This window comes from Trachurus trachurus (assembly GCF_905171665.1).
Source record: "Trachurus trachurus genome assembly, chromosome: 4".
Lineage (NCBI taxonomy): Eukaryota > Metazoa > Chordata > Actinopteri > Carangiformes > Carangidae > Trachurus > Trachurus trachurus.
Window position 1 is genome coordinate 16,018,208 of NC_139898.1, and position 517,500 is coordinate 16,535,707.

General features: G+C 41.3%; 15 protein-coding genes across 27 annotated transcripts in view; 9 read left to right on the plus strand and 6 right to left on the minus strand.

Moving 5' to 3' along the window:
* The window catches only part of tpm4a (tropomyosin 4a), a 19,785-nt gene extending 3,815 nt beyond the window's left edge, over positions 1-15,970 (plus strand). The window contains exons 1-8 of one of the 5 annotated variants that reach the window (XM_083969906.1): positions 2,390-2,984; positions 11,662-11,795; positions 12,021-12,138; positions 12,244-12,314; positions 12,405-12,480; positions 13,579-13,641; positions 14,069-14,138; positions 15,728-15,970. In XM_083969906.1, coding sequence (XP_083826032.1) covers positions 2,853-2,984; positions 11,662-11,795; positions 12,021-12,138; positions 12,244-12,314; positions 12,405-12,480; positions 13,579-13,641; positions 14,069-14,138; positions 15,728-15,810 — 747 coding nt within the window. In that variant the 5' untranslated portion in view covers positions 2,390-2,852 and the 3' untranslated portion in view covers positions 15,811-15,970. The other 4 variants (XM_083969909.1, XM_083969907.1, XM_083969908.1 and 1 more) reach the window with 4 other exon arrangements.
* Positions 15,971-17,230: 1,260 nt separating this feature from the next.
* LOC310984647 (small ribosomal subunit protein eS27-like) lies at positions 17,231-18,458 on the minus strand. Its single transcript, XM_083969910.1, has 4 exons — positions 18,312-18,458; positions 17,808-17,916; positions 17,602-17,712; positions 17,231-17,509 (listed from the first exon to the last, which is right to left on the minus strand). Exons 1-4 carry the CDS (start codon positions 18,315-18,317, stop codon positions 17,481-17,483), a joined length of 255 nt encoding a protein of 84 aa, XP_083826036.1. The 5' UTR covers positions 18,318-18,458; the 3' UTR covers positions 17,231-17,480.
* Positions 18,459-19,568: 1,110 nt separating this feature from the next.
* Positions 19,569-23,705, plus strand: LOC310985126 (ras-related protein Rab-8A). Its single transcript, XM_083970598.1, has 8 exons — positions 19,569-19,724; positions 20,249-20,309; positions 21,290-21,350; positions 21,759-21,836; positions 22,027-22,116; positions 22,245-22,310; positions 22,824-22,874; positions 23,015-23,705. The coding sequence occupies exons 1-8, from the start codon at positions 19,601-19,603 to the stop codon at positions 23,102-23,104; spliced, it is 621 nt and encodes a 206-aa protein (XP_083826724.1). The 5' UTR covers positions 19,569-19,600; the 3' UTR covers positions 23,105-23,705.
* Positions 23,706-27,599: 3,894 nt separating this feature from the next.
* Positions 27,600-30,292, plus strand: hsh2d (hematopoietic SH2 domain containing; the record flags this gene model as incomplete). The annotated part of the gene is made up of 5 exons (XM_083970111.1): positions 27,600-27,727; positions 28,544-28,633; positions 28,723-28,888; positions 29,179-29,445; positions 29,870-30,292. 5 exons carry the CDS (start codon positions 27,600-27,602, stop codon positions 30,290-30,292), a joined length of 1,074 nt encoding a protein of 357 aa, XP_083826237.1.
* A 2,806-nt stretch (positions 30,293-33,098) lies between these two features.
* tax1bp3 (Tax1 (human T-cell leukemia virus type I) binding protein 3) lies at positions 33,099-39,503 on the plus strand. 2 transcript variants are annotated; one of them, XR_014595300.1, is made up of 5 exons: positions 33,099-33,295; positions 34,998-35,117; positions 36,401-36,478; positions 36,647-38,321; positions 39,492-39,503. XR_014595300.1 is itself a non-coding variant. In XM_083969498.1 (4 exons), exons 1-4 carry the CDS (start codon positions 33,257-33,259, stop codon positions 36,791-36,793), a joined length of 384 nt encoding a protein of 127 aa, XP_083825624.1. In that variant the 5' UTR covers positions 33,099-33,256; the 3' UTR covers positions 36,794-38,934. The 2 variants fall into 2 exon arrangements, 1 of the variants encoding a protein (XP_083825624.1); XM_083969498.1 differs by lacking the exon at positions 39,492-39,503 and having other exon boundaries at positions 36,647-38,934.
* A 4,254-nt stretch (positions 39,504-43,757) lies between these two features.
* On the plus strand, positions 43,758-52,423 carry slc1a6 (solute carrier family 1 member 6). The gene is made up of 11 exons (XM_083969813.1): positions 43,758-43,881; positions 46,946-47,212; positions 47,336-47,473; positions 48,269-48,476; positions 48,985-49,027; positions 49,264-49,392; positions 49,514-49,698; positions 49,918-50,151; positions 50,640-50,834; positions 51,520-51,654; positions 51,942-52,423. The coding sequence occupies exons 1-11, from the start codon at positions 43,875-43,877 to the stop codon at positions 52,138-52,140; spliced, it is 1,740 nt and encodes a 579-aa protein (XP_083825939.1). The 5' UTR covers positions 43,758-43,874; the 3' UTR covers positions 52,141-52,423.
* Positions 52,424-55,769: 3,346 nt separating this feature from the next.
* On the minus strand, positions 55,770-57,991 carry LOC310984561 (uncharacterized protein; the record flags this gene model as incomplete). The annotated part of the gene is made up of 4 exons (XM_083969803.1): positions 57,897-57,991; positions 56,727-56,856; positions 55,947-56,094; positions 55,770-55,808 (listed from the first exon to the last, which is right to left on the minus strand). Exons 1-4 carry the CDS (start codon positions 57,958-57,960, stop codon positions 55,770-55,772), a joined length of 381 nt encoding a protein of 126 aa, XP_083825929.1. The 5' UTR covers positions 57,961-57,991.
* Positions 57,992-65,580: 7,589 nt separating this feature from the next.
* On the minus strand, positions 65,581-68,491 carry pole4 (polymerase (DNA-directed), epsilon 4, accessory subunit). Its single transcript, XM_083969873.1, has 4 exons — positions 68,123-68,491; positions 67,111-67,195; positions 66,746-66,787; positions 65,581-65,693 (listed from the first exon to the last, which is right to left on the minus strand). Exons 1-4 carry the CDS (start codon positions 68,375-68,377, stop codon positions 65,680-65,682), a joined length of 396 nt encoding a protein of 131 aa, XP_083825999.1. The 5' UTR covers positions 68,378-68,491; the 3' UTR covers positions 65,581-65,679.
* A 1,865-nt stretch (positions 68,492-70,356) lies between these two features.
* Positions 70,357-74,857, plus strand: LOC310984560 (serine/threonine-protein kinase NIM1; the record flags this gene model as incomplete). Its single annotated transcript, XM_083969802.1, has 4 exons — positions 70,357-70,378; positions 72,327-72,629; positions 73,175-73,443; positions 74,105-74,857. The coding sequence occupies 4 exons, from the start codon at positions 70,357-70,359 to the stop codon at positions 74,855-74,857; spliced, it is 1,347 nt and encodes a 448-aa protein (XP_083825928.1).
* Positions 74,858-91,248: 16,391 nt separating this feature from the next.
* On the plus strand, positions 91,249-97,314 carry gclm (glutamate-cysteine ligase, modifier subunit). The gene is made up of 7 exons (XM_083969822.1): positions 91,249-91,629; positions 93,056-93,118; positions 94,350-94,434; positions 94,817-94,873; positions 94,978-95,180; positions 95,320-95,434; positions 96,037-97,314. Exons 1-7 carry the CDS (start codon positions 91,486-91,488, stop codon positions 96,204-96,206), a joined length of 837 nt encoding a protein of 278 aa, XP_083825948.1. The 5' UTR covers positions 91,249-91,485; the 3' UTR covers positions 96,207-97,314.
* A 432-nt stretch (positions 97,315-97,746) lies between these two features.
* On the plus strand, positions 97,747-104,244 carry dnttip2 (deoxynucleotidyltransferase, terminal, interacting protein 2). The gene is made up of 7 exons (XM_083969557.1): positions 97,747-97,833; positions 98,730-100,744; positions 101,705-101,843; positions 102,070-102,165; positions 102,363-102,527; positions 102,727-102,836; positions 103,683-104,244. The coding sequence occupies exons 1-7, from the start codon at positions 97,759-97,761 to the stop codon at positions 103,777-103,779; spliced, it is 2,697 nt and encodes an 898-aa protein (XP_083825683.1). The 5' UTR covers positions 97,747-97,758; the 3' UTR covers positions 103,780-104,244.
* Positions 104,245-105,951: 1,707 nt separating this feature from the next.
* spata6 (spermatogenesis associated 6) lies at positions 105,952-116,721 on the minus strand. The gene is made up of 11 exons (XM_083969718.1): positions 116,619-116,721; positions 116,154-116,291; positions 115,556-115,604; positions 115,386-115,427; positions 115,132-115,256; positions 113,248-113,328; positions 110,136-110,570; positions 108,918-109,020; positions 108,741-108,781; positions 108,265-108,413; positions 105,952-106,129 (listed from the first exon to the last, which is right to left on the minus strand). Exons 1-11 carry the CDS (start codon positions 116,703-116,705, stop codon positions 106,024-106,026), a joined length of 1,356 nt encoding a protein of 451 aa, XP_083825844.1. The 5' UTR covers positions 116,706-116,721; the 3' UTR covers positions 105,952-106,023.
* Positions 116,722-117,577: 856 nt separating this feature from the next.
* agbl4 (AGBL carboxypeptidase 4) lies at positions 117,578-380,891 on the minus strand (the record flags this gene model as incomplete). Of its 2 annotated transcripts, none has more annotated exons than XM_083969985.1 (13): positions 117,578-117,971; positions 118,131-118,224; positions 126,411-126,573; positions 129,971-130,123; positions 144,016-144,127; positions 145,714-145,828; positions 147,355-147,444; positions 204,578-204,617; positions 236,339-236,555; positions 274,502-274,596; positions 351,316-351,440; positions 379,350-379,465; positions 380,839-380,891. In XM_083969985.1, the coding sequence occupies 13 exons, from the start codon at positions 380,886-380,888 to the stop codon at positions 117,872-117,874; spliced, it is 1,470 nt and encodes a 489-aa protein (XP_083826111.1). In that variant the 3' UTR covers positions 117,578-117,871. The 2 variants fall into 2 exon arrangements, with proteins under 2 accessions (XP_083826111.1, XP_083826110.1); XM_083969984.1 differs by having other exon boundaries at positions 379,350-379,469; positions 380,843-380,888.
* Positions 171,186-186,579, minus strand: bend5 (BEN domain containing 5). Of its 2 annotated transcripts, none has more exons than XM_083969961.1 (6): positions 186,316-186,579; positions 184,920-185,050; positions 183,515-183,995; positions 182,277-182,425; positions 177,813-178,026; positions 171,186-177,580 (listed from the first exon to the last, which is right to left on the minus strand). In XM_083969961.1, exons 1-6 carry the CDS (start codon positions 186,497-186,499, stop codon positions 177,384-177,386), a joined length of 1,356 nt encoding a protein of 451 aa, XP_083826087.1. In that variant the 5' UTR covers positions 186,500-186,579; the 3' UTR covers positions 171,186-177,383. The 2 variants fall into 2 exon arrangements, with proteins under 2 accessions (XP_083826087.1, XP_083826088.1); XM_083969962.1 differs by lacking the exon at positions 186,316-186,579 and adding an exon at positions 185,148-186,242.
* A 4,684-nt stretch (positions 380,892-385,575) lies between the features above and the next one.
* elavl4 (ELAV like neuron-specific RNA binding protein 4) lies at positions 385,576-463,185 on the plus strand (the record flags this gene model as incomplete). 6 transcript variants are annotated; one of them, XM_083969986.1, is made up of 9 exons in its annotated part: positions 385,576-385,623; positions 386,333-386,473; positions 416,147-416,233; positions 420,117-420,363; positions 434,921-435,024; positions 439,814-439,967; positions 452,861-453,086; positions 459,708-459,746; positions 462,858-463,185. In XM_083969986.1, 9 exons carry the CDS (start codon positions 385,576-385,578, stop codon positions 463,183-463,185), a joined length of 1,374 nt encoding a protein of 457 aa, XP_083826112.1. The 6 variants fall into 6 exon arrangements, with proteins under 6 accessions (XP_083826112.1, XP_083826113.1, XP_083826117.1 ...); XM_083969987.1 differs by lacking the exon at positions 386,333-386,473; XM_083969991.1 differs by lacking the exons at positions 385,576-385,623; positions 386,333-386,473 and adding an exon at positions 401,721-401,765.
* Positions 463,186-517,500: the final 54,315 nt, after the last annotated feature.

A 517,500-nucleotide genomic window follows, 5' to 3' on the forward strand; every position in this document is an offset into this window, starting at 1 on the left:
CCTCACATGGTGATTAAATAAACTCTGAGAATAGTTCTGAGAAACCTCACATGCAAAGTGGGTCAAGTGGGCCCCTGGAAAAAACGTAGTTGTTGAAGTTATGAGGTTTGAGAGTTCCACTCCTGTGTGTGCTGGAGTAGATAGAAAGTTTAGCCAAGAATAGACCTTCACTACAACCTGTTTACAGAGAAGTCCCTCGAATTGACAACGACTTTTCCAGCTAGTAAAGCTGTTCTGATGCACGTCCATGAATTCCCCTCCACATGTCACTTATTAGAGGCAGCAGTCAAGTCATTACACAACTGAATTCACACAGAGAGCAGAGATTGGAAACCTGGAGGGGGCTGGGAAAGCAGAACAGTGAGCCAAAGACCCCAACAAGCAAGTAGCCTAGCTATGATTCACAAAGAACAACCTCTACATGGGCTAGTGGTGCTGATATTTAGGTCATCACAGTTCACTGCCGGCTCCACTGGTTGGACAAAGCGTCTGTCTTTGGGCCACAGTATTAGCACACAGGATATAAAGGATGAAGGTGGCAACGTGTAGACGTAATGCAGGTGTTGATAACGACTTTCACCACAGCAACAGTTACTGTTTTCGGGGAAGGCTGGCCTGACTGTAGTGGCTGGACCGGCAGAGAAAGCAGAGAGCAGGCAAGCAGGCAGGAGGGGTGGGGGGGGGGGGGTGGGGGGGCTCTGGTATGTGAGGAATGTAGCCAAGGCAAACAGAAAGCCCCACACTCCTGTGTCTAATGAAATCAATGCTTCTAGCTTTTCCGGTGCAAGGGGTAAATCAGAGACTCAATCAACAGATGAACAGCCGGACTGAATTTGAGCTGAACCTGAACTTAGATCTGCTGGCCCGCTGGCCCGTCCCCCCTCGCCGTCCACCACATCCATGTCCCAGGGCCGATTACAGGGAACAATGAGGGTAAACACGGGCAGGGCTGAAGCATGAAAGATGGAGCATAAACCTGATTTACACACACACACACACACACAATGGTCATCATCTGTGGGCAGGAATAGATGATCTTTGTTTACCTACTCCAAAACAAACTCTGACACAGTTCCTCAAAATAGAAAAATGTATGATGAATGAATTGTAAACGTGAAGATCAATGACAGCGGGTTTCCCCAGAGGTTAATAAACATAGTTCCTGGACATATTGGTCAGTTTGGGGCATGTTGAGATGTGTAGCTATAATGTTTCATTTATTCATTCCTCAAATGTAAAAATCCTGGACACTGAAATAATGACCTCACGAGACATATGCCTGGAAAACAGGTTCTGCATTCTTACAATGCTTGAAATAACAACAGTTTAAGAAAACTCACCTGGATGAATTTAAGAGGACTATTCTTTTAACCCCATTAAGAAATGATAATACTGTAATAATGAGAAAATGCACATAAGCATTCATCACAGCCAGAATAACAAGCTTTTTGTTGTTATTTTGTCAGGTAAATTAGTCACTTACCTGACTAATGTTTTTTTTTAATACTAAATATAAGTTTCATATCTCACCTCTCAAGTCACCAAACAAGAGTCTAAGTCGAGACCCCATTTACCTGAGTCATCAAAGGTTGAGATGGAGTCGTGCTCCACAGGCTCCCGTGCTTAACTTTGGCAAAAAGCTGAGATACAAATAAAAAAGAAACGGTCTATATTAAATACAAAAGACACATTCTGTCGAGTTTTCTTTAAAAAAAAGGTTTTACTGCGTGACCCAATAGTCAAAAGATTCACTAACAAGCATGCACACAACAAAAATCTATAGTCTCCAACGTCCAAATCCTCCTGGACTTGAATACACTGTTGCCATAATATTGGTATTTTAGATTTTGAAAAATCAGATATCGCTACATTGTAATTTTGTTTACATAAAAACATTACTGTCAAGGTTTCCTTTGATAGTGATTAAAGAAATATAAGCTCTTGGTTGGTTTAACCAAGATATGAATTTACCCCTTTATATTTAAATTATATTCAGCTATAACCTGAATATGGCCTGGAAATAGACAAAATATTTTTAGAAAAGCCAAGAAAAGGAACAGAGATTCATTTTTGCAACCCAAAGTCCTTACTCTCACTTTAGAACATGAAACAGCCTGAATGGAGAAATATTTATATCATATTGTTGTGCAAGGTGGACACTTTAAGTTTATCTCAGTGTGTAATATCGAAACTGTGAGGACTGCACCTTTACAATACTGAAGGTATTTTCCTCCTTTTTTCCCATTGCAAGTCAGTGATCAGCTTAAACACACACACAAACACACAGACATACGCGCACGCTCACGCCCCGCCCCCTCTGACCTCATCCCGTCCCGACCATCTTTCTCTCTCTTTCTCTCCTCCTCCTCCTCCTCCTCCTCCCGGCACAGTCTGGCGCTCTCCGCTCTCCGCTCTCCTCACCGCGCAGCTTCACCAAACCTCCTCCTCAAACTCAAAGCGTCCGGACCAAAAAGCTGCCACATTGCTGGGGACAACTTTCCAACGCTGCTCATGAACTTTACATTCCCGCTGCCCAGGAGAAACATTGGGACAACACCTGGACACTCTTACTTCCTGGTTATATAACTTTTTGTTGCACTTGAACGAATCCTTTACATTCCCAAAGACTTTGGCCCCGGACGGAGATCCATTTTCTTCTTCTTTAAAAAAAAAAAAAAAAAAAAGGAACAACGATCAAAGTCGTTTTCTTTTCTTGATCATAGTATTACTCTGAATAGACCAAACAAATAGGAGGCGTTATTTTTGCACAATCCCAAAGCAGTCTTAACTGGGTGTGTGTCTTATATATATTTTTTTACGTGTAGTCTTAAATTAAGTAACAAACAGTCAGGATGGCAGGTTTGAACTCTCTGGATGCTGTGAAGAGGAAGATTCAGTGTTTGCAGCAGCAGGCCGACGAGGCAGAGGACCGGGCTCAGGTCCTACAGAGAGAGCTGGACAGTGAACGGGAGCTCCGAGAGAAAGTGAGATAATCAAACCCTCTCTTTTATTTCTTCTCCTCCTAGCTCTGTCTCTCTCTCCCTCTCTTCCTGTTCTATAATCGCCCTCTGTGTCGTTTCTCTGGCTCGTTAAACTCGTGTTAACTTCTTCACATTCAACTCACAGCCTGTGAAAAGTATGTGGCTCATGTCATTGATTCATTCGCGGGCGTGATTGTGCCACAATGCAAGGCGTTGGTCTCTAATGAAAAAAAAAAGAAGTTTGGATTCCTGCAGGTCTTTGCGCATGCGCACTGAAGTTACAGGCCGCTGTAAAAACTGCTGAGAATAATGTGCACTACCACGTAGACAGCAGCATTGGACCTTTTGTGCAAAATTGAATTTAACTATTAGACTCAATGAGAAAATTAGTTTTTATAGATCCAAATCATGCCTGTGCTTATTTATTATGGATATATTATTATTCTAACTACTATTCAGCTCTTAGAGCTGCCAGCATTCAGATTAATGGGCTGATATCTTTTTTTCCCCCTCTAGTCAAATTGACTTTTCACACTCTTGATGACTTGCTCACTGGCACTTCAGCAGGCTGGAGGTTTGCCAGCAGCAGCTGTATGCTTGAGGGTCTAACCACTGTGCCTCACAGACGATAGGAAAATAGAGGGCACAGTATGCTTACCCTGTTATTAGGAAGTCAAAGGCCCGTACTACTAAAAAAACGCCCTCTCAAACTCGAGCTGAAACAATTAGTCATTGAATTGATTAGTGGGTTAACTGAAGATTTATAGGCAACAATTATGGCCATTAGTTAATAATCACTTGAGATTTATTTTAAGCCACAATGGCACAGAAATAACTGGTTCCAGCTTCTTTTCCATCTGAATATCTGTTGGTTGTTGGTTTGACAAAATATTTGTTGGTTGTTGGTTTGAAGACGTCACTGTGGGCTTGAGGAAGTTTGATGGACATTTCCTTTTGCTACTTGTGCGCACCCCAAGACCAAGACCAAGTTGTGAATGACTGGATAATGAATGGATAAATAACCATAGTTGCAGCACCGTTAAGTGTTTACATTTCAGCACTTATTATCAGTAGCCGTTGCACAACCATGGCGGTGATTACCACAAGTCATTACTGAAGTTCCACAAATGTGTCATTTCACAAACGACACTCATAGATGTGTTCTAAGTGACTCATCTGCGTCTTCTGAGCCTGCGCCCAGCTCAGTCACCTGTCTGTCTCTTGACTCTACCCACATCCGAGTTTTACAGCCTCATAGAGAAAAAGGCTGAGACTGGTGGAGGAAAACTGCTTAGTAGCACAGATAGGTAACAGTCTTGACTTGTTTCACATGTTGCTTTATGGCACACGGTGCCATGTCCTTTGCATAGTAGCTGGTTAATGACAGGACAGAAGTAGAAAGATTCAAGGAGAGTGGGAGGGGAAGGTGTGGCTGTAAAGATATGGCAGCTGAGATGATGAAAGGAGCAGGCCTGCTGCACCACTAACCCCCTTTGTTACAGGCTGCCTATTAGGTAACATGGCACCTTTTCAATTTGACAACTGGGCGTTCGCTCAGCTTATGAATAATCATTCTGATGTCATCATGTATACTGACATCTGTAACACACTAATCATTATTTTGAAATACTTACAATGTGTAACTTGACTTAACTTGACTAATGGGATGTTTTCTTCTTCTTCAATCATATATCTGAATATAACTGTCTTACCTGCGGCCATGAACTAAATCAGGAGCATTAAAGTGGGGACAGTAGATGGGATAGTAAGTTACACACCTCAAGTTGCTCTCTGGTGGTGTATGAGGTTATTGTGTCATTTCCTGTCACATGTAAGGCTGAAGGTAACACTACATGTATTGTAGTAACACCTTCATGTTTGTAGTCAACAGTGATTTCAACATTAGACTGTTCTTAAAGTGATGTACACACCATTTTTGAAGCATGCTACAAAGTTTAGCAGACAAAGTTTAGCAGACCTCACCTTTTAGGTGTTAGTCAGCAGTAGTAACAATTAAATATAACTGCCCTGATTTATCATTTATAAGCAGCACATACCAAATTGTATATTACCAAATGCAAAGCATGTATAAGGACATTGTATAAGTCACTTGTCATCTCTTCATATATCAGTATCCTGTATCCAGATGCTTCAGTTAAAGTTGTCCACAACTCCATCAATACATTTTTTTTTAAAGACCTTATACTTACATAAAACAACATTATAACATCTTATAAATGTATTAAAGATGTGTGTACTGCTTGTTAATGCTGCACGTAATGGTATGAAACTGCCCCTATAAGCCCTGATGTGTTAAAGCAGCTTCAGCTGTCACACATCTCGCTCTGTGTGCGCTCAAAGTAAAACAGAGCGCTGTGTTTGTGTGTCAGCGTTGCTGTGGTCCCATATGTGAACAATTAGGCCAACCTGGAGTTATTCCTTGGCACAAAAACTCTTTCATAGGATCATGGGGAGATCAAAACAGGAATCTTGCTGAGTGTGTTAAGGTAATGAATCATTGTTTGAAAATGCAACAGTAACAGAAAAAACAACACTTGGCTGCATCTCTTACAAAAAAATGCAAAGTAATTGTTTTGTGTTATTTCGAAAGTGGTTTTAACGCCTCTTGAGACGCTACTCAGCTGCTCAGTAACGCTTAAAGGCTCTGTCAGATTACAAAGACATGACATAGCCTAGTCTTCAAACACTTGTTTGACCTGCTTAGATGTGTTTTATTTACGGCAATTATTCTCAATGAGCTGTTCACTTTTCATAGTGCTCACAGCAGTCAGAGTTATATTGCATGGTGGTTGAAGGTTCAGAGGTGAGAATCAGGCCAAAGATCATTTGTACTTCTTTCACAGCCCCGAGAGCCTTGTCAATAACACAGAAAAACCAAATTACCTGCTTTATAAGTTTAAATGATGTTTAAATGATGATTTCACATGTGTGATAAACATACATAGACTACATGAAAACATGATTCATTAAACAGAAATAAAACATTTAAAGCACAGAATCATAAGCCTAAAAGTATGTATTTCCTTTTCTATCTGTGCTCGTGTTGTCATCAGACAACATGACAGTTTCCATAGTGATGTTTAGTGTTAACAACATAACTGCAGAAATACAGTTTGTGGTTTACCAAGCCACGTCTAAAAGCGGATTAAAAAGGGAAGTGGGACTCTAACCTTCTCCAAAGCACAAGCTTCGGGAAGACTGTCCCTCCCAGGATGTTGTCTGCCGACTCTGCTCCAGCACTTCCTGTGCTTCTACTCCAAGCACTTCCTGTCCCTGAGCTCCAGCCCTGATCAACAGGAAGATTAGTGTGAGGTGGACTTTATGTTTCAAAAGTAGTTAAGGGTCATTTCAATAAATGGTGTACAAGTTTAATGCAACTTACAAAAAAAGTTTCTCCACAAAAGTTCACTTTAAGTTTGTCTTCGAAAGACACAATGAAGTTGTTCTACACACTTAACAGCTGTACTCATTTTACACTGCTTACATCTCATTATAGGTAATTACAGGTTGTGATTTATAAATAGTGCATACCAAGTTGTCAAAATCAACTTGAAGGTATCATCTGTTTGCTGACTTGTGTGCTCAGCGAGCTTGAAAGTTTTCTCCTCCAACAGTCAAACAGTTGGGTGGAAAGAATTACTTCCTGGTGTCACTGTTTTCTTTGGACCTTCTCCCTGGGAATAGCTCAACTTTCCAGATATAACTGCCACATGTGGACACTTTTTGGCAGTCGTTGGCATTCAGGGGAACACTTCCATGTTACTGGCTTGTGGCTTCGCTGGCCAAGGTTGTGGGTTGTATAGCTCCAGCGAGGAGCAGAATATATTTGCACAGTCTGCGCTATGACAGCTAAATTAGCTATAATGTCATTAAGTAGCATTCAGAGAGTGGAAATGAGCAGCACAGAGAAGTGTGCGAACCATTTCAAATCCAACACATTTGTTTGTGAATGCATGCGAACCTCAGTGAGACGGTTTTAGGATGGCTGCAAGTTCGTGCTCGTGCTGGAGAGTGGAAATGGAATTCATTTAGCCTGAAAGAACCGTATAAACTTTTATTGGAAGGATGTTTACTTGACCTGTGGGCAGTTAAATCCCCTGCCCTCTATTTGTCCAGTGACCACACAATTTATCACCTTTTCTGTTTTTTCTAAAAATATATATAATTAAGATTAATGTGAACTGTCTGAACACTGAAATGTTTACTACCTGACGTACTTTGTAGATTCCTGTATGTCATTTGACAAACTGGTTTCAGTCCCTGTCAGTGTAAGACATATCAGTTTTACTATGCTGGTGCTTTCAAGCCTCAAACAAGCTGAAGACCAACGTAGAGGTCATAATACTGCAGAAAAATGCAAACAGACTACATTTCGCACAGAGAAAGAACTCATTGTGATGCTTGTCTGGAAGTTTAATGACCTTCTTTTTTACATATCATACCTCATGACAGCCTTGCTTGTGCTGAATGCAGATGTCTTTGCATGCCAGATCTGTATGGGAAAAGATTACACACACTGACAGACACACATTCACATTGAAAGTAGCAAGCAGAAGTGTCAGGAATAACTTCCCCTGAACCCCAACAGCATTGTGCAGCTCATTAGCCCACTGCCCTGGAATCAGCCAGTAATTAGATTCCTCTTTCACTTGTCCTTGATCTTGTCTCTAATACATGTAATACACTCAGGTATGTCTTAAGCCAGTCCCACTAGGGCTGTGCTGTATCTTCAAGTCACATTGTGGACTGTTTACTGTGTGGAGAAGCAACCGAACATTACTGTAAGTAGTCCAGCAGTGACAGAGAGGTCAGTTAAATAGCACATTATAATGATGGGTCCTGTATTTCACCATAGTGTAGCTGAAAATGGCTCATGTTAAAGAAATAGCTCGACATATTTGGAAGTGCACTTTTGCTCTCTTGTATGCACAGTAAATATGAACCTGCAGCCAGAAGCCAGCTGTAGCTTATCTTAGAATAAAGGCAGGAAACACAGAGGAAACAGCTAGCATGTCTCAGTATAGTGACCTCTAAAGCTCACAATCTACAAGTTATATCAACTTTTTAGAAAATGACAGTGTGGTTTTACAAACGATGATAGGAATTTTATGTTTGGTTATACCACAACCTCCATTCTGTCCATTTTACACTTTGATTTTTGTACAGATGAATTCAGCAATATATAATATGTTGATGAGCCTGAGAGGTTGCTACTGCTTCCCCATGTCTCCAGCCTTTATATATGGTGGTATGAGACAAAGAAAATGTTATTTACTAAGGCTGGTCAAGAGTAACTATTAAGTAGCCATCAATTAATGGAATAGCATTTACCTGTTAGAAAGCTCTGGTGTTAGATATTAAACTAGCTTGATAACACAGCAGGCAGTACCAGTATCTTTTACTTGTGTGTGTGTGTGTGTGTGTGTGTGTGTGTGTGTGTGTGTGTGTGTGTGTGTGTGTGTGTGTGTGTGTGTGTGTGTGTGTGTGTGTGTGTGTGTGTGTGTGTGTGTGTGTGTGTGTGTGTGTGTGTGTGTGTGTGTGTGCTCACTGCCACAATCTTACTGATACTCCAACACAAACCTTCTCCATAGTTTGTTTTACCATATAAGGGAGTTGTGCGTCCCTGGCAGCCGGGGAATGCAAAGTGGGTGCTAAAGGAAGAGGCATGGCCAGAAAGAGAGAGAGAGAGAGAGAGAGAATATACCGGCTCTGAAAGAAAGAACAGTCAAAGGGAGGAAATGAAAGGATGTCGGGCTGCTGACTTCCTGTCACCTTTTTCAAGATCCTCATTTATAAAGTCACGCTTGTATCTATTCTTGTAGTCAAGTGGCTTCATTTAGTAGTTCTCATCCCCTCCTTAACATTACAGTAGCTTTGATTATTTTCTGGACAAGAGCTGAGAATACTTTTAAAACAACATTTCTGTCCTTTTAACACTGGTTAAGTGATTTTCTGAAGCTGCAGAGGGAGGGAGTATTTTCAGCAGTACCTTCGAGATTCACAGGAAGAGCTCTAGTCTTCTTTGGTCATGGCTCAGTGAATTAGAGGCATGAGAGCATGCTCTGTACTAACTGTACCCACCCTTTTTTTTTTAAACGTGACACCAGTCTGTCTTTGTCGATAAGGGAATCCCCCCCCCCCCACAGTGATTGTGAAAATCTGATGCCAGATAAAAGCAGGTTGCACACATTTGATTGTGAGCATAGATAGTACATGACCACCATGAGCCCAGACTTTAGTTTCTGTGTTTGTGTGTTGCTTAACAACAAACATTTTACTGGCAGGAAACTAGCTGGTTGCTAACTGGTAATTATGTGAGTCTGTGTGTATGAGGCAGAGATTGACAGAATAAGAGTGTCTGTTTGCATGTTTGCAGAGTTTGTGTGTGTGTGTGCGCGCATCTGGAAGTGCATTACAGAATCTGATGTGCCAGTGTAGCTGACCTAAAGCTCATGAATAGGATGTTTGTTTGTGTGCAGACGGTATTCTTCACAGCATATTGCTTCACTCACAGGACTCAGGAAGTAACTATATCTGTTATTTCAGGGTCTGGTTTAATTCTGTTCATCGTTTCTCACCAGCCAGATCTAGTGTTGACAGACGCAGACCTGCGCAGAGGACATCGCTGATGAGATTTCAAGCTGCTTTCGATCGATTTATGACTTTTTATTCATTCGGTGTCGGGTTAGGTTTTCCTATGTCAAATGCTGGTTGTTTTAAGACACGTCAACGCTAGTTCAACAGACATTTCCTGTCTCATATCAGCGGCCTTCCCTGGCAGCTCTGGGTGTAGTAGGGCAGGACCTGGGAGAGGGCGAGAAAGAATTAAGGGAGGGGTGAGTGAGTGAGAGAGAGAGAGAGAGGGGGGGTGGGGGGGGGGGGTGGAAAGACTGACTGGCCAGTCAGCAGTCTAACATGACATGAAAATGACATGGAGAAAATGCGAAAAATTAGACAGCGGCCAGTGCCAGCTGCCAACAAGCAGGAAACCATTCCTTCATTTCCTGAAATATTGAGTCCACGACAGAATGGAAGAGAGGCCTAGATGGGCGTCTATTTAAAACAGACCTAACTCTTTTCCAACGGACTCTCTGCTTCTCAATGGCGGTCCTTTTTTGCAGTTTTCAGTGGGTTTATTGCCAATTGTGTACCAGAGTGACTCCCCCACCTGTAAACTGACTGTTGATCTGACTTCTGGACTGACTGGCTAGCTAATGAGTCACTGACCTACTAACTGCTGCTGCCTCGCAACTGTGCACAGAATAATGCCGGTTTTGAAGAAATCCTCAGCTGCTTCATTTTAGGAATAGGGAGTAAACTTTGCGTGAGCACTCTGGGCATTGACTGAATGGTTCACCATTGTAACACCACTTTGTGCAGTTATGTCGTGCTTTCTGGTCATAAACTTAAGTCTCTTTGTGTTGTGACTTTTGTATGAAAACAGAGCTGGGCTGGTTTTCACTTTGAATGTGGCTCCCTAGGAGGTAGTGGTTGGATAAACTCCCTGGCCAGCAGAGAGGAAATGCCTGTATTTTTTGTCTGTTTGCTTTCTTTTTCCTCTCTCTGCCTTTGTTTACCAAGGGCAGATGAGAAGAAGCCCATTTGTCATCCCCACTTTGCCCCAGTTCTACATTCACAGTCCCCCGGAAATTGAGTTTTTGCAAGCATTTCATTGAGATCTAAAGTCCAGCGATCTTCAGACATTAAGAAGGATTACACCCTGCAGCCAGACTCAGCAGTTAGTTCTTGTGTTTCATCAGAGGCCTTTTATTACAGGTAGGCTCTGCCTCTGTATAAGATCCTCCTAGGACCCCCAGCTGGAAGTGAATATATTTTCATGCACTTGCAGTCAGATTTCCTGTAGAATCCCGAGGAGGGATAGCGTTGAATATTTTTTGTAGTTGCCTCTTTTCTAACAAAAGCAACTGTATAGCTTCTGGTAACTGATTTCTAAAGAAGAAGCACATTAAATTAAGAAGAAGTGCATTAAATTAACATAAAAAAACACTGATGTTACTGTTCTCCTCATTAACTACTTTTGAATGTGATGTTATATCATTTGATTTCAGTTTTTGTGTATTTCTTTTACACACATACATTCGGGAGAAAGTCTGTATCATTAAAGGTTTATTAAAAGTTTGTAGTTGTTGTTGATGGAGTCTTTTGATCCTATCATTTAGTGGAGACTCACTGACGTGCTCCCTGTGACTCCCAGACTGACTTTGATCTCTTATTTTCCTCTCATTCTCCTTCACCATGCTCCTGCAGAGACATTAGCAGCCATTAAGAAGAATAAACTTAAACTAGTTGAAAGCATTTCTTTAATTCCTTCGAGTGGACTTTGCTTAATAAAACAGTAGCGCAGTGATTTGTGTGCTCAAGTTTAACAGTTTGTGCTGGGCAAATAGTCTACAGGTTGGTGTTCATCTTCTCTGTCAGGCTGTTCCTCCTTCTGTTCATAGTTTCTGTCTGGCTACAAGATTTTCTCTTGCCCCCCAAATGCCCTCTTTGTGACTCTCTTCCCCTCTCTTCCTGTTATAAGGAGGACAACAGGGGGAGGATGGGAAGATCAATTTGGATGATTTAAAGCTGAATGAATGAATGACTGAAATTTTCTCTCCTCCCCTTTTCTTCCCACCTCTCTCTCTCTCTCCTTCAGGCGGAGGGTGATGTAGCAGCTCTGAACCGTAGGATCCAGCTGGTGGAGGAGGAGTTGGACCGAGCCCAGGAGAGGCTGGCCACAGCACTGCAAAAATTGGAGGAGGCAGAGAAGGCTGCAGATGAGAGCGAGAGGTCAGTACAGGTCACCTTACACCAGCATCCACTGTGATGGACTTTTAGACATCTGGTTTAATTTCAGCTAATCTGGATGGGAATTTTGATTACTGCAATGTATTACATGTGAGATGGTGTTTTACATATTTCATCGCAACCGCCAATCTTTGACAAAATAAACAATGTGAGTGCTTACTTGTATGTTTGTGTGGAGTCATTGACTTCTCCCTCTTGTTCATTCAGAGGCATGAAGGTGATCGAGAACCGAGCAATGAAGGACGAGGAGAAGATGGAGATCCAGGAGATGCAGCTGAAGGAGGCCAAACACATCGCAGAGGAGGCTGACCGTAAATATGAGGAGGTGAGCAAGAAAAACCGAGATCCCCTAAAATGAGGTACACTTAACTAGATTGACATTTCTAGTCCAAAAAATGTTTCCTAAAAAAACTCAAATTTTTCACCCCAGGTTGCTCGTAAGCTGGTGATCCTGGAAGGAGAGCTGGAGAGAGCTGAGGAGAGGGCCGAGCTCTCAGAATGGTAAAAATAACATAAATAAATTATGCACACTTCCCCTCAAGCATTTTTCATCCATTAAAACCAAACATTTGTCTATGTTTATCTTCACAGTAAAGCCAGTGATCTGGAGGAGGAGCTGAAAAATGTGACCAACAACCTGAAGTCCCTAGAAGCCCAGTCTGAGAAGGTGAGGGTCATGCTGTGAATTCATATTTCTGTCAAGGGAGGGGGGTTCCACACAGTGAAACATGCACCATACCCCAGCAAACTTTCATTTTCTACCCAGTAATATGCAAGAAAAACATTATGTCAGCCCTGCGTGCAGGACTAGCCACATATGAGGAAAACCCACTAGTCTACCAAGTTATGAGGCATTCACTGACTCTGGCAATAATTCTCTCTGCCCAAAGCCAGTGTTTTTTTTTTTTATTCAGTGTGCATCAGTGGTAAAACATCTTTTTGCACAATGCATGAAGTTAAGACAAAGCTTACACACTGGGTTGTTTTCATTCTTCTTCACAAACACACACAAACAAACAACCTAAATATATACAACAGTATATTCTGAACACCAGGTCTGGAGACTAGTATGTGCTCATTTCCGCCTCTCCATAACCTATCATTTGGGCTGCTCTCGTTGCTCAGTGGTCAGTAATTATAGCCAGTGTGGACGGACACCACATTGCCAAAGTATTGTTTCAATCTACCTTCATTATAGTTGTGTATCAACAGGCCGTACTTACAAACCTAGCCTTTTAGTTTCCCCTCAAGTTGTTTAGATGAAAACCGGAATGCTTCAGGGGTGAAAGATTGAACCTCCTTCACTGTTTATATATATGTTTGTAATAGTGCATGACAAATTAACCACAGAACCACTGTTATTTAGAGTTAATGGCCACATAATCGGTTTTAGCATTTGTGTACTAGCAGCTGGTAGAGAAACCTGCAGTACATTCCTCTCCGGGCACAGACAGGCAACATGACAGCAGGCCAGACTCGCCACATGACTGCTCTTCTTTAGCAAATCTGCCCTCGCTTTGTTCGGTCAGGCCTGCTATGGTTGGCATCACCGCCAAACTTGTTCCCGGGCCAGACCAACACCTCACCCTGTTTTTGTGCAACAGCCTCCATTTTTACATATAATTCCTGAAAGGGAGCGGCTCTTTAACTCAGTTATGATTATTATCTTTGGATGATAGTGAGCGAGCGGTGAAAGCATGTGTGAGCATGTATTTGTGTCTCCGCCTCTAATTAGATCAAATGATTTATTTGTGTGTGTCAACAGTACTCGGAAAAAGAGGACAAGTACGAGGAGGAGATCAAAGTTCTGACTGACAAACTGAAGGAGGTGAGAATCAGAAAGATTTCATAAAGAAAGCTTGTACTGCATGTATTTACGGTAATGTGTGTGTTTACAGTAAAACAAAAAAATGCCACACTTATTAAGATGCTTTTTTTTGATAATGTGAAATTGTGTATTCCAAATGAATAACCTGACCTGGGGCCTTTACTGCATGTCATCTCCCTACATTTCCTATCCTCATTTCCTGTATACATTTTTTAAAAAGACAGAATTAACTAAAAATAATCAACTTCCGTCAAGCCCATTTTTTCTACACATGGATTGGTTATTTTTTCATTTATCTGGTGATTTTAGCTTCTTATAATTCATTTTATCATCTTAATATGTTCATGCATTCAAAACCTAAATGTAACTCATGTCATGTTTATGCTCCTGAGCACTGTGTGACATCCTGTGTCTGTTTTCCTCTCAGGCTGAAACCCGTGCAGAGTTTGCAGAGAGGACAGTGGCCAAACTGGAAAAATCCATTGATGACCTGGAAGGTAGGAGAGCAACACTCTTTGTAGAAAAAAAATGTTGGGTGATTTGCTCCACTTTGCACCAACTTGACACAAAGACAGATATAATAAAGTTAGCCATGTAAGGCCCAAGGTTACGTTTATTGTGAATAAATTAGGATATTTGATTGTTGATGCACCAGAATCAGATAGTTTTGCAGAGTTTTCTGTAGGCCAGAGGCAAGCTAATCATAATAGGGCCAACATCTTACTGCAGGAACACACAATGATATAGTTCAGTTTAACATGGATCCCAGAAGGGGTGTCCTATTTCATCATCACTGGAAATATCAGCGGAAAGGAAAGGGTTCCCTGCCAAACCTATGGAAAGTCCTTACCTAAGACAAGCTTATAAAATACCCTTGTTTCTGAAGGACAACTACTGCATGTCAGCCATGTTGCAGAGAGGACAGACTGTTTTTAGATCTGCACTATTTAGTTGTTGGACCACAGGCAGCTGAGTTTATGGAATTACATTCGGAGTTCACCCAGCAAAAGAACTGCACACATAATTAGATGTGCATCATTCTTTCTTCCAAGCCATTTCTGCATCTTTAAAAAGCCTGACCTATTTTGTTTTTGTCTTCTCCTTCCTCCCTCTGCTCCTTTTCCCTCCATCTGTCTCTCATTCTTGTCCTGCTTTTCGGCTTGTTTGTGTCGCTGCCGTCCTTGACACCTGCCTGCACTTCCTGTCGCCCTCTGACCTCCAGATGAATTGTACGCTCAGAAGCTGAAGTACAAGGCCATTAGTGAGGAGCTGGACCATGCCCTCAATGACATGACATCTCTGTAGATGCTCTGACTTCTCCGTTGCTCTGTGCCTTTCACTTCCCTTTTCCTGTCTTCCTCTGAATGTTTGGACTCATTGTCTTCTCTGTGGGTTATATGTGCCTTCAGTCCGGCTTACTATGCAAAAGAAGTAATTAAAACATCTTTTTCTTTCCTACTTTGCAGCTCATGTCTCTGTTCTTGATTCGCCATGCTAGCATATAGTAGCTTGATGTTAACTAGAATAGTACATTTGAATCTATAGTTGTATGTTGTGCAATTAGTTTGTCACTTTACATTGTCCATCTGATTAGCAGATACACAAGGTGAGCTCCTCTGGTTTTGGTGTGAATTAATGCAACTTCCAAACCCCTTAGACCCCTCCCCTTTAAAAAGAAAATCTAAATCTAACATCTTTTTGGTAGTTCCTGATCTTATAAAGCCAGCATACCCATAAAGTCATGCTGATATCAACAAGGTAGCATCTAATACAATACAATGACTGACTCCACAGTATTGTACACAGGTCCTCTTAGAAGTCCATACACAGTGTTTTACTAACAGTATCTTAGTCAGTCAGTAGATCTTGCATGGAAGACACTGCAGTGTGGTTGATTTTTCTTTGCATGCAGCACAACTTAACCAAAGTAGTTATGCAAAACGTCTTTCCAGTAAAACAGTTCTCTGTGCAGTATTTTACGGTATGCTATAAAGCAGAATGAATTAGCATGACAGTATGTTAGTGATGGCAGTGTTATTCCCTGACCGTTGAGAGTTCACCATGTCACTTTTCTTCCCGTCCCCAGAGAAATTATCACATGCCAAAGAGGAGAATCTGGGCATGCACCAAGTCCTGGACCAGACCCTGCAGGAACTGAACAGCTTATAAACACACAGAGAGGAAACTGGAGAGGATGAGATCGTCATGTAACATTCCATTAAATGTTCGACTCCATTCCACATTTCGAGCTGTAAAATCTTTATTCCCCCACATAAAAGGGGATTAACTTAATGCTTGTCCCTTGATGTTTTTTTTTTTTCTAAGGCACAACTTTTTTTTTCTTCTTCTTCTTAAGATGGGAGGTCATTTTGAAACCATCACTTTTTTTTTTCTTTTTTTTTAATCTCGAGCTGTGATTACAGAAATAATTTTTGACCACTCATTTTGTAAGAACTGGCAATTAATACACCCAAAGAAACAGATTTGGTCATTCAACCACTCACACCGGCTCAATTTTACATTTTATGTGCACATACATTAAGCCTCTGTCTGATTATATTAATACACAGGCTACAGATGGTATTGGGTTTCTCTCAGTCTACTTTTGGCTCTGAAGTGCCACCCAGTGGTGATATGAAGTCATTCAACAGTTGTTTTTCCGATCATGCTGTAACGCCTGAGGAGGCTACAAGTTGACGGACATTCAGCTCTTGTGTCTCAGCAGTGTCCTGAATCTGTCTCTATACAGCAAGATGCAGGTGTCCTTAATGGAAAGGTTTTATTCATGAATAAATAAATAAAGCAAGGCACATGTTGCTCAGTCACAGTAGGCTTCTACATTTACTTACAAAGTAACGCCTCCTCTGGCTGATCATCCTGAAGCTGACATGTTCAAGCTGCATAGCTGCGCAGATTATTTTGTGCATCATCATTATTCTTCTCTTTGTCTTGTGGGAGTCTGTGCAGAAACTGAGAGCTGAGTATGTACAGTATCTAGGCCATGAGGTGAATATCTGATCTGTACTACCTTTCCTTAAGCATTACCTGATCTCCACCTTCTGCATCATTGCCAACAACATGCCATAATGTAGCCAAAACTTAATAGATTTACAATATATTGTATAACATGAGTGAGCTAAACCCCAAACCACTGGAAGCTCAGTTAGGTTTCGCCAACCATGGATACTTATTGTATATAGTAGAATAATGTTAGGTATTTGAGAAGTTGTATTGTTTGATTTTTTTTTTTTTTCCTTTTTTGGGAGGGGGGGTTTGTTTCATTTTCACCACTTATTTTTTGCCAGGGGAACTCTCAAAGACCAAAGAACACACATAAGACGGACAATAAATTCTTTTAAAAATTTATTTTTTTTGTGATGGTCATCATGATTTCATCTGGTGCCAGGGCCAAGAAAAGCGCCTCACATTTAATCGAGGCCATTTTGGAATATTTCATTCATCACCCCCCTCTATGTCAATCTAATAAATGTTTTACAGAAATTATGACTCCTTTGTTTTTTGTGCATGACTACAAAACATTATTAACAATACTCTACATCAAGTGCTTTATCGCATCATTATGACATACTTAGGCCTACAATAAAATCTGAGCATATGTCAATCAAAACTCATAGAGCCCTGCTCCATCCCATTAAACCCAACAAAGGGAATCAAATTTCACGCTCCATCATTAAGATACAGATGGAGGCAATTTCTCTGCCAAGAATAATTCCTGAAGGGTGCAAACAGCCACACTTTTAATCATGGAGTGTAGACCCATACTCAGTTATCCATGGTTCACATAACTGCCTGTGATGAATGTCCAGGTCGATTTCTCCTCAGGAATATTTCCGTCTGAAGGCGCAGCCTAGATGAGCAAAAGTTAAAAAAAAATAATAATAATTATCAGTATTTTATTGTAAAATTGAAATGAATATTACATTTATACACTTTTCTCACCAGCAGTTAGTCTGCATTTCCCTCCTTTTGGCTGACAGAGGATAAGAGAGCAGCCCGAACAAGGCACCACTGTCTGGGCATGGCTGAAGATAGTGGTGATCTTATAACAGCCTGAAGAGCATTTAAAAGAAAAAAAAATTAATAAATCACAAAATCATTTGTGATAAAATGAGAAGTGTGGGGCACTGGTGGTGCACAGTTATTACCTATGCATTTAACATCCATGAAGTAAGAGTTGGGACTCTGCACCAGCCTCTTCTTCTTGTGTCGTCTCCTCTCCTCTGTGAAGCTGGGCTGCATCAGATCCTTAGCCAACTGCAGTGGAGAGCACATCACGATTTCAACATTTGTCATTTAAAACGGTGTGAATACTGTTAATTTTATTCACATATTCATACAGGACAGTATTGTTGAATTGAATTGGTTATGCCCTAATGCCCCCTACTGTCAGATAAATGAACAGCTGGTTAGTACACAGACATGTCCAGGCAAGTCCGAGCATCTTCATAACAGACAGCTCTACCTGTGCACTGACTGTTGGCGATTGTTTATTAAATAACCTTTAATTATGGTCCCACTATACATACATGCCACAACTGACGAATAAATCTTTACTTTCTAACATAAAGTTTAACAGTTTATATCTATTCCAGCAGCTTTCTGTCAAACTAGAACTAGAAAAATCACATCATATAATAATGTCCACTTACAGGCATTTTGCTCTAATCAGTCTCAACCTCTCGTCCAAGACGAAAACAACCAAGTACAGCGTGATTTGAAGAAGACCGTCTGTCTGAACAAAGTCTCAGTTAGAGGGTTTGTTGATGAATGTTGATCATCAAGTAGCCTACAGTCCGCAGGACACGGAGTAGGCGGGGTCGGGGGAGGAGCCACAGATAACATGTCAACTTTAACAAATTTAACAATCGTTTTTTATAGATAGATAGATAGATAGATAGATAGATAGATAGATAGATAGATAGATAGATAGATAGATAGATACTGTCGTTTCATAAATCTTATTGATCTTGTAGATAAGTGTACTTTGATGATTTATTAAAAATGAGATTCTTTAAAATGTTAAGTCAATTTATTGTAGGCTATTTGCACCATAGAATTTGTGTGTATTAAATATGTGATATCACATGGTTAACTAAAACATGTTTTGATAATGTTTGATATTTTAATCCCCCTATAATCAAACATCAAGACACATTTAAAATATCTCACAATGATGAGGACATAATCCAAAAGAAAAATTCAGGTCTCTGGACTTGATCCATACCAAACTGTAACAAATTTAACAATCGTTTTTATAGATAGATAGATAGATAGATAGATAGATAGATAGATAGATAGATAGATAGATAGATAGATATGGCAGATGACTTTTCAACTAGACTACCTACTTCAATTAATGATGATGGGGTCTACTCTGTACCATCCTGCACCAAACAAAACCTATTATGTCCGATCCAATATAAGCTGGTATTGCTGTTTTATTTTATAGTAAACTGCAACTAGCCAGTTTAAACTAGTCAGTTTAGCCAAATGACTTCCTGAGCCTCTCTGAGGAGAGCCTGGTGATGCGAGGCTACTTCCTGAGGAGGTGTCCGTGGCCATGGGTATGAATGTGTGATAAAGTTTTAACATCAACTTTCTGCAGGTGAAACTAACGTCATCTTGCAGCATTGATAATGTAATCGGTACAAATGACAAAAAAAATATTTCATCCCATTTCGTGGCAAAGAAAAGAAAAGAAAACTCGATATGGTGTATGTATGTATGGCTTTCCGTTAATTAAAAGCCAAGCGTGTACCATAATAGTCCGGGTGACCATTTACATGAAAACGAGCACACCCACCGCGGAAGCGTCCGACTTCCGGAACACGACGCCAGCGCAGAGTGGCAGCTGGTTTGACCACACGGCAGCTCGCCGCAGTGACGTCTCTGTCTCCACACCGGGCGGGATATCCGCAGTAGTAAGCTAGCTAATAACATGGCGAAGACTTACGATTACTTGTTTAAACTACTTTTAATCGGCGATTCAGGCGTCGGAAAGACCTGCGTGCTATTCAGATTTTCAGAAGATGCCTTCAACTCAACGTTTATCTCTACTATAGGTAAGGAAAAGTCAACATTTTTGCTGAAATGTCTTGAACGATGAAGTGTCTTCAGGAGCAGCCCATCCCGTCGTGCTAATTTGTTGCTAAGTTTTCTGGCTAGCGTTCATGTTGTGCTACAGGCTAGTCAGGAAGCAGCCTTGCCGGCTTGTCAGAGGGGCTTTTCCACAACTATCAGTGATATTTTAACTCACACCGGTGCTGAGAAAGTACCTGAATGTTTGCTATCCCCACAAACAAGCCGCTACGTGAACATTAGACTCAACATTAATCATGGCGAGTTGAGCTAAGGAGCTACAAAGTCTGTGAGTGAGCTAGCGTCAAGGGGCAGTGTCGTTTTCTCTTTCATATGACCAGCTGCCTGTACTTTGCACTTTCTTAGCCAACGTCACAGAAAGTATTAATGACCTCGACAACCACTATAGACACTTACACTGGCAACAGGGATAACATCATCCTCATGGCAACACATTCATCCTCAGTGTTTGTTGTTCCTAACGTGGGTGAATAATGTGTTTTTGCAGGTATTGACTTCAAGATCAGAACAATAGAATTAGATGGGAAGAAGATCAAACTACAGATATGGTAAGAAAGTCCTGTCATACGTTTAATGTCACAGCTTCACTGAAACATTCAGAGATGGAGGACAAGTAACACTCATTTTCCAGTGTATTAACTTAACAGTAAAACTATAATTGTGTATGCAGCAGGCCAGCTGTAACTCCCACTCTCATGAGGATTATATAGGAAGATTTCTGTACATTGGGAGGTGCCTTTACTATATTGTGTGCAGTGTGCCCCATATAGAAACACCCCCCAGCGTAACAAACAATACAGTCTAACAGCACAACAAACTGTTGCTGCTAGATGAGCTCTGTAAAAACAAAAACATTTCAGGGACTGCATCATTGAAATTATGCATGCACTACATTCATGTTGGTGAATAGACAGGGAACTGACTGTGAACTGAATCTGAATGATTATGTACACCAGAGCAAAAATTTAATGTTTTTGACAAATCACGATAACATTAACATGACAGTATCAGCAATTTGGTATCACTTTTGTGTCCTCCTTTGATAACACCCACATCCTAGTGTTTGTTTTATTTGTATATTTTGCTCTATTTAGACAATTTAAACTCATCATGTGACAATTTTGTAGCTGTCATCAGTAGTAATCACTGTATGTACTATAAAAATGACTTTGGGGATGTGCTCACTTTTTGTCCAACCAGATATGAGAATAGATGAGAAAATCGATGTTTGGTTTATTTTATGGTTTAATTAAGTGCAAACCAGTCTGGTGCTGTCAAAGGTGTATTCTACTAGTCTAAAGAAATATCTAGTCAATGTTTTTTAAATACGTGTTGAATGAATAAATGAGACCCTGTGACTTCATGAGCATCAGAGCAACGTCTGTGAAAGTCCTTTTCCATACAGTCCTCAAAGTTACTGGTTTTCAATTTTTAACAAAGACCTTTTGGAGTTGGATTTAGTTTGCTGTGTGACAATACGCAACTTTAAAGTATTTTGTGATGTTCAAAAGTATGTTATTTTGTGTAGGGATACGGCAGGACAGGAGAGGTTCAGGACCATCACAACAGCCTACTACAGAGGAGCCATGGTAAGTTGCCTCATTAGCCTTGCAGCCCATTATCTTCGGGACCCAAGTGTAGTGGTCATCTCACACCAGCGCACTTCGACTCAGAGGTGCCAGAGCCACACCCGTCTGGGAAGTCAGTGGTGCACACGGTTTATTATTATTGTGGTATTTTTGTTAACCCCTCCTTTAATTCAAGTTTAACTGGATGCCTGCATGGCTTTTAACTCGGGCACCTAATTGATCCTTGTTGACTTTGAATTCAAGTGTTTTGCTTTCACTTGATGCTATACAATTATGTAATCTATCACTAATACATGTCAACAGGAACAGCAGAAAACAACATTAGACAATTGATTAACGAGTGAGAAATGATTTCACTGTGTCTGGCTGCTCAGTTGTCTGAAGTCTTCTTCTCTATGAACTCTCCAGGGCATCATGTTAGTGTATGACATTACCAACGAGAAGTCCTTTGACAACATCAAAAACTGGATAAGGAATATAGAAGAGGTAAAGTATTTCATATTAGGAAAATGTTTGTGGTTATAGGTGTACATGCTAACCAATACACAAAGGTTGCTATTCACCTTTACTGTGTACAAATGTGTGTTTTAGTTTGAGATTATTATTTACAGATACACAAATCTAACTCATTTTACTTTTCAATTTTCCTGTCTGTTCACCAATGCCTCACCCACAGCATGCCTCAGCAGATGTGGAGAGGATGGTCCTTGGGAACAAATGTGATGTCAATGACAAGCGACAGGTGTCCAAAGAAAGAGGAGAAAAGGTATAGAGAGATGAACTGATGAGAAATAAGTGTGGTGAGAACTTTGAAAACGCCGAACCTTGCTCTCTCACCGATGTTATGTAATATCTGTACTGACACTCGTTCTGTCTCTGTCTTCCTGCCGTCAGCTGGCACTGGAGTACGGGATCAAGTTCATGGAGACCAGTGCAAAGGCAAACATCAATGTTGAGAATGTGAGTTCACCCTTTTTCTGCCCTTGTCCATTCACAGTTGAAAGTATTGTTAAGAGCACTTGGTCATTTGGTCTGCATGTTTAGCACGAATAGACTTTGAGTAATCCACAGCACAGGAGGGATTAGAAGAAGTTTTTACCTATTTATATAGAACAGTTGGAGAATAGACCACTACTCAATAGCTGCAGACTGTAAAGCAAAATAGAACACAATCTCAGTAGACTGATGCTCCTTATTTTGAGTTATCCTTGTTTCCTGAAAGCTGTCAGCTAATCAGTTGTCTTAGGTCCACTTAACAAACAAAATCCAATTAAATTGTTTCATTTACTGAGACCTTAGATCATGTTTATTATCATGTTCATTTTTGCAATATAATTTTTGATGATTAAGGATCAATAAAATAGGTTTTTTTGCTTATATTTGAACCCATAACCTTCCTTGTCCAGAACCACTGGTTCACCTCCAGTCACCTCCATTGTTGTAGTTTAATTTGTTTACCTCTTTCATCTGCAGGCCTTCCTCACCCTCGCCAGAGACATCAAAGCAAAAATGGACAAGAAGCTGGTAAGAATGTCCAACAGTGGAAACTTAACTGCTAGACGCCTGGCAGTGTTGTACACAGCCTGTGGTGTCTGGATTATGTCATGTAATGGTGTTTTTTCGCCATTTTCATACTTGTGGTTTGTCATGTGTGTGTATTTTAGGAGGGCAACAACCCGCAGGGCAGCAGTCAAGGAGTAAAGATTACTGAACAGCCCAAGAAGAGCAGTTTCTTCCGCTGCACGCTCCTGTGAAGAAACGGTAGCGTCGGCATCCACCATCGCCTTAACTGTGTCCCCCACTGGACAGAACTGGACAGAGCACACTCAGATCTCTCTCTTTTATCCTCCTCCACTTGTCTTCCTCCTCTTTCTGGTTTGTCCTATGTTTATGTACTACGAACAACATACATTTATTGCTACCTTGGTTTACCAGTCTTCCTTTGGCACCTGTGGATCTTGGATTGTGGCCTCTGTTACATGCTAAATATCTTCTATCTTTTTTTTTCTTTTTTAACAGCTGGTCCTTAGTTCTATCCATTAATTTTTCTACTTAATTCCTTAAATCTTATTGACTTTTAAAAGACTTCCTCCTTGTGAGACACAGAGAGTGATCAAACTCCTTGTTCCTTGCCTTTGGATTATCATCTTACGATAATGTCTGATGCCTAGGTGTTTTTTTTTCACTTGTCATATGATGAAGTCTTATTTATTCAATCCATTCCCCAAGTAGCCCAAAATATACTTCCAGAATAAGCTTATTAGTTCAATGGGCTTCCTGATTTTTATATAGTCAACCTGTTGAATAATGCAACCTACTGTAGGTCTCAAAGGTGTGCAGAGTACAATCCTAGTTGAGTGCAGTTTAAAAAAAAAAAAATTATACAACATGTATAAGAGCTGGGTGGCCAAGATTTCTGTATATCCACATTAGTTAAAAGTAACATGTAAATATGTATTATTGATTATGAAACAGTAGTGCCAGTGCATTTTACTTATCATATCAGCATTGGAGTTTACATGTCCTCTGTCCACCTTTTCCACTCGTCTTTCCGTTGATTTCTTAGGCTGAAACATTCCATTCTCTCCTCTTGTGAACACTTTAATGTGCAATGTAGTGTATGTAGAGTCCAGATTTTGTCTGTCTTAAGTATTCAAATGGTTGCAGTAAGGCTGGGTTTTTGACAACAACATATACTTGTTTTAATGGCACACAGATTCCTTAAGTAGTTGCTTTCCTCACTTTTAGGTATTGCAGTTTGTTCTTAGGGAAACAAGGTGTGTTTAGGGTTGAGGAAGACAATTATCTCATGCACTTGTATAGTTGGACTAGCAATACCTAACTCTTGTCACCTGGAGGCAATGCAGTTACGCAGCAGTGGCCTAGAAGGAACCACAACGATGAAATCATTGTTTTATACATTCATACTTCTTATTGTCAGTTCCAACGGGGGAACATGTATACAACTGATTTCTGGGCCTTGGATAGGGGCTGTGCTGTAGCAGTATTTATGGAGTGAAACAAAACATAGCACCAAATGACAAAGTGCCCTTTTATGTTCTTGTTGATTATGCACTTTTTCTTTGTTCTTTCTGTAAAGAAAAGTTCTTAACGTTTGTTGCAAGTCTTAACTGAAAGCAAAGAATATCCATGCACAACGTCTCCTTGTACCCTTTCTGGGATTCCTGAAAACATCTGAGCACTGACATGGCCTAAGATTTAAAGATGTTTTCCTCATAACAACATTCCCATTCATTGATATGTTTTCCCCCCAGCTTTTTATACACTTTAACCTCTATTCATGCTTTTGGGAACCCCAGATGCCCCGACCCACATTCTCCCAACCTTTTTTTCTCTTGTCCCCCCCCCCACACCTCTTCCCAGATATCTCCCCTGTTCTCCTTTGGCCCAGTATCATGGCCGTCTGAACTATGCATTCTGGGTGCGTAGAAAACCTCAAAAAGCTTTGCACATTTGACTTCACAAGCTTTATTTGAGACTAGAAATGTGCATAGGATTCTTACTGTTATTTTTCTGCTGTCACTCCAAATTCTATTGTATTTGGTTACGTTGAGCTGTGTAGGTGCAAGAATTATTTGAAATTGATTGATTGAAAAGTGAGAGCTAATTATTTCTGGTTCTGCTGAAATGGGTCTGCAACTGCATGGACTGCATTAACCTGTGGATTGAAATCATCATTGTCATCTTTGAATGGCCTATCAGGCTCTCCAAGATGGAAACAAAAATGCAGTTTTTAGGGTTGAGTTTGGCGTAAATTCAGTGTGTAAAATGATCTCTGCTTTTCTTTTGATTGGAGCCAATTGTAATTATCTCCCATTTTAAATCTGCCACTCCTCAGTCAGCACATCTTCAGCAGTCCTTAACCAAATTTGGATTTCATTGCTGATTCTTGATAGATTTCATGGGGAATAAACAAAAAATAATTCAGCAATTGTAAATAAGATCTACAATGATTGTACTGTAGTTTCATAAATCTTATTGATCTACACCTTTTGTAGATAAGTGTACTTTGATGATTTATTAAAAATGAGATTCTTAAAAATGTTAAGTCAACTTATTGTATTTGCACCATATACAATTTCTGTGTATTAAATATGTGATATATCACATGGTTAACTAAAACATGTTTTGATAATGTTTGATCTTTTAATCCCCTTATAATCAAACATCAAGACACATACTGATTAAAATATCTTGCAATGATGAGGAAATTAATCCCATACCAAACTGTAACAGGTCCTACTCTGCCCCACATCTGCACCAGGTTTGATGCAAACTGCTTCAGTATTTTTTGCGTAATCCTGCTGGCTAACAAACAAAACATGACATTGGTAACAATGGTGGCATTAAGCAAATGCCCATACAGTAGTCCATGAAGAGACATAAAGATATTGTCCCAAAATCAGACCTTAGAAATTCATGTCCAAGAAACATTTGCATGATTTTTTTAATAATCAAAAATTTACTTTTCATTACAAATCCAAATTGTATCTGTTGTGTATCTAGATGTATATTTTGATTGTCTTTCAAAGTTTTATGCCCATTCTATACAAATTATCTCATTATCCAAAGAGTGATCACTGAATGTCTGTAACCTGCAGTTCTGTGTTATATTTAATTTGCTCCTTTGCACACTGCTTCATCTTTATTTTTGGCCTGTGATGTGCAACTGTTTTGCATTTAGCACTGCCTGCTGAAACACAGGAAGCTACATTGTCATGATGGGGGGATCTTGAGAGTATTTCTGGTAGAAAGGGGTGGGGGGGTTCCATACACTCCCCTTGTAGTAAAAGCATTCACTGACTGCCAGTTGTGTATTTTAACAAAACCAGACGTGACACAACACCGAATACATGTATCAATACAACCACCTTCTGGTCCGAGGCCTGCACCTGTTGCTGCCTGCACTATATTTCATTGCAACTTTGCACATTACCCAGAGCAGCCGCAGCTGATGGCATGACGCATAAAACTGATTGTAGTCACCTATAGTGGTTTGAAATTTGGTATCAGGCAGTATTGTGTGTGTATTCTTTGTATATAAACGAAGAAGGGACCCCAAAACTACTTCCTCCCCACACAGCAGCATGAAGAGAAACCATGCCAGAAAGACTTTGACCTTTCAGTTATTATTTTTCACTTACAGGGCTCAAGTGGGAGGGAAACTTACCAGTTTGGTTCTGTACTTTCCTCAAAGTGGCCTTCAACTAGGAATTTTCAGTGACCTGATTCATTGAATAGTTAATATGTCAGCAACAATAATGAGACCAAAGACCATGAACCTTTTTGTTGAGATAGTTCCTGTTTGTGCGAGGTTCCTATTTGATTAGAACAGCAGATGGAAGTTGCTGCAAAGGTGCTTTAGGACATGTAAACATCAGCATAGTATCAAATCACCAGACAGTCAGCACACACACAAACATACATACCGGTAGATACATCATAAAACTGAAATATATTTTATGATACTGTGTTGCATTGCATTATATTGTATTAGAATCCAACTTGACAACACCAACAGTCTCATTAAACTGCATTTCCTGCCACTTCCTCTGAAGTCTGCAGCTGAATAGACTGATACTAATTTACAGTAATGGAGTGTAATAATGGCAAATGATGGCTGAAGAAGGCAGAATTGAAGCCTGTCGATTCACCTGGGTACAGGCTACACTCCCATATATATTCACTATATATGACAACATAACAGACGGCAACTGTTTATCTTTTGTATAGACGTTCTTTTTAAGTGGGTGGAGTTGTATAATACATCTATTCTGTGTGGTTTTAACTCCGCCCCCAAACAGGTGTTGTCAGGTGCGTGAGTGATCTGCTGTGTCATTTTTATCAAGCAAGCTGCCAGGAAAGGTGAGTAAGATTTCTGTAAGCAGCGCTTATCAGTTTTACTGGTTAGAATGCTCAAACTACAGTCTTTAAATGTAATGTTTAAGTTTGAGAAAATGAAAAAATATGTTTATTATGTTCTTTTTTGGTATTGCTCTACTTTAGAAAGTAGAGATAAGGAACAGTGTTGGAGCCACATCAGCCCACACGAGGCTTTTACTGGCAGCTCAATGCTAGATATGTTCACTATGTGCAGTATGCAGTGAATTTATTTGTGTATGGACAGTGAAATATGAATAATATTTTTAAAAATTTGCAGGTCTTTGTGCACAGTCTTTTTTTTTTTCTTTTACAAAAGACAGAAGATTAAATGAGCTGTTTCCCCAGATGATGGAGTGGAGTCAGTCGTTGCAAGGACAACAAGATGCTTTCACTTGGTTCAAAGAGTCCCAGCTCCGGACTGTGATCAGGAACGGTATAGTGCCAGAATGGTTTCATGGGATCATTTCCAGGAAGTAAGAGGAATGTAACATCATTTTATGTTTTCATGTTATGTTGTTGTTATTCTATGTTGTTGTTTTTTTTTAATGTCAGAATTTTATATCTATAATATGAGTTGAAGTTTTTTTCTCTACTGAACAATTAACCTCAGTGTCATATCAAAAACAATGGTAAAACTTCATATGTGCAGCTACGGTATGTAGTACTTCACAAAGACAAGCCATAAAATACAGATTCAGATTTCTACTTGCCTAAACAAAATCTAAACAGGTAAAAATCTTGAATATAAAGCATTTTCAGGAAGTAATTAAAACTTGTCAGGAAGTGCTTGATAACCACATGACCACAGGAGTCAAAATTGTCTCGACTCTCAACCCACATGCTGTGTGTAGCATGTAGCCTGTCCCTTTGAGTGGTGGTGAAAACTCAAAACCACATTAGCAACAAATGTTTGTTTTTAGTCAGTGAAGTAACATCTCAAGAGGTGAACTTTACCCTTCTGGTACTTAATGGGAGCATAAATATAGCTCTAACACATTCATACTTCCTCCACACCCGTGCACATTCATAACATTGTAATATATGGGTTGCTATAGCTAAAGTGTGCTCCGTCAGCTTACTATTTGATTGTATGACTGTAGTGCACCGTATTGATAATGTGTTGAAGCTGCTTCATAGCTGACAGATTTCTACAGTGATTATTACAGACAACTAATTCAATTTAGTTAATACAATCCCACGTAAAACTGGTAATTCATTTACAGATTAAAACACATGTGTGAAATGGGCCTTTGTCTGTGGAAATTTAAGCATGTTAATTATTTGTGCAGGACGGCAGAGGAACTGCTCATGCCTAAGCCTACCGGATACTTCCTTATCAGAGTCAGTGAGACCAGGATTGGCTACACGCTCTCATATCGGTAAATGTTTGTGTAGAATTAATGGTATTAATTTTATACACTCAGCCAAACAGTTCAAAGTCCATTTCACTCTTGTTTCGATTCCTCAGCACTGATGACCGCTGCAGGCATTTTATGATCGACGCATCGGAAGATGGCCAATACATCATAGTGGGGGAAAACAGGCGTCACCGGTCTCTGCAGGATCTTGTGGACTTTCATCGTAGAAATCCCATCATGCCTTTCACTGAGGTTCTGACTGTTGCTTGTGGACAGGTAGGGAAATGTCTTTATTACCATACCTGCATTTTGGTTGCTAGTTGCTCACCTCATTGCAGTTAGTAGGCCATTATTGTATTTCTTGCACTCACCTTCAGTTTTATGTTTAAGTTAAGAATGTGAAGTTCAGCTGCATCAGTTATCATCAACAATAGACCATCTGTGCTTCAAAATTGCTTACAGTACACTCACTGTGCACGCATTTAGAGTGGAAACAAAGTCTCCTTTACTTTCTGATACCACAATATTTGCTTATTTGCTGTCTCTTTTTCCCTCTGTTACGCAAGTCCTCAAATGACAGGACCGACTACGCTGAACTTCTGTTTCCCCAAAGACATCCAAAACCCAACGCCAGTTTGCCACAAAACAACTCAACTCAGCAACTCAACAGGAGCCTCCCAGAATCACAAGTGGATGGCATCCCACCTGCCCTTCCTTATCGGCCAACCAACCTCCTCAATTCCCCGGCCCAGTTTCCAAGCAGCCAGCCAAACAGGCTTTACCCAAATTTGAAAGAAGAATATCCACACATGGCCTCCCCACTCCCAGCCAAAGTAATACTGACTTTATAACATTTATTATTGGCACTAGATTCCTGTTACTGAGGGGATTTTTTCATAATTTTTATTCATAGTGCCTAGATTTGTTGAAATCAAGTGTTCTTTGTAAATTTTCTACGAAGTGAAGATTTAAAACCCCAGAAAACATCAGTGTTGTAATGTGAGAAATTTAGGTATTTTCGGTGATTGTCTCATTGTTTTGGTTATTGTTAAACATCTAGCTATCATCTGTTATTGTCTTATTGTTAACTTTAACTTGAGTGGTTCTTATTTAGTCATGATTTTTTCATAGTAACATAAGGTTTGAAACTACATTCAGTCATTTCAGCCACTCAGTGGCTTTAACATTCACATGTAAGGAGTGCTTTTATTTTCTAACAGATTTCTATTCTGTATGCCCCTTCTTTATGACCTCAAGCCTATGCCACAGCCTAGGAAGATGTATTCAGCCGACAACCCTCCATCCAACCAGCCTCCTGAAGTCCCAGCTCGGACTTGTCTGCCTCCACCGAAGCAGAACCAAGCTTGTATCAGAACAGTCTCCGCACCTCAGGGTCCCTCCACAGCCATGGCCACTGAAGTGAAGCCGTCAGTTGTCAGCAACCTAAAGAACCTGAAGAAGAAATTCCAAAAGAAGAGAAGCACATCGCAGGAGCATATGTACACGGAGGTCGATGTGGAGGCCAAGGGTGGAATCGCAGAGAATGAGTACCAGGAGATCACACAGGAGGAGACCATCAGTAGTGCGCCATTTTCCTATGTTCATCATAATGTGTCGCTGAGTGATGGCGTGTTCCCACAGGAGTACCTGCCACCCCCTCCTTTTGCACCAGGCTACTGATACACATCTCCTCCCTTAGACAAACATAACCAATAGCATATAGCTGGATCGTGGATTGTCTGAATCTATGTTAAATAACTTGGTCAAACCATACACTATGTATAATGTGCATGCCCAACTCCAAGTAGGTAGGTCCAAGACAGAAAAGCAGCATACAATAAAAGGAGAGGTAGTCTGCACACTGACTATTGAAACGCCAGAAAAGATAAATAATGCATGTTTCAACCTTCGCATTAAAGTTAAATAGCTGGACTGTATCTCGTCAGGAAGCGTTGAGGCAGCTGGATGTTTGCTGAACTCATAGTAACAACAAGGCTACCAGGACAGAGGTTGACAAAGCTAGTTGTCAGTGTTTGTGCTAAGATAAGCTGACTGTCTGCTGGCTATAGCTTCATATGTACCATACAGAAACAAGAGTGGTATCTTTTCAAAGCAAGAAAGGGAAAAGGTGTGTTTCCCAAAATGTTAAACAATTCCTTTAAACTTCAGAGACCTTGCAATGTGTACATTGTGCAAACTACCTTACCTTTTCTGGTACATACCTGAATATGTGTATCTTAATGCAGTTACTCACAAAGTTAAGATTAAAATTATAAAATAGATTAAACCACTCTCCAGTAATTAGTAAATGGGACTTATGATGATATATTTTTACTTTATTTATTCATTATTTCAATCAGGAGAGTATTGATTAACATAGTTACTTAAGAAGAAGCAGTGCAACAATGCTTCTGGCTGAAGCTTATTTTCTGCCCCCTTCACTGGATAGGCTTTAAAATTCAGGTTAAAAGTTGGTCCCCATCTGCATGGTTATGTAACATGAGAAAGCTGCAAGAGGAAGTTTTATCAAAGTCTTTATAGGTCTTTATCTCTTATAATGTCACTGGTTTCATACAGTGTATGGAAATCAGAAATGACACAGTAAGTCAACTGCTTTGAATATAGCAGACACACACTGAATGTAGCACTAGATGAAGATTTGTTATCAGCTTTGTGACAGGGAAGCTGGAGAAAAAAAGAATATACTGGTCAAACTTGTCTGGCAAGTAAAAGTGGAACTTCACAGGTGTTTTAAGTTTACATTCACATTCCTTTTGGACACATCATTTCAACATTTCACGGAAAATTACGTATGTTGTCATGTGCATACAACATCTGGAGATGAGGATTATGAATTACCTAGATAATGTGATGGCTACATTGTCTGATATATTTGTTGTATGATTTTTAATAATAATAATAGTAATGATAACCTCATAATATATAAAGCATGTAATGTAGCCACATGAGTTAATAAAGCACTTTGAAAATATACCTGTATTGGATTCTAATGTAATTATGACGGTTTTGCAGTCCTTTGTTTCATAGTACATATTGTCAATGTCCACTGTAGGCTTCAGGAGAAACCACTTTATTCAACCATACCGAGCATTTACATGTTTCCTGTTTCTGTTGTACTTCTGTTTAGTTCTGCATTTTTTCTTCACTTCACTTCTCACTCAGACATTTGCATTTTATGGCTTTGGTGAAAATGTAAAAATGTTAAAAAAAAAAAAAAAAAAAAAAAAAAGGCTTTGGTGATGTCCTGTGCTGACATGTTTGCTGATGTTGCCTGTGATGACATGGCTTTGAATTCTGCTGTGGGCCTTACATGGAAATATCTATCGGCCTCAGTTTAGAGTAAATGTTTGAAAACAATAGCTCAAAATCATTAGCCGATAAGAATGAGAAGAATTCCTTTTTTGTTTTTATTAGTAAATTGTATGCTGTAACCAAACATTAATCTGTAGCTACTTCAGTCTAATGAGTCAATAAGATCATGGCTGTCAAAACAGTCCACAGAAACAGGAACAGTCCATTGCAGAAAATACTTGTCTTATTAACTACAGTAGCCTACCATCTAGTGGCAGGAAATCAGTTCAGCTTTGACTTATACCATAATGTCATAGTAGAAGTTCCAAGTTGACTTTTACATTTTTATTAAATCACATTTAGTAATCTGATCATTTCATTTCAATATGCAAAGGAATCATTAACTGTATTTATCAGGTTAAAAACTACAATATTTACAACAATAATATAAACTTAGAGCCTAAAACGAAACGCTAAAAGCACTTCAAACTGCACACCAAATACTTACTTACACTTTCCATAATAATCTAAAAAGTTTTTGTTCTTGTTACTTATACTGTAATGCTTGACCTTCACTGCCTATAGTAGTACTATGCTATGATGCAGAATGAAGTTCCCTGAGTTGACAAAAAATATTTTTAAGGCATGTAGCCTACCTGGGAGCTTTGGAACATCAAACATTATGATAAATGTTGTCCATTATGGTGTACACTTAACACGCCCCACTGCTTATAGCCTACAAAAAGAGTAAACATTGTTAGTGAGGTTGAAGACACGGTCTGAATAAAAAAATATTTGCATTTTCAGAGATTTTCCCTTTTTTTCAGCGAGAAATTTGTCAGGATTAGTTGACAGAACTTTTTTACGCACTAAATCCACTACTCAAGCAAAGCATAGTGTTGATATCTTCAAAACAATGACTCCAAACTGGAACCAGTGGAGCTCTGATTTTATGAACTATGCAGGATCATAACTACATATCTATGGCACCAGAGGCCATTCCCTTTTAAGGGAAACACCCAGCCTTGTCCCGGGACCCTTGGACAGTTTGATTTGTAACACGTTGCTTCACAGAGCAAATGGGTGTACTGCCAACAGCTTAACACCGCCCTCCCCGATTACGCCGGTGAAACAAAACGCGCGCGGCCGGTCCGCTGGGGAGGCGGGGTGACGTCATGTGGGAAGCCGTTGTTGTCCAGCCAGCCAGGTATCAATCCCGCTGCTCCCCGTGTAGACATGTAGGAAGTTGTCCCAACGTCGAAAACCTTTCATCTGACTTTAACAACAACGAGATTGTACGTTATATTTAAGCCCAAACATCCCAGCTACAGCATGGCCTTCATCCCGGGACAACCAGTGACCGCGGTCGTGGTAAGTTTGGGAGTGGGGCTGAGTCTATTGTTCAGGCGTGAGCTCAGGGCGTTAACGTTAAATGTGGCAACACATTAAACTAACTAACTCGTGTTAACTTCTGCTTTGTCATTAGCTGGCTATAGTAATATACTTTTCACTCTGTTTTAAAAAAAAAAAAGACAACGAGTGCATCACGAAATAGGAGCTCGAAACGAGACATAAAACATAGCTTACATTTTGTAGTTGACTGTTAATTAGGACATGCTGATGTCCTAACTCCAACATGGTCACCAGTGTCCTACTAGTGGACCAGAGTTACAGATAATAGTAGGCTACTACATTTTCGTGCTGCCTTCAAATGCTACAGGAATTATCACAGTTGGGAATTATCTGTCTGAAGAAGTGACCAGTCTATGCAAGGCCAGATGAGAGCGAGGGCTGGGGAGCAAATCAAGCCCGGTTCAGTTTCACTATAAACTTAGATTGATTGTCTTTATTATGAATCAGTGTGTGTTTTTAATTAATTGATTAATGTGTTTGTCTATAAAGTATCCAAAGAACGTCTGTCAGAGATCACAGATGATTTGACAGTCACACACCCCTGAGATACCGAAGTATCATTCATGCAGCAAATTCTTAGCATGTCGGCTTAATCTCTACCAGCTGTTCAATCACTGCCCCTTCTTCATGCACATGTAGAAATAGACTGAAGTATTATATAAAGGTGATATCCAGATTTACTCTAATTACCAGGGTAGAGTTATAGAGGGTTTACCTGTCAGCTCTTTAACATTTTTGACCATGCAGGACATGTGCAACAAATGTGTTGTAGTGCCAGCAAGTAGCTACTGACTGACTGACTCTCACTTAGCAAACAGAGTCCCAGAGTGACATCCTCAGACTTCCTCGTATCGGCCACACCACCGAGAGACTGTCTGGTTATTCATCATCACTACACACAGGCAGCCTTTGTGTTCGGGAGTGCCGTGATGAGTCCTACTGTCAGTCCATCTGGTTTCATGAGCCTGCAGCTGCTTGTCAGTGTCAAGGGAAGGGCTGCTGTGATATTGAAATGTCTGCGCCTCAGTGTGGACTTCAAATACTAGAGACCAGACTCTGGAGTTCACCATTAGTCAAGCACTGAAATCTAGTTAAATATGTCTGTGGTGGGTAAATCAATGCCTCACAGGATTGGCTAGCTAGAGTATGACTTATTTTCCTGTTTTCAAGTGTTTTATTTTGTTCTTTAACCACATTTTCAGTTCTCCTGTACTTTGAGATTATTTTATAAACATTATTTTGAACCTGACGAAAGTCTCAGGACTGAAACCTTGTTCAGCCTAATAAAATCTTTGCAAGTGATGACAGTGTGCGGGAGCTTTCTCTTATATATACAAACATTATTTTAAATTGCAACAGAAATCAACTAGTTACAGAAAGTGTTACTTACAGAGATAAGCCAGTATCAGAACATCCAGTATGCAGCTCTGGAAAAACAAGTTTTTACTTAGCAACTGTGTAGAGACGATGTTGACTCTTGCAGCAGTTGTGGGCCAGCGTCGGCTCAGATTTACGACACAGAGGAACGTTATCAGTGAACCACAATCTGGTACCCACCCTTCTCCTGAATATGGCACTTGTCACTGCAATGTGTGTTTTTGATTTGACTGGTTAGTCTCTGTTGGATGGGACCTGATCAAGTTTTTCTGTTGTGAAACAGCAACGAATTGAGATCCAAAAGTTGCGGCATGGAGAGAGTCTGATCCTGGGCTTCAGCATTGGTGGAGGGATCGACCAAGACCCTGGTCAGAACCCTTTCTCTGAGGACAAGGCCGACAAAGTAAGTTGCAACACATGGTGGTGCATGTTTCTACTGTTTGACATTGTTATTATCAATTTGGATATTGATGTTAATATCTAAATCAAAATTATTATTTAATATTGTTAATATTAGCCTAATACGTTATAGCCACAGGTGGCTGATAGGGGCAAAGTTAATATTATCAAGGTATTATTCATGTGTGACGACTCTGGTGCAAAATCACACGGTAAAGACTCATACCGTATTTACACCAATCAAAACTTTACAATTAAAAAGATATATAAGCCACAAAGCTCTTCAGTTCATACCAACTCTAGCATGAGACTAGTACAGACAGCCTGTCCTGTTTGCTGTGTCAGATAATGTGCAGTAAATATGGATGGCTTCCAGCAGCAGACACCACCCTGAGGTTATAGATTGATTGAAACCTTTATTTATCTCGCAGGGAGATTCAGGTAGAATCATTTACAATTAGAGGAGTATAAAACCAGGTGCATGTTTACGTACTGACTTACTGCTGTGAGCTCACACCCCTGACGTTGCCCTTCTCTGACTAGTTAGAAGGGTTTGCTCCAAAAGTGGGGAATATTTCTGCTCTGCGCAGCCGACAAATTGATACTAGGAATTGTGTTTTCCTCGGATTTCTGTGGAACAATGTTGCAGCAGCACTATGATGAGATATACTTGAGAAACAGGCCTGGACACATTACCTGTAGCCTGAGGTGGGAACAAACCAGACCCACCAAGCTGAGGTCATAGAAATGAACACTGCAGGTTGGTACAAAGTCACCTCTTACCTGCCACATTTAACTACGTGAGCAGGAGATATAGAAATACGCCAATACATACTAACTGGGCTAAAAAAAGAATGGGCTTCTGCTTTGTTTGTTTAAGTGTCTGTTTCCTATAACGATAAAATAGTTGTTGTCCAATCTATTGGCTAATCGTTTTTTATTAACAGATACTTTTTTAAGAAAAAGGCCAATCATTTGGTGGCTCAGGCTTTCAACAGTTAGCTTCATTACCTATGGGTCTAGCAACAGATTCTATAAACTAATTGTATTAGTATAATTGCAAATATTGATCAATAATAGGCTACTAAAATATAGCTTGAATGAACTGTTGCCATTACAACCATTACCTACTGAAATTTCCTTTTTGTATTTACTTTGTTTATGTGTTGATATCTCTCATATTTGTTTGAGGCCATCTTGTATATCCTATTGTTCGAGGTGAATAGATTGTATTTGAAATACTGTACAACTGTATATGAAATAGTGAATTTGTTGTCTTGTCTGTAGGGTATCTATGTCACCAGGATCACACCAGGAGGACCAGCAGATGTGGCCGGCTTGATGATGGGAGACAAAATTATGCAGGTGGGTTGTAAAATCCACAGATCCACAAGATGGCACTACATGCACATTGGAGTGTTTTATTTGGAGGTGTGCACCAGGAACAGTGCTGCTCACCCTCCTACTGTCACTCATAGTCACAAGTTTAGTGGTTTCATGGTTTGCCAAACAAAACTCTTCTCTTCTCCCAAGGTGAACGGCTGGGATATGACCATGGTGACCCACGACCAGGCGCGGAAAAGACTAACAAAGAAGAAGGAAGATGTAGTGCGACTACTGGTAACCAGAAAGTCACTGGAGACTGCTGTCAATAATTCAAAGGGCGGTCATCCCAAATAGTGCAACGATACAATCGGCAAGGAGTGAACACGCTCATTTACTGAACTCCCACAAACTCAGATGGTAGTTGCCCCGTGGCCTTTATACCCATGTAAATGCAAAAACACCACATAGACTGCATCAGTCAAACCCCCCGTATTTTTATCAGTCATCAGTCTTCCTTTCAGTTCACACTCCAACTCATCTCAAAGATATGTCCTTTATTTTGTTTTTTTTTGAAGTGCAACGATAAGTAACTTGCAAGAAAAGTAAATTTGGGACTTTTTTAAATGAAGACTTTACTCAATAGTCTTTAAACCCACTCTTGATGTCCAGTTTATAGCAGCATAAAAAAACAGACTTGCCAACATTTTTTACAGAAAGACAAAAGCTGAAAGAAATCACCTTACCCATTTTGACTAATAGACTAACAAAGGAGATTAATAGTTTTAGTAGCAATTACAATATCCAGTGTAATTCCAGTTTATTTGAACAACCGTGGACTAAGGAATTTTTTGAAGACATTTCATTAAATATTGTTTGTATATCTCTCTACTAAACATCCATTTTTTTTTTATTATGTAGTAGAACATTCTTGATTTATTCCCAAGTTTTTTGTTGTTGTTGCAGCTGTAGTCTTTCATAAGGCAAGGTGTAGGGTATCTTTGTTAACAACATCTATTATCCTGTTTGCCTTGAACTGACCAAAGATAGATTTCATGGACTGGAGAAATCAAAGATTTGTTGCTGTTTTGAATGCTCATCCTATTTAAATCAAACAGTATATTTTTCTGTAATCCACCAAATCAAGATTACAGCATAAAATGCCAAAGCAAAAATAATAGGGCACTATTACATGATCAAAAGTCTTTTTTACCAGAATGCATTTTTGTATAATACTATTGTCTGTCACACTAATTATCCTTTTTCTCATACATATTTAATTTGTCTCATTTGTTGTTGGTTGTTGGTAAAGTAACAGCCTCTCTCTGTATCTACGAAATCTCATCAAGTCTTCCAAGTCCCATATAAACAACATCCAATAAGCTTGGCCCACCTACAGTTGACACGTGTCATACCAATGTTCAGTGTATATCCACAGTTAATCACTTTTTGTCAGGTTTAGACCCACTAGTGTCACACTGGAATCATCTACATTCAGATTGTGTCAAGCTGTGAAATGTTTTGAACTTGTTCATTGTCAGTGACCAAAGGTCCAAGTTGAAACTATAAACCTGAAGCCAGTAGGAGTGAATGTAGTAGGGGAGAGTTCACGCTAAAACCACCACGCTTTAACACCTCTTTATTTCTATTTTCCATTTAACCATTCCTCTGTGGGCTCTGCAACACAACAATGATTCATGTACTACTTAACATTGCAGATAACTGATTACCAATATTCTTGTTTTAACATATTACAGAACAGTGCATTGGTATTACTGGGAGATGCCGTTGGCTCTTTTGTTATGTTTATTTCACTGTTTTCTAATGATCAAGATTGTGAGTTAAGTTTTCATTCCAAAATGAAATAGCTGTTAAAAAAATTCTTGTAGTGTCATGAAGCAATAGAGAGGCAACATTGTGTGGACAAGACGATAAATGAATGTTAAAGGTACAGTCTGCCAAAAAGATGCCTTGTACTGTTTTGTAAGGTGTCAAAGTATTACAATGTCGCAGTCAATTTAACATTCAACATTATATGATTTTGGAATGAAACCTTTTGATACTCAGCAGCTCTGATTTCCAAACTTTTTGGCTTGTGAGTCCTGAAAATGAAGTCATACCCCCTCCTCAGAGATCATGGCCTTAGTGGGGACTCTTTTTCTTTTTGGATTTAAAAAAAATCAAGCACCTAAAAAGTTCATTATGCAATGATATAATTGAACAATTATAGGACTGGACATCATTTTGTTTGTGTATTTTTATTTTCAATGTAATCCTTCTATCATTTCAGGACCCTCAGAAGATACTGTTGGTCCCTTGGGCGTTCAACAATAGCTACAGTGGTACAGGGTGCATTTAGAAATGAATGGGATGTATGATAAATCACTTACAGTATTTTCTATTTGTTTGTCTCACGATTTTGTACAAAACACAAATGTACAGCATTTGACTGCATACAGATTGACCTAGTTGTTTATCTTACATATAAAATGACTGAAAATGAAACCTGCCTCTCTGTCTTTTATTGATGAAGCGCCAGTTTGATATGATCAATACAAGTACAACTCTATTTTTGACCCCTCTCCCCTTCACACTGCAAAGCCTTTTTATCTTACAAACCCTTCAAATAGCTTCATGTTGCCAGTTATAGAGTAATCAGCTGACATTTCAAAGCAGAGAATCTATTCCCTGACCTTTCTGTGTTTACCAAGGCATTTTGATACAGAGAGCTTTCTCTACTTTCATCTCTTAAATATGTGTGCGCCTGCAACCAATCACTGGCCTTTGAACTCAGGACCTGGGGAATAAAAGTCCAAGAAGCTTCAAAATGAGAATAACTGGTTACAGAAGGCAAATGTAACAGAAATAGGCTTGATTGTTTAAATAGTTTGATTTTCATCTACTTTGTTAATTTTGGTTTTGGGAACATTGTACTAATATCCTTTGTTCATGAAAAGCACTAAAAGTGATTATCATTTCTTTTCTTTTTCATCCAACTTTACTGTAGGTGTAGAGACCACACTAGTTAATGGTGGCATAATGGTTGATGATATAGTGTAGAGTCATGTACAACCAGTATGTTTTGGATTTTATGAGGGACAAAGCAGTTCAACTGAATTTGCTGTGTAATGCTTTTTCAAGTCCCAAAATAACACCTGGTCCGTGTCACATCATGGGAGAGGGTCGATTTAGGGCAACACTGAGCTAAAATCCCCCCTTTGAGAAATAATTGATGAGGAAACTGAGCGTGCACATGTGTGTGCGTGTTATTTCTATTCCTGGGACAAAGGGAAGCAGGCTCCATTCCACTTGCCTGGGCATCATCATACTATTATACAATGTTGCAAGACAATAAAGTGGTTGCATAAACCTAATCCTAGTGCTTAGCCTCACAGTGTGACTTCACTCTCACCAATACCACTACATTAACACATCATGTTGCTAGGTAACTAATGGACAGCTATAAGTGGGAGCAATGAGCAGCAAACTTCATAACAGAAGGTGGTCGAATTTAATCAGCAATTACACATTTCAATTACTCAATTTTGTTGCCATTGTCCCTAATTTGTTTGACTTAAATTGTTTGTGTGATAAAATGGAAATACAAATCTAGTTACATATATTTAACACATAGCCTATAATTTTACACTTAGCCTAGTAAACCATTTTGTAAACACGTAAAAATACGGGTGATATCTAAATTCACAGCAGATGAAATTAACTAGTTGTATCATAATAATGCAAGAGCTACACAAAGATAAATGTTCCCTCCTGCGGGCGAGTGAGTAATTATACTATCTAAACATGGATCATACATGATCCATGCCTCCCACGTTATGGTAGGATAATGTGTTGCCATGGTAATGCAATCTGTTCCTATCACTTTGGTCCTGCACCAGATTGGAACCAGAGGGAAGTCCACAGCATCAGATTCATCCTCATAGGATTAATAAATGGCTGTTGAAGATGTATGGGCATGCAGAGGTTGTAGCTGCTCTGAAAGAGTCTTTTTTTTTTTTATTAATCGTGAAGGTCATTAACCTCAGACTCCGTCCGTGATTCTGTCTTTTCAACAACATGTCCACCAATGTATGAATCAAATCTTGTTGATCAACATCATCATTTCAAGTCAAGATCTCAGATTCAAAGCTACTAGAGATGTAAAATTGAAGAACAAGATGCAAAGACACTTTGTCGAAGTTATTTTTATGTAATGGAGTAGAGGAGTTAAAAAAAACATAACAAAACAAACAAAAACAGACTGAAAGTGCTGCAACAAAACTGACAGAACTGTCAAACTAAGACAATTAGTGCCCTCTTCCTTGAGGGAAATGAGAGTTACTGCATTAACCAAAGTAGTACCCTTGCCTTCAAATTTTCAGGGTGCATTTGTACATTGAACAGGGTCAAGATAGTGTAGCTCCTACACCTATGTTTTCTTTAAATATCTTCAGTATTGTGCATCTTCTTGTTCTAAAATATGCACGAAGGTTCAACTCATTTAGCAGCTGTTCTGGGGCTTACATTCACATCATCCATCTTTACTCAATTGTTATGGACAGGAGACAAGGAGCGTGTTTATGGTAGATTGATGTTCACAAGGACAATAATGAACTTTCAGTCTAAACGTTTAAGCCAATGTGAGTGAGAAGTCCCTTAAGTCCTCACAGAAACTATTCCATGACAAGGTGGAAAGTCTCATCTGCTGAGAAAGACCAAATCAAGATCATCAAAATCAGTTGTCAGAAGTTTGCTTTACTTCCTTTTCCAAGGAAATCCCCCAAAGCCAACAAGAACATTACCTTACCATGATGATGTTAAATGTTGCCTATTGAGCACTTCTTCTTTTCATGTTATTATAACAGTGACATTTTGAATGTAAAGAAAAAAACAAGAACACAATTATAGTGGTGTTTTTTTTCTTCCAGTTTGTGGCAGGCTACATGCATATCAATGTATTCCTTGTGAACGTGATTTTGATGAGTGGGTGTGAGAGTGGAGAGTTGGGTAGCTGCTGGATGCCAAAGGGTTACAACTACATGAGTTCCCCAGAGTGGCTCAGCAGCAGACCCTGGGCAATGAGCAGATGCATGTTGTCATAGCAATGGCTGCTGTGTGTTATAGGCTACTGCTGGTTCCTCCAGGACCCAAAACTCAAGTGTTTAATAAGTAAATTGTCATGGAGTTGTTCATGTTGTCATAAAATGTCTATTTATAAAAACACGTGAGAGCCTATATTTATTTAGCTACTTGTGAGATTAACTAAAAGGCAGGTGTATTATTTACCTGAGCGTGTTGCACACTATCATTTTTGTGAACAAGCAGCAGGTGGTTTATCTTTATTTTCTTTTTTTTCTCTCTCTCTCTCTTGAAGGGTCCTTAACCTCTCCTCCTCTTCTTCTTCCTCCTCCTCCCACGCAGACCTCCCAGGCGCTCCTATCCGCCGCAGGCTTCATGGACGAACCGCTTGATAGTAAAAAAAAAAAAGAAAAAAAAAAGGCGATAACAGTGAAGATGTTGAGCTGAGATACAGTGTGTGGGCAACACTAGTTCATTATCGGCTGCTTTGTGGAGAGGAAGACATCCACATGACGCTGTGAAAAGCATCCTGAACGGACTGAGGTAGGAAGGAAGAAGGGTTTTGTCTCTGTGATTAACTTTTTTTTTGTAGCCGGCTAACATGCTAATTAATTATATTATTACTTACTTACTGGAGTCTGACACGCTTTGAGCGAAAGTTGTGTTCAAGATTGTGAAGTTTTAATTGTTTTTGCAGCATCCTAAGAAACACCCAACAGCAGCGGAGGAGAAGACCTGTTCATGACAGCTTGACTCATTCAAAGGCACAAACAGGGTATAAGACTTTATTTATTCATTTTCTATCTATCTATCTATCTATCTATCTATCTATCTATCTATCTATCTATCTATCTATCTATCTATCTATCTATCTATCTATCTATCTATCTATGATTCTGATACTTACGGGGTCAGTATTATCCTAAATTAAAGGTGTGCTTTAGTGATTTTGTTATTAGACTGAGGATGGTTACAACACTTTTGACATTTATTTATGTATCTTGGAGCTCTTTTTGAGTGAGTGCATTAAAAAAAACAGAACAGTTCTGGTTTACAGTAATCTCGACAAAATCTCCAGAAATGCATACATTCTTACATGTGGGTTAAAGTTTTTTATTTTTATCCAATACTAAACTATGATTTTGTGGTACACTTAGTGTGTGTGTGTGGTGTGTTTAATTCTTAAGTAATGTGTTTTTCACAAGCTCAGTAAACTGTATTGGACAACTGGGAAGCTTTTTCTAGGTTTTCCTTGAAATACCATCATGCTATTGTTTCCCGGAAAGAAAAGAAACAAGGGCGATTGGTTGTTGCCAGGTGGTCGCTCCCATCAGTCCAGAGGACATTTGCATAAAACTGAATCTTTCTTAACATGCTCACTGTGAACCCATTGATTTCTGTGAAATGCTGAGTGGTGCCAGCATGTTTGTCCAGGACCTCAACAGGTGCCTCCGCTATAGGTCTGGATCTTAACATCAAACTTTGCTTAGTACTTCCATAGCTGTACATCCTGGTAACTTAGAAAAAGTTGGTTGTTTGGTTGTGTTAGGTATGTGCTGCTAACCCTAAACCCTAACTGTTAAATCTTAATGAAACCTATAATGTCCACCTCACAATCCCCATTGGTAACACTTGCAGATTGTTAGTTGTTGTGGTCACTATAGTGGGTATCTCTGCAGCCACTATTGTGTGCAGAGTGTACATCAGCTTAGGCGTAGTCTGACCATCTGGGTGTAGGCTGTTGGTATGAAGCTGCCATTTGTGGCCTATTCCAGATGGCAACCCCCCACCCGTTGGTTGTTAACAGTTTCAATATTTATGTCTTTGGTGTTTTTTCTTGCATGTACTTTATGGGGAATTAGCCATTTTAGTAGTTACTTGCCTCCCTGAAACAACCAACGATGGTTTGACCCAAGAAAATTGTGAATGATTAGAAATACCAGAGCTATACTAGCTGGAGCTGGTCTTGATGTTGTGTTCTGCACATTACCATGTCATACTGTTTGGTGTACAGTTGCATGATCAACTATAGTGTAAAGTAATTTAGTTGAGGGTGGAAAGTTAGATTAGAGGATCGATGGATGGATCTAAGCTGTCACAGAGTATGAAAGGTGGGCTGGACGGTGTGCATGTGCACACACACGTGTACTACGTGTGTTTGTGTGTAGGTGTGAGAAGGTCAGACCATATGAGAGGCCTTTTCATGTCTGTCTGCTTATGAGAGCCGAGCAGTGAGACGTCCTGTCACTGTACCACTCACCTCTGGACACTCGCTCCCACTCTGAATCTCTTGTCTACTCTTGTGAAGCTGAAAGTGTTGACTGACTTTGCTTGGACTGTTTGAGACCCACTGTAAACCATGAGTGGTGAGTAACCAGTGAGCAGCTTGTTGAACTTTGCAAAGTTGACTCTTGTGTCATCAGGAGGAGAATAATGGATATTATAATACGTCAGGACAGAAAGTTTGAATTTTGCCACATTTACATTTACAACAGAGCTGTTACAACAGCAGACTCTCTTTTTGATTTTGATCATGATTTACTGGATTGGTTAAAATGGTTTGTGTATTGATATGGAATAAGCATTTGGCCTCTGGAAAATTAAAGACTGGCTTTATTGTGGTGTAAAAAATACTTTTAAAAGAACTATAACGCAGTATTAAGGAATATGCAATAGCTAGAAATAGGATCCCTGTGGCACAGTATGTTTTAACATGCTAGTCTGAAGTGATTTGCCACTGAGATGTGAACTATGCTCTGCTCTACACGCTGCATGCTCCCGTACCAGCTCTGAAGACAATGCAATTTATAATATCTATTAGTGTTCAGCACAGAAATAGTATGTGATATTATGTCTTTCATTACCCATTATCTGTATAAAATGTCCACTGACCATCTCATGGTGAGTGGTGTTCTCCAATACTAATAGGGAGCCTAATCTCTTTGCTTTTAGCTTAATGTTTAAATGTTTATCACTTGTTTGCTGCTCAACCAAAGGTGGATTTTTGGGTTGTCAGACAGAAGAGCGCTGATTGTAGCCTGACTAGGACGGAAGGTCACTGAAACTCAGTGCCAAACATAATAAAACATTAAATTATCCTAATGGTTACGCAGCTCAAGCACATGGTAATACAGTGGGTGGACTCCTATTTTATTTTATTTTTTAAGCATTTCTATATTTCAAAGGAAAGCTAACTTTTTATTATTTATTATAAAAAAATATTAAAAAGACATTTAGGTTGCAGGATTTGGTTTCACGTGGTAAAGAAATACCTCAATAAGTAACAAAGAGACTTCCCACAGATTTGAGCAGGTACATTAGCAGCAAATGAACTGAACATGAGCTGAAACACCAACGCACACACAGTACTGTGCCTGTCATGCACGATTCACTATTTATGTAGCCTTACACTGAAAAACAGACGGTAAGTGTTTTAGACTTGGCTTGAGGACTTTCTGTGGACACTGATTTTTCAGTGACTGATCGGAAGGAGCAAAGGATGTTGCATGAAGTCAGTGTCAAACAGCCTCCAAGATGAAAGTCACTGCCCATAAAACGGCACAAACGCTGCCAGACTGCACTGCCAAAGAACATGAAAAGAGGCCTGATGAATATTGGCAGCACATTTTTTTGGTCAGATGAAACCAAAAACAAAATAGTCTGGATCAGCTGGGGTCCAGCATTTTTTGACGTTGACCCGGCCAGGACCGCCACATTGACAGCACAGTGCTTATTGGGAGTGTGCTGAGATGACCGTTATAGATGGCAAGTTTTTCTACCCAAATACTGAATGAGTCTCATGATGCTTGGCAGGAGAGACATTTTCAAACATGCCAATGACCCAAAATGCTGCAAAAATCACAGAAGAGTTTTTAAAAGAAAAAAAAAAGTGAATACCTGGCCTCCAGTCGATGCTTTTGGGGCTTTTTAAAGTGGAAAGAGCAACAAAAGCAAAGACGCATTTGTGAATGTACTGTACATCTCTGCCCAGGAAGGCTGACTGCACTGTGTTTGGCTCAAAAACATGGATTAATGAAAGATTGATCATAAAAAAAAAACATATTAATATCATATTAATTAGTTTAATTTGACTTGGGCAGCTGATGTTTTTCACAGTGTAATTACTTCACCAAGGCTTTTTTTTTTTTTTTTTTAGATCTCTACAGTGTTTTGTGTATTAGGTTGTGTGAGGCTGAGTTGCACACAGAACATGGCATAAACTGTGTGTTATCATAGAGGTTGTCCAATGTAGGTCTGTAGACACTGGTAGTGCCTCTTCATCCACTCATATCCATTCAGCACTCACAGCAAATGAATGGTGAAACAGGATCAGCGGCGCTCTCCGACTCCCCCAGCCTTGTTGTAAAACATTGTGACTGCATGGCATATTTGATCAGATGTTTCCTCTTCAATTACACACACACACACACACACACACACACGTAGGCAGTAAGTGTGAACAGTGCGGTGTGAGAGCTGATTATTCTGCATCTGACACCGAGCTAAATAATGGCCTTGATTATCCAGGGTCATCCCACAACATGTGCAACAATGGGTTACTGTGTGTAATAGATAGATGTGAACCTCAGAACAATAGACAAAAGAAAATCAATAGACAAGAGGGATGTAAACAGAATAGAAGTCTTTGGAGATCTGCTAAAGTGTTTATCCCCAGAGAAAAGTAAAAATATAAAGGTGTTGGAGCTCAGAGCGATTGCATTAAATGTGAAGGAGAAGCGGAGAAAGAGGTTTGGCCGTGTTGTTCTTGAAGTGTGGGGCTTCAAGTCTGTTTGCAGAGGGTAATTCAGAGGAAACGCTTTAGCCTAGATAGATAAGGAGAAGTGGGACCAACCGCCACGTGCTCCACACAGTCTGCTACAGTTTTCAGCAGGAGGAAACACGGTAAGACTACAGAGGTTACTGTTTTGTAGTTTTAGTGTTGGTGCAGCTCTTCTCCATTAAATATCAAGACAAATGGTCACAGTAAATATTTAGAGAAACAGAGCTAATATTTATTTATCACCATAGTACAGTCAGTTAATACAGTAGTATCATAGTTAATAGTTAGGGAACCAGAACTCATACTCAAGGTTGTGTTGTGTGAAGTACTAGTACTAATATCTATCTATCTATCTATCTATCTATCTATCTATCTATCTATCTATCTATCTATCTATCTATCTATCTATCTATCTATCTATCTATCTATCTATCTATCTATCTATCTATCTATCTATCTATCTATTTATCTATCTATCTATCTATCTATCTATCTATCTATCTATCTATCTATCTATCTATCTATCTATCTATCTATCTATCTATCTATCTATCTATCTAATTATGTTTTAATGAGTTTTGAATGATTCTGTGAGTAATTATAATGTGTAACAAATTATCTCTCTCTACGTCATCCTCTCCCTTTTCTAGTTTCCCACGAGACCTGCCTCCTAGACCAGGTGCTGGAGCTGATTATGAACGAGAAGCCCCCCAACAGTGCGAGCCTTTTCCTAAACGAGGACGCGGACAAACCCCCAGTGCCAGAGAGAGGGGACTTAAGGAGACGTTTACGCAGGGCAATGGAGAGGAGAGCCAGCAGCATGAAGGAGAGGATGAGCTCCGTCAGCAGGGACAGTGTCAAAGGTTTCTTCAAGAGGAACCTGTTTGTTCTCCTCACTGTTGCTGCCGTGGCTCTGGGTGAGTGACTTAGTAATATGACTTTTGTACATTTGTGCTATTGTGTTCTTGCATAATTTGTGTGTGTGTGTGTGTGTGTGTGTGTGTTATACTAACCCTATGTGTGCGTGCAAATTTATTTAGGTGTAATCCTGGGCTTTGCTCTACGCCCCCTCAACCTGTCCCTGAGGGAGATCAAGTACTTTGCCTTTCCAGGGGAGCTCCTAATGAGAATGCTACAGATGCTGGTGCTGCCTCTCATCGTCTCCAGTCTGGTCACAGGTTAGCTTTGAACTGCAGAACAAATTCACTTACTGTAAAGCAGAAGTGAGTGATCCGGTCGTTTTCGCTAATGCTGCGTTCCAGGCAGGCTTTTGAAATCGTAAATTACAGCTTCAAGTCACAACTTACGACTTTGTAGCGTTCCAGGCAACCCACTCGTGTTTTTCCGACCTGTTTTACCGGTGAAAGTCACTATAACGGCCACTCGTAACTTCCGACCGGTGAACTCGTACCAGATCGAACTGGTACCACTTCACGGTCGGAAAAATACGAGTTTCCTTGAACGCACCATAACAGTCCTCGTCGCTACGTCACCACATTCACGGCGTTCCTTGGCTGCACACACAGCCCTGCATGCCGTTCTCTCTCCTCATTGGATAAAAACTGTAGGATACGATAAATGTTTTCTCTTCGGCTCAGAGCAGAGCAGAGTGACTGACAGACCCGTGTTTCAGTCCAAACACTCTATGTAAGTGATTGCTGTCGGAAGATATAACTATTTAAGACTTATATTAACACAAATATATCACTTACTTCTGCTTTAATGCTCTCAGAGTGTAGATTACAGTAGATTACAGGCCAGACCTGAACACAACACCTGACTTTCATTTGTGGACTTTCTAGCTCACAGGTCTTTGTTCCATTTCAGCCAAATTTTGTGATTCAAGTCGATAACAAGTGTAGTTTAACACACATATTGTTTATCTTACAACTTTAGACTGGGTGATAACAAAATCTAAACTTGCAGTGAGAACTGATTACAGTAAAGTCTAAATTGAATGTACTCTGTCTCAGGTATCTCCTCTTTGGACAGCAAAGCATCCGGTAAAATGGGTATGCGTGCAGTGATCTACTATATGGTGACCACTCTCATCGCTGTGTTCATCGGCATCGTCATTGTGATGATAATCCGGCCGGGGAAAGGCAGCAGAGACAGTCCTGTTTCCAAGAGTGGAAACATTGAACCTGTTCAGGCTGCTGATGCTTTTCTGGATCTCATCAGGTGACAACTGCTTGGAAACTGTACAGATTTGTGAAATAATAAATAAATAAATATGAAGCTGTATGAAGCAACCTGGTGCATAACACTTTATATTTACAAATTTACAAATATAAATAGAGTTCTTGTCTTTAACCTAAGTTTTTGGGAAGAAAGTTACTAAACATATTTCACAAACTGATCTTCCTCCTTCTAAAGATTTGTATATTAAGGACGCTCACGGATCACAAAAAGGGGAAACCATAGATTGTGTGTACCTATTCATTCAATAAAGCCAAAGTGCAACACAGTGTCCTGATCTGACACTCCATAGTGATGAAACTTACCTATCCAGCTAAGCCAGACAAAGCCTACAACATACGCTCTGTCCAGTGAAAGAAAAGACAAGACAAACTCTTCACGATTACTCTTTGAGGTTATGAAATGGTTATTGATTAACACAGTGTAGTATTATGGTTCACAGGTCATGACCTGCATGACTCATTTGGTCTTGTTTCATTTTTTATCTCAGGAACATGTTCCCTCCAAATCTGGTAGAGGCTTGTTTCAAGCAGGTGAGGCCATTTTTTCTAGCTCTAGCTTCATTTTCTTTTGTAACAAAGAACTGCTTGTACCTCACATCTCATCATCACTTACATAGTCTAACTCAACCACAATGAGGAAACATCAAAGACAGAAAAGCGTGTAAACACACACATCACACAGACACTGTAAGATCACATTTCCTTCACATGACTTTCACAGACTTTCCAAACAGAATCCATGTCAAATTGTTTGCTTTCTTTTCCAGTATAAAACTGTGTATAAGAAGACTGTTCATACAAGGAATGTGACAGTGAGCCTGAACGTCACTGACTCTATCAATGTGACAGAGTCTAACCTGAGCGTCAATCTCAGCAGGGTGCTGCACACCATACAGGTGAGTGGCAGTAATGTCCACTGAAGTAAGGACATGATTAGTTAAAGCTTGTGGTAAAAAGTGTATCAAAGTGAGGTGAGACATAGGTAAATATGTACGCTGCTACCCTTTTCCACAACAGGAGACAGTGGAGGAGACGGTCCCTGTGTCTGGCTCCTCTAATGGAGTCAATGCTCTGGGTCTGGTGGTTTTCTCCATGTGCTTTGGCCTCGTCATTGGCAACATGAAGCAGCAGGGCCAGGCCCTCAGGGACTTCTTTGACTGTCTGAATGAAGCCATCATGAGGCTTGTGGCCATCATCATCTGGTCAGTAAAGACTCAGCTCCAGCTCAGCAAGTGAAACTGATTTCTTAGAGATGTTCCTAGTTTATTTTTTCTTTCAAGTTTGGTGTTAGTTTGGCGCTCTTCCTGCCCATGAAACATAGGGTAGTTGTTTTGGTTTCTAACATAAGATACTCAGTGGGTCTGTATGTTCATATCTATCTTCCTCCATACTCATTCATCTCATTTAAATCTCTCTACCAGGTACGCTCCCCTGGGCATCCTGTTTCTCATTGCAGGGAAGATTGTGGAGATGAAGGACCTGGCGGAGATGGGCAGTCAGCTGGGGATGTACACTGTCTCAGTCATTGTGGGTCTCCTCATTCATGGCCTCTTTGTCCTGCCGATGCTTTACTTCCTGGTGACCAGGAGGAATCCCTACACCTTTATCGGTGGTCTGCTGCAGGCACTCATCACAGCTCTGGGGACCTCATCCAGGTGAGTCTCATACTCTGTCAATATTATGCAATATGATACGGTACGATATAACGCATTCTGATGAAATAGGATACAATATAATATGATATAATACAATATATTAGCCTATCATACAATACGATACAATACGGTATAATGCGAAACATCAGACATTATGATATACATGGTACTACACAATTTGATAAAATATAGCACAACAGTATATAGTATAACATAATAACACAATTATCCTATACAGAAATGCAACAGATGGCAACAAAAGCGCAAAATCCATAACTCAAAACAAACATTTCTATTTGTGCTACTTTCTGTATTTTGATGCTTTGTTCCATAAAATATCAGACAGTATATATACATCAAAGATATCATGAATTGTATTTAAAGAAGTTATTTAAATATAGTCCCTGATACTTCAATTAAAAAATGATCTTGCATATGTTGTATAAACTTATTGCATTTCCTGGATAATTGATCCCTCCTTCTTCCAGCTCTGCCACGCTGCCCATCACCTTCCGCTGTCTGGAGGAGAATAACCATGTGGACAAAAGAGTGACACGCTTTGTCCTCCCTGTAGGCGCCACCATTAACATGGATGGCACTGCCCTCTATGAGGCCGTGGCAGCCATCTTTATTGCTCAAGTCAACGACATGGACCTAAACTTTGGCCAGATCCTCACCATCAGGTAACACTTAAAAACACACCTGTCAAACTACACTGATTTCAGACCAGGGGAAGATATTTTTAAGACTGTTTTTCAGTTGTTTCAGACTGCTGCTGCTCTCAGGGAGCACAGGGTCAGGTATGCAAATCAACACTGAACGCTTAAAACATTTAGGCTAAAAGTTGCCTCTTTTGAACCTATTTCAGTAACTATTTTAAGTCCAATTTCCTTTATTCAGACCATCTGCGTAGGGACTGCAGATTAAATTAGTTTGCACTTTGGTGCTCATTTATATTATTGTATTACCACACTTTTCAATTTGATTTTATATTGCACTGATTGTGTCGAAAATAGCTTTTTGACCCACATCTCTCTGTGTTGCACTTCATACCAGAGGAAGTTTACTCGATGAGTCGCCTGATCAGGCTTGTCATCAAGAGATGTAAATGGAAGAGTCATACAGATTGTACTCCTAGAATATGTTGTTACATTGCTCTTGAGAACATGTCTAAAACTTCATATAATTACCAAAACATATCCTGTGACCATCTCAGTGGGGAGGGGAGTACATTTACATAATTTGATTTTATAATTCGTCACATGTCGTTGTCACTCTACTACTCCCACCAGGAGTGCACATGTGCTGTTTGTTTCCCTTTATTAAATGTCTTCACTCTCCTCTCCATCCCTCCCACCGCCCACTCAGTATCACAGCAACTGCTGCCAGCATCGGAGCAGCAGGCATCCCTCAGGCTGGCCTGGTTACCATGGTGATCGTATTGACATCGGTGGGACTGCCCACAGAGGACATAACACTGATCATCGCTGTGGATTGGTTCTTGTGAGTTCCCACTAAATGTCAGCGTGATGGGGATTGGTCTGTGTACTGTTGTGTGGCTCTGCCAGCCTAAATGTCATAGTGAAGCTTCAGAGAGACCAGAGGTCCCACCACAACAAAGGTTACTGATGCATAATGCAGAGTGACAGCTCAGAGAGCCTGTGTTTACGGGCACATTTTCAAATTTTAAACTGCCTGCTTTCATTGCATTAAAAAAAAAAAAAAAAAAAAATCCCAGTATTTCTCAATTTTCTACTTACTGAATTTGTTTCTCTCTTTCATTACCCCAGGGACCGTTTGCGTACCACCACCAACGTGCTGGGTGACTCACTCGGGGCTGGCATCGTGGAGCACCTTTCCCGTGGAGAGCTACAAAATCAGGATGCTGAGGGGCGCAACTCTGTTATCGAGGAGAACGAGAAGCCCTACCAGCTTATCTGCCAGGAAAACGACACTCTCAACCACCACAACAGTGAGACCACAATGTGAAAAAATAAACCACACTCAAAGGGGCTTTGTGTACCAAAAGCACTTTAGCTAGAAGATTGGCTTGCAACGGTGCAGGGGTGGTTTTAGAGGGAAAAAAATAGTTTTGGGTCAACACAGCCAGTGCTGAGGGGTTCGCAGAGTGTCCCAAACCCTTCTGACCCTTAAACAGAAAATGTTGTCTAGGTAACGAGGCAAACAAGGCCTGGTCTGGGGCTGCTTGGTGACAGGAAATAAGTCCACATGCTGTTAAAGAACAGTTACATATCCACTGTTAACAATCAGTGCCAGTACATGTGAAATGAAGCTGAAAGTTGTTTCCAAAATTATTTTCAGGTTCATCAAGTTTTCAAGTTAGAGAATTACAACACGTCCTACTTTCTACCAGCATCAGTGTTAGACTACACAGTATTGTTAGAAAGAAGCACCGCCATATTTCTCATTTTGTGAATATGTAAATCACCTTGCTATTTATGTTGCATGACCTGATACAACATTGCAAATACCTATTTTTTTTGTCACACTCAAATCATGACTACCTCTGACAGGACTTTTAGATGTGGACCTTCTCCAGCTCTTAACACTCGATGGAACATATCAGCAGGATGTAAATATGTCAATCAATTGTTAGTTTAGAGCCCATATTTAAGTCTGCTCAACTTAAGTCTAATTTTGTTTAAGTTTGCTTGCACAAAACACTGGATTATGGTGCGAAGGAGAGTGTATACTTATCTATTTCAAGTGAATTGGTAGAATGTTTTTTTCTCTCAGAACTTTTATAAGTATTTCTTGTATTTCTTTGGTGCTATATCTTTTATTGGCACAGGACTGTAATGCTACATACTAATATGTAATACTTGCAGTATTACTTTGGTACTTATTATAACTGTTATTTTTTCTTCTTTTTTTTTTACTCAAGCCACTCATTGAATATTGTGTTATACAATAGGGAAAGATAAGCAAATAAAGTAAGGTAATGATTGACTTTTATTCCTTTTTTCTCAGTTAAAGGTTCTTGTTTTTTTTCACTTTCAGGTGGTTTTCTCATCGTGTTACTTTACCGAATCTTTTCTTATTTTTTATTTACTGACAAGAGAAGTTTCAAGACCATTATTGTTGTTGTTAATAACAACAGTTTGCGTTACGCCATTACACCTGCCTGTCTGTGTTTTCTGCATTAAACTAAGTAAAATTGGATTTTGTTATATTTTGATAATTATTTTCATCGTTTTGTGAAAAGGTACTGTGAATTGTGAATGCCTTGAGGAATTGAATGTACAGTTGCTTTATGCTCTTTGGTGTTGACTGTTATAGAGGAAAGTCTTGTGAATAATTATGAGAGTAAAAAAAGGTGTAACCAGTTAAATTGAAAGCTTTGTAACCTTGTGACACTTTTATGCTCATTAAGATGTTTGACTTTAGTTTCGATGCTTGATGTTATTTCAGTAAAAAATGTTATTTTTCAAGGAAGAGCAGCTCAACCTTTTTGATGGACAGCTTTTGAGAAATGTGACAAATAAATGGCTCAGGAATTAAACTGTGATTCTCATTATTGTGTTTGTGGCTACCCCTGGTGGATGATATTCTCCCGGCCAGAAACCGTGCTCTCAGAGGCAAACAAGGGTCAAATCATTATGTGAACAGTAATAATGGCCGTGCTATTTCTGTTAAAACGATTTGATTGGAATGTAAATAGATAATTACTATAAAGGTCAAGCCTGATCTTGTATGCCTCTTGATCCATCTTATTAGCAGGGGGTAATTTGTAATGTCAGACATTGGCCTTAGTTTCAAAATTATTTTAAAGCAGACCCATATCATCAACTGGTGTACAGAAAATAACCCTGACATAGTATTAACTTTAAGAAGACAAAGTTTAGAGCCCTATGTAAACCATGAATACAAACTTAATATACTGAACAACACTTATGAAACAGTTACAAAAACTATGTCACCTTGTGGTTGTATGCCTCTGCCAGCCAGCCAAGATCCAGGAGATGTGGTTACAATCTCCCCTCTCTGAGTTGCATTGAATTATGGCAGAATAATCCAATAAGGCAGAACAGGAGAATGTCACAGCGAAGTTGACCTTTGACCATTTGGAAATATCATCACTTAATTCATTTTATTCTTTAGACGTTAAAGTCGTGCCATCATTAATGTATTAATTTTTGAGTTACGGACAAAAACAGGTTTTATGAGATCACTGGGCCTTGACCTTTGACCACCAAAATCGAATCACTTCATCCTTGCATCCAAAAGTACATTTGTGCCAGAATTGAGGGGACATACAGACACCCGAAAAAGAGTCGACAGTCATACGAGAGGAGGAGAATATAAATATTATGTAATAATAATAAAAAATAATAATATTTTAGAATGAGCCAATGTGTACCATGGCAAATTACAGTGTATAGTAAGAAGGACAAGCACACAAACACAATACCAGAAAGACCAGAAAAAGACAATGAGGCAATTGAAATTATAATTTCAGATTAATTTATAAAATTGAGATACTGTGTTTTAACATACAGTGCATTCTTCTACAATACTTGTGCGTGTTTCACACACAATTGAGCCCTCAAAGTTTTAACAGCCTTGCCATGTACACTGAGTCATGAATACTTTGGCATAGTTAAGTGACAGACTATTGGTGAAAAAAGACAAATGTAAACTGCAAATAGATATGGAAATGTCTGATGGCCTAATCTGAAAAGACTGACTCAGGTTACATACTGGAGTTACAAACAGTCAATATACAAAGTGGATAAATATAAGGAACATTTGCTTTTTAAGTAACAGAGTTAGGTGAAATCTTCATTTTGATCCCACTTTGATTTCACCCGTCTAACAGTCAGATACAGAAGGTCAAAGCCTGAACAAGGATCTTTCAACTATAAGATGACTAAGACCTTGATTGTACAAAATGAGGTGCAAATCAGTATTAGTTCCCCACTATTCTGCACGCTCAGTGCACTGAGACGAAACCCCATCTGGTTTACTCTGTGAAGTGTCATTACACATTACTGACGGTATACAAGTCACAAATAAGCATAGAGTATCTTGCTGATATACAATAATAATACCACTGCTCATTTATCATTTGTTGAACTACAACTTTTTCAATGATTTTACATCAGCCACAAGTAGCCTAGTTTTGTTTTTGTAGAGGGAGACACTTCCAGGCAGCACCCAGCAAATAACAGTATGAGCCATTAGAAAAAGAAAAGGAAAAAATCAATTCAACTTATCTTACAAGTAAATACTCCTCTGTTGAAACTGTTCCAGCCACGTGTTTGGGAATATTTCAAGCACAGTTCATATTTAAATATCTAAAAGCCATTTAAATATGTATTGCTGCCCAGGTCTTGTCCCAGGGAGACAGATAGTGTAGACGGAGAGAGACACGAGACGACTGGAGAATCAACAAGCTTCGCCATGTTAAGGCGAGCTGCTGAAAGTTTACTTGGCCTGTAGAAAAGTGGGGAGAACACAATAATAAATCATGAGACATTCGACAAGGGATTTAAAAAAAAAATGTATCGACATATTTTACACAATGTACTGGACTTGCATGACTATCAACGAATGTTTAAGGACTTACTTATGACTATGAGTTTTTCTGCACCCCATCACTCCACATTGAGAATGGCCCAGTTATCTTTCTTGTCCTGCTGATCACAAGAGAGCAAGCTATATTAATCTTTTCTCAGGTAACAAGAAAATGAGATTAAGAGATACTCCTTATGGCATATTTGATTCACAGTGTGTTGCTGTATTATTGGAGGGTATTGTGGCTTGTGTCTGACCTCTGACATGACAGGCAGGTTGTCATGAGGAAGGAGCCACATGGTTCGGTGGGCCTTGGTTCTCTGTCTCTGCAGGAGTTTTCTCAGCAACCTCTTCACCTTCCGGTCCCTGGGGTCCGCACATTTTACTGCCTTCTTTGTGTAAAGACTACAAAAATAATATGATGCTCATTAGAGAATACAGGGAGATTCTGCTGAACTTTGTGGGATCTTAATCTGCTGTACACTAGAAATGCAACAATGGCAAAACCAGTGATTCGGCAATAATGTGCAGGGCTGCTCTACTGTCAGATAGGAAACCAAAGGAATCACAAAGTCAAACTGTCATCAAAAGTTGAAAAGAAGAGGTTTGTAACAATGAAATACAGAGGACCAAACGAAACTCTTGTATCTATAAGAATCCCATGTTTTTGTTAACTGGACCACATGAAAAAGCAAAGCTCTTCATTCCCCAGCTACATCGGATTTCTCCCCGCTGGAAACAATAGGTATCACAATGCAGAATGGTTTACTTAACTAAACCCTGCTGTTCTGACTGACTGGCTGCGGCAGGGCTCAGCTGGCTTGGAAGGTATTTTCAGATGGCTTGTTATTCCCACATATTTCCTTTCTTACTTCCCTGGCAATTACAGCTCAGAGCCCTGCCATAACAACATGACCTGGAAAGATGACAATGCCTCTCAGCCCGGCTCTGCCCTCCTCTAACGAGAGGCATATTTTCCATGCCTGCAGTTTGCTGTGTGCTCTTTAGCTCCAGGAGTGGATAGTTGAAATACTTGCATGATGGCTTGTATACTGCAGTCGGGCCCCTCCGTCTGCACCTCAAACCGCAACACATCTTTGGTACGCACCTTGCCCTGGGAGTACAACATGCAGCACTGGACATCTCTCTGCATCTGCACGCCTTTACCTGGGAAACAACAGAGACAAACACAGAGAAAGAGAGTCAGAGAACATCAGGGGAAAAGAAACTGACAATATGACACTGAATTTCTTTGTTGTCAAACTCAGTTAGTTACATTGGGGTATAGTGCCTCTTATTTAATACCTTTCATTTTAGCTAACAAGGTCATATCGGAGTTCAAATGAGCAACATTGCAACCACAAAACTTTAAAACTCGATCCATAAAACGACCCTATGAGAAATTGTATTCAAATACAGACACATTTTAGAGGCATATTTACTTCACAGGATGATGATTTCTAAGCTCTCTGAAGTCAGTAATCTGGTGTCAGCAAAGACTGAGGCGATATGTTTTGGAAGCTTTTGCATACTGGAAATAAAAATGTTATCTGTTCTGCAGAATGTGCACATGCCATCTGGTTACATATATGGACACACATATAGACACACAAGAATGCCAGAGGAATTACAATGGCATCCCATTGTGCAGCAAAACATACTATCATGCCAATGAAATGAAAGAGAGACGGAAAGTGAGGAGAGTGTGTGTATGTGTGTGTGTATTGGAGGGTGTGCCATGATGCCTTTTTCATCCAATGCAATTGGGTAAACAAATTAAAGTGTGGTGTGAGGCAGCAGGAGCAATAAGAGCTGTTAAATAGGACAGTGCTGCTTTGTTATGCCACAGATGATGTAGAATACATCCTCAGGCACATAACTGCACTTCCAGCGCTTTCACAACATTTAAGAAAAAAAAACCAAAACAGACAAGGTGACACCATCACACAGACTGAGCGCTGACACAGTTGCTGCCTTTCTGTGTGTGTGTTGTGGGATTTCAGATGCTCGTCCTCCTGCGTTCTGCCCCTGTGTTTACATCCATGCCTCCCTCCCTGCTGCTCCTGCTGCTGCTATCCCTCTTTCCCTGTTCTCTCCTTTTTCTGTCTTCGCCATCGCTCTCCTGCTACATTGTCCACCTGCAGGGTGCGTGCAAGCCATGCCACACACATATACACACATACAAAGTAAGTGTAGCCATGTCCTACCTTCCACAGATGCCAGGAGGATAACAGTCAGAGAAATAACAGTCAACATCTGCAGCATGACCATGATGAGGCTGGCAGAGAGGAGGAGAGGAGAGGAGGATAATCTACTCTGTCACCTCTCCCTCTATGGCTGCCTCTCTTATATTACTCCCTCCCTCTCTTTATACCTCCCTGCCCATCTCTCACTCACTCACTTCCACCACCTCTCTTTTTCTGTCTTACCGTCTTCCCCTCCCACCCTCTGTTATTCCATTTTCAGTCATTCTCACGCTCAACTTAACTCCCTCCCTCATTCTCCTTCTCTTTCACACTCATCTCACCTCTCACTCATTTCTCCCTGCTTGTTGCCTCACTCAAAATGCCAAGCCTCATTTGTCTCATTTGTGGCTTTAAATTCCTCTTTCATCCCACCTCCTCTCTTGTTCTCAGTGCATTTTCTCTGGCAGGACTGAGGCAGATTTAATGGGTGAAACCAATAAGGAATCACCCTGTAGCTTTTGCATCAGCCCTGATTTGGCATTAGAATAGCAATTTATCTCCAAATAATATTCAATTAACCCTGGTATGCAGCTGTATAATGCAGTTGTGGAAACTCTTAGACTGAAGAGTGGGCGTGTCTCACTTGTGCCTCTGGATGTTCTGCGCTGGATTTCACACAAAATACCAAGCACACCTAGAAACAGTGATAAATGGTTTGGATTAACTTAATTTAAACCTGAAGAGCTAAATCTAGAATAGATTTGGTATAAATTAATCATGGTTAAAATGAATCCCAGATGTAGATATGTGCTGTTACTGCTAAACTACTACTACTACTACTACTACTAAACTAACCTTTAAGTGTGTTTTCAGCCTCCAGCAAAATATCAGGGAAGATAAGAAAATCTTCTTACAACCCATTTGCTCTATTTAAGTTTTCTCTTGATTTCATACTAGGCTACTATATATTGTATTTTACAGGGGCTCTTTTTTCTCTCTTTATCACCTTGTTTTAAAAATGACACAAGATGTTGTCCTCAGCATCTTTCTGTTTGAAGTCTTTATGCTCCTTTAAGTTATTGTCAAAACAGCATTACCTGCCTTGGCTGATGACACACCGCTGTATGTGTATTCTGATAAAGTTTCTTCACACAAATAAAGATAAAATAAATAAATACATAAATAAAGATTTGGGGCATAAACAAACTTGGAAGTCTGGTAGCCTAAGTGAAGCCTATACAGCAGTTTTCTTTTTAAGGGTTTGAATATTTTCAGTCATCAATAAAGTGATACTAAAATTTGAAATATAAGCCATTAGTATTTCTATGGGCCTGTCCCTACTGGCCCATAAATCATGATCAAATTTCCAACACTAGAATAAGCTTTATCTGAGTCAAGCATCTACATTCATTAGGCATGATTTTAACAAAAAGCAGAACCATGGCCTGATTTTAATGATAGAAACCAGGGAAACTGGCGTGTCTGCATATGTTTAAGAAACATACAGTATTCCTTTAAACCAGCACTGTAATGGTAAAAAAAAATCTCTTGGAAAAAGTCTTGGACTGTGTTAAGATAAGATAATGAGATAAGATACTACTTGATCCCAGGCTGGAAAACAACTGTTGCCTTTTGGAGTACTGCTCATCACCCAAATTCCCCAAATGTATAGCAATAGTACTTGTCTTGATTCACCAAAACTTCATTATGACCCACACAAAACAATTTCCTTGGTAGTTCTGATAATGCATAGAATTCATCATCCACTGAATGTAAAGATGTTTAGATTCAGATTCAGATTCAGCTTTATTTGTCCTTTACAAGGAAACTTGTTTTCACCCCTGTACGCAACACACAACCTCAAGATACATAAATACATTGCATACATACATTACATCACTACATATTAATCTTATTTTATTGCAATGACCTTTTCAAAGACCATTTGAGAGCAATTTAGACACCTGCTTTCTGCAGTGATGCACTGTTGTATCCCACTGCAGTCCAACACATTTCCATCACCACAACCTCCTCATCTGGGGTGGTGAAAAACTTATCAGAAAATCCTGCTTTTCATAAAAGTATTAAGTGAAATATTATTGTATTCTGTTCTGTTAAATTGTAGTTTGCGCATAAAACATTTAACTATACCCTTTTACTGTGCATGATGTGTGTACATGACAAATAAAATTTGAATCTCCACAAAAAACCATAGTATTTTCATTAGTATTTTACATTTTGTGACATGTTTTGCCTGTATGTATAGGAAGGTTACAATTTACATACCTCAGGCCAATTCCTTGATGTCTTAAATTATTATTATCACCATTATTTACTTTCTTAGAGTTGTTTTTGTTACAGACATGGACAAATAAGTAGTTGGTTCAAAAGTTTTTTATTTCCTCTTGGGTAACTACTAATTAGCCAACATGACTCCATCCTTAAATGTCAGTGTCAGTATATCATGTCTTGCAGCTGAATTTCATTCTGATCTACTAAGACCGCTGCTGCTGCTGCATTGTGGAGAAACTTGTATCTTCCCTCAAGTTATTCCTGTTGGATTGACACCAAAGTCTGACATTTATAGTTGCTGGGTTAGATAACCAAAAATGTTTCTGCTATCATATTCCATTGTAGATATGCTGGGAGACTTCTGATACAGTGCCATGTTCTTTCATGTTTGGCCAGTTATCTGGAAGCAGAACCAAGACACATGCATCAACAACCAAACACAGAGACAGGGACTCACCATTCATTTCTTATACTGGTTCTTTTATCTAACTTACTTATTAAATGATCTTGCTGAAATGATGAGTAGAAACATCCAGTCTTTCCAAAGTTACATAAAGTACTGAAATGGATCTTGTAAATTAAAACAACATGTCACACTTCATTACCCTAAATGATTTGGGCATACTGTACTTTTGGGGATAAACTAAAGTAGACACAGGCAGGGCAGGTCTGGAGCCATGAGTCACCTCTCATACAGAAAAATATTGCTTTGGACACTAATGTGCTGTATGTAATGGACATTTTTTTGTACAGATAGATCAATTTCGGCCTGTCTGAGTTCCTGTGGTTCAACAGATCTTAACATTGAACAAATTATTCTTTGGCTCATGAAACACTTGGTGGAAAAATGAGACATATTCAGACAACACAGAATCAATATGTTCCTTATGGGCATACATATCAGAGCACTGGATGTGAAAATATGCAGTCTGTGCACTGAGGGGTGAGGTTAGGGTAAAAATATGTATATACATGTGCGTGTGTGTGTGTGTGTTGGGGGTGGGGTTAAGTGTTGAAGAATTTGACCCAAGAAATCAGGTTGGAATCTCAGCTGAAAAAACATACCTTCCACATGACTACAGGTCTGCTTGTGAGCCAGATGCATTTTCTGCATATCTTTGCAACGATTAAAATATCTCCTGTCAAGGTGTGCCAACTCACAATCATTCGGAAAGTAAATAAATAATCAATAAATAAAGGCAAAAGCAAAGATCATTTGGGCTGAAAGGCTAATGTCTTCACCCCTTGAGGGGGTGTAGAGCCCGACTTGTACAGTATACGTGGATGGTATGGCCTCCTGGAGATGTTGGGGGGCTTAGTGAACTGCTCTGGACATGCAGCCAGAGATTTTACTGTACCTGAGAGGGATTTCCAAGAGATAAATTGCAGGGGGTAAATACTTTGTATAATCTTTGAAACAAGGAAAACAGAATGAAACAACAGACAACGAGCTGTACAAAATACTCAAATTAAAGGAACAGTTCCCTTTGATTTCTGTCCACTTTGGTCTATGTATATATTGGATGGACAGCCTGCCATTAAATATGGTGCATTCAGGTTGTGTTGATGACTTTGGTGATTCCCTGACTTTTCCTCTAGCGCTACCATGAGGTTTACACTTTTTTGATGTTTTTAAGTGATGCAACTCAACAGCTGTATATGGATTGTCATAAATTTTGGTACCAACATTTCCCATCAGTCTCAGCTCTACTTTCTCGCTAATGCTAATAAGCAAACTAGGTTTGCTTTGAGTAGCCTATGTGGGAAGTTTTGGGGAATATTGGGCAAACATCACATTACCATTGTCATTGTCAGCATGTTGGCACACTGATATTAGCATTTAGCTCAAAGCACTGCTGCGCCTAAGTAAGAGATCTATCTGAGAGAGCTATCATGATTGTACACCCGTTTGTACCCTTTGGGCAGAGCTGGGCTAGCTGTTTCCACCTATTTCCTGTCATTAGAATAGGAAAACTTCCCACTGGCTTTCAGCTTTCTATTTAGAGTATAGATATGAGCATGCGATTGGTCTTCTGATCTAACTTAGAAAAATTGAATTTTCTTTAACATGCTGGTAAATATTACCAGCATGTTAAACCATAACCATAACTACAAACAAAAAAAAGCAGTGTGTAGAGAGAAATAAATTTACACCTGCAGTTTTATTGTAAATGTCTTTCTTTTGTAACTATGTTTTACTTCTAAATAAAAGTAAAATGTCCGTTTTTACTTTTAAAATAAAAGTAGGCCTAATTATTAGCATTTAAGCCTAATTTTCATCAACAAAGCCACAGAATCAATCTCAGCTTCTCATAGCTAGCCATATTTCTATCAATATGCAGGAGGACCCAGTCCAGCCAGTCCCACAGTCCTTGTTCATGTTCTGCTCGGGGGTGGGGGGGGGGGGGGGGGGGGGGGGGGGGGGTGGACTACATTTTCTTTTCACATGAGATTTTCTTAATGGAATGTCCTTATTGACTGTGGAAATAAAATAATGTCCAATCCTTCAATATGTGATTATATTTTATTAGAAAAGAGCAATCCATGTTCCCTCTTGCCAGTCAGGCATTCCTCTGCAGGGAGTTGACTGGTGTTCTTCTGAAACCAAACATCTGTGCTTCTCACAGCTCTGTTTCATTACTCCTCGAAACACTAAACCCAGAAAATCAGCTTAAACACACTCAGGCATTTATTTTGAAAATCTCCACTGCAAAAACTCAAGGGGTCTTGACTGTTCCTAGAGTGTGAAACTGAACACTTTGGAAGTGTTTAACAAATGCTGCCAGGAAGAACAACACACATCTCAGGTCTTCAGAGATTCAGATACATTCCTAATGCAAACTCTGTGATTTTCTCAGTGTCACCGTGTTGAGAAAGATATTTAACCCCCGTTATTTCACCACAGCCTTGTCTTGTACTCTGTACATATCCAAAGTGTACTGATGCAACAGTGTTAATATTTATGAATTGATCACTTTAGGAAGAGATACACTGTTTGGTATAAGTGAGGGAAATAAGTGATATGACATGCCAAATAAATAAATCATCTTTATCCATCTAAAACCTACAATTACTCTGCCAATACAATGGTCATTTAGTTTTATTCAGCTGCATAATGCATCATAATGCAGTATCATGGTTTTTTAATCTCCAAATGTCAGGGATCTATATCTAATTTGTGTTGAAAAAATATTAGCCAATTTAGTATTAGCCTGGCCAGGGGCGTGTCTAAGGGTGGGCTGGGGTGAGTATTAACCACCCAGAGGACTCATCTGCCCATGAAATGAAAAAAATCAGTGTTATACCTATTTTTTATGAGCGGATGTGCTTTCTATTCTATGGTAGCCTACTGAAGAACCAAACCAAAATTAGCTTACAAGTTTTAAACCTAATAGATGTTTAGATGTTAAGATCCTATATCCAATGTTAAGTATATTAATTACAGAGGAGAGAGAATTGCTGTCAATTGTCCAAACATAAAATCACTTTAGCCAAGAAGCTCCAGTCAGTTAAGATTACAATCAACTGTATAGGTTGACATCACAGGTCAGTACCTTGGACAGTTACTGCTTCCCTGGAGGTCCCAGTATCAGCACCATGGGCAGTGGCTTTAATGCACTGCAGAGGTTAACAGCTGTGTTTCCATTACAGATTTTCACAAAATAAAAGCGATATTTCCGAAATTTTCGAAAAAGTACAATTGCTATATGCGGTTGTTTCCAATTTCATTTGGCAAATGAGCCGTGATCTAGTCTCACAATATCCCATAATTCTCGCCCCACGAGACTTCACTTAAAAGAGGAAGCTGGATGTAAGCGTTTTAAGTTTCCAGGTGACAGTACAGCGATCTCAGCTGCCTACAGCTGCTGCTGTTATTGTTTTTAACAAAGACGAAGGCAGCGCTTCATTGCTGAAAGGCAAAGCCCGTGTGGCACTGGCAGTGGCCACAAATAAGGGACACCAGCGTTAATGAGGTGCTGACAACAATATATGGTGGTTGTGTCCACACACCGGGGTTGGTTTATGTAACATGGAGGGGACCTTTCGGTGCAGGAGGGAGTGGGAGCATGGATGCGAGCCAATCTCCTTCAACCATGCACGGAAAAGGGGAACAAAATGAAAGGCTTTTATAATTTATTGAGAAACAATGCCCAGGTCAGCAATGCATGCCAAAAAACATGCCGTTCATTTGTCCCTTCCAGTCACATAAACCAACATAGCTGTGAACACACACAACTCCGGTGACGTGTAAATGCGAAAAAAGTGTTTCCATACACTTTTGCGATACACGTTTATATCGATATGTCTGAAAAACCACCTCATTAGAGCATAAAAATGTTTTTGCGATATTTGAGAGTTTTTTTTCTAAATGTAGGCTAGGTGTTTCCATTACCAGTTTATTTCAATATTAAGTTTTGCGCATTTCTAGGGGCTCATTTATCATTGTGGATCCACCTTTTTTTTTTTTTTTTTTTTTTACATAATTTACCCCCATTTTGTTCGTACGCACTTTTCTCTGCCAAATTTGGGATCTATTAAGCCAAAACCTGAAGGGAAAAAGTGCAGACATTTACACCCATTCTGATCATGGCGTACCGTGATTTACACGCTTTTTGAAGACAGGAGGAACTGGCGACGCAGGTGCCGAGTCAGAATTGCAGTGTGCGAGAGAGAGAGGAAAAGCATGCATTACATTTAAAAGAACAGTGTTTCCGCTAAGATTTTTTGAAGTAGTGGCGGTGGCAGTACTAATTTGCATTGACCATAATATGATTGTGTTTGGGCATGTATAGAGGGCGAGATATGAGGCATGTTCATGTCATGCAGTTTTACACCCTTTTTGATAAATGAAGCCCACGTCACTTTCCACGCAATGGTTGTGATTTATAAAAAACAAACTTGACAGGAGAATGTGCGCACCCCTATGGAAACTCTGACCCATGCCTATAGTCTGCAGGAAAAGGGGAATTGGCGACACAGACGGTGTGGTGGTAAACTGAAGTCACAGAACGATTGTTTTCATTATCGTCCTTCATACATTTAACGTAAAACCGTATCATGCGTTAGATCCGTGTTGTCATGGTGATTCAATTCAACAGCGTTATTTTGCTTTGGACAGAAGGTCTTCAGGGCACATTGTAAATAAAATCTCTATCTGATAGATTAATATTTAGATGAATTGTTTTCTTTATGCATGAATGTAATGTAACACGACACACATGATCAATCACCCTCGAGCCCTAACACTGATCATATACCAGAAATTCAGATTGTATGACAACTGGTGAAGATTTAAAAAAAACTTAAATTCTAAAAGAAAGGGTTTAAAACTTAAATTTATTCCATTGTACAATAGTATTTCACAAATATTTACAAATAATATATACATCCACAATGATGTCATTAGTACGAAATATCTTACAGGCACATTGTAGAAAAGTATTTATAAACATCAAATATGACTGAAAGATTCTTGGATGGTTGCAGATATTCAATTGGTCTGAAGCAACCTTTAATCAAGAGTGCCTACAAAGAAAATAAAGAAGAATTAGTACAGTGTGCACTGGTACCAAATTCAGTCAATCAAGTCAAGTATATGTGTAGACATCTGCAAGTGCATGGTAAATAGGGGAGGGAATAAGGGTATTCCATTGAACATATCATACGCCGTGAATAAAATACAATTATAGCAATTCCTTGTTTTGGTTTAACATAATTCCCACAATTCCTTGTTGGGTTAAAGGGACAACGAGGAGTTTTGGAAAGCAAAGTGTTTTCACACTACATTTTCCTTGAGTCTCCGCGTGCACGGTGAAATTCTTGGACCGGCACAAGACGGACGTCTTGCCCAGAATGTTTTCATTCATCAAGAATGAAAGTCAGAGGTTCAAAGACGATCAGATACTGCCGTAGTTCCGACCATAAACGGCGATTAGGCGACGTTATTATCATGACTTGTCAGGCAGTGTCCACGAAACCGAAAGTAAAGAAACGCTGGTCGGCTCGCCCAGCATTTCCACCACTAATTATAATAACAAAATAACGATAGAGACAAAACGATATATTTATCGAAAATTGAGCCATTAACAAGTGTGGGTAGCGTAGATTCATCCACATTAATGTGAGACTTTTTTATAACCAAATACAAACTCCTCGTTGTCCCTTTAAATATAGTTTCATTAGTTCATTCATTAATTCATGCTGTAGACTAGGTGGGTCCATTTATAAAAAAAGAGAGGCAAATTTATGACTTTATTTGTTTCCAAAAACAAAAACAAATAAAGTTAGTCCCCTTCAAACCTTCTCCTTTTCCTTGCTTTTTGGTGCCCAAGTGTATATGTGCAAGACAGGATCACTGATCTGTCAATATGTGTGTGAGAGGCGTCAATATTGTGTTGTCTTCATCAGTTTTATTCATGAGCACTGTAAAAGCTCAGATCAGACTTCTGACTTGTAAGATGACAGTACCCTGGTAACTAGTTTCCTCACACTGTCACCTAGATTTGAAGTCATAACTCATAATGTGAACATGCGTGCATTGTCGGATGATGCTAATGAACTTTGAGGAGTAGTCTTACCTTCAAGAAATGCAAATTCATCTATGGCCTCTATTGCGTTGTCTGTGGAGGCGAAAAAGGGGCAATTCATAAAAAGAGACCGATGAGAACAGCAAATACAAGATTTACAGGTCTTTTAGGTTACAGATGATCATACAGGAGAGCTAATAAATAAATACCATAGATGTGTTAACATGCAAGGTATCAATACTCACCTGTGGAACAATAGGATATTACAACAATTAGCACTGTACCAGCTTTAGAGTCAAATAATTGTTACCTGCCAGCTGAACATTTCCATAATGAACCTTCTTTGAAAAGCACAGCCACCCTGTATGAATTTACAAGTGGCAGAATCTTTAGCCTATATAGTTAACAGTGCTTACCCAAGTCTTTTCTTTGCAAAGTTTTCCTCTTCCCTTGCTGGGCGTACACGAGGGCATCTTTGGCAATCATCTCAACAAACAACTCCTGGAGGACAGAAACATAAACTTCATTATTCTATCATCTAAAACAAAAACTAACTCAGAAACAAGCAAACTTGAATGTTTTGCTTTGTGAGCACAAATGCACTGAAAAGAAAAGGGTGCCTATATCTGTGCTTTTTGTTTACCAATTATGACAAACAACTTATATGATTCACTTGTCTCTACATTCAATCTTTACATATAGAAAGTTAGAAATTCAAATATCTGAGGTTGCATGAATAGTTATTTCTGATATTGATTTATCACAAGCAAATGATAATTTGCTCTGTGTAGGAAAGTCAGAAAATAGTTAAAGGCGCCGCGCACTACTAAAGGCTATTCTTACCTTTCTGGCATTTCACACAGCACAGCACAAAAATTTGAAAATTAAGTAAATAATTGAAGTGTTAGGCATGTAAACATTATAAGTTGAATGCAGGAAGTTGTCTAAGTTGTGAGGTTTTAGCCTACTCAATTTAGGGTATGTCAATGACGCATGTAAAGATGCACAAAAAACTCTCTCTCTCCACTGCCCCCTGTGGCTGGCCAAAAAATAAAAGTACACATCAAACTGCTTAGATTAGGAGCATTTTAAGATAACAAAAGAAAAGTGTAAAAATGCCAGAACGGTAATAATTGCTTTAGTAACATTGTGTATATTTATACTCCCTATGGCTGACTAACAATAGCTTAATAAATGGCTGTATTTCTACTGATAAAGATGCAGGGATGAGAGTAAATGGACCTTCAGTAGTTGCAGTTGATCTTTAGATGCTTGGTGGAGTCTATGAGCTTTACTGACTTATTTTACCTCAGCCTGCAGTCTGCAGATATACACCTATATTGTAGCCTACTTAACTACCTTTGTCTCATACTGAATAGTAGGCTACCACCAGACACAGACCGGTCTGTATCGCTGCAGGACATTTACCGTGGCTTTGGCGATGATGAAGACGGACTCCTGGCTGGCGAGGGACACGTCTGGGTCGGTCTTCATGAGCGCCTTGATGCGGGCCAGCGGGAGTTTGGACAGCCGGCTGTGGCTCACGGCGGCGGCGGCGGGGCCTGTCTGCTGCTGGCTGCTCTCCTCCTCCGCCTCGGCCCCGCGGCTCTCCTCCTCGCTCCCGCACCGGTCAGCAGGCTCGAGATCCGTGGGGGTGACAGGCGTTACCACTGTTGCAGCCATTCTCCCGTTATACTGTTTTTTTTTTTTCTTCACACAACAAGCGCTATATTAAAAAGACACAAACACACAAATCTCACCCGTTGTGCAGCTACATGTCGCACATGACAACATCGGTAGCAAGCAGCGCGCCAGCATGCGTTTCCGGCCTTTCAGTGAGAGGACTGCGCTGATTGGTCAGTCACACCGACGGCCGGCCTTTTCCTCTCCCGCCAACTGATCCTCGTCACTGATTGGACAGGCTGCGAATGGGACCCTGTCTAATGGCTCGAGCTACCGTCAATCAAAACACGTTACCGCCCTACAGTGTAGAAGTTAATCAGAGAATTTCTAATATTGAGTTGTATTGTCGTAGACTGGCTCTGGTCTAATGCAAACATAGAGGCTACTATAAAAGATGACTGTTCATTTTGAAAATAAGAAAGTGGATTAAAAAAAACCCTCCTTATTTCAATGACTACGGTATTAATGAAGTGTGTCAAATTTCATACAGGGAATAAAATTGCACCATTGCCCTAACTTTTTTTTTTCTTTTTTGTCAATTTTTGAGTGGAAATCAAGTAGAGTAGCCTATACTACTGATATCATAGCCTATTATCTAGTATCAACACTTATAGCCTATGGCTGTGGTTGTGCTTGTTTAAACATCCTGCAGAACATGGAGCAACAACGTCATCCTTAATTTTGGAGTTGGGTCTAGTTGTTCTGGCCAACCACTACATGTAAATCCACTACGTGCCAATCCAATCCAATCTAACTTTTGGCTCACCAACCCCTGAAAGACGAGCTAAAGTTACTGCTAATTAACTGTGTCTGTCTGGCGTTTGCTGCTGGCCAGCTATAGCCCATAGCCTACAGCAGATAAATTGGGCAAAAAACCTAATAAGTGAGCTGGAAGATGCTAAAATAACTCCAAGGGAGATTGCTGTGTCACTTTGAGTGACTCCTGTTGGATGCATGTAACTAATTTGAATCATCGAAATAGATACCTAACCCTATAATACTGTATGATACTATAATATATAATACTGATATCATATAATAACAAAAGGCCTATTTTACATCTCACCAGGTTATAGGCTAAGGTCCGAAAATGCAATGATGCATGGGTGATGCAACAGTATCAAGGTTCAAAGTCAAAGTCATTTATTGGGTTGTTACATTCACATGTCTCAGCCAATAGTCAATGTCAATCATGATATTCTACCCACTTTTAACGCATGTAATAATATAGGCTACTTAAAACAAACTTATCAGAACAATGAACACTTGAAACAGCCTACAAAGTCAAAGTCAATATGTGCAGGACGTACACAGGATTGACCAACAGTGAAAGGGACAGAGAAGAGTTGCACCTTCTGGACTCAATGCCATGCAAAACATCTGCAGAGAGGACAATAACAACTACTACAGAAACTATCTAATTTAAGCAGTTTGATGCCACAGGGGGCAGTGGAGAGAAAGAGTTTTTTGTGCACCATTGACATAACCTAAATTGAGTAAAATTACCTATTTATCTCACAACTTAGACAACTTCCTGCATTCAACTTATAGGCCTAATGTTTACATGTTTAACACTTCAATTATTATTAAATTTCCAGGCAATTCATGATGATGAGTTTATGACTGTTTTCTACAAGGACTGGAAAAGAAAAAAAAAGATGTCAAGTAGATGCCAAACATTTTAGAAGATATCAGTGGAAATATTTAGATATTACAGTTTTATGTAATAATAAAGAAATTTGTCATAAAAAACCCAACTTAACCTCCATGCATACTTATCATCAGATTCATCATCTCTGTGAATATGTGGTGTGGTTGGTTTATTCTTTAGCGTTTCCATCATTTCAGTCTGTGTCAGGGAACCTATAGTGAGCAGTCCACTAATACACTGAGTTAATAGGATTGTGAGGAGTGATTTAGTTCTGCCACTCCATTCACATGTCCAGTCACAGTCAGGTGTTACAGCCTGAGGGACAGACATGAAGGAGCCGCAGCTTCCAGGTAAATTATATTCTTTTATTGACAAAAGAACTTCTGTCTCTGTAGTTTGCAGAAAGTTCAGGTATATTAAGATTTTACAATGGTAAATAGGGGCTTTATTAGTGGATAATAGGTCATGCTGTATAGGTTCGATTATGTCTTTATGTAAGTTTCTGACCTTAATCTAAGATATACATAAGTGATTTATTAGGCATGAATAACATAATGAATAATACCTGATACAAATTAATTCTTAAAATGGCGGTTTTATTAATTTCCCTGTAAGTTAAAGAAAAATAATGTTTATACTGTGACTTTAAAGTGGCTGATTGGCTACCAAACAACTTTTCTCATTTATAAATATTTACTAATATGCTTGGAAAAGTAACAACATTTTATAAAACAGATGCAGATGCACATGCAGGTAACTAATTAAACCAAGTAGAATTGTTTGCAAGATAATTACCCGTACATTTCTACATTTGTTGTAATGCAAGTCTGTTTACGTTGTGTTTGTAAGTAGCTAGTAAGTAAGTAAAATTGTTGTGAATCACTTCACTTTTGGTGATTACTTTTCATGTAGCACTGTCTGTTTGTATGTACATATGCTGCCATTTGCAGCTGCTGAAGGAAGTTTTCTTATGTTTTATAATGCAGTGATACATATCTATTAAAAATAAATAATCTAATTAAATGTCAACAAATACAATGCAAATAAGAACAAAAATAATTGGAATAAAACATAAAGATAATAAGATAATAACATAAAGAGAAAGAGAAAAAAGTGTTGTTTGTTCTGCAAATTTCAAAGTGACCCCAGTGTTGAGGTTAATCATCTTCTCTGTTGGTAGCTACAGTATAAATAGCCTTCTGCGTTCAGAAGTGACCCACTAATACTGTATCTAAAAGAGGCAGGTAATCCCGGACATTTGAGAACAGTCATCTAAATTTAACCCACAACGACCAAGAGGAGCCACAATATCTATACATGTATTATTATTTTTTACCTTCCATTTCAGTTGAAAAATGATTACAGTTTTTATTCATTATTATTATGTGCTCAGAGGCTACTTGTGAGACACCACACAGCAAGCATTGTATAAACAGTTTGACATCTGACCTGATCATCCGTTGCTCTTTGTGTAATACAGTAACTATAAAATAAATGCTTCCTCTAAAGAACAAAGAAACTGGGTGTACAGTTTACAAGAATACTGTCCTGCTTGGAAGAAAATGAATAGTTTGGCTACTCTTTAAAAGAAATGTGCTGACTCTGGAAAACTGTGTCCAAAGAACAGGAACAGAAAAAAAAACAGGAAAGCTCGACACATCCTGCTTTTGTCCAGTAAATAAGAAAACATAGACTACATAGTTAAATTGATTTAACAAAGCCCCAAATACAGCAATCTGTCCAGACCTACAAAACTAATAAGACTCTAGTCACAACATCGACCCCACAGTGAAGGCATTTCCAGTCTCTGTCGACTGAAATACAAATGCAGAGCTACTGCATCTTGCAAACAATAATAATGGCAGCTCATTTATACAAGGGAGTGCTGCATGAAACAAAATATAATATTAGTAGATATTCATTGATATAAATCAGTTTAAACAAGGTTATTAACACCAGCTAGCTACTTGAAAATTAAGATGCAGGTCAAGTCTGATGTAAAAGAGGTCAGACGTTTTACCTCATTCAGGGCAAAGTGAGTTAAGGTCAATCTCATTATCTATGTCCTGTGCACAGCAAGGTAACACTGTGTGTCTGTACAATGACTTTTGTAAGAGTTAAGCTGGTTGATGCTGGTGCAGAGCGGAGATAAAAGACAGGGGATGATTTTCAAGACTTCCTGTGGAAGTGATGTTGGCTTTCAGTACATTTTTTTGTCTTGTTTCGCACAACAATGTTGACCTCTGAAAAGGCCGTCATATTGCTGACTGATGTCAACCTCTTTAATTTCCTCCCTAGCCATCAAAACACGTCTATGGCCAAAGCAGAAAACAAGCAGAAAATCCAAAGATGAGGCTCAGAAATTAGAGAAGACAACCCAGCCGTTGGCCCCTGCTGCTGTCAGTGCCTTACCACAGCTGACCGAAGCAGAGAGAATGAGGCAGTCACCGTTTGAGAGGGTTGTCTATGACATGGCCCACAACGAGAAGATCGTCAACGACCTGATACTTGGTCGAAGGGTTGGCTTCTATGAGCTGCGTGGAGAGGTCGGTCAGGGCAACTTCTCTACGGTCAGGCTGGGCATCCATGCCTTGACGAAAGGTCAGGACCCTTGAGTTATTTGAGTTTGGTACATGTTCATGTTTTCTGGTTCATGCCTTGAATAATGAAGTCTGGATATGCCACACTGTAACCTTCTCTGTTATGCACAAGTCTGGCCTTAAGGGTATAGTCGTTGTAGATAAATATTATTACAGGTTTGTGAATAATGTTCATGTAAGAAGACAATAACTGATCCCCTGAATAAGACTTTCAGATCAACCTAGATCTTACCTGACCCCTGCAGTGAATTGATTTTCTATTAAAAATTACACCCATGTCTGTGCTCTGACTTGTTCAAGGAGGGCTCTTGATTCTTAGCCACATTTTTGTCATACCTACGAATAATGCTGCAACAATCTTCCAATTAAATTAGTTGCCCAGTTAATTCTTTTATCTTCTTCTCATATGTAGCAATGGCAAACATCTCCCTATTTTCCCGTGTGATTAAATCTCTTAAGCATGTCTGTGCCCCTGTTTTGACCTTTATCAGACCCTCTCTAAGTCCACCACTGACATCTAAGCCTCCCCCACCTCTTCTGTCTCAGAGAGAGTAGCTGTTAAAGTCATGGACAAGCTGCGTCTGGAGAAGAAGAACCAGCCCATAACTGCGTCTGAAATCAGCTGCATGGAGAAGCTGTGCCACCCCAACATAGTGCGCCTTTACGAGGTGATCGAGACCAGCCGGAAACTGCATCTGGTGATGGAGTACGGCAGCGGTGGAGACCTGTTCTCTCGAATCACCACCAGGGGGAAGCTTAACGACTTGGAAACCAAGCTGGTCTTTGCACAAGTCATCTCTGCTGTAAAACACATGGTGAGCTTCACCCTCTCTGCTAACCATGATCTGTACACACATCAGTGCCTCATGTCCACAGAGTCTGTTTTGATTACATTACCAACAGTTAGGCGGTTTGGCTCAATAGTTTCCACCCTCGGGTTTATTTAACCTCAATTCTGAAATATTGATAATTTACCTTTTTTTGCATTACACCATCTGAGAAGTTCACACAAATATTACTAATATACAAGTGATCATATGGTTAAAGGTTCAAACTAGACCCTTTTTCTGTAAGGAGTACAGAACAACTTGTTTTGATCATTAACAATTGGTTGTGTTTTAGAAACAGTGTGCCTTTTAAATAAAGTCTTAATTTGAAAAGTTACTGGTAACTACAGTATAACCTGCAGATACATTGTGCAATATTTGCCTCTGTAATTTAGAAGTATAGTAGAAGTATATAGCAAATATTTTTAGTGATTTTCCAAAATGGATTTAGAACTAAATGTAGGATACAATTCATTTCTGTAAGTTTCATTTATCGAATAAGAGCAATTCCAAAACTTAACAATAGAAGTGAAACTCATGTTGGTCCTTTCTTTTCAGACTGTCAGCTGTTTGTTTGCCTTAAAGTAAATATAAAATGTCAAAGCAGAACCCTTGCTGAATTCCTTCAATTTTTTCCCTACTATTTCAGCATGACCACAACATCGTCCACCGAGACCTTAAACCTGAAAACATCTTCTACACCACCTGCTACTGCATCAAGGTCGGAGATTTTGGCTTCAGCACAGAGACTAGCCCTAATGAACTCCTGACCAACTTCTGTGGCTCTCCACCTTATGCAGCTCCTGAACTGTTCAAGGAAAAAGGCTACATTGGGCGCTACTCTGATATTTGGGCTTTAGGTATCCTCCTGTACTTCATCGTGACGGCCACTATGCCCTTTTTCGGGGACACCCTGGGGAGGCTGAAGCGCTGCATCCTCCAAGGGGCTTACAGCATCCCTGCGTTTGTGCCCGAGCCGTGTCAGCTGGTCATTAAGGGCATGCTGCGGCCTGTGCCTATCGACCGCTCCTCTCTCACTCAGATTACAGACGGTGCTTGGCTGAGGGGGATTGAGTACCCTCCTCCATATGTCTTGCTTCCCATGTCCCCGGCCCACTTTGCCCAGGCCGGCCAGACTCTTTGTGTGGAGCAGCAGGAAGTGAAGAGTTTGCTGTCTGATCTGGGCATCGTGACAGTCCATTTCCAAAACAATTCCTGTTTAGACTGTAAGAGCCCGCTGACGGGAATCTACCGCATCCTCCTCCACCGGGTCCAGAAGAGGAGGTCAGTGGAGGCTGTAGGTTATTCAGCGCTTCAACCTGATGAGTATAGGAGCCCAAAGAAGTGGTCTGCAACACCTGTTGACAAACACAATCCCTCTGCTGTCTGTGTTGTTCTGTAAAGACAAATAACTGCATTGCTTCAGCTGTGGCAGCTGTGCAATACTGGACTGAAATGATGCATGCATGGAAGTTGAGGGTTCTTCTGTCCCACATATAGCACACCGACTAGGGCACCTCTTGTAAGTAATTAGCTATGGCTTTCTGTTCTGATTATATCACCAACAACAAGCTTACTGACGTAAAACATTCATCAGTCACTGCATGGACATCAGCATCTTACAATCCCTCTTAGTCAGAGCATACTGAGCTAATCCAAGGCCACAGGTAATCCTGGTGAGACACTGAAAACATCCTTGGCCCGACAGAAATGAAACATGAGACTATGAGGGTGAAAAAAAATTACATTAGGCATAAAACTAAATTATGGTCACTTGAAGCCAGAATTATAAACAAAATTTAAAACCAGTCTTCAGTCGTCTTAAATGTTTGTTGGGTGTTTTAAACCAGCTGTCGCCTAAAATGCCTTCATTTATTGAAAAGCTTTCTACATAAAATAGACATTTCATGAGTGTGGAGACTGTTTCATGTTTTGCATAAATTAAAGTAATTTTGTTCAACTCTACTTTGAATACTGTGCTTATGTTTTAAGACAGAACTTTCATAATTGCTTCATGAATACTGGTCCGAATTCACTGCCACTATGTAACAATTGTAGTGATCCATAAGGCCAAATTCATTAGTCATAATAAAAGTGTTCTAAAACAATCATACTGAACTGTTTCCTTTGAGATCTCCTCATAGATGGTGTCCTCTTGCTCTATCCCTCCAGCAGGAGGCATGTTGTTACAGGACAACAATAATATTGTCTCTGTCTGTTGCATGTACAACTCCAGCCAAGATTTTAACCATTTATAGAGATTTCTACTCAGTCTTTGTTTGATTCTCTGCTTCCTTATGAGTCCTGAGGTTTGACGCTCAAGCGAGTGAGCAGAGATTTTGGAGTCATGTCAAGCACAGTTTGCAAAATATAGTGCATTTGTGGAACTGCGGATTCTACAGAATTATGAAATGTTTAACAAATAATTTCACTGAAACAGACACTTTATCTGTTCCAATCTGACAAAGTCAAACTCAACTCCTCTTCCCCCTTCACATAGGTCTTTCCCCTGAGGATACAACAGTCACTAATCCAGGAATCACTCTGTTACTCTCACTTTGCAGTTTAGTGCCAAGAGTGCTGAGTGTCCCTGCTGAGGCTCTGATAAGCTTTGTGCAATTTTGCAATAAAATGTTCAACTCTCATCAAACAGCTTGTTCACACAGGAATAAATTCACATTGTGTGGGCAGGAACAGACATCGAAAAGTATCAGTGCAGTCCCTATACGGGTGCCAAAGAGGAGTCTTGACATGTTGTTTATTTAGGAATCCTGCTCTTGCTCAATATCTGTGGTGTGAAAAGCTCGTTATCATTTTCACTTATGCAAAACAATTTTCATTGTTACCTCAAAAGTGAAAGTTAAACAACACATTGACAGGAAAGTTCAACGACAGCACTGCCCTGCAACTTCTTCTTGGAAAAACACATTGCGAGAGGGAGCTGAATCATCATCAATCAAGAAAGTGGCTTTAGATAAATCATTTAACTCTATCTGGTGGTGTAAAGTTTATTAGTATGATTTGTTGATTAGGTTCATTGAACATGCACAGAAGGCTAAATTTGAAGTTAAAAATTTAATGAACAAAAAAAACAGAATTTGATTTGTATCGTTTGAAATCAAAATATTTTGAATATGGTGATAAAGCCGGGAAATTACTGGCATATCGGCTTCATCGTCTCATTCCTGCCATTAAATCAGAAAATGGTGAAATATTAAAATCTCCTGTAGATATTAATAAAAGATTTAAGGAATATTATGAATCTCTCTATTCTTTAGAGGTTAAACCCTCTTTAGAAGACCTGGATAGATTTTTTGGCAGAATAGAAATGCCTGCCTTAACAAATGAAGACAAAGAGGACCTTGAAAGACCAATAACACAGTCTGAAATACAGATTGCCATCAACAATATGGCTAGCGGTCGCGCTCCAGGGGAAGATGGCTATAGTATACATTTTTATAAAACCTTTTCCTCATTGTTAGTGGATAAACTGGAAAGGGTGTTTATGAACGGAATAGGTCACTTACCAGGTTCTTCCCAAGTTTCCCTTATCACAGTCCTGCTTAAGCCAAACAAGGATCCTTTGCAATGTGCAGGATACCGCTCTATTTCTCTCCTTAATTCTGAGAGAAAAATGTATGCTAAAATCCTGGCAAGAAGATTAGAGGGAATCATTTCTAAACTTATCCACATAGATCAAATTGGATTTGTAAAATCAAGGCAAATTGCAGACAACATGCGGAGGTTACTTCATATAATGCACTATGCAAACTCATCGGTCACTCCAGCCATTGCGGTACCGTTGGACACCGAAAAGGCATTAGACCGCATTGAATGGTCTTATCTTTTCAAAACATTGTCTAAATTTGGTTTTGGTCCCAATTTCATTAAGTATTTCTTTGATTATTCACAACCAAAAGCCAAGATTATTACAAACAGTATAATTTCTAATCAATTTCCGCTTAATCGTGGGACCCCGCAAGGGTGTAATTGAAGCCCTTTGCTTTTTATTTTATTATTGGAACCCTTGGCCATTTCAATTAGAAATAACCAGGATATTAAAGGTGTCCCAGCCCCTGTAACAGAAATAAAACTAAGTCTTTTTGCAGATTACATATTATTGACAGTATCTGACCCATGCACCTCCCTTACACATATTCTGGAGACAGTGGAAGATTTTGGCTCCATCTCGGGTTATAAGGTGAACTGGGATAAATCTGAAGCTTTACCTTTAAATGCTTACTGCCTTAAGTCACATATTATACTGGTTTGGGTAACACTTTACTTGAAGGTATCGTCATAAGAGTGACATGACACAGTCATGAACGTGTCATAAACATTATGTCAATGTCATAACGTTGTCATTAAAGCAGAAGTAAGCGATCCGGTAGTTTTGGCTAACTTCTTGTCAGCCGATGGAGTTAGCAGCCCCCGCCCTCGTCATGGATCTATTGGTCCTCGTCCCTACGTCACCACATTCACAAGCATCCCTTGGCTGCACACACAGCCCTTCATGCCGTTCTCTCTCCTCATTGGATAAAACTTGCAGGATACAAGAAAAGTTTTCTCCTCGGCTTACAGCAGAGCAGAGTGACTGACAGACCCGTGTTTCGGACCAAACACTCTATGTATGTGATTGCCGTCGGAAGATATAACTATTTAAGACTTATATTAACACAAATATTCCGCTTACTTCTGCTTTAAGTGTCATTCTAAACCTAAACCTAAACCTAACCCTACAAAAACCGAATGACACTTAATGACAATGTTATGACATTGACATAATGTTTATGACACGTTCATGACAGTGTCATGTCGCTCTTATGACGATACCTTCAAGTAAAGTCTTACCCTGGTTTGCCATTCAAATGGTCTCCTGAGGGAATGCGTTATCTGGGTTTAACCTTGAAATTGGACCCTCAAGATATTGTCCCATTTTATTTGAAAAACCTTGCCATTCCGACGGCCCGCCGGCGGGCCCGCGGGGGGGTTTTAATCAGGGAGGTGTCATAGAGGATGTCACCAGTCACTTGAAATAGTCATGCCACATATCGTTGGAAAGCTAAAACTCTTGTGATTAAAGATATGCCGACCATTCCTAAATATAATCATCACAGCAACACTCGAATCAGACTATAAACATGCTAACAAAGTTCGTAAAAAGCCGATATAACTCACGATTTGTGTCAGGGCAGGCTCAGGATCACAGGGTTTCCCCACAAACTTGGTGTCGTTACATTCAGAAAAGTCCAGTAAATCCAATCCAGTAAAGTATTTAGTCCAAAACACACGGTTGTACCGGTAGATAACCTCATCCCGCTGCTGCATCTTATGAAATTACGCATTGTATATCCAGTAAATCCGTTTATTTCTCCTCATAAGTCCGGCGTTTACATGAAAACAATGTTTATTTCACTTTACAAAATGGCGCTGCCCTCTGACCTTTCGATTGACAGCTCACTCGACCAATCACAAGCTCCCTGTCCCCGGCTGCCGCCTGCAATAGCGAATGAGTGTGTCTCATGAGGAACATCCCCTCCGACAGCGCTGAATGGCTTCAGCCACTAGGAACCGATCCCGATGGCAACTGATGCATTGAATAGCCAATGAGATTACGAAACGAACGATGTGCTGCATTCACTGTCCCTGGGAAAAGGCAGCACTGCCATCTTCATGCGTAACTTTGCAAAAGCTGCACTTTGGCGCATGTATTGTTTCTCAATGGCAACTTTAGGAAAACGCCTAGATATACACTTAGAAAAACATGTGTAAAATACTCATTTTTAGCAGGATTGTTATCAAATTTGAACTGGGGCCAGGTAAGGCTTCATGCTGTAGTCCCATTGTGTTTTCCAGCTAAAATTCTCAGCTACACTCATCTTCAGGCATCTGATTGCAACAAAAAAATTCAGGCGAGAATAAAAACATTCTAATTCAGTGTGCTCCCACTTAGATTACTCAATGATAGTAGCACTTATAGTGATTATTTCAGTTTGGGGAAAAACTTCAGAGTGATACCTTTCAAAAGAGACCAAGCCCATCCATATTCTCCAAACAGTTCAAGAACAGCATTCAATTTACTTTGGGTACGCCTTGGATAGGCGAATATTACAGAATTTATAGGAGTGGTAAGAGGTTAATGACATCAAGGTAGATATTGAAAGGTGGAAAAGCCTTCTACTAACTATCTGGGGCCGAATAGACACTATAAAAATGAATGTCCTACCGAGGATAAGTTTTCTTATGGCTGCCATCCTGACCGATGTTGGCACTGTCAACAAGAAAAAGGTAAATTTTTTCATATGGTATCGGGCCTGTCCAAAAATAAAATCCTTTTGGGAAAGTGTAACACAGTCCCTGGGTGGAATTATTTGTCAATATGTCTATTGAACTATATGGCCTCGGGATCTTGGTCCAAATATCACAAACAAATTATAACACCTGGATGTATGACGGCCAAAAGACTCATCGCTACTAATTGGAAAAATGCTGACCATCTGGAAAAGACAATTTCTTTGGAGGGAGCTGCCTCTAATCTTCTGGAAAACTGTAATGAGGAACAGCTCTTATGGAGAGAAATAATTAATATGATATAGGCTACCCTCTTTCCAGAGAACTTTTAAAGTGCAACAAACTGAAGTATTCCGGTAAGCTCTGAATTTGCCGTTCATATCATTCATATTGATCGGGTAAGCTCTGTGCTGGCTCATGGATCTATTATAATATAACACATCTATGTGCTGGCTGCCATGTCGTGTCGCCATGTTTTTACGTTCAGTGGCAGAGCTGTGAATGTGGTGACGTAGGGACGAGGACTGTTATGGTGCGTTCAAGGCAGCCCGTAACTCGTGTTTTTCCGACCTGTGAAGTCGTACCAGTTCGATCTGGTACGAGTTCACGGGTCGGAAGTTACGAGTGGCCATTATAGTGACTTTCACCGGTAAAACAGGTCGGAAAAACAGGAGTGGGTTGCCTGGGGGGGGGGGGGCGGTGATTCGTACCCGTGCAGGGAAGTTACATTTCAGTTTCAGCCGACGCGACCCGGCTCAGGCTGCAGCGGCAGCACCATTCATCCTATTAACCATTTTTCTACCATTGCAATGAGTCTGGAAACATTATTTTAAGGCCGAAAAACTCTGCAATGTTACTTTAAAGCAGAAGTAAGCGGAATGTTTGTGTTAATAAGTCTTAAATAGTTATATCTTCCGACAGCAATCACTTACATAGAGTGTTTGGTCCGAAACACGGGTCTGTCAGTCTGCTGTAAGCTGAGGAGAAAACTTCTTGTATACTTCCTTCCTTGTATCCTACAACCTTTATCCAATGAGGAGAGAGAACGGCATAAAGGGGCGGTCCTCTCTGTGTGTGCAGCCAAGGGATGCGCGTGAATGTGGTGACGTAGGGACGAGGGCGGGGACTGCTAACTCCATCGGCTGACAGTAAGTTAGCCAAAACGACCGGATCGCTTACTTCTGCTTTTAAGCCTGAATCTAGGTCCAGAGGGGAAAAAAAACTTGATTTGTGTAGAATCTGCTGTTTGCTGTGTGGTTGTTGTTTGTATCTTTGATTCACTCACAAAATCCTGCCAGTTAAAAAACACAGTTGAGTGAAATAATGCATCAATCTATGACCATCTAAAACACTTTTTCATACAAAATATATTTTATCTTTATCTGTACCTTTCCATACACCCCTATGCCATGCCAAGCCAAATGATTTACTGCCAAAGCATTTGTGAGTAATTACATTTGGCAGTGAAAGAGCAGCCTTGAGCTCGGGATGTAGCACAGACCAGTTCATAAAAACAGGGCAGAGATGGTTGCGAAAGAGCAGCACCCTACCATATTAAGACATTTTCCTTTCATATGATATACACAAATACACACACACATTTTTCAGATAAAAACAATACAAAGTGTCTTAGTGAGGTGCTGGGTCTCCATGTACTGCCAGAACAGCTTCACTTCCCCCTGGCATTGACTCTGTCTCTGAACTCTATCTCAAGTGGCTAAACCAGTCCTCCTAAAGATATTAGCACATTCTGGGTTTTCATGATGGTGTAGAGCGCTCTCGAGCATATTGGCCAAAATCTCCCACAGGTGTTTAACTGTGTTGAGATGAGACTTTCATCAGACCATTCAGTGGCCCCTCACAGAATGACTAACCTGATCCTATCACTTCTTCCCACATGTCTGTGTTTATGCACCACTTAGCTCTTATATTGTAAGTGCATTCATCTATGTAACAAGATGGATATGTGCTGCAACCCTACTATGATAATCCCCTCTATTTAGCTGTTGATGGACTTTTTGCATACACAGTCTTATAATGCCCTGCACTGACGTTTTCAGTCACCTGAAGAAGAGAAGCTCTCTGTGCTTTTCCTTTCACATCGCTCTGATGCACAGGCATCTCTGTGCCAATATGCACTGTTTATTTACTGATCTCTTATTCACTGTTGGGAATTTACTGATAAAATAAAATAAAAAGTAAAATATATGTAATTGTGTGTACAGCAGTTTATGATCTATACTCTGCTAACCCTCTCTTTGAATCCAAGCGGTTATAGATTAGATTAGATTACCAGTGTTCGAAAGATTGTTATCCCAAATCATTTCACCCTCAGATGTGGATTCAAATTTGATAACATCAGGATCTTAGACACCAACACTGGCCCAATTTTTTTTTACATTTGACAGTGCATGACTCCTTTTTTTTCCTTCTTGTTGTCTTGTTTCCAGTTAGTAGCTGGCGACGCTGCAAGTCACTGTAAATGCGTAATGTTCCGTAGAAAGAAAGAAGAAATTGGAGCGGGATCTAACACATCCCTGTTAACTCTCGCATAACGAATTGTAAATGTGTAAATGTGCTTTTGGGAATGCAGCACACGCAGTGCAACCATTCATATTTCTAGTTATAGGACTAGCACAAAACTTTGGGTGAGTCAGCGGTGAGAATTAAAGAAACAACCCGAGGGCTTCCGTCATCATCTATATTGTATTAATCTTTGTTGCAACTGGGTCATTAATAAGAACTGTAACAACTGGGTCAACTGCACCACTCTGGTAATTGATGAGTGCTTTGTTAATGTGATGACTGTATTTTGCTTTTTCTGGCCTGGTGTCTTCTTCTCACGATTTTCCAGTAGGCCTACCAGTGAATGCCACATCAACTCTTTTTTTCTGTTTCTAAACATGCAGACGGGCACAATGCACAGTCTGTAGACTTGTTGTGCTTTCCATTCTTGAATAGTTTTATTAAATACAAACTGTGTGTATAGTTGTGTACAATGTGTCCAAAGGAGTCCAAAGTTTTGAAATCTTAAATTCATTCCTAGTAGTTCTGGTCTTGGTTTCGTGACACGCTAACATGGCAGACAGATTATCTTGCTGTGTGTGAAATCCACCCTAAATACTCATAATTCTTAGCAGCTTTTGTGTGTTTTCACATGGGGAGAGTTACAAAAACAAGTACGGTATACTGAAAAAGCCAAATAATTTTGTGCTGCTGATGTACTCCATTGTCCCAGTGCAATGCTCAAAGGAAACAGAGTCCTTACTCACAGCTGTAAGACATTACAACCAAGTTAAGTAAATTTCAACAGAGTAAAGGGCAGCAGAGGTTTGGTTTCTTTCTTACTTTTCATGCATTTTTGTCTATAATTCGTATTCAGCTGAGAGTCGAAGCGGAAATGTGAAGAGTAAGATAAGGGGACAACTTACAAGAAAAACTGACAGCTGGCTTTAAACCAGGGACAGTGTGGTTGAGATTGTACATGTCTTTACCCCTAGGCCACTATGAAGCCCTCAACTTCTTGGTTATGTTTGTTTGAAGACATTTCACAATCCCTCTATTCAGCATTAAATACGTGACATCTTTGATGAGTGATTTCTCATTCCCAAAAGCTCCATGGCTGGATTCACATCGTGTCAATACCTACAAATCTATTAACTGGCACCTGGGCTGTTATGTAATCTTGAAACCTCTTCCCAATGAGGGGCCCTGCATGTTCTTACATGGTTCATTTTTCTAAATAAAGTTATGTTTGATATAGCCTATAAAAATGACAAGGAGGCTGCCATCCACAATATGGTGTCCTGTGTGTACTGAACTGGATTTCAATGGCGACAGATTTTAAAGAACTTCTTCTCCACCAACAACTACTAGTAGAATAAACAACATCACTTTGTTATAACAATTTCTCCAGTCTGCGAAGAAAACCTGCATTGAAAAGTTTAGACCTTGAGCGGGTGTCTTCCAAAGTCCACGTTCTTTTAGCATGAAACTCCAAGCAGCTCAACAAGGAGACACTGTCTGGTAAAACACAAAGACGGAACTTCAAACAGAACAAACAAGGAGTTATTCACTTTATCTGAGAAACTGATGCTGCAGAAGCCTTATAATCTTCATATAAACTGTAACATTTCATAGCTAAATCTGGTCTGTGGATTTCGTCCCACCATTACTTCATTCACTGGAGGGACAAATTGTTTGCAGCCAGTATCAGCATGAGAACAAAATCTGCATATGAAAATATGACTGATACTTTTAGACTTGTTTAGTAAATTGTCGACCTTTAATCTAGCTAGCCGTGTTTGACTGGATCTGTCACAACTGTCACATCAACCCTTTGCCGTCATTGTCATCATCCAACATATGAAATTTCAGGTTTGCGTTTATGAGTTGTTGATCAACTGCTGCTTGAGCCAGGTTTTGAAGTGTTCACAGCTGTTATCATGTTTTCGGTTATTGGCTTGAGTTGATGCTAAATGTAAACTGACTGAGAGATCACCGGAATAAATACAGGCCTGTTTGTTTTCGTTAATATGCTGTAAAACCTTGTGTTGACCAAGCTTGACAGAAATGATTTAAAACATCTTGACATTGAATGTTTTTTCTGATGAACTAAAATTGAACCCAGAGTCTTTGTATTGTTGTTTCTTTATTTGATAAAAGCACAGAGTGCAGTATACAAAAATATGGAAATCTGTTCTATATAGCTACAAAAATCTCTCTCATCTTGACCCCATATGTGTAACATATACATCTCATACACACTTACACATCCACACAAACATTTCAAAGCTGCCAGATAGTGGCTCATTCCTTGGTGGCTCTAAACATCACATAACAATAACATAGAGTTGGCTCATTTAAGTGGGTTTTGCAATAGTGTTTTTAACATATGGTGAAGTAGCTACATGTTTTTGGTGAACTGTGTACATGATTTACATTCTCTGTCAGCAACAGGAAATTCCTAATCTACTGAAACACAATCCATGTGGTTACAGGTGATATATGATGCATGAGAGGGAGGTCAAACAGCCGCTCTCCTCTCCCATTCTTCTCTTCGGTCTCTCCTTTGAGTTGCCTACAAAGACAGTTTGATGATGGAGGATTTACACGGTCAGTGAGGGGTTAAAGAGTTAAAGCAGGCCTATGTCATTGTATGTAAGCATGTTGTGCCTTTTTACCTATTTTGTCGCACGCTCATCCACAGCTCTCATCAGTTCCTGGACCCAAGTTTGGTGTGGATTAGCGCAGACAGTCTGGGGTAATCTCTTTTTTCCACTCCTCCTCTTCATCTGAAACCTGCACATACCAATCAAAAGTGTGTCAGGCTTAATGCAAAAAACGTGTAAGTACCCAAATCAACCAGTTAAAAGTCATCCTACTGTAAACATGCTGTCTATAACTTTGATTCAACCACATCCATCAGGCTCTTTGTTTTTCCATTAGTCCTTGCCAAATTTTTTACAGTGGGAAGTATCAAACAATGTGTAAACATAGTACTCAGTAAATGCCAAAAATGAAGGGCATAGCATTTGTTACTTACACAACCGCTCTGATGTTGCAATCGCCATCTGTTTCCTGAATCCTGTAACTTGCAATGTTTCTCTCTGCGTTCTTTTTCATCCCTCGAACATAGCCGAGGCAGCAGTTACCGTAGGATCCTGTGGGAGTGATAAAGTTAGTGAGAGTTGGAGGGGAAGAACTCCCCCCTCTTTAAAGTGTCACTGTTAGAGACACATGTATACACTCTGCTTAGTGTAAAGTAAACATTATAGCTCCATTTGACCTCAATTTCTATGTCTATTGTCTATGTATGAGAATGAACATGCACTGTTAAATCCTAATGTTGTCAAATATTTGTAATATGTGTGGACTATTATTCAAAGTTATGAGAAAATCGCAATCATGGATCTCACAAATAATCTATCATAAAATTATTACTGCAACATCTCCTGTCTTCCTTATCTCCAAGTTGAAATTCATTGTAGGAACTGAAATTTAGTATTTTGCAAACCAACTTCTCCTCTTTCATTCTTTCTAACGCGTCACTTTGGCTCATCTTCACCATCTCTGCCTCATTGGCACTGCTGGTTGTTGTTTTCACTATTTTAGGCTTATATTGTTCACATGCATTGAGATTATTACTATATTTTGAAACAGATTTACACCTTCATGTTGGGAAATTACACTGTGAGGATTTTGTATATAACTGAGCCCTGATTAGGCTACTGTAATAATTTCAGTTCAGTTTTGGGTTATTGGGTTGTTATTTACCATCTATCATGAATGAGTAATTGTTCCGGTATGTGGTTTTTTTTTTTTTTTGTTTTTTACTATTGTTCACTGAATGGTCCAAGACAAATTTCCTATGGGGAAAATAAAGTTTAGCTTATCCTAACTTGTAATCTTGACTTTCTCATGACTAAAAAATGTGGCTGTAATGGTGCCAATAAGTCAGCAGTGAGTTACAAGGTGCAATGATTATCCAGAGTGTAAAAAGGCCAGTGGAGTGTTTCACAGTTTAGACTGAAAAATAAAATAAAAAATCTGTTGGTATATCAGTACCTGATGAGGTACAGATGTAGCCTACTGATTAAGAATTTGATCGTTTTACATGGTGTTCATGCAGCTCGTCCACGATTCAAAATTCCCCAATTGTGGTGTGAGTGGCTGATGAAAATCAGCATCTGTACACTTAACTGGAGTAATGTAGCTATGTTCTTTTGTGATATTCAAACATATCACAAGGTAACCACATCAAAGCGGTCTCTGGCAGCAAGCCTAAAAAGATTACATTTTGGTATGAAGTGTTGTGGTGAATGTTTTTTTCAACAGAACAATCTGCCTCACTGACAGAAGGGATTTAGCAAAAACATAAAAAGGAATGAGGATTATAAAACACCATTTGGAAATGCACGATACTCTCAGTTTCACCAAAAAACAAACAAACAAAAAAGTTACAATATCATAGTTGTGGTGTGAATTACATCCAATTTGATACTCTTACCTTGTGCTAGACTCAGGCACATGCTGCTGAGGAGCAGAAGGAAGAAAAAAGCTTGAAACTTCATGGCTTCTGCTGCTGTTGCTGTTCTTGTTGTGTGGCTCGCTGCACAGAAACAAACAGATTAAATCAAAAACCGACCAAAACTTGGCAGCAGACAGCCTTGCCCCCCGCTGCCTTATAAACTTTGGCTGTTGATAATGTTCTTCATCACAAATCCCCATCTGTGCTCTTATGAAAGAAAAAGGTTTTTCTCTTTGACCCTTCATTAAAAACATTAAAATTCCTCGTTACCCAGCTGTGTGCAGCTGTTTCATCTCAAGCGTTCTGAGTGTTGCTTTACTGAAACCAGGCGAGTTTGTGATGAATTATGACTGACTCCCCTCAATGCACCTATTTCTGTCACATTATTTAACTCGGTATAGTTGGAGAGCACTGCAGCATGTCTGTTAAATCAGCATTACAAAAGCATCAAGAATAAAATGAGGGAGCATGCTGAGAAACTTACCTGTTCACATTCAGTTGGGTGTCCTGGGAGGAAAAGTCTTTATCCAGTGCAGCTTGCGGTGGCTCTGCACTCTTATAGTGAACACGTGAAAACTGCCCTCCCCCCAACACCCTGTCCTACCACACCTCCTCAACACAGTGTACAAATTCACACTGTCCCATGTGGCAAATGAAACACGAGCATCTCATGATCTCTATTCCCTACGGGCTATCTGTCTGGGGTTGTTCATTGCTCGAGTTGATGACTGATACAACATGCACCAATGGTGTGTTTTGATGAGGGACATGGGAATAATACTGCAACTGAGACAAAGGGCAATATCAAAAACCAACAGACCTCAACTGAAGCCACTGAAACATGATGTTCTTCTTATGTTTGTCTGTGTCTTCCAGTTGTGGGAAAACTTCTTCTTTAAAGACCTCATGGTACTAAAGTTGTTCAGATATGTGACACCCTCCCAGGCACAGTTTATTGACCGTCTGTTATGTATAAGTTACATTTAATGAGCAAGATCAGTGCAGTATTGGTTTCCTCTGCAGCTGTTGTTACCACTTAAAGATAAGATGAGATGTTTTTTTTAACTAATTAATATTGGTTGTGCACGACTGAGTGCATATAAATATGAAACTATGTAACTGATAAGTATATTAGTTTTATTTTGTATTTGGTTAGAATAGCAGCAGTGGGGTTGGTGGGGAGTAAACAAACCTTTGAACATTTTCTGAGCTTTTTTCAGAAATGGGAATTTGTGTAAAAAAAAAAAAAAAAAGACACTTGAAACAAGCTCCAAGCAAAAAAAACAACAACAGCCTGAGGTTGGTTAAAGGAAGGATCATGTTCCCGGAAAGACTCACAAGATGTTTTCTAAAGTGATTTCACTCTCCAAATAAGCTTGACATGTTAGTGAGTGATTCCTCATGGTTTTGGGGGGCTAACATAACACCTTAAGTGAGGGGGTTTCCAGCATGGACTTAATGACTGAATGAAAAATCGTGGTCATAGCCAGAAATGAAGAAACATTAAAATTGTGAATGCAGTTTACTGTGGGGTGACATTCCTCATGTCTCCTATCAAAAAGACAAGTTACAAAAAAGTGACTTCATATTGCAAGTTATATGTTTTGTTTATTGTGAACCTTTTATCTATATATTCTACACATTTTGTTTTATCCTAATCAACATTATGCTGGATCTAAAAGGTTGGAATCTGCCAATAAAATACCTGTAAAACATAAATACCTCCTGTTTACTAAAGTCTCCAAATTCCTGGCAAAAACACACACACAGGACATAACCTCAGCGTTGTAAGTGTTTTCCGAAGAAATTGTTTGGGGGCCATAAAATGTGTCACACATTAATCTCCATAACATCAATAGATCCTTCAATATTTACACAAACATCTTAAAAATATTTGGCTTTTGGTAGACACACTTATCTGCACTGGTTTACAACACTGCTCAGTTTCAATATTTGACACCACATTATCATTAATACCTGAAACCAATCAAGTCACTGCAGGGACATCATACATACTTGCTTTGTTGGACATTAATACTTGACCACTTAATGAAAGGACAAATACTCTTCAAGTAAAGACAACTTCTTCAAGATTTGGAAACCTATCGGCTGGAATTTCCTGCCATTCACCCACAAGAGCATTAGTGAGGTCAGGTACTAATTGTAGGTGACAAGGTCAGGGCTGCAGTCAGTTCCAGTCCATAAAGATACTGAATGGGACTGAGGTTCAGACTTGGCAAAATTTTCCACTGCAGTCTGGGAAAACATTTGTTCACTGACCTATTTTGTTAACAGGGCAATGTCATTCTGAAACAGGAAGACCCCCTCAAAATGCACAAAAAACAAAACACAACCGGAACACCCAAAAACAAAATGAGAAGTTATATGAGGTCAAGGTGTTCTTCACAAGCACTGACCAGCAAATGCAAACACAAACTCGTATATAACTTGAATAACATCCTGTCCCTTTTAGCACACATGTACTTCACAGCAGTTCTCACACCTGTGAAAATTTATTGGAGAAACATTGTCAACTAGAAAAACTTGGAACAAAATGACGGTGTCTGGGAACTATTAGCCTACCTTCTTTGGGTAATATTTTTTGGTAACTAAAGCATACATGTAAAAAAAAAGTGAGTCCTTAATTACACAAGTTGAAGGAAAATTGAAATAGAGAATGGAAAAACAGTAGGCAAGGCAAGGCAATTTTATTTGTATAGCCCGTTTTTTTACAAACAGTTTGTCTCAAAGGGCTTTACATGGCATCATAACAACATCCTCTGCCCTTGGACCCTCACATCAACTGAGGAAAAACTCCATGGAAAACCCTTTTAACAGGAAAAATTGGAAAAACTGGGTGAGCAACAGAGAAGGGATCCCTCACCCAGGACGTACAGATGTGCAATAGATGTAAGAAAACAGTTTATAGCACAGAATGTGATGAAGGCAGCTTCTGGTAGGAGGGAAGGCAGGGAGATCAGGCCAATAGAGAACAATCAATGACAACATTAACAGCAAAAAATAGGAGAAAAGAGACGATTGGTTAAAAGCCAAGTTAAAGACATTTTTTTTTTTAGTTATTTGAAAATGTTCGTGCAGTTCTTATAGCTCTTGGCAAAGAAAGCCTGGCATGCTGTCGTCTTAAATGTAGATTTAATTGGAGCATTAAAACTCCATTAAACACATGTGTAACTAATATAACACTAATGATGACTTTGCATGTCAATACCAGCAGTGGCACCCTCAATATAGGACTTGTGCTTTTTGGAACTCAGCCATTGTTCAAAAGATCATTCACTCTTGTGCTTTAGCATGTCATAATATGTTCAGTGTAGGAGTTCTATTTAATTGAAGAAAACTATGTTAAACAGCCTCTGAATAAAGAATACAAAGTTATTACGCCTGTCTGCCTTGTGGAACTTTTAAGATTCTTTCCTTAAGCAAAAATACCAGTATCACGATCCAACTTTGTTAGACGTTAAAACCCTTGTATTCAAAATGTTTCTTGAGTAAGGTAGGCTACAGAATATTGTACATTTAGTGGGCTGGAGGTCATTATCACTTCTTAAGCTGCTGTTAAGTTATACTATACTTGTCAATGAATTTTTGTGTATTGTGATCTCGTCTACATGTTCATTGGAATGGGATGGAAGAAGCATTCAGTTTTGCTACTTGAATTAAAGTATTAATAACACACTATAAAAACACATTCAACAATACATTTACTTTAAGTGGGCTATACCAAGAACAACACTAGTCATTATGGAAACTGACTCCTTTCCAAATATTCTTTTATATAGCTTTATAATTACTGATTGCAGCTGCAGCCCAGACTCTGTTTCTATAGCCTACTGGTTCCTAGAAAAATAGTAAAAGTTCAACATCTGTTCCCAAAAGGCACCTGACATATCTTTGGGGAAAAAAACAAAGATCTTGACTAGAATTTGACAGAAAGTTCTGGGAGTTTCAAACATGTTTTGCTGCCTCAGCATGAGTTACTGTAATGACTAACTGGGTGGGGAGGTCATTCAGTCCACACCCCAGACTGTAGTAGCTATATGAAAAATGTCCATACATCATAAAATAATCAATAAAAATAATTCACTTTATTTACCTGGAAACATGTGGAGTGTTTGCTGATGTTTTTTTTGTTTTGTTTTGCTTTGCTTTTACAATAGTCAGTAGGCTAAATGTAGTAGCTAGTTTGGTTTAGGTTTACAGCTCAGCTCTACAAAGAAGTGAATTAACCAACACGAGATAATTAGAAGCACTGCGGTTCCATCTAGCGGCCAGAACAGGTAGCGCCGCAGTGTGCAGATCCCGTCCAGTGATCCCGTCCAGTTGCGTGGATACGGTCGGTCCGTGACTACACGTAAATCCTGACCAGGTTTTACCGGACAATCACCGACACCTCCATGTGGGCGTCACCGGCCGGCTTGCCTTCATAACAGCCACTAAGCAACCACCACCAACCAAACCAGCAAGTCAAGTCAACACCGAGTGCAAGTCATCCTGACTACATCATTTTTGTAATAGTTGCGGGGGTTGTACAGTAGTAGCAGCTATATTAGACGGTAGCGGACCGGTAGTCACAGCGGGACAGGTCAGCGACCGACTGAAGCACCTGCTCTGCGGCCACATATTTTCATCTCACCAGACACTGTAACTTAGCAACTTGAGAGCTAGCTACTGAGGGGGGGGGGAAGCACATGGATCCTCAAAACACCGACACCGCCAGCAGCACCGAGGCGAAGATGTTGTTGAGCCACGCCAAGACGCTCCGGCTCCACACCGGGAACCTAGTGAACCGGAGCCGGCTGAAAAAGAAATGTCCCGGCTCTCCCAGCGAGGAGGTGAGACCGCGTCCGACACACGTAAACACGGCTACTTCTCAGTTCACTCACCGTGGTAGCTTATTAGCTTAGCCTACAAGTTAATGTGAGGCTACCTGGCTGAATATTTAACCAGCAAGTGATATCAGTGTGTGTTAACTGATAATAAAATGTGAGTAATGAGTTGTAACGTTATCAGTCGTTTTTCAAAGATGGGGGAAAAAGTCGGGAATTATTTTTTATACGACATATTTCAATTATTATGATACTTTGTCGAGGTTTGTAGTTGGAGAAGAAGTGTATCTAAGCTAAAGTGGACTAGCTCAGCAGTCCAAGTGTGTCATGTTAATGTGTAGAAAGGTATGAAGTAACTTTATGGTCCAGCCTGAGGCGACTGGTTCACAGACAGTAGCCGGTGATGAGTGATTGTTTGAGGCTATTGACATGAAACCAGACCGGGACAGGTGATCTACATCACCTGCAGTCAGGTGCTGCACTGACACCGTGTTTGTTTTCCGTCCTAGCCATGACGGTGTCGACGAGCCACCTCTCAAAATACAGTCCACATTATTGAGTTAAACAAGTTTGGCATTAAAAGTAAAACTTTTTTCATTTAAAATTACCTCGTTGTCTCTCAGCTGACACATTGCTTCAGTAATATTCAGTATTAACGCAGTAATATTAAACAGTAAAACTGCATAGTTAATAGAACTAGTTTATCAAAACATCTGACTGAATATATGTTTGCATTCGTCATATGCAGGTGACCCGCCTTTTTCCTGGGAGGAGCTGGTCAGATATGTCACTTTTTTGACAACTGCTTTAGAGATTATACATACCATTTAAATTCTTCTAATAGACTGTAATTATATTCATGTAGAAACAGTTTGAGACATGGTTATAACATACATTCATCTCCTCTTGCAGTTCTTCCTCCTTTTCAAGAACTTGCAGTCATGACACATTAGATTAGTAATTAGTAATTAAACTATCAGATATTTGAAATATGTAATTATACCATAAGTAACACATTATGCAATGTCAGCCAATTTCTACCATTCAAGTAAAAATAAATCAGCCTTAGGGAAGATAACTCTGTATTGTCATTAATTATATGGCTCCATACTATTTGTATTTCCGCCTTAACACACCTCTTAAACTACTGACACACACACCCTATTCTTATCCTTTCATAAATAGTTTCTAACTTTCACTGGTGCTTAAACTTGTCTTAACTTCCCGCCTCGTTCCACACTTGGAGTCATGATGTAAAACCGACATTATGAATTATTATCTAACTGATTTTTCATTGTTTATAATGCACTAAGACACACAAGATGCTAGTGTGGAATTTGCTGTGAATAAAAAGCTCTCGGCCTCGACTGAGTTTCAGGGGTGTTTCAACTGGATTTTAATTTGACGTCATGTTTTTCTATTTGTTTTCCAGCTTCAAGACTGCATTCGAGCCACACTGACTGACTGGTTTTCCACAACAAAGGAGCCACTCAAGGTGGGGAAACATTTATAGTTATCTTGATGTTTTCATGCAGCAACTGCTGGTTTCTTTTCGTGGGAGTGCAGTAATTCACCTAATCCAGTCTCTCCAAATAGTAAAAAAACACAGTGTCTCCCAGTTTTGCATATATGTCGTTATCATGGTGAGAAATGAACACAATAGTATTTGCATCGACAGTTGTGGCCAGACCTGCAGTTACACAACAACGTGCTTCAACGCTGTCGGGCAGAAGGATTCCAGTGCTTAGGAAAATGAAATGACTATAGAGATGGACATCAAAGGATGCCTTTAGGCTGACTGAAAAGAAGCTGTCATGATGAATGTTCATGCAGTGCTGGTTGCCAAAGGCGCCATTCCAAATGTGCGTCTGTCTGTAGGGCTGGCTGGTAGGTGAGGGTGGGGGTAAAAGGGAAAAAAAAGTACTCAGAAAAGTTTTTTGTCCATTAGCTGTGGTATGATTTCTATACAATGGAAGCCATAGGAGAATTCGCTTTCATCGCACTAAAATGTTTCGAAAATCTTGAACTCAAATTTTAAAAGGCTGCAGGATCCAATGTAGTGGCCGATCGTTTCTGCTGAACACACCCCTGCTCCGGCTGTTTTTGCTAGGCTCAGCTAATCTGCTTCAGCTTCTATCACCACGCCCACTGGATTCACAGGGGGATGGGGGAGGTTTGAACTCTGGGGTCTTAAATACTTGAAAATACAAAGCTTATAAGACACATCCCCTGCAGGGAAAAAAAAAGTTCAACATGTTTGAGTGTGTGTGTCCTGCTGTACTAATCCTCTGTCAGACATGCACAGCATTATTCAAGTCTGATTAATATTTAACACATTTGTATCATATCTAAATAAGCACAGCCCCTGTTATGTTGAAGTCACAACAGAAACTTTACCAGCTCAGAGGTAGTTACGTGTCTATATCACTTAAATGGTAGTACCAGACAGTGACAACAGCACCAAAGGGAGCGTTTCAGACTTGGATTGCAATATATTGCAACCTGTGAGGTGGAGAAAACTCTTCTGTCTTCATGAGATTTAAAATGGGAGCTGATTTTCTGTGGCACCGATGCTCCCCCTAGCACAGCAGATGCCACTTATCATTCAAGCATTGTGGCTCTCTCCTGTCGAAGTTTACTCTTCACTTTTAAGTATAGCTATACGGATGGGTGTTTATATTACATATACCGGTACTCCTAGTTAAAGTGTTGTCCCTGTCCATTAGGAGTTTCCAGATACACTGGACTGCTCCATTCCCCAGGAAACAGATGCTATCACACCTGAGGAGAGGGAGGAGGTGAAGGTTTCAGGTCAGTACTGCTTTCTTGGAGTTTGTAAAAGGAATATGAAGTCTACAGTGGAACGTTTTTTTAGTTAGTTGAATAAATATTTACTAATCCCAGTCAAACAGAACTTTGGTGTACACTGGATAAATGTGTGAATTACTGGAAATTATCTGTTAACCTTAGAGTCACAGAAGTTTTCTTTTATTTACCTCACCTTCTCAAAGGACCTCTCACCAAATCATTTGTAAAGAAAATTCAGTCCTTGGCCGATTGAACACAGCCCTTCTTAATGACTGGTTGAATGAAGAATAAATAAATGTATTAAGTGAGTAATGAGTAATAAATTATTTAAAAACAATGACAATATGTGGGGGACGAGATGTTTATGGTTGCTTTGTTCTTTCAGTCAAGCTCTTCCTCTGTGAGTCGGGTCAGTCCTCAATCAGAGACGCAGTGGAAATGGGTGAGTTAAGATTAATCTACCTTTTTTAAAATCACAACTGATGTGAAGCTTCTTTTGATTTGATCTCTACACGTGCTACAGCTCTGTTTGTGTCTCGTCACCAGCCTGCCAGACACTGGCAGTGTCCCAGCTCGACTCTGTTATTATAGCACCACCTGGACTCCAGGAGGGTGACAGCCAAACTCTGGCTCACCTTCAGCCAGCCTGGGAGGAGCTGGAGACTCTGGTTAGGAGCCAGCGGATTGCTGCCATCGGCACCTCTGACCTGGACAAAGATCTGCTGGAGCAGCTCTACAACTGGGCTCAGGTCAGTGGGAAACTTGTGTATCAGAGTTAGCACTGATGTTGACTGCTGACATTATGGCAGGATGGCAGCTTCTCTGTTGTCTCAGGGCTGTTTTCTGTGTTGATGCCAGTCACTGACCATGTTCCCTCTCTTGGACCAGGTGAAGCCCAGCAGCAACCAGGTAAACCTGGCCTCCTGCTGCGTGATGCCTCCGGACCTGACAGCCTTCGCTAAGGAGTTTGACATCCAGCTACTCACACACAATGATCCCAAGGGTAAATGAAACTTCTTCTGCCAGTCAGATTGGTTCAGTGGATTTTTGGTATCAATCCAGACCTGAACCTTATTATAATTACATTGTTGAGTGTGTCTCTCAGATCAAGCACTCTTAACTCTTGGTTACACAATAAGACTAAGCTTGATGTTCTGTTTGGGATTCACAAAAGACCAAAACCAACAATGGATTCTACTTTTTTGAGTCATTCTCATTGCCTATTAATAATAATCCTTACTAGTACTCTAATCTGTATTAATCCATGGTTACTCCAGTTTTAGTAACATTTGCATGGCTTTGCATACTTTAAAAAAAGATGATAGTATACAAATTAAGATTTACTTTATACAGTTGAGTTTTGGGGCAAAGATACATAGGAACTGTTTTGATAACAACAGTGTTATCGAATATTACAGGAAAAACAACAGCCTTAGCATTTAAAAGCTTTTTCTGTCCAATTGTTTTTTTATTATAAATAAATGAAATAGAATAAAATAAATAATAGATTAATAAAGGGTTAGCTGCAGCATCAGTGGTTTTCATTTTAAGGGCAAAGGAAAAGGTGCCTACAGTAGTTCACATTCCCTCTGCCTCTGCCCTCAGAGCTGATGTCAGCAGCCACCTTCCAGGAGGCGATGCAGGAGGGAACACAGGACCTGAAAATGGCTGACTGGAGGCTGGAGTGGGTCCTGCGCTACTCCATTATTGTCAAGAGCAGGGGCATCATCAAGTCTAAGGGCTACCTTGTCAGCGCACGGAAGGCAGCCCCCTAGCACACCTCATCAGAGAAGAAGACACAGGGATGAAGCCATTTTCCTCCTTTTTTCCATTCACATACACAACATGCAAAGTAACAGCTTTGAATACTGGATGCTGCCAATCAAAATGAGTCTTGAAGTAATTGTTTTATCTTTACAGGCAGGGTTTCATCTTCATGTTTGATTTGTTTAGTCTAACAAATGCAGGATTCATTGCCATCATCTCAGTGAGATCAAAATAGGAAATGAACATGCAAGATCAACCCCAGTGTCAGTTTTGAGAGAAAAAACTGTGAAATTGAGAGTTTCACAGACGGCAGCTCTCACCATGACCAGTGTGGAGGTTGATCATCTGTTAATCAGTACTCTAGCGGCTGTTCTTAACTCTGATCCTGTGTGAAGGTTCCCTAACCTTGTTCTGATGTGAAGTGCCTCTCATCTTCGAAACCTTCTATCCTCATACCTGCTTCGTCTTCACTGTGTTTGTGTGAATCAAGCTTTAAACGTGTAGGATCGAGTGAAAAGATTGTGAAAGGTAAAGCAAAAGAAAAAGTTAGAAGTGTCTTGTTTTTAGTTCTGAATTATTCCAAACATTTTGAAAGGTGAAATCAAACCCATGTTCTATGAAAAAAAGTTTGATATTACTCAGTTTCAGTTGTCCCTGCTGTATATAATAACATTTGCATTCCACAATTGAGAAAATGATGCACTAACTCAAACCCAACTACATATGAGATGTTTATTTTATGATGCAGATTGAATTAGACTTTAACTGGTAAAACTTTGCGAGTATATAACTTTATTTTATCATGCTTTTTTTCTAACCATGAGCTCTTTTCGACGATGCAATGAAATATTCCCCCCATGCTCATGAGATTCATTTGAAAATACAGCAATATTTTGAGATTAACAAAAATATAAGGCAGATGTTGTCATATATATGTTGTTATTATAACACTGAAAACTCACTGTGGCAAGGAGATAAGAGAAATCGTTTACTCTGAGGAAGAAGTTTTTATTTATGAACCGTGCTTGTTTTTCCAGACAGGGTCCATCTCATGAAGACAAATTTTCTGTTGTACTGTAAACATATTTAATGTTGTCATATATCTGTATATCATGAATTGGCTTTATTAAAATGATTAAATACATGTTCACTTTACTTTAAAACTGGTGCAAATTGTTTTAAAACCTGGACAGTATGTGACATTTTGTGTATTCAGTGTATCCTTGGAGGGATGTAATTTTGTTTTTCTTTCTTCAGTGTCTGCGAACATTTTGCATCTCTTTGCTGTGAGTTTAGTTTAGTTTATTATTATGGATCCCCATCAGCGACTATTCTTCTTGGGGTCCTACATATATAGACAGAGGTGCAACGTAAATATAATATAACGCCGTAAATAACAATCTAACATTTTGATACTGAATATACTGATACATCACAGCTCTGCGCTCGACTGCTCAGGCCTGTATCATTTCGGTGAGTGGAATCGATTAGTCGAGTCTAGCCTTCACACCGGAAGTGAGAGCGCAGCAGCAGCAGCAGCGGGCGGCAGCAGCGAACAAGATGGTGGCCACCAGGAGAGGGGTACGCGTGACTTATCCAGAGAAAACAGACCCCGACCAGTCTTCCGATGTCCCGGTACGTGAGAAAGACATTGGACAATTAGATGTGTTGAAGTTGTGGGATTGTATAAAGGTTCAGTCCGAGGTGAATGAAGCCTGTCACGTGGTAGCTGCGTGGCGAGTGGACACACGTGGACAGTATGAGCCAAACTCTGAGCAGAGCAGAGTTTGTAAATGTTTGGGTGTTGTTGATGTTGGTGTTTTTGTTTAATGGAGACAAAACTATATATTAAAGTCTAATTAACAAGCTGAAATGCAGCTGTTCATCTCGAGATAAAGTGAATCTCAGGATAAACTCTTCTTGACTCAGCTGTGCTCGCACTAACGTTATGTTCATTGACTTTTAAACAGCCACTAAAATCAGATGAGACGTTTTCAGATCCTGTTGCAAACTGACGAAAGTTTCTATTTAGAGTTATGTGTTTACCTTCACACCTGTTGTAAAATCAAGAGCAAGCCTCCTCTAATATCTACTGGCTTAAGGTCGTCAGAGCTGTTGCAGAAACATGCAGATGGACGAACTTATAAGGTTCAGACAATCTGAATGCACTGTGCAGAGTAGGCTAATTAATATGTAATGAAAAATAATGTATTATCTAAGTTATATAGGTTGTTATTTAGTCTAATATGAGTTTGTAATAAATAAAAACTTGTATTGCACGCAGCCAGTCTGCCAATGTTAAGTTAAGATCTTATCCAGCAGTCTGCTATCACTAGTAAAGTAGTTCATGGCCCCACAATATGACTTGGCTTCTACTTGGTTTTGCTAAAAAACACACGATATGTATATTGGAAAACAGCGGATAGTAGTCCCCAGTATTCAGTAATAGATTGTCAGTTTGGTCTCTGTTGGTATACATTTTGCTCTCGAACCACCATCCTCACTGACTTTATCTTCTTTCTGCCACACAGGCCACTCCTTCCACTGGTCGGAGAACCAGGAGCTCTGCTAAAGAGGCAGACAACGCTGCCCCTCAGGTCCTCACGGAGGCCAGCAGCCTGCTTGAGAAAAGCGAGGGAGAAGCTCCAGGATCTCCACAGACCCCCTTGTTAAAAAGATGCGCCAGAGCTTCCAGACTACACAGTCCAGAGCAGCCCTGCACACCAGTGGGCTCTACCCACGAAGGAGACGTATCGGATCTGGAGTCCTGCTGCTCTGCGCTGTCCGACATGGAGCCACCAGTGACTGGCAGCAGACGTAGGAGGAGACAGCCTCCTGTGGCAAGCAGTCGGGAAGATGAGGAGATATCTGAGGTGGAGTCATGCTCTTCTGCAGTATCTGCATCCAGAGCTGGCCAGGCTAGTCGCCGCAGCACGAGGAGGAAGACCGCGCCTCAAACGTCTGACCAAGTTAGTACTGGGGCTGAAGACGTCAAAGTGGACCAGGTGCCGGAGACAGAGTCCTGCACCCCTGTGGTGTCCGAAACCAAGAGAGTCACCAGAAGTCAGAGAAAAACTCGCACCAGATCTTCTGCCAAACAAACGGAGGACTCTGAGGTCTCAGACGCTGACAGCTGCGTATCCGGTGTCTCAGGAGCTGAAGTTTCTAAGTCCACCACCCGCAGAGCTGCCAAATCCAGAAGGCAAACGAATCCCATCCCCATACACTTAGATGAGTCCTCTGAGCGCTCCGGCTCCCCTGCTCCGACCACTCGACAGACGAGGTCAACACGAAAGAAGGCATCGGCCGGTGTGGAAGGCAGCGAGCCCCCATCTTGTGAGTCTGAAGGATTTGAGTCTGGGCCCACTTACAGTATAGCTACTCGCAGACGGGGCAAGGCCCAGCCCACAGGTCCCAAACCCATGGACTCAGACTCTGATCTAACAGACGTGCATTCCCCAATGGGCAGCCCCTGCTCCACAAGAGCCAGAGGAACTCCCTGCAGCAGCCGCACAGGCTCGTGGAACAGCAGTCGAGGCTCTGCGGTCAAAGACCTTTACGTCGTTCTAGAAAAATCAGGAGAGCCGCCTGAAGACGACAGGTCACTGAATGACTCTAGGTTAGAGAGCACAGTGATCGCTGAGGATGCAGACTGCACACTGTTGGAGGAGCAACAGAGCCAAACACTAGAAGAAAAAGAGGATGTGAATAATGCTGATCTCACATCAAAAGAGGCCGAAGAGGATGTAGTCGTCAGTGAGCCTGCAGTGATGGTCAGGGACCAGCAGGAGGAGCAGTCTGCTGAAAATAAAGACGAGGACACCTCAGAGATGGAAGTGATGCAGGAAGGGATCCAGCCGGCAGAGCCATTAAAGCCTTGCCAATCAGTTACAGTAACAGTATGTGAGAAGGCTCCTGAAATCACCGAGGAGAAGGGTGAGGCGATGGAGGTGGCTGACGTGGACGCCCCCTCATCACAGGAAGACAAAGCTGAGGATGAGGATGCAGTCATGGAAACCCAGCCCAGCGTGGAGGAAAAAATAGAAGTCATCCCCCTGAACACGGACGCTCAGCAGGTGGTCGGCTCCGGCGAGGTCCACCAGGTCAAGTCCATACAGGTGACATCCAGCCAGCAACACAAGATCACGGTGGATTCTGAGTCCGAACAGGAACCTAAAGATGTCATCGTCAACAAAACAAAAGTGATAAGCCTTCTGGACAGCAGCGATGATGAGGATGAAGAGAGCGATGTTGATGGGGAAGAAGAGGAGGAGGAGGAGGAGGAGGAGGAAAGAGGAGGGCCTTCTAAGAAGTCAGGAGCAGCAGCTGTTCCAGTTGACGGACTGTTTATGATTGACACACGACCAGGAGAAGAGGCCGATGAAGATTACTACAGGGAGAGACCGGCCGAGCAGGAGGAGGAGGAGGAGGCCAAGAGCAAAGAGGCTGAACAGGAGGAGGGCGAAGACGAGTTTGTGGATGAGGAAGGGGACGACGACGACGACGATGATGCAAAGCTCCTCTTCTGGAGTCGAAATCCTCAGCTGTAAGTGTATGAGAAGGTGACGGCCTGCGATTGGTTCATTCGCCCAGGAACACACATACAAGAGAGATAATGTTAATGTTGAGTCTGCAACAGTCTGTAAGCAATGTCCTGCTGCTGAGGGGAATAGTTTAACGTTTCATGAATAGACTTTCCCAGCTTGTTTTCTTTTTCTTTTTAATTCTTTTTTAACTGAGAGTAAGATGAGAAGATCAACACCACTCACACCTGTCAGAGTGTTTAGATCCAACCAGAAGCTGATTGGCACAACAAAATCAAACAAACCTAGACCACATTTAAGCTCACAAACTCGTGCTTATATATCACAATAACCTCCTGGATTCTCTGCTGGTAAAAGTTCAAGAAAACTCTGCGCTCGGCCAAGAAATAGTCCCACACAAAACCACAAATTGATATTCTCATGTAGGCCTCAATTACGTATTCAAGGGATAGACAGGAAAATGGTGTCGTCTTATCAAATTCTTGGTAGGAAAGTGAATAAGTGTATTTTGTCTCAGCAAATCCTCCAAACGACCAAAACCAACTGAGAATTGATGTCTCCTAACTTGTTGCGGCCTTTTAAGTCTGTGGCTCTCGGCTCTAAATCCATTATCATAAACAATTACATCTTTAAAAACAGGTCACAATGAAATTTCATTTTTTGTAAACAATCTTTAGAGACAAGACAGGAGCTCCATAGCACAGAGGAATAAGACTCAAGATACACAGACAACATTTGCTAGTAGGAGGAAGTTCATTTGTTGTTTGGGGGCTTTTTATGGGCTTGGATGACAAAAAGGAAAATGCCAATCTTCTGGTTAAATGCTGAGTTCATACAGACAGTGCACCCACACTCCTCAGACACACCATCATTATATTTCATTATTATAACGGCGTGCCGAGGTGAGAAATGAGACATGACTGCTCCTCCTGAGGAATTTTCTCTGTGCCAATTTGTTTCAGGAAAGAGATGTCCAGCCGCATTGACCCCGGCATCAGAGTGAAGGAGCTCGGGGGTTTATACATCAATTTTGATGGCAGCAAATCAAAACCTGTCTCCAGCTCGCTGCAGAAACTAAAGGAAAAGAAGATCCAAGATGAGGTAAATATGTGATTGATTTCTGTTTTTCCCCTTGAAGGTGATTGGTGATGCAGAATTAATAATGAACTGTAATTAGTTACTTTTATAAATCCAATAACACCTGAGACTGTTATTTATGGGTTGCCTCCCAATTCATTTTGACTTTGTCCTTTTATTTCTAAGCAGTGAAGTGTTGACAGAGTTTGGTGTCTTTGCATTTGATGAAAGTTTATCTTGTGGTTCCCAGGTGATGAAGAAAAGTGTGATTGGACCTGACTTTGAAAAGAAGGATGCGGTGCCTCCATACAGCGAATCCAAGCAAGCCTTAAAACAGAAACGCAGAGTAAGTTCTGCGCTGTAACGCTCCGTTTTATAGATTTTCTGTTAATCACTGCTATCATAAATCGTCTGTGAAATCAGTTCTACTGCCCAACATGTACGCATCAATACTTAATAACCCTGGCAGTTTATATCCCAAGTCTGTGCAACCATAATATTTTAAAAAGAATCTGAAATGACTGAAGTGGTTGTGTTTCACAGGAAGAGAGGGCCAAATCAACAGGAGACGGTTGGTTTAATATGAAGGCCCCCGAGGTCACTCAGGAGCTGAAAGGAGACCTCCAAGTCCTGAAGATGAGAGGCTCCATGGACCCAAAGAGGTTCTACAAGAAAAACGACCGTGATGGTTTTCCCAAGTATTTTCAGGTCAGGAAAAAAAACACACACACACACAAATCTTCATATTTGGAGACATGGTTCTAAATGTTTATTTTTCAATGTTCAAATTAAACTTTTCAGCAGATGTTTGTATATTAAAAACTGCAGAAATGGCAAAAATATGATCTGCCATCCTCCTGAATTTGTCTTGTTTCTTCTTCATGTATGTTTGTGTGTTTCGAACCAGGTTGGCACAGTGGTGGACAATCCAGTGGACTTTTATCATTCTCGCATTCCCAAGAAGGCGAGGAAGAGAACCATGGTGGAGGAGCTGCTGGCTGATGCTGAGTTCAGACAGTAAGTGGAGTCGCACAGACAAACACCAACACATGCAGCTGATCATGCCACATCTCTGCCGAGGTTTCCATGTCCACTGGACACCGAAGACACCGTGTCTTCAGGAAGGTTTTGCCTCTCAATTTGTCTCTCGCTTCAAATGAAAGCTCCTGTTTAAAGTAATAATTTACCACATAGCACATAGGTTAGCAACACGAGTATAAGTGGACTAAAGAGCAGCACATATATGGTCTACATTAACACTTTGATCATATTTAGCTGTCGAAGCAAATAACGAGACAGATACTGCTCATGTCTATTGGGTACAATCCTCAATATTGATCCTGAAACATTATAGATCAAAATGTGAAGCGAAGAGATTAAAACATTTACAGGTGAAATGTTGAGAAATGTGACAGTGATATACAGGGCACCAGTGTCACTGTGTTACATGCTTGAAATATTTTTACCATCACTGTTTTTCTAACCAGTGTCAACTTGCACAGTTGAATTTCCTCACCATGTCACTGAATCTGACAGGTCAGAGGACACGGTGTAACAGTACAGCAGCTTGAGCTTGGGCTGTGTGAGCAACACAGTGTTGTTGTTAGTTTGGTCTGCAGTATAATGTCAGGTGTATCTAGTGTGTGGATGTACTGCATCATTAGTGTGGTTTGTTTCAGAGAAGGGGCCTGGATCTGTTTATTATTATAAAGTTTTACACTGTTGTGGCATCATTGAAGTATTTTCAATAACCTAATATAGAAATATGTTGTATAAACACACCGACACTGCATTTTTTAAAGTTGATTCAAAGGATCTGAGGAACAATCAAACATAACATCTATTTTCATCTTTTCTTACCAGCAACAACAAAAAGAAATACCAGAACATTCAGGCAGAGAGAGCGGCGAAGGGAGCTGGCAAGAGGAACAAGAAGAAGAATAAATTCCATAAGAAGTAAATCTGAAGACTTTGTGGATTTTCAGACACTGGTATCAACTCCAGCTCTTCAACAAGGGGCTGGGTTGTTGTTGATGATCAGAGAGCATCAGTCATATTTTGTTACTAGATAACAAGCTTTACTGAATCCCTTTCAATCATTCCTCTTCATCTATAAAGGTGGATTGAGTTTATGTCTGCATGAAGGAGCTGTCTGTTTCTTGTTTGAAAATTATGATAGGAGTCGAGTGGATTCAGTAAGAGTGATGTAAAAAAAAAAAAGTCTTATTTTGTACAGTTATTAGTAAATATGGTGTACTTGCTGCTTCTATTTACAACTAAAACTGATTTTTAATCACATAGACCTCTGTTTTGCTGTGCAGTAATCTGTCATTCAAAAAGAATACATGGATCAAATAATTAAAATATTTTTCTTGGCTGGCAACGATGTTTGTAATGGGTTTGAAATGACAAGGTAACATGACAAAAAAGAAATGAGTGTTTATTATTAGAATGTGTTGTACAAAGATGATGAGTTCAGACCATGTCAACGTCACTTTTGTAAACATTTTTACACACTGTTATTCATAATTGTTAAAAACAAGCACAGAAATGAGGGAGAACCAGAGTTTTAAAAAAGTGATTGTTTAATAAGCTTTGGCTGAAATACAGGAAACAAAATGAGTGTAAAGATAAAGCAGAATGAGTGAAGGATGAACTGAAGGTGACACTAGTTGAAATTAGGACAGCATGTTCGGACATGACTTCATGAATGGTTATAAAATAGCTGGGTTAATTTTTATAACTGTATCACTACAAATAATATTTAAAAGGCAAACTAAATTTATACACAATTTTTAATGGAATCATTTTTAAATATGCCTAAATATGAGTTTTGCTGCCTTCATTTAAAAATGCAAACTGTGGTCTGGTGTTAAAGATGCTAATACAGAAGCAGGGTTATTAAAACTTTCTGCTAAGAAGAGAAATGGTATGGCAAACTCTGTAAACACATTTACAGAGGATCGGATGTTTGAGGATACATCTTTTGTATATCATTATACGGTCATTTCATATGATTTTTACCAGATTCTGTTGCAGATTGGACAGTGGTCGGAGTTTCTGTGTGAAAATCTCAATGTTTTGCTCTGTAACTCAATGTGGCACAAGCTGACTCAGTGAGAGAAGAGACAGTTTTCCTCCCAGCTCTGTGTAAAGATGGACTTTGGTCAATATGGGCCAAAGAGAGGAATACACAAGGGCTTTAGTTTGACTCTTAATTATATTCTTACTGCACATGTAGTTAAATTGTACCCATTGCACTGAAGGAAATCAGATGATCATTTGCTGTGTTACCTACTGCCTCCTGTAAAGCATAATACATTTCTTCATTTAGTATAATTTAAAATTAATCTCTGGAGAGCTAATACTGTGGCTGCACTTCATTTAATTAGCAGCAATAAAAGATGTAAGCTACTACGCTTAAATGAAACACTGTCTAAGAGATTAAGTGTTTATCATAAAGAGCTGACAACTCCCATGTCAAGAGCACATGCACATACTCAAAATACAGTTTTGATTTTAAATATTAAAGACATTTCAGTGTAACACTTTGGATCTGAGGGACTGTCTTAATGTATGTTTAAGGATAAATTTATCTGTGTTTCCTGCTTTCATTCAGGATTTTACATTTGTTCTTCTTTTCTCGCTTAAATCTCCTCAGTCTCTTTTAGCTTGGCTCCCAACTGTGGCTCTTGGCTACCTTCTTGTTTCTCTTTTGTGTTGTGAAAGATGAGCCCTTAACAGCTGCAGCTTACATCCACACTCAGTACGCACACACATACACACAAAATGTTGCTTCTTTATTGCTGAGCCAATTTCACACATGGCTTTAGAGAAATTAGACAACGTCTCAGATCCGTGTCACCGTCGGGCCGTTTTAAAACGCAGCCCAGCTGATGGGTGGGAGGGAAGCTGTGCTGATATGCGTTTGAACATAACTCCTGAAAATCTCCTGTCTTTTCAAAGAGGTAATGATGACAAAACCTGGCTCCGCAGGTGTCTGGGAAGATATGAAATGTAAATGAATATTAAATTAAGATGAATGAATTACACGTGTGATACGGCCCGACTCGCTGAATGATAAATCTTTAAGATTAAGAAGGTGTGGTATTGTCTTGATGAGTGTGTGCAATACAAGTCAACAGGTTAGTGCAGCCTTCAACAGTGCCACTAAAAATGATTTGGTTATGTTTTCATCAGAGGTTTAAAGGTCAAAGGTCACTCTGTGGTCCAAGGTGGTTCTGTGTGTCCGCAGGATTCTCTGCACGCGGCTGTGGATCTCCTCCCAGTGGGTCCGACTGGTCTGGAGCCTAAAGAAACAAAGACCAAGAGACAGTGCACTGCAAATCAATTAATCAATTAAACCCCATTAGCTGAATCTGCTTCACATACATCTTCATGTACCACACAACTACGTTTATTAATGTCTTGATTAATCAAGCCCAGGGACCCCAATAAGGCCTCACATGATCTGTGGGGTCAAAGGTCATTATACAAATATAGAAAAGTAAATATATACAGTTCTGTTACATGAGTTGTGATTATTCTTTTTTCAACATTTTCTGAAGGATTACTGGATTACTGGATTATTTCAGATAATTGCAAGTAGACACGACTTGGGTTAATATGTCAGAAAATAGTGAAAATGCCAATCACATCTCTAACACTAATTATCAATCCAGGACACAAGCAAAAAAATAATAAAACTGCACATAAAATAAGATGGAACCATTGAATTAAAAAAAAGGTCTGCCAATCAACCTTGTCAATGAAGTTTAACCCCTAAACATAATACAACCACTGCCAGACTTCTTTTGAAGATGTCATAATACAGTAGTTATTCCCTTTGTCCACTAGTCTGTGCTGTAACCTCACATAAGACACAGTGAGGTGCTGCAAAGCTGCAGCTACCAGGACACTGACATGCCACATGCTTTAGCGTGTGCTGTGCTCAACAACAACATCTTAAAATACCTGAACATTGACATCAATGTTCCCACCACATAAAACGTTGCTGTACATTCAGCCCCTTTGTGCAAAAAGTAATTTCACAACTGACAGAACCGGCCGTCCTTTTGACCTACAGGCATAAATGTGCTTCATCAATACAATATAAATGTGCCTGCGAGTTGGCCAAAGGCAGTTGTGAAATAACAGATTGCACTGACAGGCAGACGTGGATGAGAGGCAATACCGCAATTTATTACTGTTCACTTCTGTCTATTTGTTGTGAGTGGAGGGGTGATGACTGACTGGTGTCTTGGCCAGGCCGGCAGTGTGGAGATAGAAGCTTTTCATCTGTAATCACATAAACTCACTACCTGCTTCAAAAAGTCATCAAGGACAAATCAACCAGAGACATGAATAGACTGAGACTTCGGGGCTTAGGGGGCAAACGTTGCCACTGGCATCTGTCATTTTCTTTATAGATCAAAGATTTGTGGTAAGACGTGCCCCTCTCCCTGTCGGAGGGAATCTACAAAGGCCCACTCTAATCTCCCACCCTGCAACTCCTGTCGCGTTTTCAATTGAGAGAAAAGTATCATTCATTTCCTACAATTTACTTTGCAATTTAAGATTGCCTATTGATTTTAATGTTTGCTTATGGACTGAGCAGAAGGGAAGGGGGGGAAGGAGAGCCGAAACAAACAAACAAACAAAACGGAATATCAGTCCCATCGGTGTGTTCAACTCGCAGCTGCCATGATCGATGACAAGGTTTCTCTGAATGTATTAAAGCGTGCATCGGGTCAAATGCATCAGACTCGAGCTGAAACACAAATCAATACCATTTTCCTCTTTGTTTTCCCTTCTCTCTGCCTTCTCTCTTAGTAATGAACAAACATGACAAGACATCAGCTTCTGTAATTTAAGAGGTGGAGGGGAATTCATCCTGCCTGTCGAGTGTGATCAAAATTAAAGATTGGATGTGTATGAGCGCACACACACGTGCACACGAAGCGGTGACAGTGTATGACTAACGTCTCATGGGATCGCCATGTATTTGCCGTACACAGTAATCTGAAACTCATACAGGTGTCTCTTTTGCTTTTAAGATCTTTTGAGCAAACATCAATGATTTACACAGATGGATCAGGATAAATTCATGGCAAACAACACAAAAAGAGGATTATGTTTCCCCCTTCTTTGGTCTGAAGAAAATCAGCTGGTGTTGCTCAGAGGTGATCCTGACAGTGCCGTACAAATGTACAGCTACCACGTGTAGAGACACAAGCTTATAGACAAGCATCCATTGTTTTCATTGTCGTCCATTGTCAGGACATCAACAGATACTTGTTTGTCAGCCCAATTTAAGAACCCAAAGAGCAACTCTCTGCAAACCTTTAGGGAGTAAAGACCCTGTAATCATTAGTTTTACCAAGTTTAAAAGATTCAACAGTCGTTGGAGCATTTTGAAGCTCAGACTGAAGAGATGGGTTTTTACCTTTCCCTGAGGGAATGGTTGCTGAGATTGAGAGGACCTATGGAGTCTGTCTGTGCACGAGCAGAACCTATCGTGGGGCCTCTGGTCCGCGCTCCACGTCTGGACTGAGTCTCTAGAGACGACTGGACCTTATTAGAACCTGGCTTCACCTGGGAGAGGTCACAGAACAACAGCGTTAGGTAAGGACTTCATTACATCAAGGTCTCACTACTTCAATTAGTTTTGCACTGAAATATGTTTTGCAATATTTAGGAAATAAAAAATATTTCCACAGTAAGCTAGAATGATACTAGAATTGTTTTTTCTGACACACAAAAACACTCTGCAAGTCTAGTTTGTAGAATTTGTAAATTATTTGACTCAAAGTAAAGACACACTTTGTTGTGGCAGCAAATCCCCATTCAATGACTCTATGCTACTGATCAAAACAGTAGATCATTGTATTTTCTGGTTCGACACGTTATAATTAGACTTACTCTGTCTGTTCTTGGTCTGTAGCTACCCAGGAGAGAAGAATCTAATTCAACAAAGACAAGTTAGTTTTAGTGACACTGAACAATTGAAACCTGAAAACGATTCATCCGGAAACACTTCATGTGATATTATCATGTGGATACTTTAGCTGCATTTGGTTTTTTTTTAGCTGAAAATACCTGTTTGATCAGCTGAGGAGCTAAAAGAGCATCGATGCATGCTGCCATTGTGGAGAGAGGAGGAGGGAGTCTGCATCCCAGAAACACTATCGCAACGAGGGACCTGGTATGAAAACACCACAGACAAAAAGTCAGTTGAGGTTAAACAGTATAATTGACAGTGTCCTAGTTTAAATTGCCATGATTAAAACAGACTACATCGTCTGTTATATTGTTTTGAATGAAAAACACAACGGCAGATTTCAGCATTTCACAGAGAAAATGAGGCCCGGAGGAGACGAAGACATGATTTTTACGGAGTAAGCACATACAGTATCTCAGACACAACTCAGGTTATCTGTGGGAAAGTGCTTTCCTCTACACACAAACCACAAACCAGGAGCTGAGGCTCTGAAACATGCACTGATAATGCATTCACCATGGGGCTAAGCTACTTCATTAGGTATCTATTTGTTAATTGCAGCTTGACTCTCAATTACCAGGGTTAATTGTCGACAGAAGATTCCCCCTGGAAAACCCGAGCGGGAAAAGCATGCTCCTCACTTTAATAAAACGCCCGTTGTATTCTAGTAAATTCCATTCATGTGTGTGACAGAAACAAACAACTCAGTACCTAATCATTTCTTTTAATAACAGCATGCAAGTGGATTTTGATATTCATACCTCAGGATTAGATTTGATGTAAATGAAGAAGCAGGAATACAGTGGGGAGCAGGGGGAGGGAGGAGCAGAGGACTAGAGGCTGTGTTGTTCTTGTCCATCGACTGTATATTATTCCCCAAGGCTGTGTGATCAGAAAATCACCCCTTTTATATGCAAATATCTCATAACAGTGATACGGTCATAATTAAAGCCTTAACAAATAACCCGCCTAAATACAGGTTGTGTGTGTGCTATTAAGGAACACTCGAGCCGCTCCGCGAGGATAATAGGCCATATTAAATGTGCACATGGTGAAACATTTCATGACGTCAAAATGCATTAACAGCTCAGGTAAAAAGATTAGCACTGCTCCTATTATGCCCTCCACTTAATCTGCCCAATAGATTAAGTTAAATTTTGGGAAGCTCCCACTGAGGTTTGAACTGCATCAATTCAGGATCCCATTAATGTCATAACCCACAATCCACTAAACTCGCGCGCTGCTGGCAACAAACAACCTGCCACACCACTTGTTTTTAGTCTTGAGTTTGAAAGAATATATCGAACGTTACTAACCAAGAAGGGAGGTTGACTCTCTGTCTCCTTCCTGAAGTAGTGAGGCCCCAGCTGGAGGTGGCTGAGCCTCTGCCTGGCGTCCTCTGAAAGCTGGCACATCTTGCGGTGAGTGTAAGGGGACAGGGCTCGTGCCCTTGAGGAAACTGTGGGCTGCTGGTAGCCAGAGTCTACAGACGCCCTGGGAGAAGCACGTTTCCTCTCCATCTTGTTTTTCTGGGGACTGGAGCCAGATGAAGATGAAGAAGGAGAGCGTCTGGATGATGATGACAATGGTGCCAAGTCTGTGATGTGAGCCTCAGTGTTTAGCTTTCCACCTCTCAAAGAGATACAGTAACCGTCGTCTATTCTGGAAAAATGCCTGCTGGACGGTGAAGGCTTTTTCGCTGAATTCTGTCGGGATGGGGTTAAAGATGGCTTCACTGGAGAGAGACAGCTCTGAGGACACAAGGACAGAATATAAGAGAAACAGACACAGAGGGAGATGTTCACGTGTTGTTCAAACATGTCCAAGTTACTCTCATGCCTCCATTTTGAAGTGACACGTAACATTCTTCTCTGCAATTCAGATTTCTCTGCAGACCACGGTGTTGTTGCCTTTACAGAAACATCAGCCATTTTAGCAATTAAGGCTGCCGCTCTCACTCTCAACACAGACTTGTTCTCCCTGGACAAAACCATTAAACCATTAGCTAAATCATCCAGCTTAAGTGTTACAACAACATCGGCTCTCGCAGTCGACACTGCCATGGAGACAACCTCTGCAGGATTACTTCAATAACTCTAATGGCCACTAACATCATTCTCCGATGCAATATCCCTCTTCCTGCGGGTAATGCCAACCGGGGATAAATAAGTTAAGATAAAATGTTAATTGCATTTGATGGCCATCTCCAGTCTAATATTATAGAGAGGCATTACCTGGCTGTAAAACAAAGATAATCTAAATGCTAATTAAGGAAATCACACAACATTAGAACTATTTTTAAGAGAAACTAAATTATGAATAAATCCTCATTGAGGCTGCCATTTGAGAATGGTCTTATTTAATGGAATTAAGACAAGTTTGCCCCTCGTTCACACACAACCTCCACCATCTCAGACTTCCCTCGGCTCTGCTCTTGTCGTCTCTTCTCCTCTGGTGGGTGAACATGACAGGAAGTCACTTTTCCTGAGTGGTGAAGGCTTAAAAACTAGCAATTTAAATGAGAATGATGGCAGCTAACAGAAGACAGAGGCATGAGAAATTGGGTGGGAAAGAATAAAGCTTTGTGTATATCACAACTAGAGTTTCAAAGGGGTTTTTCTTTTTTAGAAGTTGCCATCCTTCTAAATCTATTAAAACAAGCCATGGTTTGTGGGCAGGCAGGCAGATGCCTATGCTGAGGAGCCATTAGGAAAGCAAAAATGGAGAAATTCTCCTGACAGCCACAGCAGTGCTCTGATCCAGACATCCCCCGAGGGGCCAGCAGAACACTCTGACAATCTTCTTCGCTGTCAATGACATCCCATTTAAACAAATAGCTTAGCTTAGGTTACTGCACCTGGGAAATCCATGGTAGTGTTTTTGGGCACAACATGCCAACTGCTGTGTGATGGATCATATGTTACTAACGGGACCTTTTTTTATTCTGTTTTTTTTAAATAACAGTCTCTTCAGTTCAACACACGAGCACTCACACACGGTAGTCTGCCCTATTAGTGTCCGCAAACTTGCTCTTTTGTCCATAAAAACAGTACATAAATAAAAAATCACAAGTGTATTATTAAGTAAGTCAATCAATTTTCACAACTGAAAAGCTAAAGTGGGGTATTTTGTGTTTGCAAAACTAGTATTACTCATTTGTTCAAAAGTGTTTTCATTGTTTTCATTGTGATGACTAACTTATAGATTACTAATCATCAAACTGTTTCAGCTCTGTGTTGAAAACAGCAAATGCGAATGGGAACGTAAAACATGAAATATTCACGCAAGGGAAGAGGGAGAAAGAGTCAGAATGAAATAAATCTCTTAAAACCTAATATGTGATTTCATGCAGCAGACCACAGTTACCCTTTCAAATTCTCAAAGACACAGTGGAAGAGATAGAAGTGACCCATCGTCTGGATAGATAGAAAAAAAAAAACACCTGACTGCCTCACCGAGTGACTGGTTGTGTGACAAAAATGGTGTCAACTCCCAGCTAGTCGGGGATGTGAGAGAAGTCTCGCTATCAGCCACACAGATCTGCCTCCATGTAATTATATTCACAAGGAGAGAACAGATATCCTTGAAACACTGCCAGTATGGATGGATAGATGCAGTAGCCATGGCAACAATAGAAGGTGGGTACGTATGGTGGAAACAGACAAATTTGATGGTGAGCGATACCACTCATTAGAGCGCTCTAGAGAATAGTCCTCGCTGCTGGAACAGTGGTCAACACTTAGAGAGATGCTGAGCAGCATGTGGCCGTGATGTATTTCCAACACATTTTCAACTGTCAGGAAAGATGATAAACACACTCTTCGCTTGATGTATAAGTGGCAATCTAATGGATTTTAACTGTTTAGATTGAAGCAAAGCTGCTCTAATGGCCATGAACGCACTGCAACATTTATCTATAAAAGGCTGACTTCTTCCAAAGCACTTTACAGATCAACAACAGATGTTTTCAAATAAACCAAAAACAAACACAAAGCACAACATATGTGTGCATGGACAACAGTCTCCCTTACCTGAGTTACAAATGGCAAGAGGTTGTTCTAAAAACACTATGGTGACATTGTGAAGTCATCATCACATTATCATTTTATCCCTAGTGGATATTGGTGTCAAATTCAGGATTTGTATACGACTTTGTGAGTTATGGCCAAAATCATTTTTTATGAGGTCACACTTTGAACTTTGACCGCCCAAATCTCATCATTGCATCATTTCATCCTTGAGTCCAAGTGAACATTTGTGCAAGTTGATACTAAAATATCACATTTACAACAGTGGGATGGATGGATGGATGGATGGATGGATGGATGGGCAACCTAAACTCATATGCCTCTGACTATCGATGGCACAGAGGCATAAAAACTGTAAACTGTGTGTGAGTGTGAGTGATAAAAGATCAATCAATCTTACAGGCGATGCAGGTCGGCTGTCTCTTCCATCACTCTCCTCGATGACTGACGTTGTGGTAAACTCCACTTTGGGAGAGATTCCCTAGAGGGAGAGAGACAATAGGACCAAACACAACACCTTGAACAAGGAGATGAAGACAAAAGGACAGATAACAGAGCTGCTTGAAACATCAATTTACAACCACAACTCTTCAATCGAGGTCTGCCGTGAAAAAACAAATTGAAGAAAAGAGAAAGGCTCCAGTGATGTTTAAATAATATGGCATTTGGAGAGAGACATCTAAATTGCTATGTAGGCCTCAAACACAAACATATAAAAGCAACGGTGAGGGGAATAGTGTTTAAAGACATTTAAATATGTCAGTTAGTGCCTCAGAGGACAAGGGGGAGAAAGAAAAGCAACCCACAGCCACAGAGAGATGAAACAATGAAGAGGGGAGAAGGCAGAGAGGGAAAAAGATGATATAAGAGGAGTTGCAGTGATTGAAAAAAGAGGAGGTTTTCGGTTTAGTTTTTCTGGCTGTATAGGAAAGACAGATGACAGATGAGAAGAAAGGAAAATGCCATCTATCCTGGAGAAATGACTTCACTTTGTCTAAGACATGGTGCTTTTGAATTGGTTATCTTGGTAGCACATGTCCGTCATGTGCACAGACATAAGAGCCACTGAGATTGGGAGGAGACTGACTTAGAGCAACAACCTTATTCAGTGTGTGAATGACACATGTAATATTACCACAGGAATAACCTCGCAGTCTCAGCTGTGCACAGTAGCCCAGGTACATTTGCAACATGTGTTAAGCCTCAATTAAACTCACACACACATGGGCAGCTGTGGACACAACAAACAGACATGTAGTTGTTCTTATCGTACAACTTTCTGGTCCACTTGGAGTCTGATTGGAGGAGGCATACACAGATGGTGCCCCTGTAGCCTAGTGTCTATGGGAACAACAAATTAAAGGCTATACAGAGTCACTCATCCTCTAATGACAAGGTTTACATCACTCAGGCAGAGACTCCAGAATCCACACATTTACTCCTTTGAAACTTCAAGAATAAAAGCTGTTCATTAAATTTAAAAATACTCTCTAATGCTGGCGGAGACCAGATTCTGTTGTACATACAGTAACAGCAGTGCAGACACAGAAGGTAAACACCTCTGTTTTCAGTGTAATTGTGCAAAATATCATTAATCATAATAAATAATACGTTAGCTGAGGCAGTGTAATTAAGAACAGAGTAGTTTTAGCCTATTATTTGCATTTGAGGAATAGAACACTACTCTGTCCTTTTTCTGTTTTGCATTTATCAGGGGCGCAAACAACAAGAATAAATATGGAATTGATTTTGTTTAGTCACTTTCCATGCATCTTCATTTTCTGCACTTGTCAGTGTGGTACAAAATTCTCCTTATTATACAATTTATCTGACGTACCTTCTCTACCAACAGTCTTGCAACAGAATTGTTGTGGCCATTGTTCAATTTCACATTTAGTACTATTGCAGATATTAGGGATTTCACACAAATGAACACTTAAAATCTCAAATTGTATGTTTTACTTAAAAAAAAAAAAAAAAACAATAAAGCAGAGGTGGGGTGAATCCATATTTTTGATTGGCTGCTCCTACTCTGAGCATACATGAAATGTGTTATGTGATTACTTCGCTGATCTTTGAAGTTACGTTTGTACTAAACAGTAAAAAGAAGTGATAAATGTTAATAAATGTTAATAAATGTATCATACTGCTCACAGTTAAAGATGTTTTTCTCCTGAGTTTACTTTTTAGAGCATTCAAGTGTAATTCTCACAGGTTTATTGAATATTGGCTGAAATATTAAAAGGAGGAAAGAAATAGGAGGAATAAATGGAAAATAGCCTACAGGAAAGGAAGAGGATCTCTTCATAAGTATTTCTCTGTCTGCAGCTCCTTCTCTGAAACACAGTCTGGGACCAGGGTACAGGAAATCTCGGCTGCTTTCCTCCATCGTGGCTAGGATCTCACCCTCTGAAAACCATACACAAAGAGGCAGTAAACAGGAACACACGCACACACACAGAAATCCTGTTTTTGCAGTGTAATGACTGGATACAGCAGGGATTTAACATGCCCATATGGCATCATCAGAAAGCATACCTGGAGGCACCAACTGAATCAGCTCAAAAGATGTTGTGTCAGCTAAGAGGAAGGAAAGCACAAATTGACTGGGAGCTAATGATCAGTATCACAGCTAATAGCCTATAAGCTTGCATAGCAGAGAATTCAGGACTAAGAGATGAGGAAGCAAATCCCAGATGGCCGTTTACCTTCGAGGAGGTCAGCTACATCAGCAGGGTCAACTACGCCAGGGAAGGTCTGGTAAAACAGGCAGAGTACAGACAAATCAATACTTATAACAACATGACACAGACAGCCCAGTATCTAACTCTGCCATTCTCCCCAAGGAGAGGTAGGTATCTTTTATCAGGAGCTGGGGTAGTCTTGTTCAAACGTGTGTGTATTGCAAAAATCTGCTCTGTTGCTTGAGTAGCTTCTTGCTACTCAAAAAGAGACAAGTAATTATAAAGGAAAGCTGCCCCAAGTGAATGCAAATGCAACTAAGCAAAAACAAAAACCATAAACATATGCACGAGAATTTACATAGAAAAAAAAGAGAAGGAAAGATTGGGAAGATGGTTTTTGTGATTAATCTGGTGCAGATTATAGTGCAGATAATAATAAAATGAATAGATGTTACAGCCCCCGGAGGATTGTGACATGAAGGCATGAAGATAAAGAACAATAAGCATCCCTTCTTGACATTGTACAAAACACAGACTAGCCATCCCAGCAGATGGGACGGCTCCAGCTTGTGTCCCAGCTGGGGAGGCATCTCTGATTTCTGTGATAAACTGTCACTCTCACCTTGACAAAGACCATTTTGTGGTGGAAGAATAAAGGAAAGACTGGGGCCAAACAGGGAGTCTTCCTGTACTGGCCCAGGATACACACACTGAGGTAGACATCGTTGTTGTTGGACAGAAGTACTCCGGGACAAGTGACCTGTGCAGGAAGAGTAAAACCAAGCTGCTAAAGTTGTTTCAAAACAAAACGGCTTTTGCACGAGTTTAAAACGAAACATTAATGATACGTGTTTTACATTAAAACACAACAACGTGGTGCTTAGTTAGTTTAAAACACAGGACCAACCCTATGAGCGCTAGCTTCATGTTAACATGCAGAAGTTGTGTAGTTTCTCCAGGGAGGAAGTGTGTCAGCCCGCTAGCTAACGTTACTGTAGCTAAGTTAACTGTAACGTTACGTCGCTTTGTGCGTTTTTTGCGTTTAGCGTCGGGGGGACGACAAGCGTCATCATGAAGTCAGACTTACTGCCTTAATATCCACGTACACGACACATCTCAGAGACTTGTGATGAACTTCAGCAGAAGATGAGAGTTTTTTCTTCACAGAGGCCATTCATCCAACTTTCAAACTTCGTTGTCATAGTTGCCAAACAGCAACAGTCACACAGGATGTGGAGTCACGTGACCAACAAGTAGCAAATCAAAACACACACACAAACACACACACACACACACACAGAGAGAGGTTTCTGCCTGCAGCACATTCATAAGCTTTTGAGAAAATAAAAAATGTCTTTCTTTTTTCATGTAAAGTTATAATATGTAACTTTTCCACATTAAAGATATGTTTTTCATCTGCTTTACGACAGGTGTATGTCAGTTTAGTTCAGAAAAAGACAAGCGTGTATCTGAAATATGCAGACCATCCAGAGCTAAAACCAACATCATAAAACCTTGAATGTAACCACAGTTGTATGAATTCAGGTTGTCTGGATGGCCCTGGGCTGAGCAGCCACAAAGGACTTCCCCAGGAGAGTAGTGTTGTTTCCTCATGATTTTGTCTGTTTATGATTGTTTTCATGATTCTTTGGTGCCTTTGTGGTTCTTTTAGAAATCTATCTGACTGGCAATTCAGACAACAAAAAGATTGTCTGTTGGTGGTTATTTTACATTTCTTGATGTTAATTTCGCGTCACCATGTGAATACATTTCTTCAAGGTCATTTTCTCTTTGTGGTTGTTGTATGTCTCCCCCGACATGTCACGTCGCTGTGCCTGCGCTCAGCAGGCCCATTTGATAATCCATACATAATTGTAGATATCTCATTTAAGGCAATCATTAATATTCACATTATTGCTATAGAGCAACAGGTACAACATTATGACTAAGTGATGAAGTGTTTAATGACTAATTAATAGTAATACCAACAGAGATAATAACATCATCCAAGTCATGCAAGAAAGCATGCATTTTTTTTTTTTTTTTTACAACTGTATGAACACAACAAAAAAAGATGGAATTTAGATGAGTAACCAGTCTGTCTCCTCTTGCCATTCAATAGTCCATATTTCATAGTCATTAAATAACTCAGGAGGAAACTTGTTCTGATTTCAGTCCTTCAAGTGCCAGTGGCCACACTGTTACAAATCTGTGAATATAAGGCTTTATAACCAGGGAGATGTGGAGCTTCTAAAGGCAATGAAGTGTGAAGGATCCGCCTGCCACGGTGCTCTGCATTTTATACATGCTCAGTCTGTGTCCGTCTGTCCGTCTCTCTGTCTAGTGCCTGACACCCTGGCTCTTCTCCCTCTCTCTGTCCACTGCGTCTCTGCCAGCGCCATTGCCCTTTCCATTGCCTGTCTGGGGCATCAGCTCAGAGCTGGAGACAAAAACATATTCACAAAAAATGACTGAGATCGTTGCACAAAGTTCAAGGAATTTCAAAACAACAACTCCTTCAATAACATGCAAAAGAGTTCAGTTATTTTAGATAATCCTTTTAGTTTAATCAAGTATTTGTTCATGACACATGCTTTACCTTTCAATGTGAGTTGGTCTGTTGTCCTTGATAAGGTTGTTGAGTTTGTAATAATCCAGGAAGGTGCGAGCCACATTCCTGCCCAGTTTCATGTCTGAGGACACGGGGTTAAGGGTAATTATACAAAAAAAAAAGTATCTCTTCAGTGGTATTCAAACTTGGTGTGGACCATTGAAGAGGCACTACATCATTTTGCTGTACTGCAGAGTGAAACTTAAAGCTGCAAGGTAAAATGTCAACACTCAAGCACTCAAGTGGCAAAAAGCATTTTACCGTAGACATTTTGGAGATGCACAGATGTAACTAATAACATGTTATTTGGTGCATTTTAGTGGGATATTTGTTTGAATGAACCCATCATTGTTATTAGCTTTACTTGTGCTTTGACTGTTGATAAGTTGTAAAATTGTTTACTGTGAAGAAAGGTCAAGAATCAGCTGCATTTGGGAAAGATAAAAGAAAATCACAAGATTAATCTGATGCCAGTAGGAGATGCTAAAGGTTAGGACCCACAGTCCAAGATACAGCTAATAAATCTGTAAAGTAAACTAGTTTCAATAGGAAGAAGGAGGAAATGAATGAAAACAAGACATTCACAGATTTAAATATTTATGATGGATGACACATTCAAAGCTCTGCTCAGATTTTGGGCATGCGTAACATAAAGTAATATAAAACTAACCCCTTCAACATCCCCTCTATCATCTCCAACACACTCACTGAGGTATAGTAAATAACTAGAGACTAGCTCCTGGAGAAATGAGCAGTGTAAATCCTCAAGGTATAACACACCACGCTCTGAATTAAGCGAGGCTAAATCAACTGCATTTCACTCACGTCAGCCGAATGCATGATGCTGGTATGAATCACACAAAAGCAATTACTTATACGCTGAGGCCTTATTTAAATTCAGAGGTGAGCACACACATCATCCCCCCTGCCCAATTGTCCCTCACTACATTAGGGACAATATCAATAACTTCAATGCTTTTGCTAAACAGCTGAGCATCTATGAGTGCTGTTGCTAAGCCTGTGATCATTTAGCTAGCGGGGCCAGTAATGATGACAATCATGCTCAGACAATGAATAAGGAGAGAACCAGAATACCAACAATGCTCCCAATCACCAAGGGTGAGGAAATAGTACAGTTCAACAAAAACAATGTCACCAAGAGGAGGAAGTTATATGTGGTCACTGAAGCTGAAAAACTTAGTTACTATCTACTGAGAAGCCATCCATCTGCCCCATCCCTATTCCATCATCTCCTGTCAGAACATCCTTACATACTGTTCATATAGATCCCAACACAAGGACGAAAAAAAAGCAAAAATAAATACAAAGGATTTTCCCAGAGGCACTGATGTTTAGCTACCTCCATTCTTCACCAGACTGGAGCATGATGGAGCAACACGGAGGCATAATCTGTCACTTTCCCCTGTCATTACCTTGTTGATGCTCAGGTACGGCCTGTCATCTGCCGGACTATCTATCCGTCACAACTATGTAATTGAAACAACTGGCATACAGACAAAGATGGAGATTTTTCCTTTTTTTTTCTTTCTTCCAATTCCTCATAATGATTAAAAAAAGACTAACTTGTGGTTGCTACAGAGGTGAAAAGTTGTAAATCTGTAACCAATCCATTCTTGGTTTGAACGGGGCTGCCTGGGCTACACTTCTGAGATGATCTAAAGCTTGTCTTACAACACAGAAACACACACACACACACAGCCTTGTCTCACAATCCTGTGGGGATCAATCATTGCCCTAATGCGTTCTCTGGCCCCTTACCTGACCTTAGCAATCACGTTTAAACACCTAATCCTAACCCCAAACTAATCCAAACCAAAAAGGCTCACACAGCAGTCTTTACTCACAGGAAACTCAATTTGTGTCCCTACAGTAACACAAGTCCCAAGGGGCTACTGTGTGTTCAGGTTTGAATCCCCACCAGGATACAAAACGCACACTCACTAAGAGATCCCACACACACACCCGAGGGTAGGCTACATCTGGTAAGTTGGTTGGTTGGGTGAATATGCAAGAAAGCCCCTTTGCAGCGAGTCTGTCACCTTGGCATTTGAGTGTATGCTTTTGCGTATGTTTGGGAGTCTGCACAGGACTTCATTCTTCACCCGGCAGGCTGATGGCAACGCTCTCCACATGACTCCAGAGTCTATGTTTACACCCCATCTGGCTGTTTGTCTGTGAGTCCTGCATCAGGCCAGACTTGCTGTGAGAGAGAGAGAGAGAGAGAGAGAGAGAGAGAGAGAGAGAGAGAGAGAGAGAGAGAGAGAGAGAGAGAGAGAGAGAGAGGGGATGGGCCTCACAGTCTGCCTCATTAGACTGCTAGCTGATGATGCTGATTAGACTGAGATAAAACTACAGATGGACAAAGTAAGGTTATGTCCTTATTTTTATGATTTTATGATAATCTTACTGCTTAATCATTCTAAACAAACAAGAGTGTGCTGCCGTGCAACTGACACAGCTTTGGCTTTGCAACAACATGCTGATGTCAACCATGTTCATGATCTTGGTTCAGCGTGTTACCTTGTTTAAGGTTAGCCTACTAAATAATACAGTATAGCTAGTTTTTGGGGAGCCAAAGAATCGGTCAAGTTTTGATGTGATGATGACACCAAATGTTAAATGATCACCCGAGTTACTGCAGTTCCTCCTGAGAGAGACTGGATGTTTGTAGCAAATGTCATGACAACTCATTTGGTTGATATCGTCACAGGTGAAAACTCATAGCTGATACTCCAGAGAGCCACTTTTAGCATTCATCCTCTGGTAGTCGTGAATGTCTGAGCTTAAAATGTATGAAAATCCAATTAAAGGTTGGAGATATTTCAGCCTGGAGTAAAGAAATGTCCTGTCCCTGCAGCCATAAAGCTCACACGACTGAAAGTGACACATCATTTGAATGTAGGTAATAGTCACTAATTTATTGCTCGTTGCTAGAACCTGATACGCCAACATGCAGCACACTCACAGCCATGCTCATGTACCTGCGTTATCTATAAACAAACAGCCACTCTCCTCGTATCCTTGACATCTTCGTTCTGACCTCGGGAAAGTTTTTGGTGTTTTCCTCCGTTCTCTTTCATCAGCAGAGCTCGGTGCCAGTCCTGCGCTCTTTGGCCAGGCACGCTCAGCGACAAAAATATCTCCCAGACCCCACCGTGCGCAGATGGCCTCTCAGCTTGGCTTGTCACGACTCACCGTCTATTACAGGAGGTTTTGTGATGGACGGTCAGCTTCTGAAGGAGAACTTCATCCATGGGGCGAATGGTCGGAGACACAGAGGATGCCCTGACTGCTGTCTGGCCTGTTGCCGGGGGAAACCGTAGGGTCTGGAATGAGCCTGATGCTGCAGCAGGAAGTTATGTGAGTCGAAGCCAGGAAACTGTTGGTGGGCTGTAACTTACAGAGGTGGTGGTAGTGGAAATATTCAGAGAAAAATCAGGTCTGTCAGTCCACATCCAGACAGTTTCCCCTTATTCACACATGGATGAAGTCTGATAAACATTGTTTATAGCGTATCATCAACCTCACTGGATCTCTAGGAATTACCATGATGATTGTGTAATCATTATGCAGCTTTGGGGAGGTCATGGAGGTGTGTGTATGAACCACGTCAGCATCTGTCACCGAGGTATGCGAGGTGTATTCTTTAACATCCCACCACACATAACAGTCTTGTCTAATCAATAGCAGGTCATTGCCGTGGCTCAAGGGCATGCCAACGTAAGGGGCTGATGATGAGATACGGGACACATGAGACAAAGGGGACGGGGACATGACTTGTTTACTGCAGATGTTTACTGTCAGCACGGCATTTAGCGGCTTTCACCATCATGTCCCTCGTGCCTAGTCCTGGCAGACAGACAGACAAGGTGACGATCAGACAACAAGGCCCCCAGTGGTAAAATGGACAAGACACGCGGAGAATGCTGTCAAGATCGGACGGGAGTTAACAAGGAGACAAGCAAGGGGACATTCAAGCCATCAATACAGGCCACTGACAGGTCCTGTCACATAGAGGACTAATTATCAATGCTAATTAAGAGGCTTGTAAACAACAGCAATACAGAAAGGGACATTTTTGTCCCCAATAACGATTCAACAGACTGAAAGACCTCACGTCCCAGTGCCCAAAGGGACAAACAGTGGCTGATTTAAATCCCTGACCAGAGGAACTCTGGCAAGGAGACTCACTCTGAAACTTGAGCAATGAAACTAAATAGGTGTGAGGAAGACTGGAATATAAGAAACACATTTATTTTGCTCTAAAAACAGAATAAGCTTGCTGTTTTTAAATTCCAGTCATTTCATGTCTTTACAGGAGTTTCACTTCAAAGTTCAAGAAAGAAAAGCTCCGTGTAACAAATTGTGCACGACAATATATGCACGCCTCACATCAGGGTACCTGTGGTTTATGATGTCAAGCTTCTCTTTACATCCCGTTTTATTACTGTCATTAATCCTTTAGGTATTCATTTTTCTAACGTTGCAATTTGTTGACAGGAGATGTGATAAATAAAAGTGACATGAAAATAATAACTAGATGCAAAGAATACAGACAGGACTGTTTAGATTTGCAACACCACTGATAATTACAGCCTTCACACATTTCACATGCCCTCAACTCTGAAATATTAGCTAATATTTCAGCTTTTTAAAATAGTACTGCCACTTTATCAAGTATTTCAAACACTTTGCCAGGCAAACTTTCAGCTGCGAGCATAGTTACAATTCTACTTAAAACTTTTCTAGTTAGTATGATTTCCCTGAACTTTCTCATACTTTTCAGGAACATCGACATTATCAGCACATTCAAAAATTACCACAACACGACTGTGTGGAGGTGTGTGTTTGTGCATCTCTGCACGTACTCAGGTGAGGACACCTGTTCATGTGAGCATGACAACAATATTTGTGCAATCAACTGGGTGTATAAATGCGTGTGTCTGTGTGTGTCTTGCTTGCACGTGTGAGCACCTATCCATTTGTGCATGTCTGTGTGATATGATGTGTATGATGTGCGGTAGTGAAGCATATTTGCCTCCAAGCTATATCATTTGCATACTTGTCACAGCCTGTCCATTGGGTGTCAGATTCACTGATGCATAGTGTGTGTTCCACTGGCAGCCATGGTATTCGTGGAGTCCCACTGATATGACGGGGTGCATACCTGGGTGTTGCTACTTTAGCAGACAGACATCATACACACATGAAGAGAATGAGAAGGGTCTAATTATGTGTGTGTGAGTGTGCACAGCACACATACACCTTAAAGAACAGCCGCTGACATCACACACTCCTGAAGGATAATCCAACTTTCTTACCAATGGGTAGACCTCTGCATGGCTCTCCCCACTGAAGGGGAAATTTACAAGAATCAAACAAGAAAGAAAATTGCACTTGTCTTTATCTCAGAGATGGAAGTTTAAAAATGTTGAAGAACTGCAAATCTGTAATGTGACGGGAAAAAAGCAACGGCTCCATTTGGCGAAGGAAAAAGAGCAAAGATATTTCAGGGAGAACGTTATGGCTTTTAAAGTTTCTGAATAATTCTTCAAAGTCACAGGGAATACTGTCTCTCCACAACACAAAAAGCACACAAACCTGGGTAAGTAAGCTCTCGAACCTTACATAAACACACATACAGTACTGTACACACACATACACACAATGGAAAGTGTCAAGCTGAGTTTTGAACAACATCCCAGATTCTCTCAACCTTGATCCATTCCACTTTCCTGTTTATACTTCACAGTGTGCACCGAAGGTCCATCACAAAACACAGTCAGACTATAAAAATAGAAAAACCTGCAAAAACATTTGCAGGCCAAAATGTTTAATTACTGTAGTGGATGGTGAGACTGGAATTCAGCTCATTTTATCTACACTGAGTAAGCACAAAAAAGCAATATATGTACAGTGTATAGATACACGAGGGAGTGGGTACATATGGAAATGATCTCCAATCAGCAAATCATGAACAGGGTCCTTTTGCATCTCAAAGCCCCCTCCCTTCACCTTTCTCACCTGACGCGCACACACACACACACACACACACACACACACACACACACACACACACACACACACACACACACACACACACACACACACACACACACACACACACACACACACACACACAGAGCTGTTAAATGATTAGAGGACAAAGGGAAGACAGACACACGATAGAGGTTGTCCCTGCTGTTTCAGAGAAGAGGATTCTCAGCTTGACTAGATGATATAATGAGCTGTTATGTTCTGGGTGATGAGATGAGAGGAAAGGACAGCAAAGAGAGGAGGACACGAGATGAAAAGGAAAGGAGAGAAGAGATCTGAAAACAAATACAGGCGCACACACACATACACTTGCTGCCTTACACCTTTTTCCAGAGCACTTTCAAACTGTGACAAAAGTCTCAGCTGTGAGAAAGGTTAAGGTTTCAATTTTGGTAGCTACAAGTCACAGCAGTGGAGAAGGAGAGTCGGGAAAAGATGAAAGGGCAAGGGCAACATGTTTGGGAGGTGGTGGGAGTTAGAAGCCCAGGTTATTATTTATTTGTCATGTATTAGTTTAGAAGACAGTGCGTGCGGGCCTGTGCGTGTGCGTGCGTGCACGTCAGGTGAGAAAGGTGGAGGGAGGGGGCGTCGTGATGCTAAAGGTCTCTGTTGATGATTTGCACGCTCCATCGAGCTGACTGCTGGGGCGTAAAAAGCGACATGGTTGGTTCCTTCAACCTGCCTGACCCCAATCTCCACTCTACACCAAGTCCCCTTGCTGCATGCCCATCCTGCGGAGCCCCTCCTCCTTGTACCCCTCCCCTTCTCATGAGGAAACACACACGCACACATTCATACACTTTCCTGGGAAAAAAAAGTCCTCACACCATCCCACCAGAGCCATGTTCCCTCCCCAATCTTTGACCTTCAGAAGAAATGCCCCCTCTGTACACTCCCGGAGACTCCATATTGCTTATCTTGCCTTGAGCCTGGTGCCACCTACTCAGAGGAAAACACCAGGTGGAATTTGCTATGTCCTGTTTGTTTAGCATAACAGTCAGATACCTGTCTCCCCAATGTGAGGCTGACTGCTTGTTTGTGACAGCAGTGGTTGCCCCTATGTGTGTGTACATGTCTGTATTTCCATCTGGGCATCAAACTTGAAATTTGGAGACCTGAATAGTCTCTCAGGGAAGTGATAAGAATGTACAGAGAACGCACACACATACAGTACATATAGTGACTTGAATGTCACTATATGTGGGTAAATGAAATAACCAGATCTATGGTAAGTAAGACTGTGCCAGCTCTTGGCACTAGAGGGCACTAGGGCTGCGTCTATATCCACCCTCCCCTCCACCTGCAGAAGATGTGTAGGGGAGCACATACTTTTCATATGTAGGGTCCTTATCGCTCTCTTTAAATCTTCCTTTTTCGCTCCTCTCACTGACTCTATCGGTAAGATCAAACCGCCATCGGCCGGCTCTCAGGAGCTCTTCAGCCCTGAGAAGGTCAGCTGAAGGAAAACTTCCTCCCATCTGGCTCCATTAAGGCACCTGTGACCTTTGGTTCCTGTGACGAATGTCTATGTATGTGTGTGTGTGTGTGTGTGTGTTTTTGTGTGTGTGCGTGCATGATCGCAGTTGACAGGAATCATGTTTGTGCCATTGTTCTATTGTTTATTATAATCAAAGCCTCCACTGCGCACACACACACACACATCACCACATATGCCAACACAAGCCGCTTTCTCCTCTCTCCTTTGTAAATGAAATCAATAGACTCAGCTATCACATCCCTATTCTGTCACTGCACATCTGTCGCAACAAGAGGCAACAAAAGAGCAACATGCTTTTCTGGTGAGTACACATGACCTGACATAGAACACATGTGCACACACTCGTACACGTGCACACACACTCACAACCAAATATTAAAATAATGACTCCAATGATTATAAGATCAATTGGCTTGATTTCAGCGGGAGATTGTGTGAGTGTGTAAGTGCACTTGTAAATGCTCCATAGTGAGGACCAAAACAAACTTTTCATAATTCAATGAGGACATTTCAGAGGTTAAGAGTTGATTTTGTGTGTGAGTGTGTGTGTTGTCAGAGCCAGTTTGATATTGTTGAAGTGAGGATGTTTTTGCCAGGCAAGGTGTGTGTGTGAGAAGAAATTAAGAAAGACACAACAGACCCACACACACACACACACAAAACAAGACCATGTACTGTATATTGAAGGATACATGTCTCCTCAGTGTAGGGAACAGGCGCGTTGCTGCCAGCTGTCATGTAGCTGTAGAAGGACACCTCCAGAGTGTAGCAGTAGGATGTGTCGTCAAGGAGACCACCGAGGAACCGTCTACCTGTACCAGCCTTCACCACATCCCGGTTAAAAGAGGTGTTGGACTAGGGGAATACAAAGAAAAATAACTTACATGTGAGACACTGGGGTGAAACCAGTGGAGAGATGAAAGTTCAGTCAAGATTTGGCCTCAGATCTTTGTGTCAGCAAAACATCCACTGCGTTGAAGCATCTTCAGCAAGACAATGACACCTTGAGCACATCCCTATGGAGGTAAACATTAGCTTCAACTATGTCATATAACTGTAATAATGTCTATACATCCTTATTACACTATAGCCTACTATAGTTTACTTTTCAAAGTATGTAGCTGTCCAAACTTTCCCAGCTGGACCTTTACAAAACAAAATGTTTCCTGAGGTCACTGAAACTTGAATGGCAGATTATTTCTCAAACAAAAACACTTACAGGAAAAGAGGGGGGAAAAAAGGCATATTGCTTTTGTGTTTTGGTGTCCTAGTTTACACATCACTGTACTTGGAAAAGGTCCACACTGCACAGCTGTAAATTGTGGTGGAAAATGGTCTGATTCTGCAAACTCCTATAAAACCACAAAGAAATGATTGTGTTCACTGAGTGTTCATATGCTGAATGGAGGCAAGCCTTTTCAAAATAAGAGCTGGGGAGATGTCATCTATGAATCCACAGTTTAAGAGTAACCATAAGAAGACAGTTTTGTTCAATAATGGTCATATACAGTAAATCGTTTACTGCTGTGGTGTAGCTATAATCGAAATGTAAGTAACAACAATGAATCAAAGGGATATTCTACATGTAATGTGAAAGGTTCCATTTGTGATGAACCTACAGAAAGTTATCACCAAACCCAGTTCCCTCCAAATGTAAATTGTATTTTAATGTCTTACAGCTCGCGGATTTGGTTTGTTTTCAGGCCCATGGCTTTACAACTTTGGTTCCACTCTCATCAGCATTGTCTTCACTGAAAGGCTTGATAAACCCAACTCCAGACAGCAGACAGTCAGGAGTTGATAGACAAAGACAGAGCTGAAAGGAGCTGAATATTGGGCCTGCATTAATCATCATCAGCTTACAGTACATTAAAAGGTGATAATGAGCATGTTGTGTTCACTGCTTGTTTCCGCTGCCGCCAAGTGGCCAAAAGAAAATCAATTATTGACGGTTGAAGGATTTCTGGAAGGACTGTATGTTGGAACATTTCAGTTGGTGAAGCTACAATGGTAAAAGGTAAAATCTGACAGGATACCGGATCAGTGTCATGTGAAGTGAAGTACCATGTGGCAGAGTTGCTTGTATAGGTCCTAATATTGATTGTGCCTTAAGTTTATTATTATTGTTTCCATTATTAATGGCATATGCTGCACATACTGGTGTGTATTGAGTTAGTCATATGAGACCCAACATGCAATAAGTCAAATGGCTTTTGACAGGCTTAATTAAAGCAAACCTGATATTAAATTATCAATAATATATCCATCAACATCTGCACAGAAACCATTTGTGTGATAAATATTTAACTCACAGTTTGATTTGAGCGTGTGTGTGTGGCTGACTGGTTGTGTTGCAATGACAGGCACTTTGAGTGTGTTTGCTTTCTGAAGAGACAAAGCGGCTACAGTCAGCAGCCTACCACCTGACAGGTCTCACCAGTGAAAATGCATGAATGTCCAGTGATTTGTTCCCAGTAGTCGACTTCTGGATAATTCAGGAAGAATTATGATGGGTCGCTTATTTTAACAAATTAACTTTGCACAATGTCATTACCAAGCTCAGCTGTAAATGGCTATGGAAAAAAAAATCCAGGCTATTTTGGGTTTGAGTGTGTCAGCTATACTACGCAAATACAATGCTGTCTTGGGAAGAGTGTGGAAAAAGTTTCCATTCACTGTCACTCCACTCTGCTGCATTGAGAGTTGCCTTGCTGAAATGCAGACTTGGCAGCCACCAGTGGGAGTTTGCCATGATTGTGTTGTGCTGCTGCTGCAGCTGCACTGGGCTTTAGGTAGTGCTGAATGGGCAGAGGGACAAAGCACAGTAAGGGAGATGACCCCTGGGCCAGCTGTCACATAGGCAATACACATGGAGAGAGAGAGAGGGAGAGAGAGATTCTCCTGAAATAGCGATTTCCTTGTCCTTCGTAACACTAGATACTGTATGGACACTGACAATCAGTGACATTTCCATACGTGTGTGTGTGTGTGAGTGTGAGTGTGAATGTCCACCTATCTGGCTTCCTCCTATGTCCAGGATGGCCCACTGGCCACTGAGTGTCAATGGGAAATAAAGGTTACTCTTTATGGTGTCTGTAAGTGGCTCCGCTATGAAATGTCACCATGAGTGAGCAGAAGAAGGTCAGTGGAAGTGACACAGGGCTCAGAGGGTTTGGAACAGTTTGGTGAATAATGTGCCTGTGTGAAAAGGTGTTAATACAGTAGGTTATGCATGCATGGCTGAGTGGAGGTGCATCACAGTCAGTGAATGGATGTTTCCTCCCACATGCTCCTCTGTTCAGTGCTTCTTTCCTCCATTAATTTCCAATACTTTAATTTCCTCCCTGGTGTACCCCCCCACCCCTTGCCGCCCTCAGTCTACACAAATATACCTAGTTTTAGCTAACTAAGAGGTGCACCTGCATTGCTCAGACAGAATATACTGGCCTATTTTGCACAGTCCTGTGCTTCAACGTGACCTATGCCTTGTTTGCAACTGGTAAAATGTGTGTTATATACTGACTAATTATGGTGGTAAGAGAGTGTCTGCCATCACTGCTGCTGTTTTTGCACACTAACATTTTTCATGAACCCACTTCTTGCTGTATTTTCCACATGGATCTTTAAAATATTTATATAACATATACTAACTATATTTTACTAATTATTCTGTAGTCACTTTTCTCAATTTTCCCCAAATGTTTATAATGATAAAGATACTTGTCTTCTACACTCCCCTCATTATCTTCTCTCCTTTCTTTCATGGTCAAGGTGAGACTCTTTGTGCACAGCTGGAACATGCCCCTTTCCTCTGCACAAACTATCCTGACAAATAATTTAACACCTCTTGTGTCCTTGTGTTCATGTGCTCACATTTTCACTCACAGTATTTGTCTGCTGGGTTTGTAATGTGTCGCTCATTAGTACATGGAGTACAATGTAGTCTTGGTGCTAACCTAAAATTAACTAAGTAGGTGTTGATTGAAATCAACACCTTACATCAAACCCATGCGATTGCACATATTACAGCCCTATTTACACATATTTTATACATGGGAGATGTCTGGCGCAACCGATCTCCACATGTGTGGAACTAGATGTGAAGCAGTTGGCAATTAGGTGCCCGGCTGAACACCCTCACCAGCATTTGCTGGGATTGGGCTATCTCATTCTTCGGGACTGAAGCTGGTGGCACTCTGCTCTTTAGCCTGCCTGTGTGCTGTGTATGCGTGCGTCTGTTTGTGCAACTCACGAAAGAGAAGTCGGGTGCATTTTGGCACAGCAGCCTGGGGAAGACAGCCTGTCTCTGGACACGCTCCTCATCCTCAAACACATTGCCGTACATGAAGCCATTCAGCATGGTGGAGTGGGCATGGACATCAATGTAGAACTCCAAACTCACCCTCTGATGAAGGAAAACCGAGGAGAGTGACAGAATAGAGGGATAGAGAAAGAGAGAGAGGGAAAAAACAGCAGATTAGTGAAGAAGATAGGATATTTTTCTGACACCAAGCAACAATGCACATAACAGATTCTCCACTGGGAGTAAAGGGAAGGCCTTTCGTTACTCAAGGGAAAGTGTGCTAGGTGAAGAACTCTGCCCATGGGATGACTACAGACCCTCCAGACAGTGTGAACAGAAGAACGCAGTCATACCTGGAAGGAGCCAGCCACCCACACATGACTTCAATCAGACCGTCCTCCTGGAGGACACACCCATGTAGTGGACATACTGTCTCTGGTTACAACAAAATCTAGAGGGCCCGCTGCCCAAAACATGAAATCTAATGGAATACTCCACCAAAGACACAACCAATGTACTGTTGAGTTCTTTAGAAGTAGAGACTGAAGAACCATTGAATCAAGAAGTCGTTCTGATCAGAATTTGTTTATCGAAATTATTTCCTCTTCAGGGGATGGTGCCCCAGTCAACAAGTGCAAATACTATACTAACTCACTATATATAAGGGGTTGTTGTTATAATGAGATGCAGTTATGAGTGAAGCACCAATTCACTGCTCACAAAGGTCATTTATGGACAAATATAGTTTTAACAAAACAGCTGGCGGTGAGTTTTATTTATTGATTTATTAATTGATTTTTAACTGATGGGACTGTCCACTGATAGGGTGAAGGTGAAAAGCTAAAAGCCCTATAGATTCTATACAATATAGATTCTATACATTTTCTGGATTGACTGACCTCCATGCCTTAAAGTAAAGATGAAGCACTGTCTCCTTTCACATTTGTACAGTTGTCCAAAAGGGCTCTTTACTGCACTTCTATGACAAACACAACTGATGGTCTGAAACACATTACAAAATCAGGAACTTCCAGTAATATTCTAGTAATAACAGTTATTTTAAACATGATTAATTGTCAGGTTGTTACATAACTTTTCTTTATATTACATGATACCACCCATTGTAGCTTTATACAATTTGAGATTTAATTTCCCACATCAACATAGACTTTGGTCAACTTTCAGGACTGCACACAATGTATAGTCCAATCAAAAATCTTGAATTACTCTGCCCCTAACTCCAACTCCAACACCTAAATGCAAAACTGACCTTGCTTGGCAAAAACATCTTCATTTCAACAATATTAACCTGGCTCTGACAACACAAACAAGCACACACAAACACACACGCACACCCTCTGACCCTTAACTCAGTACCAGCCATTGCCCCTACACTTTGCCTCCTCTCTTATCACTCCATTCTTATTCTCCAGGTTTCACCCCTTCCCCTCTTCTCTTTCCTCCTCTTTATCTCTTTTCCTCCTGCCCTCCCTCTCTTTCCACTCATTCCACATTCAGCACCACACCTTTTCCCCCGTGGGTTGTAAAGAAGAGGAGAGGGAGGGAAGAATGAAGGATAGAAAAGGAGAGGGAGAGATACTGAGGGAAAAAGTGGAGAGGGGGGAAGCAGTAAAACTTGACAAAGACTGACAAAAGACAAAGAGAGCGACAACACAAATGTGTGTGTGAGTGTGTGTGTGTGGCTGAAGAGACAGAGGGGCATGAAAGAGCAAACAGAAAAGCATAGAGATGGGGGGATGGAATAAGTACATAAAGACAAACACAAAGAGAGAAAAAGAGAGAAACAAATAGGCAGATAGAGAGAGACATAGAGATGTGCGTAGAGAGGTGTAGAGAGATTGACAGGAGAGAGAGAAAGAGAAAGAGAGAGAGAGAGGGAAGCGGTGCTTGGGCGGCCCAGGCGACGCAGTGTGCCTGTGTTTGAAATTCCGCTCACAGCCAAAGCAATTTCCTGGCGGTGGCTGTGCTGTCAGCTGCTTGGCTGGCTGGCGGTGAAATATGGTGGCTGGGAGTCGGCCGCTAGCAGCCCCCGACAACCTGATGGATGGAGCCCCAGAGGAGAGGAACAGCAGCAGGAGAGGGTGGGGGAGACGGGGACAGTGGGAGGGAGGAGGGAGGAGGGAGGAGGAGGGAGGAGGGAGGGAGAAACAATAGAAAAACAAAACAGAAAAAAAGAGCAAGAGGGGGGGAAAAAAGCTAAATGCAGCCAACTGAGCTGTGGTGGTGATGTGAGGTAGCCAGTGTGTGTGTGTGTGTGTGGGGGGGGGGGGGGGAGAGGCAATAGGGGGTGTGGGGAGGGGGAGTGAAAGAGATGGGGGAGTGTAGAAAGAGAGGGAGCTGTGAGAGAGATAAATCCAGCTGCATCAGTCAGAGCTGGAACCGACCAGCCAGGTTCTAGACGAAAGGAAACCAGTCTAATAATCACCTGGGTCTCCCCCCTATGGAGGAGGTGGAGGCAGAAGGATAAAAGGGGGAGGGGATAGAGGTGGCTGAATCGGAGGAGGGCGGACAAACAGGTGATCAAAAGTGGCAGACGGAGTAGAGCTTTGCTGGCTGTTACATGCTCACAAGGAATCCCAGTGAATGATGTGAATGATGCCGTGGATCTCTTTAACTCAGATCTTGCGCATTAACTCTGGTTACTGCAAAAGGAGATGGATACACACACTATACAAAGTGTGGAAAAAAAACGTAGCCTACACTCGTTTGTGATTGTTGAACATCTCATTTCAAAACCACTGGCATTAAAATGCTGCTAAAACAGCACTCTGGGAGAGCTTTACACAAGATTTTGGAAGCTTGCTGCAGGGATTTTCTGGCTTTGAACCAGAAGAGAATCTGTGAGGCCAGACACTGATCTTGGGCGATGTCTGATGGGGTCAGAGTCAGAGCTCTGTGCAGGCCAATTGAGTTCTTCCACACCAAACAGAAATAGAGCTGAATAATTATTTGATGTTTTGTACATTAAAGTCTTGGATGGGTCAATACCCGAAGCAATTATGAAAACCAATAAAAAGTTCAGCTCAAAAAACGCCTGTCAAATGTGGCTACAATTTCTACCAATGCATCTGAGTATTTATTAACCTCTATTTTACGGAGAGCCTGGCTTTAGACTCAACATACTGTACCTCGCTAACCAACTAAACTGGCTTTGCAGTTCACCCCTCTGGTTGTCCCTTGAGATTAGAGGGTTAACCCTAACCCTTTTCAGAGGCTGAACTGGTGCACAACAATTACAAAAACAATTGACATAACAATAATAAAAAACAAAAGTATAGTTTGTCACTGTCATATTATTACTGGGATATGTAATACTAAAAACAAACACATAACATGAACTTTACAATTAGCCAACCAACAAAAAAAATCAATAAATAAATAATGTATTGTGTTTTTTTATTAATTTATTTTAAGCAAAACGTCCCAAATCCACCTGTTCCACCTTCACAAATGTAAACAAAACATTGGAAAACATTACCTTGGTCTATGGGAAATTATGATGTAATTTTTATCTCTATATACTGTATATATATATATAAAAAAATATATATATATTAAAAAAAATTTTTTTTTTTTTTTTACTATTTATCTGGACTGTAATGATAATCACTTGGAAAAACATTTCCCTTCCCTTGTGGTGATATCATGGAGAAACCAGAATAAGACCTCTCCCAAACTGTGGCCTCGAAGGTTGAAACACAAGAAACATTATCCTAAATTATCTTGATGGAGTCCTCCATATAATCTAATACACTTTTTAAAAAGTCTAATTCAGTTAATATCCCCTCGCGGTTGGCAAGCTGTCTGCTCTGTCCCAGTAAATAGGAAATAAACAAAGATGCTTGCACCAACAGGGGGTATTTGAGCTTGTGCACAGAATAAAAGTAAGAAACAGAGAAGAGTAGAGGTGGGTGAGAGGGGGCAGGAGAAGCAAGAGGCAGTAAATCTGGTCCATGCTAACAGACAGTGCCAATTTAAGGATTACTAGGAGAAGGAGAAGGAGCAGTCTACCTTTCTGTCACTGCCAGACCGTTTGGAGTTTTGAACAGGATTGATTTGGAGATTAGAGAAGGCTGAGAAACAGCTAAAGAGGAGAGGGTTGGAGTAACAAAAATTGAAAAAGACATTCAGGGGCTTTCCAGCGGTGGAGACTGCACAGGTTTTTAAATTGAAACCTGGACTTGTCGTCTGCAACAGGCCCACCCCTCAAGTCAGCGACTACAGCTGCAGTTTTCTGTCTCGTTGTTTGCCCTGTATTATGTTATTTATCCTGGATGCAAAATGTTTTTACAACCACAAGGACCTAAAAACAAAAGTCTGCTTGGACAGTGGATTTGTTTGGTTGGATGCATATTTTGAAATGCTATGACAGGTACTGTTACCCTCCTAGTTAGCTTAGCTGCAAACCTGTGGTGCTCTCATCTGTCACTGAAATAACTAACTCTCTCTAGTTTGTACTCTGCTGTGTTTATGGTGCTGTGTTTGTGTGCACATTGTTTGTTAGATGACGTTTTCTAAGGTTCGCTTTGCCTCCTATCCACTTATACTGTATGCAGTCAGTGCTTATGCAATGTTGTGTCCACAAATCTGACTTTCAGAGCTTCTGAGAAACCACTGAAGGAAGTGAATATAGAAACGGTCCTTCTCCAGCACTGCTTACTCTACTTTTAATTGGGGCTAGGATGCCTTGTCTAAACATGAAAAGAGCCCACACACTGTATCATGTGGACAACAAACAAATCCACCAGTCCAACACAGACCCACATCAGTTTATCCTTGTCCTGACTGGAAACACTGAGGGTTTCTCCTTCACAGCATCATGTGAAGGACGGGAGCGGCAGCAGTAGCAGTAACAGTAAAACAGCCATGGAGCCCCCACAATGTCATGTCCAGGCTCAGTACAATACTCAGTTAATGCCCTGTCAATCAGACTGAGATGGTTCTGAAGGCCCCACCACTGTGATTGATGCTTCAATTAACAACCCGCTCTGACCTCCAGAATTGTTCATTTGAAATTGTAATTAAGCAATTAGGGGCAATTAAGAAACAGAGACTGCCGAATGAAAGTCAGAAGACAATTTGAGAGAGTGAGAGAGAGAAACAGAGAGGGAGAGCAAGCTGTCCAAATTAAACCCCTCACAGAGAAACAAAAGCCCCATCTCGCTGCAGAAACTCCAGGGAACTCTCAACTTGTGGTGAACTTGCAGCGCGCGCAAACAGTTTAGTGTAAAACCTAGAAGGTCAAATGAATGAATTTTGTCAGACAAGTACTTATCTCCTGCATATTAATTAGAGCAGGGTGCGGGGGTGCGGTGAGGGCCGTAAATGCCGGGCTTATCTTTACACGGAAAGGAAAAGAAGCTGATTGAAGCAGGATTACAAGCTCCTGAATAAAGCTCTTGGCATCAGCAGGAGTATACCTTTTGAGGAAAGGGAAACTGCTGCTTGTTCAGGAGAAAAAAAGTTGAACTTCCAACCTGAATAATGCATATTATTCAACATTAAAATGTTGCCCATAATACCAGTGGGAGCAGTGACATGCATTTCTCTGTGTGAAAAATCCATCTGAGCTTAAAATGGGTGGCAATATCCTAGATATTGGGAACGAAGGTCTGGGATTGGCCTTCCATGTCTTTAACCCTTAGTTACTGCCACTACATCTGTTAAGCTTTTTTTTTTTTGTCCTTGCGTGGCAAAAAGGAAAGTTACAGATGAAACATTTCCTATGGGTCCTTGATTTCGGAGCAAGGTAGAAAACAGCCAGGCTTCTCAATTCTAGCTGGTGACAGTTTTGTCAGGTGAAAATGACTCATTAGCTAATTTAACCATCTGAAGCTAACTAAGTAATTAAGGTAATGTTGCCACCATTAATTTGTTGAAGACAAACCTGTTGTAACCGGTCTTAACCTCTCTGTTTTTAAACTGTAACACTGACATTTTAAAAGAACCTTATATAACGGTCTTACACAAGCACCTGATGACTACATGATCTTGAAGTCAGCATTGCTACTAGCTGATGATATAGAGGACATTGAAATAAAGAAAAAACACACACAGTTAAAGGGATACTTCACCCAAAATCGATAATTCACCAATCTTCTACTATGACGGTGAGTAGAAAATTGAGAGAAAGTGAGAGATTTGCTGTGAGATGTTCTTCGGTGTTTACATCATACATCCAATGGTTTACAACAACGAACGAACATCTCGCAGCAAATCTTGCTCATGCGCACAAACATCAACAGAGCCACTGGGAGCTACTACTACAACAAGGCTAAAAACAGAGATCAAATTAATTTTTTCCGAACAACTTTTTCATGTCGTGGTTTCAGGACACTTGGGCCAGTACGGACAAGCAGTGGAAGTATTTGGATGTTTCATAGTGTGTGTTTTGGACGATTCAAAAGTGACTGAGCACTATCCGCCACCATTATATGAAAATCTGTTGCCAGCTGGACCCCCCCTGGAACTCCAAAAGCGTTTTGATAACTCCAAACGTTCTCTGAACCCTTCCTTGGCATGACGGTGAGTAGACAATTTGCTGAATTATCGATTTTGGGTGAAGTATCCCTTTAAAGCTCCTTTGTCCATCGCCAGGACAACATCACTTGTAAGTCCTGCTAAAACAACAAACTAAGTGAAATTAAGTCCATTTGATTTGTTTGAGTTTAGGCACAGTTGTGGTTTTTGCAAGCACCTGGGCTAACATGATACTTCCCAGTGTAATTGCCCAGATCTAGACCTGCCTTTCTTTAGGCACAAAAGTTAGGTGGGAAACCGTGTGAAACTCTCTTCCCTCCGTTAAGAGAGCTTTGCCAACATGGTTACAAAGAAACATTTGGTTAAGGCTTGGAAATGGTCACAGTCATGCTAAAAACAACAAAAACAGTCTCTTGTATTGAAGTCCAAATTTCATAGATTCTAACCACCTTGAACTTGTCCCTAAAAAGAGTTTGACGCTCTTCACCCGACTTCCTCCTTTCCACAACTACAGCCACTACAGGGCTGTCACGTACATGAACTTAAACATATCATTTAGAGGCACTTGCTGAAACAGTGGAAGCTGCTGTTATTCTTGGGAGGACAGGCTCGTAAAAATGTTAGACCAGGATATTATTCCATATTTACATAGTGCTCTTCTGATTTTAGATACTTAGATGTATGCTATATTGTTCGTATTTTAGCACTTTAACATTACAAGAGCAAGAGCTTTTAGGATGAAGACTAACCAGTGTGTCTGGCAAATGTAATCTTGAATAATAAATAAGGGCTAGGATTAATGCTAGACTATACACTCGAACAGCTTTCATGGCTTGCTCTCACACACTGAGGAGCTACCACGCCTTGTTAAGCTAGTTTGTGGATGGCGGACAAGGCGATGTTTGCATTTAATTTCTTACAATTCAGATTTGTGTCTCTGGTTTAAGAGAGAGTAAAATAAAAAAAACTTTTCAATCACAGCCCAAGTATCACTCTTACTAAAGCCCATTACTCACCAGCGCAACAAACTTGACCATGATCTACAGTACCAGGGTTAGAGAGTTACAAGTCAGCGACCGACTTGGTGCCCTTGAGCAAGGTATAATACTAATCTATTCCTGTCTCTGTTTCTCCTCTGGAGCCATCTAGGTGTGAATTTGTGGAACATCAGCATCAAATAATCTCACTGAGCGAAAACTTTTCCTATGAAAAGGATGGAAAGAAAAAATCATATCACTCATGGACTGTAAAACTCCATCGAACATTTCATTAGTTGGAGAAGCCAATTCAGGTCACGGGGCCACATGGTCAGTGACCCTCTAATGATGTAGCACTGACAGAACATGGCAGATGGCATGACCTGCTTCATGGACGAGAGTAAATGACACAAAACTCTGCCTCCGTCTGTCTCCGTCTCTCTGATTTCCTCCCCCCTCCCCTACCCACCTTCCCCCCAGTCTGCACTGTGCTCTCAAATTGATGGCGGTATTTGTCTGTTTATGAACACAGAGGTGACTTGTAATCAGGCTGAACGGGCACAGGCAGCCCTCTGCTTCGGGCCTGTTAGTGCCACATAAGCTGCCACATCTGTTGGTAGGGCCTGCCAGGAGAAAAAGGAATAAGGAGAAGAAAAGAAGGCTAATAGGTAGAGGCAAAAAGGGGAGATGTGAAAAGACAGCGAAAAGGAAAGTACTGAAAAAATAATTTGAAATATGTAAAAAAAAAAAAAAAAAAAAAAATTAACCAAGTTGAAAAAAAAAGCATGGAAATTGCCAATGTGAGAGCTTCATCTGTATCTTCCTGTGAAAAGCAGACAATTCAGCTTCCAACGGAGGGAGAATAAAGAGAGGGATGATGGAGGGATTGAAACGACGCAGGGATGATGGGGAAAAATTGGCCGTAAATCTCAGAAATGGATCAGAAATGGTTGGCTGACACCAAAGGACATTTTAACACACACAGAGAGAGGAGAGAGAAGACAGGGAGGCAGAGAAAAAGAGACAAATGCGCACAAAACACGCACACACACACACGCACGCACACATCCTCAGATTCACGCATGTGGCAGATCTGACTGTTGAACAAAGAAAGAAAGACAGAGAGACTTTAGTGTAGGGCTGTAGAAGTCACAGAAGGAGGGCATTAGGGATGATTTCAAGGTGCAAAATTCATCTAGGTGCTGTGACAGGACCTAATACATTTGTTTCAGATAGAAAATTAATTTTCTAATATTAAAAAGGTCAAAAAGAAGCCAAGGCAACAATGACCTCTTTGTCATTCTTAACAAATTATCCAAAATGGCAGTGTCAAATTGGTGGGGATACGCCGGCCAGTGATGAATGCTTTTGGTAATCAGCCAATCAAAAAGAATTCTTCTTCTGCTTTTGATAAATGAGCTGGAAAAGCAACACTTTAGGAAGGAGATGGGTCCATTTGTTTCTTTGGTCCCTTTTCCTTTTTTCCCCCTCCCTCTCCATTTCTCTCTTTTCAAAACAAACAACAGGGTAGCTTGGGAACAGATTATAGCTCCTTGCATCACTGACTCTTTCAGCCATTTTCCCTGCTGACCAATGTTCAGCCACAGATGGTAAATGATGGAATTTTATGAAACAGCTTGAGCAAGCTCGCTTTCAGACGGATGGAGAGGAAGGTTACAGCCGACTTATAAGCAAATACTGAGTTGTCATTCACACCCTGGCTGTACTCCATCACACCTCTGTTTCGCATTTCACATGGAATTTATTATGTGAATAATATGCCCATGATCACCAGTAAAACTTTGAGTTATATATCAGCATAATATCCTATAGTGCAACATAATAGCATCTCAGCTGAGTCCTGTTTCCTGTAACCTGATGAATGTAAACCCAATATTCACGCCACCAACTGAATTTATCCCATGAGAACTTCTTTTTGTTTTGTTGACAGCCTGATATCACCTATCCCTTAGTGTCAACTTTTACTGTAAAAAATAACTGTTTGTGACATATTCTATCACAATGATCAACACAGTGTAGTTGATACCAGTGTAGACATTGGCTTGAACCTGAATATTGATAAGAGGCTACTCCCAGGGATCAAGAATATAGTGCACAAGATAAACTTATATTGTAGAGACCAGTAAATTCTGTCTCTGATTATAATAAGAGCCGAAATAACACCAGACTAACCCTCTAACAATTGATTGAAATTTTGTGGCAACAGGTTAAAAACAGGTAAGATGGTTGGTGGTTTTACAGTGGGAGATCTTGAGATTTAACCATGCAAAGACCACAGCATATTTGTTAACTGTTTTGTTAACAGAGTAGTTTCTGAGGCAACACACTGTACATTTGCTGTGCTCTATCTCCAAACCAGGATCCACCTTGTAACAGTTTAGATCCATGTATTTAAGTCAAAGCAGTCTGGGGAGTGTAGAGAAAAAGGAGTTTAATATAACTTACTACACTTCAGCCTCACCATGCCCGGTTGGACGGCTCTATCTTATCATACATGAGCAAAACAGAAGCTACAGGTTCCCAAAGCGTTACTCTTGAGTTGAGGTGTGTAAAGAATAAAGAGCTCATTAATAGGCATCCTGTTCCATCAAGGCGCTGTGCTCAAACAAAAAGAAAACAAAGCACGGGCTGATGATGCAGCTCATCCTGTACCTACAGCTAACACAGCATGTCTTATAGTCAGATTTTATAACTATGACTGTTCCAACCTGATGTCTTTTAGACTGAAGAAAGAAAACTTGTTGTCTTCATCTTCCAATCTCTCTTTATGGAAGCTGTGTGCTAGTAATGTAACTGCTCCAAGTGGGCTGGCTGAGGGGACTTTAAGTCACTGATTTTAGAACGTAATTTCTGGTCTAGGCCAGAGTTTGCATAAACACTGGTGAGTGCAAATGTTCTGAACAGTGTTGAATTTATATACAAATATTTGTCAAATAAAAGTTTCCAGCCATCAATACCGATGCAGCGTAGATTGCTCCTGCTACACGCTTTGATTTAAATGGCACTTGTCTGGGAACTCACAGCCAGTTATTGAAGTTATTGCCTGAACAGAAGAAGGAAGCTATTTTCCCAGCAGAAAGAGAGCGCTCCTGAATTCACAATGATGGAGAATCACTTTCGAGGGCGTCTGTCACAAGAATGGTTGATGGGATTTCAAACCGAATGGGCTCCTTTGTGAAACGGAGGGCAATATGACTTTGAATTATGATGCCTTTTGGATAGAACTGGGGGTATCTAAAGAAGTCATGGTGACTGACAAAAACCCAGGGTCAGATTTGTATACATGAAAGTGCACAGAGTCTTTGCTCTGCACTTGTCAGTCAATTAATGCTCAGAGTCTAAACTGAAACTTGAAACTGAAACAACCTAATATTTAACAACAAAGTAAATACAGTGGACAACACACTGAATAATATTGGAGATGACACCTAAATCGAGATGCACATCCAACAAACCATATTAACTGTTTTAAATCAAATTCCCTCTTGTTTCAGAGAGTTTAAACTTGTTATATAAATGTATATATATATATATATATATATATATATATATATATATATATATATATATATATATATATATATATATATATATATATATATATATATACTGTATATATATATATATATATATATATATATATATATATATATGAAGATGTGTATAAAAGATAGAGATAGAATAGATGGATAAGATAAAAAAACACACAATGTTGACAACACTATTTGTTAACCATGTATGTCTTCATCTCCCAATAGGCAACAGCATCTGGTTCAGACCAACTTGTACGAGGTGTATGAAGTAGATTTGGCCCTTAAGCAGCTAATTATACAGTCAGTGAGTGACTGGGTTTGCCCGCAGGTGTTTTCTGTTAGTGAGAGAGAGTTTAGAGAATACAGTGGGATTTTCCTGGAATCCAATTCAGAAAATAAATCAAAAAATAGTGATGGTGAAATAACACCTGGATTTTCAGTAAAGCTTTATAATAAACTACAGGGGAAACTATAATTACTGTATCTAATCCTCTAAAGTCATGTTCATAGGTGCACGTTTACTCACATCAGGCAATTGCTGTCTATTTCCTGGCTAAGCCAAATTGATTTCTTTTTTATGTTATGTATCACGCAAATTCTTATTAATACACAATGAGATTCTCATGCCTTTTACCGCACTATACTAAAAAGGTTCAAGCTGTAACTCCAGAAAACAAGGTTTTATTTATTTATTTATTTTTAATTAATGTTGATGTTGGGGTGTGCTGTCATGAGGTGGAAAAGACAAAGACTGTAGCTCTGTCGTTACCAATTAAACAGTGCTTATCAGGAACAGCCCATTACAATTTATTATAGCCTACGGACACCATTAACACTAGTGTGTGTGTCCTGTGAATGCAACAACAACATAAAAATGACAAAACAGGGCTGCTATTTAAGACCTAATAGTGAGCTTGTTTGCTGTGACTCTTGACTCTGCCATGCACCTATGTGACTGACTTACTGGACCTCAGGGAGCTGTAGCCTACAGATATGAAAGTATCATTTCAGATGCATGGCAACCATGTGGTGTAGACTAATGTCTTTCTGCGACACACTATAATTAGAGTAGTGTTTCCATGTTTGATTCTCACTTTACAGCAAAACACATTGTACTAAGTTAAAGGTGCAATCATTAATATTCTATTCACTCTTTGTCCAAATTTACTGAAATGTATGAGCAGGGCATGTTACTAATAACTAACTGTTACTCAAATCTTAAGATAATAAGATTTCAAGTTTAATAAGCATATTGTGGTTGTGTTAAATACTCTAAACCTTCAGGTCCTCTATGCTACCCACCTGTTACTTAGTAAACTCTAGTTTTAAGGCATAATTTGAAAGAACAGTAAGAAAAATTACCTGGAAATTGAAAATTACTTCCTATTCTAATTCCTTTCCTGTCCCTTGGTTTTTCAACAAATGCCACACAGAGGCAGCAGCTAGAAAAAAGGGCCACATATGCTAGCTTAGCCCGACTGTTCTGCTGTGGCTGCTGCTGATCTCTTGTTAATGGAGTCCTCCAGCAGAGCCCTCCAACCCTGGTAGCCTCATTAGACTCTATGCCCACTGTGTGAGATGAGCATGAATGGAGGGCAGCAGCACAGGCCCTCCTGGCTGCAGAGTTGGCATTGAAACTGGCATCTGGGAACCCCAGACATGAGTAGTGTGTCTGATGGGATTAACTGGCTGTGGCGAGAGGGAGACAGAAAAGGAGAGGTTGCCCAAGCCTCCAAATTAACTCCGCAAAAGACTGAAGGCAATCATCAGGGAGAAAAGAGGCTACAGGAGGACAAGTGGTTATCAACAGAGAAGGAGACGAGCACGAAGAGTGGACGCACGAAACATATAGCACAAAATTGTGTTGACTGTGGGCTACATCAATCCAATTTATACGGGACTGAATATATGCAAATGGGCAGGTAGTGAGTGGTCCCTAACATTTTCCTTTTCTTTTCTTTTTTACATGTGCCCTCTTTAAATATCTACCTGTGGAGTCTTGTCAATTACTTCATTTAATTAATTTTTAGAGAACGGTAGAGGTAAAATATTTGAAGAAAAGATCTAAGTCTAAGAAAGAAACATAAATTTGTGCTGCACAATTTTGTTTTTTACATTTATCTGGGCTCAACCGCCAGGCTTGGAACCACTGCTCTATATAATGGTTACAATTCATTTCTAAAAGTAATCATCTGAGAGAGGCAAAAATACCCACGCTGGCAGGAGAACATAGATTCATGCATTTGAGAACACCTGTTTGTCTATGCATTGCTACAGTTCTGTGGTTGTGTGTGATCAAGTGCTAGCATGTCTATGTTTGTTTGCCCAGGCCGCGCATGGGTGTGTTTGTGTGTGTAAGCGTGTGTGAACGACAGGCATGAGTGGATCACCCTGCCATGACAGAGTCTATCGATCAGTGTGTCAGCGCCAGGGGAAAAGGTTAATCTGCCCGATGCCAGCCCCGCGCTTCACCCCATCACTGGCCTGCCCTGCATCCCGCCCCGGCCCGCTCCCTCTCTTATCAGGATTAGAGGAGTGTACAAAAGGGCAGAGTATTCCCAGGACACACACTGACCTTCAGTAATCCCACCAACCTGCCGCTCTGCTTATAATTAACATCAGGAACAAAGAGAAAAATCCCTGGCCTGCCTGTGTAGAGTTCCTCTGACTGGAAGACTAAAACTGGGGGAGGAAAAAGTTACAGTATAGTTAGAGACTGGGAGCATATAGAGACTTGCTTCAGTAATATGTTTTGAAAGGCCAAGAGAACCGAGCTGACATTCTGGTGGTGCTGACTGGTCTGTCCAAGCCCCCCAGTGCACACACCCTAAACACAGATTGGAGAAACATGCTGAACCAAGCAGGGAGAAAGAAAACTGTTCTTGGGACTAGTAGACATTACTGTGGTGAGCACAGAATGGCAAACATGCAAGTGTGTGTGTGTCTGTGTGTGCTCACTCACCGGGTCTTGGTTCATCTGTACTATGAGTTGTTTGACAGCGTGCAGCGTGGGGTGGGCCCAGGGAGAGGGATCCTGCCAGTGGCGATTCAAGTCGAAGCCCATCAGAGAACACCTGTGCAAACACGCACACACACACACAGACACATGCACACACTGAAAAACATTGAAAATGAAGCTCTACCCCGTGGAGTTGTTGTTGACCACTACTAGCGGTATGGAACAGTGTTTCTTTGTTGTTGTTTTTTAAGATATTTTGGGGACATTTTTGCCTTTAATTGATAGGATAGTAGAGAGAGACAGGAAAGTTGGGAGAGAGACTGGGAGGATGACACGCAGTACGGATTGGCTCAGTCGGGAGTCGAACTGGTGATCACTGCATTGGGCAGTCCCAACATGAGACGTAACCACTTGACCACCAAACACCCCAGGAACAGTTATTTTAAGAGTGACTTTGTGTATAAGTTCTGCTTAGAGTTTATTACACTGATTGACAGGTGTAACGCTCCGACAAAGGTATAAGAATTAAGAAACCACGAGAGAGCAAACAAGAATATAATATAAATATCTCCCTCCAAGACTTTGGAGTATTGTCATCGTGTGTGAGTAGACACAGTGTAGAGTTACACAACAATATGTATTTTTTACCTGTGGCATTGTGAGGTTCTTACAGTAGCTATTTTTGTTTCAGTGCAGTGTTACATGAAAGCCTTTTTATTCTTATTAACTATTTTTATTACCACATTCAGAATTTGGACCCTCAAAATGGTGCAGGGGGAAAAGTGACTGACTCAGACAGACAGACAGGTGGACGTTTAGTGAAGCCTTTGGTAATGACACAGGAGTTACCGATACTGTGGAGCGACTGAGCAAAGCAGCCAGCCATGAACAAAATACTCATCCCAGGTTAACAGCCATTGATTCTTGGCTCTGCATGTGCCCTTTCCAGTCTGCACTGCACTGCATCCTGCTGGGGTGGCTGTGTGGTATCTGTGTGCCTGTCTTTGTGTTTGCGTGCGTGTGTGTTTGTGTGTGAGAGACACTAAGAGACGGAGAGCATAGTATGTAGGAATGAGCACATGTAATTGGTGAGGTGAGGACCATCATCATTCACCTTCTGTCAATATGCTACTCATCGCCACTCAGTGTGAATGCAAGCTAATAAAAATAGCCTTTAAGCAGTCACCAATCACAGTGAACAATATTACAGAGATTGTCAAGTGTTTGAGAGCAACTGGGATTCCCTGCATGTGTTTTTAGAGGCAGTGGAGAGGCTCTGCCACTAGATGGCACTCACAAACACACTGGGGGCAAGCTGCTGATGCTTATCTCAGTGTGCATTAGTATTCCTGGGGCTGAGCCTATTAAGTAAAAGGCAATTATGAAGAAGGGAAAGGCAAGAGAGGAAAATAGAGGAGAGGAGGATGCCCACAGAGCTGCAGCAATAGTGTTAAAGACAGAGAGGAGGAGAGGATGGACAGAGAGACTGGCAAAGAGAACAGCCCTACGGCCAAATACGATCTTCTAACAAATGCACTGCTGAGAGCTATATGAATTCATTAAGCTCCCTAAAGGTGGAGTTAAGAGGGTATAATCCCACGTAGCAGGATATAAAACCATGTAATGTGTGAATTCCATTTAATGTGGTGATGCATTCAAATTAAGAATTAAAATGTGTGTGTGTTGTGTGCGTTTGTGTACCTGTAGTTGCCCAGGTAGACGCCATCAGGGTTTAGCATGGGGACAATCTTGAAGATCACATGATCTCTCAGGATCTGAGCCACGGGATGCTGGCTCACCAGGAAGTCGATCACACCTATCAAACGTACACACAATACATAAACCCACACACAGAGAGAGGGAGAGAGAGAGAGAGAGAAAGAGAGACAGAGGGAGACTTGAATAGAAAACCGAAGACGGGCTGGCAGTTAATTGAGTTTTGAGAAACAAAAGGAGGAGGAAGGACAGCGAGGGGGCATCATCAGAATCAGGGGAGGAATAGGGGACGTCAAGCCCAAATCGATACAAATGGAATGGAGCTGACGGCGCTGGAAAAACAGACAGCGCACAGCGGGCTAGAAGCCAACTCATCTGATTCATCATGATGCACACACACACACACACACACTCATACACACTCACACACTCACACACACACACTCTCTGAAGCACTGAGACACAGTCATTGTAGGTAGATCAGGTAGATAGCACGCAACGTAACTAGCTATCTAGATAGATAGATAGATAGATAGATAGATAGATAGATAGATAGATAGATAGATAGATAGATAGATAGATAGATAGATAGATAGATAGATAGATAGATAGATAGATAGATAGATAGATAGATAGATAGATAGATAGATAGATAGATAGATAGATAGATAGATTGTTAACGATAGTTGGCCCTTCTCAGCCTGTCTCACTGAGCTGAAGTGCTGGGCAGGGACCACTAAGGTGAGGCTGTGCCCTCTGGACCTCTACCAGGCCACCCCTCCCCTCCTCAGACCTGCTCCCCATAAACAAGGACGTGGGACCCAGAAGGAATGAGCCTGCCCACTCACCTCAGTCTGAGCAGGAGGAAAGGAAGCAAAAGAGTCATTAAATCTGGCTAAAATTGTCTTTTAGGCTGCTGTACTGCACAAGGAGACAATTTCCCAAAGGTTCTCAGTTTTTCAAGCTGTGTTATTAGTTCTGAGTTAGAGAAGCTCAGGAGCGAAGACAATACAACTTCTCTGATATCCTCAGACTGTTTTTTCTGAGATATTAAATAGAGAGACTCGTTCTTATGTCTATTCCTGTCACTTTCAGACAACTCGAGAACATAGCATCTGTCTTAACACTGTGTGAAAAGGAGAAATACTAAATATTCATTGATGAGATTATTACTGCATGAAGCATGTTTCAAAAGAAAGTATGTGAGAGGGGCACAACACCAAATTTATACCTGAAGAGCAGTCGTCACAACTCAGTGTTGTGATAACAGTTGGATAAAGCCACCAGTGGCTCTGGAGAGAGCCTCAGTCTGAGAAAATAACTTTTATTTTTTCACTGTCAGCACTGTATGCAGCACGGATTTGTCCTCTCTTGTAAAAGTAGATACCAACTGCTGTTTTTTTTTTTTTTACATGAGGTATTATTATACAGAGCCATGTTGTCCCATGTGAGATGGTAGGACGCATGAATGTAATTTTGATCTCCTGCAAATCCGTTAAAAACAACATACAGGATAAACTCCAACATGTGTCGACACAATGCACTACCTAACAACACACAGAGCAGAGATGCTGCATCTAAATCAATCCAATGAAACAGGGCATCGGCCGCACATTAAAACTTTACCTTGACAGATAAAGGAGGCAGGAGATTCTCCAGGGTGAACACGAGATGTAAGAAAGACCAACTTCTTCTCCCTCTCTGGGCTCAGGTGGTCTGTGGGGTGGTAGGGGTGGAGGGGGTCAGGGAGCGAGAGAGGAAGAAAGAAAAGGTGAGAGAGGAAAGGTGTAAAGGAAGGCAAAGACAGGGTGTCGAAGAGAGACAGAGGTGGTGTTGTTAATGCACAGTTCAAGTAGACGTGTACATCTTGATTCTAAAGAAACTCAGCCTCACATTGACTGAAAAATTACAATTTTAAGTTGGTATCATAGTTAGATATAAAAGTTGCCTATTACAGCCCACTGTGAGAGGCTGGGTCAAAATACACACTCACCTGGTCATCCATTTTCAGCCAGACACACATGAATCAAACATCAATCCACCACACAGCAGAGAATATTTAACAAGCAAGGTGAATTATACATCTACGGAGGTTGGGGTCAGCCAGCAACAAGTGTGACCTGAGGTCTTCTTTGAGTTCTGTCTTCAGGTCTGCCTGAAGACTATTCTCTCTCTGTCTTCCCTGTGCTCTCACTCTGCTTTGGAGGGCATGTTAGACGGATGAGTTGGACCTTGGATACTTCACTTGAGCCTTTCCAGCCACTTTACTGTTTATGTAATACAAAGAAAAATCTAACAAACCTAAATTCTAATAAACCCTCCAACATAGTGTTGAGATGGAAACCTTGGACGCTATCCTTAAAAACAATTCAGAGGTTGAGTGTTATTTTCTGCATTCTGGTGATATGAACGACTACATTTGCATCTTTCAATTACAGAAGAACGATCTCAAGTGTTTAGAAGTATTATTGGATCCCTGCTGAGAAATGTTTGAGGGTAAATTCCAGAGATGGTCTACGGCATATTTGAAGCCAGGATCAAAAAGAGAGAAAATGCTTTATTCAAAAAGGTAAATTAACCTTCACTTGTAAGAGGTCATATTAAACTCACATGTTGAGAATCACTCTTATTCACGTTCCATAAGTACAATACGAAGAAAGGCTTAAATAACAGAAAACAAGCAGTTTCCATTCCAGCCCAGTTTAATCCACAGAGGTCAAAATTTTGCTGTCTTCTTGGCCACTGTTTCTTCTCTAATCTGCTGTTGCTAATGGATGAAAGTGATTGTGTGCCTCATTGCTATACACAAACTTAATATCTTATCGATTCCTGCATCGCTTCTGCTGAGCTGAGAAAATGCTAATTAGCAACAGGCTATGCACCTTTCCTTCTCCTTAATTCCAATTTAGCCTCAGAGTGGCGCGTGCGTGCTTCTGTGGGAGTGTGTGCGCACATGTGTGTCTGTTTGAGTGGTTAGGGGTCGTAAACAAAACAAAAAAAGTGTTGTTCCATTTAAGTACTCTCCCTCTGATTTTATTTCGCTTTTCTCTCCCTCTGCCCTTCACAGAGACAAATGGCTTTGCCATTCAGGTCTCCGTGGAGCGGGGCAGGCCGTTTGTTGTAAATGTGAGTGCTTGCGGTTTGGCCAGCCGCTGGGTGCTCGGTGGCTGTGAAATTCCATCACTTAGAATTTCTACTTTGGCCTCGACCCCAGGCCACCACACAGACTCCTGATACAAGAGCACAGCCATAACAAACACTCAAATACGTACACACTGTAGAGTGCACAGCAACAATAAGGAAGTAAAAAAAAAAAAGCATAGACAGACACACACACACAACTGTTCTCCCTACAGTAAAACCAAGAACCCGGAAAGTTGTGAGCCAAACCAGAGGCAGCTGCCAAGGTTCCGACTGCTGGGGGATTCAACCATCGTGGCCATGCTACATTTAGTCTCAGTGCTGGTGTGCCCTTGCTGCTTCATCAAAACAATCTCTTCCAGCAGGCTCCTGGAGCTTACAATGGATCCACTGTTTATCCCACATCGTTCCCTGTCTGTGTGTGTGCGACTGTGTCTCCTCAGGGCTCTCACAAATGCTCCCCAAGTAGCTGTTGTGTTTATGTGTCTGTATCTCTGCAGTCCTCTGTATCTGGCTGTGCCCAGCCAAGCATTGTAGCACAAAATTAAGTTCTGCTATTCCATAGGCACTCCGCCACCCAGAGGGAACCTGGGGGAGAGAAATGCTATAGCTACGGCTATATGTAAAAGAAAATCACACTTTGACTTGGGTGCAGGTGACAGAAAACACTGAAGATTAGGGTCAGATTTTGGTTGAGCCTCAAGACAGCAGCCCTGCAGCAGCATCTCCTGACCTCAAGGTGTCAGTAGAGATCAGCAGTAGGGGGGGAGGAGGGAGTGGGGGGTGGAACAAAAGACAGAAGTAAAAGAGAAAGAGAAGACAAGGGATTAGAGTGAAAGGTAGCTTTCTAAGGCAACACAAATGATCTAACTCTCTCTCCTGGAAAAGCCTTTTTAGAGATTGTAGGAGGGAAGAACAACAGAGAACAGCAGTGGTTCAACAACAAATGCCTTCTGTGTCGAGTGCTGAACTGAATGTCAAACCAACATCACTGACAGTTAATTTAATAAATATTGGGTTTATAGCACATGTGTGTACATAAGACTTGCAACTAACAATCACTTAAATTATTGATTATCTGCTGATTGTATTTTTGATTACTTGATTAATTATTTAGTGAGTGAATGTATGCTCAGCACAATTTCTCAACACACATGCTGTTGCATATAAATGCCTCATTCAGTACAACTAACAATCCAACGCCCAAAGATATTCCATTTACACTGACATTAAACAATATAAGGAGAGGGTGGATCCAGTAAATGTTATATAATTTAGCTTGATAAATGACTTACGTTTCTTCATTCATCATCAAAATAGTCCCATAATAATCAAATAAATAACTAATCTTTCCTCTGCTCTGTTCTTAAGTGCTCAATTAACATTATTAACAACAGTTTTATCTTTGTTACAAGATATAACCAGTTCTGCTCTTTAGCTATTCATATGCCAAATATATCTCACTGCAGCCTGGTAGTGGCAACTTCATGGTCATCTACGATCGTCTTGTCTTCATCACAGGCCTCACTGGGCCTGACACACAACGTCACATAAGAACTGGGAGGAGAGTGGTAAAGAGTAAGAAATGAAGTGAGGAGGACGGGAACGTGTGTGTAACAGAATGTGGTGGTGTATGTTACGGTAAGTGGGCGGAGGCCGAGCGGGTGAGGAAGGGGGTGGGGTATGGGGATGTGACAATGAGTGAGTGAAAGCGGCAAAATTTATGCCCACACTTCCAAATCAAAGTGCTCCCTCAGCATATTTCTCACCTGCCAAAGTCACGCACCGCACTGTACAGCACATTACTGTTCATTCTCTTGCAGCTTTGCCAAGAGGAAATAAAAAATTAAAGGATGTCAAACTACGATCAGCTCTGATAAATATGTAAATTACTGGAGAGAGGAAAAGGGCCTGTGAAAAACAACATAAATCTAATGGATTCTGAAGGTCAGTCCTGATTGTGCTGGTCAGCTCTTTCTGTGACAGCAGTACCGGGAACTTTGGGCTCAGTCTCATAAGTTGTGACATGATGTAATTAACTGAGATCTTCTTCATCACTCTTCGTCAGTAGGTACAAAGGAAGCCCCGTCAAGACCTTTCTTGAAGCCTCATGGAATATATTTAAATACATTTACCCACTTTAATGGTAAATTTGATTTGAGAAGAGGCAGATTGTGCTTACTTCTTTAATCTCTGGTGTCCAAACTTTCTGACATGAAGGTTGAAGGACAATTTTAAGGCTGGTACCAAACTGCATGACTCCAGTAATCCTACTGGACACTGTCTTAGATTTTATATTAAACCAGATGAAATACGGATGTCTAAAATATTTTTTACTCTATGGAGAGGGTGTATACTACAGTTATACAATAATAATAAAAAAAAACAATGTCACACTGGCCACAGCTTTATAACACATTATACCATAACGCTCAAACCAAGGCCTCTCTATATCCCTGTCCCCCTCTCTCTCTGCTCTGTGGGTTTTACACTGTAATAAATTAGCTTCACTTTGGTGAGATGGCAACAAGACACGCTTGGCGCCCTGCTCAGTGCGTCATATCGAGGATGGGCGCGAGCTGTAAATTGTCACTGGCGTTGAATTTATACAGAGCCTTGGGACGAGATGCAGTACCGTGTACTGCCCAGCTGAGTGAGCCCCAACAAGCATCAAAGCTCTGCACCTCTTAACGCACACACACACACACACACACACACACACACACACACACACACACACACACACACACCCTCACTCCACCCGCTGACACCACCCACTCTGCCCACCTCAAGGACAAACTGAGAGAGAGGAAGAAAGAGAGAAGAAAAAGAGAGACAGAGAGGGATGGGGATATGCGCTGAAGTGCAGAGGGCTCTAAAGTGATAAGAGTTTTATGACGCTGTTTTCTTCCTCAGGAATTGACCAGGTCCCTGACTTAAATTTCTGTGCATGTGCATGCGTGTGTGTGTGTTTGTGACCGTAGGTGCTGCAGAGCCCGTGGCGTGTCGCAGATTTATTCAGCTCATCTTATTGTAGGGAGGCAGGGGCACTGCCAAGGCCTCCTCTCACATTCATAAAACATCCCCTGTCACTTAACACATTACACAGCTAAACTCTCAGAGCGGGAGGGGGAATTGAGTCCCTGTGCAAACATTACTAATTCTCATGAAACAGGGCCGTGGTGTTTTCTCTGAACACCTGAAATGACTGAGAAATAAGGTTACTGATGGAATAGGATATTTACACAGACAGGTAGAAGCACACAGATACAGAGGACTGCTGATTAAAAAAAGACAGAGGACAGCAAAGGGGCGACAGAGAGACTAAACAGTGAGACTGACAGAACGAAAGAAGCCTTTCATTATAATATGGTAATACAGAGACAGAATTAGTCTTTATTTAGATTTTAATTATTTGGCTGTCCATTAATCTTTCTTTGAATTGTTGGTGTAACTACCCCCAACATATAGCAGTAAAATCCCTATATTGGGGAAATACCAAATATTTTTGTTGTTTTAAAGGTGGTAACCACAATTGAGTTTAAAATGACTTGAATCTGTGTTAAATAACTGTCCTTGTTAGTTTGTTTTTCTTTATGTTTTTGTATTGTCCTGTGAAAATATGCTACAGTTCTAATAATGTAGCTGTGTAGCATAGTTTAGACTTTAGCATATTATTTTGTGTAGTTAGTAGGTATTCATTCATTATAAATGATTGAACCTGAAGTGCAAAATTTGCTCAACCAGTTGTGGCAGCATGTATGTGCTATGTAAAACAACAGTCTTGCCAAAAAACAACAACACTACATTGGGACAGAAAAGTGACAGAGAAAAATATGAATGCAAGTGTGACAAAGGTGAGAGGACAGGTAGTGCAGATGACACCACTCTGTAGTATCTGTTAAGTCACCTCATCCCGTCATCTACTCATCTCTACACTCCCTCAAGTCTTTGTGTCCTCCCCCCTTCACTTCTTCTGTGTTTCCTTGGTCATCACAGCTATCTAGTATATGTGACTGAAGAGAGCAATCATAAGCAGAGATGTGATGGTCAGAAGTGTGTGCGTGTGTGTGTGTGTGTGTGTGTGTGAGAGAGAGAGAGAGAGAGAGAGAGAGAGAGAGAGAGAGAGAGAGAGAGAGAGAGAGAGAGAGAGAGAGAGAGAGAGAGAGAGAGAGAGAGAGAGAGAGAGAGAGAGAGCCAACGCAGGGGACCACAATGGCCATGTCGATTGGCATCACATCCACACAGAGAGGGGTGGGGATGGAAAAAAGGAGAGATAAGAAAATTGGGAGAGTCATAAAGCGGATGAAGGATAGACAGAGACAGAAATAGAGAAAAAAATGAGAGACAGAGTTAAAAAGAGACAGAGAGAAGGGCACGAGCAGAGGAAACCCTTGAGAAGACAGCATGTAAATACGCCAACGGCGGGCCTCTTAAGTGGAGATGAAGAGGCGGCAGGATAAAAAGCTCTGAGCGCTGTGTGATTATGGATCAATTTGCCGCAATCAAGCCCCCTTATGGCTGGTCCCTGTGAAATGGAGAGATTTCTGCTCCTCAAGGGCAGCTGTGATGACAGTGGAGGTCACAGACGACAGGAGTGACAGAGTGACAAAGGGAGACACGCTGATGGAGGGAGACGAGCATCGCAGGCAAGGGAAGGAGGGGAAACGTTTTGTCCTAAACAAGGTGCTAGCCACACATCAGCATTCAAGCCTGAGCTGAAGGGCTTTCTAATTATGTTAATGGAGAGAAGTGCTGGTGAGATGCGGGCCTTTGGCCATCATTGACCATGGAGCACACTGCTACTATTGTCAGCTCTGGTTCTGTTAGTGTCGCAAATGAGTACTCATGTGGATTCACCAGGACAATAATAAAGTAAATGAGGACGACCCGGTTTCATACACTATTAAAGACTATTTCATGAAATTAAATTAAAGCAGCAGAGTCATGTGCTGGCACAAACACAGCAAAGCAAAAAGGGTAACTTGACTCTAGGCTGAAAAGCCACGTGCCACTGCCGTCTCAACCTCTATTTAACCTCTAATGGCCATGCGTGTGTGCTCCAGTGCACCTGTAACCACACAGCGAACAGACACACTCTGGAGTGCACCTCTATGTCACCGCAATAAGGTAAATAAACAACTTCAAAGTATCTTTCCCCCTACAAGAGATTGATTTGCAGCCAGACATCATAAAAACACACAGAGAGACACATCACAGCAAACACTTAAACAGACAGCACGACATGGTGACCATGCCAAGTTCATTCATCGCTGTCAAAGTGCAAAAGTCAAGTAAGCAGACAGTGCAAGTTAATAAGTAAATACTATCTGACATTTAACATCTGAACAGCAGCAGGAACAAAGAAACTTGTATCAGTAAAAGCACTAGAGGTCAGCAAAAACAAGATTTTCGGGGTTGTCAATATGCTCTCTCATAACTTAGCTAAACAACAAGCTAAATAGCCTGAGGAGTGGAAAACCAATCAGATACTGTATGTATACAAAATTACACCATATACATACTGTAGGTTTTTTTTAATCAATATGCTACTGAAGGTGAATGATATTGAGACATAAATGTTTAATTATCACTGGGGATTTTGCCGCCTTTCACTGATTAACAAGCTAAAACAGCCAAGGCTGAATCAACGGATGAATGATGAATGATGTTCCTGAGTGTCAGTTAATTATCGTAACCTTGTCAGACGTAGTCATTGGAGGTGATTAAGGTGAATATATTTGTTTCATATATTTATTTAAAAGAAAGAGAAAAAAAACGTAATCGCTCTGAAATATCTCATCATTTGGAGCTACATCCAAGCTTTAGAAATCCGGCCTTACGACCACTGTCTATTGTGTGTTCATGAACCTTTATTCTTTGTCTAGTCATAGGGGCCAACAACAACTTCAAGCTTGTCTTCATGCCTTTCAGATGCAGCCCGTATCTCTTACAGTCACACACTGTTTTATGGAGCGCTGTAACTGTTGAGAACGAGTGTGATAGACAGTTGGCATAGAGGGGGAGACAGAGATTCACAGAGAGAGAGACAAAGGAGGAGCTCTGTCAAGTATCAAAAGCAATAGGCTCTTTTAGCGATATGATACGGACGTCTGGTGCAAAGTCAGAGACAGGGACTGCTTAGGGTTTCAAGGCATTGGTCACAGGGCCCTCTGAAACCCTGACTTCTCCTCTCTTGCCTTCAGAAAATGATGACAGGAGGAGAGGAACATAAAAAGGAGGGATGGCTGGTCTGCGCGCGGCATGATACAGAATCAGAGGCGGCCAGTAATAGCCTTTTTTGAAGAATGTGCCACTGAACTTTAAGGGCTGTCTTGCTTGAAAGGACAAGTTACAAATAAGAAGAAAGGAGAAGGAGAAATGATTTCCTAGGGATATACCCCCAACTGCGCTGCCCTATCGCCGCACCGCAGTGCAGGAGTGTGTTTGTGCACGTGTGTGCACTGTACGTGACTGTGTATTTGGAGAGGGCAACATGCTACAGGAGAATGGCTGCATGTGCACAAGCAGCGCACAAACGCCTCTGTCTGAACTGGAGTGCTATATAGACAAAGAGGAACACAGTTTGTTCTTAAATGTCATTCAGACCAGCGCTGCTTTTCAGAGAGAAGCTGCGAGTCCATCTGACAAGCAGAGCAGTACAGACAGATGTACAGACAGAGCTGATCTGTAGTTCTTTATTACTCTGTCTCTTCCTACCTATCAATAATTCCTGAGCCACAACAATACAGCCGGCTGAGGAAAAAAAAAAGAAACATAGTGCATCCCGGCTTTAATAACAACCATCACGCCTCCCAGCTATGTCTTTCTGTTTTTTCTGTTTTCTGTTTTCTTTGACTCTACCTGTTTTCTTGTCTCTGAACTCTTTCATTCTCCTACAGCTACTCAAAGTTACTGTAGAAGTCATTCAGTCTCTGATCATCTCTGATTACATTTGTGTTTGTGCTTGAAAGTGTGTGTTTGTGTGTGTGGTCATGTGTGCATTGCGAGCATCAGCGCGGCTCAACAGCAGCGACAATGTCATTCAGCAGTTTAGTAACAGGCCATTACCTTGTTAATACCAGCCTAATGGGCGGTCTGCTATTTTAAAACCACAGTCATGTTTGTGCCATTAACAACCACTTAGTGCTCCACTTAAATCAACAGGCCATTGGGACACACCAAAAACAATAACAAAATAACAACGACAATGTGATATTATGCCCTGTCTCTTAATTAACACCAGAAACACAAGAGCAGACAACATTTTCGCTTTAGATGGTTTCACAATTTACACACAGTTTCCAGATGTGAAGAGATAGAAAAACTAGTAAGCTCATCAAATATAATTATTTCAAATCTCAGTGGTTAAATCTCGATGTTATACCAATTTTGAATTTTATGTAGCGGTAAGTCAATATACACCAAAAATCATCCAGGGTAAAACCACATAGTCAGGAGTTGTTAAAACCCAGTATTACCTGTGATTGCTGCTTTTGTTGCGAAGCCAGGAGATGAGAAATCCTCGAGTACCATTGGCAGTGATGGAGTGTAACTAATTACATTTACTCATGTCTTGTGCTTGAGAACAACTTTAAGTAGCCTTCTTGTCCCAAGTACTTGTACTTTGTACTGAGTATTTCCCTTTTCTGCTGTTTTATTGCACTTTGTGTCAGAGGCAATTGTACATTTTTTACACCACTACATGCTCTGATGGCTTTCATCATTACTGCGCACACAACGTATATCATGATGTATTTACCATCCATCCATCCATCCATCCATCCATCCATCCATCCATCCATCCATCCATCCATTATTCATATTCATTATTCATTCACAGGGTTGTTCTGGCAACAGTCCATCCTTCCCTGCCCTGTAGTTGTATGCATATGCTGTGCATGTACAATGTATCTGTTGTCTGTCTGGTAACATAAGTCATAAATTGGGGCATAGACGTCTTGTCTATGTACAGATCAAACAAATGAGCTACAGTGCAATAATTAGTGCGCTTTAAAGGTAGTTGGTGTAGCTGAACTCTAGAAGGAGGCTGGCTACTACTTTTCCCCTGGTCCATCCTTTTAGCAAGATACGCTACGTCAGTCACCCTCCACCTCCAGGTTCTTACTTACTGTAACACACAGGGTGTGGTACTGAACTTGTTATCTACCTTTGCTGTGTTCTGTTCGGGCGACAGCCCATTCAAAATGGAGAACAAGACCACATGACTTATTTTTCTTCACAGACAAAGGAAAGCCATTGAATTCAGACCTTGATCACACTGGAACAGAGCTTCACCTAAAACAATCTTTTTCTTGTTCGTTTTGAAATAAATCTCTGTAAATACGACATTGTTTCAAGAAATATCTGCATACACACGGATCCACTTAAAACGACTCAAAAAGCTGTAGGGATGCACCGATCCGATATTAAGATCGGATATTGGCCCAGATAGGCTATTGACTAAATACCTAGATCGAGTATCGGATAAATGAGGTCGATCCATCATCTATTCACTTCAATTCTATGTTAGTGGCACTGCTACATCAGGTGTCAGCCGCATGCGCAGCAACAAACACAGAGCAAAAAAGTTTTACAAAGTTAGGAAAGCAATGTTAAAGTCTAGCCTGATGCTTTAACGGCAAGGTGTACAGTAGCCAAGCTAGGTGCCACATCCAGCCTGCGAGAGTCCCACAACGATCCACTGGCAGTGGCACTGACGCACCTGTCTTACAGTAATATGAAAGTGAGAGATATAAGGTGCACACTGCTCTATGTTACTTCAATGTCATCCCACACTACATGTCGACCTCCGCTTGTAAACTTTGTTTGTTGCATTTTAAGAGTTGCACTCTGTTCCTCTCAGCTGGGCAGCCAGCTCTTGCATCAGAAAAAACTGTGTGTTGTTTCTGTTTTAAACAGAGTACTGTCCACAGTTACAGCATACTGTTGCACTAACAGGTCCTGAAGACTTGTTAACTGGATTACATGGTCCTGCCAGATGACTGATATACCATACTGTATGTAGAAGAGGAGCTAAGCAGTTTACAAAGGGCAACTAAACCATGTGAACTCTGTTTAAAATTTAAACAGAGTTCATGGTTGCATTTAAACTTTAAATGCAACCATATACAAAAAATATCATACACTAACCATGTTAGACACCTATACAAACTGAGATAAAGTTAGTAGATGCTATATTCAATCACAAAATGAACATGACAGTACATAAAAGTATACTGCCTATCAATAGGAAACATATATGTTGATCACATTTCCAGTTCAGTCATATATGAATGAATACAGAAAATATGGCAAAATGTGGTCTGCAGGTCTTTCTTATTCAATTTTACCATCTCAAAGAGAATCAGCTTTCTTTGAGAATCAGTGGCTTCTCTCTGAAGTCTGAGAGGAAGCGTTGAGCAAGAAGTCCTGCATTGGAGGCACAGTCCATTTCGGTTCATCAATCGTTTACACAGGCTTTGAACTCGGTTGTGGGTATGTTCAGCTCTTTAGTGGTTTCTAAAGCTTTCAGCCAAATATCAGCTCCAGTAATAGGCATTTCGTTTCTCACACAGATAGTCATACACTCTCCTGTCAAGCTTTTGAAAGCAGGCCATTTTGGGACGCTGGGAAGATTTTGTCTGACTCTTAGCATTTTTAGGCCTGTCACTTAGGACTCGCCGTCTTGACAGCTGTTTGATGACTCGTGCTCATTGATCATCATCATCTCAAATTGGCATCATAACTCCTTCAAGGCTTGGTTATCTTAAACTACTTTTGCAACAGTTTTGAGACATTATCACTACACTTTTTTCCCCTGCCAAGATAATCACTGTGTCCCTCTGTCACTCCTGCAGTTGTCAAATGAGTTTACTTTGCTAATATTAAAACACAACTTTTGTTTTACAGACACTATGCTTTGGAATGACAGTAACACCTTGTACCACTTTTATAAATGTCATTTTGAGGAATAACAACATCTCTAACACAAACTCTGATGACACTAATCACACAAAAATCCACATATGGAAAAAACATCACTGTTTGATCACTTACAATAATGTATCATGATAATGTTCTGATGGCAAAGAGTATAAGTATAGTATAGTATATAGTATAGTTTTTATACTGTTGCTATTTGCTGCTGCACAAATGTAATTTCCCCACTGTGCGACAAATAAAGGAATCTTAACTTAATTTAACTTAACTATAAGCAAAGTACACAGACTGGCTGTCATTGTGACAGAGAAGGGTGCCAACAGACCACCACAAACACCATAGCACATAAGGACTATAAGAATATTTAATACATTTTCCTTTTCTTCTATTTGAAAATAAAAAGTGAATGCATTTTGCTTTCACCACATGGGAATTCAACACAGAGCAATCAAAAGACCTTCCCAAACTGAACATTACCCCATTGATGGTGAATTTTGATTCTCGCCCAAGCTCAAGTATTTACATTGTAAGATCAAGAAACAGATTTCATTCAACACATGAGGTAATTTCTTTTTGGTTTTGTTTCTGTGATTAAAACTGTTGAAAAAAAATAAATATAAAAAGGAAAAAAGGTGATTCATCTCCTCATCTCTCTGTAACTTAACTTGAAAGGATTTAAACACAGCATAACACCTGCTGCTAATACAACTTCCTGATAAAGCTGACATCAAATGTCTCAGATAACATTAAGGCTTATCGCTGAAAATTAAATGACTTCTGGAAGATCTCAAAAGCATGAATTTTTGGATTCTTGTTTAACTGCTGGAAGAAAAAAACATATAGGTAGGCCTACTGTAAGTTAGAGCGAGGGAGATTTGTGAGAAGCCTGTGAATTGAAATGACCCTCATTTGTAATGATACCAGTAGCCTATCATGCATTGTTTTCACTGCCTATATCATTTTATTCAAAGCATATAGTGTTCAGTGTGTGTCTACAATGAAAATTAACTTCTTCACTTCAAATTAAATGAGAATTAAAATGGTAATTGAGCTCAAGACTCCTGTTTGCGTCTCTCCTGATTGGCTCGCCTGATGCAACAACTGCATGCTGGTTGGTTTAGGATTAACGTGGTTGCCATGACAACAATGCCGGCCGTAGAGCTGTGTTGGAATGGATGTGTGTGTGTGTGTGTGTGTGTGTGTGTGTGTGTGTGTGTGTGTGTGTGTGTGTGTGTGTGTGTGTGTGTGTGTGTGTGTGTGTGTACATCTGTATGTGTGTGTGTGTGTGTACTTTGTTTGAAGTGGCAGGCCTTTTCAACAGCTTTGATCAGGGAAATGTTTGTAGTGGGGGCAAACCTGGAGAACAAACAGGACTTCAGAGAGATTAGCAATCTGTGGAACACATACACACACACACACACACACACACACACACACACACACACACACACACACACACACACACACACACACACACACACACACACACACACACACACACACACACACACACACACACACACACACACACACACACACAGGCTGTCTAGAAGAAAATCAGCCACACATAAGACAAACAGCTCCTCAGCTGAAAATTACACTCTCCCTATCTTTTCTCATGTGATGAAGCACAGACAAGGAGGAGGCGAGTGGGATATAAGGAGTAGCTGTATGTGCTGGCTGACATTCCTCTGTTCTTTCCCTCTTCTCCTTCACACCCTCCAGGCTGATGTTAGTGAAGAAGAAGAAGAAGATACACCAAGAACAAGTGATCCAGAGTACAATCTACTGTACAGTATGTGTGTATGTGTGTGCTTGTGCCACCCCTGCAGGGCCAGTGTAAATTCATCAGGGCTGAGGAGAGGCCAGGTGAGTTCTTTAGCAGCCAAGGTGTGACACATGGGCCCCATGCTCCTCCATCATGTCACACTGAGCAGTGGGATGTGTGTGTGTGTGAGTTGGAGAGGACGAGTCGAATATGTGAAGGTGCACTGCTCACACAAACACACCGCACTGCCTGGGCCACTCCTGACCCCAACCCAGACGGACAGCGTTGCAGCTATTCTCAGAGCCACAAGCACATTACTCAGTCCCCAAGGTAGGATGATAAGTCATCCACTGGGGTCGCAGGAGGTGTTATGTCTCTCACTGCAAGTAGTTCAGAGTTTGAAGAATGGAGGTACAAGACTGAAACAAATGGCAATATTCTCCTCATCTCAGTTAGCAATCGAACAGAGTGGTAAGTCATGTTCCCAACTCCCAAACTAACACTGGGCACCAGAATGATAAAACGTATCAACAATGTGGGGAAAGAAATCCATAAAATAATTTCCATCTGATGGCCCTGTCATAAGATTCACATTCAAGAGATGGATAGTGTTCATTTACAGTACATGCTCAGTGGCAGAGCGTTTTTAATTTTAACAAATTTTATTGTAAAACGTGTTTTGAAATTGTCCCTATAAGACAAGACTACTTCATGGACTGGTACATTTGTTGGATCTTTATCAATCATAGGATTGGAAAATATGTAATTAAATGTAAAATCTTCAATTAAAATGTAAAAGTAAAATAACATGTACATTTATTATTATTTATCTATTGAGAGGCGGGCAAGCAAGGTGGCCTGATCACACCCTGAGAAGTAGACCCTGAAGGAGCAGATTAGAAAATGGTGATGCAATATTAATTGGTGATGGTGCGTGCCAGGGAGTACAGGGTTGTCCAGGGTTTGTCTCCCTGAGGAAAATCTGTCAGGAGCAAAGAGAGACAGGCGGGATGAGCCCCTGACCTTGTCTGTCAGCTGGTGGATGAGAGGAGGGCTGGGAAAGGAGACCCCCAGTCCCACTGACACTCAGATCAACACTCTGCCAGTCTACGGCAAGCCTGCTGGGACACAAATTTGGATATCTTCCTTTCATGGTGTGAAAACTGTTATTTCAGATAGTGGCGATGGTGCAAGAGAGGGAGTGAACGAGGCAACATGAGCATATGGGCGAGAGCCATGTGTCATCTGGGGACACACAAACACTGGACACATGTCAGCTTCAATTAACCCTCTCCCATCTGTCTGTCTCTTTTTCTCTCACTCTTCCTTCCGCTACCAGGATCTCAACTAGGTCAGGCATTGCAGTAAACCCGTATGTACAGGATGCACCATAAAACAGCAAAATGCACAAGAAAGAGAAACTTTTTCCCACTTCTGTCACACAGAATGCAAAGTTCTGTTTTCTCTCTCTGTTTACTTAAACCATAGTCCATCAAAACAGATCTACCATATTAAATTATCAATGATATGGACTTCAATAATTCAGGCTACCCAGCAGTGTTATGCTGACAGTGTCACGGAGTTCCCTGACATACTACTGAGTGTCCCTCCAGAGAGCTTGTCTAAGTTTCCCTGATCTGCAGTCAGTGGCAAACTCACCACTGCTGCCAAAAGGTTAACAACAGCCAATGAATGTAGAATAAGGAAATGTATTATGGCTTTTGCAGCAACAGATTTTCTTCTGACAACACCTTATACTGTCTTCAGCAACAGTATGTCAGCAGGGAGCCTGGTGAGATATAAATAGACAAAAAGACAGGTACTGTAACAGACACACAAATACAGACAAAAACATTATTTTTCCTTGTCTTACAGCCTCTTTTTGTCCTTTTAACCCTAATTCAATTCAACACCAGATTACAGTATAGCATACCGCACCTCCTCCCATGCAGAGGAATACGGCTGTTGATGTGTGTGCCAGAGACAGAGTGAAACGTCACGCTGTAACGCTATTTCCCTGAGTCTGACAAATGAGGCCTCGGCTGCGCTCTGGTGTTGGCAGTTACCTATGAAAGAATGCATCAATCCAATTGGCTCTCCTGTCCCACCTATCACACAGACGCACATTTTCCTTCCAGTTGTGGTGTACGCTCAGACACATGCACACACACACACACACACACACACACACACACACACACACACACACACACACACACACACACACATACAAAAAACACATAAACAGAAATTATATGTCACAGACATGCCACCTCTCAGAGTTCCTATCCTCTGTTCTTTACCAGTCTTTTCTCATCCACCCCCGACACCTTGTGTCAGATCCCTTCCTCTCCCTCTGCCTCTGCCTGTCCTCCCTTCTTCACCCCCCTCCCCACCATCCCCCCAATCTGAGATCAACACCTAGCTGTGTGCAGGTGCAAGGCTGCTGGCAAACTGTCAGCTTGAGTCTCCTTTACTTAAACACACACACATACACTCACAGCTTGCCTCCGACAGAGGCGCTTCCCACTCTGCGAATTGGTCTCCACACAGCAAGCTATATCACACTCTCACTGTCAACACATAAAGGAAGACTAACAGTGAGTGTGCTAAAGGTTGGAAAAGAGTGGCTAGGGACATGGAAGGAAAATAGCAGAGGGAAAAAAAGAGAAAACTGATTTTTTTGGGGGCATAACTTGAAAAATAAAACCTTTTGTTGTAATTCTACTCGAGTTTAAATTCTAAATATTGTAGAAAGTATGGGTTTACATAAACAGGCACTACAGTGAAATGCACATGGTCCTGTTCAGTAACAGTTCCCTTAAATCAACCAGGAGGATTTCCAAAGTTTTATTATGTCACTGAAACAGTCAACATCCTGAGCTATCCCTCCTGCTACCTGGACCCGACAACCTTGCAGGATTTGGTTTCTCCAAGTGTTGACATGGAGCTTAATCTATTTTTCATTTAATCTCTATTTAGATCTCTTATTAGTGTTGTGTTTGGCAAGCAAACCTTTCAGCTTTTAATCTTTTAAATACAATTCTCCTACTCCTCATGTTCTTTGAGGAATTGCATTTGGACTGAAAACCAGCTGTTACAGTACTGTGGCTGTGTGTGTGGACTGCAAACTTGCTTACTCACAGTTTCGGGGCTGAGAGGTTGACAGTTAAGGGAGCTCTGAACAAAGGATCAGCTGCTCCAAGTCTTTGTCTGTAGCTGCCGCCCAAGAACCGCATATTTCTGTTATAATTTCCCCAAATATGACACGGGCACATTGTGGCCATTCTGTTCATGCACTGGCAGCAGCAGAAGAGTCGACTGCTCCTTCTCCAACGCCTGGTAATCCACAGGTCCTATTCTACTCCTGCTGTCCGCGCTGATCACTCATATACATATACTTATATATTTTTCAAAAGGTTAGTTTGAGAGTTTATTAAGGTATCCTTATGCAGGAACTTTATCTAGAAAGTTACCTAAAAACATTAGATTTATAAATTTACTTTAGCATCAAAAGTTCTGCCATAAAATATAGCTAAATAGTATACTTAGGTAATATTATGGAAGCTGGTAAATAGGTTCAATGAAATATATTTTGATACCTTTATCACCCTGTGTGTGTGTTGTTGTTTTTTTGCTTTGCTGTGTGTGTGGAAATTGTTTGTTTATATATTATTATATTTGTGTCACATCTCTTCATTTATACAAATCAAAACAAAGTTAGAAACAGTTAAAATAATTGTAATTTAGATGTAGTAAAGGATAAGGAATAAATTCCTATTGACCATCTCTTATTAGAATATTTATATCATGATAGCGAGCTTCAGGCACATACTGATCACTCACAGTGTGGTACAGAAGCAAAGCGCTTACACACAAATGACCTGTTTCTTTGATTTTGAGAATAGACTGAATAGATACGATTTATTGAGATTAATACCAACATTACTGATTGAAATTTTAACCAGCAAACATTTAAGATATTCTGATATGGAGTCAATGCACTGGCAGAGATAGTACGTAAGTAGGTATTATAAATGATTCTTTGCGTAGCAGCAACACACAAAGCATTACGTGTACACACATACAGAGACCTTGTGGTGACCTCTAGAGCTGTGAACATGGAGATGGTGTCAGTCTGCATGGCCCAGGGTCATCTGACAGCTCTAAACAAGACACTCATTAACACCAAGCCATTACGAGCACCTGCTGGCAGCGTGTTTATGTGTACGTATATGCTTGTGTGTGAGTGACTATGTGTCTTCGCCATGGATTTGGGGTCCAGGTTGACACTGACAATGGCAGACAAGTGGTAGTTTGGTCTTTAGCCATGAATCCCATCCATGAACTGGATACAACAATGAGAAATTTAGAGATGAGAGATGGCAAAAAAAAAAAAGCACAGTGCAGCTCTCAGATGAACAACTAGTGGATAATGATACTTAACAGCATCTCGCTAAAGATAAAAATTAATTAAGAACTCAGAGATAGTAAAACTTACTGCAATTTTTTGTTGCACTGACGGTATTCGTTTTGTTTCACATCAAGATCACTCATTTTCAAGTGGGCAGTTTTGAGGAGGTGAACCGGGAATCACTGAAGAGAAAGATTTTGTGTTAAAGCTGAGGACAGAAAATAAAATAAAGCCTTGAGTCAAATTGTATAAGTCCAGGCTTTGTTTACAGCACGTAAATGACAGCCTTGATGCAACTCTGCTTATGAAGAAGCAAGAGGCCATTACACAAACTGTGTTGTGCATTCTTTAGTTTATTCTGTTGATTGTTGCTGCTGTTGTGACATGATGTGAATTTTTTTGTATATATTTGGTTGGTGGCTTACTCATCACTCACATGAATTTAACAGCCAGCTAACCTACACCTCTACATTAATAGGCCTACTACTGTGTATTGTTTTACTTGATTCTGGCAAATGAAACACAAATAAAAAAACTAATCTTTGAAAATGATACAACTTATTCAAACGAAACTATACGTACTCCTATGAACTCCAGAGAAACCTGAGTGCACTGTTTCTCAATACAGTATGAAGTACTGAGTGGTGGAAGAGGAAGAAAGTACTATACATGTCATTATGAGGAGTGCTCAGTCAGCACCTAACAGCTATTGACGCCACTTTCCTTAAAAAGAATAATCTGTTGGATTTGGGAGCGATTGCAAAGTGACTGATAATCCATGTTTCATGCTGTTTATTCTCAGTTTTCGAGTACACAACAAACTGAGTGCTAAGGCTCATCTAATGCGAATAATGACATGCATGTTTAGGCATATGCGTGTGTGTGTGTATGAGCATGTCTAGATGAGGAGAGAGACAGATGCATTTGAATATGTGTGTGTGTGTGTGTGTGTGTGTGTGTGTGTGTGTGTGTGTGTTAGAGGGTGCATGTGCCAGTGCTGTCAGGGTTTTGCTGGAAATGGTATAATTTATCACACCTAATTAATTATACTCCAACACAGAGAAGACTTATCCTTGTCGCTCAATCGGCTCCCCACTCTGCCTCCCTCCGTCAGACGACAGGAGGAGAGACCCAGATAAACTCCCAGGGCCTGAAACACCACAGCCTTTTTTTTTTTTTTTTCTGAAGTCACTCCCTCTCTTCTAAGGCTGATTCACCATGCCTGTTTAGCTGGCTTCACATTACCATTTAAATAAAGAGGCTAGCTAAATGACCACTGGTAGAACATAAGAAGAAAAATTTAATTGTTTTTCTTTCTCACGGCACTTTATTCTTTTCACTTTCTAGCTCAAGCTCCTCATCATTTTTAATTTGTTTAGTCTAGAGGGGATGGTTGATAAAAATGTGCAGAGGAAATCCAAATGCAAAATGAACCATTCATCTTTGATTACAAGGTAAATCTAATCTCTTTAATGGATAACACTGACTCACAAAACTAAGCAGACTTGAAACAGCGCAGGTATAGTAATTTCCTGAGGAGAATTGATTATGATGAACTAAACAAACAAGAAAATGACATGAACAACCACTGGATATAAAGTTTGTTTCAAGAAAGGCAATATGATTAAAAGGGACAATGTCAAAAGGTAGAGCCGGACTGAAAACTCCAACAGAGCAATACAAATACTATATGTACATGCACTATAGTGCACACAAATCTGGTGCAGAATGTGCACTGCATGAGAAAACATTGTGTAAGGCAATGAAAAGTAAAAAACAGGATCCAACACGAGCTTCATGTTTTAACTTCAGTACTTCAAATCACCTCTGTGTGCTGGTGGTTAAGTGATCAGTGAGTAGGGGAGACTACATGTTATTTTTGTTTGCATTATGTAAGACTAGGGCCTATTTGATTAAAAAACAACAACAAACAAAAAAAAACATTGATTTGCACAGCGATATCTCTGCCTATTGTTGTGATTCTAGATATGTTGACATCAGTGTGGCTGGAGGTTGTGTGAGTGAAAAAACACTTCTGACATCCCACAACCATCATCAAGGTGGTTGAGCAGATTGTATCGGACACAGATTGATTGCCCTTGAAATCCAAAAGAATTGCTTAGCTTGTAACAAGCTTTATTTACTACATTAAATTATCATTAAAATGCTATTAGCGAAATTAGTTGATTTCCATTTTAAACAACACATCTATGGTGAGAGAGGGACTGAGCAAGAGGGAAAATGTAAGGGAGGGAAGGAGAGAGAGAGAGGGGAAGGGCAGGACTGTGGAGAGAGGAGAAAAGTAAAAGTTACTAGGAGGAAGGAGCGAGAAGCGAGATGAGCAGAGTGAGGAGACAAGAAAAGAGGATATGGGAGGAGAGGTGAGGTGAGTCAGGAAGGAGAGAGGTGACAAGAGAGCAATGGGAGATGAATATTAAGCAGCTGTAGTGATTAGGGTGGTGGTGCAGAGTGGCACTGTGACAGTGACATTGGCTGCCAACGGCAGCCCCTGCCATGGTGATTCACTGGAACCTGCTTCATTTGGGCCATAATTAGCTTAAATGTTCAGAGAATGAAAAATTCATCATCGCTTTGAATCTTGTTAATTGGGGGAGCCGTCTGCATTAATAGAGGCCATTTGGAAGCTTTGTGTTTAAGTATGCGTGTGTGCATGTGTGTGCGTGTGTATGTGAGTGCATACACAGGTATGTATGTGTGCATCTGTGTGTAGCAGAGCTCAGTTTTGCATCTACTTAGCGGAGGGGCTGATGGATTCCAAACTTTACCAGTCTTTATCATTAAAGCAGCCAAATAAGCTTCTTAAAAATGATAAGGACCCCTGAATACCGCTGACAGCAGAGATAAATTTAACAGCTACAGTCTGCCTATCTTGTCATGCATACAGATACAGTAACTGACAATGTATGGACATGGAACTGGATGTCCCTATAGGTGGGAAAGAAATGAAGGTATGTACAGTAAGTAGTAGTGGAAGCAGAGCCACTGGGAGGTTGATTGGTAGCTCATCAATCTGTATGAAGAGCGAAGGCAGAGTAAACCAGTGTTGTATTGTCTGTTAACCCTGCAGTCACTTTTCAGATAGATATGGGAATATAAGCAGAAATATTTTGGAATTCAACATTATTAGTGGCAACAGAGATAATGTAATGGACACACTTCTTTGCATACAGATGTATGCCTCATGCTGTAAATGAATGCTGTGTAGATTATGTGAAACTGCTGAAAATAGAAAACGAAAGCAAATGGAAAAGAAATGAAGTGCTCCACATACAACAGTGCGAATGAGATTCAATTAGAAGCGTATAAGCTCGATTCTTTTGTTATTTTCTAATTATTTACAGTAATGAGGAAGCTTCCCGTGCCTTTAGGGAGACATATTGCAGGATGAGCAAACTGAGAGAGTCAAAGTCAGTCAGTCAGTTGTTTCAGTCTGTGATGGACAAACTAAACAGAATGTCACTCGAGAGCAAAAACAGACTCTTTAATTGTGTTGTTTAACCCGTTCATGTCTTTATATTTGATGATGAACATCCTGTGTAAATGACTGAAATAACGTGGTTTGTGTGTTCAACTTTTGTGCACTGATAAACCTGGCCGCCATGTGATGTACAATAGTGAGAATGTGTGTTTTTTGACAGCATGAAACAGCAGCAGTGATGGCGGCCCGTTGCTGGTGCAGAGAGTAAAACATTAAGACTTATGTCTATTTATTTTCTTGCAGCAACTGCAGGAGACTAAAAGGGCTGCAGGTTTGAGCTCATGGCTAGCGTGCCATTTAGCTAAGGGTTAGCCTGGGTGGCTGTGTTTTATGGAGTGTGTTTCATATTGAGCAATAAAACATGCCACTGTGTGTCCTACCTCTAAACGCACTATGTGTGCTCCTGGAAGCATCAAACTGATGTAACATATGCACTCAGTGCTCCCTCTCTGAACTTCCCCTTCTGGAGTCAACAAAAGCTCTTATTTTTTCACATTCAAAACAGTAACAAAGTCATAAAGAGGATGCATTACCGTGACCTATTATGCAGCGCTGCTGTGTACACCATGTCTGCATGAAAAGCAAAAGGTGGACACAATGAATCGTACAATTTTCCGAGAAGCCCCATAAAAGCTCTGAAATGACCATATTCATTAGGTTGGGTGTGTGACATAAATACAATATGTCTCCCTCCATACTGCAGTGTGCGCGGAGGACAGTGTTTATGCGACAGACAGCGGGGCTGCAGAGCCCAGCCCAGTCTGGACCAGCTCAGCCCAGCCCAGCTCGACCCAGCCAGCGCTAATCCATCATCACCACCACTGAATCATCATGCTGCCAATAAAGGCAGGCAGCAATACATTACAGGCATGTGGCAGGCCTTAGCGATAATGATATTGAAAAGTCCCCTTGGGCTGTAGGAAAAGCCTGGGCACATGACACACTTGCTTACAGAGGCAATAATATATGGAAATGCATCGTTGCGCCAGACAGAGGAGAGGACTGGGGAGATGAGGGAGTGGGTAGAGCTCAGTCTTTTCAGAGGGGAAACGGGGAGGAAATGGCTTTCACAGTGACCACTTCCTATCGGTTACCAGTGTGGACTCAAGCAAATCCTGCATTCAATGATGGGTCTCATTTTAGATACAAGCCTCTCCAAACAAGCCATCTTACAAGCAATCTTATATATCAACACCCCCATTTCTGTCCTATCTTGCTCTCATGCAGCTGAGTTGATATGGCTGTATGGTTTGGGCATGGTACATGTTCGATACAGCGCTGCCAATCATCGGCAAACTGTGTGGCACAGAGGCAGGCCAGCAGCAGCATGGGAACCGAACGAACAAATATGGTACAGTTAACTGTTGGTATCTGCCATCATGTTATGCTGAGGGTGACATTGAGAAATCTCCACCTTTTTTCCCCCACTTGCACTGCAGATGGATGCACACTTGTGCCCGGAAACATGTCAGGCTACAGCCAGAGGGTTGGGGACTGATCTTTGTGGGGACAGAAGGTAACTACGGAATCTCCACACTGATCTGTATGGGGTGAAGTGAGTTTTCAGAGGAATAAGACTAGAGTTTGTTGGCCTGACTCCTGGGCGACGCGTTTTTTAAAGAAAATCTCTCCCGCTGTAGGACAACTCCAAACTCAAATTTAAATATTTTGCATCGAAATTAAAAGCATACCGGGTCGCCGCGGCCTGAGAAATTTGCATTAGCCTAGGGGTCATTAAGGTTTAATGAAACCCATTCAGCACGCATGACCATCAATTTGAAAATAAAAACTCTTCTGACATCAGTTAAGTGGTATTCTAGCATAAAAACAACACCTTTAAAGCTTGAAGCAGGTTTGTGCTCCACATTATTGGCTAGATTTAACCCTGATTTGGTGGATTTAAAATATACAGATTGAGGTGAAAATACCACCTTTGCAAATGAAGTTACTACTCACACAGAGCCCCTTGTAATTCCAAAAAAGTCTCATTACAGCGAACAATGGGCTACAGCAACATCGATTTGTCAGAAATTTCATCTAAAAAGTTGCTGTCCGCCTTGCTTTGTTCTGGTATTCCTTTGATGCAAGTGGTACAACTGAAGCAATAGTTTGGTATTTTGGTTTATAGAGCTTCAGCCAAATGCCAATTAACTTAACAGAGTTGGGAACTCCAGGGAGTTACTGTTCCCAGGAACAAACCCAACTAATCCATTAAATCATTGTTTTTATGCTTAATTTTTTATATGGATTAAACAACTAATATAGAACAAGCAAAGGTTCAGGTTCAGCTTTAAGCCCAGAGCTAGCCGTGAGTTTTCTTTGGCTTTAATTTACCATAACGACATGGCAGGGATTTTGAGCTTCTCATTGAACATGTTTGATCTGTTCCTGAAAGTAAGCAGCAAAAAACAAAACAAAACAAAACATTATTGATTCTCGATACAGTTTCACATGTGATTGCATCTGCTGGATCCACAAATTTAATCTTTTCTGAACTTTTTCAAGACAAATGCAGGCAGGGGCATTATCATCATCCACATTGAAAAGGGATTTAAAAAAAAAAAACAGGTCCAGGGAGGTTTTAACCTTGGCTTTCAGTTCCCGACAGAAGTCTTATCTTTTTGACAAAAGAACACGAGGCAAGAAATGACAAAAAAGACAAGAGGTTTGTGCTGATAGAATAAAAGTCTGGATTTATTTCCATTGATCTATACATTAGACAGGTGTTCCTGAATGCAGCAAGAGAAAACACAGAACAGGATGCTAAGCGTCAAAGAGTTGCTCGCATAGCAGAGGTGTGGCCGGTTTAGCAAAGACATGTACACTCTCTATCGCATATACGTATAACATTTTCTGTAAATGTAGGGTTGTGCCTCTGGGAGGCTGAAGTAGGTTGAGGGAGTTTTTACTGCAATAGTCTTTAAATTCTTTTCACATTATCATACCAGCTGGAAAACTCCATACAGTAATAACCCTGTCTTTCCCTAATGATCATTGCAATGCAGTTACAACTATTACAGACAGGTATATACCCAAGCAGCCCTGTATAGCTCAGTTTAGTTTATCTCCATGAGTGTGAAAATGTAATAGTTGTGTACAGATTTGTCATTTCGCCATTGTCCCCATTGACTCAATCTCAAGGCTGTGCAGACACATTCAAAGATTTGAACACTCCCCACTCATCTCTCTCTCTTTCCCTGGCTGGCCCCCCACCCAACAGTGATGTGGTACCAGGTGATCACTACTCAACACCTGCATAGGAATTCAACTACACACAAAACTCCATGGGTCAAATCCCTGGACCACAGCAACGCTTGCAATTGAACCATTATGAAACAGTCCAATGAATGGCTTAAGTGCTTCCATTAAACCAACTTCTGTGTATTTGAACACACACTGCTCACAGTAGAGAGGAATTCCCCAGCAACGTTTCATGTTCACAGACATGATCAGAGTAAAAAACACAAGAAAACAAATACAAACATAGTGACAGGTAGAGAAAACCAACCTCCCAAAAAATTCAACATACTGCAAACACTTTGGCGCAGAAAAGATTCCATTGGTATCACTGCACAGGGTAAAAGAAAATATAATGCACTTTTTTTTTTGTAATATTAAGCCAAGTCTAGACACTGTGTGGTGCCATATCTATGACTCTAGCTCACAGTAAGTCAATCATGCACAAATTGCTAGATTCATATATAAATTCATATTTTGAACACAGAAAAGTACATTTAAATTATTTTAACAACAGTGAGAGACAAAGAGATACAACTGGGGAATCACAGATCAAAATGGTAACTAGATAAAATTAATCATTCCAAAGCAGACACGCTGCAACTCCCCAACAGTCTTTGTGAATGTACCCTGAGGACTCTCAGTGATTTCCATGATCTTTTTGACAAATTTCATTCTCAACCACACGGGGCACTAGTGTGTATATTCACAATATTACTTGTGATGAACTTATGTTTTTCCGTCATAAACTTGGAACTACCAATGGAATCTGTCTTCTGTAAAAGAAACTGGACTTAACATTGACTCAAAATGTTTTTTCTTTGCGTTTAATTTTTTTTTCTTCCTTTTCTTTTAAAACCTCTTCTACCTTAACATACACTCTACCAGTTTGACTGAGATTTCCTTTATGACAACCTGGCATGCAACCAGTGAACAGTGGTATCCTTTAAATTGAAATGATCATCTGAGTGTGTGTGGGCTAACATCCATGTACTATCTATAGTGTAACCTGATCTAACCATTAAAAATGCATATTTCTGAAAATACACTGCGACAACGTGATATTGGTAGACAACAGGTCCTAGAAGCAGATGCATCCATTTAAAATCAGCAAGTTCTGAGGTACTTCTGAAACTCACAGCTGAGGATATAATCACTATCTACAATATTTGGATGGATAGCATATAGTTGATACAGTAATAGCAGGGTTACCAGTTTTGCGAAATATTTTGGCTTAAATTTGATTAGCTGAGGGGATAGTAGTGGCGGTTGACACACCTGAATAAAACATAGCTGTATGAGGATAAAAACATAGAAAAACAGCACCATTTGAGGTCCAATAGATCAGTTTTGAACTGTTTGCTGGTAGCACCGTCAACCATTAAAAATCTCAGAATGCAATACAGAGACAGAACACAACCACTGATCAACTGCACAACATAGCAAAGAGCGTAGATATATATATTCAGAGACGACCCCTCACGCAGACACCCTTTACAGCAGCATCTTTAAGCAGGTAATAAAACTGATTTCTCCTAAGAATGATATTTGTGTACTGAGGTGTTTTACAAGTTTTATATGCTATACATATTGAGAGTAACCAGGTATACCTTTTCCTATAGATTTTTTTAATATACACACATAGTTTACAGTCACTGACAAACAAACACCAGAGTAACAATGAGGTAGGACGGTGAAGTTAGATGAAGTAGAACCGGTTTGTGGATTGTATACAAAGTTACTGATACCTTAAGAAAAATATAGGCCTAACAATGTGTTCCTCCCATTTGTCTCATTTGAAGTAAGTCTGACATTGTATCTGAGGCTCAAATAGTCATGTATCTTGTGTACACTTAGTTGCAAAAACTGTGAGATGAAGCCATTTATCTTGTTGCACAAAGTGAAGCTAGAAACTGATCTCTTTTTCCCCAATCAAACTGTCAAAAAGCAACATAAAGCTCCCTCACTTCTGAAGCTTTGACAGGTATTCACAACATACGTCAAAACACCAAGCAAGGAGGACAGGATTCGCTGCTGAATACATGTGCATTTAAAAAAAAAATCCAATCCATATAAATGTCAGGAAAGTAATGACCTGGAGGTGGCACAAGAAGAGGATCACAGAGCGAGCAAAGTTACATCTCCTCCCTATCACTACTTGAGTGTGACAGTGAGTGCACTAGAGGGTCTGGTGTTGTAACAGAGCCAAACTAGCCTACAGTATCTGTTCATGGCTCTGCCAGGTTATGTATCTGTGTATGTTACTAGTCTGCTGCTAAATCCCAAACTGCTCCTCTGCAAGTGACTTGTACATTTGATAAGAGATTGGCTTTGCCATCACAGATTAAGTCAAATTTGGGTTAAAACAGTACTTCCATACAGCTTTCATCCACTAAAGATGGTTTTAGTTAAAGGATTAGGCTAAATCACACTCTAGGAAACCAGCCTTTGAAACCACACCCGCTTTTGGCATCAAACAACAAAGAAACAAACACAAACACTATACAACAACTTGTCAGAATTTCAGTGAGGTTGCTTTGATCAGCAGAAATCTTTTCATTCTTTCTTTGCTAGCACACTTAAACCTCACATGTTGCTTTGTACAGGGCAGGGAAACAAAAACTAAAAGACACTAAAAAGGGACATTGTTTTAGGAACTCAAAAATATATATATCAATAATATGTCACCATTTTGGTGGCTTAAGATTCACTAAGCTCTGTTACCTTGGCATGGGCCATTTTTTGTGCAAACCCGCTGATTCGTTAGTCAGCATCATCCCCCTTCTTTACCTTGATCTCAGCATTCAATACTTTGGCTTACAAACACCACTCATTTGGAAAAATACACAATTGTCTTTATATAAGTCATATCTATACATAACCAGCATCTTGACATGTCAAGTTAAAGCACATTTTCCAGTCATCTTGCACATTTCATAGATAAAATATCTTTTCAGATTTTTGAATTGTGTTTTGGGCTTGAAAACCAAGCAAGTTTATAGAACAGTTGTTGACTTTTGCTTGTGAGTTTTAAGTACGCCATTCATTCATGTTCACGAGGCCACGATGGAGATATTAAATCCAGTTTCAACAAAATCTTGACCTGTTGAAATCTCTTTTTTCTAAGAACTCCAAATGACCCTTCAATAATTCAAATATTCATTTTTGAAGTACCAAATCTATCAAGCTTGTTGTGGAGCATTGACATGTCAGGGGCAGTTCTGACTGACAAAAAAAAAAAATCTTGCCATATATAAGAAAAAAACAAACCAAAATGTTCTAAGGTGCTTCATGATAATATAATGATTGTTAGGCCTTAATCTATATAGTATAGACATTTAAAAAAGGACGAATACCACAAATACATTTCTTTAAGATTGAAGAAATTGCCCCCAGAAGTTTAAAGTGCATTCAATGTAAATGATTTGTGTCGACCTAACTACTGCTTCTCAATTGTGGGAGCACAATGGTTAAACAATAGAGATTTTCATATTACTGTGGCAGGTAATTAGAAGGTAGACTCTTAGTGAGGCTTATCAAGTATCACGTTGCGAATGTAGCGTGACATATGGGCCTTGTCAAAATACTATTTTTTAAATATCGCTTTGGCTATGAAAGGGAGAAATCTTTTTCATTTGTAGATTTCACTCATCTACATCTGGACACAATATCAAGCTTAAAGCCAACAATTATGATGAAACAAACAAAAATACGCAAGTGTAAAAAGAAACAAGAACTTGTCAGGTAACACAGAATTACAACATCAATTAGAAATTAAACCAAAACTGGACCAGAACCTTTAAAACTGTAACATGTAGCATGACTAGAAACTGAAATATTCATGTTTGGTGGAAAAAGTAAAAAGTGTTTTATGTACACTAAAATATCTCCAAAACATAAGGTAGCTGAAAAGGCTGATCTGAACTTTTGAAATAACAAAAACCAAGACAGACAAAATGATAGAGAGAAATAAACCAACCAACAAACAAGAACCTAAAGTGTGAAGAGGAGAAAGGCTTGATAGGCAGCTCTGCAGCAGATTCACAGTTAGCCGCAGCTAGGTCACAGTTGAGATTTCAATCTGCAGCGTTTAGGTTCCAGCCTGCAGACAGCCACACAAACCATTTTGGATCAAAACAATAAAACAACTGGAGAGAAAAAAAAACATTTTAAAAAACATACAAGAAAAAGAGGACAGTTTTCAAAGTTCTGATGGCATAGCTCAGAGGAAGCTGTCACTGGAGCGACCGTACTTTGTTCCCCAGTGGCATGGCTTAAAAAAGAGGGGGTTATTATAGGGTTCAGCAGGCCCAGACAACTTCAACAGCACAACAGTTTTTCAGACAGCTTTACCCACAGCTAACACTGCTTCCACATGAAGATGACCTGAACCGTGCAGAGCTGCACTCTGATTTTCGTCCCCGTGTTGTCCTGTGCAACCCAGCATCTTTTAACAGGGGAGGTGTGGGGTGGGGGACTAAGTAGCCCGGCTCAGTTCAACTTAATGTTGTGAATCTCACAGTAATAGTACCAAGCCACCCTTACATTCTCACAGCAAAGTGCAGGTGAAGCTTCATCACTTCAGCTTACTATACATTTACAATCACAGCTTACTAGAAAACCAAGGGGCAGACCAGTCCCTGGTGATTGCCAAATCCATTTAAGGCCTTTCTAGGCATCAACATGCCTGTACCACTACAGCTCATTAAACAGTCAAATTGTCTGAAAGTGACATGTTAGATTAAGAGTAACACAGGAATATGCCATTAAAACCTTTCCTCATGCTCTCTAAACTGATGGCAATGATTCATAACTAAAAGGTCAACATAAAACAAAACAAATATAGCTCTCTTTAGACTCTACATTAGAGTCATGCTTCCTATTAAACCCAGTTAAGCCTCCATTTAATAAAACAATGTGTTTTGATTGACTTACAGTTTAGGGGGAACAAACACTAGTTAATAATCTCTTGGAGCAACAGAATCTGTTGCAAAATGCAATATCGCTGGTACCAATTAAGACTGGTGCACATGAGACAGTGCTGTCTCATTGCATGCAGTAAGTACAAACCGCAAACACCACAAAACCGCAGGTATTGGGTAGTCATCAAAACAGCCACCTGTCCACACATCTAAGATCTAACGCAATCTAGTATAATCATCTTTATCATCAGAAGACTTTGTCTAGTGAAAAAAACCTCTTACTTTTTAAAAGTTTAATGACTCAAAATTATGTTCTGACACAGAACAATAAATTAATTGAACAATCACTCTAACCTCTCCTTTGACACAAATGCACACACCTCAATAAACCATGTCTCTGTACCAATTCTACTGTAAAGCTTATAAAAACACTCATACCAGCTCATATCAAAGTAGTTCACATGAGCTCACGTCAGCCAGTCACTGGTGGGTAAAGCTGTCTGTCAGCCAATGAGGAAACTGGGCACGGAGGGAGGTGATGGTTGCTCTGTGGGAAATTAGGTAGGGTACTAATTGTTTCAACATTTCACATAATCACCAATCCAATGCGTCAAAAGGAATACAACTGCTCCTGAAACTGTGACAAAACCCCAACCACTCATATCAAGTCCCCTAAATATCCTGCGGACCACGGGGGCGGGCAGAAGGCGCTGGTGTGACAACAGTTGATCACTACATGCCATCGTAGGTGAAGTTCTCCATCTTGACTGTCTGTCTGATGAGCAGCTTGGACTCCCGCCGCTCCTCGTTCTTGATGGACTTGTTGATGTCCATTATCTTTTCACAAATGTATTTGTTCACTTTGGATAATCTCTGTGTAATCTCTGCACTGTCGGCTGTTTCTTGAGACACTCTGTCGTAGAGACACTCTGGAGAAGGAGTGAGCATTAGCAGTCAGACTACACTGAATCAAAAATTGCTGATCATATCTTGGTCTGGTGTATAATGAATATATTTCAATGATTGAAAGGCAATATGAGCAAAGAAAATAATTTGTTCTGTACCTGATGTTTTCCAACTTACAAGAGGTCATTCAAAACACGGATTCATCTCTCTCACTGTTTTGATTTTAAAGATTTAAACCTCAAGTAGAAATCTTACCTCTGACGATTTTCAGCTTGCTGGGCGACAGTGGAGGTTTGGGCAGGGCATCTTTCTTCTTTTTGGTGGCCACTCCTGTGACACTACGGTTTTTGAGGGTTTCTGTGCCCCAGATCATTACAGCCAGGTTCTTCGTGAACTTGGAGTCTCCCTGGGTCCGCTGAAGCTGGTGCCACTTCTCTTCCTCTACCCAAATTCCACCACCTAGGTGTACCTGCAGAGAGGAGAGGTGTGAACATAAAAATATGAATCCGGACAAAATAAAAAAGTGATATGATAGGAAGTCTCATCTGCTCTTGTTAATTCAAGATCAATTTCCAACCATTACCACCCACTGAGGAACTGTCTGCTCCACCATTACTGGGACTAAGACATTTAGACACTTATATATATTTTTTAATCTGATGATATTTCAGTCAGTCACTTCATTAATTAATAGGCCAAAGTGCTTTAATAAATCCCCTTTTCTTTCTTTTATCAGCTAATGAAATGAAAGTCAAATAAAATGTTTAAAACCCAAATGAAAGTTGACAAAAACATGGCTCTTGTTCTTGTTTCTCCACCAGGACATGTTGTTAGAACATATGCTGGAATCAGATTTGCAATTGGGGGTGGGGGGCTTGTATGCAAGTGTCCACCACAGCACAGAGAAGCAAAGAGGAAGTGAGAGAAACAAACTAAAACAACACATATCATATCAGTCAATAACACATCATGTCATGTCATCCCTCTGCGATGACACTAACCACCCACAGATTTGTGAAGAAAGGTGCTGTTGGATCTCAATCCAGTTTCACCAATGCTCTACACAGGTGTGAAACCCTCTAAACCTAAATGGACAGGGCAGATCATAGAGAGTCGTGGAAGAACACGTCTTAACGAGCTCATGCTTGGACCAAATTGCAAATCCCAAGAAGCAGCACTTTCACCAACTAGGATACATAAATAAGCTCAGGCCACTGGCTGCTTGTGGCCTGGATTACCTCCACTATGAACTTAGCCTGTAGCTCTACACACACTGTAGCGGCATGTTGCATAAGCCTGCACCAAACACTCCAAGCCGATTGCCAGCCTAGGCAGACTGCCCCGGTCTTCTAGGTGAGCTAATGCAGCAGGGGGCATATGTGACTCCCTTTCCCTTCTCTGCTCTCTTATCACTGTAAAGTCTTTAGGCTAGCATCCAAAAGGCTTTTCCCTGTGCAGCTAATGTGCTTTAGGCCCCCGGCCAGCAGACAAGCTTTTTACTGCCCTCAAGTTAGACAAGATTGTTTTCATCCTCCCTCCCTGTTGCTCTCGTTTATCTCTCTCTCTCCATCTCTCGTCCTCTGTTTCTACCTCTTTCCCCTCTCGCACTCTCACTAGGGCTAACCTGTCAGTCACTTTAAATTCCTCTCGTGCAAATAATTAATATGGGGTCCCTGATGTAGGAGAGTTCTAATTTGCAAGTGTTCTTCACGCTTGAAGTGGCTGCAGGCCCCAGAGCTTGTAGTACCAATTCCCCCCCTGTCATCAGAGACAGGACGCTGGTTGAGTTACAGCAGTGGGGGGAGTAAAGAACCCTAACAGGCTAATAAACACTGATGATGCTGGCTGGGCTTGCAGGAACAATAATAATCTTCTCAACCTTGTTTACCTGCTAGGGTAGGGCAGCCAGGGGGAAAGGACTGATCAGCTATGACGGCATGTTCCCACGTTCATGAGATGTTGAGAGGAAATACAGCATTTCCTACAAAATTAGATGAGTTCCCACCGTCACCCGCAAACAGAGAGCCAGATTTACACAGAGAAGGGACTCAAGGGTTGAGGACTCAAAGGGTGACAGGGGTTATTGGGATTATCTACAAGTGAGGGTTTAAAAGCCCTATCTATCATGTGACACATGATCATAAAATACAGGTAAATTGAGATATACAATTGAAAAAGTGGAGATATAACTGATAACTAGGGTTTGGGATGGAGAATTTGATGTAGGTGAGTAGTTGAATCTATATTTTACTACACACAGGTACTACACTGATGTTGCAAGGTTGGTTTTCAGCCGTGAGACGCCAGGTGAAGGCAGAGACCCTCCGTTCTCACTCGTACAAGTCACAGTCATGTAGTTAACCATCACAATTACTCCGGAGCTTTTTAATTAAGGTAAAAATGTAGCAAAGCCACGGGAGAAATCCTGCTTAGTTCCTCTTTAAGACATGCTTTCTTTCAAACGGCACCAACACGGCATCAACACAGCACCAACACAACAGTAAAATGCCTGGTTAGAAAATAAAACACTGCACCAAAACTCAAAACTAGTGTCTTCTTCGCTGCATAATCTTTCCCCACATGTCTTTCTCACTTTTGTGCTTCCTGCTAGAGCGCCCCCCGGAGGCCGTTAGCCAGTAAAAATCTATAAATTAGCTGCATCGTTGTATAGGCCGCAGGGTTCAAAGTGTGTGAAAAAAGTAGCGGCTTATAGTCCGGAATTTACGGTATTCGATTATCAAAATTGTTGATAAAATTGTTAATAATCGATTATTGTTCGATTAATCAATTAATTGTTGCAGCTCTACATGGACTGTTGTACCTCCAACCTTATCAATTTCAGAGCCATGCAGACCTACGTATATGCTCTCTCGGTGAGTTGTGTTTGGGTTCTGCAAATTAAGCAAGGACTCTCGTCTCCTCCTTGTGTTGAAGCGGTTGTCAATGTTTACAACTTTGCAGTAAAGATAAAGTAGAAGTATTGGTTATGAAAAGAGAAAAAAACTACATGAGAGAATATTGAAGGAAGAGCAATCTGAAACCTCTCCTCTCCAAGTTTGTTGTCAGTAAATAACAGTGGGCTCAGGTTAAGTGTTCGTGTTCAGTGCATCTCTCTCAAGTCAGTCTGTTTCTCTCACAGAGCTGGGCGGTGTGTCTCTTGCTCTGACTGTGTCTTACTTATCCAGCCTCTTTCCAGGGCTGCTCTGTGACTCAATGCTGATAAAAGTGACAAGTGTAATACACCTGTTTATTATTCCTGTTAACACTTAAGAGCAATGGTGTTAAAATAAACTGCGGCTGTCATACCTGAAGACACATCTATGTGTTCATGCAGCCTAATGAATGCTTTCCAGCAGCGACCTCTGTGGGGAGAGTCCAGACAATATATGTGGCTAGTCATTTTAAACAAGACAATGATCTGCTCACCTAGTCAATCGGTGAAGGTTTTGTTACAACTCTGTACTGATGCTCGCTAGATTGACGATGATTATTGATTAAATACTGAAATCAAGATGTAGATAAGTTGGGTATGCTGAAAATATAATCAATTATTCAGCAAAGCCATAGTATATAAAAAGCATTTTAAATTTGAATATTTCTGAAAGGTAATTCTGTTTGAATGGACCAGATGCAACTGATGAAAGGTCGTATAGACCAAAACGTTGCTTCTGCTTTGTCCAGGAATAGACCTATGCAAGTTTATAGAACAGTGTGCGGAAATTGCAACTGGTAAAATGATTAATAAAGACCTTTTCCAGTGTTTCCCCCAGTGTTTCTGTCAGTTAAGGTGGTGTCTGACCTGTCGACGGGGGGGGGATCGATCGTCGCGGGGGTGGACGCACCGCGCCGTATTAAGTTTAGCTTTCAACACGCGCTGCTGTTATGCATGCGCGCTTCTCTGTGCTGTGTATGTGTGTGGGAGGATGCGGCCATCGTCCGACGGGGGGGGCGGCGGCGAATATCGCTACATTTTTTTTTTTTAAGAAGTTAGTTTAGGCGGCAGCTCTTTGTTGTTAAGGCGGCCGCCTTAACAGGAAAGCGCTGCGGGAAACCCTGTTTTCACATAGGACACGGTGTCTTCCGTGCGCACCACGGGGTACCACGGGGTACCGCGTCTAAAGGCTAAGTCAGGTCTGATTGTGAGGTAAAAACGTGTAAAAGTCTGCCATTTCATTGTTCAATAAATCAAGCTAATAGGCAGAATTGAATGGTATTGTTATCAATAAAATCTTATCAACTTGCTTCAGTAGAAACTCAACATTTCAGATATTTCTCTGTTGATTATAATTGAAAATAGAGGCCTGGTTAACTGCTGGCTGGTGACTGACTGAACATCACTAACAGGCTTTGAACAGCATCAGAAAACATCAGATTAATTTGTTGCCTGTTGGACTGGATGTTAAAAGCCTGTCAATCAATGTTTGACTGATGGCATCTTTCATTCCCGTGTTTTGAATTGAAGCACTGGGGCTACACTTGTGTTTACATTTGGATGAATGATTTTGCCTTCAAGAATGCATGTCAAAAAAAGATGAAGGAGACGAGAACAGACAGGGAACATCACAAAGACCACATGGAGGGTTTGGTAGCAGATAAATAGACATGTGATCTGACTATGAAAAACAAAACAAAAGCAGTTGAAAAGGTGGAAATCACACGCCAGCTGGAGGAGGATTGTGAAAATCTAACTGAAGTGTCTCTTAGTCTTGTGGGACTGACCTTTCCGTCATTGCAGGTGTATACTGTTCGAGGTGAGGGTGAGTAGCTGGAACTGGTGTTGGCTTCTTCTCTGCATGTCTCTTGGGCTTCAACAATGGGTTCAACCACTTCAGCTTTGATTGTCTGAGTACCATTGTCATGCATAGGCTCTGGAAACACAAACAAGACATTTGACTTTACAGGAATACAACCAACAAATCTTCACTTTATGTTGAGCAGAGGACAAAAGCCATTCATCAAATGCTAGGTACGGCAGACTCCAATAACATTAGACCCTGTGCCAGCTGTAAACAGCCAGTTGCACCTTAATCAACGGTACCTGGACCAGTTTCAGGGTCTTCATCACTGGAGCGGTGCCTACACTACCTGCTTGTTTCCTTGTTTCCTGCCTTGGGCCTAGGCATGTGCCTCAAGGCATGCGGTTATTTTAGCCCAGTAACTAAGCTGGCTTGGTGGCTGGCCACACTAAGCTCCAATGTCGCTGATGAGTTTTAATATCGGTCAGAGCACTCCATCCCCTACCCGACAGCACCCCAGGGTGCTCTAATCTTTAGCCTGTCCATTAGATGGTCTAGCCAGTAGCCACGCGCCTCTGTCCAGATCTACAGTGGGGTTGAGGTTAACACCAGCATCTGGCAAAGCTTGTGTTTGTACCCTGCTATGTGCTGCAACTACACCACTTTTAATCACACTACTATGATGCCTTTTATTCAACTTCCTGTATAGAATTTAAAACCTGAGTATTGGACCCACCATAATCCTATTGTTGGATTATAATCTCAGTGTTGTGAGTATATTAACTATTAAAACCTATTGCATTTAGAGCAAGTGTATTCTTTATGGCCATATTCAAAGTACTGCACCCCCATTGTTCTGTTTGAGGTCCTCAAATCACTGGTCAATATATCTACATTCAAATATTAGCCACACTAAGTGAAGCATCTCGACTCAACTTTGGTGTTGCCCAGTTCTACTTGTAACTATGTATCTACATTTTCAGGGGCAAGAATAAACCTAGAAGCTAAGCACATGAGCCCAAAAGGAAAAACTGGAGCATCCACAATGAAGGTCATGTGATGTAATCAAAGTAAAACATAAAGTAAGCAAGTAAGTTGAGTGCAGAGATGTGTCCGTCCAGGGCCGACTTCTATAGGACTGAATGTTCTATTTTTGGATTACAGTTACAGAGACATTCATACTTTGTTTGTGTGTTGACATGCATGCTCTTGGTCTCTCACCGCTGCCTAATCTCATAAGAAGTACATCTTGCAGCCTCCTGTTGAAGTCCCTCAGTTCTTTGACTTCTGTCAGCAAGCTGCCATATTCCTTCAGCTTCTTGGCCTGCTGTACCAGCTGCCTGCGGGTTCGCTCCAACTCCTGCTGCAGCCTCCTCATCTCCTCCTCCTGTTGCCTGTAGCTGTGAACCAGCTCCTCGTACAAGACTCTAGGAACCACAGCGGCGGCAACCTCGGACACACAATCCGTATCCACCTCCAAATGCTGCTGTTGTTGCTGCTGGTGATGATGTTGCTGATGTTCCGCTTCCATGTCGTCGTCTTCATCTTCTGCATCCTCTCCCTCCTCGGCCAGCCGGTCCTCATCCAGGTCCTCCTCGCCCTCCATGCAGGAGCTGGCAGCGTTTCTCTCCAGGCGAGCCACTACTGCTGCCAAGCTCTTGGATGAGTTAGAAAGTGGGCGTCCATGGTCCTGAGACAGGGCCTGAGGAAACAATCAAGTTAGGAACTGGACAGACTTGTAATTTACACTGTAATAACTAGAAAGTTGAGAACGTGAACATAATACAAAATTCACCATGTGTGGATGAGGGCCAAATAAAATGTTTCACTTAATTTTGCAAATCTACAGTATCTGCTGCATCAGTAACAAAGCACAGGAAAGATCTGACTCAGTATGTTTCCATCCTAGAATTTGAGGTAGAGCTGAAAAAACACACATCAATCTAAAAATGGCATGACATACAAAGTGAAAACAGTTTGCTTTGACTGTGTGGATCTCAGTAGGAACTGGGAGGAGAGGAGTCACTGAGTTTCTTGATGAGCCGCTCAGAGGATTTGTCTGTGAAAGGGCAGCTGTCCAGAGTGCTGAATTTGTGTTAATCCAGCATATGGTAAAAATAGCGTGGGGGATTTTGGGTGTCATCCAAGTTTATGGAAATGTGACATTGAATCATTAATAGAAATATTTGAATATAAGACGATTGATGAGCATACATCAACAAGATACATGCAGTAGCACATGCGCCCATCCTTTCACAGTGCACGGTGTTTAGGGTTCTTACTGACAAAGTAATAAAACGTTGACCAAGTAATTTAAATAGGATATTTTGTTTTGATACATATTTGAAAGTAATTGTTACACCCACATACAAACAATGATGTGATGTACAGTAACGTAATTTGTTATGACAGCATCACAAAGTTATATTTCAATTGTGATATCAATTGATAAGCATCATGTCAGCATAACTGAGGTGCAGTGTGATTATATGGCATGATGCTGGTGTCAGTACAAACACAATCAGATGAGAGAGAGTTGTTTACCCAGAGCTGTCTTTCTAAATGTACAACACTCCTTTCCTCCAATAACAACAACACAACTACTGTCCAATCTTGGCGTGCCTACCTTTTTATGTCTGAGTGGCATTCTCTCCTCTCCAAAATTGTTCTCAATTGAGTTTCCTGAATTTTCGATGGACATCTTGGGAATTTTCATCTTCTTTTGCATTATACTGTCTTCAAATTCCTCTACTGTATCTGTGAAATGCAAAAGTACAAACAGGAAGAAACCCATGAAGTTTCCAATAAAAGAAAAAAGTTGGATGGATTTTCATAAAGCTGTGACAGTACCCACAGAACTCTTTTCATCCATTGTCCTACCCGGGCCGAGGGCGTTATCATCTCTCCATCCCGCTAGATTCACCTAACTCTCACTCACTTGGCCAAAAACTGAAGCCTAAACTAAAAAACAAAACAAAACCTACACGCATCGTAGAGGTGTGAGGCAGAAATCGTCCTAAGGAAACCGACGCTGTGAGGGTGTTAGTCAGGTCGGAGCGATCCTGCAGCCCAGACGGCTCAGATTCTGGGATTAGTGATGAAGCTTGTTAAAGATCGAGCATAGAAAACGACAGTGGACAAACAGTGAGTGCAACCGCGGCGGACGTGAAGCAAATCATTTCACTTTCACACTGAAGCACATTGACACTGTCATGAAACCAGCCATGACGCTGACATGTTACTGACGGACGGACAAGTTGCTGGTATTTGTTGTATGAGTGTGTGTGTATGTGTGTGTGCAGTGCACGGATGTCTGACACTGCGATGACTGCAGCGCCGCATCCCCTCAGTGACACACACCATCAAATAATCCAGCTAACAAGCTAACCGCAGCCCCCAGCGAAGCACCCGGGGGCTACCGGTCTCTCGACCACATTAGCAAAACCACTACTAATGTGATAACACACCGACCACTGTCTGTGTGGTGTCTGTGTGTGTGCTTTTCAGATGTTAGTGACAGCTCTGTTGTGTGCTCGCTGTTAACTAGCGCGTCGACGCTAACATGCTAACGCTGGAGCGGATACACAGCGAGCTAGCAGGCGTTAGCTTCATGTTGTAAACAACCGCTGTGACTGGCTATCACTGCTGCATGCCACGTATTTAACCAAACGAGACGCACTAGTCTACCGAAACACCGAGGCTTAACTTTAGACACACGACACAGTGAACGTTAAAACAACAACAACCCGTAAAGCACTGACGACGAGGTGTGACTACCTTACCAAACTTATCTTAGCATATCTAACTAGCACATCCAGCTAGCAGCAGCAGCAGCAGCAGCCGAGGACGTTGTTGTGGCTATCAGTGTCAGACTCCAGCTGATCACGTCTTGACAGATCGGACAAAAGGATCCGCTTTGACACCTCTTCGAGTCCCGCGCACATAATCGTTAATCGGTCGGACGGAGAAAAACCAGCGTTAAAATCAGCAAAAAACGCTGATGTGTTAGGAGGGCAACTTACCTGCAAGGGCAAGGATCTGTGCTTCGCACGGCTGGCCTGCGCTGCCATTCTCTTCAGTTCTGTGAACCAGATACACCTTCTGATTATCAAAATCTGTTTTGTGCAGAGGTCTGAAATCTTCCACATTTGAAACGGGTAACGCGTAGCACATATCGTCTTCAAAGAATCTAACAAAAGCATACATTATTTACTTCTCTTTGGTCCTGCACTTTGGATATGGTTGACAGTTTTTCCTCACAAAGTATTAAAAAAAATATATACACATAGGAGGGGGGGGTAGGGATGGTGTCTGCGCTCGGCTACTCTTGCCTGGTCCACATCACCAGGGTTGATGATCAAGACATGAGTAATAGACATGCCATTAACTTCATTGTTAAAAGATGGTTAGATGCATATGTATTCAAATGTTGATTTTGATTTATTTGAAAAACGTATGAAAGGCGTTACTTTCACAATTATTTAAAAAGGTATCATAATAAATGTCAGATTTTAAACATTAAGAAGATTTGCGCCAATATGCCAATAAACACGTCAATATAGGCTATTAAACAACAATACGAGATAGAAATCGCAGGTTCATTTTTGAGGATCACTTTAAGTGATTAGACAGGACATTTCAGTCATTCTGGGTCAGTGCGCTTATCAGTTTAGACACCCATTATTTCTCAGGCTGTCTTCTGAGGAATTGTCTCAGGCAACTATAGTCAGAAAAGCCACCAAGATGATTACCTGCTTGGTCAGGTTTCATTGGTTTCTGTGTGCTTTTATGTGTTTCCTGGTGTGCACTTCTCATCTATTCCTGTATCACACCAAAAAGACATAAGACCAGCTGACAGACATGAACTCTTTGTTATTGTAAGACAGCCAGGTGGTTATACAACAGGATGGATTTCTCTCAGTTGTTACTCTAATGGAGAGCACCACAGTCGATAAATGACACTAACAATTTCGTTCTGCTTGGGCTGCTGTAATTGAAAAGTAACTGATGCAGAACTATATAGAGCCCCTTTTCTTCTCTGATATTTTGTTTCATAGTTTCAGGCATTTAGTTAGTTATGATTAGGCCTGTTTCAAATGCCATCTTCCCCATGATGTTTGTTCATTGTACTGTATGACCGCTCCCAGAGTCTGTGTACAAGACAATTTAAAAACAAACAAACAGAGTGATGGCAATAATTCTCCGAACATAATGCCAGTCATTTTATTACAGTTTTTGGAGTTTTAGGCTGTTTTAAATATATGGTAAATGAACAGTTAATGGAAGACTAGCTTACTAAGGTGAATAGTCATAGTGTCTTTACAATAAAATATATTCTAGCGGTAAGGCTTAATTTCTTTTTTTGTGGCTGTTTGTTGGTCATCCCATGTATCTATGCACAACTACTTTGGCAGACACCACAATCTGCAACCCGAATGAGGGTGATAGACAAGCCATTTGAGCAGCTTCTGAACAAGTCGAACAGAGGATTACTGTTAATCTAAGCTTCTGTTCAATGGCTCTCCTGTCCTCAAGCCTGAGCTTGTCAACATAAGGCTGCTCAGTTTCTGGAGCTTTCTGTCTTTGAAGTGGCCAGGGTTTAAAGGGGGACACCACTTCATTTGGAAGCCACACCTGTTGTTCTTCAGTCCTGAAACTTGGAGAAGTTCAAAAAAAGTTGAAACAACAACTTTTCGATGAAGTAAAGAGTTTACAGAGGTGCACCCAAAATGGGACTCTGACTAGAGACACATTGAAGGTACATGAACATTTTACAGTATCTTCATGTCTAAATATGTCTCATATTTCCCCCCAAAATCAGAACAAACCAAAGCCACATTTATTTTTATTTTTTTCCCCTCAATTTTAAATTTTGCGGTATATTTCTTGTAAAATCAGTTTAGATATCTGTGTGTTGATATCTGTGTTGTCATTGCACTGTGCAATTCCTGGTGGACTAATCATAGCAGCCAGTATCTATATTACTCTGGACACTTTGCTTTTACAAATGAATAACTGCACATTTACAGATTTAATATGTACTATAAACCATGTCAACTTCTGTCAGAACTATTTCCAAGCTCCAAAAAGTCTGACAGCTTAACCCATGTACTCTGGTTTCTCACTGTAATTATTTCATGCTATGTGGCTCCACTCCACTGCTGGACTCCCTTGTTCGGCCTAAACCAGGTCTCATTGCTTGAATGAACACACCATTTCGTGTGCGTGTTTCATATAAGACAGAGAGAGAGAGTGTACAATTCATGTACAAACCACAAGTCGATTGGTCCCTGCTCCATGAGTAATCTACATTCATATGCAATGATATTGTATATTGTGTACTGTAGTATATTGGGTTTAGTAAATGCATTCAATATTCGACACAGCTATGTGTATAGACCGTGCTTGATTGACATCTATCTCAGCACCTCAGTCCCAACAGACCTTTTTCACAAGAGACATTTTGACATGACACAGAAGGGCTGAGGTATAAAAGTCAAACAACTTTTCCTTGACTTCCATTGAAAACGTCATAAAGGCACAGAAAGAAATGAAGGAGAATCCATATAAGGAATTGGGAAAAGACCAATGCAGTAAAAAGGCGATCTGTTTTTTTTTTTAAAACCAACTTTATCTGTAACACATTGATGATAAATGTGTCTTAACCACAAACACATAACAGCCATACAAATAACAGGGAAAAGGCCAGGATAAATTACATTAGTATCATATTTTTAACAAAAAATTCAATGCGCTTGTTTTGCAAGATGACTCCTAAGTGAACATATTTGAAAGAGGGGAAAAATATATAATTATATATATTTATGGAGCTCAGCCAGTCATGCAAGGATTTCCATAAGTTTTGCACAAGGTCACAGGAATGAAATGGATGCTGTGGGTTTATCCTACAATTGCCACTTTATTATGTTGCTACAAGGCATTGTGGGACAACACTATCTTTCTTCCTTTTGTAAAGAAGGATACAATGTATCCCATGTTGAGACAGGAAGCTTTGAAGCTCCTTTCCTAAGCATTTGAAGGATTCTACCAGCTCTTATCATGGCTGCCATTTAGACACATCCAGGTCACGTCCCTCAGTTAGGGACCTTCCCAAACAAGAAAGACTTTAAACACCCACACAATATTTAAGCGTGTTTCTGTGAAAGTTGCACCTTTAACATCCTTATTGGTTTGTCATGTTTAGTCACATCATGTTGCTGAGCTGAGGTTAATCAGGCTGAACATGTGGAAACACATGATGTATGTGCATGTGACAGTGTCAATGCACTTTCTGTGTTAATGACATAAAACATGTATTTTATCTCTTTCATGTGCTCAAGTTTTCAACCTTCATTGCTTCACATTGTGGAGTGATCTCTGAGTATGTTCCAGTACCTTCATCCAGTTGTAGAGATGTGGTTGGACTTTACCAAGAACTAGACTGTGTCATAATCTGTTGATCTGTATTTACATTTTTCTCTACAGTAGCCCCACGTGTAGCTTTTACAAATACATATAGAAGTGCAGCTTCCAGGGAGTGGTGTTCCAACAAAGAAAAGTCTGTGAATTGATAACATATTCAATGCATTTTGGCAGTAGATAAATCTGAAACATTATATGTATTGTTTTATTCCAACAAACTCCTGCCAAGATCAGAACGTTTTTCATTGTTTCACCATTTTCAGTATTTGCTTCTACTACTACAACAATACTGGGATATCGACTGGATACTGCAACTGTATGAAATAAAAAGAAAAGCAGAAAGTCTACCAAAGACAAATTGTTGTACAATTTCATACTTTGTGACTTTGCTTCATAGTGTGTGAGAACTGAGGAAGGTCAAAGTAATCTGTTCAAATTACACAAAGGACGGAGGGAATAGGATATTTATCAAAAGAATGAAAAAAAAACTTGCTATACAGAAAAAAATGAACATTTAAATGATGTGAGTGAACAAATTCTCCCTCTCTCTCTCTCTCTCTCTCTCTCTCTCTCTCTCTCTCTCTCTCTCTCTCTCACTCTATCTCTCTCTCCCTCTCCCCCTCTCTCTCTCTCACACACACACACACACACACACACACACACACACACACACACACACACACACACACACACACACACACACACACACACACACATTAGGACTATCTATAGCACTATACGTATGTAATTACAGAGGGGCTTAAACAACATTCATTAAGTCTGACATGACCTTTCGACATCCAAAATGCTCTTAAATTAGAACACTTTAAATATCGGTTAAATGCTGTTTCCCCATTGTTGTGTGTTGACTTTTCACCATTATGACAATTAAAACCAAAGCGTCTATTTACTTAATAAATCCAATCTGCTCTTTGTTTTTGTTTGTTTTAAACACTTATTCAAACACACAAACTCTGCTCTAATTTGTCCCAAACTGTTGGCATGCTAATTATCTGATGGGACAATGATTCATTAAAGCTGAGAGAATAACTCTAGATAATATTTTAGCCATGTTTTATCTGTGGGGGCGGTTGATCGAGTAAAGACTGGAGTCAGGACAGAAGCCAGACATCATGTCCTGCCTATTAGCTCCACACTGCCAGGCTCATCTATCTTTATTGGTCATCCATTAGCCTGCATTAAAGGGAGACACGGGATAATAGCAGTAATGATGCTGATGATGGAATTAGACTGCGGGTACACACGTCATCATTGCAGCGTTGCGCCTGGAATCATAAAGAGTTCCCAGTGACAAACGGACAGATATGAAATAAACAACACCTTTCTGTTGCTGATTGGTGTATGAGTGTGTGTGTGTGTGTATATGACAAACAAACACACACAGAGAAAGAGAACGAGATGAGGTTTTGCAATTTAGCTGAAAAATTACTATAGTGCTCGGAGGTGTGTGCATTAACTTTACGGCACATTGACAGCCAATCTGAAGGCAGCACCTGTGCCAGTCTGCAGGATGGACAGATGCTGGTACAGGTGTGTGCGTGATGATGGCTGGCAGAGACGATTGCCAGCCTGAGCAGCAGCAGCATACACACACCAGACCTAGCAAAGTAATGATGCCAGGCATTAGACAGCCGGGACAGAGGGATCATTAAGGCAACTTTCTGGAAAGATGCTCTAAGAACAGGAAAGCATTGAGCAAAATGAAGATATGGATGTGTGGTTCCAATATGACGGATTCAGAGAGGCGTAAACGTCTTTTAGGCAACACGTTACAACAATCAATCACAACTGTTTACAGTGCAGGTTAATGCTGCTATCCTATTATTTTTTTGGAGGCACCTCACCAGTCTTTTCTCTTATTACGCCTCTTAATTAGCTTCGCATGAATTACTAATCAACCATGAAGAAGGCATTCACCAATTTAAAAAGTGATAGCCCATGAAATGAACAGCACAGCCTCACACAAGCACATCAGTTACTAATGCTGAAGGGCCTGAATAAAAGACCTTTGACTGAAACAGAGGCAGAGGAAGGAAAGAAAGAAAGAAAGAAAGAAAGAAAGAAAGAAAGAAAGAAAGAAAGAAAGAAAGAAAGAAAGAAAGAAAGAAAGAAAGAAAGAAAGAAAGAAAGAAGCCCTCACACACACACACACACATGCACAAACATTTGCAGGGGCAAACCTTATTGTGTATGAATCCTTCATTAAGTATTTAGAACGGTATCAGTGCTGGCCCTGCCATCACGCTGTGTACACTCAGTGATCCACCCAGGAGACATTGATCTTCTTCATAAGAAACATAATGACCACCAGAGAAATGCTGATCATATTTCAGCACCAGTCAATTCAGTTCATTAGGGCCGCTCTACCTCCTGCTGCGGACCTGTATTGATCACGCCAGTGTCACCAGACTGTTATTCTCTGCTAAGGGAACTCACAAAACTGTCATTTATACAGTGGCAATGGCAATAATAGACTAGAGAGAAGAAACAAGCAAAAGAATACACAAAAGAGTGCATATTGGCCCATTTGTGTAAGAGCAGCGTGGCCTGTCTGTCTCTGTGCCCTTTCTGCGTCGGCATCAAATGTCAGACACGACACAAGAAATCCTAAAAGTATCAAGGCTGTCCCCGGGTTTCAGAGAGAATTTTTCTAATGCCTCTAATACCTTTTCCACCGTCTCCTCTCCTCTAATCTCCACTTATCTGGCAGCCAGGTGAGCCGCAGCACATGGCTGGTGGGCAGGCTTTGGTCTGTGGGAATACAGCTCATCTTAATGGTATTTCTCCCCCTTTTCCTTCTCTTCCCTTTGCTTCTCTTACCCTTTCCTCCAGGGCGGCTGTCAGACAGAGACGGAGGCAGCCAGAGAACTTCTCATTGCTGCTGTAGTTGACAGCAGGGAGCCGCTGGGATTGGACGAAAGACCACAGCCGCCCGTCATGCAGAGGAGCAGCCAGGCTCACAGGTGCACAGCATCTGACAGATAATAGCTGATAAAACCCAGGCCAACCAGTGGCTCGTTTCTCGCTAGGGGATGGAGGGGAGGGACCCATGGTGGTGGGGTGTGGGGTCAGACGCGGGGCGACATGGGCATGTTGAGGGGCAAAGTGTTCTGACAACTAGAGGCCTTTACTTGACCACCAACCAGCCAGAAAGAGGCCCCCACCCACACACACACGGGAGTAGTCAAGGATAGACAAGGTCACAGATATCAAATCCCTCCACAGAATCATTCCTGCAGCTTACTGTACACTTGGCAGAGGTTAAGATTGATTTGCAGCTTAATACAGAGTGTTGCTGCAGCTGCTGCATCTGAAAAAAGCACATCAAAACCCAAGAGTTATCTTATTAGTTGTTGTTTTTTTGCCATTACTTGCTGCTCTTTTATTACCCTTGTTTTAATTTCTGTTGAAAGATCTGTGAGTCTCTAAAGTACAATAAAAATTTGTTTATACCACGCAGTTTTTCCCCTTGTATCCTCATTCCCGTTTCATGTTTTTATTCATATCCAGAACTGCTTGTCGTCTGAGAGAGCAAATCAAAACTCAAGTGTACAAAATGCAAACATGTTTAAAGGCTTAAGTAGTGCTGACTCAAAACTAGTAAAACCTGTGATAAAACACAGTAATAAAGTACAATCACGTTCACTTATGTTAACTTAATTTTTTGTCTACCCTGCCACTTGAACAATGCTTCACTCTGCACAGAGAAGAAATGAAAGAACCTCAAAACCCACATTCCTCAGCCAGGACAGACAAACACTTCCTAGGATTCCTGCTTTCACAGTAAAAAAGTACAGTATGTCACATGTCATCCATCTCCTCTGCCATCCACATGCAGGATGGCAGCTGATGTGACAATAGGAAACACAGTCTACCTCAAATTTACCTCTGTGAAGGAGAAAACAGTCAAGACGAATCTAGCAGTCAGTTGCTGCATGGCTTGAGAAACACAGGCTGACAACAGTCCACCTCTTTTCTCTCTGAGCTGCTGCCACTGAGAGACAGGTACAGCAGATTTTTAAAGGTGCAAAAATACTATAATTTTTTACCATCCCATAAACCAAATGACCACATCGGTGCATGTTTGACTTGAGGATTGTTGATCCATACTCCCAAATCAGCTTTTTTTTTCTTCCAAGTGCTAATATGTCTTTTAAAACTCACTTCCTGTCAATACACTGTTTTGGTGATTGGTATTTCTTTCCCAGATAAGCCATATGATGTGCAGCGCAGGATACATAATCACTCTGCTAAGCATTTCTGTTGAAAGTCAGCTCTAACCGGCTTGGATTTGTGTGTTGAAATCTATCTGTATCATTCCTTGGTCCCCAACAGAGGTCAGCACAAAGTCACACACTCGCGCACAGGACAGCAGGGTGGTATAATCAGCAGGGGAAAATCCTGAGTTGAAAAGACTTGGGTTGAAGCGTCTGCTGTGTTGAAGGTTTTCTGGAGAAAGAAGAGGGGATGCTGTTCTACAGCTGAACCTCACAGCTGACCTGCCCGTGAAAGCAGAGCAATTAAAAATAGAATTTCCCTACGGAAATCAGTAATGTATAAAATGTTTATTTAAACATACAGCACTCCACATACACACCCGCTGGGCAGACGTGCTTAACATATAGATCTGACAGAGTGGCTGAGGCACAGACTGACAAAAGGCTGATAATGACCTTGACCATGGCAGCGATGTATCCCCTGGCAACATTTTTACACCAGAGGGCTTGAAGCTCTCAAGATAAGACCTAAGTTGGAAAGTTGAGGAGCACATTAAGAAATAAGGAGTCAATTAAAGTTAATCAGATAATCAGTTTTTCATCTATAAAGGACAAGGACACATTTACAAGCTAAATGACTGAATTTATCAGAATATAAATAAACTAGTTTATTATCTCTGTTTAATTATTCATACTTTTAGTTTAGTTTTAAATTGTATTAACAAGACAAACAGTGAGGACACCTCCATAATTAAGCAGTTCTTCTTCATTCTGTATCACAATAACCTCTCCTTAATTTGAAGACAGAACATCACTGGTCCACTGGTTTGGGTGAGCAGGTCGTTTAGCATGCTTTGAGCTCAGCCAGCAGTCCACAGCAGGACCGGAGTGACAAGAACACATTGTGGTCATTGTTGTGGTTTTATCAACATGAAAGAAGCTGTCTGGGGTGAATTTTAAAATACTTAAACACACTTTACAGTTATCACACGTCTATTTTTAGAGGCAAATGTGAGTGAAGCACTATTGAGCCCTTCCCACAGACAGGACGTAATTGCTCATAAACTGAATTTTTTTTTGCTGTGTCAGCAGGTATACGTAGCTCAGTATTAGAATACATTATCAGGTTAGACCATGTTAGAATCAAAAGACAGTCTGCAAGTTGAAGGAAGGGAAACTTACAGAAAATAATGTTTTATCCATCATGCTGGTGGAAAGTTCAAAGTACTACTGAACCTAAAACCCCCCTAAAATCAAAATGCATTATCTTTGAGTTCATGAACACATCACTCTCAGTTGCTGATATGACCCACAATCCAAAACTAAACCAGAACGGCAAAGTAGACTGCATACCTGCATTCAAGCCACTTTATACAAACTAAACTCAGCACTATGAGCATGTCTTACTTTGTACATACAATCAAAACATTATTACCTGAGAAACTGACAAAAGTGTCATCGAATGTCCTGTCTCGCATTAAGAAAAGTGATATAACAAAAAAAATCAATTCAATTCAAAATTAAAAAGCAAATGAATTATCTAATAGACACTGATGTAAACATAATACAATTAAGATGCAGACTATAACATCAGTTATCTTTACTTCACAGGTAAATACTTTTAAGCCAAATAGAAAAAAAAAAAGATTCACAACAGCCTCCAAATTGTAGTTCCTGAGTACAAGATCTAGTGAAGTAATAAAACCCACAGACATGTCAACAAATTTACATCCAAATGAAATCCAACATGAACACTATTGATTCAGCTCATTTACAGGTGCTATACTGTTTGTCTCTGTTGTTTATCTGCTGTGACTACAAGGTTAACAGTTGAGCTAATTGTCTCAAAACAATGTGTTAACGCTGTTGTGTTCAAGGACTGAATGACTCCAGCGCAGTTATTTATCTTTTGTATTGATCCAAAAAGGAGAGCTTCATGCAGATCCCCCCACTATCGAGGTGCTTCAACTGTCAGTCCCCTAACGCTGTCTATGGGGACATGAATGGGACACTTGAAACCATCATGAGCGTCACAGAACACAAAAAACAGCACGGAAGTGAAAGAGACACGCTTCCCATGAAGAAAATGAAAATCCTGTAACTCAGGAAGAAGAATCTCACCAAGAGAATCAGGCCACGAATCATCTGAGGAGCAATGGTTCGCAGATAAAAAAGTGTGGAGGAGAAGTTCACAAAAGAACTAAGAGAGAAGGAGGAGAATGTTAAACAAAAAAAGTGCGAAGTGAACTTGATGCTTGCTTTCATCAAAGTCTCTGCTTTCATGAACTGTGAATGTGCAAAACACTCGGTCACTCGTCCATCATCTTGCTTCCAGATGTCCCCACCTCCCCCCTACCTTATGATCTCCCCCGTTTCCCATTCCTGTTGCCATGTATATTAGGCTAATTGCAAACTCCAAATTGCCCCTGAATAAATAAAAAAAAATTACTTCATTAAAAATTCAGATAAACAAGTTCAATCATATTTCTGCGTGTGTCAGCCTCGCTGAATAAAGACAGACTAGAACTACCTGCACTGCAGTTACAGTGGCATGTGACATTGGCACATTGCATACAGGTTTCTATATTCACACTGGATCTTTGTGTTAAAACCTCACTAGTAGCCACTCCTATCCGTATTTGTAGCAGATCGTCCATGTGCTCCCATATTTAGCATCTTTTATCGTCTGAAGCAATAAGGATGCAATAGGTTGTGAATAAAAAACATGTGTGATATGTGATATAGTGGTTGTTAAGAGAGGCAGTGTCCTGGTTACACACACACACACTCACACACACTCACTCACACACACACACACACACTGAAAAACTCAATCCACCAGCCATAACACAGAGACAGAGTGGCATCAACCTCTATTATCTAGTCCCTATGCTGCTAACACAAAAGGCTCCCTGGAACAAAAATCCAATCAGTCCTCTCTAGGAGGATTTGCTCCACAGCAGTGCTCAGCAACACTGGTGGCTCTGCTGGTGACAAAGAAATAATCTCAGAGCCCACAGCCTGTTCACAGCCTGTTTACTGCCTTCGTCACATCGCCCTTTTAGAAAGAGGACAGAGTCTACGCTTCTTCTGTTGTCATTTACTGTCCTCTGAGTTCAGCACTCTCTCTCCTTTTCTGCATGCAGCAACATGAAACACATGGCTGACTGTGTGTACAGTGCGTGAAATTACCGTATTTGCGACACAGGGAATATTTACTCTAAGCATTAGTAATATGGGCTTTACAAAAAAAAAAACCTCAGGCATATAGAGGAGAGGCAGGTTTTAAATAATTGTTTGATGACAAATATTTTCAAAATATTTTCAATATTGTGATCCCCCCCACACGCCCACACACCCACCCCCTTTCAGGCTCCTATCTCTCACAGTCCTCCGTTCTTTGTCTGGTAAATTATCACACCCGTTCTCCATTCATTAGCATGCTGCTTCTTATTTAGCTACGCTACTGAGAAGCCTTCAACAAAATCAACTGGAAAATACTCAATACGAGGCGGCCAGCGCATCCCACTCCGTTCCTCCCTTCCATCCTTCATCTCTTTCTTTGTTTGCTTTATGTGTTTTTTTTAACCACATCAAAATGGAAGCATAGTCGCCCATAATGAAGAGGAGCGAGATAAAATATGCAAATTCATAGAGAAAGGATATAATTAGGGCAATAATAGGAAGTGTTGTTTTCACAGCTGCTCATTTACACAAAAGCCTGATAGTATTTTTATAAATAATGTTCTTCTATGTTTTCTCACTGTCTTCTGCATCCACTCCCTCCCTCTCTTAAAGTGCTCCACTAAAAACAAATCTCTGCAGACCTACAGCGTGAAAGCCAGTCAACCTTGCAGTCCCTGAGCCACACCGAAATTTCTATCAGCTCAGGTACTGTATGTACCACAGGCATACAGTAGATAGTGAGCAGGAGGTTGCTTTCAGGCTGTTTTAGAGCATGTCTTCCCGCCTTTCGTGGGTCAACCTAGGCTATATAGAAAACACCGTCTCCTGGCCTGAAGGGACTTTTCTACAAATCTGAGAGAATGTAAAAGACTAGCTCACGCTTATTTTAATTGTAAAGAATAGCACAAGAGGTCCAAAAGCAACGCCTTCCGTTCCTTTCTGTTTGCTGTACATACTGTAGATATATTGCTGCCAGCCACTGACCATTTTCTTTGCAGAAATTATAGAAGCCCAGCTGCAGTGTTACGAATTGGAAAAGAAAATGGAATCTAAACCCTTTTCTGTATTTTAAAGGAGCGATAAGGTCATCATTAGCATTTCAGAGACATTCAGTGAGCATGGCTAAAAGGTGCCTGAGACATTAAAACTTTGTTGGCTAGATCTTTGTTCCTTAACTCTAAGATGTGTGGATAGGAAAAGATGTGAGTAAATGAGTGAGGAAATGAGAGCTTAATGAATGAATGCAGGTTTCTTATGCTCCAACTTAACTCAAAGGGGGACCGGTCCGGCAGATAAAGATCGACTGATTAAAGTCTGCACAGCTGAACAAAAAGGAAATTGGTACACACAAGGGGGTTAACTTTCATTTCTCTGCGAGAGTGAAAAAAAAGAAAAAGAAAGATTTATGTTCTGACAGAAAATGTGTTTTCTTCAAAGCAACATAGAAATGGTACCAGTACAAAGTTTAAACAATCATCCTGTGTTTCATGAAGAAAGCGTTTCATGGGATTTAGAGGTGGGGGGGGGGGGTCTCTTACTACAACACCACAACGACACTCCATGAGTGCAATCTGCACAACGGCCAAGAGAAATACATCACATTCAAAACAATAGCGTCACCCACAACAAAGACATAAATACATGATATATCACTATATTGTTTGGCTGACTGCCCAGACACTTTCATCTGAAGCAATGGAAGCTATTAAATGGCTGAGAGAAAGCCAGGCTGGTGCATTGTGTAAATTAGAGAAAACTCTGTTGACCCCACTTTCACACTGCAGACAATTTAGTTCAAAGTAATCCTCGACTTATTCCGCTGTTTTCTGACATGTTATGTAAATGTTGAGACACTACATGCCGGTACTTTGTGGACAAGAAAGCGAGGCTCCTGAGAGTCGGAAACTTAGTTCTCCCTGCTCATAAAGGAGAACTAAAAACTGTCCTTTTGGTTTTATTAACAATAAAGGCTTTACCTTTATTACAGTTTTCTTCCCCACAAACTTTACTTTTACTTTTTATTTCAGTTTATGAAGACTTGTGTTTGGCTTGTTCTGGTTGACCATAATAAGTTTGGTGGGCAAACAACAAGGTTGTTGCCCGTGGGCTGGAGTTTTTCTTATTTTCGTAATAACTGGCTAACAATAGCTGAAGCAATTTCCACAGCTGCTTATTTTCCTAATGGCATGTTTGTTTTATTAACTGCTGCTCCTCCTGGCAAGAGGAATTTAAGAAAATGTAAGCACAGTCTTGGAATCCTAATTATTAATGTGTAAAATGTGGAATACAGTAGGTGTGAAACTTTTTAAAACACAGTTTTACTCATTAGTGTATACAGAACATTTTTGACTAAATCAAGGATTTGTTGGACATACTGTCAAAACATTGTCAACATTTTAATGCATGGTGAGGGATTCTAGCGTACCGTACCTTCAGTTTAATTACATTCATTTCACCTTGACCATCACTATGATGTGTCAGTATTACTGCCAGCAGAAATATATTTACAAATTCAGTTTTATAGGCTAAGCCTTATCTTATAGGCTAGGATTGTGCAGTGTATATGTGTCTAAATAGGTTATACAGTTTATCTACGTACTTTGAATAAAACTAAAAAGACTGTGACCTTTTTTTTTCCTTTTTTTTTTTTAGAAAAATATAAATTAAAGTTTGTTAATGTGAGCTGATGTTGATCCTGCTTTGATGTCTGTGATTTTGTTTAGAAAAAATGTCCTGACCAGGTTGTTTCCATGGAAACAATGAGAGGAAAATAATTAGAATTTTCAACATGTAGCGGCCATCGGCTCCATACCTCATAATTTTGTCCACGCTGTTCGTAATCTCGTGCCTTTATTATGTTCAATTTACTTACTTCAATTTCCACAATGTGGAATGAAAGATTCAGACAGCGCTTTTGAATATGAGCAGCTGGCTGTGCAAAAACCTGACCTCTGACCTCAGAGATATGTTCAGTGATTTTGTCTGGAGAGAGCAAAGCAGGAAACACATAGAATAACTGTAGAAAGAGATTCTCTAATGAATAACATTTCTATTCTGCTCTGACAGAAACAGCAGGGAAATGGAGATACAAAGAGAGAAGTGATAGAGTGAAAAAGAAGAAAGTGCGAGGAGAGATCTGAGAACTGCCTATTATCTCCATGCTGCTTCATTGCTTCAGACACACACACGCACACGCTAAAAGTGTGTACGCACACACTGACACACAACCATCCTCTCAAATCTGCCCAGATCTCATGAATATGATTGACCTTTTTTCCACTGTAATGCTGAGAGCGCATAAAGGGGAAAGGAGAAACTAAACAGAGGCAAGCAGAGTTAATTTAGAACAACACATTATTGGGTGCTGACTGCAGATATGGAAAAGGACAACCTAATCGATAAGCCAAAAGAATGACAATGGCCTCTCAAATCAATGTCTGCACCCCATTTTCTCACTGTGAAAAGACAAAGCCTTCAATGCAGGTGTTTGTTGTTGTTCTGTTTGCACCTGTGTGTGCATGTGTGAGTGTGTGTTTGTGTTTGGTGTGCATGTGTGTGTGTGTGTGTACCTGGCTGCTGCTGTGGTGGAACAGTTGCCAGGACTAATCATTATTTAGTTGTGGCGGGGCTGGAAAGGTCAGCAGTCTGAAATGTCAGGCTGTGTTCAACAGGAGCCAGATGCAGCCGTGCGCTGCTCAAGTGTCCAATTAAAGAGGGCCGAGTGAGGTTTGAGTGGGTCTGTGTGTGGGAGTGAGTGTGTGTGAAATAAGAAAGACAGAGAATAAAGACGTACTGCGTTTTTTTGGTCTGTTTTTCTCCAATGTGTATATACATAAATAGATGTGCATCAGATTTACAAGGTATATACATGTCATGTGTGTGGGTACATGTGAGAGTGTGAATCATTCTTCAGAGCAGCTAATGAATGCCATTAGCAACAGAGACCAACAGAGCAGCAGGGGCAGAATCCTCATCAAATCTCTCTCTCTCTCTGACACGCAGCACGTTATGAAGCCACTTGAGCCTATTAGTTTGTTCACACCCATTGATTTCCCCCCGCTGTCCATGCTATGAAGACGAAACGAAGGAGGGGGATAATACAACAGAAAAGGGCAGGGGAAACAAGAGGACAAAGGCAACGTGATAAAATAAGATCACTAATAAATAACAGCAGATAACGGGTGTTGCTCAAATGAGCGGAGGAAGAAGTGCCAACAGCGGAGAGAGAGAGGGAGAGAGGGCGGCGGTTGGGGAGGGCGACGAGGAGAAAGGAAGCGAAGGAGCGGAAACTCCTTTAATCTGCAGGGAGGAGAGAGTGTCCTGCCTGTATTTCGCTATCAGAGTCATTCATCTGAAAGCCTCACCTGCTCTTCATACAGCCATCATAATAACCTTCACCATGTTCAGTGTCTGTGTGTGCGTGTCCGCTTACCTACTGTGAATAGTAATAAGCAGCAGGGCAGAATAAAATATGTCTGCCAAGTTAAGAATATAATGGACTTCCCTTCAAGGCCACACGTAACAACATCCTGAATAATGACCTGCAATAATTTACGCAGCACACTGAGCTCCATACTGGTCAGAGGAGGAAACCTTTCAGTGGGAAATAATCGAAAGCTATTTCAGTCGATCTACGGCCTCTCCACGGATGCAGAGCCCTGAAAGGAGGGTAGCTGTACAGTGTCAGTGACTGTACGCTTATCCAAAGAGTGATGCAAAGTCATAAAAAATGAAGTTTTAAGCTATTTTAAGATTAATTCAACAAGGCGTCACAGTTAACAGGACATCGCCATGTACTGTATATCTTTCTAACAAGAGATAAGACTTTCCTCTGTAGTTGTGCTACTTTACCTCACAAGAGAGCTCAAGTTTGATGCTGCATATTGGCTACCTAGGAAAAAAGAGTAGACAACATTAAAGTAACCTTGGAGTGGCTTTGCACAACAGTTCTCTAAAAAAAATTTGTTGTGAGAGATTCCAATTTTCATTTCTTCTCTCTCTCAGATTATACTTAATAATGAAGCTCTACACAGACCTCCAAAGAGGCAGCCGCTTTAACAAAAGAGAGTTTTTGTGACCGTCCTCTGTGTGTTCATGATTCCAAAACTCAGTGGGACTATTTGTCCAACCTCAAATCTATTCACAGTCTGAGTTTGCTGAATAGTTTGAAATGTAACAGCATTTCTTAAGCAACTTTGAGTATCAGGGACAAAGTGTGGTAGTGTAGTCACCCAGACAGGAATTAAGTGTTGATTTGTGAATGAAAGGGTGCTGTCAGTCACCGGTATATCAACTTGAAGTGTTAAGTCCAATTGAGCCATACCCCTATAACTTAGAAATAGAAAAAAAAGAGGATAAAAATGACCATACAGTAGAGCTCCATCATTGTGAAAATCAACAAATCATCTATAAGAGATTGAAGGAGCAGTATGCAAACACTCTGGCTCTGATGTCAGACTGGTTGCATGAGTTGTTGCATCCACACAGAAAAGTATGATGATATAATCCTTCCCTCCTTTTTCCCCCTCACTTGGGTGTAGAAGGTGTTTGTATATAATCTTTCTCACCTCCTCTTCCTTCTTCACCTCCCCTCTCTCTCTCTCTCTCTCTGGTTGCCCTCTGTCAAACAGTGAAAGCCAGGGGCGAGTCTCTGCCTCTGTCTAGGACCTGAGGAACAGCTGCAACGTAAACCTGCTAAATTAACCTGGTCTCCATGAGCCTCACATATGCATTATTCTAATCAAAGCATATTAGATCATCCAGATACTTTAGACATATGGGTTTCTGTATCCTCCACGCCATCCCCATCTGTTTCCCCTCCCCAGTTTTTTCCGGAATTTCTCCTTGCACTTCATCTCGGTGGATCCCCTGCTCTCACAGCTGCCTCCCTGAGACACTGGAATACATTTCTAACAGTGCAACTACTTTCTGACACATTTTCACATCCAGTCAAACTTTGAGCACCATATGCGTGCCTGACTTCTATATGTTATGAGTCTGAGGTGCATACTGAATACAATTCAAAGTACTCTGTGCAAACTTTACTGATTTACTTTACCTCCCATATGGATGCAGAAAACCAAACCGCACACTACTATTAACTGAGCAAATGGCTGCTTACTAACACATGTATGTGAGTAATGATCAGGTAGTTTTTGTAACAGGGATCTACGATTATTTTAGTTGTGTTGATATTGTTTGTAATAGGTGATCACAGTGCAGTGTGGTGTAGATGAGCGTCTCAGTGTTGTTCAGTCTTATTGCAGAAGATTTGTTGTGAATTAATGGGGAAAAGTAGCGAAAACAATATGATCATAACTTCCTGAAGTGATGTAGTTAGATGTAGTAGAATGTGTTGGGCAACAAATCCTCATAAATGAGAATTAAATAAATATTATATAATTTTAAAAATATTAAAGTTTTGTGACAAAGGATGGTTATTGATAGCCTCGTAAACCAGCCTCTCGCGGAAGTGCATTTCATTTCATTCCGAGGGAGAGTCTGGCCTCATCCCCATTCTAAAGCGTTTGGACTGAAACCCTCAGAAGGCCGAGCCAATCAGCGTTGCCCGCTGTGATTGACACAGCACGTTGGCCAATCAGGGACCGACTGGTGCAAAGCCCCGTCACTACACCAACTTGCTGATTGGCTGAATGGGGTTGTCTGTCAACGCTACTACCAAAGATATTAAACCGTCTTTGCTACTACTCCCGCCCACCCCAAACGCTTAGAGGGGGGATGAGGCCAGACTCTCCCGAGAAATGAAATGAAATGCATTTCCGCGAGAGGCTGGTTTACGAGGCTAGGTTATTGAGACATTTACCTCACATGTTGGCAAGGGTCTCAAGAAGTGCACGTGAGCACAAAGTTTCCCATATGCCGGTCAATACCTTGATGTGTAAACCATTTCTGAACATATGCTTTGGGCCCCATGTTTGCCCCTATGACTTCTTTTGACCGCAACTGTTCCATGTTTTCTGACATCACATCATAAGACAACATCCTTTCACACATGCTCAAACAGACGACCAGCAACCATCAAATCCATAGTAGTCTTGCTCTAGGGTGTTCCACAGCACAAGCACCATTTCATCTGCTTTTGCCCCACAAACCATCCGTGCAGGTGTGTGTGTGTGTGTGTGTGTGTGTGTGTGTGTGTGTGTGTGTGTGTGTGTGTGTGTGTGTGTGTGTGTGTGTGTGTGTGTGTCGGAAATCAACATCCAGAAAATGTAACACTATAAGCATTTAGGTTTGGTTAAGAGCAAAAAAACAGAGTGCCATACTGGTACATGTCTGTCAAATCAACATCAAGTCAAATTAGAAAAGATTTTGATACTGAATGGGAGCATTACAGCACAGTTTTAAATGAGTTGTGATGAGGAGGTGTTATAGAGAGGTTTATGTGGGCGTGAGTGAAGTCATAAGATCTGAGACTTACCAGAGTTTGTGATGGTTAAGAGGTCTAGACGCCGTTGTTGCTGGAAGAAAAAAGAGAAAAGAAATGTCATCAAGTACCGGTAATCATCAGTGATCGATTCTAAACATTACTCTAGTCCTGTCTATTAATCAATCTTACATATCACATATTGGTTTAGTTGGCTAACTACTGACAAACAGCTTTAAAAAACGACAAAAAAACCTTAGTGTTTTATTTATTCTTTGTTTTCCAATGGCTATTTTTTCAGTTTGATATGTCTTCCAAATAACTCAACAATACTGTATTTCTGTTAAGGTTGTATCTTGAACTGGTCTTACATCAAATTTGTGGTTTCCCCAACACACTCTTTTTTCTCGCTCTCACCTTAGGTGTGTGTGTGTGTGTGTGTGTGTGTGTCCTCACAGGTTTTTGATGGAGTGTGTTTGAAAGTGCGTGCAATTTTACACTTGATGTCTCCAGCAGCTGAGAGGGAGTCTAGAGGAGGTGCTAGATGGCTACCCCTCTCTTTAACCTGCTGTCTTTCTACAGACACGCCCTCACACACACACACACACACTTGACTGTTGAGCACTGCAGTAATCAACACCCCAGCCCTCCTCATCTATCAGTCCCTCAGGAAAGAAGATCTTCACATCCTCACAAAGGATACAAGGGCTTGAGTATGGGTGTGTGTGTGTGTGCGTGCGTGTGTCTCTCTCACCCACAGTATGGCTAGGTCAAAGTCAAAGCCAGCTTTTAGGACTGGACTTCATTAATATTCAAGCGCCATACTAACCAGTCATGGAGAGGGATAAGCAAAGTGACTCTCAACATTCTTGGAGTCCTTTTCTACCAACCTACAGAGCTGCTTCAAGTGGAGCTCTCTAATAGGTACTAAACACTTCTTTTCGTATTCAGCAGATGCTCTTACACCGAGAGACTTGTAATACACAACATGAGTGGAGGGAGTCTACCAGGTGCAAAGATAGAACAACTTTTGCCATAAATGCACAGACACTGTAACTTATCACCAGCACTACAGTGGGAAATGTAAGAATGTTACATTAGGAGTCTCTGCTGATAATTATTCTGTCAAGTAAAGTAATCTCATGTGAGTCAAGTGTTTTGGATGAAGATAAAGCATTAGTGATTTATTGTATTTCCATGCATCTGATGGCTTTGGGAGAGACAAGTCTAAAAGATAAAATGATCAAGGGGCACCAAGCGGCACAGGAGGTTAAGCAGGCGCCCCATGTGTTGAGGCTAAAGTCCTTGCTGCAGGCGGCCCTTTCCAGCATGTCACCTGTACTATCAAATAAAGACATGAAAAGCCAAAAAATATACTGAAAAAAAGAGAGAAAGTGATCAAAACCTAGAGGTAAGAGACCTAGAGGTTAAACTTAACACCTTGGATGTTGGAAAGTCAACAGGGAGGAAGAGGAGGAGAGAGGCAGCATAGAGGCCATGCTTTATACAAGCACAATGATTTGTTATATACCTGTATATTTAATCTAAATTTACACATTTTTAAACAGGTATTAAAATGTTTGTAAATGTGGGCATTTTCACAGACAGACAGACAAAAAGCTTCTACTGTATGGAGAAAATCATTGCCAGTTAATGAGAAATATGTGGGAGTGGTGCATACTCTGAATGTGGAGAGGGTGTCATGAGAGCCTTTATGGAGAGCTGAGATTTCAGTCAAGCACTGAAGAGAGTGAAAGTGAAATGTTTGAGTTTGGACTGAAGAGAGAAGGTCATCAAAGCACAGGGAACCCAGAAAAAGAAAAGTTGTCTCAGGAGAAAGATGCTCCACGAACATGCAAGAATTTGTGAGGTCGGAGCCAAAGGTGTTTTTAAAGTAGGTTTATTTACTCGTTTAGCTTTGAGTAAAGTGGGTTTTTCAAATCATATTGTCATGATGTTCTCAAGCACCGTAAGAGTGAAGGTTATCTGGGATTATATACTCCCAGTGCATTGTCTGTGTGGTGGTATGGATGCTGGAGTGGATGACCATGTAAGCAGTAGAGGTCACTGTGACAACATGAGACACAAACAAGCTGCGATTATACACTCCACTATTACACACAGACACACACTCGCACAGATTTACACGCACACACACTCCACCCCCCCTCTCTGTCACATACACACACACGCACACATGCACACACTGTTTCTACCACCTGTGGACATTGCTGACTCTCCACAGTCAGTCAGATATGGAGCCACAGCAGGAATCACTAACAACAGAGAAACATTTACACCTCTACTTCTTCTCACTGTCGCTGGGAGATGGGGTTGAGGCCTGGATAAGAACAGCCAGAGCTCAACCACACCCTTCAGGAAAATAGAAAATATAATATCATTGCATGTTTATTTTAAAAAACACTGCATTTAGATTTCTTTAGCGAATCTTCCTATATCTGAACAGCAGTGACTAATTAGAAAACAACAACCAAATACACATTTTTTTCACCTATATTTATGATTATTCACTCGATGTCATCATATGGTTTAAATGTCTCCTGTTAATCTCTTTTTCTCATTTTGTTTTTTAATGTTCCTAGTTTTTGTCTGTTACTGGAGTGAAATGGGCACGCAAATAATATTATTTCTCCATACTATATATAAATAATCAATTAAATCATATTTATTAATGAAGATAAATGCAAATCTGCTGTCTAAACTTTCCTGCACTGATAGTCTGTAGAGGCTGGTTAGATTATGTTGTGTAGGACTGTGTAGCACCCTCTATTGGCTCTCCACATTTATGCAAGTGGAACTATACTAGACTGAATACTAATACATAATTTGAAACTGATTTCTCATTTCAGGTTAGGATATGAATATGAATGACTGCAGATGTATGGGATGGGGAAAACACATTCATATGCATATAACATGCCACGGGCCAGGCAACTTCTGAACCTGATGGCATTTTAAAAATCTATTCTCTAAATCCTCACAAGTCATTTTTATATATGCACACCGATGCACACATGCAAACGCTCACTCAATCTGCAACCAGCAGATGAGAAGTGTGAGTGCTGTTGAGTCTGCCAGTACTTATACACAGATAATGAATCTGTAGTAGAGAATTACAACACGCTACCAGTGCTCTCTCTTCCTGCTGCTTTTGTTAGTCCTTAACATGGATAAGGCGCTTAGTGTTCTTTAGGAGGGAGAGCGAGACAGACAGACACACAAAGAGGGAGAGAGGGGGGATCTGACACAGAGAGAATTACATTAGCAAAAGCATTTCAGGGCAGAAAATAGGATTGAATTAATCTTCATCAAACATAGCCAAGAGCTGAGGGATCACACCCTGGTTGAAGCCAGCCCAGCTACAGTGAGAGTGGCAGGCCACTGCCCTCTCACTCCCATAATGACAAACACACAACAGCTTAAACCAAGTGCAGTGAGTATTTGTTACTAATTGATTGACTGATTTCACCCTTCTTAATTCTACTGTGTATACTCACTACCTGCTCGCTGCCATTCACTGCACAGGACAATCAAAATCAAAATGGTTGTTATTGCTGTTGATATCTGAATGCCAAAATACTTTTTTATTGACAGCTTAACAGATACTAATTGGACTGACCTGGTAGAGTGGGTTACACCTGGGTTACACAAAAAATCCCAGGAAGGTTAAGTCATTATTTGCAAAAACAAACAAACAAACAAACAAACAAAAAAACCTGGCACAAGTCCACAGCTGTTTACCGCAGGTGAATCTGAACTGGACCTGCCAGTTAAAGTGTTATTAGGTCAGAAAACAAGGAAGCAGTTGGGAGCCAGAGGTGATGGCCGCTCCAGCTGTCACGGTAGTCGGGCCAGCCAGCACGGACTCTGGGGCACCATGGCAGGAAGCACAGTAAACAATAGTGATATAGTTCACGGGACCGGAGTCCCAAATTATCTTAAAATAGCTACAGTGTTATATGAGAACATAATGAAGTTTTATTTGTCTGTGCATGTAACCTGACCGGGAAGCCTACTTCAGTGTTTCTATTCCTGGATGTTTCATGAGTGCACGTCACACTACAGATATTTACCGCGAAAAGTGGAAAGATGCAATTTAACAAAGGCTTCAGACCAATGTAAATCTGCATTTGGACTAAAGACAAACTGCTTAGTTTCTCTGTGAATGTTCTTATCAGATTTTCTTGTTATTAGGTTATATTAGTCCCGCTTAAATATTCTATATTATTTTCTAAATTGAATAAACGGTATTATAATATTTATATGACCGCCACCTCCCTAAAGAAATCTATAACATTTTAATCACTATAAATACAGTCATTAACAGAGCCAATCAACAGACCAGATAGCAGACTGTGCCTCAGTCAAATGGAGTGACAGCAGTGGAAAAACCATTAATGTACTAAACCCCCTACTTTATGACTAAATTAAATATTCATGCACAATCTACCCAAAACCCATTTGCCAACATTTCCTCCAGAATTTACTTTTCATATTTGCTGATAGTTATCACACAGAAAAGAGAGTGAGAGGAAGTAGAAGGAGAGAAGGGCAGAGAGGAGCCGAGGGGGAGGGCGGGGGGGAAGAGTAACTAAAATCCCAACCATCATTTTGTAGCTCATTTCAAATTAATTTAAAGTCAATATGGCTAAATTACACTGCCACAGCCACCATCGAATGCAGCTTCCATTTTTTAAGAAAGAATTTGATATAGCTGTGGATGAGAATATCATTAAAGTGAACCTCCATTAACAGGGGAATATTATATTGTGAGGGAAGCTTTATTTCCAGAAAATGCACTATTAGTTTCATTATGCTTATTTTTATTGTCAAATATCAAGTTATTATATTCATCACATTGACACGCTATCACCATAATATACTCAAAATATAAATACATAGAATCCAACAATAAAAGTTTGCAATTACGAGTTAACAGGTTTATACCTGAAATAACTAGTTTTTCATTGATATGTTGATATGGGCGGTTGATGCCTATTTGCGAAACCAGTTGATAGAACCTCGCTCATTAATGTGTCGCTGTGTACTGTCTCTCCCTCGTCTCCCCCTGTTTGTCTCTACCCTGTTTCTTTGTGTCTTTGTAAGCGTCTTTGGGTTACTGAAAAGCGCTATATAAATCAAATGAATTATTATTATTATTATTAACTGTAAGCATTTACTTGTGTTTCTGGCCATCTGTTCAAAATCCACTGCACGTTTAGCCATGTTTTGGGCCTCCAACAGCTCTCAAGGGAAATGCCTGCCTTTTGAGCTGCTAAATGTTCCATTATGTTCACAAGCCAATAGCTACCTATGACTTGGTGTGGTGAACAATTGGCTTTTCAGAGTTTTTGTGCAGTAAAATGGCAAACCAACAGAAAAGAGCAGTGAGATCCAATCAGAAAAGTTTCATACACCAGGAAACCACAATAAAGAACTGATAGATGTTTAAACACTCCCCAGAGTTGAGTGAGACTGACAAACAAAAAAAAGGTTCCGGTTATTTGCGCAAGTAACTTATTACCCTTCACCTTGTAATGACAGAAGAATTTTGTGTAACAACAAAGTTCATTTTAAGAGGTTTGGGTGAAGTAACAATAGACTAATCACAGGACGAATGAATCCATGACCAGTATGCAGCCATGATGATAAATGGCCAAGCTGTTTTGTGCGTAAAACCTACCAGAGTGTTACACCTGCCACTGGTACACTCTTATTGCTCATAGCGGGTGTTTGGAAGTGGCCCATATGGTAGATTAGGTTGGAAGACTTGTGCTTGAGGGAACTGCAGAGTCAGGTGGTAATTTTCATTGGGTTCATCACTATAAATGACCTTTAATGTAAAAGTTGTCATGTGATCCATTGTTAATATAACAATAATGATAATATCCCCCATTAAGGGCTGAACATTACTTAATATTTGCACGTTAGCTAACTGGCCTTTTGTCTAAAGGCAATGTTGATATTACAGCTTGCTTAGTGCATTAATTATTGCTGTGTGCTGTGATCCCGGTTTTATGCTGCTGTTGTGTTGATGAGGTCAGATGCAGGAAACAGGCATCTGCAGCCAGTCCCACAGCAGTCCCCTGTGACCCATAAACACACACACACATACATACACCTCTTATCATATACAGTACTCATGGTAAGGGCAAGGGTCAGTGGTTGATGGGGCTGTGAGTGAGAAAATGGGTTGTCGACAACCTGACTCATCTTCCATCTTGCTCTGGTCCTCTCAGCTCATCCCTGCTGTCTACCTCATCTGGAAAAAACCGCCCAATCACCTCATCTGAGTCACTACTTTTACTCCTCTGTAAGCGCACACAGCTAAACCCCACCCCACCACCATCACCGTCCACCACGTGTACACACACACACACACACACACACACACACACACACACACTGCTTGGACTGATCTGTAGCTCTCCAGAGGTAAAAGGGGAAACCAGCTTTATTTGCCCATCTTTGTGTCTCGCTGCATCTTAGTCATCGTCCCTTGGTAACAAAGAGGGGAGGTGAGGTAAGAATGAGCTAATGGGATGAGCCTTTTAGGACATGCTTGGGTGTGGCTGTCTGGATCACTGCATTTAGGAACATCAAAATATAAGAGGATTACAGGTGTTATAATTTAAGGCTTCCAAAAACTGCAAAATGTAATATTTACAGCTTGATAAGTTTTCATATGAACACATTGTTTTTAGTTTACATAAAAAAAGTTGCACAACAAAGTCTGGGTGTTAATTTCAAAATAAATGTTGCAGATGTAATGTTGTTTTTTTAAAAGTAGAAAAAAACATCACTATGAGTTAAGTTCTGCAGGAAAATGGCAACTTGCTAGTTCAAAATATGACTTGTGCATGCCAGTGTTAGATAATGTGTGTTGCTGAGATGAGGGGGGGGAGAAGATGGAGCAGAGGGGGATAGAGAGCAGGGCTTTGTTGCGTGACCAAGAGCCCTTAGTTAAAAATACAACAAACCAAATAAAAGATTTATTCCTTCTGAGAGCGGAGAGCAGCTTCGTCTTGAGCGATGGGAGAGGACAGCCACGGCCACCTGCACAGGGCGCACAGTCCTCCCTGCTGCTGCCGTTATTACACACTCTGCTCTTACACAGTGGACTGCAGTAATCTGATAACGTGCACAACAGCAGGCATGAACAGATACATGTAGCGTATGCTGACACATGAATATGCATGCATGCAGTCAAATGCACACACACATACCGTATGCATATGGTCATATCAACACGCACACACAGAGTCATTTCACGCCACGCCACCGCCTTATCTCATAGCTGTTAAAAATCATGATTCAATTCCATCTTGATTTCATTAAATATTCATAAAGACCAATTAAAAGAGCAGCTAGCTGGCAGTGAGGTTTCCCTTTCCTCCATCTTTCTGTCACAGGCAGTCAGTCAGGTCACCAGCTTTTTGAACAACGACCCCATGGGTCTAGGCTGTATGACCATGGTGCTCCTCTTGTCTCTTTTCAAATACTCAGACTTTTACTTTGAAAGCAATAACTTGGTGCAGCTGGCTAATAACAGCCTAGCACAATGCTGTCAACCAAGGAATAACGTAATGTTCCCTTACACCATACTCCAACGACAGTGACCATAGGTGTGTTGTGTCTTACAGTAGGTACCCAAGATCAAGATGCCGTGTTTTTGTGTACATATATATATTTTTTTTTACATATATATTTAACTACAGTCCCCTCTTTATCTTCGTAAAATCTAGCAGTTATTGGATTTTTGTATTTGTGCTCATTTAACAATCCTTTGTTCTTTGCACACGATTCATTAAGTCACATTCCTTGTAAGAGTAATAACTATTTAGCATTGATTCATTCTGATTCAGATTCAAACCAGCTATGAACAAGGTGTAAATGTGCTACTAAGTGGTAAGATCACTGCAACGTGTAGGGATAACACTGATGGGTTTACATTACTATATTTAAAATTTGTTTCACCATGGGAGTGTTTCTTTTTCTCAGGATGGCTAAATTTGCATCAGATCTGACTTTTGTGGACAGTGAGATCAAGGGGGTAGATACTTTAGCCACCCTGTAGGTGTGTGTTTCTGCTGTAGATAATATCAGTGATGGAGGCATTGATCAGCTGGCATCAGTCATTGGGACAGTTTTTTGGTTTTGACTGTAACTGTTTTGTTGAAGTTCTGTTTTATCATTGAACATTATCATGTCTCTCTTGTTTATTATAACTGTGATTTTCAAAAAACGTAACTACCGGTATGAGTGTGTGTCTGTATCTGGCTGTGAGAGTGTGTGTGATTCATACACATACAGGTAACCTAAGAATCCCTGCTGAGCCAAGAGTTTCCTCTGTGACCTGGCAAAGAATCAATGACAGCATCTTGACACTGGGGACCAATCAATGACTTGAGGACAACGATAGCATACTTGATACCTTAACACACAATTTCTCTCTTACACACACTCACACAGAAGGACTTGGTCCGAACATCATTTCCCTGTTGGGCTGTGATTGACCCCTGCCTGATGGAGTGCAGGTGCAGTGTCCTGGTATTTACCAGAGAAGGCTGAATCAATGCCCAGTGGCAGGCACACAGTCAGGACAACCCTGCAGCAGAGATCAAGCCTCGGCTGTGCCAATGTTACTGGGTCTGATTACTGGGCAAGAACATTACTCTGAGAAAACACATCATACGCCGCATATCTGTTCTCTGGACTAGAAAACTTTATATGGCAGCCTTTTTTTTAGGATTGTTCTTTTTCCCTAAAGCGGCTACTGTGAAGTTAATGTGGGAAAAAAAAGTAATTCACATCATATTATGTCTCCCAGTGTGTCCTTCATCAACAAGTCTAACAGAGAAGCCTTTCCATGTTACTTTTTCTTATCTTTAGTAAACACTCAATGCCATAGTATGCTGGAAAAATCCACCTTGGTGTTATAGTCTTATATTTCTATCATTTTCTGTTAGGGGTCTTAAATCAACTGTGAGAGATAGAAAATGAAACTGTGATTCTTCCATATGGGACTTGGAGCTCCTTCCAGAGATGTCAACAAACTTTTACAAGGTTTTTGTGACTGAAACTGAAACTCATGCTGCCACACAACTGAACTTGAATACTGACTTGTCGATCTCCCTGTCCACAGACCAACCCTACTGGAGTATCAATTGACAAGTTGTAAGGCTGAAAAGTTCACCCATCTCTCCTCGGGGGCCTAATTGGAGCTGAAGGTCAGGAGACGTGTATGTTCCTATTGGTTTATTGCCTTTATGGATCTAGTGTATGTGTGAATGTGTATGTGTGCAGGCCGTGGAACAATACTCCCCTCTCTCATGCTGCCTTTTTCCATTTCAAAACCTGTTATTTTTATTTTTTTTATGATATCCCCCAAAACAAATTCAAATGTCTGTTATCTTCAAGTAACCAGACAGTGGGAGACATATTAGAAAAGAAATGAAACAAAATGTTGTGTGACTAAAGCGTTTTCTCCAGCAGAACTTTTCCATTTAGCCGAGTTCAATCAGGTATCGAAATGGAGTGCTGAATAGTTCTTTAAAGCTGAAGCAGGCTGGACTGCTGTGCTACTGGTAATTAAGCGGGACAATAATTAGCCGCTACTGGAGGAGAGAGAAAGGGAGGGTAAAAAGAGTTTGAGGGATGCACTGTAACACAAATACAAACAAAGGAAAAAACAAAACAACAACAACAATTAAACTGCAAGATGCAAGAGATGTGTGTGTCCCTTCCCCCATGTCAAAACAACCAACACCCTCTCCAGATGTTGATGTGTGGACCAGATGGATGCACTGTTTGGTGTCTGCTAACTTCTAATCACAGTTTAGAATGAGAGTGGGACTGGAGAAGAAACAGGGCGGAGGATGAGCAGGGAGACAAAGTGGGAAAGGAAATGACAAAATCCAAAGTAGATGGAGAAGCCTGGATGGCGGCTCACTTGAAGAGGACCAACCCCCAAGAGGAAACTGTCTGTGTGTGAAGAGAGTGAGAGAAAGTTATGCTACAGTATGTCCCCTCCTCTATGTCAGGAAAGGGTCGGTTTGCTGCCAATGCTGTGGGACTTGGAACCTAAAAATCAATTTAACATCGGAGCTAAACAAAGCTGCATTGACCATCACAGGTACCTGGCTTATGGCCAGTTCCATTAGCCTTGTGAGTTTGTGTGTGTGTTTACGAAAACGGGGCTGGTCACGGGGTTGAGTAGTGCCGTTGCAGAGCATGTCTGGTCCACTTGTGTATAACCTGTCTGTGTGGACATTGAGCAAGACAGGGATAGCAGGCAGCCAGAATGAGATCTTATACAGTACATGGCATTGCCTTTCTGCTGATTGCTGGGAATCTTGAGGCTGGTGTGTTTCCCAAGGCAGCCAAACACATCGAGCTATCAGGTTCATTCAAACAAGAAAAGCAGGCAGGGAGACAGAATGAAGACAGGTAGAAAGCACAAAGAGGAGAAGACACACAATAAAAGCAGCAGATTCAAAGGTTGAGAATGCTAGAAGACTGGCTGATAAAATGAGCTACTGCATCGATAAAATAATCTATCACATTCACTAAATTCACAAGAGAACAAGGGAGTTGTCTAATGCAATAAACACACTTGACTGTTGAGGTAAGAGTTAGGTCAGGTCAGTGATATCATATTTTCATCCTGAACTCTCTACATGCTGAGAAAAAAAAAGTATTTTCATCTTTTTTACCACTAACTTATTTACTGGTTTGGGATCATGGTGGGTCCAAACTAAATATAGACATCTCTCTACTGCCTAGGGCATTCCCAAGCTAGATGGGATAAGTTAACCTTTCCACCTGCTGTGTCTGTCTCTTTCAAGTTGGATGTACCTGGATAACTGAGGCCTCTAAAATATATCCCGATCAGGTGAGGGAACTATCTGCAAAACTCCTTCTGAACATCTCTCACCCTGTCCTAACACTGTGTGGGTTCAACGGTAAACAAAACCTATGTTCTGGTCTTTGTTTCCATAGTCTTGTTCAGAAACTACTGTAGGACTTGTGTTGGAAAAAGTAGCGTAACTGGTTAACTCGACTTGAAGATGCTGGCCACTGTTCTAGCTGCCTCCCACTTAGCTTCTCAAGTTCTCACTAGGAATTATTCCCTAATCAAGCCAGCAGGACAACCGCTGAGTTCATTTATAAAGAGCGGGCAAGCAGTATTTTGGGCAATGAACTCAACACTTTCAACTCTTTGGCTGCACATTGAGAGTGTGTGGCTCACTTTTTAGTGACTAGGACAGGATCCATGCTGCTCTCCCAAAACAGGATATTTAAATTCTGGCCATGATCATTGGGATTTCTGGGGAAACTGAGCAGGATGATAACTGGATAAGTGAAGCACATCTTCTAATCCACCGCTCTTTTTTTTGGTATTTTATAAAAAAGAAACCAACAGTGTTTGTGTCCAACAGTGTCCAAGAAAGAAGACAGGTGCTTTCAGTATTTCAGCCAGATTTCAGGCACTGTTGAGCTTTGTAACCACCTCAGTTACCTCATATAACTATGGGAATGTTTTTTTCCCACCTATTCCTCTGTAAGGGCGTGTCAGTTGGCCATCCACAACGTATGGTAGCTCCCTGGCTGTCTATGGGCTTACCACCTGCAAAGATGGATTAAAGGTTTGAGGTGTTGCTTGCCTCACAATATAACAATTTATTGTGGCAGTTCACTGCATTAATATGCTGTACATTTTCTGTGAAAAGCTGTTTAGTGAGGCCTTCCTGTGGCAAAAGCTGCACCACCGCTAACCTTGCCCCCGCCCCTCCCCACCTCCACCTAGCCATGCCTAGTTTCCTCTGCCTTGCACTTGCAGATCTTACACCGCCCTGGCACCTCAGTCAAGGTCTCCCCTCCTCTCAGGAGCCTCTTTTCCTCTCCTGAGATAAAACAAACAAGAAAACAGTTGTTTGACGCATCTGTAATCACCTTAGCTATATCCGCTGGAACTGAGGGCTTTTAATTTGCCTTGCTTTTAATTTGTTTTCACAGCAGTTTCAAGCAAATTGAATTTGTTAATTAAAGCAGCAAAATGAAATGCTGAGCATTATTGACGAGATGCTAATTGGGTTAGTGTGAAAATTGGAAGAGGGGATGTGGTGTGGGTGGGGGCTAACGAGAGGGTTGAGGGGGGGAGAGCAGGGCATTTTGGGGTATCAATAGTGAGGACAAATCACATTAGAGAACAGCACAAGAAAGGCTACATGCCAAGTGGCCCCATGGCAGCTCCATTATGATCTGTGTGTGCATGAGTGTGTGTATGTGAGTGTGTGTGTGTGTGTGTGTACACAATGCATCTCCCCAGGCCTTTTTTTGGCAGTCGTACATGAGCACAGACAGACAGCTGTACTTCCTCCTGATTGCCTTCCAACACAAATAAACATAACCCTCCGTATACATACATGCATGCAAACAGACAGACACAGACACGGACACAGAGTAACATATGTCTGATTCATTAACAGAGCTTTATGACAGTGATACATGTATACATATTAAACGGAGCATTTGTGTAGTTGTTGTATACTAGGCCAGTTAAAGTGCTGCAAATGTGCTCGTGAAACTTTGCTCACCAAAGATGCTAGACGATCCTGCACTGTGTGGTACAGTCTCAAAAGGAGGCTGGCGCAGCAATAATATGTAGTTAAGTGAAAAAATATCTTATTATCAATTGTAGTTAGGGCAGGCTTCAATAATGGCAAATCAAATCAACTGCACTCCCCCTTAAAAGCTGAACGCTCCCAGACATGATGTACATAATGGGATGGAAAGAGAGTCCAGTCTGACTTATCCTGAGAGGAGGCTGATGGATTTGTCTGGGAGACGCAGAGTTCAGAAGTACAAATATACTACAGCATGACAAGTACAATGTAAATAAACAGCAATCCAAACAGGCTGTCGGGGCCAGATGATGTTCCTCTTTGAGGAGAATCAATATTCCTGTCACCTTACTTTTACCACAGCACTGTATGAGAGACATGTTGTCACAACTACCTAATAACACAATAAAAGTGTTGTACAGTAATTAGTATTTAGAAAGTGGGAGTAAAGTAATAGTCTGTGAAAGCTGTTGATAGGATTGCATAAGGAGCCTTCGTGACAAACAATGACACCCTTTTGTCTGGTTCATTTTGAAACAGCTATTTTAGCATATCAGCTGTGTGGTAATGTGGTTAGCCGGCCTTGCTTAGCAGCACAGTTTGTTATTTTCACTTTGTGGAGTGCTTGTTTGGCAGTGGCATCATTATAAATACTGAAATAATTATTCCATCTGGTCTTTGCACTTAAGTATGCCTCAAGCTTTGTGATACTACTGCGAGTAAACAAAAAAATGCTTCATAAAAACTTCATAAAGAAGGAATCACAACATTATTATGAACATGGTATTGTAGTTCTTTGCAAAAGGATGCTGACTGGGGACTGTTGGGAATCTGTAACCCCGAAGAAGTTCTGTGAAATAGAGTGGATAAACTCCTCTTTTTTGTTTTAATGAGTCTTTTAAGTACTTTATTTGCCCTGTTAGAATTTCTCAACTTTGTTTGCAAGTGCCATTAAAATAAAGTCATTATCATCATTAAATGATTGGACATCATTTTGTTTCCTTGCACATGTGAATGCAATACATTACACTTACTGAACTTGTGGTAAAGAGACTTTGTACAAGTGAGGGAAACTATGAACCTCCCCACCCCCCCTGCCTAACAGTCTAGTATTAAACATCACTCCTTAACCAGCTCATTGACCCCTCAGAGCACTGCTGAGCTGTTCAGTGCTAAGATCACTCGGTCTCCCTCCGGGCACGTTGGCCCAATGCACTACTAATGAGAAGAATTCACTCATTTGGCTTGAGATCCGCACGGGTGAAGGACAGAGGCTGGGAAGAAGAAAGTAATGGAGGGAGAAAAGGACGGAAACCGAATGAGAAAAGGCAAAAAGAAAAAAAGACATTAAGAAAGAGATGGAGGCACAATACGAGAGGAGTGTTGTTAGGAACTGAAGAAGGAGAGGAAGGAAAAAGAAGGGAGAGAGGACTGGGTAGAGGAGAAGCGAGCTGGGTGAGACGCTTAGCAGTGGCTGAATTAGGGAGGTGATTATAGCTCTAATTACAGGCTGAGCCGCTTCATTGATAAGGTCCCGGCCCACACCTGACAACCTGCACTGCCCGATTCTCTGTAATGTTGGAAATACTCAAATGCACACACATACAAAAAACGTGGGAGCAGGGAAAATACAGAATGGCATCCATAAAAGTTGTTGTAGTAACAGACATACAAACCTTGTTTAATCAACACACAGCTACAGATTCACTTAATACATAAAATACAAGACGCATATTTTACATATAAACAAAGAGAAAACTATATGTGCAACGCTATTTCCTCTTCCGTTCCAGAGATTTCCTGCTTAAATCGTGCAGGTTCAGTAATTTGTTATTAGATTAACTGTGGGGTTCACAGACGACAGTATTTCCATTTGCAAAGGGACAGCATATGCATTGTGATTATGAGGTGTGAATTAAATCTGAATAGAGTCTAGACAGAAAATGCAAGCTGCAAAGTTTTCCGTGTGTTGTGTCACTGACACCACCAATTCTGTCTGACTCTCCACTGAGTTGGGCTGCTCATTAACACAGTAAAGTGTTCTGTGGTGGTTTTTGTGTTGATATGTATCATTTGTTTTTTTTAGGCAATTGATTTCATACTATGCTTTTCCGGAGGTTACAGCTGCACCCTTGACCAGGGTGGTCCGGGACAAACAGACTGAATGCACCGTAAACCATTTCTACAAGTTCTGTATTTTTATCAATTCTACCACATAATACCCCATTTGGAGAGGGTGAATTTGAATGCTATTCATGGTCCCTATTACCAAATGTCCTCATCTAAGAGAGTGCACTCAGCAATACGAATAAACCTGAAAGGGATTGAATTGTTGGGCGCCACTGTATTTTAGGCTGCCAGTAAATATATCTATCTTGTTCATAACAATTTGCGGCTCTGTGTTTTGTAATCATAAAAAGGATAAGTTTGGGGGAGATATGAGAGCCGTTCTTTTTAGAGTGCTGAGTACAGCAGGCACCATCTGTGTGGAGCACACAGCTGCCTCATCAGAATACCTAATATTCCAATGGAGGGACTCTAAGTACCTGGCAAACCCAAGTAGGTAGATAACAACGAGCCTATTAAATAACAGACAAAGTGGACTGTGAAGGTAGGGGTGGGGGATGTGGGAGTGTGTGGTGGGAATTAGTCTTTTAGCTCCACATACACTCGTAGATGAGATAGCCCCGAGTTCTAATTAAAATTCTCATTCCCATCTAAGGTGGTAATTTTGATCTGAGGAAGAGTGGAAAGTTTGATGTCTTGCAAACAGCCTGCTCCTGTTCTTCTCTCTCTCTCTCTCTCTCTCTCTCTCTCTCTCTCTCTCTCTCTCTCTCTCTCTCCCTTTCTTTTGTCAATCTTGATCAAAATCAATGTTATCTGCCCAACCTAGTAACTCTTCTTTGCCCTTGCTTGGCCTCAATGTCATGTTGGAGCCACCTAATTAAAAAGAAAATCTCTGCTACGGAATAATATAGATGTGCAACCTGAAAACATGCTGCTGACACACACACACACACACACACACACACACACACACACACACACACACACACACACACACACACACACACACACACACACACACACACACACACACACACACACACACACATTCCTATATGGCAGTCAGTCAGATAAGGATTTTCCTTCAAGCTTACTTTTCATCCACCTAAAAAGACAGTAATATTCTGCCTGCAGACCCACTGCTGCTCTAAACAAGAATTGATGGAGTGAACACTGAGATGCATAACAGCGAACATAACCAAATTATTTAACAATCCTGTTACATAACGGGCATGCAGTGTGTTAATTCTCATTATGCTATTAAAGACAACAAGCTGATAAAATAGGGGTTCAGGTCATTTACAAAAGAATTATAACATTTCAGAGTAGCCCCAATCAGCAGGCGAACACTGAAAAGACTATCCTTTTTTCCAAGTGTGAACATGGCCTTACACCTTTCAGCCCACAGACGTCAGTGCAGCTAAGTTCCTCCATATGAGATTGAGTGTGAAGTCACCCTTGAAGGCTATTTTAACTGGACAATCGCAAGAGAATGTGACATCTAAACTGTCTGGGTTCTCATGTACAAGTGTGTTTTAATACGACATGCAAGTGAGTGATGTTAGATATCCACACAATCCCAATAGGAGATGTGTTTTAATTGCAGACGTAAAAGGGGAACATTATTGACAGAGCGTTAGACAGACAGAGGTACTGGAAGGAGTGAGGCCATAATTACATACATGCATCCAAATTGCAGCTTGTTTTGTCATGTTTATGTGGTGTGTAAAATTTTTTACTCACTCTCAAAGCTCTCTCTCTCTCTCTGTCTTGCTTTTCCCCTTTTCTCTGTCCTTTTTTCCAGCTCATTACTCCTAAACAATTATATTTTGGTAGAAAGCCTCTCAGTCGCGCAGCCTGCTGCTGGCTAAAATGAAAACAGTCAGTGCAGAGGCAAGACGATGGATCACAGTGTCAACGCCAAAGTTATCATCACCTTGCTTGATTTATATTTCTTCAGTGACTTTTTTTTCCTTCTGTGCACTTTGCAACTACACATACACACAAACACACACAAACACACACACACACACACACACACACACACACACACACACACACACAAGGAAAGTTTTCTCAGATGAGCAGGCTGCCTGGGGTGGCATTAGGGGGTTAACTGAATGGCCATCATTCTGATAGAGCGCCTTCATTGAGGCTGTAAAATTAAACAGCCAATTTCACCTGGTAATTGGATAGTGAAATATTCATGGTCAAACTCCCTGCCGTGAGACAGTAGCATAATGCAGTGAACGGAGTGAAAACACAGGTCAGAACATCGAATTTAATTGTCACAACGGTGTAAAACCGACAACTTTCTATGATGCCATATTAAGCCTATATCCTATATCCACCTGTGCATCAGATTTCACCCTGCGTTCCTCTCTTTGCTTGTTGCAGAGAGGAAACAGCGGAGCAACCATTCACCTGAAACAGTTACAGTTGTTTAAAAATTGGTTTGAACTGAGGATAGTGTTGGTATTCAGAGTAGCATGTGTTTCACTTAGTCTCTCCCGGGCCGCAAAACCAGAAGCTTTAATTGCCATAAATACACTCTAATTAACAGGCTGGAGTTCCTGTGATGTTTTTCACCCTGCCCACACATTAATGCAAAAATAGCATTTACAGTACAGCGTAATATTTGTTAATTACCGGCGTATGAGATAGGGAATAAGGGGGCTATACACGAGCAGATGGCAATACCTCAGGGGTTAAGCTTCGTCTTTCTCACCATGCTGTGTTTGCCAATATAAGCTACGGATACGCCACCCTTGGGTAGTATGAACTCTGCATCGAGGAATGAGTGCCTGGGATCAAACACTCAAATGAGCCGTGATGATAGGCCTGGTGATACATCCTGCTGTCTTCAAGCGCCGGCCACAGAGGGCTTCTCACATCAACCGCGTTCCTCCATTGCCTTACTTTCAACGCCCTTAACCTCGGGCTCGACCGTTTGAACTAAGCTTCAGAGGGTCTTTATATGTTTTTAATGAAAATTTTCAGTGAACCACATGCTGCAGCATAATTTGTCCTAAAGTATAATATATACATGTAGATGAGACTGCCTACACAATAAAAAACATAATGGTGTGCTGCTCTAATGCCTGAAGCATCTGAATCTGTGTTTACAGGACAACAAGGTCCTCCCTCTTTTGGGTGCTTCAGTTATGACTGATGTCTATGACAAAACAAAGCCAAACTTGTGTGATCATGTAGTGAGTGTTTAAAGCCTTTCATGGATGCAGATGAGGTGGATGGTTGGGTCAACAAAGTGTGTTTTTGATATGAGAGAGACCAGTCTTCATTTCCCATTTAACATGTTAACATGAGTTTCTTGTTACCATTACTGCACTTGGTTCCAAACCTTGACCAAGTTGTTGTTTTACCCACAACCACAATCTCCCCCTAACTTTAAACAAGTATCTTCAATGCCTTAACCCAACCAAACACTAACCCTAACAGTTACAGATCCAGAAAATGTCATATAAACTTTCTTTGTAACAGTACACACTTTTGTGGTGTCTAATTCTTGGAAGGCATTGATAAAGGTTTTCTAAAATACTGTATATGTTCATAAGGATCAGCGGATGTGTTGGTGTAGTACAGCTGCCATTGGAGCATCATGCTTTAAATTCAGGCAGAGCACTGAAGCTGTGCTTGCATTAACTGAACAGCTGATTCATCCAGGCCACTTGGCTTTGTGACTAGTAGCTAATGTCAGTCATCCATTAGCTATCCCGCTTATCTATCACAAGGGCTGAGCTGACATATAGAGACAAACAACCTCACACGTCTGTGGCCACTTTGGACTTGCCAATCAACCTAATGTCTGGGTAGCAGCAGGGACGCCATGCAGACACAGAAAGAACCCAGAATCTTCTTGTTGTGAGGCGACAGTGCTAACCACTGCAGCACCATGCCGCCCACTGGTTTTGAACATGGCTATTATGATCTTACACCTCTACCACTATTAGCTGACACAGCTAACTTCAGCATCTTCACCACCTCCTTTTGTGCTGTGGTTTTTAGTGTTGGTATTTCATGATTTAAGATGCATTTGTTAAAACTAGATTAGTATGCTTCACGGATTTGTTTTTACAGTGTAATCTCTACTGTGACAGTCTGTTACTGACTTATTATCTTGTCTTTAGAAATATTGACTATAATATTAAAAATAACTAGCTCGCATTTGGGGTATTTTTACAAAGCACAGTTAAGACACATGCAGGTGGGCGTACTGTAATAGATAAAATGCCATTTTTGGGGGTATGGCAGACCTTGTTCAGCACACAGAAACATGCATGCGGTAAACACTAAGCATTATGCGAAAAACACCAGCCAATAACAATTGAAGCTGTTTAACTTGTGCATCAACAGTCTAGTCAGCCAGCGAGCCAAGCAGTCAGTGTCAGGGATGAGACAAGGCCATAATCCAATTCTGGTTTTTACACGGCGTCATGCCTTTACCTTTGACAGCGTGATTGATGTGTATGTAAATGTGTTTTGAGGAGGGCTGTGAGCAGCTTGTTAAAGCAGACATTTAGGGCTGCCCTGTCAAAGACGAATGGAGGGATGGAGAGAGAGAGGAAGAAGAAGAAGGAATCCAAAATAAAGACAACTATTGATCCATGAATGAAAGAAGATGGACACTGGAGGAGCCCTAGACAAGGCGTTATGTACCTCTCGAGCGTCTCTCTGAATTCATAGGGAGGCAGTTTGACAGCTCCACAATAGCATACTATGGGGAGTATCTATCGGACACACACCAAGAAGAAAAAGGTTACTGCCTTTTCAAGTGCCCTCTCCATTGTCCTCTTTCACCCCTGGTCCTTCTTTCCCCGTCACCATGCCTTAAGTCAATAGAGAGAAAGCACTGAACATTGAGGTCAAGACACTAAATAGATGGCAGATTTCTCTCAAGACACTGTCAGTGTGTGTGTGTGTGTGTGTGTTGTGTGAGGAAGTGCAGGTCTTGATGTTCATGTGTGTGTTGCTGGAGCATGGCTGTGCTTGCATGCGTGCTTTCTCTTTTCATGCTCTCACACATCCCTGTGAGACTGTCATGTGGGCACTAAAGTTTAACAACTTCAGGGGAACAATAGATGACAGGAACCTCAAATCTCCCCGCCCGTTTCCACAGCAACAAAGAAAGGAGGAGAAAAAGGGAGGGAAGAGGTACGAAGTCTTGTCTCCATCACTCATGCTCACATCCACTGCTATTTGGAGCCATCAGTCATTGGAGTCAAGTCTTTCCCTTGGAAATTGGCATGCAAGTACAAGCCTGCGTAACTGGCGGCAGTAATCTGTCTGGATATTGCCGATCCATTATCCTAAACAGTGGGGTTAACACATTCATTTTCCAGCCTTCATGATGGACAACTGGGCTCAAGTAAACTTCAATTGATCAGACAGAAATAATAGATTATTTTTTCGAGCTATCTGACAAATGTATGATACCTGCCATTGCTAACTTCTGAAGCAGAATCAAATGGGGAAGTTAGAGTCTGATTTAATTATCTCACATTAGATTAAACTGATTTGATGTGATGACACTGAAATTGGGCCATAACAGCAGCAGGTTGTAACAGGATACAGCCATGGACAATAGGGATATAACAACCCAAATTAGTTTTGGACTAAAAATGATTTTAATTTGTGAATGAAAGAAGTTCAAAAATGAATGTGAATGTCCAGAATACACTACCACTGGGAGCTTCACTTGCAGATATTGACTCTTTCATGCCTAATGAACAGTGCCTTAATGGTTTTAATGAGATTTATTACATTCCTTTTTAACATGATGAGCATATCAGCTTAATTATTACTAATATCTGTATTCATGTTTTGGAATGAGCTGCAATTTCTCTGCTGCTCTTTTTCTATCATGGCTGCATATTTGCGTGTCTGCCTGCAACTCTGAAAGCTGAAAATATATGTAAGTGTTGCTCACTCATTAAAGCACACACAGAAGATTTTTTCATTTGGGAGATGGGTCCTTTCAAATCCTGTCTCCCAAAAAAGAATTGAAGATGCAAACTTGAAAAGAGAAGGCACACCTCTATGACATATCTCAAAAGCATGAGGCAAACAAAAGGAAAATGAAGACACTTTTCTTTGAGACTGATGTTGATTCACCCCCCACCCCTCCTCACTATCAATAGGAACTCCTGCATGGAAATGCAGTGAATGGATTGATGGAAAACAGAATACTCATTTCCCGCAAAATGTTTCCACAGCCATCAGATGGCATAAAACATTGAAGCAGAAAAATATGGAAAAAGAAAGAGAGCGGGAGGGAGAGAGAGAGAGAAGAAAAAAAGGTGCAACAGAAAAAGAGACCCAACATACCTCCTCCTTGCCCCTTTGTGCCCCAAAGACCCTGCACCCTGCTCTGCTGTGACTCTGATGAAAAGCAGGCCGCAATCCCTTTCAATTTGGCCAGTGTGCCCCAGTCCTGTTAAAGGCAATCGACTGGCTGAACAGAGGCACTATATCACAATATGCAGGTGCAGACGAGTCCGGCAGAGGAGAGAGGAGAGACATGGCGCCTTAGGAGAGAGAAAGGGACTCTGGCATCCATCTCTCTCACACTTAGGCTGACGCTCAACCATGGGGGAGAAACACACTCTCACCCACACACACACACACACACACACACACACACACACACACACACACACACACACACACACACACACACACACACACACACACACACACACATAGGAAGGGACTGGGCAGTAGTGGGAGAGCAAGAAAATGAGAGGTGAGAGAGAATAGAAAAGTGGAGGAAAAATGGGACCCGTCACTTCCTTCATTTTTTCCCTTCTCACTTAGGCTAAAAAAAAGGGGGCCGAATAAAAGAGAAAATGTATTTTGCGCAACTGTGGAGTGGGATAGTGGGGAAAAAAGAAAAAGACCTGCCTGGAATGAGAGGAGTGCAAGGTGTTTGTTTGTGGTGGGTAAATGCATGTAGGTGTGGGGAGGCCAGAGGCTTGGCTAGAGCTGTTTGTTATCGGGGGTCTCCAGGCCCCCCAGGCGTGCCGAGCTGCTGGCCCGAGTCAGAGGGGCTGAGCCTGGGGGAGGGTGAAGAGTCAGAGGCTTTGGCCAAGGATGGGTGAGAGGCCAGTAGACTAGAGAGAGCAGCAAAGGCCTGAAGAGGGCTGGAAATACCACATGAAAGATCAGACTTATCCAACAAATATTCAGTTTATTGACAGTCCCTGCCATCGCCTGCCTGCAGTGTAATTAAACATCTTGTGCCCAAGTTCTCTGAATAAGTCAGGTAGCCAATATACGGTGCTAGACCACTTATAAACCTGCACTCTCCTAGGCATCAGAGAGGACATCAGTGAGTGCTGTAGATTGAGATTGAGGATCATACCCTCTCATCCACTTGAGGGGCCGTGCTGTGGGAACACCGAGGAAATGGAAGCTGAGAACTCATAGCACAGGCCCGGGTCAAGGATTGGATATCACATGACATCAGGTTTGCTTTATAAGAAATTCCTATCACACACACACAATTGTTGAGAGGTGAGGTCTATAACTGTAGGCCAGGATAAAACTGGAGCAAGTCTGCAATCACACCGTTTAACCATGACCTGTCAGTCATCCTTGGCTTTCGGCCCCGGCTTATCACAAAATATATTGGGTTGGATCAATCCTCTCTATCTAGGATTCGAACTTAATCTATCCCTGCAGAAATACCAACCAATATACATGCAACATACAAATTAGCTTCCAGCCACACATTACTGCGTTGTATACTGCAGTGTAAAAGAGAGAAAGTTGAAGATACTTTTTTTCCCCACAGAATTTATATTAAAATGTGCAGAGAAAAATATAATATATGATGTGTTGAAATTATGTTTTATAAGCCCTAATATCAGACCAACCACACATGTACGTACAAAAAAACACTGCAAACAGTACAGAAGAATTAAAACAAATTTGACATGTCTTTTGTTTGCTGAATCCCGATACAAACTCGATTGGCAACACTTAAAAACTGTGAAAAGATGAAAAATAAAGTTTGCCACCGCATCTCTGCCACCTGCCGCTCTTTGATAATCAGCTGATAGAGGTTCAGTCAGTGACTCATCATGACACCTGAACACTTCTCCACTGGTTCTACTCAAAACCCAACCACTCATTTAGTTCCCTCCCCCGGTCACACAGGCTACACAGGATTATCGCTCAGCCTCATCAATGTCAATACTGGAATCAAGATCTATCTTTATGAATGGGTCTAGCTTGATTGCTTGCTTGTTTATGTGACATCATGTCCAGTGGACATGAAAAAGCAAGTCCAGCTGCTACCATTATCTATAAAGTGAGGTGAACACTATTTGCTTCAACTAAGAAAGCTATTCCTGAACGATATATAAAAAATATCATATTGCAATTATATGGATATATGGATTGTGATGGCTATACTGTATGCAATTGCGAATTTGGTTGGAATTACCATTTCTGCATTTCATTTTCAAATTTGATGTAATTGTTGTTGGGTCTTGTACCAAACCAACATGTCCCTTTACATCTTGAGAATATAATTTGTTGTCCAGGGATCTCTGTAGCAACACAACACTTCTGTTTTGACACATTTTACCTTTATCCAAAAAAATAAATAAATGGGTGTTTATTGCAGCACCTGTCATTTGGATATTGAATTTCACTTATATTGCAACAAAGTGTGGGAAATATGGGGACTTTGTACTGCTTACACTGGTATCAGCAACCCACTGCAACCAACAACTCGACAGACTTCAAAACTGTGAACCATCCTTTAAAGCCATCTGCAGAGCAATGTGCACCATGTACATATATGTGCACACAAGCAAACATACACACACCTTAAGTGTACAGGCCAAACTTTCTTTTTTTTCTCTCTCTCTCACAAGTAACTTTTGACAAGTTCTCCTCCAGATCCTGGAGTTGTATTCAGACTTGCTAGAAGGAAGTGCTGGAGAGCAGTCATGTAGAAAGAGAATGCTGTTACTGGAGTTATTAACAGGCTCCTGTGTTTCCCTCCTCTCAGCTGAGCTATTCAGAGCATAGCGTCCTCATCTGCCACAAACACATGCCGACAGACAGACGCAGCAGACGGACACACAGCGCAGCCCCCTCTACGCGCTGCACAGTAATATGTTTTTTGCCCATTTACAACAAATTAAGTTTCCCTCAAAGTGAATTTCAAGCTTGGCTGCCTTTGGAGGGCGAGCAACTCTCTTTTCATTAATTTTCATTCTTTTCCCCTGAACAAATGATCTACTGTACAGCCCGCTCTGCGTTGTGCTCCTCTCCCTGTCTTTTTTTCTTTCTCTTGTTTTCTCCCCTCTTTGTCTTCTTTTTCCTGCTTGCTGGTAACTTTGGGCCAGGCAATGGAAAGCAATTACACTGTCAGAAAGGTGTATTCTGATTTATTAAAAGCCTTGAATGCTATCTGTTTTGCTCCCTCTTTTGTTTCCCCTTGGGAGCTGAGTCCTGACACCCAAATGAGACAGAGTGAGTGCTCCCTGCTCAGTTCTCCATCCTGAGAGTCATCTACGAAGCCAGCAGAGTAAATATCCATTGGCACAGGAGGACAGATATACGGATCTAACGCAGCTGTGAGGACGGGAATAGATTTGCTTCTGTAGCCCAAGAGGAGGGAGACACAAAAAGACAAAGAGAGGCAGAGAAGGGGAGAGAGGGAGACGTGTGTCTGTCAAGCGCTACACTGGCTCAGTTTAAGACGACATTCTCCTCCCTCTTTAATTTCATAAACCAGGTCATCAACTATCCACAGAACTCTGCTTCATAGCACTGCAGGCCCGCAGACATCAACCATTTCAGATAACTTTTCATTAGCTTAATTCCTGTTCATTGAAAGAAAGGAGAGATGAGCACAGGGGAGAGAAAAGAGACAGAGAGACAGAGAGCGCTAAGCCATAAAGGTGTGAATAAGATCCAATTTCCAAAATAAATATTATCTCTGTCTGAGTAACCCAAACCCTTTTGTGTCAACATCATAATAAGGATCAACAAGGGGTCACCACTGCGTGAACATCACACCATCACATTCAGACGGCTTCACCTGTGATACTTTAATCTATTTATCTCCCACACTTTTCCCCACACACAGTCGACCTGCACGGCATAAAACTATGAAGTTAAACACACCACGGGCGCAGACATCTGATCCACATTTCCTCCCTTTCATAGTAGGCTACGCATTAACAACCACACCTAATGCCCCCCCCCCCCCCTCCCAATCTTCACCAGCTCCCCCTCATTACTGTGTTCTTGATAGCCGGAGAGATGGCAGAGATGCAGAGGTGGGGGATGTGTAATAAAGCATCTTAGTATCCTGGGGGAACCATTGGTTGGAGATAAGAGGCCATACAGCACTATAACGTAAAGACATAGATCATAAACCTGCTTATCTCCGGCTCTCTCTGGACCAGCCTTCTTAGTCAACTGTCTGGGACAAAGGACAGTCACAGCTCAACCTTTTTTCTCTGATTCCTATTTGGTGAGAAGCGTCGGTGTTGAACAAGGGTCACTCACTAATGAAGTGAAATAGAAAACAGCATGAAAACAAGAGTTGTTGCCAAGAAACCTGCAAATGATATAATGATGACCTTTCCATCTTTGAGGAATTTCTACACAGTTCTGACACTGATGAGCTGTAGGCAGTGATTAACATATTATTAGACAATAAAGAGCCTGGCTCTTTCATCCAGATACCTGTTAGCCGCCAGGAAGAGAAATACAAAATTTCCTGAGGACAACAGAGAACAATTATGACAAAAACAGAGAAACAAAATGGCAAAGAGGTAATGCGAGGACTCATAAAGTTACCAACAAGCGGAAGACAAACACAAAGAGAAACTTCATCAGAAGCTTGAGGAAGTAAAAAAAAAAAAAAATGTAGTGAAAATTAAATTTCCACCTGCTGATATAGCTGTGTGCTGCATGTTTTTTTTGTGTTTATTTTTTTTACATTTTCCTTTTTAAAAAATATGCTGTTTTTTCCCTGTTTGATGTTTAGGCCACAGCTAATGCATTCATGAACAGTCTGCCACTAAATAATAAATTAAACATAAAACTTTGTTATCTCGAGCTGTTTACCTCTTAGCTTGGGGAAAAGCAGTTTACTTATTTGAGTGGTGTCAGCTTGCTTGACTGGTGAAGAGCTTGTGTCTGTCTTGAATATATGCTAACAAAGCTACAAAACTGTTAGAGGGAGTATATTGCTAATATTTCTAATCGTCTGTGTGACTCCATCTGTCTCACTTGTATGTGGTACTTAAGAGAAAAATACTGACTGTTATGAAATATGTTTTAGTTTTTTTTTGCATGCTTGAACCTGTCTGTGTCTTCCGAGGATTCACACCACTTTGACACAAAACTGATGTTCACATCTATTGTGCGCTTTCACTTTCCAGTGTCAACTTATCCGCATGATAAAGTGCTGATTGGCTATTCAGGTTTTGGCCTTTGAAGGAGGCAGTCAGTGGTTAGAGGACTCTCTTCATTACAAACCAATCACAGAGCCATTCACAGAACTGTCAACAACTGGGCTCTCACGCAAAGTTAGTATTAATTAGTTACTGTGATTAAAACTGGCACTTTGTCACAATGGGTGCTGTTATATCACATGATGACAATGTACGATGTGCAAAATCCTTACAACAAAAGTACGAACAGTGCCAATCACCATTAGCTTCACACAAAGACAGAATGGTGCTTCCCTGGATATGATTTTATCATTATCTATTAATAATTATATAATATATACTGTACTGTATGTGTGTGTGTATACATACTCACATGCACACAAATATACCTCTGTAAGTGAGAATGTGTTACTTTGAGTTGAAAACACCCTTTTTTCTAATGCAATAAAACACATTTTAATTGAGAGGCTTTTCACTCCTGCAGGTCCTTGGGAGGCCCAAATCATAAAATCACTTATTAATGCGACAGAGGTCCATGTTGGCTAATCTCATCCGGTTATGTCGTGTGGAAATGTGCCAGGCCTGTGGCGTGTTTCCTGTGTTTTCTGTGTCTCCATCAGTTTTCCTAGCCTGGCTCCTCCAGTGTGGCTGCTGACCTTCTCCTCTCTCCACGGCTGGAGTGGCTATTGATTGGATCTTGGCACACAGTGTACAAACACAGAGATAAGGAGAGAGAGAGGGGGGGAGAGGTAGAGAGAAAGCGGAAGAGAGAGAGAGAGAGAGAGAGAGAGAGGCAGCCAGGCAGATATAGCTGCAGTGCCCACTCCACTCCCCTCCTCTTTCTCCAGTCACAAAAAAAGAAAAAGAAAACCCTGTTCTTGGAGACTCCACTCCCACTGAGCAGACACCCCAGACATGGCACCTGAACACTGATAGCAGACAGGATTAGGTCTAAAATTCAATCACACCAGTCTAAGTAATGTTAAGTCACTGCAGCTGACAGTGACCACTGCTCATCTTCAACACAGCACAAGTGATCTATCATAATCTTGCTTTGATTTGTCAGATTTTAAAAGAAAAAAAAAATAACAGAGTGGATGTGACATCTCTGCACTGCGATTCTGAGATCAATAGTTTTACTTGACGTGGGTTTGTGACCAGAATCACAGTATAATAGCCGAGCAAGGCCTCTTAAGTTGCATGCAGGCTTGGTCTCAGACGACCTTAAGGCTGGTCAGTGGTCCACTTCTCCACCCTGAGGTCTCTCATTCACACTTTCTTCCCATCTGGTCTACAGGCAGAGGCTGTGCTGTGTCAGAGGTGACAAATAGTGTCATAGCCCTGCTCTCCCCTCGGGGGCCAGTAGAAGAAAAAACTCAAACTGCTGTCTCCGCAACTCCTGTGCAGACACTGCCTACTGGTGAAAAAAAAAGAAAAGAAAAAGAGAAACACTTTGTCAACAGGCGAGGTGGGCAAATAAGTTGCTTTCAATTCCAGATAGCCGGGGGACACTTGAGGACCGTACAGAAATGAGGAATTAGTTTGAAAGAAGGGAGCAGTTTGGCATCTTTTCAAAGAGGCTTGTTAGCATTGTAGCAGGTCAAACGTGTGTTGTCTCTTTCTTTGTGTCTCTGTGGACACGGGCGCCTCAGGGGGAGAAGGAGAGAGGTTTACTCAGATACTGTCAGGATGGTCTACAAAAGGAAATATTCAGACAGACAGGGACCAGAGGAACAGACGCTGGGCCATGAACCCAGCAGAGCAGGAACAGGAAGAATCCAAAACCCTCTCCTCTGGGGAATAAGAGAAACTCTTCTTGTTGTAGTCTTTGAGTGTGAGTGTGAGTGTGTGTGTGTGTGTATGTGTGGGTGTGGGTGTGTTGCATGTGGGGATTCAGTGTGTGTGACTGTGTACGTACAGTATAAGTGTATGTGTGTGTATTGTCTGGATCAGCAAGTTTTAGAAATGATTGTGAATCACCACTAGCACATTCACAAACACACAGGACACTGTGCATACCAACATACACACATGTTTTTGACATACAGAGGGAATTTAAGGCCTGTAGTGGGACCCTTTGTGTAGAAAACACAAATCTGCCACGAATCAGCTATTGCAGTGGTATGCGTGAATGAGTGATGGATGCTTTGCAGAGATACAGAATCATTGCTTTCATATGATTTCTCAAAGTTGTGTAACTATTGAGTCTAGGATAAATCAAGTGCGACCAATGCCAAAGTGCCCCACATACTGTAGGGTATTTTACTGGGTTGTTTGGGTAGATTATTCCAGAGTTACGGTGCCCCAAGAGACCAACCCAATACCCTAACGTAAACGTGGGGGCCCCCAGGGGCTAAGTGAACCCCTATTATAATTATATCTCCCGGCCTGCTAGCCACCAGCCGGTCTCTGCTGTGCTGCGGCCACCTACTGTCCCTGCTGTGCTAGAGCTACCGCCTGTTTTGGTTGAGCCACGATCCTCTCCAGCTGGGTTGCAGCCTCCACGTTCTTCTCTAGCTTGGCCACGGCCAGCTCCAGTCCCTTCTCTGGCTGGCTGCAGCCCTCTCCAGCCCCCTTTCCAGTCCCCACCCGGGCTGGGTTCCAGCTTCCCCAACCTGCTCTGAGTTGGCTCTGTATGGACGCCACTCCTGTTCCGGCTTCAGGGGTCTCGGCAGATGCAACTCCTGTCTTCAGTGTCCAGCCGGCGGTGTGTCTGGCTCCTGCCTCCAATGTCCAGCCGGTGGTCCATGCCATGCCCGGCTACAGTCTCCAGTGAGTGGTCTCTTCGGCTCCTCCAGCAGGCAGTCCAGTTCACCTCAGCTCCTGACCTCATCACATCAGTCCAGCCCAACTCGGACTTCAGTTGGCAGTCCACCTCCCTCCTGGTCTCCAGTTGGAAATACTCCGATGTCGGTCCATCAGAGTCTTTGATCTTCGGTTGGTGGTTCGTCTCCCTCCTGCTTCCGGTTTCCTGTCGGTGGTCTGCCTCCCTCCGGTTCCTATCCTCCAGTCATCGGTCTGCTTGTGGCGTGGCCCTACAGCCCTACCCATGTCCATTGTACATATCATACAGTGTAAATAATACACAATTACAGCCTTTCCTTGTTTCAGTTTAACCTTATTCTCACATTCCCTTGTTTGAGTTTAATATAGTATTAGTTTCGTTTTAGTTTGATGTATGTATGACAATGTAGGTTGGAAATCAGCTTCCCCTCTTTGACAGACCAGCAGCCGCCACTGGGCTGCAGTGATCCAGTGATTTAACGTGGAGCCAGGGTATTAAGTGTTTTTAGGGTAACAAGTAAGTCTTAGAAAGTTGCTGGTTTCCAATGTACAAACATAAAAGGTGGACTAATAATAACTTTGCTTGTTGTTTTGTTAGTAGTTAAGCTACTGCTGCTTTGCTCTGTGAATTGTTTTCTCTCTTCAGCCAGTTAAGAGAGCAATACTGTAATCAAAACATGAGGAAATGAAAGTATGTGCCGTTTTTGAAGCTAAGAAATGAACACATTTTCCTTAGATAATAAAACAAGCTTGGATGACTTTGCTAATTTGCAATTCCAAATTAAGTTTTGAATCAAGCAATACACCCAGATTTTTGACAAAAGGTTTTCTAATGTCTATGCATACAGTATTTACGAAATTGTCTATGCAGGTTGTCAGGGCCAATTATTACGATATGTTTTACCTGAAGTTGAAAAAGTTTAGGTATCGTTTTAAAGTCTATTACAGTAGACAACTTTTTATGTTAGATAAATCAGAAAGGCGTAATGTCTTTTCTGAGAAATGTAGCAGTGAATCATCAGGGGCTTCCATCTAATCTAACAATGAGTAATCACTGTTCTTGTTTCTCTTTCTCTTGGATGACATCATGCCAGATGACAAGAGGTAAAAACTGAAAGTTACTGTATGGGGAGAATCAAGGAGTCACCATCTACTATAAAATGTCATAGAGACAGGAATTTAGTTTCCCGAGCAGGTGGATTCCACTCTGATTGTGAAGTCTCAGCTGGCAGGGGAAAGGTGAAGTGAGAGTGAGGAATATGTGAATTGAGAGGCTGATCTGAAAATTGTATTGAAATCCTTCTGGCTTGCCCTTTTCATTCACAGCAGAACTGTTACATCTCTCTCCCTGTCCCTGTCCCTCCGTCTGCCTCTCTCAATCAAACAGACGTCACCCAATGCAACTCGAATGAGGTGAATTTAGATTGTTTCAATGAATTTACACATGCTTGACTGTATGAAAATCAAACACACTTGCCTTGCAAATCATTAAACACCACCTTAATGAAGTGAGCCAAGTAAAGAGGTAAAAATAAAAAAGGAAAACCATTTTTCACAGGACCTGCGTCTACTACTGATAGGAGATTTTGTTCAGAGGAATACATTACACAACTCAACTCTATTTATATGCCAACTTCCATGCAAACATGCAGCCCAAAGTAATTAAGCAAGATTAATACAACACATAAGGTTGAACTGATGAGTAAGAAAATACAGTGAATAAAACTATAGAAACTGAATTAAAAACAAAAGCTGAGAACATGTTCTAAATAAATACAACAATTTCCTATGCCATGTTGTTATGTGGAAATCAACCGTACTCACAATGTTTTCAATGATTGATATTGATTTTCATTTCAACATAGTGTGACTAATCTTCACTGAACATTTTGGTTGGCTGCACTGTCAACAGATACCAGTTGCTCGAGTCGCAGACATGTTTGCAGCCCCAGTGATCGATACTTGCATCATTTCCAACTGAATTTTGGTCACGCTTAGGAAAACACACTTGCTGTTACAACCAGTAACCACAGATTTGACCGACTCAGTCAAAACTCAAACCTTAAGGATTATAACTTTAAAAGAAAACGTGAAAAACATGAATCTTTTCAATATTGAATCTGCAGTGAATGAAGAACCTTCTTAATAAATAAAACAGTATTAGACTCTGATTTCAGTATTATTAGGCTCTTGTGTTGTACTGTATGTTCAGCTTTCTATTTTAACATTTTCTTTTAATTTTCTTTCAACTGTATCATCCACACTACGCTACTAAATTTTCAGTCTTTTCGGTATTTTATAGTCAGTTGCTCTGTACAAATACCTGTACTTTCATGGTGCCCCCCTTGCAGCAAGCTTTCCCTGACAAATGTTGGAGGACAGAAGAAAAAGTGGTAATCTCTCAAGCATTTCTAATGAGTTTTTCTCCTACAATTATTTGATAAGAGCAGACAAGACTGGAGGCAGCGTGTATGATACACTAGCTCCTACTGCCGAGGTGAGAGCTCTGCTGATTACACACACAGCCATTTACACACACAAACATACGCACAAAAATGCATGTGTGCGTGCGCGCGCACACATACACACACACCCCCACACCCAGAGGCTTATATAGTCCGTCATCTCAGAGTGCAACAATCCTAATAATAACATGAGAGGCTGAAGTTATGACCGGCAGGCACACCTAAGTTACCAATCTGGGTCTCCTTATTCTGGACACACACACACACACACACATACACTCCCACTACACCTTACAACCCTTCCACCCCTAATCTTCACTTCACTGCTCAGTTTCCCTTCTCCACTCATAGCAACTATTACAATTCATTCTTCATCTCCACCCGCACACGTTCCACTTCCCAACTCACCACGCTGAGTCCCAGTTGCTCCCTCTGCAGGTAGGGCAGGTTCCTGCGCTCCAGGCTGGCCAGGTAGTGTTGCAGTCTGGAGTAGGTGTAGGGGTAGCAGTAAGCAAACTGGTATACGTCGTCTTCTCGATCGAAGCAGAAGGCAAAGGACATGACATAGTTGCGTCTGTGGTCAGGGCAACGGTAGTAGTACACGTTTTTGGCTGGAAGCCTCTGCCTGCAACAGCAAAAGACAAAACACATTATGGAGACATTAGAGAGGTCATTTACAGGGCAGATCTTTTAATTCCAGAGCATGAGGGCTAGAGGGGTTAGAACTGCAATATTTAAAGACATACTACATGGTTGCCCATAAAGCTGGAATAACATGTTTTTACCTCTTCTCATGAAGTGATTGTGACAATGTGATTTATTCTTTTTTTATTTTCTTTAAGTAGGCTATATTTTTGGGGCTTTTTATTGCCTTTAATTGACAGCACAGTCGAGAGAGAGACAGGAAATGGGGAGGCAGAGAGGGGGAATGACATGCAGGAAAGGGCTGCCCGATGCAGGATTCGAACCGTAGCCGCCTGCAGTGAGGACTGTAGCCTGTATATTTTCTCAAAACTTTATTGATCAATCTCTTCCAAACATATCACTGTGAAAATTAAAACACAATTAACCTTTATAATATTAGGAATAAAAAGAGGAATATGTCTGAAAACAGAATTACTATTCCAACTTTATTGACAACCATGTATACGTTATGTATAGAGAAAAAATGAAGATGATAGGTCCAGCAGGCAAAGAAGAAAAGAAGGGGGGGGGGGGGGGGGGGTTGGGGGGTCACTTGGCAATCATCTGATCTGATTCTTATATAAAACATAATGGATGGGTGAATATGTAAAGATTGAAAAAAAAATCCATTTGTTTGTTTTCACATTCACCCCGTCCTTATATGCAAACTCATCAATTCTCTGATTATCTATCAAAACATTTTGCAGACAAAAGGTGGAGCTGATTTAATATAAACAGAACCATTTCTGATCATTAATCACCACTTTGCAATTCATCTTCACAGTTGCCATTTATCATTTAAGGCAAACCAAAGAAGCACAGACATATCAAAACATAACTGACAGATTTAAAATGAAATGGATGTGAAAAGCAAAACAATGAAATTAAATTTAAAGGAGTGAAAAATTACCGACTTACTTGACAAATTGAAAGGCAAATTTATTTAATTACTTAATGTTTCAAATACGGCATCTGTATTCTCAAGGTGATTTAGCTTTTTTGGTTGGATTGTTTTTGTTCTCAAAGGACTGCCACAAAAAGGACATGTGGTAAATGATAAAACATGTCTGATAATGACGCTGAAAGATCCTTCACATCAAATGATAATTAACCTAAATGTCAATTTTGATGAATGAAAGGAGAAAACCAGCCATGTCTCTACGTCACGGTTGACCAAAACAGCTCATATCATTCATTTGCTCTCTTTTCTCTTTCTTTTTTCCCCTCTGACATTCAGGTTTGCACCTGTACTAAATGTGGCCAACCGGCGTTTTCAGCTTTACATTTTAAATGGCACCACTTCCCATGTGAACACAAGACATTTTAATTATGAGGACTACAGCGCTATTGTAATATGTGTGATCTTTTGGATAATGTGTTTTGAATTGCAGTGTGAGTGAAAGGCAGAAAATGTGATTGCATGTTTGCAAAAATAGTTTATGGGCTTAGAACATGACTTTCATGTTTTATTCATTATATCTCAAGTTGTGGTGTAAGCGTGTGAGCAATTTGGAGAAATTAAATGAAGTGAGGAGCGGGTAAGCATCTAATCTGAGTGTGTATCAGTAAGTCATGTGTTGTTTGGAATATGACGCATGTTTGTGTTTTGTTTGTGCTGATGGTTGTGTACTTTTACTGCTGAACAGTGTGTTGCGTGTCGTGTGTGGGCCCAGAGCTACAGTATATAAAGCTGACTGAGTCTTGCACCTCATGGGCGATCGATGGGGTTCAGGACAGCCGTCCACTGAACTTCTTTTCACACTTTTCATCCGTCTGTCATCCTCTTCCTCTCTTCCCTCATTTAGCCCTCATCCCCTGAGACATGTTGAGAAGGATGCTGTGTGTATGCAAGGGACTGTGTTTCCCTTCCTTCGCTCTTCCTCTTTCTCCACCTTCGCTTTTTCCTGTCTTTCTCTAAATCTCTCTTGTCTTGTCCTGTCACTCATTGACTCCACCTTGACAGTTTGCGTGAAGAGGACCAGGCATGGGGAACAACAGTGCTGCCATAGTGGCTCTAGAAGACGCTCTGAGAGAGGTGGATAAAAGGAGGAAAGAGATGAGGACGATGAGTGATTGGTGGGTTTCGGGTGTTGGGAGCAGGGAGAAAGGTGGAATAAGGAGATAAGGAGAAGATGAGAGAGCAGGGCGACGGCAGATCTGGGCCCGATACGGAGATAGACGGGAAGCAGTGGCGGCTAGCAGCGTAACGGCTGTGTGATGGTGGGGCTGGCTAGTGAGCTAGCGTCTCTGGCAACAGATCAGATGAAGATGCTATCGGGGCTGTGATAGGGACAGGGCCTGATAATCAACAAACAGGACAGACTGCTCTGCGCTAACTCTGACAGAGTGAACTTCTTTCTCTGACTCACCTCTAAAGAGAGAGGACGGGAGCGAGACACATGAGAGTTTTATGTGTTGGCTCAGACACCTAATACATCAGGTTTGCCTACTGTCTTGCATAGAAATGCATAGTGAACACACACATGCATGCATTTTCAAACACTTGAAGACGTCCCCGCTGGTACCTAGTAAAACAAAAAGCTAAATCACCCGGCCTCACTCAGAGGGGAAAAGGGAGAGAGACGCAGGGCTGATTATTCCTTCAGAGGAGGAGAAAGGAGAATGTATCTGCATTTGGCTATCTCAGCAGAATACTAATGCAGCCAGTGGCTAGTTATACCACACCCTGCCTGCCCACTGGAGCCAGCTAACCAGCCCAGTCTTATGGCCTGTCAGGGTAGACAAAGAAACAGAAAAAACAAACATACAAAAAAAAAGAAGAATAGCATAAATGTTAAATACTGGGGGGGGAAAAGTAAATTCTTTTGTCTTTCTCCTCCCTGAGTGGAGCATATAGTATATTATTCAGAGGACCACAGGAGTTTAAAGCAGAGCATACTGTGAATATAACTGACTGCCAAGGACAAAATTCACCTTCACACGACACACTCACACATGCATGTACACTCATACAAACTGTGGTGCCAGCCCTCTGAGGTGCAGGTTAATTAAAATAAGATGACACCCCACCTCTTTACATATTTCCCTGTTTGGCTCTGCCCATCCATGCAATCCCACTTCTCTCTGTTTCTGTTTCTCTTTCTCTCTCTGTCTCTACTGGGCAGCGTGCGACCTTGCCAGAGACTGGAAAAGTCCTAGCTATTGATTTTAATTACTGCTGCTTGTCCCATCACAGCATTATAGTCATAAGCCAGAGAAAATAGCTTAGACTTCTTATGGAAAGAGACTGCCCGTAAGGCACAGACAACAAGCTAAAGAAGGGGCCGTACCTGCCTTTAGGTACCACAGTCACGCACGCAAATATTTAAAAAGAAAAAAAAAAAAAAGTACAGAATCTTCAGGACATGCACACTAATGCACACAGTCCCTTTGGTTTTTATCTAAGCAGTGGCTGCTCCTGCTCGGCAGCTGGCAATTTGTTTTATCTAAATGGTACCTCCCTTTGCCTCTCCCCTGCCCATCTCTTGACGTGGTACAGTGCTGTCGTTCCCAAACAGAATTATCACTGCATGGGATGGGGGGTTGGGGGGTGGTTGGTGGGGGTGGTGAAGCTTCTCCCAGATGATAACACACTCACACATGGTTTTACAATTCAGTGATTACAGAGACACTGACAAACACACACACTCACTCACACACAAGCGGGAATATGCAAAGAGTGGCACACATTGAAACAACACGGCAAACTCAAACCATATGTGAGCATCAACATCAAGGTCATTCCTTTTGACACCAAGCTGTGGCACAAGTTGACTTTCACCGTGTTTTTTCGTTGCGGCATTACAGAAAAAGAGAAAGAAGAAGAGCAAAGAGAAAGAAGGGGCACTTTAAGCTATATACACAAAAGACAGACAGCGGCTGACGAATAGAAAAAGAGACAAGTAAAGAGACAAAGTCAGAGACAAGGGGAGAACGACAAGGGAGAGGGTTTCATCGAGATAGCAGGCAGCCTTTAGCGAGGTGTCACTTTGCTTTGCTTGCCTGGGCTTCCCTACTTCTGAACCATTGGTAGCTACACACTCCCGCTCTGATTTTGATGGCGCCGGCTTCTCTCTGAAGTTACGAGATGAAGGCTTATAAATTGGTAGCTTTCATACGGGCGACATCTTGTCTATATTTTCAAATCAATCAAGCGTAGAGGACACGCCAATCACGTTGCTCTGAGCACTCTCACAGACAAAGGCAAAAACATACAGGACAAAACTCGCAAGGCCTGGATGCACACACACGCACACACACACACACACACACACACACACACACACACACACACACACACACACACACACACACACACACACACACACTCATCCACTCCCTTTTATTTGCTGTCTCACTGTTGTCTCTTTCAGCTTGTCGAACGTTCATCCTGTCAACTGTTAGGAAGGTTAAATGTCCAATATGCCTGTATAGTTGTCAAGCTCCACGGATCCCCACCAGCTCATTTGAAGCAAATAGTTAGTCCGTTTGGCAAACATTTCACATTGAATGACATGTTTCTTTACTCCCTGTGTGTAACTACACCAATAATTGAAGAGGCAATATTTTTTGGCTCTCTAAACCGCTACCAGATGTTAGATAGGCTCATTGTTTTTAAAACACTGTCCTGCCTTTTTGTTTTGCATACTTAGTCAAGCAGAAAAGAGCCTCTGAATCATCTGAGGAGTGTCAACCGTGTGGCTGTGTATATTCATGCGTGTGAGGAGGTGAGTATACGAGCATTTGCGCACGTGTGTGTAAATATGACGGCATATATATTCTTGAGGCATCCATCTATCTTTTTTGGATGCAAATCAAGTGGCAACAAAGCTTTCTGGAGACACTGTTACTAGGCAACCTGTGCTTGCTTTGTAATTTGGTTGGTCTGCTGTATATTAAATGTGGTGGTACAGTATATTTATTAGAGTGCAGCTCTATGAGAACGTGCCTTCGGTTGGGGCTAACTTGGGACTCCGTGCAGCAGGAAGCCATGGATTGTGATTTACCTTCACAAGCATGGAAGCACCGTGGAGACGCAGAGTGTATCATTGGTTTTTCGCCGTTTCCAGAGGTTAATCGTAACTTTCTGCAGCAGGCATAAAGTCGAGAAGGAGAACATTACGATTGAGGCTGATGATGTGAAATAGCTGGAATTACTGTGGCCGGTAGAGTCTTCTGGCTCGCAGCAGTAAGGTTTTGCAAGAAGCAATAACACTTGTGAATTATGGACTTTTCTGGAACAGGAGAGCTGAGAGTTGCACACCTGTGGAGACAACAGGCTGTTGGTGGCCTTCTCAAGTCAGAAAAAGCCCTCTGATGAGGTTGAGACGTGACAGCAAAAGACACTTCCTCCTGGTAGCTGCTACAAAACACCCTGAAGGTTTGCCTCCATCAGATGGCCTTGTACACTGCTTCCCGTTGGAGGCATTGTCATATTACTGGTGAATTTCATTAGCTAATTTGTTGCAGGATTTGCAGCTTTTAACCCTCAGTGAAATTCAAGGTGAGATCCCCAAATCAAGTCAGTCAATATCAGATCACACACAATGCTTCACCTGAGTCCAGATTATGCAGCGGACATAAAGTGTGAAGGTATTTCCATAAAAATTTGAAAGCAGCCATAAATCTTGGAGTCTCATCTAAATAAAATATGGTTGCTGTTTATGGAAGTAACTCAGTTTGTTCTGCTGATGTGTTTAACACTGGGGTAGAGATTGTGTGTGATTATGCATCTGTTTGGCCATGTGTGTGTCTGTCCCTCTGAGTAAAAGTGCAGTAATTCATCTCTTTGTCATGTCTAACTTTGCACATACTGTATCTCTTTCTACTTCTAACTTACAGCCTAGTTCAGAAAAAAAGACCTTTTACTTCATCTTTTTTTCTTTTTTAAATAAATATTTTATTGTCACAAAAATACTGCAAGGACTCTTTTACTCTGACTCAGTTGTCCTGTTCCTGAAATGGAAACACGCTACTGTCGTGCTCCAGATAAGAATATAAACTCAATTCTTATCATGTAAATGTCTGCAATGTAAATATGGCTAGTGCACTAGCCAATACCTCTATCTCAGACTTCTAATCTGTTCCACTGAAAATCTGATAAATGCCCGAGATGTACAGCACTAATACACATGGGACGCTTTTATCACCCCTGAGATGGCACACACAGAGATGAAAAACCTTGCGGATTTGCGGTAGCTGCTCTAACTTGTGTACACTAAGATAGTGGCAATAGGGAAAACATATAGAGAATATGTACATAATTGAATTTTTTGTAAGTTTTTATTATTTTAAATTGAATTGTGTTGTCATTAAGTCTCTGATACAGTTGTTTGTCATCCTAAGACTTCTCCCTGATCACTTGCTGTGGAAATCCGATTTTGGAAGCTCATCATTGGAAGCGCATGTTTAAAATCCCGACTGCACAATATGTTTCAGTAATTTTTAAAATATGAGCAGATAAGGGATGGGAACTTAAAATGAAATCAATGGGTTGTTTTCTCATTTTTTTCCAATTAAGAGTAATATTACTTCCTGGATGGACCAGTAGAGGGCCACCTGAGTGAGGGGTGACCTGTTGAGAAGTCAAAGCAGAAAACTCCAGTGTATATTCTACATCAGCTGAAACAAAAAGAGCAAAATACTTTCTTAGAGAGACAGAAATGTGCCGTGAGGGGGAAAAACACCCACCAAATAATATACTATTGGTTGCATGTGGAGAGTTACACATTAATCTGATAACTAAAGGCTGCATTACATCTCTAATGTCATAATAGAATCTAAAAAGACAAGACCGGGCCACAGTGGCAGCTTAGAGTCATCTCTAATCTGTTTCATGCACACCGTTAGAGAAATGCTGCAATGGATGGCTGCGCTGTCAGTTTTCCTAAAACATGCCACATATACATCCCGGAGGGGTCTCGACTAGATTGAGCACGCTGGGTCTGCTGGTAGCTAGCTCCCCTGCGTCTTGTGGGGCAGCAGGGCAATTAGCAGAAAGCAGATGATCAGTGTGCCCTCGCCACTGTGGCGCCACTGGTCCCCTATGGGGCAACAGGGCAGGTGCACATTTGTCTGGAATAATGGGGGGCACAAAGAAAACACACACAGGCAACCATAAAAAAGGGAGAAAAAAAATCTCTCTCAACACACACACATACAAACACACACACACACACTGCTAATAAAATGATGATGTCAGCATTCAGTCCCTGGTGAGCTGAGATGGTGGGAGTGGGCCTGTGTATGTACGTGTGTGTGCGTGTGTGTGTGTGTGTGTGTGTGTGTGTGTGTGTGTGTGTGTGTGTGTTTTAAGAGTAGAGAGAAGAAACCGGTCGTCTATAATTGTGTGATGCAGCATTTCCCAGAGTGCAACATTATACTCCCATCACATTATCTATGTGTGTGTGTCTGTGTGTAAGAGAGAGAGAGAGATTACAAGTGCAGACCAAATAGACAGACTGGCGCCAGACTAAGTCATAATAATAATGTTCCAAGAGACCAGACGCTTGTACAGACAAAGACACACACACACACACACACACTGAAGACCCAGGTATATGATGTGCATATATCACATAATGCTGGGTAGATGATGCTCCATCTTCATGGTAAAGTCTGTGAAGTGAAGTCAACGCAGCTGACCGGGCCTGAAAAGCCCACATACACCTCTGTCTTGTATTTTCTTTTTCTTTCTTTTGATATCCATTGCAATGACCAGGGCCGGTTTTAGCTATGGGCAATATGGGCGACCGCCCAGGGCGCAATCTTTGAGGGCGCACGAGCGCTCTCCAAAAAAAAAAAAGACAAAACAAAACTCGCCGTCAAGTTAGTGGAGTGGTCGCTGGGGCGCCCCTATGTCACGTCAACTTGCTGCTGAGAGTCATAGGTCTACTACAGGTTGTGTGTGTGTCAGGAGAGGCGAGGGGTAGGGGGCGCGGGGGATCAACTTGCGACTGCTGAGGTCTCACGTCGGATGCTCCACCAGCCCAGAGAGCTCTCATGCGGGGAAAGAAAGGAGGGTTAAGCGCTAAACTCCTCGCCCTGAAGTTGGCTTCATTTTGGTAATGTTGCTATGGGATGCCCAGCAATATTCCTCTTCTTCCTCTTCAGTGTCCGGTCTCTGGTAAACAACATGAATAAACTGCGACAGGATCATGTGTTAAAAAGGATCCTAGACTGTCATGATGTTTATAATGAGCAGCAACGTCACGCTGTTTCCAAAACCACACCGACTTCAGCAGAGAAGTGAGTTTAGGTAGGTTTTTAGTTTAGCCTACAGATGGAACAGTGGTTCCTGTCATTACTTTATATTCAAAATATCATCATGTTGCTGGCCCTACACTCACAAACAAAAACTATTTTAAATTGTGTATTTTTTAGAGGTTCAGAGGCTGTAGTCAAGCTGCTCAGTTTTAATATAGCCTAAGCCTATAATTTTATGTGATTGGCTATTTTAAAAAATCATTTAAATATGGCTGGATGATCAATAACAAATTAAACTGTGGTTTGACAACACATTTATTGATGATTTAATTTAAAGGAACCACGGTAGCCTATAAGATCATGTGTAAGATCAAATTCAGTGTTAAAGGCGCTCAGGCAGGTGATTTTGAAATACGCTAAAAGTAATCCTATACTATTAGTATTACTTTACTTGAGTAATCGAAATGCATTACAGATTACAGATTTTGGGACTAATCAGTAATCTGTAGGGGAATACATTTTAAAAGAAACCCCCCCCCAACACTGATTATAATATTCTTTTGTTTGTTCGTTGGTGGGTTTTTTTTTTGGGGGGGGGTGGGGGGGGTGGGGTGGGGATGGTTTCGCCCAGGGCGTAAAACTAGCCAGGACCGCCTCTGGCAATGACTATGGTTACGGCAATATTGTTTTAATCATAAAAGTGTGATGATTCGTTTCATCATTTCATATATGACTGAGAGTTCAGCTGGATGCGGGAACATCTTCTGATCTCATTGTGTCTGAGTCGCACAGTGACTCAAGCCAGAAACGGTAGGACAAGTGATCTTAGATCAAGCAACAGCATCACTGCTGCTGTATCCCCGGAATATAGTAGGTTTTTGTGTGTGTGTGTGTGTGTGTGTGTGTGTGTGTGTGTGTGTGTGTGTGTGTGTGTGTGTGTGTGTGTGTGTGTGTGTGTGTGTGTGTGTGTGTGTGTGTGTGTGTGTAATAAGGTCATACAGAGTGATGAGATCATCTTCTCTTTAAATTTACTCAGTGAAAGGCAATGCAACACACATGACACATTCTGAAATCACTTTTATTAAATTCCACATAGAGATGAGCTCACCTCCTGTAGTCCATTACACTGATCAGACTGGCTGTTGTTGTGGAAGAATAACCAGCAGCTTGAATAATGCAGTAATGACCAAAATAAAAAAGTAAATAATCTAGGTTATTTGTCTTTTTATTCTGAAATATTGTACTTCAACACAGGTCTAAGATCTTTTTTTCTTTTTTAAAGATTTTTTCATCTAACTGTTGCTCATTTGACTACAATATTGACCTAAAGAAAACATTATTTAAAACTGTGAACAACCTGAGGTATAATAACAGTGAATATTGTCCCTACCTCTTCCAGTTGAGAAAGTTAGAGACTATATAGAAAGCCTTTACATTACATACAAGAGGTCAGGGGAGCCATGTGATACTTAAAAAGGGCTGGTAGGAGGAAACAAAAGAACAGAAATACTTTAAAGTAATAGGCTAGATATGGATTACTGTAAGTATTCACTTCAGCCTACTCCTCTTTGGACATGTTTGTGTTATTCATATATACTTTCTAACATGTTATTTATTTAAATCATTTAACCTTTTGCTTTGTTTTGTTTTCACAAGGTGTTTTTGTCTGAAATAAATTTTTCTCAAATCAAATGGAGAACATCTGCATCAGAATGAACATATGCAGAAGAGGGCGTCCTATAGTGGCCTAATATGAAACAGGTGAATTTCTAGGTCTATATTGTGATGTTGAGAGGGAGACTGTGCACACTGAAGCACTTTCAGCAAGCAAACTTACTCAATACATAAAAAATAAACAACAAATTATTTTTGGCTGAAATTCACCAATAATGTGTATAGTAATAATTTCTCTACATAAAAAGACAAAAAAAAAAAAGTTACCAAAATAAAATCTGTGCTGAAAATATCCAATTAGTATAGAGACACAAACACAGTGCCAAACAATATAACCACAATGTCCTCAGTGAAATAATTCCAGCAACATTTTGAAGCTTAGCCCCTTGCGCCACACGTTATATACTATATACTGTACATACATACACAATGCTGTATACTCTATGTATATGTATGTATTGATGTTTTTAGGACTAGATGGATCAATAACTTTCTTCACGATTACAAGGGGTGGGGAAAAAATGATTCAGTCTCTAAGAGTGGAGAAGACATGTGATTCTCAACTTCTTTGATGGGGAATTGATTTACAGATATACAATATACATTTTGTATGCTGTCATGCTATTGATGTTATGTTGATTGAACCACTCAACTGTGAGAGCATTTTGCAAACCACAGATGATAGAGTTATATTGTGCATACAGGTCTTAATAAAAATATTTTGCAGTCAGGATGTGATAATGTAAAAGGTGAATTATCTTTGCTAAAACAGCATCTCATCTACCTCTCTGTACTCCAGACCACAACAAATGTTTGGTATAAACTGAGATATTTTTATTTCATGAATGAGTGAGCAGATTAAATGATTGATATACATTTGTGGCGGTTGACCATGGCTCTAAAGTAAATCGGAGGCCACAGTGCTGATGCCCACCACCACCACCACAGTCACTATTAGCACGATCAACAAGCTAGCCCTGTGTTGCGTCTGTCAGATCAGTTGAATTGTATTCGTCTCAAATCTCTATCTATTCCTCCGTGCCCTCCCTCCTCCTTCCCTGCTGCGTCTGCGTCCCTCTCTCCCTCTCCATCCTCCCTGAGGGCCCTGCTGGCCTTGGCACGGAGATGCCAGCCTGTCTGCCCACATTTCCCTTGGCACAACAGTGGCAGCTGGAGGCCTGGATGCCCTGTCTGCCTCTATACTCCCCCAGTATATCACACATACACACAGACACACATACGCACGCTCCACATTCACTGCCTGCAGCCAGACGGGTGTCACCATGTGTGTGCCAGGGGTAACAACACCCACAGGAGGGGTTAGCTGCAGGGAAGGAGGGGCTAAGGAGAGAAGGAACAGGGTGGGGTGGATGGGCACTTGGTCTCTCAGACAACCAGATGCTGCCAATTAACTTCTCCGGCCACCGCAGGGCCGTAGGGGGAGAGTCTGGCACCTGTACCAGCCAATTCCCCCCACCCACCCCCAAAACAAACACACTTTCTTGTGGCTGATGGTAGAAGCATCATTGTGTGTGGCTTGTGTGTGAAAGGAGGGCCACATGTCACACACCTTGGGAATTTAGAGACAAACACACACACACACACACGCACACACCTGTATTACTGTAACTGCACTCTCTTGGTCTTTGCTGAAATAATCTCTTCTCAACACGTGTGGTACAAATCAAGTGACATCTATCTATCTATCCATCTATCCATCTATCTATCTATCTATCTATCTATCTATCTATCTATCTATCTATCTATCTATCTATCTATCTATGTATTTATGATAAACCTTCCCATGAAACATGACAACAATGTAAAATATTACTAAAAATAAGATATTATTCTAAAATATAACGAACATATATACATTTTTACACACACACATATACTATATGTACAATTTCAGAGTGTAATTTGAAAACTATATGTGTGTGTGTGTGTGTGTGCGTGCGCGCTGTCAGATTGTGTTGGTGATTATACTAGACAGAAGGAATTACAGGCTATTACAGGGGAGAGCCTGTGGCTGCAGCAGCCAGAGCTGTACTGCCCTTAAAGGCTTATGGCTCTCAAAAAGCCAGCCTATTATTCCCACCACAGCACACAGCTGCTTGCTGAACGTCAAAGATATAAATATAGAAAACAAGCATGAATCTACGCTGTGATATAGTACTTGTATTTCATAGTGTCATTTGAAAACAAAAGCATTACCCGTTTGGAAGAAGAAGAAAAAAATAATAATAACAAAGCGAGTGTGGTGTTTGCCTGCAGGATGGTAGGCTGTCATTCACACAGGACAAATCGTAATATGATAAACATGCACCAGGATAAAACCTGAACATGAACAAGTATAGAAGCCAGGTGACAGTCTGTATTTTTACTATTGTCTCTAGCATAGACTCAACAAAGAACAAAGGTAGGATTCAAAGCAGTTTTCTTCTTACCTTCTCTTCTTTTCAACTATGCTACGTTGCCAAGTGCACAGATAACCCTGAACAACAGTGTTACAGCTGGTTTCAAATACCTCCAACCTGAAATGGCTTTCTGGGCTTTGAAAAGTCAAATGTTTTTAGTTTAAGAAAAAAACTACGACAAAAACGCTTCAGGCAGAAATATGTAGTCACATTTGTATCAAAACAGATATTTTCCTCTGTAGCAGCAACATCAGTGAGAGTGAATTTTAGTCATGTGTGCCGGAGAACAGACAACTTCTCGTCTGTTCCGATTTAAATGAAGACATGAAGAAGCCTTATAGACATTGTATCTGACCAAAATGGGTCACAGATAACTCTGCAATGTTGCATCACAAAGTTTAATCTTAGGAGAACAGGATATGGTGAATGATGAATATGGAGCATGTCAGCCTAACCTGTGTCTGTACACTCAGAGAGCCGTGCAGTTTCATTCATAAAGTTGATTCTATAAAATGTTATATCTGGCATAGCTAAACAAATACAAACAACTCTGAAGACACAAAAGTAAGAAAGAAAGAGCAGCTGCTCTCAAAAAGAGGACGGATGCGTGGCCTAGATCGAAACATTTGTCAATATGAGGTTCACAGTCTGACGGAAGATAAATATTCTGCTCATGAAAGTGTCTCTGTGAGCTTGTCAAAGTAGTCAATCTCACACAAACCGCAACTTTGCATCCTCCACTAAAGCAATCATGGATTTTAGTTAGGTGTAAGCCAATTATGTTAGGAGTCAAACTAAGAACATCAACAACGGTGTCATCATTCACACTATACTCTCTCACACACACATATACACCTATACACACGCACACACACACACATATATATATGGCGCTGTCCATCAGATGAGCCTGTTCCCTCGCCGTTCTGAGTGACAGATGACTTGTCACAGAGCTAAAAGGGAGAATATTTTACTGCAGATTGAAAGAGGAGGAAAAGGAGAGATGGGGAATAGGAAAAAAAGAGAGAAATTGCTCCATTACACCAGAGAGGTAAATCATTCAATGTGCTGGAGATCACAGATCGGCATTTACATTTACACACATTCACATGGGCACACATATGAACATGATTCACCCAGCCTCTGTCTTTGTTGCTGCATTTGCTCTCTCTCTCTCTCTCTCTCTCTCCCTCTCTCTCCTTCTCCCCGTTTCACACATATGCCAAAATATTCACATGAACACGCGCACGCACACACGCGCAGATCATCAGAATCCAGGCCTGAGAAAAGCTGAGAGACTGGATCAATGTTGGGCTCTGGTGATTAGCCTTAATTGAGGAAAAAGAGCTATGGGAACAAAGAAACATTATGACCTTTTCCCTGTCTGCACACACCACACACTAATAAGATACATTCACATAATATCATACTGACCAGAATCATCTGACTACATCAAAAGCACTTTCTCATAGGAACAGTATGCAAATGGATGACACAGAGAGAAAAACAAACCCCGCGGATAATTGACTATCCTTGCCATGTTTTTGTGCATGAATGGCAATTTCCACTCTCCTGTCGAGTGCATGCTGATTATTCTATCAGACAAAAAGAGGTCCGCGTGTGATGAAAAGATTGGCAGTGTTTCACATCCTGGTGCTGTGGAATGGCCTGTCTCTCTTTCTGTCTCTCAGGCTCTCTTAGTTCTCTTTCTTCCTACATCCTCTCTGTCACTCTCTCGCTCTCTCCCTCTCTCTCTCTGCGCGTGTCAGTTCATGACTGAGTCAAATACCACTTGTCAGGAGAGCGCTGTTTGGACTGACATGAGATAAGAACAGTTATATGTTATTCCTCACGGCTGCTGGACAACGGAATATGACTGTGAGATGCAAGTAATGTGTGGACGAATGGCAAATCATAATAGTGAGGCCTGCAATGCACCAAGTTTGCTGCCATAATTTTAAATTGTTTTTATATTACTTATATATCCCTAAATGGTGATTTATTTGTTTCTAGTTTGAAGTTGTCTGGAGCTGAGCTGGAGCTGAGTTTGCTGAGGTCACCAGCTAACTCCATTTACTTTAAAAGGAGCTGCATCCCGGCAAATAATCCTGTTTGTGCTGATGCTTCGTCCACACCCAGTGCAGGTCTGCACTTCACAATGCACAGCACTGCAATGCTTCATCACAGTCAGGTGTGGTCAGAAGTGCAACAAACCCCCAGAGGTCAGTGCACCGATGCATTCATTGCTTTCCACAGACGGACATGTGCCTTTTCCAATTCATGTCCAATCGATTTAATTGACCACAGGTGGACTCTAATGGAGGCGTGGAAACAACAACTCAAAGATGAACAAGAGAAACTGAGACATTTGAGCTAAATTACAAATGCAACAGCAACGAGTTTGAATACTAGTATTAATGTGATATTTCAGCTTTTTCTTCCTTTTCCTTTAATACATTTGCAAAAAAAAAAAAACTCTACAGTTCTGTTCCAGCTTTGACATTTACCACAAGGCTGTGAGATAACAAAATGATGTGGAAAAAATTAAGGGGTCTGAATACTTTCTGAATGCACTGTAGGTGAACCACAAAATGGAACCAAGTGATTTTTTTCACTACATGCTCATGTTAATACAGGATCTATTGAAGGTGGTGGCTTATTGAAAAAAAAAAAAATCACAAGGACGGGGGCTGAATTGATACTCTTTGAAGATGAGATCCCCAAGAAATTGGTTCCTGCCTTTATCAGATGGGTACCCGTACCTCTGAGAAATGTAAAGGGTTAATGTGAATACACCCCTGCTCTCTCTCTCTCTCTCGCTCTCACACACACACACACACAGACCACAATGTAAAAACTTGCATTTGTTAGGTTTCCCGCTTTTCAGATTTCTCTCTCACTTACACACTGAAATACACACACACACGTGCACACACACTCACACATAAACACACAGAAAGCGATTATCACCAAAGGTGCGTACGCCTGCTTGTAGCTGTTCCCACAGGGAAACTAGCTGTACAGCTTCTCCACTCTCATTTTTCATTGTCTGCTTATGATGCCCCATGTGAGCACACTGACTTTCATTTAACCCCTCACAGCACACACGCAAACACACACTCGCATGCATGTATGACGCCGACCCCTCCTTTCTGTCTCTATCTCTTTCTTTCTCACACTTACACACCACACACATACGTCGACAACTTCTCCCTGCACCCCTTCGTTTCATTGCAGTGGCTAAAATGAAGCTGTATAGGCGTGTCCACCAGCCGCTGCAGCCACACACTGAGGCTACTGTGACTTTTTACAACCACTGCTCTTTTTTTTTTTGGCACACAGCTCTAAGATGTTAGAGAACAAAAGTATTATCATATCCAGAGTTGGGACCATTCAATATATTCAAACAATATATTTTTATATACCCCAAGGTGAAAGAAATGTTTCCACTTGACCAGAGAAAGGGCAGGGTCACCTACACAGGAGCACCCGTGAGACAGGTGGAGTCAGTGTCTTGCTCAAGGACACTAAAGCAAAAATAAATACCTGACAACACAAGGAGGGCCTCAGCTGAAGGTCTCCTCACTGACTGTACCACACTGCTGGTGCAAATGCTGCATGCACTCCATGTACTTCCACCTTATCCTAGAATATGTAGGATACTGTATGTATGTAGATAGTGCTGCAAATGTTACTGTAAATAAATTGATATGAGACATGTAGACCCATTTTCTCTCATTTGTCCAATCTAACTCTCATTTCTGCTCTAAACTCGTTAACAATGTATTGCTCTGAAGATGACAAAGGGACATGCATACAGATACAGTAGCGCGATGATATGAAACCCTAGACTGTTGAACATATAATTAGGTTTGGAAGTGATATTGATCATGCCCAGAGTATCAACCTTATTGACTTTGATGATTTTTTTCTAGGGCCATCAGCATGGATATTTCTGACAGTTGAACATTAACATAATAAAATGTCATAATATTCATATGACTTTTCTTCTAGCAGCATCAAACCGACACAGATGCTTGCAAAATATGAGTCTGCTGCACTTAACGCTAATTAGCAAATGTGCTAATGTGCTAATTAGGTATTGTTGAAGTGCAAATCTTGAAAATTTCTTTTAAATAAATGTGTTAGGTCACTATTTATGAGGCACCAGAATGGCAAGTGCACCTGTGTCCCTCTGATTACAGTCTAGCAATACTTATACATTAGCAGTATCATGAACTGGGCACCTGTGGCGACATTCCCAGAAATAAACGTCATATTATTTTCATTTTGCTGCAGCTTCACATTTAAAGCATTTACCAGGCTAAACGCAAGTTGACTTTTACTATAAAGTACTCAAAAGGAAACGTGATGCATTTGTCAGTGAGCTTAGCACTCCCTGCTGATGTTCATTAAAAATACATTTACAAAACAAAAAAACAGTCATTTTCAATAGAAGAACAGTTGCACAGAAATACTGCACAGAGCAATAAAATAAGAAGGAGCCTCTAGAGCGAGCTGTTAGATCAAGAGCTGCAGAGATGACACACTGCACACCTCTAACTTCTCAGCCAGGTAACAAACTCTTTTCATTGTGCCCTGTTGTTCACAGCCTCATACCATGTGCAGCATAAAACCAGATAACCTTTGCTCACAGAATGACGGAGAAAGGCCAGTTACCGTCTCCTTTCTTTATTAAAACAACAGTCTCTTGTTGTTTTGCTGCCCCCCACATTCAGTGACTAATAGATAATTGTTACCACCAGGACTTTGAGACTTGCCCTTTACTGTAACATGTTCATAGGTGGTGGCAATACACATTAGACTGCAAGTATTTTCGCTGGTAATATATTTATATGGTAGCATATACATTTAATTCAAATAAGCATGCTGTAATGTTTGGCAAAATGGCAAACAATGGTGGCTGTGTTAAAAATATTTTTTATTTATTGAATTTTGGCAACAATTCCTTCACTTTCATAGCAACAACAATGACACTTTTCTTGTTGAGACACTAGTTACTTTGCTCTTACAGCTGTATTTTTTATTTTTATATAAGACTGGATTAAGAGACACAAACATCCTTCCTTTGTGGAAAAAGAAGCTATCCCAAAATTCTATTCATTAGTATCAGTAATATGCTGTTAACTTAAAAACAGTTTTTACTGAAACTTGCTCCCTGAAAAGCCTTCAGGGGAAAATGAATAAATTAGGCTACTAATTGCAGGGTTATAGACAGACTAATGATGCACTAGTTATTTAATAATTGGTACCTTATTGTTGGTGAAGGCATTGTTCACCTTTCGAGTTGATGTGATCACAAGGGCAACAAAGGGTAAAAAAGTGTTTTATGAAAACAGCAAAAAGTTGATTTTTAAATTGTGTTTTTCATATGTTTTGCATCTTCCTAACATCACTGTACATGTGGTATAAGAGAAGTATGCCTACCTCCTCCAATAATCAATCAAGTAAAAAGTAAAAAAAAAATAGGCTATATCCTCTATCTGAGTTGGAGTTTAGTCTTTTGTGCCTGGAGCAAAGGCTGCACTTATACTACAACTGCTCTGCTGCCCTTTCGCTGTCATCATGACGGGAATGTGTTAACATGTACTGGTACGTTTGTGGCATATGTGTTTGTTGGCGAGTGTGTGTGTGTGTGTGTGTGTGTGTATGTGTGTGTCTTTGTGTGTGTACTGATTGATGCCTTCCAGGGCAGTAGCGTGATTGAAACACCTCCTCACCATAAAGCTGTCGTGCGCGTGATGGAGTCGCAGGGTCATTTTATGCATCACACCTGTCCCCCTTCCTCGCCACGCTGACACACAATCAAATAGGAAAATGGGCGTATTTGTTTTCCTGGCCTTGAGAGGGCTTGTGCGGAGGGTTGTATATTTCTGTGTGTGCGCGTGTGTGAGGTTTTGTGCCCTTAATATGTGAGACCCACTCACTCACACATGAAGTCAGAGGAAGACAGGGAGACGGAGAAAGCGTGACGGAAAGAAAGAATAAAAGAGAGTCCTGAAGAATACAGAGCAGTGATGGTCGACTATTAAAGATGGACAACTTAACACTGAACAACCTGCCACACAGGCGCACATACAAACACAAAGTGGTGGAATGTATACATGTATACGTATGTATATGTATATGTATATAAGTGCATAGATCTGCTTAATCATTACACTCACATAACTTCAATTCTGTGGCACTTGTACTTTACTACAATATCGTCATTTTATGCTACTTCATGCTTTTACTCAACTCCTTTTCTGGGAGAAATATTTACATATTCATCAGTTTATCAGTTGATACAGTTTATATATAAATGAATTAGCTCCCCCCAGACCAGTTATGCCACTTAAAAGCTGCATTTTAACACCTCAGTAATAATGACCTATATTGGCATAGAAATACAATACAACACCCATGGGTAGATCATTTGAGATTCTGTGGCTTTTGCTATACCTTTATGTACATAACTAGAGAATTACTAATAATAGTGTAGTTTTAGATCACTACAGTACATTGCTACAGTACTTTGACTTCAGTAAGGGATGTGGATACGACAAATACAATTTATTATTATTAGGCTATTATTATTATTATTATTATTATTATTATTATTATTATTATTATTATTATTATTATTATTATTATTATTATTATTATTATTATTATTATTATCATCACTTGTTCCACAACTGAAAGAAAAAAAAAACTGGTAACAATGATTAACAAAAGCTTGCTAAACAAAAGATGCTAAGCAGCTCTAGTTCTCTGAGTACCTGTTTGCTCTAATTAGCTTTGCTGTTGGTCAACCCCCAGCCTGAACTGTGACAGTGACTCACTGTTGAATCAGGAGGTAGTTTATTATAAAACACTGATGTGATAATTGTTTTTTTCCCCTTGAATGAAACTAAGAAGAACTCAGAGCATGCTCAACATGTGTTTTGTGGGCTACATACTGTATCTACTCACAACTGCAGCAGCATTTTCTACCTCGCATCTGTTCTGCTTTCAACTGGCATTTACTGTTGCTTAGACTGAAGACAAAGACCATTGGGGATGTGGTATACTCTTAGTAGCTGGGCTTGAATATCCAATAACATTCTCACACCCAGCCCTTGAGGGGTTCAGGCAGCAGAGGACTACCCACCACGAGCTGTCACCATCTAAACTGCACAAATCTGTGCTGACAGATAACGATTCCAACAGTGCCATAAGCAACAAAAAATCAAATACATGCTGCAGAGATTTCAGTGGCATAAAAAAACATTTCTAGAATTCATACATTGTCCCCCCTATAGATGAACTTTTACGCTGCCACTGAGAGTAGAAGTGTGTGGGTTGATCACAGCAGGCATTAGCCCCTTCCTACAGAAGAAAGTAGCCTACGTAAACGTGGAAGTTATTCAGTCTCAACACACTAGCGTAAATCTGGTTATGACAGGCTTTGGAAACAGCTAATGTTCTTCTTCTGTCCAACTTCAACAGTCTTTTGGATTTGAAACTCTTCCTTAATTAATTAGCATACGTGGTCTTTCTTTTAATACTAAATGCACTAATTAATAGGAGACTGTCTGTAAAAGGAAACAAAAAAACATAGGTTGTTTGTCCAGCAGGTATTAACTAACTAACCACAACCTTAATATCTAGTGGACACAGTAATTATGGTGTGTGTTGTGTGAGAGCTCATATATCCACGTAGAAGGAGGTTCGGGAGGATGGGCAGGTCAATAAAACTTTGACACAGGAGAACAGTGTTCAATTCGACGTTAATGTCATTATAGTATCCATGGCGGCAGAGATTGTCAAATTATCAGAACTACTTATTTAAAGCTATAAGAGATATGCAGGGTTGCAGGTGCAAACTTTTGACCCTCTGTGGGCAGGCTGTTTGATCTTCAGCCTCGTCCTGGTTGATCCTTTACCAACATGGAGATTAAAAAAGGGGAAATATGGTTCATGGGTTTTGCTTTCTGATTTTTCCTCTCAGTCTCACTTTAGAGTTGCAGAGGATGATAACAGCGTCACCCCAGGAAACAAATGATCTGTTAAAACAGGACACTTTATTTTTAGATCATAACCTTTACTTTTAATGGTATTCGGTAACTATAATTTCAACACGGAACAGATTTGACAGGGTTTTCTCTACAGATGTCTTAGTGGTTAAAAATTGCCATACTTTACATACAGTGTGGGCTTACAAATGAGATGCAACCACAGTGATGACAGCTTGTTTACTTCCGCCTACGACCCGGATTTGTTTATACTTGCAGTAGCCAAAGCCATTTCTTCAATAAAACACAAACAAATACACATTTTCAAGATTGTGTGAAAAATTACACATTTCATTTGATGGGCGATTTATTTGAAAAGGGGGGTTGATAGAGTCCCAGTGAATTACATTGTATATACTGTAACTGGATTAATTTCTGACGGCATTAATTCCAAAGCCACTCCAAAACTGATGTAGATACTTGTCTTTGAATGTCACATGTGGGTTGACAAATGTTACATTTTAGTTGACACTTTCAGGAACACCAAACACAGATGTGTCAGGCTGGGGGTGCTTATACAGTAATTCATCTTTAAAAAGTAAAAACATATATAATTAAAGTGTCCTTTTTGCCAATCTAGCATTGGCAGCACACAACTGATGTAGAAATCGTTTGAAAAACGTTTTATTTCTGTCCTGATTACCCTGTGATATTTCACTGTACTACTGACTCACTGTAAAACAGATCAAACCTGTGTGCTAAGAAACATTTGGGAAACCAACCCCAGACCTAAAAATAGCCCAGAAAGGCCCCTAAAATAATGACCCTGGCTGGCTGCCGTAGTGTCTGAGGCTGGCAAGACAAACGACTTCCATTCCCGCTCAGTGTCTTTAATCAGCTTGTGATAATTAACGCCACACTCCATTGGCCAAACAAATATCTTTGTCAAGGTGCTCATTGCTGTACAAGTTCTTCTCCTGTTCTCATAGACAAGATAACAAGCAGTCTTTAATTGCCTTAATTTTGTGTAGTAGCATTATAGACTTTACCCAGTGCTCTTGGCGGCTCTTCTCTCCCTCTGTTTCCCTTACTTCTTCCTCCCTCCATCCCTCCTTCCCAGCAAGTACATAAAATATTTCATCATGTTGGGCTGGTGGGCAGTGGTAGTGGCATCAGACTTTAATAAAGTGAATGACCTTGTGGGATTGCAGAGGGGATAGATTAAGTTTGCCTTCCCTACTGGCAGAAGCAGCCACCTCGGTGGGGTTTCTTATCTGGAGCTTTACTTAATTACCTGCTTTAATTCTAACATTCTCTAAAATGACCCCTCGCCACAATGAGACAAGCTGTTTTAATTAAACAAATGAATATGTCGCTTATCGGGCGGGATCAGAGCTCTCGTTTGTCACAGTAACAGTTAAGGATGCCGCTGATGATCACGTTATCAGTGACTGGGCCTGAGTTTCACCACACACAGAGGAAGGAGGCAGCCGATGCTATCTAGTTACTGTATGTGGTGCTACGGTAGAGATACAGGAGATTACAAAAAGGCCCGTTAGATATAGCAGACATGTCCACTTAGTCACATTGTAATCAGATGAGTTTCCTAATGCAGCTATCCATCCCTTGTTATGGTGGTAAAAAGGTTTATAGCCCAAAGGTAGAGAAATCTGCGAGAGTGGAGTCGAGTCATAAGAAAAATAAACATGAGGAAAAAGGTACAGTACACCTAACCAAAAGAAAACCAAAAATAGTTTAGCGGCTATTCCCAAAGTCACTGACACTGGGCAGCTTGTTTATGGTAGTTATATAACAATATTTTAGAGTGTGCAGAGGGTTCCTGTGCAGCGCCGCCTGACCAAATTTAATGGGAGAAGTGTCAGAGAAACCATTATACCAGCAGGGGCACGCACAGCCCTATTACATATGGCTGCTGGCTGCTAATGTGTATTAGCAGGAGACAGAGGAAGCAAGGTGAAGATAAGTGATTTTGCAGTAGCTGGATAAGTAGGACAAAAGAGGGAGGGAGTAAGTTGGGGAGGATGAGACAGAGCAAGCAGATTGGGAAGGGACTGGACTCTACCAGGGCCGCAGTGAGAACAATTTGGGGGTTATTTGGAATTTGGAGTTATTTGCGGTATAAAGATACAAGGAAGTGCAGGCTTAAAGTTATCAAGACCCCCACAGTGAAACCCTGACATCACAAGTAGAGTCTCCATGTTGATCTGTGCCTGTCACTGCCTATATACTGTACTGTACTGTATGATGTTCACGAGCAAGAGTTTAACTGGAACAGCTTGTTCAATGTAGGAGCTTAAAACATTAAAAAAAAAAAAAAAAGCAATCTAAATGTTAGAAATCAAAACAGGACTGCTGGAGCATCTCAAAACACCAACCACTAAAACAGGGTGACAGCGGTATTTTCTGTCCTTTAATAATTTAGTGAGGATTGAAGGCTGCTCTTGGCAAGAAAGTGTGAGTTTGCTGTGTTTGTGTCTGTCAGCAGCAAAATTCCAAACACTGTATTTTTTATTTTTTGACTCGAACGGGGCACCTTGCCCAGCCCAGGAATCCCAAAAGCACAGAAAAACATAGAGCAGCATGCCTTACTGCCAAACACATTAGCTTTCGTTCTTTATTTAAGCCTTTGTCAAACTATCTGTGGTACTCCACTCACACAGCCACTTTTTTCAAGGGCTCACTGGCCAAAATTTGCCACTCGGCACCAGTGGTGCAAGAGTGTGGTGGTATTAAAGGAATGAGGGGGCTCCTCAGCTTGGTCTTTGACAGCCCCCTTGAACTCTGTGGGCCTGGTGATAAAGTGGCTTGATGAGTGGGCAATCTCTGTCTGCCAGCTGCTGGTCTGGCCAGGGGAGCTGGGACGGTGCCAGGGTGAATGAAGACCCACTCCACACAACACACACACACACACACACACACACACTCAGATGTGAATATGAAATACGAATGTATACTGGCCCATGTTTGGCCCTGAATACCTGAGCACTCACACTCAGCAGATGTGTACATACTGTACCAACAATCTAGGCATTAAAACACAAATGTTAAAGTTGCATACATTGTATACTGGTATGAAAAGACGGACATCCAAAAGGCCACATACTGTATGAAGAAAACTATTACGGTAAGCATAGCTGAGATAAAGACACTCAATGAGCTGATCAAATGCAAATCTGCAAATCACTTCAATGCTAACTCACTTTGGAGTGTATCTGACATCATGAGTATTTCAATATTTAAATCTCAGTCCCACATCAAAAACTGTAACAAATATGAACCTTGACCTGTCCACTCAATGCCTCAAAAAACATTTTTATTTATATATTCATTCATTTTTACAGACGAATGAACAGAACGCATCACTGGGTCGCTATACTTTCACTCTATAGATGCTGATGATCCTTATCTCCATCTCTTATACTGGCTAACCACACACACATGCAGGCCAAACAGCCTCGAGATGACTGCTCCTTGTAAAACAAAACACCAACTGAGGTCCTTTAAAAACTTTAATTAAATACAGTATATAAAGATTTTGTGTTGTGCTTTGTTTTCTTGAATTGCAAAGATTTCATTCATGAGAGAAGGGATTTAGGGATGCCACTGACTATTTGTCTCCTGGTCGGTCATCCACTTTGGGTGAGACTGCGAATGGCAACTTTATGGATGGCAGTAAAATTTTGTTTGAATATTCATGGCTCCCAAGCAAGGAAATCCAGTTGACCTTGGTGATCTCCTGACTTTTCCTCCAGTGCCACCACGCGGTTGACATCTGCAAGTCTGAGCGAATGGCTCAACTACCATTAGATGGATTCTACTGTGATTTTTCCCTATAACTGTCATCCAGTCAAAATGTTTATTGAGTCACAAGCAAAAACCTGCAATACTAATTACTTTCCGATTATCTCAGTTGGTGTTTGGTGAGTAAATTGCAACATGTTAAAACTCTGAGCTAAGATGGCGGACATGGACAATATCAATACATTATGCCTGATAATCATCAGCAGGATGTCTAACGTGTTGTAAACACATCTTTCTGTTACACGTCCTAACTCATTTTACATACAGTATGCATCCTGTATGGGTATCTATATCAGTGACGTACTTTGGTTATGTACCGCTGCATGTGCGTGTTTATACTTCAGGTGGATTTATCCAACCTGCACAATAGCACATACAACAAGACAAAGAAAAACAAAAATAATCTTAAATTGTGGTCCTAGTGAAATATTAAACATATCCAGATAAAGTAAATACAGCTCAATATGTTATATATCATATATATTATCGTCACAGATAAATAGGGGGCATTTCATTGACACCGCTCTTTGACTGACTGCTTGATGACCAGGAGGTGATATTTATCATATTTAGAGATAACAGCAACATGAACCCTACTCTTTGCTCCATGCATATTCAGATGTCATCAGCTTGTGGATCTTAACTAGATTAGAGGTTTGTGTGTTGACATTCATGGCTTTCAAACAGAGCAAGGAGCTTTCTGGCTGATTGCGCCGACATGTCAGCCGATAATTCAGGAAGTAGAATACACATGAGTAGATTGGACGGCATTGTTCACTAAATGACAAGATCTGTCTTCCTCTCCGCCTCCTTAATTATCTTCCTCGGTTATAATTACACGTGTGAAGGTCCAGAGGACAATCACTGTTGTGTTGTACTGTCTGCTAGCTGAAGTTAGATGAGATAGGCAGGAGATACTGTAGAGACCGACACCCGCTGTTAATGAAGGTTACTGTCTGCCGTTTGAAAAACACAAGCATTCATTATGAGAATAAAGCAAAATTTACATAAATTGTTTGGAGTCATTACATTTGATCAGGAGTACTACAACATACATCTACTACTGCCCTTATATGTTATGTAAAAGGACTCATAGTAGTAGACAAACACAGTAAACTATGATTAACTTGAAATAAAATCGTGTAAATGCAGCAAAGTTGTCTTTTATTTCACAGTAATTGTTCCTCAAAATCCACAATATTACCAGCAATAAACAGCTGACAGTTAGGACACACTGGAGGCTTTCATTAAGAATAGTGATGACTGAGAACAGTGAGTGACCTGGGGGTCTTTAAGCAGCCTTGTAATTCTCTCTTAATGAAGCCGATGAATAAATGATTTGAGGCGCTGTGCATGAGGAGTCTGATCCCCCGTCAGCATGTCTCCGCGGGGTTAGTAGGAACCTCAAGGGAGCCCGCCTCCTTTCTCCTCCCCTTCACCGCCTCCTCTATCCCTTTAACCCTCACTTTTCTTTCTTTCTTTTTTTTTGCAGCTACTTCCTCTCTTCCATTCGTCTTTCTCACCTTGCTCTCTCCACATCCCTCTTCCCCCCACTGTCTGTGATCCTAATCTCCTCTAAAACATCTTTTCCTGGACTGTGGGAGTTGGCAGCTAGCGAAGGCCACCGTCAGACTCCGACTGACTCACCCCGTCATAAACAACTGGTGGGTGTCGGCATGCTGGCGGCCCTCCAGTTTCAGACACACTCATTTTGACAGGTCATTTTTTTATGATGCTGATTGTTATTTTCCCTGTTATTGTTTTTCTTCCCCATGACTTGAGATGGGGGTGGGGTGGGGTAAAAGTACAACTCTCTGAGATCAGGCAATCTTACTCTCTGGGCCAGAAAACAAAGATGACAGTAATAAAAAGGAGAACCAATTGCTCTTTCATTTCATTTCCACTGGGAAATCAGGCTGAGGGAGGAATAAAGGAGCTATAATAATAAAGTTTAAGAAAACGGCCTATGGCTTTCTATTCCCTACACAAACCATGAGGAGAAGCCACTATGGACAGTACAGTTGCTTAGGGTCATCCACATTATTGGAGGGAAGGCCAGAGGACATGAAGCAAGTGGTGGGAGCAGTGGGGGAGAAACAGATGACATTAAACCCTTTCCCTCCTATACTTTCTTAAGGAGATAAAAGCACTTCCTTCCCATTTTCTTCAGTTTCATGCGGAGGATGAGGCAGGAAATTGATGAAAAACGAGACGGAGAGAAGATCCTGCTGGGCTTCACTTGGTGGCCAGGCACAAACTTCAGGTGAGCTATTTGGGTCTGAACCTGTTCTCAAAATCGGATGCCAGTAGTTAACGTAATTCTACTTAACCAGAGTGTTTTTTAACAGTGCATCATTCTATGCTGTGGCATCGTTATATTGCTCATTACAGTGGCACATAGTGCAGCTATCTCCGCATGAACATCCGAGTTAATGGGCCACAATAAAGACACCACTGTCTTCATTTTATGGCTCGGTTTTCTAATGGCCTACTTGGCTTTCTTGCCTGCTCTCTCAAAGGAGCCATCTAGGTCTCTTTAAGACCCCGATATTCTCAGTGCACTCTTTCCTTCTGGCCTGCGTCTCCCCCCATCCATTCTTTCACTCTTCCTCATTCCTTGCCCCCAACCACCCACTGCCACCCAACCACCCAACCCACCCACCCCCCGCCTCCCGCCATTCCTGACAGCTACAGGCAGCCTGTGGTTGCCCAGGGCCTTTTTCCTGTGCCTTTAGTTTCATTAGCGGGCCCCAGATGCTTAGCTGCTTAGAAAATTATGAAGGGCCAAAGCCAACCGCCTCCAGATGGGACCCATCTATATTCAGATGAGCTGTTTCCTCACATTCAGAGCAATCCCACCCTGATGTCCTACAGTGTCGTCAACAAACATGCTGACAAACACAAACACAAGCAAGTACAAACAGATGCACACATTCACAGAGGAAGCCATGTGCGCATGTTGTGCACACACCCGGGGCAACCCAGGCAAAACACACACACACACACACACACACACACACACACACACACACACACACACACACACACACACACACACACACACACACACACACAGCTTGGCTGGGTGGCATCACTCTCTCTGTAGGAAAACAATAGCTTAGCTGTGACACTGTAGTTTGTGCTGTCTGCTTGAGCTCTTATCCTGTATTGTGCAGTGGACAGTGACACACACAGATTTTCACGAATGGACCATACGAGTGACAATTCAACAGTGGGCTCTCTCAGATGATTTCATTCTTTGGAGAAACAATTTCATACATCACCACAGGAAGCCACTCTAACGATGCAAAGGCTATAGCTAGTTTGATTGTAATGAGATTGCAGCTGACGGCCGCTCTGTCTCTTAACCAAATAACTTTGCTTTTCACTCAGAGATGTTTTTCTCTTTTTTCACTCAGAGATGTTTTTCTCTTAGCACAAACACGTGCCCAAAAACAACCAGATGCCAGTTGGAGCTATATAAAAATAAACAATAACCTCTTGAACCTCTTGTGCAATCACGGGTGCAATAAAGGGCCAATGCATAACAATGCAGCCATGATGTTCTGGTAGGATGCCTATGATGTGGACACATGAAGAGGAAGAGTAAATAAATCATTATTCTATCAACTTGTCATCTCTATCCTGTCATCTTTCACTCTTTTTTTCCATACATCTTTTCCTCTTGTCACTTTAACTCTGCTGCAGTAATTAAATCACAGTTGTGCGTTTTGAGACAGTCCAATCCCCCAAACTTCACACTCCATTTCACCGCTCACATCTCTGACACCCAGACGCATTCGAGCAACAAGAGAGAAGACCCATTTCAATACAATCATACAAGCAGCACAACCATGGAAATGTCTTGACACACACACACACACACACACACACAAAAAAAACAGTACAAACTAGATGTGGGGACAAAGTAAAAGAGAGAGATGTTCTAATGACAGCACTGTAGGTAAGTCAAAGAACTAGTTGAGACGTTGGAGGTTGTTTGTGTGTCCAAGTGTTTGTGTCTCGCTGCATCTACACAAAGAGTTTGTGTATCAATGAAAGCACAACGGGAAAGTTGTAGAGGAGGATGAGAAGGGAAAGCAAGTAGGAGACGAGAGGGATTTCTTCAAGGGGTCCATTTTCAAATGAGAGAGCTGCCAACCGCAGATACTGACCGCGCTGAAGCATCTGTGACACTGGAACCTGCTCCACACCACTGTTGACTTAGTGGAGCCATCTGAATTCATTACAGCATCTGACACGCACGCACACACACACATGCATTGCACACGCTCTCTCTGTCTTGTGCAGAATGTAGATATCAACCAAGTCCTACAGTACAGAGTGTCCTAATGTGTCCCATAAACACCTGACAGCACGACTTTGTGGAATCGCTGAGATATCCATAATCCTTTAGTTGGAGTCAGGGGGTCAACTGGCCATCGTGTTGAGCACACCCAATAAGCTTCAAACAGCCTATAGCCGAGCATCAACACCCAAAAACCCCTCTGCAGTATTCTGCACAGCGTGCAGGCTCGGCTGCTATATATGCAATGTAAGTCCAGTGGGTGGCGAACAGCATATAAAAATACTAGCACTATTAACACAGAGAATTCTGTTGAGCCTCACACTGGGCTTACGACGACAAAACATTTTGCAGTGTTCACGAGAACAGGCTGAACAAAGAGGGGTGAAGGTGAGGTCTCGAGCCTACAATACTAAAAGCAGCCGCTGACTTACAGTACAGTAATCAGGGGACTGTTGGCTGCAGAAAAACTGCAACGCCTCACCTAGTTCATTATAAATTGACACAACCAATTTGTACCTCTGCCTGCTGCAATCTACCAAATCTCCCCTGACAAAAGCATTTAGATTAGAGCACTTTCAGGGAGGGCTGCGCTGACATGCGTACCCAGCCTGTAAAAGGGGAAATGAAGTGCCTTTTTAATTCTCCTCCAGGCAAACATAAAACTGTCCAGGTAAGTCATTTGTGGGTTGAATGGAGAGCCAGGAGCAAGTTGCCTCTCTGTTGCAATACCTCTCTCACTCTGCTTTTTATCTACCCCTTCTGTGCAGGAAGCTGTGCACAAACATGTGTTATAACTAACACAAATCCTTATCCTCATCTGGAAGATTATTAATCTATTTGTTACATTTTGTCCCATTATTTCTCCCACATAATCCTCTTTTACTTCCTCTGGCAGCATGGTAATGAGTTTCTGTGAACAAGGAAGCTGCACGTGTTGTTGATTGTTCTGATTGGCGCTTCCCCTTCTCCCTTTCGCTTTCTCTCTCTCACCCGCTCTTCCTCTCTTCCTCCCTCTTTGGTTTTGACCTATCCGAAAGAATAAAGACTCCCAGATGGAAGAGGAAACTGGAAACAGAGAGAGGTGCCATTTCATGTAGCGAAACAGAACTTTGTGATCACTTTTCATCTCTCAGGTCTTTAAAGACGACAGGAGCGAGGTGGAATGGGAAGTAATTGCCCAGGAACATGAACGCCACTCCAGAGTTTGGCTCGAGTTACCAAAGCACAGCTACAGTACATCAGGTATCCCCTTCTTCTTCTTCCAAATATTCACTCAGATTCATACATCACATAATTAGGCATGTGAATGTGTGTGTCTGTGTGTGCACGCGTCTGTGTCTCACTTTCCCCAGCGCTTGGTTTTTATTAAAAGATTTTGTCCGTCTCCCTTATCGCACAGACAATGTTGACGGAGAGGAGACATCATATATAACATTTTTTTAATCTAAGAATCTTATATAAAAGCCATAAGCTGTCGAATGATTGCTACGGTTCCCACTCCAAAATGGAACTTCGAGCAAGCAGACAGCACGGAGTGTAGTCTCTGTTTTAAATCAAATATAAATGCACCCACCCACAGATACAGGCCTCAGGCATGGTATACGTGTAGCAAAAATTATGTTACAGTAAAAGATCCCAGTAAAGCTGCGAAATTGAGAAACATGGATGTGAAACGACAGTAAAGCTACTGTGGTCTCTTGAGGAGGAGAGTGGATGTGTAAAGCCTTGGCTGACAATCCATTTCTTTCCCTTTAGCCTCACATCTAACAAGTATGACCACAGGGAGATGAGCAAAGAGGGAAATATGTGAGGCGGAACACTCCAGTACTAAATATCAACATGGATTGGTTGCAAGAGAAGTCAACAACTAGAGAGAGAATTTATTTATTCCACTACTTTGTGTTTTTAATACTAAACAAGCAAGTATGATACCACTGAGACTCTTGCTGTGGAAAATAATCTCTATATATACATGACGGCACTATATAATTGTGTCTTGTTCCATCACATCTGTAGGGAAGCCAGAACATTCCTGTTTACATGCCCTCTGTGTATTGTATATGTTACACATGTGTGTCTGTGTGCCTCTGGTCAGGGGATATAAAGGTAAAGGCTAAGTCGGACTGAGAGTGTTCTCAAATAACAAACAAGGGGTCGCTTGATGTTTTTATGAAGCAGGCGTGTTTGGAAATGAATCGTTAGTCTCGGTTTTATTGCTCAAATTACCCGAGCCGGTCCTTGTCCTGTTTGCCCTTAATTAACAAGCGTTCAATTCCCCTATTAATTAGCACACGCTGTTAGCTATTTTACATCACTCTTCATTTGTCGACAATTGAGAGGTCTATTATTAAAAGGCATGCCACATGGTTAATTGTGCAAGTGGCTCAGCGGCAGGGGAGGAGAGCACCAATTTGCCGAACGTAGGGAGGAGTCCGCAAGCTCTGTGGTTCTGACACAACCTTTACGGTCTGTCTTCAGCTCGCTGCCTGACAGTGTGTCCTCGAGAGAGTGAGACCATCTCCCTTCCTACTACTGTCACACCTTGCTGTGTTCAGACCCAGATGTGTGGCAGTACGGCAGCAAGAGAATGGGTGGTTCTAAAGGTTTCTTTATATGGCTGATCAGTATGGTTACAAATGAGCTGGTCTACATCCCCTCTGCTGAGGTTTCATTTGTGTCCATTTAAATGTGTAATCCAGTGGTTCTCAACCTTTTTTGACTCGTCACCCGATTTGGACATCACAAATTTTCCAAGTGGAACTCGCTGCAGAACCACAACTCCAGCATCAGCCCCGCCCACACGCCAGCATCAGCCCCGCCTACCAGTTCCAGCTCTCTGGAGTGACTGAGCGGGGAAGTACACACAGCCCATCTATCTACGGCACCAACTGCATTAAGATATAGGCTATTTGTGAAAGATGGTGACACAGGCTGTTAGTAAATCAATTTTCATATCACATTGATTACTGTTTTAACATTTGAACTGTATGTACCGGTATATTTATAATATATATGTATGTACCTGTTAAATAGATAGAAGTTCAGCTTCACTTGTGTAATGTTGGTAGCATAGTTGGTAGGAGCGTTAACCTAGTACTAACCTAGTTTTTTTTTCCATACATATATATTATAAATATACCGGTACATACAGTTCAAATGTTGAAACAGTAATCAATGTGATATGAAAATTGATTTACTAACAGCCTGTGTCACCATCTTTCACAAATAGCCTATATCTTAATGCAGTTGGTGCTGTAGATAGATGGGCTGTGTGTGCTTCTCCGCTCAGTCGTTCCAGAGAAGTGGAACTGGAACTGGTGGGCAGGGCTGATGCTGGCGAGTGGGCGGGGCTGATGCTGGTGGGCGGGGCTGATGCTGGAGTTGTGGTTCTGCAGCGAGTACCTCCTCAAATTTTCTGGTGACCCCGTGATCACGTGCACGGCCGTCAATCATGATGCGCCAGCTCAGATATTTTTATATTATGCATTTTATTTGAACTCAATTTATATTCGAGAAAGTGAAAGTATAGAATACAGTTGTTTAAGATTGTGTGTGGTGTTTTTAATCATAATTCTAAAAAGAATAATAATTAGTTTATCAGTATTTTTTTAATCAATTACTAGACATTTAAGGCGACCCCATTTGGATTCCAGGTGACCCCAAGTGGGGTCCCGACCCCAAGGTTGAAAAACACTGGTGTAATCAGAATCAGAGACACTTCATACAGTAGAAGACTAAAATTCAGAAGTTATCTTTACTGCTTAAAGTTTTTAACAAATGTAACATGGCTACAGTACAGTACATACCCATAGAAGAAATGGATCACATGACCATTTCTATAGTTGGAGGGGTTGATTTGTAAGGACACAGAGAATTGTCTATGGATTCAGTTCCCCTACTTTCTCTACAATGAGTTTCATTCTTTTTCACCATTTTCAAGTCTTCCAGTATCAAGCTGTCACAAAACCCACCTCAGCAAAAAATAACAGATTTACTGACTAATTAACAGAGGTATAACAGAGTAAATATGGAGCTGTTTGCCGTGAGGTTTCCCATGCCAAGTTGCCAAGAGTGGGGGATTGTAGATGTTTGTAGATGACTGACTGAGGGATAAAGTTTCACTACTGGCCAGCAAGTCAAGTGTTGGGCTTTCAGACACTTTCAAATTAATTGATATCATCATGGAGGTGTTTACTGGTCATGTTGCTAACCTAGCACCTTTGTCACTAGATTTACAAAAAAAATTGATTTATGCTCAACTTCACACATTGAGGGCTCAGGTTACAGTCATACATGACCTATTTGTGTTAAGGTCATAATATGTCAACATTGCTTTCTAAATTTGGGTCTGTAGCCCATAGAATAGTGCAGGTATAGCAAAGAGCAAAAACTATGAAAGTTCAACTCATGAAGCTGAACACTGAATGACAGGGCAACAGAGCAAAATTCACAAAATAAAGTCAGCGAAAAAAAGTGAGATCTGTAAAATAAGCAGAACTAAAACAAGCAACGTATAAAAAAGAAAAGGAAAAAAAGAAAATGAACACAAGAGCACAAACAGGTGGGAGGCGAGTCTGCCTAAAAACACTGTAAAGACGGACAAAGGTGAGCAACAAGAGACACAGAGCAGTGGAGGTATCCTTTCTCTTTCCCTCTCTGCCCGCCTCACCTATTCTCACCCCTAGACCTCGGCCAGGGCTTAACAAGTGGCAAGGGAAGCAAGCAGGCCAGAGCTGTGCTGATTGACAGAACAATTACTGCTAACACGCACCCCAATGGAGAGGCAGACATCTCCAAATAGAATTTCACTATAGCTGTTGCATCACACGCTTACAGGAAGGATTTTGGTAGAAAAGCAAAATTGCCTCACTGACTGACTGACTGACTGACTGACTGTTGGTCTGTCCGTCTGTTTGTCTGTACTACCGGCTTAAAGCTGAGCACAACTGATTGAAAAACACTCCTCTGTTTTTTTTTGTTGCCTCCCATAAATAGAGGAGGAAAAAGCATTTACCCTTGATCAAGGTTGGCTGGTTCTAACTTTAGAAGCAATGTTTGGCAACCCATTTCCTCCAACTCTGACTGTTCATCTGTTAGCTCAGCTAGAGGAGTAGCTATTTTTATCAGCACACCTACTGACTGACGAAAAAGTGGAAAGTTAATTAAAAGAGACACCACACATCAGAACATTTCCAATATATTATGCATCACAGATCTAATAAGCTAGAAATGATGTGGAGACACGTATTTGAGATTGTAGAGTTAAAGTAACAATGTCAGAATTAAATGTAAACTGTGTTCAAATTGTTTTCGATTTACCATTATTTATTTTACACATTTCATATACAGTACTACATTTACACATTATATAGGCCTACACAAGCAAAGACGTCAATTTAGATATTGCCATGAAATTGTATTATGATCCTCATTTTGCACAGATTGGAAGGTCTCTTGTGTAGCAAGGCTGAAATCATAAGTTGATAAATTGATTAGTTGATCAACATAAATTTGATAGATTGATAAAAAAAAAAACAATTCTGAACTGAGCTCTGGGAACTTGAGCTGGATATTTCTTCCACTGTGTTTTGACGTCTCATTGATGGAACAATCAACTAATTTAGAAAACAATTAACAGATTCATCGATAATGAAAATAACTGGTGGTGGCAGTCTTAGTATCTAGTGTCTGTCTAATATCTTCCACTCTGCTCCACACTTGGCTCTGTGTGAAGCATCTGTTGGTTGATGCAGTCGGCCTCATGCAGCCATCTTGGCCATTACCCCGCCCCATGGCATTCTGGCCTCCAACAGCTGCATTACACCACGCTCTCTGACTTTCTAATTAGCTTATCTCGGAAAATAAGGATGCTGGGCAATTCTTTGCTCTAGCAGTCTAACAACAAGCAGACTGCAGGGAGCGTGGTTGGCACCTTGTGTCACCAAGGGGGCTGTTGTCTTCAGCAGACTAGTACAAAAAATATGGTTCACACTCACACTCTTTCCTCACTCACACAAACACTCGACTCCTTTTCTCAGTTTCTTGGCATTTTCTCCACTTTGAATTTCAAGTCAATTACCAATCACAAGAGATTATTTAATTTCAAAGATTTCATATTTTTGGAAGTCACGGTGATTAATGGACGTGATGCTAACATTTGCAAAAAAGTTTGTTTGTATTCAGTGGATCCTCAAGTACATAGAGCAAGCAACTGTAGAAGAAAAATAACATATATAGAACGTATATATCGTCCTATTTGGGCCTTTACTTTTCCTTCTCCATTTAAGTAAAATAAACTCAAAAACTCAAAACACGACGCTGGAAAAGATGGATCTTCATTCGTGCACCATGGTGCACTGCAAGAGAGCGACAGAGCGACTAATTTCATATCATCAATGTGTGGCTTATATACTGTTGGGCATGTGCTGATCTCAGTATTTCTCCCTCCCACCTGTTGAGGCCTTATCTCTGCTGACTGTGCATTTTATTCTGTGACCTTGGTTTCACCCTCATCTTCTCCGGAAGTGTACCACCTTCCTAACCTTATTTGAGATGTTGCCATCCTCAATCCTTGCCTGGTGGCCATTCTATGTTACTGCACCGGAAGCCAAAACTCCTGGCTCAGCAGAAAGTGTTATAAGGGTCATATATAGTTCACATTCATCCCCGTTCACCACTAACGCCTTGCACTCCTTCAGATCCTGTTCATCCATTAAGTGGTGCTAAAGAGCATGTTGTAATGTTTGAAGGTCAAATGATGGCAGTCAGCAGAGGTAATACATCGTTTCAAATGAAACAACATAAGGACACAAAATAATTGGTTTTTAACTATTCAAACCCACACAAAACAACATAAAAATATAGTATGGTTATTGTTGACTTGATCTTTAAAGGTGGCATAACTTTCTTTTCATTGGTCTTGTTGTTTTCAACCTTTTATGTCATTTTTCTTAAAAAATACCACAACACAACAAGGGGTTGTTAATCAATTGTTAAGTTCATAAAATAAGATGAACTTACAATAAGCAAAATAATAAGTTATCTTTTTTTTCCTTTTAGAATTTCCTCAACACAACAACAACGTTATAGAAATATGAAGCTACAAATACGATACCTCTGCTCATTTTTCAATCACTTTTTAAGGAGTCCGATTTTCAACAGAATCAAAGCCATTTGCCCCAGTCTCACATTGCAAGGCATTGTAGTCCCTTTTAATCAGTTTGTCCATTATTCATTATTTAAGACGTAACCTGTAGCTGTGTTTAAATGGCAAATGATACTGAAAAATGCAGAACTCTGTTAGCTCAGATGTCTCCTGGCTGGAGGAGTCCTGAAGTGAGGGATGGAGGAGAGGGGGATGGAGGAAGGAAGAGAGGACAGATCCTTCCACCTGTAGCAGCGAACGTCCTGCAGGACTGTAATCTGCCAGTTGTCTCTCACCGAGACGTCCAGCTTAGCTGAGGCCAACCAAGCCCTGCAGCCTCCAGCACCGAACGATACTGGGACCCCAGGACATAAGGCACCTGCACGGGGAGATAAAGGCTTCAACTCCTGAGCTAATACTGACGATTCTTTTGATAAATACAGACATGGGGTGGTGGGTAGAGGACGGTGGGGAGTGGGGGAGCAATCTTTTCCAGCTCACTCTCTCTCATTCTCTCCTCCCTGTCTACCTGTCTCGGTAATCTCTCTTTCTTGTACTTTCCACGTTTTTCTTCCTTCACCCTCTCTCTCTCTCTCTCTCTCTCTTCCTACGTCTCTTTGCATGTCTCCCCCTCTCTGTGTATCTCTCCCTCTCTCTGTACCTTCTTTATCCTGTCCTATGTGAGTTTGGATCAGACGGGCAAAGCTCTCCACGCTCTGCCTTTTTATTTATTCCATATCTGTAACTGTCAAAAAGAAGATTGCTACTTTAGGAGCTGTCTGTGCTTTGTTGTGCTCATGGAAAGTCAAATGGAGGTGGTTGTGTTAAAAGCATCTTGACCACTTTGTGGGGACACAAACAATGTCAGCTGTGGTCTTGGAAGCCCCAGACAGTTGAAAATGGCTTTACAAGAGCATGAGACATGATGCCTCTTAGATGGCACAGTGCTGAGAGGAGTGGTTAAAACTGTATTAGCCTGGGGAGGTAAATGAAGTCGGGCCTCAGCAACATTACCTCCTGCTGTGTCTGTCACTTAAATACCTATTTATGAGAGCTTATTTAAATATAAACATGCCCAGTGTTGCATGGTTAGCGAATTAAGAAAAGCTTTGGGACCTAAATGACCCAACAAGGCTTCTGTAAAGATTAACACCTCAGACATTCACGATTATGTCAAATGCGAAGTCAACATGATTCAGACGACCTGGGACGATAATTACTTGGCAGAGAATGTCAGTTCAGGGATATAACAGGGATATAACTTTGCTTTATACTGTAGTGCTGTCTACATAGTAACTTAACTGACAGGATAACTACACTCACCTGAGAAATAACACCAATTTTAAAGCAGGCACTTGCCAGCGTCACTGTAAATAAATGGTTGGCAGGATGAGAGAACAGTCATGGCTCTGGCACCGTGAAAAAGCCGCGAGCACAACAATGACTCAGAGTGCAAACGTGTAACTTCACCGCATGGAGGCCAAACAGAGGAGGCGAGGAAGCTGCATCGTGTTGCACCATGCGGCATCACAGACAGCAGTTCATCTTTCCTGTCTACGGTGTCATGCCCGTTGTCTCTTCCCATTAGCCTGCGACCAGCATGCTACGATATGGTCGGTGCAGGCGCTAGGCTAGCAGAGGCAGACAGCTCAGGGTGGCAGATGCCTGGCGTTGCTGCGGATGCCCTCCATCAACTGATGACAGATGTCAGGGCTCCTCTTGGATGGCAACACTTCATCACACTACCCTATTCTCCCTCTTCGCCCCACTGGATACACCAGCCTGCTTGGCAGACGCCATGCCCAACCCCACTGCACCAAGCCCAATCCCTCCTGCCACACCTATTAATTCACACACACACACACACACACACACACACACACACACACACACACACATTTTTGCATCCATCAGTCAAGCAATATTACATCAGACAGCCGTCATACTGGCAACCAATGGATCACATGCTAATGCGCCCAGACGCATCCACTCTGGAAATCTAGAGTATCAGTCTTTAGAGTGTGTTTGGGTGTGTGTGTGTGTGTGTGTGTGTGTGTGTGTGTGTGTGTGTGTGTGTGTGTGTGTGTGTGTGTAGGAGATATAGAGAGGGGATGTGTGTGTCTACTGATGGACAGGGGGAAAAATAAGTTTTTCAAAGTTTTCAAAGAGAAAGTACTCTGTTAGCATTCTAGTGACCATGGTGTGGACTCAAATTTTACAGATGAAACAACATCACAGTACAGCGTGCAAAGTGAAGTACAAAGCATAATGGAGCTGATAAAATCTCTGCTAATGTTGTTATCGCCTACTTACCATTTTGGCCTGCTGGTAGACTTCACCACAGGAGACATGCCATCTCTGTAGAGGCTCTTGGTCTTGGAGAAGTTGACCACATTGAAAATGACTCTCTGAAAGACAACAAATGGAAGCCACATTAAAGTCAAGTCAAAGGATTTGACCTCTACTGCGAGCACCACAATACACTATATGCTGTCAGGTTACTGTGCTTATGTGCAAAGAAATGAAGCAATGCACCAACAAGGCCAGTGGAAAAGAAGGTTAGAAGTTATCAGACACTGTTTTTTCTACTTTGTAAATGTTTCCTAAGAAAGAAAAAGCATCAAATGTGTTTGTCAGACCTCAAGGATACTAAGAATAACCTTAGGGGAGTAACACTGAAGGTGAACACATTGTTGTGTTTCCATTATGGTATATAGTAAGAATGTCTTATGAGTATGTGTTTAAAAAATCACAGATGGACTCATACTTTACAACCATTTGTTGTTGTTTGTAGAGACTTGGCAGTGGCCAGAAAACATACACTCACATTGTGGAACAAGCTCAGAGAGAGAGCTAAAGTTGCCACGACCACCACGGACCACACCACAAACACACTGTATCACAGTACATTAACATGACAGTGGGGAGATAAGGCAGCTTTAATGTCCTGCAGATGATCCCATGTTGAAGTAACAAAGTTCCTGATAAAAACAGGCAGCGGCTCTGAGGAGTGCCAGCCTCTAATCTGGGAGGACATTATGGTTCTCCCCATAGGGATGCTGCCTGGCCCAAAACATTAAGCTGTGCCTGGGGCGATGGTGTCTGGCTTTCCACCTGCGCTGGACCATAGACTTTCTTTCTTAGCTTAAATATTATGGAATACCCCCACCCCCCCTCCTTCCTCCCACCTCCAGTATGCATGATTAGGAGAGGGAAAATGTCGAGAGAGAAATGAATACATTTTTTTTTTTTAAGTCAAATACATAAATGGCAATGGTAATACTACGGTGAGGTAAATGAATCCTATTGATGGGGCATATCAAATTACCAACTAAGTCCAGGTGGTGGAAGTTAACTGGGTGCTACTGAAATCCTATTACAGACCCCCCACCCTCCTCTCCCTCCTTTTTCTTTCTCCTCTCCCTCCCCCTTATCCATTTCTCCCTTTTTCTCCCGCCTAGCATCAGAGGAATGGGGATTGCGGATTGTGGCAGGCTGATTCAGACTTAGGTAAAATGACATCTAACTGATGTTGAGACTGGCAGCAGGCTCCTGTACCAGGGAGATAAGACCATTGCTGCTGGCATTTCAATTACACTTTACTGCCCCGCACATCTGTTGCGAGAGCTACTTTTCAGCCTTTTCCCCTCAGGCAAATACAGCCTTACTCTGACTCCACTGGCTTTCTTTGACTGCACAGCCTCCTCCCTCATTCTTTATCCACAACAAATTCAGATTGTCTTCCTCCTTAGCTTCACTCTACCCACTGTTTGTAATCTATTTGTTCGGCCTGTTTAACTCAGAGGGAGCTGAGGCTGGACAGATGACTGAGACACAGGCAATGGGAAGAGAGAGAAGACTGAATTGCGGGCAGAATGACACACAATACAAGGGTGGTAAACAGTCAAGCAGAGAAAAAGCCACTGTCGCAAGGCAGACTTAGGGATGGACTGAGAGACAAAGAGACAGGACGACAATTGCACAACAGAGATAAATATGGACGGTAGAGAGTTACTGAAGGTAATTAAAGGAAATAAACTGGGCTTTATTGGATTGGCTGGGTGAACAGATGGAGGAGACACAGACAGGTGGGCTGAAAGGTAGGGAAGGAAGCATAGCATGTCAAGCTCTCAGTCTTCCCCTGTGGCCCTTTGGTTTTACTGAGGCTAAACAGATTAAAAGAGGATTTGTTCATCTTGTAACGAAATATCAGATCACAACAGTTTTACAAAACAACATAGGACAACCCTGGACCATTTACTGACAAGAATTTTTTTCTGAGGGTGTATGAGACAAGGGTGTGCGACGTATTACCACCTTACAAGAGTGTTGTATTATTTCTTTAGAGCAGCACCTGCTATCTGATCTCGTGCAGTAACAGGTTCATTAGGCGTCGGTTTTCTGCAGGAGCTCCTCATCCTTAAAACTGACAGCTATTGCTTGCCACAGTCAGAGTTAAAACTGCTCACTGGTATATATATTTTATACACATCTCATTCATCTAGCATTTCAAGCGCACACTCACATTTTTGGATCTTGACGTTATCACATAAAAGAAGTATTTGTTAACTGTAGACAGTAAGTTAACCAGTAAAAGGGACAAGAGACTAGAGTTATTTGGCATCTGTCTAAATAACTGTTTTTCTGAAAGACAACAGTACTTTAGTGATTTATGTGGGTCATTTGTGAGGATTTAATCTTACAAAGCATGAATTCTATGAGTACAACTGTCTTTGAGCTCTCGCCTATTAATACATTCAGGAATAAGTCCTACAGTACCCAGCACTTCACAGTGCTACTGAGGTTAAGCAGATGGAGAGGACCAGTGTAATGATGATATTTTTTGCAGCCTTGTGTTTCCATCTGTAAAGAACACCTCTTATTGTGAGTAGGAGCACAAAGCTCAATTTTTGTGGCCTTGGTTGACACAAACTACTCCAAAATCAACAAAAACCTTACACACGTGTTGAGTTTTGCCTCTTTAACTAAAAACATTTTTCATCCAGCTCACAATGCAAACCCAAATACAGCATCTACTGTAATACTACTGTCAACCAATCTGTTCTAGGTAAGTACAGGTGATTCTTGCCAATGCTGTCACCCACTACTGTCTGGGAAATGTATAAGGTCCATAAGTAAATCAGACTTCAGTAAACTTGGACTAATGAGCTTTCCATCTGCCGTCTCTGTGCTGTGTGTAGATGACCAACAGAACTGTGCATACAGAGCTCTTACAGGAAGTGATGTGAATTTTTCTATATACAAGACATAAAGTAAAAGAACAATGTTGCTGTTGCTGTTCTGTTTGTGCTTCTCAGTTAGCACTGCATCCACAAATATTGTGAACTATTGACAACAGGAAATTCAAATTCTTTGTGTTTGCAAGCATACAGTACATGTACTTGACCAATCAAATTCATTCTCTCTCTCTCTCTCTCTCTCCCTCTCTCTCTCCGCCCCCCCATTTTCCATACACACACCCTCACACACACACAAAATTTCACTGAATTAGAATCAAGCAAACTGCTGTGGGGCCAATTCTCCAGATCGTTAAAACTCGCGCACAACCAGGACCAATTTAGGAGGCTCTACTTGTGTGTATGTGTGTGAGCGCGCGTGTGTCTACACATGTGCTGCCCTGGAAGATTTAATTAGACTGGGAGCAGTTAGAAGAGATTAACATCCATGCTGTCTGAGCTGTCATGTCGTCGGAGCGTGTCAAAGCCCAGTGCCGTCCCCATCACCGCTGAATGGCATGCTGGAACAGGTGTCTCTGTGATGTCACAACAGACACACCAAACATTTCAGTTCAAGTCATATTATACAAATTGCGACAGACATCCTTAAATATTGCATCAGAGTGTAAAACTATCTCACGCATTTTTGACAACTGAAAATGAGTTTTGCAAGTTTGAAAAATGCTCAAACTTGCAAAAGGGCAATTTGTGCATACCGGTATTATACCAGCTGAACCTTCTTTGGCTGCGAGGATTATACAACATGTAAAACTCAGATGAACCTTAATGGTGCAATAAGTAAGATTTTCACTCTCTCAAAGAAGCAAATAACTGTAATATATCTTCAGGCCCCTAATGAGGTAGTTCATCAAAATCAAAACCAATGATCCAACGAATACTTCCTTGCAATTGCAAAGAAATCAAAATCCAAGAATGAAGCTTTGCTTAGGGTTTTTTAACCTTTTGAAACATACAGTACTGAGCTGTCATGGTTCGTCTTGTCCCCCGTTTAGTTTCGGTTTTATTTTGAAATTCAGGGTCCTGTCCTGCTTGTGATTACCTGATGTATCTCACCTATGATTGAACCACTTGTGTCTCATTCCCTCATGTGTTTAACTTTAGTGTTTTCCCATTGTCCTTTGTCAGTTTGTCTGTTGTCCATGTTCCTGTTTTTTTACCTGTGTGTTCTAGTGGTTACCTCCATGAGGGTAAGAAATATTTTACTAACTACTTACTTGTTTGTCGCGAGTCTGCATTCTTGCGTCCTGTCAAACTTTAACCTAACACTGAGCGCAAGGTCTCTGGGATGTGTTCTTTGAGTGTGAGCTGCACATCAGGGTTAAAGGAAGAACAAACGTCTCATTTTAAATGTTTTGGGTGACAGCACTAAATGAATAATATCTGATCCCAACCTTTTTGTTAACCTTTAAACAAGACTCGCCAGCCAGACATGGGGCTTGGCACTAAAATAGCCTTGCTGGTGCAGCTTCAGGATGGGAGATAGAATTATATTTAGGACCAAACGCTGTCTTTTGATCTCCATTGATCCAGAGTGTGGCAAGATAGCGTTGCTTCCTGGAAGAAGCCTGGATAAATTATTAAAGAAACCATCCTAAATGTGTAGACTAAGACCTCTGCAGAGAGACAGAGCACTTTGTCCTTTTGGGGGTGATGGCTGTGAACAGACATTATTATAAATGACTGGAAAAATAATAACGTGTCCAGAATGTGAAAAGGGGTTACTGAAACCACTGAAGAGCAGACAAATTAACCAGATAAAAACAGTTTTAACTTGGAACTCAAACGTTTGACCTTATTCAAGGTGTTAGGAAACTTTTTTGGTGTGTTTCACTGTTGTTTACTACCTTTAACATGACTACAGGTATGTGACTTTAGAATTAACGACTGCTGGAGTGCTGTCATGTCAGTGTTTGTCACATGGTTTGGTATTGTATAGAAAGCAAAACTGAAAGGACCTCTAATACAATATAAAACATCAACTAGCTATAGAGGTACTGTCCTTTCATAGTTTGGCCACTGTGCAAGAAACAGAAACTACCCCAGACTTTTTCTCTGACCACCAGGCACAGACAGGACAAAATATTAGATTTTTACATTTAAAACCAGTTAATCATAGAAACACCCAAACACATTATGCCCATAACACCACATTTGAAATGTTGCCCACTGGTGTAAACAAAACAACAATTATGCAGCTGAGACAATTAGTCTCATCAGGTATTTGGTGAGGTTACCTGTACACATCACCAAAACCGCAGCTGGATAAATTACCTTGGCTACACTGTGATTCCTCGGCGAGGCACAGCGAGCCGAGCAGAGCAGATCTGTGAGCCCTGTCCATAGCCATCAGAGTCAGGCAGGCTGATAGCTGCTGGCAGCTCTGCCTGTTCCTCTCTTGTTGTCTTTGATCAATCTGATCACTGACGCACAGCGTGCCAACTACCCGCAGTACTGGGGACTACCTGACACCGCCAGGAGCACAGTACACACATCCAGAGTCCAGCATGAGCACAGGCAGATATAAACACAGTACACATGCAAAATTTAACTCACGCATGCACTATTAATAGAGGCAGGGTGATGAAACAAAGCCTGAGTTTGACACTAATTACAGTGATATATGACTGCTTTGTGCTCACAGCCAACTTTGTCTGCTCAAATGAAAAAATAGAAACAAGTGCTGAAGATAATATGTTATGTTTCAAATATCATATCATCAGAATAATTTTAAATAAAATCATCATGATCAAATGTTATCAAAAGACGGATGACCAAATTTGGAACTACGAGAAACAGATTTACAGCAAATGGAACAGAATAGATGTGAAATGATGGAAACATCTTATAGCAAAGAGATGACTAATTATGTAGCACTGCTCCTCACTTGGACAATGCTGCTCAAGTAATGTGACATGTTTGCAAACAAATGTTGAGTCAATGCAGTGCATGTGCATGTGCGTGTCTACTAATAAGCACCTGAACTGCATCACAACTACAGTGGAATCAGTTACTCGTCAAATTAATTTGACAAAAAGCAGGCGGCCTTTCCAGTGAGTTTCATTTGAGTTTGACTCCCCAGGTTGGCATCATGGTGAAGGGGGGGAGGGGGCTGCTCAGCTGTGGTTCAGACACTGTAAAGCCTGGTGACTGTGAGAAAGGTCACAAGGTAGCAGTAAGTGGGAATAACACAGTGACAGGGAAACACTAGGGGACAGCCTGAGCTCCAATGGGAGGGGACGGAGGTCACAGTCTCATATGCAAGGTGGGTCTTGTGTGTGTGTGTCTGTGTGTTTGCATGTGAGAAAAAAAATAAATAAATAAACAGGCACAGGGATGCGACTCCTTAAGGAGCGCACGCAAGACCTGGAGGACGTCTGCTATACATAACCTGACAGACTGTTCACAAAGTCACATGCTGACAATGTCACCCAGTACAACTAAATGTCAGCAATGTCACCAACGCAAGTTACCCCCCCGGTCACACACAAACAACCCACACACACTTTACTATCCCAGCTCTCTTTTACCTTCTCACCTTCCCCTTTTTCCTGCAGTGTGATGTTGTTGCTGACAGTTTAAGTCCCCAATGACCAATGTCAACTCAAGGTGCTGACACAAGGAAGAGGAGGATGGGACCCTTTAAACACATTACAGATACACAAACACAAACAGACACCGAGACGGGGAGATTGACACGTATACCCCGCCCCCACCTTGCTAGTCGACTGACTCGCGCCGCCGAATGCACACGCAAACACACACACCTGAAGGTAAACTGACAAAACAACACAGTAATATTCCTACTGTAGTTTTGGTTGTTTGTACTTAGTCTGAGATGCCCCGTGGAAAAGTGAGCTAATATGCGGGGGAAGTTGTGAGATACCTAGCTATTGATCCTGGGGGCCACGAGTCCCAGCAGCAGCCTTTTAAATGTCAGCTTTTAATTTCCTTCTCCCTCCTTCACTGAAAAAGATTTATTCAAAGCAGAGCTGTTCCAGGAGTTATCAGATAGCACGGTGACAGTCTTTTAAAGAGCTTTTGTTTGGTTTAGGCATTCATGGCTTTTTGTATCAGACTCTTTTATTCAACCAAAGAGGAGGAAGTTTCTGCATTGGGCACCGAGTTGAAAGGCAATCTCTCCCTTCCATTGTGAGGCGATGTATAACTGGAACTTCTTTAATTAGGGATTCTCTTGCACTGAGTGACAGCGATGGCCACTACCCTCCAGACACTGATGGAGGTCACACACACAGCCACAGACAGACAGACAGAGACACATGCAGGCACAGATATCCACGGGTACTTAAACACACATAAACAAACAGTGGAATTGTAAAACATTAACCTTTTGCATTATTGATGAGTATTTCACGGGTCATACAGTGAGCTAGCTGGTGATAAACATTAGTTAACCCCGGTGAAAGTCTTCTTGTTTCTCTCATTTAATTACCCAGCTGCACACTGCACATGCTATAGGAACACAGCAGAACTGTAATAAGATCACACATTCATGTTGTGGTTTCATAATGAGTGTCTTCTTGTGTGTTTTTGTCTGCAGTGTGAGTTATGTTTGCAGTCGATGTGTGTAGAATGGGTCATGGTCAGCTACCCACAGATTGTCAGATATGTGGGGACTGTGTCTCTGTAATTGACAGGGTGTTTGGACAGCTCCTTGGCAATAAGACCCTATGTTTTTTCAACACGCAGTTCCCTTTTTATTACCACCCTCTCCACACCTAAGTATGAAACTTATCCCATATGTCCAGTTGACAGAAAAAGAAAAAAAACACACAGCAGGCCTGTACTGTATGTGTTCTCCTCCTATTCAGTATTTCATAGTGTCCCTTTTAAACCTGTAATAAAAAAGGAATGGTTATTTTGCCAGAGGTGAGGAACATATCTCTACAGCTTAGTCACTCTACATTCAAGTGAACGAGCACTATAGGTAATAAAACAGGCCTGCTTTCAGTTGTTATAGACCAACGCTCTCTATATACTATTAATTTGTCTTGGAAATTACATTTTTAATGGAAACGTAATTCCTGCCTGCACTGTTCAGGGGAAACTTGTTTTCAAATGAGGGAAGGGGACAGGGCTTTTAGCCCAATGTCTGCATCTCACTATGTATAATGTAGGTTTAAGCAACAGAGGTGATTGAGTTAAACATAGAGACAGGTTTGAGTTCCAGTGAAATGTTGAACGTCAGGCAAAAATGTTCTGTCAGTAAGATCGTGATATTTCCCTCACAAATGCTGTGAGCGTCAAAGAATAACCATACAAATTTAGGTTTTTATGGCTACATTTATTAAATATGCTTTTACATAATTTATATACATACAAGATTTTTTAAATTGTATTTATTATAAGTTAGTGACAATAATGTGTTTTAAATATTCTGTGCTCCATAGTATTATTATTTAATTTTGTTGTTGTTGTTGTTGTTGTTACTACTGTATCATTAATAAATGTAATTTCTTGGAGACAAGTCTATACATAACCTATTTTCAATGTTCAACATAATCAAAAAAACAGATCTGAAGCTGACATGAAAATACACATGGTCATGGCCTGCCGAGTGAACATGACATGCAGGGAAATTGGAAATCAATTCAAAATAATATTCAGAAATGTTCTCATGTAAACTCCCTCACATATGAAGCACAACGTGTCTGATAACTAATGTGGAAAATAAAAGGCATCTGAACAATACAAGTTCACACTTTCTACGAGCCACATGTTCTCGCTCTACTGCGGCGACGAGGACAGAGCTAGTCGCAGCCAGTCCACCTCCACTCCCTCAGCAGCAGCACTGCCGCTGCCACGGGCGCTCAGTGAGGGATGAACAGAGTGGCTGTAACAGCCAACTGCTGCACTTCTCCTCTTCCCTCCTTCCCTTTCCCCACCACACATTTGTCTTCTCACCTTCTTTCCCCCCTCTGCCTTCTGCTTTAAACATGGAAGAGTTAATTTGCTCATTCTGCAGGCAGCATCCTTTTCTATTTATCTTTCTTCTTGTGTTTTTCCCCCTCTCTCCCTCTCTCTCTCTCTCCCTCTCTCAGGCAGGGCTGTGCTGTCAGGCCCTTCCAGAGCAGTGGGGTTGTCAGGAGTGATGGATGACTATCAACCTTCTGCTGTCTTCCACTACGCTCCTGGGAGATTTACAGGCTCGCTGACTACCAGGCATGAAAACCAATCTCTCTCTCATTCTTCCCTCCCTTCCTCCAACCATGCCTGCCTCGCTCCTTCCATCTCACTCCCTCTATTTCAACATCTCCTCCGTTACCCAAAAAAAAAAAAGCGTTCATAATGGAGAGATGTGTGCAAAACAACATTGAAATTTGTGCTTGGACAGAGGGAAGCCATTGCTCCTCTTGAGCGTTATTGTTGATGTGTCAGAGGGGAATAACGTCCTCAGAGTGATACGCCTGGTCTTTGACAGCCGATCTCACCTATCTTCATCTTCATCTTCTCCATTACTTCCAGCTCCATCACAGTCTCGCAACACGTGAACATCCATCCATGTTTCTCTTGCTGGTGGTAATTATGGCATCGTAAAAAGGTGCTAGGCTAATTGCTGTCTCAAAATTGTAATTGCTTTATTATCGTGACCATTTTTGGTAATGATAGTTCAAAGGCATTATGTTAATGCAATTAAACGGTTTCATTATTATACTTGCTTGCTCTAATTGATGGTATTTTTGTAAGGCTTGGCTGCCAAATAAAGTTGTATCGTGTAAAACTCTTTTGCAATAAGCAGACAGCACAAGGAAATGAAAGTCAGAGACAGATAAAGTATTTGCGTCACCTGCTCATAAGTCTACAATCTGTATTGTCAAAACCATCCTTGTAGATGGAAAACCACCATACGAGTCACAGGACAAATGACAACAAACTATGGTGAGAGAGTTACCATCTAGTTCAGTGATATTTGTTTGAACAAAGACCCAAATCAACTAAGACATCATATCCATGCATTATCAAATATTGTGTCTACAAATTTCATAACCATTCCCTATAACCACTACCTTTCAAAAATTGTCTGGGGAAGAAACTCATATTTGCATTAATTTGCAAATTCAGTAAAGGAACCATGCTGGCTAGTGGAATAAATATGAGCTTTAATATGCACACACTGCTGACACCACTCTTCAAAAAGAAGGTAATAGACGTAAATGACATGTAAATGTTATTTAGATTGCCATCTAATAGCATGCAAAGCGGCGCTGTGTCTCGTCTTATCAAATATTTGAATTAGAAGATGTGGCCCCACCTCGATCTTGGGCTGGGTATCGTAATGATACCTGTGTGTGTGTGTTCGTGTGTTCGTAAGAGTGTGCATGCATGAAAGTATGTGATCTCCACACCATAATAATCTCTGGTCCTAGCTGTCAGCACACTACATAGTAAGAGGTAAACACACGTGCTACGCTTTCATTGACATTTGGTGGGCTCATTAAAATCAGATCATATCTCAGGACGACAGCTTGAGGAGAAATCTCCTTCTCTTCCCTGTGCTTAGACAACATAGTGTGATGCTTAACTTTCCCCTACATGGGTTGTGTTAGTTTTGTTCCTATAGGTCTTTCTCTATGTTGAGTGACAAGCCTGGGTTGACATGAGATACAGAAAGTGCATAACTTCGGGTGAATTATAGCCACTACCTTTAGATGCCGGTCTGATCTTAGGTTTGCCCGCTTGAAAACATTATGCATAGTTGTGTCGTTGGTTTTACTTCTGTTGTAAAACTTGATAGAACATAAGAAAACACCACCAGACAAATACAAAGGACAAGAGTGGTGGGATTTGTTCCCTGAAAGCAGGCTACAGTCGTAACTGTGCAGGGTTACAATGAGCCAAAAACTAGATTTTGCCACCAGCAGCGTTTCATGCCCGCACTCCTATAATATCAGGCGTCAGAATAAATATGTTATTTTTGTTTTCTTGCACAATCTGCATTAATTAGAAAAAGCACCCCCCTCCTGGTCAGGCGCCACACTAGTGCCAGGAGCCACAGGGCGAAAAATGAGTCATTTTGAAATGAATAATGGATTTGTGTCTGCAGGGAGAGTCGAGGATTCACACAAGTGTATGTGAGTGTGTGCCTGCGTGTGTATATGTGTATATGTGTGTGTGCGTCCGTGTCAGCAAGTGTGAATGTGTGAACTCCCGCAATGAATCTAGAAATACGTCCTTGCTGGTCATTTCACTCGAGCCCAACCCCATACTCTTCCAGATGCTCTCACTCTCTCATGCTCAGTCATTTCACAACCAGACGGGAATATGTAGATGTGGAAGCAGTGCGGTGCAGAGGGAAGGGTGGAGCAATAAAATCATAAATAAACAGGCGCTTTGGGGGTTTTCCTGCCACAGTAACTGCTGCCATTTGACCTCAGGCGGTCTGTGGAGGGCAGGGATGATAGATCTGCCCTTCTCCGTCCTACAGCTGTTCACACATCTACAGCAGAAGTTCCAATTAAAACGCTGAAGTGGCGGCATCTTTATCGCTACTGACACTCTAGAGGCTCATGTGTCACTTCAGGCCTGGATGAGCTGATGAAGGAGACTTGGTGAAGAGAGAGGAGGTAGGGAGGTTAATGAGAGTCCACTACTATACTTGCAGCCCATATTCTCAGTCTCTTCTCCCTGCACTGCTGCTTCAGGCCTTCACTCTGACACATTGATATAACACATTCAGACTAATTTAAAGGCTTGCTGAAAACAGAGAACAAAACAGAGGTCAAAGGCTGTGTGAATGCTGTGGTGAGTGTTTGTGTCGGTTTTCACATGGCTGGGGAGAGGATGGAGGTTGAAGGACGCCGATGCTCATCTCTGACACGCGGCGCTGTGTCAGCAGGAAGTGATGTCACGGGTCAGTGTTGAGACTGGTGAGGTGGGTCTACGAGGGCACTAACCTCACAGCCCTGCAGGATAAGCATAGAGTGCTGAGACTCTAAATTCAGCATGAATGTTGTGAATGGCAGATGCCCCAGCAGAATATCAATCACTTTCTACTCTCCGTCTCCCTCTCTTTCTTCCAAAACACGACCCGAGTGCAATGTAGGCTACAAGTCACCAGTGTTGCATCCAGTCTGTTTTAATTAAATGTGGCATACTTTCTGGAAATGGATCGGAAGTCATTCACAAACTGAAACATTCATGTTTAGCAGGAAGCAGATTGTCCAAAAGGGGGAGCTGTCATTATTAGACTAGTTCTACACTTGCTAATCTGTGCAGGATCAATCCAAACGTGCAGACGTAAAAAGACAGTAATAACAGCTGAAACACTAACATCACCTTGTAATGGTCACAGCCAGGTTGTCCTTTACCATGGAGAGCAGACACCACAGAAGAATAGAGAGTAGAGGAATGCATGTATGAAAAAAAAAACTTTAGTAATAACTCTCATACCTGAAGTGTTTCTAACTGCGTCCATTTCTTGACCTCAATCACTGTAACTATAGGAACTTAGTCAAACTCACTGGTGTTAAAGTTTGACCTGTATACTATTCCTTTCTTGTCGACTGGAAATTATAGTACTGTATGTGATTCTCAGTTAGTGACAAGCTTCACTGGAAACTAAACCCTTAGACCTTCAACAATTACCTTTGCTGTGACCCATCATTTTTCATTTATCACTCGAAAAAACAAACAACTGACTAAAATAAAATGATTAATAAAAACTGATCTTGTTGAGTCTCTCTCCTTAAGTGTATTAAATGTTCAATAAAAATATAATACAGCTGGGAGTTACTGTTCTCTGTAAACAAATAGTTCCTTCAGTGCTTTAAATGCGCCATTAGATTATAATGACTCACAGCACTTAGTTAATCTCAGGGAAAGGTTGTGGATTGTTGTAAAATGCAATAAAAAAAAAAAGGTCCGAAGTGACTTTAAACACGATGTGTTTATATTTAACAAAATCATGATTTTCTCCCTACCTCAACCCAGTAGTGCACCTTATGCATCCACCATCCTCCCTAGCTACCTCCAGGTGAGTCTACCATTAAGAAATGTGGCACTTTATTCATTTAAAAAGCATTTCCTGTGAACTTAATCCTGTAAGGCAACGTGTTTGCTACAAGATGCATTTGCAGTTGCAATCTAGTTGTCTATAAATGTGATTTCTATGGGACAGCATTGGAATATTGCATTTCCTTAAATGCTTAACTGTTTCTTAACATTAAAGATATTCAGAAATGGCCGTTTGTCCTGTTTATCACGCCGAGATTCCATGAGTTGCCGCACGAGTTTACCCGAGTAAGGAAAACGAATTTGATTGGTCGTTATCGAGCGGGCGGGATATTCAATGCTTGGGGCGAGACCGAGCTCGGTGTGTGTGTATGTGTACAGACGTTTGATTGATGGATGACGGATCCAATATCAGTGGCTGATGAATCGTAAGCAGGCTGACACATAACCCGTGCGTCTGCATTATCCAATGCGGAAAAAAAATACCACACTTTCATCCCGGATTTACTCGAAAATAGAATTTTGCACAAAGTTTGGGCTACATCGTCTGATAGATGAGTTATTACACTAATGTTAGGACCCACAGTGGGTTCAAATTCAATTTTCTTTTCTGTACAGCTTTAAACGTTTTCAGACATGTAATGTAAAACAAGCCCTAAACTAAACTCAACACCGAGTAATATGCAGCAGGAAATATGCTCCACTTAACAAAAACAATTCTATTTGAAGGATTCAAAAATGTGAAATCTCTACGGTAAAACGTCCAGCACCAGACATCTACAAGTCCACATCAGCAGGTCTAAACGGCTGTTTCTGTTGCCTATACTGTAGGTGGCACAGTTTGGACTGATGGTCTAACATTGTGTGTCTAAAAGTGCTGGTGCTGCGACTCTGAAACTGGATTATATTGACAGTGCCTGGTTTCAGGTGCTGCACACCCCTGACATTGCACGTCCTTGCTCCTGTTACTATTACAAGATCATTTATGCCCAGACATTTTTACAACTTGCTGTGAGTAGAGAAGCATAAATCAAAAATCTGACATGACCGTCATCATGACAGGGGAACAGAGAGGATGTAGGATTTGGGTGATCCCAACAGATGCAGTTTAAAACCATAAATCACAGAGAAGGGAGAGAGCATGTATCTGGGAACACTGTTTTCCTGACTGGTCTTTACACAACATGTCTTTTTTGTCCCCATATTCAACAACAACTTAATTGAAGAGGATATATTTCTTGCTTTCTTTAACCACAAGCGACAAGACTGCTTAACAGCCAATGATTCTAAGTCTAGAAATACTCCACCATGATTTTGCCTCTGTGTACCTTCTGGTTGGTTCTTTGTGATTGAGAGGCTGTAAAAAAGCAATCTTCTCTACCTCCAGCTCATCAACATGCACGGGTGCACACGCACAGACACACATAAGCACATATGCTTCTCTCCACGAGAGACCGTTAAAACATGGCATAGCGTTCTGTTTTTGTCGCCATGTTTTCCCGTCTATCTGGAAACAGCTCCTAGTTTCTTTCTGCAAGTCTGAAATTTTTTTTGAAAAAGGATGAAAATGGGCAACACAACAGCAGCTGTTGCTTCATGACAGCACAGACAACCACAAGCTGGAGTTGAGGAAAGGAGAAGAAACAGGATGATAGCTATGAGACCCAGGATAAACAAGGGGATCAGTTATGTGGCTGTTTCTAAAAGGAAATGCATCATCACCCCAGAACATGGAGAGGGGTGAAAAAAAAAGAGAGGAGAAAAAGAAATGTGTCCACTATCTAAGTGAATGCATGATGGAATTAGGGAGGAACCTTTGGAACATCACACGTCACAAAAGTGATAGTTTTCCCTCAGTTGACTGATTACAGTCTGATAAGCATGGAAAACACCACACCCATCATCGATTGGCAGCAAAACAGATCAATACAGCACCAGCAGCACACATGCCAGATAGACTAACACAGATCCAAATAATAAAGCACATGGCATACTTAAAAACAAACAAATTCTTTCTAAATTAGGTGCGGCTTAGTTAACGGGTGAAGCTTCATTTAACTAACAGAGAATTCAGTATCACTGTATTGACCGTGCATTTGCTGCAGAATAAAACATTTGATGCAGGAACAGAGAGGTCACAAGAGATAGATGGGAGACATTTTGGATAGGGGGAACTGGCTCCCTGAGTTTGAACAATGGGAAGATTTTCTCATATAAAAGCTGTCCCCGATCAATTTTTAAAATGTGGACTTGAGGGATGAAGCTCTCAGTGTCTGTCTGATGTGTCACACTGGCCGTCTGAAAACAGCTCAACCAATTATGTTGCTGTGTGCAAGGGAAAGAGTCCCATCATCTTGGTTTCATAAATAAGAGCTCAGTGGGGTGGAAGTGTCCTTACAAAACCGAGCAACAACTCCACCACAAAGCCAATGGTTAAGGTCGGTTTAGTTTACATCAGCTGAGTGTAGTTCACACCAGGTGACTGAAATTAAAGGAAGTAACAGAAAGTGACAGGTTTGACAACTGATCTGTCAGAGAATAAGAAACTTGAGGCTTGAGGCCCTGACAAACCAAACCAACCTCAATGACAGAGACTGAGCGATGTGTTGCTTCACAGCTTCTGTTACAGTTGTACTTTGAAAACACTGCACGCTGACAGTACCCATCAACTAACAGACATCAAGCATCGAGGTTCAGCGACTGTGAGCCACAATAACAATTGAGACAAAAAAACAAGTCCATATGTTGACTACGCAAGCAGCTTATCACAACCCTAAGCTGCGTTGTATTGTTAAGTGACCTCTAGTGGTCGTATTGATTATGGCGGGAGCAGAAGAGGATGCTAGGAGTAGAATATGCATTGGGAGGAAGCTGAGTCGACCAAAGACAGGACTTCACAGGACTCTACAACCTTGCTTTATGTCAAACAAATTTGCTGTCAGCTGAGTTGTATCATTACCATCCATGACCTTTCCATAACCTTAACTGGTGGCTGATTATAAGGAATCGTGATGACAAAGGTCCTCTAACCACGAGGAAGTACTTATTTTAAACCACAACATGACAAGAAACATTTATAGTACAACAAACTTTTAAACTGTTTTTCATTTGTGTGAAATGTTCACATATTTCCATAGGTCTTTTCCTTTGCAGATTTGTTTTGACTTTTTTATAACAAGAAAAGTAATGAATAACAATACATCTCTGTTGTAATCAAGTGTCTCAGCAAATGATGACAGTGTGACAGTGAGGTAGCATCAAACATCAGCTAAATAAATTTAGTTGTCATTAATTTCATTATTTACACCTGTGCTTCTCCTGCTGTGACATGTCAAACTGTCTTCACTTAATAAAGTGTTATTGAATTAGAATAAACAACATTATGGTAATAGAAGAGAACACAGATAAAGTTTTAAAAAATATCCTAAACAACTAATAACTTGGTTGAATGATTATGACATTTCCCAATTCATACCAAACGCAGTTTCACAAAAGACTATTGTTACTTGTTTCCTCCAACCAATCACACGTCAACATAAACCTTTCCTGTAGCTGATTTGACACATGCACCACTCACTAAGCTGTCACTGGGTTTTGTTTCTGAATTCTAATTTGGAAAAAAAAAAAAAAAAAAAAAAACATGTCAGCTGTTCTGGAAATGTCAGATTTCTTCTACATTATCCATCAAAATTGGGTTCTGAATAATCCAAGACAAGAAATAGGCCATTCAAGTAACAAAACCAGGACTGTCAACTCATCTAAATTGTTTGCTGGATGGTGTGATTCCCATCTCCTCAAGTCATCTGATTCTCTGTGGCCACTTCCTTGACTAAAATCTTGAAGTGACTCTTACTCAGCTTATCAGATCACTTTTTGGTCTATTGTAAATAATCCACTCCCCTACTCAACGATTTCTTTCAATAGAAAATAGTTGTTTGCTGCCATACCATTGTTTAAAAGCTGATTTACATGTATAGAGCCTATAAGACCACACCTGTACATGTTTTCACTTATCTTGGCCGATTAAACCTCTGCTCCAACTGAACCGGCCATAGTAAAGTAGCCTACATGCACTGATAACGATGGTAAGGACTGTTGATGCTCAGTTACATTAAATGTGGTAAATAGACATATAATATATTTTGAGTTAATGCGTTTGTGCTCTCTGGAGGACAAACTGTGTGATGATGACACTTTCAAATGTTTCAAAGGCTAAATTTGGTTAGTATCATGAAGAATTTCTTCAATGGTGGGCACTGGACAGGTACTATTTCCATCATCTCCTGGACAATGTTGCATCTCACAAACTGAATCGCATTAGGCGGCTTAATTGAAAAGAAGCTTCCAAGTAGTTTCAAGAGAGTTGTTCAAACTAGCAAACTAGTGGTAGGTCACTTGGTGCTGATTGGGCTCCAAGATCAATCAATATCAACTGACTTAGGACTTGAGGACTTCAAAATACTGAAGTCATACCAGACATTTGGTGAGGGACTGTATCTGTTAGGGTCAGGGGCGAGCAGTAGTATTTCAGGTGAGGCCATGGGGCTATACGGGACACTCAGTCAAGCTCTAAATCCCTGAGAATTGGTGTAAGTCACCCAGTTCACCTCTAAAGCTTTGGTAGGAATGGGATTCAGAGGGCCGAGGCCACTGACTTCACCTCTGAGCCCCAGGAAGAAAAGGTGCTCTGAAAAGAGCGGCAGCGAAATGGACCTCGGCTTGATTAAATGGTCACTGAGTCGGAAAGCAGCTCTGATGTGATCTGTGACCTCGTACTGCCCTGGAAAAAAAAATCTTTTTTAAAGAAATGATTAAATGAAAGCACCTTCAAAAGGATCCTGGAGGGACCGCAGTGAAGCGGATGGACTGGTGGGAGGGTGTAAGGTCCCCACTTAGCACAAACACTGAAGGAGGGAGAAATGGGTTTGAGAGAGGGGTGGGAGTGGGCTCAGACCTAGACCACCAGTTCTGAACTAAGAGAGAGAATGAAGGAGAGAAGAAGAGAGAGAAAGAGGCCCACAGAGTGAATGATCCAATGCCAGCGGGGCAGAGAGGCTGTGTACTAGGTCTGTTAGCTGGTAGCCCAGGGCAAGACAGGAGACCTGAGAAACAGATTGTGTTGGGGGCAGAATCTCAGGCAACTTGATTCCAGCTTTTTTTCCCCCCTCTCTCTTCTTTCACTTGCTCCCCTTGAAACATTTTTACAGGGAGTTCAGATGGCTTCTCAGGGGAAGGAACATATCTGAAATTGAAAGGGCCACGGAGAGCTACTGGGAAGCCCTCAGAGAGAAAGAGGGAGGTCTTAGAGGAAAACTCTGAGCTTTTGTTGAATTAGATCGTAAGACAACAGCCAGCTTTACCCATGACAGTAGTGGCTGTTAAAATTTGAATGAAGACAAGAGGAAATATATTTATCTATGCTTTGCTTTAAAAGAAAGAACTAGATACTTGAGTTTAGATCCTGTGGCAATACACTCTGACATCTTGCACTGGTTTGTGAACTGCTGTCTTGAATTCTACATCTCGCTTTCCCCATTGTGTCTTTTTTAAACCAGATTTGGACGTGAGTGAGGGTGGAGCTGAGGAGGGATGAGAGTGGATGTGACCTGAGAACTGAGGACATTATTTAAACTTTGTAGCCGAGTGTTAAAATAATATTTGTCACTAATACATGTGCATATTGGCAAATATCATGTATACCTTGTTATGTTATTGTATTGTTGATTTAGAATTTACAGTATAAGATAGTTTGTGTTTAAAAACTTGTTCTTTTGATTGACTGTCAGAGAAACAGAGGGGGGCTGACCATGCCACTGGGATATTGTGACATAACAATAAGACTTTACACATGATAACATTAACATTATGATGTCTTGACATGTTGTCGTTCGAAAGCCAGATGGAAATGAGGCCATTAACATCTCTGAACAATTATTCATTATGCAGTTTCCCAGTAAGTGCAGTATACACAATAGTGTACTTCTATATTATACTCCTATTATGGTTAAGACATGGTTTTGGCAAGAATCACAACAATGCAGCTTTACTGTACACATGGTCTCAATGTCAAAGCCTACAAAGGAGAATTAAGTTATCATAGTATAATATTTTCATACGGAATCATCTAACATCATGACAACACACTTGCAGTTCACTCAAAGCAAAACCCGCATAAAGTTTTTGAAGAGGACCAGGGATCATAGTCTGGAGCCCTCAAGCTCAACAGCAGCTTGCTTGTGTCTGTGAATGTGACAAGTCTCACAAAGAGCAGCTTCACTTCACAAAGAACCTCTCCAAACAGCCACAATGTGAGAATGCCCTTCAACTGAAGTTCAACCACAGACCACGATGCCTTTATAATCTCAAATTTAAGGATTAACTATGTACTTCAACTGTTTTTAAAACCGCAGTATCCCTAAAATATGTAATGCCACAATTTATCGAAACTGCACTCTAAAATAGAGAAGTATTGTTTGTGGGAAAAGGCAGTAATTATTTGGTCAGGTTAAAAGCCTTGTATGCCAGTTGTGCATTTAGGTAAATTAAAACTTCACAAAAACTACTCTCACAAATGCAATAATTTGTCATATTTGGCTTCAATTATGACTGTAACAGCAACCAAAAGACATAAAAAATAATTCATTAGATTATAATATTTTGCTGTGATCCAGCTTCCTGTTCCCTCTCCTTACACTGGTTTATCACCAACTGAGAGAGACACGTAGGGGAGGCTTTCTCATTATTACAGTAACATTAATTTACTAATCTCACAGCGGTAATATTATCATTCTGCAAATATTGTTATCGAGCTCCACGCAGTTCATATTTATATTTCAACAGAGACAAATATAATTATACAAAATGCAATTAGACAACACTAAAAGTATTTGTTGCTCACATATGCCGCACAAACTCTGTTTTTGTGACCAGGAATTACATTAAAACCAACTGCAGCAACATTTAATAGTTATATATTTGTTTTAATTACCCATTTAGACTGACAAATGATTTAACAATGATAATAGCATGAATATGTTATTCCAAATATCTGCTCTAGGTTGTTAGTTGTCTTAACACTGGTCAGAATTTATTTTCAAGCAAATTGTATCTGCACTGATAACTTTTCTACACATTTACTATCCAGATAGAATTAGTGTGTAATACCGAACTGGGACACTGCTTCATTTAGTCTTTCCCATTCTCTTACTGTCTCACACACACACACACACACACACACACACACACACACACACACACACACACACACACACACACATACACACACACACACACACACACACACAGAGTATCAACTCGATTGTCTCCTCTTGGGAAGAGTACAAGTAACAGGAATGGTGATAACACTTGTTTAAAGCCAAGTCATTTTTTATGTTGCATTGTTCAGCAGAGACTGACACTTTTTACTGAGCCACAGCATCCCAATCAGAGCGAGTGTAATCACATACACATTTTTACAGCAATCAGACAGAGTCGAGGAGGGGGCTGAGACTTCAGAAAGAGACGGAGACAAAGCCTCTGAACCGAAGATACTCAACTTATGTCTCTGTGAAGCCTTGATTAAAACAAATTTAGAAAGTTAAATTGCTGTGCCATGGCAGACCATAGCAGCACTGAGTGTAGTAAAAGAAAAGAGAAAAAAACAAGCTGAGATGTCAAAGTGTTTTGTCTGTGAAGGATTATCCTGAGAAATTCTCAGCTCTCACGATAATCCATCCTTATCACTTGTCACATTCAAAGAGGTAGAAATTGGAATGGACTCTGGGACAGAGTTTGGTAAAGGGGGAGCTTTGTGACCAAGGAGTGAGACAAAGTGAGCTTCATGCGTCTCTCTCGCTGGCTGAGTGAGCCATCTGAGCAGAGCTTGTACCTTTGAGGATATTTGTGCTGCTTTGTTGCAAATTAGCCCTCCTCTTTTGAGCTTTTATTTACAGAAAAAATATCAAAGTAATCACTAGAGCAATGATGATTATTCCGTGCAGGGAAATATAAGACAAATAACAAGACTTTGTTTACAGTTTATTCTATTTGTCTATCTGAGGCCTGGCGTACACTGGAGGATGAAGCTTTATCATGGATATAGAGGAGGCACAGCGTGCCCCCATGCCAAATATTGTGGTGTTCACATTTAATTACTGTCCGGAGCTACTGACCGCAACTGGGACATCATCATGGTCATCAAAATGCTTTTATGGAATAAGTCATCAGACAAGCCAAATTATCATGCTTAAAAAAAGCTGTCGTCTGACCAACATCGTCTTAGATGAGGAGCTGGTCTGTAGTTTATTGGTGTCTCCTACGATCCTTGGTCAACCATTAAAATAACACAAATGTAATACCACCCTAATATCTGCTTTTTCAAGTGGCTAATTAGAGCCAGGGAGTGATTACCTTAGCATAAAAAGTGGGAGCAGTTGGACACAGCCAGCCTGCCTCACTCCAAAGGTCAAATTGTACCCACGACTACCTACTGTACACAATGAGAAACACAAAAACAACAATTTGTGGTTTGTATGGAAACACTGGCATGTATACTAAATGTTTGTCTGCATGTGTTTCCGACACAATCAACCGCTGCAATCGACACAGTTGTCTACAAAAGGCTGTGAAGAGCTTGAGTCTAACTTTATTTATTTTACATACATGAATAAGCTAATTGTGTGTTGAGCTGTAAATGCAACCAAAACACAGGTAACCTGCACTCAGGGCTGTGCTTGGAAAGGACACAGTCCCTGTGATGTTGAATTGAAGCTGCTAAAGTTGCCGCTACTCTGCTAATGTGCTGCTATGCTAGTCAGCATATGTAAACGCTTTAATGGACAGACATAGAGAAACAGATGTCCAGGCCAACCCTATTCTTGTGGCGGAGCTAGAGAGCATGAAGGGGGAGAAGAGGAATATGACGTCCCTGTGGAGGAAGGATGGGAGTGAGCGTGGAGAAGAAGAAGAGTGGGTGCAAAAGAAACGGGGAAGGTGACTTTCATGGAACAGCGGAGGGCTGACACAAGCAGTCCTATAGGCTTAGGTGGACCACAGAAGTCTCATGCTAACCGAATCCACGTACAACTCCTTTAGCAGCGCTTTCTGTCTGTCTCGCTGCCTGTTGGTCCGTCTGGAGGCTGTTCTGGGCCAGCTAGCAGCCAGATATCATTATCTCCTTGACTCAGGGCGAAGTAATCTGCCTGCCTGCTCCTGCTTTATTGAGTTGGATAAATATAATATGTGACTCACAGCCATTATCTACTACAGAACAGCCCTATTTATCCAGCAGGCAGAGGCCTTGGTGCATTTCGAACTGGCCTCTCTCTCTCTGATGGAACTACACTCAAGTGATGGAAGCCTTCGAGGGGCCATTCATGGGATTTGGATCAATAGAGAAATTAACAACATGAATTAAATCTTTCATGTGGACAAACTGTGAAACAAAGAGTTGTCACTGCTATTAAAAATGTAATGACAAGTCAGAAAGAATACTATACGTGCGAAGCGCTTTTCAGAGTTATTGTAGGTGCACCTTCGAGAATGTCCTCCCAACATGACAGTATTACTGTAGTCATTTTAGCAAATGACCAAAAACTACATGTTTCTCTTCTAGAGAAAACAACTCCCAGTGGTAGTAGAAATTATGACTTTTGTACATACTGGAAGATGCCTGTTTCCTTTTTAAAGTCAGTGTTGGATTGTTTAATATTGTCCATGACTGTTTCTTAAAGTTAACTAGGCAGTTTTTAATTTAAGTATTTATTTTTCACTTTATTCTTATTCTTTTTTGCAACAGCTACTGCACTGTATAAGCACAATATAAGCTACATGAATTTAAATCAGCAGGAACATGTTTTACTTCATGACTTTGCAATGGATCCATCGACAAAAAAAACTTAGCAGACGGGTGTCATATAAAAAGTATTTGTCTTTACAAATAATGCATTTGTACAATTTTACTTAAGTGGGCCTTTGTTTCATGAGATCATTGCTTTTATTTATGACATGCTACATTTTATATTGGTCTTATTCAAAGAATGGATGTACACTCATGTCTCACTAGTTTCAGTTTAGCTGTTTTTGGAGGAACATCTTTGCTAAAGACAGCAGTTTGCCTCCTGTCAGGACATTCAATGCTGAAAAGCTTGCGGATGCAGAAAAAGTGAGAGACACAGAGGGGGAGAGAGGGAGGGAGAGGTGAGGGAAAGGCTACACTCTCTTGTCTCAGTCTCTCTGTGAGGTTGACAGGTAGAGAAATAGATCATTGGTCCATGACAGCTCATATGACCCCACGCTATCATGCAGTATGCTCTGCGGAATGAGCTCCCTGATGCAAGTCATAGGCAGCCCATTCGCAGCCCGGCTACTTAACGGCAAATCCTCTGTTCTCTCCTGATAGATTCACATACATTTTACCCCTGATGTCTGTGTACCGTCCTTGACTGCTGTTAATGTTAATGAGAGGATATTACATGAAGAGTTATTTCAGCGGCTTAATCACAGCACAAGCACTGCAGCGGTGCAAAGGATGTTTGTTGGCCATGTGAAGGACTGGGCCGCCTTCTGTCCAATTTATGTTGGGATAGGCTCCAGTCCAGCTACCCCAGTGTCCCTGAACTGGAATAAGCAGGTCAAGACAACGAATGAATGGAATGAATAATTGTTTTAGATGAAGTGTGAGGGTAAGAGGAGCAGACGAGAGGCTTGGTCTTGGCAGTATGCTGGTCTCAGCTGCCATGTAACTGCCAGATCAGTGAAACAGGGATAAACCACAGAGCACATACTCTCTCTCTCTCTTCTCATCTCCTGTCTCCATTGTTCTTTACTCTCCTCTATTCTCATCTCATATATTCTCTCCGATTTTATGTCCTTGTCTTTCCTTATTTCTCCTCTGGTGTCTCCTCTCATCTTTTCTCCTCTGCAATGCTCTTCACTCTGTCCTCCACTGTTCGCCATCCTCTCTTATTTATCCTCTCCCCTCTCACAAAGTGACCTACAGGCGCCACCACCAGAAAAAGAAGCTAATGTGTGCTCAGATAAAAAGTAATGCTACTGATTTTTACTAAAACAGACAAAAACTAATGAATTTATTAAAAGAAAATGTTAATGTTTAGCTAGTTTCTTCCTTCTAAGGAATTTATCTTTTCAGCTCTATAGTGTCTTTCAGCCACAAAAGAGTAGCTGCAAGAAGACAAACTCTAATTGACTAGTATCATCCACTATACTGAATTTGCAATTCTTAAGTTTCACCCAGCAGCCAGAGGTAGAAGTCAAATGAAAGAGAGAAAGAGGAGGAGAATGTGGAAAAAAGACTCCTTTTTAAGTGTCCCTGCTGTCAATGCAATGCATTACGGGGATACAAAGCAAGCCATTACTGCTTAGCATTTGTTGAATCTTCGAGTGCCCAAATAGTGACAGGTCTATTTCTCTACCGTTAGTGAGAGAGGCAGGCAGAGCAGAGGACACCTAATTACCCAGCATTGTGAGGCACAGTAAAACTCTTGATAAGCCTGGCGACAGAACAAGCTGTGTGTGTGTGTGTGTTTGGGTGCGCGACGCGTGTGTGTGGCTTTGTAATTTATATGCATGTGTGCACTAGTGTATGTAGCCAAGCGTGTGTGTCAGTTGTTTTTATGTGAGTCTGTTTGTGTGGGCTCACATGTCAGTTTCTTTCCACTTTGCCTGCGTTTTCTGCTTCACCACTGTCTCACTCTGTCCAATGATGGAGAGGCCTGTCTCTGCGTCTCAGATCGTGCACCTACGAAGTGGTAGCGCCAACAGACAGCAGCAAGAGCCGACTTGATGACTAATGTGTTCACTGAGGAAAAATTAATGATTTTTCCGGCCCGGGGTTAATGGACATGTTAACACACAGAAATGATTTGTTTAAGAGGAAATGACCGCAATCTATATTTGGTCATCTTTGTAGCACTGTCCCAGAATGAGAAGATAATCTCTCCCTCTCTCTCTCTCTCTTCCACACACACACACTTTCACTTTCACTTACACAGAAGATGTGTCACTGAAGATTTGTGCAGTTTCATTGGCAGTAATTTTATTCATTTATGCATTTAATTTCACCTAATCCGTAGATAACTTTCTTTTAGGCTCAAAAAATACCACAAATACACCATATCATGTGAGTTTATATACACAAATCCACACACACTTACACACAAAAATCATTTGGAGAAGACTGTTTGAAATAAAAGGACTCAGTAGTAATCAAAGTGGCAGCTGAGGGAGGAAGGGTGACAAGGGATGGATAGGGGAGGACACCAATAACGAAGCAAAAGATAGACCAATAAATTCTGCCTCTGGTGAAGTTAGCCATAAAACACAGAGAGGTTTTATCCATTTGAGGGCATAGCTGTCTGTCTGAAAATAATGCAGAATTAATTAGTGGAGCTGTAGGAAAAGAAATTCACAACAGTCAGCCAACAGGGCTCATAAATCAAACAGTCTGAGGGAAAAACACAAAGCTAATGTGTGACAGTCTGGTTACCGTATACTCCATAAGAAGATACAAAGCTGTAAATATCGGCACTGAGTCCAAATGAGTCAGTGCAGTGTAATTTCCATCTAAGTCAAGGCAGTGGGGGATTACTGTAAAAAAAAATTAAGGTAAAGATTGTATAAAGTATAAAGTTTGTATAATTTCATCAGTTAAGACACAAGAGCTCTGCAGCTCCCACTGTACTGTGGCTCCAAGCACAGACAACAGTTTCAAACAGCAGCAGCTTTCTCGCTGCCACAGGGGGAGCTGATGTTTCAGCACTCATTCTACACTATTGTAATGGTGTGTGTGTGTGTGTGTGTGTGTGTGTGTGTGTGTGTGTGTGTGTGTGTGTGTGTGTGTGTGTGTGTGTGTGTGTGTGTGTGTGTGTGTGTGTGTGTGTGTGTGTGTGTGTGTGTGTGTGTGTGTGTGTGTGTGTGTGTGTGTGTGTGTGTGTGTCTTTTTTTTGGTCCTCAGCCAGAGATGTTAGCCAGAGGTTATTTGGCAAAAACAGTATGCACTTTGTTTTTTCACTGTTTAACAGGAAGTATGCCACTCATGAACTGAAAGATCTTGATTACATGCACACAGCAAATGATCCAGTGCATTTAAACTTTCTATTCAGGATGTGGATGTCAGTGATATGGTATAATTAAAACTAAAATGCCAGTTTCCAATTTGATGGTGAGATGTGAACACACTATTAGTTGGGCTAAACACACCTGATCAGTAAAATGCAAATATTTGTGAATGAGAGAGGAATCAGGAGGCTGTGCATTCAGCATTTAATTGAATTTCTGGTGGCTTTTAGAGACATTTTAAACATATTCTGTTCAGTTCAACTATCAAAAACAATTATTTGCACATGGAAATCCAAAATATGTTATAATCATTCATAATTGCATCCTAAAATGCTTATACAGGTAATTATAGTGGAGGAATTTGTACACCTACAACAGGTCATACCTGAGCCAAGAAGTAGCTCTAAAAGCAATAATTGTAGGTTAAAACTACTAGATAAATCAGAGATTTTTGGGGGGGTGACCAAGCAGGTTGATCTCAGCCCTAATAGGAGGGAAAGATAAATATATCAAGGAAATATATACTGGTGTATCAGTGCATGTCAACACTGTGTGATGACCACAGTAAATCATCACTTTGTGCTGCCCTTAAGAACGACCACGATTCAAGAGGTTATTTGGCTGGCTCACCTGCAGACCAGACCAACCACTCAGGTGTAGGTCCTGAATATTCAGCACATACAATGGGGTCTAGAGACTGCTAAACAAAGGCTCACACTGCCTGCATAAAGACTAATGAGTCACACCACCGAGGTTGTGGCTGAAGGGGTAAATGCCCTTTCAAAAGAACCAGCTCCAACCAACTGCAGTGCAGTAACATGCCCACACGAGCCAAAAGTGTACAGTACCAGGGGAGACAGAAGCATTGCAGGTTACCAGACCACACCAGGATCCAGACACCATCAGCAAACATCTAAACCTGGGTCCCATGTTCCAACAGGATCTGCACCTCCTCGTTGAAATAATATAACCATGAAAACCTAGTACAACAAATAAAGCATCTTGCAACAGTACTGACATACTGTATGTTAGGGAGATATGAAGTGCTAAGTGACCGGATTTACAAGAGAAGGGAGAACTCTGTCAAACCAGCGGAGACTGGTATCCAGTACAAATGATTTTAAAAACTTTAAAGAAAGTCTTATGGCCTATGATTTTTGATATTTATATAGGGGCTTTGGAATGTAAGGTATGTAATCCACTTAAAACAAGTATAATGAACAGATTAATCTTCAGACTTGAGATAAACAGAGCTCTGTCCTGGTATCTTACATAAGTCTGGCTCTGTTTACAGGGTTTTCACTCTGCCATTCATTCAGGACTTTGAAACAAATAAAGCTGAACATCCCCTCTTTGCACCTCTGTTTTCTTTGGAGAGTTGTCTTGTCCTCTGTCTTTGACTCCATCAGAATCTTCCTACATTCACACCCTTACACTGACTTATTGCCTGCTGTAATAAAGGCGCTAGCTACTGATGTTGACTGACAGACGGCTACCACAACCGGCTTTGTGTGTGTGTGTGCGTGCGTGTGAGATACCTAAGGGCACAAACAACAACCTAAGGTGCAGGTTGTGCTAGCCAGACGTCTGTTGTTAGTGGTGAAAGGTAAGTGAGTTTGACAGAGCTGAGATTGAACAGGAGGCATTCTGCCAGCCAGGTGAACACAGTAGCTTCACCCCCACCCACCACCACCACCACCACCAAAGACACTAACACGCACACACACACTCATGCACACACACATGCATAAACATACTGTCCTACATAATCATCATACACTTGTACAGTAGGGAGCAGCCAGGGCACACAGCATGCCACCTTGAAGCTGCAGCCCTGAGCTGGAAACTGAGCTCTGTCTCTAACCCTCACTCATCACTACTGTGTGATTAAACACCAGTCCAGTGGGGAAATAAGACTAAACATGTGTCTGCATATTTTACTCACAGTAACTTTCTAGATGTATGTGGAATTAAAAAAAACATCACTTGCTTCAAAACATTCAGAAGTTGATATTGTGAATTAAAAGGATTTAGAAAATGAAAACATGTCATTTTTTTTACAAAGAGACAGAAAATCCTATTGTTTCATCATCTTAACTATCATCAACATAGAATAGCAGAATTTTAAGCGACGCTAGTAAAACATTACTAAGAAATCACTCAAAAGAAATATAATAAAACTACTGATATGAAAAATGAAATTATCCTCAATCACAGAGAACTGCTTAGAGACCACTGCTGTAAATTGCCCATACATTTTCAACTTTATTACCTGTAACAGTTTGCTTCAGTTCTCAAGCAGAGCCCCATTGGTGCGGTGCTGGTGTTTTAGGTCTGAAATGACTTTTTCATTAGATGTTTTCCAGGGTTTCACAGAATCCACTGAAAATATGTTTGTGTTTGTGTGTGCGTGCGTGGGCTTCAGGCATGTCCACTGAAACCATCCTCCACAACTCACTGGCCTATAATATCAGTCACTGCATTGCAAACCATAAACTGGATCCCCATATTCAGCAGCAGCCAGGAAGAGGCTTACATAAGCAAAGCAATTCTGTGAATACTGTTCCTTCTGTGTAAAGATAAGGTCTGTCTGAAAATGTGTAACAAATGCTTTCGAGTTCCAAGACCACGAATTTTTCACTGATACTATTGTCTTGACTAGTCTAATGTTTGTTACTATAGCAGAAACCTGATGTGCTGCTGCGAGAGCATGTTGGCCATATCTCTCATGTCTTGCTGGATGAAAAGATTTCATCCTCAAAACCTACAGCTTATCATCCAAAATGACAAAACGATCTGGCGAGTAAATCCGTTTTTCTCTGTATTTCATACAGTGGGGGGACAATGAGAGACTGCTGGTTGTCTAGTAGAGAGTGTGTTGCGTGGAGCAAGCCAGTGATGTGTTCCCTGTGTGGTGGCCACCGCTGCTATCTGCTGCGTGCCTGCAGCTACAGTGTGTTCCCAGTTTTATCACTCTCATCTAAATGAACCACACTCACAGCTGGAGAAAGGTGACCCGACTGCTAATCAACCACCAGAGCCACAGTGCACCATGTGTGTGTGTGTGTGTGTGTGTGTGTCCCTGTGTGTGCATTTGTACTGTGGGACAGTTATCCACTCAGGCAGATGCTCATATGTTCTGCTGTATGCAGGGTCTTACAATCTGTCTCTGAAGTGATCTCAAAAATCCACTCTAAAAGGAGGGAAAATTCCACCGCTCACTTTTCTGCCAGTCCTCTCCTCCTTTTTTTTTTCCTGGCTCTCTCCAGCTGAGTATTAAATTCAGCAACTGAGAAGGTGACCTGTGTGCTCTGCCATAAAGAGCAGGGGAGCGGAGGAGTGGTGGTGGGGGGAGGAGGAGGGGGGAAGGGGAGCCGAGCGGAGGCTGCTGGATCAGCAGAATCTGAGCGTTTAGAGACACACAGATGTGTATGTGTGCGCACCAGCTTTTTCTCAGTCTCTCCTACACACACACACCCCAACCGCACCCTCCTCCTCCTCCTCCTCCTCCTCCTCCTCCTCCTCCTCCTCCTCAGCGGTGAGGCGTCTGGGGAGCCCAAGGGCGAGCGTTCGGCTGTCACCCTCCCACTCCTCTCACCACCCCTCATGTGAGCCGCACCCCAGAGCCACCACACTGCAAGACACAGACCTGCTGCCAACTATCACTGCCACGCTATAACACACACATGTACGCAGGCACATGAACACACAAGCCCCGAGCACGCACACACACCAACTCCCCGTTTCGCACAAAGCACTTTGATTCTAACACATAAATGTGCAAAAGCCCTTAGTCTCTCTCTCTCTCTCTCTCTCTCTCTCTCTTTCTCTGCCTCCACTCTGTCAAATCTCTGCCTTCACACTAAACAGCTCCGTGGGGATCGGCAGGCAGGCGGGCAAAAAGGAAATAAATATGTTTCCTGATGACAGCACAGTTTTCTGACAGTACTCTGGCATTGGGCTGGGCTGCTGTGCTCAGACGGAGGCAGAGGGGAGCGTGAGATGTAAGTGGATGTTTGTTCTAACAATCTTCTACTCAGGCAGCTGACTGACTATCCAAGCTGGGGCTTCAATGTCTGTGCATCTGCGGAGCCGGTTTTACCTCCAGAGGAGGGTCCTCCTGGCTATGGAACAACTGATGAACTGATTCATTACCATTATAAACATCCCCAGGCAGTACAGAAAGCTATGGAATCAATGCATACATTAAAGCAGATATCAGTGGAATGTTTTTGTTAATATAAGTCCTAAATAGTCCTATTTTCCGTCAGCAATCACTTACATGAAGTATTTCAGCCTAAACACGAGTCTCTCCGTCACTCTGCTCTGCTGTAACCCGAGGAGAAAATTTTCCTTGTGGGATACAAGTGTTATCCAATGAGGAGAGAGAACGGCATGAAGGGCTGTGTGTGCAGCCAAGGGATGCGCGTGAATGTGGTGACGTAGCACGAGGACCAATTGATGCCTGACAAGGGCGGGGGCTGCTAACTCATGGTGCGTTCAAAGAAACTCGTACTTTGTGTTTTTCCTTCCTGTGAAGTCATACCAGTTCGATCTGGTACGAGTTCACGGGTCGGAAGTTACGAGTGGCCGTTATAGGGAACTTTCACAGACAACAGGATGGTAAAAACACGAGCTACGGGTTACCTGGAACGCTACCAAGTCGTAGTTGTGACTTGAAGCTGTAACTTACGGTTTCAAAAGCCTGCCTTGAACGCAGCATTAGCCGAAACGGCCGTGAAGCTGATATCTGCTTTAAGATTTAGATCTTTAAAACACTGCAGAGCTCACAGAGATTTTATCATATTCAAACAACATGAGGGGAGTAAAACATTTTACTGAGTGATGAAAATTATTTTGCCATGTTTTCACACATGCTTCACACAATAACAAAGGGTAAACAATGTGAAGGTTAAAACCTATAGTTCCTATAAAGGAATTCTAATATTTGTTCTGACAAATTGATAATGCCAGCCAGCTGCAACGTTTACTAATCATGTAAGCTTTCACAACTATTGCCCATTTGATGTTAAATACTGCGCTGTTTAAAAATATAACAGTGAAACTGTAAGTGGAAAAGGTAAAATGATACATTTGCATGTGTATTATTAGCGATACTAAGGAAGATTAGCAGCCTGTGCACTTCATCTGCGATGACTGTTTCCATGGTAAATGGCCTATAATGGTGTGTATTTATGGTCCTAAAATTTTGGCCATTGCCCCACCTCACCCAAATCATTCTGGCTTGACGCCTGCCTTGGCCTGACTAATTGGCCAACCATGCTCAACAGCAGGGCAAATAGCTCATGTGCATGTGGCTATGTCTATTAAATTAGATGTCGGCGTACAGATGTGTTCACATGTGCACACATGCATGGTCATAAATTCTGGCCTACGCTCAGACATCTTTACAAAGGTTCACACAGACACTCAGGAAAATGGGAAGATGATGAAATGTATGTTGCTCCTCACTGCTACAGATGCTGCAAACACCATTTGAGCTACGTCTATGTCTGATAGATAAATTGTCGAGTCTAGTTCATTGTTCTCCTATCTACTGTGATAATGTAGTCAGAAGGCTAACAAGTACCCAGCTAATTAAGTGTTAACAACTGCTAATATTGTTAAATATAAACTTGCCACACTGTTAAATATTTATAACCACTTCCCTAAAAGAACAGCATTTTCCAAGTATCCACAGAAGGCAAAAAATGGAGATTGTTCAAATTTATAACCTCCATATTTTGCTTTATATGGTTTTCCATGAATAACCACAACACACAATCATAACTGTTAGCTATTTGTTATAACGTCATAAATATACTTCCCTTATGCTGATATCAGATTTCCAGATTTATTTCTGAATGCCAATTAACAAATAAAAAACCATGTTCAAGTCGTTCCTGAACAACCAAGGCAGCCACGTTTATGAGTTTGACAAAAGTCTCTTTCTACAAATTATGATGCCTAGCATGAATTTATTACCATTATCCCGGCCTCAGAAGGTGGTTTTAAACTCCACTACATCAGTGCCACTGAAAAGCAGACAACCTGAGAGCTGTTCTTGTTGCTGCAGGACGGTGACGAGACGAGCAGTTTGACTGAGTCTGCTAATCTCTCCGACCAAGATGACTCACTGAGACAGTCACGGGCTGAAAGTTGGAGAGACGGAGAGATGGAAAGAGGGGTGGAGACGGCAGATGGGTCATGGAACGTTCGGGACAAGATGGCCGTATCAAGGTTAGGGTGTACGCATGTGTGGATGTTTGTGTGGGTGTCATACAGGAAGGAAGCCCAAATAGCCAGTGCAGTTTGTCCATCTAATCAGATCACTGAGAGAGAGAGAGAGAGAGAGAGAGAGGGAGGATGAGAGAGAGAAAGTGAGAGAGACAAAGAGAGAGGGAGAAAGAAAGAGAGAGAGAGAGCCCTCTGATGAACAGATGTAATTTCAGAGCACCAAAAAAACAGCTTAAAATGCTCCTGATCACATTAGCTAGCCATCACAAAATAGGATTTCTGCACTGCCACAGTGAATGCCCATTACAAATTACTTAGGCACTGCAGACCCGTAACTCAATAGGCAGGGAAGGGCGGGGAGGGCGAGCAGGGCAAACAGAGGGGGCAGAGATGGGGGATCGATACTTATCAGTAATAATTATATCCTTCCTCCCACTTCTCCATCCCTGCCTCCGCTCCTCACCCTCCACCCTTAGTAAAGCACATATCTTACATTAATCATTGGGTGATTTCTCTGCTCGATAAGATAATTAACATTATAGGGGGTGTAGGAAGTCCTGATGATGTGAGGCAGTGGTCCAGCATCAAGGCTGCCAGAAACGTCCCAGGCTGGAAAGTGCTGAAGGCAGCACATGCAGGCATAAAGTAGGCTGGATGACTATGCGTTACAGTAGTAACCTTCTGAATTAAAAGGCCACAGTATGGAAGAAATGAGAAACACTGATGAGAGAAAGAAATATAAAACAATAAAATGTTTCTTTATCAGCCGTAAACTGTCCATCAAAGACAAATAAACGCCCTGACAAATTCATCAGAGCAGTCTATTTGGGCCATAAAAATCTAAATTATGTAAAGTGGCTGGGAGCACAGCAGGGAGATGGATGGAATGGAGAACAAATAAAAAAACAAGGAGGAAAACAGCATTGTTTGTCCTTTATCTGTACCTTTGTACCCTCTACCTTGTTCTTGATATTTTTATTTTTACTGTAGTTGTTCGTAACTAGCTTCAGGTTGTGTGTTCACTCAATCAGCCCGATGTGCTTGGGACTGCACAAATAATTAGATTTCAGGATATTAAAAGAGGATTGTAAGCAAAGATCAAGTAAAAGTTGCCTCAGGACTGAGGCACAAGCAGTCCACAAAGTGTACTAAAAGACTATTGATGAGCCTTTATAACAGCCACAGCCTTGCTTTAAATGTGATGCCACTAGCCACAAAATATTTGCTGGTATTTTGGACAGCATTAATAGCACACGGTATAAATAATAGTAAAGGGGAAACACAGTCAATAGGAACTGACTGTCATAGTATAAGAGCTATAAACCCTTAAAAACCATGGCAACAATATTTGATGTCTCTTCAAGGGGAATTAAACTTAGGCTACTCCACAAACGTCACTGCAATTAAGAAGAAAACGCTATTAATACGACGTATAATTAGGGTGCATTGTTTTGGGTATTGTCTGAGTTTCACCAAAAAAAAAACTAACCTGACGTTACTGTATGTCCCCACAAATCACACAGTTGCTCCTGCTGCAAGACAACACCGTTCACCACATTTTAAAGTAAACAAGCGCTCCTATGCTAAGGACAGCTTGGATGTCCTCCCACTACTAATTACGTGAAAAAAAGGAAATTGAGGAGAAAATGCTAATAAGCTGCTGTGATATCCAAAAAGTAATAACAAAAACAATCAATCAATCCATTTTTTCATTATATATGTAGTATAGTAAATTTATACAGAATAATACAGAATTCACATAAATGAAGTGTTGATTCACAACAGACACAGAAAAAATCTATTTACAATACGATCAAACAATAATATAAAAAATATGATACTGCAAACTAACAGTCCGGTGGTGTAACTAACATTTTATCTTGCTGCAGTGATGTAGTGAAGTGCACTTCAAGAACCACGTGGCATCACTTTTAGGTGTGGTAACAGGTGTAATGATGCTGGGTGTGGTCAGACTTAAACAGACTTAATCATTTTAACCAGAGAGACGTGAAGCGCTGCCATGTGTGTGTGAATGTAGGTTTAAGCAGAGCTGAGCAGAAAGAGAGAATTTACCTCGAGTCAGAATTCAGGGTATTGACAAACAAGATCCTAGTATTGGTCTGAGAGAGGGGTAAATGGCAGGAAGGGCAATTATGGAAGGAAAGAGAAGACAAAAAGAATGGATACAGAGAAAAGGGAGAGAGAGCAGGAGGGAAGGAGAATGTATCAAACTCAAAACTGTATTTAAGCTGCCTGACAGCAGAGTCCTTTCTCCACTGACACATGCAGCACATGCACACGCACACACACAAACCCTCTGCTTAACCCACACAACCACAAAAAATGAGGATTTCTGCAACATTACCACTTGACTTATTTGAGGTTAATTAAGAGAAGTGGTTTGATACTAAATTTCTTGTGTTAAGCACTCTGGAGCACAGAGTGTCTGCTGAATGGCCCCGAGGTTGGAATTTGAATCTTACTGAAGCCAAAACTGCCCCTCAGAATTTTATTTATTTATTTATTTTAGAAAATGCTTTTAATGACATGTACATGCACAACTCAGGACGTAATACTGGAAGGTCACTGGTTCAAATGCTGCAACTGGCTGGGAAAAGCTGGCCAAGAGAGGAAAATTAAGAACACTCTGCTCTAACAACTGCTGTCAATGTGCCCTTGAGCAAGGCTTTGTCTGTCTGTGAAGGGATCATTTCAATGTGGAGGAGAGGAGAGGAGAGGAGAGGAGAGGAGAGGAGAGGAGAGGAGAGGAGAGGAGAAAATGAGAGGAATGGGAGAAGGTAAATTAAGAAAAACAAAACGGACTAGAGACAAGGACATGAATCAGGAAGAAGTGGGAATTGCCTGCAGAAGTGAAGGTATAGCACTCGAGAAGGAGGAGCTCTCAGGGGTCCCTGGGTGGTTTAACTCCTGAACAACTCCCTAATGGCCAAGTGGTCAGATAAGCAGCGAGTCGCAGTCAGGGCACAGCCAGGCCAGGGAGGCCACCGTTTTGACTGACAGCACACAGACATATTCCACCATTGATCTTCAAGTCAGATGTGGGACTTGGGCTCTCAAGGCTAAATGATAGTGACAGGGAAGCCATCCATTATATATGATCGCTCCCTGTGGAGGATTAGCCTTCACATAGTTCTGAAGATAAAAAGGGAACATTGGCTAGAAGCACTTCTAATTGTTCTGTTTGATGTAGACAAAGACAGACAATGGAGAGAAGCACACTGTCGATAAAGCAACACTTATGACATTTAGAGGTCGTGACCTGTGGTTGGTGTGAACAATAAATAATGACAAGGTAATGATAAATGAACCCTTCAAACATCTGACTGCTGCACCCGCTCATATACTTGGACATTTACACACACGCACAAACCTCACCCACGTACACAGAGGGACTCACAAGAAAAGGTGTATCCAATAGGTTCATTAGTCAGTGTGTTGTGTGGTAATAGCGTGGGACAGGTGATGGAGCAGGGTGTGATGATGCATCAACAACATCAGCCCTGGGTGGCGCCACCTGCAGAGGTAGCAGATGGCACACATGACTGGAGAGGAGCCATACACTCCCACCAACACACCCTAACACACTTACAAGCACACACACGTTTAAACACACAACTATGTACAAATTACACCCTCAAAACATGCTTTTATGGTAGAGATATGATTCACAGTGAATAAATGCAAAGGATAAAATATACTGTACATGCCACACATACACATACACACAGGATACAGTAATGCTCAACATTGTGCTCGCAAATAAAACAAGTTCTTGTTCTTTCTGAATCTACATTCTTTGTTTGGACTTATTTGCATTTGTCCTTGGAAAAGACATAGATGGCATTGGTCACCCTCACCACCATCCCTACCCCAGTGCTGCAGTCCTTCAAGGGGCTTTCTATCACTGTCCTGTGCTGCCATGTTACAGTTGTTCTAGCAATCGGCTCAGGCTTTCACAAAGAATCTCGTAAGGTCTCCGAGTTCAAATAGGCCCCTGTATCACGCCATACAAACCATTAACGTCACTGTGAAATTGCTATTACATAAGTTATCAATAGTCTTGTTCAAATGCATCACCATACCTCGAATGGCATGATAGCACAATCCCATATGGTCTATGTTTTGCACAAAGAATGAAGCGTAATTGCTGAAAATCTCAATCAATTCTCCAGCCTGCCTCTCTTTCACTCCTGCTGGCTAAATGCTATCTTCAGCCATTCTTTTCTCAGAACTAGTAATTTCATGTAATCACTGAAGTGATCAGAAGAAGGTATGCCAGTGCTCAGTCAAATATCAGCTATCTCAATCACAGCGACCACATTGCCTTTGGGAGAGCGGGAAAGGTGTGCCTGGAGGCTGGACGTGACATTTGGTTGGCTGGAATTAGCATAATCACTCTGATGAGGAGCCAATCACGACAATTGCTGCAACAATATGACTGATTAATGCAGTGGGGAAAAAACCTTGTCGTTATAATCAAGTTTCTGAGAGCTACTGTACTTTCTGTTTTTGGAGCAAACACAGACATACTTCTCTCTTTGAACTCCTGTTGTGTGGGTCTTAACTAACGTATTGCACTACCATACTGCAGGCCTATCACTCACAGTCCACATCATTAATGTAGGTCTTTACAAGCTACCTTGGACCCATTTGTATATTGATCCCAGGTAGAGAACATGGAACATTTGACTAAAACCCGATATACTTTATTTACTTCACATGCAAAACACAAACATCACGTCCTAGTTTGGTGATCCATAGTCACATATTTTGAGTGTTTATGTTTGTCTGATTTTGACATTAATTAAAATGTAATACCTATTTAAGATTCTGACTATGCATGAAAATATAACAGGATGATAAGAATAATATTTATGTGGTGAAAATATCAACAAATGGAAGCACACCCACAGTGGGTTTGCCAAACCTACGAGGGGTAATGAGAAGGCATGACATTTGAACCGCAGTCATAATGATACAATGACCTTCACATTCCTAAGTGCCAGATCAAAGCCACGAGCGGCTCATCAGAAATGTATACTGCAGCAACTGGAGCTTAACCGACCACAGTGGAAGAGAGAGCGAGAGAGGCAGTCAGCAGAGCAGACCACTTCATTTCTCCAGCACCTTCCCTTTGTTGTAAATAAAACATTATTTCAGATGTTCAATTAAGATAAGTACCCTTAATTTAAGACCTCAGTCAATGTGCTGCCATCATTATTCAGCCCACAGAGCGCCCGGGCCTCGGCTCTAGCTCTGGCCTAGCACACAATCACTCAGGGGCCTCGGCAAGCAGGGGAAATCGCAGTCAATTTCTGGAGCACTCATTTGCTTAACAAGGGGGAAATCATAGGGAGCCGAGGTGGAGAGGAGAGGAGAGGAGAGGAGAGGAGAGGAGAGGAGAGGAGAGGAGAGGAGAGGAGAGGAGACAAGGCTTGTTGTATTATTTTAAAAAAAGGTTTGTTCAGTTCTTTTTATTTCTTTGTTCTTGTGTGTTGTTGTTTTTTTGTGACTGGAAGTTACGACCGCACCATGAGCACTCTTTGCATTTGCCAAACTCCAACCACATAAACAACTTCCAGGGCGGATACATCAAGTCCTTGACAGTGTAAAAAGCTTCTGAGCTCTCATCTGATTGTGAGAGGACTTTGTTTGTACCTCGATACAAGATTAGATAAACAATGTGCTATCTGTACCCTGCATCTGTTTGACTCTGCAAAGTGCACTTTCCAATTCCACTGATGACCTTCACAGAGGGCCCTGGTTGGCACACACTAAATTCAGGAGGAAGTAAAGAGAAGGACAAACCTACAGAACAATACATGCATAAAGACACTTATAAAGACATACCTGCATATATTTACCTATCAGACATTTTCACCTGGATGTCAAAAAGACATCAGACCCCACATACAGTAGAAATTTCTATACATAAAAACAGCCCAGCAAGAAGAAATTCACCTCTTCAAGTGAAAAGGGTTGGAATGAATAAAAAAAGGTTAAATGGGAAGAATTATTCAACAGAGCTCAGGAATAAACATAAAATATATAATAGACAGCAAAACAAAATAGGCCAAGCCAGGCCACCACAACAGGAAGGTGTACAGGAGTATCTGCTCTTTTACCGTGTTTCATGAAATAAAGGTAGGAGTACCTGTTTCTCATTGAAATGCAGTATCCATCAGTTTAATACCTCCCTGAGGGGTAACAGTGAGCGCTTGTACCTCCGGAGGTTGAACAAAAGTGAATGCTCGGAGGGGCTGTAGTGGATCTAAGAGCCATGGTCACCGGAACCAAAGTGTCCTAAATATAGCCCTGCTCTGCTTCACTCTGCATGGCTCTGCTCCATCATATTAGTCTACTATCTGAGATATAAGGGCTGGCGTTCTCCTATTCTCTTGCCACCAGACTGACACACAGATAGATGACCTTGAGCAGTAAAAAAAAAATGCAGCAGAACAAGGGGTTGGGTCAATTTTATTTTGGTTTGAGTCTGACTGTGAGTGTTACTGTGTAACATGCTCATCCTGTTTCTAAGTTGGCTCTGTTGTTTAAAAAAATCTTCCTCAAACAAATCAACCATTTTAGTCTCCACCATCTGGTCAAATTAAAACAAATAACATCCTCAGCAAGCTGGCACATCAGAGTACACTGCAGAACAGATAGAGAAACTTGCAAGACCTCGCACATCTATTCCTAGCCGGAGCTGCTCACCTTCCCTTCTCCAGCTAGTGTTAATTAACAACCTCATTAGCAAGAAGTCATGTGAGCGTACTTTGAGCATTTATCTTCCACTAGTTCTCATTTTGGTGAGGGGGAAGATGAACAGAGTGGTGGTTGGCTGAGGAAAAAATGAAAACAATGTCCTAAATGTTTTGAACTCTGACAGAGAGGGGGAAAGCAATTAACTTAGGCCATGCACGAGGAATCCATCCGGGTGTCCGTGCTGCGCAGATTTTTATTTAATACGGGATGGTATTTGGACGGGATCAGTTTTAGGTATCTCAACAATGTCAGACATCAAACACTGGCTCCGTTTGCAACATTTATTTCCTTCAAAATATGAAACAAAACAAAACAACAACAACAAGGGGGGGATTTTAGTGTGAGAGAAAGATGTGAAAGAGAAAGAGACAAGAACATGGAGAGAGAGGGAGACAGATGCGGAGAGAAAGCGAGGGCATTGACAGTGATAGAAACTGCCCTGGCCTCTCCCCTGGTCTCCTGAGTGGCAGGGTCTGTGCCAGCCTGTCAGCCTGTCTGTCATCACCATTGCTTAGTATTCTCCTTAAGACCATCTGCCTGCTCATTATACACAGGCTCTTGTTCTGGACTGACATGTTTTCTTTACGTCGATATTTTCATTGCAGCTCAAACGTCCCCTTTTCCCCCTGACGAATGGGAGGGCAATAAGCTTACCCACGAGGCATACTTTGAGATGGAATAATATTTCATAAGAAACTTTCTTTATCCTGGGTGATGCTTGCGATATGATATGGACAAAGAAAACAAATGACCACAATGCGTTTTATCACAGTGACAAAAAAAAAAAAAAAAAAGCTGATACAGTAACAGCTTTACCTGCTTGCCGGGGCCATTCTTCTCATATCTCAATTGCTTTCACAACCAACTTTAATTTCCTCTAAAAGACGACATTATCAGAAGCCAAGGTTAAAGGAACGAGCCAATTTAATAATGATCTTAGCTGTGCTATCTACTGGCTGGAGGATGAAGCAGCCAGCCAAAACAAGATCAAGAAAAAGTGCTATTAGTACTGCAGTGTCATTGTGTCTTTGGTGAGGTATGGGAACTAAGAGGGATGTACAGCCAATGGAAAACACCACAACTAACAACAAGCCATTAGTGGGGAAGACATTAAATTAAAACTGAAGAAAAAAAACTCAGATGGCTTTTTATAACTGGGTGAAAGAATAGTTGCTGTGATTAACTTCATGAATATAAAGTCTATTTTATATGCTGTAGCTACACTTATTTTATGTTTATGTATACTATGTTTTCCTTTACTGATTAAGTTTCTCTCTTTTATTTATTTGCCTATTTATTGAAACTTATTTTTATTTATGCATTTATTTTTCCGCTTTTTTTTCTTTTCTGCTTCTCATACCAACTACTAAGTTGTCCTTTGTTGAAGGGGTCTGTGGGAGGGTTGGCAGAAGGACCATGGGGGTCCCAAGCTGGATAGAAAAATGGGAAGTGGGGGGGGGGGCTGGAAATGCTTTGTGTCCCATGTCCTTGTGTTGTACACTGTTCTGCTGCATTTTCTTCAAAATACTAAGTGACCACAGTCAAACAGAATATCAACATTTACATAAAGGATGACCAAGCAAAGATGGGTGTAATATTTTGCACCTATGTCCACCTGTATTGTCCAACCCCCAATATACAAAAGCCCACTCCCAGTGAAGTAGCTTGAACAGAAATTCTTCTCCTGTAATTGGGTGTGAACACTGTTTCCTCTAATCATACACTGTTGGGTGGAAAATATTCCCACAGAGCATGTGCTTGTATCCTATTCCATGTTATCTGTCAACTTTTCAAAGGGAGGAGGGCTGTCAGTGGTGTGAAAGACCCCTGTGCTCACTTTGTCACTCTCATTATAAGCCTAAAAAACAAGACAGATATTCAATTTAGATAAGTCCCTAGAACATGCTTGCCTTGCCTACAAGAGACAATGCTCTATTTCTCTTGACCATGCTCCACAGAACATGGATGCTGCATTGTCCCTCACTCCGACAGGGCTAAGCCGAGGAAATTTCCAATTATGGATCGAAAGGACAGTGAGGAGAAAAGCAATGGAGAGACAGTAAGAGCAAGGGGGTGGGGGGTCATTGTGGTACCATTAAAAGGAGTCTCTCTTTTTGTCTTTCCTTTTGTTAGGCGGCCTTATAGTTTTTATATTTATCTAAACTCTGACAGGAAAAAGTTGATTTCCTTGGAGTGTTGGGCTACTCACAGCACCAAAGGAGGAAGTGTGGGAGAGAGATGGAAAGACATAAGATAAAAAAAGTCTGCAAAACGAAAGGTATTGACAGACAGAAATAGAGAGGAATGCATCACTGAGGATCTTGAATGCTTTCTCCATACCTCCTGTGGGGAAGGATAATGATTAGGCATGAGGAGAAAAACCCTGACTGTTTGTGTATTAAAAAAAAAACTCAGCAATAAGCCAGTTGCTGGCTTCCAAGCTAATACAGAAACAGTAACTGTTCATTACTCTCCATGTGCTAATTACCATATGAGAACATGACAACAGAAGTTGGATTTATGATATCTGTTGTGGATCTATTTTAGTTCATCTGTATAGGATGAACAGATTTATTGTGTAATATATTAGCTTATTGTTGTTGTTGTTATATAACAAAATGATGGCTGATGGTCAGCATGACCACACCTCTGTATAAGTCAGATTTTTACAATATCTTTCTGCTTTATTTATTATTTTTTGCAAAACCGGAGATCATCAATCTGAATTTGTCTCCTTTGATAACAGCCTGTTCTCCAATTGTGAAAACACACGCACACACCAAACATATCCTTCCCAAAACAAGCTGTTCGGCTTGCAGTAATGAAAAGGGAGTCAACTGCCTTCAGGTGCCGCTGTGCTGATGTGTGTTGGCAGGCGCTGCCTTCACCAGTGTAGAAAAACACAGAGAAATCTGCTCTGCTGTCCTGCCTCTCTCAACCATGGAGGACGGCAGAGACTGACTGACAGGATTTGGAGCAGCGTCTGGGATCCACAGCCAAGACCCAGACCACAGCAGCCTGTGTCTCTCTGAGAGAGGGACAACAGGGGGAGAGAGGACAGAGGGGGCTCACTCACTCGCCACTGTCAACACCAGATGCAAAGTTTCTCTAAATGTATGTGTGACTATGAGTGTCCTTTAAAATTGTAATTTTTCGTCTATTCAACTTTTACCCATGTCAAACTGATGACATGCCCCATGCTTATTTGATGTAGATTTAGGCTACACAGCAAAGGGTTATAGTATAATCTCACAACATAAATAGAGGGGCCGTGTGGACGGGTGTTAGGAGCAGATCACATTACTCAGTGACTCTTTGGTGTGGCCCAGAACACTAGAATAGCCATGAATATTTCCTCAAGCTAATGGAGGCGCCAGCATAAATATTCACAGAGTGTGCTGTGATTTACAATGGGGCGGACCATCGCAGTATTCATCAGGGGGGTACCCGCACCATTCCCCTGGGTAGACCTGATGGGGCCTCCGTTTCAGCACCTTAGACAGTTCAAAGGGCACACTCAGGCCAGGACTGGACCTGAATAGTGAAACCACCTACAGAACCAGTGTGCATTAAGTGAGTTTCCCCACCTGCTGTCATAAACCTCATGAATAGGCCCTTGTTATGCAAGGTTCATGTAGCCCACTGACACAGGAGAGGGGGTTGATTATAGGGCACCAAACCAATGTGGAGATTTCAGAGGCTCACGAGGGACCTTTCATCAATATTCATGAAGGATTCCTGGGCTTCCCTACTGTATGGCAAAGCCTGTGTTAATATTCATGGATTGTGATCTGCCGTGGGTATGGAGGGTAACACAGGGAAGCCCCTGTTATTAGGCAAAGACAGAGAGCGAGAGGCTGGAGTTTCAGCACCATGGACAGTTCTCTATGGCTCAGTGTGATACAGGCCTGCAGAAAGACACAGAGGAAGTCATAATGGGTCCAAATGTTTTTAAATCTTTTTTATTTAGATATTTCTTATTTTATTGTAAACCTGAAAAAAAGTTCTATACTATGGCTTTGAGACCGAACAACTGCATCTCTTTTGGCAGAGGCTTTGGCAATTAACCACTCAAAGAAATAAACTGAAGTATTTTGCAACACTTCTGCTAACTCCTTCATGCTGGCATCAAATGTTGTTTTATGTTTGTTGTTATGTTGCTTGGTTTTTGCAAAACATGAAACCAAAATTGAAATTGAAATTGAATTGAAAATAACTTAACTTTTGAGGAGAAATAAGACTGGACTAGAGGCAATAAAAATAATTGCATTGTTCAGTTTTTATCTTTGTTTCTTTCTGCATTAGATTCAAATCTTAAATGCATTCCAGAGCGAGAGAGAAAATTGGTCTGCAGAATGGAAATATGGCGACCAATCTAATGCAATAGTTAATGTTACATGAGTGTCCATCTAAGGTCATGGATGAAAGACACCAAATAAGTGGTTACGAACCAGCGGTCGGTGAGACTATTGTGAATTCACTGCAGAGTCATGGGGTGATTGATGTCATCTGGAAACTGTACTTAATGAAAATACAAGAAGAAAACTCAGCCCAAATGATGAAGGTTCAGCTATTCAACAAACTGTAGGTCTATTCTACAGTATAATAAAGATGCAGTGATCGGAGTAGTCAGCAAGACAGAGGGGCAGCAGTGGCAATTGTTTGTTGAGTCAGGGATGTCTATCAGATTATATGAATTAAAATTAGATGACATGCTTCACACAAAATTGAAAACATACTGAGGCTTACTGTTACTTTCCAAAAGAACTGCAAAACCCAACACTGTAATCAAATACTATAGGTTGCTAAAATAAAGCATAGGTTGCTAAAATAAAGCAAAGTGAAAAGAACAAAGTACTAAAATGACACTTAACTTCACATAAAGTGAATCCTGAGACAACACAGAATGTGAAACTTTCTAAAGACACAGCAGGTCCCAGAGCAGCACATATACAAACAACCAGAGACAGACTGTTTCTCTCTGACTGAATGCAGCAGTTTTACAAACTGTAAAATAAAAGCAGTTAAAGTGCAGTAGCAGCAATAGCAGCAGCAACAAAGGCTCAGCAGAGGGCAGATGTCCCAGCACATTGCAGAACACAGATAGCTTTATCAGGACATTAACAGAGCAGTGTATAGTGCAGAAGCCAACAATATCAAGTCAGCTAACAAGTGGGCCAACTGGCCAGCAGGCCAGCCAGAAAAGTAGAGACATAAACTGTAGAGGGAGCCAATCAGGCCGAACACAGAGTGAATATACAACTTGACCAGGACCAACCGTCACTCAAGTAGATAAAACGATAAAAGGCAGAAACATAGCAGTTACAAACTATTGATTGCTGTAGACATAAAAACAAATTTTGCTTTGAGTTTGCTGGGAGTTGACCTAAGTACAGCCGACTGCCTCATGTTCTGGACTGAACTTGTTGGCTCAGTTATTTTTGCTTCACGAACCTACTCAGGCCTGGTACTCTTTCCTCTCCTGCTAACACACACTCACCCCTCACACCCACACACACACTGTACATGCCAACCACCCCCACACAGTCCCACCCCCTCACATACACACATTCATATGTAAACATCCAGAGACAGGCTGTTCCCCTCTGAGTGAGTGCAGCAGAGCGCAAGCTGCTTAATAACTGGCAATGATGGGCTGCTCGGTCCCAGTCGGAGACCAACCTGAAGCGCTCTGCTCAGGATGTCAACTCTACTCACATCAATTACCACTGACTGCTAGCCTGCCTGCACCACAGCACAGACTGACAACTAGATAGCACTCTCGCCACTGTGGGCTATGGTGACTTTGGATTTAGGTTTGCGGTCATCGCAATGTCAAACACCTGCTCCCCCAAGTGTCAAGTAGCTACTCGGCTTCAGAGGCGACTCTCCAGAGCCTGTTTACTGTAGGTATGGTGTACAAGGGAAAATGGCTTTTAGGGTACAAAGGGAGGCTGAACTTAGACAGTGGGGGCGGGTGGAGAAACAAGTATGAGGAGAGGAGAGGAGTGGAGAGGAGAGGAGAGGAGAGGAGAGGAGAGGAGAGGAGAGGAGAGGAGAGGAGAGGAGAGGAGAGGAGAGGAGAGGAGAGGAGAGGAGAGGAGACATATTTTACTATCCGAATGTTCGGGGTCACTGCTCGAGTAGTACTCGTCTGTCGGCCGGGGGGGGTGGGAGGTTGGTGGACGGACTGGTGCTTGCCGTTTTTCTATCTGTCAGTGTATTTTCAAACACTTTTTAATTAACCAGAGGGGGGCACACAACAACAATTTCACACCGGGCGGCCATAGCCTTAATGTTTTTAATTTAGCCTTTATGCTGTGAGTCAAAGAGAGGCGTCGCGTTAGACCACTTAAAATCCGAGAAGTGAAATGGCACTCGGATGCTGCCCAAGCCGAGCGAGTACTCGGATGTCGGCTACAGCCCTAATGCCAAGCTCAGTAACCCTGTGCTTATTGCCAAGTCAATTATCAGTCCAGTGGGTATAGGCAAGGCATGCGAGATGCTAATCTTAGAATGCTAGTAATTAAGTTTCTGTATAAATCCTGTGGGTTGCTACATTTGGTTTCAAGAAATATCAACACATTTCTTCAACTTGAATCCCCTGAATTTTTGGTTAGACAGTCATAAGACTCTCAAAAAAAGGACAACCATAACCTAAGCGTAAACATAGCAATTAACAGTATATTTTCATTCAACTCATAGAATAAGAGACTCAAAATATATGAATCAAACTTCACAATGACAACATAAAGAAGTATAAGCTCTGGCAGACAAATGTAATAATTCACGAGTAATTCAAAAGCAAATAACCATATACAGGTACAGTAGGTGCTGTGGATATGCTGGAGCGGGAGCTGAGAGAAAATCTTGTCAGATGTACATTTGGGGCACCATGACTAATGCATCACCCACAAGATGATCTGTCAGACCACAATAAACACCCCAAAGGAGATTTCTGCTTGTAACCGACTGTCTCCAACTGTTGTCAAACTCGTGTTAGAAACATGTTAGAAGTTTAACTTCAACTTGACTCTTTGTTCAAGGGCAGAGCACAGACTCATAGGACTGGACTTACATTCAAGTAACGTTGAATTACATACATGTTCTTTAATGATTACCTCAATATGTTCATCGTAGTGAATTTAGCATGACTTTGCTAAGCACAGTTTCAGATTTCTCTCAATACAGAAGTACCCATCTGTCAGTAGCTGCAGCTGCGTAAACAACTGCATCTTTTTTTCTTTTTTTTAAAAATGCAACGAGTATCTTAAAGAATGAAGAAGAAAAAAAAACTGATGCTGACTTGACTCAACTGATGGATCACCTCTGATTTATGGCTGTGAAGTAGCTTTACTTGTCAGTAAAATTAACATCAGTCCAACCAGCTAGAGTGGACAGCTGTCAACCTTCTAATTTAGGGGGTGTCAGATACTGTTAACTTTATCTACTCTGTCAGACCTGACTAACCAGCAGGTTGTCATTGTTAAGATAACTCAGAAATATAGGTGTCTTTAAAAAGTAGTTATTTATTAAAAAAATAATTATTGAATGGTGTTAAAGAACCACTCTGTTGTTATTTTAACCATCAATCTCAAAAGCCTCCTCACATAAACCAATCGTGACTTCATTAGACTTTACCATGTGTCAGCTGTGTAGCTACAAAATGAGATAACTTATCTTCCTTTACCCACGGTTGTCCAAAGTCTATTAAAAACACATGAAAGAGTCACAGAGATGTGGTGGGAGATATATTCCTTCATTATACCGAACATGACCAGGGTATACTGAAATAACTCCACACTTACATTTTCAATCTCTGTGTTGGGAGGACGTGACTGTACATGCTCAGGGATGGAGTTCTGTGTTTACACTGCTTTGCTGGTTTGACAAGCTGACAGAAATACAGTTCTGTATTTGATATATAGCACTGCTGTGTGTAATAAAGCCCATTCTATGTAATGTTGAAGTTCTGATAAATCCGGTTCTTCTATTAGCACACAAACCCACAGGAATCCTTTTCATAAGCTTATGAAAGGGATTCCTGTGGGTTTGTAAATAATGATTAAAAACCCCAGGCTTTGGTCTGCATGTTCTGCTGCTATTGTTCTGGCAACCCCTCAATAAGACAGTTCAGTTCAGGAGGGATTTCCACAAGGTCCATGTTGATCACATCTGGCCCTGCACTTGCACGGGCCCTTTATAATAGAGAGCAGGAGGGTCTCCCATCTCTCCAGACTCTAATATACAAGACCTGCTCCTTTTGAAATTGACTGTGACCTCTGCCACACTTGCAATGGACTAGTGCTCTCCACTGTATGGGATTTCTGATCTCCCTCCGCCGTTCTCTCTGCTCTCTTACCAGCCATGTTCTATTTTTCTGCTGGGATATTAAACTGTGCACAGTGACACTAGCACACTCATGAACACTTAATGCTCAGACAGACGCACATGCACATAGACACTCACACTGATGCCAGCAGACAAACAGACACAATGCACATATGCTGTGCTCAGACGTGAAGTTGTGATAAATGAGACAAGCTTCTTTGTGGAATGTCACATTTTAATACATTTTTCTATTCTGTTTGTTTCCCTCATCAGCAAAATATTTGAATCAGCTACAGACCTCTACTGTCATAAAGCTCAAGAGGCTCCCTGGCGAGAAAGCACCATATCATACACAGAAAATCACTCACAAATGAATACACATATTTAGATTGTAATCAATTATAGTGCGCACACAAACACCCACATATGTGACAGCTCACATTTCAGGCATATGGATTTGTGCATTTCACATTCACTGGTGTCATTAAATTCCAGCCGTTGGTGTTTTTTGTGCGTTCCCCTAAATGCCAGACGTTGTGTATGCGCGCGTGCGTGTTTTTTCGCTTATGTCAATATCTTCGTCGCTGAAGGTGTGGTTACGCACAAGTGTGAGTGTGTTTGTGAGTGTGTGTGGTAAGGGGGTAATAAATCATGATCTGAATGTGGACGTGGCTGGGTATGAAACCTCACGCTCTCGCTGCCACCTCAGGCAACTGCTGCCCTATACCAGCCAACCACTGTCACATTTCACATGCGCTCTAATCAACAGGGGAAAGTGCAAATGGATTAATATAGTTTGACGGTTAATGCCACAGATTACGGTGAACACCAGCCTAATATGAAATGTATGCGTTGCTCCGGGAACATGATTGGAAAAAATGTTGATAGATAGAATGCTCTATTAAAAAGCAGGCAATGCTATCAGGGTTTACAGGCTGACACCGGCCTAAAATATGACCACACCTCACATTGGCTGGGGAGCAGGTATTTCTTCAACTGAGCACACACTATGTACAAATGTCAAGCAGTAGTTACTTTCTAAATCAAACTCTATGGCCTTCAAAGTCTCCCTTGATTTGTGGTTACAGCTGCTTTTATGCCTGCTCTGTGCATTTGAGTGGCATTTCTCTTGAAATGCAACAAGCAACAAAGAAAGGAGCACTCCGTTGTGTACCTGCTCTGCTTCCAGGAGACATGCAGATGCTTTGTATAAAGAGCCGAGCAGATTAGCACTTCATTACCATGGTAGATTGTTTAACGAAGACACTCAGGGAACAGAGAGGCAGCTGGATTATGACCAAGCCATGTTTTCCATTTAGACAGGATTATTACCTCAGACTGCACACTTCGCATAGGGAATATGACTTAAAACTGAAGAAAACACCTATCAGCCAATCATCACATATTACCCTAACTCCATTGTTTTATGAGGCCTGAACTGACAGAACGCTTTGGCATCTGCCAACAACAAAGTCAAGCAACTCTTCTTTGAATCATATCTATGTCTGTAATGAACTTTATTTACGTCATCATTCTCATTGGAGAAGACCTGGCTAGTAAGAATAATGGTTCTCCAAATTTGGTATGACGGACAGCTTGGATTTAATGCACATGTGCACTCTCATTTTGTTAAAAATATAAAATAAAATAATTTATCAGGAGAAATACAGACCTGAGTCTCTGTGTTTCTCTTTGCTTTGCTTTTAAGACTTTCTGACCACGTGAAAAATCTTGCAATCCACCCTCTAGTATATGTCCTTAAATATATAGATATACATTTGTTCCTAAACTGGATTAAGAGTCGTAAAATGGCTATTTAAAGATAAAACAAAAACAAACTGACAAGCTGACATCACATGCATTTTATATTTTTATGCATATTGGTCCTTGTCCAGACTGTGCACATGCTACTCCTACTTACAGTGCATATCGTACAATTTAGTGACAGCTCCAAACAATCTGTACATTCTGCTGTCACAGACTTTTGCACAATGTTGAAGGCTGGAGGAGTGCCACCCTCTGAAAAGAGCCCGTGTGCAAAAATACATTAAACAACAACATGCCTCTCTGGATACACCATAAAGTGGCATTATTGTATTCTGAGCAAAGGGAGGAAATGAGAATAGAGATGAGGTCCAAAGGCAGTGACAGGAAATGAGTTCTGTTTGTCCTCTGTGGCACCAGGTACTTCATCAAACCTGTGTATGTGAGAAATACTGTGTATATGTTACAGGGCCTCTGAGCCCTCAGGAAGCATGTGCATAAGTATGAGAAGACAACCTGACATGACAGCAAAAGGCACGTAATTATCCTCTTCCTCACCGGGGCCCCATCACACACACAATAGATCAGGAATATTGAAACAGATGTGTACGCATGTGGACAGACAGTATGCATAGGAATGCCCAAATCAATACATACATGCATGAGTTCAATAAAAAACACAGACACTCAAATATACATAATTACTCCTTCTAGTAATACTGTAGTCTGAATTTTGTAACCTTCAGCGGGTACTCTTTATCAATGATTTTCTTGCTAAAGTGATAAATCAATCTTTCTAAAACACCTGCTCACCCTGATGTTTTTCGACAAAAAACCACAAGGCCGCAAGGATTTCTTCCCTTTTTTTGTGTGCAAGAGTGTATGTTTTTACTCTCCTTTCCCATTTTCCTTTCATCCTCTGTGTCTCAGAGGACAGAAAAGGGAGAGGAAGACTGCAGTGTTTAAAGTGGGCCGTCAGTCAGTCTCCCTGGAGTTTCCCATCCTGTAGGAATCTCATTATCAACAACCGCTGGCACATCAGAGGCGAGGGATGCAAGTGTGTTTTGCGTGTGTGTGCACACAAAAGGGTGTGTATATAGTATGTGTATAAAACTGAAAGTGACAAAAGAACGAAAGGGAGGAAGAGGGAAAGGGTATGTGCACACAAGAGGCCATCATTTTGTAGAAACCTAGGTACTAACATGTTTGGAAGGAGCCATTTTACTCGTAATGAACACTGCTCTGTCTCCTACTAGTATGTAGCTTTGTATGTACAAAACCCTTTACTGCCAAACCAGGCCAGAACAGAGCGAGCTACATAGCATCCAACCTTTATACTTGTCTGATTTAAGTACAACACATGAGCTAGAGTGAGCAAGCACAGAGTCCAATAAATATTTTTGACTGCCTCAGTTATTTGTCTTGAGTTGATTAAATACAGCTTCCCTTTTGTGTCTTTGGTAAGCGGGTTAACAGCGATAATGTCATCTGAAGTCTTTTGATACAGGAAAACAATGGACTCAGTGAAGATTGCTTTTATTTCATCTCCAAATTGTTTTGTCTTTATCTATTGTTCTCCTATATCAAGATACCTCATTCTGTTTTACCATTCATTTCACCAGCAAATTCCAGTCTTCCAGTCTTGAATAAGATGTAAATTTAACACCTACTGTTACTCTGTAAACTTACTCACTTCCTCATAAGTGTACACATTTAACTCAGCTTCAGAAAATGACACAGGAACAACTGGAAGTCACCAATTACTGGGTAGGACCAGCTGACAAAACTGTCAGTTAGAGAATAATGCTACTCCTCCTCATTTTATTGCTCTTCTGTCTCTTAATCTTAGCATTAGACACTGACTCGCTGTTTGTCTAATCGTCAACTAGATCTCATCCAGCTGCTACCACAGACAGCTAGTATTGCCTCCCACTGGAAAGCTAGCCCACTGGTTAGTGCACCCCATGCTGCAGCTCTATTCCATGTAATGTTTTCTGTCTACCATAAATGGATTACTGGACTTCCAGTCAATAGTAAGCAGATTAGACTGAGCTACGTGTGTTAGCAGACACCACACGAATAGACCAGCAGGTCTAATCCCACTAAACACACACTCCCTGTCACATGATATAAGTATAGAAGCAAGACTTTTGATTTATGACAGCGCCACACAACATATTTTGTACAATATCTGCAAAAATATATACTTTATTGTTGTTGTGAGTCACAGTCTTTGCAGTATAACCTTTCAGAAAAGTCCTTACATTTGTGCTCACCCTGATAATAAATGAAATGCTCATATGATGAAAATGTTGTGGATGGAAAGTTACATATCTTCCTTTATTTATTCATATATTGTGTCTGAACATAATTCCACTACAGTCACGTTGGTTTAACTAATGGTGTGTGATAACAGTGAAGAAATGGCTGAACATTACAATCACATCACTATAATTCTGTCCCAGCCTAGTTTATTACTGCGTTGCAAAAAATAAATAAATAAATAAATAAATAAAAAAAACTGTAGAGTCAGTAAATCTATGTCTGGGAACATTTTGTCAGAGATGTCATTGTGTTTTTTTTTTGTTTTTTTTTAAATTGTGCTGCTTCGCTTATATTACAAGCAACACAGGTAATTTCTCAGCAAATTACCCCAGATGGTTTTGTACATTGGGTGAAACGCAAAACTGAAATGTGCTCAAAAAATATCACGACGGCAATGATTTTGGCTACGGGCTAGATAAAAATGAATGCAGCTATAATTGGTAAATTTATTAAAATGACCCATGCACCAACACCATTAAGCCTGCTAACTTACTGCTACCTGCCATACGCATGCATACACATGGCATGTACCAACAGTCAGGCCGACCACCAAAGGAGATCCTTCTGAGCAATGTTAATTGAAAGGTTAAAAGTAGTTGCAGGTTTAATGTGTAAGTTAATGGTTGCAAAATTCAGATTAACTCCAGTGTTAAAATGGAAATGACCTTTTCTGAGCCAGCTGCGGAAAATAGGAAATGGCCACCACTGCTGAATAGACTGACAAAACCACCTCAAAGCCTCTTGCCCCCACCTCCCCAACCCCCACATGTACTTCCCCACTCTTTTTGCAATTCCTGATATTAGTCTAAAAGGTAAAGACAGCAGGCGTTGTCTTTCCAGTATCATAAGCCCATTAGGTTGCTATCATGCCAGGAGCAGGCATGTGAGCATATGATATATAAAAACATTTTCTCCTCTGAGATACAGGTCTGCACAGATGGGGGAGCATTTTGACGGAAGTCAGCTTATCAGGCCTGCCTTATCTCCCTCAGACAGTTTGTAAAGAGCAAAGAAGCAAAGGAGAGAGAGAGGCACAGGATGACAAAGTGAGGGAGGGAGAGAGGGAGAGAGAGAGAGAGAGGGAGAGAGGGAGAGAGGAACAGCCACAGGTCAAAAAGCCACAGGACTGTTGGTCGTGTCAGATTCATGGTCCTGCTGGGGTCATGTTGTCACAAAACACACAGCTGGGTGAGTCACCTTGATCAGGAGAACTCAATTTGACTAAATTTTCCCCTTTCTTTCACCTGACCTCGAACTATACACCAGTGTTGTACACTTTTGTACTTTGTGCGTGCGTTACATACTTGCATTTCATACAAAAAAAATACATTTTTTGTGCTAGTAAAACCTGTATAATATACAAATTAATGTACTCTGCAATTAAAATGCAGGATTAGTGGAACTTAACAGTGAAAAGTCTAAATTATAAAAACAAATGACCCTGATAGTAAGAACGACTTCTAAAATTGCTGACTCTGGCTATAATATCGCAGCCATATTTGGTTCATTAAGCTGGGAAGGTGAGAGCTTGAGCTCAGGACTGGCACACTGATCTCAATGAGCAAGCTGCCAAAGGTCACTCTCATAAAGCCGCTGTGGGAGCTCATCCATTCTAGTGTGCTAGTGAGAGCAAAATGTCTTGCCACTATTATTAAGTATAAACACGGAGCCCCCCCAGAAACCTTCAAGGAAATCATAAAACAAGCCTCAGTCAAGAGGAGCTCCACCAAGCAATTATGACAGCAGAGACAAAAATGTGTGACTGCTGATACAGTAAGTTGAATTTTATAACAGACAAACGGATATTTAAAAAAAAATAAAAAATAAAAATAAAAAAGATTCAGATCATATAAAATATATACTTTGGATAGAATGGAAATGTGAGTATTTTTTATTTGTAATATTAACAGTTAGTAAGTCTGCAAGCATGTACTAAAAGTGAAATGTGAACTACTCCAGGATCAGTGGGCACTGGGCAGGTATGACCATGGATATTTATCATTATAGGGAATATAGAAGGGCACAGAGTGTGTGTGAGGAGTCTGGGTTGGATATCAACTATAGCCTAAACTAATCATCATCACCTGTGACTCGAGACAAGGTTAGAGACTCAGTTCGGCAGGTAACTAGTCACCTATGGGCTGATTTATTTTCCAGAGGGCTGATTTATTTTGTGCTTATATCTGTAAAGAACCTTCCATCTGGCAGAGCACAAAACCATCAACACTGTAATTAAAATGCAATTACCACCTCTCTCCTCTTCCAGTTACACAGTAATCCCTGAGAAGTCTTTCCATCTGTGCCATACATACACACTCTCAAAAACACATGTGCGCACGCACCCTTGCTCACACAGAAACACAAACATAACACTCAGATGCATTTCTTTTTCCTCATTCCTCAGCGCACTTTCTGCTCACTACCCCTGTCAGCACTCTACGACAACACAACACTGTCTTACAGCTTCCAAATCTGCTCTTCAACTCAGCTTACAGTGCAAAGCCTATCTGTTTCTGCACAAATCACCTTCTCATCCTGCGGCACCGTTTCTTCCTTCTCACCACGGTTCCTTCACTTCTACATATCTTAGTCAAAACCCCCTGCTGTGCTGGGGAGTGTCACTTTTGTTACTGGATTGTAAATTCTGTTACCCGGCTGCAGTTGGTGACTCCTAACACGATGAAATATGTACCAACCAGATTTTGGCCACAATACAGGGCATTGAGTGCCAAGTACTAGAAATTGGCAACAAATGTTCAGTTACATTCTTAGTCTTGTTTACTTAAGTTGTTATCTGATATTGCATAAATAAATTAATATTTTTGTTGATTTCATGCTGCTCCATTAATCCAATCCTTGGTCAGATGTTACAGTTGAATTAAAAACTGGTGTATGTCAAAAGATGTTGCTTATTGTGCAAAATAAATATTGTTTTATTCGCAGCAAAAGGCTCAAAGAAATTGTGCTGGTATCTGCACTGAAACTCAGGTGTGCTAGTGAAAATCTTCAAATGATAACCAGCCTTTGTGATATGCTTTTGCAGTGCCACTTAACATTAACTTTTTTGCCTACAAACTAATATGTGACGATGTGCTGGATGTCTTCAAACTCATACTTTTTTCTAAACACTACAAAACTTTAGAGTACAGACAGAAAAGCACTTACATGTAACACAAAAAGACACATTTCAGTAATTGAGGAACAAAGACGTGAAAATGGTAGCATTTTCTGGATGTTTGTCAGTGCATGTGTGGGTGTCTGTGCGCTATGCTTGTGTGTGTGTGTGCGTGTGTTTGTATTTGGGGGGGTGGGGGGTATTGAGCTGTCCCTCTAGATATAAAACCTTAATTACTTCTGACTAAAAATGTAATTAAAATATATCACAGCTGCAGCCGTACCTACGTGTGTTTGTGTGTGCGTTTTTGTATCTCTGTGCACGTGGAGGTGCATGTGTTTGCGCGTGTGTGCCACTGCAATGGGACTCTGTGAGTGCCACAGATAAATCACCTCCACACGCAGCTCGCCAGCACAGGGACATGGGGAGTGGGGGGGTGGGTGTGAGGGAGATCAGAGAGGGGTGCAAAGAGAGAGAGAGAGAGAGATCTGGTAAGAGAAATAAAAGAGAGAACTATGGAGGGAAAGACGCATAACAGGACTTAGACTTTCATTCACACCGTAAAAAGAAGAAAACCACTGCAGTTTGCAGAGAGAAAGTTACTGCACACAAGAGTTTTCAATTCAGAACATCAAAAGTAAATCCTGATTCTCCATATTGTTCTGTGGAACAAAACCTCCTCGTCCTGAAAACTTAACAGAGATCATCCTTTTATCTCTGACTTTTTTTTTCTGCTCACCAAACCCTACTGAGGTAAAAATCAAAGGGATTGAACACTATAAATCCAGAGCTATACCATACATAGAGCAGGCTGTCCAACCTCTTTCCTGTTGTTTCCTCCAACAGGATCAGCATCATGAGTTAGACGATGTATGCACCGTGCAGTCATGAACCATACTTCACTGCTATTGCCTGTGTACGCATGTGAAGGCATGGAGGGAGGTGAGGGAGGAAGCGGTGGGATGACAAATAGTGGGCAGCTGAAGCCACTGGGGTTAAACACAATTGTTGTTGCAGAAAGAGGACATTATTGGAAATGGCTTTGCCACCGTGGGCGCCCCTGTTGAATAGCTTTTTCCCTTCTCCCAGGCTAGCAATGATTTCTCTCTGCTTCCTGTCCGCACACATGCATGAACACACACACATACACACACGCGCACACACCTAAATGGAGAGAGATCTGCAATAACCCATGGGAATTAAGTAGGTGTCAACACAGACAGAGCTCAGTGAATCAGGGTGCAGCAGGTGATGTAGCTTAAGGGTGAGGTGCTGGTCACAATGCTGATGCAGTACAATGAGTATGCATGACTATAATGCTGATCGTGGTCGAGGAAGTCTGTTAAAAGACAACCTGGTAATCACCCTTCAGCATGCCCCAGCCCACCCTATCAGTGCATCCTCAATAACAAGACAGGAAGAGCTATTTGTTTCCTGAGTCCATTCTACACCTGGCTCAAGGGACATGCTCCCCTCCATTGCTGGTGAATGAGATAGCCTTTCACTGGGCTGTATAACCTTTACGAGCTTCCTTCACTGACAACACAATGTGTGCAATCAAATCTGACTCGCTCAAATAAAAGACACTTCTGAAATGAAAGAATGTCCAGGTATTGGACAAGCCAGATGTGCTTGTGGCAAGGGGGTCTTGAGACGGCAGCAAAATTACATAAATAAAAGAGAATAATGAAACATTTTGCACTATGTGACACCTGCTCTGTTTGCTTTGATTTTACAAGACACGCAGAGCTTTTATCTGAGAGCAGAGAGGAGGAAAAAGGCTTTGATTTTGGGAGGGGGCAGACATATTGATTTTCTTGACATTGGGCTGTCCTTGGCATTAGAGGTGCTCTTTCCTCTCAGCTCTGATTACCTATGTGCAGTGTAAGCTGGGCTTTTTTTAATCTTATCTGTAAAGATAAAATAATGGTAAGAAGCCATCTGCTCCTATAATAGGAGAGCACCTCTGGCTAGCTATCAAGTTCTTATCAGGGTCCATGGAGAGTGCTGTAGAACGCGCTGGAATGTCAAGCGGTCAATAGAACAACACAATACGCAAGCTATTTTTCCTTAAACAAAGACAGCTGAATGGTAGACTTTTTTCTTTCTAGATCTGTATCCCAAACAGGTTAATATCAGCTAGTGAAGCCTTTCAACACAGACAAATCCAACAGAAGGATACAATCTGTATGTATAACAATACAGAAATTCAAAAACAAGAAATGGGGATTCAAATAAAATAACTGTAGAGCATAAACTGAATGTCAGGACATTTGCAGATAAATGGCTTAGAGTTATCAGCCAGTTAAACATTACTTTGTCAGTCTGCATCTCCATACGCAACTCTTTCTGGCCTCATCCATCATGGTGAACTGTGGCGGTGGTTGCTACAGCTGCAGCATTAACCATCTCTCTTCAGGCTACAAACTCCATCAGGGTGGAGCGATCATTGGCGGGCTGCACCCACGAGGATGAGGATCTCTCCATACACTCTAGCTACTGTGAAACATTTGTCAAGACAGCTCAGGGTGTATGAAAGTGCTGTTCATCAATGCGCTGATGTAGGCCTAGGTCATGGTGCTCATGGTGTCTCTGTAGGCTTTATTATTCATAACTTTTGCCACCTGGAGCTGAACTACATACAACTACGTGGTTATACCTGAAGGTACTTGTAGTATGTAGGGCTTTGAAGCTGTATAATAGTTTGAGTTACTGTATGAGGTCTTACACTGTGCGTCTACATCTATTTCGTACAATCAGATGGATAAAAATCAAGCTGCAGCTTCTTTCCTCCGAGCTCTGCTTCCCCCAGCACGGCTCCTGCCTGACTTTCTAAATCAAGACAGAGCTGTTGTCAACCATGTGGAGGGGACAGGGAGCGTGTTAGCTCCACCAGATTGAATTAAACTGAATCCCCCAAAGATCCACATTCAGGCAGGATTCAGGTCAACGTTGAGATGACGAGCAGTGCTGTATTGATTTCTCCCAGTTCCCAATCATATTACTCTTCTTCTGCCGACTAATTCAATTCCCTTACAGACAGTTCACAATTCAGTTCATAATTACACTGATACCAAATTACAATGTATCTTGCCAAAGAAATTGGATTAGGGGCTTCAAACTGCGCCGTTTGATTACATCAAATACCTATCGTTGGGTGGGTCATGACAAATTCAGAGGTGTCCGCTCACAGAGGCATAATGTGTCGAACCAACCCAGTTGGGGTGGTAATGTAACTACAACTGTTCTCACAAATTAGATTGATGTCCTGAATAAATTAAGTGTCACTCTCACAGGGGGAACCTGTTTGTGCATTTGGATTCCTGCATAAGTTTTCTCAAGTCAATGAAAATCAACTTAATGAAAATCCCCCCATAACTAACTAACTTTCATTTTCCTTTCTCCATGCTCCTTTTTTTTATCCTCAAGAGGCAGTATCGTGTGTCATGTAGGTCCATTTCTGGCTTTCACTTGAAAGTCATGGCAAAGGGCAGATGGCTCTCTACTGACAAGGAGCTCAGCCTGCAGCATTGATTTGTTTACTAATAGCTGATGGAAACCCTAGAGCGCCTCTCCTCTTTACCACCAGCCATGGGGAGATGAATAATTAATGGCTTTTTAGCCCTTTTTTTTAGCTATAAAAGGATTACTGAGAGTCCATTCTGTAATGTAATACAAACACTTAAAAAAAGCCATTTCGTGCCTGCTACAGCACTAGTTCTGAAAATCAGCCTCTTCTTCTGCAGATTTTGGAGCTGTGGTTTAGATAAGGTGGAACATGGAGGAGCTGTTAATGTTACTGGTATGTTAATCTACAACTTTGAACATGGAAAATGAACATAATCATTGTCATAATCAATCTGTCCTTTTCTAAGGATGTGTTATTTGATGAAAAATAATAACATACAACTAGTATATGGGCCGCAAAGTTGAGCAAATGGTAAGCCAGGTTTATGAAACTCAAGGCAAACAAAAGAAAACTGGTATTACATCTCTCAGTATTATTTAGAGTTAATAATAGCAACCACACTCAATAATGTCTGCCAAACATCACTTGGCTAACACACACTAAAGGACAGACATCGGAGGAGAGATAATTTAATCTCTGGATAAATCCAAAGAGCAGAGACAAAGATCTTGCACAGAAAACAGAACACTTTAATTTTTCTTCCCTCAAGGCGAGAGTGAGAAAGGGAGACAGACAAGGAGATAGAGAGATGGAGGAAGAGAGAGACTGAGAACAGACAGACTGATAGAGATGTTGTTATAATTGAATGTGACTTATTCCCAGGACCCACCCAGCTCTATGTCCATCTGTAGGCAGCTTTGGACCCACCACAAGCACCCACAACAACAGCCAAACCCCCACCCCCTCCTCTTGCCTTCTGCACACACCAACACACACACACAAAAAGAGAACATCTGGAGTGTGCACCAGTGGACCTCGCCTAGTGCCAACCTGCCTAATAGCCTATGGAGTCAATTATAAGAGGGGAGAAATGTTCTGGCTTAATCGTTAATGGTGCCATCTGGATAATGGCAGATTTCAGAGAGGAACTTTTGCTTCTTCTTCTTACCTGGTCATCTGCAGATGTCTCAACTGATCATTGGCCTGTTTTGGAGCAACAGAGTGGAACCAAAGAGACTAAACAGTTTTTCATATTTTAATGAAGTTCCTTTAATTTATATTCTATAGTCTTCTGTGGTCATTTAAAGACGACAATTCATCTCAATTTCTATATCAAAAAGCTACACCAATTAGGAAGCAGGGGAATTGTGTGAATTGAGTGTGTCATTGTATTTAATGGAAATTTAACAAATATTATCTTTCTGTTTGTTTTTGTACTTGTAGTGTAATTAACTGTCTGACCCAGCAAGAGAGAGAGAGCTGCAGCTGTTCTTTTTTTTTAACATTTCATGGAACAACTGAATTGTTTTTCTGTTTTTTTCTTTTTCTTTTTTGTTAAAATTTCCTACAACTGTTGGCGTTGTGGCATTTTAAGTCAACACAAAACTCTATTGCCCAGAGCACATTGCAGCAGTATCAATTTCCCCTGTACAGCAGGTGATATTTTAACAAATGTGCTCCAGCTATACAGCCAGTAGAGCTGAGGGCCAGAGAGGTGCAGGGTTATTTATCGAGACCTGGGAGGAATGATGGCAGGGGCTACGGGCAGCCAGGTAGGAAGGCATGCAGGCAGGCAAGAGATGAGACGACACAGAGATTGTCCTAAAAAACACTGGGGACTGGAGGGAGTCCAGAGGCAGAGGGAGAAAGACGAGAGTGGGATGGTTGGGGAGCAGATAGATTGAAAAACACATTTACTTAGCGTCTGGCATAGCACTGTTCACAAATCCGGCTTGGCATGAAGGACAATTTGGAACCAAAACAGACGGCCCTCTAAATGAAGGACATCGAAGGGAATGAAATAGAGAATGAAAGAGAATTATCTATCTGTGGAGGTGTAACTACAGTTTAGAGTAAAGAATATGAGGATTTCTTGTTTGATATTTATAATAAATATAACACCCTGGTTATGTAGCCTCCAACCTTCTCAAACTGTACAACAGCACTACTATCAATCCCAAATTTGTGAGGATGGTTAAACTGTGGTTGTTGTTTATGGTGCTATTTACTTTGTGAGGCCATCATGACAACTACTTTATATTGAGAGGTATTTTAATAGTCTTGTCTGTTTGTGTATTAATTGTACAGTAAGTGAAAGTAGAAACAATCTAAACTTGAATATAAACCGAAAGGCTCTTTATGTCTTTGTGTAAACCACATGAACTCCAGACTACAAGTAGAGAATTAGTCACTTGAAAATGCTCATGTCAGAGGGTCTCTTGTTACTACAGGACAAGTCAAGGAGTGTCATGCTACTTTCACATTTAAAAGAGCACAAGACCATGATTACAGAACATGAAATGCATAATGGCATATAGTCAAGACTCCTTAACATCAACATTGTTTTTTTTTATTCTTTGAAAACAGCCATACATGCGGAGGAGGTTCTCATGGAAATTGGAAACCTAATGTGGCCAGATGGAGGCTGCAGACAAGCTTACATATGTTGTGATGACTGTGGTGATTTAGCATGGGAAATGACTGAACAAGCATGTTCACAAGAAGGGGGGCGGGCTTTAATTCAGCACACTGCCTTGTATCGCACTGGCTTTTTTAATAGCTCGCACAGCACAAACAAGAATGCACAAAGTTAAAAGAGCAACATACACTAATTAGGTTTCAGAAAACAAAACAGGAAAACAAAACGACAGAGCAAAAAAGTCAGACATCTATAAAACTCCATGCAACATGTTCCGCACCCTATACTCAACTCAACACATATCACATGCCACTATCTTAATTGAAAGGCTGACAGTTTCAGGAGAGCTATGACTGTGAGGTGAAACAAATGTGCATTTGATTTGTTATTATTTGTAAGGGAAGGGGTTAAAGAAATAAGCGTGGGGGCTAACGGCACTCTGACAAATGGAGAACGGGGTATATGAACCATGAAATGAACACTCTGGCAATTGGAAGGCAGGAGGCTTTCAGCACTATGGTCAGCAACAAAGTGCCTGCAACAGCTCACTGCTTGAGCGATGGTATTCACAGGGCTAAAGAGAGCTGGGGAGAACAACAGAGGACGACAGAGAAGGCAGAGGATTGTAGGAAAGAAGGGATGGTGGAGAAGAATCAAACCAGGTGAAAAACATGGGGATATGGTGGCGTTTTAGAGATATAAAAGGCACATTTTCAGTTGAGTTTCATGTTTTTCATTGGCTGAGTTTGAAAAACAACAAGAGGGACTACACAGTGAGCAAGATCAATAACTTTATTTGAACAAGGACACACAGTGACTGGATGGTTTATTTCAAGCCAGAATAGAATAGAATAAAATAGAATAGATTTTGTTGGAAAATAAGGTCAATCCAAGGTGTGTGTATTTTTTTTTTCTCCCTGAGAGTGTAAAAGTAGCTGTCCTCGCGGCTGTCAGCCTGTCTGTCTCCAGGTAAGGTGTGCAGGAGTTTATCAGAGTAGAGCAGAAGGCAGAGCTCAGATAAAGTTAGAAGGAGAAAATAACCTCCACCACCTGGCTCCCCCATTGCTTGTGAATGTGGCTTTTTCTCATTAATTGTTGTTGTGGTGCGGTATACAGCCATTAAACAGTAAATAAGTCATTAACTATGCTGGCTGCCAGGGTGCCCCGGGCCAGGGCCTGTATTTGTTGCGGAGAAAATGGAAGTGGTAGGTCCTGCAGGTACAGAGGCCGAGGTTAATGCAGTTGGGTTGATGACGGACAGCCGGGGCTCTACTGCACCAGCGACTCACCGACACACACAAACAGACACACTCACACACACTTAAACACAGCATACATGCACTATGAATTTGTCTACATCAGATATAGAAAATAAGGTATCTACTGTAGATAATAATTTGAATGCATAAATTTACTGTAATATTAAATATTGCTCGGTTAAAAGGTTGTCTCTGTGGTTAATACGTAAACCTGTAACAACAGCAAAGCACTGTAAACACTAAGGTGTACCAAAAGCCACTTTTCAAGAAAATTATTTGCAGCTAAAATGATAAACCAGGGTTGTCCGTGAACTGAGCTGCAACAAAAGATCATTTAGAATTATCCAATGCTGCTCAACATTTTTCGATAGCCTCAAAGGTCTGATAAAATGAACAGCTCCTTCACTTTGTCCTCCTGTGTCATCCTCCCCTAGCTCCACACTAGTGGATTAGTGATTACCGTTTGCATCAATTTTTAATTCTTTATTTCTGTAAAAGTTTCAGCCTAAAAACTTTTTTTAATGTAGAAGCACATGGGACTGTGAAAGACAGTTGTAATCTCAATGTGAACTGTTCACAGATAAGACAGAGTGATGAAATAGAGTATATAGTAAGCGCTGTGAACACTGTTCAGTTATTCCTTGGGGTTTTTATTTTGACTTTTAATAGATCAACACTTTTCAACTGTTTATAAAACATATATAAAACATGAGGAGGAAATCTGAATTTTTGTTATTTTGTTATTTTTGGTCCAAATCAATGCCAACTGAACTTTGCCAGACCACAGTGGGTACAAATTTGTAAGCAGGCTTTCCAAAGCTAGTGATCAGCCATCTCTACCCCTGCTTATGAAATACTGTAGGGCGCCAGAATAAATATTTTGCTTGTGTGGGCTGGAAAAACAATCTTTAAAAGTGACATATTCTGTCTGAAAAAAAAAAAGGTGTCAAATGTAAAAGACAAAAAAAGGCAAGACGTCAAAATAAAAACATCCCTTTCTATCACTCAGTATCAGTTAGCAATGGGGGCTGGTGTTATTCTAATAGGACTGTAATTAAAGCCTCCGTCTCATCTCAGTCTTATACTTGTATGCTCTCTCTCCCTCAAAATACACACACACATATACAAGGAAACACAAAAATGCTTTGTTCCGCCCACCCACCTCTGTCAAGGGGACTACATATGTGTGTGTGTGCGTGCATGTGGGGTTGGGAGGTGGAGTGGCGGGGTGTTGATGGTGGTGGCAGTGGTGGGGGGGTGTTATAAAATCATTCTTAATTACACATTTGTCACATGAAAAGCATTCTGTCTACTCTGTATGAGCTCTCGCAGTCTGATTAATTCAGCAATCCTCACATTCCAACTGCTCATTATACACCAAACTTCCACTCCTCTCTGTCTTTTTTATCTACGTCTTCCCCCGTTTCATTTTTCCCCCCCTCATTCCTTTGGTCCTCGACATTTCAGGCTTTTCATTTGAGTGTACTGATGTGTGCTTGCCAGATCCAGTAGCCATGGAGGCAAGCTTTTCCTTGGGGATTCAGGGTTTGACAGCACACATAGGCTGTCAGTATTCTACGCTGGCTAACAATGATAGGGCAATTAAAGTGGAGGGGACCATGCTGTTTCTCGCTGTTTATGTATCTCTCCAGCTCTCATATATATAAGTGTCCCCATTGTATCAGAAATAATAATCGAAACCATGATATAGAACTATCTTTACATGCTGAGCTTTGGTGCTATGGGTGAGGTTAACCTGAAACAACACATTTGCTGTTCATTATAGTCCATTAATACATGTGCCCATTAACAATCACAGCATAAGGCCAGACATGAAATGAATTCTATATTGTATTAATTTTATGGGCATCTGTAATACCCTACGCAAATTGATGTTCTATCTAAACTGAAGTGTGATTGAAGAAAATAAAAAGATAAACAAACTAAACACAGTGTATGGGTGAAAACGAGATCCTCATCCAACTCTAGAGGAAGAGACCATCCTTTGAACCATATGTATTTTATTTCAACAAGCAACATAACGACAAGACCATATTGTCCATGAGCACGGCAGTGTAAAAAACTCTAGTCTCACTTTAGTTGTGAAACAGTGTTCATCTGTTTGAGCTATTTCCATCTCTGATTCCTATGTGAGCTTAAAGCAAAGCACAGGTCCGCTGCATCCCTGGAGATGCTAAATCTCGACATCAGAAAGACAAACAACATCTGTTTACTCTCAAACACTCTCTAGCAGAGCTGCTGCCATGGTGGAGATATCACACATGCAGGCTGAACAAAGCAGTAAGGTGTCTCTATCACACTGTGATCCCCAATCTCAGTCGTGTTTTGGAGAGAATCCCTGGAATACACTGGGAAGTTTATTTTTGCTTTAAGTGTCAGGGCAAGGAGAGTCCTCTGAGTAAAACCAAGATGTGTATTTACACTATAAATTCCAACATATAAGGCCCTGTCTTCATGCCAGTTCAGATCAACGTCTCAACAGCCAAAGCCGTATCTTTTGTTAGGAAAAGTTGATTTTGTTCCACTTGCTTCCATTTGGTAATATTTTGGCTTTCCATGAAATTGCTTTTACTGAAAAGTGCACAGAGCACTTTATAGGGAGTTGTCAATACAAATCAGGTGTGGTAGTGCAGTTTTGATGTCAAAGATAAATGATCCTCTCTGCCTTGTCTGACCAAGTTTTAGAGCAGCTCCAGGCATTCTGTGTTTACTGTATTTCTTACATTCACTGGGCGTACCCCCATGAACCAACCAACCTTCACAATCCCATTTCATTCTCATATCTACAGTACTTTATACCTTCTCCTTTTTTAACCCATACACAAGCTGACTTTCTGTACAGTAACTGCAAAAATCTTGCCAATGATATTTGAAAAACATTTTAAATCTGTTTTTCTTCCATTTTTGGTTAACCATATTTGTACAATTATCTAAATGAAGAATTAAAGCTGATAAATGATCGTGGTTAATGGCAAATGAATGAATAAAATGCTTTTACATAAAAATTGTTACAGATAAAAAAAAAGTGTTAAAGTAAATTAATAAGTGTAAATGTAAAGTCTAATGTGTGTGTGAGTGTGCGTGTGTGTGTGCATGCTTGCGTGCCTGCGTGCGTGCGTGTGCACAGGGCAGTTGGCCCACCAAAAAGCAGGTTACCACCAGTGAGACATGAAACATTCATGGCAGATGTGACCAAGGCATCACAGAACAGGAAGTTAGATCCCCTGGGGCTCTGACAGACAGACACAGACACATAGACACAGACACACACACACACACACTAACTTGAGCCAACCAGCCTGAATAATCGCTGTTTTGTTTTATTGACATTCAACTTCTGAATATATACCTGCAGGCACCAGTGATGGACTAAGCACACACAGATGTGAGACCACAGTCTTGATTTATGGTCGTGCACAGTGCTGACACCGCCTGTCCCAGGTGCTGGCAGGAGATAGAGCTCTGCTTGACCCACAACCCGCCACACATGCATACACAAACACACAAACACACACACACACACATACAGTTATTATACTCTCGCTCCAAGGCCAGCCCATTATATCATACTAAATGAGTGTTTTAGCGACTGAGCATGTACGCACTTGCCACTAGAGTGGCTATAAATGTCTCTACTCACAGCATGCTCCTGAGCCAGCATGCTACCAGCATCTAGACCCCCACCCAGTGTCACTGACAACACATGGAGTAAATTAGACCAACTGGTTTGACCTCACCACATGATGTGTGAGCACAGTCTGAAAGTGTCTCCCTCCAAAACACTGCAACATCAAATCAACACTGAAACAATCTCAAGAGCCAACACTTGACCACTCCCATCTTCTCAGCTTCCAGCCTCACACATTAAACAACAATAAACTCAATAGCAGCAGCACCAGCTGCACTATTTTACATAAGTATAAAAAGTATATAATCATTTAAACAACAAATAACAATAAAATGGCAAAAGGCTGGAATATAGTGGCAAAGAGCAGAACAGTCCAAAGGTCAACTGTCTGCACGATAGGAAGAGTAGTATCACAAATGTTTGAATCTGCTTGTTTGAATAAAACAACATCAGTAAGTTAGCAGCTGTATGAATACAGCAGCTAAAAGAGCAACTTGCTGACAACTGTCATTCCTGACGTCAAAGATGGCCTTCCGTGATGCAACACTGCCCCTCCTGGACCGACAGCATCTCCATGCAGCAGCGGCTCCTGAGACGTATACCATGGTACAGTACAGATAAGTACATCTGTTCAGGATGGAGCCAGACCTCTGCCTCTGCTTTGGGTCACACATGATCTCTTGTTTTCATGTGAAGACTTCAACATGGAGGGGAGATGTGACCAGGGGGATGTGCCTGCGGGGTAAGATGGAGCAGGGGCCTCTTGCTCCACACTGATGAATACAATAACCTTTCCAATTTTGACCCGTGTGTAATTTAGCAAAAGACTGACCCCAGTGATGTCTAGCCTTCCAATCTAGATCCCTGTGTACTCTGTGTCCTCAAGTGCAACAGCCACTTACACAGCTATTGGTGCAAGGCATTTCAGGTCTGTCATGACTAACCAAGCCAGCACATGCACACCCTGTGCACAGGTGAGACTGCAGCACCGTTGGAGCCCATGATCACAGAACCAAGATTACAAAGCATCTAGCCCCAACACCTGGAGAGGCTCTGCTGATACCTAACCACTAAGACTTTCAAACATGCACAATTCATTTTTGATGAGGATGTATTTATCTCCTGTAGTGTGTGTAACATTGTACGGTATGGTTGTACATTATTATCTAGTCTGCCTGTTGATTTGATTACATGAACACTAATTAGAGCCAGCAGCAATGAAATCTAATCAGTTACACGATTTGGCCTTGCTCTAGATGCGACATGATATCTTCAAGACTATACAGCGGAATGGTCAGTTGTTGTTATTGCTGATTAAAGACAGTAACAGGCAGTTTGAATGAAGCATTCTGCAGGATTTCTGATGTACAGAAGGAAGCTCAGTTTGTGGAACGCAGATCACAGACATAGTTAAATTTATGGTGTTCATGTTTAACTCTCTCGTACTTTCTCTAGGATCCCTGGTGTAAATCTTGTCCCATTAAAATTTCACTAGCAACAGAAGGGAGTGTTATAGAAGTGCACTGAACACTAAATGAAAGCTGAAGCTCTGATCTTTTCATTGATGTGGTGTGTCAGTCATACAGTACATTAGGATGGATACTGAAGCCTCCAGCCTAAATGGCTGGCACTGTGATGCCAAGAGCACACAAATACTGCCAGCATGCCAGCAATAGAGACAGTATTCACTATTTATTGAAGAAGAGTATCAATCACAAGATAAGAGAAAGATAGCTCATGAAGAATCCTGTGAAGATTTAGAAGCATTTCAAAGTATTTATCAATGCCAGTTACTTGTTTAATGGATGTTTCTTCCTTACTTCATGGCATATTTGTTTAACAATATCTTCCATTCCAATGCCATCCAGTTCATCTATCTCATTTTATTTTACTTCAGTACCTGTAAACTTTGTTATTCCCTTAGCAACTTAGCTAGGAGCAGTGACGACCACATAAACAGTTGTTTTTATGGGACTTACTACTTAGATAGATAGATAGATAGATAGATAGATAGATAGATAGATAGATAGATAGATAGATAGATAGATAGATAGATAGATAGATAGATAGATAGATTTCAGAAGCCTGTTTTTTCTATACTCTTTTATTTTGGCCTCTTTTATGCAGTCCAGGCTTTTGAAAAGAGAGTAAACATATACTATGTTGCTGCTGAGTGTTAAAAATGCAGACTAAAAATCGAGAAAATCAGCAATATTGTAGAATCGCAATTTAAATCGAATCGGCATCCAAAAAAATCGTAGAAGAATCAAATCGGGAGAAAAGCATATCGTCCCAGCCCTACTAGATAGATAGATAGATAGATAGATAGATAGATAGATAGATAGATAGATAGATAGATAGATAGATAGATAGATAGATAGATAGATAGATAGATAGATAGATAGATAGATAGATAGATAGATAGATAGATAGATAGATAGATAGATAACGACTACAACATTGCAGGCATTCTCATCAGATGGTGCATATTAGAGTAGTCACTCGTCAGCAGCCTCCCAAAACAATAAAACAGCAGTCGACAGACAGCTTAGCCCATCAGCACACTGTTAAATTACAGCCAACAGCACCCCCTCCCCCCTAGATCTAAACTCTCATCTCTAGCACCAGGAGAACAATCTGCAGAGTAATTAGCCTCCACCAACAGACAGTTACAGAGAGAAGGAGGACGTTTGGCTTGATTAAATTATTAAACCACACAAACAAAAAAACAAAAGCAGCATCAAAGAGGCACTGCGGCTCTCCTTCAAAGCTCCTCGCTGTTCCCTAAATACAGAATACAGAGAACGTGTTCTCCCAAGCCACTAGTTGGCATAATTAGCTAAATGTGTGCATTTGTGCACAAGTGTGTGTGTGTGTGTGTCAGTGTGTGTTTGCAGTGATTGGAACCATTCCTCCGACTGCTATCTAAAATAACCAAGTGGTTAACGACAACATGATGCCAGGGAGCCCCCCACACACACACAACCCACCCCACCCCCCTACAACATCCCCACACCAGCATACACACACATCATGTCTACACACATACACATTAAACAATACTCTAATTACAACATTTATAACTCCCCCTTGCCTCCTGCATCTCTCCAACCCCCAACCCACAAATCTGTGAATCTGGAATTGAATTTAGCCCAAGTTGAGGGCTGCGCTGGCATGAAAAGACTATTTGATTAGAACGGCAGTTGTTTCATTTGTGGTGCAGCAGATTGCAGAGCCTCTCTATCCGGTATGCAATCTGTATTCATTACTCGGTGTAAAAGGATGATCCATGTCCTGACACCAGGCTCATCATTTCATGCAGATGCACAGCAGCTCCACAAGGCCCTTAGTGAGCCGCCATACCATGCATCCCCCTGAAACCTCAGCCATTCTCCTCTGCTGTCTCCCCTGCTCACCACCTGCTACTCTACTCCTTCCTGCTTTTCTTTTTATGGTATGGGTAAAGCTGTGACATATAATTGATTTAACTCTTTTTTTTATATGTATCTAAACTAGCAATAAACACAAAAAATTGGAGAGAAAAAATATTCAGAGCATTCCCAAACGTAGCTGTACAGATATAAGAGGTAAAAAATAATAATAATAATCAACCATTTATCAAATGTTACCCAAATACCCATATACTAACAACCCTCTCTCTTTAAACATCTAGACCTCTAGACACCTCACTCTTCTCATTTCTCTCTCCCTCTTTCTCTTCCACCCTCCTTCCCTGCCTTCTATTCATGCTGTGGCTTACAACCCTGCTCTTTCCATTGAAGGCCCGCTGTCCCTCTGCCACCAGCAGCCTCCAAAGTATTACCAAAAGTACAGCATTCACAACTTCAAGGCATTTGTGTCCTCTATTCTAGTTTGTAGGGATTTGCAATCTGATAGTTGTGTACTGTATTTATGACTTGGTATTTGTGCCTGTGAGTGTTGAAGCTAAATTCACTGGGGGACGTTAAATATGTTGATGCACAACTATAATTGAAGCAAATCTTGTCATGAGGAGCAGAGGTAAGGAGAGACAGCTCTGTCTTCATGCAGGTGGTATTTTCTCAGTGTGTTGGTTGTTTGTGCCTGCACCTGGTGATCATGACACACAACATGCACTACAGTGGCCAGAGAGACACGGGAGACAAGGGAGAGTATCACAATGAATGGATGGCAATTTTCTGAGGCAGTTTTCAAATTGTGGGCATTTATGCTCAATTTGGAGCAACTTTACTTCTACTGTATGTAGTAAAAGAAACTGCATTTGAAAACATTTATAATTTTTCCTGCTCTGTTTCATGTACAGTACACTATGCCAAGAAATACTGTAAGTTCTAACATACTGACACTTATTCTCTTCTCTGCCTTGATTCACAAAATTAGCACTCAAAGTTAACTTTGGCAGCATCTCACTGTGCCATACTGCCAGGCTCCGAATGAATGGCCCACTGATGACTGTCCTGATGGGCGCACACACACCAGCTCATCTACAAATGTTCACATGCCAGCCAAACGTGTAGCTGTTTCAATGTATATACCACGTCAACAAAAGCAATTCTAAATGTTTGAGTATTTTGTCAAAAAGGGGAAGCTGTTCTGTTCTGCATATTGTGCTTTTATTTTTAACCCCCCAAGTCCCTGGAAACTGAAAGAGATGTGTATGTGCTGTTTGCATAAAGACAATCCAAATGCGTAATAAAAACTCTGTCTGCTTTATTTCAAAACATACCCTTAAGCTCTGTGCCTCCTTTTTAAAGTGTATCAACCTAAAAATAAGGCAATGAATTTTGATAAGGAACCTTGCGTCAGCTGAGATAACCCAGGGAAAACTCATTTTGCTATCAGGGAGACAATTTCAAATTCATTTTGTGCTGTTGTCATATCCTTTTGTCCATGTCATTATGAAGTGATCCAGGGAGCATCAGCCTCAACAATACGGAAGGATGCTTTAGTTCCCTTTAACAGAACAAGGTCACTTATGATACCCTACGCTCCCTGACACAACTGTCTGATGTCTTGTATGTCTTTCAAAACCACATAAGTCTTTCCACAACTTCCTCCCTGGGTTTGAAACTAGGATCCTAAACTTTCTGGGTCTATGTGCTGTGTTTGAAGTGAAATAATCCCTTTGGCAGAGTCACACAGAAGCCAGTGTCTCTTCTTTGGAGACTGTAGAGAGGGGGAGCTTAAAAAATGAACTTCCAAAGAAGAAGAAGACCACAAGCACAGGATACATGCCTATCTACCTTGTGCCATATGCTGCCGAGGCAGAGGAGAAAGAAAAGGCAATGAAAAGGACTAAAAATGACATGGCCAGCCTGTGTATAGTCTTTTCGACAGACAGGGCAAGAAGACAAGCAGACCTGTTGACAAGCATGTAAGTGAGTTTGTGTGTATGTGAGTTTTAGAGTGTGCATCTATGTCAGAAAAGCCCTTGCCTGTGTATTTATTTGACAGCATAGGTAGACCTGATAAAAGTGCCTATGGATGAGTAGGAATCTAAACCTGGAGCTGCGTATCCAGTAAGCCATCAGACCAAATGCGGCGCCACGAAAAAACATCATCAGCTAGTTGTCTGCAGCGCCTGCTCACAGGCCACACAATGCCAGCTATGATTAGCCTATGTTCATCCAGTGTTGCTCACCAGAGACATGTCTGTCCTCCTCTCCCTCTGTCACTGCTGAAGGACATCACAAAACTCACCTGATGGTGGAGCGATACAAGAGCACAGAGGGAAAGGGGAGGGGGGAAGAGGTGGAATAGACAAGGGGGAGTAGAGTGTCACTACACACTTCTGCAAACCTGAGAAGACTGGGAGGAGCAGGGGTGAACACTGTCCAGAGCCGACAAAGCAGTGAGCTCAGATAAGTACTTGAAATATACAGGCTGGCATTGATGTTACACACCACAACCAGCAGCTGACTTCCCAGAAGTGCTGCCAACATGCTCTATTTAGGACGGGAGGGAAATGTATTGCTTACATGAATGAGTCATTTCTCGTTAATACACCACTCCTCCTCCTCCTCCTCCTCCTCCTCCTATATCCTGTCTTCCTGCTTCTATCTCTTCTGTGTGTGTGGAAAAAAAAAGTGCATCACATCTATTACCCTGCTCTTGCACTCTATATCTCCTTCGCTCTCACACAGTCTTTACTTGTTTCTTTTTTTCTCTACTTTAGCACTAGACATCAGAATATTAATGGTGTATCTTTCAAACTGATAAGAAAATTACACATTTAGAAAATTACACACTTTAGTGGATGTTTGAAGGCGAATTTAAACCTAATTAGGCACTATGATGTGATATCTGACTCATATAATGTTGCACTCATTTATAGGGCGAGTTGATGCTCACAACACCTTGTTTTTCAAATTCTGTGAAAATCAGTTGCTGCATAAAAGTCAGCTTGGTTGGTTACCGTCATCAAGAAGTAATCCATAATGGTTCTGTGATAGTTTTAACATCCTGTTTAATATTTAAGTTAATGTGCCATCCAACTCATCCCTCCATGACAAATTGCATAACATCACTGATGAATTTAAATAGGTGGGTATTGTCTGAAAGAGTAAAGTGATGATGGCTCTTTAGGGATTCTAGTTAACACATGGCCTATTCTGCTTCAGTTCGTCCTCTTTCCTGATTATGGAGAGTAACCGCCCTGCACTGTGCTTTCCCTGGACAAGTGAGGCTTACAAATCACCCTTGCAGCAGCTAGAGGAGTTGAAGGCGCTCGGTGCAAGGTTTTACTGCCTGTCTTCTATGAATGGCTCCCTGAAGGCTCCTGCGATAATAGCTCACAGCCGTGCCCTTCACGGAGCCTGACATCAAGCACACCCCTACAGCAGAATGGAATGGCATATCAACTTACCCAATGGGGTATCATATCAACTCATCCACTGGTTCCTGGTCATAACATAGGCAGAAGCTGAAATGAAATAGTGGCAGCCGGAACTTACATGACAAGTTGAAATTCACTCAGTTTGGACACAGAACTTTTTTTAAAGGTCCCAAGATGCTGAGTTCTTGTAATATTAATGAGAATAAATGAGACAGGATTTTTTTTTCAGAGTCCTGGCTGCTCCTCTGCTCTAAAATTCATGGTGTAGCACATAATGTAGGTAAGTACATAAATGTTGACTGAGTGAACAATGACTTCAACGTGCTTGAAGAGTTCTGTTTTGTTTTACCCAGTTTTTGGAGGAACTACAAGACAACTGGATGACAGATTTTGTTTTCTAAAAGGGACCAATGAATGAACAATGATGATAACATGCACCTAAAAATACAATTGAAGCTGATTGTTAAATTTCCATTCATCAGACCACTGTAAAGAAAGTGTTACAGTATTCCCTCTCCTCACTACTGTTGAATGACTTGAAAATTATTGAGGAAAGTAATGTAAACAATAGCAATCTGTGATATATTTGATTCATTCAGATTTAAATCTCACAGTCAATCCAAACATTTGTGCCAAAGAGGCTCTATACCAGACTCCCGTATAGGTCCAGCTTTGCAAACCCACATCCACATAGCTCTGTAGCATAGCTGACCCAGTAACCACAATTAACTCTAAATCAAACATGGACCCAACCCAAGCCATTAATATAAGTCCCGTGACCTGACCCCTGCCCATAACGTTAATTAAGCACTAAAGGCTACACAAGTAACTCACTTTAAAACTCATCCAGGTTGTATTCACGCAGGGCTTGCATGATGGCTGGCTCCACATATCCAAACTGACTGGACCATCGCTATCAGTCAGCTGCAATCTCAGTTCTGGAATGATGATGAATTGAGGCGTGAAAGGTTGTGTCATAGGCCCCATAACAACAACCCTGGCAGGTTATTAGGCTTGGTAACGATTGTGCTTTTCTTTTGTTCACATGTTTATTTCACCCAGTGCCTGTCTATACTTATTTCTAACTGTATTTTACCACTGAAATTAGATTAACATATTTTTAAACCCTATCATTTTTGTAGATTAACCGCCTGACACCACTTTCCATAAGACTAAACTATACTACAGAAAGCAATGTAGAGCCAAAATGGCTTGAAGATTATTTATTGTTAATTATCAATTATTTGATAATTAGCACAAGCATTAACACAAAGTATAGCTGAAGCTGATGAAAATGTTGGTCATTTTGCAAGTGTTTTGTTGAGTGAAGAATTGATTTAAAAAAAAAAGTCAGGGAACCACCAAAGTAATTATAACTCGACCTGATGGGACCACAAATGTTTTGAACAACTTTCATGACAATCCATCCAGTGTGCTCTGTGCTCAAAGTCAGCTGTCTAAATGTGAAACTGAATTACTGTAAATCATGATACAATCCGCCATACAAAACGCAGACATGGTGGAGGGGGGGTACACTCATGCCAAAGCAAACACTGAGATTTCACTGTGCCACCAGATTTTTGCCTCCCTGTGGCCAAGTCAAAATTCAGAGCAATTACTGAGCACAAGAATTTTGCATTTTGCAGGATATTTTCCTAAAGAAAAAAAATGAAAGAAGGGAAAACTCAAGTAGAGTCACATGGTCCTGGTCATTGCAACCGACGTAACCAGAATTGGTTTGGGCTTTGAGGTAAGTGAGTGGTTCAAAAAAACACAAAAAAAGAAAGGGCATACAAAAAAGAGACATTCATCCATCCAGCCATCCATCATAACCAGTGCTACGGTGAAGCCAATTTCCACAAAGCTGCTAAGCTGATTGAGGCAGACCAAATCTGTTTCACCAGCTTACATTCCTTCAAAATGGCCATCTCACTTCCAATATCACGGGCTTTTACTGTTCCCCATTCCCCTGGCTCAGGCTGAGAGTTAGCAAGGCTTAGCTGGATGAAACACTCCAACAGCCCAGTTCTCCCCTGGAACCCACTGATATCTCTATAGCACAGCCTTTCCCCACATAGCTACACTTAGTTGGTTTATTTACTCATGCTATTATCCTTTGTTTAATTTCTTCGTTTTACTTTTTGTTTCATATCAGAACACTATTACAACCATTAGGATGTAAACTAAAGATTTATGTGAATTCTGATTACTCTGGGCACAGAGACACAATCTAATCACAGTGTCTGTACACACACACATACATACACACACACACACCCTGGCAAAATGCACAGGCAGCACTTAACCACAACACCTTCTACTGGAGTAGATTAAATTCACACAAGGCCTCTTTGAAGAAGGAAATTGGACAGATAAGAGACAGATTTCTATGAAAGAAGCTTGTGAGGGGTCCTATAGAGAGAGAGCGTGGAAGTGTGCAATGGAAATGGTGCCTCACCTGTTTCTGTTACCTGTAAGCTTGCACTCGCGCCACTGCTCATAGCGTGTTCATATACCTGATATTTATTATTCTTTTGTCGTTTACAGCATCATATTCCTCTCTGGTCACTTTCTCTCTGTCTCTCTCTCACACTTTCTCTGTCATTTTGCCACAACAGCAAATATCCTGTTGGCCCAGGCTGCTGGTGCTGGTCTATCTGGCCCTGGGATCGATCCGGCTCCAAGCCGAGGCCTCCCATTCATCTCAGAGCCATAAAATGTGATTAGTGCTGACTACAGCACTGCAGGGAGATGGGCTGATAGGCCTGATAGCCTCAGATAGGCAGGGCTGGACACTCTACAGGAAGACAGCAGCAACAGCATGCTGTGTATTCACCCCTCCCCGCCTTTCAGACCCTTTTTTTTCTGTGGATCTCTGTTTGCTTTTTTTCAGTCTCATCTTTGTCATTCTCTCTCTCCCTCCCACTGTCTGCCTCACTCTTTGTCCTTATATTTGGCTGTCTTCAGACTGTCTCCCTCTATACCTTGTATCTCATTTTTTGTTTGCTTCATATCTAAGCCTGACAAGCTTGTGTGCACACAAATTGCATAGCAGAAGTCAGACTTAAAAGTCTGTGTTTAGAGGTTTACCTTCTTGTGATCTTGCAAAGTTATATTTAAATGGCAGAACAAGCCACCGCCACCACCCTGAAGCCACACTCACTGTACCCACATACAGTGTATCTCTGTGGCATGTGACCACCTCTGTCAGCCAATCACAGAGCTGGCTAGTGGCAGAATCAAGCTCAGAGACTGTGACAAGAAGTGAGGTAGGAAGAAGAAGACTTCCTCAGCTGTGAGGAGGAACAACGTTGGTGGTGTTACAAGCACAATTTTCTATAACACCGAGATGTGTCAGGGGACATTTAGTGTGGTTTTTATGTGTCCTAATAAAGAACATTTAATGCAGTCATTCACACATAATGTTAAAAAATAATAATGTTCACATTGCTACTTTGACATAAGATTGAACCAAAAAATGTGTGGTTAATTACAAATAATAATGATTGATGGTTTGTCTCTGTGTACCAGTTATAACTACTGACAAGATGAACCTACATTTCACCTACACACAGCATTTAACATCCCCTGTTCACCATAGTTCTCTGGAACTGGTATCATCCTAAAAATGAACGTGTCAAAGAAGCTGCCCTTCATGTGCTGTGCCAGACTATCAGAGACATGAGATTTCTATGTATGTGTTTAAAGGTAGGGTTGGAGAATCTGGAAAAACGGTTATAGCAGGCTACATTTTGAAAATACACAAGTCAAAAGTCCCAGCCCCTTTCCTCAGACTTCTCTCTGAAGCCTTCACCTTTCCGCGGACGTAGGTGAAGACACCCAACACACATTGCCAGAGCTACACTGCCACCCACCAGACTGGAGTGTGGCTTTTCCGCAGACGTAGGTGAAGACTCTGGTTGCGCACGCGAGAGGAGGGAGAGAGGGACAGAGACGGCAGCTTGATTGGGCGTAGGCAGAACTAGACATGAAGGCATCTGATTGGTTTTTGCTTTTTGGAGCAAAAAGCATCGATTGGTCAGAGTTTTTGTCAGTCCTGCAGCTGCCACAGAGGTCTGATTATTTTCGTTCCTTTTTCTGAATACATATAGTAATGTAATGACTATTCTCAGGATAGAGGGTTTCTGAACAGGATTACCAACCATAACTTTAAGATATCTGTATCACATTAGTATTTGGGATTTTTTGATTGATAGAGTAATACATTCTTGATATTTTTTAATAAAACTGATAGACTAAAAAAATATTATATAGAAGCAGTGCGTAGGGGCTTTTAAGTATGTTGATTTTGTCAGTAGGGATATAAAAAAACAACAAACTTTTTCATTCATTTTTCATTAATAGTTGCAATTGAAGAGCCTCAAACCAAAATTATTTGTGTGTCATAAAATGAAAGTGGGAGAGATGTCATCTCCATGATTAATGGTAACACTACAAGATCACAGCATGCTGACCTGAGTCTCACGGACGTTCTCCACTGTGAAGTTGAACCAGACTCTAAAGCGCGGGTTGCAGGTGTCAGGCCGGATGAAGAGGTCAAACTCAAACTCACTGATGTAGTCAACGCGGCCAAGGTTCCCTGCAGAGTCAGTGAGACAGCTTACATTAGCATTAAGCAGAACCAAGCAGTCCATAACACATAAATACATTTGGATCATTATCAGTATTCCTAAAGGCTCTCAGTACATGGATTCAAAGCATTACAGACAGACACGCAATCACAGGACAAAACAAAGAGAAAACAAAACATGGCCTTATTTAAATTGAGGGTCTGCTTTCAAAGGCAGATGTGTTTAATCAATCGGTCACAGTCAAGTGACTAGAAATGGTGCATCACTGTCACGGTGGCCTCCTGCCTCCTTCATCAGTGGATGTAGCTGCAGATTTTTCTACATTGGTTAAATCCCTCAAACAAAAACAACACCCAGAGAGAGCAGCAAGTATGAGGAGCAGAAAGACCAACAGAGAGGGTTGTTCCCACCATCTATAACTGACACACAATATACTATCCACAGCAAAAAAAAAAAAAGATCCAGATGATCAGTGGAAGCATAATTAATCCAATGGGAACTATTTCCTTGCTTCCAACTCTCCAAGCTGTCTATAAGATGACTGGGTGGTAGATGATTACATGACAAGCATTCTAAATATAGGTTTTGTCTGTATCTTCTGAAGGCACATATAGTGGAGAGTCTTGTGCTGAATGTACGAATTAATGATTGTCAGGGTCAAAGGATGGAGGAACAGTGAGATAAGAGCGTGTTCATCCTCTCATTGGTGCTGCTGCATGGAAAAAAAAATGACACATTGACAGCTTCACCTAATAGATGAGAGCAGTCAACTCTGTCATTTTAAAAGCTGAACTGAGATGCTGTATAAGACCAACAGATGTTCAAGAGTTAAATGTGCTGGCAAACAGGGCAGACCGTGGGGCTCAAAGTCCCTTAGAACTCTACATCAGGGTACTGCTGACCACCTGGTAGCAGGTAGAGCCGTAGCAGCAGCATGAACACACGGACACACACACACACACAGCTGATTATAGACAGATGGGCTAACTACCACACTGTCAAAGTAGATCCCTCTCCTTCTGCCACCGGACAGAGCTAATCCACTAGTCAGCTTGTAACACACCGGCAGACACACACCCACGCACAAGCACGCACACACACACACTTTTCTCTGCTCCGTTGAAGCTATCCACAGAAGTGCAATCATCAGTTAAAACTGCACTGCAAAAAACACTGCCATGTGTTGTGAAATATAAACAACAACGGAATTACAATTTTAATTTCAATATTTACAGCAGTATATTTAAAGTTTGTTTCACTTACAACACAGCATGCAGTGGCAACACGTGAGCAGCAGTGTAATACAAATTGTAAGAGGTTATTGTGTAACAATAAGCTGATGACAGATTTTGTATTTACATTTGAAGCCGGCCCACTAACAGCTTCCACAGCTAGCACTAATGGTGAGTGGCGTCTCATTCCAGCAAACTGGAGCCTGGAAAAAATAAATCCCTCTCTGCACATCGCTTCTCTGACTGATTAGGGAGTTGATGGGCAATGCTGAAATTTATAACTGTTGTATTTCATCTGTTCATTCAACCAGACTCTGCTCATAACATATTCAAGAAGCATACCATAAGAAAGGAAGGTTAGACAGGCGATGACAGAAAGTTAGAGGGGAGGGAGAGAAAGGCAAGAAATGTACATGTTGATAAATGACCTTTACCGGGTATTTACTACATGTGCAGGGCAAAAGTTAAGCATGTCTGCCCTTCTGTCTGAATGTGTGTGCATGTTTCAGTAAAATATGTCAGAGAAAGCTCACTTCTGTCAATCAGGAAACGTACAAAGGCATAAAAATATAAACACAATTAAACTGTTGAAAATGGACTATCACAGTACTGCCTTCATATTATCATACCAAAGTATTCAAATTATAGTCTTTAAATTCACATTCATATTCTTAGTCTTTTACAGAAAAAAAACACAGAATTTCCAAAAGAAATGTGTAAAGTATCTACGATCTAACATTTAGCCATGACAACAATGAAACACGATATCTTCCATACGAGGACTCGTTATGATTTTACAAAGACAATGTAGTTTAATGATAATGCTGAATTATCACCCAACCCTTGTTTGTTTTCCATAGTGGCTGGCTAGCTAGGAAGCAGGCAGGCATGCATGGACTAGCGTTTTGGCTGGTTGGAAAAGCAATCCTGAGCCATTGAGAGCAGATAAAGCCAAGAGCAGGCGGAGGGTTGAACCAGACCCAGCTGCAGCTAGCAAGCACTGACAAAGAGAGGAGATAGACAGCAGAGCAGCACCTGTTCCAGACAGATGTGTAATCGAATCGATCATCTCTCATACCAACATCACAGCTATTCACGGAGCTGACACTGCCAAATACTGCCTTTTAGGCCGAGTTGATAATGATCTCCAAGGGTCGTCCTTCCTTCACTTAATAATGCTATTCAGTAATGGAAGCACGACCACTCTCTGAGGGCCTTTTGGTTATTTATTTGGTTGTTGTTGTGGGGTTTTTTTATGATTTAGTTGAGTAAATGCTTTTAAACCATTATCACAAATCAATACATTGATTTGTGAATCCCCACTGTGAAAATCTCCCTCAAATCATTCTAAAACTTCACTACACAGTTAATTGGAAATAAATAGAAAATTGTGCCAATGAAATGTTCTCCCTTTCAGCCACAGATTGCATGAAATGCTGTCAGAACCAAGGTAGATACACAAATAAACTCACGTAAGACCCTTTTCTGGCACTTAAAAACCATAATATAATTTACATTTACCAATGTCTTGCATTGTTTTGTTATTTGTTCGTTTTTGTCACCCAACAGGGATTCATGTTGTTCCTTGTGAAGTCTGACTGCCTATATGTGCACTGACACCACCATCAGAACAGAAACTGCTTGTGTACACAAGGTGAGAGTTTATATTTGATTTGCAATAAACTGTTACATGCTTTAGAGAGAGAGAGAGGGGAAATTAATGAATGTTTTTTAAATGAATAATGTTTGTTGTTGATGGGTGTGGTTTCTGTGGTATTTCCTCTTGAACTGAGAGAAAAGAAACAAATAGCCCTGTGCGCATAGAGCTGAATTTATCATACAGTACATACTGTAGATTGGTAGACAGGTTAGTTGAGCTCTTACACTCCTGTTACAATAAAAAGACAGGATTCAAAACAAGACTTGGACACATTTCCTCCCTTAACTGTCCGTTATTTTCAATTCAAACACACCTTAGTAGTAGCAGGACAGCAAAAGGGATTACCAAGGAGGATGTCACGATATATCAGTGCTATAACCGTGATATTTGAAAAATATGTGAAACATAAATGTCATGTTAATCATCTATATGATAATACTGTGGTTAAAGCAGAAGTGAGTGATATATTTGTGTTAATATAAGTCTTAAATAGTTATATCTTCCGACAGCAATCACTTACATAGAGTGTTTGGTCTGAATCACGGGTCTCTCAGTCCCTCTGCTCTGCTCTGAGCCGAGGAGAAAACATTTATCGTATCCTACAGTTTTTATCCAATGAGGAGAGAGAACGGCATGCAGGGCTGTGTGTGCAGCCAAGGGACGCCGTGAATGTGGTGACGTAGGGATGAGGACTGTTATGGTGCGTTCAAGGAAACTCGTTTTTTTCCGACCTGTGAAGTCGTACCAGTTCGATCTGGTACATAGACTGTACAAAAAGACGTACTGGTACGATTTCACGGGTCGGAAGTTACGAGTGGCCGTTATGGTGACTTTCACCGGTAAAACAGGTCGGAAAAACACGAGTGGGTTGCCTGGAACGCTACAAAGTCGTAAGTTGTGACTTGAAGCTGTAATTTATGATTTCAAAAGCCTGCCTGGAACGCAGCATTAGCGAAAACGACCGGATCACTCACTTCTGCTTTAATGTAAGGCCTTGTGGAGTTCTTGTTCATCAGTTCTTTCTGTTGCCACATACGTTTTTTTACAGTAAAGATGAGCCAAAACCTCAAACATAGGTCTATACACACCAACCTACTGTATATGAAGAAGACCCAAACTAACGGCTGAATACAATCATGGCGTCAATGTCTAGCCAAATATCTGTAGAAGAGACAATAGAAAGAGACCCAACTAATATGTCTGCACATGCTTGTGAATACTGTAGCATGAACAGCAACAGACAGCAGCCATGAGCGGCTGGGTTATTGAGCCTGATGCTGGAAGGCCTGACGTGAGAGATGGCTGCAGTCTCAAGGTTGGAATTATATGTTCAGCCTGTGGAGCAGCAGGGATATGACACGCCATTGATCTCAGTTTTAATTTTATGGTGGGTAGCTCCAGATTCAAACACTTTGGTAGGCTGGTAGCTTGACCCTTTTAATCAATCCCATCATTTCGTATTTATCTAAAATAAAGCGCTAACTAAAATGCCCTCTGAAAGCATTAAAGACAAACTAGATAAAGCAAAGATAAGTTACATTGAGTCGGTATGATGTTGAAAAGCAATTCACAGTACAGCACATTTGTCAAGAATTATCTTAGGTTCTTTATGGAGCAGACAGACTGTATTAGTGTAAGTGAAGCTAATGAACTACAGACTGAGAGAAGATGAGAAAAAGGGAAAAAGACACAGTTTCCAGTCTTTGAGATCTCTTGCATAATTCCTCTTGAGTATCATCTCTCTCCATATTCTTCTTCAGTGGCGTCTTGGCAGGTTATGTTGAATATCAATCTTTGTCCTTGAGGGAAAACTAGTGCAGCGTTTAAGACATTAACAAATTGGTTTTCAACGAACAGCTTAGCCCTGCTGGTGCAGCCCAACAAAACACAATTGCTGGTTCTGAACAAGATTTTACACATGACAGCCTCTCCTTGAGGAAAACCCCCGAACAAAACCCTCTGTCTCTCTCTATCTTTGTCTGTCTTTCTCTGAATCCCCTTCTCCTTCCATCTTCCTTTGTCAACCTCTCTCACATAACCACGAAAACAAATGGGGGAAAAAAACAGCAAATGGATAGAGGAAATTGTATAACACTATATGTTGCTGCTGAAAACAAAAGTATCCGTAAAATGGGTATGAAACCTGCATCATTACACAGGGCCAAAGGCAAGTAAACAGGGTGCAAATATGAGGTGGCCAAGTGGACAGTCACTCTCTCAGTGTGTGTGTGTGTGTGTGTGTGTGTGTGTGTGTGTGTGTGTGTGTGTGTGTGTGTGTGTGTGTGTGTATGAGACAGAGAAAGAGAGAGCTGGAGAGGGAGCAGAAGAACCTGGCTAATGTAATCCCATTACGGAGGTACAAGAGGGAGCAGTCACAGTGCTCAGCCCACACAAAGGGCCGGCCTGCAGCCTGTAGCTATCCACTGGATGGATGGTTTCTGCCATGCAGATGGATCATCGTACAGCAGCAGCAGCAGCAGGCCGGCCTGCTTGCCTGCCTGCCTGCTTGCCTGCCTGCCTGCCTGCTGCAGGCCCGAGGTAGAGCTCACTCACACAACCAGCCATTAGAATGCTAATAGGCAGTTGTTTCAAAATGAAACAGACTGTGTGGTTGCAGTGGTTCCAACGTAGCAGACGTGGGGGCTGTCATCTCTTGCATATAGTCACACACAAGTTTGGTCGCATAAATTCTCTTCAACAAGTATGACATTAACGTTCCTTACAGCAATTAATGCTGCTATGCCAAAATTAACAAGCCTTACTGTAGATGTCAGCAGTGTGCAGCTGACTAAAGAAAATCTCTTGGTATAATAATTCTGAATTTCCATAAGAAAATACCAAACTTTAAAGACATCCCTCAATCCAACCGCCCTAATCCACACAGAGACACGTAACCATGCCAGATAATACATTCAATTTCTTTTAGTGAGCATAGGCAAGGCCACAACTGTGTTTAAACACTAGACTGGAGATTAAAAGAGTGCTGTACTGCTGAGGGAGACCAGCCAGGCACCTTTTTAAAGTTATTTTTTTCTGTGTTCCATTTCATTATTGGAAAACACATCAGTTTTCCCCCCGGCTGCTCTGCGGTGTGAGGAGGATTCCTGGACACAGAAGAGGGGGACTGATAAAGATAGAATTGATTCCAGCCAGCAGCAGCGGCAGCCATAGTGAAGGGGTCTGAGTTTAGACCTGCAGCTAAACGTCTGGGTTTTTCTCCGTCTCTCTCTCACCGTCTCTCTCTCCCTCTTGTCTAAAGGCAAGTTGTCACCGAGGCAACATCAATCTCCTGCTTCATGACTTCTTAAAGCCTTCCTTCTCCCCTGATGCCTTATCACTTTATCTGCAGGCAAGATTAAAGAGGTCACCTCCAAGTTTCCACAATCTGACTACCTAACAAGTGCGCTAAACTGCAGTCAATCTTTTAAAACTGTTTAAAGAATGGGTCAAGATTTTTGCAGTCTGTTTTACCTGAATATTTATAAATGTCAAAAATCCTTCTTTCGTGCTGTGAGTCAGATGAGAAGATTTATGCAATTTTCATTTTTCCATGATAAATAAAGGCCGCTCAGCAGCCAGTTAGCATAGCATAGAGACTGGAAACAGCAGGGAACTAGAGTTACTGTCTTGCCAACCAGCCAAGCTGTAAGAAATAAGGTCGCAATATCCCCTTTGAGAGTTACAGCAATGAATAATGGCCAGAGGTGTTTTAAGAAGAACATTATGATGTCACAGTGAAGCTGATCATTGACCATTTGGAGACTGCCGTCACTTCATAAATGTATCCGTTTAAACTTTGTGTTAAACTGTGCTGTAAATTAGCACATTTTGTTTATTTTTGTTTGTTTGTTTTGTGAGGTCACAGTGATCTTGACCTTTGGCCACCAAACCAGTTCATCCTTGATTCAAATCTGAATAAATTCTCTCAGGGTGATATGCATTTACTCCGTATTCCTCAACATTCTTCTCCTCCTTGACCACAGCTCTGCCTTCGACACAATCGACCACTTCATCCTCCTCAGTCGCCTGCGATCATCCATCAGCATAACTGGCTCTGTTCTTTCCTGGTTTAGATCTTACCCTTCAGAAAGATCCCACTACATTTCCATAAACAACTGTAAATCCCACACTATCCCAGTTACACATGGTGTCCCCAAGGCTCCTATGCCGGTGATACCCAGCTCTATATCTCTTGTCATCACTCCCTTCACTCTGCTCACCATCACAGACTGCCTCACTGACATAACCTGGACCTGGATGAGCAACAACTTCCTCAAACTCTATTGCAGTAAATCAGACATGATAATCATTGGCCCCTCCTCCCCTCTTCCAAGAACTTCGTTCTCACTCACTATTGATGGTACCCCCTCCACTCTGGTCAGAAACCTTCAACTCTCTCCTACACTGTACAAACACACATCAAAAACATCACCAACAATCTTTTTCCCACCTGCGCAACATGGCAGTCCTTATCTCCTCCTCTGCAGCTGAAACACTCATCCACACCTTCATAACTTCCAGACTAGAATTGTCACGAGAACCAATACTTCGGTGCCAAGTCAATACCGACACGCAAAAAATACGTCGGTACCTGCTTTTTTTCATCATCGTTCAATGTTTCTGCCTGAGACATTGTTGAAGCACAGTGGAGCATACAAGAAAGTTTGATGTGAAACTGTTCTAGTAGCCTAATGAGTTTAGAAGCACATTTTTTTAGTTTGTTTGTTTTTTATTGTGGTATTGAATAAGTATCAAGAATTGTGGAAATTTACTGGTATTGATATCGACTACTGCAATTCTGGTATCCTGACAAGCCTACTCCAGACTGGACTATCTCAACAGGCTACTCTACAGCAGTGTTGTTTTTGGCAGGCATTTTAGATTTAGTCTTAGTCTTAGTCTTTTTGACGAAAATACTTATTAGTTTTAGTCAATTTTAGTCATTCCTATATGTGATAGTTTTAGTCTAGTTTTAGTCGACGAAAACTCAACAAGGTTTTCGTCTAGTTTTAGTCAGTTTCAGTAAAAAAAAAAAAAAAAAAAGTCTTTCAACAAATTAATTCAATAAAGGAATGGTTTTACACATAATGTTTCCACCCAATGCCAAATACTTTATGGTCTAAGGATTATGCATTAGCCTACACACAGATAAAGTGGTAACAGTAGGCCTAGTGCATTCAGTTTTTTTTCTGATGGAGTGACGGCAGGTGTGTTGAGCAGAATGTGCGCTGCATGCCAGGTGGTGGACGTGACCACACAAGGATGCAGCAGTGTTGCAGAAACTTGTTGATTTTAATGGACAGATTACACGCACAATAAGCAGAAATGTCATGCATTTGAACGTCTGACCACCCGTCAGCGCCGCGGAGCGGCTGCACCGCACTGACCGAGGTCACCAGAGCAGCGGATCACTGCCTGCTGCTCTCTGCCGCTCTGATCACAAGCACCGGGCGGCGGCGCACCGCGGCTCGTCTCAGCAGCGTTGTTCTGTTGTTGACGGAGCCGTTGCTAAATCGTGTGCAGCTAGTAATGACAATCCATAATATGGAATGTAGAGGCGATCACAGCCCGACCACAAACATTTACGTCCGTTCTCGTCTCGTCAACGAAAACTCACACACGTCTCGTCATGTTTTCGTCATCAGAGAGCCATGTTCGTCTCGTCACCGTCTCGTTATCGTCATGAAAAAAAGGGGCGTCAACGAAAATATTTCGTCATCGTCATCGTTAACGAAAACAACACTGCTCTACAGCCTCCCCTCAGACGACCTTCAAAAACTACAATATGTACAGCACTCAGCGGCCAGGTTGCTCACCCACTCTGACTCACATCAAACCTTCAAAACCTCCATTGCCCCCAGTGCAGTATTGTATTCACTTCAAGATTCACCTACAAAGCCCTGAATAACCTTGTCCACCCATATCTGACTTACCTCCGCCAACGTCACTCCCTCACTTGCCACCTCAGATCACCAGATGCAAACCTTCTGATCCCCATTACTAGGACCAAGCAGCGCACCTTGGAGGACAGAGTGTTTGCCATTGCTGCCCCAACCCTCTAGAACTCCCTCCCTCAAAAAATCTGCAACTCAGACTCTCTGCACTCAAAATCAGCTCAAAACCCACTTCATATCAATCTGGCAACTGCCCCCACTGCTTCAATTTATCATTGCACATTGTGTTATTTGTACTTGATGTAAACCAGGGGTCATCAACTATATTTGTCGAAGGGCCAGAACAGACACCTTCAAATAGGCCTAGATTGAAATTAAATTCACCTTTTTGACTAATAATTTAGTTAATACACATATTTGCCCCCACCCCCCATTAAGGAGGCTCCCACATGCTCGAGCTTTACACTGCTGACTTGTATCCTCAGAACAGACATGCCCTGTGATTTTCAGCTTAAATACTGTACTGTATGCAAGGAGGCTGACAATCACAGGACTACACATTCTACATCTCGGAGGTGACGTCTTTCCACATACGGGCCTTTCAAACAGGTCAGAGCACCGTGGGGAACAGTAGGAGAGACACAGCCCAGGTGGGAACCAGGCCACAACACCGGTGGGAGAAGCAGGTCCGTGGAGCTGTGCACCGCGGACATGCACGAAAAAACAAGTGCGTTGCATCAAATGTGAGCATGCACAATAAAAACTAACTAGAAAAAGCATTTCCAAGAATGGAAATGGTGTGACTGCTGATAGCAACTGAACGCTGTTGCAGAATTAGCAAATAGTGCAAGCAGTGATCACCATACAAATTTTTTACCAAGGTCGGAATCGAACCCACAACCTCATGGTCATTAGACTTCCACTCTGCCTCTAGGCCACGGTGCACACACAGTTAACACCAAGAAAGCTTGAGAGTCAAGCTTGAATGACTTAGAATGAAAATTTCTGTGAATTTCAGGCTGAGAGCAGCAGTTTCAACATGAAGCAAGTTATCAGAAGTCAACAGAGGACAACTGGGAAAATAATTCACTATAATTGTTGTTGAGGCAAGATTTGAACCAGCAACCTTCAGGTCTCCAGACCAGCAAGCTAACCACTAGGCTACAGACAGAGACAGTATGTGAGGGGTAAAGAAAACCTTTGATAAGAGGATCACTGGCTTCTGCTTAAAAAAAAAAGTAAGGAATCGTGGCAGAAAAAGTTAAATATTTTAAAAAGTATAAATAGTTAAAAAGAGAAAAGTAATGCCGATAAAGTTCAAAAAAAAAGCTGCACGTTTTGATATATGAATTGTTGAAATAGCACAACACCTAACACACTAACCATATGGCCACAGAGAACCTGAGTTACAATGAGCTTTATACTATGAGGAATCAAAGACTGTCCAATGACAGCTGAATAATTGGAATGAAAAGTCAAGCAATGATGTGAAATGACTGAGGCAGGAATTGAACCCATGACCATATGATCACTAAACCTTTACTCTGCCACCCGGCTACAGAGAGCACACTGCTTTCAAGACTGTTGTCATTCATTGTAATGTGATGATGTGCTGCAAACTGGTATGAGTAATCAAGGAGATAACAAACACCTGTAACCAATTGAAGGCGGTGGAGGAGAGCAGAATTCAACATAACATAACAAGAGTTCTTCCCTTGGATTTGAACCAGTGACCTTGGGGTTGGGAAGCAGCCACCCTACCCCCTACACTACAGTGGAGTTGTGGTGAAGAGAGGTTGAGACTTTGATGAATGTGAGATTTTTCAATGATTCTTAAAATAAAGAGAAATTTGTATAAATTAGCCACACCAAGCAAGAAGAGGACTTTTTTGTGACCTGTGACTATTTTTTGGTGAATTAAAATGAATTAAAAAGCACTTAACAGCAAGTTACAAAGTTGAGCTCCTTCTCCTGCTGATGTGAAAAAAATACATTGAGCTGAATGAGAGCAGAGAGCTCCCTGGCTGCATTTAAAAAATATTTTAAATTATTATCTAAGTCTCTTTGCATTTTTGACCAGAATTTTAGCCAGAAGACAAGTGTGGCTACAAAACTGGAGAAAATAATTTGTCTAGAGTTTAATTTGTGGCCGTGCTGACAGTTTAGCCAGAAAAACTCTAGAATGTTTTTTTGCCTCTATCCACTCTGACACCACTCTGGCTCTGCTCGTTAGACGCAATACACACCCATTATAAAGCTGAAAAAAATCAGAAAAAGTTAAATATTTTAAAAAGTATAAAGAGTTAAAAAGAGAAAAGTAATGCCAATAAAGTCCAGAAAAAGCTGCACGTTTTGATATATGAATTGTTGAAATAGCACAAAGTATGAAGGACTAGAAGAAGACCGTAAAAAGGCGGAAGAAAATGGCCAAACAGAAGAACAATAGTGTGACTGCTCAGCAGTCACACTAATTATAACCAACAGCAGGAATGTCCTTAGGTGCCAAGCACCCATTTCCCCCAAATGGGCACAGGAGGGTTGGTTAGGTTTGCTATACCACATGCTATTGCAGGTCTATCAAAAGTCAGAGAGGAAACTTTTTTAGTGTGGCACAAATGAGAGCTTAAAAGTCGTACGTCAAGTATAGATAAAGAGCTATTATAGATAAACAAGCAGGATATCTGGGTGTAGAGTTACTCTTTAAATCCCCAATTCGACATAAAGTGGCTGACAAAGGCCTGAACAGGGCGAGGCTTAAGTAAGTCTGACACAAAATAGATAGGGGATGTAAACTGTCAAATAAGCTACACATCTGTGCTTGCAGAGATTCAAAAAAAGGTTCAAAAAGTTTATCACCATCCGCTGAAAAATACAATGTGCAAGCATTAACACTCCCATCAGTGGTTGGACCCATCTCTGTGAACCAGCAGCAAGGTCTTCAAAGAAACACATCAGACGGTAAGATTACCAAGTTGTGAATCTTTTAAATGTCTCCCATGCACTTTACTAAAAACATGTTCCGATTAAAAACCATATCCCTGACTGGACTCTACTGCCTACAATATTGTCTGTTTATAAAAAAGCATTTTCATTTAAATCTAATATTTAAGAGTCGTGTCTCATGTCTTACAAAGCCACACACACACACACAATAGGTGATTGTGTATTTGTAAACATTATGTGCAAACTGTTGTGAAAATAATCTTAATATACAAAAAAATCAGGATAAGAGCAGACAATAAGAGGGGACAATAAGGGAAAAATCATATTGTTATGAGTCCATCTATGCTCCAGTGAGCTCCTCGTTTCAATATAGATGAAGAAAGCTGGGCCCGAGGACAGCAGTGAGATATGCAGGCAGCCCGCACATATCTGATGATGTACAGGCCTGCCTGCACATTCTAAAGAGAACACATTTTCTAGCTAGCCTTTTATAATTGTATTTTTTCCTTCCAAAAGGCCCTGGAGCTAGACTGGTATGCTCCATCTGAAGCGGTTGGTGTAGTAATGGGTCATAGTGATGCATTCATACTGGGACTGGCTTAATTGTATTATCAATCTCATCCAGACAGTGCTTTAGCCCCACAGCTCTGGACATGGTACTGTCAGATACTCTGCATTAGTATTGGGGAGTGAATCATGAGGAATCACAATCTTCGCTTTCATCTGTTTCTCAAGCCTTAAAACGGTGGGTTAGCTGGTTGGATGATGTTTTTATCAGAGTTTGGCCACTGCAATCCCTTGGTTCTCACCCTCTCTCTGTCTACCCATCTGTCTGTCACTCCACCTCTTTCTTTATCTTTTGCTTTTGGTGTGTCCTGTGCGTTGGTGGCCACTGAGTAAATACAAGTCTGTTCCAATTTCATGCTATCTTTTAACAAGTTAATTATGTTGAGCCCTACAAAGACTGAAGGCAGACAGAGGAGGTGGTGGCTCTGGCAGAGGGACAACTGCCCAGGTCAGCTCTTTGTTGTTCCATCTTGTTTTCTGTCCTCTTCTCCAAACACTCTCCCTCATCTCTTTTCTCTTCTCCTCTTCTATATTCTCTTGGTGTAAGTCCCTCCTTCCTTTCCTCTCTTCCTCAGTAGTAATCTTTCTAGCCGCTCCAGTAGTGGAAGAGAGTTTGGAGATAAAAGCGTAGGGAGCTGAGGAGTCCTTGGCAAGCCTAAGGCAAGGAGAAGGTCAACAGGCCTGCTAAGAAGGGCTGTTATCATCTTGGTAACATGTTATCGGAGAGCCTGCAGTAGTGTTTATTTACAGTTATTGCTCCCTCTGGGTGCACACTTCAACGCCTGGGGCTGATTGCTCTGTAATGAGTTCAGGAACACAGGGAGCCGATGCAAGAAAAGAAGAGAAACAAGGGAGGCAAGAAATCACTGCCCAATAACCAATAGGTCAGCAGGAAAAAAATCAAGGAAGAACACAAAATGCCGGTCGTTGAAAATGCAGGAGAAACAGATTAAAAAGAAAGTGTATTCTTTTAACCACAACAGTTTTTCTTTGCCGCGCCTATGTCCTGCCAGTTGAGAGCAAACAAATCACCTCAAATTGGACAGCGGTTTCTCAAATGAGGAACAACCCAGTTAATCCAGTAAGGCAGTAAATGGCTCTTAACCTGGAGTCAGCTGTATTTGTTCTGAGGAAGGACCACTGCTCAGACTTAAAAGACTTGATTTCCATCTCTAATGTCCAGAATCTCTTTTATAATTTACTTTGCCAGTGGTGCTTGTCCTGTATTTATTTGGTTGACCGGTCCAGTACTGTCTGTGCTAATCGGATTGGTATATATTTAATGGGCTAAAAGGTGAAGTGGCAACAGTGAATCCAGGGAGTTGGGCAAGTCAGGAGAGAGGATATCTGTAAATCCCAGGGACAGTTGGGAGCTATGCATAGGAAATCTCTCATTGTGACACAGCTTTTCAATCTGGGGAATTACACCAAGTGCTGCTACTGTCAATGCAATGCCAGCTTTTCAGAAAGAAAGAAAAAATGAAAGAGCAGGAAAAGGCAATACTGAATGCCATTCAAAAGACTTGGCAGTAGATCAAGGAGTTTTTCAGCAGTCATATTGCCAGGCACTGCACCCGACCATCATGCATTTAAGACGAATTAAGATATGGCACAATAAACATAGACATATATGTATATATGACAAAGTCACAAAGTACAATTTTTTTTTCTAGAATATACCATAAAAGCAAATTCATTTTATGACAAGCTAATCCCTTTTTATACGATCGGATATGGGAGATTAAGAGACATAATTTGGTAATTCAATTTAGACATAATTCATCACAAAAGAAGAGCGCAGGGCGCCTTTTGGGATGAAGTTTCTACATCACTGCAGGAGGTTCCAGATGATGCCAAGTTCATGATGCAGAGATAACTGGTATGACTTAATTTAGAAAGAAAGGACTCAAAATATCATCTTTCCAGTACATTGTGGTTACAGTCATGATAAGAATAGGATGGGACAGCGTCCCTAAAAACTGAAGCACTCGGACATAATCGCAGCAGTCCACAGTTACGCAATCAGTGGCATAGTGAAGTCAGTTAGTGAGTAGCTGGTTAACACAGCAGAAATTTGGCAGCCAACACCCCAAGAGTCTAAAAGGTCTACAGGAGCTGGTGGAGACCGAAGCAGAGCAAGAGGTGGAGTGAAGTTTGGACTTTCAATGAATATTGGACACTGATCAAGTGACAAGAAACTGTTTAGAATTGGTGCTTAGGTTGTTTCATGTTACCTCAAAGTGTAAATAAGCAACTCTGCAATGCAATGAATTAGGGCAGACTGATTTATTTTATTTTTTATCGTCATCGTGATATCAACATGCATGTTAAACACACTGCAAAAGGTTGCCCGAAATGCGATGAGTAAGTTTTAATTACAGGTGCCATGCTTTCTCTTTCCACCTCACACTCATACACCTCACACCTGTAACCTGGGCCACAACGCTAGACGTAACATAACATAACAACAACAAAGGCGGACTTCCATCCAGTCCCTCAGATACCGCGCCTGAAACATGTCCAACGGCATCGATCAGCATATTTGTACTGGCATGAATTCTTGTGTTTAGTCAACTTATAATGTTTGGAGTTTATTTACAGCTTGCAAGCTTTACGCTCTTCTTCTCTGTTTTCGGTATTTGTGTGGCAGTGTTACAGCACCACTACAGACCTGGCGTATGTACTACAGCGTTTTGAGTCGTTTTCAGAAAGACTCAGGAACTGTATGGTTAATATGCACACACACAATATTTGCTTATTTATCGCAAGTCATATCGTCATCACAATATTGAACAGTGTCATCGCACATTGCACATTTTGCTGATATTGTGCAGGCCTACAATTAGTGAATACTTGCAAATAAACCTTTTTTATGTCAGTCTTATTTTAAGAAAAACCACAAGTGAGTATATCAGCTTTTTAAAGAAAAACTGACATACTAGGTGAACTATAATTCAAAATAAATCTGAAGGAACAAGGTGAGCTTATACAAACTCAGATATACAGTTTTAGACTGTCTAAAACTAGAGCACATTCCTACATGTTCACTATTAAGCGCTGCTTAAAATGTCCACACAAAAAAAAAAAAAAAGATCCTGATAACAGCATTTGCCCCCGAGGAGTGAATTTCAATACTGTTTACTTTGAGCAGTAGACCTACAAGATAGCTGCCTGGCTTCAGACCAAAATGTATTCTATCAAAATTCTGCTCCTGTCAGTATTTCACCCTTCACTGTATTAGCATATTCTGTACATGAATTTGTGTTATCAAACAAACCCTGGCACATCAATGAAGCTCATCTCAGAGAGAGGTTTTCTAAATAAATCAGCAGAATAAACACAGGCAGCTTGAAAAACATGAACTGGTAAAGCATTACAAATCCTCGCCATTTTCCCAAACTGAACAGTCTTGCCTGGGATGAAAAATGAGACGTCTGCTCTGAAACTGTGTTTATGGCGTCAGGAATTGCTTGGAAATGAATTACTGGATGAATCACTGGAGTCTTGTGTGCAAGCACCACTTGTGCAACACAGAAATCTAGTTGCAGTAATTTTCACTTATGACACACTTGTATCACAATGCTAGAGGCAGGCCCAGAGCCAATGAACAGGGATGTTCCAAAGTACATTCAGAAGACAAAATAGCCTAAAGCTGGAATAAATAAAAAAAAAAAGATAAACCTGTTTGTGTCACACCACGTCCTTCAATACCAATGAAATAACAATGGCAAATTTTACATTACAAATAGGCTATTTTATAATATTATTCAGCATCTGCACATTCCTCCCCTCAACCTTTTCCAAATCTTACAGCCACGCTGTGTGTACAGTTGATAATCAAATCCTTTCATTACTCAAAATTTCCAAAACAGTTTGCTGCTGCTAGCATTTGGTGACATTTTGAGAAGATGAGGTGCTGGCTGGGTCTCCTATGTATAGTTCATATCAGAGCCATCAACAATTAACTTACAAAACACTGAGGGTGTTTGTATTACTTCCTGGCAGAGGAAGCATCTCTGACCAGCGCAACTGAGCCAATGTGTTCGCTCAGTGATTAGACGTGACCACATGCAACAGGCCCGAATGTCAGACACGATTATCGCACCATTTCATTTGCTCTGCATTTTATGCAATCCTACTGATATCACTTCTCACCTCCCATGGCAAAACACCCTGTCAAGCCCCCATGAAGCCACGTGATAGCGGCAGATAACTGTTGCCTGTAGTTATTATGGTTCTCAGATTGACCACCTTTGGAGTGTTTGTTCTGCTCAAACATGCAAATAAAGAGAAGATATAATAAACATGTTGCTGAGAAAATTAATTAATCCTGCAATAACCATGTTTTGAACCAGACACATTTGCTCCCGGCAACACCCCTGGGAAGTTTCCCTCAGGGTCGAGCCACTATATGACACCCCAACTCACATGACGTGATATGGCATGAAAATGGAAATAAAACTGAAAAATAAGCCTGAAGAAAGCCACAGATAGAAGATGGTGATAATAAAAACACAATAATAATAAAGAGTAATCTCTTATGGATACAAATGGTCAATAAATAGCATAAATCAAAAGCAATGGTCTTGCCAACACTCCCCAGACAAGTCAAATTTATCTCCATACTCTGCTCCTGACTTCAAAGAAAGAGAGAGAAGAGAAAACTGCTAAAAGGGAAAACTGGAGAGGCCATTTAGTGATTTGAGCAGTGAAGCTTCTCCGCTGCCAAGGACATGTAAGAGAGACAGAGAGACTGGGAGTGCCTCTCAATACATCAGATGTCAGGAGTGCTCCCTCCCACTCAGACTATCTTCTTTTGGAAAGCCCATAAGAGCTAGAGCAATCTAAGGTCAGTCAGCTATACAAAGACTACAGTAAAAGTCAAAAAATTGAACCATCAAAAGGCCACATGACTGCACAACAGAGTACCATCTTCATGTGTGGGGAGATGAGTGGCATAAAATGTTCTGAAATATGTTCATTAAAAGAAAAAATGACAATGACAGAACATACGTGTTTTCATCCTTGCACTTCCTTTGCTGGGTTGCTTTATCAGAGAGGGAGTAGAGGCGAGACAGAGAGCAGTATACTGCAGCAAGCTCAGGCCTCTCCAAGCCACTCATTCTGAGCATCTGGCTTGATTGTAAAAACGTTTCCCTCTTCTTTAATCAATGGAAACTCAACTATCCTGATTCATGGGGCACTCTGGAGTATATAAATATCTTCTGACAAGCCTAACTGTGTTCTCCCTCCCCATCACCAGACCACCAGCTACCCTCCCACCCCTCCCAGTGCTCATAATATTATTTTTCTCTGTACTTCCTTTTTCTCTTCTCACCCATCTCTCTCTTGATCTCAGTTTCTATCTTCCTGTCTTTGCTCTGAAAATTTTGCTTTGGCTCCAACTCTAATCAGTCATTCTTTACAGGGTCTGTGCAACTGCAACATGACAGTCTCTGGTAGAAGATAAGACTGGACAGATTAAATACACTGCTCAGTGTTAGAGGAAAGGAAGAAAAAAATTAAAGGAAAAGGGGGAAAACAATAAAACCCCCATCAGCAGCAGAATAGTGCAAATATTTTCTTCTACATTTATCCTCATTACTTATCTCCTGACAGCCGTTTTTTCTTGTTTATCTTTTTCTTTATCTGAACAACACAGAAAATATTTCTTCATCAATTATCATTACTAAGAGGTGATTTCAGAAATCTTCAGAGCAAATCCATGGAGTGCTTGAGAGATTCCTTACAGTATATATAAGAGGTGGAATCCATAAGAGTATCATAAAGAACCAACACAAGTATTGCCCTGTATTTGATCTGTACGGTGACAATCATCTGGCCAGTGGCGTGCATTTAGTCCTCCAACTTATTAGTTCACAAGTTTGCTAAGCAGTTGATGTTGACACAAGGTTAGATGAGATATTCAATCAACAGGCTCGGTGCTTTGGCACGTTCAATTTGAAATATAATTATGGATACTACATTGAAGTGCCAAGTTCCAGCTTTATTTTGATTAGTTTTATTTCAGACTTGATATGAGCCTTGTATCTCTCACACAAGGATACGGCCCTTTTAACTTAGTGTTTAGCAAAGTTTAGGAGTTCCCATAGACATCAGCAAATGCTTTGAATCTTCTCTGGTAATGCTCTCCCTTAGACTTCACTGCTTCCTCCTTCAGCTCACAGGGTCTCTGAGCCTTCAGCCCAATATTCAGCAAATGGAGGGCACCTCAGTCAGATTGAGATCAGGTGACTGACTCCACCACCAGTCAAGGATATTTCACCTCTTCACCCTGAAAAGCTCTTTGGTTGCTTCAGCCATATGTTCAAGATTGTTGTCCTGCTGAATGATGAAATGTTGTCCAATAAGTTTTGATTCATTTGACTGAATCTGAACATTTATCCTGTTGCCTCTGTCAGTGGTGTAATCATCAATAAATGCCAGAGTGTCAGTTCCATTAGCGGCCATACTTGCCCAACGCAGAATGACCACTATGTTTGACAGATGAGATGGGTGCCTTTAGGTCATCAGCTGTTCCTCTTTTCTCCACTCTTTCCTCACTCCATCATTTTGATCAATTTTTGTTTCATCAGTCCAGAGAACTTTGATCCTGTGTTTTTGTGACTTCTCCTGAGTGTCGATAAGCAAACACACATACACCTACTACGTCCTGGAGAACATTCCTGACCTGCTATGCAGCCATGAAGGAAGTTTCTTTCATGTGAATGGTTTCCAAATCATCCACCAGACTATGGGCTCCTCAATCTCCGAGGGCATTTTTGCATTTTCTAGTTTTCCTGTGTAAACTTGTTTTGTAGAATATACCCCATTGTCAATTTTGGCAAATCAACTACCTATCTAGAGATATCTGATTTATTTTTGCTTGAATTAAGCATTGTTATCATATTCCGTATTTGCAAGTTCACTTCTTTACACTTGCAACTCCTCAATCTGCGTGTCAACTCTCCATTCACCATCGGCTCAAACACATGTGATCTTTTTTGTACTCAAACAAATGATTAAACAAAACAGCAACCCAAGAAACGTTTGTTCAATTTATTTTTGAACCATTTTAAGACCATACTGTAGTATCTCTCATATAGTTCTTCTTTCTATATTGCTGTAAACCAATTAAAATTAAAGCTGAAACTTGACACTTTAATCTAGTATGGATTTTACTTCAAATTGACTGTGTCTCCATACTTATCATGGTTTACTCAGTTTAAGAGAAAAGACAAGTAAGTTTAATAACTCAGATAAACAAAAATACTCCAGTCTCAAAAGGTCTTGATTATTTGGGTCCTAAATGACAAAGATAGCTGTGGGTGCATATCTGATCGCCAGTCTGCCATATAGGTTGAATTGTACTGAGCGAATTGATTGTAAAGCCAGATGAGTCTATGAGTTGTGCTTATCAATGGACCCCATTAAACACTTGTCACCCCTGGGGAATTTCTTTGACCATGCAAGTCATTGTCAGCAGACAGCAGTCTGACTAATCAATGAGTGCTTAATTACATCTGGTGCACGGTCCAGAGGTGCAGTAAAACAATATGTATGCACCAACAGTGTCATCCTTTTGTAGAGACAGATGGTACTTTTCTCTGCGACACTGTGAGGATGCATTCACAAAAGAATTTGGGACTTAGCTGGAAATGTCAACAGTTAGGGTGTGTGACGAAACAAATGTGACAAGACAAGATAAGAATGTCATTTGGATTTCTCTCTAAAAAACAATTAGACTTCTCTTATCACTTTCATGAATCTCTGCCTCTTGACACAATACACAACAATAGGCCAAGACTCAATGTTTACAGATTAACAAAATCTTCTATTCTCTACTGTGATTTTTTATTGTCCTAAAAGCATAAAAAGATCATCTCAATAAGTAAAAAAAAAATGTGCATACTGCCCTTTACATAGTCAACTTAAGCAGTCAGTGAGGTTTCCAATGATGTCTTAAGAAAATAAAAAAGTTGAAATCCTGCAGTAACAAACACAGCATAGCCCATGTCATCAAAATACTGTATGTTATTGTTAAGCATAGTGTTAAAAAAAGAAAAGCTTTTAATGGTTTAGAATGAGTCCGTGTCAGAGGACCTGTTGGCCGAGACACCTACTGTATGTAAATCTGTAGGCCATCACTGACTTGAACAGCATAGGTCTGACAACAAAGTAAATTAAGCCTCATCTAAATGTAAATTAGGTTTTATACCTTTGGCAAACAGCTTACATAACCAATGTCTATTTTAATAAACCAATTAGATTTTATTCTGTACTATACTAACACAACAAAATAAAAATCTCTGCTTTATGAAAATGTACATGGGGTGCAGACAGCTGTCAGCCAAAGGAGGGGAAAAGGTGCAGGGAGTAGTTATATGTCTGCATAAATTTCAAATGAAAATGTCTGCTTGAAATACTGTGTTTTGGATCTACAATCTGGTTTAAGGAAGGTAAAATAGACATAGACTGCCATGAAAGGCCATTTTAATAGCTTTGAGAAATATATATTCCAGTGCAACATGTAATACACGTGGCAGGAGCTTACACACTAGTCTCCAATTTCCCTGCTGTCATTGGTATCACAGATATCAGACAGGATGTGTGAAAAACAACAGCTCATTTTAAAGCTTTACTGATACTTTGCTTATGCATGTCTTATCAAGTGTATATGGGCACTAAATCTACCATAAACACAATATGACAGGCCCCTGGTTTAGGAAAACTAGATATCTCATAAAGGTTAAAATCCACAACCTATAATAAGACTCAGTAATGTGACTGTGTGGCTAGTGGCTACAGACCCTAACATACAACCCTCACGTTTCACTAAGTAACTAGAAAATATGAGTACTGTTTCTATTTGCAAAAACTCTTTTTATCTCATGCTGTCATTACATATTCCAGTGACAAATTGGTGTGCCTTTTCATTTTTACCAAAGGTTTCATTAGATCCTCATACAGTACACTACTCAAAATGTTAGGGATATTCGGCTTTCAGATGAAATTTCAGAATGCACCTAAAAGCACTATAACCTTTGTAGATGAACTTGATTTGACCTTCTCTAAACTTTTGAATGCACATGTCCAACTGTTCAGTGTTTCAGTACTGAAAACATAATATGCTGTTCTCAAATAAGGTAATTAACCGCAATCATAACAAGTGTCTGATCCATAATTCGACTACTAAATGTTCTGGAATGATGATTTGTATTTAAACAGTCCTCTTCCTTATACTTATACCTTATCACATTTTGACATCATGAGACCAAGACGACACCTAACAATCCATCAACAGTACCTGGCCATGTCGAGGCTTCAGATGGGAAGTTGAAACTTTTTGTGAGTAGTGTATATAAACATAAATTGTTTTATGAAGTTTTTAAATTCCAATTTCAGGTGTTAAGGATTACACATATTGCATCTGTTTGACTGAAATAAATTTACCTATTACGCCAAATTGAAAACTTTGATTGAAGGTACTGATTTGAGTTTTTTTAACTCCTTGCACACAGTTTTGAACACTTTTTTCGCAGCTGTGTGTATCAACACAAAAAACTTATTTTGGGTTGAGTACCACTTTAAGAAAAACTAAGTGAATTACCAGTTTTGGAATAACTATCAGAGGATAATAACTTCCTGGTTAGCTCAGCATACACGCAAAAAGCACTGTGAAAGAACTACTATAAACTGATATCAAGGCTCACTCTTAAATAAGGAGGACAAAATCAGTGTTGTTTATATGAAACAGCAACAGGGCATTTATTTGACATTGGCTGGCAAACATCAATTTATCCCCCATTCTAACTTTAGTAATGCAGTTACTGGAAAGAGATTAATATCAATTCCATAAATCATTCAGGAGATGCATCCGGAGCCAGAGACACTGGTATGTTAGCTGATCTCAGTGTGGGAGCTCAGCAACCATTAATCAATGTCTGAGCTCCTCTGGCCATGTCATCTGGGAAACAGGGTAAATTTATATATATAAAAAAAAAGGGGGCCATCACCACACTGATATCAGCACAGTCCTCCAAAGTAACATGTTTACATCTTTATGAAGTGGTTCTATATTTTACACTCACCTTTGCTTGTGTCTTATCTACTGAATACTAAACTGTGGAGTAGGTTATCATTCCTTTATTTGCCCCTTTATATTCCTTTATATTTCATGAAATAATTACTAATAGGTTTAGAATATGCAACAACTATGAAAACGTGTTTGCATGTGACTAGATAATATCTAACTTTGCAAAAAAAAAAAAGTGTAACAAAGATAAGATAAGAGCAAAAATAAAATTTGGGAGAACAACATTGGCAACGACACCAAGGCCAGACATCAGGGTGAAGTTAAAGCTCATCTCAGTCTGCAGAAACCAAAATGGACTTGTCTGTGGAAATATGAAATCTGAGTGGCATCTGAACCTAATCTCCACACAGAGATTTAGTCCCAGAGAGACCGGCTGATTCACTGATTTACTCTGCCTACTTGTGTGCTTGAGTGTGTGCCTGTGAGAGTCTACCCAACTGACCTTGTCCGTGCTGAGAAAGTACTTTATTTTCATTGTCGCATCATTCAGCTGTCACAAAAAGGCAAACAAAAGCAATTAACAAACGACACTGGAGCATATTAACTTAATCCTTTTATATGTCGAGCACCAACATAAGAGATGGGCCGAGTAGTAGGTCGATAAACCTTCCAAATATACTTAAATATATTCCACCTGTTAGTCAACTTCTTCTTAACAGACCGCAAAACGACCAACATGGCTCTAGTGAGGGTCAGCAATGCCTCTTACTGTGCGTTCACACCAAAAGCTTCCAAAGCGTCAAAAACGCTCGAGGGTGGGCGTCAGACAAGACAGCTCCCAAAACGGCAAATATTTTCAGCCGCTTTGGCCGCTTGTCACGTGACTGACGTCAAAGTTTGATCGTGCTGGTCATTGGGGAGCCGAAATACAAAAAAAAGGGGGAAAAAGGCAGCCGACGGACATCTCTATTCTGACAGGTTGCCGCCGGTTGCCGCTTGACCGCTTCATAGCTAATTACCCTAAAGTTAAACCTGGCTCAACTTCTCATCTGGTGACGCTTTGGACGCTTTGGAAGCGCTGCGACGCCTGTTGACGCTTTGGACGCTCAGAGTCGCCAGGCTCTCATTGAAAATGAATTGACTTCCGGCGTTTTTGACGCTTTGGAAGCTTTTGGTGTGAACGCACAGTTACTAGGGATGTCCCGATACCACTTTTTCACTTCCGGTACGATACCGATATTGCAGCCTTCAATATCGGCCCGATACCGATATTGATCCGATATTAGGGGTGGTGAAAAAAAATGATTATTTATATTTTTCAAATTCTAATACAAAGGAGAGTCCTCCTGTTGCTGACTGACAGGCTGCCGCTGTCATGTTCTTCTATGGGACAGACAGTAGTGAGCTTACTTTTGAACTGTAAAATATTAAAAAATAAACCTAATTTACAACTGTTATTGAATTACTGTATGTACATCAATGTCAAACAAAAGGCAAAATCTTCTTGCTTCAAGGTTTTATTTGTCACTCCAAATTGAAGATTATAGCCTGCCCTACAGTAAAAATGGCATACATAAAATAAAAAGAGGAGTAAAGCAATATATTAAGCAGCAATATTTAAGCATCAAAGATGTTTAATGAAACCCACATAGTTTGAAACAACGTTCAAAACACACAGCCAGTGTCACAACTAAGCATAAAGCCCGCTAGCTTAATGCTTACGTATAATGTAAAACGCCATAGACGGGCTAACAGAAATTAGTATCGTTAATTTAATTATGGCTTTAGCGCTGTTAACACGGCACAACATGTGGACCAGCTGGTCTTCCTCCAGAAGAATCTGACCACCGACCCCGTCGGTAGTTAATTTGAACTGTACATTTAGAGCAATATAGGGCATTTACCGTTTACTAGCGGGCAAGCGCGACCTGTCCATACACCCGTGTCTGTCTGTGTGTGTGTGTGTGTGTGTGTGTGTGTGTGTGTGTGTGTGTGTGTGTGTGTGTGTGTACACGTGCCTACGTGCCACACGGCCGACATCACTTCTCCTTGCTACAATCGCACCATGGACATAGACTGTAAAAAGAACCATGATGAGACCATGGATGAATCGCACACACGCTGTTGTTGTTGTGATCATGGCTGTGTTCGAAACCGCATACTTCTCCTACTACTCGTACTATTCATACTAACGATTTGAGTATGCAGTATGTTCACACTGCGCAGTATGCGATTTGCAGTAGGCGAGAAGTTCCCGGATGCATACTAGATTCGGCCGAAATGTTGAGTATACATCATGAGGTCACTACTCATACTCAAACTACCCAAGATGCAACGCAACGTGACGTCAAGGACCGCCTCTTCCTTGCCGCGAAAAAAAAAAAAAAAAAGAACGGAGAAGGAGGAGCACGAGGTCGGTCCAAACGGCGTTTCCAAGCTAGCCACAGTGGGGACAGGTTCACTTCCTGTTTATAAAGTAAGAGCACTGACGTCATTGTAACGGCTTTCTTTATGGTCAATTGCAACGGGTGCTTTATTTTGACACAGAAACCGGAAGTACAGTGCTCACTACGGCTGGTTTTACTAACGCCAGAGAAGTCCGACTTCGTCCGACTAAAATTGTAAATAGGTGTTATTTTCTAATTTTTTCAACACCATGGGGATACGAAGTAGTACTTTCTCGCCTGAAAATGTTTCAAATGTTGCTGAAGTTATATATTTACAGAGTTTAGAGCTTAAGTGAAATCAGCTTCAGGGCGGCTGATTTCGGCTCGGGCAGGAGCGAAATGCATTGTGGGTTATCATAGTACGCAGCAGTGTGAACGCTCTGCATACTGTATGATCGATTAGTATGTAGTATGGAGTATGGAAGTATGCAGTATGGAAGTATGTAGTATGGAGTATGTGGTTTCGAACACAGCCCATGTGATCTCTGCATGCTGGAGCCGGGCGCTCTTCTTCACTTCGGGCAGCGCACCAACATTAAGGTGCATTACCGCCACCTACTGTGTTGGAGTGTGAACGAGTCACCTATTCATATGGGACAGAAGTGCCGGAGCGGAATAATGGACTGCTTTTATCGGAGCGTTTATATCGGAGATTTTAGATGCAGTCCGACATAATCCGACATTCGTTTTTTTGGCTGATATCGGACATAAATCCGATATCAATATCGGATCGGGACATCCCTACCTCTTACTAAGATATAGTCCCTGCCAGAGCTCTCAGATCCTTTTTAAACAAGCTTGAAAAAGTCTAATAGTCTAATAACCTGCTTCAATTGTTCACCTGTAAATGTTATATTAAATATAAAACACTCAACAGCATATGAATCACAATTAGCATCACCTTTTGAAAGTAATTGTCATGATTAATAATATTAGTTCTCATTTGTCCAGGTCATAGTATCTCAAAGGAATTTTCAATCGAAAACAACTGGACTTGGTTATTTGTACAAATAGTTGTTGTTGTTGTTCCAGTAGTATTGGTAGTAGTAGTACTAGTTGTAGGTCTGGGCAAAAACTTTATGAAGATGGTGGTTCTGATGGCCAGTGGAAGTTGGACAGAAAGGCAAAAACACAGACGTAGAACTGATTTCTCTTTTTTTCTCAGACTATATAAACACACCACATTTAATGGACAGAGATTGTGGGCTGGAACATATAGCCTGATAAGGTTGGACAAACAAAATGGTGCTAATCTGTACAAAGATTTAAAATTCAAAAGGACCTTAATGTCAGCTCTAGTTTGAATAGGCAACCAATTTATGTTCTGCAGTCAAATTTATTTGATCTACTCATAATGAGAATTTTAGCTGCAGCATTCTAAACAAGCTGGAGGTATTTGATGGAAAGTTCAGGCTGCGAAAGGTGGTATGGAGATAATCCAGTTCTGGTGAAACTATACAATGTGTTGGAATTTCTGTATCAGCTAATGGATGGTGTGCATTCTAGTTGTGAGTTTCTGTAATATCAGAGGAAAAACAGAGAAAATAGACACTACAAATCTGCATAGGAACCCAGAGTAAGGAAATAGAGAGTAAAACACTGTATGTCTTTGACTGAAGAAAGTTAAAGTACACATACGGTGCCTGAAATCCACTGCGGGATTGCAGGTATCGCGCATAATTTAACTGATTCCCACAAATCTAACACTCATTATGCGGGAAATTCCCACACATATTTCAAACCAGCCAACATTAGTACACACTACAGGAGTGCTGCATCAGACGGTCTGACTTAATGACACACACACGTCTTTGTATAGTTAACCTACTGAATAAAGTTAGATGGACTTTTTTCTTGTCAATGTTATAAAACACACACACACGCTACAGCTGTACAGCGCCACATCCATTATGCTCCGGCTCATCTGATCGTGCTCAGATTGAGGTTAGATATTCCATTGTTAAACTCAACTCAAAGTACAAACAACAGGCTAAAGAGAGAGAAACAGCAGAGCTACTCTGACAGTTTGTCCCTGCAAGGAGCAGGTGAGCCGGCCTTTTTTTTTTCTAGCGGCGTCGTCTTTACAGGGGAAGCCCACGCACATGTCCGCCCGACTTTAAAACAGGGTTTTCCTGTCTATCTAAGGTGATTCTGGCCACCCTCCTTGGTTACAGCGTGCATGTGGGATCGTGTCTTGCACAAACCCCCCGTTTGAAAGACGAAGGAAGCCCGTATGTGGAAAGACGTCGCCTCTGAGATGTAGAATGTGTCAGAAACACACATGTCAGCACCTCTGACTTACATAATCAGAACAGACATGTCCTGTGATTTTCAGCCTCCTTTCATATTTAATAGAGGGGGGACAATATCTGAAAGTACAACTGTCAAGTCAGGGAAAACCCTGTAACACTGATTTTACAAACAGAGTATTGTACTTAAGCATGTGACAAATAAAACTACACACTGTGTAGTTGCAGCATCATTTATATCTAAAGCAAAAATATAGCATATGATATTTGGGCTACCGAAGGAATAGGGCAAGGAGACTAGAGAGAAGAGGGAGCCACCAAAACAAAGACTAATGACACAGATGCAGCTCCAAAAGATAACCACTCGGAGAGAAGGGACAAAATGTAATATCAGGTAATAGGACATTTGACCTGTAGCCCCCCCCAACAAAGTAAAATCTCCCCCATGTGAAGCCCTTAGAGGGGGAATTCCCCCCACTTTTGGAAAATGAATTTCAGGCCCTGATATACTGTAGCTAAACATGCTATACAATAAACTCATTACGATGCCCTTGACCGATAAAAACATCTGAGAATAACTGAATAACTTTTTCAAAGGAGATTTGAGTCAATATTATAAATTTTTTTGATTTTCAATTATTTATTTTTTTATTTTTTTGGGGGGGGGGCCTGGTACCAAATCTTGTCAGCTTGTTGCCATTTGCATTCACCACTGACCACAACACTACCACTTTACACAAAATGAGGATATTTCCAACATGAAAGGAGCAATATAAAAAACATTTGTGTCATGGTTTATTAAAATAAAGCTATATATATATTACTAAGTCAATGTTTGTTTTTGTTTTTAATAAACAGGCACTGTGTTTTTCCTTTTAACTATACTCACCACTCTCAAAGCAGGCATCAAAAGTCAGGTGTCCTTTTCGCACAGCTCCCGTATATCCTGGTGGGCTCACCGTCAGTTTGTTCACATTCCCTACCAAGGCATCTTCTCCAGTTTCACTGCCTGAAGATAAAGAGAAATGCAGGAAAAAAGTTCTCACTTTATTCAAAAGTGTTGTTTGAGCATTTGTTTTTTCTGACTTTAATTTTAGAGCTTTCAGATCATTCATCGATGGGTGTACTCTCTACAGAATGACACTGATTTATTGTAAATCTAAAAACATATGCTGCCATTGAGGACCAAATAAACTATGGGCAATATTTAATTATTATCAATTAATTGTCACTCCATAGACACAATGAAAACAAAACACTGCAGCACAAAATTGAGTATTACAAATAAATTGAACATTTTTTTGCAGCACATTTGCACTTGAACATCTGGATATCTAAGTTACACAATACTATGTCAATGTAAGATTCAAAGTGATTTATCTCAATTTCAAAAGCTGTAGGTTACATTACAAATATCCTTCACCTGCATTCACGAAATGACACTGTAAATCTGGTTGGTCTGCATTGTTGTGAGTTGATCTTTGCTAGTTATGCATTTGTGTTATTGTTTATTCATTGTAAAACAAATGAATAAATGCTATGTGTGTATGCCTATGTAGGCTACGTCAAATTTACTGTAGTAGTTCATGCAATATTATCGATTGAACAGCAACAGTCAGCGTCTGTAGAGTGAATATAGCAGTAGCCTACTGTATATAGCCTACTGAAAGAAAAACACACGCTTTGTGTAATCTTGATACTACCAGCTTGTTTAAAGGTAGGTTGTTTAAAAGTTTACAAACACAATTTGTGGCACGACAGACGACACAACAAACTTTTGTAAGTATTTAGTCCCCCACCTCTCAGGTTTCAAATTCTTTGTTATGTTTTCTGTCGTGGAGCTTACATGATTTGTTCACGTACTATAGCTCTAATTTAAGAGTGAAACGGACAAAGGTTGGTGAGGCAGGTAAGCAGGAACAACTTCAGGTCGCCAAAGTGAGCTAATTAGCTACACAGCAGTTCAGCGGAGGTTTTACTTCAGACTAATCCAGGTAACATAGAGCTAGCTAGCCGACACACATAGCCACTACACCTGCACTAACTATAGCTCGCCCTCATGGCCAAGTGGTGCACGTTAACATGCAAACAGCTTCCTCAAGTCCTTCCGTGAGGTTTAGTACCTGCTCACAGTTAGTTATAAGGCTGGTTAACGTGTGTAGCTGCAAAGCTAGCTCATAACATGCTGGTGACATGACTGTTGTTTACATCCTTGCACCTGCTAGCTAGAAGGGTTAGCACGCTTCACGTTGCATTAATACGGACACGCAGCGAGCCCCCGAAACATGCACATGTTCTTTTTCAGGTAACCGGGTATCATGCCCTTCCTTTTGCCTGAGTAGCAAAGAAGAGGAAGTCAGGTAAAACTCGTTTTTTACACACCAGTCTCGACGTCTCTCACAGTGTTTTCCTCCATCTTCCTCTCCATATCACAGAGCAGCCGACGCTCTCCGAGTGTTGCCCCGGCAACGGAGCAGGAGGAGAAAGAGGGAGAGGCGCTGTCTTCCCCATCAGTGCGTCGCTGCAGACAAGAAGACATCGGTCCACACATTAAGGAGCCTACGTCGTGTGCAGTAGGTCAGATGTGCCAGTTTTAAATTGAAGTTCATAATTGTGTGCACTAAACAAGCAGATAACAATAGACACGGATATTGATGGTTTCAATGTAGGCTACAGAAATGATTAGCCTAAACATAGCAAATCGATATTATCCAACTAGAAAATACACAGAAGTAAAACACAAAAATGCCGATCAGCTGATAAGTCACTGGTATGTCAGTGTGGAAAGAAATAAAGTTTTCCTCTCCAAATGAAAACTCAATTTCTAAAATATTCCCAAATGGTATCGGCTACTTAACAGTCTATATTGATAAAAATTATCTCTATAATGAAGGGGGAAATATGCTATACTAACTTAGGATAGTGTACATTCAACATTGACATTCTGTGAGCAAATGACCCATACGCTGCCTTTAAACTGTAATCAGTGAATTACACACCCCACAGTTTTATTGCAGCCATACCTGCATTTTTAATGGTATTTTCAGAGAAAAAAAGCCAATCATTGCTGACAGCAGCCAGAGACTCTGAATTATACTGCAGATCGATTAAAGCTGGAGGTTTTCTAGACAATTGGAGCATAGATGTCATCAAGGCCAATCAAGCCTGGCCCTATTCCTTTCCCATTACAAAGGCTGCACCTGATTAAGTACATCAAATGAGCAGCCGCACAACTCCTGGAGCAAGAGGCATGCAGACTGCTGCTAATTTTCAGGTTATAAGCTGTGTGTAACAGGACCAAATGAATGAGACCAGGGAGAGGGCAATGGTTTTTCTCTCAGTGTGTGATCTGTATTTGATGGCAAGCATCAACAGGCTGCTGAGTAGATAGGTCGGACTGATTATTTCTCAGATGACAGGAAGAGAATACAGAGCTGCTGTGTAATATTTTGTTAAAATTGAAAATTGAATAGCTGTCCTCCATGCTATGTCATTCCTTTAACACTATGCCAACTAAAGAGGTCTATGGTGGTACAATCATTTATTTTCAAGAGGGAGATTGAAATTGAATTATGGAGCATGAGAAGAATGAATTACTGTAGGTGTGCTACATGTTTTCCTTGTTTCTCAGAGCTTATTAAATAAAAAGATTGCCAAAGAGTAGTTGAATATACCATAAGATCCTGGTTTGTCTCTGCCATATTCATAGCATTTTAGCTCCTGTATGTAACATGATCTAATGAGCAACACTCACATTTAGTAGTTAAATCTAATAATTACTTTCAATTAAGTGATGTGGCTGTGATGTGATAACACGTGGTGTCCCATGTTGGCATCAGAGTAGATCAAATATAGTGTAGGAAGTGCAGAGTTACACTAAGTGCTTTTCTTGATGGGTTTCCTTTTCTTTCAAAGATTCAAATTCCATAATGATGTGTCCTCCTTAAAATATGTTTGAAGAGGGATGGAAAAAATAGCAACACTTTCAACAATAACCTCTCTTCTCTCTGCTTAAGTATCACGCATGTTTCTTGTTATGGTGTTTGCGAAGCGCAGCAATGATTTAATGAACACATCCATCAATGGGAAACAGAATAACATGAAAGAGAAGTACAATCCACACTATGGCCTCTCAAATTTTAATTATCTCTCAGGAGAGTGTATTTTTACATGCTTATGAAAACATTTTTGACCCCTAATGATTTCTGCACATATGAATGTGCTTCACATGTAGACATGCCTGTCATGGTTACATACAGAAGCTACACTAACTTTAAGAAATTGTGGCTATTTTAAGCGTGGGTTGCTAGTGACTGGAGGACACACCACAGCGTCACAATCCTGTGCAGAACATATCAGAAGCCCCTTGGGGGAAACAATACTGTAGCTTTGGCACAGCAAAGATATTTCCAAGGCTTGCTTTTCATTCTTTCAGAAAGATACGTCTTTCTTCTAAACTGTAAAATGATCAAATAAGTCAGTGCTTGTAGCTCAGTACCACCACTGGAAGAGAAAAAAACTGACACAAAGAATTTCTTCTTTATATTTCCACCCTGAAGCTCAATGCGTGAGACGTGCATGTGCGTGTGTGCGCACGCGACAATTTATGTTTTTGTATCTGTACTTCAGCAAAAACAGGGAAACCCTTTTTACTCTGGTCAGCCGAGGACTTCCACACATAAAGTCCATCATGAGTGAAGAAGGAAGTCGTGCAAAAATCAAAACACGGGGTGCAAGTGGCAGCGAGTTGGAAACCGGTGGCTGTGAGAGGCAGGTTAGGGGGGTGGGCACTTTGGAGGGAGCCAGCCGGCAGTACACAGAGAATCACTATGGTGACAGCAATCAGGGGGCTCAGGGGAGTGAGGCTGGGTCAGAGAGGAAGGCTTGAGAGGCAGCTGACTGAGGAATCAGCCCTTACTCTGGATGATTCAACTGACAGCTCCCCCCAGGGCTCTGCCGGACCAGCCGTCTCCAGAGACTGTGGGCTTTACAGAACAGGGATGTGGCTAGCAGTCCTTTTCTGAGGGAACTGAAGCCAACGACAGTGCCACAACACAGATATGTAGCTATTGATACCCTCACATATCCTGTTAGTGATGAAAATGTAAAATGAGAAAATGTGCTAATTTAAAACATGTAAACAATATTATGTGCCACATCCTTGCTGTCTCTACAGATTTTTTCCCTCCCTGTCTGACATAAACATCTGTTGAAACAAATTGTTTCCTAACACTTCCTCTGGTTTGTACCTTCACCTTACTCCCCCCCCCCCCCCCCCCCCCCCCCCTCTCTCACTGATTCGTCATCACCCACTCTTCTCTCTGTCCCTCTTTCTCTCCCTCCCTCCCTCCCTCCCTCTCATCACTGTGCTGGACAGTGTCCACCTAAACAGATGGTCCCGTGTCAATAGGCTGCTATTAACTGGCCGCTCTCCCCACTTCTGGTCCAAGACGGCGAAAAGCACATTCAAAACACTGGGAATAAATCCTTTGCCTCGCTGATGGAGCGGCAAGAAAGACACCACTTAGATTAGCACTAGTAAAGATGATGACAATGGCAATCACTCTAACAGCATTATTTTCATGAAACAATTTATCTTCTTATATTTTCCATAAACAGCCCTAAATTCCATAAACATTTAGACTTTTTTCACATTTCACTGGATGCAGATACAGCACTCTATGAGTCATTATTTTGAAATGTCTCAGGTGTTATCGACTGAATCACATTCTGGTAGTGAATCATATTCTTGGCTCGCATCGCAGTAATCTTTTTTCTTTTTTTGCTTGGTTGTTTGTTCCTTAGTTGGGATCTCCTGCCGTGTCTGTGACTGGCTGCTTCGTCATCGCTGTGCCACACCCTGCTGAGGAAAAGGACAACCACCTGACCTTGATGCTCACATCAGCCCAACCCTCACATTTTTCCTCTGGTAGTTATTACTGAGAGGTACCCTTGATTTCCACTCTCTTTAAGGTCTCCCTATAGTGTACAGGTTTTATTACATTACATTACTTTAGCTCTGTCTGTCACAAAAACACCTCAAAGGAAGTGCTTTCCTCCATCAAGTCTCTGATAGCCCTTTTTCCACATTTGAATCCACATCCTGTTTTTGTAAAAGCCATAATTAGATAACACAACCAAACAATATTAGTCCTTGCACGCCTCACCAATTTATCTCTGGTTGTACGTTTGATCTGGTCAGGGTGGTTAGCGCTACAGTAAATGCAAAAACACGTTCACCATCAATAGTTGTGTGTTATAAACACACATGAAAAGGGGAGAAGAGAAGAAAATCTGAAAGGTAGGAGTGGCACGGAGAGGAATGGATGTGGCGGCGATGGTGTCGCTGTTGCTAGAACAGTCTTCCCACCTTGTGGTAGCACAGTGAACTGTAGCTGCATCAATGCGTGAGCAATGGTGGGAGAGAGAGAGAGAGAGAGAGAGAGAGATGCAGAGAGAGATAGAGCAAGAGAGGGAGGGAGGGAGGGAGAGCAGAGGAGACAGCTAGAGGAGTGATACAGAGAGAGAGAGAGAGAGCAAAAGGGAGGGGAGTTTAAACTAAGTGCTATGTTTTGGGACAGGCTAATCTGCTAGCGAGCAGTGTGAGGATCGGAGCGTATTGTGTGAGCCAGTGTGTGGGGGACAGATAAGGGAGCCAGCCAGCCCGCCAGCTCGACCCACCAACCCACCGACTGCCTGACTGCCTGTTTTAATGTGCTGACTCTTGGGAGATTTTTTTTTAAAAAGAGAGAGAGGGAGAGAGAGAGAGAAAGAGAGAGAGAGAAAAACAGCATATTGACTCCTTAGACGTGTGCGGAGACCCTGGGCACAAACGCCACCACTACAGCCACAGCCAGCAGAGGTGCATCAACAGACAGGGGAGACAGAGAGAAAAGAATAGAGGACTGAAAAGTCAAAACTCCAAAATCTGAAAATTAAAGAGGATTTTTTTTATCCCCCTCTTTTTTTCAATTGATTTCATTTTTTCTTTCTTTCTTTTTTGTGTTCCCGGGGACTGACTCCCAACCGTAGACCAGAAAAAGGGGGAGCAAAGAACTGAAGAGAATCTGAAAATAAAAGGACAGAACGAACAAAAAAAAGCACCGACTCTGAACATGTTCGAAATAAGCCGAACACTCAACGCCGCTTTGTTGAGCAATGAGGTAAAGAAATTTGGATTTGCTTCTTTCTCCACACCTCACCTGTGTATGTCTGCTGCCAACCATTCTGTCATGTGTGTTGTCCTATGTAAGTGCGTGTGCGTGTCTGTACACTTGTGTATGCTTATAGCCAGAAGGCAAAGGGGATGATTGATAACAGCTGCTGTTTATTATATTTCCCCGGCACGATGGTCGGCACGAAGCAAAAGGGGGACTGCTACTACGCTTCTCACACTCATCCTGGCTTGTAATAATAAACGGATAGCTAGTGTCTCGACTTTATGTTCCCCTACTACAAAACCAAGGTAGCCATCAAACCCATCAAACATAGGCTTGCTTGTGAAATTGCCCACCTGGGGCTAAAATAGTAGTGTGTGCCCTCATGTGCACGTTACAGTACGTCTGCTAGTGCGAGTGTATGTGTATGTGTGTATGTTCACACATGCATTTGTGCGAAAGCCAAGTGTTCTGTAATCCCCCTCTACCTCCTCTTTCTTCATGTGCCCCCCACCCCCACCCTGCTCCCCTCTTCTGTCCTTTACCATTCTTACGGTCCTTCCTACCTGCTGTTATCTCCTTCCCTGCTCTCACACCCTTTCCCTCTCTCTTTTTTCCGTCCCTCACTCTCTCTCTCTCTCTCTCTTTCTCTCTCCCTCTCTCTCCTCCCCTCTCCTCCTGTGTCTGTGTATGAGCGTGTGCGTTCTGTGAGCAGCATCTCAAGATGATGGCGAGGTACGGGCAGCTCTCGGGACTAGCAGCCAGTGGCGTGGGCTCCGTCCCCGAGACGCACTCGCCGCTATTTCCCAGGGATCTCCTGTCATCGCCAGCCCAGATGGGCTACAGGTCACCCCTGGTAAGAGGATAGACAGACCAATGTATCTCCATCTCTTTAACCCTAACACAGGCAAACGTAATATTGAGAAAAGTAGAAAAGGAGAAGAAGAGGAGAGTGATAGTTAGTACAAGTGTGAATCTATTTCTGTTTTTGTGTGTGTGTGTGTGTGTGTGTGTGTGTGTATTGTGTGTATGCGTTAAAGAGGAGAAAGAGAGCAAATCAATTGTGGGATTCTGTCTGTATCCCCAATGGATGGAATTAGTAAATATTTACATTGTTATGTTTGTTCAATTACAGACGCCTACTCCGTCTTTAGCCTCTGCCAGTCAGCCTGTTATCAAGGGAATTTGAGCTGTTTGTGTGTGTGTGTGTGTGAGTGTGTGTGTGTGTGTGGGTGTGTGTGTTTGTGAGGGTAATATATTTTATGTTTGTTGTATTTTGTGAATTCTGTCTGCATCTGCGGGATTTGCATTTAATGTTTGTGCTTGCCTTTTGATAATCAATTAACTTTCATAGTAAATCAGTAAACAGACACACACACACACACACAATTCTAAATGTGTTGAAACTTTATATAAAAACCTTTAAAAGGAAAGATTATTTTTCAACACCCATAGGGCATGTGGAGTTGTGTAAGATGATAGATTTCAAATGACATTTGATTGTAACTATCAATCCGATTCAATACCAATCAAGATCTGACAAGTCACATTAGCAGAAGGAAGCAGGGACTGCACACTGTAGATAGATGGGACATTTTGCACTGCAATCAACACTACTTTGCCATTTACATAGAAAAAGATTACTTCAAGGGGAAGGGAATGAGAGAGAAAAAGGGGCATGAGAAAACCCTGAGCGTTTAGGCAAAAGCGTTGTAAGAAAATCCCTGACTCGCCGCATTAAAGCGACATGAAGCTGTGGGTGTCTAATCCGCTGTGGGCTCTTCATTGGTTCGGCTCCCCTTTAAACTGGCTCAGATCCACACCCCAGAGCCTCCCGGAAGCCTTCATAACCCACTGTCATGCTGCTGACTGTACCCAGGGGTTTCCGTCAACTGTATGCAAATGCACGGCGAGGATAAGCGTTGAAATACGTCCGTGAGGAGTTGGGCTTCAAAAATGTTTTTCGTTTTTTTTCCTTTGAATTCTTACATGAGTTCAAAGACGTCTGCCAGTGTTTTGTTGTCATCATACAGCACACAAAATGACTGTTTTTCCCACTGCCCCTTTTTTGACTCACAACAGTGTTATCTGCTGTTTGCATAAAGCTGCTGGACCATAAATTATTTGTTGAAACCAGTGGAACTAATTAGCTGAATTTATTATATAAATATGATTGACACTCTAACATATTTTGATGCATCTTATCGGTGTCTTATTAGATGGAATTTGAGGTGATTACTTAACCAGTCGATTGCGGGGCGGAACATGATGATCAGATGACTAGTTGCACATTTCGTTAAATTCAGCAGCACAGGGTGGTAAGGAAGATTAAGTACAGACTAGATGAATTCAAATGAATTCCCTATGAGGTCCTCATCGTACATAGTTCAATTTCTGGTAAAATGGTTTGGTAATGGTTTGTTTTTGTAATTTCGCACATTTGTCATCAATGTGTTGCTGGTGATGAGGCGTGTTCCTCTGTGTATCTGTGTGTGTGTGTGTGTGTGTGTGTGGGTAAATGAGTGCATGTGCTTGTGTATGCATTTGAGAGTGTTTCTTGTCTGCATGTGTGTATATGCGCATGATTTCCCTGGTTAAAAAAGCCATCGTTTTAGTGATTAATGGTGCCTTCATTAAGCACAGCAAGATCATTTGCATACATTAGATAAATGTGCTGGAAGATTATGGTGGCTTTGGTGTGTAAAGCCTCAAAAGCAGCATCACTTTTCTTTTCTTTTTTGTCGGTAGCTACCATCAAAAGGAAATACAATTCTGTAGCAGTAGCAGAACACTGTAGAGTATATCCAATACGGAGGAAATTAATTGTTTCATAAAACATTCAGTGATTTTTATCTTTTAATCACTGAAACTTTTTGACTAATATTATCATTCAAAAATAAGCTACTACAGTGCAATTCTATTTAATGCACCACAGCATTAAAATAGTGCTTTGATAAATGAATAAAGAGATAAAACGGTTGTCCTCCAGCAGCAGTAAAGTTTGCTATTACTTCCCCGGGCCACACTGTGTGTTTAGTTTGTTTAGAGTGTGTGTTTGTGTTTGTGCTACACGTCCTGTCACTTTGTATCTGCTTGTGTGTGCACAAGTTCTCAGTTGTGTTTCAAGCTGCAGGATGGTACATTTAAAAGAGCATTCAAAGAATTAAATTCTGAAGCCATCAGGCACGCAGAGAAGAGATTCAGCGTACAATTAATTACATTTTAACTGATATCCCTGAGTTCATAATGAGCATCTGCAGTGTTACAGCACAAAGATTATAATCTCAGACAAGTCACCTTAGACGTCGCTGATAAGAATTTTAAAAAAACACGTGAGGAAAAATTAAACTGTAAACTGTTGTTATTCCCGTTATTCCGTATTTCAGTCACTGAGATCTAATTTTCAAAAGCCCAGATCTAAAAACCTGCAGTGCGCCGTGCTTCAGAGCTGAATGTTGTTAATTTGTAGAAAGCTCCACTGATTACCCACTGCAGGCAGCTGCCGTTCTCTATGTGACACTAGGCTTTGTTTGACAACTCCAATCTTTTCTGTTTCAACATTCAAAAAAAAAAGAAGAAAAAGAGGGTTGCATTTCAGAACCTGCATGAGAGGTTCATCAACACTACAACAACAAACAGGCAAAGAAGGAAGAAGGTGAGAGAGGGGTGTGCACAACACACTGGCTGGCAAACATGCATAATAGCAGCTAGGAGATAGTTAGAGGTCATCTCTATTTCATAACAATGATTAGCTTCTTCCATCTGCCGCTTGCTACATTTCCGCTTTCCTTGATTGCAGTGTTCTCTATATCCAGGAAATTAGTTCATTTGTGCTCCACAACCCTGTTGTCAGCGTGGCACAAACAGGTGCAGCAGACTGAACGACGCCACAAAGGAAAGAGATGCTCGTCGAGAAGGAAACAAGAGATGGAGATATGTGCAAAATACGCTGACAATAAGAATCATGCCACAAGTACAATGGTAGCTGATTAATACAGGACGGACAAAAAAAAAGTGGTTGATGACTCACATTAACCATTAAATCGTGTGCTAAAAAAAAATAACTCTTAGCGATACAAAAGCGTTTATGTGAAGTGTTAATTCTTTTTCCCTGTAACTAAAATGACAGCTTCATGTAATACGGAGGTTGTAGTGCAGTGCTCTGTTCAGTTAAGTTTTTGGCAATAGGGTAGCAGAAAAAAAGACTACTCAACCATATCATCCCTATAGCATATATTAAGCTGGAGCCGGTTATGACTGCATTAAAGAATTTATATGCAACATCATATGAACACAGACCGTGCAGCCTTGTGCGCGTGTGTACATCATGTCATGTTTGATATGAGCACATGTGGTGTGTCAGTTATGGGGAGCACAGAGAGGCTGAGAGACACTAGGAGGGAGGCCTGAAGGGTTCAGATTTGTTGGAAGAGCTGCATGTGTGTGTGTGGTGTGTGTGTGTGCTGGCCACCAGTGCTGCAGGGAGGGCCTAGTGATCAGCAGCTGAGCCTGTGTCCCGCTGGGAGCCATCACTGCAGAATGGAGCAGGTGTCTGCAGGCTCATGCACAGAGACACACACACACACACACACACGCACACACACTGTAAAGCTTAGTGAGCTCTCTCTCTTTTTCCTTAGTCTCTGTCTCTGTCTCTCTGTGACTCCCTTTTTTTTTCCTGTGCATACCCAACCCGGCAATTTAGTCTGTCCGCAGGGTGCCTTTTAGTGTGTATTTCATCACACAATACCATGTTTTTGATCATTACCTATTTTTCATACCCATCGACTCTGTAACCGAGATGTAAAAAAGAAAAAAAAATGGCTGGAGATGTTGATGTGATCCATAAACAATGGGAACATCCCCAGAACGGCCAGCTGCATCAACACGTGCGCCCACGCCCAGCCAAAGGTCACCTTTCTGTGTTCAGGGAGTCTGACCTGGAAGTAATGACCTGTAATTTCACCTATATAATAGCACAAGGCAAGGCCCAGATGCTCTGGAGCTTCCTGTGCGCTCCTGACTGTGTCTTGACATTCATGGCAAAAGCAGCAGTAACACACTGATTATATCACTTCAACAAACAAACTCTGAGTAATTATTATAGAGGTGGGCGAAGAGCACGACCCATAATACAGCAGTAAACAAAAGTGTTTTCCCACCCACCACAAAACCAAAGCTGGAGATTTGAACCTGCTATTATTCCCACACTGATTGACTGACAGATCTTCTAAAACACAGATTTACATAGCTAAGATGTTTGAGTTTCCTGAGGATGATATCGTCTGTAAACGCAGCAATAAAAAAGGCTAAAGATTTTAATTATAGTCTGTTAAATATACAGAAATAGCAAGCTCTCCACTAATATGCAGTTTGTACAAAATAATACAATCCATATTGTAAAAGCATGCAGGCACACATTATAAACACAGTTTATGCAGTCCTGCATTACAGTAGGCTACATAGTATATTCATGTTGGGCCTGTGTATTCTGCTGAGGATTTACCTCAAATCAGTGGCAACATTTATGCTGTTCAATAGGTTAAATAAACAAAATAATCTCACTTCCCACTGATCATTTTTTCTTCTTTAATACAAAAAAAGAGAGAAAATCCCAGTGCTGCTCTTTTGCTCAGTACAAAAAAGCATTTAATTTCAGGGACAAATTTGTCGCCTCTCTTGGACAACGTTTTCACATCCAGTTGCAGTTATTTTACTCAGTTTAAAAGGATAAACAGAGAGAGAATAATAAAATAGACAGCACAGGAGAAAGGTAGTATTGTGTTTTCAAATCTGGTGACTTCCTCATATTTTGCTATTTGCACAAACATTAACAAGGAAAATTGTGGAAAATATTAGAAATGCCTTATTTACTATTTACTACTACTATAGTGAAATTTGAAGGTTTTTGGACTGAATCTCATGTCATTTGAGGTCAGGGTAATGTTTGCTTTAAAGAGCGCTCTGGGGTATATGCACTGAATCATGCAGATTTACTGAATTAATTATAAAACTGACAGAGATAGCAACATGTGCTGTTGATATGTCAGCCTTATGAACCTTCACAAAAGAGGTATTAGCCAGCGCAAGCCTTTTACTGACCTGTCTGCGTCTGCGATAATCTCACTCAGATGGCTTCAGCTTAGTCATCTCCTTCACAATGGACACAAATTCATAATGGAAAAACAAAATCTGCTGACGGAAAGAAATCTAAATCGCCTCCCTTTCTAGAAATTAAAGTGCATATGGCTTTGACGACTGGAATTTGAGATATTACATAGAACAGGCGCCCATTTCGTAGGTGATGATTCCTGACCAGGCGATACCTGGCAGTCATTTTAAGAGCAGTCTTGTGAGGAAATGCGCTTTATTGTTGACAGCTCAGCGCCTGTTGATGCTGAGCTGACAAAACACCGCCGATACTTGAGTGATTGTCTGCATCTGGGATCCTGGCATGTTGATGAACAACACTGTTTTTTTTTCTCCTCTCAGAACTGATAGTTTCAAAGTCAATGCGTTTTTATTGATTCACTAATTGCCAGGGATGAGGCAAAGTATCTGCTGTCACCATGAATAAATGATGTATGGCTGACTTGTGCATTAGTGCCGGGGAGTGACCATTGAAGTTACAGTAGCAGGCCACTGGTTTCCGCTGGGAGGTGTCTGGTAATTGGGGCCTGTGTGTACTAGTGTATGTGTTCAGAAAGTAGTTTTAAATGTGCGATAGATTTTTGTCTTCAATTGATTAGCTTAAGTAGGAGAGCTGTTCATAAAAGGGAAGCTAAATCAGGATAAGATATTGGGAATTGATTCAAATACTGCTGGTATTTTTGTCAAAGGGGAGGTCAACGTTAAGTGGTTCCTCTACACAAGCCAGAGATGCAACAACGGCATCATCATTATCTGCTCACCCTTTACTTCCATTAATAATGAATGTATTCTAACAGCAGCTTTCAGTTTCACCATAGAGTCTTGAACCAAAACATTAGCAAGTGGGCATTAATGTGGGATAATTTACAGGAATATGTTCATTTATTTTGACTACAACTTATTCCAGTAAGAGAAATATTTATGTCTGTCTTGGTTTGGTTAAATTTATGATTATGCAGCGTACATTTACTCACCACCGATGCCTTTTATGGCATCATTACATGGATTTGCGCATAGGAAAATAATTTCTTTATTTTTTTAGGGTGTTTGTCTCATATGAAATGCAGTTTTCCCTCTTCAATCAGCTAAATGTTTCAACAACAGAAAATAATTGAAACATGTCTCTAAGCATGTAGGCATTTACACTAAAACCCGGTGGAGTTTTTCTTGTTGTGTATTGCCCACTTGCTTTTCTTCAAGCATGAGAAAGGGCGGTTAAGCATGAAGTGACATTTGGAGAGCTGGATTTGTGCAGCGTGGGCATGTTTTGGTCCACAATGCCGTAGGCCAGCCCTGTGAAGGACTCTGGATGTGCCTCATTTCTAAAAGGTTATTTCTTATCAAAAGCCACAGTGCAGCCATTTATGCAGATCTGATAGTGTGAGATTTCTGATGAGGTTTTAAACATCATTATTACAGATAGAAGGTGGCGTTTCTTTTCTTTCATTCTTTTCTTTTTTTTGAGTAGGAGATTCTGTGACAGAAGAAAAAAGGGTTTGTTTGTGCGGAGGGATACATGACTACAGAAATAACTAAAATAAATAATAGACATAAGAAGGTCTGACGGTGAGCAACAGTCCAAAGAACCTTGTGTGGGATGCTCTGGCTAGTGCTTTGTGTCACTGTAGTGTATGCAAGTGAGTGTGTGTGTGTGTGTGTGTGTGTGTGTGTGTGTGTGTGTGTGTGTGTGTGTGTGTGTGTGTGTGTGTGTGTGTGTGTGTGTGTGTGTGTGTGTGTGTGTGTGTGTGTGTGTGTGTGTGTGTGTGTGGGGAGTTGTGATTAAAGCCTCTACCAGATGGACCACAGCAGTTACCCTGTGAGCCTGGATGTACCCCGACCGGGATCAAACGTGAAACGTGCTGCCGTCCTCCCCATCCCCAAAGCCCACCACTATACCCCGGGATCAACTGACCCACTGTACTGAGGGAATAACCACCACTTCATTTCACACTTTTGAGTTTAGACTCAAACAATGGAGAACAACAGTTTGATATCGAAGTCGTCATGCACACCTCTACATCTCTAAAACTCAATGATCTCAAGATATAATAAAGGAATGCTTTTATAACTTTTACTGCATATCGATGACGGTTAACAGCCAGGCTAAACTTCACGATCAGTGCGTGAGCTGCTGGCCTGCCGAAGTTGAATGTCACCCCGTGCTGCGGACCACTCTGTTGTCCAAATGGACACTAATCCACCAGAGTCCTGTTGAGAATACATTTTTAGTGCCAGTAGACATGCCAGACTCAACAGCCATGCATAGCTAAGCCTCTCTGGGCACCTCCACAAGCCTCAAAGACCAAATATTATCTTCTCCATTTAAAAAAAAAAGTGTTTTCTTAACAGAAACATGTGAAATAACCCATAGCGTTCTGCTTTCATTTTCAGATTTTTGTAAATTTTACATGTTTTCTAGAGTGTCTCCTCAAAACGCAAGTGAAGCAGTTGTCTGAGTATTATTTTGAATTAAGTCTACAAAAGAGGAGTTTGTTTCTGCAGAGTTTACACAGAGACTGAACAAGCGTTCGCTGCCTCTTGCACAGATAGAGACAGAGCGTTCAGCTTGAGCTTTCAAACAGCCCCCTGTCACATCTCTGCAGTCTGCAAAGCTCCAGCCATACTAAACAGCTTTGAGTTAAAGTGGAAGAAAGTGGCTGTGACAAATGCAGCACAGCCTTGTTCCGGGATCAGCATGAAGAATTCATTTCTGATCTGAGGAGTTTCTACCAGGCAGAGTGACACAGGCAGGGGTTAAGCCGACGGTGTATCATGCCCACTGACACGGAGGGAAGAGAGGGTGTAGGAGGAAAGCTTCAACTAGATTAGTTAAATTCGACCAAAATGCTTGTCTTTAATATTGTGTTTATTTAAGTAACATGTCATTCAAGGAATCCACTCTCTCGTCTCTGGGTACCCTGAATTCACACATTTGCAGAATGGCAAGCCCGTGTTGGATTTACTCGTGAAAAGATTATCCAAAGCAAAATGTCAGCTTTTTATTTGCTCACAATCAACATCAGGAACAATGACCCCAAAGCATTAAGCTATAGCTCAGTAATTAATGTTGCATTTTCAGTCCTCAACGTAATATATTTTCACCCCTTTTAGTTAGCTTGTGAGCAGGGTGTCTCAAAAATCTAGCAGTGAATATCTATGTCTTTGAAATAATGAGCAAATTATCAGATTTTCTTGCCTAACTGTAGGATTTAGGACTGCAGATAATTAGCATATTTAACCATAGCAAAAAAAAAATTGCAGACAGATATTTTATTACAAATCCAAAGGGCATATTTTCAGTGTCAGGATGTGATTTTGCACCGGTAAATTGAGATCTTCTTTTTTGTGCACACAGGCTTTTTTCTAATCTTCACCCATTTAGTATTTCAGTGCCTGGCTGTGAACCTGACTGGGCTCCCATGATAATTTAACATCATTTACTCTCAGCAGTTTAAATAAGGTGCCGTTGCGGTGCTTCTGCTGCTCCTGCTTAAGGACATCAGTGTTCTCTTAGGATCAGCTTTTGTGGCTGAACCACTCCCAACTGCTTCCCTTACTAAATTGTCAGAGCACCATGGCACAGAGCACCTTGCTTTTTGAAGAAAAAAGAAAAGAGGTGATTCGATTTGAACATACAACAGCAGTGCAGGTGCACTGTGCGCCTCTGACCATGAAAATCAGTATCCACACTGTGTGCGCCATTGATTCATGAAAATAAAGCCCCCGGTCTTAACTCTGAAAGCAAACAACAAAAGTCAACTGAGTCCGAGCCGCCCATTGTTGTCCGGATACAGCCGCATCGTGTTAATAGCTGTCTGCTGTCTAAGACTCAGTGATGCTGAGTTTGTCGCTGGGCAGGGAGACAGGCAAGTTGAAGGCTGTGATTCTCATTTGTTGATTGTTACCGGCAGAGGGTGGACACCTGCCAGGAAAGAGGCGATCATCAGTCTGAGTAGCACAGCAAGATGCTACTACTGCCAGAACTTCAATAGAGCAACTAAATCTATCCTTCAAGGGCAAATCAAAAAGAGCCTAAGTAAGCCGTGGCATACTGAGGAGTGTGTTCTGGTCTATTTAATGTATTAGGCTGATTCTCTGCATAGACTGCTGTGATATTTTTGCACTGAAATCACCTGGGCCTGAAAAGTAATGCATTGTTCTGCATAGCTTTGTTACAACTATTGTTTTCTTCGTCATTTACAGTGCTGCTTTGCCGTAGCTCTAGATAATTCAGTTTCAGATGGTGTTTTCCCACTATGTTCCCTATGCCCTTGGTTGCATTAATTTGCTCTGAACCTGCGAAGATCAGTTTTGCCGCAAAAACACAAGTTTTCCTTCTCTTGTTAATAATCAAGGTATTTTCTTTCCAGCACTTTGAGGTTACACCTCTGCTGGCATCTTCACTTCTCCTCCCTTAAATAGAAGTCTTATTATGCAGAGTGAAACACAAGACGGGTGTTGAAACGCTGGTGTCTGACAGTTAACAAGACTCAAACCGAGAGCACCCACAATTATCACTGTCTGCGCACTGCATATTCAAACCTGCTATACTGCATACGCTATTCTTTACCTGCTTTTTCACACTTATGCTATCAGATTACTACTGTATGTGTTGTCTGCTACCAGAGTATGCTGTGTACTGTATGTGCAGCGCTGTGTTTTTCAATAGCCTGAATTCGAACCTGATTTTTTTTTTAGGGCGTGGCAGAGAAACAGCATCATGAGTTTGTATAGAAGACCCAGAGCGAGGAAGAGAGAGTAAAAGGGACAACACAGCCTGCAGTTAATCCATTAAGGCCTGTGACGAGGTGGGGTTTAGGGTGGAGAGGCAGGGCAGAACGGAGGGCAGGAGGAGTTCATGTCAATTAGCCAGTTCTCTGCTTTGTGAATTAGAAAGGCTGGAAAACACAGGCTGAAACACACTTCTGGGGTCCAGCCCTTTAAAACTCCGGCTACACAGCAGTCGCTGTGGAGCACTGTGACGCACTCAATGAACCAATATGCTCGTGTTTTTTGTTGGCGCAGTGTTGGTTATGAAAGACTGTGCAAGCACGTGTGTGTGTGTATGGATTCAGTTTTGCATGAGTGTCTGTGAGTATGTGTGTGTTTATGGATGTGAGCCAGAGGCAATCGGTGAGATGGGGTTTCACATTGCTGACAGTATGGCTGGCCTTCCTGGGTTAAAGCCACAAAAGCTTTTTAACTTTCAAAACTTTTGCAGAGGAAAGAAATATCATTTACCTTCTCAAAAACTATGAAGCATCAGTCACCATCTAAACGGCCAAATAATGCATCAAATCAGCGCCACGTACTTTTTTGTGCAAACTCTGACAAAATGGGTATACCATGAAGAAAAGAGTAGTCATTAGCCTTAATTATTTCTTTGACAGTTTTACATTTATTCAGTGCCATGTTTCACTTTTATTCACACACACACATAAAACTCTACACTACAGAGAAGCCAAAGCCACAAGATACTAAGCTACAGTGCAATATCTCTAACATTCAGACTGTAAAGTGTCTCAGCATGGATGTCCTTGATTAAATATCACAACCACTCCCTCCATCTGTCCATACACATTATTATAACACACAGTGTGTATCCTTAACTAGGACATGGCAGCAACATGGTTCCTTCTTTGGTATTTGTCCGTATATTGTAACTACACACACAGACACTCGCACTCCATAACACAATGTACTGCAAAGAGCAGATTGTGTTTATAGCTAATTTACTGAGTAGTGGCAGTCACTTTCATTGCTTTGTAAAACCATGGTCCTGTAGAGCAATTTAGTAAAATGACACGCAGAACAAGACAACTGTGAGAGACTATTTTCACTTTCAAATCATATTCTCATTTAGAGAAAAGGTTATTTGGATTATATTACAGAGGGAGAAAGCAACCTCAAAACACTGTATTTTATGAAATAAGAAAATGATCTCCCTCCATTCTCACCACCGCAGCACCTTAAAGTTGACTAAATACAAAGACAAAAGACAAAAGACAAAAAAAATGAACAATGTGTGTGATTTGTGATTCAGGCACAGCCACTGACAAAACGGCCAATTCGTTACAGTTAGAAAATAAACAATAAACAATAAAAACATGACTCGGGGCAGAATATTAGAGGCAGGGAAATGGGGAATGATATTTTTTTTTCCTGAGTCCAACCCAAAGCCTTTATTCAACTCAAAAGGTCAGAGTAAGGGGATAAAAGTTGGACAGAAGTGAGCTTGTTGATTGCAAGATTGCAAGTGCCATCATATTCTATTCTGAAACAACAGCGAGCTTGTTCAGCCCATCTTCCCCTCTGTGTATGTGTGTGTGTATGTGTCTATTGCTCAGGCCTAATTGAAGGCGTAGTGATGATTCTCATTAGCATGTCAGGCATGTGGTTTTGCAAGGCTAGCTTGTTAGCTTTAGCTCACCAGGCAGGTGGAGAGGTCAGAGGTGAAGTGCAGCGACTAGACTTAGTTGGCTGCTCTCTTTTTGTCCTGTTTTTTTCTCTTTACCAACAGAATTGTTTTCAGTGTGTTCATTTTTCAGAGCTACTTGAGTATGTGGTTGAAATTCACAATTCATCTTTGTATGAATACACCGAATATATAAGTCTGGAGTACACATGTGATAAATGCTGCATAGTCTTTCACGATCTTTGTTCACAATGTGGGATTACCACATTATGTATACAGTACACACAGCAGGACCTTTAGTAAATTACATTAAAGCATCATGATAATCCACTATTTGGACCCTAGCAATTTAAACTGGGCCAGATTTGCAGTAGATCGTAGTGGACATTAGTTTGCTGTTGTGCTCAACTGTGTGAGGAGATGACAAAAAATATTCAAAATTTTTTACAGTGTTACTCAGCTCTTGGTTTATTATATTCTGATTGCTCATTTAGTCTATAAAATATCACATTATAGTGTTTTTTCTTTTCTTTTATTGATCTGCTACACAATTAATTTAATAATTGTTTCGCCTCATCAACAGTTTATCTAACTCCATGACACTGTTTTTCAAGATAAATTTGAGGATACAATCTGCAAAATTCCACAATAACCAGGAATTTCAACATTTTAAAAGAATTGTAAATTATAAACATTCTTTCATAGATTGTACTGAAATGCCAGTGGACAAATAAATTAAGTGTGATCATGCTTCAGGATGTATCTCAAGCTGGACAGAGAGAAGAAACCTCTCTGAGCCTAATGGACATCCACTAGTTACATTAGCTCTGCCAGGCCTCACACAGCTGAATACTAATTGAAACAAACCAGCATGAGTGAAAGAGCCGACTCTCTGGCTGCCTCTTATTGCTGTGCTGAACACAAAGGACGCAGTATTATCATGTGTTGGGGGAAAATTGGTGATGTTTTCATCTGTTGCCTGAAAGTAAATAAGATAATACCACCAGAGCTGTATCTAAAATGAGACGATGTGCTTACATCAACAGCATAAGGTGCTTGAATATGTTGTTGGGGAATTTGTCAGGAAGGGCATGCGTGCGTGTTTGTGTACATGAATATGCTTATGAGTGCTTATCAAGTAGGGTGTGGGCCATCATGCGGTTCAGTATGTGCGTTCACAGTGTATGAATGTGTGTAGATGTGTGAAGGTACAGCCAAGTACTGCTGCCTGCCAGGTAACTGTGTTAAAGGAAGCAAGAGCTCCCTCTTCTTGTCTTCCTGAGATAGAGGCCAGCTAGACAAAATCGACCTAAGGCAAGTTTGCTGCTGGGCTTGGACAATTTCCTTTTTGGGAATACCTATGCATTTTTAAGAATGCATGAACTGTGGTGAAGATTATAATTTGTCAGAATAAACAATAAACATAACGTACTCAGCCCTGCTATGAGTGGTGTACGACTCTAAAATGAGCAGCTGCTCTTTAAGCAGCACTACGTGCTTAATGACATAAGAAGAGACGCATAGGAAGGCATGGGTTACAGAGCACGAGCCTCCTCCGTGCGAGTTAAATCATGTTGATCTCGTGCATAATTATTCGCTGTAAACTGAGGGATAGTTGTGCGAATACACGAACATAAAGTCACCTTTAATGTTTTGCTGGTCTCTCCCGCTGCTCACGATGCTTCCCTGCTCCGTGGACCACACGAGCCTGCCTCCTCCACTCTCATCCGCGAGCGCACCGCCCCGTCCTCGCATCCACCAGCCAATGGGAGCGCGCGCGAGGTGGCTGGACATGCCATAAATGGCTTTTAGAGGGAAAACGACACCGGGGGTGTTTTGCGCTGAATCTTTTTCTTCTGAGTGGATTCCCGTTTCTCATCACTCGGTTGTTTTGTTTTAAGTTGTTTTTTCGTTTTTTTCTCAACCAAGCGCGAGCGCGTGTCCTCTCGCACGGGACAAGGCTGCAGGTTGTCGACACCCACGGGTCCGCTCTGTTTAGGTTTTTTCTTTTTTCTTCATTTTTGGCTCCGCTAGACTCACTCACTTCACGGTCCATTCATCCAGTGAAGCACGCCGCTTCTACTCTGTCCGCCTCGCCCTCCTCACTTCACCGGTTTTTCATACACTTTGTCCGCCGAGAGCACCGTCACCGTCCGTCACACCGACACGAGAATGGTCATGGTGAGTAGATATCACGGGGCATAAATTCTCTATCGCACTTGTTTGTTTCTTTATAGCACCTGCAGCGTGTCGCCATCCTAGCTTTATTTCAATGGAGCCGTATAGCGTAGGCTACTGCAGCAGGCAGACAGGTAGCGCGAGACTGTTTTCCTTCTTTTTCTCTTTCTTTTCTTTTGGCCAAGGGCTTATACATTGCCAACCGCTTTCTGATTATCACCTTTCCTTTATGACTTGCTATAGCTGATTTAAAAGGAATTGACTATCTTATACCGCAACCACGGCTACACCTGTATGACCAGGTGTGCTGATTGCTCATTAATTCTTTGTTTTTTAAATGATGTAGGCTACTACCAAACAAACAGACGCTGTTGTTAAGTTCTACTTGTGTGTATTTATTTTGGAAACGATGCATAGTCAGGCTTGGTTGGATAAACAGCCTATAGTTATAAAAAAAATCATCTATTCTAATCTACAATTCCTTTAAGACCTCAGTCATTACTCCGTAAAACAAAACTGTTGGATGGTCCCTGAAGTGTGCGTGTGTGCCTGTGTATAAGGCTAAGGGACAGGGAGCGAGGGAGAATGTCTGTATACACAGTCGTGTAAATGTACAGGGGATTTTAACTTGTACCCTGTAATAGCTAATTTATACACAGTGCTGCGCAGGCATCCTATTACCATAGTGCCTGAGGCTGCAATCACTCTCCAAGAGCTCTGCTCCGCGCTGCTCTGCCCGGCTCACTCAAGCACAGACCTCAGCAGCGATTGATTGCTTTGCTGGGACTCTGAAAGCCTTTTCTCTGCCAAACCAGGCTGAAGCTGGCGTGTGCCGACGAGGGCTCGGAGCCAGCCAGAGAGCGAAGGCGTTAACACCGAGGGAAGGGGAGGGTGAGGCCAAGGGCTGACAGGCAAGCCAGGAAGCCAATCACGGTGTCTGGAAGAGAGGCGGGGGGAGACGGGTGGGGGGGGTGCAGCGGGAGAGTGGGCGGGCTCTGACCTTCCAGCTGAGCAGGCGACTGGGCGGGTGGCTGTGGGAAGGAGGGAGGGAACAAGGAGTGGGGGGGGGGGGGGGGGGGGACTTGCTGCAGCCTAGCACTCTCATCCAGGCTCACCATTCTCCTCTCAGCATCTGTGGAAGAAGGCGATGCTTGCTCCTTACGGCTCTAGCACGCTGCTCCCTGCTCGCTGCTAAGACTCTGGCAGAAACAGGAAGAGAGGCAGAGTGAGAAGGAGAGGGAAATATAAAGAGACAGTGTCAGAGGAGACTGAGACAGGAAGAGAGTAAGAGAGAGAGTAGGGAAATTTTCTTTGCTGAGGCGTTGCTGTAGCTGTTGTGTGTGAGGAGAGAGCGCGTGAGACAACGGCCGGCATCTCCCAAATGGAGTGGAATGGGTTTAAGATGGTAAGGAAGAAGCTTACAGGCAGCCTGCCACTATACTACACTGCACATTGTTCACAATGGTTTGGATTTTGAGCAGCCTGCAGTGTCTATAGAGCAGGTTGTAGTTGTAGATGATGCACCTACTATCAGTATGTGTTGTGCTCTCCTAGCATGGGCGATGCAGTGATGCTGTTGAACTATTTGTTGTGCAGAATGTTAAGTTTCTTCTTACAGCAGCTGTGTACAGCAGGGGGTTAGTCTGGCGGGGTTTGTGGGCAGGATGAGAAATGAAGGGAGACAGATGGAGGGACGGAGCCAGATATCATGCTAATAGGAGAGGTGTGGAAGCAGGAGTAGAGGTAAAGAAAGATGGGGAGAGGAAGAGAGGGAGGGAAGGGTTAAATCGGGGAACAGCACCCATTTTATGTTCAAGCTAGGGCTGGAGGTGTCCCCCCCTTTTTTCCTGCCTTTGCACCACTCTGAAATATTTACCTGCGTATAGTACCGCAGTAGAGGTGGGATGCACGTTATTGATGCTGATAACACTGTAAGACGATAGGGGGGAACTGGACTTTTGTGGATTTGATATTCATGTATGCAAAGTAGTGCTTGTTAATTATGTGAGTAGACATGTTATCCGTCATGCTGCTTGTGCACACAGTGGGAGTGTGTGTTGTCCATGTGTTGTGCCAGAGCCGGAGAAAGATAGAGTAGGTGTGTTGGAGTTATGCGCATGCCTGGATTACAATTTATTGTGATGCTGTAGTGCATTCGCTTAAGTTTGAAGCCCATTGGTCTTATGTGTGAGTGTGTGACAATGTGTGCATGATTATGTTTGGCTGTGTGGATGTACGTGCCGACACGAGAGACATCACTATAAGCTATCTAATTATTTTGCTTTGCTCAGCTTCCTCAGACTCACTTCAAGTTTGCATCCATTTATCAATTCATCCATCACATCTAAGTGACACAGGGAGCAGCTAAAACTAGCAGCCATATTATTTCCCCGTCCTTTATATACAGTGAAACAGTTTTATTTCATTGCCTCTGCTGATACTGCGTCACTATTCCTTGACTACAGAGTCCATACCATTAGTTTGCATTGTCAGTGCGTCCATCTGTTTTCAAAATGGTTCTCTTACCATCCCCAAAGTGGACCGACTCACTTCCGTATTTGCACGAAGAACAGTGGGAGCATTATTCATTTGTCGGGAAGTAAATGTTTGATTGTTTTCGTGCTGGACTCGTTCCATTGGATGCAATCAAAATGCTAATTGAAATGAAGGCGACTCCCCTGTTTGGTGATGCGGCTAGTGGCGCTAGCTGGTACGCTGGTCACACTGGACAGTCTGGACTTGCAGCCCAGTGTAGCGTAGATTGGGGGGCCTAGCAGCAGCATGTGACTGACAATGTGAGAAGAAGGACATAAGAAAGAGTGTAATTTGTAATGTACATACGGATACAACTAGTATTATTATATGCAGAAGATGAAGGGAATAAAAAGGAACAGTGAGAGAGGGAGTGAAACAGTTGAATGTTCATCAGTATTGGAAGCATAAGATATGAGTGCACCATGAAGCCTCCTGATGGGAGCCAGTGGGGGACCAACACTAGACACAGGCCATTTTTTTTATGCGCACAGACACACACACACAAACATGCAGTGGCTCTATTACCCTCAGGCAGAACACCATGAGCTCCAAGGTTACACATCAATGCTAATAGGGTGTGGGGTGTGTGAGGAATTTATTACAGCTACAGCTACAGCACACTGAATGAATGTGTGCGTAGTAATTTAAATGTAACTGAAGATCAGAGAAACATAAGATAGGGAGAGGTGCTGCTGAGGTGATTGCAGTTCTGAGGAACGCTGAAGCTGAGACATCTGAACAGACATCATGTAAGAAATTATCGATGAGCTAAAGTTGGAGCAACAGGATGATGAAGAAAATATTGCCTTGTGTGGCAGCCTATGCTGTGGTTTATATCTCTGTGTTACCAGCTCTGTGCATTTGTGTCTGCGTGAGTGTGTATATGAGAGGCGCAACTGACGTGTGTCCAGATGCAGAGTGACATGGTTAACTAGAGCCTGATTAAACACCGAGCAAATGGATAGAGCGACAAATAGAGAGGAGAAGTGGTTCAGGCAGAGAAACAATTGCCTCTTAATCTTCTTTCCTGTGTTCCTGTGCTGAAACATTAACTCTAGGATTTACTGTAGATGGGTTTGCTGCATTATATATGTAGATAAACAGACCTTTAGTTGTTTTGCACAGTGCTTGCTGAACTATTGGACTGATCTTAGCATGACAGAGGAATTTCAGCTCAATGTATAGAAATGATATATTTCTGACTGTTTACGGATAGTAATATACTACACTCAGGGAGCAGTTATTAGAAACATCTAGCTATTCATTCTTATACAACACTCCTGATATTCTTGGAGAACTGTACTGCATTAAACAGACTGTGTTTTTTGTGTGTATTTGGGTAGACTAAATAATAGAAACACTTGTTGGTATAACACTTCACAGTCCAATAGCATTGTGAACTACATCCTCCAAAGCAACCATCAGGTTGAACCAACACCTCTCTGTAACAGTTCCAATTTGAACACTGTAACATTCATGAATGGTGAAATTATTGGTGTATCAGGCAACTGTCAACTGATTTATATATATATATATATATATATATATATATATAGAGAGAGAGAAGAAATGTACAATTCATCTTTTCCTCGTATTTCTAGCAAAGCCCCATCTTAGCTGCTGTGGAATAAATTGCTCAAACTACATAATTATTTCAACATTTGAGACCTCTTCTGAAAAACTAACAGCTCACAAACTGAGGCAGACCACCCAGACCAGTGCTCTGTTGAAATATCCATCACAGAGAGTTTTTACTTTCTTTGAGCTGTTCTCCCAGGCTCAGCACGCTTATATGCTTGTCGGAGGAGTTTTCAAAATGGTGTATGGCCAATTGGATAGTTTGCGATTGTTTTACTAAGCAGCAGGAGAAACATACATTTAGGTGGAAATGAATTATTTATGTTGTAGGTGTGTCTCGCTGGCTGAATGCTGTTTGTCAGTATGCAACGAACGTTTGGAATTGACTTTCATAAAATACACTTTGTAGAAGGACAAGATGTAAACAAAAGCAAAGTAGGGGGCCTTCAACCATCTCAACCTTTGTGTTAAGAGTGCAAAGTCATGGCTGCACTACTGCCTATTAACATTGTTGTTCTCCATAAGAGGAGATTACACTACAGTTCATTACATCCACAGTAATCAGCTACAGAAAGCTGAGCGCCAAACAGTGACATTTTGTGTGTGTGTGTGTTTATGTCCATGTATAATAGCTTAGTAGTAGCTCAGTATGCATATAGTTCTATGATACACACTTCACTCAGTGTATGTGCACATGGGTGAAGTGTGTATCGCACTGGTTGTGTCTCCTCTGTAGCTTTTAAATGCTCCAGTCAGGCGTGTACAAAAAGATAAGAGCTGACACACATAGACACTAGTCAGTCAGTTTAGAGTGAGGAACTACACAGAGGTGTTGGTGATGATATGAAGCAGAGATGTGAGTCTAAGAGCATTTAGTTGGATTACATCTGTTTGGGAGGATCTCTTCCTCCACTTGTACCAAGGACCACAACTAGAAAACTCATACAAGCGTGTAGAGAGGCCTTTTCCTCACTTTCTTTTTTTTCCCTCTTGTTTTGCTTGGAGGCGTTATTGAACTTGTAAAGTGAACCCAGAAAAACAGAAATTTTCCTTGAGGGGTGTGAGGTCCTCACTTGATAATAACATGGTAAAGTCTGACCCAACATCACATTAAAAATTGTTTCTCAAATCAATTTGTCTAGTAAAATATGTGCTGCAGCTGCAAAAGTAAAACACACTTGAGAAAAATAATAATTGTTCTCATGCAAAATATGCACCTGCAGAATTTCATGATACTAATATAATAAATGTCTATTTATAAATGAGACAAGGTGGTCCACTGATGGTCAAAAATAAAGCTGCTATTACAAAGTAAAAATTTGATTTGTGTGTGACATGACACTGCTAAGATATGACAAAATAATTTATTTTCACTTTTGCCATTTTTTTTGCCATATTTTGTTTGTTTGAGCACATTACAGTATGTCTATCAGTATTTTGGTGGTACAGTGCTTGTATAAATATCACAAAATATTTTATTGTCTTTAAATGTCTTTTCCACTCCTTTAAACAAAAGCTGGATGGAAGCAGTTAATGAGCCAAAAGCCTGTTTGAATAAGAAGCTGCTGTAACAATCTCTGTCCCAATTAGCACGCTTTGGTTTTTAAATATTCCTTTTGTGTGAAGCCTAAACACACATGAAGACTCACAAAACGGTCACGTTGAAAATTTAATAGGCTTCCACAGCGATTTCCTTCATTTATTTAAAATGTTTTTTTTTCCTCCTCTCTTTTTAAAAAGCTAGAAATCTGAGAGGCATGGCAAGGCATTCTGCTGTGAGGGGAGCAGCATTCACAAATACTAGACCTAATTCCTTTGGCAGCAGCTCAAACTGCTACAGACAGACACATAATCAGCTGGGGAGTTTTAGCGCCTCAGCCCACTAGCAAACACAGGACCGAGCCCTTGTTGTGCATCGCTGCTTTTCAGAATAAATATCCCGATGGAAAATACAGTGGGAGGAAAGAGGTATTCATGTGTATATAGCTCTTTGTTCAGTCAAAGATACAGACGGAGAGAGGAACACTGGCTTTCTTAGCTACTTTACTGCTCATTCTTTCTCTCTCTGTCGTCTTCTCCCTCTCTGTCTCTCTCTCTCTCCCTCTCTCTTCTCTCCCTCCCTTCCCTTTCCTCTCTCTTTCTCTCATCCTCCACTGTACCCCGTGTGTTTTGGTATTCATACAGATGTTTGGATTGAGTGGCAGTTTCTCCTGAGACTGTGCACAAGCGGTGGACTCGTCTCATCTGCATTTTGCATCCCAGGAAAAAAAAAAAGGAGAACAGAAAGCAGCGGAAAGCATCGGCAGGCAGACAGGCTGTGTGTGTATGGGTGTGTGCACACGTTGCCTGTTGTTTGGCTTCGGCAGCTTAAGTGGCCCCAGTGCTGTTGCTGTGTGATGTTTAAAGGACGTTTCAAGGTCATGCTTTCGACAGGCCTCACCGCCTCTGACATATTAAACATTTATATATTGCTGTAACCAGATAAATTATAGATTGAACATGCAACTGAACATGCTACAAAATGGCACCATTGTGCTTGGTAATAGACACTTTAGGGCCTATAATACAGCCTCCCTCACGTCATCCTTTAGCCTGCCTTACCTCGTCAATAGCAACACTAACCAAGGCGAAAAAGGCTGATCTTGCTTTGTGCCATATACTGTACAGGCTTCGGGAGTAGCAGATTACACGTAAGGGCGTTGCATAATTAGGATACCAAAAAAAGGCATCTGTAATCTGTTACAGTACAGAAAAAAATGTAATCAGATCACCAGTATATTTGATAATAATGAGGATTATCAAGACATATGCACAGTGCGCACAAATTTCAACAGTTTACGGCACAACACTACAACAAACTAACACGTGAAACCACCAACCACGTAGCCTCGATCTGTGTGTTGAGCGATCCCAATTTCCATACACTCCTTCTACGGAGCCCAGAGCAGCTGGAGACTTGCGATCAAAGATCACAGCAGCACTACCAGCTGACGTGATGACAGCCGTGTATAAAGTGAGATTAAAAATGTAAACAATAGATCACTTTGCCTTTCTGATGTTGATTTGTTGTTCAACATTACTACTCTTTTTTAGGGCTGCGCCCAAATAGTCGACCAAGCATTGGTTGACCAAAAACTCATTAGTCGACCAAAATTTCATTGGTCGATTGCTCGTAGAAAAAATATATATTTTGAGCCGTGTGTTGTAAAAATTAAGTCAAAATCAATATGACTGAACAGTATATGAAAGGCTATAGGACTTTTAATTTGAAGGGCCAGGTACAGGAAGTCGTGACACTCACTCGCTGTCAGTTTTTTTTTTTTTTTTTGGTCAAAAGGGACTTTTTCCAATGTTTTTATAGACGTTTCTGGTGTGGAGACTCCGATGTGCAAGTGCTTCCGTGAGCCCCGTCCCCGTCCCAAAGCACTCACCGGCGGTCAGTCTCCCAGTAGTGTCACGGATTAGTTGGCTAATTGACGACTATTGGTCGACCAAGAAAGTCTTTGGTCGGGGGCAGCCCTACTCTTTTTACTTACTGTGTATTCTTGTGGAACAGATGTTGCGTATCATAAAATATTGTGGTTTTCCACTATTATTTTTTCGCCCTCCATGAGGTACTGTTAGCTTCAGGACCCTCAGACTGACTGGTGACTTGTGGTTTTTTGCCGGCGGGTGTGACTAATGTTGACAAAGTGATGATTTTACAATTAGGAATTGGTCCATTGTGTTATATTTTGAAATTTACTTTAATTTTGTGATACTTTGAGTAAGTTAGTGATTACATTTTGTAACAGGTAACTTGTAATTGTACTGGATTTCATTTTTAAAGTGACCCTCCCAACCCTGGCCATATCCCAAGACACTAGAAAATGTCACAGCAGCAGAAGAGGGGATATGGATGGTCCATGTGCAAATCAGTTGTGGTCAATGACTTCTGAAGAGTGGGACCGCTGCACATAAATATCATAATGCCAAAGTTGACTATCAAAATGTCTATTTCCTCATGAATTATTGTAGCACTAGCTACACGCAGTGATACGAAATACTTGTCATGTTTTTGGAGACACTGGAATAAGTGCCTGTACTGTATGTGTTTTAAAACCAAGATGGTGTTTTTTATCTTGTATTGTCTGTGTCTTTGTATTGTCTTCTCTCAGTCTAACAGTCTGTTTAATGCAGTACAGTTCTCTTCTGGACCCGAGTCTGTAATAAAGATTATCTATTAGAGAGAATATAGGGAAGAAGGTAGATACCTGACTATTTCCTGTTACAGTGTGGTTTGACTTTTTTGTAGCACGCATAAGACCAGCGACAGCCAACAAGCTAAGACTCAGGGACAGTTAAATGGCCATAGTTTGAGATAGTAATTCCGATAATAGATATGTTTGTCACAACAGGTATATGGCTTCACACTATCAGCGCATATTCCCTTCCAAAGGACAGGGAAGCTGTTCTCCCCGCACATTGTATAACTAGGTGGTAATAGAAGGAACTTGATATCCAGTGCTTATCAAGACTGATTAACGTCAGCGGTGGGGTTGAACAGCACCTGTCAAGTCAGGAAAAAGGGGAAAAAATGGAAACAGTAGAAAGATAGATGTGCGCTATCTCGTAGACGCACAGCTCTTCTGCACATGCTCTCACACCAACATGCCGTTACAGAAATTTCAATGGCAATCAGCCACCGTCTATATGTTGCCTCCCTGGCACATGCTACAGTATATGAGCAGAGATAGTCTCCTGTGGGCATTTTCAATTACTCTGCATGGTATGGCAGTAGGGGGGATGGATGTGGAGAGGGGGGGGTTAATCTGCTCGTTTGAATGCACGCCACACTTAATGGTTTAGCTGGTGTGCCACGGGGCTCGTCTGTTAGCTGCGATGGTATACATTTAGGGTTTTGTGTCTCGCTCTCCTCTCCTCGTGCTGCAGTAGGAGCCATTTCTGATGGCTCCTACTGCAGCACTCTCACATCAAGTTACACCCAGATTAGATTTTCACAGAAGATTGGCTAACTATACATTTTAAAGTCAAACTCCAGATTGATTGGGTAATAGCTAATATAAAGCACCTGTATAGCATTTTGGAGGTGAGTGAAGAAGTTTAACCACTGGGATGACAGATGATTAAAAAGATGGATCACAAGCACAAAGGGATCTGGATTACATGACGATTAATGTAGCAAATTATTCAACTGACACCTGGCTTACAAGTATAGCTTGGACCAGAGAGGATACCTGTTGTATGAGAGAAAGAAATTAAATAATTTGATGTTTCATCATGTCATTCTGGCTCAGCAAAGCAGAGAGGTTGTCAAGAGATTTCCTAGAGGATAGATAGAAAGTTTCAGCTTGTGTCTCTATCAGCGATGTAGCAGCGTCTTCTACATCTACATGTAGTTTCGAGTTATTCATTGCCTCCATCAAACTGTTTACTCATTAAGACAGATGACGGACGGCTGTCCTTTTCCCTTGCAGCTATTTGATTATATGAGCTCCGGTTCAGAGCTGAATCAATAACCAGATTAGCTAGGCACACACATAGACACACACACACATATGCACACACCAACATACACTCAGACACACCCTCACACAGTACCCAAGGCTGTGGAATGAATTCATGAGTACAACGGTCGGTTGGTGTCTATATGATTTAGCTCTGTGGCTTTGCTGCAAGGCTGACACACAGAAACACACACACACGCACAGGGCACACACGCAGGCAGGCTGTGTCTGAGATGCAGCTGATGGGGGAAACAGTGATTAGATTAGGAAGAGCTCTGCCTCTGCTCAGCAGCCGGGCCAGTGTTCCTCTCTGTCCCTTGTTCTCTGTGTTAGTGCTGTGCTGTAGGTTTTGTTCTTATCGTACACCTCCAGGCTGTTTATGGCTTTTTAAATACCTGCTCAACAAAGCCAATATTACCACTTCCAGCTTCAAACCAGTTTTAATCAGAGATCCTACTGTGCATTACACTGAAAATTGAGTTCAATCAGTAGAGTTTACAAGTTTCTTATCCTGCTGCTTTCCTCTTTTGGGAGGGTTTCCATAGCCAGTTAATTTGTTCTTCAAGGACTTTTTTATACACAGCAATTATGACTGTGGGCTTGAGCAAGTGAGAAATACAGGATTGTTTATAGTGGGTTGCAATGGCACCGCACTGGCAAATACATTGCAGGTGTGCCCAGTAACTGTGTAGAGTTGGATAGTTCAGTTGAGTGAATCTGTGTGAATTTGTGCATGTTTGCATATGTTTGCTTATATATGTGCTAGTGTATTTTAGTGTATGTTACTAAAGATAGGAGCCAGCATCACTAAAATGGCTGGTTGCCTGCACAGGTGCATGGTTGCATTCACCTGCCAGCTACTTGTGGAGGAGGTGTCCTCGCTCATGACACACGGTGCTGACTCAGATGGATCAGCCTGCCTGCTCTCCTTGCCTCACTGTCTGTTTCCGCGTCCTCTATCCTCTGTCCCAGCCCAGCTAAAAGCTACTTTAGTTCGACACGGAAATGAGCCCTGCAAAGAAACACAAGCTATTCCCTGAACTGTAGTGCAGTTTTTTTTTGTTTTTTTTGTCATCAGAGTGCTCTAGACTTTGTTGCAGTGTCACTTACATTTATTCAGAGAACAGTCACAGTGGGTAAATGTATCCAGGTTAGATCTTAACAAAGTTGTGGCAAACATGGTATTCATGTTATGATAAAAGGAAGACAGAGAGAAAAAAAGCCCCTGTTGGGAAGGATCAACCTTTTCTGTCATGTTACAGTAAATGACAGGCATGATGTAGGCCTACTGTAGGCTGACAGTGTTCTTGCTTCCTCTGCTTTGTCTTTACCCCTTAACTCTTATTCTCAACATGACTTTCATGCTTAGCTACCACAAAACATGGCTAATACTTCCTGAATAGGCCCTACGTGTTAGATAGATATCAACGCTGCTAAAACCTTTAAGCACACTAATGACATTTAATTAAGGATGGGATCCCATGTAGGGGATGAGACGATGATTTAGCCTCTTTAATCCACCAAAATGTCCTCGCTGAGGGCCTCGACAGTGATCGCTCCCATCCATAACACCCAGGGATTACAGCAGGACAGACAGCGATGCACAGCAGAGACATCTTGCTGATTTGACTGAGCTGGAAGCCGAGGTGCTGGCCGCAGCAGCTAGAGCTCGAACAAAGGCTGGCAAGCTGTTGATGGGAATTTGATGCTGTTCAAGAGAAGACTGCTGTTGGGATGATGGCACTGCATTGACTTGCAGCCGAGGACTGGATAGAAAAATAGGGGTTAGGGGCATTAAGCGAGGGACTGTTCCTGGCACAGGAGCGAAACTAGGGGAACTGTGATGAGGACCTGAGAGGCCAGGCCAGGGCTGGGGCTGAGGGACAGGGACTTAGGGCTGACAGGCAAGGCCAGGCCTTCATTTCCAAGGCCCAGTCCCTGTGCCCCAGGCTTCAGCCAAACAGCTAGGCAGGTGTCCAGCTGATGTCACACCCCCACAAGGAGGAACTGCAGAGCACCAGTCACTAGAGCTGCACAAATTGAAGTGTCATCTCCAGAGTCAAGATGCTCACCAATTTTCTGCATGCGTTGGTGCAGAGTTGGGATTCAGCCAGTGGACAAATGGCTCCAGTTCCGCCTACAGTTTGGCTAAGCAAAGGAGACTGTGGTGTGTGAGTCTGTCTGTGTGTACTTTGTCTGTGTGTGAGAGAGAAAGTGACTACTGTATGTACAGTATGTGTAGAGCACTGCAGGTCTTCACTGTCATTGTCCTTGAATGATGCAGCAATGCTGCATTAAGCAGGTTTACAAAAAAGTTTACAGATAAAACAAAACAAACAATTAAGCCAAATTTGAATAGAGTAGAACAAGTCTCATCACTTCAATTAGAAACATTTCAAAACCTTGCTCAGCCCTCAGAAACAACAAACAATACATCAGTGATTTAATATTTGATAATAACAACAGACTCACCCTACAATTGTTGGAAGTATAAATCCTGATATTATTATATAGATCTTGTCTGACATACCCTTCGGCAGTTGGCCATATCCTGTCATCTCCTGACCTCTGACACCACACAAGTGTATGCCGATTAGCCATGGCCTGCGAAGAAGTGTGTGGGAAAGCAACATCGATCTCACTGAAACATTACAACAGCAAAAGAAGAGATGAGGGGAAAAAAAAGTCAAGCCAAAGTTAAATGAAAAATTGCTTACATATACGTCTTGCACGGTCTGGAACATTTATTATTCCGAGTAACGCAGAGAGAAAAGAGGTGGAGGAGGATAGAAGAAGAGAAGAATCCATTTGGTAAAGTAGATGCAGATCGATGAGACTGGAGGCAGGCAGACCAGAGTGCAACAGAGGAGGGGGGTGTGTGTATGTGTGTGTGTGTTGGTGAGTATCTGTGATGTGTCTGTGAATGTGTGTGCTTGCGTGCATGAGGCGTCCCAGATTACTTTCCCTGATTGATCCGGCCCAGCATCCGTCTGACCTGCAGGACATTTCAGAGCTCGGAAGATGCTGGTGGAGGTGGAGAGATGGTGAGAGAGAGTCGGCCAGGAATAAAGAGAGAGGAAAGAGAAAAATAAAAATCAATAGCGCAGAGAGTATTACAGAGAACTTGACTGGCCGAGAAGCTGAGATAGTAAAGTCATATTAATCTCTGTGTGTCTCAGTCAGTTTGATAGGAACTACAATTCAGTATCACTATAGGGGACTGAGCAGGAGTTTTAGTCTGAGTTTGATAGTTTCTGGTGTGGCTACTTTGTGGTAACAAGAAGGGGACATACTGTATGGCATAAACTGTCAGTATTTTTAAAGTATCTTCGGATGAAAATAAATTGGATGTGAAAATGTTTTTGGTCAAATTATTTAGTGTGATTATGGTAAATTATTTTAATCAAGTCAAATCACTTCAAGAAAAAAAAAAAACAAGACACAGGACACATAAGGAAACCACAAATAAAATCAGAAGCAAGATGGTGAGGTGAAGTCTAATAAGTCAGATGGTTGCATGCTGGCTCCATTTTGTAGCTGCCAAGCAGTGTGTCTATCAGTGGAGAGATCCTGCAGCATACTGTCTACTCCACAGTCTCTTCAGCCTCCATCTATCCTGGCCAAGTCAGGGTAAATTGATTGTCTAAGCTCTGTCAGAGAAGGGGTGGTGGGTATCCTGCATGAGGACAGCAATATAAAGCGGTGGTTTGATGGTGTAAAAGTTGCAGAGGAGTGACTAAGGTGAAAAGGACAGGAAAGGAAGACAGAACCTCATTGGTCATCTGAATTTCAGCTCGCACTGTGAGCGACATGTGCTGTGAAGACAGGGATTTGTGCACAGTATGGAAGAATGCCTCCTAAAATGCAATCATGTACAGTAAATCTAAAAGAAAGCCATCTGTGCCTTTGGTATTTTCAGCTGGTGGAGGAAAACAAATGTACACTCCCTTTCCTTGCTGTAGGCGGATAAGGCTAGTCCTACAGTATTTGACTGCAGTACCCAGACACTACTGGCCCGGAGCTCAAGGAGACAGGAAGCACTTTTGTGGCATCAAATATTAATGGCGTTATAGAGTGTATTGATTATATAATAAGTTTTCCCAGCATCTGAGCACCAACTGAAATGTATTCCCTGAATAATTGAAAATGTATCCATGAGCAGTTTTTCATCTCAATGGTTGGTGAATGTAATTGCATTGCACCCTTATTCCAGTGTTATTTGAGATTTGATCAGGAGACGCACATGTGTGTGTTCATGTGATAAACGCAAGGACAGCGAGAATATGAAGAAAGATGAAAATGTGTGTGCATGCGTGCCTGTGTGTGTGTGTTGCGCCTGAGACTGTTTGTTTTATCGAATGGTTGAGCATTGAATATTGAGCACTGAGTAGTGTTTTGAAAATGGGATGCAGAAGCTTAAACGCACTCCTAAGAAATGTAATATTCCTTTTTGCCGACATTTGCACTATACGTTAGCTGCTGAAATGAAGAATCATATACATCTGCTTGCTGCTTCTTGCATTTCTGTCACCACATTTGCTACAATAACACTGCCCTGTCTGCTTGCTGCGGCACACCATCCACTTCCGCACTGACATAGGACTATGTTGTAAAATGATGGCTTTTTTCGGGATGGGTGAAAAATGCTTTTGATGTTTCACCTCTGCCTAACATTTCCTTTTTTCAGGGTAGCTTTTCAACTTTATATTTAATGGATGGGAAAAGTCTTTTTAACATGCAGGCTATACAGTATGTTGTCCTCTACCCTCTTGATGAGATGAATGTTGGTTCACTATACTGTATGTGGAGGCTTTAAACTGTAACTAGCATGGGCACCTGAGCCCCGGGGGTGTATCCATCCCTGGCACTGTCCACTCTTGGCTTTTTCTAATGGTTATAAATACACCTCACTAGCTTTGGCAGATTTACATGAGGTTGACCTAACACTGCTAAACCTTGAAAATATGAATGTACTGTATGTTTTAAATTTAAACAAAAAATATGTAAATGCTTCTGACCCATTTGTCCCTGTTAGAGTAACACAAAAGAGTGTTCTCATTTTTTAGCATTATTCAACAGTAACCCTTTTTGTCTACACCAGACTAAAACAAAGGTGGCTCTCAACTTCATATTTCTATATGATCACCCAAAATATCCAGCATTAACTATCAGAGGGTACAAACAAGATTCCTCGCCCTCTCTTCTACCCTGACCTCTCTGCCCCTCTGTATCTTCTTTTTCCCTTTCAAGCTGACAGTTCACTCTCATTTAGACCTCCATTATGCATTCCTGCCTAAGTTTACAAGACACATTGACAACAGAACATGTACAGACTCTCTTTCCTCCCCCACCTCTGTCTCTCTCTTTCTTTGAAGTATTGGAAGTGTCTTCCCCATTACTCAGCCCTTGCCTTTTCTTCCTCCTCCCATCTGATCCCTCACTCCCTCTCTTCATCTCTCTGAAGGAGTAAATGAAGGCAGAGGTCATCCCTCCTCTCTTCCTCCTCTCCTGCTAAATTGGCTGCTTGTAGTATCTGTGGATAGCTGTAGGCATATAAGCCCCCTGCTCTGGAGAGCCAGTGAACAGACTTCCTGCTCATTTGTGGCATTTCTGTCTCTTCAACCACAGGCTTGTTTACCCACAGAGAGCAAGAGGGAAACCCTCATTATAAACTCTGCCAAGGTCATTGCAGTCACCACACCAATCTGCTGCCTTCAACACACACACATGCGGTTTCATTCAATCTGCTATGAAGGTACGCAGATATTAAGAGTGGTTAAAAAGACAGAAAAAAACATATATTTTTACCCCCATTTCTGTCTTCAGGCCATTTCAAGGAGAAATGTTCTGACAATTTAAGCCACAGTTTTTCAAATCTGTATCATCCCAATTTATCCCTCTTCTCATTGACAAACCAATCATCCAAACTGGTAATAATTTCCAAAAACAAAGAATTCCTGAGCCACCTGTCTTTGTTTTAGTTTGACTTGTGGAACGACAGTAAGGGTGTTACTGTATTTTTCTAGTGAGCCGTCATTTTCCCCAACTCCCCCCCACCCCCCATATCCCACTCCCCAAATCCCACTCCAACCCTAACCTTGCAAAGTGAGTGTATGATGTTGACGGTGGGCTGTGCGTCCCTCCCTCCCTGTGCTCCGCTCCATAGGGGTCGACAGAGACACAGTGGCGTCAGGCAGAGCTCCCACAGCTCCAGGGCTGGGCAGAGAAGGGATTGCTGACACAGCCAAAGATGGTAAGGAGACTACTGCTGCCAAATGGATGGACCAGCCATTTTACACATCCATGAAGTAATACGATCTGATATTGTACTGTGTTTACATAAATAAGCACTGGTGGTGATGCTGCTGACTGAGACAGTTGGAAATGGAGCAGAGAATAATGGATGGGGCAATGGGGTGGGGGGACTGGGGTTGCAAGGGTAAAGGAAGTTGTGCAGAGATGAGTGAAAAGCAATATTCAGCTGCTGACATGTTCAACTGTGCTATATGCTTTTGAGGAAGTCAATTAATCACATTTCACTCTGTTTAGTTAGTATTTTCTCAAGTTATATATATGTATTGATGTTTTAGTATTTAAAATACATCTCTTATAAATCAACTATGCTGTTTAGCCTTCATTAGGCGGCTGTGGGCATTTCTAATGGACCTCTTCGTTCCTGCAGACACACAAGACTTTACTGAAGTTGCTCACTGCTTTCCTGCTTCTGATATTTCTTTCTCAACCTTACAGAGCACTCAAGCACCCTTTAGCATTTGCGTAGACTTTGCTTCATAGCAACTATAGTTGATTCATCATTCTTAAGATGCCACTTTTAAGAATGACCCCTGAGTGTCCCCTTACTTTTCTATCATAGCTCTAGCACAACTGCACATGGTCCACATGTATTACACTTAGCAAGAAGCCCAGTGTTGGTTGTGTTTCCTACACAAGTAGCATTTCAACCTGTTAGGAGTAGACAAAGCTGCAGAGCCAGTGAGGGGCTGTGTGTTGTACGCAGTCAGCAGGACATGCAGCGAGTTCTGTCCACAGCACTAGGCTCCACAGTGGGAGAGCAGGGACAGCTAGAGTGCTCACAACCAACATGAAGTGGACTGCTGAGCAGCTCAAGTGCTGGTGGGCACGGACAAGGAGAGGAATATAATTGGCCACCGGGACTCGGCAGGTCCCTGTTAATTAGAGGCAGCCATTTTGGTGTAAAAACTCCTCAGAAAACGTCCCATGGAGTTGAAAGTCTCCCTGACAGAATGGAGCCCAGCAGGGAATGTAAACAGATTTAATAAGGCCCTCTCCAATCAACTCTGTTATGGCTAGATACTATTCTCTCATTTCACTCAGCTCTTTCTCTCTCTGCCCCTCTGTCTTTCTCGGTTTGTCTCTGTATCTATGTTGTGGTAGAGTGGTGAGTGATTAGGGAAGGATACTGTCAAAAGAACAATTTGCATGCAGCTCTCATCTTGAGAGCTTTTAGACATCTCCCTGTCTGTTTGTTTTCTGCTGTAGGATTGGGCCATTGTTCTCTTCTCCGTGTGTGTGTATGTGTGGGTGCGTGTGTGCGTGCGTGCGATCTTCCACTCGCTACAGATTTCACAGAGTGTGACTGCATGGAAGTGTGCATGTGTGTGTATGTGTGCGGGCGTGTGTGTAAAATGAGAGGATGGAAGCTGTTTGAAGACTGACATTTTGTTGGTGCTGCTCCTAAACACACAGATGGAGGAAAAGAGAAACAGAGAATAGTAAGAAAAGCAGCCTCATTTTAAAGGTGTTCTGGTGGCAGATTAAACATGGATGCTTCAACCCTCTGTAAGGCCCCCGTTTACCACCACCCCATATTGATGGAAGTTATTAAGAGGTACACTTAGTTAACAATTTAATAATAGGGTCGGCCTCTAAACAATCTCACATCTAATTGGACTTGAAGTAAACTGTGCAGAATCAAACTAATATGTAAATATCAGGAATCTTCAAACATTTAATAGTTAATATTCTGAATAAATAACACATTCAATATTACCATATTAATCTTAGTATTAACATATTTGTATTGGTTGTTTGGCTGTATTTGTTTGAATTCAGTTTCATTTCTCACTTCACGTACTGTAGGTAACAGATAAAAGTGGAGTGATTAAAGCCAAGAAGTACACACATTGTAAACGTCTAAAATGGTTTTGAAAACTATTTCTGGACAAACTGTGAAATTTTTAAATTCTGCTTTGAGTTATATTATTAGAAACACAGGTCCACTCTTTTGATAATCCAGAAATAGAGTGAAACACGACTCTTGTGCCGCTTTCTGCTTTTGCTAAAACCAGCCCCACTTCCAAGTGCAGCCTGTCTGCGTGTACTTTAGAATAGTTAAAAATAGACTGAGAGCGCTGAATGGTTGAACAGAGGGGGGAAAGGGAGAGATCTGAGTGATGACTTTAAAAATTTGATTGAATCAGATGAAAGTACATTTGCATCTTAATTTGGATTTCAGCATGTTAGGTCATTACAGTGCTCGTACAGCAACACCGTGGGAGCTGCTCCAACGGGCATGGGCACGGACAGACATTTTTCCAGGGACTTGCTGTAGTTTATTATGGCTGTAATGCAGAACCAGAAACACATCTGGTGCTACCACTAAATACAGAGTGGATAGGGATCTAATACCTGTGCAACATAATAAACCATGTGAACAGACACCATGTCAGCCGTCAGTTTACGGTGTCTTGGTCAGTCAACCATGATGCTCTCTATGCCTTTGTTTAGCAGTTCCTCCATCTTTGTTTTTGTGTTTTCTCTTCCCCAACATTTAGTGATTAGATTAGTTGTGTTTACTCTTTCCATTTTAGCCCGTCACACACACACACACACACACACACACACACACACACACACACACACACACACACACACACACACACACACACACACACACACACACACACACACACACACACACACACACACACACACACACACACACACACACACACACAAACAGGCAACAAAAGCCATTCATTTGATAAAATACATGTTTTTTATGCAAATGTATGAATAATTTCACCTCGCATGGTGCTTTTGTTGGAGAATAATGTTCGCTCTGAATAAGCATTTGTATTAAATATGTAACAGAGTGCTGCGGTAGAAAAGCAAAGTGCAACCTACGTCCCTCCTCCCCCGACTTCTGACTCTCACTCCTTCTCTCACCTTTTTTTTCCTTTTTCTTTTACTGTGTTTTTTTCCCACTTACACCAACCTCACAGTTCCCTTTTTAACACTTTGATCCTGTGATGCTCTGCAAAACCAGATATGAAAACCCAAACTTTGCCTCTGTCACAGCAGCAGCATCAGCCGTCAGATACTGTAGCTTAGTGGAGGGGCTGCCCCTGTTGCTGTCCCCTCCCGCAAACCTGAGCAGTTATCACACAACTACTTCCTCTCCTCTCACTGTCTTCAGGAATATTTAGCCGTTTATCCTGTGTGTGTCCACTGTTAATTGTACCTCTCAATGTGTAGAGATGTGGCATGTAGTGTGTAGAGTGTATTTTCTATATGTTTAGTCTGTTTTCCATAATAGGTTTAGAAATGTGTTGATTAAATGTTGATGATTTATGACATAATGTAAGAGGTAATTTCTTTTACTACTAATTTCTTAATTTTGTATCAGCATGCCTGCTTACAAATATAAATAGGTATTCCTTCACTGAAAACTGGCATTTCTACAAACTACCTCCCAGCGATTTCAGCAAATTTTTATGCATCTGCAGTCACTCTGAAAATTGAACATAACAAAAGTTAAACTGAGTTATCCCTGTAATACCTGAAGTCAAGGTACTGTATCACACAGATACGAAATCTGTGATGGCTGAAAAAATTCTGTTTCTCTCATTATTTTACAGCACAATACAATGTAAAAAGTTACACCATTCCAGACAGAGAAACATTTAGTTGAAAGCAACAAAATGCTTTCTTCATGATTTGTAGAAAAGTAATTTTGGAGGAGTCTTGTATGTTGTGCTTGAATTTCACTGTTCCAAATGGTTAAATACTGTGCAGAGGCCTTTGCTAATCAATGCTCTTCTCCTGTTCCTCCCTGCCTTTTCTCTCCATGGTCCCTCTTCGTCCTGCTCCAGATCATCAGTAACATGGAGGCTCCAGTGACAAATGGCCCAAGCGGAGGAGGCACCACAGCCAACGGGCCGACCACCAACAGCCGCGGCTGCCCCTCCCCCATGCAGACTGGCCCGACAAACGACGACAGCAAGACCAACCTCATTGTCAACTACTTGCCCCAGAACATGACCCAGGAGGAGTTCCGCAGCCTGTTTGGTAGCATCGGCGAGATCGAGTCCTGCAAGCTGGTTCGCGACAAGATCACAGGTAAAGAATGCAAAATGTTTATACGTGGTACTGGGATATTGCTGCTTGTGTTTCCCAAGATATCAACTTTTCATGAACTAAGAAAATAATCTGCTCAGCCACCATACAACTTGAGGGGCATACAGCGGGTTTATAGGATTGTCTCAACCCACACAGGATCACACTTTTCTCTGAATATAAAAATCACCAGTGAAGTCAGTAGTATACTATGTGATGAATTTGGTCATCCCCAAAGACAATTCCTCCAAAGGAGAGAATAAAAGAGAAAAGCACAAAGTGAGCTACGATGCTGAGCTCTTGTAGAGCTGGAAGTGATTGAGATGTTTGCTTTCCACTCCCACAGTTTCAACTTGGTTGATCCTGGGACTTAAAGACTGGACTTCTCTTTTACTACATCATCCCTCTGAAGCATAATAGTGAATCATACACACTCAGGGTTTCCCCCAGAAAACTTGTTAAGCCCGGTGGTAGGGTGGCACCGGCGGCCCATCCGCGGCCCATCGCCGGGCCACTGGTGCCCAAGCATGTTTTTTTGTGACAGGGGCCTGACCCTGACCATTGACTGATGGCAGGGCCCTGTAGGTAACAGATTCATTAATGGAGCAGTAGCATTTATAAGGTGTGATTCCATAAGGCCTTAAGATCAATGTTAAAAGTTGACTGGAAATTTGAAAATATTATCATAAACATCTGTTATTATAAGACATTTATGTAACATATTAAACACCAGCTATAGCAGAGTCTTACAGAAAGGCACTCTTGACTTGAAATGCTGTTCAATAACCACAAAAATAAATAAATAATAATAATTATAATTATAAAATAATATTTAAATAAATAGCATCAACTGTTTGCATTAAAAACTAAAAAGAACAACTGCCTGGTGTCTCCTTTAGCTTTATTTCTCAGATTTTATTTTTTTTATTCTCCGAGATTTTTTACATCTGGAGCATAGACTGTAAAAGATTTGGAGTCACGTAATGACGTACCACGCTCTTTTTCCGGCCAGTCGTCATGGAAACGTGACACTCGCGGATTTACTGTTTGGACCAGAGAAAACAAACGTGTGTGATCGCGAACTTTACGAGCTGAAAAATGAAACAATGGATCATTTTCACATCAGGTGAAAGCCCCGCGGCTCACAGGAGTCCGGAGCTCTGACGTTGCAGGGGACGACGTGCTACCAACTAGCAGCTGACTGAGCCTCTGGAGCCACGACTCGGCTCACGTTAACGTGGACTCGGTGCGTTCCTCTCGGTCAGCTGGTGAAGCAGTGGGCTGATCATAGATGCGGTCTGATGAGCATGATGTCCGTGACGTGTCCTGTTATGCGCGACGAAGTTGTGACGTTGTCAGGTGATGAAAAAGACACCTGATGATCACGTGTTTATGGAGTATAAAAACTGATTAAAAAAAATTAATAAACAATGCTTAGCCTGGCGGGGGGGCAAGTAAGGCCTGGCGGCCCGCCAGGCTTATAGTACACTGGGGGAAACCCTGACACTGTTATTCATTCTTAAATATATAAGTCATAGTGTTTATAATCTAAATGTTGTATTTGAATTTATATTGTGCTTTTGTTTTCTTGTCATCTTTTTTTTTCTTCAATATTTGCTAATACAATGTAATCATGGTAAAATGGTCAAAATAATATACAAAAGTGATAAAACGGAGGAACCAAGAGAGACAGGCAGATGAAGCAAAACAGTTTACATGGCCTGTTTACATACTGCTCAAAGCTCAAAGGTAGGCGTAGACACAACAGTGTGGCTTGATGCTACTGTGTTGTAAGTAGGCCCACGTGAAGAATTCAGTATGACATGACAAGTTCACACGTGCACACAAACCCCTGGTCCAACATCACTCCAAACAAATCAAGTGTTTCAGTGGAAACGCGGCATGCGTTGTCTTCCACAAGGAGAAATCCATCTCTGCCCTCTGTGTGTGTTCAAGCGCTGCGACTCAGCAATGCAGCAAAGTGCCACATGTTCTCCAGAGGTGTTTAAATTAAGCAGCACTTTGCAGTGCTAATCGTGGCTGTAATCTGGGCGTAGTGGCTGTGTGGGTGGCCATACAGCAGATGGATCAGGAGGAGGGGGGTTTGGGGTAGTGTAGCTCTGTGATAATGCTCCATAATGGCTTTCATTTTAGATCCTACTTACTGACACTCTTCTCCTGATAATCTCATTAAAGAGCACCAGGCAGGCAGGCAGGCAGTCGAGATCACCAAGCCATTCTCGGATAGCAGGCAGTGCAAGCAAAAAGAGTAAACACACACATACACAGATATAGAAAGGCAGAATTAGATTTCCTGTAATAGATTAAGTACAACCAAAAGGCCAATAGTGATGACAGTAAACCAGAGATGGCCACTGGCCCAGCTGCTTCTGCCTCCTTCTGCTCTCTCGTTCTTTGAATCATATTTCTACAACTCCATGATTCCTCTTTTGAACCATCTTCCTCTTCCTCCGTAATGGGCCACAAAATGGAGCCTGAGAGTCAGATACACGAGGATAATGGAGGATGGTGTGTACAAAAATAACACTGGGATACCACATGCTATCATCATCACCATCACCATGTTCTCTCTCCGCCCGATTTTCCTCTTAAGTGTGATTTGCCAAGCAGCAGTGAGGAACCCAGCTAACAGCAGATATTTGGAGGGACTTGAAAAACGAACAGAATTGCTGTAAACCTGCTCAGGTCCTAAATGGGGACTGTGAGAGAGGTAGAAATGTTTGCTCGCTCACTTCGAAAGCATTTAGGGTAGTTCTCTGCTCTGCGCTACAAGGTCTCTCTGATGACTTAGCATCAATGCAAAAAGTTAAAAATAAATCCTGCCCTCCCTCCGTCTCCCCCTGTGGTTTTATACCTGTTCCGCTCTCCCATGGGTGTAGTTTCCTCGCACAAACTTTTAGGCTCACAAGGCACAGACACCCCTACACCCTACCCTCCTCCAGAAGGGGCTGCCAAGAGGCTTCATACTTTCTAACAGTCACCCCAGTCATTAACAGACTAGGCCAGATTTGTGAGAGGGAGGTGGAAAGAACACACATGCTCCCTTCCTTGTCTGTCAAATATATTGTTGTGTCGATGTAAGAGGGATCTATTTCTGCTCTCTCTTGAATCAGCTTTATTGATTTAGTCAAGACAGATAGAAACAAAGTTGTTTTTAACAATGCTGAAATTTTCTCAATGAATTATTTGAAAATGTCTCGAGGACAGTTTGCATGCTGTAGCTACATATTTCTTTTATATTGATGGGAGTAATGAGACCCCGCTGCCTCTGTGCCTTTAAGTTCTATTACGCAGTGAAGAGCATGAACAGTATAGAACAAAGTTAAAGAATATAAATAAATTCAAAAATAGTTAATATTTCATACACCACAAGACTAAAGAATTCTGACAGCAAATTCACCGATTCAAGCCATTTTTGTGGTGTACTCACCGCAACTAAGAGTCGTTCCATTTCATGTTGTACTGCACTTCTGTTTCAACTTTATTACTTCAAATGCAGACAAATCCACTCAACTCTGGCAAAGCATTCATCACTGTTTGCTTGCATCTCACGATCTGTTTCCCGTCAGTGTTGGCGTCTTAACTAACCTGTGATCATTTGCTGACAAGGTGTGAGCACATGAGCCTTTCAGAGGTAGGGGAGACAGACAGGTCCTCGGCGTCCTCTCAGCTTCCTGTGTACTTGCCCCTGTCAGCTCCAATGACGCCAGCGTGGCGTGAGGCTCAGGCGGGTGCGGGCAGGCGTAGACACTCCAGCTCCGTCTGTCACCCTGGCTGACTTCAGCTGGTACTAAAGCTACCTCTGGGTGTCTTTCTTGCTCCCCACACGGCTGCCTGCCCGCCTGCTTCCCTACCTTCCTGTCTGCCTGCCTGCTTGCACAACTACGGTTGCCTGGTGCTCTCATAACACGCCAGGGACATGCAGGTTAATCTTTTATTTAAGGCTAGCTTTCACGCACCTAGCTGCAGCCCACACACACACACACACTTGCACATAAGCCTCAGGCCTGCACCTGTGAATTTACTGTCTCTTAAAGAGAAGATATATCGCAAGCATGTAAACAGTTGTTTGAATTAAGTGTGGATACTGTAATAGCTTTTACCTTTTTTCTCCTGCATTCCTGGCAGAGAGAACACGACATACACAAACGTCAAGGGCATGATAGTTTTGAGACACTGTGCTCTATAGATGGTTCCACTTACAGCTTTTTCTGTTCATGGTTTTCCTTTCTTTACAGAGAGCAAAAAGTCTATTTAAGCTGAAAATTGCTGGTATGAAAGCTTGCATCTTGAGCAACAGTAAAAGCAACCACTCCTTACTGAGATGTCAGTAAAAATACACACACCCTCGTGGGGAGCTTGGAAAATTAATGTGGACCTTGCAATATACTGTATCAGCACTCAGGAATAGCCACACATACCCATGCACACACGCACACACACACAGAAATGGAATTGACTGATCCTTGTCAGTAAGTCATTTTTCGGGATCATTTTTCTGCATCAGCTGCATTTCTGCTGGAGAAATGAATGCATTTGTTTTCATAATGACATGGAGGAGAAGAAAATAGCTTTTCATGCTGGAACAAGAATTGATTGCATTGGGGAGGGAAGTGGTAGGAAGACGAAGAGGAGGGGGGCAGGGGGTTGTATTTATATAGACAACTTTTTTCTTTTTCTTTTTTTTTTTGAATCTTTGTGTTGCTCCAATAATTACAGTAGCCAACATCTCAGTAGCCCTATTTTCTGGAGATAGATAGAATATTTTATTTGCTTGTTGAGTAAACTTGCTGCTGTGTATCTGCCCTGTTCTGGTTGCCTGTGTTACCTTTCTCTTCAGGTTGGCACAGCTCTGCCTGATTGCCAGCTTCCAACAGCAAACGCTGCTCCCCCTGTAAGAATGGGAACAGCGCATATATTTTTGTTTATGCAGATGAAATACTTCTCATCTCTATATCAAAGCCTGTAAAGACATCATCCTAAAGCACACTGACTGGAGCCTTTTGTGCACACTACTGTAGTCACCTTCCATGTGTTGGTTTTTATACATGGAATCAGGGGAGCTGATGCAAATCATAGTGACAATGTAGCAAGCCAAGCAGATGTTGGCTATGAAAAATAGATGGACTGTGATGTCAGCTGTGGAGTAGTTCAAGCTGGAGCACCTCTGACAGACAGCAGCTTCAGTGCCATGTGAAAGCCTGCTGCGAACCCAGTTCTTACATAAGGACAGGTACACCTTAGTCATATACTAGGGACGGAACGGTTTACGAAACCGTCCGAACGGTTCGACTGTCTCGGTTCGGTTCGTAGGCATGTGCTGCTCCTTTTTCTCATTTACTAACGAGGCGAAGCGAGTACACTCCAGAGCAGAAGGTGGCCATACTGCGCCTGAAACTGTATGCCACTGCCAGTAAACAACAAGAAGAAGCAAAGAATTGTATCAGTATCAGTTGTGGAAACGTTTGTGAGCATGGCGAGTGAAAAGAGTCGGAGCTAGAAGATGCGCCAGCAGCGTATAGGTCTGCTGTATGGGGCGGGGAATGATGATCGCAATCGCGACCAATTAGCACGTTTAGCGTTTATTAGCGCTGTGAAACACCACAATAATAATAGTTTTTTTCTGAGACACTATGGCGGGCCCAAACGAGACTGTGGCGGGACGCTTATTCCTATGCATATGAAGATAATGCTTCACTTTATGTTGTTGGTAAATAACGTGGTTGTAAAAGTAGTAAAGTTAAATTATTTTGTATGCACTAATTCTTTATTAGACATTTTTACTTTTATATTTTATAAGATATAATTTTTGTAAGAATCACAATTGATAAATATAGGTTATTTATTTCAGTGAATAACCAATTGTTCTTAGCATTTCTTAAATAAAACCGTGAACCGAACCGTGGGTTTTGTGAACCGTTGCACCCCTATCATATACTGTAGGTGCAAAAAACATCTCAGGTTTGCTGGATCTGCCCTGCTTTGCATGCACTTCCCTGTGGTTCAGCCAACACACTTCCATTAGTTTCACTGTTGTTCCATTTCTGCTATGGAACATTAGGTGCGCCCACAAGTATTGCAAACATAAAATATGCATCTAACCCTGATCTGCAAGGACAGATGGGTGGAGCTCAGCTTCTTCGCACGGCCCGTCAGTCTAACGTGTAGCAGATCAAATATTCACCATATAAACCTCAGTTTACCCACATTTTATTGTTGCTGATGAAATATACATTGACAACGAGCTCTGGAGCAAAGCTTATCGTCTTTGTAGTTCAGATTGCACTGTGAGCTGTTTCTCAAATCATTACTAGAGTGATGGGAACAAAACTTGCTATTATACTTCTTATGGTGGGACTTATGGAGCACCTAAACAACACAAATATAATGTAGCTCTGTGTGCTTTTTTTTTTACATTACATTTGAATCCTTATTGAAATCAAGCTGAGAGAGATCTGGTGCAGTGTTTGTATCTCATATACAGGCTGCATTCATCTGAACCCGAAATGGGCTGAAGACTGAAGATAGCGTGAACAAAGCTGACAGGGAAAGAGATGAAAAAAGGATTTGACATCTCCAAAGCCAGGTATTAAGTGAGCTGCCTGGCTCAGAAGTGCAGACACAAGCAGGCAGGCTCACATTAAAGTTTCAGAGTCCCAGGTCCCAATAATGTCTTGTCTCTCATCATAGCACCCCCCCCCCCCCCCCCCCCACACACACACACACAAAAAAAATCTCCTCCCTCTGCTTAGGACCCAGAATTGGACATCCTGAGAGCTCGCTTGGCTGCACAGCTCCTCCCATGACCCTCCCTTCAGACCGACTCTGTCCCCTCTCATTCCACTCTGTGTGCCCTTTACATAGAACACAGAGGTTGCGAGTGTCCCCTGTGTTTGCCTCAGATCCAGAGGCTGAATTCGCCTCAGGGCTGGTCCCTCACCCGCCCCACCTGGGCAGGAGAGAGCCAGACGGGCCCCTCTGTCCCCAGTGTGTGTGCCAGAGCTGAGGGTGGATTGACGGCCGAGGACTTGTGGGCCTGTTCACTCTGTGTGCTTTCAGAAGGAGCCCGAGCAGGAGCAGTAGGGTGAGCACTGCAGTCCTGACGTGACAGTCAAATCTTAAAGGGGCTTCTCTGTCTGTCAGCTTGCCTGGTATTTCTCAGCTGCACAGCCAGCCAACCAGCCCACACACTGCAGGCTGCAGTCCACTGGCCCCGAGGCTCAGGGAGCCACCATGAGGGGGTGGTTTACGTGTGTGCCTGTGTGTATGTGCGCTTCGTGTCCCTGAGCTTTTACGTGGGCAAGTGTGTGTCTATGTGTGTGTGTCGGTGGAAGCAGGGCCTTGGGAACTGAGAGTGGGAGCCTCCTGACTGCAACAGTGGCTGCTACCTTGGCAACCCAGGAGGGAAAGAAGTGTTGAATGAGTGAGTGGGAGAGGGATCTACAGTAGATGCGTGTGTGCGGGGGACGTGGCTCTGTTTATGAATTTAGTTATTTAAACGGGCTCATACATGCCATATGATAGGCTCTAACTGTACTGTGAGTATCTGAGGCACTGTAGTCTTTTGTTCTCTTAGCATTTTCTTTTCTTTTTTGCAAACTTCCCAAAACTCCCTCTCCACAGTTCTGTGGAGTTGACCCTCTTTAAGGTAAGTGAAGTGTATTTTTGACATGAAGCTGGTGACAGGGCACCTTTTCAAAAGTTGGGGAGCAAAAACAGCACTACTTCAAGTTGCTGCAGCAGCAGCAGCAAGGGGTAAAACGTCAGAAGATGGGAAAGGATGGAAGCAGTGAGTGTGACACATTTATTTTGACAAATTGAAGATTTTTTTCTTTTTCTCCTCTCCGCCTCATCTTTAAATGTCGCTAAATTTACTGTAAGTGTGTGTTAGCATCACCGGCTCATGGTTTTGATTAACCCCTGCTGTTGCAACCCCCATCCCCGTCCCTCACCCCCTTTGATGCTTCTGTCCTCCCATGACGTCCAAATGACAGACTCCACTGTTAACAGGCTGTAGGACTGTAGGAACAAGTAGAAATCTTTATGAATATCCTCTGAAGGTTCCTTCACAATGACAATATTTTTTATTAGATTTTTCATTGTAACACTGCCCCATGCTCATGCTGAGCTTTTTCCTTTTGGTGGACAGCATTTACTTCACAAAAAATTATCTCTATGGAAATGTATAAATTACAGAGGAACAGAAGACAAAGAAATAGATTATTAAAACCAGAGCAAGTTGGCAGTTGTATCACCACAACAGAATGCCTCTGCTGCAGCTACAACACTATAATATCTGTTTTGACAGCACAGTGTCAGCAGTTCAAATTAACTTTTTGACTAATGGCTGCACATTTCCAGGGAACAGTATTTAGAACAATAGATTGCAGCGAGGCACGAGGAAAAACTGAAGGTTTTTACACCATGGTTTTCATTTGCTAGCTACCACTCTAGATCAAAGAGCCTATAGTGTGTTGTGTGAGCCTTGCCTGATGATAGCCGGAGATGAAGATGCTTTCATGTCTGCAGTACAGTGCTCTTAGTCACATAATACAACAAAAAGGCACAAAATAATGACAGGCAATATGCAACTGGAGCCTTTCGCTCTGTTTACCTTATAGCATATGATTGCCTACCTTATTGTGCTCTACATGTATTGTATACAGTGCTACATGTATGTGTTAACATGAATATGTCTTACTTGATGATATGCCTGTAGATTCAGTGTAGCCATGCGTGCATCTATTGTGCATTTGTTTGTGCCTATAATGAGGCTGCGTGCAATTTGCATAGGTATACTGAGTGTGAATTTTCACCCACATCCTCTGGTGTGTGTGTGTGTGTGTGTGTGTGTGTGTGTGTGTGTGTGTGTGTGTGTGTGTGTGTGTGTGTGTGTGTGTGTGTGTGTGTGTGTGTGTGTGTGTGTGTGTGTGTGTGTGTGTGTGTGTGTGTGTGTGTGTGTGTGTGTGTGTGTGTGTGTGTGTGTGTGAGCGTGAGCACAGAGGGGGGAAAGGAGAGGTGAAATTATATGGTGAGGCCAGCAGGCAGGACACCCGCTCTAAGTACACTCATTTTCTCATCTCACACGTTGGGCAACCTGCTGTTCCTAAGGACACAAATAATGGCTTAGTCATAACACCACACTAACACGGCAAAGAGCTACTCACTAGAAATAGCAGTGACCACCACCCCTATACAATTTATGTCAGATTGTACTGAAGGTCTGCCAAATGAGTGGAGGTGGAGATTAGCCCCCGCCTCCTCCATACTCCCCCAGCCTTTGTAGTTAATCTGTTAGAGAAAGTGGACATGTGTCACAATATGATAAAGTACTGCAGTGCTTTGGTGGCAACCTAAACCTGTATAAAACCCTTCATGACTGCTTTTGGCAGAAGCATATAGTCCAATTACATTAACAAATCAGATTGGATTTATATTTGCACTTATTTTAGAAAGTATTTAGACCCCCTCACTTTTTCACATTTTGTTATGTCACAGCCTTATGCCTTTTAAAGTCTTTACTCATCAATCTACACCAAAACTAAACAAAGTTTTTGAAATTTTTGCAAATGTTTAATTGGAAAAACTGAAACATCACACTGAATTTAATTTTCAAACCCAGTTTTCTCAGGATTTAGTTGAAGCACCTTTGGCAGCGTTTACAGCCCTGGATCTTGTTTTCTTGGGTGTGGCATGACAAGTTTTGGGGATTTTCTGCCATTCTGCAGATCAGTTGAAGTGTGCCGGTGGACATTTTTACGTCTCTCCAGAGATGATGCATTTGGTTCAAGTCAGAGCTCCGACTGAGCCACTTAAGGACATAGATCGAGTTGTACCTAAGCCACTCCACTGAGTGCTTATGCTCATTGTCCCATTGAAAGATGAACACTCTGGATTACACATTCTCATTGATATCAATGTACTTGAGATGCTTGGAAAACTTTCACTCCATCTGTCCGATATGAAACTGTCATCTAGAAGTTTCTCTTATCTTAATGCATATTGTTTGAAGCTCAGCTAGAAGGACCACTGGCGTTATGGTCACACCTGTAGGAAGCTCCAGCAAGCGTCCCTCTTGCATTTATGAATTATAAAGACCCCTCTGGAAACCTTCAGTCTAGCAGAAATGTTTTACACTCTTTCCCAGATCTGTGGCTGTCCCGCAGTCCCGTCTCAGCCATGGCTTGGTTTTTGCTGCGATATGCATCATCAGCTGTGAGACGTGTGTGTGTCTAGTTCAAAATCATGTCCAATCAACCACAGGTTACTCCAGTGAAGGAGCAGAAACATCTCAAAGGTGAACAAGAGAAAACAGGAGGTACCGGTGCCAAATTTTGAGTATCATAGTAAAGGAACCAGATGGGTCAGTGTGAGAGTTCAGTTTTTCCCTTTTAATAAATCTGCAAACATTTTTTAAAATGATGTTATCCTGTTGAGTGTAGATTGATGAGGGGAAAAAAATGATTTTGGCACAAGACTGCAACATCACAACATGTGAGTATGAATGCTTTCTGAACTGTGCTTCACATAAATCACATTTGGTGGGGCTTTATTACAAGACCTCTGCCATCATTAAATTTGCATATTCTTTTATTAAGAAGTGCCTTTTCATTGCTGCTGAGCATTTTCTTGAGTTGTTACAACTGTTGTAGTAGAATTTGCAGGACTGACACTGTAAGCAGCTGACGAATCAAACGCAAATGAATATCTAACCTCATTAAAAGACCATTATGAAGAGCAATGCATCATTTGGGTTCTTGGTTTTAATTGACAATTAAAATATATAAGTTAATGTAGCCATTAAACTAATTGATCAGCACAACGCTGATTTTTCTGTTAGCTACAACCCCATTAGAGGCTATTTATCATGCATTTTTAATGGCTTCTCTACATTGATTCAGATGCAGTACTTTCTCAAGTTATTTTTCTGTCATTAAAAAAACAGTAGGCAGTGTCTCTCTGTAAAATCTCTCCATGGGTTTAGACTTTTCTCAAGCAAACTGTCTTTTTAAAGGAATGATCTGTGTGACAAAGTTAGGAGCAATGCCCCCTATACTTCATTTTGAATTTTGTTGAGCAGCAGAGTTAAACTGTAATTACTGTATTGTTATTCAGCAGTAGTTAAACAACTTTGATAGATGATGTGCCATTGAAAATTACTTCTACAGTAGACTAGAATGGGAAAAATACTCATGTGGGGCTGGAATTTATAGACAGCTTCAGCAGTATCACATTTTGCTTCGCCTTTACTTTATGGTTATAAAGTTTGTTTGAGGTTTAATCATGTGAAGCAGTCTGAGCTGGCCTTATCCTTGCATTGCAATAAGACACCATGCTAGGTTAGGCATTTTAAACTGCATATAAACTGTGCTTAACCATGGTGTGTTGAGCCAGGACAGAGCAGGGCACTGTGATTATGTGATCCAAATGCAGACACCATGCAGTGCTGATCCTGCCAGGGAGTACTGAGCTGGACAGGGCAGGCGCTGTGACAAACTGAAATAAGCCACACTGCCTGCTGGCTCTGCATGCAAACTGTATGTTACAGATGGACTAGAACTACATTAAGTGGTACCTTCACCTGTAAGATTGTGCATGCATGAATGTGTTAGGAGGCCTGAAATAAATGGTGCTCTTCATCTTTTCAGTGTTGATATTCACTAAACGGTTTATGAATGACAATCGCACCCGGCTCCACCCACCACTACGACCAGGAACAATGACACATTCACTGGTTAGCCGCCAGCCTCTCCTCTCCTCACTGTCCTGCTGTGAGGACATACTTTACTGCTTGTGTTTGTTTGTGTGCGTGTGTGTCACTCTGTGATTGAGTGATTACATGTTTACTTGTATGCACATGTGTGTGCATCTGCCAGTGTGGTGTGTTGGCGCGGCCACTCCCACCCATGCGTTCAGATTCCAGGCAGCCAGGCAGTCTGCAGGTGGCTCCCTGCTGTTAGCTGCACCGTAGGAAGCTGGAAGTGGTGGGTGGAATCCCCTCACGTAGCTTTCCTGATTCTGTAGGCAGATGTCTCCCTCCGTCTCCCCTCATCTCCCCGCTCACCTGGGGACTGATGCTAGCCAGTGAGCTTCTTCCCCCACCCTCCTATTCCTTCCAGCCCTGAAGGCTCTGAATACCAGCTTAAGCTCTCCATGCATACGATAAACACATGCAATAAAAGTGCATACACACAAATATTATTTACATACATCAGATGAATATCATATTCATCCAGGCTGTAATCCAAGTAAAGACATTATGATGTCTGTTGTAAGACTGTTATCCATTGCTGACTCACATGTGTACATGCCCACACTCGCATACCAAGTTGTACGCACCCCCACACACATATAGATGCTTCCTACACTGAGACTGTCCCCCTTGCAGCAAATAGCATCCATAGCTGCCAGTTTGGCTGCCTGGACGGCTCCATGAGTGTTAAGTGTCTCAGTACCATTAAGCACCAGTCAGCCCATTTCGATTGCCCCACATGAGTGCTCTTCGCCGGCACACTTCACTTTCAGCTAACCTTCGGGCAGCGGCTCTTGTCGAACCTCACATTTCTTGTTGAAGATGAGGATGAGGGGTGAGGAAGGTGATGGTAAAGTGGGAGGCGAGGGAGGGAGAAACGGTGAACGCTGGAGAGGAGCATTACAAGCAGCAGGCACTCAGCTGTTGCGCCCATCTGGAATTTAAACTGTCGGTCAAAATTGAATATATGCACATATGAACAGTAACAGTTGGGATTTTTTTTCCTGTTGAGCATATTTATTTGGGTAAAAATACTGCATACTGTACGCTTCTGGGTAATTTAGAATACCGTTTAGGGGCCATCTCAGTTGAAGTTACATGCATGTTTTATTTCACTCGCTAAATTAATTTATTTTGCCACATGTTTGCTTTCTCATTACGCAAAGTCTCTTTTCTGTTTGTACCATTTAATAAAGAAGAGACAGTGCAAAAAAAAAATTGAGTTATATTTTAACTGCCAAACTTAACACCTGATGCCAGCTGGGAGTCTGAGAGGAGGGAGAGAGGGAAGAGAGGAACGTTAGTTATAAATAGCAGTAGTCTCTCCAGGATGGCAGGTTTTTAATTAACAATAGAGAACGTCTGATAATCCACAGTTAATCCAGAGGAGAAAAGGGAGGAGAGGAAAGAAGAAGAGAAAATCATCAGCTGTTTGATGTTAGGACTACAAGTCCCTCCTGGCCCTTCCGCAGCTCGCTGCTGAGCTGTTCTGCGCTGTGATACCCACAGCCCAAATGTATTTATTTTGTGAAACAGCCATGCTCCATATTTTGTGATTCACTTTGTTTCTGACTAACCGCTGTCTGTTCCTATTAGTGTGAATATGTGCATGCCGCTCCTCTTAAACTGACTGGGATTCTTTGTGCCTGCGTGTGGTGTTAGTGGATAGGGGGCTGTTTGTCGAAAACTAGCCGACTGAGGGCCCTGATGGCTGGAGGCATCCGCTTAAAGTCCTACGCCTGTTGAAAGGCTTGATCTGTCGGGGAAACACTGGGAGATGTCAGGCCTGCTTCACACTCAAAGGGAGTCCGCTATCTAAGACACTTTGAGCTTAGAGGGAAATGGGGGTGGTATTTCTCTCTCCCTCTCTCTCTCTCTCTCTCTCTCTCTCTCTCTCTCTCTCACTCTCTCTCTCTCTGCAGCTGTGCAAAGACAGTAACAAATATGTTGTTTGTACTAACTGTGATGCTTTATTTGCTGGAGTCTGGTTGAGTTTCACTCTTGTATTTCAGAAATTATTTGAATTTAATTTATGACATAAAAAATTTTTGTATTCAGACATTGACACTAATTTCTTGAGCTCGAAATCATTGCATCAGTAGAATTAAATTTCTTCAAGGTTCAAGATCACTACTATAAGATCAGAGTCTAGACCAATTTCCTGCTCAGTAAGATTTTAACTATGAGAGGAAATAACAGGTGGAGATGTTGTCTTCTGTATCATTATTTCACCAGATTCATCTTATGAATGATCATTTGCTGATCACTTTAAGAACCAACTGAACATTGTAGTTAAAATAGTCCTTTAAGAGCTGCATGTTGTGGTGGACACTTCTGCAGGATTGTGGCAACGTAGGAGGCTTCACATGACACTTGGTTGACAAAAGTCACACCAAGATTCCCGGCGCTCCAGGCAGAAGTCAATGTGATCTTGTCAGTGGTGATGAGGAGATGTTGTAAAGGATTTTCCAGAAAATTGTATATGTGTACGAACAGATGGGCTGGATTTTATTTTGTAGTTTTAGCGGGGGAGAAAGTACCACATATTAAACTGTGTTCAACATCACACATCTAAATGTATGAGCTACTTGTCAATGTGAAATATGGCACCACTTTAAGAATTCAAATCCCCCTCTTCTAATAATGAGGGGTCTGTTTCTCCCCTCAAATCTTTGGGTACGGGTGATGAGTATGCATTAAAATGCTTCCTTGTTGTCAATCAGGACAAAATAATCGAATTGAGATAACATTTTAAAAGCTTTTCTTTCCCTCTTTCTGACATTTTAGGACAGAGTCTGGGCTACGGCTTTGTCAACTATATTGATCCAAAGGACGCAGAGAAAGCCATCAACACGTTAAATGGACTCAGACTTCAGACCAAAACGATCAAGGTAACTGACACCATGAACCAGTAAACAAATCAAATTGTAACACACCATAATAATTTTCATTGCCCTCACAGATAGTTTTAGATAAATTGCTGAAAATGAGACAATAATTACAGCAGAATGTAAAAAGGAATTGCTCCATAATTGATCATGAAATTACAAAGCATTTATAAAGTTGCAGAGGTCGTGGTAAACTTAAATTATAAGGTTTCTTTCTTCTTTCACAAAGCCCTTTTTAGACAGCGATGCTGTTAGTGATTGAGCTTGAGGGCAAAATGGGATTAACATGCATGGGCCTCAGATATAAAAGACCATCTAAATCAAAGAGACACATTTTAAAGCTTGTGACTATGGCTGATATGCTAATTACTCTCTAAATGTCATAATGTAAAGGTGAAATTATATAGATATCCCTGAGTGAAAGGGAAGAAACGTGTCAATCACCACATGTTTTCCAAAATAATTGAAGGGTCTGTTATTGCATTTAAATAGCATGACTAATGTGCAGGCTCGGTGGTGGTTGTCTCAGAGGTAAGACATAAATCGTTGCCAGCACTGTCCCTCCTCCAAACATGTTTTGAAGACAAAAAATGAAACCTTACAAGCAGTGTTTTTTTTTTTCAGATGTTTCACATCAACATATCAATCATCTCACTGTTAGTCTTTTTTTTTTCCCTTTCCGCATATCCTCTGCTATCTTACCCTCTGCTCTGTGCCTGCTGATATGTTGTTGCTTTTAAGCTGGGCAGTAATCTGTTGCTCTGTGGTAATCCTAGGATTCTCGCTTTCTGTCATCTGATCTAATCTGATCTGATCTAATCTAATAGGATGGGATTAGTCTGTAGTTGTGAATGGGGAGTCTTGCAGAGAATCCATCCATTCCCTGGACAGTGTACGCTGTCTGGCACGGTCTTGGTACGGCACGGCGTCCTGGCTGTGGTCTAACTATTGCCAAAGGGGGGGAAAAGTAATAAGATGATGCATTTTCTGCATGAACATGAGTGTGCTTTTCTGTTTGAGGTGGCACCCTTGGTATTATGTGGTATTTATGGTGGGTGGATCGGTGTCTGTATTGTATACGGTCATTGCAACCTACAGATTGATCAAAGCAGAGCTCCCACTGATACAAGATTACAAATGTGTGGATGAGCTAGAAGGTGGAGACTGGGTGAGCTCGGTTGGCATCTGAGGGCTTCATTCAATTTACAAGTTGTTTTGAACATCCAAACAGCTTCTTGACAATTTCATATTCAACATTATAGCTTTATTCAGAGTCCTTATTGTTTCTTCATTAAAGCAGAAGTAAGTGATATATTTGTGTTAATATAAGTCTTAAATAGTTATATCTTCCGACAGCAATCACTTACATAGAGTGTTTGGACCGAAACACGGGTCTGTCAGTCCCTCTGCTCTGCTCTGAGCCAAGGAGAAAACATTTCTCGTATCCTACAGTTTTTATCCAATGAGGAGAGAGAACGGCATGCAGGGCTGTGTGTGCAGCCAAGGGACGCCGTGAATGTGGTGACGTCAGGACGAGGACTGTTATGGTGCGTTCAAGGCAGCCCGTAACTCGTGTTTTTCCGACCGTCGTACCAGTCGTACCAGTTCGTACCAGTTCGATCTGGTACGAGTTCACGGGTCGGAAGTTACGAGTGGCCGTTATAGTGCACTTTCACAGGTAAAACAGGTCGGAAAAACACGAGTGGGTTGCCTGGAACGCTACAAAGTCGTAAATTTTGACTTGAAGCTGTAATTTACGGTTTCAAAAGCCTACCTGGAACGCAGCATTAGCCAAAACGACCGGATCGCTTACTTCTGCTTTAATACATGCAGTCATTTAATTATTTTTCCACATTTAGCTTTGGACACTATTTTCAAAGTTGTCCCAGCAATACTCTCTGCATCTTGGCAGCAAGAAATATTGGAATATTAATTAGCTGAGTGAGCTTTTTAGAAATGAAGGGAATGTAAATATCTATTCATGGCCAAGATAAGTTTAGAAATCAAGAGTTGCAATGTGCCAGTGTTAAGGAGTATTTTTGGGACATGAGAAATAAAAGAGGTAAATGAACAATGTGATAAGGCTAGTAATTCAACATGGAGACTTAAAAATCACCATATAGATTGGGCTGTAGCAGCCTGCGGTCACACATTTTCACTCTCACACTGTCATGACGCAAGAGGTTGCCTAAGTTGTTCCTGAGATAAAGGTTGTCTTTGTAATAACAAAGGACAACTCTGCATTTCTCTCTGGCACTTCCGCTCCTTCACACTTCATTTCCTCCCTCCCACTACCCCCTTTCCCTGCTTTCTCTCTCCACAACAGACTGAAATACCCTAAAGGTAACAAGGTAAATTAAAAGGCAGCACGGTAATTCTAAAATTAAGTTTGTCGCTCTTTCATGTCACACCCTTCCCACTCTCTGCCACTACACTTGTGAGGAAACGCTTGGCCCAGAGATTCACATGCTCTCAGGCGATGTGTCTCTCTGTAGTGTCTTTGAGTTGGTTTCGCTGCTGTGGTTTCCTCCACCATGACACCTCAGATTTTGTCAGCGATGGCTGCGATGCTGCTTTCCTACTGAGGTGTGAGGAGAAGCAGCATGCCAAAGGTGAGAGGAGCTCACAGTGACACGCATGCACATAATCTCAGACACATTTATACAGTGTGTGCTTGTGAACACTTTAATCTTCACACTTGCAGTTTTTCTAACTTTACTGCACACACACACACACACACACACACACACACACACACACACACACACACACACACACACACACACACACACACACACACACACACACACACACACACACAGAGAGACTCCTGTTTCACACATGCACCACACCACACTTGTACACAATACCGCTCACAGCTTGAGGAGGTGTTGATGGATTAGACATCTGGAGTTGGCTGACAAGGAGAGAAAATGAGGGAGAGCTACAGTACAGAGAGAAGAAAAGAGGACAGGAAAAAGAGGCAGAATCTGGAAGAGAGAGAAAGGTTTAGTGAGGCAACATGCAGGAAGGAAGGAGAGAAGCAGAAGGAAATGATCCAGGCAGCAAAAAGGAGAGAGATGTGGAGAGGAAGAGGAAGACAGAGGAGCTGAGAGAGGAACAGAGGCCAAAGAGGAAGATGTGTGAAAGAGAAGTGAGACATGGGGAAAGCCAGCTGTTCCCAATCCCATTCCCCCGACCGTTAGAGTTCAGCAGGATTTCCATGCTGTTGCTCGAGGATATGGCTGCATATCCACCATATTTGCCTGACTTTAACCTTATTTGATGACTTACGTCTCCACATGTCGGGGGTAATGAAAGCACTGCAAAGGAAAGCTGCAGTCAGCAGCAATAGTAAAGGGATTTATGCAACTTTTGCTGGAGCAAAATGAAGTCTGCTCATGAAGATGTTGGGGACAACATTTGACAGGTGGAAGTTCACTGGTACAGTAGAAAGCTACTGCTGGGAGCTGCACAGTATAACCAGTTATTCCCCTCCTAGAGCTGACGTTCACATGCAGTATTTTCTAAGTAGAAGAATAGGATTGACAGCAATGTAAAATCTGTGTGCATTAGCATGTTTATGGACATGTGCTTGTGTGTCTGTATCGTACAATTGAAATGAGGAGGCAGCGTAGCATGTCACAATGAGGAACAGAGTGAAACTGAGTGGATTATTGCAAGGGTGACAATGTAATGGATTTTGTTTATGTGTGATTGTGCGCACTTGTGAATATGTGTATGGTTGCACAGGTTATTGCAGCAAGGATTGTGTGCAAGGATGGTCTAAAATGTTTCAATAACAGTGTTCTCCAATGGCAGATTCTCTCTATGTATGTATGTACCGTACTTTCCGGACTATAGAGCGCACCTGAGTATAAGCCGCACCAGCTAAATTTTAAAAAGAAAATACATATATAAGCCGCACTTGGATATAAGCCGCAGGTTTTCATGTTGTAACATGAGATAATTACACAGAAAGACAGTAAGGAACTGTTCAAGTCCGCTCACTTTTCCGCTGTTTTGGTTACGCTCCTCTCGCCCATATGCATTTGTTGACAACGAAGCCGGCGAAAAATCAATAAATGGAGAGACCGGATAACGTTACATGACATATACGATGTTACGGCGTGTGTGTTTGTGTAGTCTTAAACGTCATAAACAAAAGATTATGGGTTACGGAGCGCGTTTGTGTGCGGTGTGCAGAGACGAGTACTGGGACACCGGGGCGGGGACAAAGTAGCGGCTTATAGTCCGGAAAGTACGTATGTATGTATGTAAGTTTTACTCATAAACTTTGTAAAACAACCCTGTGAAATCCACTCAGCAGAGTTTAGAAGGCTAAATGGCGCTTGGTTAAAAAGCTGAAAGGTTTTTGGTTGCTTAGGCTACTATTAGGGTCGCTGCTAATGCTTTCATTAATTTACCATCTGAAAACACAAAACATTAATTCTCGCCTTTTTAAAATCACTCACATTTCATCTCCAAGTAGCCTTTGAAATCAAATCAATAGGGTGAATTAAAAAAAAACTTTGGACAAAACCCTTTAGCTATTAATCCTGCAGCTCTAGCAAGCTGAGCTTTTCTTTCAAAGTACAACACCTGTGATTTCTACTTAAGGAAACAAAGTTCCCACTGCCTTCCTCTGCAAACGAGTGTTTTATCTTTTTAGTGTTTTAAGCAGCTAAATCTTTTCCTGACATGATAATCCCCAATGCAAGGTATACTAAGAAATTATAATAATTATTCATACAAGACCTAAAACTCTAAAACACATTTTCATTTTCTACAGGTGTCATATGCGCGACCCAGCTCAGCCTCCATCCGCGACGCCAACCTTTATGTGAGCGGCCTGCCCAAGACTATGACCCAGAAGGAGCTGGAGCAGCTCTTCTCCCAATACGGACGCATCATCACCTCCCGCATTCTCGTCGACCAGGTCACAGGTATCCATGGGGCAGCACCTCCTCTCTCTTACATCTTGACATAGACTCACTCAGCTGCGCACACACACACACACACACACACACACACACACACACACACACACACACACACACACACACACACACACACACACACACACACACACACACACACACACACACTATATACTGATGCATGATTACAAGATTAAACAAGATGCATGATTAAATGATAATATCCTACGGGCACACTTGGACAATTTCACATGTTTTGAAAGCAATTTTGGTTTGTTAAATGTCTGTGTGTGTTTTGTGTGTGTTCTGTTCTCTGTGGTCATGGGAGAATTTGATGTTTGGACTCATGGGTAATATTAGCCCAGTTTGTGCATTTTATGTCTGAGTAACTGCTTTTGAGAAAGTAATAGAAATTAAACCACTTGTCTCAACTTTGAAAGTATTTCCACAATTGCAGAATCCCCGAGAGGCAAGTGAACAAAAGCAAAACTCCAATGATCCATTTTTCAAGTCAGATGTAAATAGTTTTCTCCCCTGTGTTTACAACTTAGGAACACATGAAAAAATATTTTGGCAGGACAATATTTCTGAAGTTTCTCAATTTGTTTTTTCCATCTGCGAAAACAGGTGGGGAAAAAAATTTGCCAGGTGGAAAAAAAGAAGCTTTTTTGAAGTTATTTTTTGTGTGTACTGTATTTGTAGCCTTTACTAGATGGGACAGTGAAGAGAGACAGGAAACATAGATGGACAGCAGGTGAATGACATGCTGCAAAGTGCTGGCCAACAGTTGTTCTCATGTCATATGCACCATAAACACTCAGATATTGCAACCCCCATAGGATCGTTTTTCAAAGTTACACCCAGATCTAAATACAAAGCATTCAGATTTTCCTTCAGAAATGTCTCCATGTATTCTAAACACAGGAAACACTACATATATTGTGTAACTGGTAAACTCCTATCTCCAAGAAAGTGTCCTCATAGTGATCATTCACTTGCTGGTCAGCAGATAACAGCTAATGTCAATATCAGGGCTCAAACGATTACTCGAGTAATTTGAGTACAAAACATGATCGAGGCAATTTTTCCTGAATCAAGGCTTCTTTTAAATAACTACACCGGCAATATACAGCACACAGAGCTTGTGTTTCACGTGGACTTTTATTACTGTATTACTGACATGCTGCAGAGTTCTGTGGATCAATCTGAGAAAAGACAGTAAATAAGATCGAAGGTGTGGGACCACTGACTCCAAGCTGCGTTCACTGTAGCTCAAGGTTCATACCGTAACGGCGTGTCCTCAGTGAACAGTGAACTGAAACTGAAAGCATCCAGTCAAGTCCACTGAGCAGTTCCGACACAATGTCAGGCAACATAACGTTATGTAAACATGTGCATTTGTGTTCGAGATGAGCGCTGTTGAGAACGCACAGTGATCATTAGTTATTTGTAACAACTGGTTAAGAAAGTGTCGATATTGTCGGCTGGTTATGATGTCGCTGACATAAAAAAAAAAAAAAAGATGTCGCCAACTTTAGCTCAAGGAAACGAAATAAAACACTGCTGCGTTCATTTAAATGAGTGATTGAGTGATTTGGCCTAAAACACACAAGAACATACACTCCTTTTTACTGATTACAAAAATAATCGATATCTGCAGACCTAGTCAATATTACTAACAGTAATGGCAGATTAATCCCAGTTACAGCACAATATATTTCTAGTCAAAAGAAAGACATGGTCGTGATATTACATAACCTGTTACCATGTAATAAAACATGCAATATTATCATTAATGGCGTTGCACTTAAATCATATTTTGATGATGTGATCAATTCTGTGAAAATTGTTGCTACACAGGTTACTCTCGGTGCTGTAGGTATATGAGTTTTCATCAGTTTACCTGATGAAATGAACCTCAGTGTGTCAGTTCATCCGATGAACAGTGCTTAGATTGTTTTTCTTCGTGTTCACCACATCAGTCTTTGAAAATGTTCTCATCAGTGCCATAGTGAAGAGATTTTAATCACATGGCTCAGCCCTACCATCCACCAAGCAAAGCCTAGTGAATGACTGACCTCAATAGGCAATTTTTCACACCATGACCCCAGCTGAGGCCGCCACGGTAAAAACAGTCATTATTGTGAGAAACACAAGCTGCGTAATATACATGCTCAATTACACATTCTACAACGTCCAAAACACAGGAATGAATCACATCAGCCTATTGTATTGCAGAAGAACCCCTCCAGCGTGTCTCTTAGATCCATTTCAGGGGTTGTGTGCGTGCCTACTGCCTACAGGCTGCAACCTGCTCCAGTGTTATGTGCAATGTGTACTGATGAAGCAGAAAGGGAGCAGCATGCTGTAAGCCACACTCATTTGCCTAAGCAGAATAAATCACTGCTGGCAGTGAAGTGCACGCCTGTCTGTACACACTGAGCAGAGGAGGAGAGAGTGTGAGAGGAGAGGGGAAAGCAGAGGAAAGGAAAACAAAAGGAGAGGAGAAAAGGAAGGAGACGGGGGGGGGGGGGGGTATGCAGACGAGCCGGGAGGAAGCAGAAAAAATGGAAAGAAAAGCAAGTAACAGAGGGTGTAGATGAGCAGCTACGTGGGAAGGAGAGGAAATGAGAAGAGGGAGGAAGTGGGGGAGAGTTACGGAGGGTGGCGGTGGAAGGGCAAAGTAAAAAAAAAAAAAGGACTGGACCATTTCTACCCTCATCAACACACATTTAGATGACGTGGGCACTGGGCACTCTCCTGCCGATCTGTTTTACAGTAACTAACAGACCTGTCATCTGCCATGCTACTTACTGTAGACCCTAGGGAATCCCTATAAAACAATACAGCCATGCAACATACAGCAAGGCTACAGAAAACACATCTGTTCAACCACAGCCACACACGTATCATTGATTTTTAGCTTCACAGCTCAGGCCACACACACCAGGGAAAAGAAAGTGGTCGCAGGAAGCCAAGGTTTTGATGTATTCAGTATAGGCTGCATTCACAAGAGGCTGAATAATTCATTGTGTTCATTTTTGACTGGCACGAGGTCAGTCTTAAAGTGGAGCGTTCTCACGAGCGTGTCCAGATAAAGTGCCACAGTGGTTCATTTCCACTACTGGGAATAATATGAACGCCCAGATCAAAGGAAGATGCTCAATTGAGAAAATAAATGGTGTTTCGCATAATATATAATCGTTCCTTTCACATCTAGTTACACATGAAGGTTTAATATTCACACATTTTTCTCTTGAAAGACATTAGATCCACTAAAATAAAAAATGCTCACAAATAGTAATATTGCAGTGCATGGTGCGACTACTAAACGATTAAATTGACAGCAGGTAACTTGTGTAAAAACAAGGCAATACTTATTAATCTCTCTCTCTGTACTTGTGTGTGTGTGTGTGTGTGTGCTCTGTCTAAAATATAAATATTTAATACATCATAAGTTATCAGGTTTGGTTGCAAATTCTATTTTTCCCAGATTATTATGCATTAGTTTGGTCAATTTCAGGAATACCCTGTTCCTCTCTCCTACACACAGTCTTTTTTTGTTGTTGTTGTGAGGTTCAGAAATGAATGAAACTAAATTAAATGAAACCACCAGATTCAACTTCTTACCAACCTTTGATCTAATGCCGCTTGTTAACTCTGTTGTTGGCCACCTGTTTTTCACAGAAGGTAATGTTAACATCACTTTGCTCTGAGAGTATATCAAAGCTAATGGAATAGTTTACGCCAGATGAAATATTATCAATTTCCTGACACTACAACAACCATTACCACACTCAGTTTTTTTTACTTGCTTGGAAGGTAGATATACTGTGTCACTAGCAGGCAAACAATTCTTACAAAGGTGTAACGGTCAGCACACTCTTATGTACATGCAGCACGAGGCGTTTTCACACCGTGAGCCTGCTCACACCCTCGACTACACTAATTGCCATCCTAACTACCACCTTACCCACCTGCCTCAAAACTGAAGCACACAATGATTCACACCTATACTGTGTGCACACACACAGAGAAACAAAGATAATGTGAGAAAGAGAGATGTTCTGCAAGGTGTCCCCAGAGGATTAAGGATCAGCAGGAGAAATGTTAATGATTAATTAGATGTTAGAGTTGCTGGTGATTAAAAACATGGAGGACTTTAGAAGGGCCCTGAGAGTAGTATCCTGGCTTCATTGACTCGTCTTTTTCTTCGCTCCGTTACTGAACAGGCATATGCGCACACAACACACACACACACACACACACACACACACACAACACACACACACAAGCTGCTATTAAGAGAAAAATGGGCTGCAAATGAAAACTCTCCTGTGGCTACCGAAAATATAAGTACAGAACAAGAAAGGAGAGACAGGATGAGAGAGAGGAAGAGGGACAGACAGATTTGTGGGTTGTATCAAAACGGTTCCCGGATCAGTAAGTAATGTACAGCTCAGGGATCAGCCATAGTATCTCCTAATGGCTATACTGTTTCACTCACTTCTCAGAGAAGAATCCCTGGAGAAGAAACTGTATTCACTGCCACAGCTACCTGGGCAGTTTGTGTAGTTTATTTTTAACTTAAGAGTTTTGTGCCTTAGTCTTCCTGACTTCAGGGACATAAGATGTTGATGCAACATTATTGTCATGTGGTGCCTTGAAGTCTTTCGCAGGTCATCAGTGACTCATCTCCATATTTATTGAATCAGTGCCTGTAATCCACTTCACTCTGTGATTCACTCTTCCTCCTGAAGACACACCCTTATGTTATCCACACAAATGGAACAGCCTGTGAGCGACACTCAGACAGAAATGCACAGAAGCAGCAATGCTACATAAAGTTGTTGGAGGAACGGATGTTCTTCAGTGACCATTGGCAGATGGGCTGATGATCCCCAGCTCCTGCTCTGCTAAATTGGGAACATGAAGACTGTTCTCCAAATGACCTCCTCATCAACAAGATGCACCCTGCAGTCACTCTTATGCTCATAAGGACAAGAAGGAACTTAAAAAACATCACTGTTAGCATCATTCACAGTCACAGGGGGCTGAAACAAAATCCACTGAAACTGCTAAATTGCCCCAGAGACTCAGAGAGCACAGCATTGACTTGACAAGGATATCTCTCCATCTGTCCATCTCTTCCTCTGTCCCCTCACCCTCTATTGATTCCTTCTGAATGGATAAGCATATTCTGTCTCTTATCAGTGCAAATAGTGCAGGCTGGATTCCCACTCCGGCCTTTCTCTCTAACCTTCGGGGAAGGCAGCCAGGCCGTGATCTTGTGCTCTGACAGCTGGTTTCGACTAGCCTCAATTTGAAACAGATATAATATCAGAGACAGCCTTGGATCGATAGTTGGCTATTCCTAGTTTTTCATCCCGGACCTAGTGTGCGCGAGCAGAGGTCAATGCTTACCTGATCAATGACTGCAAATACAATTGATCCACAGACTTGGCTTCTATAAACGGTGGCTCAGATGCGAAACTAAATTGCTGCTCAGTGTGTGTACGGATTGGCTGTGAAAAGGCTGATGCCATGTTCCCTTCATGTGGGATTAGAGGGTAGCAATGGGAAACATTCCCACGATAACAAGTTGTTCATTCCATCGTGCTACTCAAGACGGTGAGTGCCAGTGTTACTAATAAAAAGTGTATTGAATAATTATCTGGAATTGAGCTACAGTTGTTTGATAGGCAGAGTTGTTCCTGATCAAAATAGCATTAAATTAAGGTTTAGTTACCTTGAAATTTGGCTGGCATGAGGCATCCATGTTTGAAAGCTTTTCAGACATTTTAGTAGGATTTACTGCCAAGTTGTCATCTGTATATTGAAGCTTTCAGTTAAAAAAACAAACCCTGACTTGCTCCACCAACACAAGAAAACATCACGTTGTTTGAGAAGTTCATTGCACAGACATGCAGCATCACAAATATGCTTCTGCACGCACAGGTTGAATTGTTTATGGGGCTATTGAAAGTCCAGTCATGTAATGTTCGATGCGCATAGCGGCGCACATTTTTATTGGAACTCAGTGATCAACACGGGAGCTGAGCAGTCACCGTCTCTGTTTGAGGCTATAAAGAATTTAATTATGTTTACATGCAACAATAATGGCACTGCTCACAAAACTGTCTGAAGATTACCTGCTTCGTGACTCAACCCTGGAAAATTTAACCAAAGCTTTTTTTTTTCTCTCTCCACATAACCTGGAAAGAAATACCACAGAGTACACAGCTGCCATCCTCTGTAATCTGGTATTTTTAGATGAGAAAGAGAGAGGCAGAGAGAGAGAAAGGGACACGAGCAGAGGATCAGAGAGATGACAGACCAAGAACAAGAGGAGCATCACATTTTACTGTTTCACGATTTGTGATCAAACTGTGTTAATCCGAGTCCAGTGTCCTCACAAAGTTATAACTGACCAGTTTCACATGGGCTAATGCTCAGATATGTGTGACATTGTTCTGAAGTCACTTGGTGAAATATACAGTGCATGTATCACTGTGCAAAAAAAAGAAGACTGATGATTTATTCAGGTCCTCAACTGATATATTGATAAGAGAAAAGCTTTGATGCAGTTCCATGTACACGTATATCCATGTAGCAACAGTCGATCACAGGTAATGGTAAAAGTCATTTGAACATAAACAATTATGACGATGTGACGAGAACAGTCTATATACAGTACAGTAGGCTATATATCATTGCACATATGTATCTGTCAAGCATTTAGTTTGCTCTTACTGGTGAAATTAAATCAAAACTATGTCTGTATGTAGCACTGAAAACAGATCAAGCCCTCTACTCTGCACACAATCAAAGCCAATTTTCACCAAGCTCCAAAAACCTTGCTGTGCTGCCTAATCTGCATGGAACTCGCGTCTCTTTTTGCCTCTCCTTTCACCTCTGTGCCATGCCTGCTGCGCGGGGTACAAAGATACCAAAAACAACATGCATCTCAAGGTCAGGGAAACGCCACTTTGCAGTTCTAGTCTTTCCAATACTGTGAAAAAGGAGCCCCAGAAGTCTCACGGTTCTATAGTTTGACTTTTGGTTTGCATGGTGTACTTGTGAATTTCAATAACACTATTTTCTCTCAAAGGATTTACCCTTTCTCTGTACAGTTGGTATGTTCTCTCCTCTCTTGACTTGAATAATGGATGCTTCTCTTCAGACTGACACCACACTGACTCCCTGTTCTCTGCCTGTCCAGTAGTAGAGAACAGAACGGTCAAGGTAATACGAGCAGAGAGGTGTACCCTCTAGGTGGGACTGACTGCAGCCTTGACTCGCGCTATCCTCTCCCGTCTCTCTGCCTTCAGTTGTTTTCCTCTAATCTTGAGAGTGCATACCATCTCTGTGGTGGTCGACACACATGCACGCACAGCCACATACAGATATGCACGTCGATACATGCGCGCACACACCAGACAGATGGTTGAAGCTCTGCTCTGACAGAGGCTAAAGCACAGGGCACCTCCACTCTTCAAAGTATCTGCGTCGCTTCCCTTGCTGCTTTTTCAAACGCCATCTGTACCCAGGCGCAGTAATGTTACTTAAAACAAGGACATTGCATTTTTTCCCCCCTCTCCCTCCAATTAGAAGACAGCAGGAAGAGTGTTTCTTTCTGCCTCTGCCATATTATGAATCGTTTGGAAAGGCAAGTCTAATCATTGCATACAGTTGGCACAATATAGCTTTAGAAATGAGAGATAAAAGGACGGGAGATGGAACCTGAAAACATTTTCACATTTTGCTTATGCATGCGTGCATCGGTGCATGAGTTTCTCCGAGAGTGTATGGACCTGGTTGCAAGGATACAGTGCACTAGATGGATCAACTATGTGGGTGTGTGTGTGTATGTTTTCTAACCTGAGAGCCAGGTTTCTTACCTCTCTGGCCTCTCGGAGGAGCAGTCATTTCTCTCTGTCAGTCAGTCAGTGTTTGGGGAAATGATAGTGGGTTTTAGAGAAGAGCGGCTTTGTTTGGGAAGGACTAAGCAAGAATAGCGCTGTTTCCTTTCATCATCATCCTTTTACTGTCACCTCCTCACACTCTCCCCTATCACCTTCTCTCCTTTTGTCCTTTCCTTCCTCACTGCTTGTTCCCACTCTTTCACTTTCTCCTTTTCATTCTTGCCCTGCCCGTCTCCACCTCCTGCACAGTACTCACTTCTCGTCCCACAACCTCTCTCCCTCTGCCCCCACCAGTCTTACACACACGCACAGACACACACCTCCCCCTCCCCAGATTGAGGTAGCGTGTTATTAGTAAGGCAGCCAATGTGCCTGTCGGTGTGTGTCAGAGAGAGATAAGCACAGGTAGAGAGAGTTACATAAGCCTCTGTTGATTACTGTGGAGGAGAGGGAGAGCAGAAAAGGAGAGTGAGAAGAAGAGAGGGAGAGAGAGTGAGAAAGACAGATTGCTGTACCTTAGTAAGTACATTGTGCTCTAATGTTGCCTGTATGGCTGGCTGGCAGTTGATAAGTAGCCTAGGCTTCTGGGGCTGGTTGAAAGGACAGTCATTAGGTTGGACTCCCTAGACTGGCAGCTTGCTTCATAGATTGCAAGTTTGTTTTTGTTATAATGTTTAACAGGAGAAAAATAAACCCCTCTCAGGGTTTATTACGTTAATATGGCATGACAGAGTGGTAATAAAAGAAAGCAGCTGAATACAATTTGAGAGTCATGTGAATTGGTGTCGCAGGTTTTTCATCTCAAACTGGTTTATTAATTTCGTGTGCAAGTAGTTTTTTTTTTCTCCTCAGATTAGTACCGGGATAATAATCAAGGATAAACCAACGACAAACCGATCACTGACAAGTGCACATGGAGCTCCACTGTTGTCTAAAAATCACTGAAAATGCACTAAACAAGTCACACTGGTTCCCTGAGTGACAAGCTTCTTCATTATGACCAACATGGGCCCTGTAGTTTAGTCTGAGTCAATCCCACACACACCGTCCTGCTGCCAGAAGCACTCACTAGTTTTTCAATGTGTATTAATCTGCAGCTGAAAATAGTCACCCATAAATGAATCCTGATGGTAAAAACAACAATGCTGAGCTGTTTTGCTGAGACAGTTTACACAGGAACTTCTCATTCTCATTGTGAGAGATATTCATTTCTCCAGCAGAAACCAGTGGATTTAGTCTTTCTGCAAACCAAGATAAAAGTAGATAATATACAATCCTGTTCTGTCCTGCAGTTGTTTTATAGTGTCCATGATTTGATTTGATGTGACAACTTCAGAACACATTAAACCTAAATGGAGTATCTGACACGCTGATATGATGCCTTGTGAACATGATATAAAGATAAATTCAGCCTCAGATGTGAGGTGAAGACTTATGAGTATAATGAAGATGTGGCCCATCTCTCCACCCTGCAGGTTGATATTAAGAATAAAGAATAAATGAAAGAATTATAATTCAACAGACTATGGAAAGAAAAAACAAGGCCATATGGGAGAGTGGATAGTCAGGTCAAACGGACAGAACATTGTTGATCAGTGCTTTTTCATACTGTAGCAAGTTCAAATGCTGTGGTTTACATATCAATGAGTTCATATTTCACACTGCCATCAGATATTTCGCATGTTAAGTCCCTCCAACCCCCCCCCCCCCCCCCTGCTCCCTAGTGATACCCAACAGTGTGCAAAATGAGTGTTTCACAGCACAGCCTTTAACTACGTCTGGGGGCCCAGTTCACTCCACTGTATCTGAGCCAAACAACATCAATTCTGTTTCACTATCTGGATTTGTGAGTGCTTGAATAAGTGAATTACATGATGGCCCCAGACTGCATTTGTAACTGTTGTCTACAGACAGAAGTAGACGCAGCCGATGATTGGGAGGGGTCACACTTGTGTGTGTGTGTACACCTAAATTTACTGTTGGGATCATCTGCCATCTCACCTCTCTCACCTCCTTACAGCATTATTGTTCAAGCTCAAGGACATAAGTAGCTGGTGCGTCACAAGGAAAAAATTGCACACTTATAAAAACATCCACACGCACACTCTGCAATCAGTCATGGACAATTGCAAATGGTCACGGACATCTCTACTCCTCTTTTCACACTTCACTCTCAATAGCACCTCTTCAAGTCATTACTTAAATATGTGCATGTGTATGTGTGCATGTGTGTGTTTTCCTTCATCTGTATGCCAAGCATTCGTCTAGAGGCCCTCCAGCCAGAACCAGCTTAGGAGCAGCTCAAGGCCAAACAAGTGTGAGGATTAAAGGAGAAATACAGTCCTCTCTTCTCCTCTCTCACCTCGGCCGAGGAAGTGAATGAGCAATGCTCTCCTCTTCCTTAACTACCGCTGAGGTGCCCTTGAGCAAGGCTCAAATTGCTAAGTGCCTTGCAGCAGAGGACTGTTGTGAAATTGGGCAGGTTTCCAATTATCAAGGAGAAGCATGGTGTTAGAGGAGTTTTAATGCTCACTAGATTTTACATCCATTACCAATTACAGTTAGTGACTGGAGCTCAGAAACGGCTCTTCCCGAGCAGCGACTGCCATTTTACCTCACACACAGCACATTCATGACAACTACAGTAATAAATGAAGAAAATCGTAGGAACAGCATCGGTTGTTGTTTGCACTGTGTAGATCCCATTAGAGTTGTTATTTTTCTGCTACTGACAAGCTAATTAAAATGTACAGGTACAGAGCTGGCATAAGAGGAAGTACGGGAGGGGAAACTGTGAAAGCCTGTCAGGGGAGAGGGAGCCAGAGAGGTAAAAAAAAAAAAAAAAAAGAAGAAGAAAAAAAGAAAGAAAGCGAGAATAAAACAGAATAATTATACAACACACACAATACAAGTTAATGAGATCATCCAACAGGCGGGAGGAATATGCCGTGGTTCAGGTCTGCGCACGGCAGCATGTGTGTGGTCAGTGAAGATGATGAGTTATAGTTAGTTATAATCCGTCTTGATTAGAAATGTTTTTATTTTTATCAATTTTCACAAAAACATAACTTCGTTTTGCAGGGGAAAAAAGTTGACAGATAAGAAAATGTTCCCAGTATTTGAAAGGTGAGAAAATTGCAGGGCATGTGCAAATTAGCTACTTAGTCTCTGTAAAACTACAGTTTTTGTGCTGCAAATTGTTGGTATGACTTTTAGCCAGATTTGCGCATCATTTTTAAAGTACACATTTTTTTAGACAGACAAATCCTGATTTAATCTGTTACTGTATATATTTTTTTTTCTAGGAGGCAAAACATAATAAGCTGGATTTTACTGTAAATCCTCTTAATTGTACACCTAATACTGGAGTTGTGAGTAGATTTACTGTACGACATTCTTCAGTAATTATTGGTTATCAGGAAGTGTCCCTTTACGTTGCAGCTTGGTTGGATAGTAAATAATCTTGTGGTGACTGTGTCCTGGAGAGAAAAAGAGAACAAAAGGGGAAGCGAGATGGTCAAGGTGCTTCTCTGAACAAGAATCCAGGGGAGCGAGTGCCATGAGACGAGCCAACAGGAAGTATAAAAAAGAAATGGGGAGAGGGATGGCTCGTACAAAAATGTGGAATAACAATAAGGGGAGCTTTTTATGTGTGAGACAGAGACTGCACACAATGATGCTCAAACATAAAATTCCCCTCTTTCTCACTGCCTCTCTTTTATTCAGTCTCAGTCACACAGACATGCCTGTGTGCACACACAGTGTTATGTAAATAGTCTCTTCGGCAGAGTGCTGCTGTCACTGAGCAAGCATCCTCTGGGCCATCTAGGCAGCCTCATTAAAACAAGGCACAGCATCCATTAATAGATAACAGTGCACACGTACACTCACAAATACACACACACACACACACACATATATACAGTTAGTAACACACAGAGCATTCACAGACAACAATAACGGACCTCCCAGGAAGCACATCTCTAAATGTTCCTCTCAGGTGGCAGTCAAAAAATATCTCCAAGGAAATGGCTGAAATGTCACTGAGAACAATGCGTGAAGAGAGTGTGTGTGGCTGACTGTGACTGGAGCTAGCATGAAGGACGAATGGACTGTGTGTCTTTTAATGGACTCGTGGCCAGTGTCACAGCACATATGCTCAATCTACAGCTGGTGTGTGTGTTCACATGTGAGTGCATGTTACTGTTATTTGTGTTTCCTCTCTTAGGTTTGGTTTCAGATGAAAGCAGGGTGGGAGGGGTGGACAGGGTAAGATAAGTCAAAATAAAATGATGGCAGGGGGAGGAAGTGAAATAAATAAGAAATAAAAAATTAGGTCAGTTTGAAAGCTCTTTGTTGCATTTCTGGATGGTCAAGTTCAATTCATTTAGAGGCTCTCAGAGAGATCAAGGCCCCTTACAAAAAAGACTTGAGAACAAATGATGAAGACACTCGCACACACACAAAAAAAACACACCACAACAAGACAATTCAATCACACAAAGTAGTTACCACAAAGCCTCGTGACTAGATTGGTCATCATGCTTTTTTGCATTCACTTGTTGTTTTGTAGAAAAAGATAGAAGAGAAAAATATCTTAGATGGCAGAAAATGTTCTTGTTTAAGCAATCTCCCATAAATGATTGTTTTATCAAACTGCCTCATTGCTTCAGCTTTTTTTTTTGTCTATGCTTATTTTCTACATAGTAATTCTACAATAGTCATCTTTAATTCATTTTTGTCAAAATATAATCACTGTAAGTTAAGTCATTCTCTAGTACAGTTCCTTCACAGTCTACAACAGTGTCTGATTTCAGAGCCTCCCGTCATGTGTGAAAGTGTAAAGACGATTGTGTGTAATGTTGTTGCATCACTACCAAAAAAATTAGACTATAGACTGTACATGCTCCATATACAGTAAACGCCGTAAAGTAAAAGGGGCCCCTGTTTGTTTGTGATCTGCTGGCCCCGCAGGTGGCTCCCGAGGTGTCGGCTTCATCCGCTTTGATAAGAGGATAGAAGCTGAGGAGGCCATCAAGGGCCTGAACGGACAGAAGCCATCGGGTGCTGCCGAGCCCATCACAGTCAAGTTCGCCAACAACCCCAGCCAGAAGACCAGTCAAGCCCTTCTGTCACAACTCTACCAGTCCCCCAACCGCCGATACCCAGGGCCCCTCCACCACCAGGCTCAGAGGTTCAGGTGAGTACTGGGGCGGGACATGGACATGACCATGGAGGAGGAGGCGGGACAGAGACGAGACAGGATGGGGTGGGAAAGTTTTCAGGTAGCGCAGACACAGCATGAAGATTTATATCAAGGAATATCATTTCAAGACGTGGTGTTAATACAGTTTCCCAACCTTAGCAGTCGACCCATTCTGAGCTCTCCTGATAATAATTTGGTGACCCCTTCAAAATTGCTGATTAATGTGAAGTGATTGGCTGCTCTGTGGAGTCATACACAAAGCAGTCCTGCTGATGAGAGGTGTACAGTAATATTTGTCATTTTCACTGGTGCAGGGGGAGACACGTATTCCTTTTTGTTTCTTTACAGACAACAGTACATGAGCGAAGTATCGATGGATATGAAACATCTCTAGATGAGCCATCACTGCAAAAGATGCGTAACAACAGCTACAAGCTGAGAGAAAACATCTGGCTGACTGATCCAATCTGCAGAATAAACAAATAACAATTTTGGAACAAATGCAGCCTTTTGGCAAACACGGTGTCATATTTTGTTCACAGCTGCAGCAAGGAAACATTTTGAATTTGCTGCTCATCTGGCTTCTTCATACCAACAGTGTGGCTAAGACACAATGACAAAGACTAAGAATAAAAATGGGGTCACAAGGTTAGTCTGCTCACAAGGTTGGGAATCTCCAGGTTAATATGTCCAAGCTATGTAAGAATATTGGAAAGCAATTTTATGTATTTAGTAGCAAACTTCACAAAGTACTATGTGCCTAATAACAACAACAAACAAAGAAAACAAGTGTGTCATCTAATGTGTGCCTGGTATCATTAAATGACAAACAGGATTGCAACTTTATGTGTGGATACGTACGGAAGCGTATTGCATTCACTTGAGTAATTTATTTTTTGATTTGTTTTTCGGGGTAATTATTTCTGTTTTGCTGACAATTGTTTTTCTGTTTTTCGGGGTAATTTTTTTCTGACTTAACGAGAGCAAGTAACGTTTAAGCGCTGCAGTCAAGCCTCCACTTCATCACGGATCTATTGCATCTTAGATCCATGAGATACATTGTTAAGGATTTTTATTCAAACTCCACTTTGGTACAGGTTCCACCATTGCTTTATTTTCCAGACTGACCGCTTGAACACAAGCATCAACAAACTTTTCCCGGGACAAGCTACACATCCGGGAGCGTATAACAAACATCCTTTAAAATAAAAGTACTACTCATAACACAATGAGTAAAGGCACTTTCTTTTACATTGCTTAACATACATCCATGGATATGCTCCACAAAAAATACAGTCTTATTTTCACTGTGTTCCCAGTAAATTCAGATTCATATTGAAAGGAAACTACCTATACAGAACACCACCTCAGAGAGTGTCACTCAGAAAATATCAGAGCAGTCTGATGTAGCACCTTTATTTTGAAATCAGTCCTTAATGTTACTTGGAGGTGGGAGCTTCTCATGGGATTTTGAAATCCCTAAGCTAAGTCAGAAAAAAATTACCCCGGAAAACAAGAGGAAAAAATTTACCACGAAAACCAAACCAAAAAATAAATTACTCAAGTGAATGCAATACGCTTCCGTAGATACGAGATATTTAAAGGTTGGGTCTGGAGTTTTGTGCCCAAAAATAAACATTAGACTTATGCAAATGAAATCTGTCTTAGTCATCACCTAGGTCCTGTGTGGTGGTGGCTGTGTCTGCAGCGCCCCCTCCCCCTGCCTGTATTTTGGTCTTTTGCTCTGTTATGCACGTGGACGTTTCTGGGCGGAGAGTGAGAGAGTCAGTGTTTTCTCTCCAGCCAATGACGGAGCTCAGGTGAAGCTACGTGCAGCAGAGTAGGAGGCTCAGGGCTGCTAGCCGCACTAGCTGTCTCTGATGCTGCCGAGTCTCTCTCTCTCAGCAGCAGTCAGGGCCGCAAAGAAAAAGAAATACAGTCTGAGTGAAGCGCTGGAGCCGCGGACCGATTCCCGACCGTCACGGACAACTAAAGCCTCAACTGGTAACAAGTATTAGGGCCGTTGTAGTGAGCTCGATGCTAACTTCGGCAAGCGGTAGTGGTTAGCATCCGCCACTAACACCGTTTTCCCAGCTCACCACAACATAACACCGGAGGCTCCTGGTGCAGTGTTGGTAATGGTCGGCTATCGGTCCACGGCTCCAGCGCTTCTCTCGGACTGTATTTCCTTTCCTCTGCGGTCCTGACAACTGCTGCTGTCAGGGGCAGGAGGCTGCAGAGTTGAGCCCGAGAGGAGGGGCCGAGTTTCAATGTTTTGTTTACAAACTGCAACGAACAAAACTCCAGACTCTACCTTTAATGTGTACAGGGTAAAAAGAATTACTGATACGGGTTATCAGCCTGGAAGTCAGTAGCCTTTATTCCTTGTTAACTTAACAATAACGCATTTAATCAAGGAAACACGTCTGTTTTAAACAACAGGCCTGATTTGGAAAACATATGCACCAAATGGAATTTACAGTGTTCGAAAAGCGGATGTAACGCCTACACATAGAGACCATGAGTCAGACCAGTGTCTATATATCAGCAATGACGCAATTTTTCTCCTGTGAGAATTTATATTCGACAAAAATGTCCTCTTGTAGAGCAACAGGTGTGAACTCTGCACCTGGTGCAGGTGTCAGTACATCAGGCCCTGTGAGCACTCTGTGTGGGTCCACCCAGATCAGAGAGGAACTGTTCATAAGAGACTGTGGGGTTCTGTCGTTCACAACTATGTATTTCCCCTCATTTCATCATGCTGCCATCGTGCCAACACATCCCAGAATATTCCCTCTGAGGCCTGGGCAAAAACATGTGTTTGGATTCAAATACTGTAAATATTTAGCAGACAGAAAAAAGTTCATTTAATATGCATTATTTGTCATTCAGGCCTAATTTTGCATGATATGGTCATAATAATACTAGAAACCATGACATTCTTGTGCATTGCTGTAGTTCAACCCACTTTAAATACATTCAGCAGATGTGAGACATAATTTGTGGAATTAAATGCTACAGAAGTTATGTCTTAAATCCAGTGAACAAAGGGCAAATTAAAACAGATGATGCCAAAATTAATTTAAGGATTTGCATTTTAACCTTGTTTCCACTTAATTAAATTGAGAAAAGAATAACGTTTTTTGCCCAGGTCATTAAGCTCTATACCATCACTTAACTTGAAATATACAGTATACAGCTGATGTACTGTATATATGGCATCCTACCTGTTCATTTCCTGTCGCTCACTGATGACATAAACAGTCCTTTTATTTTTAGTTTTGAATGTTTTACAGCACAAGAGTTGGTTAGGGCTTATTCCATGGGGTCTTGTTACCTTTAACCTCAACAAAAAAAAACCCAGACAGAAACAGGTGATCGTATGATATTATGCTCCATCATCCAATCCAACGAGAATGCTTCAGAATTGGAGACAGAATGCGTACTTATACAATTTCCTCTCTCTTTCAATAACAGTAAGCCGGTCGTGCTGTTTACTCTCCATCAAAGTCAGAGCTTGGAAGGTATTTTTCTTCTGGAGCGGCTTCCCTGGTGTGACACCTGAGCGATGTAGCGTGGCTGTGTGTCTGTGATACGCCAAGCCAATTTACAGGCTCTGCAGGAGAGCTGTCGCTTCTCATCACAACTCACAACCACAGGACACTTCCTCACTGTGTCCCTGCGCTCCTGCTCTCTGCTCCCAAGCCCTCCACTGAAACCTCAACACTTCAGAAGTTATAAATGTGCTTGATGTGCACAGTCTCCCTAACTCAATCTTTTAAGGACAACAGTGCAAAAGGGCATTTTCTACATCCTTATATAACAAAGAATCCTGTCAAGGCCGTTCTATTGTTAACTTCTCAATGAGGTAGAATTAAAGTAATTAAACTTTAGGCTAAAATATATATCTCAAGTGATTATGTTTCAAACTTTGAAATGTATTTAATGAAATGAATTAATGATGCATACATCAAATTTAAATGCAACCTACTTCATACTGTTAGATTAATACTTCCCTCACATGCCTAACAAGTCACTGCACATATGTAAAGCCCAAATGAAGAGAAAAAGAGACATGGCTGAACTAAACTTGTAATTACATCCATCCTGTGTTACTAAACGTTGTGGGCCTGCTGTAACACAAGTTAATGTATGATGTGCTTGTATGGTCCCTCTACAAGACAGCAAACATAATAAACTGAAGCACAATACACCTAGCCCTAGATCCTGGCTCATTTCCGATCCTCTGTCGTTAACTAATGGTACTAATTAGCAAATTAGCCTTATTATATCCAGGGTAGGAGCCAATTTTAATTGAACAGATTTTTGTTTCAAAAAAGAAAAGACAAAAACGCCCATTCCTCCATTAACATGCATTGAGAGAAAGCACAAAAGCCCTATTGTTTATATCGAGCTTGGAGAGGCAGTGTGAAAAGCTGGCAGTGTTTGCGTGGTGAGCATGCATCAGTGTGCATTCGTACATGTGTGTGAGCCAGAGACAGGGACTGAGAGAGGGAGAGGGAGTGTGTTAGCAGCAGGTTGTTTTGTTGTGGCCCAATGGCCCGGCGGCCAGCAGATGTCTTAGTGCTCCCAGGTCTGGAGCGTCTCTCCTCTGAGCATCCTCTCCAATTGACTCATTTACCCACAAAGCAGTCTGCTTGTTCCCTTCCCACGTAATGGACTAATTACGGCTTTAATGGCTCTGTATATCATTTCCTCCACGTCTTTCTTTGTTTTTAGGGCTTTTGGTATTTTTAAAAGACAAACACTTAAGTGCAGAGATACTGTGACCCCAGCAGAGCTACAGTGTACTCAAAACGTTACTTAACCATGAATAAGTCAAATATATTAACATGATGTGGGGATACCAGTGTTGTTCTTATCACACTATGGCTCTATTTACTCATCTTAAACATTAAGAATTAAAAAAGATCAATTGAAGTAAGGCAAGGTTACTGTAGTGCTCTTCCGTCTGGATACTCAATACCAAGAGTAATTTATTAGGTGCTTAATTACAATTATCTAGCATCCCGGTGTTAAATTGTCTCTGATTAGAAGACTGCTGATCTGTTATCTCTAATGTGCAATGTAAATTAATCTTAAAATGATTATTATAAATTGTATAATAGTTATTACTATGAATGTTACTTATAGCAGTCCCACAAAACCTAATTGCTGTCTTAGCTGCAATCAAATAATGAAATTGTGTGTACGTACATATATTTTATCACATTAGAACATACTGTTGCCTCTAGGTGGTAACAGTAGAATGGATTCTGGATGATGGTGAGGTAAAACCAGTTATATTTCCAATGAGATGTAAATGCTCGCTTGAAGGTTCTGGTCTTTGCACTCTTGTCGCAAGAAAGCAAAGGCTTGTTGACTGAAAGAGACAAGGAGAAACAACCCTAACAGTCGGGTCAAAGTCAGAGAGTTTGTAGTGTTTTCAAGAGGAACGAGGCGTCACTGGCCAGCTGTTGCTCAATAAGCCGTGGCCCCTGTCCATTAGGCCAGAGGAGTTAATAAGACATGAGACAGGCCAGACCCAAGTGAGGAATGAAGGTCATTGAGTCACCAACCAGACTGCATCCATCCAAGAGGGCCAACATTTCATACAGCCCACTGTAGCCTGGCTCACAAACACACCACACAGTCTCATACACACATGCACACACTGTAGTTAACCCTGACTGACTGCAATGGCTGTAGCTCACAGGCTGAAATTATTATGAAACCAGAACATTTCCCGAAAACTAACCCTTTGAGGACACCCTGTAACTCAGCCATTTAATCCGACCTGTGAGCACTTAACAGATTGACCCAAACCACAAAGACAGACATTCACAATTTCATGGCTAGTTTAGTGTTCAGTTGTGATTTTTGTTGGTCTACTTCATAGAAAACATACTTATCATCATCGCCTCTCTCGCTCACCATCATTCAAATACCAAACCATTACACTGACAGAACTCTGGATCATTTCCTGTCATCTCAGGTGTTCTCTCAATTGAGTTAACACAATTTAAAGATCATAGTTTATGAAAATAATTTTTCATGTACCTCCATCTTTTAATAAACCATCAATATAGTGGCATAAATTGTATGGATACCCACATGCAATTCGCTGTAGAATAAGGCAATAGTTTGACATTGCGTTGCACTATGGCTAGCCTAGCATCCTAGTATAGCCGAGTGCCATGCTATGCTCCAGTCCTGCCACTATTAGTGCTCTGCATGCAAATGTAATACTGAACTGTGACCAGTCCACTGCCGTAGTCTTGTATAACAACTAAACCACAGCACCTACAGTAAAATCAATGTGCTCCTAGCACTCTGCTCTGGCACCAGCTCATGCAGGGCTACGCTGAAACCTATGAAAAGAAGCGCAGTGGCCGACTGAGCAAGTGCCGACCATACTGATGGTACTGTAGATTCATCAACTGATGATAGCGTTTTCTGGTGGGGCTCCTCAGTGTAATGGGCCAACTGTAGATGGGTTTGTTTGTTCTTGAGTGAGGAGGACCATGCAGTTCCTACAGGGACTTAACATTAGTTCCATTGAGTGAGTCGACCATCTGCCCACCATTAACCCCAGAACCCTCCTTCTCTTTACAGGCTGGACAATTTGCTTAATATGGCCTATGGCGTAAAGAGGTAATTAAAAACTTCACCCAATGCCAGATGTCCATGTTGACTCAATGATTTTTCAATATCCTTTTTTCTGTTCTTTTTTTAGTTTATGTTTCCTTGTATTTTTGCAGTCACTTTGCGTTTGACAATTCGTTCAAGGTCAACTGCATTTTTGGTTCTTTAATTTGTTTGGTTTTTTCCTCGTGAGCTTGAGTTGGTTTTAAAACCCTACCAACCACTGAAGGTGTAAAAAAAAAAAAAAAAAAAAAAAGCAGAAAACAATCAGTCTTTGTTTTCAGTGGTGATGAATTTGCTTTGTTTTGATTATGACAAGTGCTGGTGTTGTTTGGATTGTTTTGGGTTGTTTCTGTGTACTGAATGGATTTTGTTCTCTGGTGTAAAAGTCCTTATTTCTAGGTGTGTTGTTTTCTACCGGATTCAGGTTCTCCTGCCTTGTCACTCCACAGCTATATTTTCTCTTTGGAGGCAAAATTTTAATCTTTCATATTGATTTTATGGAGATTTCCTCACCAGATCATTAGAATAAGATCTTTGTACATCCACTATCACCAATGTGCACACTCTTCTGTGTGAAAGATCCATTTCTGTGCAGTGAAAGTCACACCAAAATTTCACCGTATATTGCTGCAATTTCATAGCAGTACTCGCTGACATAAGGTGTTGTTAAGCTAGGACATGGGATGAGGCTGGATGAACCTGGATCCCTGCTGGAAACAGGAAATGCTGTTTCACTGCAGACAGCTCCAGCTTTGGCACTGCTCTGCTCGAATTCCTTCCTTTCGCCTCCATGTTTCATTTTGCTTTCTCGCTACCATAGGTGTTACATAACCCAGAGCAGCAGCCACCGTGGTGATAGATGTTTCATGTGCTGACGGTGGCATCCTGCATGTTGCGAGCACAGGGGACACCATCTGAAGTCAGCTTAACTACTCAAATACAAACAAAGTTTTAGCTGGAGAGAAATGTGCTCTTAGTGAGCTCCCTTAAAAAGCAGACATTATGTCAAATGCAGGAATTCAGGAGTCTAGATACAGAATACTATGTTGATAGTGATGCAATATGGCATTTGCTGGTTTAAACCAAGTGCCCCCTTGCCCAGTAAGCACTGAGCCCCTCTCTCCGAGTCTTTATATGGTTTTCTAAAGGTGAAAACAACATCTGATTCAATCGTCCTGATTGAATGGCGTGTCATCAAGTTAGAGGTGCATTTCAGTGATCTGAGGTTATTATATGAAAAGAAAGAGCAGAAGGGTGTTAAGAGCTGGAAATGGTTGGCTTTAGAAAGGACAGAATAGATATCTGGTCAGCTACACTGTTGCTATGCAACCCCTGGTCTCCTCTGTAACATTGGTTAGTGTTTGGTCCCGCTCTGATGGATACGCTCATATGCACGTTTACACACACACATTCATACAGGCACACTCATCTCCCCACATCCTCGCAGTGGCAGTGTGAGCTAGCCTCCAAACCGTCACCCTCACACTCTCACAGACCTCCTCACACACTCCAGCTTTTGCATACAAATCACCACAAGTCTTTTTTCAAGCCCAGCAGGAGAGGCCTGAACACAGCCCGGCGAGTCAGACAAGGCCTCGACATGTTTGATGCTCAAGAAAATATTAAAATCGTCTCAACAAGACATTGAGGCCACGTAGAGATATGAGAGACAAAGGATTTTAGCCTGTTTTAGTGCAGTTTGCTGCTGCAGCAATCCCTATGGTGACAATAAAAATTGCTTTGTATCTCAGTGATATAGATTTAGGATATATTTCTTCTACCACAACCTGTTTCTCTCATACTACTACAACAATAGTTGACACAAGTAATCAAAAAAAGTCTGAATGGCGCAGAGAGCCCTTCACAGTAAATGAGCTGACCACCCTTGGAGTTTGTATTAGTGTTCACTGCAACCACAAAAGCCAGAAGCAGACTCTGCATGACCAAAGTCACGCAGGAAGGTCATAGTGATTGCCGGCCATATATAGTTGCTGGAGAGAGAGGGAGTGGGGTGGGGGCCCCGAGCAGCAAGCCGAGCTATCGATCAGTGCCACGAGCTCTGGAATAGACCAGAACAGAAAACCCTGCAGACTGCGGGAGGAGTGGGAGGAATACACTTTGTACCTTAATGCCACTGGGCTGTAAAGTGCTTCCATTTTCCATCTAGTTTGCTCCCTCTTTCCTCCCTCCGTTTTCTTTAAGGAAGCAGCCTTCTCTGAGACAGCTGCAGCAAAGCGGAAATCTCAATTAAAGCACGCCCAATAATATCTATGTCGTCGTTTCTTGGAGGGAGGTGGCATAAGAAATGAACCTTTTTATCTCATTTACCTTTTATTTAAAAATAGGGGTATTTTTTTTCCTCCTTCCCCTCTCCTTTGAGCGGAAAGGCAATTAAGTGAAGTCAACTGAGGATTCAAATCTCTTGCATCACAAGAAAAAGGAGAAGATTATGAGGCGAATGAGAACAGATTTAGCAGGCTGGTGCATGATCTTTGATGAATTTCTAGCAACGGTTTAATTCAACAACTTCCCGCAATTTAGCTCCTGAAGGAGCCACTCAAGGGCACAAAGACAGAACCTTCATCCGCATCTCCTTCAGCAGAAATACAGCCCCACATGCAGCACTGGCGTCACTCCTGACAGGAGGCCTTTCACAACTGAGGAGCTCAGGGAGGCTTTAGTGGTACAGTGCAAACTCATACAAACTCGTGCATTTAGACATAAACATACAGTACATGCACATACGATAAGCATCCCTGCGTATGCATCCTGATTGATCCGAAATGTTTTATTTGCCTTGGAGATCAGCATCTTTGCGATTGGTATACTGCAAATATTTCGCAGACTAAGCCGTCAAGCTTCTTCTTTCATATGGCTGTAGACAGTAGTGTGTTACACAGGTGAGCACCATAGCAAGCTTTAGGATCTGAAAGGAGGATTCAGTTGTCAGAATATTTGAGATAAAAGCAAGCTGGAGTTAGGGTTTTCACCAGTTCATGACACAGACATTGAGTTTCACTGTGTGCCTTGACATGTTCAATTAACATTTGCTTTCTTCTCTTCCCCTTTCTCTCTGCTCTTCCTCCATGTTTCCCCCCACTCTGCCTCTCCTCTCAGGTTTTCTCCCATCACCATCGACAGCATGACCAGCCTGGTTGGAATGAACATCCCCGGCCACACGGGCACCGGTTGGTGCATCTTTGTGTACAACCTTTCCCCAGATTCTGACGAGAGCGTTCTCTGGCAGCTGTTCGGGCCGTTTGGTGCCGTCAACAATGTCAAGGTGATCCGTGACTTCAACACCAACAAATGCAAAGGCTTCGGCTTCGTCACCATGACAAATTATGACGAGGCGGCCATGGCCATCGCCAGTCTCAACGGCTACAGGTTGGGTGACCGTGTCTTGCAAGTCTCCTTCAAGACTAACAAAACACACAAGTCCTGAACTTTGACAGGTAGAAGCAGTTGCCCCTCGACTCTGTCTGCTCCAAAATTGCCCCCAACCTCCCCCCTCACCTCCACCCGTCCCTTAGCCCCTTCAGTCACTACCACTACCACCCTACTACAGCCATCCAACACAGCAAACTCAAACTCCAACCAGAACACAAAGCAACCGACAAACCATCAGACAAATTGAACTAGAAATGGCTTATATTATAACTTTGGACCTATAAGCCAATGTTGCCTAAGTATTACAAAAATGAAATGATGAAAATGTTCATGAGTTTTTGGAAGGTCCTGTGATTATGCAGGCTTCTCTTTGTTGTATATTCTTTCTGTTTGTTGTGGTTGTTAAAATGATTTTTCTCTTCTGTGTAAACAGTAGCAAATCCCTGTATCCCCTTATTTCAGAGAAGAGAATGTCCTTTTTAGATTGAAACCTTTTCTCTGTCTTGATTCAGGATTTGTTTTCCTTTTGTAAATCCGGATCCACTGTCGTTAGTATTATATACCTCCCTGTCGGTTAAGGGGAGGGGGCTCTTTTTTAAATTGGTGAACCATTCATTCATTTTTAGTGTGTATTAAAAACTTCCCCTAATCGATTATAGTTGGGATTCCACAGTCCCAGTAAATCTTATGTAGAAAAAAAAAAATTTCTAACATTGTTTTTGTTTTGTATCGCAAACAAAACATAATGTCTTTCCTCACAGGGGTTCAGGGAGATGGGGCGAGGGAGGGGATGGGTTAGCTTTCCTGATGACACGTTCAGTAATTTAAGAAAAAAAAAATATCACTGTTGCCAAAGAGAAGATCTCTTTGCTTGAAAAAAATGCGTTTAGAAAAAGATAAAAATAAAGAGAAAGAAGATCTATTTTTATAAATGATAATTAAGATAATAATTATTGAAGAATTTTTACAAGAATCTGGATTTGAAAAAAGAGAAAAATATTTTGACTGGCTAACTAGGGGGGGCCGGGGCGGGAGGGAGGGGGCACCACCTTGTCTTGTCGTTCTGCCGTGGTACTTTATAGGATCAAAGGTTGTTTGTTTTTTGGGGAATCCAAGTTGGCAGTGATTTTGTAGATGGAAGGTTTTGTGAAAAGGGATGCAAACTGAGGCAGGTGATTTTGGTAATTTTTCACATAATGTACTAGTGCGTAATTATTCAACAGCGATACCCAAAAGGGAAGGGAGAGGGGTCTTTCCAAGGCCTAACCATCCTTACAGTCCAGAGCCCAAAGCAAGAAGACCCTTTGTCCACTTGTTTTCCTGTTTTTGTCATCAGTCAATATGGGATATCAGTAAATAGATATATACACATCTATCCATTTAGAGAGCATACTATACATTATCTATATCATTTTCTTCGCTCTGCGTTGGTGAACTTACATTTGAAAAGAACTTCCTTTTAGCGATCAAACGTAGGTGCTATACTACATTATTCACATATCTTAAATATCCAAGTTTGTTGTTCTATGTGTTGTTTAAAGAAAAAAAATACTTCGATGTTGGCATTGAATTGAGCTGCTGTTCTTTGTTTAATATTTGTTTATTGTTGGCCCACAAAAATCTGGTGAGACTATTTCTTTGCTGAATAACCAGATCAACGACTTTGGGCCTTGTAAGAATCACTGAACAAATTTTTATTTTTTATTTTTATTTTTTGCTTTTTTTGTTTGGCTTGCTGACTTTTAGGTTACTTGCTGAGCGTGAAACGTTTGTCAAAACTTAATGATGATTAGCTAGTTCCGTTAGTCTAGATATTTGTTTCCTTAAAAAGGATCTATGACAACTGTGTCTTTATTTGCTGTGTACAAATAGATGATATATATATATATATATAGTCTACATTTGTTTTACAATATCTACTGTACTATCTGAGTTGTCACTGTTCTTTTGTTTGAGCTTGTCTTTTTCATATGACAACTTATTATGACGTGGTGGTTCAGTTACTTAGAAAAACTTGTGAGGAAACTGTTCAATTGTTGTCATGTTGCTTGTGGAGAAAAAAAAAAGATTTGGATTAACTTTCAGTTGACTACCGCGGCAAAAGAAACCGAACAAAAGCTTAGAATATAACTGTATTTGTTTAGCAGTTTATTTACTTATCTATTTTTTTAAAACTATTTATTTTTTCTATTTATTTTTTATTTATTATATATTTATTTATTAATTAATTTATCTGTGTATTTATGTATTTATTTGTTTCATTGTCTGTGTATTTGCGTGATTCTGGTACAGGGAGGGGGGCGTTTCTGAGCAAAAGGGAACAAAGCGACTAGTGGAGAGGCTCTTCCAGTAGTCCACTGCACTGAGAGAACTTTTAGTACGTTTGTGCTTTGTACCAATATATCAAAATTACAATATAAAAAATCTAAAAGTCAAGAAAACTGAAAAAAATGTCTGGAGGGTTGGGGGACGCTCTTCCCTTATTACTAGAAACAGTTACTCGCTATGCATAACCTAGTTAATAGTTAAATTTGCTATTGCTTTTTTCTTGTCTTGTTAAAATGAAATCTTTAGATCTTTTTCAATAAAGTTTAGTCTTAATAGAATGTTATAAACAGTCGTTCTGGTTCAATATAACCTGTGATAAGTTTGTGTAGTTCTAAAAAGCCACTCCGTCCACACCCTCCCTCCACTTACTACCGCTTTGTGATGAAACCTTATGCAAAAATGTGGGTCTGAAAGCATAGTTTTCAGTTTTCAGTAAACATTTTATATAACATTCAGCTCTTGGAGGCTTGGGCAGATACATTTTAAAAACGGAGCAAATGCCCATTGTTGTTTGAGGGTCATTCATTGCACTGGACTAAATCGGTCACTTCAATCAAGAGTCAAAACTTATTTTTAAAAATATTCATCATGTTTTCAAATGACATACCAACAAATCTTTAAAAAAGAAAAAAAAAAAAAAGAGAAATTGTTACCATTGCACACCAACTGTAATTTACAGCAGTTGTTGCTATACTTAAGTACTCTGGAGGTATGAAAAGGGATTGTACCGATTCTATATTTTATATACTCTAATATGATATATATTATATATTTTGAAAGGTGAAAGGTAAGGGAATGGTTCCAGAAGTATAAATATAAGGAATTGGATTTTTTTTGTTTGTTGTTAAGACTTGAAAACATGAAGGAGGTGTGTGGAGAGCATTTTAAACACTCAGACGCATGCTCGCATTGTACATCCTTCTCTCTCACACCTCAGTCATCTGACAGGCCGGGTCATCTGATATCATCAACCATTATCCAAATCATCATCTGCGCCATCCAATCACTTAAGTGTTCTAGTGTCATAAATGGCAACAAAAACCAACCCACCAACCCACCAGACCCCGTCATGCTCCCCGCCGCCGCCGGGAGCTTGAATTATGCAACGACCCCAGTAGAATGTTGTTCTGATGTGTGAACTAATTTCCTACACTGTATGACTTTTGAACTCTTACGATGCGTGCCTGTGTTCCGCCTAGACCCTGTGTGCACATGGGCGCGTGTGTGTGTATGAGTGTGTGTGCGCGCGTGTGTGTCTGAATGTGTTTGCGCGCATGTGTGCATGTTCGTATGCATGTATCCTTTATGTAACTGTGTGCGTGTTGTGCGTTTGTCCTCATATGTTTAAAGCGTGGAGTACATCCAGGTGTGTGTATGTACAGTATATACATATGTTAAGTGTTTGTTATTACGTGTGTGTGATTTGTGTGCATTTGGGTATGTTCAGTGCACATATATACAAAAAAGAAAAACGTATGTGTGTGTTTCCCTGAGTGCATGTGCGCGCGGATGTGACAGATAAGAAGCACGTGCAGTTGTTGAAAATTTGTGTGTATGTGTGTGTGTGGTTGTGTGCGAATGTGTGTGCATGTCAGGGTGTTTGAAACATGGGGCTGTGTCACCTCGCTCTATGCCCAACCCCTATGGCTCACACCATCCCCTGTAGCGCCTTATAGTGGCAGCCTGCCAGTAGGAACAACGCAGCCAGTAGTGGAGGAGGGAAGGTGAACAGAGGAACTAGGCTCTTCTTGTCAGTTTTCATTTTCCTCCTGAGACGTGTTTGTTTACTATCTGAAAAATCTATAAACGAAATCTTTAAAGACAAAAAAGACGAAAAAATGTTCACAGGGCCCCATGACCGCGGCTCTTTCTACTCTCTCCTGCTTATGTTATTACTTAACAATTATCAATGATGATTATTATGATTATTATTGCTATTATTCTTAGTATTCTTATTCTTATTATTAATCCAATTACTGCGATGAATGACTTCATGTTATCCTTGCTAGTTTAGGTCATTTCTGAAACTGGAAACAAAATAAAAATCTTGCTGTAAATGTTTGTTTTTTCTTTTTCATAAAACTGTTGTGTTTGAATTATTTGTACTTTTGAATGTTGGGACAATAAAATGAGGTGTTAAGAGCTTGGATGTTTCTTGTCATGATGGATGAAGCATTCAAACATTTCACTCTTTCACTCTGATTAGGTTTTTAAAAAATCTATCTCTCTATCATCTCTCTTTTGTTACTGGTTACATCTTGTGAGGTAAATCAGTGCTGTATAACGGACAGCGTATCTCATCAGTGTGCTTAATGAAAAGTGCCTGATAAATTGCACATTAACATTGCAGGAGTTCAAACTGGAGATTTGTTTCTTCTATATTTGTCACTTTATTTAGTTGACAGAAAATTCAAAGAAAGATTAATTGAGTCATTCATCAAGAAAAAAATGAAATATTTGACAGCTCCAGGTTCTCATACACATAAAGATTTACTACTTTTAACAGTTTTTTCACTGAAAACCTTGATTGAATAAACAATGTGAGGATGTTGTCTTAGGCAAAGAGAGGTTGTGATGGGCATTTTTCATCATGTTGATATTTCATTAAGGACTGATGTTTGAATAAAGCTAAATCAGTTCATTAAAAGAAGCCTATTATACTTAGAAATGTCTCTGAATGAGAGAAAGATCTCAGATCAGCAATACAACACAACAGAGCTGCAGCAGTTAATCAGAAATTTCACTCTCCATTCACTTTGACTTCTCAACTACAGGGTGACAGTCACGATACTACGGAGAAGCAATGCAAACATGAAGCACAGAGCCGATCTCAGTCAGCCCTCTTAGGCTGTAGGACGGGAGAGAGGAGTCAGGTGTAGCTACATCAGTGAGATAACACTGCCCCCTGTATCTTCACCGGAGTATCCGAGACCTCTGTTGCTTTTCAGTGAGTGGGAATATCTGTGGTGAACATGTGCTTCATCTTACTGCATCACAAGAAACAAATCAGAGGTCAGCACAGAGAAAAAGCCACAAGGTGGAGGGAGTCAGTCCGCATTCATCGAGGGGGGAGAAGTGTATCACTGCTGCAGGCCGCATCTGCTCATCAATAACAATATTGTCAATGTAGTCGGTAATGTCCAGCAACATGAGCTCAACTTTATGCCTTTATAATTAAAATCCCACCAGAGAGCAGAGCAGCGAATGTGGAGAAGATATTACCGCCTGGGACTGTGACTATAGTTCAGCCACTCTAATGACCCTTCACTGTCATCAAGGCCAAAGAGGACGGGATGGGGGGGCAAGAGTCAGGATGGTGTTAATAATAATGGCTCAGATGTACAAAACAAACCAACCATGCATGATTTAAAAATAAATATATCTGGTGAAAACACCAAAGAAGTGAAAGTGCTCTCCTTACAGAGAGTTGTTGAGTATAATATGGCTCAGTTCTCACCATATTCTGTCACCAGGTGCAACCATATGATACTCCCTCTCAGTTTCTATATAAACCACTTTTCATCTGCCTGGGTGAGAGCTGATCACACTCACTCCGTGGTGTGAATGTCAGCATCCTGCCGTGGTGTGATGTAGACCGCAAGTTCTGCCAAATGACGAGCATGAGCCTCACAGTCGGAAGCGTATTATTTCACGAGGAGCTACTTGTCTTTGACAAATCTTCCATAGACAAATCTGTGCAGCCGAGTAGCCGTTGTTGCCCTGCAGCCCTTCTTCGTACACACTGACATTACCTCCCCACAACACTCTGTCCGCTTCAGAGGTTTCACACTGTAAAAACAGAGGACACTCATCCTCACTGTACCGTGTTTATACCCGAGCTGTTCTCTGTTCAGTGGATTGATCACACTGCCTGGACTGTCTGAGTGTTGTGTTATAACTCCTTCATCTTCAACTGATTACTGCACTTTAAAAAAGGTCTGTTGGACAATGTAAAGAGGTCTAGTTTTGGAAACACAAATTACTGGTGAGGTCTAGGATATTTCCTGGGTATAAATCAGAAATAACAACAGTCTCTGATTTGGTCTGTTCCTTCAACTTTACTTGTCTAACTAAACTCAGACAAATCCCCCAAGAGGTACTAAAAAAAAGTCTTATTCATTTCCTGTGAATTCTAAGTTAATCTTTTGTAAAATGAAAAACATCTCTTCAGCTAGGTCTCATAAAACAGGTTACAGAAATGAATAGTATGCAAAGCTCTGTGGAGCTCTGTTTCTGAAAATACGTTGCGTTTGTATGTTTGAACAGACAATTGTTTAGCAGAGGTGATGAGCTCCAATGATACTAACACTAATCAGTTTTGTAGGAAAAAGTGCCTAAACAACAGCCAAACAAACTGAACATTTACCCTGTGAGATTGTGCAAGATTAGTTTGATGCCATAAAAGAGTATTTTTTTTACATAAAGCAATATTCAGAGTAGTTCATCTTCTTTACAAAACGCTGCTGAATTTAGAGTTGAATTATTAAGTTCAAATGTTTGTTTTTTTATCTTGTTTTATGTTGTTGTTTGCTGTGCTAGTTTCTCTATATTTAACATTTGTGGCTACTGTTTAATATAACTCAGCCTTTTCACCTCTACTGTGCTTCCTAATCTTCCCTTTGCAAAAATTGGCGACAGAGAGTAAGAGAGTTCTAACAAAAACTTAAATGAAAGTGAGTGACCTCCGTGCTCCGAGCTGAGCTCCTCAGGCAGTAGTTCCACCATACAAATACAAATCCATACAAATCCTTCCTGCAGTCGATTATAGCTCACAACGCGGGATTTCCTAATTCCAAATAGGAACATTTTCTTGCCCATTTAAGTCGTTCCTACTCCTCAGGTCACTTGGCGCTGTGTTTGGATGCTAAACAAATGCTCTGGCAGATTTATATCTCTCAGTTTAACAGCTTTCATTGTGCCAAGTTTGAGTCGAGTGAACAGTGCTGGTACTTCCTTGGAGAAGTGTGACACTCACAAGGGCCTAATAAAGCGCTGGATTTCATTCAGGAAGCTTCTGTCCCCGAGGGCCCTGCTTGCAATCTGCTCCCCTGTGAAGTCTCTTAATTTCAGCGCAATATTTCCAGCACCATGGGAATCGCACCGTTCCTGCTTTGGGGGTGGCAGTGTTTTCTTGTACACACAATCTGTCGCCATGTTGTGACGTACAGTATGGCGTGGCATCACAGTAATGCACATCTCACCAATGTGATGCTCAACTGAGACAATACGCTTTGGCTGATCACTGTGGGAACCACATACAGACTTGACTGAAACAGGGAGGAGTCGGGACTCAAAGCTTCTAATCAGGGCCCTTTTTTGAGATGAAAGTGCCTGAATAGATCTCCACGTGTACATTTTCCCAATACACAGGCCTCTGATGTATACATGCTGAAGAGAACGACTTGTTCCTGGCCATGCTCTTGACTCAAGCACCGTAGAGGAGCTGCAGCAGGGGGGCTTGCCAAGCTCTAAGCCGGAAAAGAGTGTTAGTGTCAGTGCAGAGAAAGCACCCATGCTGTGGTGTATCCTGCTGTAAAGCATCATAAAAGGGTGAGGCAAAGTTCACAATTTATTAAAAAGAAGTGTTTGCTGATCCTCTTTGATGTGAAATCAGTCTGATATGTTGTGATGTTTAAGTAAGACGGAGCTGTGAAAAGTGGCTTGCCCTCTAACATTAGCCGGCTGTTGTGACTGATTTGTATATTGGCCTGAAACTAAAACAACATTGTATGAAATGTTGTGCATAAATGATTATTACTAATGAGTCCATTCTCATGCAGTCTTCAGAGTCTTGCAATAGGTGTTAAAATTTGGAGAAATCCAGTGTTTATATATAATTTATTGAGATGTATTCGTGCCCTAACTATGGAAATTGAATTCATGATGCTGAATTAAAGATAGCCTTAAAGCTCTGTAATACTATGGGTTAATTACTGACTGTGGTTAGCTCAGTTTAATGAAGCAGAGTGTTACACATTGTTTACAGTGGCAGTGACCTCTGAAGATAAGTAGGTGACAGAGAGCTGAAAGGAAGAGCTACTTTCCAAAGCAGCAAGCTGCCAACATCTGCATCATTAGTACTGAGATATCCAGCAATGAATTCATCTGCACACTGTGTCTAACAATGAAAGAGTAATAATAGAAGACATGCATGATATAATGGATAGGTAAAGCTGTGATGATCCATGTGCCGGAAGATTTTGTGACACTCAGTGTTGCCTCTGTGTGTAAATTTAAATAAGACTACAGATAACTATTATATAATTGTACCTTTAAGTTGCAGTTTGTGCGTTCGTTGTAGGTCACGGTGCTTGAAAGGAAGGAAAAATAATAATTAAGATTTGAATACTGATGTAACAAATTAAAACTCCAGTATTTTAGAAGGGCCTTACTGGCCCTCCTCATTTGCATTCGCAAAACGGTACCGTCAATTTAACTAAGCTGTTTTGTACATTATGCAGCAGAGACAAACAGGACAGGACTTCATCCGCTGATGACTGAACCAGCAGATGGTGTGTAAATAATGTACGTGGTCTCATGGGAACATGCGAGTCTGACTCAGTTTGGTTTGATGCACCAGGCCGCTCTCCCTCTCAAACCATGACCCCTGTAACAGTGAAGACAGAAACAATAGTGGTCATTAATTTACTGAGGGGCTTATTTACATTATGTTTTCAAAAAGAATACCGTATGTATCACATAATAAATATTGTCTGCCTCGCATTACTTTTTTTTTTTTACCCCACAATCTCATACAAACATTGAACGTCTCATCTATTGTTATTTATCTTTGTTAATTTTGCATGCAGAGAGCATTTCAGTTTCACTTTCTAACACTGCTTCTATTAGTATTTCAGCTTTTCATTGTTTGTGCTGTTTTATTTACACGATAACATCTGGTAGAAAATTTCCCCTTTCACTCCCCTCGCTCCGAAGGGAAGTCGGGGAACAGACTCGCAGTTGCAGAACAGCTCTCCTGCTGCCTAATGCTGGTGGGGATTCAATGTCTTTCTCAAGGGCACTTCATCTGGGTGGATTCTTGTCATCACAAGGGCATTCTCCAGTCACAGCATGGTTTCCCAATAAAGCAAACTGCCAGGACAGATACTGGAAGTAGTAATGACATCCTCCACTCTTTCCTACTCGGCTCTCTCTCCGTTTCTTCCCCAGTAACTAGACACCACCGGCACTAACACTACACACACCATAGCTGCAGTAGTTAGTTACTATTATTGGCTGTGGGTTTTGGCAAAGGCTTGTGTGAATGTCAAGACCCTGAAGGTGAAGTAGTTGTTGTATGCCAGAGCAAAAATTACAACAGATCCTAGATCAGTAAATGATGACTGCAGTTGCTACAAAAACAAAGATATTGTTTATGAGGATTTTGCTTGATTGTTTTGGCAAATGCAGTGTTGTTGTTTTCTCTTTTTTTGTATTTTTGCCGTTATGATGATGACTGATAATGGTGGCGATGGCAGTGGCTGCAAAGATTAGATGATGACACATTGGCCACTTTTCTCAGGCAAGAGGAGCCATATTGTCTTCAGCAGCGACGGTGATTGGCAAATAGGCTAAAATTACACTTGATAGCAGGCTTACTGACTGTAAAGCAGACAGAAGAGCATAAAGAGCAAAAGCGTAATAAGAAGGAACAACTGGGTACAATTGATATTTTGATTTATGTATATTTCCCTGGAGGCAGGGTGTAGCTACAGAAATATGTTGGCTCGAGCCACAGCTCCTCTCCAGTCTTAAAGTACCTCTTCAGAACCACTAATAAACAATTCGCATAATAATTAATGCTAGTTTTATTCTTCTTGTTCATATAATTTGTAATTTTCTCAGCAATCACCCCAGCCACTGCTCTACAATATTTTTCATTGTGTTCAAACTATGCAATGTACTGCACATCTCAATTACTCAAGAAATATGAACTACAGTAAAATGTTTAATAATGGTGTAAGTCTTCAATACCGAATATAGAGCACAGCACTGCTGAATGCAGCTGACACTGCCAGACTTCTGTGGAGGAGGTCACTGAGGTTGGTCCTCCACAGAGACAGAGCACCAGGGGAAAATGAGATTCACCCAGAGACACTTGAGGATGTGGACATAGAGCCATGAGAAGCAGCGGGCACAGAAACCGAGCTAAGTGACGTGTTCTATCTGTCTATCGATCTCTGCTCTGTTTAAACACAGCGTGGCACCTACACACAACAAGCACAGCTTCAGTGACAGCCAGCTGGTCAGAGAGCGTGTATGCTCGCATGTCAGTGTTATACACATCACTTTTATGAGGGAAACACTGATGTAAAACTATGGCAGAGCAAATTAAATCAATGGTGATTTAATGATCACCGAGATCACCTTCAACTATCACGTTGGCGTTAAGTATCAATAAGGTTGGGACTAACTTAAAGCAAGGCAGGACATGTTTGCCCTTTCCTTATATACCTTTACATCGACCTGTATGTTTTTGAAGTCACAGGGCTACAGCAGTAATATGGTGTAGTGGGGCCAGTGCTCTCAGCTGGACCTTGTATATCCCATGGACTGTAAACAAAGATGGACATGGCCTCTGTGACGTCACCAATGGGTTTCCAAAGAGCAAATTTTAAGCTGTCGCCATATTGCCAGGACCCGTCTCCACCAAACTCCCAGCTAATCCAAAAATGGGCGAAAAGGGGGGGTGCACATGGAGCCAAGACTACAGTGCATGGCAGCTTGTGGCGAGTATACTGTACGCTCACTCAACTGTCACTCAAAGCTTCTAGCACTCAACTATGTAAAACTTTAAAGCTTAATAGAATTTCCATGGCTGAGTTTTATAAAAAAAATCCACGCCCTTGTCATGAAAGAGCCAGTTGTTTTTTGTTTTGTTTTGGGGGGTTTTTTGCATCGGGGTGTAAACATGTTTGCTTCTGCTGCAGAGTTAGGCATTTTAACATGGGAGTCTAGAGGGACTTCTGTGCTTTTTGGACCCAGACTCAGGTGGCTTTTCGAAGAAGTGCAGTGTTTTGTACTTACATGTTGCCTTCTTTTTTCAGCCTTGGAGGCTGCTGCTTGGTATAACCCAAGGAGAAGTTGTATCTGCATTCTTTTAAAGTTATAGTTGGTAATCCTGTTCAGAAAAACTTTTTGTCATACTGGCTGAAATGGTCCTTCTACTGTATACTGAGAGTAATCATTACATTATGTAATTAGAAAAAGGAACAAAAATAATCAGACCTCTGTGGCAGCTGCAGGACTCACAAAACTCTGACCAATCCATGCTTTTCACTCCGAGAGCAAAAAACCAATCGGATGCCTTCATGTCTAGCTCTGCCTACGCCCAATCAAGCTGCCGTCTCTCCCCCACCTCTCTCTCCTCCCGCTTGTGCGAGTCTTCACCTACGTCCACGGAAAAAACGCACTCCAGTCTGGTGGGTGGCAGTGTAGCTCTGGTAATGCGTGTTGGGTGTCTTCACCTACGTCTGCTGAAAGGTGAAGGCTTCAGAGAGAAGTCTGAGGAAAGGGGCTGGGACTTTTGACTTGTTCAAAATATATCCTGCCAGAACCGCTTTTCCAGAATCTCCAACCCTACCTTTAAGTCAATCATGTGTATATTGTTATATGTTTTACGCTTCGCATGTATAACAATTTTAGATGTATTGTGAATTGTATTGCTTTAATTATTGTAATCAGAACGTTATATAGAAAAGAGAGCTTACTCATAATTGACCCTCCCTGAATAAATAAAGGTAAATTAATTTGCATATGGGAGTTTTGTTCCACTATAATTTTTCATTGTCACCAACTCCAGATGTGATTTTCAAGTAAATCCTATCAAAATATCAACAAACACCCCTTCCCTGTGTCATATATGCACAGTATACAGTATACAGTATGTGTATTGCTTCATATGACCGGACATGCCCGTGGCTGTCCGGTCTCCCTCTGACTATTTCACCAGGGTCTGCCTGGATGTTTGGTTTTGGCATTGGTAATGGTGTGCACTTCTATGGCAAGCACAGTGGTGTTATTTGTTGCTACGACGCCGATGGCTGTGATGATGGTGGCGGTGACAGTGAGAGCCGCATTGGCTAGCAGAAGCAGCAGGCACCAGATCCCCTCCTGTTTGTTCAGGGAGACACGCAGCAAAGCTTTACTGTGTTCAACCCAGTGCTGCAAACCCCCAGTAAAACCAAAACACTGGCACTGGTTAGAACACATATTGTTTTCATGCCATTTTCCAAATTCATGCCCGTCTGCCTGAGTGTTTGTCCATGCATCTGTCTTACTGTCAGGCTGTGTCTATATGTTTGCCTGTCTCGCTGAGTGTCATCATTTCCTGCTCATGTATTTGAAGGCTTGTGTAAACATATAATGTGGCTAATTGGCTACTTGCAAAGATATCTGAATAGATAAAGACCACAGACACTCTTTGTACATTATTTCCTGTGAATATATATACATCAGTGCATGTGTTGACATTTTGCATGCCTTCCTGAATGTGTGTGTCCGTGTGTTCAGGCTTATGCGAACCCACATATGTGAGAGTGGGTGATTTCAGCTCTGCAAGCCCAGCACCCAACCATCTGTCACAAAGGGGCCACCATGTTCTGAAGCCAATCATGTCCTTCCAACAGCTTCTAGGATCCTCGCTCTGCTTTCCAATGATGGTCCGGCACGCCAAATACACATTCACACACAAACAATGACAACGTCTGCCACATGCTCCTATCAGCAGGCGCGCTCACACACACACACACACTAACTTAACAATCACACAGACGCTTGCCTTGAAAACTGTTAAGGCCCCTTTCCTCGTTGGAGAAAATCTGGCTTTCATCACACTTCCAAATAGTCTCTTGTTTGGTAGTTCAGAGTCTCTCTGATTGGCTACTGCCATCATCTCAATAGTTTTACAGCAAAGCTAACAGAGATTACATGTATTCCATGTAATGGAAGTAATCCATATACTGTATTTATCAATATTAGAAATCTGTCTGCCAATACCCCTAAAGCTTACTATTTAACACACTATATCTCTTTTTGTAATCTGTGCAGAGTAAAAACTAACAACTTTCTTTGGACGGAGCCAAGCTAGCCGCTCCACCTGCTTTCAGTCTTCACGCTAAGCTAAGATAAGCTAAGCTAACTAGCTGCTGGCCCTAACTGCATATATAACAGACAATGGAAGTGAGTGATATCAATCTTTTCTTCCAAATCTGTGTACTTAATGTTGTGTAGCAGAGTTAGAGCTGAGCATTCAGAGTCTAATGCATGTCAGTGTGGCTTTAGCTTTGGTCCTTAGAGATTTTATATCTCATAAAGGTTAGAAAAATGTTCACCTTGTTTTATATTTTATGGTTCGCCTGACGAGAGAATTCAGAGTTCAAGTGTGAACTGACAGGAACTTCAATATATGCAATACGTTGAAACACACACAGCTGCAGAGTAGTGCCGCAGAATAGAGTTGACCAGAAGTGGCAGCGGCTGACACAAGAAAAAAAAAACTGCTGCAAGAAAGGAAGCAAAACCACCTACAACCTTCAATGAAATAAAATGTTGACAATGTTTGTGACACAGTACATACACGAGACAAAAACGACTTCCTCTACAGATAATTCAAGTAAACATCAAGTGCCCACAGATTCAGCATAGATTTTATATTTCCTCAACACTTTTTCTGTCAAAGTATTTTTATTGCCATGCATGCAATGTTGGCTCTGCTTACAAATCACTTCAAACGACAGAATTGTGTGGGCGGTACATTATTTTGTCAACATTCTTGCTGATAGCTCATCAGGGGAAAATTATGTGTTGTGTGTTTGAAATAATTTGTGAAAGGTTTCTTAAGTGTTATCATCACATGGGAAATGATTGGCATTGTGCTGAAATAGATTTTTTTCCACAGGATTATTCGTCTTGGAAACAATAGTAGAAACAATAGTCTCAGTTTTCTCGAAGCTTAAGTATTTTATTTCACATGCTGTCGAATATCTCGGCAGAACTATTAAGCTCTTTTCCCACAGATGCTGCACGGACCTGAACACTTACAAATATGTGTGTTTTGTAATAAGTGAGGAGTTTTTCATGATCCACCACTATCCTCTTTGCAAATCATTTCAGAATTTAAATCTTGATAGTCAGCAGATTCATAAAAAATATATTCTGTTCATTTGGTTAGCAGCATCAAAGCTGTGCAGACTTCTAAGGTCTTCATTCCACGCAGACCTCAGGTGCTGCTACGCTGAGCATCTGCTAGCATTATAGCCTTGAGCTTTCATTTTGTCAATCCTCACCTCATATTCTTAGTCATTTTCCCCTCATAGTAACCACAGCATCCTCGTGAATAATGAATCCCCTTCTCCAAAGAGCATTACGCTGTTTAGAAAACATGGCCTGACAGAGAGATGTGCATATTACATGTTGTGCCTCTAAGGCCTTAAATACTATAATCTGACTTAATAAATAGGCCTGCCCATGCTGGCAAAGCATCCACGCATTGTCTTCATCCAGGTGGTGAAGAAACACAAGGCTCTCTACGTCCACAAGCGGCCACATGTCAAACTAAAATACATTTCTCACACAGTTAAAAATAATTCTATTTAGGCACAAAATCAAAAAATAAATCACTGCATAAACAAAACAGATGTTTCCATATCAAACAGTAGTGTAGAAGAAGTGAATGTTTAAGAGTCCTCTAGTGTGAGTTTCATCACACCGAAGGACAATACTGAAGCACCACATTCACCACGGTGAATCACTTTTGTCCAAATACGTTCCTCATCTGAGAACCAAACTCTGCTCCCAGCAGTGTTTCCCGCCCACTCGCATGTGCATATTTCTTTTAAAGGTGAACTACCTGTCTACTCCCCACTCCCCTTGGAGAGGGGGCAGGTTACTCTCATCACTGTTCCTATTTAAAGGACACTGAAGTCCAGGATGGGACACGGACCGGGAGGGAGGACGTGACACTTTGATCCAAGTAACTCTCACAGATCGTAAATTTGATACCTACAGTACAGAGGCTGACGTGTCCTTTCATAAGTTCCTTCAGCATGAAACATAAAACTCATAAACACATAACTCTCTGCTCATTATTAATTCCTCTAAGTGTCAGCTAAATGACTTACATGTTCTGCCATTTCCACAGAGGTAATTCAGCAGATAACACCATGGTAGGGGTCAGATATAAAAAATGCAGAGAAGGCCTGGAGGCTCATTAATTTGTAAATTTGACTAAAACCCACTACTGAGTTGATTGAGTTATGGTGTTAACACAAGTCGCCTGCGTTTCATTAATAACAGAGGCTATGCTGAGCCTGGGGTCATTATAGAAATGTGACAGAGGGACATCACTCAAGGAGCACCTGTTGTGGAGTTGTTGGCAATGTTGGCCTAACAATTCAATTTATGTAAAAAAAAAAATAACTAAGAGAAAGTGAAACCAAGTATTTGAGAGTGGTAGTCATATCTAGGTCCTGTTGCAAAGGTAAAAGGTCTTGTTGCATTGCAGGTTTTAGTTTCAGTTGTCATTTTCTTGTCCAATGCACATTTTTGTTAGAATAGCAAGTGCACTTGTGCCAATCTGAGCACCAATGGGTGTGTTGAGGTGTGGTAAGGTATACTGTCAGCAGCGCATTAACATCTTGAGGAAGCATGAAAAGTGACTGCACAATCAACCAACAAAAAAGCGGTTTGAAGTCAATGACGCTGCATTTCACTGTTATTCTAAGATACAACTATGTGCCCTTTGTGGACTGCTTTCGACTGTTAAGACAGGACATTCCGACTATGTGGACAAAAGTTTCATAATGAACTGAAGATTAATTTACACTTAATACAACAGAAAAGATGTCCAACATTATGTGTTGTGCCGTATCGCGAGGCTGTGTAAAGTGCAGTGAGACAAGAGCAAAAACAAATACAAAAACACCATAAATGCCCTTTGTGCTAAGCAACTTAAACCATTACTACACTACTTTGCTACACTACTTTGCTGTTATACAGTAATTTAAAATCTTGCTTACAGAACTTTAACTGGGTAGTTTTACATTTCAAAGCTGAAAAATGAAATTGGTGAGTAAAATGTTATCAAAACTGAAAAGAGAGATGGCGAATAATATGGAAACCACACAGAACTTGTAAAGAAAGTAATAGGTTTCCTTTATAAACTTAGTGAAATGGTCCAGCAGCGCAGACAGAGGTCTTCTGAGCAAGAAAAGAGGAAGCAGTTCTATGGTCATTCTTGACTCTGTTCTCAACAAGCAGAAAATTTGGGTAGGGTGCATTTTCCCCTCACGGTTTATGCTCACTGCTCTGCTTAAAGGACATAAAAGATGTGACTAAATACAAAACCAATTTGAGCGGTCACAGTGCTCCAATCTGCAGGGCATGAGTGCTCACTGAACAGTCTGATGAGCATCAACATCCCAAGAGACGGCCCAGACACTTTATAATCTACAGAGGCATACTAAAGCTAATCCAGTGAACTCTGGTGGAACCCGCTCCTCTTGTACAGAGGCATCATACAAAGTTTCCAAATCACTTTTGTGGAAATGTGTTACGTATCATGGCATTGGAGAGGAGAATGTTTAGAAAGCTGGGTTTGCAAGTTTATGACTTTTTTTTTTCATCAGATGGAAATTCTTTATTTACATTTCTGAGAATGAGCCGTGTGTAACCATAACCTGTAAAATATCACATGCGCAGATTAGCACTGGGTTGTAATGAAATATATTTGATAACTGGGCTATAAATATATCAGTTCAATCAATTAGCCAACCTAAGCTTTCATGGTACCCACTCCAAATTCACTGCTCTCACAGTGCTTTTTTGAGTGTGTGATCCCTCACCAGGTTCCCACTCACAGTCACTGCCCTTCATGTTCGATGAGGTTTCCCCGGCAGCCGTGGCTGACCAATAACTTAGTATCTGCTTTCACTGGAATCATATCATTACAATCTGAACATACTGCATTACAAAGCTGAGTTCTGTTATCTAAATTAATGACTACAAGAAAACTGTAATCAAGAACTACTGTACCAACATAATTTGTGCAGTGAATTTACTCGTTGCAGTACACATTCATTTGTTTACTTTCCGTGTAATTTTTGCATCAATTTGCTGTGTACATACTCTTATTAATGTATTTATCGCTCAGCCCCTCGATGGTCAATAAAGAAGTATTTGACTTTTTATGTGTTTGTTTGCTCTTGATCACTGAACAGCTGCGTGACGCCAAAGGCCTAATCCTGAGCTTTATGCCACACCCACGCTGATATCTTATTGTTTCCTCAGGTACTTTCTTTCAAAACATTTTCTCACAGTCAATAACCTTTGAAACATTGTCCTGCATCTTAAATGTGACATACTGTATCCTGAATGTGCCTTTACACAAACTGTGCCTTGCCTGTTTTTTAATGATACTAGAGGATTTCCAATGCTGGAGCTTTGAGCGAATCAGGAAAAATGTGACATATAGTAGGTTCACGTTGTTCTGAAGTATTTTCTGTGCCTTTGATCCATTAAGTGCCCGAGTGAAATATTAATTTTACAAAGTAATACAACCCTCCCTCTACCATCTCTACCCCATGTCAATACGTAAGTTTAAAACCATATGGTGAGGCAGTCATTTGAGAGTAGTCCTGTACAGCAAGACTGTTCACTTGTATGTGAGTGTGTAAGTAGTAGATTCATGTTTTACATTTGTTTTGCATTGTTCTTATCTCGTGAAATGTAAATGTATTTGTTTATGAATGATTTGGACATCAGAGATTAAAAATGACCACAGATGTAATATAGTTTCCCCCAGTGGCAGATGTGACAATTAGTGGTTATTACTTTTCACTGGGAGAGGTCTAGCTTGTCCACTCCTTTTACAGCAGGTCAATTAGAATCCAACCGAGTAGTGCACTTCACTGATGGAGCACACTAAAATCTTTGACCCTCCTGATTGCACTGTGTGTCCACTAACAGTATAATGGGCTAAGAGTGCTGAACTACTCATCTACTGTAAGTGCCAGCCATTAAAAGTTAGAGGGACCATATCTAAGTCAATATGATCTATGAGAGACTTAATAGCCACTCAAAATTTAGATTCATTCACAGCATGACTCTTGGGGTAGATGTAGTGGTAAATGATTTTTTACAAATTGCAGAGCAGCAAAAAAAAAATGTGCAAGATTTACTGTAGGTAACATTTTGTTTGATATTGTAGGCTAATTCATCAAATGTGAGCTGTTGATGTTTTTCTACGAAGGCTATATGCATCTTACAAGATCAGCAAAATGCTGCAAACATTGCTGTAGTTGTATAGAAACACAGATGTATGCGGGTGTAATTTGTTTTATGTAAAAACCCAGTGGAAAAACAGCAGACTTTTGAAAATACAGCTCTTCTTCTGCATTGTCAATACGTATCTACTCAGCAACAAAGTTCCTCCTCCCTCACGTAATGAAATGGACGTGCTGCCATTTTCGGGAGTCAGCTCTTCTGTCTGCTCTCAGCATGGTCAAATTCCTTAAACACATTCGCAAAGACAAGGCTTCCTCAGCAATCTGCTTGGATAGCAGACCAGCTCAGCTCCTGCCCTCCACGTTGTGCTGCTATATTGAACCAGTATCTGATTCACTGACCTTCTCGCTGCCTCATGCCTTGCTAATGTAATCTAGTGCTGCTGCTGCTGCTGCTGCTGCTGCTGCTGGCTCATGTCTCTCTGCCTGCAGGTTTCCTTCGTTCGCTTTCTCTCTACTTCTGTTTTTCTTCTCACGCTTGTAAGCACAGCCGGGCGCACACACACGCACACATACACACACACTTGCAGAGGTTCAGCTGCTTTTAGGTTATCTATGTGTTTCTGCCTTTTTGCTTTGTTGCGTTAACCTTTATCCTCTCACCCCTACTAAGGCCATTGTTGGATTTTTTTTCTATACAGTAACTAGTGCCAAGTGTGGATAAAATGACTAGTTGATAGTCAGAATAATGATCAACATAATGTGCTATTATAAATTATCACTGGCTCCTAATAGAAAAGGCCCAGTTTGTAGATGTCCATTATAAATTCACAGGTTTCCATGACAGTGGTGTTTTCAATGATGGCTTGCTTTTATTTTAATTTCATACTCAATTTACTGTTGTATCTTTGGATTTTGGACTGTCAGCTGGACAAAAGAGACATTTAAAGACATCACTTGGGCTCCCAGAAAACATTTCAGAAAACCATATGATTAACTGATTTTGCTACCAATAGAAGAAGAATACCTCACTTTGAAAAATAAACATGTTTTTCTTAAAAAGAAAAGACTTTAACAGAACAATTGATTGTGACAGTAAAAATAAGGTTGTTTTGCTTTTGTCAATATGCGTTTAGGTTTCTTTTCTCCTCAGTGTTTCTTAATGATAAAAGATTTACAGAAAGGTCTCCAGTGTCTGAGCAAATCCTACTTGTGATAAAACATCCCATCTGCTTTGTGTTTAAGTGGCAGAACAGCTATAGTTTGTGGTTTTTAATGCTAAATCTCTCTCTGTTTCCCTCATTCCCGATTCACTGTACCATTCTGGGAATATCACCATTTTGCCTCCAGCTATCCAGTAGTCCAATCTATACGTCAGGCTACGGTTCACAACAAGTCCCAAAAACCATGGAGGCCAGAGAGCATTTGCTGCTGCGCAACCACAAAACACCAAGCCCAGTCTCTCCGCTCTGGCTGGTCTCCCTGGAGAGCCCTGCTGGATATGGACATTGAAGGAATGAGGGAAGAGAGTGTGTGGGGTCAACAACACAAGAGAGTAGGGTATGGGAATTCATAGTGTATAGTATACAGAGGAATAAAAAGATGATTGGATAAAAATGGAAAAAAAAAAATTTAGCCAAATGTGACGGATTTTCTTTTTTTTGCACAAAAAAAGGTGCAAAGCATGACAACACACAAAACTGGAGAGAAGCATACTCTTATGCAGAAATGTAGATGCACGTGCGCACACACACACACACACACACACACACACACACACACACACCTAAGCAGGTGGAATTTTGCATGCATGGCCGCGCTTCCCTTAGCTGTGGCTACGGTTGCTAGGCTACGGGTGATTCCAGCCTTTGGAGGGGACCTGACATTAGGGAAAGCAAATTGACCACAGGAGGCTTTAATCTGCCGTGAAACAGCAGCTGGAGCGCAGACACGCACGCACGCGCACGCACAACAGTCTTACTGTATTTCAGTATTTACTCTTCCCAATGGTGAACACGTTTAATATTTATTATCACCACTAATTCTTTATGCAGCTCCTCCTTCCTTTGTCCCTCACACACACCGATACACTGGCAGCTGAAAGCGGGAGCGTGCCTATGTTCCCACAGCCCTATGTTCCCACAGCCCTATGTTCCCACGGCCCTATGTTCCCACAGTTCTAAGGTTTTCCTCAAAATTAGGCCCTATGTTCCCACTGGACTCTCTCTACCTATCTGGACTCTATCTATCTGGCCTGTCTAGCCTCTACCGGGTCTTTTTACTAAACTTAACCAACTCTTTTCTTCATTGCCTAAACCCAACCAATGGTGGGACCAAAGGGCTGTGGGAACATAGGGCCTAATTTTCAGTGACAACAAAAGTTAGAAATGTGGGAACATAGGGCTGTGGGAACATAGGGCTGTGGGAACATAGGAATGACCCCGTCGAAAGCTAGCATCCTCCCTCCGTGGGCTAGCAACCTGACTGTGACGGGACAGGACAGGACACACTATTTTCCCCGGACTCAAGAGAGAGGAGTCTATCGGGGCAACAGAGTTTACTTGAGCTTAGTCAGTGTGTGGTTTCAGTTTCAGTAAAACTGTTTAGAATAAGTCATGTTGAACATCTCATTGAACATATAGTTTCATCAGACACTGGGCAAACGCAGAAGCCTTGCAACATAATATATCTTTTCTTATTGTCAATTAACCTTATCCTTCAGGTGTACAGCATACACCGATTTGGTTTTAACTGTTTTGGTGGTGGACGGGGTCAGTCTCCACACTCACTTATCTAAAATTGAATCTAATTAAAATGGATGAAATGTCATAAAAGTTGCAGGGCTCTGTCCTGCTCCTGCTCCAGACAGACACACCACTTTGATAATCTCTTTAACGTATTCTTGCTCAAACTCTTAAATTTGTTGCAATTACCATGTATTTGACCATGTTCTCTATGTCTGCATTATCTAAAAGTCTCTTTAATGAACCTGTAATGCTATCTGATTTAATTGCCAGTGCAGATGATTCTGCTTTATGAGCAATAACCCATTCACCCCAGGGGTATATCAATCCTAATGCATCTATTAAAGCCTGCCTATGACATTATTATGATTAGTCACTTTGTTTTTCCTGGGCTGGAACAGTACAAAATCTGAATATGAATAGAGAAATATTGACATGATTATCTACTGTCACTGCACATTAATCACCACTAATCTCTGTGACTGTGATATTAAATGTATTCATGTGTCCTTTTGGACGTTCTCACCTTGTTTTTGAGAAACAGATGGTATCAAGCCCCGTTAAATAATTATTCCTGAGAGGATGTCACAGTTGTTTCCTTGATGCAAAAGCCTAATATACATAAACTGATGTCATTTGGCTTTCATGTCTGGGGATTTGCTGTAACAAAACAATTGAACGGGGACAGTCAGCTATTTGGCTGTGGCCCACCATTGGAGACTCCACCCAATTGCTGCAAAACTGAGATTGTGTGGGTGCATAAACTTTCATATTTGCACTTTAATAAACATGTACCTTGTTTAACCACAACCATTTTATATTCACAAACTGGGTGACTGATATTCAAAAGTCCCATATTGCCCTTTCACCTGCAACAGGATTGCTGGACTAACAACCCCACCAAGTGGTCAGGTGTGTCATATCTATATCCAGACATCAGCACAAGCCTCATTTACTCTCCCAATTAATCAGCAGCAATTCAGAAATATAAACAATTAATAATGTGGATGACACCAAAGAAACTATAAGTAGACAGAAGCAGTACATTACTATTTGGCAGTCTTTTGCAGGCACTGATTGATAGCTTACCAGCATAAAGTCCTGTTATTAAACCTGACATTGAGGTTTATATTTTGTCCTTAGTCATCTCATCTTATCTCAAAGACTTAATTCACACTAATGTATTTAGTGGTGCAGAATAATGAAAATACACACTGTACTGTATGGTATGAGTTAAAATCTAACTTACTTTACCTGGCAAATGTCTTACAAAGTTTGTGAACTAGCCTGAAAAGTATTACAACTACAATGTGTATGACAGAGACAGCCCATCTCCAGTCCTCAGGGAGGGGAAGGAACATTCACACCAGTATCACATTCCCATTTTAATCTCTCACATCTTCTCCTACAAGGAGTAATGGAGTCTGATGTGTTCCCATGAATTATTCATTCAGATGGTTATTCTGTTCACTTATATTTTTGTGATTTACTTTAGACGCTCATCTTACAGAGAATCTACCCTCCCTGCAGACTGCAGCGCTTGCCTTACTCTCTCAGGAAGCATACAGGTGATTTACTGTACCAGCACAAAACTGAGGGATCTGCCTGTGCCATCATGATGACGAGGTTAAGGCAATTATTGATTGTCCTGTATCAGAATGGACCATTATGTGTGCAAATGTACAAACAGTGTAAATTGGTGACACAGATCATTGCAGTTGCAGAATTTGTTTTGCTTTGACAGCTATTGCAATGTCAAGCTTCTATTCGAATTCTTGCTGTTCATTCGATTTAACTCAAATTTTGCCGCAATACAAATATGTTTTCTGGTCTACAAAAAAAAAAGGCTGAAAGAGTTTAAATCATATGCTTTTTTATAATTTGGACAAGCTTGCAAATTCTTGTGAGCCGATTACCACCTGTTCTAGCAGACATTAACCTTACAAGCTACACACTGGGCTCTACACCCCAAACCAAAGACGTCTTCAAGTCTCCCTCAAGCACCTGAACACATTCCTGTTTATGAGTCAGCACAGAGGTACTCTTAAGTCTACAATAATATTTCACTTCCATAAAGTTGGAGGCTCACAAGAGACTCATTTAAAAAGAACGGTGAAAATCAAAGCAGCCAAGGACAACTTACACTGACTTTTAGTCCTTTTTACGGATCAAGATGCTAAAATGCTGGAGCCTTAAATTCCCAAAGTACAACTACTGGTGCTGTTTTCTCGAGACCTTTGTTGCCTGGCAAACATCCACACTTCCAGTTTGAAATGCAGATTTTGTTTATGTTTTTGTTGTTGTTGAAAATCTGCTGTTTCCGAGCACAAATCCAGACAACTCAGATATAACCAGCAGTTATTTTTTGCAGAATTTGAAAAATCTTTCTTCAATGCCACAGAAGGAACCAGACAACTGGATATTCACAGGCTGAATAGTATTCCCCTTGACAAGTAAAAAAAAAAACTGGTGGTGTTTCCGTTTAAGACATTGTACAGTATTTACCATGTGTAAAATGCTGTCACAACACAGAACTGGAAGAAAAATACGTGTTGACTCAATAAAGACATTTTTACTGATAGGAAATCATCGTATCTGTAAGATGTGATTTAAGGCTGTTTATAGGGGACTCATTTGGATGGTCACTTTCACAGTATTTTGTTTCTTTTTCACACACACAAAACCACCATAGATGGTGGGAGTATCGTGTTATCAGCCACCGCCCGTCCTCTTTCTCTCTCTCTTCCCTCAAGACTCTTCATGACGCACAATGATCAATCCATCAATCAACTAAAAGTCAAGCACGCTGTCAATGTTCTTCAGTAAAATTAATCAAGAAACTGAGCAATGGTTTGATTGGATGTCCAGTCCACAGGCCTGGACTTTAACAATATTGTACAGTACACATTCAAACACACTACAAAAAATGTAAAGGCTAAAAAAGTTAAATAACAGCTGACACATTATGTATCACGGTACATGAACATAGTTACTCCACAGAGAGGACTTTCTTTGTACTGTATAGTGAGGTACAAGCCTCATCCTCCTTTGTCTATTCACACTGCGTACAAAGATGTTCAACACAATATTGCCATGCTATGGCTAATGTTAGGCCAATGTGAAAATTGGTACAGAGAAAGCTGTATCTGCTGCAGCCCACCACCAGCTCCTTGAGCAGAGCTATACCAGTACTCCTCTCTGCATCTCAACACACACTTGTCAAAGACCAATCACACCAACCACTGACAGAATAAAGCAACATGATGTGATGGTGTAAATACAAGTTTATGAAAAGAGTATCACATAGAAGAGGTGATTGCAGAGAGGAATGATGTTCATGATACGTATCACAAGCTGTGGATTAAGGCCAAACTTAAAACACAGACAAAATTAAGTTAACACCATCACCGTAGAAGAAAAGCAAAGTCTTCACATGCACACTGACTATATACAGTACAGAGTAGAAGAAGGGAAAAGGGGAGATATACAGTAGCAGGTTCATACTTTGGTTATGACTTTTGCCACCTCTAACTCCAGATGTACGTTGGGGACTCAAGCTTCTGCCATTTTCAGCTCAAAATCTCCTCAAACTTGTTGCAGAAAATCCTCTTTCTTGTGATATGCGCACAGATTTCTGTAGATGTCGGGCCTTGTTTTGCAATGTCTGAAGTCATATCTGAGTAGAGTATACATTTTGGCCTACAGAACCATAGGCACACAGGGGGGGCAACCGCCACTCCGACATCCCACCAGTACATATTATCATAAAGCAGAACATAGGATTTATTTTACCTTTCCAACCCTGCGGGGGTACAACCCTGGGTGTACTTGGAAGTGCACTTGTCCCTGCAGCCATCTCGGTGTCATCGGTCCCTGCAGCCATCTCAGTGTGCTGAGGGCCACCATCAGCCATTTCAGTGTCATTCTGTAAAAAAAAAAAAAAAAGTTAATACTGCAAGTACAAGATGGATGATGGCATGTCGGAATAGCGGTATGTCGGAATGGTGGGATGTTGGAATGACAGCATGTAACCGGCACACAGGCACCTTACATTAGTGCTCATTGGCACTCTTGCCTTGAAAATGACAACATCCGGTGTCAAAATATGATTTTTTTTTTTTTTTAAGTGTTTTGGGTCTGTTTATTTGTTCTTCTTGACATGGTGATTGTATTTTTTGTTATGTGAACTAGAACATGAAAATCAAACTATTTTTAAAATTAAGTTAATTGCTCTTTGACACTCAAAAAGAATTATTTATTGCATTTCAAAATGAAAATCAAATAAACCAATTATTTTTTTGTTTTTTAATTCCCATTCATCAAAAGAAAATCCAATGACAGGGTGGTGTTTAGCTCAGTTGATAGAGCAGCCGCCCCATGTGTTGAGGCTACAGTCCTCACTGCAGGCGGCACCGGTTCGAATCCCGCATCGATGACCAAAAGATATGCACAACCAATGTTGACACTAGATCGACAACATTGTGACTGTATATGAAAATACCACAACTTAATTACTTAAAGCAGATACTGTGAAAGGACCTGAAACACACCTGTAACTACAGAACCATCTGTCTGTGATATTGCTGAAATCCCAGCATGAAGGTTGCTGTGGACAAGAGACCTGCAGGTTATTGACCCTCCGCCCTGTGAGTTCAGTCCACAGGCCCTGTCATGGTCTCCTCTGCTGGCCCCTTCCTCTGAATGAGACCAGCATCTTCATGACCTTATTACAAGCAGAGAAGAGAAACAGTTTGTGTTTGTTTTGTGACCATATGGCCCCATTAGTAGGGTAACGACCCCACAGTCCCTCCAGGACACACACCCCTTCCTGAATTTGTATTTGTGTGTGCATGTGTGTGTTCAGTGACCTTGAAGACCCTTCAGGACACTTAACACTGCCCCCAGTGGCCACTTATACAGATTAAGCTTCTCCATGTGCCAGTTGGACTGAAAGCAATCCTTGGATTGTAGAGCTCTGACCATGTGTGCACAAGCGCGCACATGGTGAGAGAGAAAGCTTTATAGTGGTAATTTTGTCAATGTAGTCAGATGGGGTATAGTTGCACAAACACACAACAGAACTGTTAAGTATGACGAAGGTCAAACACTCAGGGGTCAGAGTAAAAAAGATCTTTCCAGCATGAAGAACTCTGGGGACCTGTGTCAACAGAAAACAAACCATCGGCTGTGGAGATATTACAGCTCGTCAGAGCAATCATTCTGAGCCGTAAACACAGAGGCCAAGGTTGACCTTCCACTAACGCCTCATGCTGTTGGTACCAATTGTTCAAACACATGCCAGGAATCTGTCCTTCTAAGAAAAGCTTAGTTGAAACTTGTAAACTCATCTGAGTTGTATGATTTTTGCATCATTCAGTCAAGGTTCAAGCGATAAAACCTACTGCACAATAATACAGGAATTACATGAAATGTGAGGATATCTGTATTGGAAGGTACTGAGGGTGACATCAACCTGAATTCTCCTGAACTGTGAAAAGTTCAACAGCCTCATGTGGGTAAACTTCAGCTACTTAGTGAAAACACTGGGAGAGGGCAAACACCAATGATGAACTGCCAAGAACAAGTCTTATCATCAGTTGTTAAGGTATCTTGAGGGTTTAAATACGAATTGCAGATAGGTGGGACTAAAACGCATCAATCAAGACAAACACAACCAAATTGTACACAGCCTTCTGTCAAAGTCCTAGAGGGACACCTGTGAACAAAAGGTCCATGGAAGGAATGGAGACTAAACTTCCTTCTTCTAGTATTAACATTTAACACATATTAGTGCCAAAAAAAACCTCATCTGTCACGAGGTGGGTGTTTCCTCTACGATACTAACGTCTCCTGACTGAGCAGGTGCATGTATCTTCATGGAAACGTTACAGTATCTATCTGTGATAACAGCCATACCCAGACCATTCCCCCTGTAAAAATCCTCTGCCAGAAACTAACTGATGCATCTTCAGGTTTCCAGCAGCAACACAATGTTTGCAAGAGAAGTGGATAGTTAAGCTTGAGCAGCAAAAAGCTGTCACAATGTGGCACACAGAAGAGCGCCCCCTGCTGATGCATGAGGAAAAAAAACATGAAATAATGCCATGTTGTCTTTTTGACTGAGAAACTCTCTCACAGGAACGCACCGCAGGAACACCACAGCGATAGCCAATTATCACCAAGAATGTCACAAAATAAAATTAGCAATGAATTTGTGAGTTATCACTTTGATGAGTACAGTTTAACAAAAAACAGAGGTTTTACCGACCAACAGACAACCAGGTATCCTGTGATTCCATGACAGCTGTCGGCTTCTGATGTTGTCTTAATATCTCACTGGCATTGAGTAGAAATTCACGTGTTTGCTTCCTTCATTAATTTCATTTAGTCAATTTTTTCATTCAATAAAATTCAACATTAAATGTGAATTCTTTCCTTCTGTGCTTTGGAGGTAAATAGTTGACCAGCTGGTCGGCTTTTTGATGTTCATTTCCTCTTTCATACTAGTCTCCTTCTCTCTCTCTCTCTCTTTCCATCTTTCTCTCTCCATCAAACCCTTCTGGGTACCAATTAGGGCTCAAAGCTGCTTCAGTGTGTGTGCATACTGTAGGTGTGTGTTTTTGCGTGTCTCACTGCAAGTGTGATAGCGCCAGCTCAGACAACAAGCTATAGGCTACCTGTCAACAGGCACTTCAATGCTCACCATCTGCTCACACAGCAAAATGGTCTTCATTTACCCACTGCTCACAAATCAACACAGCTCTCCGCGAGAGAAGAGAAAAAACCCTAGTGCTGGTTTAGAAAAAAAATGGCTAGTGATACACAGTGAGGCCTGGATGAATCTTTTGTAAGACCATAATCGCCATCATGTCTGTGTCTGCATGTGCGCACAAGGGATGGAGGGAAGCAGATGTTTTCATGTGCATGATAAAAGGTACTTGAATGTTACATGTTTGTTCCTTTCACATCTTTGTATGAGTGTGCATCTCCACTGTCAAACAGTTTCTTCTACACTGGGATCTGATATCTTCTGATATCCTTATGCTCATCCTTAGATTGTTTATCTATTGACATACACATTAATCACCACAGACACTTTGAAAGCATGTCTGTAAATGTGTAGCTGAACAGCTAATTTGCACCTCCAAAAATACTCCTGCAGTAATCAATAACCTGTTGTCTTCAAAGGAAAATTTAATCTTATTACAATGAGAAGTTTTTAATTAGAATTTGATCAAATTAACAAGAACAAGTGAGACAAATTCACTGAGTGGTATTGTAGGAAGGTCAAGTACATTTTTGCCCTTTTGTGTAACACCTGAGGCTAGAAAAATGAGTTACAAAGCAAAATGCTACAAAATTCACACCATACTTACTAAAGTTTAGTTTTCCAGTGGGGCCAAAACAATAAAAACACTGAAAATGTTTCCCCACCCTCCCTGCACCTTTCTCTCTCACACGTACACACATTTTCTTCCCCTCATGCTCTTTCTGTATAATGTCATGCAGACATACATTGCCGCCAGCCTTCAGGCCATGGGGACTCAATACAGCCTATATTTATAGAGGGGGCGATCTGTTCAAACATATGTTCCCCTTAACAAAGTCATCAATGTCAAACCCTGCTCTCTGGGGCTCCACTAATGCCACAATTTAGCTTTGTGTGCATAACATTAAAGGCAGCTAGACAGAAAGTCTTGGAGTGAAAGCTAATAAGCTACACTGTTGACCTTCCTGAGTCCCAATAATTACTTCAGTTATAGGTGAAGTGTACTTTGGAGAACGTCTGTTTGTGTTGACGTGGTGAAGTGGGACAGATTGTAGCCCAGAGACTAAAAGAACCATTAGCCTGGACAAAATATTATTGCCCCAGTGTGTACTAGATGGTTTTTATTTTAATGTTCATGTGCTGTGTACACACACATAAAATGGTTTGGAGATTTCATGTTTATTGTTAATACATTAGCACATCACAGTTTACTCGAGTTTCACAAGTACACAATGTCAGTTGTTTGAGGAATCATTATGTGCAAATGAGAACAGGGTTTGTTAACATGCTTCAATATGGTGCTCAAGGATATACCAACATCTCATTAATAGTAAAGTAATATATATATATATATATATACTATATAATGTATACAGTATACTCTAATGCTGGTTTATGGGAAAAACCAGAGCAGTCAGAGCCCTGACAAGAGGAGAAACTTCATGCACTGTGAGCAACAAAGCCTTGAAAGGAAGGCTCTGCTCAAGGCAAAAGGAGTTGGGGAAAACTCTCTTAATCCGCTTGGAAAAACTGGAAAACTCTCTGAAGTCCCAAAAAGAGCAGGAGAAATTTCCCAATTTGGCTCAGCAGAAGGGGTGGATTGGATCAAGGCTGCCGTGAGCCAACAGAACAGCAGATGAGCAGACCTTTCCACGCAAGCACAAGGAGAAAAGCTTTCTCCTCATGGGCACAGCTGAAACACTTTTAGCAGGTCAAACCTGGCCGCAGAGACACATGAGACAGTTGGGAAACTGCTGAGCCAATGGACAAAGGTGTCAGTGGATGATCTGGAGAACCAGACAAACCACACGTGTGTTAAACATTAGGGGTGTAACAATACGTTTTAATATGATACGTGTCATGATACATGTTTGGCGATGCGATGCAAGGACGATATTGTCTCATTTAGAGTGATATCGATGCATGTAGATTGTACAGATTAAAATCGATGCACCGAGGCAATGAAAGACTCGTTACACCCCTATTAAACATGCAAAGGGGACTGCTGAGGTGGTAGACAAAGAGAAAGGCCAGCTGAATGCAGTAGGTCTTGACTTAGTGATAGGCCTGGGACGATAATAAATTTTGCTGGACGATATATTGTCCCACAAATTACTGACGATAAACGATATTATTGACACATTTTTTTGAGAACAAATTAACCACTAATATAATAATAATAATATTTCATAATAATGCAAGTAGACCCTTTTAAATGCGATAAACTTTTATTTCTCATGAGTATTTTTTTTAACCATTGTAATTGGAATGACAAGAACTTTTATAGCTACTATCCTAAATAAATAAAATAAACAAAAAATAATAAACAGTGCAGCTCTTCTGTCCAATAACGTTATACACCTGAAGCTCCACTTTTCATTCAAACAAACTAATATGACTTCCACAGGTGTAAGATTTCATCAATGAGACCAGCATTTATAAAGTATTAAACCAGCCGGCGATAAACCTCTAAAAACCTGCTGATAAGTTTTAGTCGTTTTCTCCCCCAATGACGGAGGTTGACCGGCCCGTGAGCTGCTGCAGGCGGCTGCAGACTGTGGGAAGCCCCGCTCCTCCTGCTCGCTGCTACGTCGGAGGAAATCTCCCAACAGGCGATATGTGGATAAACTGACCACAGACTGGGGGTCTGAACTGTGACTTTCCCGCATGAAAAAATATTAAAACTTTATAAAGTGACGTGTTAACAGCGGTAAAATAGCTTTTTAGCTGCTTAGCTTTACAGCTAGCGCTGCCGGTTGCTGAGAAATGCATTCTGGGAAACAAAGATCCTGGATGACTGAAAAGAGGGTTCACTCCTTTCATTCTGCAAAACAAACGGCCCAGGTGCTGAGACCGATGCACAGAGTGAAGCCTCTTGTCATCCAGCCTGGTTGGAGGCCAGAGACCAAAACAAATACGTGCGCATGCACATGGCGATTTATCGAGGCCGGAAAAACTATCGAGTTCATTTTCATTTATCGTGCGATTAATTGATTTATTGATTATCGTCCCAGGCCTACTTAGTGATGTAGAAATGGAAATAAGATAACAGAGTCACAGACAAAACAGAGTATAGGCACAGACACTTAAACAGATGGAGACCTGCATACTAATGAACAAGGTGAACAGGCACAGTGTGTAGAACCTCCCCATACATTTCCTCATTCAACACCTGAAAGTGTTTTCTTTTTTAAATGAGGAAAGATAAAGATCATATAGCCTAGAAATTCAAGATGCTCAAAATGATCAGCCACCTTTCATGATCTGTCAAGTTGTGTGATTTGTGGACTGTAAGTGATCACCTTAAAACAAGTTACTTGCACATCAGACCACCAAAACATAACAGCATGTTGGCCACGAGGAACTTTGACAACATGTGTCAGACTGATACAACACACACCATACAATGAATGACATGATCAGTGTCTGCCATGGATCAGCTCATCTCATAGATTGTCGTGGGAATTTTCCACCACAAGATCATATAGAAAAGGTGCAAAAGAAGATAATGGTGGTGGTGGTCCAACTGTGCCACAAATAGTTCCCTGAAGGTCTTCAATCAAAGAAACTACTGCCACCTGCTCCGTCTAATCCATCATCTAAATGATGAAATTCTGACCCAAACCCTTATAAAAGTCATCCAACTTCACAAATACTCACATTTCCTGCCATAACATTAACAAAATGATACTTACAGGACTTTAAATATCTGCAGTTACTTAATTCTAAGTGGCACTACAGGACTCACAGGATTGTAGTCATTATTCTAAGTATTGCAGTATAGTGAATTTAAAGTGCTTCAGCCATAGGGTTGGATTTAAAATAGTCATAGTTTATTCCGTCCATTTTTTTTGACAGCAGATGGCTTTTCATACCATTAAATGACAGGTGAAGTTGATGGGGAAAATCTTTACTTAGGTGCAGTTTTTATCAGCATGCACCTTATTCCCTGCTAATAGCACTCTGGCTCACTCTCGTCTCTTTTAGTTCAAGCACTTAAGTGAAACTATTTACATATTCCCACAGGAGGACTCTGTTAAAGAGCTGATGCTTTCATTCTGTCTATCCATCTCTCCTTTTTCGTCCATTGCTCCATTTTCCCCCCATTAATACAGCTCCCCTCGATACTGTATGAAAAAGTATGGAGCAAATTATTCCTGCACACTTTGCAGTCAGCCCTTGCTGCTTCTACTACAGAGTAGCTGTGGAGAGGACACAAGCAGGGGCTGCTCTTTCTGAGCAACCAGCCACTCAAAAAGCAGATTTAAAGAAAGTTTTTTGCAAAGGAGTTTCTTTTACATTCTCCTTTCTCTTTCTCGGAGGCCACACACAGAAATAATATAAAACCCCACAACTTTGAAAGCTCTGTATATCAACATGACATCCACAGCCTACGGGCCTTGCTTAAACTTATGGAACAGCATCCCAACACTTGATGACCAGATTCTCTCCAAGGACTCTCTCGCTCAGTCTCTTATTCTTTCTTCCAAGCTTCAGTTCAGCTACCCAGGCAAGACCACGCTGAGCAGGGGCCGCTTTCTGCCTCACGCGCCCCATGGCAGCACTATGCATTATGTACGCATCTCTCTGTGGATAGTGTGCTCAAAATAATGCCCCCTGCCTGACCTTGTTATTGGAAAACCTCTCACAATGAATAATGACAGACATCATGGTGCCAAATGTCCCGTGCAGGACATTGTAGGCATTTTTCTATTAACAGGAGGGGAACAACATCTGTTTGGCTGCTGAAAGCAGTGCTGATTAATCAGACTCACAAACACACCTCATCTTAAAGTCACAGTCAGCCATTTCAGAAATACACTGAGGGTGAGTTTCACACAATGTCGATCAAATGTCATAAACAACGGCACTAATGGCCAATCTGGCCATAAATAATCAAAACTAACAGCAAAGGTATGACGGACAATGACGGGGGAGAAAGATCTTGTTGCCATCACGCTGCTCAACTGATGACTGTACCTTTAATCATGATTTGGCTCTGAAGCAGGGCGCCGGTCTATGACTACTCTGAAGGACACTCAGCCTGATGCAAAGTCCCCGTGAGGGGAGAAAATTGCAGACATTTCGTTTTAATGCCTCAACATTCATCAAACTTAAAACTTGCTCAAAGATTGCGGTGATGTTGAGAGTAGAGGTGGAGTGGGTCCATCTGACCCTTAAGGTCCCATATTTTACATTTTTCTGGTGTTTTATATCCAGCCACCGTTTTGATCTCCATAAGATGATATATTTGCAATTTTAAGTACCAAAAACCATCTCAGTATAACTTTACATCTCATCTCTCATGCTTCTCTCTGGACCTCTAGCAAGAACAGGGCTTTCTGTGTTGGTCTCTGGCCCTCTCTTCTGATTGTCTAGGTGATGCATGGCCACACTGACCACAGGTATGACAGATTATAGTTTACTAATTTAGTTTGTTAAACGTAACAGCTCAATGCAAATGTTGATCATCACACTGAATTTAAAATAAAAAAAAAAGCTTATTTCTAATGATCCATCAGACGACTGTGCAGTATTATTGGTTTCCTCACATCCACAGCATTTCCTTAAGATTTCCCCGTCTTGTAGCATGCTATTTCATGGAATGACAGCTTGGTGTAGTGTTGGTAATAAAGTCAACCTGACAGGTAAGGTCATATCACCTGTGTCAGAGAGAGGGGCTAAGTCCACTGTACAGCCAGCATGTTAACAGATGCTGCACCCCGACACCTTTTCGGTGAAAGTCGTTTTCACAGGCCTTATTTTGAATGAAGGCATTTAATACAAGTCAAAAATGTGAGAGGATTTCATTTCGTATTCCTGAATAAATCTGCGGGGGAAGGATTGTGGAGGGAGAAACTGACATATGAATGGAGAGGAGAAAATGTATGCCTTGAGGAAGTAGACTGGAGAGAGAGAGTGAGAGCAGAGAAAGAGGAGCGGAGGGATATGGGGGTGCAAATAAGCATAAGTCATTTGGAGTAGCCTTCCCTGTTTGAAAAGAACAATCTCCTCCATCTGACAGGTAATGATAGTACTGCTTTCAGCAGTTTCCCTCTCACCAGTAACACCCTACTTTATAGTTTTTCTTGTGTGTCTAACCAGGGCTCACTACAACAGAATCCAGTAGGTGTGTGTGTGTGAGGTCAAACAACAATGTAGCGACAGGATAAGGGAAGGAAAGGAAACTCTTCAAGTTATCCAACTGAGAAACTCCAAAAGGCAGAAAACTGTCTCCAAAATATGAACCCATGAAGCTACCTACAGAAACTCAGGGAACCAGATTTACTAAGAAAACAATGCAAATACACAATTCCAGTGTTCATCTGTGACATCTGTGCTCTTCTGTTTGCTGATGTCGTAAATCAACCTCTGTTAGCATCTCTCTTATTTCTGTGCCCTGTGGAGTTTTCTTTTAACTTAAGTTTACGTTCAGTGTGTCTCACCAAAACATACCATGTGTGTTCTTGAGGCCTTCCAAATGTGCTGTGTCTTCATCAGTAAATTTGCAAAATAATTTAGATCGTGCTATGTTTGCAACCATCTTTGCTACAATTGTTGGTGTGTCACTGCCACCATCTGTGATTCAGTGAAATAACATGAAATCTATGGCAGGATGTAAATAGCACCATTTTTACTAGTGAAAAACAGATGCCTTACAATGCACCTTGCTAACTGTTATTAAAAATGAAATGCAAACTATGCGTCTGCTTTGTATATAGAATACTAGATTAAAAAAAAAAAAAAGAGTCAGTTGTGTTTGGCCTTTGAACAGAGGCAGAGGCCTTACTGATGCTGGTGGGAACGGACCTGTGTACCAGCAGGTACAACAGGGAGCTACAGTCTATTTTCACCTGGTGTCATGAGACTCTGCTGGAGTTACATCCTCCTTGGACCTCAGAGGACATAAAGCATCAAATGTCCCCAATGATTTTGGATAACATCCCCCTGAGGTGATTTCAGTTACGCAACAGGGGGAGGACAGGACAGGTAAGATCAGAAATTCCACAAATAGCACTTAGGTCTGTTATTATAAAATCACTGGAACGCAAAATGGTTCAAAACCTGAAAGCAGCAGGAAACACACAGGATCCTTTTTTAATTTGCCAACAAACGAGGTCACAGCATGGAAGATACAGTTGTCACACTTGGGCATCTCATCTCCAAAAACCTCAGCAAACATAAAACCTACGACACCAGAACTCTCCTCATGCGCTTTTAATCTGCATTTAATACAATTCAGTGTGCTTTCCTCCTGTCTAAAATGCTTGAGTTACAGTTTTATCCCAACCTCATTTACTGCATTTACAACTCCTTTCTCACAAACATAATAAAGTTAACAAGGGGTAACTCCAATCTGAACGAGTGTTGGAGCACCGAGGATGCATTAACTCACATAATTACACTGTGCACTGACTGCACCACCAGTATGTCCAACCAGTTTATTTTAGAAAAAACTGATGATTCCACCTTCCTGTCTCTGCTGATGGACCATGGATGACCCCAGACTGTTAAGAGTGTAATGCTGAATGGTGATTTGAATACACAAAAATGTTATTCTAACATTTTTTTAAAACACAGTAAATTATATTTGCCATCCTCCTCCAGCTGCCTCTAGTGTCACAATGTAGAAATTAAACAAGTCTCTTTGTACAAATACCTGTGTTATGACTGATACTAGGCTTGTGCCAATCGGCAATTGGTGATTGAGAGGATGATCGACAATGGGGGTTTTTTCTTACCGATTTTATAAAAAACACATACACACACGCTGCTACAGCTGTGTAGCGCCACATCTACTGTGCTGTGAGTTACTGTAGGGTGATCAGACAATGTCAAGATCACCCACCATTAGATGCCCCCTATGGTAAATTCCTCATATAGATTCTATTGGTAAGACGGTACAGCAATGCAGTTCCTTTCGTCAGGAGCTTAGATTGTTTGGAGCAGTAGATTGTTCTTCTCATCATCATGCTGTATTGCAGCCTGTCTGTGAAACTTCAAACTTAAAATTAAACTACATAATCAACTCTGAATCAGTTCAAGGACTACTGGTTGACCTTTGGAGACTCGTTTCAAGCAGCCCACAACAAGAGCATGCTCAGACTTTCAAACAGAATTTCTCCTGACTCCTCGCATGTTGCCCAATTTAAATCGAAAAAGGCTGATGAAGGCTCTTTAACACTTTAGTTTGTACTGCTGCTTAACTATGGTCAATTGAGATCTGAATCCAGAGAATATGGCTTGTCATGTAAGACTTGAGAAAACATCATATGTCTTACCATGCATGTATTTACCTACACCAGTTGTCAACCTCAGAAGTGGAGCTGCCTTAAGAGGCAGAACAAACTTCACTGTTCAGTGGTAATAAAGTCCATCTGGACCTGAACATTACAATGATGACTTCAACAGAAAAGTTTTGTGTCTGTGGTTTTCTACATGATATAACATATAACAGCCAAATGGACCACAGTCTCTTCAAACTATATACAGGAAGTCTCTATACTGGCAAACTGAGATGGGCAGCTTAATGGTATTATTACTTTTATCGATACCCCTCATCAATCCAGTACTTTTTTTGTAAGAGAAAATAAGAGTGCATTAAGAACAGAATTAACATGCTGCTTTATTTTTTTTTCCTCAAATGTACTCACACATCACGCGGTGCCAGGGGATGAAATTTGTTAAGAAAAATTATGAAGCTCAATAATCGTTTTATCTCTGTGCCCAAGGTTACCTCACTATGTGGGCCACAGTGCCAAGTCACTTGACCTAAAATCTATGGTTCGTTGTGCTCAAACCACAGAGATGTGACTGAGCTAATGAGTTTGTCATCCTCTGAAGGTGGTTACTTCTGAAGAATATTTCAGCAAAAGGCCACCGCTGCCGCTTCTCTGTGTAACTGTATAACTACATAGTTTTTTTCCCTTGTCTCAATCTCTTTCAATCATAAATTCATGATGCTCTGGCTCTCCTCCCTCCGTCTCCCTCCACCTCTGTTTCCGTCTGTCCCCCCCACCCCCTCCAGGCCAAGATGCCTCTGTCCAGGGAACAGGCTGTTTATGAGCATCCCCACTGGAAACCCACTGATAAATGTCACTGTCTGCAGCGAAATTAAACATTTAGCGAGAGTCCTTGGAAAGGGCTCAGGGAGAACAGTAAACTAGCATATCCGCGGGTTCTCTGCTTTCTTGTTGTCTTTTCATGTTTTTTAATTAAGACAGGGTTTAACAGAGCATCAGCGTCCACCAGTGCTGGCTTGCATTTCCTCATCCTCCTCCTGAGTTTTGTTGTGTTCAAGGAGAGAGCAAGGAGGAGACCGGCTGTAGAGGGACTGCGAGCCAACTGCTTCCTACTTTTGAACAAAACTCATTAACGACACTGTTAGTTATTTCAGATTTGTGCCTTTTTTTTCCCTCCATTCATCCCGGAAATGGCTTTTTGTCGAATATCTCTCACCCACGCCCTTTCATTTAGCGCATTTGCATCACAAAGAATAAAACGCATTTTCATAGGCGGTTCTTTAACTGTTGTCTACAGATCTGAAAGTCTCTTGCTGCAGATGCATCCCAGCACCCAGAGCAGCCATTTAATGGCTCAGTCTGTGCCTAGCTTTCATGGCCACAAATCTTAAAGAGGCCCTTTTCCAGAATTACTGCACATTGAGGTGTGGCAGAGAGGCAGGATGAGAGCTCTCGGGCGTTTTAGGGGGACAGGTGTTTTATGTTCTGCGTGTGCATGTGCACGCGCAGAAATTTGCTAAGGAATGTGTATGAGCGTCGTCCTGTTTGTGTGTGTCCTGCGTGGTCTGTTGAAGGCCTGACAGAAGTAATCACTCAGTGAGATGGAGGGATGAAGCAGCTTTAAACGCAGACTGTTTTAGGCTTCACTGCATAACCAAATAACGCTCTGTGTGTCGCAGAGGCTAATAAGGCGTATTCCTTTTTCCGAGCAGCTCAAGGGGAAAATAGCCTTCCTGCTTTGAAAAAAAAATACTTTTACGAGATAAAGACTTTTTTTTCTCCTTTTTTTTTCTTCTAAGCTGACAAATAAATTGCATGCAATTTTGATGGTTTTTCTTCCTTTGCGTGCTGTTGGGAGTGGAATTGACACATTTCACTGCCCCTGCAATGTCTTCATATGGGTATTTATCAGGCCCAGTGACTCCTGGCTGTGTTAATAATCCCATAGCACTGGTGTAATGGATTCAGCCAAACCCCTGCTTTATCCCAGGTATCCTCCCTTTCTCCCACTAAATCCACAGATTATTACAGAAAATACTTTTTCTCTCTTATACTTGTTCTGTCAAATTAGCTCTTTTAGCATCCCGGCCCTTTGGAGGAATTACAGGACTTACTTGGTTTTTGCTGAATGCAGGATAATCACTAGTTCACTGTGGGGTTTTAGACTAGGGGTTTTAGAACCGAAGCTCAATCAATCTCCCTTCTTTTCTTTTCCTGTCTATCTTGCCGAGCTTAAAGTCTTCTGTTTTTACTGATTGTGAAGGCTACATGTGATACCGTCAAACTGTTCAATTTCATATTGTTAGGGTGCCTTTAGTATTAATCATTGTTTGCATGTATATTTCTGTAAATGATTTAGTTTATATTGTGTAGTTAATTGCAGATAATGCACATTAAGGTGTAGTGGAAGTGAAAGATTGAAATGATAAAGCCTGAAAACTATGTGTTTAACAATTCAAATTGAATTATTTTAATATCTAGCCTATATAAATTATGTCAAGCATACTGGACATAACTGACAAAAGTGAAGAGCATACTGTATTTATTAAACCAAAACTGTTATCAGTGATCAGTAACATATCCAACTTCTCTTTAGTCAATCTGTTTACTTTTTCTTTCTGTTGCAGGTCCTTTACTGGTCTAACCTGTATGTTAGCATCTTGTTCTATCATATTTTCATTTTCTTAACACTTTACAAACTTTTTTACATTGTCATACTGTTATGTTTACTTTTTTTATTAGATTCATATCGTTCTCCCGATACTGTAAATAGGGCAATCTGTCTGTCTGCTGTTTGTCTGTTCATATATCTTTCCACTCACTTTCACATAAACTTGCTCGTTCTTTTTTGGTCCCTTTCTATCTTTTCCGCCCCTATCTATCCATCAATGCATTCATTTATCTCTGTATAGCGGTTTCTGATGACTAGCATCCAGCACAATGCCTTGCTCAGGCAGGCAAGGTCTATGGATGCGTGATGGAGTGCTCTGCTCAGCAACCTGGCAGCGTCGTGAACAAATTGATTTTCTGACAGATTAAAAAAGATTAAACCAGCCATAAAAACAAGCAGGAAAGTGCTTAATGGACCATATGTGCACAATAAGCTTTCATATGTATTCTTTTCCCGCTTCTCCTCAGGCCATCCATCTTCTTTACACTGACAGGTCACAGGCCATGATAACGTGACCGTCTTGACAGCTGGACTATGTCCTTCATGATATTTTTTGAATAAAAGAGCAGGCACATTCTCTAATACCACAAGTACACAAGTCTGTTACAGACAGTTGTTTTTCATGAACCAGGTTTAAATGAATCAATCTGACTAGTCAACAACACTGCAGGTCCCATGAAGCAGTTTTTTTCATAAACACTGTTCTCTTCTTACTTGGAGTATGCAGGCTAACCCTCTTTAAAATTAACTGACTATACAGTACTGAATCACCGTCATAACCGACCAAATCCAAAGCTTATAGCAGAGGAGCTCCACTCACTGGTGACTGAGAGCACCATATAATGCATACAATGTTACTTTCTCGTTAAAAACATATTAAAAGACTGCCACAGAAACATTGACAATAAATGGCTGCCGGGGTATTAATCTCTGCCATGCCATTAAGTATATAGGCCCATACTGAGCTGAGCACAACCGCCTGAACCAGCAAAAGTCAAAACATATTCCTACTGTACTGAAAACAGTCCAAATAGGCTGAGATAACTGTGACACATTCACTATTGTACCTAAGGAAGTGCGTCTGAACAAAATTACTCAAATCAGCAAAAACAATGTGTAACTTTCTCTCCATTGCTTGCAGACCTAATAGTATTATTTTACAAGACCTAATGAGGTGCATCCCTGAGACACATGCAGAGTGAGTTTACTGTACCCTTTCAGATTTTAATGTGTCAGTGATGCAAGGCACATGCTTATTTCCACATCCACAGGAAGAAATGTGGAAATGCTGCAATAATGAAAATAATGAAATAAATAAATATTATATATATATATATATATATATATATATATATATATATATATATATATATATATATATATATATATATATATATATATATATATATAACAAAGAAAGACTTCTTTTACTGTGGGTGTTTGACGTCACGTAAACATTTTCATATCCGGAGGATGTATATTTTTGATGATAACATATTTCCTTACAACCACAGATGTGGAGATAGATCGATAGATCGATAGATAGATAGATAGATAGATAGATAGATAGATAGATAGATAGATAGATAGATAGATAGATAGATAGATAAAACTTGTTGAAAATCTAAAACCTATGAAAACTGACAGAGGTTACCCTGTAGGCTACATGCATGCACACTCCTGCCAGCATCACCACGGATTGGCAGTCAGTGATAGCAACAAAAGCAATAGCAACATGCAGGTTAGCTAGTAGGCTAGTACGCCCTTTGTAGCTGGCTGCTAATTAAAATTGACACAACACATAACATAGCCGTCAAGTTACTTACATACTAGGTGAAGAAAGGCCTGTTCAGAGTCCAGCTGGAGCCCGTTGGCAGCTTGTGCGTCTCTCCACCTCCTAGTGTCGGAATGACAGCATGTAGGCTAACCGGCTAGCGTTAGCTCCACGATGGTCGCACCCAGGGAGAAAATCAGCTTGAGAGGCGGTAAATAGGCTACTAAAAACAGTACCACCGGCCGACTGGGAGGTGAACCGGTATTTCCCATCATCAATACTCCGCTCTTGGGTCCATGAAAGTTTTGACAGCTTCAGTGGAGATTATCCTGGGTGATTGCTTCTACCTGGCGTTACGGCGCTGCGCCACGCCCGCTCAGGTGTGGGCACCACCCTCACCTGATCATAAGTAGGCCTAGCTTTTAGGCTACTACTCTCAAAACGGTGTTTGATCTAACGCGGCCAAGGGCCGAAAACCGACCCGTGGCGACTCGGTGCATGTCCTCCCCTCTCTCTTTCTCTCCTGTCTGTCCTGTCACAATAAAGGCAAAAATGCCTCCATAAACACAGGAGGAAGGTTCTCACGAGGGCCTTGAAGTATAGCCTACCCCGGCAGCCCCCGCGAGGCGGGCCCGTTAAGCCGGGTTTCCACCTTTACAGTCTATGGTTTCCACCGAATCAACGCCAAAGGCCTTTTTTTTTTTTTTTTTTTTTTTTTTTTTACACCTCAACATATGGTTCACGTCATGATAACTTCTGTATTTTGGCCATTCAAGCTGAAGCAGCCACAGCTGAAGTTAAGGCCTCCTTGTCTACAGTCCACCATGATGACACCGTGTTAGAAATCCAAAATGAACAACTTACCAACATTTAACCCTTAACTACTTAAGAAAACTGAGAGCACTCTGAAAGTTCCTGCAATATGTCTCTTAAAATGAAATGAGAGAAGATGACAATTGATCAGAAGAAGACACCACTGACAGCATCAAGGTTTATAATGGGCTGCAGAGCGTGGGTGGTGAACAAAACTTTGTAGTGGCATGTCTCCAAATAAAAAAAAAGTCAAATTAGTAGGTCATAAAACGATTTAAATATAATTTCATATAAATGAAATGACAGTGTCACATGACAAAAACGTACAAATTTAATGCATATAGGCATGGTAAGCTCGTCTTTAGATGGACTGCAATGGCAAGACATTTAAGTCTATGTCATGCCATCCCTTCAACCATCACTGCTTAATGGCCCGAATGAATATGAATAATGTGACAGGATAAGTATGGACCAGGCAAGAACCAACCATTTCAGGATATTTAAGGATGTGAAAGTGTAAAAGAAATAATGTTCAACAGTCCAACTCAAACTCCTCTGATCAAACTCAACAAAGTAGCCAAGTCAGAGTTGGGTTCAGCCTCTGTCAGCAAAGATGAGCTAACATTAATATGGCTCTGGCTCTGACTATGACCTGTGTCTGAAGATGTAATTAACCAGTAATTAGCCAGGCCCAGAGTCTGAGTACTTTATGATTGAGTTCACGTAAAGTTTAGAGAAGTCAGAGGGATTCTGGAGTTCAACTTGAATACACTCACATTTGGGGTCAAAATAAAAATGAAAGAATAACATATCCTTTTCAAACAAATGTCTAAAATTCCCCAAGTTTCCTCAGCATCATTGGTCAAGTGCATTAGACCCGAAGGCAACAGATGGATTATACCAGAGCTTTCCTCGTCAATGGAAATTTACGTGTCATATTTCAGGGATCTCTTCAACCTCTTGAGCTGATTTGGTCGCAAGACAGAACGGACACAAATATCAGCAGGAGGTGTTAAATCACACAAGAATTTATGCACTATTATGTGTGGCTGTTTAATCTGTGGATTTACTATGAAAACACGCTGGATAAACAGCTCTCTTGGTCATTTTCTGTAATTGGACCATCAAACATTGGCAGTGCCATAGCAGCAGACACATGAAGCAAAAAGAAGTAAACTGAGTAGCACAATATGACTGTTGGCCTTGTAGTTTAAGCTTATGAACACTTTGAAGGAAAATGTTGTCCATCAAGAATTTCTTAGTGAATGCACAACGACAAACAAGTTGAAAAATCCAAGTTTTTGAGGGTCAAATTGCTTTGTTGGGGTAATTACTGTGCTTTTTAACGAGGAATTTTGCAGGATTTTTGGCTTAAATATGCTTCATTTTTACCTTAATTAAACAGCTTCGAAGTAATTGTGATGGTTAAATAAATGACTTAACTTGTTACAGGGAGAGTTGAGGCTCTCTGCCTTCCACTTAGCATCTCTTGGCTGACAACCAACCTTGCAAGATGCCGACTTGGCTTTACAGCTTTAGTCGCAACAGCACCGTGACACAACCACACCCCATAACCCGTCATTTCTTATTTATGACAGATAAGACAACACAAATATACACATCATAATGTCAAATTATCCACAGCAGAAAAGCGACCGGACTTGCATAGTTCCCCTTTAAGCAAAGAACGCAACATCAAATATCTGTATCCGGTTGACAAAATCTCACACTTCAAAACATGTTGCACTAGTAAGTGTTATGATTTGTCAATAATGCTAGCTAAATGCAGTGTGAGATAAACCCCTATTCCTGCAACATGTTCATGATTTGCATGTGGTGTTCCCCATATTTGTTGTCTGAAGTTGACATGCGTCAGATGACTTATTTGAGTAGGTTAAGGAAACTGTTGATATTTGTTATAGTTACTACTGTTCCTTTGTTCAATAGTAAAAGGTGACTTAGATTTATTACTCCTGTTTACTGATTGTTGCTTTCATTTGCCTTTCAGCCATTAAATCACCTATTAAAGTGAATCGCCAGCCTGAGTAGAAATCCTTTGGAAAGGAGAATGAAGTGTTTAAAAGTCTTTTGTCTACTTCTCATGCTTTAACTCATGTGCCAGTGCAGAAGCTCTTTGGATAATCCAGCAGTCACAGAGTAATTTTTCAAACAAATGCGTTTTTTTTTAGGTGATGTTCACGTTTTCATGTTTTTATGTTTATTTAAAATGATGAGAAATGAGTCACAACTAGCAAACAGGACATACAGTAGACCAAGATGTACATTGACAGAGCAGCAGAGTTCAAGAACAGGCAAACAAATTTGAAGTGGGGTTGAGACAGGCAGCAGATTGTCAAAATGAAAGCAGATAATAACTAATATGCCGATTAAAGGCACTCAGGAAAAGTTGAAAACCACTGCTTCCTGGTGTGCCTAATACTTTGTGTTCTTTAGATATTGCGTTCACAAGAGGGGGAAAAAAGCATTTTGTGACCTTTGACCTTTGACAACCAAAATCTACTCTGTTTGTTCTTGAGTTCAAGTGAACATTTGTGCCAAATCTGAAGAAATTATCAGGGCAAAACTGAGTTTTTGTGTTTAAAAGACCAAAATCATGTGTTTTGAGGTTTACTAAAATCTAAAAAAAAATCTATTGTTCTTGTCAGCATCAATGTTTGTATTAGATTTGAGGAAATACGCCCAGGCCACAACAGAGACAGAGACAGAGACAATTCACATTTTTGTGAGGTATCTGTGGCTTTTGACCTTTGACCTTTAAAAATGTATCTGTTCATCCTTGTTGAACAGATAAATAGCACCTAATTTCAAAAAAGTTACATCAAGGTGTTACTTGGATATCATGTCTACGAGACTGGGACAGATGAACAGACAGATGACTGGCTCAAAAATACAGGAAACTGGGACTTAACATACTGTGGGTTAATAACCAATTGAGGAACTGGGATGCTGTAAAAAGACAGGGAAGACAGTCTGAGGCTGAAGTGGGACGTGGCAGAGGCAGCACTCAATATCATGTCATCAACAGAACCAAGAAAATTCACTTACTGTAAGATGTTTCTCCCTGATGCTCACAGCTGAAAACTTAAGTAGACATTAACACTTGTCAGGGAAAATATCTTGAATATTTACTCAACCAACAAATCCAGCAAAGTCCTCAGCACAGAGAAAAGAGATGGATTTGTTTTTGTAAATTCCAGTAATAACTAGCATCAACAGAGTGTAAAAGATGTGAAGGGGTACTCTGAATAATGAGAAACACTTCAAGCTTTGTGCATGATAGAGAGTATTTTTGAAATTGGCTGTGGTTTTGTACTGGTGGTTGATGCAAGGACTTCAGGTAAAAAAGGATTTTAGCATCTGTAGTTGATCAAATGGGAGATAGTCTCCTAAAGTTACATGAATGAAAATGTGTTTGTTTTTTTTTTCTTTTAGATGTATTCTTGATTCATAATTCAACATTTCATTTTCAAAGCACCACAACTACGGTACCAACTGTATCTTGAGTCCCACCAGCCCCCAGTGGGCCGCTCTGTTGAAATGAGCCAAGGATTTTCATCCTGTCTACAATACGTTCCACAAGGCATGAGATAGGCATGCGTTTACCAATTCAGATCCTACCACACCAGCTTAGAGCGGCACCACTGACCAGACAGGAGGCAAGAAAGATTAGAAGACCTCAGCATAGCGTACATTAAGTGTACAGACTGGGCATGTAGCCACAGGATGATCTTTCAGCCAGTTTTTCTCTTTGAAAATTTTGGCTTTTCACAGTCTTTTGCCTTTTCTATTGCCTGTCTTTCTCCATCCTCCTTTCTCCATTCTCTGGGACCTTATTCCTGACACAGGCCCCGGCAGCTGCAGCCGGCGGAGCAGCCCAGCTCGCTTCTCGATTCAGTCGCATCTCCACAGATGCCTCCCTGGAACGCTGCAAACGGCTATTACATAAAAGCTGAGTGACTTACAGGCAAATCCTCTCTACCCCAAAACTGCCAGAGCGTGCTGCCAAACCACAGAGAGAGAGAGAGAGAGAGAGAGAGAGAGAGAGAGAGATGGTGTATTTTTGGGCGCTGAGAACTGCAGAATGTCAGCATTTAATCCCTCCCCAGCTCCCCATTTTTTCTTTTTACTTCTTTCTTTTCACTCTTCAGCCCTCACCCCCCCCCCCCCCCCCACCAATCCCCACCCAGAGTAACTACCCATAACACGCATGCACACACACACACACACGCACACACACACACACACACACACACACACACACACACACAAGCACGTATTTTCATGCAACATAAACACACATCCTTGTTTCTTTTTGTTGTTGTTGCACAATGCTGAAAAAGCAGCTTGTCAGAACTGCTTCATCTCTTCCAACTAAAGATGTAAACACGTCATAAAAGGTATGTTCTCTCTCTCTCTCTCTCTCTCTCTCTCTCTCTCTCTCTCTCTCTCTCTCTCTCTCTCCCTCTCTCTCTTTTTCTCCCTGTGGATGTGTGTCGATGGGCCTGCTTTAAAATCTGGCTTCCCAACAGACACCAAATCTGTATTTGTTGCTTTGGATTCTGTGTTTTTCTGGATCTCTCTCCAATTCTCACCAGTTCTGGGCAAACAGCTAAAAGTGCCGCGTTTAAGTATGAAGTTGTGTTTGAACGGCATTAGACGTGTGCGTGCGTGTCGATTCACAATTCACACTATTCAGGATGAGGACAGTCAAGCGCACGCACGCACGCACGCACACACACACATGCACATACGCATACATACATACAGTACTCAGCCACATGAAAACATTTAGACAGGAGCACACACACACAACACATTTTCACCCAAACTAACGCAGACATAAACTTCATAAACTGCCACACACACCCACTATTTGTAGCCTGTAAGAGCACACACACTGTGTCAGTGATCCCACAGCATCTCTGGCTGGGCTACAGTGTCATCACAGTGTGTGAGCGCCACACTCTGTCACTCTGCTTTGCTGGCAACCAGCCTATCAAAACACAGCAGCCCACACTTCCTGGTGTGATGGAATTGAGCCTGTTTCTTTTTTCTTTTTTTCCCCCCATCTTCCACAGGATACAGCAGTTGTTGTCAGGAATAGTCATGTCAGGCGTTTTTTCCTCACAGAAGATGCTAATATTCCTAAACACCTTGGTGGCTATTGACTCAGATGGATTAAAAGTCATTAGAACATGTGGGCTTTTGTGTGTTGAGCTCATTTCTGGCAGGCACACATCAAAACAATGTAATAGGATTTTCTTACAGTGCAATGCAAATTTTAAATCTTTTTACTTTGAAGTGTTAATTAGTATAGGTAAATACAATCCATATCACCTACAGTACATGAAGCTATAATGCTTATACACACTCAGCTGTGCTCCGTCATTCAGTCTCCTATTTTAACGCTACCATCCACTGACTATTTGAATGCAGTCAAACCTAATTTAGGTTTGATAATGTAGACCCATGAATTAGGCCCGTGGGTCAAAAAAATCCATTGGTTGCAGGTTTGATTCCCAAGCGGGTCACCTGTCCAATGTCAGTGGGACAAGGGACCAAACAGTCTCCTTGAATAGGTCATTTCCCTGCCCACAAGGCACTCAAGATAATGACATTAGCAGTTCCTAAAATGTACAACACAATTTGTCTCTGATGATTTCATTAATTTTTCAGTGCTGGAGATTAAATTGAATTAGGTTAAAAACAGGTGCAGGTTTTTACTGTGAGTGGTCCCTGAAGGTAACAATGCCATTACCAGCTAATTCTGCCGGGACAAAAATACTGTTTTCCTTTATCCTGGCTCGGCCCACAACACCAAAAAAAAAAAACTTTAGAAACACTGATGTCCTTGTCCTTCACTCTTCAGTTCTTTCGTTTTTATCACTCCCGGGCGCTCTCAGCTTGTCTGGGAGCTCCATCGAACACAATTAGCTGTGTAGTTGTAAAGCCACTGAGGGGTCATATTTTTGTCACTGCATTAGCAGCTCCTACTGATTGGTCAGAGCACCTGTGCTGAGGGTGGGTGGGAGTGTGGGGTGGTGCTCCTCTACATTCACACTACAACTCCATGTAAAGACCCCAGTGTTGAGAGAAAAGGAGCAACTGGAGACACATGGATCAGATGAGATATGGGGCTGTATATACTCAAGTGGGCATTGGCAGTTACAAGGACCAGAATATATGGAGGATAAATGTTTCAAACCAGTCCCCCAAGGAATACTGAGCAAATTTGCACAATTTACATCTAATTCCACCTGAGGCCACTTTCTTTTCTTTCGAAATTTAAACTACTATTCAAATGTAGAAAAAATGTATCTATCTTTAATGATCCCATAGTATAAAAAAAGTGTGTAAGCACAAGAGGCTATACCATCCTCCTGTAGGGGTGTTCATAAAATATCTGCAAACTAGGTTTAAAGGATTAAAAACTAGACAGATGATGATGACGGGAATGGATAAACGAGACACCAGACCTTTTGAGATGTGGAGGCATATATCAAAATTGCGTAGATAAAGGTAAGGCTGTTTATTGTCTTTCAGAAAGGCAGCATGTGTGCAGGAACATTACCATGACACCGAATCTGACGTCGCTGTTGGCACGTCAGTCAGCGAGACAGCGGAGGCACCTCGATTTAACGGAACGTCAATTCTAAAACCGACTTCCAGACTAGATTATGTAGGTAATTCCCATGTACTGTATTATGCGACAGCCATCTGACCAGAAATAATACAGTTTCTTTTTTTAATATTTGACATTTACCCATCATCCTCTAACTGTAAACAGATATCTCCAAATGTCTAAATTGCACTATCCAGACCATACCTAAACTATAGGGAATAATTACAGAAATGCTGTTAATGAAAAATCTGTGGTTTTGCTCAGTTGGTTTAGAAATTTCCATTTAAATCTGAGGGAAAACAGGATTATAATAAAGACAAATATGACAAATGAAGAAATAATAGCTGTCAATAGTCAAAGGCAGCTTATAATACAGGCAGACGTTTAGTAACATTTGTAACTTTCTCATTAAACAACACAACACATTATATACTGCTTTCCATAGGAACACATTCAAATACATTTATTGACTCACACCACACAAACATAGTCACAGGCATACATTCCCAAACACACACACACACCCACACTCTCTTTGTCAAACACACGCATGCAACACACACGCCAGGCGTTCAGCAGTCATGCCTTTCTGTAGGATTCTCCTCTGGGTGCTGCGTCCAAGGTGAGTGCACTGGCTGGCAGCTCCTGAGGAGTTGGTAGGAAGAGATAGCTGAGCGAAGCTATTAAAATACGGGCAGGAATTTCCCTTATCTCTCCCACCAAGGCAGCTCGCGCCGCTTTGTGCTATTATGGAGATAAAATGCACAGAGGCTTGGAATGAAGGAGGGAAGGGAGGGAGGATGAGGAGGGGAGGGCGAGGTTGGGGAGGGAAGGCGTAAGAACGTCAGATTTATGGAGCTAGGGAAGCTTAAGGTTATTAAATCGGAAGATTACTCGACTGCGAAATTGTTGAAGTTTTTACGAGAAGTTGAGGGATTTAGGCCGGTATTAAACAGCAAATCGTTAGGAGGCCAGCAATATACATTATTCACAATCTATTTTTACCCCTTTTCTTCTTTTCTGTTTGCCCTTTTCTCTATTCCTCCCAATCTTTCTTCTCCCTCTTTTCATCAAGCTCACAGACAATATCGAGCTCCTCCTAAATTCTTATTCAGAGGAGCATCTGCACCTCCCATTCCTACTCTCTCCCTCCAAGGCAGCGGTGTGTGGACAGAGGAGAAGCGGGGAGGAAAAAGCGCAAGAGTCAGAGAGAACGACAGATACAGCAACAGAGGGAAGGAGGGAGACAAAGATGCACTGACTCAGAGGATGGGCTTGTTATCCTGCGTTTCAGTGTTAACACCACTCACAGTGTGAGGCAACACATACTTCTATCAAGGACATTCATCACTGCCAACTTTTTAAAGAGGGAGTGTGAGGGAGAGGTGACTGTAAAAGCAGCGCGGTCTGATATTTTTACATTAGAATTTGAATAGTGTTCGCTGAACCTCACCCACACCTACATGTTTGCCAAGACTAAGAAGCCTCTAATGCATTGTGCAATGCAGGTAAATTGCTTTCATGGTGATGTGAACATTAACTGTGGTGACATTGGGTGTATCTTTGGGGCAGATGAATAGCAATGCGTCTCCAACAATTTGTTGCGGTTGCTGTGAAGGGCAGTAACCAGAAAGGTTTTATTCTGTTGGAGAAAGATTGACAAAGGGACCACCTACTCCCTACAAATATGCTCTTAGACTCTTACAACCTAATACATCTTAATATGCTCAGCTATGTTTGTTGTCTGCTGTTGACTCTTATAAATGATAGGAGGGTCAGAAATATCAACCTGAGTCCTTGGTTTGCAAAACAAAGTCACTTTTGCTGAAGGGATCATCTGTATTTTTAGGGATGTTGACAGATGAGCTGCAGAGCTTTTCCCCCCAAGATGTGTGCATTGAGTTTTGCATTAGGACTCTGCACTTGAATAAAATTCATTTGTGAATCACTATTTGTATTCAAAGCAGTGTGTGTAGTAGCCTATACTGTCTGCCTGTGTTTGACAAAAAAACATTTGTCTTTTTCAGATGTGCAGTTACAGCAGCAGTTCCTATATATTTATATATATGTATGCATCACATCACCATATGTCATACAAGGGTGAATAATTTGTCTTTGCTCTACACACACACACACTCAGGACGCACCCCTTAAAAGCAACGAAAAGGGGCGTGTCACTCCAGAATCACAACAACAGTTTTACACTGATACACACACAAACTCACACCTTACCTCACCTGGTGGAGTCACAGTTCTTCCACGTTTGTCTATCATCATGTGCTCGGTTTCAAATGTTTATCTGCCTCCATGTCTACCATGCCTCTCTCTCTCTGGGCTCGTCTCATTCAGGTCAGGCTTGTTGTCTCTCAGTAAACAGAAGAAAAAAAACAGTTTCTCAGAAAGGAGCATAAGGAGGGAGAAAGTGAATAAAACATTTCTATCACAACAAACTCTTTTGATAACATGCATATATCCAGATACAGACATAAACATACCTGGAAGAGGATCGTCCTTCTTGCAGTGTCTCAGTCTCCACACATTCCTGAATTTCTTTCCATGGAAATGATACAATTTCCATATACATTTAAAGCAATGGAAACTCTTATCCATTTTAAATGGAAGACGGCGGAGAGATTTCCTCAGCGATTATCTGAGGGCTTGGCATGTGTGTAAGAGCGTGTGTGTGTTGTTGTTGATGCAGGTGAGCTGGTAAACACACAGCTGGTCGTGCTTTTTGATACACCAGGAGGCCTTGAGGATATTTCACACCTCTTTCATACTTGTATTCTGCAGCGCACTTTCTCATCCTCTTCTTCTCTTCACCTTATTTGCACAATTTCCCTCCATCCTTCATTGACGGCAGTGACTTGGAAAGAATCTACACACCCCCAGCTGTGATCTGAGGGATGGGGAACGTTTTCATAAGCCGGCCAGCTAAGTTATTTGTCTGCATTTATGAGTATGTTTGCACATGTTCATGTGTGTGTACGTGTATCCTGATGAAACTCTTTCATGGATGTTTATGCATGAATGTGTGTTTGCACACGCGTTCTTTCTCATTTTCTGCACTCATTTGCTTGTGTGGTGAGACTGATTGCATTTTCCCCAAATACTGGTGAGACGACAGCATAATACAGCTAAATATGGCCGGCTATGTCTTGTCATTTATGGAGGACTCCCCCACTGTTTGTTGACACTCAGAAAGAGAGCCAGCCATCTCCCGCTTCACTAGATATTTCTCCTCTGTGGCGTAGCAGAGAGAAACTTCATTAACCCCAATGCCACACAGCCCAATCTTAGAGATGTGCATGTGTAATGTGGCTGAAAGCAGCCTTTAAACGCTGTAAACACTAACTTGCTAAACGTCAGGATGTATTACACACTCCAGCTAAATCGCAAAGGGCTGGTCCACCAGCTTGTGTTTCATGGGCTGTAGATAAGTGCAAAATTTATGGAATAAATATTATATGAATCCAGATATGTATTTTCAGCAACAATGCACGCACATTACACGGCTACACGAAACGTTTGTATGCTGAATTTATGTTGACATGACACCACACCCAGCGAGTGAGCGTTGAGGAAATATCCGTAAACGTTGAACTATCTTTCTCTTGTCAGTTCAAATCAGTCTTGAAATCTGTTTGAAATCTCTCTCTTTTTTTTATTATTTTTTGGCCACTTAGGGGCAGAAGAGACACGGGGGTATGGTCAACTTGTTATTAAATACATACTACACATACTACTACTTATATATACACTACTATAATCTGATTGATGGTTACTACCTGCCTATAAGATGTCTTTGTTCTCTCCCATGTGTCTGTCCTATGCTGGTGACATTCAGCCCCCCCCCCCCCCCCAAATTAAGTATTTTGTTCATATGGTATGGTATGGTATGGTATTGGATTTTAACTGCAATTATCAAATTATAATTCTCTGGGAGGAATGCTACTGAGGTTCAGTTTCCCCCATAATGGATAAATTAATTCATTATTTGTGTCATATCGTATCGTATCGTATCGTATCGTATCGTATCGTATCGTATCGTATCGTATCGTATCAAGTCATGGTGTCATGTAGTGTTGTCTCGTATAGTAGCTTCAAGGAAATTTTACTGTGTTATGATTTCATGTAGAAAGAAATGCTTGTTTTGGCAAAACATTGCATGTTGTAACCAAACCTTGTATATAAAAATAGACATGGGCACATTCAGTTCTCCCTCAGGCTGTAAGTGGCTAAATAAAATCTCCTGGGGCAAAATGGGGTTCTCCATCCAGTCCTCCTATGTGAAGCCCACGAGGGACGTTTCCTCCTGGGACGCTACTCCCACGCTGCCGTGGGGGTGGTGGAGCACATATAGAAGTCATCTACCTGGAATATCTGGTAAGCAGAAGAACAAAGATGACATGAAAAATACACTTGAAATCAGAGTAAGTACACAAAAAAAATGATGCATTGTCAAGCATTTGAGAGCTCTGATAATTATTGGAAGATGAATGTAATCGTTTTAAGTTGAATAATGACTTTAGGAGAACACACAGTCAGGAACTGCCATCAGTGATGGTACCCAGTGTAAACCCCGAGCTGGGCAGCTGCCTGCGTGTCGTTTATTTCCTCCATTATCTGCCTCCAGCACACTCACACGTACCAGCCAACAGGCTCCTTCTGTTCCTTTATCACGCACACTGATATTCACACATAGGAATGCAAAGGGAGTAAACAAACAGACATACATACACACACAAATGCACACAGAGAAGATGAAGGGTACGGCAAGAGAGGGGAAAAATAAGAGAGAGACAGTGGAGATTGCAGCTTAACCTCTTGGCTCCACTGTAAAGCAGCACTCACTCTCTGGAGCCTTGCTGATAGCCATCTGTCTGGCAAGGAGAGGCAGCTTCACCTTCCCAACACATCAGCATGCTCACAAACACTCATGCCGCAAACACAAGGGCAGGCTCTCACACAGCTTCAGCCCACACTCACAGGTCGGATGTCGAAAATGTAAAAAGAGGAGATTTTGAGTGTGACTTTGTTGCTGTAGTTTTCATTTATCAAACAGAAATGAAAGCTTAGGCGATTCGTTATCTGTAAAATGAATCCTGTGACCCCTTTGATTCAAACTGCATGCCCTCAAGTCTCAGCACAAAGCTTCCCTTCATTCATAAAAAGTTTTCTTTTTAGGTATGCAGCGTATGCACCAATTGCAATGATTAACATCTATTTACAGCGTGACTGGAACATTCATTGACAAAGAATGAGCTATAACTTTGGGAATCCTGAAGGGAATCCAAAACACTTTAGATTTTGGCTATAAATCTGGAGCTCAGTCAATAGCTCTCTCTTGAGTTTGATGGCTGAGGTAAAGAAAACCTTTACCGTGCCCAAATCCTCACCCCCACCACCACCCCCTCCGCGCCTCCTCTCCTCATCCTGCCATCCCTCAGCCCTTCTCTTAAAACATAAATTCCTTGAAATCCTCCCACTTCTCCACCTCTGCCTCCCTTCCACAGCCCTCTTCCCCGCTCCTTGGTGTCCTTTCCACCCCTCGATCCATCTCTGTCCTCCTGATCAATAATCAATCTGCAGAGGCCGAGGCCAGGGGCCCTGTGCCATCTGTCTCCATCGGCAAACCCAAGAGTGAGAGAGAGAACAGAACCTGTGCGAGAGAGAGAGAGAGCGAAAGAGAGGGAAGAGGGAGGAGACAGAGTTCAATCTATCTCCATCCGTGGTCAGGTCCACTCTGCCGGTATAGATCATAATTTGGAGAGGTGTAATTGCTGGTCAGAGACTGGGGGTGGACACTAGAGCGGGGGGGAGAGGGAGGAAAGGTGGTGTCAATAATGTTTGCCCCACCTCCCCACTCTCCTGCCTGACCCAGTTTCCCTCTTCTCCTCCTCATCTCTTCCTCTCCATCTCTGTCTTCTTCTCACTTCTCCTGCTATCTTCACTTTTCTCAATTCAATTTACAGACATCCGCAGACCAAAACAACATCACTCTTCCTCTACACCGTGCGCCTATTTATGTGTGCGCAGTTCTGTGTGTGCATGAAGTTTGTTTAGCAGAGTAATCCTGGAGGACAAGCAACCAACAACGCCTACCCACGCTTCCTGTACCGCACTTGACATCCGTTTGTGCGTTTATGTGTCAGAGGAAGA

What these genes read in the sequence shown, in the direction of transcription:
- spata6 (XM_083969718.1), bottom strand. Translation starts at nt 116,705, where the DNA reads ATGGCCTCTGTGAAGAAAAAACTCTCATCTTCTGCTGAAGTTCATCAC. An exon ending in ACAGCCGACCTGCATCGCCT is followed by an intron (nt 110,571 to 113,247) that starts GTAAGATTGATT and finishes TTGTGTCCTCAG; the next exon opens with AGCTGTCTCTCTCCAGTGAA. An exon ending in AGAGTCAACCTCCCTTCTTG is followed by an intron (nt 109,021 to 110,135) that starts GTTAGTAACGTT and finishes TTTTCATACCAG; the next exon opens with GTCCCTCGTTGCGATAGTGT.
- gclm (XM_083969822.1), top strand. Translation starts at nt 91,486, where the DNA reads ATGGATCCTCAAAACACCGACACCGCCAGCAGCACCGAGGCGAAGATG. An exon ending in CCGGCTCTCCCAGCGAGGAG is followed by an intron (nt 91,630 to 93,055) that starts GTGAGACCGCGT and finishes TTTGTTTTCCAG; the next exon opens with CTTCAAGACTGCATTCGAGC. An exon ending in AGCTCTACAACTGGGCTCAG is followed by an intron (nt 95,181 to 95,319) that starts GTCAGTGGGAAA and finishes CTCTTGGACCAG; the next exon opens with GTGAAGCCCAGCAGCAACCA.
- LOC310985126 (XM_083970598.1), top strand. Translation starts at nt 19,601, where the DNA reads ATGGCGAAGACTTACGATTACTTGTTTAAACTACTTTTAATCGGCGAT. An exon ending in CCTACTACAGAGGAGCCATG is followed by an intron (nt 21,351 to 21,758) that starts GTAAGTTGCCTC and finishes TGAACTCTCCAG; the next exon opens with GGCATCATGTTAGTGTATGA. An exon ending in CAAAAATGGACAAGAAGCTG is followed by an intron (nt 22,875 to 23,014) that starts GTAAGAATGTCC and finishes TGTGTATTTTAG; the next exon opens with GAGGGCAACAACCCGCAGGG.
- bend5 (XM_083969961.1), bottom strand. Translation starts at nt 186,499, where the DNA reads ATGTATGCTTTTGTTAGATTCTTTGAAGACGATATGTGCTACGCGTTA. An exon ending in ACAGATCCTTGCCCTTGCAG is followed by an intron (nt 185,051 to 186,315) that starts GTAAGTTGCCCT and finishes TGCATTTCACAG; the next exon opens with ATACAGTAGAGGAATTTGAA. An exon ending in ACACCTGCAATGACGGAAAG is followed by an intron (nt 178,027 to 182,276) that starts GTCAGTCCCACA and finishes TCCTCTCTGCAG; the next exon opens with GTACACCTAGGTGGTGGAAT.
- LOC310984647 (XM_083969910.1), bottom strand. An exon ending in CATGGATGTTAAATGCATAG is followed by an intron (nt 17,713 to 17,807) that starts GTAATAACTGTG and finishes AATGCTCTTCAG; the next exon opens with GCTGTTATAAGATCACCACT. An exon ending in GAAATGCAGACTAACTGCTG is followed by an intron (nt 17,510 to 17,601) that starts GTGAGAAAAGTG and finishes TTGCTCATCTAG; the next exon opens with GCTGCGCCTTCAGACGGAAA.
- tax1bp3 (XM_083969498.1), top strand. Translation starts at nt 33,257, where the DNA reads ATGGCCTTCATCCCGGGACAACCAGTGACCGCGGTCGTG. An exon ending in AACCAGTGACCGCGGTCGTG is followed by an intron (nt 33,296 to 34,997) that starts GTAAGTTTGGGA and finishes GTTGTGAAACAG; the next exon opens with CAACGAATTGAGATCCAAAA. An exon ending in CTGAGGACAAGGCCGACAAA is followed by an intron (nt 35,118 to 36,400) that starts GTAAGTTGCAAC and finishes TCTTGTCTGTAG; the next exon opens with GGTATCTATGTCACCAGGAT.
- dnttip2 (XM_083969557.1), top strand. Translation starts at nt 97,759, where the DNA reads ATGGTGGCCACCAGGAGAGGGGTACGCGTGACTTATCCAGAGAAAACA. An exon ending in TGGAGTCGAAATCCTCAGCT is followed by an intron (nt 100,745 to 101,704) that starts GTAAGTGTATGA and finishes AATTTGTTTCAG; the next exon opens with GAAAGAGATGTCCAGCCGCA. An exon ending in GTTTTCCCAAGTATTTTCAG is followed by an intron (nt 102,528 to 102,726) that starts GTCAGGAAAAAA and finishes GTTTCGAACCAG; the next exon opens with GTTGGCACAGTGGTGGACAA.
- slc1a6 (XM_083969813.1), top strand. An exon ending in GGGTGCTGCACACCATACAG is followed by an intron (nt 49,393 to 49,513) that starts GTGAGTGGCAGT and finishes TTTCCACAACAG; the next exon opens with GAGACAGTGGAGGAGACGGT. An exon ending in ATCGCTGTGGATTGGTTCTT is followed by an intron (nt 51,655 to 51,941) that starts GTGAGTTCCCAC and finishes TCATTACCCCAG; the next exon opens with GGACCGTTTGCGTACCACCA.
- pole4 (XM_083969873.1), bottom strand. Translation starts at nt 68,377, where the DNA reads ATGGCTGCAACAGTGGTAACGCCTGTCACCCCCACGGATCTCGAGCCT. An exon ending in TCATCATCGCCAAAGCCACG is followed by an intron (nt 67,196 to 68,122) that starts GTAAATGTCCTG and finishes TCTGTCCTCCAG; the next exon opens with GAGTTGTTTGTTGAGATGAT. An exon ending in TTTGCAAAGAAAAGACTTGG is followed by an intron (nt 66,788 to 67,110) that starts GTAAGCACTGTT and finishes TCGCCTCCACAG; the next exon opens with ACAACGCAATAGAGGCCATA.